This window comes from Rousettus aegyptiacus, unplaced genomic scaffold (genome assembly GCF_014176215.1).
Source record: "Rousettus aegyptiacus isolate mRouAeg1 unplaced genomic scaffold, mRouAeg1.p scaffold_m13_p_11, whole genome shotgun sequence".
NCBI classification, from domain to species: domain Eukaryota; kingdom Metazoa; phylum Chordata; class Mammalia; order Chiroptera; family Pteropodidae; genus Rousettus; species Rousettus aegyptiacus.
The window spans coordinates 47,514,615-48,038,707 of record NW_023416286.1 but is presented as its reverse complement, the minus strand read 5'-3'; the positions used below and the strand labels follow the sequence as shown (position 1 = coordinate 48,038,707).

Genomic DNA, 524,093 nt, shown 5'->3' with positions numbered 1-524,093 from the left:
CTCCTCTCCTCTCCTCTCCTCTCCTCTCCTCTCCTCTCCTCTCCTCCCAATCCTCTCTTCTCCTCCTTCTTCTCCTCTCCCTTTCTCCCAACCCCCACCTGTTCATGCACACGGAGGAAAGGCCATACAAGAACAAAGCAAGAAGTGGCTGTCTAAAATCGGAGAGGTCTCACCAGAAACCATCTGGCTGGCACCTTGACCTTGGACTTCAGCCTCCAGAACTGTGAGAAAATGGATTTCTGTTGTTTAAGCCACCCAGTCTATGGCACTTTATAATGGTAGCATAAGCAGACTAGAACACCCAGGAATGTAGTAAGCCTGGTCGAACATTTGAAAACGAATCAGTGTAATTAAAGATATTAATAGACTAAGAAGGAAAAACTGTGTGATCATCTCAATAGCTGAAGGCCCTTTGACAAAATCCAACATCCATTTCTAATAACCATGTCACCCCACCCCCTAAAAAACCCTCTACCCGAAGTAGAATAGAAGGGCAATGCCTTAACCTGGTACAGGCATCTACAGGAAGAACCAAAGTTAACAATATACTTAGTATGAAATACCAGTCGTTTGAGGGGACAACACAGCATTATAAAAAACCAAGAGAAAGAACAGAAAATAGAAACACATTTACAGAAGTTACAGATAATGCACGATGAATAACATGTTCAAGAGTGTGGTATATTTGTTACAATAGTGAACCAATATGGACACATTATTATCAACTAAAACCTGTGGTTGACATTAGTCCAGTGCTTCTGGGTAATGGTATGTTGTGGTAAGACTATGAATTCTCTGGTCATGCACCACTGTTTCACCTTTGCTGTAAAATGTGCCTCTTTTTCTGAGGCAAAATTGTATGGGATATCACAGTAGACAGTCTCCAGATCTGGCTGTTCTTAATCCCTTCATCCCTGTGTGAGTACTCTGCTCCTCACAAGAGTAGGGCAGGTCTGTCTCTTCTCCTTCTTATGGGCTAGTGTTAGCATTCTTTTATATTCTTTCATGTCACACTTGATATTGTAAGAAAAAATTCATTCAAGCTGCCTAGATTAGAAGCTTTATGATTAATAAGGTTATCAGTACCCACCTCAATTATTATAAAGATCTTCTGATTGATCAACTAAAACTAGTGATTTTTCAAATCACTATTATTTTATAAATTGATGTTCACTTTTTTCGAGGTCATAATGATTTTATTGTTCTGACATCAGATCAACAGAAGGAAACTCCAGTTAGGCTTTGAAAACTCATATAGTTCAGGAAAATGTCATTTAATGATTGTAAGGAGATGAATAAATTACTTTAGAAGTCAAGAAGTCTTTTGAACCACTGTCCTTTCTATTATCTTGTTTTGTGAGTATGTAGTGTTTCTTATACATTTTTAAAATGGAAATTGGTTTTCAAAGGTTAACATTTGATAAGGCTTTACTATAAATATCACTAGCATCGAATATTACTTTTGTCTGTCTCTCCATATTAGCAAGCAAAAGCCACTACTCCCCTCTTTTCTAGAATTGTTTTTGCTTGCATTCATTCATCTTATTACTCAGGATTATGTATTTACATTTTTTGAAGCATATTGCAATTTTTAGTACAGTGTTCAACTGGAACATTGCTTCTTTGATTCTAAAAGTATATTAAATTAATTTTAAAATACTATGAAAAGAATACAAATGGCTTTTCATAATGATGATGAAATATCCTTGTTTGGGTACAAAATTCTATGACTAATATTTTAATACTTTTCTTATCTTGTTGCTCCTCGTATTTACCCTTGTTTAATAGTGCACTTACTATGAACTTCACCTTCACAGTTCACACCTAAACTGTTTGAATGTTATTATTCTATTGTCTAGGGATGGCATGTGGATAGATGAATTCTCTTCGTAGAAGACTAAACAACTTTTTAGAGTTTCCTCAAGTCTAAAGACAGAGAGTAAATAAGGTGAAAGCAAATTGAGAAGGATGCTGCATTCTTCTAGCTGGAATGTAGGGATGTGGGGGCGGCATGGGGTGCCAGGGTCTGATTCATTTGGAAAATTAAATCTACCTCCAAAATTAAGAACAGAGCAACACCTTTCAAGTCAGGTTGAAAGTGACAGTTGGGCTGGCCCTCCTGATTAGCCCTATCCATCCCCTCCACCTTTACCTCATCATTCTCATGAAAAAGAAGTGGACTTAGGTGTCCATTCTTTTAGGGGCTTATAAACCTTTGTTAAAGCTCTCACTGGACCAGGCTTCCTCTGAAACATTGTTTGATTTCCATAGTAGAATATTCCGTGTGCCCAATGAGTCTGTTAAGATTCTCAGACCCAGACCATCTCTGTCCAAATTCCTGACTCCCAAGACACCTTAAGGCCACCTCTGCAGGGAACGCTATGTCCTTGAAGTTATGAGTGACACACTTCAATTGGGTCACTAGAGCCATTTCGTGCATCACTGCTATTTTACATCAGTTGCGCTAACTGCCACCTACTGCTCTTTGTGTCAAGCTCAGTATACTCACATCTCTCATCTTCACAACTCCACCCCATTTTACAGAATTGGAAACTGCAAACTGAAGTTGTAAATAACCCATCCAAGATCACAGCTAGGAGAAGACCCAGCATTCAAATCCATGTTGCATGCTCCTAAGACCAGAGCTTTTCAATGATACAAAGGCACCTTTCCTTTAAAGACATTTTGATTGCTTAATATATTTTGATAACCATTCTCCAATGTCTTCAGCCCTTTAGTCCTGAGGAATTAAAAAAAAAAAAAAACTGCAAAGGAGAAATCTGATAACGCACTTGAAAAAATAAAAAAGAAGTTAATTAGTTTTCCACATGATTAGAATGCTTATTCCCCTTTCACTTGAACAAATGCTTCACCGACTTAATAATGTGGCGATAGGGAGCCTCTTTCAACCACAAAAACCTTCAGCTGCAGAGTCTTCCAGGAGCCCTTGTGGTAGGCTGAGGCCTCACAGGCATTTTGAATAAGACTCTTTTTCCTGTGCACAGAGCTTTGTGCTCAGTGATTGATTCGAAGCACATGAATGACTGGATGGCTCATTTATTTCTATAAATATCTATTATAAATTACCTTGGCAGCAGCAAAATTCAGTTCATCTCTGCGCAGTAGAGAAAAACATTTGTCCTTTGTCACGTTTTTATATTTGCTGTGCCTCGCAAAACAACTGAATAGACTAGCGACCTATTATTCACAGCCACTACTGTTCGTTCATTTCCCATCAAAGTAGCTTAATGTATTTTTAAAGATACAGCTGGAATATAAAAGGCGAGTCTATAGAATATGAAATACAGAATCAAAACCATGTGCCCCCGCCCTGTGTTTTACACATTAACTCTTTAATTTACACAAATTCTATTCTTACAAAATCCCTCACTAACATTCAGTATATAACATTCAGTATATAATGTAAGTATAAAATTACTGTGTAGAGACATTCCTAAGGCACGATCTGCATTTTAAAGTCTCATCATGTGCAAAGTCGATTTACAGTTTAAAAGCAACCGACTTAATAAAGTACAGATAGAACACTGAGAGTAAAGACAGGGTGCCTCTGCTGCTTACAACGACAAATCATTTAATTTCCCTAGCCTGCTTTCTGATCTGAAATACGAAATCTGTAGTATTTAGTTAATTTCAGATTCTCGTTGAAAGAACCAAATAGATCATGTCCCATAAACTTTGACTTCACCTCATCATTAAATGTCAGGTTCCTCCATCAGCGATCACAGATTTGCACACCAAGATAACTGCTACATTACATCTTTGTGTTTTCAAAGTTATCTTTATGTCATAAGTGGGTTATTTCAGAATTCACTTCATTTAAAACTGGATAAGTCTTTGTTCTTTCCTGATAATATTTTTAATTGTTAATTCTCTATATTCGATAGATTTATTTTGCTTTGTTTTTAAACTCAGAAGCTATTAAGAATTCAATGTAACAATCCTAAATATTAATAACATCCACAAATTTATCATAATTAACTCTTTTATCTTTGATTTATAGAATGAGTGAAAGGTAATACGGGCAAAAAGAAAGGAAAAAAAGCAGGTGATAAGGAGGAAGGAAGGAAGACCAAGAAGAGAGGAAAGGAAAGGTCGATTTTGCTTGCCTAGTGGGAATTTTGTTTTGCTCATTCTGTTCCAAATGTTTACACTCTGACTCTCTTTTCTTAACTACAAAACTGTCCACCTTTCTATTCAGAATAGTATTTCTCCCTAGAATCCTCTAGCAGATTTCTAGGCAAAAAGGTCACACTGCTTAAGCTTTACTTCCAAAATTTCAGAAAGTATTTTAGTGATAACAGGATTTTCTATTTTCCTGGGAGATTACAACTCAATCAAATTCAGAGCTTTGCTCTAATTTCTATCAGGTCCTCTTAAGTTTTACTCCACTTTCCTTACTATCTTGGCATTACGGCTCTTAGTTTCAATTAATGAACTCTTTTTTTAGATTTATAAGGTTTTCTTTTGGCTTTTTTTTTTTTTGGTTTGGGAAACTGTCCCCATATATTAATCTACAAAATTTTTTTATTTTATTGACCATATCATATATACACAGATATTTAAAAATTGATTTTTATGTGTTTCCAAGGTAACAAATGTACATTGAAAAACTGAGAAACCAAAACAAATATCTAAAGGAAAAAATGAGGTATAATTGTACCCATAGAGACAGCTGCCATTTAACGTTTTAGTTCCTATACATCCAGTTTTTGCCCTGTACACAAATACATAAAATCGTAACACACAGTTTTTTAACCTCCCATTTCACTTGATATTATATCTTATGGTTTTTTTTTATGTCACCAAATAAGCTAAAGCCTGACTATTAATGGCTGCATAATATTCCATCCTATGGATATCTTACACTTCATGTGGTTAATTTCCCTCTTAATGTTCTTAGGCAGCAGTTTGTTTTCTAACTTTTTGTTATTATACATAAAGATAAAGAACATTAGAGCCACTCTAAAGATAGATTTGGGCTCAAACCATTGGCCTAGATCCATTTGCAAAGCCATGAATTTGGAGCAGACAATTGCTCTAAGTCTTTATCAAAAATGTTTCCTTGAAGATAAAGTGTTTTTTTTTAGTCAATCTCATTAAAAGTTAGAATGATTTGGAAACAATTCTAGTTTGCATACCTCCATGTTGCCTCTCACAAATTTGATTAGGCAGTACCATGAGGTAGAAAAGGAACAGGATTTGAAGCCAGAAGATAGAGCTTTCCTTACTATCCCGATTCTGCCATCAAAGATCTGTGTAACCATTGCAAAGGCAAGTACATGCTTAAAATTGTGGCTTTCTGGTCAGTACAGTGGATGGTACCTGCACTGTGAAGATAAATATACTGATAAAAAGCTACGCAAACCAAACTCCTATTAATAACACTGAACATCCACCTTTGATTTTACTCTTAACAAGGAGCTAGGGATGAGATGATTTTTTTCACCAAATCTCCCTGATGCAGGTGTTAGAATCCCTGTTCTAGTAATAAGGAGACTGAGGCTCAGAGAAATTGAGTGCTTTGCCAAAGCTCACAGTGCAATAAATGGCCAAACAGAGGCTAGAAAGAATTCACATCTCTCCTAGGCAGATGGATGCTGTTTGCCATAGCTCTCTAGCTCACTACCTAATAGCAACTTTGCAATAAAAATTTAAGTTACCATTTGGAATTTAACTTTAAAATCTCTATTTGAATAATGGTCTATAAAAGGTATTAATATTCCTAATTTTAATTAAAAATTAGGAGATAAAACTCAATTAAATGGTATATTAAAAAAATTGCCAATTGACTTTTACCATGTCACAAAGCTGCTATTTCTGTATGTTCTTAAGAAAAAAGAATCCAGCACTTTTTTTTCTTCACAAAGGTCCCCGGCTTGTTATACAAATATTTAAGGTCCTTTGTAATTCTTTATCTACCTCCCAGGAAGTCATTTGGAATTCTTGCCACAGGACATACAGTCAGAAATATGTTTGAAGACAGTAATCAATACATTTGATGCAGAAAAAAAAAAAAAACCAAAACACTCCCAATTACTTAGAGGATCACTGTATAGAATGAGTTACTTGAGAAAATGTCTGTTTGGTTCAGAATTTTCTCAACTCTTTTCTCTGTCCTATAAACATATAGAGTAACAGAGAGGAAGCCTGGAGGAGAGAAAAGGGCACCCCCTTTCTGTCCTCATGCACACTAGGCCTTTCATGACGATAGCTCAAGGCCACCGATGCCCATCAGGGAACTGAGATGGGCTTTACCAGGTAACGAGGAAAATGAGACCAAGTGATGGCTGGCTGGTCGCCGCGCTGGACCTTCTTTCATGAGCCAGCCTAGTGCTGCCCTCTGCTGGCCAGAGGAGTTCAATTGCTAAACTGAGACATGAGAACTGCCCCTTAATCATATCAACTGGCTTTAGAATATAAATCTAGTAAGCATTATATTGTTAACAGAATCCTCATAATTCTACAAATAAGAATTATTTTTGTCTTATTGAAAAAAGCTATTATTGGAATAGTCTGTCTCACTTTCAAAATGCTCGTAAGACTATAAAACTTGGCCATCAGTAAGAGAAAGTAGAAGGAAATCAAGTGTATTGTAGTTTTTCAGAAAGCTTTGGGTTCAAATCCTACTTTTAGCTGTGTGACTCTGAGCAAGTTATTTCTTTGAACTTCAGTTTTCCAATCCCTAAAATCGAATGAACATATTTACTTTGCAAGGTTTTGAGAAGATTCAACAAGTTAGTGTTTAAAAAATACCTAGTAAGCATTTGAAAATCATAGCTGTAAAAGAGATTATGGAATATCTATTAGTAGATTTCAATATTTGAATTTTTCAAGATTACCTTTAAAAAACCAACACAGATATTCATTTTCTCACACTGAATCTATTTTAAAATGTACGTGAATATTATATTATTTCAGGTACTAAAAATTAATCAAAGATAAATTGTAAAGTAGCAAAAGGTCTAAATAGTAATCATTGAGCAAAGGCCTGGTCTGTAGAGATTCATTGATTCAGCAATCAGAGAGTTTTATTTACATGTCTCTGGAGCAGCGGTCCCCAACCTTTTTGGCACCAGGAACCATTGCCCCTATAAGAATCTAATGCTTGATGGTCTGAGGTGGAGCTGAGGCAGTGATGCTAGCTCTGAGGAGCAGCTGCAAATACAGATGAAGCTTTGCTCGCTTGCCCACTGCTCACCTTCTGCTGTGTAGCCTGGTTCGTAACAGGCCACGGACAAGTACTGGTCCTTGGCCTGGGGGTTGTGGAGACCTGCTCTAGAGCATCACTGTCCACTTGAAACATGTGACTCACAAATGAGGTCACATATATAAAGTAAAATTTCTATAACCATGTTTTAAACATGTAAAGTTAACTATTTGTTAATTAATTAAAATTGTGTTCTCTTGCATCTTATCTTCTGAAAGAGAACATCCTAGCTTCAGAGCTTAAAGTTCTAAGTTTGAATCCAAGTCTGGCTAATGGGCAAACACCTCTCAGATGCTGGAGAATTTCTTTGAGGAAGACAAACATCTTAACTCCGTGGGCACAGGAGACCTCAGGCAAACTGTTGCCACCTGGCATTAAGTCAGAAGGCCTCCATTCCTTCTCTGATTCCAGAACTGCTCAGTTGCTCCTTCTTTTCCTGGCCATGACTCTGGTGTTCACTTGGTTCTTGGTGTCTTCCGAGCTTACACATGGGGTATAAAATACATGTCTACTTGAGTTTTCATTTTTCTAATTACAAAGTAAATACATGCTTAGTAAAATTGTGAACCTTGCTGAAACACGAAGCAGACCAGAATAGCATTGAAAGGGCCCTGAAAACTAAATTGCCATTGTAATTACAGTTCACAAAAGTGTGGCAGGCCTTACACACTAAACATAACCAAAAGTGACCTTCTGATAAAATAGGAGACTTGAACAGGATTAAGAGTCTTCTAAAATAATATCTAAAATATACAGGATATAAGTGAAAATCACCTGTCATAACAAGAAGCAGGAAAAACAGAACTTGAGAAAGAAAAACAATGAACTTGCATAAACACCACACTAAATCAGATAGTACAATTGCCTGACAAAGTTTTTAAAGCAACTGTAATAAAAATGCTAAGACAGTAGACCTTAAATGTTTTGCCACACACACACAACAAAATAGTAACTGTGTGAGGTGATGGATGTATCAACTAACCTTAATGTGGTCATCATTTCACATGTATATCAAATCATCATGTTGTATACCTTAAATTTACAGTGTTATTTATCAATTATATCTCAATAAAACTGGAAAAAATAAAGGAGACACAGAAATTAAATAGGCAAAATAGATCCTTTAGATTTATTTTTATTATTTAGAATCCTGCTGTTTCCTAACATACAGTTACATTCTCCTTTATCTCTATAAAATACGCAATATATCAAATGAAAGGAAAAAGTTGTCTTTGATTTTAGGTTAGATGAGCATTATCTGGCTCAGTAAATGTCCTTCCTATCCACCTCAAGTTCCTTTTAGCATCTGGTTGAGATGAAGAGAAAATGGTCTTCTGATATTAAATCAATATCAAAGCAGGATAGAAAGAATGTTTTATATCAGGTTTCGGTAATGCTGGTGTCGACTATGCGATAATGCTTAAAAATGACGCCGTGGTCCCTGCCAACAATAGATTCAAAAGTGCAATTTTGGCAAAATAAATAAAACTATGGTTTAAAAATGGTTTTCTTTTGCAGTGATCTCATAGGTCACAACAATGAAATCAAGGACACATTTCTCGCAAGGCTTGCGAAATATATGGGAGATGTTTGAAAAAAAAAAGCCATTTCACTTGTTTAAATAATGTAGGAGGTAGTAAAAGAGGTGGAGAGGAAGCGAAAACTTATCGTGTGCCCACTAAGTGCCGAGAAGATTACATAAATTACCTCACAACAATCCCTAAAAATGTGCTAACTGACTCTTTAATCCCATGGTTCTCCTGGCTGCTCAATTTCTAGAAAAGTTCTTTCAAATAACATTGGGATCTCTGGAGTTGGGCCCAAGATGGGTGTTTTTAAAATCTCCCTAAGTGATTTTAATGTACAGCAAAGCCTCATTTCTTGGGATAACATAGAGATGCACCCACTCTTCTACCCTCTATTCCCTATCCCAACCTCAGGCTTTCTGGCTCCCATTTTTTCTTGATAACAGGCTTTACTCTTACCTGCCTCCGGGCTTCGACTCTTCTTCCTGATATCTGACTCATGTTTTGCTAAAGAAGATCCTGCATGCTTCTTGTCTACACGCACCTGCTATGCATGTCACCTAGATGTCACCCTCTTTGCCCTGTAGCACTGATACCTCCCTCACCACCATAGCCCCAGGGTGTGCTCTCCCAGGGCCCATCCTCCCTCTGAGGGCCACCACCCTCCCCACGATGACTGCACATCTCAAATACCATCTTGTCCTTAAATGTTTGGGCAGGTCATTGATATTTGACCAGGAAAACAAATAGAAAATACAACTAAAAAGATAGCTAGCAATCTTTTTTTTTTTTTTAACTCAGCACTTCATTTTTTTTTTTTTTTTTTATGGTGGATCACCTCTATGGAAATTGGAGATACAAATAACTGTCCTGTCTATCTCATGAGGCTCTGATGAGTATATGGTACAGTAAATGCAGCATGTTTTTGTAAGTGCTAAGATGCCGAATAATTGAGTTTTAACATTCACTCCAATGTATGTACCTTCATTGGGAGGCTTCACAACAGAGATGTCCACGTGTGCAACGCTTTCCTGACTCTTGTCCTGTCCTCATCCTTTCAGACAGCCACTCTCCTGGCATCGTTCAGGGCACCCATGATCGCCTAGTTGCCCAGATCTTCTAGAAGCCTCATCCAACTTGAGCTCTCCCTATTACTCCCATACCTTCTTTTCCTGGTATCAGAAACTTCATTCTTTCCCAGTTCTATGAATCTGGTTGATCACTGTTCTGTCACCTTCAGGGGTCCCTTTTTTCATTAACCTCTAGAAGGGGTCTCAGGAGTCCAGGAATAGTCAGCCATAGGGCGAGAGGTTGGTGCTGTGAGCACCCTCTGAACAGAGCCCTCACCACTTGTCGTGTGATTTATCCACTTTACTGTGAACTCCTGGAGGGCAGAGGCCACATTTTATTAATACTTATCTCCCAATATCGATATATTGCCATTCAATAAGTTCACTATGAATAAATAAATGAATGCTGATTAAATATGATTCAAAAGGCACTTAGGGGAAAGGCCATTTGTGAATCATAAATATTTAAAGAAAGGGCCAAAGCATCCTTAAGCACTTTACAAGGCTAAGAAAAGATACTTTTACCCCTAATTTTGGCCTTGTGAAATAACATAAGTGATGTGTGGTATTCATTTGTTGGGCATAAAACCAATAATTTGAAAATGTTTATTTCTTCAAATTGACAAGGATTTCGACCTGCCTTAAATGCATGCAGTTTCCCTGGACATGGAGGCAGCCTCTCTCTGTGAGGTCTCTTAAGTCATCATTTGCAGTGTCCCAAGGCCAGCCAGCTCAGGGCTCTGTGTTCTTATGATGACGGTATATGAATAAATGTGGGCAGTGTGATTGTTCTCAATGCTAACATCGGATGGTTAAAATTCCCCCTTAAAAAACAAAACAAAACCCTTTTCGTCATGATTTTTTTGTGTGTTGATCAATTTATGTAAGCCGTTTAAATAGTCTTATGGTTAATTATAAGGTAAGAAGTTTCATGAATTTACTCACTGTGGAAAACAAATGCCTTGTTCGAAAAGTAGTAGATTTTCCTCTTCCAAATCTAGGATCCTGGGTTTAGCAATCAATCTGTCAATCTACCTCTGGTCTTCATGGTTTCACAGAATTCAGTGTTGCCTTTGAAGTGTCCTATTTCCAGACTGATAACTGCCTTTTTTTATCTATTTTTTTTTCCAAGAAGTGACCATTGCAATTGGTTTTCTCTCAATATTTCTCTTGCTTTCTCTGTGCCTGGAACTTTTCCTAGCATTTCTGAAGTGGACTTAACATGGTTTGTCCTAGAGTATGCTAAAGTGTTACATTTATCTTTAATATCTTTTTAGATGGCCTAGGGCATTTTGCTGTACTCATTGTACTCTTTAACTGTTGTTGATTATAGACCAAATACAGTGTTTTCTATAATTTTAATTACCTCCCACCACATATGCAAAGCCCATCTAGACTTTTTAGTTTTTCAAAGTGCATTCAGAGGTGAACCTTCCTTATTTCAAGTAGTGGAGAAACTGTAGAATTGCAGGGCTAGAAAGGACCTTGACAATCACTCTGATCCATTTCCTTTCCTTCAGAAGGACTTATTTAACCCACCCCAGACAGAGAGAAATTATTCCTATCCTTAAAGTCCGACAGAGAAGGTGATTCTACATCCTTCTCCAGCAATCAGTTCTTACTTGAACATCTCCTTCATGCGACCTGGGTACATCAAACCTATCTTGAAGAACCATTTCTGCTAGGAAACTTCTCCCAACTATAACTCGAATCCACATGTTTAGTTCCTCTTGTCCTTTGCTAAGTCAGGGTGCAGAGCCCCTCTCTACTACCATATGTATCAGATGGCTTTATCAAGCCCAGTGGCTGGGAGGTGACATTGATTGGCTGAATTCCAACCTCTTCATCTGTCTTTGTTGGAAGGTACACAGGGCTGAATGTATACACACCGCTCTGTTTTAAATATGTGTTCCTCTCTCAGGCCTTGAGAGTCAGGCAGAAATAGAGACCTGGGACACCTGCATCTTACCGCAGGATCTTCTATGACCCTCTCTACAGCAGAAAACAGATTAGAGAAGAAGCAATGAGCAGAAGATTCTGACCAGGCAGATGGCAATAGAGATCTCCTGGAGCCCAGACTCTACTAAACATTACCCTTGGACTCCATATGCTCGAGCTTGGAGCCTGAAAAATTAAGAATTCATGCTTTCAGGTCTGGAGACACACTACACCTATCCTAAGTAAAGATACAACTCTAAGGACTTCACTCAGTTGCCTGTTTGTTGCCTTTTTTGGACACAATCATCCCAGGGACTAACCTTCCCACAAGGGAGGCATCCTACAAAGAGGCCTCTTTCACAAGAAGCGCAAAAGGACCATCGCAAGACAGGACAATGCTTTCTGGTATGGAATCCCCAGTGATCATGACTCAGCTAGTTGGTTCCCCAACACAATGCTTCTCTTTACCCCTCATGATACACCATGTTTATTGCAAACTCTCTACCCATTGTGTCCCTATTAAGATGTGAACCCAAGAACTGAACAGTCAGCCAATAAGCAATTACCGAGTTTCCACCCCATTTTAACTTAGGCATCGTAAGAAATCCAGCATGAGGCTGAGCTCAGGGGAGGATTTGCTCAGAGTTCTTTGAGTTTCCCCATGCTACCTTCTGGGCGACGCATTCAAAGTTGCCTTAGAGACTAGAGCTGGCCTTAGCAACAGCATTATAAAGGGCATATCCCCTGGACCAGATCTACAGTCTATCTCTGCTAGTCATTCGTCTCTGAAGCTGCATAGCAATGAATGAGCATAGGGGCTTGTAGCCAGACTTGCGGTTGTTAGAAGTCTGGGTCCACCATTTTCTGGTTGTCTAATCCTGGGTGAGTTACTCATCTTCCCAAAATGAGTGTCCTCAGCTCTAAAGTTCGATGTTGCAGGATTGTGCTAAATTCTAATGGTTTCTACTGCCATCTTTCTAAAGATTCCTTTTAATGCTGGTTAGCACTCTGAGCACATGGTCATTTTAGGCTGAGTGCTGTGATTGTTTTTCTGGACACATCTGCACTGTCAGTGCCTGATTTTTCTAAACCTTCAAGGTTTATGCTTATTAGACTGGTTGCTTTATAAAATAGTCGATATTGATTGAATTACATAACAATAATGAAATGTATATGGCTCTCTGTCATTTCATATTTTAATGAGAGCCATTTTAAAGAATGTATTTACATCAATAATTCAGTATTCTTTATTGCTAAAAATTAAAGAATAAAGATCCTTATATTTTAGAGAATGCATAGGTAGTCATAATAGCTAGGCATGTCTTTATGTACCAAGCACAGTTCTAAATGCTTTACCGATCCTACCTTTTTAAATCCTCACAATAATCCTAGGAGGTAAGAACTATTATTATTCCCATTTTAAAGATGAGGTAACTTAGGCACACAGAAACTAATTGAGTGCTGAAGTTCAGACAGCTGGAGGGGTCAAATCCGAGCAGGCTGAGTCCAGAGTCTATGGTGACATTCGATGCCTCCCTGCTTAGAAATTGTGGATCTTTCTTGGAACTATAAATCCATTCCTAATAAGGTTCTCTAAATCCTTTTTTATTATAAATGTTCTGAATAGATAGATTGTGCTCTATTTTTTAGGGTCCAAGAATACTATTACATGATGCTGTGCTTCTTTTCCATGTTAATTTGATAACGTTCAGCATATTGCAAATTATCTGAATAGCCACCTTAAAAATGAATATTGCCGCAGCCCCACCCCATCTGTATTCATAATTGTACTTATGACCAAGTATGCAGAAGGCAGCATCCTAGAAAGACAGTGTTACCTGCTTGGATGGACTAAGCACATCTTTCCACCTTGGACTTAACTGTCTTAAATTTAAAACAATGGTGGTCCCATTCTTATCGTGTTTATGTTTAAATCTTTGACAAGTTAGAAAGTCAAACTTATTTTTGCTATTAAAAGACACCCGCCTAGAGTAAGACTATGCCATCGTAGTTTATTTAACAAACTTTAATTTAACACTATTAAGACATCATGATATGATAGAATAATATACCTCTTTAAATGTCAAGTGATAATGAAAAAGAAATAGAGATAAAACTAAACTTATAAATGAGATAAACTCCAATGAAGGCCAAAAACCTTCAAGGTATACAATATGAAATATGGTTTCACAAGAACTTGGAATAAAATCAACTCATTTCGTGTCACAAATAAATAGGAATTACAAAAGTTTAAAAAACTGAATATTATTTTCTATAACATATTCATTTTGTAAGTAGATATCTTGTGTGGATTTTTTTTTGCTTGTACTAACACTCATAAAAGCAGTTATTTTTATTTTCAGCATTGTGTTTTGATGATAATTATTAAATGATTAGCTCATCTAAATAATGAACCATGGTAAAATGAATTTGTTAGGAAAAAAGAAAAATATAATCATGATGACTCAGGTAATGGTGTATTATGCTCACAATCAGAGGAATTAGTTGGGCCAGTGAAGCACAAAACATGCAAATTTATTGGTGTTTTAAATAAACCAAAACAACTCATCATTATGAAAAAAGGTTAATTAGGATTATATTGATTTTATAGTCTGTCTTATTTTCTTTGCTATAAATATGAATTCATACATAATTTTATACTTGTACATATTTAAATAATAGCATAATTTTAAAATACTTTGCTGAAACTGTGGGGCCACAGTATTTTTTTCTTTCAAATGAGAACCATATATTTCTCCAGTTTGAGAAAAAGTAAAATTAAATAGTTTACATTTATGTTGCATTATATATATAATACGTGATATATATACATATATATAAATGTTAGTTCTAATCTGTCTGTTGGGGTTAACAAATTTCAAAGTTTTATTGCCAAATGTATTAATTAATATTTATTTTGTTTCAAAAGTTCTGCCTGCCGCTAATTGAATGATTGATGCAATTTGATTTTGCTAGGATTCAGTCTACCTATGGGTAGCATTGAGACAATAAAGCTTGTGTCACAGCGAGGTTTAAGCACTTATTTTACAATGGATGTGAAAGTCCTCCACGGAGTCACGGCATAATGTGAGTTCTCTGTGTGTATGAATTTTTTTAAATTCATTCATACCGAACTTAACTATGTAAAACCTTCAAGCTGTATGCAAATTCTTCACCCTTCCTGATTTGAAATTAAGTAAACAAGAATTTGCTTAATCTATTCAACATTGTGTTTTCCTAATATATGTCTTTTCCTTTGCTTATTTTCAAACTGGAAAATAAAACTTTTTCCTCCAACAGTCTTTTTATGAAAAATCTCTCTTTTTGCTTGAGAATGTTGATTGCTTGCTGGGCTTTTCCTAGCTTTATTATTTATTTCTCAAGTCTGGCAACCAAAAGAATATATAGATTTCCAGGTGCAGAAATTGGTAGGATGATATTTTCTGCTCTGTTTCCAATATCCTCCTTGATGATGCACAGCAATATTTTGTTGACGTTTATGTTGACCACAGCAATACATTGGGTTTCGATTTCATCTGCCTGGGCTAGAATAATTCACTTGAATGCTTCTCTTAACCTCAAACTCTACCTATCTGCAATGAGCCTCATTATCTCTCCCATTTGCCTTCCTGCATTTGTACTTTTGTCCTTCCTGTCACTCAGTCCAGAAATCTTAGGCTCATCTTTGACCCCGTACTGACTTCTTATCACCAGATTTATCCATTCTTCTGAGTTCCTTCCAAACCCATTCTTTTCTTACCACTTCTATTGCTAGAAACCCAGTTCATCCATCATTCATCCATCATTCATTCAAAAGGCTATTTAATACCTGCAATATGTCAGACACTGTCCTGGTGCTAGGACTCCAAAAAGAACAACTGCAATGTCTATCCTCAAAGTCATGAGTTAGGCAAGATAACACACAGTTACTGAATAACAGGATAACTGGTATATCAAGTGTGCATAGGGTGCCAGCAAGTACACTAAGAAGAAGGTGTTACTAGCTTGATTTATTCAAAGAATCCTTGGTTCCTGATGATATAATGATGAGTATTAGGGAGGGAGAAGATAGAAAAGAAAAAATGTGCACAGAAGAATCTGCCCCATTTATCTAATCTACGAAACTAGGATAATAATAGTTCTTACCCACTGAGGTTGTTGTGAGAATTAAATCTAATAAAATAATGCATGCAAAGTGTTTAGTATTCGGCACAGAGGAGGTATTCCATACCTGTCAACTGTTATTATTATTCAAAGAGTATACAATCTCATTAGGAACATAAAATATAAAATCATGAAAAGTTTCATGGAGATAAAAATATTTAAATAACATTCTAACATTCTACTAACAAAAAGGCTAAAGTGACTACTCTGCCTGTAATTTATCTCTATTTTTTTTCTGCTATTTATTTTCAACAATAAACAGCTCAACACTTCTATCATTTACTATCACATTCCATCACCTGTATCATATACACTATATCAGAATACATGCCTGCCATGATCTTCAGGCTTTGCTAGATGCTTAGCATGGGCTATTTCTAATCCTCATATTATCTGTGATTTCCTAGTTGTACATGAGGAAATTAGACCTCAGCTTGGTAAGGAGCCTGCCCAAGCAGGTATATCTTGTTAGTGGCTGGTTGTGGTTTGAACCTAGGCCTGTTCGCCTCTAGGGCACACTCGCTCACTCCATTTGTACAGTTAGACCACAACTTAGAAAATCGCACTTCATCAGCCTGCTTCCTCCTGGAACCGCCGAGGTAGGTGTCACTGTGGGATGCTTCATTCAGACAATTCATGAAACCGTTAAATGAAACTAGTTATGACAATGTCCTGGCAGTGACTCTTGGGAATGACAGAACCCACGACTCAGTCAATAATGGATCAGGCCGGTCTTGGGATCGCTCAAAACTGAATCAATCTTTCCAAAAAATAGGAGAACTGAGGAACAATTTAGCTAGAAGGGCAGAAAACAGTTTGAACAGGCATGAGGAGAGCCGGGTGGCAGGAGAATGTCCTGGTGGGCAGGGAGAGCATGGCATCGGGGCTCCCTGGACACAGCCAGAGAAGAGAGTTCTGGGTGGACAGACAGCATCAGTCTGGTGGAGCTGTGGGAGTAACTACAACTTTGAGAAGAAAATCAACTTCGTACAAAAGGAAGACACCTAAGTAGGCAAGGTTTTGCCATCGGCATCACCTCTATCCTCTGTTGAGTGCTCTTGCTGCCTCCCCGGACTGGCTCGCTCACTGGTCTCCACATTCCAGCCACATACTCCACTGCTGACGTCCTCCTCTCCTCTAAGGCTAGCTGTTTTTCTTCTGAATGTCATGGCCCAGGGCTGAACAACTCTCCTGTCCTCTTGAATTTCAAGAGAAGTGGTTGAGATTTTCAATAAAGCTTTTACTATGGAAACCTAGGGAATCAAAAACACAACAGCAGCAAAGAAAAGAGAAAGGCATGGCAGCAGCTGAACTTTCAGAATATACATTTCTTATACTCTGGCATCTTAAGTCAAGCTCCAATTACAATTACGAAAGCCTGTGTTGTTTCCTCATCTCCAGCTGAAAGGGCACGCTTGATATGAAGCAGTTTTGTGGTTCTCGGCCAAGTAATCAACATTTTTCATCAACATCACTGGGATAATTGCAGGCGAAATCTCTATACTGGATGGGCCGAAGGACTAAACACATGTTCGCCAGTCTGAGACAGGATGGGCCCTTACACATTCTGCCTTAGCCTCGCTCCCCCGTAAGGAATGCAGGGCAGTTCTTTTAAGAAGGCAGGTAGCACCCAGTCCTAAAGTCAGTGTCTTATTGACAACATGCAGAGGGCCAAGATAGGGGCCCAGTTACCAAAAGGGGCTTCAAGCGATAACTTGGACATAAGGAACAGGAAGCTGGTTATGAATGCTGAAGTAAGAGGTCAGAGCAGGGTTGCATCTAGGCTCATTTGGTATCACATATGGGAAGAGCCAGTGCATGACCAGATCTGTCAGGCTATGGTTTTCAGTGAGGGCTCTGGGCCAGCTTCCAGGATGGGAGGAGGGAGAGGCAGGGAGTCAGGTGGGCTGCATGAAGGCAGCCCCTCAGTCACACTCTTGAGCCCCTTATCCCTCAAGGACACACTCTTTCCGGTATGGCTCTTGGCCCCACACACAACGTTAGTTCAACCTCAAACTCAGCCCTAATTCCTACAAATTCAGCCAGAGACTGGAGCTCACCTGGTTCCTAGGGCCAATTCTGAAACAAAAACTGTTTTTCCTAGCTCTTCTTGTTCTCTTTTTTCTCTTTTCTCTTGATTTTGATCTCTGAGGTCCAGTAACACTCACCCTTGAGCCAGAAAGAACCAGTGCAGGCAGCGTATGACTCTTCTCTGACTTTCCCAGGGTGAGGTATTGGGTTTTGAGTTTATATATTCTGCTCAATATTCCATATTCTAGTAGCTTGTGGGGAAGGGAAGTGACAGCTTTAAGATTTTATCTGAAATACAAAGTGCTGGAAAATTACCAATATATATTTGGCACTGTCGAAATAAGAGCCTCTCTTATTCTGGATGACAATCCTATCTTTTTAGACCAAGTCAAAAACAAACACAGAAACAAAACCTACATAGGTAAAGGAAGATTCACTAGGCGAACCAGGACAATGTAGGAACACCCAGGGAAAGCTTCCAAGCCCACCTGCCCTTCAGGCTATAGGGCTCCATTGTGCCATAAGTTAGCACATAAATTCTGGTCTACAAATCTGCCCTAGTTCTGAGTTATAGTGGTAGGTTATTAACTTAGCATAAACAAATAGTATTATATTTCTCGAATGCGGAAAGTCGAGGACTGTATAGTAAGGCCTAATCACTCAGTAAGCACAAATGTCTTGTGAGGCCAACAGCAAGAAGCTGGCAGGTTAACACACCCGACTACAGACCCCCTGCCCCCACCACCACTGATGTTAGATGCCAAGAACACTGTGAATGGCTCCAACTGCACTGTTTAGTACTCAGTAGTTGTTTTCCCACGATCCATGCGAAATAATGGCTAGAAAGGCATAGACTAACGGGAAAAAGTGGAGTGGAAGATGGAGAATTAAAGTAACTCAGTCGGGCTTAAACGATGTCTCTGCCTTAAAAGATCAACCCTGGGAAAATAGTGACTTTGTCTCGGTTTCCCCAATGCTCCAAAAGGGTCATGGTGGCCTCCTAGCTGCCTTCTTGGCTTTTTGAAACAGATGTTTTTGTGGCCCTCTACCCACCCATTCACCCCTCATACAGGGAAGGGCAGATCTGTGTTTAGCAGAGAGTCTGGGATGGGATACACACCCAGTAATTATGGGATGAGTGAATGAATGCATCAAGGAAAAAATTCGTTTTACTTAGGAATATAAGCTTTATGAGTTTCATGACGAATTAAGATCTCCAATTACTATAATTGGAGAGAAGGAGGGAGAGAACTTATTTCTAAAATAAGTTGTGCAGATGACATATTTTTCAAATTTTCAACACAATAGGAATAATAATTTCTTATTTGTTGATTTAAGTGTGCCACCTGCTTTGTGGCCAAAGAAAAGAGCAAAGATAGTATAAAAAGAGGAATGATTCTCTTAACCTTCTGTTTGCCCACATTTGTTTGATATATAAATGTTTTCATATGCATTGGCTCAGAATAAAAAACAAATCTATGTACAGCCTCAAGGAAAATTTCGTGCACCCAAGGCAGAGGCTGACACCATCTAATCTGTCCCGTTGACATTGTTTGACTCAGAAGAGAGAAGACTTGGCAGCAGTGATCACCTGCTCCTTCCATGGAATAAATGTCCAGTTTCTCACGGGGCTCACTGTTTCTCTTCTCTCATTAAGTCTCCTTTTTTTCCCTTAGCCAGGAGCATTTTGTTACCTACACAAAGTCAGGCACCTCTGGCAGAAGCAGCAGAACCTCATAATTAAACTAGTGTTGATGTGTGCGATTGAGATAATTTCATGAAAAAAAGGTATTACAGTGGAACGTCACTGTGGCTCTAGTGAAGGTAAAATGTTACACTAAATTACCCCTTGAACTAATTTTTGATAAGCAACTCATTAATAAGAAAAATGCTTTAATACTATTGATTTCCAGACATAATTTAGAAATTCGAGATTAGATTTTTACTATCAACCTGCATTTGAAGAATATTTCTTTATATATAATGGGAACATTCATCATAAGGAATTCCAATCAAATTACTTTCCCACTTTCTTAAAGCTGTAAAGACAATATGCAGGGATGTTGTTGCCTAAAAGATTAGGCCGATAAGAGAGAGGGCATGAAATGTTGGATGAAAATTATGAAGTAATAACTTAAAAGCATACAACCAATACCATTTTTCTTGTGGTAGGGGAAAGAAAAGATAACTGGAAACAGTAGAGGCAGAAATGGAGAACGCATGAACTAATCTTACATGAATATCTAGTTTCAGAGAACTTGCTGTTGGCATTCAAAAACAAACACAGATGATGCATAAATATTGTTTAGAGACTAATAGCCCAAGACCAAAAAAAACAGAAAAACAATAGGTGGAAATAAGATGTTTATCAACCTTCATGCCTGACTTCACTTTTAAACCACACCTGTATCCCTTAGTTCACTTGCTTTAGAAACCAGGTATTTATTTCTAACTGTTCAGAAGAGCCCCATCTGAAACCCTTGTACAAAGAAGCATCGATCTACATTTTATTCATTTGGAATGAAAATTGTTCACAGCAAGTGTACACGATGTTCCAAAATACTTTTCAGGGCCTTGCAGCTAATGCAGAGATTCATGTTTAGTGTATTAATTTTGATTATGTCCTACCTCTAGAGTGAGAAACCTGGTGTACATCTTCTACTGGTTTGCATCATTGGAGTTTAACAACTATATCAGTTGAGGATAGGGTCTGTGATGAGGCAGGAGCAAATTGGTCTCCGCGGCGCCGGAACAAGCTCAATGTTGATTGTGTGAATTGCCATTGAGCTTCTTCTTTTCTATATAGAGCTACGGCTGCACCCTAGAGTTGAGGGGATGAGAAAGGTTCCTGATGTGGGGATACAACTCAATCATTTTAAAGGCCCTGGTGTCAAGACTTGTCATTATGGGGGGAGGGGTTTATTCACCTGGTTCCTGGCATTATGGCTATGGGAAATGTCACAATAGGTGTCCTTTTTGGCATTAGGCCTCTTCCGACCCTGGAACTAACCCCCATCCCTGTGCTGCCCTCTATTTAGAAGATTGAAGAAATTAGTTCTCTTGCAGAGGGTGGGAAAAAATACAAGTGGGATGCGAGAAGCAGGACAGGTAAGTCCAGGGATAGCCAATATATCGCCCTCAAAAAAGAAAGCCTTTCTAAAGAAAGGACCAAGCCCCCAAGCTAGATGTCCCCTGAACAGAAATGAATGGAAGTTAGGCATAAAATAGAGAGCATCTTGGGCAGTAAGTCAGGATTTCTGGTTCTCACCTGCTCTGCATATGTAGATAAAGGTGTTGATGCTCTCTGAACATCAGTAAAGGTTAAACCAGATAGATATGTGAATTTCTATCTAGCAATCTATTGATCGATTGAACAATCAATAGATAGTTTATTGCATGGTGTCTGACAGGGGATATTTTGCAAAAAACATTCTCTTTGGCTATTTTCTAAACCTTCTATGATTTATATTTTGGTTATTGGGCTTAGGAGCAATTCTGAGAGTGGTGGGAAGCTCAGGGCCCAAGGACAGGCTCAGAGGTTACAGGTGGAGGACTGTCTGGGAGTTAGGCGTCCATGAGAGTGCCAGTGGTAAATTGGCTTTGGGAACTGGAGGAGTTTGAGGGCCCGGGAAATGCCAAGTGTCTGGCAACATAAAACACAGAAGTAGAAATAAACAAATATAAGTCAGGCAAGGAAAAAAAAAAACATTTTTAAACCCTGAGGGTGGAGTAGGGGGAGAAAACAGAAAACTATGCTCAGACAGAAGAAGCTAGGTAAAAACAAAAAAGGATGTTTGTATGGAAGATTGCTTACCTTTCACCTAGATAGAGACATGGTCATGATGGCCACTGTGTGAAAAATACTCCTGTGTGTCTTCCCTACTTTCAGTACTTCACTTCTGACCCTTTGGTCACCAAATGCATGTATTGTGAGGGGGGGAGGGTTCCCCACAACAAGGAATCCTCATATTCTCTGGGCACTGGCTAGGTGGTCTAGCGTTTGAGTCATTCTGACACCATCTATCAGGAGACAGAGTCAAACTCTACAGGTTAAGGGCTCCCACTTTAGATGCCAATTCTAAGACCAGGTTGTCATCTATGATGCTGACCAATAGGCAATCATTCAGAGGTTCCCATAACCCCTCTTCAGGTGCAATTAATTTTCTAGAACAGCTCACATAACTCAGGAAAACAGTTTAGGTACCAGATTACTGGCTTACTATAAAAGATGTAACTCAGGAACAGGCATATGGAAGAGATGCGTAGGACAAGGTATTGGGAAAGAGCGCACGGCTTCTGTGCCCTTTCTAGGACATTCTTCAAAGTATGTGACCAGCACTCCCCAAAACTCCAAGACCATGAAAGACCAAAAAAAAAAAAAAAAAAAAAAAAAGACTTAAGGAATTGTCATAGACCAGAGAACAGAGACAGATTTCTCACAAAGATGTTATAATTCAGTTTAGAGATCTTTCACCTTTCGTTTGGAAAACTTGCAACCTTACAGAAGATTTGCAAGAATAGTGCAAAGACGATCCATACATTTTTTGCCCATATTCACCTACTAACATTTTACCCCATTTGTTTTGGCATTTGTGTTCTCTCTTTCTCCTATAAATAATCATAGATAGACAGACAGACACAGAGAGATGTATGAATGTATGTATGTATGTATGTATGTATGTGTGTGTGTATGTATGTATGTGTGTATCTATCTGTCTGTCTATCTATCTATCTATCTATCTATCTATCTATCTACCTATCTTCCCCCTGAACTGTTTGAGAATAAGTTGTATACATCATGGCTTTTAAATCCTTCATTTATTCTCTAAGTATTTCCCCGTGTGTTTCATTAGATTAAGGATATTCTTTAGCACAACCATAGTACAGTTTCAATTTCAGTAAATTTAACATTGACACAACATTTTTCTCTAATCTAGTGCCTATATTCCAATTTTATCACTGACCCAATAATGTCCTTCATCCTATCTTTCCTTCAGTATAAGATCTATACGAAGGTCATATGTTGCTTCTGGTTTTCTCCTTTAATCTGGACTATTCCCCTGCCTTTCTTTGGGTCTATTGCTTTAATGACACTGATAAGGCATCTATGGTATTGGTGCTATTGTCTGGCGTAAAGTGGGGAGCTGCAATTACAAAGCAGCAGAGGTTTGGGGGTGTAATGTACACAGGCTGAGGGCAGAATCCATGGGCATCAACAGCCCTCACCCAGGTCTTTCCTTACTCTTTCCTGTATTTCTGCAAGTTCTTTCTGTTCCGTAAGCAGCTGGGCAAATGCCTGCAGACCCATCTCAAGCCCTGGACAGCCTCTGCATTGTCTTCCTTTTTTTTTTTTTTTTTTTTTTTTGCCCTGAGAGGACAGGTAGGAAGGAAGAGAGGCCTTTGTGGACCCCGAAACCCCACCCAGACCCAAAGGAGGCAGCACTCATCAATGTCATCCCGATAGCCGAGGGCCATGGAGAACGCAGAGGGAGCAAACCGTTCCATGTCACTGTCCTGTGCTCTTGTGTCCTGCAGTCACTGACAAAGCTATGTAGATTTCGGACACTGCTCCTGGGCTCATCTGAACTGGTCAGACAGAACTCTGGGGGAATGTGCTGAATGAAAACCTCCAAAACCAGTTTTTAGGTGATATTTCAGTTATTTGGGCTATTTGAACTCTGGTCTAAATCCAGTTATTTCAGAATTTGGAAATCTCCAGAAGAAAGTTTAAAAGCCTTAGAAGCACTGTGGATCATGATAATAGAACATAAGTGACCTTTTTTAAATGAAAAACAATTTTTAAGAAATTACATGTTTAAATCAGAATTGATCTAGCTGATACTGATTACTCATTAACAGTGGATTCTTAATTATACGCTGCCCTTACTTTTCTCTGATGGAAAAAAAAATCAACATCTCTTTCAAAGATAGGCTCTTGTGTTTTCCTTAATTCAGCATTTAAATTACCATCCTTTCAAACGTGTTCTTTTTCTGTCTCATTCACCAGCAGGCGTTGGTTTTTACTCTGTGGCACTCTGCTAGCTGTCTCTGTCAAGCCAGTGCTCAAAGTCTGTCAATTAGTGATGCAAATTAACTAAGTTACCAATCCAGAATTAGAAGAACTGGGTTTCCCTTTTCATTTTAAGATTGTGATGCAGTGTGAAGAAAAAACAGCTGTATCTGTCGGAATGCTTTCAGCTGAACAGAAAACCCGGCTAAACTAAAAGGAACGCATCATCAGTGGGCTGGTGGCTGGCTGGGTTGGTGGCCGCAGACACTCCAGGTCCTTCTAGAGTGTCTGTCTCTTCTAGAATCCAGGCTTCCCAAACCCCAACAAGCGAATGTGTTGTGTCACTCCCTGGCTGGGAAGCTGAACAAGTGGCTTCTTCATCGATGCCCTCTCTCCTCCCCCTGGAAAATAGAGGTATGAAAAAGCTAACACTTGTTGGGTGTTCACCATTTACAAAACAAGCTCCAACACGTTAGTTCTTATGACAATCCTACAGAGTACGAACTATGACCAATTCTCCTCTTACAGCTGAGAAAACCAGGGACACAGAAATATCCAATGAGTTAATGGTAGAATTGGAGTGTGAACTCCCCAACAGCTTTGACCACCCACCTGTGCCTCGCCAGGTGTCTCTCAGTTTCCTTGTGTTCAAACTAGCAATGGCCAAGGACAAGCACACGATAAATGTTATCCATTGTCACCCACCCATTTTCTGAGCTCTGTCAGATTTCACTATGGTTCCCAGTTTGTTCTTGTGTGACTCCAGGAGGCCAAAGGCACATGGTTTGGTGTTGTCAATGACAAGGACTCAGGTGGGACCTCCATCTCCACATGGCCCCATCCTCCCTGAGGCCAGAGCTCCTGTTTGTTTTCTCAGATAAGGTTCTGGGCTCTGAGCAGGTTTACAGCAGGCCAGAACTGTGACATAATTCTTTCACCAAACTCAGCCTAAGGGTGCTTCTCTCAGTCAACACTATTTATTCCAGGGAGAAGCATCAGCTTTTAAGAAGACCATAGAAATATGGGAAAGGGCCAAAAGAAGAAACACCGGAACAAATAAATGCCTGCTTCCACAGCCTGCAAGCAGCCAGGCTCTGTCACCTAGCAACAGAGACCCAAGTGAGACGCTTCAGAAAAAGTCTACGACCTGTGAAGGAACGGAGGCCGGAGGCCGGAGAGCAAGAGCCCAGGGAAGAGGCTGGAGTGGAGGGAGGAGATGAGGCAGAGATCCCAGTCTTTCCTCTTCCCACCCTGGACCCAGAGAAACGCCAGACAGAAAAGCCTCAAAACCCCAGGATGAATCCCCGGAGATTTGGCTATATCCTTGTTTCTTTAATGCAGCGCACACTTTTCAACTCATTGGCCGCCTCTACTGGAGGAAGCTTCTGCTGCCAGCTAAACATCTCGCTGTAGAAACAGGATAAAGTTCTGTCAAAGCTATTGAAACATTTTATTCGATTACAGTAAAGAAAGGTAACTTCTTGAGTTAACTCCCTGGCTCGGTGAAAGTCATAGAGGAGACACAAAAGAGAGAGGTGGACCAGATAATTTGGTCTTCCACTCTCCTGACCTTCACTGTATTTCTGTGACGATCTTGAAGCTGATACTCTGAACAGACAACAAATAAGAGTCTGCATCTCGATTTCTTTCCCCTGGGGCTGTAGTTCTCACGTGGGGAGCTTTCAAAACAGCCTCAGCCGGGACTCCACCTCCAGGCCTTCTGAGTCCATTGCTTGGGGTGTGGCTCTCACATCGGTGTTTTCTACAAGCTGCGCAGGTAGCTGATGTGAAGCCAGGTTGAAAGCACTATTTTGGATCTTTGTCATTGAAGTTTGGGATAGAAGTATCTGTTCAATTCAATTAAGCTCTGATTCAATGAACCCTTATTTTGTAGGAAGCCCTGAGTGAGGTCCTAGGGCGGTGGTTGTCAACTTTGACTGTACTGTGGAATGTGCTGAACAACTTGTAAAGACTATCAATGCTGGGCCCCAACCCAGAGATTCTGCTTCATTTGGTCTGGCATGGGGATTTGTTAATTTCAGGTATAGTCAAGGTTGAGAGCCTCCAATGAGATGTTCCTTGGTGTATCCACCTCTTTATGTGCCCCAGAAATTAAGTGTACCGTTAAGGAGAAGAAAAGGGAGAGTCCCGGAGAGCAGAGTCTTCTTAGCTCAATATCGGCACAGACGGTCTCAACCTGGCAGTCCCAAGCACTCTCTTTCCTAGAGCCCTTTTCCCTTTTGTCTGTCCTAACTTCGTTGCTGAATCAGCACAGCAAAAAAAAAAAAAAAAAAAAAAAAAGCCATCAGATTAATTAATTGCTGGTCACATAGGTGGGTGACATTCATCCCATCAGATACGTGGCTATGGTCACATCAGGATAAAATGGCTCAATAGGCAAAAACTAAGTGTACCAAAGCCCATCCTTCTTTTCAGTAGCCTCTACTCCTCACATCCGATAACTTGGGAACCCAAAGTCCTCCTGATCCCCATTCCCCGCTTTAAAGCTTAGCTTATTTTCTTCTCAAAGTGGTGAAAATCAGATAAATTAATTTTCTTAAGATATAAATGTGTTCATGAGACTTAGTATGTTTACTTTCTTAGAGATGTTTCTATTCCATTAGCGGTAGATCCTTAAAGTTTGAAAGCTTACATAACCTGTGCCGTATATTGGGAAACAATTCCCCATAGGTCTCTCACATTTCTGCATGTGTTGCAAGCAAGGGACTAACTGGCCCTTGTCTCCAACTATCTTTTCCAAAATATCTGTATAGCAAACAGCCTTGAAAGATATACATGGTGTCTCTCTCTCTGGAGCAGCAAGTAAGCATGCTTGCTGCCTATTACAAAAGATTCAAGTTCCCTGAGCTCCGAAGTCTCTCTGTAATTCACCCACTTTGTGTGCAGGCCCCTCTGCATCAGCACATGAGATCTCAGAAAAAGGAGAACCAGCACAATTATGCTGATACCCATGCTGCCTGCTGTGCCATAAGTAATGAAGCCCTTTGTCCCTGACCCAGGAGTCTCCTGCTTCTTAACAGCATCTACAAAACTGTGACAGGCTAACATGTCAGCTTGCAAGTAGGGTAACATCTCAGTCACTTCACAGTTCTTGATACTATGTAAAAGTATGTCTGGAAATACTACAGAAGGTGTAATACAATTTTGATAAAGTTAAAAAACTATGCTTACCTACTTTTAAAGAATATTTATGGACACAAAACCATATAAAATGAAAGCCAGGACACAATGAACACAAGATTTAGGGTGATGGTTACCTGGGATGGGGGACAGTACGGGGCACAGTACGGGGGCATGGGATGAGGTGGAATTGTATAGTTCAAGATAGAGTACTGTAAAAGCCTTCGCTTTCATTTGAGGTGGTGAGTTTATAGGTGACTATTATATTATCAAAAATGACCTACAAGTAACTCACACACCATCTTGACCATACTGGCCAATGATAAAAGTGAACCAAGGATAATGGTTAACCCAGTTTGTACATCTGAGTATGATTAAATAGATAGGTAGGGATAGATAATAAATTAATTTAATTAATAGTGGATTGATAAATGGATAGATGGATAGATAAATAATGAAATAAAACTTGACCAAAAATAATCTTCCTCATTGAGGTGATATCTGGAAGATGAAAAGAGAAAATGTTACGTGGAACACTAGTTTAAAGAAATCGAGAACCAATGACATACAGCCGAATTTCTTTTACATAAACACTGTAGGTAGCAACATCTTATACTGCAGAGGACAAAGGCACCTTTCAAATCCCCTCTAGGCATCCCTGAACTTTGCTGATGGCCAGGGAGACCCACATGCAGCATTAATACAACTCCCAGAAAAGCACACCAACTGGCTTCTCTGGGTGACCCCCTAAAGTCCCAAAGGGACTGAGAGAGCCTAGAAAACAACACAGAGCTGTGGTCCTTAGTCGTGCGGAGTGTTTGCTTTGCCCTGGGAATAGTACTGTGGGGGACACAGGTGCCCTGCTCACAGGAGCTTAGACTGAATTATTATAAAGCTCCCTGGTGGCAGTTCTAAGCCTGCACCAGACATGCTCCAAGTTGTTGGCCCAAACTAGTCAGTCACATCCTGATGAATGTAGCACAAGGTTGAGTTGTTCCCCAATTGTGCTCTGCATGTGGATGACATTCTTGGAACCTGACCATTTAGTCAGGATCCTACAGCACTGCTCATTTCCCTGCAGAGTGTGCGATGTCTGTGTTAACCTACTGGGGAGAGGGTGCAAATTTACAGACTTTTCTAGGTCTCTAGGCTTGAAGTAAATCTTTCAAGTTAATTTCCTTGAAAGGCAGAATTGCCCTGCGCCGAGCAATGCTTGTGTGATTTCAGAACAAGGAATTATGTATGTGGCTTAATGATACTTAATAGGAAATAAAATATTAATCATTGAGAAGAGGAATTCCAAGAGTCATGCAACCCAGGACCTCGTTGGAGGGTTTGCCACTAATAAGCTTTGTGACCTTGGGGAAGTGTCCCAAGTTTTCTAATCTTTCCCATCAGTAAACCAAGGAGATTGCAGCAGCTCACTCATCTCCATAGTCCCTTCTTGCATCGAAATGCTACAATTCTATGCTTCGACATCATTCCCTTGTACCAAACGCAGGTATCCATTTCCCAGACCACTAAAAGAGGAATCAGAAGATAAAGGTTCTATTTCAGGTGTGATGACCAGCTCTCTTTCCTTTTTGTCTACCCAGAGATCACATACAAGTCATCTGAGTTCTTTAAAGTTGTTATTTTTTTCATTTGTGGCCTCTGGTTAACAATAGTGGTCACCCACTAGTCTGAGAAGATTCATTAGATAATGTCTGTGAAGTACCTGACCTCATCGAAGGAAAAGTGCTCGATGAATCCAACGTATTAAAAATAGAAGTGAAACCAGAAGAAGTTTAAACTCAAGGATAAAAATTTCCTGTACAGCTCAATAAGCTGTGTACTCCAAGAGGAGCACGCAGCACAACCGAAGGTGAAGGGCAGCCTTCTAACATGGGAACCAGAAAGTGTGACAGTCCATGAGGAAAGGAAAGACAACACAGTGGTTAGGTGCTAACTGTTGATAAGAAGGCCTTTTCTGTGGCCAAAACATGCAGATGATAAACAGGATCGCACATCATGGTGCTCAGCTGCTCCCATCAGGAGACATGGAAACTTGTAAAGGGGAACAGACCAAGCAATGGGAAGCTGGGAACAGGGCCCTGTTCCTTCTCTAGACCTTGAGCAAATCACCTTTCAGGAGAGGGGTTGACCAGATAACTTCTTCGATTTCATCAAGTTTTATGGCATGTTTGCAGCAAGAATTTAATCAAATCTCTTGCTTCTGGGGTCTAAATCTTCCTGCTTGTGAGGCAATGTCACATGGTGGCAAAGAACCTAGACCCTACAGCAGAGCTGTCTTGCTTCGAATCTTAGTTCTGTCACTTTTAAATATTTTTCCCCAATATTTTGTTTTAAAAATTTAAACACAGAAAACCTGAATGAATTGCTCAGTGAACACCCATATAACCATGACTTAACTTCTGTGCCATCATCAGAAACTGGAAGTGACAAGGAAGGATCTTCCCCTGGAGCCTTTGGAGGGAGCATGTCTCTGCTGATGCCTTGATTTTGGACATTAGGCCACCAGAACTGTAAGACAATAACTTTCTGTTGTTTAAGCTGTAGTGCTTTGTTCAGCAGCCACAGGAAGCTAATATAGGGGATGTTAATAACTGGTAAAGGTTGCCCTTTCTAAAAGCAGAATAATGGCTCAGATCAGAAGGAAAAATCTCAAATGGTGAACATGTAGAATCCATGACACAACAGGGAAAAAATGTGGAAGGAGGGCCTTCCTGGGCCCTTCCTGTCACACCTCAGAATGAAAGGAAAACATTCGAGGGAGCTACTTTGATATGTATGTTTTGAAGCAAACAAAGACATTTTGAGGTTACTCTTCTGCGCAACTGTGTTAAAAAATGACCATGTCAAAATACGCAGTTGCAACTGTTTATTTCCAAGTAATGTTCACAACAGACGTCTTTGATATTCTCCATCACTCCTCCCAGTACTCCCTGCTGAAGAGAAGCTTGGCCTGGGGAGGAGGAAAATGCAATCAATCATGCAGTAGGCTCATTCAATAACTTTTAAAAGGATGAAAGTTAAATGTGTGGTAGTTATTGTTTGTTTGTTTTCAGCCAAGTAAAAATGTCCTCACATTAAAGCAGCCAAGTCCAGTCACATGTCCCTAGACAGAATTCTACTTCTATGTCATCAATAACACCGAAAACACAAAGTTTTTTTCTCCCTCCTTTTGATCTCCCCCTTTTGTTTCCATGCTCATAAGACACACATGACCAGCACTTCGATATTAATTACTTCATTTCTTACAATCTTTAACGAAGACCCCCATTGCACCAGATTCTTTGGCAATTTCTTAATTTAAGAAGAATTTGCAAATGAGGTAACTACACCTATATTTTTTTAAAAGGCAGAAAAGAAAAGAGCATGTGAAAAGTGTCTCTTAACTTTTCCTTTAAGTGGAGGTCTTTAAAACTATAGTTACCAGTCCCAAAATCTGCAACCAGAATTTTAGTCTTTTTGTGGTGTGACCACATAATGTAAGCTGTATCTTTTGGTAACCTGGAATATACATTTTCTAATGACCTACAGTTTGGGGTTGAATTAAATATTGAAGCAAACTCCAGAAATATCTACAAGGAAACCAGCAATATTGTATTGATTGTGCTAGGCTGTTTAATAATTAATTCACTCACCTCGGTTTTTGGATGTCCTTCTGTTTATTCTTTCAGTGCCCCAAACAATTGAGAAAAGGACTGCAACTCACAAATCTTCATCTAGTGTTTCAAATTCTAAGCAGAGTGCTAGTGTAGGGAAAATATAAAGAGAACCGATCGTCTCTGTCTTCGCTTCACACTAACCAAGGCAAGAGCTCTTAAGCACATCTCTTCTTAGGGGAAAAAAAGGACCAAAGGTTTTTTTCCCCATTAACAGGGTGAATATCCCAGGATTATTCTAGAGATTCCCTAATAAACAGCCCATTTGAGCACTATACGAGAACAAAATAAATACCTCAAAAATATTAGTAAATATTTGGTTATTGCTGATTTTTGTGGCTTTGCTTCAACCTGGTTACTTTTAGACATTGTCGAAGAAAGTGAGCTTGGCTCAAAATTAATTTTTATCACAACACTGGGTTCCCACAGCTTATTTGGTGGCTCCCACGAATACTACAAACCAGAAATACTAATCTCATTTCTGTGTTGCTGCTTCTTTGGAGACATGACCTCTGTCACATTTCCAACCAGAACATCGCACTGAGAATTCGAGAGTGAACCCTGTGCACATCTCTGACTGGCCATCAGCACTGAACTTCAAAATGCGGCAGAGGTAGGCATTGTATCCTGGGGTCTTTTTACCAGGCCTGATTGAGTTACAAATTTAACAGCTAACTCGGTGAAAATAATCTTGTGTAAAGGATTTGCCAACAGGAAATCCTTTTTGGATTATTCATTCGGTGTTTTGTGTTTTTTTCTGTTTCCTCAACATTTACAAAGAGATGCTGGACTTCCTCATTCCATAATATGCATTGGAGAAGGACTGGTCTCTCCTTTCCCTGCTTCAGTTGTCGGTAATAATGCAGGGCTTTGTGGCCAGCCCCCGCCTCAGGAGGAAAGAGGAGCGAAACTCAGCTATGGATCTCACAGTGATTCAGCACTTTCTCGGAGGTGCTGGGGCCTCGGTGGAGCTGACAATACTGATCTCCAAGTTTATCTCAGACGATTTAGACTAATCCAGTGTGGGAAAAGGTAATGGAGATATGGGCTTATGAAGTAATGGGTAATGGTAAGTGGAGATGACCATTAGGATCTTAAAGAAACAGAGGGCCAGGCATGCAGGCAATAACCTGTGTCCAGACCAAGCAAGGAGAAAGGCCATCAGGAACTCTACTCACTGGTCTTGATCTGATTCTCTAAATTCATGAGTTTCAAGATTTAAGTAGCATATTCAAATTTGGCTTCCCCGTAATACCTGGAACTTCGGGGTTCATGCAAGTGGAATATCAAATATGGTATACATTAGGCCGGGACACCAAGGAAAGCAACATTATGTACTTTCATTCATTCATTCATTCATTCATCCATCCATCCATTTATCAGTTTCATAAATACTTCTCAAGCACCAACTGAGAGCCCAGCACCGTGTCTAGCATTGGAGGCTCAGGGAAACACGACACTGCGGAAGCCCCTGAAACGGCCCCTCACCACTGCGCCTGGAGTCAGTGCCGCCTCCTATTCTGCTTCTCTTGAGCCATACCAGATTCTCGTAGTTTCGTGGTGGGAGTTACATCCTTTTTTAACTGATGCATAATACGAGGTGTAGGCACACTGGACTTTTACTTTATTGTCTAAGCATGGCCTGGTCTAAAAATTTATTTGGCCACAACACTTCTGAATCCCTACGCTTTGTCGCAGTACTGTGAGAGGTCCCTAAGGTGGCCTCTGAGTAGCCAGCCTTCACTTTAGTTCATAAATGCTATTCCCCTCAGAAAGTTAGTGGGTTGGGTCTTCTCCTCTGTGGATCTCTCCTCACTGCTACTTAAAAACTCCTGACCATCACTTCTCTTCTAGACTCCTCATGATCCCTAACAGTAAAACAAGAAATGCCAGTCAGGCTGCATTCCTCCTGCAACTCTGGTGGTTAGATAGCTGTTTGCCCTGTTCACATCCTGTCTCCATTGGTGCAAAGGCCACAACCAGCTCTTTGCGCCAATCCTTCCCCCATAAACAGACTCAATATCACACTCATTAAGGAGAAACGTTTTACAGAAGATTTAATGAGGAAAGAATTTACATCTCTCATCACATAGCAGAAATTTAACATAACGACTTTGGGGTGCTTGTGTCCCCTTCCTGAGTCCCTCTCTCCTTTTTCTCATTTATTCTAAGTCTTTGTCTGAAGCACCTACTTCTCTCTCCATCACCATGAATAGCCTACCTCTGTTCTCATCTTCTATACCCCATTCGACCAAAACAAAGCCTTACCAACACCTTTTGACTATCATGCTTCAGGACTGTCCCTCAGTGGTCTCAGCTTCAAGACCTCCACCCCATCACAAGATTTGAGAAATACCTCAACTAGCAAAATACAAGCAAGCAAAACTGTTCAAGGTGGAATACTATTGCTAAGAAAGGGTTTTCTCCACAATATCACACCAAACTTTTCCTAGACTGATGAGGATCTTCCCATGATCCTGCCTCATGCCCTTGACTGAGTCATCACCTTCCCTGAGTTTCTGTTTCCTGATCTATAAGAAGAAGGATTGACTGGTAACTTCTAGTTTTAAGTAGGTCCGGAGCGACCAGGGTCCAACGCACAGGAAACATCGTTTACACAGAGAGACACGCAAAGGCCTCATCTTCTCCAACTGTGCCGTGGAACCATCTGAGGACTCCCATTAGCAGAATTAGTCCCTCATGCTCTGTGTCATCTGGTTGAAGACATCTAGGAAGAGGTTGAATTTCTATGATGTGCCAGGTCCAATAAAGAGACAGTAGAGCCGGTGGTAGACTGTTGCCCCCCATTCAGTTTCCATTCAGTGCCTTTATTTTCAAACTAAGGATTTTAACTCTTTGCTCACCATAGGTGATCCTCTGAAAGATCATGGCCAAATGTCTGTTCTCTACATGGAGTCAGTGCCTTTTCTCTTTTCCTCTGCCTATGTCACTTGCTAGACAATGAAGATACCCACATTTTTGTGGATGTTTTCTTATTTGTTTGTGGGTGGAGGTTGTAAGAGATGGCTGGTTTAGAGCTTAGCAATGAAGAAGACTAAGTAGATGAATGTGGTTCTGTTGTGCTAACACAGATTTTCTCTGGGCAAGGGTAGAGCCTGATGCCTGGCAAATAAATCAGAAGGTGTTTCTCCCAAAGCTTTGAAGTTCGAAGAATAATTCAAGGTAAAACTCATAGATAATAATAACAGCAACTCCTCAAAATACCTTTGGCAAGCGTGTGATTACACAGGGTGACCACACAGACCTTATAAGCATGGGAAGGAATACGATACCCTTGAAGGAGGAGTGGTGTGTTAATTTTCCCATAGCAAAAGAAATTCAACAAGATGGAGCGATATGCACAAGAGCACACTACGAATCTGAGAGGCAGAAGGTTGGATCGTAAGCTCAGGTATATTGTTATCAACCCCGCACTCTATCCACTGTGCGGCCTTGAGACCTAAATGTCATGAAATACTCACGAGCTTTGCAGGACTCCGTGTCACCAGCCAGAAAGCACTTTTGCCAACCTGATTTTAACAATGGTCAAGCAGATAAGGCTTCGAGAACATTTAGAAGAACAATAATTGGCATTCTGACATTCAAAACTTTAAATGTCCTCCAATTTTAAGACATCAGTTTTTGAAGTTTATTATCACGCAGGCTCTTCAATTATAAAACTTTACCGTCCTACTGAAATCTTGGGCTTTATAGGGAATGCAAGAAAAGCACAGCTATTATGAAAGGAGAATCAGAAGAGCAAAAATGAATATAAAAACTGTTATAAAATACCCTCCTAGATAGTCATGTCTTATTCATGTCTTACCTCATCAACACTTAGATCATATATTTTGTACTATAAGTAGAATTTCTAAAGAAAGTGGATAACTTAATTTTTTTTTTTGCTTTATTCAGTTCTTTATGAATAATGTACCATACTATCCAAGATGCTTATCAAGTTTGACTTAGAAAATGAGAAAGTAAATTTAGTGAAATAAAAAGAAAAGGAAAAACTCCAAATCATTCAAGTACTTGAGATCTACAGTAACAACAAAATATTACAAGCATGTAAAAAGAAAAACTAACCAAGGGAAAGGTCTCTTCTTAGTTGTTTAGTGTATGCAGAAAAAAAGCATCATTATTTATGTAGAATTTTACTTAATGACATCGGTTTGTTACATACAAAACATCCGATGTCCTTGATCTCTGCCTGACACCAGGGGCTCAGGGGTCCCTGTACGCTCTTTTCCAGCTATCTGTTAAATTCTCCTGTAAGAAATAATGAGAGAATTTTCAAGAGGCTTGCATGCCAGGAAGTTCTGCCTCAGAAATTAAAGATCTGCCATTCTCTTAGTATGAAAGAGAATTTAGGAGCCCCCATGAGCAAGACTCTATCTCCAGCCTGCAAGGCATCAGTCCTTATATGGGAATCGCAAGTGCTCAGATCCATCTTGTCTGCCATGAGACAGACATGAACAAAGGCCAGTCCTCCTGCAGCTGTCATGCTCACTGGTAGGACTCAGCAACTCTCACGGGAACCTTAGCACCTGGTCACCTGATAAGGAGAGAACAGAGACTAGACCTGGAAGATGGATGATGAACAATAGAGAAAGGAGAGTGACAAGCATCACCAGCATGTTGTATACCCATTAGTGGCCATCTTGCTCTGTCTTGGGAGAAAGAGTTGCACCAATGCTGAGACTTTGTGTCTTGCCACAGTGAGTGTGAATTGTTAGGGACCAGAAATACACTCTCTTGGCTGGAGGGAAAGAGAGAAAAACAAAAAACCATGGGAACAAGAAGAGAAAGGGAAAGGGGATTTGATAGGATCTGAATAAAAATTTTTAATTAAATATATTTAAATTTTTTAGGTTGAACTTAACTAAATTTTTTTTTGTGTTGAACCATGGACAATTGTCATTTTTGTAGGTAAAATGGGTCAAATAGAGGCAATTTCACATAGTTCAACCTATTATTGTTTGCAGAGGTCAGCACTTGCTCAGGCCCACGTGTGTTAGTTGCATCCTTTGGGTCAGGGGTCTACAACCTTTAATGTCTTAACTTACTGCTTGCCTCATGGAAGGATGGTGGTTTTTGTCAAAATGTCCTCTTTGCAAAAAGTTCAATGGCATAAATGTTGGAGAAGGCACCCAGGAGAAAAGTCTTTCAAACTTTGGACACCAAGCAATGAAGGAGAGGTAGTCAGGGTTGAGATTCTGTGTCCAGAGAAGAGCCCCAGGGCACATGGATCCTGCTGCATTGTATTTATTCAACAAATATGTTTAAGGAACTGCTAAGTTTGAGGATAATAAACAAGACAGACATCATCTTTGGCTTCTGACTTTTTCATGGTCTAAAATATAAAATTAGACAATCATTTCTCAGATATGACATTAAAAGCTTAAGCAATCAAGAAAAAGATAAATTGGACTTCATCAAAATTAAAAACCTTGTATTGTAAATGATATCATTAAGAAAGCAGAAAGTCCACAGAATGAGAGAAATTATTCGCAAATCATATATCTGGTGAGAAGATTTCTGGACTATATAAAGAACCCTTACAATTCAGTAACGAAAAGACAATACACGTTTAAATAAGAAATTGATTTGAATAGACATTTCTCCAAAGGAGATATACAAATGGCCAATAAGCATATGCAAAGATGCTCAATGTCATTAGTAATTGGGGAAATTGAAATCAAAGCCACAATGGGATACTACTTTACACCCACTAGGAAGGATATAATATAAAAAGACAGACAATGAAAACTGCTAGCAAGGATCATGTGGGGAAATGGGAACCCTTAACATTACTGGTGGGAAAATAAAGTGGTTCAGCTTCTTTGGAAAACGGTCTAAAAGATCTTCAAAATGTTACACACAGAATTACCATATGATCCAGCAATATCACTTCTAGGTATATATCCAAGAAAAATGAAAACATATGTTCACACCAAAACCTGTACATTAGTGTTTGTAAAATCGTTATTCATAACAGCCAAAAAGTGGAAAAACTTTTGTCCAAACGCCTATCCTCTGACGGATGGATAATAAAATATAGAATTGTCATACCATGAAATATTATTCAACCATTAAAAGCAATAAAGTGGTGACACATGTACAACATGGATGAACCTTGAAAATGTTACGTGAAAGAAGGCAGTCACAAAAGACCACATATTATATGATTCCATTTACGTGAAATGTACAGAATCAGCAAATCCATAGAGACAGAAAGTAGACTGGCAGTTACCGAGGTCCAGGGGACTGCAGATGGGGGAGAGTGACTGCTAACAGGTAGGGGTTGCATGTGGGGGTGATGAAAATGTTCTAAACTGTGTGATAATGGCCACACGACTCTGTGAATATATTAAAACCATTGAATTGTGTACTTTAAATGAGTGAATTTATGGTCTCTGAATTATATTTCAATAAAAAAAGCTTTTTCTAATAGATGCACAATACAAAAATTTATATTTAGAGAAGAAAAAAAGCACCCATCATTTCATGATATAAAGTGTAGAAAATAAAGTTCAACAAAACTATCTTGCTGATAGCTTTTGTTAAATCCCTAGGAAGGTGATCCGGAGCTTTCTATCAAAAGCACACCTGGCTTATGAATGTTGAGAAACACGGTGTAGACAGACAGGCCTTCTGTTTATACTGACCTTATATGGTAAAGAACACTCTGCTTGGAATAGAGGTTGTAAGTGTCACAAGATGCCTTTTTTATCTTTGACTCTACATCGCTTTTGGGTTAACATTCTTTTAGTAGCACGTAGTAATTGTAGACCCCAGAAAAAGTGTTTTATAATTTTACAGGGCTCTATGGACATGACAAAATTAAAATGTCCCCCTCAGGCTCTTTACTTTGAGGTACAGAGCAAGAACAATTTAGTTTGTGAGAAATATGATCTGCTTCAATCTCAACCCTAAAATTCTTTGTCTGAGAGATTTGGGTCATGAAAAACTGCAATTTGCTTTGCTTTATCTTTTTACATGGGCTACTTACAAGACACATTAAGCAAGTACTTTAGCACAATTAACCTGGAAATGAAAGAGAAATTAACCTGGGAAATTGAAGGCTCCACACAGCCAGTTAATGGAATTTAAGTGATAACCCTGTGGCTTGAGCCGTGATGTCCAGGGCATCCTGGCCCCCAGCGAAGCTGGCTGTACAAGTGAACAGGCTGCAGGTCGTGTATGAGGAGAAGGCAGAGGAATGGGCTGCTGGTCTACCTCCTTGGCTTGTTATCCCACTGGCCGTGCACCCCTGGAAGCATTGTCCTCTACGGTTGTTATGAACTGTATGTCTGGGGGCCACAATAACAAGGACCTGGATGTGCTCACCTTATCATTCTGGGCAAGTTTTATATCCAGACCTTTCTCTGACTTACCCTCTAAGCAACCCAAGCCATTGCACTACCAAAGCAACTGTTAGTGCAATTCTAATATAAAATCTGCACAGACACAGATCTCTTTATAATATAAGGAGTCAGTGACAGCAACTACACAGCTGTCTGTTAGAAAAAGAGCTCAGCAATGAACTGGAGTTATCAAAACAAGAAGAAAGTCACAGTATTTAAAATACTCTGATATCGGTGTGGGTGTCGGCAGACAGATCATTAGACAGAAAATAGAATCCAAAAATAAACCCAGCTGTATCTGTGCATTTAGTATATGAAAGAAGTACCATTTCAGATCAATGAAGAATAGATTTGGGTTGTGTAATAAGTGGTCTTGGAACATCACTGAGGGTAGTGAGGGAGGAGGCGCTATAGCCCTCCATCATTCCAGATAGACACGAGAATATAAGATGAAGCAAAATTTTAAAATAGAACCACAAAAATAATAGAAGAAAACAAAGGTACATCATTTTGAACTGGGGAAGGCATTTTCAAGGATTGCAGAAAACACAGAAGTCACAAAGGAAAAAAATTGATGAAGTCGATTATAGAAACAGCGTTTCTAAGCAGTAAGAAAAAAGAATACATAAAGGAAAAAAACAAGTGTCGAACTACAAAATTATTTGCAATGCATACGACAAGAAAACTAATTTACTGATACAAGTAATTTTTACAAAGAAAAAGCACAGTAACAAAACAGTCTGAGTAAGTAGTTCAGAAAGAAAGAAAATGGCCAATTGATTAACTTCATAGTGAATTAGAAAAGTATCAATTAAAACAATGATTGAATAGTATTTCATACCAGCATTTGGGAGGGTATGGTAAAATACTGGGGAGTCTCACAGATTGCTGGTGAAAGTATAAAGTGGCACAATCTTTTAGGGACAAATCTGACAACATGAATCAAATTCACAGCCCATGTTCTTGAGATGCCACTTACAACTTGACCTTCAGACAAATGGTTATAGACATGAACCAAGTTCTGGCTGGAATTTTTTGTAATAACAGAAAATGAATACAATATTAACATCTATGACAAGAAAATTGGAGAAATAAAAATGACATAGCTATAGAATAAAATTTAATATGGCTATTTAGAAAAGAATGATGTGGGGCGTGTTGACATAGGAAATTGTCTAAGATGTTTTATTAAGTGAAAAAGCAAGTTCCAGAATATTATGGAGAAAAAAGGGACACACACACACACACACACACACACAAACACACACACACACACCTGGTGAGAAGGAATAGGGGTTTGGGGGAGGCAAGATATGGAGGGAGGAGCTTCCAATTTTTACTTTATACCCTTCTGTATTATTTTTACTTTTAAGAACATGAATGTGTTCTTAAAATGAAAAGCTAGTTAATAAATATTTTTAATATCTCTCCCATGAGAACAATTCCACCAAAATGTCCTACTTTCCAGTCCCATTTATTATGTTGAAGATGGGGAGAAAGAGTAACTTGGGAGGAAGATGGAGTTGAGTTTTTGACATTGGATTCGAGACAATTGTCTAAGCAGAGGTGTCCGTGGGTATTTGTGTATCCTGGTTTAGCCCATGAAAGAGAGTGTCTGAACCAGTTACCTGTGGGATTCATCCATAGGCTTTGGATGGTCACTGAAGCCAGAGAGTGAAGCGGGCTGCCCAGGGAGAACATGCAATGAAAGGAGGGTAGGGGCCCCAAGGATTCCAAATCTACTAGTCTTTTAAAACAAAAGTCGTCAAAACTTATCTATTTGATAGTCTCTTGTGTAGGAAAAAATAATCTTTCACCTTCTGTACCTTTTAAGTACTTCAACATAGAGTTCCAATACATGCAATTAAATAAATACTGTTCTCTGGGTTCCTCAAAATATGTGACACGGCCCCTCTCCTCTGGGGTCTCTTAGAAATGTTGAACTTGGCTGCAGAGAAAGGAGTGGGCTCTGTTAAAAGAGCATCTCAGCAGGAGGGAGAGGCCTGGGTTCCCTCCTTGTCTCTACCAATAGCTGACCTGGGGCAGGGGCCTCGGGCACCTCTGTAAAATAGTCTCTTCACATCCCTACATGCTCTGCAACCTACAGCAATGGAGAGTGTGAAAGTAGACAGAACCCCACTATAAATACGGCATTCTTCTGGAAGGCTTTCAGTTTTGTTTCTTTCTAAGGCGTCTCTCTTGGCCTTGGTCCAAACCAAGAGATGCTTGAGCATAAGTCTCATGAGGGCAGAGTCTACCATGTTCTCTGAAGGCTCCAAGAACAGTACCCAGCACATAGCAAATACTTGGAAAATGTATGTGGAGCAAATCAGCACAACCTACCTCATGTTTTTTCTTGAGACAGTTGGCAAAGCTGGCATGGCCATGGGATGACCTTGTTGATGCTGTAAGAGTGGATTTGGAGATTCCTCTGCAGTCAAGTCTCTCAAAAAAGTCAGGACCTCTGAGGACTCCTCACCCATGTCCCTGAACTTGGTAGGGCCCGTGAATCTTAGGCTACCCTCTGGACCAGCAAGACAATATCAGTGTATACAAATTAAGTGAACAATTAGCCGACGGTATTATCAGACCTGTAGTGGCCGTAAGACATCACCCTGAGAGCACGTCCTTCACTCTGTTCTCCATTTCACTCCTGGGGCCCCAGGATAGAAGGCTGAGCTCAGGCCTCTACACATCCCCACATTTAAAATAGTAACAAGTTCTTTTTTGATGTCATCTGTTCTTTTATCTGACAGGATAAATTGCTTTTGTTGCTTCCTATCTTCTTGCTCTTTAATGATTTTCTCAATCTCAGGAAAATGTACACTATTTTTATAAAAGGAAGGAAAAAAAAAGAGTCCCCAAAGACTTAAAAATAAACTGCCCCTGCTAGGGCAGAAGGACACACCTGCGTCCCCTCCAGAGTCTCTGCCGCATCGGTCTATCTGCCATGGAATGTGTCCAGGGTTGTGCCTCCAACAAGCCAGCTCAAGAATACATGCTGTAGAAGAGTCTTACTTTTAAGCTTTTCAAGAAAAAAAGACGTTTTCATCAATCAAAAGAAGGAGGTAGCCAAACTGAATCAGATGTTGTGTAAGTGGTGACTAAATGCAGCAACTGCGTCATTTTCCATCTTGAATTTCTGTTGGAAAAATGAAAACACTCGGACAGTCCATTTGTGAAGATAAAATATTCTGATAGAGAATGGATATGGCTGACTCCATATTTATCCCCTTTTCATTTCCAAAGCAGCATTAGTAGTGGATTGCTAGAAACTTAAACTTGAAGTAATCTCAATATGCTCTTGACTAGAGTAGTTTCCACAGATATACTACCATTCTCTGTACACGAAACATAATTCTATTTTCAGATACCATTATTAAGCACTTCATACGTGTCAGATGAATATTTTCTAATCTATCTCCTTGGACATTCCTCACAATAACTCCATGAATACATTAATATTCTTACGCTGACATGACAAAACTAAGATTCTAGGTGGTGTTGTCAAAGTCGATTTAGCCATCTAGGAAAGGATGGAAAACTTTCAGACCCCTCCCTTAAACAGCTGCCATCTGAGCGGCCTCTCCTAGGCCACGGGAAAGGCAGACTCCTTTAGATTCCTTCTCACATGTCTGCCAGAAGCTGCACCCTCCATCACCACACGAGAAAGATGCAATGAGGCAGAGGAAGGTCAGATTCTGCCAGGCTCTGGCACTAGCCGCGTGGACCTCATCATGACAACTGACCTTCTGCGCTTCACTTCTTCTTCCCAATACAAAATGTAGAAAGCCTACTCAGCCCCGTCTGGCAGGATTGTCTGAGATTATTCATATGAAAGAACTGAATAATAAAAACAGCATGAAAGAACATAAGCGTATAAAGGTAAGACTTGCTATTCTTCTCAAGGTTTGATCTTGAAAATATAGGGTAGTACGATGTACTATTTCAACTCCAGGAAAGAAAATTAATCATTTGTTTTAAACGATTTCCTGAAATTGAAGAGGTTTTCTATACTAGTTATAGTAAGTTATTCTCAGAAAGATTCAAGATTCAGCATCTGGGGAACTAAGTTCTTTGTTTCCATACAAAGTGCTGCACTGGGGGCAGAGCTGTACTTGTGAATTACTGTATTAGTTGATTAATTTGGAGAAAAGTTGTAAGCATCTATTTGTTGAAGCTGAAATTATGCAGTTATGCTTTCTGCTTCTACCAACACCAGCTCTGTCTCAGTTCTCGAGGTAAGACCAGTTGCTGGGAGCGTCTGTTGTTCAGTCCTGATCCATAAATATTTAGTGAACTCGGGATCCACAAAGAGAACGAAACAGGAAATCACTCCTTCCTTGGTTTTTCCCTGAAGTTGTGGAATTCCCTTTTAGTGAAAAAAGTTCTCTAAGAGGGTTTTGACCACATTTCTGCCACGGCCCCTCTCCTCTCACTCTCGCCTCTGAACCAGCGTCAGACAGGAGGGCTTTGAGGTGCCAAGGACAAGATCCCCTATAATATAAAAAAACAGTAATAAAAAGTAGGGCTTAATTACAAATCTGAAGAATGTTGGTCCTTACAGGTGGGGGAATGTACCTCCCAGTCAGTTCTCTTCAAACACATAGTTTTATGCCAAGGTCAGGGACAGCAAATACACTTCCACTTGGAGGCCAAACCTGACTGAGGTGCAGGCGGAGTGTGCAGGACGCTGAGGCCTTTTCTAGGCTCAGCTGGAAAGAAAGCCGTGATGCTCTTAAACAACATTTATTATGTGCCAGGCATTATGATAAGCGCTTCCCATATATTATTTCATTTAACCATCGTGAAACCTTTTGGGCCTTGTGGTTTAGAAGTCTCTTAATTACAGAAGGGGAAGTGAGAGGGGTGACTGCTTCTGTCAGCCACGGGCATTTTCACAGTGACAAGAGTGTTTGCTCAGTCTCCGGACTGACCCCACACCTCCTGCCTCCCTAGTCCTTGTTCCCTCTATATCCCCACAATCCTCATTCCCCAGAAAACACCCTGTTCCCCTGCCCCTAAAATCTGTTCTGGGACTGAGACCGTAGGTCCTCATTAGCCCTCAGGCATTTTCCAAAGTAGCGATGACAAAAGCTAGAAACATGGTGGTGATGGAAAGACATTTCTTTTTAATGTAACTCTGCAGTGGGGTGGAAGAGAAGTGGGCAAGGGGTAGGCCTTATGTTTCAAAGAAGATCTGCCAGATAGTGACTTAGAGGTACAGGGTGACCCGCGTCCCCACTTGCTCCAAACTGAGGGGTTTCTGAGTGGATGGACTTACAGTGCTAAACCAGGAAAGTCCTGGGAAGCCAAGATGATCGGTCAACCCATGGCCCAGGGTTCCAACTCCCATCCCCCTCAAGTCACACCATGGAGGCCTTGGATTAACCCTGTCTGACTGAGGGCAATGTCGCCAACTGCAAGTCCCCTCCTCCATGTGCCCTGTTGGACCATCCATCTGACGGCAGGTTGAGATGGGGGGTGGGTGCGGGGGCTGGTCACTTCCAGTCACCTCCTGTCTGCCAAGATTCATACCACTACCCTGAAAGGGATGGCCTCAAACTCTGCTGTCACTTGGGGGTATTTATAGTGGTAAGTGCTTCTTGGAATGTGCATCAGCCGAGCTCGAACACTGACAAAACTTCTCTATGGACTTATTAGTGCCTGCATGATCAGAGCTCCCAGGCTTCTGTGTGAAGGCTTAATTTCACATGTTAAATAATTTACGGCACTGGCAGGCAACTTAAGAAGTTACATTTGCAAATGCCAGTGTTTTTTAATTTTTTTTTTTTTTTTTTTTTTTTTTTTTTTTTTTTTTTTACCATTTTTTTCTTAACTTTGGTTTGAAAGAATAAAGTTAAAATGGGTAAGCTTTCAGGGTTTTTTCTCCTCTTGGTTAATGATATCTCTTGACAGAAATTACTTGGAGTTGACTGCAGGAAATAAAGTAGAAATTTGATACTTGTAGCTATATTGAAAGAGAAGGGAAAGGAAGAGAGAGAAAGAAGAAAGGAAGGAAGGAAAGAAGGAAGGAAAGAAGGAAGGAAGGAAGGAAGGAAGGAAGGAAGGAAGGAAGGAAGGAAGGAAGGAAAGAAGGAAGAGGTACATATATATGCAGTTTTATATTATAATATATTATGTGTGTGTGTGTATATATATATTCCCCTAGCACATAACATAAATATGAAGATATTAAGATCAGATTTACTAACTTGAGACATTACATTTCATATGTGGAAACAACTGAGAATATGATGAGTTGTATCTGATTTTGTCTAAAAGTGACTATGTACATGTGTGACAAAGATAAAAGAAAAAAATGTTGAATTGCACTTATAATCTATCTCTCACTCTTTCAATCCCCTCCTGACCCTTTCCCCTCCTGGACTCCCTGCCCCAGCCTGAACCTTCTCAGGCAGGCTGTATGTTCTGCAGAGGAAAACAGGAGAAAGTAGGGTTTCTGCAACAGTAGTTCTCCGCCATTTTAGACCAACACGTGTGTTCAGTGCCATCTTTACTATCCTGAAATGAAATACACACACGATATGTCCTACCCTCACACACGAGTTTTCATAAATCTCTATAGTGCCCCAATTAATATTCAAAGAAATATAAAGAAGTCAAGAGTAATTTATAATAAAAAAATACATATTTAAGTATGGAAATTATCAAGCCTGATCACAGTAGAAAACATAATAAAGTAGTCAGATGATCACACTTTGACATATTTGTCTTGACTTTTTCAAAGTCAGTTTAGAAGCATTATTGTGCAAAATGTAGAGAAAAATGGTAAAACAGTGGTAGGAGTGGACGCAAGAATTTAAAAACCAAGTGTACAGTTTGTATGCCCAAAACCTACACAAATATTTTGGGCACATGTAAAATGAGTTTACTTCTAGACTCAGATCATCAGAAAGAGGCTCTTCGCCTGTGTGAACGTCAAGGATGAGATTAAAGGTACCTCAGCAGCATGCAAACCCCTTCAGTTATTATAACCAAAATGCCCCCATATAACTCCAAAACACACCCTGGGAGGCACTACCACCTCTGTTGAGATTTACTCATGAGGGTGAATGAAGAGTTACTAGTAAGGGAAGGAAAAACCAAGTAGGACAAGGTCAAGGAAACCAGGGTCTCTTTTGGTAGGGAGTTTTGACTTAAGTTAGAGAAAGAGCTCAACGGAGGCGTAAATGCAGCGAGAAACACAGAGAAAGGAAGTTATAAAAGGTGATGGATTATAAAATGGATTCTCCAGGAAGCACCAGTAAAGTCTGAAATTGTTGTTAATGATCTTTATCTGTTTGATAGTGTTTCTCTGAATGGACACTGCACAGCCCCATATCACATGGGGCCCCAGGTAATTACTGTCACCCAGCAAAAGGAAAATGAATATATATCTGAGTCGATTTCTTCAATTTCACCATCTCTAGAAGCCATGTCCAGCCATGGAGCAACTTCCTCTCCACGCATCACTTTTTTCACCTCAAGTGAAAAAAGATTGTGGGAAAAGCAGTTGGTAAAAGTTAACAAACAATGTTGTGAAGATGAATCTGTCCCCCTCACTCTCCTAAGAAATAACTTGGGCTTGCTTTTCGAGGTGCCAGCAGCAGCAACAGCACCTGGGAACTTTTTAGAACTGCAGATCTCGCCCAGCCCCAAGGATTCCAAACCTACTGTTTCACAGGAAAAAGTGACTGTGCACGTTGACAATTCAAGTGGTAACACATGCTTTCCCTGAGTTCAGTGAAAAGGTCCTCTCTTCCTGCTCTGATGGAATGAAACCTTAATGATTATTGCTTAAAATGTTTCCTCGAATTAGAAAATCAGAGCTCCCTGTCTTGCCCCACGTGTTGTACTGTCCCCAAGGTGTCCCTTTGGGATAAATGATGTTCTTTGCTGAGTGAGGTGGCCAGTGTGTCCTTTAGGAGCAAATTTAGTCTTTTCCTTTCTTCATTCAGAGCAGTATAGTCATCATCTCTGGTTACTTGGGTATACTACCTCTAGAAGCTTATTAAAGTATTTCTTCTGAAAACTATTCTCTGAAAACATTTTATTGATAAATAAAATTGTCTTCATCTAATTATTTATTGCTCAGAATAGTAAGGCCACGAAATTGTTATTATACGCTTTGATTAGTTCATGTAGGACTCAAATTTTTAAAAGGTGTATTTCCATATAAACAAGTGTATAGGAAAGAGAGAGGCTTAAGCTGCAAGAGTGGCACGCCATCTGTTCCTTTTCACATTGCCCTGTGTACACCTGCCATCGTCTCCTTGGCTCCTCATCTGCATCTCTACTATTCACGGCTTCTTTCTTCCAAGCATCCTTTTCCATAACTTCTATCTGCTAAGGATACAACTGGAGCATCGATAGCTTTAGACTATCAAATGAAATGAAGTCTGGGACAGTGCTTCCAAAACTGTTGGAGATCTCGTAAATGCTCATTGCTATTTTCAGAGGCTTCATGCAAGTACATTTCCGTAAGCAGCCTTGATTGCCACCCCAATTCAACTTTAAAATAAAGACTGTCAAAGTTGGAAGAAGCCATAGAGTTCCTATAATCAACTTTTCTTCTAGATTGGCATGGCTTCTGCAACATCCCTGCACAGTCGTCCATCCCACATCTGAATGTTTCTGGTGGAAGGACTTCAAGACCTTCCAGGCAGCCTATTCCATTGGCCCTGCTTTGCCTATTAGAAAATTCTTTCACATGAGTCAAAATGTGCCCACATAGTGTTTTGCCAGTGATTCTCAAGCAAAACTTAATTCATTTCTTTTTGCCCAATGGATGGCAACAGGGAGATAAACTAATATTAACTGTTTTTTAAAAAGTTAACCCCTTTTGGTGCCCTTAAAATTGGTTCAGCATAATTCTAGACTTGAGCATGACAAAATCCCAGTCATAAGAATCATTCATGTCCATAAATTTTGGTGATGTTCCATTTGCCTCCTTGAGTATAATTTTGATTGAGGCTGCTATTTGGCCTCTAAAATAGACATGCTCTCAGGAGAGGAAAGCATTCTGCCATCTGATTTAGGTCTATGAGTCCATTCATACCTAGGAGATCACTATATGAAAGGTTTCTCAAGCTCAACATTATTGACATTTTGGAACAGATAATTTTTGTCGTGGGGGTTGTCCTGTGCATTGTAGAATGTTCAGCAGAATCCCTTAGATGCCAGTAGCATCTCCTCCTCCAGTCATGGGAATTAAAAATGTCTCCAGGAATTGCCAAACATTCTCTGAAGGACAGCCTCTGCCCCTGGTGTAAACTATATTACACCCTCCTTTGGTCTTTGTTTAATGCATTTAGTGATAAAAAACAATAACAACAACAAAAAAGAATGTGTTACATGGAAGCTTAACTTATCTTCTTAGAACATAGCCAGATATTGTTATATTGAAGCCATGAAAGTTTTCTCCTTACTTCAAGAAAATTGACCAAGGAAAAATGCTAATTTTTCTTCTTTTATTGCAATTAAGATTGCTCATTGCTTTGTGTATGAGTTTAGGTAATATTAGTTTAGCTATTAATGTATTGATTTAGCTATTTTTTATAATTTTCTCAACCAGTACAAGAAGACCTTTGAAACAGAAATAATACCATATGTATACCATTGTGAAGCTTAAGGGTTATAAGACACCCCAAATCAGGTTTGATCAATACTATCATAATGAAGATTGAAATGTGATTTTGGGTTCTTTAAAAGCTATTAGAACAATTTGTCATAGCCAGTCAGGTAGTCAATATAAATAAAACTTACTGGAAAAAACAATCACTAGCTTACAAATTTAATTGACTTACTTTTATTATTAAAACACTAATGAATAATTTGTCTGAGTTAAATATTTATAGTCCCAATTTAAAAATTTTACTCCCACTTTTCTTACTCTAAAACTAAGCAGATAGATATATTTAATGTTGTCTCAGATAATACCAGAAAAACAGCTGCTTTCTAGCTGATAAAATGTGTAATGTTTAGTGTTTGCATTTTCCTAATTTAGGACAGTTTTTAAACTTTAAACTTAATTTGTATGTATATATCTTTTATTTTCAGTTCATTCAAAAATAACTTACTGTTAATTTAATTTATATGTTGAATAGAGAATTTTATTATGCAATGTCAAAGCTGTAGCATTTCCACATTAAACATTATAATGAAATAATATTTATGAAGTGCATTCCATGTGCTAGGCATTTCTTACAGCTGCCTTATTTTATATATTATTCCCTTTTACAGGAAAGGAATGGAGGCTCAAAGAAATTAAGTAATTTGCTCCCAAAACCCACAGATAAAATGTACAACGAAGCCAAGTTATATAGTCTTTATGCAACCCCCAAAATATGTGCAAATGAGAATAAATCACCAACAACTAGAAACCCCACATGGTATCTATATATGTTTAAAACAGTAGAGCAAAGGCAGTGAGATACCTAAAATGGCTGTGGCTTTTAACCAAAAGAAAGGCCCGGCAAGACAAACAGAACAGAAGCCCAAACTGCGACGGGGTCTGCAGATGCCAATTGTTAGGTGACTGCAAAGCAACCGTAGCAAAATCTGAAGAAGCAGGTCTGACCCCTATGAACTGCTGAGACGTGCCCTTTGAGAGCAAAACTCTGCTCTGGGGAAAGAGTGCTGAGAGGAGAATTGCAACTGAGCAGAAAGAGACACAGAGGACAGAGGAAAGGGAAAGTTCTGTTAATAAAAAGAGAGAAGAACTTAGAAGACCAATCTCAGAAAATATGAAGTCATTTGTTCGTCCTTTTCTTTTCTTTTCTTTTCTTTTCTTTTCTTTTCTTTTCTTTTTTTTTTCTTTCCTTTCCTTTCCTTTCCTTTCCTTTCCTTTCCTTTCCTTTCCTTTCCTTTCCTTTCCTTTCCTTTCCTTTTCCTTTCCTTTCCTTTTCTTTTCTTTTCTTTCTTTCCTTCCTTCCTTCCTTCCTTTCTTTTTTCCACTTTGTGGAAGTGAATAAACACCTTAGGAGTTCAGCCCACGTGTCACTCTCCTCAGGGTCGGCTTCTTGGGCCCTTCCAGGCTAGGATGACATGTGGGAGACTCTGTCACTTCCCTTTTGAGCCTCGAACTCAGTTTTTGACTGTAAGTTTGTTTTAAGGATGAGGCGATTGCTATTATCTCTACACTGGACTACAAGCTTAATGAGCACAAGGTCTGTACCTGTCCCTACGTGATGTCATCACCCCACATCCTAGTACAGTGTCTGGCACACATAGATGCTACTTACGAAGTCGCCGAATAAGTAAATACAAGAATCGATGAACAGATAGATAAATTCACTAATACTGTTATTTACCAACTCCTGGTCAATTGTTATTTTAAACTAATATAAAAATTGAAATTTTATATTTTTTCAATAACTTCTCAATGTCTTCAAAAAATACAGCAGATTTAGACATTTAAACTTATTTCTCTGTTTTATGATCCATCTGTTTATCATCTTTATTAGGTGTGTTTTATAGGGTTCATCTTTCAGATCATTTCATGTCTCTACCAAAGTCAAATTCCATTGAACTAGAACTATCATTAGTTCCTTTTCTATGTCAGTTTTATTTATTTATGTATATATTTATTTATTAAATTGGTCCTTACAAAAAGAAACTTATTGAGACATTTAAGAGAACCTTTAAAAAAATCTTCATTTGTTATATATATCTTATTAAATTGGTTTGAATTTAAAAGGTTGATCTCAGGAATCCTCACCAAAGATCCTGTTCATTTACAATATAACAGTGGATTTATCAGAAAAAAATAAAAACTTGTACTGTCATTATGTGAGAGAGTACCAGAAGATTAAAAATGCTTCATGATTAACGTACGTAGTTCTTAACATATCTAGCCATCTGTGCTTCATGCGGCCTGCCAATTTGTTAATAATGCATTAGTATTTGTTTATATCCTACATAAGTTGGATGACAGGAAAAGACAGCAGAATTATAGCACATTTCATGCAATCTAAGTTTCATGTCAGATATAGATGACAATGAATGTATTGGCTAGATTATTAAGATTAAGTCCAGGTGAGAGTGACATAATTCAACATATTATTGGCTCCAATAAGGTAAGAATTTATAATGCTCCCCCATATAAACAGAGTCCAGAGATAAGCATCCAGCACCGCAACACTTAGGGTCCCAGATTCCTCCCAGTTTATCCCTTTGTTTGCAGGTACCTGCACCTTCATGGTCCAGAAGGCAGGATGAAGAAAGGGACAAAGGTCATTCTCCAGCTACCTCTTAAGAAAGTTCATGGAACCTGCCGCACAACATCTAACACATTGTCACTAGCTGCTAAGAAGCTGGACCACATTGATGAGTGCTTGGTTAAAAATCCTTTTCAGAGGGGGCAGATGGAGAAAAGGGGTGGGAAAGTAGCCTTCTCTGCCCCAGACTGATTATGACCATAGATCAAGGTTCAGCAGAGGGGTCAGTGGTCAATTCTCCCTCATTATCAGAGGTCAAGGTGAAGTTGATGTCCTGGAATCAGGGATCACATTGTGGGACAGGGGTCAAGGGCCAATTCCATTACACATACACTGAGCACATTTCATGTTCAATGTGCAAAGATGGGAAGAGGTAGCCATTATGCCTACTCGCAGGGTACAAGCCAAAATGTGGCAACCGGGAGCTTGCGAAAGGTGAAGACAACAATCAGATCCAACTCTCCTTGGCAGACAGAAACCCAAGACCAAGAAGGTCAAGTAGCTCACAATGTGGTTGTAATAATAGTAAGATAATAAGAGCTAACTGTTATTCAAATGTACTTACTCTGCACTGGATATCCTTCTAACAAGGGGAGACCTGTTTTACAAATGAAGGAAGTGCATTTCCTAAGGTCAAAAGCTATTAGCAATAGAAGACCAGGCATTTAAACCTCAGCAATTTGACTCATCTGAACCATTTACTACACTGCTTCTCTCACGAAGATGGAAAAGTGAGCCAATCACAGCAGAGGCCACACGAGCTGTTTTGTTATTGTTATTAGCAAGTGCAGCAGAACATTGTGGGCAGAAGTGCACAAGATTTGTAGAGAACTCTTGCCCATGTTCACAAAAATCATGTGTTATTTATGCTGCCTTTTATAACTATGATGAGGAATTTCTCTCAGGTTCGTGGTTTTAATCGTTAAGTCAAATGTCAGTTTGTAAAACAATGTTGAGTAATAACATCTAATCCTTTAACAAGTACTAGCAACTGGGTACTATTCTAAGCACTTCAATAATAGAGTTGTGAGGATTAATTAATTAGAAACCCTTTGAAGAAAGGACTACCGCTGCCCCAGGGTCGAGTAACTACAAGTGGTAGGACCTAGCTAGTCCCGGCCCCGAGCCCCTCTTCTCACCCCTGCCTCCTCTGTGCTTCCTAGTTAACCCATCTCTTTATCTAAACTATTTGTTATAGAAACCCTAACATTGTCATCACAGAGTTTACAATCCTGGCCTTTCCACCTGCCCACAGTTTGATTCTTTTCTTCTTTCTTCTCCAAGACATTTCCTGCTCCCAACTTTCCCCTCCCTCCCCTTCCCTTCCCTTCTTTTCCCTTCTCTTCCATCCCATCTCATCTCATTCTTTGGCCATGTCAGCCAACCATATGTTTTAAACGAAATTTAGTCATTTATAATCATTTAATCTCCTTGTTCTGTTTAGGCTGCAAGCGCTGTATTCAGAGCCAATAGTATCAGTGCACTGTGGTCCATCTGATGTGACCACAACTGACGTCTATGCTGATGCCACTCTGGTTGTTAAATATTTTGAGTCTCTCTCCAGCTATGTTAATTGGCAAATGTGGCCCCAAAATGTAGTCTTAATAGATTAACGAAACTGCTTTTTTCAAGGTCAAATAGGAAAACTGTAAAACTGGATCCAAGCCACCTTGTGTTGTGAGAAGGAGCAGACACTATTTTCCCGAGGCTTTGAGAAATGACCTCATAGCCTCAATAATGGAGAGGGCTATTGCAGTGGGTGAGGACAGCTGAGTGTGGTGGAGATAACTGGGCTCCAATCAGTGTCCCTGCAGAACACAATAAACATGCAGGTTAGAATCATCAGAATCCAGAGCCTTCTCTGAAAAAATGTACAGAATGTGCAGAGCACCTATCACAGTATTGTCTAGAGACCACCCCTGGTAAGGCTTTTTGATTCAGGGCCAGATGCAATCTTTTGGTTGGGGAAGTACTTGTGGTCATGGGTCCCATGACACCGTGCCATATCATGTACTCCTTCTATGCCTGGTGTCCTGATGGAAAAGGAAATTAAAAAATAGCCTCTTATCTGAGTGATCTTACAATTTAGTTTGGAAAATAGAATAACATATAATGTAACATTATCCACACTCAGAACAGGATGAAATAAAAACAAAACACATAATGGCAAAATTTTGAGAGCTTTACATATATAATTCATAAATCTCAAAATAATCTATGAAGTAAGAATTGTCATTATCTCTCATTATACAGACCAGGCCCAGAGAACATATAAAACTTTTCAAGATCTCAAAGTAAGTGCAGACCTAAGATTTGAACCTAATAGGGCGCCTCCAAAGTTACTGTTGATTCTGTTGATGTTTTAAGGAGAAACATTTAGTGATGGCCAGATGAACTAGGAAAAGTGACTTCACCACGCCTCTGGGTAGGAATCATGCTATCTTATCGGACAACGGGAATCTGTTGGAAGGAGACAAGGCTCACAGAATTAGAAGAGGCGATGAGCCCAGGCTTAGAAAGCAGGCTAAAAAAATTATCACATAGTCTGAGAGTTGAGGAGTCACATCATGAGTTGGCCTGGGTTGGGTACTTCTGCTGTGAGAAATCCCATCTGCAAATACCCCATCTGGCTTTGGATCCCTTACTCAAGGATACACGTCGAGAGTGGTGGTTGAACTCCACCCACCAGCTATACTAGGGAGGATAGTGGGAAAGCCCCTCTAACTGACTTCCTATGGTCAGAGATACCATTATACTCCATTCACTAAAAGTCGCCTCCACTCATACCAGACACTGTAGAGGGAATGAAGTAGAGAACAATTTCTTACCTAAAGGACTGCTGGGAATTATCTTCCACCCAAGACCACACATGATAAGATGCTCCAAGAAAGAGACTAAGGCTAGTGGGAAGCAGGGAGAGTGCTTATTGTAAACACTGCATAGCCCCTAACCGGCCAACATGTCTGATAGCAGGCTCACTAAAGAGAAATCAGAGCTGAGTCTTGGCAGACAAAGATACTACAGTCAGAATGAGCAGGCAATGGATGGAAGACACCAAAAAACCTGTTCAAACTGGTCCTTCTTCATGCTTCAAATATGCTCTGATAATTATTGTCCAGGTGCAAAATGATGGTGATGGCCTTCACTGAAGAATTTACAAAAGCAGTATGAAAGAGAGGCATATAATCAAATAACTATAATTTAGCAGGGAAAGTACTATGAGAAAATGTCACAGAATACCTGTATTAGTTTCCTATTGCTGTGTAACATATTATCACAAATTAACGTGCTCAAAATAGCACAAACATATTATGTCACAGTTTCTGTGGGTCAGGAAATTGAGTGCAGTTAGCAGAGTCCTCTGTTTGGGGTCTTGTGGGGCAGCCCCAGTTGGGGCCGTGGTCTCAACTGAGGCTTGGGGCTACTTTTCAAGCTCTGGTTGTAACCAGAATTCAGTTTCTTGTAATCGAGAGACTAGGGTCCCTGTTTCTTGTTGCCTGCCAGCTGGAGATTGTTCTCAGTTTTTAGGGGCTGCCTGCCATTCCCTACAAAGGGCCCCTTCTTCGAGGCCAACACGAATGCATTTCTGCTGCCTTGAATCTCTCTGACTTCTCCCTTTTATCCAAACCCATCCGAGAAAGTCTCCTTTTGACTAACTCAAAGTCAACTGATTAGAACCTTAATTACATCTGCAATTTTTTCACTGTTGCAAGATTATGTAACCTAATCACAGGAGAGATATCCCAGCATAGTCGGAGGTTCATGATCATGCCTTCGAATTCCACCAGAGAAGGGTTTATAGTGTATAGGATGGGGCAGCAGTCTTGGGAGCCATCTTAGAATTCTGCCTCTGGCAATACAAGAGAAAGAAGCAAATACCTAATGTAAGGGAGCATTCTAGCACTGATCTTAAAAATTGAATGAGGTTTGCCCAGGACACAGGAAGAAGGAGCATGTCCAGAGGGATGAAAGAGCAATATAGGTGAAAGGAAGAAAATCTAGCTAAGTAGATAGGGATCAGCCAGATTATGAGAGGCTATGAAAACTGGGTGGAGAGGTTTAGGTTTCATTCCATAAAAAGCAATCAGATCTAACTAATATTTAATTGTTAATAGAGTGCCCATAAATTGGGCAATAGGATAAAATTATAGTAAAATTTACAAAAGTAAAATTATTCCATAATGTATTATAACAAATAATAGGGTTTAAAAATAGACCCTAAGCAGCCACTAAGTACTCAGTTGGACCAGAAAGCCACAATGCTATTAGCATTTTCTTTATCTGTCATTAAGAAAGTTTGGTAGTATTGATTCTTAAACATCAAATATCAAGATAGACAAAGAGTACCTCTTCTTCTTTACCTATCCCCCACACGTTTGATGACATTGTAATGAGATCCATTTACCCAGTCCTCCCCAGCTTACCAGTTTGTCTTGGACACAGGCATTTAATAAGTGGATTCATGGGGAGACAGGGCAGGGGGAAACGGGAAGAAAGAGTGGAAGAAAATGAAGGTGATAGGGTAGAGAGAAAGTACAAGTGGGACAGAGGGACATCTGGTCACTGTAAGGTTCGGAAAATGTCAAGAGATTCATGGCAGATCAACCATTCACACGGCTTAATCTGCCTCTTGTCTGTCCTGGCATAGTTTTTAAAGCCTCAAGAATAAAAAGAATAAGAAGTTAAATTTGTTTACTTTTCCATTCTTAACTTACATGGAATTCTTAACAATGGAAAATCAGAGCCCTAACAAGTGACAAAGAAGCTTGTTAGAAGCCCTACAGACTTGAGAGCAGATCCAAAATCTCTTATCGCACTTAATATAGTAAAAGATATGGTCTGTGGTAAAGCTCCTATAGAGACTTATGGGTTATCTATCAGATAATGTAAGGATCTTACCATAATCATAGACAATCTGTCGGTTCATTTTCTGCAACTTTACCTTTGCCACTTAGCAATCGTTCCCTCTGAACAGTTGGAAAAAATTGGTGTTTATAAAGAGCTTCAAAGATGGAAATTAATGCATGTTATTAGTAATAACATTTCAAATTGAGTACATGGAGTTTGTGGCTGCACTTGATGACATATTAATTAAGTTTCTAATTTTACCAGTCAGGGGCAAAAAAATTATTTTTATCTTCAAAGCCTGAAGTCATGTCAGGTTCCCAGACTGCAACGGGGTTTGCTCAGGATTTTTACTTTGGGCTGAAGATGTTTGCACAATGGCTCAATTTCTTAAGACTCCCAAAAGTAGATGGAAGAAAATGTGCCCTGCTGTAGCCTCTCCTGGTGCAGAGACTCTTCAGGCATTCATTTTTCATAAGAGATGTCGTGCCAGCAGAAATACTACAACCTTATTGCCTCCTGCTCTGTTAGCCCAGAAACTGATCATTTCTATCCAACATAGTAAACTTCCCTCCCTTTGTAGCTTAGATTTTTGAAAAGGAAACTTTAAGCAATTTTTGCATGCAGTTTGCTTGATTTTTTTTTAGTTGTTTATTTAGTAACTAATTTGTGAAACTCTAGTGCTATGGTGGACCATGAGGGCGTCTCTAGTAACATCTACTCATAAACCCACTTGTATTTAGGGTTCACAGGGATACCTTGCCACCTAATTTGTTGTTGTTTTGTTGTTGTTGTTGTTAATATGATTCATGGGTTGTTAGTTTGGCTATATAGTTTCTCTGTTTTAATGTTGGGATTTGGAAAGATTAAAAGCTGTGCCACCACCATCTTCCACCTTCAACATTTTTAAGACAAGTATTTCTTACCTACGCCTATATGCCCAGCCAAAATATCCATCAAGCATAATGTCAGGAAAGAAAAAAAAATTTTTAACATTTCTTTCCATGCACCCATTCCCAGGAAACTACTGGAGAATATATTTCACCAAAATAGACAAATAAATCAAGAAAAGATACATCATGGGATCCAGAAATGAAGGGATCATGAGAAAGGTGGAGGGAATTCTAAGGTATTGGTGGACAGAAGCCTGAGGAAAAGAACAGGCAACAAGCTTAGTAAGTCATCAAGTCACGTTCTGGGTTGGGGCAGGATATCAAGGGGTTACCAAGAAGCATCTCCAGAGGAAAAGAAGGAACTACAAATACTGATGGGATTACTCACATTGAAAGGAGTTTAACAGTTTTCTCTGAGCTGATTGTGGTAAGTACATAGAAAACCAAGAAAATAAAGAAGGGAAGCACTGGTGACCTTCAAAAGAAAAAAAAAATTGTATAAGAAAGACACATCGTCAAAGTACGTAACACAATGCGATGGTAGCATGTAGTAAATGCACCGATATTTGCTCAATCATAATGACATGATATTATTAATAAACAGAATATTGATTTAATGAATCAATTTACTTGTGGTAAAACTCTAAGGAGATAGGTGGTGGGGGGCGTATGTAGGAATAGAAAAGAAGTAAATACTTCATCTTTTCTAGTAGGAAATCAATTGATGCTTTCTACAACTTTAAAAATTACATTATAAGCACATTATTTAGAAATATGGAAGCAATAAAGGAGAAAAAAAGCAAAAGTTATAAGTGATTGCCTCTACAGAAAAGGATTTGAAGTTGAGAGATGGATGTCTGGTTATTATTATAAGCCAGCTAATTATATTTTATTTTAAAGCTAAGCAAATGCATGTCTTTGGTTAAAGCACATTTTTTTATATATAAACAAAGTTCATATTGTAATTCGTAAAATAAACTTTCAGTGCATCTCTGGAGGATTACATCGAAGAAAACCAACAATTCTTTATCTTTCTTCTTCCATTTCCAGTTGGAATGCTGTTTCTGATTGATCCAATACTATGCAGCAGCCTTAGCAAAGTCTAAGAGCTGAACCAAGGTTTGAGGACACTCTCTAGACAGCCCCGAATATCTGGGACCTCAGGATGTGCTGGGCCGGGGTGTGCTGGTTTTGCTCTGGGCAGTGACCTTTAACCAGGGTTTCAGCCTTTCAAAGATGCGCATGTCTGGGCTTTTTCCATACATGTACAAAGCAAGTTCTGCCATGGTGGATACTGCAAAAGTTCACGCCTAGCTGGCCAAATTGAGAGATGATGTAAAGGTCACAATAGACGTGACCCAGTGTGACAGTGGTGGTAAAAGGGACATACACTAAGGCTGTGAGGCAGGGCAGAGCTCTGACTTATCTCTGCAACATGAAAACTCTGTGGAACTTCAGAGGGGGAGTGTGGGTTTTTAGTGTCTCTGTCACTGGATGCAGAAACACGGGGTTAAGACTGTACATCCCCTGCAGGGGACATGTAGAGAGGAGAGAAAGTTAACATTTCCAAGCATCTAGTATGCATCAAATTACACAAATGGTAACGTTTAGCAATGTCCTCTCTGCTCCTGGATGCTGACTGTGCACATCTGATCATCTCCCCTAAGGTGAAGGAACCAACTAGTCCTCATATTCCTACGTCTTTTACCTTCAAAGCACTGGCCCTGGCCAATCATGGCTGTTTGGTATGTGAGGAAGCTGGGCCTAAGGGGATGCGGTGCTGGGGCGAACCTCTCCTTCAGTGAGCCAGAACCCTAGCGCCTTCATCCCAGGTGCTTTTCAGCCCCAACCCAACCTCTCAGTGCCTCTCTTGGGACAGTAGGAGAGTTCTCCAGAACTCTATCTTTCCAACTGAAACTCTACAACCATTAAACACTAACTCTCCACTCAAACCCTATGAAACTACCATTCTTTCTTCCTCTATCAATGTGACTCTTCTAGGGACCTCATATCAGTAGAATCATAACAGTACTTGTCCTTTTTTGCCTAGCTTATTTTACTCAGCATAATGTCTTCAAAACCATTAAAATTTTAATGCATTTTTGCCTCTTTGATTAGAATTAGATCATTTCCAGTTAAAACTGATAAAATATTCTTATAAATTATGATAAATAAATGACATTTTAAGGGAAATCATTTTATCTTCCTGTTTATTAAAACAAAAGAACAAAAGAAAGCATTTTCCTAGTTTTCTAAAAAGTGTCCATAAATAGAACATGTAGTAAAGTGATGTTATGTAATGTCAAAGTGACTTGCAGGAGCAAAGATGCAAATTACCTGGAAAAATGTTAATGACTGATTATTGTCCAACTTCTCTTTCAGATATCCTATGATTTTATGTACTTTGTTGGGAGAAGGAATATTTTAAAGTTTCTGTTCAAATAAATGAAAACAACAAATTGCTTTTATGATGTTATTGGTAATTTTAAGCACCTCAGAACTTAGTTTTTTTTTCCCCTAAAAGAAAACTGGAATTAAAATAACTAATCTTTTTAGAGGAAAAAGGAGGTGGGGTGAGGAGGGGAGGGAGTATAAAAAATAAGGAAAGAAAAAAGAATTCTTAGTATATTTTCCTTTCATTTATACTCACTGAAAAATAACAGAAAAAAAAATGCAAACTGCGAAGCAAAATTAATCCTAATTAGGGCCTCTGGGGACAAGCAACACCTTTGCATGATTGTCCATTGTCAGGACAGAAATGGGTTCTTCATGTTGGTGTGATGAACATGTCATTGAGAAGGAAAAGGACCTGGGCACTGTAATTATCCTGGGGACTCACTTTTGAACTGTCTGAACGCCTGAAGAAAGACATGTTAAAAGGAAAAAGGCTCAGAGTGACAGAGGAGGGGGAAAAAATCTCAAAGATGCGGAATCAAAGAATGCATGGTTTCTCAGGATGAGTGTTAAAATGGCAAATATGAGATCCTCTGTCAATCAGACCTATGCATGGCCTGGAATCAAATGACTTGGTGATAGTTTTCACCGTAGAGCTCACACCAGCATCATCTGGAAGATTAAATCTTGTCAATTGTGACTGCCACTCATGCTATTCACATATTTTGGATTAAGAATGATGATGAAATATAACTTACTCCATTTTTTGACAGCTATATAATGACCAAATTAAACTAGACAAAGTAACTCAGTAGTACTGCCCAACAAACTCCTCCTAGGTGTGGAGAGACAACATTTCATCATCACATTCCAGGACAAATGGACTGACGGAGCATGATGGAGCAAGATACACTCAGTGACATTTTAAACCAAAGAACTCACTCCCACAGCATTCCTACAGGGTTATAGGTATCCATTCTGGATTGACGGCTTTGGCTGTATGCTTTGCTTCTTTGCATGTGCTCAAACTTTATGCCCTCCCTTTATTATGTCGAAGTAATGTTTACTGGCTGAAATAGCAGTTTAGGTACCTTTAATTCTTTCACCACTTATTGAGCGAGTATTATGCACAAGGGGCTGCGTTCTACTCCCTAGAGAGTAAAAAGAAATCGATAATCGAGGTCATCTTCAACAAGTTCACATTTAAGTGGGTAGACAGATGAGTGGATCTTGAACTTGCCACATCTGGGAGCTTTTAAAATACACCAATACTTAGATTTCACTTTAGATCAATTGAACTAAAATATTCGGGCTAGAGGTAGGGATCCCGGGGAATTGCTATTTAAAAAAAGATCTCCCTGGGTGATTTTAATTGACAATCAGGATTTAGAAATAATGTTTTGGACAAATAACTTAGTAACACTGAGTGATGCCATTAAGCGTGCTAAGGGAGGGAGTAACTACAACAGAGAGGGAACTGAAAAAGATGTAAGGGAAGATGACATTCCAGTGTGACTACGAAAGACGAGTGGGATTTTTGTGAGACATACAAGAGGCGGAGTAAAAGATTCTAGACAAAAGGGATGAGAAAGGTGAGAAGGCAGCTTGTGGGAGTTTCTGCCATTAAAGGAGTCTAGAACCAATCCATGGGAAGATGGCACCCGAATAATTCTGGACCTGCAGAAACAGCAACCTAAGAGAATGTTCCATCAGCTTGGAGGAGAAAGACTGCTTATTTGAGGAAGCCAAGCCCCTTAATGCATGGTACTTGCTCTTTCTCCTACCTGAAAATAAAACATGTTAATAACTCACACTTTCCTGTTCTACATTTTTAGTCATCAGTTTTAGCTTCAGGTTGGTCATTTGAGGGCCCAGTAACAATAATTGTTTTGAACCGTCTTTATAAGAAGGTCCCATTTTTTGGCCCTCCTTTATTTCCAAAAGTGCTTTTTTACTTAGTAGTCAATGAATCCAAGATTCCTGGTTTTGATACTGGTGCCCTCCAAGGAGATGAGGGGGAGTGGAGAGCAAGTGTTTATGAGTCTGTGTACAGGTGTGGGTGTGGGTGTAGCCTGAGCATCCAGCTTTAGACTCACAATTTGATTTAAGTTTTGAGGGTTGCAGCCTACCTGCTGCTTCCTCCTCATTCATCACATCGGTTTACCATGGTGAAGAAGCCTTACTATTAGTGGGTCAGGAGTAGGTCCTGATGACCCAAAGCTGGTTAAGATCATTCTATTCTCCTTAGACATTAATAGTCAGGGATTTGCACTTAACCCAGGCCTAAGCCAGGCCCCTCCTCTGTCACCCCACCTCCTTTTTCCTCTAGAGTGAAGATTCTCTTTTCCTTTGGATATGAATGAAGAAACATGTAGACCCTGGAGTTTCCTGTATCCATTGCACTTTGAACTTACTGCGATACTGCCAATGCGCTCCAATGTTGCACCAACACATTCCATTATTGTTTAAGTCTGTCTGTGGTAGATTTTTTCCAAAGGTGATTGCTCACAAGTTCTCTTATCTCTTTACATACAAGGCCCTCCTCCCACCAAGAAATTAAATCTATTCTGCTCCTTTACCCTTGAATCTGAGCTGGTATTAGACTTACTTTACCCAATAGAATGTGTCAGAAGGGTTGTTCTGGGTCTTCCAAGCCCAGGCTTTTAGAGGTCATATCATGTCTAATTTGACCCTTGAGGGCTCCAGCTATCATGTAAAGCAGCTCAGGCTGCTAGACCACTAAATGACGAGAAACCATATGGAGAGAGAAGCCAACCTGCTCCCAGCTTCCCATCCACCCAGATGAGACACTAGACATGTGACTGAAGCCATCTGAACCTTTCAGGGCCAGCTGAGCTCCCAAAAAAGTGCAGATGCATGAACAATCCCAGCCAACACCAGGTGGAGCAGAAGAACCATTCCATCAAACCACAGAGTACTGAGAAATAAGAATGCATGACGTTTAAGCTCCCCAGTTTGTGGCAGTTGTTATAAAGAAATAAGTAACTGTTTCACAGGGTCAGTTGGATTTTCTGTTACTTTAATGAAGAGTCTTAACAGGTTTGTTTCCATAGGTTTAAAGTTAAGATGCTGTCAGCTACTAGTAACAAAAAAATCCAACTCTAAAAGGATATTTATCATCTCTCATGATATAAAATTTCATGTTAGGGTAGCATCAGGATTAGTTAATGGCCCAATGGTATGATTAGGGACCCATGTTCTTGCCATCTTACCATGTTGTCATCTCTAAAGTAAGAATGTTCCTCAGGTTACCTTCTGTCATGGATGTAAGAAGGCTGCAAAGTGCCGGACATCATATCCAGACAAAACATCCAGCAAGAAACAAGGAGCATTTCCTCTTTATGCACCTTTTTAAGAGTGAGGAAACTTTTTCCAACAGCAGGATTCATTGGCTTAAACTTGCTTTAAACCAGTTATGGGAGAAAAATGGAGTTATCATGTATTGGCTTACATGAACCAGTTTATCACAGCTATGTGAAGGGTGGATACCTGGACCAAAGTGGGTTTCTACCAGCAGGGGGAAAAAAGCATGGTTGCTGTACTAGCAAGCATGGTGTCTACTACATGTGAAATTTACATTTACCATTGAATAAAACAGACACTCCTGAAAGACATGCAGTCTTTATTCAATGGCCTTGTGTAATCTGCTTGTGCCTTCCCACTCCCTATCCAAATGTCAGTTCGCAAGGTAAAAGGCTAGTCAAAATCTGGCTCTAGCAAGTTAGGGTCCTGGCAGGAAGCAGAAGGCATTCTTGGGAGATTTGGAAGAGAGGGTGATGAAGGGATCATTTATTTCAGTGCAGTCATAGTCTGACAACCCATCAAAGGGTGCTGTTACCCAGGGACCAGCAACAGTGGGAGGCATACACCACTGTCAGGCCTTAAGAGGCATCATGGAGAGAATTGTAGTTCCTGGAGCCTGATGTGAGTTGATGCAATCGATAAGGAAGCTGGACAAGAACTGTCAATCACAGAGGGACACAGATACTGCCAGGCCCAGGGTGTGGCCTGGATGGACAGAAGGGAGGAGATAGCCTAGCCTCTCTCCTTGGTCTCCAGTCTGCAGCTGGTGCCCCTTTGGTGAAGATTCACTGATGTTAGCCATTGGCCTTTGGGTACAGTGAAGGCAGAAAGTAGATTTGGATAGAAAGTGGAGAATCAATGGGTTAGATGACCCAAAACTTGGGCATTTGACTGAAGAAAAGTAGTTCAGAATCTACATAGCTGAGTCACTATTGCCATTAACTAGTACTCATTTTTATGTCTAATCTAAAAAGTGTCCAATACCACTTCTCCTCCACAGCCAGTCAGGGGGACTTTCACATTCCATTGCATTCCTGCTAGGGTCGAGGGCAGTGCTCCTGACTGGCAGTGCTCCTGACCGGCCCCTAAAGGTGTTGTCCTGCCGCTCTGGTTTCACAAGTGATGACCTGTGACTGCAAGGAGGAAGATGGAAACAAAGTATATCAATTGATTCAAGGGTGGCTGTGTAGTTGGAGAAGAGATAGTTTGTTTCACTGTTGGGAAAACAGAAACATTCCCTGGGATTGATTTGAAATCGTAGTGTCTGTGCGATGGAGCAGTTCTGTCTGGTTCAGAGATACCAGCATCAAGTGTGTGCCCCCGGGGACCCAGAGGCCAGGAAAGCCTGGAGCTCCTTCCTCCAGGCCGGGCTTGGCCTCCTGGCGGCCAGCCCAGGCGGCGCTGGGGGCGGAGGCAGAAGCTGGACCGGCCTGACCGGGAGAGGGATGCCGGCTGGGGCTGACGGCTGGTGTAACAGGTTCTAAAGCTGATTCCAACCTCTCACCCCCACTGGATTTTAAGTGTCTGCGACTGTTAAAGCTCTGGAGACCTAAGGCAGGAGGCTAGGGCTAGAGAACTGGTGGGCTTCAGAAAGGAGCACGGAGACCCCGTGCTTACCTTCGCTCCAGCGCAGAAAAGCTGCGCGAGCCTGGGCAGCTACCTGAGGCACACCTCTAGACTGTCTCAATCTGCAAAGCAAGAGGGGCCACGCGTGGGGGCTGGACTCGCACCGGAGCGCGACTCCGGCCGGGGTTAGAGGGTCTCCAGACCAACCAGACCCCTCGATCTCGTGCTCGCCTTCGGGTTGGAGTGCGAGAGGGGCCGGGTACGCCCGCCGAGGGAGGCTTCCGCAGGGCACACGGTCCCCGTTCCCTGACCGCCAGTGCAGTGCACACAGTCCCAGTCACACCAGCTCCCCAGGTCAGGAGCACAGAGATCGCCCCGGAGGCGGAAGCAACAGGGAGTCGCTTCCACCTGCGGCCCTCCGCCCTCCGCCCCAGGGTTTTCTCCTCACCCCGGCTCTAGGGGCAGGAACTGGCAAAGGGAGGGAGGGCCCGGACGCGCGCGTGCATAAGTGTGCGAGGGCGAGTGTGCCGGGGCGGGGGCCGCGGGCTGCGGGGCGCATGCTCACACGCGCTCGTGACGTGCACGCCGGGACCGGCGGCCAGAGGCAGAACCGAGAGGGTGGCTGGCAGAGGACCCGGGAGGAGAGGGAAGGAGAGCAGAAGAGAGGAGCAGAGCAGAGGAGCAGAGCAGCTGCAGGATCCGCCCGGGCTGCCGCGCTTTCAGCCCGCAGCCCCACCGCCTCCAGCAGCCCGGGCGCGCGGCCACCGCCGCGGAGCGGCCACCACCTAGCCGGCCGCCGCGGGCCGGGCCGGGCATGAGCGCTGAGGGGCCGCGGCCACCCCCCGCACCGCCGGGTGCGCCCAGGCCGTGACCGGGGCGGGGGCGCGCGGCCACACTCGGGCCCGGGCCCATGGGCGCGCTGAGCCGGGCGCGGGGGCGCTGAGCGCTGGCGGGCGCGGCCGGAGGAGCCATGGACTGCAGCCTCGTGCGGACGCTCGTGCAGAGATACGTGAGTGCTGCCGGCCGGGGGACTGGGGACCGAGAGGGGACGGGCCCTGGGGACCAGACACCGCCGCCCCCGATTCTACTGCTACGGCCGGCACGGGGTCCCTGAGGGCTTGGGCGGCCTCGTGACTCTGGCTGCCTGCCGGGGGACGAGCAGGACTCAGGGAGGACCTGCGGAGTTTGCAACCCTGGGTTTCCAACGGATCCGGCGCTCCCACACTCCGCGCCGGCCGGGGCGCCCACCTGCTCCGGGTCCACAGCCGCTTGCCTGCCCGGAGTCCCGGCTGTGATGGAGCTGTCCTGGCAGACACCTTCCTTAGGTTCCACGCAGGGCCCAGGTCTGGGAGGGGTGATCAGGTTTGGCCTCCTGTCACTTCTGCACGAGAATTAGGAGATGGGGAGTGTTCACACTTCTATAGGAAAAGGCGGTGTTTTTGCTTGTTTGCCACACCACTGGGGGATTTAGGAGTGAAGTTTGGAATTCTTTTTTTCCCCGAAAGTAACTAATCATATCAGAGGCCCGGGATGTTCTGAAGTTCCTCTGGAATCCACCTTCATTGGTGACCGGGTCTTGAGATCTGGGGGAAGGCTTGGAGGGAAAAGTTGGTTTTTACGTCAGACCGAGGGGAAACTGTGTGGCAGTAATCGCTGGCCCAGGCTTAAAGCGGGGGGTGGCGGGGGGAGGAGTGCAGAAGAGAAAGAAAACTGTCCAGAGGCTGCTGTTTTTCTGCCACTGCCTTTAACAAAGGTTCATTGTTCCTTAGCGGCTGACGGCCGCGGCTGGCCGTTAGTCACAGGTTTAAGAAGTCCGGGGTACTGAGATTTGAGGCTGGAAGAGGGCGTTATTAAGCGAATTAGCTTTTTTTTTTTTTTTTCTTCCTGGTATAGGAATTACCTTAGGCAGTCTTTCATATTTATGAGCTTTCTTTGAGAAGGAGACCTTGGCAGAAGATTAAAGTTTTTCTTTTCATCCAATGGGAACGCTAAACCGAGGTTTTTTCTCCTGAATCTATTCACTAACCCGAAGACTCAGAAAAGAGTCCAGGGAACCTGTGTACACCTTCTGTAGTCGTTCCTTAGGGAGGTCAGTCTTAGTTACCTCTATAAGTGGAGAGAACTTCTCTCTCTGATTCCGGTAAGATGTAGGGAAAAGCTTTGCATACGAAAGGCTCCCCTTGTTCCTCAAAGTCCGTATTATATTGTGAGTGGTAAACATCAGGTGACACCTTTGTTTTTCCTCAGTAATAGGTTCTAGAAAACCCACTAACAGTGACTGCAGGTAACCAGATTTATAAGAGAAATGCTTTATTGAGCAGGGACGTTCTTTTCTCAGCCGCATCACCCAGGAGGTACGGGTCCCTAGGCAAGTTATTTTCTTTCCTCCGTTTCCTCAGAGGGAAAATGGGAAAAGTAAGAGTGGAACTAGAATTTACTTAAAGTGTGCACAGCTATGTTTTAATTTCCCATCTCTTCCAACTCTAACATCTTGCAATAAAAAGGAGGGTTGAATTGTGAGAAACAATGCTCAGTCTGTCTCCTCGAGGGACGAAGGGTGGAAGGGCCGTCTGTCTTCCAGTGGCCAGGAATCACTGCCTAATGGGTTTGACCTTCTTACTGGTTTCTGACTTCTTTATCCTGTGAGTGGGGCAGACATATGTCCAATTTTTGTTCTTTTAGTTTCTTACTTCCTCCAGGCCTTCAGCTGTTTTATGTTATATCAATCTATATAAATTTCAACATAGTTTACTTTTTGAAATTCTCTTTTGTTGTGTTACTAAATTTGTGACATAAAATTTTCTCTCAAATCTAAGTAGTAAATATTCTTGAATGAACTTTCCCACCATATGTATTTTTTGGTAATGTCTCTAGACTGCAAATTATGAGATACTTTTATTATTTCCATTTTTCTCATTCCACATCTTTATTTTTTCAGCCTGATCATTTGGCTACTTCATCATATGCACATACAAAATCATTCATTTCTATGTGATTAAACTCATGTATGTGCTGTTACACTAATTTGACTTTTTCTAGAAATAGTCATAATCTGCTTTCTTATAATTTGGTTATCTTTCAATACATAGGGCCAAATTATATTTCCTTTTGCTAGAGGAAAAAAAAATCTGTGATTGGCTATTCACGTCCCTGCAGTTTTCATATATGATTTATTTTATAAACATGAGTAAATGGCTTAAACTCTGTTCCCTTCTAGTGTTCACATAGTCAGAATTTCTAGGACAAACAAAACTTTTCGTCTTCTTCTGATGGATGAGGTTTGCCAAAAGATAAAGATGTCCTTGGAAAACATTGTTATAGGTATTTTATTCTGAGTTAATTCTAGAAAGATAGAATAGACAAATGGATAAGAGAATTCTGTTCCAGGATAGGCCATAGATACTCCAAAGCATGCATTACTGGTTGTTTAGATGTTTGGATTGATATAGCCCTGTAGAGATATTTTGTATTTATTAATGGCACAGTTCTTATATACCAGGAAACAGTTTAATCTATTTTTAAATAAGTTTTTAACAAAGTGAATAAAGAGCTAGTGTCATCTCATTTTTAGAGATGTGAGGTTGGAAACCTAGGTTCAGGTAGTTTAAATTCTGAGAGAAACCAGTGTGTAGCTTCATGGGTACCTGCAGATTCTACGGGCAAGGTTAAAGTGTAACCTTGGGCAGATTGCTTCTTTTTCTCTGCTCAGTTTTCTCATCTGAGAATAATAGTAGTATCCATTTCATAGAGTTATTGTGAGCATTAATTGAGTTACTACAGATCAGGAGCTAAGAAGGGTGCCTGGCTCTGAGGAAATGCTCAGTGAATTTATCATTACTAGCTGTTAACATAATTTTGTCCCTGAGTTAGCAAGGAGAGAGCGAGCAGTTCTGTTGGTTAGTCAGGACCAGCAGGCAGGAGCCCAGGTTTGCAGTGGAGGTAAACTGGCTCTTGAGCAGGGTGTAAGGCTCAGATAGGATTTGGCAAACTTAAAACAAGGTGTGCTAAAGTACTAAAGACCAAACAAAAAATCTATAGGCCACATTTGCCCATAAAATTTATTTGTGAGTAAGCAGCCCAGGCCAGGATAACCTCCTTGGCCCAACACTGACTCTCTTCCCTCTCTTCCATGCTTCACATTTAGAAGATTTGACTTTAAAGTTCTGTAGTTCAAGAGCTTAATTTTGTTCTCTGTATTTGTTTTTAATAGTTCAGCCTGGATATTGTTTACTACTTTTGTCCGGCTGCTTGTCAAAGTTGTTACTTGTTTCCATCTTATAATTTTTTGCTTTCTAGGGTATTTCTTACATTTTAAGAGCAAACTTCTGAAAAATCTAAAGGTTTTCCTGGCCGAAAGTAGATTGTTTTTTGAAATAAACTGGTTACATTAGAATTTTCTTCATAAGGGAAAAATATACGTTATTAGTCCCTAGAGAACTTAAAGTATGGCTATATTAAAATGCTTAACCATTTTTACATATGCACACGTGTCTGCTTTTTTAAATTTTGTATCAGCAAATGGCTTGTGAGGTGAATGTCACTGTTCACCTGTGAGGCTGCCTATTCTAAGAGACAGACATATTTGTTTGACTCGGCTGTACTACTCTGTTTCAAAAACTTAAAAAGCTGTGTAATTTTGGAGTTGCCTTTCCTAATCCAGCTTCAGATGATACAGTGGGACCTTTCTGTTGTTCAGCTCCTGGAGTCTACACCAAAGGACCACTAAGATAAGCCACTTTAACCACAAAGGCCTTCAGATATTTGAAATAGGTGACCTTTGGGCATATTATCCAAGACTAATAGCTGGTCTGGCTCTGGCATTGTGGAGCAAGGCTGCAGTATGGCCTTGTAAAGCATTAACTCACGAGCTTACCAAGCATGATATCCGTCTTCAACTGGACATTTTAAAACAGTCTGCCTACATGTATAATTTAACCTTGATGTTCTAGTTATTAAGTTAAATTCCTTCCATTCTTTCGAACCCTATTTAATGTCTGCTTATGAGGAGCAAATGATCTTGAGTAACTTTTATTTCATGCCATAGGGTAAATTTAATAACACAGGAGAAAAGGAATTTATATTATTGGGCTTTGCTATAGTGAGTTAAATTTCTAGGGATGAGAACACTGTCCTCAGTTTACAGTTGGTTAAAACTGCATTAAATTCACTGATGAACATACCTAGCTGCTTAGCTACACAGGAGTCCTCTGTTTACAAATGTGCTGGGCTCTGACACCTAAATACAAGTTGTTTCTTGTTGCTGGGACCATATGTTTCAATAGAAACAGGGTTGATGAAAAATGGTTAGATCCCCAAGCCCCAAACTTATAAATGCTTTTAAAAATCAAGTTAAATGTAGGCAGAAATGCTATTTATTTGGAATAAAAATCAATGAAAAGCAATTTTTACAGCATTAGACATTCAGCAACATTGAACAGGGATTGTTTTTGCTTTCACTTGGACACTGGTATCTGAGGAAAACAAAATAAATTGTGGAGGTCAAAGTTTAGCATCAGAACCCAACAGGCATGGGTTCAGACCCTGATTATGAAACCTTGGGCAAGCTGGCTGATGTCTTCACACCTGGTTTCCTCATCTTGAAATGGAAGTGTATTTAATGTACCTCCCTGAGGGGTCACTGTGAGAACTGTCTGGGACACAGTGTTTGCATAGGTAGGTAGGTGCTCAGTCAACAGACGTCTTCGAAAGGTGATTTTAACGCTGCTTAGCAACCCTTCGATTCTCACCTGCTTCTTCAGACCTCTTACCCCTTCCTCTTCACATGGAGAGTAGGTGACCTTGCCTTATACTTCACAGAGAGAACAGCTGTCATCATATAGGACAGCCCCTTTCCCATGCATCCCACCAGCCCCTTCCCTTTTATGTTCTTGCCTCCCTTCTGGGTTGGGGCAGGAACCTCATTCTGATAAAGGTCTGTCGCGTAGGTTGTGCTCTGAATCTCCCCTCACTCCTCACATCCCCCCATTCCTCTTTTTTCTGAATCATCAATGTCTCCCTCTTTAGGGCAATGTCATTTAGTCTCTGTGGCATGTAATCAGGCCTTCATATCACCTTTTTTAAACAAACTTTCTTGACCTCATGTTTCCCTTCTGATGTTACCCTTATTTTTCTGTTTCCTTCACAGCTAAATTTCTTTAATGTGGCTGACACTTATTCCTTTTCTCCCAGCACATCTTTATCTCACTCTAGGGTGGCCCTTCTCATCACCATCAACTTCCAGGTGGCCCCCTTCAGTGGTCACCTTTCTGCCCTCATGCTGGACCTCAGGGGCACTCAAGAGTATTTAAATGCTCACAGCATACATTTAATGAGGGCCCTGTGTGTTTATTGATATGTCTATGAGCCAAACTGGAAGACACCCAGATCCTTGTCCCCAAACTGGAAGACACCCAGATCCTTGTCCCTAGACCCACGTACTTTCAGATTGAAGGTGGCAGGCAGGAAACAAATCACATAAATAAATGTTAGAGTGTGCTAGAAAGTGACATGTGCTGGAAACACTAGAGCGGAATCATAGACTGTAAGTTGGGGTTTGCAGGCCTTTCTGAGCATCGGCTTGAAGTGGTGAGGGTTCGGCCGTGCTGGTGTTTGGCGGGGGCGGGGGGGCGGGGAGGTCCATCCCAGGCAGAGAGAAGAACCATGCCATATACCATCAGCTCTGTGGCCTTTCCTGATTGCTGACGCCCCCTATCCAGTCACCCCATTCCTTCTCCATCAACATCTCTGCCTAGGAGAAGACCCCAAACATCTTCTTTATGTCTGTGGATCCCACATTGCTTTCTGTATCTCATCTTTTCCCCACTATGCCTGGAACTGTTTCTGGTTCAGAGTCGGCACTCCGCAAACCAGCTGCTGAGTGAGTGAATACACTTCTTATCATTATTGTTAATAAGAACATTGAAGAAGTTGCCCTTGGATGCTTCTGAAGGAAGCTTCATGAGTGATCAGTGACGTCTTTTTAAATAGCGTTTATTATTACTTCAGACTTTTGGATTCTCTTTCATTGGTACATTTCATAGTCATAGAAATATGGGAATGGACAGGGAAGGTATCTGGTTCAACCCTCTCAATAAACATGAAAGTGTGGGAAATTAAGTCTCCAAGGTCACAGCTCGTGGTCCCTGCACTCGAACTAGGCAGACCTGATTCTGTTAGTAGCTTCCCTGTGCAGTATGTCTCTGTGTTCTGACACAGTGCTCTCTGTGGATTATGGGCTGATCCTCTGATAACCAGGGTCCCTGGGATTTGTTTTATTTTTTCTTGTGCTCATTCCTTGGACAGAGGTCCTGGAAAGGAGAGGCCAGAAACAGTGCCTCTCCTGGAGCCCAGTCAAGAACAGGTGCTCTTAACTGGTTTCTCATGGGAGCCGCGCTCCCTCGAAACCGTGTGCAGAAATTTTTGCATGTATGCGTTTTGTTTTCTGTGTAGAGTTTCCCAATTTTTGTTAGATTCTCAGAAGAGTGCCCGCCCTACTTAAGGCTGAGAACCCTTGTCTAAGAACAGAGGTAGGAAACTGGCCCTCTGATGTGGCTTCTGCTCACTCAGGGACTTCAAAATTGTTTGAGTTTCTTGTCAACATTTACATACAGGTGAGTACACATAAATTTCCCCACATTTCCCAAAATGGCACGATCTGGCAATGGCGCACTGCTTGGCTTCCCCATGACTACTCCTGCTGGCGTGAGCAAAGAGTCCTGCTGCTTCTCCCCCCAGTCACTGCCCCTGAGCTGCTTGTGACACCCCTCCTTCGGCCCCTCCCCCCCCATTCCCCGCCCCTGTCCCCGTGCCCGCCCCGGGCAGGAAGCATACAGGCTCTTCTGGCTTGGGTAGACACTTGAGGAGCCTAAGGCAAACGGTTCACGTTGTTTTTCAAGTTTCTTAATGTGCTTCCCCTGCTTCCTGCTGCTGTTCCTGGGTGCGCTTTCTTTGTTAGAGCGTGCCTGACTTGTTGCCAAGAGCAGAGGATGTTTCTGTTTCCTCCAGAATATGTCCTGGGAAGAAATCCCTTTTTAGCAGTATCTACAGGAGAGGAGTTTGGCTTACTCATGCTGGCATGCCGGGACAGAAAAAAAAACCCAACAAAACAAAACATTAGACTGAGACTCAAAAAAGAGGAATTTCAGTTTCCTCTGTCAGTTGTCACCTTTGTAACCTGGGCAAAGGCCAGACTCAAACATGTGAGCCCTGTAGGCAAGTTAATCAATAGGTGCCTCTCCACACCAACCCTTTAAATAGTTTTTCCACTTTTTTAAGTGGAGCAAAAAGAAACTCATTTTCTATGAATAAAAATGATATACTTCTCTCTCTATGCTCACAATAAAGAATTCATTAGTTTCAAATTTATGCCTACCTGAAATTGCCTCTGATTTTCTGTCACTCATAACTCAATTGAGTTAGTCGTTCTCTAAGGATAAAGCTAATTTAGATGACTGTATTTTCAGTTTCTCACCCTGAATGTGCTTAAGTAGTCCTCTCTGACCTCTCTTGATTTTTTGGCCAGCAAAATGTTTCCCATTTTTCTGTGGTTTTAATTTTATTTTTTATAGGTTTCAGAACTGGAGTACTTCTTAGGAGGCATATTAAAAAGTTTACAATTTGACAATAGAAGTCACATTTTGCTAGAAAACAGCAAGTAGTATGCCATGCATTATTACTTGGTTACAAAATCTCCAATGGCTCAACTGCAGAGTTGAAGCAACATTATTAGCTGGCTGCACTCAAGCTTCGTGGCCCATTGAGAAATTTACACAGTCTGTTTTGCTTGTAAAAAATTTTTTTAAAGATAAGCTGCCACTGGCAAGAAGTGTTTTGACTTTCATTCATTTTACTTCTGCTGTTGTGACTAACGTTTGTTTCATGAATTATGTAATCGGTAGAAGCCAGAGTTAACCAGTGCCTTAATTGAGATCCATGCCAACAATGATCTTCTGGATTGGGGCACCAGCAGCCTTTTGGATGGCAGTCCTGCCCCTAATCCAGCTCTGCTCCAGGCAATTCACTTAACCCCCAGAGGCAACTGTAAAATGACACTGGTGGCTGTTGTTGTCTCTGCTTCTCTATTAGGATGTCATAATGTACTCGTGTACATGAAAATAATTTGTACACTGTAAAGGGTTGTACAAATATCTTAGGAAAGGGCTGTCAATTTCTTGTGTATCTCTTGTTACAAAGGTAATTTTTTTCAGCTCAGAAAGGGAATGAAAATAAGGTAATTTTCATAGGTTAGAAGACAAAAGAATTTCAAGAAAAGGTTTATCGCTACTGAAAAAGTCTCTTCGGCCAAAGACCAGTAAAGTCTGTGTTCAGCACAGATGGGAGAATTTATAGCCTTGCAAATATGGGATCTCTAGCCTAAGTCTCCTTGGCCCCTCTCTCCATGCCCCCCAAAAAGGGAATAAGAAGGGCTGCTGGGAAAGAGACCCTAATTCCTGTGCTTACAGGTACCTCCCTAAAGCAGCCAGAATCATCTTGGTGCCTTTTCAAAGGACGAAGGGAACTGTTTTTCATTGGTGTTTGGTGTGCAGGGTCCTTTCCAAGGGTTTCATTCATAACCACTCACTTAATCTTCACAGCAACCCTGTGAAGGAGCACTGTGTCTCTTCTGCACAGGAAAATGATCTCCACGTAGCACATGGGGGTGGATCTTTGTCCAACGCTAACCCTTGTCCTATCCACTATGGTTTACATCCACTAGGGTTTATCTATGGCTAAAGGTGATCATATGCCCAGTTTGCCCAGTTCAGCCTAGTTTATGCTGTTATGCTAGTATACTAATTAAGAGCATCCTTTTTCACTCACAATTCACTAGGGTGATTATGTTACTCCTTTTATTTTGTTGGCGAACTTATCTCCAGGTGTAGTTGCATGGACCTGCTTTCCCCCTTCATGAGATTAGATTTAGGTAAACTACTGAGGGGAACAGCCTACCTGCACATTGCTGAAGCCTTTTCAGGAGGGTGTGGAGGCAGAAGTTAATGAACAAGTGGTGAGCTGGAGAATAAATGTTCTTTGGCACCTTAAGATGTGAAATACAGAGAAATTAGTGTTCATTACCATCATCTGCTTCAAGGTGTGTGTATGCACAGAGGGAGAGGGAGGGAAGAAGGGAAAAGGGAGAGAGAGACAGAGAGAGCGATTTCCTTTTCTTATAAGGCTACCAATCCTATCAGATCAGAACTCTACCATTATTACTTCATTTGACCTTAATTACCTCCTAAAATTCCTATCTCAAAATACAGCCACATTGGGTGTTAGGACTTTAACATAAGGATTTTAGGGGAACATAATTCAGTTCATAGCAGTATACCATTAAAGGAGGCACTATTTAGATTGTAAACCTTCAAACAGGCGGAGAATATTAAAGAGTGACATTTGAAAAAGCACATTGCTTGCTTACTGTTTTATCAAATAAATACAGAAATAGATGTTCTACAAAATCTGGAAAGACAAAAGTAAAAAATGAATATTTAGTGGGAATGGGTTATTTTTTTAACTGTTAAACATTTAGGTGATTGGACCATTATTAGATGTAACAGACCCACAGCTTTCATGATTTGATCAGATTTAAGGTTATGTGTATTTATATCTTTTTTCTTTTTGATGCTTCTCTTTTTTCCTTTGCAGGGGGCTAGTAGGAGATTGGTGATTGGTATTAAACCAAGACTATAGCATATTGTTTTGAGTCGTGTATTATAATCTAAATCCACAGCATCTGGCTTTTCGATGGGACAGATGTCATGGTGTACGCCACATAACTGGATTGGACACGTCTACTTAGTAGACTAGGAGGCTGCTGGGTAATGATCCAATTCTAGTAAATGGAATTGCATTTTAGAGACTTCCTGTTCTGTCAGCCTGCCTTTGTGCAGGATGACATTTTACCTTTGGCAAAATTGGAAAGTGAGAGTTGGAAGTTCAAGTCGAAATACTGGTTAGAATAATGGACATGTCGTTCATTTCTATAGTTATCCATAGCATTGCAACCAAACATGCTATGTCAACACTGTTACTCACACACCTATAACCTCGTGAATTTTCGTGGCAATCCTTAAGTTCCCAAACCAACTGTTGTATACTTCTTAATGAGAGTTTTATTATTATTATTTTTTTTTCTAAATCACAACTTCATTATCTTTCATGAAATATTTTCCTACGCTGTTATAAGCATATATCAGAAATGATCCTAAGCACTATCACCTTTTGATCAGAAGTATGACCTCCCATGGTTAGACTCGTTCTGGATACTTTTCACTGACTTTGCCTACAACTTTAAGGTTGAGTGGTTCCAGCCTTAAATAAAAACAATAAATGGTCATGACACTGTTTAAAGCCACAAGACCCAATGCAGAATGGTCCAATCTAAACTGTCTGTGCAAAATGAAATCTTGAGGTTGAAGGATGCACTTAACTAAAGATCTCAAATTCATATTCTGGGAACTGTGAGTCTGAGATTGATGTGTTGGTGTACTCCCTCCCTCCCACCTGTTCCAAGCACAGAGGCAGCTCGTCTGCACCTCTTTTCTCTTTGGACAGACCTCATGGCTCCCTGGGAAGGAGGCAGCCGCTTCCTGGGCATTACATAATCTCCCTGCTTCAGAGAAAAGAGGATTTCCTCCAACCTATTTTCAGCAAAGGATTAGGGACAATGACATTCTGCCATTAAAATGTCATCTAGATTTTTGTGTTATTTTTTCAAGGAAGTCTCAGAGATTGCCCACTAAAACATAAGTATGGTGATAAAATCCTGAAATAATCATTGGTACAGAAGATATGTGATTTGAGGGTAAATCAGACCTAGATTTATTTGTCACTTTCAAATGAAATATCTAATAAAATATCTGAAAGTAACAGATAAATTCTATGCATGTAAAATAATTTAAATTACCTTTTCTCTTTAGAAAGTGTTTGGAAGTAGTTGTTTTGATTCAGATAAATATAGACAAATCATTAAAATGTTAGATAACCATGAAGTATATGCATGTAATTTTTTTCCCCATGATAACCCACTTCGGTATAAATCTGAAAGCAACATGCATAAAAAGAAAGCTAGAGTGATTGTCATGATGGTGAAAGTTTTAGTCCTCATATCTGATGTTCCTTAACTCATTTCATGATTTCTCTCACATAAAATGGGAATAAAATACACAACCTCTTGGCATTGAAGAATATGTGTGAGGGTAAACCAGTCAAGATTCTTATAAAGAAAGGTATTCGATATATTTAGTACATACTAGATGCTCAACATTTGATGGTCATCAAATATGTATTGAGCTGTACGCACTGGGCATTGAGTGGGGAGCAAGATTCACAAATATTCTGGCTTTTGGTGGTAGATGATAGAAAAGAAACACACACATAGCATGCTAGGTATTAGGAAGTGTTGTGGACAAAAATGGTATGGGAAGAGATCAGAAGTGTGGGGGTGGTTGAGAGGGTCAGGGTGGGCTTCCCTGGAAAGTTAGCAAGAGCCAGGTCCTGAAGGGATGGGGGGAAGGGGAGGATGGTTCCAGGCAGAGGAAACTTGAGAGCTATGCCCACCGAAGCCTGATGGAGGAGGAGGCGGGGCCTGAGGAGGCGGAGCCTGAGGAGGCAGGGGCCACGGGACTGGGGGGCATGGTGGGGTGAGGGATGGTGTGAACGGAGGGATGGCAGGTAACTGACATCTTATTTAATAGGAGCACATGGCTGCACTTCAAGTTTCATTGCTTAAAATATGGAATGTATGTGTTGGTTTTAAAGTTTAAAATTTTTTAAAAAATTATATGGCCAAATGAAGGAAATGTTATATAATAGATAAATTGGAATGATTTATAAACATTACACAGACGTGTTGGTTTATTTAATAAACATATAATAGGTTGATTTATGGGCAATTTTTTTTATTGTGGTAAAATATAATACAATTTACCATTTTAATTATTTTTAAGTAAGTATAATTCAGTGGCTTTAAGTACATTCACATCACTGTGCAACCATTGCCACTATTTATTTCCAGAACTTTTCCATCATCCCGAAACAGAAACTGATTTATGAGCAATTTTAAGTAGCTTATTCTGTACTTGATGTATATCTTGCTTTTTTGGAACTTTTTTTTTTTTAATCAATGAAAAAGATCTTAATAGGGTCATAAGAAGACTTTTTGAAACCTAACCAATAATTAAATTTTAATGGAAAATATACCTAGTAGGAGGGTTTTTTTTTTCTTTTAAATAATTGGTGATGGTAAGTTTTATTAAAAGTTAAATACTTAAATGAGAGGATTTATTTGAGCTTTACATTTTGCTTTAATATGTGCTTGTCTGAGAATAAGATAAGTTGGTCCAGAGAAGAAAATCTGACATTTGTCTTAGAGCAGTTATTCTTCAATAAGAGGCAGAATATCATAAAGTTATGTTTAGTTGGCAGTACATTCAAATAATACAGTCATGGTGATGTTTGTTTAATGATGTTATAATGTTACATTGGCTTTTTCCTAAGTGCATTTAGAGAAATAGGAATTAAAGCATTTTATGTGAAATTTTCTTCCAGAAACTCTGTTGTGCTAACTGACTGATTTGAATACATTTTCTATTTTCAGATAATCTGTAACATTTATTCTTTTACTATTTAAAAAAAATACTAAAAAAGATTAATTAAATTAAAAATTATATTTGTGACTGTTTTTTTTCTGTAAAATTATTGGTTCTACGAGAAGTAATTTCCTGTTATTTCTACTCTAAAAAGGGTACAAAATTTTTTTTAAACTGAAATAATTCTTTGATTTCATAAATTACACTATTGCTTTTTAGAGAACTGCATGGTTTCAAAAGCTACAAGCCTTTTATTAGTTCTTGATTTATTAATAAGAAACTTACTTGTAAAATTGAATAATTATGTCTCTTAAATAGTTTTGCTCATTAAAAAGCCACAGTTGTAACAGTGAGTTGGCTAGATGCCATATTTGGCAGGTAGTCTTTGGAGCTGACAGAAAAATAAAAATTAGAAGTAAAAAGAGTATTAATGACTCTTTTTAGCACCCTCACCATTTCACTTCATTAAAAAAATGAGTTGACTTTAAAAAAAAAATCAATTTATTACCCTTGCAAATTCATAAATGTTTTTACATCTCACAAGCAATATATCACATGTGCAAAGTCTTCTGTTCCTTACTCAGAATGTGGCCTTTTTACTGTGGGGCTGACACATAGCACTGACTTTTATTCTTTTTCTGTCCCTGTCCTGCCACAGACCATCCATGCACCTTTAGTCATTTTCTCAGCAAATGACTTACCTCTTGCCTGTGTTGTGAACTCATGGGAGAATTCAGTGTCATCTATATCGGATTTTATTTTATTTTTTTAATGGTCTGGGCCAAGGAAGAGAGCAGTTTGGTTCGTGTCTTATCCTAAAGGCCCACTGGCCAGGCTCTGAGAGCAAATCCTAAGAGAGAGTTCACACAGCAAAATATTTACTAGGATCAAATACCTAAAGGGAAAGAGGGGGTGGAACTGGGCAGAAGTTGACTGTCATCATGTCATCCGTCATCCCCAATAGCTCTGTGGCGAGTGGTTGCTGTTACCATGGCCCACGTGGCCAGGCCTCTGCCCCTCCTGGCTGGAGCTGCCCACTGGAAGCTGTGTTGACCCACTTCTCCAGACAGCACACCTTCCTGTCTGCCCTCCTGTCCCCTGGGCGCTGTGCTAGTCCCATGAGTCGGGAATCAAGGTTGTGTGGAAACCTGGGAATGCGAGGGACATGGACAGCATTCGTTCTCCTTGTTCCGCACCCAGCAGTTCCATCTGTGTAACCGGGCAGACCAGCTTTAAATAAGTACTCAACAATCATTTTACAAAGATGTTCCAGACTTTTACTTTGTATACATGTCATTTAAGTTATATCTGCTAGACTCATGAGCCCTTTTAGAAAAGCACATTCTCAAATAGATTTCGAATTATATCTTAATGGTCAGGACATGGCCCCCAAACACATAAAAGCCAGATGTCAGTTAGCATTGTGAACAAGCAATCTACACTTGTGTGTGACTTTAGGAGTAAAACTTCTTACTTCAAAAGCATCATTCCTATATATTTGCTTCTTACATCCGATCAAAACGGAGGCTTGAATTTTACCTGCTCATGCCCAGCCGTCATCCCTACAGTCGATACGAACCCTGGTGGTTATTTGTGATTAGCAATGGTGGTGAGTGGTGGAGTTCAGAGAAGGGAGGCTGGGGCTGTGAGGGACGGTGACTGGAGGACTTGTTTGGAGGGAGAAGCAGGAGAGGCAGAGTGCGGGCACTGTCATGCTGCTCCATGCCAGGAGCACTGAGGCAGCAAAATTGTTGAAACAGGACTTGGTTCTCTAAGTCTTGGGGTCAGAGGTCACTCATGGCTGGAGATATTGGAGAATGGGATTTGGCTCCTTTTGTATTTGAAGGAGAGAGAAGGAACCCAAGAGGCGCCCAGGCTCTGCCACTTCAGCATGATAGCACAGATAGCGGGTAACACATGATAATGGTATTTTTGATTTGGTGCCCAGCCCTGGGCTGATGCTTGGTCAGCTCTGTCCATTTTTTCTCCAGGTGTCCAAGTCCTGGTCCTGCCTGCTTGCAGCCCAGGCCATGTGCTCTACCACAGGCCCCTAGCAGGTGGCGGGAGGCTGAGAATGGGGGCCAAGCCTATGTGACTCCCAGTCCTTGCTGGCTAGCTTGATGCAGGTAGCAGCCCTCCGCTCTTCTCCCCCACTGTGGTCGTCACGTAACCCAACCCGTAGCACCAGGAGAGAATTTCTAAGGACCCTGACACCCAGACCAGGGAGGGCAGGGTGACAGCAGGCCTCAGACCTGGAGTTCTTAATATTTTTCCTAAACCGAAGCCACTTTCTTTTCCAATTTTGTTGTAGTTCAGAATTTAGTATTCACTGTAACATTTCGTGGTTTAAAAGTGACTTGAAGTAGTCAAGGGAGAATTTCCCTATGTTAGTTGTTGCTTCAAGATAAAAGCTAAGAGACATAGAAGCTAATGTATGTCAAGTTTCAACTCTACCCTATGAGACAAAAAAATAGAAGAAAAAAAAAGGAACCTCCCCGCCCACACACACACCCTGCCCGGAACATGCTCATAGGTGGCTTGTCACAGCATTGTGTTCTGGGGGTTACAGGTTTCGCTTTCATTTTTGAAGCTGCTGAAAGTTGGCTTTCCAGAATTCCAGATTTGAATTTACTGGAGAGTGGAGTCTCCAGGAGCTGGGAGACTGCCCAGATGTGTGAAGTCAGATTTACCTTTTAGATTGATGGGAATAGACCAAAAGGGCGTCTGTGTGTGCCCCCTACCATCTTTCTTCTCTGCTTTCCAAATATAACCCAAAAGAGCCTCCCTTGATGACTCGCTTCTGGAGCGTGAAGACGAGGAAGCGGTGGTGGGGTGAAATCTTAATTAACTTTTTCTGAATCTGAGTCTCCTCATCCCAGCCGCATCTGGGGGACAAAGCTCTGGACAGGGCGTGGACATCCGATGCTGGTACCACTGGCCCAGTGTGTGAGATGCAAGACCTTTTACTGATTAGTTTAAAAACCGAAGCGGACGGTCGCATGCCTCTTCTCCATGTTCGTTTCCAAGTGCTTTCTCATTCTTCCCCCCCCCCCCCATGTTTAGTGATACATACTCTTAGAAAAGACTGCAGTTGGTTTCTAATTCCCAAACTCTTTGGCCAGCAGCTCCCTAGGCATAAACAATGCAGGGTCCCCCTCTCCACTCTCACCCCCAGAGATACATGAAATGTTTCTCCCGCTGTTCACCCAGGGATTGGGGTGCCAAGGCTGCCCTCCTGTCTTGGAGGTGTCATTTAGACCCCCAGCTTACGAATGGTAAGAGGAAGGCCCAGAACGTACAGGCCACCAGCCCCAGGTCACAGACATGGGCTATAGGTGGGAGAGGCTAGCCTGTTTCCAGGGCAGGTCCTTTTCCCTTCATTGTATCACCACCACATAACCTTCATTAGGAAGCTCTGCTGGGTTCCATAGTTTTGCCAATAAAGAGTGGGTTAGGAAGGGAGGGGTATCCATAGACAGGCCAGGAGCAGGGGCCCTGTCTTTATTGCTGCTGATGGTGGTCAAAAGCCCCCAGCTTCTCTTTGCCTTGGAAACAATGCACCAGCCTAGTGCCCCAACTGAAGCTGAAAACCTATTTCCATCGTGAAGCTCTGTGGCCAAGGACCAGTTCTGGCCAGAGAGTGCCCACTTCTGCCTTTTCTTATGTCCGTTGAATAAAATAACAGTCATTTACTATCAAGTCTTGTTTGTGTCTTGATGTTAAACACACACCCAGGTGAGTTTGTGCCTTCACCGTTGTACCACTGGGTAGTTTTTATAGTAGCCACCCTGGAACTCAGAGCTTGAATAGATCCAGAGTTAGCATCTGCTTGATTATTTGAATGAGACATATTTGATTAATGTGAGCAGAGGCTTGAAAATTCAAAACAAGTTCAATGGAATTTCAGTGGACTCATAATAGTGGTAAATTCATCTGTTTTAGTATTCTGCATAGTATTATATAACATGGCGTTCACGAAGCTGTATGAATATTTGTGTAATGAAGTGATTTTTAAAATTTTCTTGTTTCTTGTGTGTGTGTCAGAATTCATAGTATTGAGCACATTCAAATAAAAAGAATTCGCGCATCACATAAATGACAATTTTGTAGCATTCTTTAAGTGTCATCATGTCTATCTTTTAGAAGAAGACTTCAGTGGGTATTTAATTCTTGTTTAATGCTGTGGCTTCTAAGGCTCCCATTGTTTCAGGCAGAATGGAAATTTCGTTCCCCATTCAGCTTGTGGGAAGATCACATTCTGGCTATTTAATCTTTTGCTGACAGCTAACTGTTGATAAGGATGAAATGAAACCAGATATCAGTTTGGATGTACCCAATTGAGGAAAAAGAAAGCCAGGAATGCTGATGGAAAAGTGATAGCCAGGCGAGCTGGTGTGGGACAGGAGGAGGAGTGAAATGAGATGTGTTTGGTTTTAATTACATCTCCTTCTTCCAGCTGTGTGTCTTCTCTGGCTGTCCCCCCCCCCCCCACCGCTTCCTCCCCCTTTGAAATGTCTTCTTCCTCTGTAAGCTTGCTCTCTCCTGCCTTTACCAGCCCACATCTCGGATTCATTAGGGAGTATCTTCTGGGTCCAAGGATGCCCCAGGAGCCACAGAGACCCTGCTGGGAATATTCTCATCTCTACAAGAGAAATTGCTTATTGTGGTTTTCTAAGCCATTAGGAGCAGGGGTAACAGGAAGGTAGAAGCAGAGGTTAGGGGAGGGGCAGGCCTGCCTGTTCATTGGGCAAGTAGCTCTTCTTGCCCCACATCCTATGCTTATTTTGTACGCTTCTATAGTACAAGTATTTTGTGTGATAAAGCTTTGATGAAGGCACAAAAGGACATGACAGTGAAATACTCCTGCTCATAGGATGGTTGCAAACACCTAAAGCTGTTTGTCTTGTAGTTTCTGATCGATTAGATTGATAATTATGCAGCAATATTTTTTTGATGTGGTAAAATATACATAACATAAAATTTACCTTCTTAACCATTTATGATCTAAAAATCAGAGCAGTGAGTACATTCACATTATTGTGCAACCGTCACTACCATGCATTCCCAGAACTCTTTGTCTCGTAAAACTGAACCTGTCCCCATTAGACACTAACCCCTCCCCCCAATCCTCCTCCCATGGCCCCTAGTAATCTCTATTCTATTTTCTGTCTTTGTGATTTTTTTTTGAATAGTCCAAGTACCTTGTATAAGAGGAATCATAGAGTATTTATTCTTTTGACTGGCTTTTTACATTTAGCCTAATGTCCTCAGCGTTTATCCATGTTACAACATGTGTTAGAATTCCCCTTCTCTTCAAAGCTGAATAGTCGTATGTATGTAACACATTTTGTTTACCCATTCATCATCAGTGGACATCATCAGTTGTTTCCTGCAGCAATTTTTATGGACCCAAAACTTACCAAAAGGACCAGTGCTATCAGGTTGCCCCCAACTCCCTGAGGAGAATGTGTTGGCACAACTCTAAATCCATGAGAGGGGCAGGTCCTGGTGAACTCGGGCCCATGTGTTTTAACTTCGTGAGGGTGTTGGCTGTATTCCCTCCAGACCTGGGTCTCTCTTCTCTCCACAGCATTGCCCCATCATCTGTCCTTCCTACACTTGATTAAAATCTCCCTTTCTCTGGGAATTCTTTGCAAATTAATCTTTCTCCAAATGCAACCTTGATCTGCCACTCTGCACCCTCTCTGCTGCTTTGTGAATATTCCTGAGTAACTTGGTTTGGTGCCCAAAGGACTGGAAACTCCAGGGTCCCCATGTCTGGTTATTGCTCCTGACCTCAGAGGCTTGGGGGGAAGGAGGTGTGTGCCTGTTTGAGGTGGAAGACAGGACATGAAAGCATCTTTTCCTTAGAAATACTGTGCATTTCTTTTTATTCACACTGCAATCATCTGCATGGAGAAAGATCTGATGTGTCCTAGTGTTTGGATTTTTTTCTCCCCAGCAGCCTTGGGGCAGGTTGAGTTTTGGGGGAAGGCTCTGAACTGTTTCTTTGGACTTCGAATATTGAGGAGACAATCTAGAGACTAGAGATAAATTTTAGCCAGACTTGCCCATCTCCTTTCTGCTTCTGAGCCTCGTTCTCCGGCCTCCTGGAGATCCTGTGTGCTTCCTAATATTCCTGCAGTAAATCATTTGACAGTGCTAACAAGGGCTGTTCCCTGGGCTCTGCACAGAACAGTGCCTCCAGGCCCCAGGTGTTCCAGATCTCCAGGGCAGAGAGTGGAGGTTACCTCCTGGCCAAGCCCCTCCTGGAGAGTTCTGAGCCGCTCTGGGAGCAGAAGTGCGAACCCATAGAAGACGACCAGTGGCTGACCCTGGTAATTACCCTACTTTGCTCTCCCACAACTCAGGGACACTCAGAGGGAGCCAGGGCCCTAATTTAAATTCTTTAAGGAAGAGGTAAAAGTTTCCGTGAGCCTGCAACATCTTGATTGCCTTCGGCTCAAAATAACTTACGTGCCAAAGTGAGGCCTTTTCTGAACTCTTACTGCCTTTAACCAGGGTCCTACCTCCAAACTGCATGTGGTGGGCTTTGGGGAGTAGGGGGATGTTGGGTCGGCACTTCTGGATTGTGGCCCAGCTGCCCCTCTGTTTAGGTTCTCAAAACCTTCCTCCCTGGAGGTTATCACGGGACCCTGTACCCTGAGATTTGAGTTAGCATTCAGTAATCAAGAGCAGTGTGGATTAAAGGCTGGTCTGTTAAAGTATTAAGGGATGAAGAAGGCTTAAAATTTGAACGCTGGTTCAACAGAAGAAGACGTTGTGTGGACAGATCAAGCCTATTTAAACTGTACCTGTGTATATCTATCACTGTCTTGGCAGATAGCAGTTGGGGCCTGCGTCTGTCCTTTTGATGCATGGCCAGATAATTTTATGAGCACCTGCTTCAGGTGTATAAAATCCAGAGAGACTACCTTGTATAATAATTTCTCCCTTTCTTACTTTCTTTTGAAACACTATTAAAATCTAAGGTTTATTAATGTGTAGGCTGTGGGAATAATCCCATTTATCTAATCAAAAAATGTGTTCTTGATGCAAAGTAAATATTTCCATTTCATTTCTAGGAATTAACTCAGGAAATCATGGCCCAAATGCACAAAGATGATCATATTAGAATGTTTCTTGCAGCATTGTTTACTATAACATAAAAAGTGATATAACTCTATCAATAGGAGGTTGAAAATTCATACAAGGAATACTATGCAGTCCTTTAAAAAGATGGTGTAGATATAGATTTATTGATGTGGAAAAAAGTTTATGCTTTGTTGGGTGAGAAAAACATTACAAACACTACATCAAACCTGATCCCATTTTTAGTATGAATGCCTTTTTATGGATTTGCGTAAATTATATGCATAGAAAGAAATCTGGAAAATTATACCTAAAAATGTTAGCCATTGATTATCTGTGAATGTCAAGATTATGGATTATTGTTAATTTTATCTTCGAATCAGTCTGATAAGGAGTTTCCCCCAGAACAATTTAAAATACATTTTAAATCATTGTTAGGGAAAACGAGCAGAAAAGAAGGTCTGAGGAAGACAATCTGTGGATTGAAGACAAAGATCTTATCACGTGTACATTTACACACATCGGAGTGAAAGGGGAGTAAAGGCTTTAAGTGGAGATTAAGGCTGGAGACCAGGCTGGCATCCCACAACGGTCACTGTTTAAAATAGGTCTCCATGATTTGGGCCTTGAAGTCAAAGACAGGAGGTATAACCTGAGAACAAGGGACTCGGGAGCTGGAGGGGTGGAGAGCTGGGGTCCAGCAAGATGGCGAAGTGGATGGGAGGGGCAGAAGTGGCCAAGACGAGTCCCACTGTCAGCTGTGGCTGATGGACATCGTAAGGCAGACATCAGCTACACACTCTCAGGTCTACCTTTGCCCTCCGCATCCCCAGATCCTACCTAACTGTGTTTCCTTACAAGCGATGGTGAAAAGGCTGTTTTCCAAATTTAGATTAATGTGAGCAAAAGAAGGAATCGATGGTTAGAGATAAGAATCTAGGGTGATCGAGAGTGTGGGGGCAGCTGGGGGAGTTGTGATGCCTATCTTCTCCCCAAACCCCGAGAGGTGATGAGGGGGTAGGCTGACATTTCACCATATATAGGGAAGGAGTTTGAGTCATTTTTATTCGAATGTCCCAGACATTCTGACCCAAGAGCCTGGAGTTGCTGAGAATATCCAGGCAGCTGATGTCTGGGTTAACCGATACGAGCATCATCTGAGTTCCATCTCCCAGATGGCCAGTGCTTTCCGGAAGTGTGGAGAAACCAGGTGCCTCTGGCAGCCCACCACCTGGAGGCTGCCAAGTCCCTTTGATTCCAAGGGAATCACATTTACATGTGCCATCTTAGCATTTTGTGGGGATGTATTATTTACTGTAATGAAAATCCTGTCACATGGCCTATGTGGTATGACCTCAGTTTTTGGGAAATGAGGCTCAGAGAATTGGCTTCACCTCCAGAGTCATATGTCTGATTTCATACCTGGTGCAACCTGTTCTGATAGCAATTCCCAGACACCAGTGATATCCTACAGATACTTCAGTTCTGACATTAGTACCTTCAGTTAGCACAGACCCGGTCACGGGTTAGGGCTAAATCCCACAAGACTGGCCCCACTGCAGACACCAGCTGCAAGTCTCAGGGCACCTGAACTTCTGACCCACCAGCTATGAATTCAGGGTTCCCATAACCCTCTTAGATTCAGTATTTTACTAGAAAAACTCTCAGTTCACTGAAAGCACGATTCTTACCATTCCAGTTTTGTTATAAAGGACACAAGTCAGTATCAGCCAAATGGAAGCAATGCCGAGGTCTGGGAGGAGTGCAAGCTCCTGCGCTCCCCCTGCGGGGGGGGGGGGGTCACGGCTGTCTCCCTCCCAGCACTTGATGTGTCCACCCACCAGGAAGCTCCACAGGCTTCTCACTGGGGTCTCAGCAGGTCACTGGCCAGGTGGTTGAGCTCTGTTTCCACCCTTCATGCTCCCCAGAGAGATGGAGTGAGAGTTCCAGCCCTGTAGTCAGTGTGTGGCCAGCCCCTCCTTTAAAACTGTCCAGAGGCCCACCTGAGTCACCTGAGGAGGTGTGGTCTAAAGGGGCTTGTTATGAATGACAAAAGACACTCCTGCCTTGAAGGAAATTCTGAGAGCTTTGAGGCTCTGTGCCAGGAACCTGGACAACACTCTCAATCTGAGCATTGCTGTTTCCAAAAACTATTTGCTTTTCTTCATTTCACACCACCTTCTGTGGCCATCCACACCCTCCTATTATTTCTCGCTGCCCTTCTCCAGGCCTGCTCCAGCTTCTGCCCTGGACTGTGGCATAGCCTCTGGGCATGGCCCCCAGTTGGTCCACTGTTGATGGTCGATGCCCCGTCCTATGGGGCAGTGGCAGTTCCTGGTGGATGCTTCAAACACCACCCCTGCTCAACTCTGTCACTGTTACAGAAGACGCAGACTTCTACCCTTCTTTGGAGCTGATTTGGTGGAGATGGCATTCAGGCAGCAGGTTGGGGCAGACAGGTACCTCTATGATTCCAATACCTGTGGCCTTCTAAGTCAAGGTGAGTGCAGAATACTCCAGGAATACAGAGGAGCGGGTGAGAGGAGGCTTCCAGGGGAGGAGATGAGATCTGCATTGAGGGCTATTTCTTATTCCCCCTCCTTACCAGCCTCTTTAGACTGGCATTAAACACCAAAGCCCTCCATCATCTCGTCTCCCTGCAATCTACCTTTCCATTTTTTATTTCTTACTTGCTGCCCTACTGATACCCTCCATGCAGCAACCTAAGTGCACTGTCTGCATTTGCCTCAGTTTACCTAAGTACCTCATAGGAAATTTGCATATAGTAAGTGCTCAATCGGTTTAATGACCCTAAAGACCAAGTACACATAGTTATTCCCTCTGGATAAAATTAGAATGCAGTGATGTAATAACAGGGTGAATTAATTCTGGACCCAATTCCACTGTGAGGGAAGAGGGGGTGCAGACAGTCCTCCACACATCCAAGCAGGATACACCAGCAGGGTATCCAAGAGTTCAGTTGAATTCTGACACTCTCTGGAGATGGCATCGGATCCCACAGGTTAAGGGTTCTGCTGTCCGCCCCGCCACCACCACTTCAGATGCCATTTGAAAGTCCAGGTTTTCATCAGGGCTTCTGACCTCCTGGCTATAAATCAGAGGTTCCCACGACCTAGCCTTGGGTTTGATTCATTTGGTAGAGTGCCTCACAGAACTCAGGAAAATAGTTCACTTGCTAGATCACCATTTTGTTATAAAAATATCCTAAGTGAGAAAAAGATGAAGAAATAAAATGGAGTCACTATAGTCAAGCTAACCAAGTAGGCTGAGGCATGAGGAAATAATTCTACTCTTGCTTTAACAAGCCTGGAAACGTAAACTTTTGAATTCTCCAGTTATGCCTGGTTATATATAAATCCTACAGATAAATCTCTGATTACCCCCTGAAGAACTTAGGAAAGAACATTCATATATCTAGTATGCCTGACATCCATTATTTAGATCACCAGACAGCTGGAAGATTAACATCTTAGGCCAGTTCAGAAGCCAGGAATGCAGGACCGATTCTTCTCAAGAATGTACTTTTTACCAAAAGATCCCTTAACTTTTCTTTCTTCGTCAAAGCACTCTGCTTCTTGCCTCGTTGGGTTTCCAGCGTACAATCCCTAAAACCCATGAATAAATCTTTATCATTGATTTCTAACCAAAGCCTTCTGATTCATTTATACTCTGTAGACACCAGGAACAGGCAGATGGAAGAGATGCGGAGGGCCAGGTACGGCGAACGCCTTCGGAGCTTCCATTTTCTCTCCCAGTGCACCACCCTCCCCTAGTTTCCACATGTTTACCAACTCAGAAACTCTGAGCCCTACCCTTTTGGGTTATTATGGAGGCTTCATTACATTGTTCTCCCTTCCAGGAAGTCAGGAGAATGGACCGAAAGTTTCTACCCTATAATTAAGTGGTTGGTTCCCCTGGCAACCAGCCCAAGTCCAAAGGGTCTATTCTAAACTTTACCTTATTAACATAACAAACACTTTTTTTTTTTGCCCTAGTCACTTAGGAAATTTCGGGGATTTTAGCTGCTCTATGCCAGGAACAGATTAAGACCAAACATACATTTATTATAAATCACAATATCACACAATGCAAATGTCACGATCCCCCCACCCCTCAGCCAGGTGAAGTGTATATAGTTGCAGCCTGTGGCTATGGAATGCCCAGCCCTAGAGGTCTCCAGAGATCTTTCGGAATGCAAGGAGCCTCTCTTTGTGGAGAGGGACTAGGGGCAGTGTCCCCAAGGATGATCTGTTGGTTACCCACATCTTTGAGGTTTGGAGTGGGTCATCCATCTCAGGGGGGGTGTGAGGGTGAGGAAGATGAGGCTTGGGCTGAGGAGGCAGGGAGACACAGGCAGCCACCCCTTGCCGCTGTTGGCCAGGGCCCCAGGGCCTCGACGCTCCCCAGTGCACCAAGGGAGCTTCCCGCTTTCCTGTAAATGCAGTTGGTGGCCAGGTCCCAGGTCCCAGTGCAGCCCTGAAAATAAAGGAGAAGAAGAAGAAGGCATCTCTGGAAGGAGTAGTCATCTGTGGCCGAGAGATGAAATTTGAGGCCTCTGCAGAGAGAGGGGCTGGGGGCAGAGAGAGGAGAGAGGGACACTGTCTCCCAGCAAGGAGAGGAGTGTGTGCTTCTGGAGGGAGCAGGCCTAACAATAATAGCATTTCTAAGAGCTTTTCTCAGCAGATTCCCAGATCTACCCAGTAAATGAGCCCAAAGTGGTCATTGGCCAGGCCTCAGGCTATAACTCTCTACATGGGTCTTCATCCATGTTGCCTGTGCATCCCTCCTAACCTGCTAGCTAGTGGCGTGTCCCTACTAACCAGTTAGCTGGTAGTACCATGCTGATGCTGGGATGGCAAGGAAGAGGGAAAATCAGCTGGCTCTAGCTTTACAAACGGGAAGATAAGTTCACTTATTTTGGCATTTGAAGGGCTCAAGGGAGGAGAAAGCGGTGGTGAAGAGTATTGCAAAATTATTGTGCAATTATTGTGTAAACATGAAGCTTAAAGAGTTCATGCCATGAGAAGACAAAGTCCTAATCAAAATTAAAAATTCCACCCTTAACACTACTGTATTTCCTTCGAACACATAATTATAAAGGCTTGGGCAATGGGAGACTCTTATAGAAAATTTTTGGGATATTGCAAGTTTTTAAAATTTAAGATGCAGCTTTAGACCTCTTGCATCTGTCTTCTATGAATTTACTAAAATAACAGTGTTATAGATGTCGCTAGGCCTGAACTCTGTTTCTGGTGATAACTTGTTGCTCTATTTCTAGCAAGTGTAACTCCATATTTATTCTCTTTATTCAACCAGTAGTAATTACTGAGCCCACTGTGGACCAGGTATCCACAGTTGCTGAGAATACTGAATAAAAAAGGATGACAAAAATAAGAACTGGTCTCTTTCCTCTAGAATTTAAAACCTAGCGGGAGAATTGGGCAAAAGGCTACTTTGCAAAAAATATGATAATTGACACATCACCACAGAGAGTGTGCTTCTGTTTTTTGCATGCAAAGGAGTTATGTCATGTTAAGTGGAAGGGGTTTTACAAAGTATGAAGACACTGCCCAGCCCCACGCCTGGGGTGTAGGCACCCCGAGTCAGCTCGTTTTACTGAGGGTGGCTGGTGTTTCAAGGAGTAAACTTCCACCCGTCCTAGGACAGCCAGTCTCCATCTTTCAGCTGATGGTGGGGTTAGATAAGTAACTAGGGCTGCAGGAGCATTTGTTAGAGGTGAGTCCAAGCTTCTCATGTTCTTTGCACAAGTAATTTCTCTCTTTAACGCATAACTTGAAGTCAGTAATAATTATACTTAAGGTTCTTGTAAGTGCCCTTGTCTGATGAGCACAGGAAAAATATCTCTTTTTCCTACTTTTTTCCTAGATCAGAGGTTGACACACTTTTTTGGAAAGGAGTAAATCTTTTAGGTTTATGGGGCCTAGGCATTTAAAATATAGTAAGTATTTTAGGCTTATAGGGTTACATGCTCTGTGGCAATGAATCAACTCTACTGTCTTCAGGAAAGTGGCCAAGGACTATATGTAACAAATGAGTGTGGCTGTGTGCCAATCAGACTGTGTTTACAATGTAGTCTCTTGCCTTTGCCCTAGACCGAAGGAGTGGCTGTTGGCCCATGAACTTGGTGACCCCTCCTCCCTTGCTTGGCACCTGTGTCACGTCATCAGCATCCATGTAGCTCGAACTACAGATATTGCTTATCACTTACCTCTGGTGTTTGTTTTCTCTATCTTTAACTTGATACCTTATTGATTGGTTGGACTTATTGGATGGGTAATACATACACATGGTTCAAAATTCAAATGTGAAAGACAAGCATGCACTGAAAGTCTTCCTCTCACCTCTGTCCTCTGGGCACCCAGCCTCCCCCACAGGAGGCCACCTCCAGGTTCTGCTGGAGCTTTCCCTAGATGCAGAGAGACGAGTGAGTACACACACATATTTAGATGATGGGAAGGTTTGGCCAAAGCAAGTTTTCAGACTGCCAGCATTTGGGGTGCTTTGTTATGTAACGGATTTAAAGCAAGGACTTTTCTACCCTCTTAAAGTCCAGGAGAGAGACCAATCATCTTAAGTGCAGTGACATCTTTGTTAGGGTAGCGTCCAGGAAGGTCCAGGGTGCGGATAATCCTCCAGTCTGATTGAGGCACGACTTGCTGTGGCATGCCACTCCATGATTGATCGGATATCACTCTCATAACTCAGTGTTACTGAGTTCACATTTTCCTCCCTGCAGCCTTCATGGGTTTACCTTGGCTCTGCCTGCTGAAGCGGCCCAGGAGTCCATTCGTTTTCTGCCACACCAGCCTTTGCAGAGTCCAGTGCGTCTGCGAGTGAATAACGTCAGAAAGACCGCCATGGCATCCAGCTATTCTTAGACATCTTGCTATCTTTAGCTGATACAGTCAGGCCACCATGAGGCCAGCAGGCAGCCCTCCTCACGGGAGGTTTAAGGAAATTGTGAGGCTGGCTCACTGCCTCTTAGAAAGGCAGCACAGAAAACCTAGGATGCTCTATTTTGGAAACTCTTGCAAACAGCTAGTTTGATCGGTAATGAATCTGATTTGAAGCAAATTGGGAAAAAACGATCACTCCTAAATGGCTCTGAAGTATGATTTGGCAAATACTTTAGATAAAACAATAATCCATGCTTCTCCATTGGGCAACATTTATACTTAAGAAAATTAAAAGCCTAATTCTTAGTTACAGATATGTATCTCTGGGGCAGGATACAGAGGCCATCTCATTTCTCATCTTCTGTTTCCATTTTAAGTGTGTGTTCCCGAGGACTGTGGAGAGGCATGTTCCTTCGTGGGAAATAAGATAACCTGTGGGAAACCCCAGTGGCTATAAACATAGACAGTGGAACGTGGAGATGTCCTTGGGCCAGAATGAAAGGACATCGCAGAGTAAAATGGCAATGCCTCAGCGTTCAATCTGCTGGATCTCTGCATCAGTGGCAACCTGGGAAACCTTCCTCATGAGTTCTTGGCATTTCCGTACTGGGTTGTATTGTCTTTATGTGCATAGATCTGGGATGCCCACTGAAGCCTGTGGGAGGAGAGGCATTGATGAGGGAACGTGAGGATGGCAAATTCCTGATATATGACAGTTCGTTCTCAGAGCAAGATCACATGAGCACACAATGTTTGTAATTTTATGTCAGCCTCATAATTTAAGTGAGAGAAGTACATATTACCTCCTCCCTCTTTATATATCACTGGTCTCTAGTAATAAAGTAAGACAATTAGCTATAATGCAGATGCTGGAGCCCACGTGCAGGTTTGCGGTGGACGGGTTTACAGACAGGGTTCAAGAGGTGGGTTTAGGGTGAGGAGGTTGCAGAGGTGGGCTTACAGTGTGGGAAGTCAGCTCAGGCCTCCCACTTGGGACCTGAAGTTCCTCCCAACACAGAGTTGTCCATTGGACCGAACAGGGAAACCCAGGCTTGGGAAAGATTAAATATTTGTAAATCATTTTATAAGGGGGGTGGGAAGCTTTCAAATATTTGAAGGGAAGTTCCTGTAAAATTTTCAAGGAGAAGTTAATATTTCCTGGTTTATTTATACAAATTTTCATTAGGGTAGGTAGCTACTCACAGACCACCCCTCACCTCACTTGAGGATTTTATCCGATACCAGAGGCAATTGAGTTCTTCGAGTAAAAAATCGAATATGTCAGACGGTGAGGGATTAACAGGAGCGGTAACTGATGAAGGGCGGAATCGGAGCTGTGTAGCACAAGCTGTTACAGGGGAGTGTTCTAAATTTGGTGCTGTTGTCGGAAATGAAGGAAGTAAGTGGGCTTTTAAACAGTATTTTCCCATGGGAGGATTGTTATGTTTATTACACATTCTTTCTTAAATAGAACATAAAATAAAATATTTAAAAATTAGCTTAATCACAAAATAAAGGACAAATGCCATCTAAGCTAAGACAGAAGCTAAATTTCCGAACTCTTATCACGACAGCACGACACGTACTTAACGCGCTTTTCTGTTTCTTCGGCAGAATCTCTCCGCCTGCATCTCGTCCTGCCATCTGAGTTTTCCATAGTTCATGATCAATTGCCTAGTTTAGTAAATCTGAGATATATATTCTGTATATGTGAACTGGACTGAAATAGGTTTGTCACCACAGAATTTGTGATAACCGGAAGTTTAAGATGGAAGTAAAATTTCTTGTCTTTATTTCTAATCTGCAAACTAAAAGAATGAGTCTGGACAGAAATGAGGTTTCAGGTGCCTAGTTGGTCACCTTAGCCATCAAATGTAGGTTCATCCTCAGGCCATTTGGACAGCCAAGTTCCCTGTCTTGGACTGAAAGTGAATTTACTAACATGGGCAATATTAGTAACAAACACGACCCAGTGAACTAACGCTTCTCTGCAGTCTCCTTTTTATGATTTTGTAGCTTTCCAGGTGAACAGCAGCGTGCAATATTTGTCTCTTTGTCAATGACACGTTGTTTTTCTTGGCACAACAAAAACTCTTGTCTATCCTGCAGTGGGGTGCACTTTGCCCCACCGTTGCATGTGGGAACACCATCAAGAGCATTTGGGGGATAGCCTGGGCTTCCTCCTGAGCCAGTAACCCCAATCGTTGAGCATTATTTTAAATAGACCTCTATTTCCAGATTATAGTAGGAGTAGTATGAGCCATTGATGCTGCTTGGCTGGGAGGTTGGACTGATGAAGGAGAACTGTCAATGAGAATTTCTAGTCTTCTTTCTTCCAGGGAGGATTTGAAATAATTTATGCAATTAAATGCAACATAAAGCAGGGCATTAAAAAAAAAAAAAAGAATGTTAGCAGACAGTTGGTACCATTAGCTCTTTGTTTTCTGGCAGTTATAGTGGCAGCGGGGTGGAGTGGGGGAAGGACATGTCCATCGGGTCTGATAAGACATTCTATATATTTATTTGGCAAAATAAACTTTTCAATTCAAGGGAGAAGTAATTATAAAAGGACACTGGGAATCTAAATACTATCAATTGTGATTTTTGCTATTACCAAAATGTTCAGATTAAGCCTTTCTTAAAATAAAAATTGACTTCTCTGAGTATGCTAAAGGCAGGGCACCCTCTACCTGGTTATTAGACTTTGCTTAATAGTTCTCTGAATTCATACAATGCTAAATATTAGAGAACTCACATAAGTCATTTTTGGAGGTTTTTGGCAACAGACCCTGTTCTCCAAGTATTTTATTTGTATGAATTTATAAGTCCAAGTTTTCACATTTACTTACTATAAATCCAGTGGGAAAGTGAGACCTTAATAAATACAAAATTTGAAGGTTGAGGTTTTCATACCTATTGGAGTCAATCTCTATTTCTAGGCTTTCTTTTGGTTGCTTGTATGGAGAAAATCTTTGCTAACACAGGCGAGTAGTTGTAAACGGCAGATTTTAGAACCGTTTCCTTTTCAGTCTAAACACTTCTTGAACCTTGAGAGAGGCATATATTTATTGAGCTTAATTCTCTAACAGCTGCCTGAATTTCTAATCATAAAAGTCAAATAGTCAAGAGTCAAACTCAAAACTTAGATTGTCGCCAAATTGGATACAATGCAGGAGAAGCATTACACTGCCCATGTGCATCCATTTGCTTGTTGCATGTTTGCCCTTGCGATTTGATGTAAGCATGTGCAGAGCAGTGCACCCCACCTTGCACTGCAGAGTCACTTACATGGAGCCCCATCCAACTACCCTGGGTTTGAGTAGGACTGTATCACTTAGCAAATATTTGACCTTTGGCAAGTTATTTAGTTTTTCTTAGCCTTGGTTTTCCTGTCTATAAGTGGAGATTATAATAATACCTTCTTCATGAGACTCTTAAAATGATTAAATGAGAGACTATATGTACAACTGTTAGTATTTCACAGATAGTAAGAACACATAAAGTATTAGCTAATTTTATAGGAAAACGTGTGTTTAATGGGATAACATACTTTCCTCCTGAGATAGCAACTTCAACAATTGAGCATTATTTTACCTTCGCTTCAATTTCTAGAAAAAAAATATAAGTAATATAAGCCAATAGTGCCCCTAAGCTGGGAGGGTCAAGCTGATCAAGGAAAAGACTGCTAATTGGGAATTCTAGTCTTCCTTCTTCCATAAAGGGTTTGCAGTAGCTTCCTGGAATTATTTAAGTTATCCAATAGGCAATACTGAGTGTTGGTAAGGATGTGGAGCCCTTGGAACTCATATGTACACTGTTTGTGGGACTATGAACTAAGAAGCACTTCAGACAACTGGTTGGCAATATCCAGTAATGTTAAATATATGAGCCTAGAAACAGTCCACTTGTCGACATAAGAAAAAAAATAATAATTCATGGTATGTTCATACAGTAGCATAGTACACATGAAATAAAATGAATGAACAACACCCATGACTCTCACAGACCTAGATATAACTAAAGAAGCCAGACAGAAAGAACACACATTCTTCAATTTTATTTATGTAAAGTTCAAACCTGGCACAGAGGTCATGATGCCAATCATTCTAACAGTAGTGGCTGGAACTAGCAGGAGGGGCTTCTTGGGACAGAGGTGATGTTCTTTTTCTTGATCTGGGTCTGGGCACCCTGCTGAAGGCTGGGCTGCACACCTGGGATGGCCGCTTTATGTATATGACTTTTCAATGTAATGTTCATTAAAATATAACATAAGTCGTATAGTCAACAGTATCATAGAGAAACCTCCAAGGGGGACAGGTGCTAGGGAATGATGAGCTTTAGGCAGTGTCACAGTTTTAAACAGAATGGTGAGGGCTGGCTTCACTGAGCTGATGTGGGAGTACAGACTTGATCAGGGGAGGGAAGGGACCTTATACACGTCTAAGGGGAGGTGGTCCAGGTGAGGATGATCGCATGCAACGGCCATGAAATGTGAGCAGTGGGGAGTGTGGAGTGGCTGGAGCAGTGAGTGACCAGGAGAGCTCTGGGAAGTAAGGTGAGGGAGGTCGTGGGGGCCTCACATACATCTCACTCTTACTCTGAGTGGATGGGAAACCCTGGAGAATTGGGGGAGGATCGGTTGATGCTGAGAATAACACAGGGGTCAGGTAGCAGCAGTTCCTAGTGTACTGGTTCTGCAGTGATTGGCGGCACTCCTGAGTCTACTCTTCAGTGCCAGAAAATGCTGCTTCTAGTATGACCTTCCAGAAATTTCTAAGTGGCCCGAGACTGGCCATTTCCACTTCTTCCTGGAACTAAACTGTTGTCAAAGCCTTCCAAAGCTCTCACGCCTTGTCAGGGCTAGCTTTCCAAAGCAGGACTTGGAGGTAATAACTCCAATCATGTTGTTCGTTTGTGACTGAAAGCATTAGCAACTCAGAAAGGCATTTAGTCCTCTCTTCAGTGAGTATTGAACAGACTTGTGTGGCATTTACACTGTGCATCAACAAAGAGGTGATTGAACATGAGAACAGAGAATAGGGAGGGAGAAGAGGCAGCCACCACCCATCTCCTGCAGTTGTTGGTAGGAAAGTGATGGAGGGAGGGAAGGCTAGCTAAGCTGATGGCCTGGCCTTGTCCTAGGGAAAGGTTTCAGATGAAGGAGGAGGGTGTGTGCCGGGAACACTGAGCAAGTCTGCCGGAGTGGGAAAGGCAAGAATTACTTTGAAACCAGCCTGCCAGTATGCACGTGTGCTAGCTTTGTTCTGGGCCAGGCTGGGTGCCCCGGCCAGGTGCTAAATCTCAGCCATCAAGGCTGGAGCTCTGCTTGTAAGGGAGAGGAAGGAGGCCTCGTGGGAGCCATCTAGCACACTGCCTACTCGGTTCCACCACATAGAGGAGATATTCCAGGATTTGGCCAGCTAGAGGAAGGCTCTGACGCCTGCCAAGTTTTTCAAGCCTGTTCCAGATGTGGAAAAGATATTGTCAGCTTTTTAAGGCTAGTTTCCCCCATGACACGCGTCTCATAGGAAAAAACTGTAAGGTGTGCACTGCTTAAGTTAAAAGAAAAAGTGTCCCTCAGAAATTTCCTCTAAAGTGCGTGATTTATATTTAGCTTTATTTATACTGAACTTTATTTAACTTTAGACCTTTTTGCTAAATAATCATTTTCTTGGAGAATCCGAAGGAGGGGAACTTTTAGAATTAAAAGAATATCATATTCACTGTGGATCTTTCCAGAGAAGAATTCTTAGGATTTATCATATTCCCCATGAGTTTACCATTTACGAATTTAAGTCTTTGCAGTTGTCTAAGATGTAAGAGTAAGGTTTAACAGGGAAACATATGCATTCTTTTGAATCTGTCGTCATGAGACTGAGAGAGAATAGATAGAAACCGAAGCTATAAAGACGACTATAAAAAATTCGCATTTCAACATACAACCACTGAATTTGGTATATTTAACTTTGTCTTCCCAATTTACTATGAAGCGTATTCTAAAACAGTAGCATTAGAAAACTGGGATACAAAATTTCTATCATGTATGAATATGGTCAAAAACAAAGACAAAGGGAATATGCAAAAATGAAATGAATATATGGGTCAATTGTCTTTATTATCCAGACTTTTTATAAGATTTTAATATCTTCATAAGAATAACTAGAAAACAAAGTGGTGAAAAAATAGATACCTTTTTTTTTTTTTTTCTTTGCGTTTCTGGCAACATAATTGGTGGTAAAGGCTGTGGGGCCAGATTTTTTGCACAAATAAACTCATAAGATGTTTAATATTCCTCATCTTTTAAGACTAGTATAATAATATTGATAATTATTAAAAACCTTACAAAGTTGTGAAAATTAAATAAATTACACATATAAAGTGCTTAGAATAGTGCCTTATAATTGCTAAACATGCAACTGTATTAATAATGTTACCATAAATTTTAGTTTTCTAAAAGGCAATGCTTTGGGGATGTTATGAGCAAATTTTATTTTTTATCATGGAAATGCAAGTTTGTGGGTAAGTGCACTAAAATAAATTTCAGCTTGAATAATATCAGCTAAAACTACCTTTAATACGAAATCTTTCTTGAGTGGACTCTGGCCTCCAGCAGAACTATCTGTAAAGTTAAGATAAAAACACTTTATCCATTGCATGGCTGTGGCATTCAATAACCTTTTAGAAGAAGCTTTTAAAGTGAATCTTAGCCCAGGGCTCCAGAAAAAGTTTTCCATAGAATAGAAATGGTTTTGTGTATCTTGGCAGATGAGGCATGCTTCCCAGGAAACTCATGTTCAGCATAACTGGGTTACATTGTCACCACCTGTCTATTTGTCCCCATACATCACACAGTGTGACTTCCTGTTACTGTAGAACACACAGAGATACTGCTCAGTAGCCCAAGTATCACTGGTCGCTTATGAAAGATGAGCTACTTTTTTTAATGAAGGCACTTCCTACTGGAATCACCTGATGTATTCTTGATCAATCCCCATTTCAGCTGCTTACATCAGGTTGCATTGAATATTAAGGATGAATCTTAATTTATCCAAAAGGGATTCGATACATTTTAAGTGTGTTTTCTGGATTTTGTAGTTGTTTGAGAACCAAATGAGGAAAAGATGGCGCTAAATTGAATGATTTTTATGTGGGATTTTGTCTTTTTGTTTAGGTCAATGTTTTTAAGAATAAAAACCTGAAACAAACAATGTTTGTTCGAACTGTTTCCATGGGCCTTATAATTTTGGAGGGTGAAGACTGAGGAAGAGCAGGGCTGGGAGCTATAGTGTGGGGTGGAGGTGGGACCAGGTAGCCATAGGGAATTGGGAGCTATAGTGGGAAAGCAGCTCACCTAGCCAGGCTCTGAGGCAGGTGAGAGCTCTTGGAGCGGCTGCCATTGGAGGAGGGCGGTGGGTGCTGGTCAGGGTCCTGTCTTGCCTTTCAGGTGCCCGGGCTGGCAGGGGTGGGGAGAGGAGCCCGCAGGAGGCGTGTGGCGACCCAGAGTTTTTGGCCAGGCTGGAAGTGCTGTCCACGTGCCAGCTGGCTGAGCCCCAGTGCTCAGCCCAGCTTCCTCCTGTGCTCTGAAGGAGTGTGAGTCCACACACCCTAGTGATGAACACTGGCGGATCACAGATAGTGCTCCCTAATCTGGGCCTGTACCACCCCAGGCACAGTGTGGGTATTTTAGGAAGGCCCTCTCCAACTGATTTTGTCCCTGTGAGGAGAGCAGAGTCAGACTTCTAAGGTCCCTTCAGCTCCCAGCCACAGCTAGTCAAGTGGACTGTCAGTCTGTGGGCCCCAACCCCATAGCCACCCTGGCCCTCAACTACTCAGCCTTTCATGCCGGTGTGGTCACTCACACCCACCCAGCCCAGCCCTGTGCCCCCCCCTCACGGCCTCTGCCTTTCTTTCTGGAGCATTCTAAAGCAGCAGCAGCCCTGCCCCTAAGGCCATTGTGCCCCCGGTGCTCCTAGTTCTTTCTCCTGTCTATCCTGATTCTGGCTGATTTTGACAAGGCTGTGGTGTTTTTGCAGGTTTGTTTGCACTCTGCCCTGTGTAGCACCCAGGGTTCTGTAGGTTTGAAGGTGGCCTCAGAAACTGGTGGGTGGTTTCTTCCCTTTAATAGTTAAACAAATACTTGAGCCTCTTGTCCCAGAGACTGTTCTGGGTCCATGGGAGAAAAGACGAAATGTCCCTTTCCCTGCAAAGTCCCTCCCAGCTGTCCTGGGAACAGGGATGTAGCATGAACTCATGCAGAGAATTCAGCCTCGCTCTGAAAGCAAACACACTCATTTCTGATCTAGAGGGTGTTAGGGTTAAGGAGAGAGTTCAAAAATATGTGCAAACCCATTTAGAGAATATCAACTGTCATAATGTGGCATTGACATCGGAGTTACTCTGACTAGGACAGGAACATTCTGCAAAAAATGACACTCTGGCATTACCTCCCACATTGAGATGTATCTGAAACACCAGCTTCAGCATGGCATTTAATGCTCAGAAAATGGATCAGTTGAAGGAAGAGGTCCTTTGCAGGGACTCTTCTTTGGGGACAGTTCTGGAGCAGAGGCACTGTGGGTTTTGAGGCATTAGCACTGAGTGTCAGAGGTTCTCATCCTATAGAGACTTACAGCAATGACAGTGTCTGGTTTATATTTGTGGGTGTTATGGTAAACTTGACATTAGCACTGCTTTTAGTTGCTAGAGAACCAAAAGTGAGAAAAGGAAAAACTAAAACTTCGCTCCGTGTAAAAATGTTACTAATTACAATAATTCATGCCAATTACCCTAGGGCATACTAACAACTTCCTTTTTCAGGAGCTACCAGACTTACTTTGTTTTATTTTATTTTGACGATATATTCCATGTATAACGTCCAGCCTTCGTCATCGGCCCCCGCCGTGTAGCTGCATTGCAGAGGCTCAGGTACATGCTCTCAACCTAGAAATCACAAAGAACTTTTTTGCATTCTGACCCTGGAGAATGTCATGGCTTTCTGTTTACAGAACACATGTTGTTTCTAATTCTCATTGCATATACTAGGAGAGGCGAATGAATTGTCTAGAGGTTGGATAAATATAACTTACAAAATTAATTAGATTTTTAAGCTTAAGTAGCATAGTAAATAATAGTGATTGGCAGTTTTTACAGATGTAGTAGGTTTTCTGGAGAAGCTCTGGCTCTTAGGGAACACAGCAGTGGCTGTGACCTCATCCTTCTGCCATTCACTTATTGTGGTGAGGTGCGTGGATCTTGTGGGATGAACACGACTGTGTGTTTTCAGCACTACTTACTAATGTGCTAATAATGAGCATTGTCAGAAAACGAAATAGGCTGAGGGAGATGTTTTCAGAGCATGACTCCTTATGCCAATGCTGCAGGTTCCTTCCGGCTGATGAGTCTATGAAAATAGTTTCAGCTAACTTGTATGGTATAAGGGAAACAATGAGTCGTTATGTGTCTGCTCTGGTCTCAGCATTCCCCTCCTCCCCTCCATTCTAGAGTTTAAAAATAGGCCCATCAATCATCCAAAGGGTTTATTTTGATTTAAAGAATTTGCCAAGGACTCTAACCAGGAGTCCGAAAGAGAAAGGGGTGGGGGCTGTTTGTATAGCATTTGGTGGTGACTGCACCAGTGGTATAAGTTATGGGTGAAGCCAGTTTTTCACATTTTAAAAATATTTTGGGCTAGTGTAGAAAGTGGTCCTTTTAGTCCTAAAACTACTAAAATTGAACTAGACCTCCAAACAGTGAATTTTGCTGCTCGCCTCTTTCAAGTAAGAGATGCCTTTCTCTTTGGCACAGTTTGTCAGTTGGCAAGAAAATTAATAAAAGAACCAGAAAGTATCACTATCTTTCAACCCGATGTGATTTGAGTGTGTTTATTTTTCTCTGTGCTGATTTCCTCTGAAAGACAGTTTCAGGGATAGTTTTTTGTACAGTCATAAAGGATCCTAATCGCCCCATTTGGTGACCTCTGGACACATTTCTCCTATAAAGGTGGTGAAGCATTATTGTGGTTAACGGTTTACAGCCCACACTCCCCCTGGCCCTCTGCTCACCGCTCTTACCCTCATCCAGTGACCTGCCGCACTTGTGAAGTTCACTGAACTGCAGTCATCTCTCATCTCCCTACGTTCAGATGTTTTGCTTTAGCCAGAAATACGCACTTCTCCACACTTCTTTACCTGGCCAACTCTTAGTCATCCTAGTAAATAAAGTGCAGTGTAGTGTGTCCCCCATACACTCAGCTGTAGTTAGAGACATGTTAAATTAAAGAAAGCATTAGAAACCATTTTTAAATTTAATTCCTACAAACTATGATTACAGGAAACACAAAGGCCATATTGTTCTTTTCCAAATATGTTTAGAACTTCAAATACACCCTCTAAGGCAGAAGTCCCCAACCCCCAGGTCTTGGACCCATACCGGTCTGTGGCCTGTTAGGAACTGGGCCACACAGCAGGAGGCGAGCAGTGGGCCGGCTAGCGAAGCTTCATCTGTATTTGCAGCTGCTCCCCAGCACCAGCATCAGCTCCACTTCAGATCATCAGCCATTAGATTCTCATAGGTGCACTGGTCCCCAGTGCCAAAAAGATTGGGGGCCACTGCTCTAAGGGACATGTCTAGTGCTGCTAAATTGCTTTAAGATGAATTTCAGTATATAGAATCAGCTTTACCCTAAGGTAGAGCATAAATTTAAATTCTTTAAAGTAAGCAAAATTATGTTTGAAAAAGTCATCCTAAATTACAGTGCTTCAAACCCAGTGAAAGGAGTGTGATTTAAAACTATAACTTTGATAGTTTATCACATGGTAAAGAGGCAGATTTAATCCAGAGGAAAGATCATGGGTAAACTGATAGAATGACAACAAACGTACTGTTTCCCAAGCACTTTCCCTTGATCCCACACCCCATCCCAGTTTTTCCTTCCATCCATGTTCACGACGTTCAGTCAGTTAAGTTTATGAGAAGCTGCGATGGTGTAATTCTCTTCTCGATATTTTTCTTAGATATGAAGTTAACACTCTAACTAAATTAGAGATAGGGAGATAAGATTGCCTAATTGGAAACCTACAGAGGGTTTGTGCTGAAAATTTGTAAATGGGTTTTATATCAGACGTCCAGCAAGCTGTTTACTAAAGGGTAATGTTTCAGTGCATGAATATAAGACTGAGGAATTGTCAGTCTCCAGCCCTGGTGCTGGCGAGGTTCTGTGACTCCTCAGCTGTGCATCAGGAGGCATCTTATTCTGTCTTTCCTCCAGAACCACGCACTCATGTTTGTGGCCACGTCAGTTGTGTCTCTCAGGAATGTGGCCTGCCTTGGTCTGGACACACAGGTTGTGATTACAGAACACATTTGTTGTACTCTATAGGTTCAATCTTTTCTCCTTCACTAAAAAGGAAAGGCCATAAAACAAACATGACATTTTACGTAGCACTGGCTTTGTCTAACTGCTGTTAAATGTTGTTGTTGTTGTTGTTGTTTAATGTTACTGTCTCTTGAGACTCTTCTATGACCCCAACTTAATGCATGTGATCACAAGCTCTCCAGGCCTCTGTTTCCTCAGCTATGAACCAAAAATAATAAGAATACCTCTGGGCATGCTTAAATCAGTGCCCGGCACATTGTAATGGATCAGCATTGTTATTTTACTGATGGGGATATTGGGTACTAGGTAGCCAAAAAAAAAGACTTAGTAGTTTTGAGGTAAACTGACAACAGAATTTAGCTATCTATGATTTTAGCCCAGTGTTTTAAAATATGGAGTGTCATCACCACTCAGATAGTCATTCATTCTTTTATTCAGTTAGTAGTTATTTGAATGTTTAATAAGTACTGAGAAGTTACTGTGTACCCCAGTATGCAGAGGATAAAAAGATACGCAATAAATAAATATCCTTCACTTAAAGAGGCATTTTAAAATTTTTGTTTATAATTATACATGTTCTTAGTCATAGTTATACACTAGAATCGTATAAGATGCTAAAAAAAAAAAAAAATACCCAGGCCCCACCCCAGTTAAATTAGAAGCCCTGAGAGACAAGGCCCAAACATCAATTTTTTTAAAATAATTTTTTAAATTGTAATAAAGAACATATAGCATGAAACTTGCCATCTTAATCATTTTTAGGTGTGTAGTGCAGTAGTGTTAACTGCAGTCAGGTTTGTGGGCAGCTGGTTTCCAGAACTTTTTTGCAAACCTGAAAGCCTATACCCGTTAAACACTAACTCCCCACTAAGTTCTCCACAACTTTCTACTTCTATGAATCTGACAACTCTAGGTACCTCATATGAGTGAGATCATACAATATTTGTCTTTTTGTGACCGACTTATTTCACACGGCATAATGTTCACAAGGTTCATTCATGTAGCATGTGTCAGAATTCCCTTCCTTTACAAAGAGAATAATGTTCTGCTGTGTGGATATACCACATTCTGTTAATCCATACATCTGCTGATGGACATTTGAGTTTCCGGAGCTTGTCTACTGTTAATAATACTGCTGTGAACATGGGTGTGCAAATATTTCTTTGGGACCTTGCTTTCATTTCTTTTGGATACATACCCAGAAGTGGGACTGCTGGATCAGTCTATGCTTAATTTTTTGAGGAACTTCCACACTGTTTTTCTCAGTGGCTGCACCATTTTATGTTCTCACCCACAGTGCACACTTTCTCCACAACCTGCTGACTCTTGTTATTTATTTTTTTATAGCAGCCATTCTAATGTGTGTTAGATGATGTCTCATTTGCAGTTTTCATGTGGCTTTCTTTAATAATTAGTCCTGTTGAGCACGTTGTCATATGCTTATGGACCATTTGTATACCTTCTTTGCAGAAATGTGTATTCAAAGTCCTTTGTCCATTTTTTTAAATTGAGTTATTTATTATTTTTGTTGTTGTTGTCGAGTTATATTGGCATCGTTTTTTTTTTTTTTTTTTTTTTTTTTTTTTTTAAAGCTTCCTAAATGGTACTGATGTGCTGCTGGGTTTAAAAACCACTGATTAAAATGTAAAACAATTACATAAGTAATAGGTCTGATCTTAGGTCATGGTTATATGCCGTAAGACACATTGAGTGCTCAGAGTTTGGGGGAGAGGGAGGGAATTTCTCTGGACTGATCGACTGCAGGAAGCCGGATCACTGCTGCACACGTTCACAGGGGGGTGCTTAGCAAACAAGGGCTCAGTTCAGAGTTGGGCCAGGGTATGGATTTGGGAGTGGTTCATTTACAAGTGACATTTAAAGCTTGAGAATAAGTGGATCCTTGAGGGAAACCGGTTAGGCAGCAAGGGAAGGGACTCTTGATCCCCAGTCCCCAATTAGGGGCCAGCAGAAAAGTAGACACTGATGGCCTTTGTGCAGGCCATCACCACAGACGGTGACAGGTGCCTCCTGGAGTGCCATACCGTTGATTGGCAAGGATTCATTCCACTCAGCATGTGGGCTGATTATGCCAAGATACTGCAAAGGCAAAATAGTTTTTTTTGGCAGTGTTTCAAGGAAACAATGCTTTTCTTAGAGAGTGCATTATGTGCACATTTCACAGCACCCTTGTAGCTTTTTGCAAATAAAAGAAAACAATGAGGGACTGCAAAAGGAAAGGATAAGACAAAATCAAAAGGATACAATGAATGTTTAAAACATTTATAGGCAGAGGCTAGAAGCTATTACAGGACTCCCAAACCAAGATGGGTCTTTATTACCTTTTAATTTTGATGATCATGTAGTTGACATGTTTACTCTGAGACGTAATCATGAGTATGAATGCAATTTTTAAATTAGGGAATTTGCTCTTATTTTTGTTAATCTGAATAAACAATTGTGTTGTCAGCTAGCCAGCTACAGAGATAAAATGTGGTCAGCTCTAATTGCTAGAAGAGCTTCAAGGTCTTGCTGGTGTCTTTTAACCCCTCGAATTTGTTAAGGACATTACTCCCCCTGTTGTAGTGCTTTTCAAGCTTTCCACATCGTGAAATGCATACAGCGTGGTAATATGTGTTTAGTGCCCTGGGTGAGTGAGGCCACGTATGAAGATGCTAATGCCCCATGTCCCAAGCACCTATAAGCCCATGGCATACCAGCAGTATCAAAGTTAAGAGTAAGTTGGAATTTGTCACCCCTGGCCCCAACCTTCTATTTCTGATGCCACACTTTTCTTAAAAAAAAAAAAAAAAAAAGAGGAAACTTTTTTTTTTAGCAATTTTGGAGGAAGGGTTTATAAACAATTTATTATGAAATATATCATGTATACAAAGTATATTGCAATGTATATATATTGTTTAAGGATAATAATAACACAAACATCCAGCTTAATAACTAGATTATTACTAATACCTTTACAGCTCCCGTGGGTCCTTCATGATCACCTATTTCCCTTCTGCTTCTGTAGCATTTTTAATAACATTTATTTTATAAACCTTTCACCACTGGATAACTATTTCTTGAATTGACAGTGTTCTCATGAAATATACCCAACATTGGTCAAAGGCTTAATATATTTTCATGCAAACGGTTCCACTTGTTGAGAAAGTATTATGAGTCCTATAGATAAAAATAAACAAAGGAGATACACAGAAGTCAAAAATAAAAAAAAGAAATCAAACATGCTTTGGGGGGGGGGGATACGGAACCTAGATCTTAATTAGAGAAAACTGGGGAAATTGGTTTCTAGGAAGGTGGACACTAAATAAAGGAGAAGAGGACCCTCTGTTTCCCCGCACTGTGGATGGGGAAGAGGAGGCAGCTCGAAAAGGGACAGATAACAGTGCCGTCAGAACTGAGATTGCAATCCACCTCCTACCCCTGGCGATTTTTTCCGTATTGCAGCCTGCTTTACTAACTAATATCTGGTGGGTTAGGTGTTCTTTGGGGAGAATGCTGAGACCTACTGTAAGTTTGGAGCAAGGTGGAATTGGAAGCTGCCTATCTGAGAGAGCTGATCCCTGACCTCTTTTAGGGTGCATTTGTGCAACTTTCCCCCTTTTTATAAGTAGTAGGATGTTGATGATGATGATGATCATGATCCCACTAACATTTATAGAGTATTTGTTTCTGTGTTGCATATTTTCTAATCCTCAATCTTCAGAATAACTCTACAAGGTAGAACAGTACTATGGCTCCATGTTGAGGCACAGCAACAGGAAAGTTGCCCACTTAGAGGCTGCTAGTGAGTCTCAGAGAAGAAATGCAGTTCCAAGGTCCCTCCCCTTCTGTGCTGGACAGTTTTTACTGATGTAAACAAGGCTGCTTGTTCTTCTCTATAAATGGGCCCCTCTATTTTACATAGTGCAGTTGAGGAAAGGGGAGCTATTTGAGCATATACCTGAATAATAACAAGTCGGACCTATAGCAAGTCTTCCAGAATATTCCATGCTGAGGGTCAGTGGTCTTACAGCCATGGATAACAATGTCATGTTGTTTCTAAGCTTTTCGATCTTCCTGGAATTGGGAAGTGGGTGCTTGAGAAAATCTCCTTTACTGTAGAGCCTCTGTGTGTCAGTGGCAGAGCTACATGTCTGGAAGGTAGACTCTCCCTTCCATGTCTGGTTCTTTCCCTCACCCCTCCTCTAAGCTTCGTCTGCAGCATTCAACATCCCTCTGTGCTTACTAGTTGTGTATTTCTATGTGAGAAAATTAATGAGGAATTTTAGTCAGAGATGTTCTGACCGTACAAACTTAATTGCCTTCTAAATGGAATAAACCACATGTCTCTACCAAACAAAATACCATACTGTGGTTTAATAGTCTGGAATAATAGTAGGATGCCAACAATTTACTTTCCATCACAGGTAACCGCAATAAGTTCTCGCCGTCCTAAAATTGCTAAAGAGAAATGTAGTAGTCACCAGTGTAACATCATGAATTTCCGGGAACATCTGACGAGTCGTTCCTTGCTGGGGCGCTTCCAGCTTGTTTCTGGCAGCTGCCTGCCTCAGGGTTCCATGGAGACCATTTCCTCTGGAGTCAGTCAGGAGGATTGAGAAACAGCATGTATCGTTTACATGTGCTAGATGATCTAGATGTGCTGCTCACAGATAAGGTAAAAGCTGAGATGCTGTCTTTTCATTTCTTCTCCCAAAGTTTCATGACAAGAGAGAGACAAGATAGAAGAAGATGAGAATGTCAGGACTATGGTGAATTTCTGTGGCAGTCATGAAAAATATTTTCTGGGCCACAAATAGTCTGAGGAATACAGTTTGGCAAAAATTGGTAATAAACACCATCAACATTTTATCTTCTTTGAAATTAACTCACTTTGTAGACACTTGTTTGGAGAAAGGAAATACCAGAGTGTGTGAAGGGCTATGACTTTTGTAGCTAAGAATCAGCTGACCTAGAAGTAAGGATAGTGCTTTAAACATAACAGGTTTGTACAGAAAATAGTTTTTGAATAGTAATAATATTAGCAAATTATTTTCTTCTGTAACTATCTGGAAGCTAGTTTGTTAAAATAGCAACGAAGGGAGCTATAATCAGCAAACAGAACTTTTATTAATCATGTGTGGATCGGGAGGCAGAAATGCTTTAGGAAAAATAACTTATTTGTTCACGTGGCTAAAATTTTGAACCAAATTTTGAAAAATAAATGGAGGAGTAGGATTATATTATCGTGTGAACATGTATATTATATGTCCAACATCTAGAACAGTGGTCTCCAAACTTTTTGGCACCAGGGACCAGTGCTCCTATGAGAATCTAATGCCTGATGATATGAGGTGAAGCTGAGGCAATGATGCTAGCGCTGGGGAGCAGCTGCAAATACAGATGAAGCTTTGCTCCCTCGCCTGCTGCTTACCTCCTGCTGTGCAGCCCAGCTCCTAACAGTCTACAGACCAGTACCTATCCGTAGACCAGAGGTTGAGGACCCCTGATCTAGAAGTATTCATAATACTAATATATTTAATACAGGGCGGGTGATTTTGCCACCCAAGGGACATTTGCCATAGCTGGGGGATGATCCTGGCATCTAGTGGATGGAGGCCAGGACCACCGCTAACATCCCACAATGCACAGGACAGATTCCACAGCAGAGTGATCCTTGCCAAAATGTCTCTAGTGCAGAGGTTGATAACGTCTGATTGAACATTATGATCTTTGTAGAAAAGTATCTTAGATTTTCAAATCATTTCTGATGTGTTTGTTTCTTTTGAATTAAAATGCAAATCATGGAGTATAACAGAATATCATACAGCAGTTAAAATGCAGATAAAATATTAACATGAAAATTTTCAAATATAGAAATAATAGCCTAATGAACCCAATCTAACCCAGATTCAACAATAATTAACTTATGGCCCATCCTGATTCATCTATACCCTGTACAAGTTTTTTCATATATGTTTGAAAATATCTATAATAAAAAGTTAAAACATGGAGAATATAATAAACATATATGTACCTACTGTCTAACTCACACAGCTCCCCGAATGGCCTGTGCAATACTGGCACATCTGCTCTGACCTCAGATTCTTATCTGTAATTGAACAAGAAATACCTGCCCTTTAGGATTGTTGCAAAAGTCGGCAGCTGTTGTTACGATTTTAGATTGCAGTCTGAGTTTTTAAAGCTCGGCTAAAAATGGATATATTGTCTGTATATGTGGCTGTTATGGATTCCATAGCAGACATCAGCTGTTTAATGAGTCTTGGTGGGTGATTCCTTAGCTTGTGAGTGGGGGAACTTGATGGTTAGTTAATAGTAACAAAGATCCTTGGCTCATCTTCCTACACTGTTTCTCAATTTCCTTGTCAGCAAGCAAGATAGTATCTTTCAGGGTTACCATGAGGTTCAGATGTGATAATGCATATGAATGAGCTGCAAAAATGAGCTGCCTGTTGAAAATGTCTGATATAATTATTGTTAATAGTATTTGTGAATAACCCTATGTAAATCTAGAATTAATACCTCCTGGAAGACCCCTAGACTCTCAAATATTTTATTTCCACTATGACGTAATTGTCCAGGATAGTTAAAGCAATAATTTGTCTATGTTTAGGCAGTATACATGTAATTATTCACTCAGAAAATAATTTTTGGGCATCCACCTCATGCCAGACATCCTTACTTATTCAACTTATTTGTACTGTGTGCCTTTTTATTTTAAGTTCAACGAATTAAAAATGTGCAAGCTGCAGATCCTGCCTTCCAGGTGGTCAGTCCTATGTATTGTCACAGAAGTTGGCAGTCATCAATAATAACATCCTAGGAATTACGTCTCTTCATGGAAGCATTGTCAGAGCAGCACAGACTCAGAGACCCCCTAGTCTTGTGATCCCCCACACCGGAAACAGACTCAGGTGGGCTGGGGCTGGCCTATACTGATTTATGTGTTCAGGAGTCTAGGAGCCATTATTACAAAATAAATTATACAAAGTTACATTTAAGTAAGTAGTATTAAAAAGACAGGTAGTAAACATTCAAAACACGCTACTTCCTAGTTGTTTTACTACGTTTTGTTTTACTACTTATGCTTGGGATGGGGATGTCTGTTGCATCTGTACGGTAGAAATATGATGTAATGATGGACTGCCCAACATCTCTCACAGCTCTGGGTCACAGTAGCTAGAAACCATTTGGGCACTGATGGTTTTCCTAGAGAACTGTCTGGTAAACCTTTCCAGCACAGCAGTGCTCCGAGTGTTTCCTGCAGCCAGGTCCATGTTACTTGTTAGGATTCTCATCAGAGTTGGACAAATGTGGACACACTCTACTTAGATTTCATTTAATTTCAGAATTTGCTTTCGGCAGATATTTGACATAGGTGAATTGAATAATACACATTTTCACTTTTCTGAAATCTGTCCTTCTAGCTCTTTATATGTGAAATCAAAGAATCACCCTAGTAACTACACTTGAAGAGCATTTTATGAATTTCACATGCATTATCTCAAAATAGCTCCTTATGTTAGGTTCATGTTCTTCATAAAAGCAGATGACGCAGGTACTGGTGACTAAATGGGTTTTAGAATGCTCAGTTTGGTTGTTGAATTTGGAAGAAAAGCTCGAGGAATGCGTTTCTTTCACTTATAACCCAAGAAGTTCACATGATGAAGTGCTTCTTTTTTCTTTCTCTTTTTTTTCTCTTCCTCCTCGTTCTTTTTTCCTTCATTCAGATTCTCAAGTGAAGTTAACTCCTTAGCCAAAAGCATCAGAAGTTATCAGCTAAAATGCAAAACAGTCATTAAATGAACTCATTCACTCAATATGAAATATTGAGTAATATTTATGCTTTGTCACTTCCTTAAGGAAATGTACAGATTCAGAACAAGTCACCCCAAGATGTGCAACAGAGACCCTGAAGGCTCAAGAGAAACTTCTGCCCTCCTTCACTACCAAAAAACAATTTAAATTATGAGCCTTGCTCATAATGAGTGTTATCACCAGAAATAACTTTGACCTATATATGTGGGAGGGCAAACTACTAATTACTGAACCTCTGTTCTTATTGTCCTGCAGTGACCTTCCCCTCCCCTGAAGCCCCAAGGAGCCTTACTTACCTCATCCTTAGCTCAGAAGGTCACATATACCTCAAATTTCCTTTTTTTTTTAAAACCTCTCATGTTTGTCAGGGTCTCTGGCTCTCTCTCATTGTATATGATTTCCCATACATAGGTATCTAAATACATTTGGTAATTTTTCTCTTGTTAACCTTTGTCATGACAATTTGATTAACAGACCAGCCGAAAGAACCTAGCAGGGGGAAGTTTCTTCCTCCCCAACAACCTAATACCAAATACTCTCTTTTTTTTTGTGAAAATGGCAACATGACTTTCATACTTTGATACCCTTTGTTTCCTTCTTATCTTGTGTAAGGTCTTGAGTGAGAACTGAGGATTTGTTCCAGAAAGAATTAGACCTAGATCCTATAAAGCCCTATAGGAAAGATGAGAGGGTGTTAAAGCAATGGGGGCAGAAGATGATGGGTGTTAGAAAGAGGAGAGAAGAGCTGCCCCAGGGAGTGATGTGATCCATCCAGAAGGAAGATGAAGATGGGGGTGGCCTTTGGAGCAGGTGCCCTTGGAGCTGGTCCCAGTTGGTGAGTAGGGATGATTTCTGCTCTTTCCTTTGAGAGGTAAGCTATATCACTATCTCGGTGACTGGAAACATAACTAATAGCATCGTCCTTTATGCCAAGATGTTCAGTAATTCTACAAAATTCAAAAGCATATGATGAAAAGTTTACATATATGTTGAATTTGGATAGAGTGCATAAAACAAGAACAGGTTTTCATTTCCATGCTGGAGTTTATAGTACACCCATGTCTTTTTTTCATATAAATATGTAAATAACAGCTTTATTGAAATAAAATTCACATACCATACAGTTCACCCTCTTAATTGATACAAGTCAGTGTTTTTTAGGATATTCACAGAGTTGTACAAATATTACCACTATCAAATTTTAGAACATTTTCACCTCCCCAAAAAGAAACCCTGCACCTGTTAGCAGTCACTCCTCATTTCCCCCTCTCCCCAGCCCCCCCCCACCCGGCAGCCACTAATCTTCTGTCTCTATAAATTTGCCTATTTTAGACATCTCGTATAAATGAAATCGTAAGGTACGGCCTCTTGCGTCTGGCTTCTTTCACTTAGCATAACGTTTTCCAGTTCATCCATGTTGTAGCCTGTGTCAGTGCTTCACTTCTTTTTATGGCTGAATAACACTCTACTGCCTGGGTAGACCACACTTTTTTTATACATTTATCAGGTGATGGACATTTGGGAGACTTCCACTTTTTGGCTACTATGAATAATGTGGCTGTGAATATTCATGGACATGTTTTTGTGTCAAGATACAATTCAGTTCTTCTTGGGATATACCTATAAATAGAATTGCTGGGTCATATGGTACCTTTACTGAGTTATGTGTGGCATCTCACTGTGGAGTACATTTACTTCTAATGATGGGCTCAAGAGACCTGTGGTAAACTGATAGCAAAAATGTATTAAAATGGTTGAAATTCTAATTTTAATGCATGTAAATTATACCTACTTATAAAAAGTGATCATTGATAGGTATAATTGTATGGAGGGCATAGAGTTTTGTATAAGAAATGTGATTACATTTTGGACCCCTGGGAAATGTCTCTAGGAAAACGTTGCTTATTGAAATATGAGTAGAGAAGTTTCTTCAGAATGAGCAAAGGCAAGTGATTAATTGCAACTTAATATAAAAAGGGCAAAGGTCTGTGCTCTGTCAGGACTTACTACCATTCTTAACATGTATTTTTTTTTTTGAAGCAGCACTTTCCAATATTGTAATGTCTAGACAAGATTTACACCGTGACCTTTGTGCTCCTTCTGCTCAAGTATATAGACACGGTTACCTGATTCGTGTAACACAGAGGTTCAAGCCAGCCATACTCTGACTTCTCAGTTTATGTTAAACAGTTCATTGAACTTACATACCAATAAAATATCTCCGTCATCATGAATGGCTCAGCCAATTTACTTTGATTTATTGATGTAAAAATCAGAGATAGGTGTTCTTTCTCTTTTGTTTGTTGTATTAAAGATGCTTCTAAGATTATCTGGAAGGGTTTTGGGAACTTTTTTAAGCTTTTATTTTATTGTATTTTTTTATGGAGTGACTTCATTTTGTTTCTATTTTGACAAGCAGACAGAATGATATCAGTTCTGAAATAGCAAATTCTTAATTAATGGTGTGTCAGTTGGGGAAAAAAATGGCTTGTGTAAGTTATTCTCTTAGAGAACTAGAGTAACCTACTTTGAACAAGTTATGCATTTTTTATGTGAGTTGCTTTTCACTTAAAAAAATGTGTACAATGGAAAACAAAACCTTGTTCAATCAATATGCTGTACTAATTCCTGTCATCATCAGCTTGGTAAGAACTACAGTAAGCCTTCTGTCGATACGCCTCATGACAGATGCAGCTCAGGGTTTTAAAGGAAGAGAAATATAAAGATTTCACTATGTTGAAGAACGGTATGTCATCCCCAAGCCGGAATCCATTGAAGGTTTTGTGATCAGAGCACAAGCTTTTTCATTTCTCAGTCTCTTCCAAGTATTTTGTTCCAAAGGTGGGAACAAAGTCCCTTCTCTCATCTATCTTTAATTATCTGGAACTTATGAGGGTAATGTCAAAGAAGGCTGCTCATTGAGAGATTCTGTGCTTCCATCCATCTTACAAATGGGGATAGGGACCCACTGTGCGCTGGGCACTCAGTTGGGGGCAGACGCTGACCGCAGAACTCCCGTGAATGCAGAATTACACGCTGCCGGAGCTTTTGGTATTTAAGAAAATATTTTTCACATAGAAACCTGCCCAAGTGGTATTAGTGTTATTTTACAACTAGGTTATTAAGTTGTCATTTTCAATATTTTTTAAATAAAGATTCTATCTCAAACTTCTGCCAGTTCACACACACATTAAATGCACATTCGAAACTGGAATGGTTCTTTTTTCTCACTCAGAGACTCAAAGTTCCAGGTCACTGAATCATGTTTGTTTAAGATAGTTTTGATGGTAGAGTCCACAGGGCTGCCAATAAATATTTATTGCTTTGATATGAATTTGATAAAATCAAGCTGAGATTTAAAATATTGTGGCCTGGAAAGCATGAAAGTTCATTTTTTATGTAGTAAATATTTATTTGTTAATTCCACGGGTACTTTTTAGTAGTTACCAGTGCAGGGTTGGTACCATACCATCTTGCACGTTAGGAGGATAGCTGGCTCATTGCCCAGTGTAGCCCATAGGGCAGATATTATGGCTCCTTCTAATCGTGTTTTTAAAAAAGGCTGGAAACTGCTAGGCTCAGTCAGGAGCAGGCAGCAAGGGTCAGAAGCCTGTATTCCTGCATCCCAGCGGCTGCCCCAGGAATGGCTGCTGGCCTTGGGACACACCCACCCACTTCTGCATTTACTTACCTGTCTGGCCCTGCAGGTGTTCGAGTTTCTGACCCTGATAGAAGATAGAAACCAAAGTTAAATATGATCCCTATTAATCTAATCAAGATCGTGAAAACTAACCCTTATGTAAGTTTTTTTATTCTCCTCTAATTATTTATTTATTCGCAGCTTGACTACTTGGAATCTTATTTCAGCACTCCTGATCCTCTGGGCTAGGGGGACCAACAGGGAGTCAGACAGACCCCTGGGGTTTGCCTTTGACATGCCACTTTGGGAAAGTGCTTCGCCTTGCTTAGACTTCATTGTTCTTTCAGGGTTGTCGCCTCCTCCAGACAGTCAGCCTTCAAATCATATTACCTAGGAGCTGAAAAATCGGAAAACATTTCCTTTAAAAATATCACAGTATAAGGAGTGTTTTCAGAAAGACTGGTAAATTTGCATCACAATGTAAAACTTCTATGTGATAAGACTATGAAAATTAAAAGAGAAGTAACTAATTGGGAGGATGGATATGCAATACTTTACCTAAATTATCAGTGTCTGTGGGAAAAAGAAAACCTAACAGAACAATTGGGTAAATGACATGAAGTTCATGGTTCATTAGAGTTAACCATATTGACCAATAAGTAAAAGAAGGGGCTGAAGAAGAAAATTTGGGGACTATCTGTGGTGTGTTAGTTCTTAAACACTAAATCATACATCATAAATGTTAACATCTACAAACTTTCCATGGCAGAGACAGGGTAGTTTTTCACAAGCTCCGAGTTACTTTCTCTCTCTCTGATTTTTTTTTTAAGTATATTACCATAGAATTTAAATGCTTGGAAAACCCTCAAACCTCTTCCTGTTATTGTTTATTTTTGGATTTATAGAATCCCAGCGGAAATGGTAATCACTACACCTCCTCGGGCTTGGAATTGTTCACGTGTTGCTGCTAAAGCCGAAGGGCCGTTTCTGAGATTATGAGTTGTGACTTGAAAAGCCATTATCTATGGCAAGAAACTGCCAGGTCTTCATCAGAGCGAACTACATGAGAGAGCCGTGAAAGTCCTCTGCACTCAATTCAGCAAAATTGATTGAAAGGATGTTTCTTCGGGCTCTAACAATAGTTCACAGTGGATTATGATCAAATCTTTCATCATGTTGTTCAGTAATTTTTTTTACCTGGAGATAAGAGAAAGCCACAGATGGCAGATAAGAGAAAGCCACAGCAGAGTATCCAGGAGTGGTTAGTCTGATTTAACTCCTGTGCCCTCATCCAGAAATTTTTATCACTGTGACACAGTGACTTTCACAACCATTTATGCTCAAATGGCATATTCTGTGGAATAATTTGATTCAGGATCATAAAACTCAAACTATCAGGAGCAGAAAGTGTTTACAAATGCTTGCAGTATAACAGAATTTGCAAACTAGAAGAAAGCTGATTTAGTGATTTAGTGCACGACATAATTGTGACTCGCCCGGAGTCCACAGTTCATTTGCCCACATCCCCACAACTCTTACTCAGTTCCTGCTCTGTGTTTTTTCACTTTGGTATTGCCCTTATGTCCTGACTGGGCTCACATTCCAGACATAGTCTCCAAGGGTACGAAGTGGAAGGGTGGGTGCTTCATTGGAGAGTGTGACCAAATTATGCAGTTCCCATCTCAACCGGTGAGAGCTGTTCACAAGCTGGGAGTTAGAAAGGAGGTAATAGTCACCAATCCCTGTTGAGTCTCCACTTTGGTAGCTTCTTAAGAGAGAAAAATGAAAACATTCTTCAGTTTGTTCTATTTTATACCTATAATTTCAGAAAGCATTTAGCACATGGCTGAAAGGTATTTTGGGAAAATCTCATATACTTTTAAATCTAAGATGTGTATAGTGAAAAGAAACTGTTCTTATCCTTGTAAGAGAGATGCCAAAAAGTAGGAGAAACAGCCAGCCACCCTCAGGGGATTTATAGATTAAAAGGAGAAACGATCATGAAAATCACTTTAAAAATAGGAGCAACCTTTAGAGACCTTAGTGCTAGCCCTGACTTTGCCAGCTAGTCCTGCGGTCTTCGTAAGTCATGGCACGTAAGGCATGGCAGGTTTTTGGGCTATGAAGGGTTTGGTGACGAACTCCTCTACATTGGCTTCTGTTCTGCTGTGCCATAGTTCTATACCAACAGGTACAGATTTAAAACTCAGGAGCCTCTCTCTCCGGGTCACCTGTTTTGGTTTCATTTTGCCATCAACATTGCCATTTCTAAGTTCCCAAGATGGTAGCATATCCAGATTCAACACATTCCAATATTCATTGGAAACAATGACAGAAAGCTCTCTGCCTTGGGAATGATTCTCATCTTGAGGTTATATTTGTTATTTTAGTTGAAATATTTCCTAGTAAGTATGTTTTAGTAGCTGTAAACCAATGTGAATTCACATACAAATGCCCAGCCAATTTCCACTTAAAATCAGAACATTAAATTATACTCTCATTTATGTGATTTTCTTCTAAAGAAGGCATCACGGTCCACTTTCTTGAGTGAATGACCCTCTGAGGAGCCAGTCCCAGGGTGTGTGTGTGTGTGTGTGTGTGTGTGTGTGTGTGTGTGTGGCACCCAGGATGGATGTGGGAACTCTCCAAGGCAGCATTGTCTTGGCTCCTTCAGCCTTCAGGTTAGAGGCCTACAAAGTGGGAAAAAAACAGTCAGCCAGGAAAGCAAGCGCCAAGCAGCCTCACATTTGAGTGTCTTAGCTCCAGGGACTGAAACCCATCACCGTGACCCTGCTGGCCTCCATCACTATTGCCCACAGTCACCGGAGAGTCCAGAAGGAGGAACACGCAGCAAGAATGCCAATCAGTGAGGGCACATGGGCTTTTCTTCTTAACGATGTTCATTCATTGTTTGGGGAGGGAAAACCAAGTGATAACTGCCATGGTGGTTCTCAAAGGAGGTCGAGCCTCTCCCCACCTAGAGAGTTTTACATTTGGGGGAGCATTTTGGTTGTCACAGTGGTTGGTGCTGTTGTTGGCAATGAGGAGGCAGAGCAGAGGTGTTTGACATCCTGCAGTGTGTGGAACAATGCAGATAATGAAAATTATTCCACATTTATGGTTATCTGAACCCAGAACCTAGTTCCATTTCACATGTAAACACAAAGTTTTTTCAGCGATTTTCAGTGCATGGAAGGTTCTAGGAACACCGTGCTATTAACCATGCTTTCTCTTCTCCGTGTTCATATGCTTTGAAATCCAGAGACTTGCTGACTGGACGGACAGCCGCCCTGGCTGACCATTTCCCTCTGAGGTATTTGGCAGGGATGCGGCTCCAGATCTCTGACTGTGGGTCAGAGTCGGTGTCAATTAGGAGAGAGACGCATTTTTATTTTAACCTTATGTCACTCGGCTCGTGGGGGGAACAGAAGAGCAAGAGGCGGCAGGTCCCGCTTCCCGCACCCTCACTTCCCAACCTCAGGCAGAGGCCAGCTCCTCTGCATACATCTTCTCCTGCCCCCTCTGCACAGGGCATGGCCCTGTAGCTCCAGGGTAGAGCCAGGGGCGTCGGGGTGGTGTCTCTGTGGTGGCCCACACCCACTATTTTTGTTCTTATCACTTGGGCTGGAATACATGGCTCCAGGGCCCGGGGGCAGCTTCTCCCAAGGGAGAATGCAGCAGATATTTATGCCTCCTGCATCTAAACCTCACACCTAAAGATCGGTATCTAGTGGGGAGGCCTGCTCATGGGGACCTCCAGACTGCAGGTTGTGCCTCATCATCCTCATCTCAAAGAGCTCTGCTCTTGGTAGGAGTGTGACTTGCTAAGGAAACTCACCATGGGGGCCAGTTGTGAGGATGCCGCTCTGCCATCTCGTGAACCGCAGGCTTCAATAATGATTCTTCCTGATGATGGTATCCCTCTGGACCTACTGACGAGGAATGGGTGGTCTGCATTTGGCCCCGTGGCCTGTCAGGAAGACAGTGCAGGCCCAGGCCTCTGTCACCAGGACAGCCCTGTGGCCAGCATCTCATCTCTATCTCGGCCTGTGGGGTCTGTTAGAGCTGACACCCAGGAGTCTTTCTGATTGTACTTTGCCTGTTTTTTCATCTTTTGCTGGCCTGAAATCCAATAGCTGCCTCCCCAGGATGACTAGAAACATATGGGTCATCGCTGAGTACTGCGGGGAGTGAACTCTGCCCTTTCCTTTCTCTGTGAGGTGTCTACTTTTGTTATGATCACCCTGTCACCTGTCTGTGAGGTGGCATGCTATTTCTCACTTATTACAGAGATGCTGAGACAGTTGCTGACTGTCCTTTCAGGCCTACAGCTTTTTGTTCTTGAAGCTTCTTCCACTGACCCTCATGGTTTCCTGCTGCAGGCCCCAAAGAGCGCTTTATGTGGGGTTGGGGGCGGGGTAGGGGGAGGTGAGAGGGGAACGTGCAGTGACCAGAGTGTGTTATTGAGGACAGGGAGCTTGTATTTTGTCAATATCTGTTAACAATCTGCGGACTTTGAAGCCTCGAAATATTTCATGGGCTATTTTATTACAAAATGGACATTAACTCTGGCAGAATTTTGCTGTAATTTTGCTGTGACCTTCCGGCTCATTGACCTCTGGGTGGCTCAGGTGACTTCAGACAGCCCTTTCCCCTTGGGTTGTGTTCTGAGTCTCGGTCTTTTAACTTCTAACGGGTTTCCGGGCTCAGGTTTGCTTTTTCGGACTGGCCCTCTCTGCCTCATCTCTTGTCTTTCCCTTCACTCTGGCTTTTGGCTCTCGATGGCCAGTGACAGCCCTGTGGTGGGAGTCAGTTCCCCTCTCTCCAATCCCGCAGTTTCTCTGTTCTCACCTCTGGTCTCTGCCACCGCCAGCACAGCCTCCAGTCAAAGGACTCCTCGCTGGTGGCCTTTGGCTAGTCCCTTCCTAGTCCCATGGCACAGACCTCCGTGGGTTGGGTGACAGGGGATTGACCTCGGCCTCAGGCTCCGAAGCAGTTATCTTCCCCAAAAGAAACTTTTGCTTTGGTTTCAGGGATTCATGCCAGATTCGAGGCAGCTTATTTCCAGTCTGTAGCCAGCCAGCTGAACCACGATTGCTGAAGCTGCTCTGTGTATGTTGTTATCCAATTTGTCAGTATTTTCACTAAACAGTGTGCCGTAATTCCTGACTCAGTCCTGCAGTTGCCTTCATTAGATATATATTCAATATTTAGAAAATATGCCTACAAGGCAGTTGAAGGTATATAATTTCAGCTGTTAAAAGCCTGCATGTATACCAACATGTTCTTGTTTGGGAATTGAGTAGGTTTGCTTAGTTTTCTGGCTAATTCATCTCTAGAAAAAGCGAATCAGTAGTGGGAAGTAAATATAGACATCACATGATTTTTGTGCCGACCTCCCGGGTGACGGTTTTCACAGTGCCTTATGAAGAACCAGGGGCTTGGATACTTGGTTGTTTGAGCATCTTTCCTGCTAATTGATTTTACTCTGCCATCCTAAGTGTAGTGTTTTTTGCTGACCTTTGTGCTTCAGCTAATTTCTTTGGATTGTAGGCATCTGATATCTTTACCCACATTTTACTACTGAGAAGCTACTGAGCTTGCATTGTAAATTTAAGAGCTGGGGACACACCACGATATATTTCTGACAAAGGCAGTAATGTCTCCATTTCTGCAAATGAGTAGGGTGTTACTGGGGGGATGTCTGGAGGGAAGCAAACAGCTTTTGGTACAGGTTAGCAAGTGGGGATGCAGATATAAGAATAGGACAGGGCCTCAACCGTCTGCCCACCCCACTTTCCCGTCCTCTTTGGAACCCAGCCTCTGTCTGCATGCCTTTCCCTTCTTCATAAGTGTCACCAGAGTCCATGCCAGCACTCTGTGCTGACCACCAGCATGGGGACTGCCGAGCCACGGACCACCATTTCCCCTTCTGAAGCTCTTGGGGACATAGGCACACAGTGATCCACTATGGGCTATAGGAGGCCTTAGCCTCTGGCTCACAGAGGATAGTAATTATATCATCAGTGATTAACAATCCCTCCCCCTTTCTCTTTGGGGGAGGAGCCAACAGGGTTGGGCAGCAGTGGCCTGCTTCCTTGATGACAGGGCTGGAGTTGGGCACTATGGCCTCCAAGCCGGGCTTTCCCCTGTGGCTGGGACCCAGCTGACTTCCCTCTGACCCCTAGAGCGGGGGAGCTGGCCTCAAATTTTAATATCTCATTGCATGGTTCTTCCTGGAGGCCTCTCAACACTTGTAAACCTTGTCTCCCCTCTTAGAATCTCTGGTTTTACCTCCTGGCCACTCATTTTGGCCCATCTTCTCCCCCACTTTTTAATTTGGCTAAGATTTCAGTTGTTGATTCTTGCTGACAGGCTCTGGTTCCTTCACTTCTGACTTAGGAACACATCACCTGCACAGGCTCATCTGTCTCCTGAGCTACCCCGTTCCTCCTCACCGGTGTCCCACCCCAGGCCCAGAGCCAGCACGCGGTGAATCCCACCCTTGTCCCTGGAGTTCTGGGTGAGCCCAGCCTCTGAAGTACACACAAAATAGGTGGTGAAAGGTAATTTACCTACAGAGTTTAACAGAAAGCTGCCTTCTCTGTGGCAAGGCTTTAGAGCTCTCCTGGTAACTCGCGACAAAGGTGGTACCGTCTCCATTTCTGCAAATGCAGTGATAAAGCGCATTGTGAGTGAGTCCCTCAAAGCCACAGTGGGAAACTGGGAAAACCCGGTCCATTTAGTCACTTCCCTGCCGTTTTCACATCAAAGTTGCGATAAAGATGTTGGCTTCTTCCTAGCTGCCTCATCTTGAAACTTATTTTTGTCAAAAACATAGGGCGGGTCAGACGCCATCAGTGTTGTTTTTGCTCCTGTTGCATTTCACAAGACCTGAGGAGTCAGTTTTCAGTGCAGCTCCCGGTCCCTACGATTTCCTGAGTTCTAAGTCTCCCTTTTCTCTAATCTCTGCACGCCCCCGGTCCATGGACGCTTTTGTGAAGCTCTGAGTCTCTTTCTGCTGCTGTGAACCAGGCCAAGTCCAGAAGTGGCTAAGGTCATTTGTGGTTGGAATTTAAATTTTAATTTGGTTCTGGACTCGGTAAATTACAGTTTAGATCAGCTGGCATTTAATGTTTTCCAGATGGCCTCTGTTTCCAAATGAAGCGGACCATCACTTGTGCTTTTGCGATCCAAACGGTTTTGTGTTAGGAATATGTTCATGGCGGAAAAACGCCACTGAGAGCCTTGCAAACACCCCAGATCTGTCTGGAAATAAAAAAAAAAAAAAAAAAAAAAAAAAAAAACCAGTCCTTACTATTAAGTATCGTGAGAGTGCAGAGAGGTTGTCATCCTGCATGCCGACAGATGCCAGGGGCTCGTGTCCAGGGAGGATGGCAGGGAGGACGCGCCCTGGGTGTTGGCCTTGCTGTGGGAGGCCTCAAAGCCTTGAGGTCCAGACTAGCCACCGGAAAGGCTGGTGCTTCACGCGGAGAACTTTGATCTTATCAATGCATAGGTTCCCCTTTGTACCCAAGTGAAGCTTACAACAGCAAGAGTGAAAAATACGCCAATGCGACAGACACGTGTGGGATGTGGGCGGGGAGGACAAAAGGGGCCAACGTCACCAATGTCTTCTTCATGAGAATGCTGGAGCTGCTTATGAAAAGGGAGCCAGAAAAATTCCTATTTTTAGAGACACCTAAGCCCTATATTGTCTTCTTACACGTCGAACAAGAAATAGTGCCTTTAAAAGCTATAAACAGACACCAGAACAAGGAATTGCTTTGTCATTGGATCTCCGTAAATTTGAAAAATGGTTGTTAGGAGGAACCACCTCTATAAAAATTGATCTAGTAATTTGAGGCTAGGTTACATGCTTATGTTCCGGTCCCGGTCCCACAATGTAATTTAGCTAATAGGTTTTGTTTGTTTCAGCTGAAATTCAAAACTTCCATTAGGTGACTAACACTGGCTAAAATTGATTTTCGACGTATTTTTAAAACTCTCTTTTGTCCTTGTGTGCTTTCTAACTGTAATACTCAGGCAGCCATACCCCAAACCCTAGCAAAGCTGACAGCAAAGTTGGCGAAGCCGCGACTGCCAGAACTTGGTTTCTTTCAGTAGTTCAGCCGTTTTCCTAGTAAATTCTAAATCCAAAAGCATCTTGCCCTTGCTGGAGTGGCAGAGAGATGGGAGAGAGACACCTGCGAAATCCCCACTTCTCTTGACTACTGGACTCTGCGGTTCAGGGGTGAGCGTGGCCGTTTGCGCCTAAAATAATTGATAGACACCGTGTGGCTCCTAGAAGGGAGGCATCATCCTTGCTTTACACCCAGAACTTGAGGGTCTAATGCTGCCCTCAGCTGTGTTTATCCCATTGTGCTTTGGGTATAAAATTTTCAAGTTTCTCCGCTGTTGGGCATATTCCTTTGGAAAAGCATCGAACTCAATTTTATTCGTTAAGAAATGGTTTATATTGAAAACGGAACCTTAAAAATGTTACTTGTTTTCCCTAAAATGGAGAGAATCCTTTATTCTAGTAAAAGCCTCTCTGGGGTGAGAGAAGCGGGAAGAGGGAAGCGGCTTCAACGAGGGGAGGTGAGGGCCGTGCCGCCCCAGAGGCACATGATGCGCAGCGCTCGGAGCCTCGCGGATCTGAGGGGAGAGAGCTACCTGGCCTGGCCGCTTTAATGACATAGAATTTCATCACCCTCAAAAGAAACCCAGTACCCATTAGCAGTCACTCCCCAACCCCAGCCGCTGGCACCCACAAACCCGCTTTCTGTGTCTGTGCATTTGCCTGTTCTGGATGTTTCTTACCATGGAATCACATGGTATCTGACCCATGGTGTCTAACTTCTCTCTCACTTGGTCAGGGTTTGATTTTCATTTCCTTAATGCTTGTTGATGAGAAGCATCTTTTCATGTCCTACTGGCCATTTGTAGAACTTTGGTGAAATGTCTACTACATCCTTATTATCTGCCTTTTTTTTTGAATTGCGACAGTCTCTTATGTAACCCACTGACAAATCCCTTATGAGAAATATGACCTTCAAGTATTTTTGAAGGAGATCAGCTCCACTATGGAGCGCTAGAGACTTTTCACATACCTTTGGGGACCACACAGGCAAAGGCTTGATCCATGGTTCACCTGCATCTTGGCAGAACATCTGTGTAATTCCCACAGGAATATGGAGGTTAAGGCCTGCGGGGTCATCTCCCACCCACCTCCCTGTTCCCCTCAGAGGGTGTCAGCACTGTTTCTCATCACCTCTCCGGTTCTGATGATGTGTGTGTGTGGGGTTGGGGGGGGACTTCCTCCTCAACCTCTCAGAACAGAGCCCTTTGAGTTACTGGTAAACTGTGATGCTTCATAGATTTAGCTCTCTGCAGACCTGCTGGTCGACTTGGGGTCCTAGGGAAGGCCCCCAAGAGGTAGATAGCACTCCGAAAGAGGTAGATAGCACTCCGAGTTAATGAGTTCTTCTGCATTATAATCTACATTCACTCTGCAGTGAGAATAAGTTTATCTTTCAATCTGCAGTACCTCCTGGGTCACAGCTCCCAATATTAGATATATTTGCATGATGAAGTCGACTTCTGTAGGTGACACATGTTGCTGGTAGTGTTGTGCTTTGGGGACGTGTGCAGGTTCTCCTCCTCCACCTTTGCCCTGTTCACACTCACCTGGGGAAGCAGTGCACGGTGCCTTTACTGCCTTGGGGAGAGAGGGAGATTTCACAGACCTGGTGGAAGTGGAAACTGGAAGGGGAGGAGGCTAGCATCGTGGCCAGTGCTTGGGTGAAGGGGGTACAGAATGTTTAGAAGATTCTTCGATTCAGCTCATTTGCCCCAATCTGTGCAGAACCAGTCCAGCCCCTCCAGATCACTCCATTTCTTTCCTAATTTAGCTCCTCCCTCTTCGTCCCTGAGGAGAGATACTGGATGCTCAGGAGAAATGCCCCCTTCTCCCCGGTAGCCTTAAAGTATTTTTCTTATCATTTTGAGCTCCCACAAATGTGAAGGCATGCCGGCTTTGCACATTTCAGGGACTTTTTCTCTGAAGTTCAGTCTCTGTGCCCCACAATGATCTTTTCTTACCTGTGCATGTGTCAAAGTGAACAAGATAGAAATAGTCTGTTGAGCGTTCTGCTTGGTTTAGCACACTACTGATGAAATGGATAGGCAGGTTTATTTATTTTTACAGTTTGTAGATTTAAAATTAAGTGTCTGAAACAACTCCACATTTATAATTTGGGCACATTATCTGCACATTATCAGCAACAGGATGCAAATACCCTTGAAATACTGAGATTTGTAAAGAGTGTTAATAATTTCTCTTGGGAAGACATAAGTAATATTCCTCACTGCAAGTTAAACAATAGGAGTACAGGAAAAGCAGATTCTCAAACGCAGTGCTTGGTGGTCACTTCTTCCTGCTGCTCTCTGCAGAGAGCCTGGGACCCCGTCTTGACTCCTGGAGAGGTCAGAGCCTGTCCATGATGCGCTGAGGGTCTCGGGCTTCCAGGCAGTGCCCACTACAAGAAACAGAACACAAGGGTCCTGATGCTATTCATTTTTTTCAACAGAACTTTTAAGAAAGCTAATTTTACTCGGGTCTGATTTTCTTTTACTTTTAAAAACTGCTGACACCTGCCAGACCGGACCTCACAGTGGAGCTCTCACCCACACTCTGCAGCCACCAGCCCAGAAACGTCAGGATTAGTCATCGGCCACTTATGTTTGGCCCCCACTTCTTACTAGCCAAATGAATATAGTAGACACTGTTATCCAAGGGGCATATGTTCCAACACCTCCAGTGGAAGCCTGAAACCATGGATGGTAGTGAACCATATATATGCTATTTTCCTATACATACATACCTTTTTACTTAAAGGAAGCACTTTATAACTTCTCTTATTCAAATGACCGGAATCACGACTCTTGCTTTTTGGGGCCATAATATTAAGTAAAATAAGGGACACTTGAACACAATCACTGCAGTACCGCGATAGTTGACCTGATAATCAAGACGGCTACTAAGTGACTAAGGTGTAAGTAGTATACACAGAGTGGATATGCTGGAGAAAGGAATGATTCATGTGAAAGTTCAGAACAGAGTCTCAATCCTTCCTTTTTTCTTCCAGGATTAAGCACTTAATTACAGCAAAGTCCTTAGTGCCCTCAGCTTCTCCTGTCCTCTCAGAATTACTGTTTTGCTCCCGTTAGTACTTTATTATTAGTTATGAGTAAGGTCACTTGGGGGCCTAGACTAGTATCATCACTCATTTTTTAAATAGCTGATTGACACCAAACCCTGTTTAAGCCATTTGGCTAGGCGACTGTTAATGACATTTTCCTGCTATAACCCAGGCCTCCTTGGTGGTGGTTCTTGGTTTGGTATTACTCTCTGTCAAGTGGGAGGTCATACCAAAGTCTATTTAAAGAGAGAAAATCAGTCAAGTGATTTGGAGGGTGAGCAGTTCCGAGCCCCAGCTTCAGAGGTTTGGGAGAGCGGGAATTAATATTTAACCGACCACTTTGGCACAAACTGGAGCATTGCACAATAGATCTTTTGAGCCTGAGTGTCACTTGGACAGAGAGGAATGCAGGAAGTGATAGAGAGTGTTCCCCCACAGTTAATGCTTCCCTTGGGCTCTGAACGTTTCCTCAGCCACCAGCACACGTACCCTACCTGTCAGAAAGGCTGTTATTCAGGCAGCAATAGATCAACCTCTAATGTTAAAAATATCTTTAGAAAAAAGAATTAAGGGAAAGAGGCGAGAAGGATATTCAGACAGCTATGCCAGAGTGATTTACAGTGACATTTTCTCCATGGCTCCTGTTTTATGGAATTGTGGCTATCCTCCCTTGTTCTGGGAAGGCGGCTGTCACAGCCGTCCCATGTGGTGCACATTTCCTGAGTACACATCGATTAGGAAAAAGGAGCTGGAAGGATAACATTCTCCTCCTCCTTGGCCCTATGTGTGGTGAGAACCATACCTCTCTACTCTTCACGTGACTTTCCGGCCACCTTGTCCTTGTACACTACCTTCACCCCAGCCCTGCCCAACCAGCCCTTCTCCTTCAGCTCCGGATGTGGAATTCTTCCAGGAGGCTCTCCAGCACAAAATGAAGGCAGGATGGTAAGATGGAGTCCATGTCACAGACCTTTTGCCTGTAAGGTTTAATATGGTCCATTTTTCTGTCCCCCAATCCTTTGGCACTCAGTCTTTTGTGTGTATTATGGAAATGAAACTGATAGGCATATTTAGCATCCTCCCCCCAAAACACACCCCTTTGGCAAAAGGTGAGCAGGTGGTGAAGTGGATGGAGAGCTCTCCCAGAAGCTTGAGGAGACCTTGTATCAACCTGGTCATGCGGCTAATTAATGGCCCTGAGTTTTGGCAAGACTAAGGTGCTATGAGCTCAGTCATTCTAGAAAATGAGATGATCCAGGTTAGCAGCTTCCAAAGTCCCTGCAGACTCTATCCTATCAAATTCTGCCAGGTAAGAAATGTTAAAAGGACCCCATCGAAGCCTACTATTTTCAGAGATAGACTAAAAAGCTACTAACTTAGCCAATAACACATCCTCATTTTTCACTGAGGTACTTCATCATTTGCTCATGGATTAATAGATAAGAAAAAAACTATTCACTATGGACAAAAGGTCTTTTGTATAAAATTCTATCTGGTCATGTCGCCTGGTGGATATTTCATTTCCTAAAACATTTTAGGAAGAGTTTTATGCCTAAGTTTCTAGAATTTACACAGAAGACTGAAAAGAAGAAGCAGTTCAGTCACCTAAAAATGACTTCTACCTTTAAGAAAATAAAAAAGAAAAGTGCTGGAGTAACCGAACCAAAAGCAAGCTGAAAATCAGAGGAATTATCTAATGTTAGCCTTACCGGTGAATTATATGATCTTTTGATGTAAGCATTACTATGGTCCTAGAATAAGAAATAATTATCTCATGTACATGCAAACTGCATATGTTTTTCATTTAAGCAAAATACTTATAATATTTTTACTGAGGTGTAACTCACATACTATAAAGTTCACTCTTTCAAAGTGCATCATTCATTGGTCTCAGTATATTCATAGAGGTATGCAACCACCATCACCCTCCAATCTAGAACATGTTTATCCCCCCCAAAAAGATACCATTAGCAGTCACTCACCTAGCCATTAGCAAACACTGTCTCTATGAATCTGCCTATACTGGACATGTCGTGTGAATGGAATCATACAACAAGTGGCCTTTTGTGTCTGACTTCTTTCACTTACGTGCATTTGTTCATCCATGTTGTAGAGTGTTTCTTTTTATGGCTGAATAATACGCCATTGTACGACTATACCACACCTTATCTACCTATTCTTCAGTTGATAGACATTTGGGTTGTTCTTACCTTTTGGCTATTATGAATAATACTGCTATGAATATTCATGTACCTTTTTTTGTGGACATATGTTTTTATTTTAGGGGGTATATACATAGCCTAGGAGTAGAATTGCTAGGTCATATGGTAACTCTATGCTTAACTTTTTGAGAAACAGCCAAATTTTTTTAAAGCGGCTGCACCATTTTATATTCTCACCAGCAACATATGAAGGTTTCAGTTTCTCTACATTCTTCCCAACACGTGTTATTGCACATCTTTTTAAAAATTATATTTCATAATAGCCATTCTAGTGAGTATAAAGTTGTGTGCTCTGTTAAATAAAATAACAATTTATCTGAATTTTCATTTTAGTCATCCGAACTGACCGAATGTTCAATCCTTCATTAATTTTAACCATTTCCGGGTTGATTGTTTCATCAAGATGGGAAGTAAAGGAAGGAGAGTTTGTTGTGTTAACATAAACTGTTGACAAATGTCGCATCTACGCATGTTCTGGATTTAATAAACCATTTCTATTTAAAAGAATCCATTTATACAATGAGTAAGATTTTAAGAATTCATTAATTATATGTAATTTGCCGAAGTAAACTACACCCTCTACCAAATATCTTTTCAGATTGGTTATAAATATACTGCATATGTTAGTAAAATGATCTTATTTGTTTGTAGTGTTTCCCACACTACAGAACAAAAGTGGAAGTTTTTATTTCTAGCTCATCAGGACAAAACTACTGGGTACTTTTACATTTGTGTACATGTGTTAATTTTCTTCATTACTTCAAGGTGGCAGTGTTGTTAGCAATCTTTATTTATCCATTGACATTTCTGGGATTATAAGAGCTGAGTCCTCACAGCACATATGGGGCCCGCTTTCTACTCCTGGTCTCACTCACTGCTTGAAGAGGCTTCCTTATTTGTGGTTCTTCTCTCAGACTTGGATTCTTTCTAGAACATGGTACCCACCAGGACCACCCCTCTCTCTGACAGTCTTGTTGATGGTACATTTGTTTCCCAGTCAAGCATTGTTGTTTTGGGATGATTTTTTCTTTTTTTGGTGTTTCCTCTCGTTTCTGTATGTGACAATTTTATTTGTGTAATAAGAAGATGAAAGACTCCTTAGGTTCTTGTCTTCTCTCCTCGGAGCATGTTCAGTTTGATGTTTTGGCAACTTGCCAGGCAGTAGCTAGCGGCTTCTCAGCTCTTGTGAGTTCCTCACAAGCCAAGGGCAGTTCGGTCATCCCATTTTTCCATAGGAAGCCCTCCACCACCCTCCCTGGGAACAACAACTCAGGTGTGGTCACAGGTAAATTTGACTATTAGGGGCAATCAAGTGCTCAGCCCCATTTCCATAGCTCAGACTTGTAGTTTGGCTTGGAACCTGATGCCAGCCTCTGGCGGGGGGTTGGGGGGATGGGGGTAGGGAGGGACAGGCGTGTCGGACACCTTCTTGATGCATTCTGGACAACTGGCTGTAGTGAGTCACTAGGATGCCTGTGAGCTGAGGAAGGCCCTTCTGAGCCTGGTTTCAGCACTGTGCTGATGAACATCTCTAACCAGTTGGAGCAGAAGTCGCACCGAGCCTGTTGGGCGGTGTCACCCATACTACCTAAGACGAATATCTAGAAAGAGAGGCTGGTGTCTCCGACTTCCTGCCTTTGGGAGATTTCATGATGACCCACATCTTCGTTCTTAAAGCTCCGTGTGGCAGAACTTCCTTTTTGTCTGCACCACAGTGTGACAGTGGTCAGTGTGATTGGTATTTGGTTTAAGACTGGCTAGATTAAGAAATTGCCTGATAGGGACTAATAAATTTGTATTCATTGCTAGGTGTACAGAAGACTAGAATCTTAGAGCTGGATGAATGATAAAGCTTATCTAGACTAATCCTTTCACATTATCGCTGATGAAATTTGACACAGAAATGTTGAGTCACTTGTCTATAGTCACAGAGCCAGTCAGCAGCAGGACACACACATGACTGCGTAGGCATAATTATAACCTTGGTGATTATACCAGGCATTCTCCAGGGGTGTCCTGTTTGTTGTATTCTCTACATCTTCTGGGTATTTAACTTTAGCCTTCTTAGAATTAAACATTTGTGCAGAGAACAACACACAGAGCTCACCTTGGTCTTAATCCAAACCCAAAAACATTTCCTGCCTGTCAGTGCCTGTGTATGATCATCTGGTAATTTTATGACCTCAGAAAGTGTAATTTGTCTGTCACTCCTTGGGCTCTGCTATGCGGACTAAGCAGTGAGCAAAGTCAGACAGAAATGTAGCTTCATTGACATTTCAGTCCGTTGAGTTATAACCTGTTAGTAGAAGTGAGGAGCCTTAAAAAAACTTCTGGGTTGTTGCTTCTATTTTTATCCTCAGGGAGCAATATCAAGGCAGCTTTTTTTATACAAGGTTTAGCTTTCATTCAGTGAGTATGTGGTTCTTTCCCAAATGAATTTTTGGTTGTGATGATTTAGGCAAATTCGATTGCATGTTGGTGTCCAATTCATTTTCTGATTTTGTCCCACAGGCAGGTATCGTGTTCTGACTTGTATTATTTAAATAGGCACTACACTGTTGAGTATTTTTCAGGTGTTAAATAATTATATTAAAAGCAATAAACATCGATTAGACAGTGTCAAGAATATGAATTGGACTTAATAAAATTCATTCTGACTTTGCCTCCCTGGAGACAAGCGTCTTTTACGCCTCTAGCCAGAAGTGCCCAGGAAGCACCAGCTCCCATCAGTGGGCACCGCGGCATGGCCCATAGGAAGATTTGAGCTTCCAGAGTCTGTACTAGCGCTGAAAGCCAACTGCTTGCTGTCTTTGAAGTTTAGGAAAAGAATGGTTTTCTATTTTTGTATTAAAATTTATATTTTATGCTTTTTTCTGGTTTGTTTATTATGTGTTCTTTTTCAATGTAACTTCCTGAATCCACAGGAATGAGAAGCACATGTTTGGCTATGTGCTGGGAAATAAAGGGAAATCAGAGAATTTTTCTATTTTCTTAACTTTCATATCCAGAGATTTATTTGTGAAACTCTTACACGTTTTTTTTTTTTGTTTTTTTTTTTTTAAGTCAACATTCCTTACTGGTGGCTTCACCCAAAATGGGAAGGCAGCAGGGAGGGGCACGGGGTAGTGAGACGGCTCCGAGGAGGGAGGGCTTGTGCTTGCTGGGGAACTGAGTCTGGCCTTCAGCATCACGTTGTTACTACAGAACAGCAGGCTCCCTGGAGGGAGCCAAGTGCCAAGTTCAAGCCAAGGAAGAAGCACTGGTTCATGTAGAGTGAGGCGGGCAGTGGCCGTGCCTGTTCTGTCCCAAGGATCTCGTGCCATTTCCCATGCCCCTGCTGAGCATCTCTGAAACATGGGTGGAGTTACAGAGACTGGGTTGCTCTTTATTCTTTAGTTTATTTAGACTGTCCTGCAAAGCTAGGCCCTAACAAAATGATATGCAGGAAATGTGCAAACATTCAGCTACTGTGGATAATGAACTGGGGGGGGGGAGGGGTGGGTAGGGGCGAGGTGGTGGTCGCAGACACACGAAAAGTACTTTTATCCCTCAAGAAGCTGGTAGATGAGCAAAGGAGATGATAGTATAAGCAAAAAAAAAAAAAAAAAATACGAGACTTATAATAACCTCGAACAATAGAAATCTTGGATTGCTCGTTACTCCTGTCTATTTTGCTTCAAAAAATGAGGGTCCGATGAAGCCACAAAGATGGGCACGGTGATAGATGGCGGAAGGAAGCTGTACCAGGCTGGGAGCGTTGCCATACGTTTTGTCGCCTCGGTTTATTCTCAACAATTCTGAGCAAAGTGCTGTCGCTGCCCTTGTGGATGATGAAGTTAAAGTTCAGAAATGTCAGCTTGCCTGAGGCGCAACTGAGCCAGATTTTGGCGCCGAGGCCCATCCATCCTTCCTGTTCCATCACACCGACTTTCTCTTCAACTAAGGTTTCCATCTCCTTTTCAGCATAGTTTATTATACCCCAGAAAAGCTGATATCTTCGGTGTCCTTTACGGGAATTGAGATGTGGTGTCCAGGATGCTGTTAGTCTGGGGGGGCTCAGGACAACATGCTGGAGCTGCTATACAAACATTTTAGTCTCTCATCAGTAGCTGTAGCGTCTTAGGCGCTTCAGTGCTGACAGCATACCGTCTGGTTGAGTATTTTTAAAAGATCCTTTTACTCAGATGATATTTACTTAATGCCTCATGCATACGACACTCTGAGTAATACAAAGATGAGTCAGACCCCGGTCTTCTCTCTTTCTAGGAAAGTCTTATTGATAAAGATACCTGAAATGATTGAATGGTTCTTCTATTCTGAACCCAAGGTTTTACTCTCTTCTTTCACTGAAGACCTCTCCCCAGATTTCCAGCTATCATTGTCTTTTCCCTCTTGGAAGAATGAAGGTTTTGCTGTTGCTTTCTGTTTTTTTATATGAACCCACCTATGTTGTGTCCTCTGACAATCAGCTCTTCAAAGCTACCCCTCCACTCTCTCTGGAAGTGCAGGCAGCCCGCTCAGACCATTTCCATGGAGAGGGCAGGGGTTTGAAGGTTGAGTAAGGTCAGGGCAGCTCTGGCCTTGAGAGACGGGGCCCAGCTCTTCCCTGCGGCCCTGCACAGTGCTCTAAGTTGGCCAGCACAGATTTCTGTTAATGTGAACGAGTGTTAAAGCCAACGCTTCAAGGAAGAGCTTTCATATACAAAGTCTGAGGCACTTGGATTAACGCCGCTCTATTTTCCGCAGTGTACTGGAGAAGAGAATTGGGTGGACAGTCGGACCATCTACGTGGGGCACAGGGAGCCCCCGCCAGGTGCTGAGGCCTACATTCCACAGAGGTACCCAGACAACAGAATAGTCTCCTCCAAGGTAACTTTCCATCTGAGTGTTTATTAGTTTCCTAACAGAACTCCTTGGAGGAGCATGGGAACTTTATGACAGCACTTAGCGTCACCGCTCATAGAACTACTGTCATCGCTGCTATTTACTCCCGACTAAGGGCTGTGGTTACGATTTACATGGGGCTCGTGCAGTCATTATCCCTCCGGTTGTCCCCAAAACGCTGTGCAGACTAGCCAAGATGTCATCGCGCATTTTCTTCACTTCTCCTTTAATTATATCATGGACACAGTGTCAAATCTGAAGTCTAAGACATTCAAATCCTACTACTGTCACTTATTTATTTGCTGTCTGGCCATGTGCCAGTCACGATCCACCCCAGGCTGGAGTTTCCTTATCCATAAAATAGAGACCTGCTAGATGTCACTAGTGAAAGAGTCTGTGTAAACAAAAACACTGCACACGTGTCGGAGTCAATTAGGTGCGATAAATGCAGAGAGAAGGAAATGTGATTAGAATGGCGTCATTTCAACGACACGCCTTGTTTTCATTGGCTGGAGAGTGGGAGTGCAGAGTGTGACTATTTTATTACACATTTAGAGAATAACCTGGTAAATGGGCCTTGAGAACGGGGCGGAAAGTTTACTAGCTGGCCTTGATTAAAAAGGTAAATGATGGCTTTAGGGATTATGAGAACTTCCCCTTCGGGTGCCTGCATGCATGTGTCCATGAAGGCCGCACACATTCCTGGTTTCGCTAGATATGTAGATCTGTGAGTGACTTACTTAATTCACACATGAGTGCCCAGGAGAGGTCGGTGTGGTAGACCCACTTCATTTTTGTATGAGCGATCAAAGAGTGCCCTATGTTTGTAAAGAATATTTGAGAACAAAAAAAGCTTTGCTCTTCAAGGCAGTTTTTAAGTGGAATGATTTTGTTTAAAATTGCAATGTAAAATAATAATAATAACTGCTTTAATTGCCAAAAACACAATGTGGGTAAGAAAATTGCTCATAAACAAAATCTCAACCAAATAAATAGAGTATATGGTTACCCAAATGTGATAAATGAAAGGAGAAATAAAATGAGGAGGAATGCCGTATCCAAAACACAGGCCTTTCCAGTAGTGATATTTATAAATTTTATACACTCTTAAGCAGAGCTCACTAAAAGATGATTACTATGTAACTATGTATTCTGTCAACCCATTAGTGTGGCCAAAAAGAAAAAAATCTTCAAAACATTTCTTTAAAATATGTTTAAATTTTTTTATTTTTCACCTATAGTTGACATATAATATTATACTAGTTTCAGGTGTACAACACAGTAATTAGACATGTATATAACTTATAAAGTGACCACCTCGATAAATCTAGTACCCATCTGACACTATACATAGTTATTACAATTTATTGATTATATTCCCTATGCTGTACTTTACATCCCTGTGATTATTTTTACAACTGACAATTTGTACTTCTTAATCCCTTCGCCTTTTTCATCCATCCTCCGGCAACCTCCTTCCCATCTGGCAGCCATCAATTTGTTCTCTGTATCTATGAGTTTGTTTCTGTCAAAAACATTTCTTAAAAGTCTAGTCCTGTGCAGTACAAATGCATCAAAAAACAGGAAGTGCACTGAAAAACATTAAAATGTAGTGCCATGCGTGAACGTGTCAGGACAGTAGTCTGGGATACAGCTGATGCGACGTGAAACCTCCCTACACTGCACAACATCTAGACTGGGTAGGACGTTTGTCAGAGGCACTTCAGCCACCGATACAAATCCCTGTGCAGCTGGTTTCTCCCTCCAGGGACAAACTCGGCCTTGAAAGTCCCAGCCCCCAGTACCTTCCTGTAGATATGGAAAGTTCTTTATAAGGCTCCACGGAGGAAATTTCTGAAACACAAAACACCTGGTTCCTTGGAGGTATCAAAAAGCCTTCTTGATGCATTTGATAGAATATAGCTGGAAATTGAGGGATACTTTATTTATTCTAAAAGCACCTGTCAACGTTTCAGTAGACAGAACTGAAAGTAGTAATTTCTAAATCCCATTCCTGACCCCTGTGCTATCTGATTCAAGTTTTAGAGAGAATTATTTCCCCGTTTTTCTCTCAGTAATCCCACAGCCAATAGCCAACACTGATTTTGAGATGCCTTGTCTTCCCTCCTTGCTCTGCAACTCACCATCTTTTCTTTTCCTTTGTCTGGACTTTTGTTTCTCTCTCTGTGGTGGCACCTTCCTGTCCCCAGCTGCCCTACATGAACTTGAGCCCCAGAGCCTTCTTGGCTTCTAACAAAGAAAACTGGGGAGGTTGTAATGATGGGTTTGGATACAGACTTGCAGGTTCCTGGGGGCATTTTTGAAACTGTTTCTTCTCAGAAAAACTCCTTTATATCAGGAGGCTTTAGAGTAGGAACTAAGAGAGTTAAGTCAATACTTTTTCAGGGATTGGGTCAAGCCGTCCCCACAAAAGAGAGGTTCGGTGTCGGGTAAAGTGCTCATCTACTTTATCTCAGCTCAGAGTGGAGAGGGGACTGTGCTCTCAAATTCATCTGTGTGCAGAGAATGCCCTTTATTCCTCAAAGAGGTGGGCTTAATGGCTTAATACCAGTTCAAGGAAAAATGATACACAGCATCACCTCTATTGCTCACCAAATTCAGTTTGGAAGAGGCCCTCTGAAAGATGAGGACTTAGAATCTAAGCCAGTGGACAGTGGCATTGATTTAGATCAACTGGAGTGGAACCCTAGAGAGTGTTATTGTTTTCATTTAAAAACAGATCCAGACATATGAAAAATACAATTTAAACCGTGAAACAAATTTACAAGCCGGTTTGAAGACTATGTTTATGGTAATGTAGCTATGTTTTCTTGGGAAGAAAACTTTTATTTCTACCTTAAAGGAAAAGACTGCTAGCTAAGACTTAGAAGCCTATTCTCAGTGAGTCTGATTTTACTAAATCAAAGGGTTGTGAAAGCATTTGCCATGTACATATGTATATTAAGGGATTGAAAAGGCTAATTAATCTAATTATGTTACACTTCTGATCTATCCCACGGAAGCTCAATTATTGGTGATCAGTGATTGATTCGAATTCCGTTTCCTTTTGCGGGGAGACACACAAGACAGGTGCCCGGCAAAAGAAGGAAAACCAAGACACTATCCCTAGCTTGACCCCCTTCCTTTCCGCTGACCACATGCAGAACTCCCCACCCAGGGCCTGCTTGAGCTCACCACTGCTGGCAGATCCGGGACTCAAGAGAACGAAGGAGCTCTGCTTCATCAGTTTCACACACAAAAATTATACTTTTGGACACAAACTTCATGTGGCTCCCAGCTCTGCCCCAGGATGCTACAAAATTAAACAGTTATCTCAAACTGTACTGTCACTCCATGAATTCGAGAAAGCTGAATTGCTTTTGATTATTGGTTAGGGAAAATCACCTCCACCAATTTGATACGGGCAATGTTCTTAATGACTTTCAAGTTTATCATGTCGTTTAAGCCCTAAAACAACCCTGTGAGGCCGCTAATACTTATTAAACCCAGCCTATGCCTGAAGACACCGAGCCACAGAACAGAGTGCATGAGCCGATCCTTAGCCCCGCGTCTGACCCCGAGCCCAGCACTCCCTCTGCTGTGCCAGTGCTACCTCTCTTACCAGCCCGTCATGATGCTCATTCCCTTCTCATATCAGTAATTCAGAATTTGGGAGTAATTTTCTATTTTTTACATCCCCGTCTCTCGATCATAAATGACAGAGAAACTTCTACTCCATGCGAGTAGAGTGCCTTCCGCAGATCAGTGACGAGCCTCCGGTACATTTTTAGGTCCGTCACAGTCACAGCTGTGATGCTAGACCCAGTTTCAGGTACATAATAGTTGAGGCCTCAGGGAAATTTCCAGATGCTCTCGTTTTACTTTCTGGCAGCTGGCAAAGAAGAACGGCGCCCAGGGCTTTTTTTCTTAGGGTTTTTTCTTTCTCCCCATGACTAAAGATAGACCGAGTGAAACTGCTTTCTTCTTTGTGAGGAGCCACACTCCCGGCAAGTAACCCAGAACCAGAGGTAGCTTATACACAGAAGAGAGGAAGCAAAACTGAGCTCAGATGCTCATGAGGTGTTCTCATTGTAGGGCTAACAATACACAGAAAAAATGCAAAGACTTCAGTTATGAAATTTTTTGTGTTATGAAAGAAATGCCAGGAATAGTAGTTGTCTTATATAATTCACCATTCCCTAAAATATCTGTTATAGTAAAGAGAGATTTTCTGGTTAACTCAGACTTCTCAGTTTCCTTATAGCAAGAAAAAAAAACCAGTTTATTCCATGCCTGTGGCTCAATATTAGGATTTTCAGTATAAAGTATTGTTCTACTGATTGTATCACACCAGAAGGTAGGACTTCATAGCTGAATATAGGTCAGAGTATTACAGTATACTTTGTAATACACAAAGCATTATATTACATAGTGACTCACATGTCTAAGCAAATATTTAGATCATTACTATGTAACAAAATTGATAAATGTGCAATTGGCCCACTATTATCAGTTTTCCACCTCTTACATGTGTCATAAAATGATCATTTTATTTTACTTTATCCATATGTTACTGATATATCAGTGCAGTAATGGAATGTTTAAAGTATCTCACTGGGTTTTCAATTTTCTTATTATACACCATCAGTAATTAATAACCCTCTTTTGACCACATTAACAATCAGTGTAATAACTTTTTATAGTAATTTATTCTGTGAAATGTGGAAATTACAAAGCTTATTGTCAAAGCTGCATCATGAGTCTTCCATGCCTGATTAGAATAAAGAAACCATTTAACTGGTTTTAAATTCCAGATTTGTGCTGGTTCCCTGACAGAACAGGATTCAAAATTAAAAATACAGCATCATTTACATTAGCACCAAAAAGAAAAGAAATATATACTTACTCATACTTAAGTGTAAATATACAAAATATGTATAAGAGCTATATGAGGAAAACTATAAAACTTTGTTGGAAGAAATCAAAGAAGTTTTAAGAAAATGGAGAAATATTCTGTGTTCATGGATGAGAAGACTCAATGTTGTTAGGATGTCAGTTCTTTCCAAGTTAATCTATAGATTCAACACAATCCTAACCAAAATCCCATCAAGTTATTTTGTAGATATCAACAAACCGATTCTAAAATTAATATGAAGAGGTAAAAAACCCAGAACCCAATGGAATATTGAATACCATAGTTGGAGGACTGACACTATCCCACTTCATATTTTCTATAAAGTTATAGTAATGAAGAGAGGGTAGTATCAGTGAAAAAAACAGACAAATAGATCAGTGGAACAGATAAAGAGCCCAGACATAGATCCACATAAATATAGTCAGCTGATATTTGACAAAGGAGAAAAAGCAGTATAATAAAGAAATGAAAGGCTTTTCTACAAATGGTGCTAGAGCAATATAGCCATATATGTCCACATGCAAATAATAATAATAAAAAGAACAAAGTTGGAGGTATCATACTACACCTGATATCAAACTATATTGCAAGGGTACAGTAATCAAAACAGCATAGTACTGGCATAAAAACAGGTACATTAATCAAACAAACAGAATAGAGATCCCAGAAATAAATTCACGCCTATAGGCTCAGTTAATATATGACAAAGGAGGCAAAAATATAAAATGGGGTAAAAACGGTCTCTTCAATAAATGATGCTGGGAAAATTGGACAGATACATGCAAAAAGAAAAGAAAAGAAAAGAAAAGGAACTGGACCACCTTCTTATATATTATACAAGAATAGACTCAAAATGAATTAAAGACTTAAATGTAAGACCCAAAACCATAAAACTTCTAGAAGAAAACGTAGGCAGTAATCTCTTTGATACTGCTACTAGTAACTTCTTTCAGATATATCTTCTTGGGCAAAGGAAATGAAAGAAAAAATAAACAAATGGTACTACATCAAACTAAAAAGTTTTTGCACAGCAAAAGAAATTAAAAAAATGAAAAGAAAACTGACTGAATGGATGAAGATATTTGCTTATGATACATCTGGTGAGAGATTAATATCCAAAATATATAAAGAACTTGTCAAACTCAACAACAAAAAAACAATCCAATTAAAAAATGAGCAGAAGATCTGAACACGTATTCTCCAAAGAGGAAATACAGATGGCCAATAGACATATGAAAAGATGCTCAATGTCATTAATCATCAGATAAATGCAAATTAAATCTACAATGAGATATCACCTCACACCTGTCAGAATGGCTATCATCAATAAATTAAAGAACAAGTGTTGGCAAGGATATGGAGAAAAGGGACCCCTCACACACTGTTGGTGGGATTGTAAATTGGTACAGCCACTATGAAAAATAGTCTGGAGGTTTCTCAAAAAATTTAAAATGGAAATACCTTTTGACTCAGCAATTGCACTTCTGGGTATTTATTCAAAGAAAACCAAAACAATAATCTGTAAAGATCTATGCACCTCTACATTCATGGCAGCACAATTTACAATAGCCAAGATATGGAAGCAACCTAAATGCCCATCAACAGACAATTGGACAAAGAAGTTATTGTTCACATATACAATGGAATATTACTCATCCATTAAAAAAATGAAATATTTCCATTTGCAAAGACATGGTTGGACCTAGAGGTTGTTATGCTGAGTGAAATGTCAGATAAAGAAAGATAAATACCATATGATTTCACTTATATGCGGAATCTAAGGAACAAAAATAACAAACTAATCAGAAACAAGACTCACAAATATAGAGGACAATCTGGTGATAGCCAGAGGGTTGGGGGGTTGGGAGAATGGGATGAAGGGTTAAAGAAGTACAAATTAGTAATTGGTAGATTGTCATGGGGAGCACGGCATAGGGAATGCTATTAGCTATGTAATTGTGGCAAAGTTTAATCTTCATTTTCACGTTATGTCAGGTAGGACAGATTTATTGTTAAGTTGCATACATATATAAAAAGTTATTTTGTACCTGACCTTTATTAAATCGAAGATTAGGACTCAAAAAAAAAAAAAGAATCTAGACACTGATCCTACACTTTTCACAAAATTAACTATAAATGAATTGACCATAAACCTAAATGTAAAGCACACAACTATAAATGTCCTGGATGATAGCATAGGTGACAATCTAGGTGACCTTGGTTGGATGAGTTTTCTGACACAATACCAATAACACTAACCACGAAAGGTAACACTAATAAGTTGAACTTTTTTAATTTAAGAATTTCTGCTCTTCAAAAGATACTGTTAAGAGAAATAAAAGACAAGTTACTAAGAGAAGATATTTCCAAAACCTATGTTCCATAAAGGATTGGTATGAAATGACACGTAGAAGATAAGTGTGTTTAGGTGGGTACGGTAGGGTAGATTTGCAACTCAGGAAATTAATTTCTTTTCTAAACCTCTAGAGACCTGGTTTTTTCCTCTTAATTCTTCATTTGTCTAGAAGCAACCATTACCATTGAATAAAAGGTATTTAAGTGTAAATTGATTTAAATAAGTTGGAATTTGAAGTGCCTTTTACAGCATAGTCATTAGACATTTATATAATTAATGAACTGAGCCCTCCCTTCCCATTAGTCTAGTACCCACCTGGCACCATACATAGTTATTACAATATTATCGACTATATTTTCTAGGCTGTCCTGAGCACAGTGTACTTCATATCCCCTTGATTATTTCAAAACTATCAATTTATACTTGAAAAATTATTAACTAAGTAATTTATTGATTTATTTTTCAATTAGAGAATTTTTAAGGTAATTTATGGGGCCAACCCGAGAAGAGAGAACTGAAAGTATGCCCATAATTGTCACAAGATGGGGAGGGAACCACTCCTTTGTTTTCCTGCTCATTAATGAACTTCGTTATGAACTTGCGAATGTAAATTAGAATATAAAATGGAAATTCCCTGTATATGCTCTAAATAGTTGGAAACTTAAGGCAAAGAAGTTTATTTATTTTTTAACCATGATATACTGTGAAATAGATGTAAAAACCAAATTTAGAATATGTTGGCTACTTCAGGGCCATGCCAGGCTTTAGTTATTATATTCAATGTTCGATAACTTGTGTTTGAGATTCTGGCACGAAGGGAGCTCTTGTTGTGAGAGCTTAATAACTAATGTCTAGAGCTGCGATGCCAGCACACTCCCCTGACGGGAGCTGATGTAGGTACCATTCATTTTACAGCGAGAAGGCTGGGGTCACCTTACAGACTGGGCAGAGCACGTTCTTACTCTTCAGCAGACTGTCCTCTTTAAAGGCAAAAACTTTCAAACAGAATTTTAAAACTAATTTCTAAGCTCAGCATTTACTGCAGATCCATGACATCTGGGACATTGTTGTTTTTAACACAGAAGTTAAGAGAACTGTCTTCCTGAGGCAAAAATGAAAAGTTTGGAGACTAAGTGGCGACAGAACCATTTTCCCTGCTTACCTCTCCATTCCCTCCTGTGTGTGTGGTGCTGACACAGAAACTTCCCTGTGTAGGAAACGTCTCCAGACTGGGTCAAGACCATCTAATAATGTTGACTTCTGTTTTAGCTTTCTCTCTCCGTCTAGTCACACTGTCACACACATACACAAAGCTTACAAGGAAATTACAACCAAGGAAAAATGCTAAACATATATTTTTTGAGTTAACAATCATAGGTTTATATTTTATGAAAGACATTTTAATAATAAAACTATTAAGGTACTTTGCATTACCTTGAATTATCTGAAATTAGGTAACACATGCACTACTTTTGAGGTCCATGTTCTCTGTTAGAAGTTTGTCTTTGTGGTCAACAAGTTGATGAAATGTCTATAAACACTTTAAATTTTGAATTATGAGTTCTGTATCTAAAACTAAACATTTTATACTTTGAGATCATGCAGTAGAATAACATGAAAAGTAAAATGTGATCAAAATGACACCTTTTCGTTTTTCTTTTATATAGTACACATTTTGGAACTTTATACCCAAGAACTTATTTGAGCAATTCAGAAGAATAGCCAACTTTTATTTTCTTATCATATTTCTGGTACAGGTAAGGCTGGTCATCTTTTTTCTATCACCTCAAATGTAAATCTAAATAGGTGACATTTTATTCTCAGGCGATTAACTATGCTTTGCTAGTAAGAAGTAACAAGGACTTGTTGCTCCTTATCTATAGTTCCTCCATTTACTTCCTTCAGGGCAAGTGTCCTGGTTCAGAGAGACCTGTAAGCTACAATGTACACACGAGCGCTCTGCTTCTGAGTTGGTTCTGGCCACCTTCCAGCACTAGAAGGGAGATCAGGAGCTGCCTACTTTTTAGGAGAAATTCATCAGCCACGCTAAACATTATTATACTTATCGTCTTCCTAAGTATGTGTAGACGAATGAGAGAAAACATTAAGAAAAAGAGGAAGTGAGAGGAAAAAAAAAAGAGCGAGTGAATACCACAGTGAGGGGCGAATTAGGGAACAATATGTCAGCTGTGTGTTAAGAATAGTGATCGAATTTTTTTTCAATCATACAAAATACAGTTGAAGGACTTTCAAAATTTCCCCAATATTAAATTAACCAAAGGATGTAATTAAAGTGTGGCACCAGAGCAGAGTAGTAAATTAAAATAAATATATACTGTGTCTTTGCCACTGCCAGTGTCATTTCCTTACACATGCCCCCTACTTAAAGAGAACTGCCCTCAGTTTCATAGTGAAATAGGGCGATTTACTTTTTATTTAATTCATCGCAAACGGCAGGATAAAGTGGGGGTAACAATAAAGCAATTTAAAATAAGTAAAAGCAAATGTTGGGTAGTGGTGTAACAGGGCTCACCAATCTGCCTGAAGTCACTAATACATGTTTTTAAAAATGGTTCCGCAATTTTCTTTTCATTTCAGTTGATTATTGATACACCCACAAGTCCGGTAACGAGTGGACTTCCACTGTTCTTTGTCATTACCGTCACAGCTATCAAACAGGTAAGAATTTTACAAAGGAAGAAGGTGGTTATCTTCATTATATGATGGCACCTTTTATCCAAAGCAATCTGGTTTGTTTTAGCTAGGTCATAGACAATTTACCTAAGTTCAAGAAACTCATTTTTGTAACTGTTTTAGATTTATACTTGGGTTAAAATAATAAAGATCATATAATTTACTTGCTAATTTGGTGACCTGTGAGTTCAAGGAGGAAACTATGATTTTCACACTCTGAATCAACCAGATGGTGTCTCGTTCTCAGTGAGTTGCTTAACCTTTGTCCTCGACCGTCTTAACTGCAGGAATTTGCTACCTCCAGAGGGTCTCCAATGTGGCTTCATAATAGAGCATGCTCACTCCTGACTCAGTGTGCATAAAATTGTTCTTTCCGTTCTTTCTGATGAACAAAGCCAGTGACTAACAGTAAGAGTAATGCATCTCAGTCATTTCCACTATCCATTTAGCCAGTTTAGTGCTTCAACCATCACCACTATCTAGTTCCAGAAAATTTCCATCACATGACAGCTCATGGGTACAGATGTGTAGCCATGTCTGGAGATGTAAACACCTCTTCAGGCATCTGGTTTTCCCGTTCATGTGCTGGGAAATATTACAGAGAAGACGTAATTCATGATCCTTAACTCAGATGCACTTTTACATCCAAAGAAACTCAATTCTAAAGGTGTGTTAATCAATTTAGAAAACACCAAACTCTTTGATGGAAAGTATATGTTTTTCCTATTGAGGAAAGAATTTGAAATTTGAAAAAAAAAATCAAAATTATGCCTGTTTAAGACCAGAAGGATTTAGCCGAGTTGTTAGAGAATTAGGGCAAGCTGCTTTTCCAATGCTTGAGCCAGTGTCTGAGTTGACATAGGAACAGCTAATATTGGTAACTTCCAATGTTCGTTACAATTAATAAAATGCACATGTGCATGGGGGAACTGTAAGGTTTGTGTGGGTGTCACAAAGTGAATCAGGCACCTCACTCTGCTAGGAATCAGGGCTGCCATATCCAATAAAAAAACATAGCTGTCTTGTGCTTTTCAAGGTAGAACGTTTAAGATCAGCTATTAGAAATATAATTGGTGACAAGTTTCTTGAGGATTGTGGTTAGTTTATATTAAAAGTCGAAACGCCTTGTTTATCTTTTGGATCAGACATTTTCTTTTTAGAAATCTATACTAAATATATATCATGGACATACACAAAAATACAATTGTGAAGATGTTTATCAAAGTATATCTGTAACTACAAAACTTTTAAGCAACCCCAAATCGCCATGGAAGAATGTCTATGACATATTGAGGGTACAAAGTAGTATGTGCAGTACGATCTTAATGTTGAAAAACTACTCCCCCATGGACTAGAATTATATTAATATATAATTATAGTTATATGTTGATGTTTTACATATTAACGGTTTTTATTGAGTGATAGGATTAGGACTTTTTTAGGTTTTTTTTGGTAGTGATATATGTATTTTGTCCACAAAGAATATAATTTTTTTGTAATATAAAAGGTAAAAACTAATTTTGAAAAGTTACTTTTGATTCTTCTGTTTATGCCTTGATTCCCTCCTGCACTGAGTTGCAGAGTGAAAAGGAAAAGATCAGTCAGAAGACCCAGAAAAACAGGGTGGAACACAATCCAAGCAGATTGTTAGAAAATATTTTTCTTTTCTAATTTCCCACTTTACTCATATCCTATATTTAGTCTACAGATATTTATTGAGCTTCTGCTATGTACTAAGCCTTTTTGTAGGTCCTAGAGATGGTAGTGCTGAACAAGAGAAATTCCGCACATGTATGTATATGCATATATATGCATGTGCACTGTAGGCCAGCAGGGTGCTGGTAGTGGGTCCTCTCTGATACACTCAAACCAGGGAAACAGGTTGAAGTGAGGGCCTGAGTCCAGAGGAAGGGGAACCGGAAGACTCCTCCCCTAGACCTCAGGCCATAGCAGGTCCTGGCCCCTCCAGGACCCCAGGCCATGGCCCTGGCAGTGAGCAGCTTGGTGTAGTCACCGTAGAGGACTTGAGAACAGCCTTTCTGCACATGTCCTAACAGCAGAGAGTTTGAGAAGCCGCCATAAAATGTGTGGAGTCGGGGCCCCAGCAGTGGCAAGGCTAGTTGTGTCCCTGGTCAATTCAAGTGTGGGACCACGAGGAGATCTGGCCTTCTGGAAGCCCATGGAAGGGTGGGCCAGAGGACATGAAGAAGTGGAGGATTTAGAATCTATTGAGGGAAAAGCATCAGAACTTGCCGGTGGGTAGGTGCTGGGTGTGAGGGAAAGAAGAATGAAAGGTGACTTCTGGTTTTGCTGCAGATAATCCTTCTCATGGGCAGTTTTACTATGGTTAGCCCTTCTCATGGACACAGCTGGGAACACAGGGGTTTCGGGTCTTCTGGCCACCTCGCTTGTCCAAGAGGCTGAGGCTGCTAATGCTTTACCCATAGTCACTGCCCATCAGAGTGACGTCCAGAAGGATCAGCTCAGAGCTGGTGGACCCTCCACAGTTCTGTCATTCCATCGCATGAGATTCTTTCTTAATTTATTTTTTAGGGCTATGAAGACTGGCTTCGCCATAAAGCAGACAATGCCATGAACCAGTGCCCTGTTCATTTCATCCAGCACGGCAAGCTGGTTCGGAAGCAGAGCCGAAAGCTGAGAGTAAGTAATAACTGATACATTGAATTGGCTTAAAACCAATAACAATTTAAAAACAAAAGCATTGTAACAGTTTTATTCTCTTTGGCAAAACAGTTGTCTGTAACTGTTTTTTAATTAGATATAGGCCCAACCTCTTCCCCAAAAACTTCTCACTTCAGGCAAGCTCCTAACACTATCTTTATTTTTATTTTTATTTATGTGCTTTTAAAGTTTTAATAAATTTTATTTTTTAGAGCAGGTTTAGATTTACAGCAAAATTGAGCAGAAGGAATAGAAGTTTCCCGTATACCTCCTGTTCTGTCCCTATACACAACCTCCCCCACTATCAGCACCCCAACCGGACTGTTTATGAGATTACACTAACTGGTCAGGACAGAAAGCTCTACACAATTTCAGAAAACCTGTTTTAGAACAAGGTAAAATTATATTAATATAAACTCCACTAGTTGGAAATTTATGGAAACTGGGTCAGAAACCTCACTGAAGGTTGCATTTCAATTTTTCCCCAATGAATTATCAAGTGTAACTGATGTATTATTATTATCTTTAAATGTGTGTTTAAATCATTTAAGTGGATTACTTTCAAACCTACACTAGCCTTTAGAAGCACCTATATGTGTACAAATGATAAGAATGCTTTTTACAGTAATGGAGTAATGTTTAGCTGTGAGCCTAGGGATGGAGCCTAATCATCTCCCTGGCACCTCCTCTTGTCCTTGTCACCCTGCTGGTACCTCTTCCTGCCCCCATCCTCCACCTTCCCTCCTGTCTGGCAGCTTTACTGTTTCATTGGGCTGCTTTCCTGGCCAGAAATCATGGTGGGGCCATAAGGAGGTTGCAGTAAGGGAGGGTTGCCAGCCCTTGTGTACAGTGCCAGAAAAGTGGGCCTCTGGTTCCAGGCACTCCCCTGATGCCATGAAGAGGGGTAACCCTGTCAGCCTGGGGATCAATGGGTGTCTTGGGAGAAGGACAGGTCCAGGACACCAGGACCTCCAGGGAGCCTATTAACGTGTCCCCAGCATGGGATCTGTCTTTGTTAACCTAGCTCCAGTTATTATGTGTGTTATACACACTATCATATGTATTTTTAAATTTTTCAATCTTTTTGCTTTATAAATCTTATTGTCCAGGCGTTTTAGTACTTCTGAATGAGCTTCCTCTCAGTTAGTCTCGACCAGCGATGTTTTCCTATTGGCCACGGGGTCAGGGAGGTGAGGGGCTGGGAGCTCAGGCCTCATGGCTGTGAGAACAGCAGTGGTGACCCCACACACGTGTTAACAGGCTCCCTCAGACCTCAGGCTCTGGGTGCAGTTTCTCGAAACAACAATATTTCCTTTGCAAAATCTTCCATACATTTTTAAAAATTATTTTTCAATTACAGTTGACATGTAATATTAGTTTCAGGTGTACAACATAGTGATTAGAGATTTACATACCTTGTGAAAGAATCACCCTGATAAGTCTAATATTCATCTGGCACCATACATAACCATTACAATATTATTGGCTATATTCTCCATGACTATTTTGATAACTGGCAATTTGTAACATTTAATAAACATCTTTTTTCTTTAAAAATAGAACCAAATAGTGTCTAACTAGCACAAAATTGAATTTTTAATGCATTGATCTCCTATGGGTCATGTCTGCTGTGTATCCAGCCTATTTTGACTAGAGGATTCTAAATTGACTATGTGAGACAAGGAAGAAAAATCCCTGCAACTCTAGGGATTGTCTTTCATGGGCCATAATGGCTCAGGCCTTCAGAGGGTACTCAAGGCTATTAGAAAAGAAACCTTTAATTTTGTTGTTTCAAGACTGTCATTACGTAAATGGAATTATGAAATCTTTCAGGATTTTTATCACTCAGTCTAATTCCCGTGATTTCTCCCCAGTCCATGGTGTGGAGTAGACCAGAATTTGCTTACACTCATCAGTTGAAGGACATTTAGGTATTATCTAGTTTGGGGCTATTATGAATAAAGCTGCCGTGAACATTCATGTATAAGTTTTTATGTGAATAAAGTTTCTATTTCTCTAGCATAAAAACTCAAATTGAATTGCTGGGTCATATAGTAAATCTATTCTTAGTTTTAAAAAAATTTGCCAAGCAATTTCTCAGACCACTGTACCATTTTATATTCCCATCAGAAATGTATGAACGATTGTTTCTCAACATTCTCACCAGCATTTGGTGTTGGCATTGTCTTTTAATTTCATCATTCCGGTATTTTTTAGTGTGCTTTAAATTTGCATTTTCATAATGGCTCATTCTGTTGAATATTTTTCCATTTACTTATATGCCATCTGCATATCCTCTTTTGTGAAAAAACTTTTACTGTGTTTTACCCATTTTCTAGTTCAATTATTTGAAATTTGTTACTGATGGATTTTGACAGTTCATATATCCCCTATTATTTTAGTCCTCTGTCGGAAATCCCTAAATGGGGTAATCAAAAAGTAAAATTTATCAATTTTGATGAAGTCCAGTTTATTGGGTTTTCCTTTTATGGATCATGCATTTAGAGTTAAGCTTAAGAATTCTTTTTCTAGCTCCAGAGCCCAAAGATTTCCTATGTTTTTTTCTAAAATGTTTATAGTGTCACATAAGTTCATGATCCAGTTTGAATTTTTATATAAGGTGCGAGGTTCGTGTCAAAGTTCCTTTGTTGCCTGTGACTGTCCAATTGCTCTTCTGTTTGTTAGAAAGGCTATCCCTCCTCCATTGAACTGTTTTTGTACCATTGTCAAAAGTCAGTAAGCGTATTCGTGTGGGTCAATTTCAGGGTTCAACCTGTTCTGTTCCGTTGGTCTCTTCCCAGTACCAGCACTACTGCTGCAGCAGAGTAAGCCTTGCTATCATCAGAGTGACTCCCCTACTCCATTCTTCTTGTTCAAGAAGTAGAAGCTATTCTAAGGCCTACACCTCTACATGTAAATTTTAGAATAAGCTCATCTATATCTATAAAAATTTTTGCTGGGATTCTGATAGGAATTTCACTAAACCCAACGGTCTATTTGGGGAATAACCCTCCAATTTTAAGTTCCCAGACACTAACCTGGGAACATAATTGGGGGTATAACAGGAAACTCCACTCGTATGGACAGAAGTATGGTGATATCCTGATTCTGGGAGCACCTTGCATGTAATAGCAAGACCATCCAAGTGACTGGAAAGTTTTCGAACCCACTAGCTAGTCATCCCAATTTGTGGGGTTTTGATGACCATTTACCTTCCAGACACAGTCTAAAGTCATGATCAGAGAAAAAGGGCCTCTCTGCGAGGTTGTTTAGATGCCTTCTTTGGTAATGATACAGAAACTGTGGTGTTTGCATCTTACTTAAGAATCCATATGGCAAATATTCTGCGATTCATTTTTCTTTAGTTTTTGCAATGTGATTGCCACTTCTGCTTTATTCTTCTCATTATTGAGTGATCTGGACAGTGTCTTGGTTCTGTTATTTGGCCTCTGCTCTTAGAACTCTCATACCTGGTTTATAGAGCACCTGGTTTTAGATCCATGCCTCCCTGCAGTAATAATTTCTATTCAGACATGTTTAATGAAACACTTGAATTCATCCTGCTTGGACTGAATCAAAGATAACCTTGTTATGGATGTTTGCCCGTGTTTCCATTGCAAAATAGTCAATCATAATGCACTTTGATGCTTCATGGATCTAAAATTGGTACATTGAAACCTCACTTGATCTGTCCTCCATTTGTGCAGAATGCCTGGGAAATGATCTTTCTCTAGAGGCACATTAGCATCCACATACACTCCTCTAAATAAACACCATAATGGTATCTGTCTGTATCAACGGACACTTTAGGGGGAAAAAAATACCCCACTGCACAGAGTCAGGGTTCAGTTAATGGCGCTGTCCATCTGTCCTGCAGGTTGGAGACATCGTCATGGTCAAGGAGGACGAGACCTTCCCCTGTGACCTGATCTTCCTCTCTAGCAGCCGTGGAGATGGGACCTGCCACGTGACAACTGCCAGCTTAGATGGAGAATCAAGTCACAAAGTAACATGCCTTTATTGGAGACTCTGTACAGGGTCTTATTGGTGTGACCAAAAACTTTATTATGTTTGGAAACTCAGTATTTTCAGTGGTTACAGTGAAAACCCAGGGAGTTTGCAGCCAAATTGTTTCTTGACTTTTGCTTCATTCCCTCTGTCTTCTACTTTTCTCTTTCCATCTTTAATATCTGTAACAGCCAACCATCTCGGGTTAACAGAAATAACTTCATATTACTTATTTAGCTATGTCATTTAGTGGATGTAACAAATTAAAGATGTAATGAATAGATTGTTGGAATTTTGGAAGTTTTCATTTTACTAGTCATAATTAGTGTCTCCTACCCTGGAATGATGTGAAAAGTCACACATTCATCTGGATTTTGCCTCACCGTTACTTCAATGAGTGTCTTTTTCTTAAAATAATTTCATATCTGAAATTATAATTAATTTGTGACATTCAATATTGAATTCTGTATTGGGAGCTGATACAAAAATTTAATTAACAATCATGAAAGAATAGAATATATCACTCTTAATTTTAAGGTTTTCATTATTTAAAAAATCTGAAGCTTCCAAGGAGTTTCTAAAAATGAGCATGTCTCAAGGGATTAAACCATTTCTAAGGCATTAGCTAACAGGACTGCAACTCTAAAACAGTGCTTAAGCAATACCTATGGATATAGGCAATTTCTAGAGTGGGAAAGAGAAATTTTCTTTGCAAAAACTAAAAGATATGCTCATCTTTAATGGATAATTCATGATGTCATTGTATAAAGTCTTTGTGGGTCTTTTTTCGGCATTTACTTTCACATTTTCTATGTAGCATATCCCCAGAGAGTTAATGCTGGCACAATTGTAAGCAACAGTAATTCTGGGAATGGAAATCCCTGGGTTGGTTGTCAGGTGTTCATTGTAACCTGCTACTGGTCTCTGGAGTGTGGGGAGGTTATGTTCCTATCTTTCCTGACAGTAAACATCTCTCAATCTCCTCTTATCTTTCTCTCAAATAAAGTATGTAATAAATCAAAATAAATAAAGCCACACACACTCTCATTGTTGGCAGTGGGCTGCCCTCTGCACCCTGACCTATGGGAGGGGTGTCGCTGCTCAAATGCATCCCAGCATCGCTAGTGAACAGATGCTGGAGGCCTCCAGGTGGGTCACTTTTTTCACGGTGAAATTTTATGGCAGTCTCCTTAGTCCATAACTGACAGATATTAGAATTCATGTTCCACTTCACCCTTTTTTGTGTTGTGCTCAGCACCTTAAATGTGTCCCCTCTGAAGTCATTACTGTGTATTTGGTTTGGCTTGGTGGCTAGATTGATCTGGATCCTTTCCTTAGAAGGAGAGTGGGAGAGTGAGACTCTTGCACTAGCCACATCCATTGCTCATGTGACTGTGAGCAGACATTTCGCATCTGTAAGATGTGGGCAAACCTTTCCTCTTCCAGGAACTCTTGTGAGGGTATAATTAGAACATTTCCCAAAGTGCTCACTACACAATCAATGCCCCCAAAATGTTATAAATGCTGCTGCTACTGTGATTATATCTCTTATTTGTTTTGATTTATTACACACTTAACTTGTCCAACAGGAAAGATAAGAGAAGACTTAGAGATGTGTTCTCTTCACTAGGCCCTCATGCACAAGTGTTTCTTTCCTCTTATCTCCCAAGGCAAGCTGAGCTGTTCATGGTTACTGATGTTATCTGGGCCAGTGTTCTCCGAATGGGGTCCCAGACCAGTAGCCTAGGCATCACCTGGGATCATATTAGAAATGCAGTTCTCAGGCCTCCACCCCAGACTCACAGCATCAGAAACTCTGGAGTGGGGCCTGAGAATTGCATTTCTAATATGGTCCCAGGTGGGATCCAGGAGTCAGTGCCCTACAAGCCCCGGATGGGATCCTGATGAACACTCGGGTTTGAGGAGCCTGCGGGTTGAGGCCAAGTGAGCAGCTATGCAGAAAGCTTACACTCCCCGACCAGTGTCAAGGGCAGTTCGTGATGCCGATGCCAGCTTTCTATAAACAATAGGGCATTGTATAAACAAAAAGGAATATTTTAGCTCCTAAATTTGTTTCCTAGTTGATAGTTACCATCATGACAGATAAATCAAAGTATCCCGTTCTGAAGAAGAATTCTCAGCATTGCTATTAGTTTTAAATTGAGGATGCTGGATAAGAATGGAAGAACTTTCTGGCACCTAATAGCTATAGAAGTGACAGTAGTAACCTATAATTCTATAACTTTTTAACATTTGCAGACTATTATACAGCTTCCCTCTATGCTAACCAGGTTTTGTAACCAGGCTTATTTATATGCACAAAACATTAGATGTCAGTGCTGCCTTAGAATTGGAGGCAGTAGCTGCTAAGTTTGTGTTGCTTATTTTGTTGTGAATTCACATTTCTTGTCAATCTGTAGACGCATTATGCAGTTCAAGACACAAAAGGATTTCATACTGAAGAAGATATAGATGGCCTCCATGCTACCATTGAGTGTGAGCAGCCCCAGCCCGACCTCTACAAGTAAGCCAGATCTGTGTTCTTCAGGACTTTCTCTTTATCCCCTAAACATTGTTCTTGCTGTCCACCCCAAATAATCTACCTGCATGGTTGTTTTTGGAAGAGATTGTAAATACCTGCTTAAAAGTTAAGACAGTCCAAAAGATGTTACTTATACATTTTCACAATCCAGCAACATTTATTCTGTAGCTATCTATTCAAACTCTTGAAGTGGCTTAATGGACCTAAATTTATTGAAGAAAAAATAATTTTCTATATTTTGAGGAAGTGATTTTAAGGAAAAGCATTTAAGTCATGGGTTACTAAGAACAGAAAGTAAAGGAAAAAAGAGGAAGGAAGGTAGAGTGGCTTAGCCACATACCGACATGCTCTTGAATAAAGAAGCCCAGGTTGTGAGCGCACATCTTCCTCTTCCTTAGAAACAGGAAGGTGGGTGTGGAGGACAGGGCACTTCCTGTCTGCCTCTTCCACTCGTGTTGCTGTCATGTCAATAACCTGACTTTTCTGTTGCCAGGTTTGTGGGCCGCATAAATGTTTACAATGATCAGAATGACCCCGTGGTGAGGTGAGGTGATGTGCTTCTTTCAGACACTTTTGACCATTTTCATCTCTTAATTACTAAATTAAAAGTGAATTTTTTTTTACTGATAAGAGGTTTTTCATTGTTGCTGTTCTATTGAGTTTTGAAAGTAGAATTCAACTTGACCAGAGGTCCAGGTTATAGCATTTTTTTGGTTTCTCTGATGTATACAATTGTACATGTTAACAAACTAATGATGCTTGTGGAAAATGTTCTCTCACAAGATGTTGCTGCGGGTCTTCTCACAGTGGAGAAATGTCAGGAGCCCATCTAACAGTTCCAAGGCAAAGTAGACGGTGTAGTTACCCCATTAGAAATACCCTTTCATAATTTATAGACTAGTCTGTCTTCAACTATGAAGTTGAAAGATTTCAGATTTGGAATCCATTTTGTTGGAATGTATGAATCTACTCATAATCATTACTGGGACACATTTTCAGCTCTAGATTTCATCCATACTTAAGGGGATCTGCCTCACAAGGACCTGTCATAGGCTCACATCCAGCTGGAGACGTAGGAACCTGCCGCCCAGGCATTGGCTGTGACCGGTGTAGGTCACAGGCAGATGTGCTCACCCTCATCATTATAGCAGTCAGTTTGGTCACACTCAGGCAGTGTTGACAGGAATATTTTCATCGTATCCCATCAGATATCTAACTCTGAGGCCCAGAGGTAGCAGTGCCCCAAAACCAGCAAGTGGTCAAGACAAGTATGATCTTCTGTGATCTGGCCCACAGCTCCCTGGATCTGTGCTGCACCCGCTTCCCCGACCTCCGGATGTTTTATCTGCACATTGTTTCAAGATCCCAGTAGTTCTTTGCTACCAAAGTATTCAAGATCTATAGGAAATTGACTTTAAGTAGGTTTTGAAGTTGACTTTTTTTGTAAACCTGCTGTCAGGAATTTTTTTCTTCCAATTTAATCAGTTTCCAAATTGCCAATATCCTGATATTACTTTGTTTGTTAAAAATAAACAAACGACAAAACAAAATAATAAAAACACAGTTTCCCAGAAGTAGAAATAAACTTAATGGGAAATTGCTGCAAAATAGTTACTGAAATATAAGTCTCTAGGGCTTATCTCCTTATAAGGCTCCTGAAATGATTTGTTTTCAGGAAATAATTCGTGGACTTCTTGACATGATTTTGTTATCATTATCCATCAGCTGTAGGTGCTCTTCAGAATTTGTGGAGGCATTGCCATGGTCTTTCCTAAATACATATTAGTCTGCAAGTAATTCCTAGTTACTTTGGAGAAATAACCTTTATTAGTGTGTCTTATGAGAATTAGTGTTTGAACGAGTAAATAGATTTAGATTTATTCATAATGCTGATGGGATGAATGTGAAAAAGTAAACATTAAAGGCTCTTCATGTTTATATTTAGACAAAGTTTAATGTTGAACAGCTTGGGAAGATAATTATTAATATAGCTTATATTTTGATAGAAATTCTAGTTTTGCTTTTTGAATATTTATACTATTCAGCTGTTTAATATTTGGGTATTTAAAGATGTTTATAAATTCATAGTGTGGACAGTTATGAATTTTATATCCAAGTTCTTAATCCATTCAGGGTGATATTTCTTTGTCTTCCTGTCCAAAATAGAAGCAAAGTACTTTTTTAAGTAAATTATTTTTAGACTTCCCAGAGCCACTTTTTTTTAAAGGGGCCATTTGTTTTCATAAACACATTCGACATGAATTATGGTAGGAGTGCTGCTCACAAAGGCTGACAGTACTTATAACACAACCAGACAGCAATCGTGCGGCCCCGGGAGCTCATGGCTGTCAGGCTGAGGGATGAGTGGCGAGACCGTTGGACAGCCCCGGGCAGACTCGTCAGGTCAGGTGTGTCCCAGGCAACTCTCTGTTCTGAGCAGCCCCTCCTCTTTCTCATCTTTAGCTGGGTGCAGTCCTGAGCTGTATCAGCTAAATACACTGAACAAAGCTTAAGTTTGTAGTCTTCAGTAGGTTTTCAACATCCCATTATAAAAGGAAATTAAGTACTCTGACAAAGAAAAAAGCAAACTTTAGTAAATATTTTCAACTCTTTCTTTTTCCCTTCCAAAGAAAATCATTAGAATGCCAACAATAGCAAAATTTTTAAAGTTGAATTCTGCTTCTTATTTCTCTTTTACTCTTGGGAAATGAGAACAAATTATTACTCCATAAACAAAGGAAACTGCTAGAACATGAATCCCTTAAAGGCAGAGATTTTGTCTTTTGCTCTCTATTGAGTGTTGAGTGCTTAGGGCAATGGTTGTTCTTACATGAATAATTTAAAAACTTTTTGTCTGTTGCCTGTTCCCCTCTAAAGTAGCAATGCATGAATTGTTCCAGAAATACAGGCCACCTGTATTCAGAGGGTCTTTGTGGACTTGACAGCCAGTGTTTATAAATGTACACGGAGTGTCCCAGCCGTCATTTTTAAAGTACGACTATAGTATGTGAGATGTACTGAGACTCCCCGAGGATGTGATAGAAACAGCCAAATCCACATAAGTCATAGACACCAACCCTTTCAATTTTCCAGAACATTTGGGGTTCCACCAGTCCAGCAGTCCTCAAACTTGAGCCTTGTTAGGAGTGGGTTTCTGGTTCAGTCTGGCAAGGTGACACTTCGGATAAGTTTCCAGGTGCTGCTGATGGCACTGGTGCAGGGACCCCACTTGTCAGCCCACCGCCCTCATGAGTGGCCGCTGATGGAATGTTGAACCCTTCAGATCTGGCTCAGCATGTCTGGGGTGGGGCTGGAAGCCTGTGTTCCTAACAGGTGCTGCACCGAGTAGCAGATGCTCGCAAAGCTAGAACTCTGCAGATTTCTTGCAGCAGGGCAGGTTCTTATCCTCCCACAGGCAAAGGCTCCACACTTTTACATGGACCTAGGCTACATTTTCTAATCTAAATATAAGCAAATCTACATTTAGACGATTTCCTCATAAAACGAATCCCGTTAGGCAAATGAATTGATTTCCACCTTGTAGCAGGCCTCCCTCTGATTTCTCTATTGCCTTGTTTCTGGTCATTCTTATCTTTGCAGGCCATTAGGATCGGAAAACTTGCTTCTTAGAGGAGCCACGCTAAAGAACACCGAGAAAATATTCGGTAAGTGTTTTAATTAGTGAATTATTAATAACAGCCTCTAAAATTAAAGGTACATTAAGTAGTTAAAATCCATAGAGGTACCATGAAAGCCTCTTTTGTGCTTTGAGGTACTGTGGGCTTCATGGCAGTGATAATTCTGCCTCACTAAGAAAACCAATATTGATATATAACCACAATCCAGAAAGTAATGGCACCTGAGAATATTGCTTGCATATTAAATGCCTATAATTTTGACTCAGAGACATAAAGTTAATCCATGAAAGAATTCATACAGTATATTTTGTAGCAAATTTCTTTTAGTGGCTGCATTTTTTACTAGTATCTCCCATTTTGGAGTGGGTTATTTTTTATGTTTTAATTAAGATGAGACAACTTAAAAATATATGTGTCTCCTAGTATCAGAAAACCCAATTTATTAAAATCTAAACTTTAAGAAAAGTACAGATTGTTCCCTCTACAGGGAAAAAAAAGTATTTCTTTAGCCTAAAGAATCCTGTTGTATGAGTCTATGAACAGCTAGCTTGCCTAGTAATATAAAAAATATGATTCATTTTATCCAAAATTTTCACCATAGCTGTGTAACATACTATGTAAAAGCAAGATACAATTTTGTTATTGTTCTGACAGTTGGTTTTTTGCTTTATAGGTGTTGCTATTTACACGGGCATGGAAACCAAGATGGCATTAAATTATCAATCAAAATCCCAGAAACGATCTGCTGTAGAAAAGTAAGGTTCAGTTCCTCATTGGTTGAAGTGTGTAAAAACCTGTGACTTAAAACTATTACAAACCACTGTAGATATGAAAACATTTTCCTCTTGGCCTTATTAATAGTTCCTTCGTGGTATGTAGATAGATAGTAGAGCTGATTATTTAGATCGACTGTCTTACTTTGTGGGGACGTAAGTGGCCATATTCCTCCAGCCCACTTTTGTAGGCTCCCTTCTGTGGACACCCCAGCGTCCTAGTTAGAAGTCATTTGCAGATGCCAAACAGCTCCTCCCACCATTTTACGTAAAAGTCATAATAGGGTCACGTTTAGCTTTGGGGTGTTGAATACCACATTTTACTGAGGAAAGCATTAGCAGAGAGAACAGTCTTCTTTTTATTAAATAGTAAAATCCTTATAATAATACGCTAAGGAGAGAGTTGAATTTGTAAGAAAATGTGGTCCAGAATTTTCTCATCTTTGTCTCTTGTTTAAGTTTATCCTTGACTTGAAATAAGCCACTGAGCAGGTATGAGTTATTTAATAAAGAGCTCTATGCTACTTAGAAATTTGGGGAGTAGACTGTTAGGGTATGTTCTGCCTACTCCTTATAAGTCGATCTTAAAATGTGATCCTGGGTCCCTGCCCATCTATGGCTGCATCAAATGTGGAGATGGAGCTTTGGCTCTTCATAAGCAGGAATGCTTTGTTTCCAGATGTCTACTTTGATAAATAGGTTTCATGAATAGATATTGGAAAGTCACGCCTTCTTCACAAGATCTGCTAAGACATTGGCTAAGGATTCAGCACTATTCTTACACAGAGGGCATCTTCCTTAGTGTTCACTTCCCTCCCTCCTTCCTAAGTTTGAAACTCCTTGGTTGATGCTTAATGCCAGAAGAAATTGATTTCTGGATGTTCCTTAAATGATAGACTCCTAGCCAGTGCAGAAACTCTTGTCAGTAATGCGGTTATACAGAATTCTCTCTCCTGTTTACGAAACTTTCTCTTTACTTAGCTCTTTCCTTTGTGGCTTCTAGAATCACACACCAGTGACCATGGAGTAGACTTGGATAGAGATAAGCTTGTACTTTTATTTATACTGTGTCAATTAATTGGGAGAGAATTCTTTAAAAGTTGTTGCTGGGCTATTTCTAGTCTGCTTCTTCATCTTGCCACATGATGCACAGTTCTAGATTCTTCGGGGAGCAAAAATTAAGTAACCATCATTGTCTTGTGTTTTAGGTCAATGAATGTATTCCTTATTGTGTACCTCTGCATTCTAATCAGTAAAGCACTGATAAATACTGTCCTGAAATATGTATGGCAGAGTGAACCATTCCGAGATGAGCCATGGTATAATCAGAAAACTGAATCAGAAAGACAGAGGAACCTGGTATGGAAAGTGATTTCTTTTCTAGCGATTGAATGCCCTGTAGGCTGTCGTTGTACAAATGTGGTATGGGAACATAATGAAGTTGTGATGGGTTAAATCTTTGTAGTAGATGCATGCATTGATATTGGAGGTAGTATTTGCCTCTCTAGCTGTAGACACTGGTTGCTCTTGCCTTTTTGGGGGTATTCGAATATACAAGTCTGGAAAGATATTCGTTCCCATAGTAAATTCATAAGGGTACACCTTAAATGCTTTTGGTGTTTCTGGAACCCAGTGCAGTGTCCCACATTTAGAGGATGCTCAGTGCTCATTAATGATTGCGAGATAAATGGTAAGTATATGGAAAAAAGGAATCTCAATTATATGGAAATTAGGGTAAGAATTGCTTTCATTTTTCCTTAGGGGGATCTCCCTGTTCAGTTGCCCATGTTTATCTAAAGTATTTTTCCCCAACCAGTGTGTTGTTAACATAGTTTGATTGAAACTCCCCTACTTAAAACAGTACAATTTTGTCTATGGCCGTGCCACCCTGAACAAGCCCAATCCAGTCTGATCTCAGAAGCTAAGCAGGGCCAGGCCTGGTTAGCTGGTTAGTACTTGGATGGGAGACCACCTAGGAAGATCAGGTGCTATAGGCATGAAAAACAAAACAAAACAAAACAAAACAAAGTACAGTTTTCCAGCTGGGTCTGGAGTCCAGATGTGAGCCATGTGCAAATCCAGACCAGTGTCTACTCTGTACAGAGTGGGGCTGTGTGCAAATCTGGACCAGTGTCTACTTAATGCAGACCTGAGCTGAGTGCAAATCTGGACTAGAGTTCACTGAATCCAGAATGGGGTTTGTGCCAATCCAGATGACAGTCACACTCCTTTCCTGTGTTCAGTTGTGCCTCCCATAAAACTAAATGGCTAGGAGATAAGGACAAAACTATACAGAAAAGTCATTTGTACCAGAATGATATTTTTTTGCATCTTTAGGTTATTACCAAATCCGTTTGTCATTTGTCATGTGTCAGTCTTGAAATATAAAGTTTCCTACTGGCTCTCAGTCAAGGAGACCTCCTGTCCCTGACAGTGTGACTGTCTAACAGGTGACTTACTCTTCACCCCACCACAGCACAGGTGTGCAGGTCTGCTCCTGGCCTGAGGCCTGTCATGACACTAAAATCAGGTGACAGGCAAGTAACCTGATGGCTGCTGCCATCCCCAAATAAGCCTTATCTTTGGATTTGAAATAATTGTATTTCAAAATTGCACTTGAGTAATTTATGCCTAAGTTTTAAATGGTGGTGACGTTGGTGTGCGGGCGCGGGCAATCACAGTGTCCTCTCAGTTTCTCAGGGCGTTCACAGACTTCCTGGCCTTCATGGTTTTGTTTAACTACATCATTCCCGTGTCCATGTACGTCACGGTGGAGATGCAGAAGTTCCTTGGCTCGTATTTCATCACCTGGGATGAAGAAATGTTTGATGAGGAAATGGGGGAAGGGCCTCTGGTTAACACCTCGGACTTAAACGAAGAGTTAGGACAGGTCAGTGTCTCCTGAATTGTCTTCCGTTATCTGTTGACGATTGATTCCCTCCATTTTATGTTCCTAAGTATCTAGGTTCTAAATGATTCATATCATGCAGGCAAATCATCAGGATGGTGAAATGACAACTTTTCCATTTTAATTGATGCAGAAAGATGTAACCTTTAACTGGTGAGCAAGAACAGCAAAGTCTTTTTTTTATTTTTTAGCTTTGTTTGTATGATGGTAGTGTTCTTGTGTTTACAAGTTATACAAAGTTAATTACATTAACTGTGGTTGATATAAGCTCCTCTGTGGCTGAAGTGGTACTCGTTCTGGGTTTTAATGCTGTGAGTTGGGGTGAAAAGGTAAAAGTGAGTTAACGTTTACTGAGCACGTATTTCATAGGCATTGCACTTGGCTTTGGTGCCTGATTTACTTCCCAGTTCTCACAGTGAGCTAGTTATCCTCCTTTTAAAGATGAGCAAAGTGAGACCTCAGGGAATTCCATAGTCTTAGTCTACTATATTGCAGAGTTCAAAATATCTATATTGAAATCCTGCTCCACAGCTGCATGGCTTGGGGCAGGTGGCCAGAGCTCTCTGCATCTCAAGCTCAGTCTGTAAAATGGGCATAATAATAAGTGCCTGCTTTGCCAGAGTGTAGTGGGGATTGAATGAGATAATGGGGTTGAGGCACCCACCCCAGTGTCTAATGGAACTGCCATATGTGGGAGGTGTTGCCATCCAGGATCACCTGGATGAGGGGCAAAGCCTGGGCTCACCCTGGTCTACCTGACCCCATACTCAGCCTATCCCTTGGAAAAGAGAGCTAGGGAGAGGCCTGTCCCCTGACCTTGCCTCAATCCTCTGGCCTTTAGTGGGAGTGTTCTTGCCACCCCAATCTAAACCTTCCCCAGCCTTTATGTTGCAGGAAAGGGCATTTGGTAAACACCAATTTATTATTATTTTTTTTAATGGGAAGAAATTTTGAGATGTATTTTTGCAGACAGAGATATTTCAAACTAGTAGCTGAAATCTGTTCTCTCGTGGCCCCAAAACAGCAGTCTGTAAATAGATGGTTAGACTCTGATAGATACATACTGCTTTCATCCTCTGGGGTCAAGAATATTTGTTACTAAAAGATAATATTTTGCTTGTTGACGGATCCGACTTTCATGTATTCCTCTAGGACATACCACACGTCTCGTGGTGGAGTACTGTCTCAGTCAGCAATACGCAAATCATAATTTGGTTGTTCAGTACCAGAATAATTTTACCTCCATGAATTTTATATTCTTTGCAATAATACATGGTATATTTTGTGTATTCCTGAGAAATTCATGAAGGAAATAAATTTTTCTGTAACAACAAAAAAATGAGAGCAGTATTCAGTGCATCAAATTCTTCTGATTCAGACTAAGTCTAGGAATGGCTATAACACAGGAGCTCCAGAGATTTGTGGAAAGGTTTGTTTTAGAGGAGGAGACATTGTGAAATATTCATTATTATTGCAGAGACTCACTTTGAAAAAAGTCAGGTTTCATTCACTTCAGACAACATAACTGGCTGTGGCAGGGAGTAATCACGAATTCGTACTTTATTCATGTTACTGATTTGCCAGGTCATGTGGAGAGGCTCAGCAGAGTGTCAGTTAAGCGTTTAGATGACAGGTTGTTTAACAAAAAATTCATAAGGCACTCCTTTGTACTTGTAATTTACTTGTTAGAACCAAGCACTCATGGAAGTCATCTTCTGCTGTGGAATTTATGACAAAAGAGAACATTGTGCTAGGAGGTCTAAGTGAAAAGACACTAAAAAACACATAGCTGGTTTTATTATGGGTTTTCTGCTTCCTACACCTTAATACTATATTATCATTTTAATCTCTACCTCCTTCCTGTGTCCTGGAGATGTCTGTTGGTGGCGCTGAGCCTGGGCTCAACACACTGGGTCCCCAACACCCTCGCCCCTCGGTCCTGAGGGGGCTCTGACAGCCGAAAGCGCATGCGCTCCCCTTGCCATGTTACACGGGTTCCAGAATTCCCCATCTTCCATCGGTTATCCATAAGGAATACGTAACCTGAGTTTATTTAAATTTAGGGATTAAAACTAGCATAGTTTTAGCAATTTTACGGTCTGAAATTTGTTTTGTTCTTTTATTTGTTTGAATTGTATCTTCTAAACCTTGAATGATGTTGTGATTTTTGACCTTCCAGACCTTGTAGAAAAGTTTATCCTATATACATCCTTGATTATTTTTGTAACACGAGATTCAGGTCGATCACTTTTCTTTCCAACAAATGGAAGGCTGGCTCCGCCCAGTGTTTCCACCCACAGGAAGGTGACTACGAGGCTATATTCTCTGAGCTTCACATCCAGAGGAAAGTCAAACCACCTTTCTTCTGGTGAGACAAAAGCCTCCCTCCATCTCCTGAGCCAGGCTCTGTTGGGGAGGATGGATGGTCCGCCATGCTCATCGTTCAGCCTGATGAAAGGAGTATGTTTGGCATAAAACCTGTTGAAGTCCCTTTCATATGGAAAACAGTGATAGGAAACATGGCTGCCCTGGGGTTTGAGGCAGCAAATTGCTACCTCTCCCTCTACGAGAAGGCCGAGCAAATTCCGGGCCAGCACCACCCAGCCAAGCCTTGTGTCTGCAGGTGGAGTACATCTTCACGGACAAGACCGGCACCCTCACGGAGAACAACATGGAGTTCAAGGAGTGCTGCATTGAGGGCCACGTCTACGTGCCCCACGTGGTCTGCAACGGGCAGGTCCTCCCCGGCTCTTCCGGCATCGACATGATCGACTCTTCCCCAGGCGTCAGCGGGAGGGTAGGCGGTGGCTCTCCCAGCAGGTGTTTTCCCTTCGGGGGCCAACACTGCCCCATTGTCTGAGTGTCCCAGTTCACAAGATAGCCTAGTGCCACCTCTTGTTCTGGGATCCAGAAAAGATGTAAAGCCTTCTAGCGACTTGAGTGAGAAGAATGGGGAGATGCCACCATTTCCTTCTGGTGAATCTGGCTGGTCACATTGTGTTAGGAACAACTTTAAAAATGTGGACAAGCGAGGTGAACAGTGGGCTGTGAGCAAAGTGACCTGCTTACCATATATGCATGTGCTCGCACACGTACATACTCACATTCACACACGTGTAAGCCTGCATGCACATGTGTGCACACAGGCATGCACATACACAGATACATGCCCCACACATTCACATGATACACCCCATGCACACACATCCTCACATGCATGCACACAGATTGACTTGCCCACATGTAGATGCACACACACACATACATACACACCTAGTGCTGTGGCTCCAGATCTCAACATCTCAAGAGTGGGCTGTGACCCTCATCAGTGGTCATCCAGGAGACCATTCCGGAAAACTTGGTGACTGCAGAGCCTTGTGTGCGGTCACCTAGAGTACCAAGGATAGCCTGACTTAGTAGGCTGTGTCATGACAGCTTTTTATAACCAAGTGCCTCATGCCCTCTGTTATGTGTACTTCAGGTGATTTTGATAAAGAAACTGCCATTTCACCTCAGCCTCAGAGGGGAGGAGCATGAGGTGTTCCACGGGCATTGTACCCTCCCGCCACCCGCTAGAACTCCCTCCTGGACTTGTATCAGTGCCGCTAGAACTGGCACTGATACAAGTCCAGCCTTTCTTGGCCCCCCTCAGCCATGGTGTCATCCCAGGACCCCTGGGAAAGCTTTCTGGAATCCTGAGGGGATCCAGGCTCCCAGAGGCCTGGCAACACTGTCTTGGCTGCTCTGAGGTTTGCCCCACCACTCTCTTGTGACCTTGAACTCATCGCCTCATCTCACTAAACATTCATTTCCTTTCAGTTTTCATAATCCAATTGGTCTTAATTGTAATTACTGTAGAGGTGCTCAAGAATGAACAAAAGCCACAGTCATACCAAAGGCAAATCTAATACTTCCTGACCCTTAAAAGTTGCGTGTCCTGCTTTATTGTTTGCTGTCTTCTGTTTATTTTCCTTCTACTATAAGTTTATATGCCATGGATGTGAAGGTTTTTGTACTGCATTTTTATAGGAGCGAGAAGAACTGTTTTTCCGGGCCATCTGTCTGTGCCACACCATCCAGGTGAAAGATGACGATGATGTGGATGGGCCCAGAAAGTCACCAGATTCAGGGAAATCCTGTGTGTACATATCGTCCTCACCTGATGAGGTGGCCTTAGTCGAGGGTGTCCAGAGGTACGTCTCTGACTGCATGCGGGTCCGGGATCAAATGAGAGGGGTGTGCCGATCTGGTTTCCCAGTCTTTTTCAACCCAACCATGGACACCTACTGGAAGGATCCTGGGTCAGCCCCTTGTACCTGGGATGTTTGCCAAGGGGGTTGTTGAGTAGGTTCTGCCTTTGTGCTCAGTGTTTCCTCGACTCCCCCGTTGCGGGGCGGGGGCGGGAGGGGGGGGTTGTGGTCCATCCTGAACACAACTCGCTGTCAGTATTAGATGCAGCTTCTTCTCAGTTGCCAGAGTCTTATGTGGGTAATTTTTCCTCCTCACTTCTACGATCAGTTAGAGGCCACTCTAGATAATCACAGCCTTTTAAAAATGCAAACAATCTTAGACACCCTTAGGACAGGTCCTCTTCATCTGTCCTAAAGATTTGATGCCCAGGGATGCCAAGCAACTTTCCCAAGGTCACACACATGGAAAGGGATTAAGCTGGGGTGTTGAGGTTTTCTAACTGTTAACTTCACTTTTTTTGTATCCTAGCATATTAAATCTATGTGTTTCTTATTCCTTCCTTGAAGATCTTTTTATTGGAAGTTCTTGCTGCCTCATGATATAGGACATTTTAAGAAAACTTGGAAAAATACTTTAAATATTCCAGATATGTGGCATAATTTCAAGTCAGGCAATTTTTTTTTTCTAATTCTCAGAGCTTATGAGTCTAGTTTAATACTCAAGACACTAATCTCCACTCTTTGTTGCCATTGATAAGTAGGCATTGAACACCTCTCATCTAATTAGAACAGTTTTCATTGTTGATTAAACTAACATGTGATTCCCATATAATTTGAATAGTGACATCAAGTATGTAAATCGCATCACTGCAGACCTTTATTAAATGTATAAATTCACACATACATAGGGACAATTTCTCAAAGGTAGATTTCTCTCTTCTTGGAAAACAGGTGCTCAGAAACTGAACCACATCACATTTAATCATAGCTATCAGAGGTTAGGACAGGCTGTTCCTGAGTGTCATTCTAGACTCACCTTTCAAGAAGCCTTTCCTTCAGCTGCCCTAGCAGCTTCTGTCTGGGTCAGGTAGACACCTTGTCCCCATGGCTCCATGGTGCTTTCGTACCATTATGGCTACGTGCTGTATTAAAATGTTATGTTTCCACCTCCCGTTATCCGTGAGCTCCTTGAGTCCAGAAGCCATGTCCTTTTCCTCCTCACACCCCAGCACGTGCCTGCACAGCACCTTACATGGGTGCTGATGGAGAAGGGTGTTACAGATTAAGTGCTCTGCAGACATTTGTTGTCTGGCTGCCTGCTCTGAGCCGTAGTGAGAATCAGTAAAATGAGAATCGGACTGGAGATAGACAGTCTCTCATGGGCCTTCTAATTTTGACATGTAACCTCTACTATACAACCACACTGATCAGTAAATTAAAATGGGTCAGTACAGACAGGGACAAATCCACAGACCCACTGCTGTCTCCCTGACACCCGTTCATACCCACCAATAAGAATGCACCTCATCGCTGTGGTGCTCAGGAGGTGGGGCTAAGTCAGAAAATCTGCTGATTCTTGGAGAATTTTTTGAGATGGTGAATAAATTCAGTATTATAATTTACTAAATTTATAATTCAGTTTGTTACATCTGTGTTTTCCAAAAGTGGTTCTTTTTTTTGAAAAGAAATCTTTACCAAAATGTAAAACAAATATTCTGTGAAAGAGGAGTATCGGAATTTGAAATTAACCACTGGATTTGCCTTCTTCTTTGCAGACTTGGTTTTACGTATCTAAGGCTAAAGGACAATTATATGGAGATATTAAATAGGGACAATGACATTGAAAGGTAAGATACTAACTACTATACGTTCAATTGAGATGGTAAAAATAAAAAATTGTTTTTATAATGTTTTTTCATGCGGGGAAAATTAAACTCTGTGTACTCTTCCCATAACTCATTCCCCTTTCTTCTCAGTAATAACCCCAGGAATGTCACCAAAATGTCTGGAAAATTTAAGAGCTGGACAGGTAGAGAAGAAGCTGGTTACATGAAGTTGCATCATTGAATAAGTTTTTGGTTAAGCCACCTAATATCAGGTTTTACTGTAAGAGTTCTAAAAGTTTCTAGCATATTCTAACACTTCCTTGGTCACTCCCTCACTCTTCATGAAGGGGAGGAAGGAAGCACCTTCCTCATGGACTCCTGCATTCGCAGTGCCAGCTCCCAGGTCATGGAGCCCAGTGTCCTGTGGAAAACAGTATGAGAAAGTATGCTTGAGATAACCAGCTGGACGTGGGATGGTTTCACTTTTCAAATCTCAGTGAAAATTCGTGGGACTGTCTATCCAAAATTACTCAATTTGTAGGACTGTCTATCCAAAATTACTGGTCCCAGAGATAAATGGCTTACTTTGTGTTTTGACTCAGAAGATTGGGTGATCCATCTCTCCTTGATAAATAACATAAATATTCAATGAGCAATAATGGATACAGGCAAACACAGGTAAGACTTAGTGGTGATGGCTTCAAGAAAACTAGATTTTAAAATTTCCTTCTTAGGAAAAATAAACCCCAGTTAGTAGGAGTGGTGAAGCCCTTGACTCTGGACCTGGCTGCTCAGTCCTAGATTATTATAGTGGGGCTACTCTCTGTGGATCTGGGGGCTTCCTAGGAGTTGTGAGGGCACCTCTGGGAGGCAGACATATTGCTATTGGCTTTTGGTTTCCAATTGAAAAGGCAGGTGGGATCACTACTAAAATTATAGCACAGTGCTGCTGAGGAATTCATAGGGAACCCTCTTACCAGTGTAGGGGAGGAAGAAACTTCCCCCTGCCCTCAAGGTTATTTCAGCTTGTCTAATAATCAAATAGAAACGAGACGTGTTAACAAGAGAAAAATGACAAAATTTAATTACATATGTATGCATGGGAATTCTGTATACATGAGAGAGTCAGAGACCACACATGCAAAGAGGTTCAGAGGACAGAGAGGGAAAATGAGGTATATGTGACATTCTGGTCTAAGGATGGGGTAAGATGCCCTGAGGCTTCAGAGGGGTGAAAGGTCATTGCAGAATGATAAGAGGAGCAGATGTTCAATAATTATATGTTTATCCTGTCATATAGCTAGGTCATAACAAGTTATGTCTGGTGATAACTCTTATTATAGTCAAGGCCCCTAATATAAATTCTTTAAGAGAGATGTAAAAGTTTCTCAGGAGCCCACAGGGTCTCAATTGTCTTCAGCTCAAAGTAATCCAAATGCCAAAGTGGCACATCTTGGGGAGGCTTATTCTGAACCCCTTCACCAGACTGTGAGTGGAGACAGACATTGTATAAGTTTCAGAGTCACCCTCGAGCTGCCGGCTAGGATCTCTAGACTCTAAGGAGTTTTTAGAGATAGTGTCATGAGTGGCTGAACTATTTTCAATATTTCAAATGCCAGACACAAATCATGAATCTTCTAATAATAAGACTGCACATGCTGATTAAACATCAGTCGTCTGCCTTTTTAATGATTTTTATCTATATGAAGGACACTGGTTCATTCTCAGGGATCAAAAGCTCTGCTATGACCTGTGGGTCTGTGTTCAACGGAATTTAGGAGAGTGAATCAGCACATGAGAAATACAGTTTGTTTGATGCACAAACTCCATGAGCACCGGAGGGGTGGGGAGTGGACGTCCTAGGCGAAGGTCTTAGTGGTGAGCAAATTGGAGCCTGGCCTCGGCCTTCCTCTGTCTGTCCCCTGTGGGACCCTCACGCCAGCAGCGAGGAGCAGAATCACCAAACCATGTGAATCCAGACTTTTCCATCATGTGTACAGAAACTATCCAGCCTCCAGGTTTTTCCTTATAAGGGCTGCTCGACAGTAGTGCCCTTCAGGGAGAAATGGGGGTGGGGTGTGGATGGAGTTGATTTTTTTTAAGGACTGTGTATGGGTTGGGGAGAAGACTACCCCAGATATCCTGCTATGGAAAGACTGATAAACGCCCGGATTTTGTGACATACAAAACCAGATGGGTATTAAAACAGTTTTAATCTCTTTTTCAGGTTTGAATTGCTAGAAATTTTGAGTTTTGACTCCGTAAGGAGGAGAATGAGTGTAATTGTAAGATCCACTACAGGTAGAAATTTCTTTTTCTTTTGATTACTTTAAGCATACATTGTGATTGTGTTTTAATTTGATGCTTACATTCTATAGGAGCTTTACAAATTTAACCATTTAGTCTCTTTTTTAAAAAACATAGATGAACCAACTACAGGTCACATAACTCTTCACGTCCACGATGGGCCGCACAACTCCTCACGCCCGCTCCAGGTGACATCACTCCTCAGCTCTTTATGCTCCTGTTTCTCCCCCAGGCACCGTAGGCTGGCGGGCTGAGTTACCTTTGGTTTCCCCCTTGAATGCAAGTCCTGCAAAGGCTGCCTCCGCAGTGTCTCTTCATTTCTCTCTTTTCAGTCCTTACATGCAGCACCTGCTTCCAAGGCCGCCCATCTGCAGTCTCCTCCTTTCTATCGTCCTGCTACCATGTCGGTCTTCTTAAGATCCTCGGGTGCTCACTGTCCCTGCTGGGGCCTTGTGGGATCCTGTCCTATATCAGGCAGCCACTCTCCAAGGTCTTCGCCTTGAGTCCCTGAACAGCCTTCCCAGCTTTCGTTCCCAGGCCACCCCCAAATGGGCACTGCATGGACTTTTCCATATGGAGGTCCTCTACCTGGCAAGGACTTTTTCACCTGGAGTCCCTATAGCTGGCGTGGACTTTTCCACCTATAAGGTCCTCTGCCTCTTTGGGTCTTTTCCACATGGAGGCCCTCTTGCTTGTTTGTACCTTTCCGAAGACAGCTCAACAGCCAACTGGTTAGGAAGCCTTTCCTGGTTACCTCAGTCATATGAGCTGTTGGTTCTTCCTCTGGCCTAGCTAGACTGAAAGCATTCTAAATGCTGAACTTATGGTCACCTCTACTACTGCGTGCTCAATAAATACTGCTAAATTCAGTTTACTAATGCAATTTAAAAATGGCATTTTATCAAGAGATGTGGGATCTTATTTTTTGTTTCTGGAAAATAGGCAATACCAGGCTGTGTTTATCATTTTTGGAAAGTTGCCTGGTGAGCAATCAAATGCAGCCATTACCCTGAAACTAAACAGACTCAGCTTAAAATAGTGATCTGAGGGCATGTTGGGAAATTTTACATTGGCCAACATCTAACCGCTCGTGTTGAGAGAATTTCATTTCGATGGGAAGTAAACAAAGTAACTTTTCTTACATAGAGCTATTCTGGCTTTTTTTTTTTTTTTCTGGTGGAACCAGCAATACCTTGTTTTCTAAGACCATTGAAGGCGTTGTAAGGTTGCTGTAGGCCTATCTTTCAGCAGCACCCTGTGCGTCATTTTCCAAGGAGTTGAGATTGTGTGCTGGATAACGAGCCTGGCTGCTCTGGGAGCTGTGCTGACTGTCTCAGAACTGGTTTTCTTAGCCATAGGCTTTCAACCCCTCTAAACCAAGTTATCAAACATGGTAGACAAGAGCAGGCTCCACCGACAAAACTTGCACTGAGTGTCATGGGACATAAAATAACTTATAATAAATGCTGCCCGTACACATAGAAACATTTTGCCAATAGAGTCAGCAGGGCATGGGAAGCATATACCCTATGATGTTTGAAGCAAATTCAGATGCACTAACACTAGCCTGAGTGCAGAAGGTTACTCCACTGCACACTAATGAAGAACTCTCCTGAGAGTTTAAGCCATTCAGAATTACAGAAGAAAGGCATTAAATTGTGGAAATCCTTCTGTCTTATGTTTTTTTCTCCCCTTATGAAAGTAAAGTCTAGGAGCTACATCATGCTTAGAGAAAGTTCCTGAGTCTGCAGTAATAATTACAGTCTAAGGAAGTGATGCATCTGTTATCCACAGCCTTCTGCCCTGCTGTGGATTCTGTTGTACTGCCATGGTCACAGATACTGGAATCTTCTTACACAATCTTCATTGCCATCAAAAAGGGCATCACAAAAGCTTGAAAGGGAGCCAGATCACATTAAGAATTTATGCCCAAGACATTCACATCACTAGAATATCCCATCCACGAGATGCCTACATTTTTTTTTCTGAAGACATCTTTGAGGAACCGCGAGCTTACAAGGGAAACTGCCATGTTATCTAATCTAGCCAGTGCATCAATTAATTTCAAGAGAAGTTTGAATATTTAATTCAACGAGTTTTTCTCTAAGTTATAACGCATCTCCAGAGATGACACTAATCGCGCCAGTTTTATAACCTAACGGAGGGTTGATTGTGTTAGGGGAGAATGGAAACCATAAGCCACTGCAGCCAGTTAACAACTTATTTCCTTCCAAGAGCACTTCAGTGCTACAGTCATCAGAGCTGGGCCTTGAGCCCACAGAATGCTCCATAGATTTCAATCACATTACCTGTGGGCGCTGCCGTAGGTTAGATCACGTCACCTGTGTGCTGCTTTTAGTTACTATCACATCACTCATCTGCGCACCATTCTGGGTTAGTTGCTTTTTGCTTGTTTACAAAACTAGAAAAGCAGAATCTAAGCTGATACCAAATACTGTCAGCTCTAGTCCTTTGCAGATTAAATGGTGCCTTATACTCTGGGTATTTTTATGTCAAAGGATCTCCTCACCCAAGTCGTAAGGCTGAACTTGTTCCACGTCTAAAGTTGGTACAGAGGAACTGACAAGTTGAGACAGCGGGAAACTTAAGTCATTTACAAGCCATTACCATGAGTCATCCATGATTTTCTTAGGGGAAAAAAGTATTATTGTTCAAGAATGTATCATTACTTTGTCTGGACTACAGTTCTTCAAAACTGTATCTGATGACTTAGGAGCATTGGCTAGAAAAAATGTCTGGTAGTCGGAAATGGATTCTGACATCAGGCTGGTTGGTATATGACTAAGAACCCCAGGTCACACACCTATGTGGTCGCGTAGGCGTCTTCTGGGGGTCATACTTCCTGCTCTGGTAGATTCCTGCTCAGTGTGGCTGGGTCGTGCTCCCGGTTCTTTCCCAGCCTTTGCTTAGCCACAGCTCTGCTTCGTATGCTGGCGATACAGACATCACTAGACTCCATTTTTTTCTGGCCATAGGTTGACGTTACCCTTGGTTTAATTTCAGGACTTATACGAGCTTAACTTGTGTTGTGTTTTAAACGTTTTCACTCGGTGTATGTCAGAGGAGTTAGTTCTTTCTGGGATAAAGGAAATAAACCAAGGGGGCTCCTCATGCCATAGCCGAGTTCCTCAGCCCTTGTCTAGGTTCCCAGTGCAGACCAACTGGTATGGTCTCACCAGCCGTTGCCTCAAGAGTGTGCCCCTCCTGACCCGCTCCACCTGGGGAGTTGGCTGCAGTGAAACAATACCCTGCTTCTCCTGGTGCCTCTCGATTTGGTTTCCAGGATGTACTTCTGAGGGCCATCACTGTCTAGGGATTTTAGGCATCAGCCCTGAGCCAGGGAGCTCAGCATTCGAGCTTTCTGTCTGGAGACAAATTAAGAATACATCGTGGGTCACAGTAGCCATGCCCCTTCTCCCAGCCCTGCAGTCCCTATGACAGACTGCCATGGGATTTCCATGAGCCCAGTGTAAACAAACCCACCTGGCAAAGTGTCTCATGGCTTTGTGGGCCAGAAAAAAGATTTTTTTTTGCTGAAAGAGGAGGAGCCTCCCTGTGCCAAGGGTTTGTTGCTTCAGGGCTGGTGCCTTCCGTCTCTCTAATTGCCCTTTTGTCATATACTAGAGAACTTCCACTACTTATCTGTAAGAGAAAATCTTTTTATCTTGAGAGAAGAGAAGTATGCATCTGCAGTACAAATATCTGCAAAGTAATTGGGACATTGCTTGAGGTGTGGGGCAAAAATTATAAAACAGACATTTGTTATAACTCTTACTGATGCAAAAGATGACCTAGATATTATGTTCTTTGTCAAGATGCATCACATTCTAACAGGGTTTGATGTTCACCTCCCAGTGTTTCAGCAAATCTTTCCCCACTTGGGGTCAGCCACATACTTTGTCTTTTTAACCCCCTTCCTGGTTCCGGGGTCATTTTATTCCTCACTCCTATCCTAACAAGAGAGGGGGTAGATGTGACGGGAAGGACACCCAGGAGCCAGTTTTTTCCAGGTTTGTGGCTTTCCTATGAGATTTCTAGGGTTGTAGGAATAAACTGAGGCTTTGGGGTAATCTATATAATTTAATATTTTCCTGACTTGTTAACTGATCTGTCAAAACCTCCTTTACAACAGTTTCAGTTCTGGTATCCCTATCTTTATTTCTTAATAATAGCATAATTTGAAAAATAATTTATCTTCCCCATACTGTGATTAAATTGAATATCTTTCTCCTTCATTTCATAGGAGAAATTTATCTGTTTTGCAAAGGAGCAGATTCTTCAATATTTCCTCGAGTAATAGAAGGCAAAGTTGATCAGATCCGATCCAGAGTGGAACGCAATGCTGTGGTGAGATGGCGGGCTGAGGGGACGAGCATCGCACTCACTGTCCTGTCAGGAAGGAAAAACTCCTGACTGGGAACGCCGTGTTCTTTTCCCTGAGAGGCACACTTAGAAGTCAGAATGGGCCACGTGTGCACAACGTGGACTTGCACACAGAGGCGTTCTGGGCCTGGGCACCACCCTCCAGCACGTTCCCTCAGCAGACCTTCGGCGTGTTTTTATTTTGAGGTGGGGCTAGGTTGGTTGGTTAATGTTTTGGAGATTCAAATTCGAAGCGCATTTGTGGCGACTGGAGTAGAAAAAGTAGATTTTTATGCCGAAGGATTTTTAGTAATTCATTTCAAAAATCAATTAGCATTTATGCTTCTCATCGTGACTCCCCTACTTGGTTTTCTTCTCGCATCTCGCTCTAAAGCATGCATGTAGCTTAGTCCGTTCTATAACTTCAGCAACGCCGTTCAGATGGCCAGCAGATCTGAGCTTTTGACACCCCCATCCCACGGCTCCAGCTCCCGCTTTCAAGGTCTGCTGTGGGTGTGGGACGGGCTGTGCATCTCTGACCCAGGACCACCCTCCCCTGTCCACATCAGACTCTAAGCCAGTGATGCATGGCTCCTCATGACACATTGCCCCCACTTTACTTGAGATATTATAGCATGAAAAATTTCTCTTATCCAAGAGGCATCCTTTTTATCCTGAGACCATGCATGCCTGAAGCAGCTACTATAATTTTAAACTTTGTTTAGTGTTGCTGTCATGTGCAAATCCTTTGGCTTTAAATTCTTATTAAAGTGCCTAGTAACACCTACTGGTCAAACACAGCAGCTGTCATTGAACCAGTGGGAATCAATATGTAAGCTGCAGGTTTAAGATTATTAAACCTTTTATGTTTGGGATCATGAAAATATGTCACTAATTTCCGCTACCCATAGAGGTCAGAAGCCTGTTGATGGGGAAAATGAAGGACTTCTTTGAAGCACTTGAGTGTACACATACAGAGTGAAGTCCATTTACAGATGTAGTCCATTTTAATGGAGGGTGTATGAGGTTACCCCCCATGCACAAGTCACTTCAAAATAGCATCTGAAATAAGGCCTCGTTCCACTGTGACCAGATGACTGTGTGACCCTGGCTGCACTGATAGCCACGTGAGTCAAATAGGATAGGCTCTAGATAGAGCATTTTCATCATGGAACCCTGAGATCTCTGCTCAGAACAGAGGAGAAGATGTTCTCTGCCCCCAAGTTCTCCTGTCTGTCTCTCCCATTCTTTCAGAGGAAAGTCATATTCGAACTAAGGAAGTTCATGGGACTAACACTAGAATTCAGTGTGTTCTGTCTAAACCACTGCTGCTTGGACCTCAGAAAAGTCCAGACTTTAAAACTCAGTGTTTCTGTGTAGCATATCATCATTGCATTATGTCTGCTAACCTAGAAGCTTCTGTAGAAGTGGGTACAGGCTGAGTGGATTTCCAATCCATATTACGTCTCTTAAGCATGTGTTCCCTTTTCCTTATAAATATAACTATTTAAACTTTCCTTTCAACTCTTTTTAATAACTTTGCTTTCTGACATTAGAGGTTGCTTCAGGCATTCTGTCTACCTGCATCTCATAAGGGAAAAGTACTCGTTTCTTTCTGATTATGCCATGAGCCTTCTCTCAGCTCCTGGAAATCTGATAACATTTTCTTCAAGGGGGCAGAAGACTGTCTCTTTGCAGCTGCCCCGCCAGACAGTGAGGAAGGAGCAGGCACACTCCAGTTAACTAAAACCCAAACTAACACACTGGCAGAATGAAAATGCTTCATATGTGGCCCCTTGAGGCTCTGAGGGTCCAACTTACTTGTACTTTACTGGCTGGTATTATGCTTCTGTATGTGTGGTGGCACAGAGATCACAGTAGAGAATTTGTTGTTCTGAGGTTCTTATTTCACTCTCTTGTGGACCAAATAGATTTGTAAGACTTTGTAGCATGTTAAGCCAATACTACTAACCTAGCCCAATTTTCCTCCAGTGAGTGCTAAATAAGATTAAACTATATCACAAACTCCCATGCAAAACATGTTACTTTAGAAATACCACTTGCAATTCACCATAAAATTGCAAATGACTATCCTAAAAAAAAGTTTAACTCTTCATTTGTCAAAAGAAAAGAACAAAGTCTTAACCTTTGATGGCCTTGATTTTATTATTTATTCCCCTGCTGCTAGTTTAAAAATTTTATAATATATAATGATTATATTTAATGTTGGTTGACTTATAATTATTTGATTAGTCATTCTAATTAGAGAAAGAAGATATTGGGAAAACCACTGAAAAATAATATTTTGGCACAGCAACGCTTGAATTCACACAAAATGCATTGTATCCCACAGGAGGGTCTTCGGACTTTGTGCGTTGCCTACAAAAGGCTCGTCCAAGAAGAATATGAAGGCATTTGTAAACTGCTGCAGGCTGCTAAGGTGGCACTTCAAGATCGAGAAAAGAAGTTAGCAGAAGCCTATGAGCAGATAGAGAAAGACCTTATTCTGCTTGGCGCTACTGCTGTTGAGGATCGGTAAAGTGACCACTATGCCTTGTCTCCAGAAACCAAGCATGATGCAGTGTGGCAGCATGGGCTGCGTGGGGCTGCTTCAGGCGGAAATGTGTCAGCCGTACCCAACGCGGACGTGTTTACACAGCAGGAGGAGACAAGCTGTCTGACTCCATGCCGTGAAGTAATATCACGGGGAGCTCATGGCTGCCCAAGAATGAGATGCCTGAAATTCTCACTTTCCCAGAAGAAACTGGAAGTAGTCAATAGTTACTTTTACATCATATTATGAATAGTTGAGATATAGGGTTATTTTTTAAAAATATCTTCTAGCACATAATCAAGAACTAATTCCTAGATTTGTTATTCGTTCTTTTCAAACACAAGGTGTAACATTCTAGATCCTAACATACTCAATGTATTTGTCACTACTCACTGAAGAAATTTAAAATAATCAAGTAGAATATTTCAAATATATATTTCAATATGAATAATAATATAATAATAATAGCTAACAAAATTACCGATTACAGATTTTCAAATGCCTCCAAAGAAAGAGCTTCTAAACTTCATAATTCTATAAGGACTAAAAGTTTTTTAAGGCTAAGTGCACTAAGAAATGGTCTTCTGTCCACTCTGTCGTCTTGAGAGCTGAGTGAAAAGAATGAATTACAATTTACTTTGAAGGAATGGAAAAGAAAAAAAAATCCCAATTGAAAAGAATAAAACAAATTTTAGGAAATTGAGAGTTTATTTCCCACAAAGTATGAAAGTCTTTAAAATCTTTATATTACTCCAAAAGTTAAAGTCTTAACTGGAAACATATGTTTTCCCAGTGTCTTTAACAAGCATTTACTGAGTTCTCAATCTCAAAAGCGTGTTGGGCAATGTAAGAAGTTTCCATTTATTTTTTTTTTTAGTCTCTTTCTTCAGTCAGTTCAGATATATTATATTATACAGATATAAACATAAGAAGCATAACATGCTCCAGACTGGTTTAGAATGTGAAACCATAGTTATAGATTGTGTGTTAGGAAGGAGAGGGTTGTTGAGTAGGGTGGTGTTTGTCTGGGGAAGGGTCGGACCTGCTCCTTGAAGGAAGTGATGGGGAGGCTTTTGCAGATGCAAGGAACTGAGCAGGCAAATCAATGTGTCAGGGTCCCCTCAAGAGGGTTGTGGGAGCAGATCAACTTGGTGGGGAGTTGAGACATTGGAATATTGAGAGTAGGTACCTGGTGTGTATGTGTGTGTGGGGGGGGGGAGACGGGGGGGGGTAGTACGTGGGGATCAATGGCTTCAAAGTGACGAATTTGTTTACTTTAGAATCTCTAGCCAGCATCTTCACAGACTACTCTCAGCCTCAGTTTCCTCTTTCGAAAAGAAAAAATGATGAAATTAAAGATGTAGTTTTCTATCTCTAGAATACTGTTGTATGATCTCCAGACTTCTACCTAGGAGGTTTATCCTAGATCTAACCAAACTATCCCAGTTAGAAGATGAATCCATTCCTTTTATTCAGTGCTTATCAGAGACACACTACATTATTCCACATGCCTGTCAAACCCTAAGACTCTAAAAACTTGAAAAAATGTCAGGCCTCCCAAATGAGGCAAGCACGGTTTTGATGCCAGACTTCCACGGATAGTGGGACAGCCTAGCCCATGTCAAGAGAGCCATTTATCCTGACATGATTTGTAACCTCTGCAAGGTTTGAGTTTTCCACACGTAAAGTGGGGTAATAATAAACTCCACGCTCCTTAAGTTGGTTGTAAAAATGAAATGTCACACACGAAATTCTTCATGCAGCATCTAACACATGGTAAGCCTACGATGCATGTTAGCCAGTCATAGAATCACAACTAGCATTATTAGTGTTTTACATCATTTAGAGAAACATGGGCTCCAATTTGATAAGTGGCAAAATTTGAACAGTTTATGCCAAAAAAAAAAGATAATGACTATTACTGACCACCTCTTTTGCAGATCTTATTTTTTCCTGAGTAAGACTTTTTTGTTGTTGTTGGTTATATGGTACTTCTTATAATTGCCTAAAATCTTCTCTCGTTAGTGAGTCCCAGCTAGATAGAAAACTGCGGTGCTGACATATGGCAATTGTGCAAGACAACCATTTACTTCTTAACATTTTATTTATGTTTATCTATTTGGTATTAGGAAGGGTTTTTTGTTTGTTTGTTTGTTTGTTTTTTCTGTAAAAACGATACATTTTAAAAGGAGATTCAGGCACTTTACTGTAAGATCATGAGCCAGCAGTATGGTTTTAATTTTGAGGGGCTAGATCACAAGTTTCTGAAATTGTTTATTTTTATTTGCCTTTGCCAGCCCTGATGTTCACCGTGTTTTGGTTTTGCTTTCCTTAGGCTCCAGGAAAAAGCTGCTGACACCATAGAAGCTCTGCAGAAGGCAGGGATCAAAGTCTGGGTTCTTACCGGGGACAAGATGGAGACAGCGGCAGCCACCTGCTATGCGTGCAAACTCTTCAGGAGAAACACACAGTTGCTCGAGCTGACCACCAAGAAAATCGAGGAGCAGAGTTTACATGACGTCCTGTTTGAGCTCAGTAAAACTGTCCTACGCTATAGCGGCAGCTTAACCAGGGACAACCTCTCAGGGTAGGCGACACCCTCCTTTGGCACTGCAAAAGATGTTTTCAGAAGGATTAAAGTGACCTCCACTTACAAGGATGGAGCCTCGGTGCCCTTGCTGGGAATGTGGTTCTGTCCTCCTGGATCAGTAACAGCATCAGCGTGGTTAGAGTGCTCACAGGAAACATGATCAAAGCTGTTTCTTCTTAGGAATTATAACATACCTTTTAGCACAAGAGTGTATGCATAAGAAAGGGGTGTGTGTGTGTGTGTGTGTGTGTGTGTGTGTGTGTGTGTGTTTCAAACTGCTGGCTAAAGAATGCAGGAAGGCTTGATCAATTTACAAAATATTGTGAATGGTGTAATTCTCATCTCTTTCTAAGACCTCCTCAGGGCATCTGTCGGACCAGGGAGGGAAATATTAATACATGGCTGTTTGTCTGTTAAGACAAAACAGTATATGCCCAAGAGTTGCGTTCCCGCCCCCCCCCCCAAGAATATTTGGCAATTTATTCTGATACATTTTATCAATGCTGTCCTGGCTGGTGTTAGATGCATAAGATGCATGATCTAAGATTAGATTGTATTTGATTCGTTTTAGATTTTCATTAATGTAGGTAAAGCACAAGCAGCTCTCTAACCATATGCAAATTTTAAATTATTCATAAGTAGTACAAAGATATTCCCCTTCACCTGGTCTGCAGAATTCCTTTTGGGGATTAGAGATATTTTTTGTAACTTTGAAACCCAGCAAAGAGAATTATGACTGTTCTTCCCAACTCAGGTCATTCAGGCAGAGTATCAAGGAGATATTAGGTGTAAAGATAAAGACTGAGGTTGACCAATATGACCAGGAAGTTTGCGAATAAAGACTTACCGTTTTAGATTCCAAGAGAAATGCTCTCCTATTGTTGAGAAGTACTGGACCTACATATGAATCACTTGCTTTGCCTAAGTGAAAGGAGAATGTTTAATTAAAACGTAATTTTAAAATATAATCAAAAGTGTTACATCCAGTACTCTAAAGACAGTATTGATAAAATAAGAATTGTGGCTTTCTGCAATTTCAGTTACTCCCGGTCAACCATGGTCAGAAAATAAAAATGGAATATTCCAGAAATAAACAATTCATAAGTTTTAAATGTGCACTGTTCTGAGCAGCATGATGAAATTTCACACTGTTCTGCTCTGTCCCGCCTGGGACATGAATCATCCCTTTGTTCAGCAGATCCATGAGAGAAAGAGACCATATATATACAACTTTTGGTTTGTTACAGTATATTACTATAATTGTTCATTTTATTATTAGTTATTGTTAATCTCTTATTGTACCTAATGTATAACTTAAACTTTGTCATATGTATGTATAGGAAAAACATAGCATATGTAGGGTTTGGCACTGTCTGTGGGTTCAGACATTCACTGGGGGTCTTGGACATATCCCTGTTGATAAGGACGACTACTGTACTAGTTTTTTAATCCCTTGCTCATGGATTTGTAGCCTCTATAGATATCCCCTCCCCCCAAAAAAACTATATAGTTTTCTAAAGTCTATAAATGTAATTACCGAATAATCTCTGTGATTTATATAATCTGACAGACTTTCAACAGATATGCAAGACTACGGTTTAATTATTGATGGAGCTGCGCTGTCTTTAATAATGAAACCCAGAGAAGACGGAAGCTCCAGCAACTACAGAGAGCTCTTCCTTGAGATCTGCCGGAACTGCAGCGCCGTGCTCTGCTGCCGGATGGCGCCCCTGCAGAAAGCCCAGGTCCACGCTCCTGTCCCTTGTCATTAGCTAGTGCTAGAGGGATATTTAAATATTGAAAACCATTAATTAATTAATATAACCACTGATTTTTTTTTTAATCTAGCAAGGTACCACCTTTTTCAAATAAAAGCAAAATAATAGAAATTTAAAACTTGGATCTTATTTTGCTTGTGATTAGTTAAGAGTTGACTGAACCAAATAGATGACCCTTTTGGTGCAAAGACCAGAAGAGATATTGCCGTCTGACTTCTCTTGTAAAAATAAAGCCACATCACAAAAGTATGATCATTTGTAAGAATCTATACTAAAGATGAAAGAGGTAGCAAGTAGCATTACTGAGCACCAACTGTCTACTAGTTACAAATATAGATATGAACCCACTTAACCTTCAGAATAACCCTGTTAGATGACGGATATTATGCTAATTTGACAAATGAAGTACCTAAGATGTAAAAAGTTGCAATAACTTGTTTAACAGAATGTATTTGGAAAATGAGTCAGAATTTGGCTTCTAATGTGTCAAACTCCAAACTCATATTGTACCCACTGCGCCATGTTTTTTTGGAAAAAGAAGTATTTTTTAAAACATTTTTTAAGCATTATGGAGTACATACGTGAACATTGGTATCTTCCTGATATCAGTAAACCTACATTTTTTATTTTGTTAAACGACATTTTAGATACACTAGACCAATTTCTCATGAATTGTTCAAGAAAGAAATCTGTAACTTCTCAGACTAACCCAGTGGTTAAGGTAAAATACTAAACACCATGTGCAAAGAGGTCATTGTTAGCATCATTGCACGTGTGCTACACGAATCTGTTAAGTGACATTGTCACTAAAAATGTAGCACTAAAAATATAGGCTCTCACCTGGGTAATTCTCGAGAAAGACAAGCTGAGACTCAAAACTTCATATACGTTCTATCCAAGATAAAAATGGTTTGATTCCCTGCCCTTCCTTTTTGTGTTTGATTCTATACAAACCTTATATAATAAGGCCTAGAATGGCAATTTAAGGATTTTATGTTTGACCTTCATGTTCTACATGATACTTAAATTTTTAAGTCTTTAACTGAGTTTAGCAAACTTCTATACAAATTAATTTGTGTTTCGGTCCCTCATTTTGAATCAAGAAGGCAAGCCACACATTTTTTCTCATCTTTTCAGTCTTATATCTTGAACCACTACACTTAGACATGTAAGTGGGAAAAAAATATATTATAAAGAAATAGACTAAATATTTGGAAATTATTAATTACACTGAATTGTCAGATTTGATTTTGTACACATGACAAATTTAAAAATTAAAATAGCGCCAAGAACAGCTTATTTTAAAAAGTAGATACTTGATACCAAATAGTTTGGAAAAGCAATATCTTCTAATAGAATACAATGTTCAGATTTTTTCCTATATATTTAAATATATTTCCCCTATATGATTAAATATGTCAGTATAGCAGTGATTGAAAACTACGATGTATATTTCATGTGTCTATCTCCAGTTTGCTTAACAGCCTTTTTCCACTTATCTCATTGAAATCATATCTTACCTACTCTTGCTTTATTTTATTTTGTTTTCGATATGAAAAGAGGTTATCTATCCTATGTAAAGAATGAATGTAGTAAATTCACTCTAAGCAAGGAATTTATTTTTCTTAACTTTACTCTTTTTTTGGTTATTTCTGCCTCGTTAATGAATAACCTGAGCAAAAATAAAACAGAGAAGATAAATTCTCCATTTATTTCTTTTCCAGATTGTTAAATTAATCAAACTTTCAAAAGAGCACCCAATTACGTTAGCAATTGGTGATGGTGCAAATGATGTCAGCATGATTCTGGAAGCCCATGTGGGCATTGGTAAGCCTCTTCTTTTTTAGTTGCCTGAATGTTTTTTAAACCAAGATGTGTTACTTTAGCTAGAGAAGAAGGTGATACAGCCATAAACAAGGTCATAAAATTTAGATGGCACATTTAGGATGCCATCTATGATTTAGTATATTCATGACTGAGAAATCTCACAGTAATGGTTTGATCTAACCTTATTTTGCTTCTTCCTGTTTTCACTTGAGTGGTGTCGGCCAAGGGTGTACTCAGCACATTTATTCCCTTCGTATAGGTGTCATTGGAAAGGAAGGTCGTCAGGCTGCAAGGAACAGTGACTATGCAATACCGAAATTTAAGCATTTAAAGAAGATGCTACTTGTTCATGGGCATTTTTATTACATTAGGATATCTGAGCTTGTGCAATACTTCTTTTATAAGGTAGGAACATTTCCTTGCTCCTCTCACCGTTTCAGCGGCATATAATGTACATGATAAATGACACATTTGACAGATGCCTTAATGCTAGAAAAAGGTAACTTAAGTAAAAATAGAAGTAACTATCAGCAAGGAAGGGGTTAATCCTAGCACTTCTCTCACATTCACACAATTTAATGTGGAACCAATAAGAAGATATCAGTTGTAAAATGAAGAGGAAGGAGCTTTCTTTTATAATTTCTACATTTTATAACATCTACATTGTCTCCTCATTTCTCTTTAACAAATTTCCTTTTATATTGTCTGTTTTCAGAGTGACCAGAACATGGTCACATGCACATTGTAGGTACCATTAAAATAAGAGAAGAATTTTTAAGCCCATCCTCTGCTCTTCTGAGAATATAGGACAGTTTTGGGTCACTTTCCTCAGACAGAGCGGTGTCACATGGACAATCTCTTAGGAGATTAGATACCTTCTACAGTGTGCCCTTGAACTAACAGGCATGTGATTTGTCTTTCAGAATGTCTGCTTCATTTTCCCTCAGTTTTTATACCAGTTCTTCTGTGGGTTTTCACAACAGGTGAGTCCTAGTGTCAGAAGTCAGAAGCACTCCTGAGTCTTATGACCTTGCAGTAGGCGGGGAGTAGACTGCATGCGGGGAGTGCAGGCTGGGACGGCGAAGGATGCCCAAGTGCCCTCTGCCTTGCGGCCCTCAGCAACCCTGTCAGCAGGCAGGGTGAAGGAGAGACATGGAGGGGCCCATGTCCGCTGACTGCAGGCTCTCTCTAGCAGTCCAGTGAGTGATGTGCCCAGAACTTGCCTCCACTGACCTGGCCTAGGGGAGCTATATAGGGCTTTCTGATCCTAGTTGAGAAAGGACTGAACCTAAATCTGAGATCCTCTCCTGGGTGTCTCACCACTGGCTTCTGACACAATCAAGTGTGCTGAGTAGGGTAGTGCAGGCCATCTGGCTGGAGAGGAGAGAAGGGGCCCCTCGGGGTACCCTTTTCCATCATTCTCTTGCTTTCCTGTCCTACTCAAAGGGACTGTGGGCAACTGCTTTCAACTGAAGTGGTTGAGATTGGGGAAAATTGAAGCTTGAAGATGGCAATCAAAATTGCAAACTTTTATGAAACATTTTTTGTTGTACGTTTGCGGTGGCCTAATGGGGTGTGTCATAGTCGGACCTCTCAGCCTCGATTTTAATCCTGTCTAGTTGACATCATGAAGCTTTGAAAATTGTTCTGGTCCTTCTAAATCTGTAGAAAGATGCCTTTGTATACCGTTTAGAATGCTCAGATTTATAGGTCTTTGCAAATTAAAATATATATGTATTTAACAAAACATCAAAAAAGTTTATCAGGAAGCACGGGTGTTGTTTTCAGTTGGTTTTTCCCTCCCTGCAGACTCTGTACGACACCGCCTACCTGACCCTGTACAACATCAGTTTCACCTCCCTCCCGATTCTCCTGTACAGCCTGATGGAGCAGCACGTCAGCATAGACACGCTCAAGAGGGACCCTTCCCTCTACAGGTACCAAGCCTCGGAAACACACTTGCTTTAGAGCTTGGAGAATAATGAGAGAGCCATAGATTTGAATAACTGCCTAGTGGAATTATTTAAAAATCAGAAATACTCAGTGTCAGCTGATTCACTTGCTTTTACCATGGTCTTGAAGCAAGAAGCAATGTAATTTAAGTGAATATATTTTAAATTTAGATTGAAGATTTATGTTGCATTCGAATGTTAGTATTTTACCATGCTTCCTGATAATTATGAAAAAATTAGGGATAAGAATTTCTATCCCCTTGTGACCCCCGTAGATTTACGGCCTTCATTATTTTTTAAAAACCAAGTATGTTCTATTCAGTGGAGAAAAAAAAAAAAGATAAATTAACAGCTCTGATTTCAGTGTAGTCTTTTCTGCTCAAAAGTACTTTTTAAGAAAAAGAAGATGTTTTTCTGCTATTCAGAACTACATTCCAGGACCACTGGAAGATTCAATATGTTACTAGTGTGTGATGTGTGTGTGTGTGTGTGTGTGTGGCTTTTTAAATTAAATTTCTTATTTCAGAAAATTTTACATCCACATGTAGTGGTAAGAAAGAATACAAAGAGAGTCTGTTAAACTGGAACACCCGGGTAAGATAGGTGGATGGTGTCGATATCAGTACCCAGGTTGTGATACTGTCCTACAGTTTTGTTGAATTTTTTAAAGATTTTAAAATTTTATATTATTATTAGTTTCAAGTATACAGTACATTGCTTAGACATTTATATAGTTTATGAAACGATCCCCCCGATTACTCTATCTTCCCTCTGGCTCTACACCTAGCCATTACATTACTGCTGACTGCATTACTAAGGCCGAGCTCTCCATTCCATTGTAGAATGTATTGTCAGACAATACCACTGGGGGAAACCGGATTAAGGCTCACAGTCTCTCTCCAGTGACTGAGAGGCCCCTACTGGACAAGAATGGTCACCGCAGAGCACAGCAGAGATGGCCAGATCACCCAGTGAGGCCGGTTTTAATGGAATGGAATCACTGTGTTCTCATTTTTTCTTTATACAGAGATATCGCCAAGAACGCTCTACTCCGCTGGCGAGTGTTCATTTACTGGACATTCTTAGGAGTATTTGACGCTCTGGTGTTTTTCTTTGGTGCTTACTTCATGTTCGAAAATACAACAGTGACCAGCAATGGACAGGTTAGTATGGAACTAGATTTTGTTGACTTTGCTACTTAAGAATAAACCTCAAATCACATACGATCATTGGTCAGTGCAGTCATTCAGCACAGCCTGTGGGAACTCCTGATATTTGGGTACCTAGCTATCAAATCGCTTTAAAGCACTCAATACGTCAGTAAATACCCTGCTCTGCGTAGCTCCGCTGACTGTAAGAAATACGCTTCCTGAGAGTTTTTGGATTTTATTTTTGTAACATATATTTCACCAATAGCTATTTATCTAGTGATTTAGTTAGATCATCCCAGTACATCTTACTTAATATGGGAATTAATTTTGTATTTAACACATTTTAGCATTTTTTCACATGCCCTTAAGTATTTGTTTCCTTTCCAATGAGTAGATTGATAGTTTCTAATAGACATCAGCTCTCTGGTTGTTTGCATAATTTCTAGGGTTTGTTTTATTTGTATCTGCTTTTTTTCTTTTTGCAACTTGCTTTCCTTCCCACTCTCAGATAATGACTACCAACACACACATGGTAAGACAATTGTGGGTGTGTCCTCTCTATGTTTTTGGAGTGCATTCTAAATAAAATATTTCTCGAAAATATTTTCAAATGTGACTTCTTCTGTGTGCCTTGTCAGTAGAAATACTGTTAGCTGCCACTACCTTCTCCTTCCTGTAGAATTAAAGTTGTATTAGAGAAGTCTGTGTACATTTGACCATTTGTACTTGGTGTTTTCTCTCTGAATTTCTGTGTCAGGATTGCCAGTTAAGTCAGTAATTTTTTTTTACTTGACTTGTTTGAACTGCCTTTACCTTAAATAAGAGGCAATGTACATAGGCATGTGAGGCCTACTGGGGACATTGCTTTGAATGTGGCAAACCTGTGTTATCCGGGAGAATTGTGAAAGACATGGAGTATACTTCAGAATTGTTCCCTACTTAAATGTCACAGTTTTTAACCTGGCTATCAATAAACACTACTGTTGATGTAAAAGAAGGATAACTTATGACCAGAAGTATATTTCATTTCCTCTCTGACAGAACACTTCTTTTCCCCATTTTGTTTTCCTTTATGTTTATCCCTTCAACATGTTGGAATGAAACAGGAAAGTCTTGCTACAAGTCCTGTGCTATTTGTTTATCCAAATTTATTTGTTTCTTATTTCTTATTTCTCATTACTAAAAGGTGCTATTATCTTTCATTATAACTAAAATCAACTTTCACTAAATTGATCTCAAGAATTTTTTAAAATCTTATTTCACTCTTTTACAAAGTATATTTTTCTAGAATATACTCTTTGTCTACACTTATTTTAATTAAATAATTTCTGGATGCCTCCAGGCTATAAATGTAGTTAAACAGAGCTATCTTATCATTCTTATATTTCTTTTATAAGATTTCCTAGTCTACGGCTATGCCACCCTGAACATGCCCAATCCCGTCTGACCTCGGAAGCTAAGCAGGGTCGGGCCTCGTTAGTACTTGGGTGGGTGACCACCTAGGAAGACCACGTGCTGTAGGCATTGAAAAAAAAAAAAAAAGGTTTCCTTAACATGTCAGGCTTTAAGTAAGCATCTTGTGTGTATCTTAAAAAGAACTAAGATTTTGTGTCCTGAGGACTGAAATTCCAGGATCACGGTAACGTGACAATACTGAAATCGGTGCCATTCATCTGGCATTTCGTTTGCAGTTTACTGTCACTAAGCTTCCCTCACTGCAATCGCCCTTTCGGTTGGACATTTTCATGCTGTTAAGTTAAGGAATCTGAAGTTCAGAGAGATTAAAGAATTTGTACAAGGTCAGGTAATTAGAACTCATATCTGGGATGTTCGAAAATTTTATGGTATTTATTTTATTTTATTCCATGCTCATTCTTAATTGTTTTAATCTCAGTATTACATAATAAAATGGTGAGTACTTCTCAAGAGGTACCATGAAAAGATTGCTTAAGTGGGGACAAGGATACACATAAAAAGGCAAGCTTGACCCGTGCACCCAGAAATGGGAGTGCTGGTTGATCGGCACGGTGCGGCTTTGTAGTGCAGACCTGTAGTGAAGCCTTCCCAGTGCGATGCTTGGGCCACGTCTCCTCCTCCTTCTCAAATCCCTGCAGCCCTGATGCGTCTCCAACCAAATGTCTACCCAGCCACTCCTCATGCTGCTGTGGGTCAGTGGGTGTAGTGGCATTTTGAAGTCCTTCATATGATATGATCCAAGGATTTACCAATTTCTTGTTTATCTCCTATTCCCTGTTTCCTTAAGGGTGTCCTGAGTCTCCACAGAACCGAAATACTAATTTCTAGGATGATGCTTTTCAGCGATGCTTTTATGCCTTCCACAATTACTGCTTGCATGCCTTTGCTCATCTGTTATTGGACAAAACCATTCATTAGAATTTGAAACAGTGACAGAAAAAGACCAAGACAGAGAAAATACAAATTGACTTGCACTACTCCAGTTAAGAAAAACCCAGTGGGTGCCTTTTTGCTCATTGGCCAAGAGTTTTGAGAGCCCTTACTCTGCTTGCTGGCCTGTCATGACAAAGATTCAACACACATAATGTACATCTTGTCATATGAAAAGCTTCTGAGACACATGGCAATATTATGAACCAGCACATGGGACGGTTGGTGCCAAATAAGATATTTAATGTGAGGTGTTTGTCTATAGTTATGCACTTGAGAGATGACATTTGCTTCATTCACTAACACTCTATAGAAGTTAAATAATCTAAAGACTTAGAGTTGTAAGAGCAGGATGAATAATGCTCATAGCATCCCTAATTATGAGTGACAAGTCTGTGAGGGACAGTGTGGACACTGTCATCCCGTATCATTAGGAGGACAGTTGCTCCAGGAGATTGGGATGACTCAAAGCCACTCCATGGCAATGTCTGGTATTCAAACTCTAGATCCCCAATTGTGCATTTGCCTGTTCAGAAGGAGCCTCTCTCATTCTGGCTTGTTGATTCTTAAATTCTTGTTTGGGAGATAAAAGTGTCGTATCACTTACAAAACTAAAAATGGTATCATGGACCGGTTCTGCAGTAATTCAGATAAACCTATAAAATATGAGTAAATAAGGGGCGGTCCCAACAACTAATGATGCCCTTGGTTCTAAGGTAGTAGGCAATTTGGAAATCACATGCTCTTCACTTTCTGATTGTATTCTTTCCAAATGAGAATGCATCTTCTTGGTGAGACACTTAAGATGCCCTGTTCTATTGATGGTCAGTATGTGAGGACCACTTTTTTTTTTAAAGACCTAAATCATTCTATGGGATTGTTTATAGATCACATGTAGTATGGAGGAATAACAGAATCATTGATAACTTTTGAAAAAAAGAGAAATTCACTTACGGAGCATTTTCTGCACAGACATCATAAGCCATAATTATTTCTCAAATAAGAATACTAAGACGATAATTATCATTGTTGAACAGCAGGGTATTCCGAGATGGACACTTGAAAGTTTGGAGCATGTTATAATAGAAGTGAAGCCAACATCTAGATAGTTGAAATATGAGCAGTCACCAGTGTGGCAAGAGTGAATTATGCCAGTACACTTGCTGAAAGTATGGAACCAACACATGAAGGGAATGTAGTAGGTGTTTCTTGTGACCGTGATTTTGAGACAATGCAAGTCATATCTGTCACTGAATATTTTTACACATAAGAATAAAATTGGCCTGAATCTTAGTTCTCTAATAAGCAGAAAAATTTCCTGCAATATATTCATCCTCAGAAGAGAGAGGGAAAAGCGTGAGGAGAAAGGATTAAACTTAGATCTAGTGGAGCTCCAGGCTCCAGAGACATTCTACCAAATTCTGGTTATCCTCCGAATGAGGCTGTAAAGTTAGTGACATTCTCATTGGAGAGAGTGTTGGGTTAGGAAATCAGATGCAGGGCTTCACTGAGGAATTGATATCACTTAGAAGAAAGATGGTCCCTCTGAACATGCTTTGAGAAAGGGGTTTTGTGTCCCAGTGGACCATCCCACCGCCAACTCCCAAAATCCATATAAATAATGGCAAAAAAATTCTAATAATACTTTGACTATTAACAATTAGCCAGAGGGCTTCCTAAAAACAAATTAAAAAATTAAAAGGAACTTAGAGCTGGTACCATATTTGTCTGCCCCAATGAGCCAAAAATAGGTTGCAGGAGTGGGAGAGGGGGTGGTAGGTAGGTAAAGCTAGTGCAGATTCATCAGCACTGCCCGACATTCTAACCAAAATTCTCAGTTCCGGGTTCAAGATAGTTGTGCTTTATTGCCATTCACCTGTAAAAATTACAGCTGAGCCCTTGTGTTTTACTGGACTAGGCACTGGGAGGCCTGATCTGTGATCTCAGGTCTACCATAAGGCCCCAAATCTGTGGAAACTCAGCAGTGCCCTGGGGAAGCCCTGCTACCCTTAGGGAGAGAGAGAAACAGGGAAACTTTCACTCAAAGGACTGAAAGTTTGTCCCTGATTTGTGATGCTGCTACTCTGCTATGCATACTCCATTTTCACATTTTGCCATTATCTAACACTTTTTAAAAAGATTTCCACATTTCCTGCCAGGCAGGGGTGGCAAACACGCGGGCCTGGAGTGTGAGGGAGTGGAGAGCAAGGCGAGGTGGAGCCTTCCAGCTAGGTCCTTCTGACGGTGTTCATTGGGATTCAAAGCTGCCCCTCACCTCACTGCAAATTCACCCTTCACTTTGGGCTAAAAACATCAGCTTCCAACAAAAACAAAACAGTCACTTTTGTTTTCCAACACTCTGCGGTCCAGGAATTTTTGTAAGCTGCTGCCAAACTACAACCAAATTCGGAAAATTTTCCTGCCCCAAAAGTTAAGCATTGAAGAGAGAACACTTTTTTTGAGAATTTCCCAGCCTGACCACCGTTGCCATTTGGGGCCAGAGAGTTCTTGGTTGTGGAGTTGCCCTATGTAGTTAGGAGCCCCCTGACCTCTGCCCACTATATGCAAACAACACCTCTCTTCCTGTTGTGACAACCAAAAATGTCTCCAGACATTGTAAGTGTTCCCTGGGGACAGAATCACCCTCCACCCCTATGCTCTGTTGAGAGCCCCTGGTAGATGTGGATCCGCATGATTAAGGCCCAGTTCTGATCATGATGATGAAGTGAAGATTAAATTGAAAAAGAGATGCTGATCGGGATATTTTAAAAGTCTGTGTTTACTACAAAGTCCTAACACTTTAGTTTTTCTCCTCAAATTCCACCAGTAGTTCTTACCTCACTAAATATATCACAAGACGGGTAGCCTACACATTCGCCAAACCTGAGTTATGTGTAGGCATGTTTCTTTGATTAAAAATTAACTATGAAGGAAAGCCATTGGTATTTTGGGTCTTTAGTTCTTTGTGAAATAAAGCTTTATTTTCTTTTAGAAAGATGTACAAGGAATGTTTTCTGAGAGGCATGGTTCACAGAATCTGAAAAACCAGAATAGGTTAATTCTTAGTGTAGAAATCTTGAAGAAATGTAGTCTTACAGAATAAAATCTTCTACAGACTGACATTTCTTCCCCTAAGAGAAAAAAGTCTCAAGTCGCAGGAGTTTTATTTTGCTTGTGTCTTTGTCTGGAATGGAGAAGGTGTTGTTTTCATGATTCCACTCGTGTGCTTCCACCGCCGGCGGTTCTCCTGCATCCGGCCGAGCCCTCTGGGCTGCCCCGAAGCCGTGCCCTGTGCTCCCGCCTCCCGTGGCCTCTTCCGCAGGACTGTTGACCTGTATGTGGTTCTGACCGTCAGACTGGCTGCCGAGGGCCTTCGTGCAGCTCTGCCTTGTCTGTCTTCATTTCTCCCTTTCCTGTGATTTTTCCCGAGGAAAGTCCCATCCAGGATGTCGCCCATACATGACGTGGTTGTTTTCTCTCGTTGCTACTAGCAAAATGTTCTAGCAGTTGCTTTTCTTCCAGAGTAGGCAGGTGTCTGAGTTGAGTTCAAAAGAGAACAGACACAAACTCTTCTGAGTTTATTCTTGAACGTGCAGAAGGTGTAGAGCTAAGTAATTGGGTAAATGTCTCTTCTACATAAAACACGAAACAGAAAAAAAAAATAGCAGAGTTAGCATCGTGCGTATTGTGATAGCAGCTCTTCAGTATTTTTGCTCTCGGCTTGTGATGTTAGGACTGATGTTTGTTGCGAGTGTCGTGCAGGGTCGATATCATGGGTCACAGGACAGTCAGTGTAGGTAGGCATGTGTTCCCAGCACCGATCACTGCCCTGGCCCTGGGGATGGTGCCAAAAAGCCAGGGGTTCTTGAGTGCCTCAGGGTGTTTACTGCTGTCTCCCCTTACTTTGTAGTAACAAGACACAGTCCCTGTATCTTTGGGGTTTGAAGGGTTGGCACACAAGAACAATGAGATGTATTCTCTAACACCCTTGTTTTGAATGCGAAAGGAGAAAAATAACATATTCACAAGAGACTGCTTGGACTGTTTGTCCCCACAGATATTTGGAAACTGGACCTTCGGAACGCTGGTGTTCACTGTGATGGTATTTACTGTCACCCTAAAGGTAAATTCTCTCACACTGATGCTTCTTCTTCCAACCACAGATAATCCCTGAATGTGTAGGTCTCCCCACCTCTAAATTATAAATACATACTAAATTACAAATCCACACTTGCACACAGCCTGGGTAAGCTCCTGGGCCCACTCAGGGGTCATCTTGCCACCATTTAAATAAGCACAAAGTCAGCCCACTCAGCAACCCAATATGCAAACTTCCAGAATTACACAGAAGATGGATAAAGAAATTATCTTTTTCTTTATAAGAGGATTCAGATTTGAATTCTTTTAATTGGCAAGCAGCCCCCATGTAATCAAAATATGCTTTAACTGAAACAAATGAATGTGTTATGAAAGATTCAGCTTTTATTAAAAATAAGATTCTATTTTGGATATCACTATGAAAGTCCCCAACACCTCTCTGCTCAAGTCTTAAAAAGTGACACGAAGAAAATCCAAAAATGGTTTTCTTAGTAGTGATGTAGCCGACCCCTTAAGTTGTCACCCTCGAGGCCTTCCTGTGTGGGGAACACTTCTAGAGGAGTTTCCCCAGGATCTGGGTGAGACTTACTAGGAACGTGGTGATTGCGAGGACCAGGACATCATACATTCTTTGTCTCCATTGGAAGAATAACGTTTTATTTTTCCTAAGCAGTTTCACATGGGCATTTTAGCTAAAATTAAGGTGATGGTAGTTTGTTTGTTTGTTTGCTTCATTATTTTCTGGCTTTCTCTCTTAGCTGGCATGGCTCGCACTGATATGCTTAGATAATACCACTATTAATTACCTTTTTCTTTCTTTCAGCTGGCGTTAGACACACACTACTGGACTTGGATAAACCATTTTGTTATCTGGGGGTCACTGCTATTTTACATCGTCTTTTCCCTTCTCTGGGGAGGAATTATCTGGTATGAATTTGATAAATATTATGTAATCATTATTACCTTCGTATTCCTGCAGTATCTTTCATCATGAGCTCAAAATGCATTTCCTGTGTGCAAGTATTCATTGAATGCCTGCTGTGTGTAAGGCATTGTGCCAGGGCCTGGGGAACCTCAGGGAGAATGAGGCAAGTGTGGTCCCTGCTCCTTTGACCTCATATTTTCAGTAGGGGAGAGAAGCTAGATAAAAACTAATCTGGCTGTGACAAGTGAGTCATAGAATGAATGCTATAGCAAGGGACCTATTTCAAACTGAAGGTCAGAGAAGGCTTCTCAAGAAAAAAAAAGTTATTATGTAAACTAAAACCTTGGAGGAAATCACCACCATCATCATAATAGGTCACACTTATTAAATCCTTTCTAGAATGAGGCAGGAGCTAAGTATTCAACAGGGTATGTCTCATTTAGCCTTCTCCACAACTGCATTCTCTACACACTGCAAATGCTAAGATGGACCTAGAAGCCAGTAGAGCTGGCCTTGGCAGGCTGCACATGAAAAAGCCCCGAAGCAGAGCCCTGGCAGGTGGAAGGACGTCCACTGTGACTGGAGAGTGGCCTAGGTCCAACTGAGGAAGTAAGTAGGGGCAGGCCGCACTGGGCCTATAGACCATGTAGGACCTCAACCCCAGTCTGACAACACTGGTACACCATCAGGGACTTTAAACATGGGTGGCAGAGTCCGATTACTCTTTTAGAAAGATCACTGTGGTGGCTGTGTTGAAAATAACTTGTGAGTGGCAAGAAAACAGGACAATCGGTTTAGAAACTGTTGCAATAAAGCTGTCAAGAAGCAATGTTGGTTTGGTCAGTCCTGATGAGGGCAAGAAGTGGTTGCATTCAGCATCTATTATACTATCACAAGCATGTTTTTGCCCATGCAGTTCCTTCTGCTGAGAGTGTCCTTTCCAATTAGACTATGCGGTGGGTGAGCTCTTATTCATCCTTCAAAACCTGGCAGCTCATTGTCCTCTTCAATGCTTCCCTCAAACCACTGTACAGGCAGGGCAGTTCCACCCCATCCCTTAAGCATTTATTCATTCTCTTGTCACAGCACAAACCATACTGTTCAGTACTCCTCCTGTTTACATCGCCGCCTCCCCTGTAAGGCGGGGCTTTTCCTTAGCAGGGCTAGGACTAGGGAGAAGCAAGTGAGAAGGCTCCAGGGGCCACAACATGGGGGTGAGCACCTCCTTCAACTGGACATGCTGCCTTCGTCCTAGGCCTGGCCAGATATGAGGTCAGAAGCAATGTCCGCTTCATTTTTCATTTCAGATATTGAACACAACCCCTAGGAAACACAGGCAGCCCCTGAAAACAGAGAGAAAGCCTCCCTAATCAATCTTGTCCCTCTGTTGACAGGTGCTGGTATGATCCCAACCTCTCGTTCCATTACTACCCTCTAGTGACCAAAGCCAGGCATTACATGTTCTTTTGAGAACTAAATAAGGTTTTGGTAGGTTTCCAACAACCCTGCCCCAAGCTAAAAATCTCTGAAGTTCTAGTGACCTTTCCAAATCTATGGCTGTGTAAGAGGAAGGTTTCATCCTGAAGACTTCCCTGACTAGCCCCTGGGCTTTGGAGTTTAGGAATCGTGAAACTGTAATTCAAGTTCATCATCATATTAATTGCTACATCCTTTTCAACTTCTTTCATGGAACCCAATATAGATATTTTCTCTGAATTATAAATTTGCCTGGTAGGTAAGTAATTTCATCCCCTGTATTTTTATAGAGAAATTAAAATTTTTTATGTCATAAGTTTTAGGTAGTGAACTAGCTCTGCTTATCGGAACACTTGCATATCTTCATGTTAATAGCCATTGTGATTCTGAGGTACCAAAACCATCACCTATTTTAATCTTTTTAAATCTTTTTTGTTGCTCTGAAACTGAGCTTCAGGGACTAATTTTCCCTTTGGAATGACTTCATGGTGTTCCTTCCTGCTTTTCCCATTCATAACGCCTCAGCATTATAGGGGAAGTTCTACATCCCATTGTTTACACAATGAATTCGAAGCGGGCAGGCTAAAGGGCTTGTCCAGTGACTATCAGTGCTAAAAGGTAAAACGGCCAGAATCAATGGGTTTTTTACGCTAGCAGAGAAAACAGCAGGATTTCGGTGTTTCTCCCGATGACTTCTGACCTGTCATCGTGTTGTTCTTCTTCTCTCCCTCCACACTCCAGGCCATTCCTCAATTATCAAAGAATGTACTATGTGTTCATAAAGATGTTGTCCAATGGCCCTGCCTGGCTGACCATTATCCTGCTCATCACCGTCAGCCTCCTTCCTGACGTTCTCAAAAAAGTCCTGTGCAGGCAGCTGTGGCCCAGCGCCACAGAGAGAGTCCAGGTACCCAGATGCTTCTAGTAGGGGCATGGCGCACCGTAGCTCCCCAGACTCAGAGTGGGAAATAACCGTCCTAAAGTGTAGTGTAAAGGTTTGGGCTGGAAATGCCATCAGTCTAAGCATCACTAAGGAATTTCACACTGTATGATTTCAAACATTAACTTAGGTAACATTTAAGGTGACCAATGTTTAGCCTAAATGAGAAAAAAGAGTAAGAAAGACTGTGCCAATACCAAGACAAGTGATTTTGCATAAACCTAAAAGTTTTTTTAATTAATCATTATTTTGAAGGTAAAATTGCATTATTTTTAAGCATGGTGAATTTGGCTCAAAACTTTAGCATTTATATTGGGAAATTCTGGTAATTAGTAGGGCTACTTATTTTCCACACTCCCATATTGAGGCCAACAAGCTGAATTCTGGATTCAAGTAGGAAGTGAGATTTGCAAAATGCCCAAACTGGCATAGGACACCAGTAGGTGTTACTCAGAGCTTCCTGAAAGCACTCTGGCCCTTCCCAGAGTTCCCAGGGAGGACACATTCCCTATGCCCTCACCACTGTGATCTCAGGGAGGAGCATGCTCCCCACCCCCTCACCCTTGTGATTTTCCCATGGAGGTGGAGAGCCTCCATAAGGAGAAAGAAGGATCCTGGTGAGAGGGTGGAAGCCATAGCAGGGGCTGTTCCTGCAGGTTGCATGTCTCCCTCCTAGAGCGCAGGTGGTGTGCAGGTGGCAGTATGGGAGGGAGGGCGTAAGGCAGAAGAGGACAAGTCATACATTCTGGGAGCCGTGGAGAGGCACTCCAGAAAGCTAAGATGGCCCCCGTGGTCTTGATCTCCGAGAGCTGTTGGCCTGCATTGGGGATGGAAAACAGGTAGCCCTCCACTGGGTTTGGAGTGGAAACGGTGCAGGTACTGCATTTGCCCTACTTCCACCGATCCCAGCAATTGAATGGGATCCAGGCCGGTGAGCTTTCTTAGAACTCTGGTGCTAATTTAAAATGTTGGCGCCAGTGCAACCAGTTCCTAGTGATTCTCTCCTTTTTGCACCTGCCATGTTTGTAAAGTCAGTGCTGACACAAACTCGGGGAGAGATTAGTGAGTGTACACATCCAATTTCACTACAAATTGTTTAAAGTTGTCAGGGCGTTGAGCCTCCCTTTAGTGGCAGCAGGAATGGGAGGTGCACACTACCTTCCAGGAAGTGAGAGTCCCTGGACAGAGGGGCCGAGACCATTACGAATGTGGCCCGCATTGTGCGGTCTCAGCCTGCCTAGTGCAGCAGCATTGATGTATGTGAGCGGTTGTTGGCGTGTAACCAGACTCACAGTCTGTTCTTGTTTCTCTTTTCCTTTCCTCATTCCTTTCCATTTTCCAACCTCTTTGCCAAAATAACCACTACCGCCTTGTCTAACGATATGCACGGCCCCTCCTGAACCTTCTGGGACTGGCAGACTAAGAACCAGTGCCTTTCTGTTGAGCAGTCCACCATCTTTATGCTTTCTCAGACTTCCAGCAGTCTGAGTTTCTGAAGGAACAAGGTGATGCTTTTCTGTCTTTTTGCATGTTTGGGATTATAGTCACAGGACAACACAGGGCTGACTTTTAATAATTAAGAGCTATCAAGCACACACTCTGGTGTTCATGTCTCCTACATTCGTTATAACCACCACCACAGCAGGGCATATTGGGATAACTTGTATCTTGAGATGTGGAAAGGACATGTGAGCTGTGTTTTCTATCAATGCCACTAACCAGTGTTTCTCTCTCAGCATCCATTGGAAGTATCACATCCCACCTTCGAGGGGGCAGCTACGTCTTCACTCAGGCCCAGCTGAGAGTGTCGGGCTGTGCCACCTTAAACTTGTGGTTCCTACACACGAAGGCGAAGGTGTGAGTGTGGCAGTTCCTAAGTCACATGTGCCCCTGGGTGACCAGAGTTGCCTCAGTGCCGTCTTTTTCTCCGCAGCCCGTAGAGGATGGGTAGCAAGACCTTGTTACTCCATTCATCTCTCTAAATCCATTCTGTAGACAGGGAAACTGAGGCCGCCACAGTGAAGTATGAGCAGGGCCTTGTAAAAGTGATTCAGAAAAGAAACGACTCTGGTGATTCACTTGGACTGTGGACAAAGCTAGGAGAGATGTGTTTTGAGTTAAATGTTTTACAAAATTCTTCAAAAATTTTTTTCATCTGATTGTTTTTAGGAAATGTTTTCTACTTTGCTTTAAATGGTTGTAGTGGCCTGTTTCTCAGTCATATAGAGCCATTTACACAGCATTCCTCTGTGGCAGCTGACTGAGATCAAAGCCTTTTCATCCAGAGCCAAGACTTCAGGGGCAAGGCATTGTCTAGAGAATATTTTCTATCCGTTTTTCAGTAGTATGTGCATGTCCCTAAACACTGCACTTATGTGAGCCTTAAAATTAATGATACTTTGAAAATACATTTGGTATTACTGTTTTACCAGTGCAGTTCGTTTAATAGGAAAATGCCTGAAAGCAAGAAAAAGGCTTTTTTTTTTCTTTAAAGAACAGTTCATCTTCTATACATTTTAAGCACTATTTTTTAACTAACAGGATAGTACATTTTTTCAGTTCAAGTAATTATTGGCAATCGAAACTTTTCTAATCTAATGCCATCAGAATTTTTTTAGAATAAATTACATAAGTTTATATTGCTGTTTATGTGCTTGAACACATTTAAGATGAAATTATTAGGAACACTTTAATAAATCACAGGAGGCGCTTATGAAATTGATTCCATCACACCAGCTCTGAGCTAAAAATAAACACTCTAATTATTGATGTGGTTTACTAAGAGTTGATTTGCTTCTGAACCTTTGCAGAAGCCATATTCTTGCTGCTTGGAGAAGGTCATCACTGAGCATTCTGTGGGATCCACAGTCACACGGGGCGTGACCCACAGGTACACCCCCACACCCACACCTTCACACAGAGCCTCTGTAGCCAGCACGTCCCTGGCATGCACAAGGCGAATGCTCATGTTGCCATAAAACCACCTGGACTTTTGCAAAACTTTGGAGGAATGAACATTGACCTAGTCCTGATGTGAAAATACTGTACTTCAAATGGATGGGTTTTTTTTTCTTTTAATCTATTCTACTAAAAAGCAAAACATCACAGGTACCAGCATATATATATATATATATGTGTGAGTGTGTATATATATGCATATATATTCCTATAATAATTTTTATATATAATTGAATTATATATAATTCCATCTTTGCAAAGGGCAACAATGCCACCTCTTGGGTATCTCATCCTCCTCCTCCTTCCCAGAAGACATTCTGCAACTCAGACCTTGAGGTTCTTCACCTTTTAAAATCCCTTCTTCCTTTTACTGAGAAACTAATGTTGGTTTGACTGGAAAACCCTAGTGTTCAGACTCCCAGAGCTGTTGACCTGCAATGCCGAGGCACCTTGAATCATTAGGATTCTGGTCTTGGGTGGGACTTCTGTTTAACTAGAGACAGAGCTGAAGGAGAGGGACAGGGACAGAGGAACAGGGACAGGGCCTAGGGAGAGGGAGAAACAGAAGGAAAGGGAGGGATAAAGGGACAGAGGGACGAGGACGGGCAGGCGCACTGTACCGCCTTGGAGTTCTCGGGGTGGGGTGTAAGCAGCCATCTAGTAAACTGGCACTCAGGAAGCTTTCAGGTGAATGTGGCAGGATTTTTAGCTTCAGGGTTCTGGAGGCACTTCCTGTGCTCCTGGCGGCGTCTGGCCTTCGCTGCGCTGGGAACAGGCTGGTCAGGGGCCCTTCCAGCGAGGCCCCGCTCTTGTGCCCCACCCACCCTCTGGGCGTCAGCTCCATCCCTCGGCCTTTTTCATGTGAAGGGCACTGTTAGGAAAACCATTTCCTTCCCCCAGCAGAGCCTCTGGGAGGTGCCCACACTAAGAGGCCTGTGGCCCTCCCGCTGCCCCAAGTTTAGCACAGACTCCCATGTCAATCTGACATGCCCTTGGCACACAGAGGGGCCTGGCGAGCGGCGCTCATGGGCGCCGGCCCCCTCATTCCCGGCGCAAGGCTGGATTTCGCCCTTGGCTGTCCGGGAGAGCTCTCTCGGTTCCTGATGTGGCAGCCGTCTCAGTGTTTTTCCTCGCCTTGCAGAAGAGCTCGAAACTCAAAACAGCGGTCGATGCCGCGCCGAGCATGGACAGGCCACTTCTGAAGGACGTCCTGCCGGGGCCGAGACGTGATTAGCCCACGGATAGGTAACAGCGTCCACCGTGCCACCTGGCAGGCTTTCTGGGTGTGCTGTGGTCCTTTCGAACTGTTCGTTTTTCCTCCAAAGTTTTGCTGTGCTGTGCCATTTTTAATAACAAAGACTCATTTTAAAACACACACACACACACACACACACACACACATACGCTCTTTTTGCGCACACATGTGTATTTCTGTCCCAGGTAAGTGACCTGCGTGAGAGTGCCTGGAGTGCATATGGCTGAGTATGGTACATACACACATGCACAGGTGTGGATGTGCCAACCCCCGACATAGATGTGCCATGGGAACGTGGTTCCACGTGCCCTTCTCTGGTGTCCTCGCCTGGTGTGTTCGGCGTTCAGTGTGCCAGAATGAGTCTCCTTCCTCATCCTTGGTGGTGGAAACAGCTTCTCCTAAAAGGTGTATCAGGAAAGACGGCATTTGGAAATAAAAAATGGAACATCGTGTGGTTCGGAGTGAACACTGGCCCAGGCGAACGTCCGGTGCAGAGGCCGGAACATGGAGTTGTGCCTGTGCCTGAAAAACAGGGAGAGGAAGCGCAACCACATTCACAAAGCCTTCCGAGCCAGAGCGCTCGGGTTTGGCAAGCACGCCCGTCTTCTCTGGGTCAAACAGGCATGCTTGGAGTGGTTATTTCTCCTCTGTGACTCCTCCTCATTCCCTCCCTGCCCATTAAATTCAACAATGTCGAGGACATGTCACCAGTCTCCTTGGGCTGTTAATTAGAAACCACACAGACCACATTTGTCTGTGCAAATAGAGATAAGCGTGGGCTGGAGACGGCAAGCCGGCCAGTCGGTGTGACGTGGACCCCGGTGTCTGGGGGGATGGTTTAGCACTCCTGTGTTAAAGGAATCAAATTTAGTCTCTGGCACCTTTGCATGTTTATGAACATTGTCTTTACCTGATGATGGAAACAGGGGGAGACATCCTTAGGCAGAGCACAGTTGACACATTGCCTCTGTGTCATGGTTCAGATGGGATGGACATCATCCGCCCGATGTCCCCCAGTGGGCGTCCATGACCAAGGCAGTGATGGCAGTGGTTGCATCAGATCAGTGTTAATGTGATTCTCATGGAGGGTCCTGGGACTGACTGTCTCTTCTGTTCTCTGACAGAGCATGTGCGAACGGAGTCAGGAGCACCTCTCAGAAGTCAGCCGTCTTGCCTCTCTGCACAGCCCCAGCCTCTTGGCCATGCGGCCAAGCTTCTGCTCTAAACAGGTGACATTACCGTGCCCAGAGAGCAAGGAGTGCTCGGTCTTCCCTCCCACGGTCGGTGTCTCAAACAACCATCGCCATCCCAGTTGGAGACCCTATGGCCAGGGGCCCTGTGGGGAGACACCTGGCGAACAGATCACCACCAGTTTAAGCCTTTAAGAACCACACCTCGGCTGTGTGTGTTGTGCACATGTGTGCTTTTCCTCTGCCCCCGAAGGAGGAGGAAGGGGCAACAGGACCTTCCTGGCAGTTGATCGAGCACTTTGTTGTCATTTCTCACAAGTCTGGTAGCCTCGTGCATTTAGTTGGACGTGCACAGGGTCTGGTACATTCAACTGTGCAGAGAGGCTCTTCACGCCCGAGGCCAGGGTCGCTGTGTCTGCGCCCTCCATCATCTCCACCACATGCATCACCTGAGGGGGACCTCTGCTTGGAGATTGGCAGCCCCGCTTCGGGCTTCGGGCGGGAGGCAGTCACACCCACCAACCGCCATTTAAGCACAGACGTGACTCGCCCTCGCCGTGGGACAGATGGGTCGGGGCTCTGCACTTTCTCCAGAGCCCTGTAATACTTCTGCTTTTGGCACAGACACTCAAATAACCACATATCCATTCCCCATTAGAGTCGCAGACCACGCTGTTGCTTTTGTTCAGAACCCTCCACGTACTAAAGCTGATTTTTAGGGTTGTGCCTGATTCAAAGTTCATTTCTCTGAGGGAGATGTTACCCCCGTATGTTTTGCGGTATCTTTAAGTGTTTTCTCGTCTCCTCTTTCCCTGTCTCCTAACTGCCTCTGTGGAGGGGGGAATAAAGAAGAGTATTCACATGGGAGGAATAGGTAGGTAATAGTGTTCATTTAAACTTTCCCAGTACGAGCTTTTACGTTTACTGTTGTTGGGAAATGTTTATTTCATTGGTCTTGGGGGAAGGGTGGTAGTTTGGGGTGTGCAAGACAGATATCTATCTGGCTGTGATGGTCGGACCTCCTTTCAACATCCTCAACTAGAGGTGTCCTCTAGGGGCGGCGTTCATCTTCCAAAATCTATTTCAGGCCAACGAGCGTCTGACAGTGAGATGGCCTGTGAGTTTTAAAAAGCAATATCGCCATCGCAGACTGCTGCTGCCCACGTAACTCTGACCAAACCTTGCACTGAGGTTTCTGTTAGATCCCTGCTTTGTCTTAGCGTGCTGTCCAGTGTTCTCTTTGGGATGGGTAAACCATCAGAAGGCTGCTGTGCTGTAAAGTTCCTGTTACTTTTCTGTACTGGTATTTATATTTCTAGATATAACCTATTTGACATAGCCTTAATGGTCCGTAAAGAAGACATTTCAGTTTGAGATTCAAACTTCAGACATTAAAACAGATGCCTTTTTAGAAAAGTGTCACCCAGAAGCTAAACGAAAAGCAGGTACCTTGTCCACTGCCAGATTTCATGCTGTGGAATTTGGGGACGTTAGTAAGTGAACACAGAGTCTACTTCGGAGATGCTTGATGTTAGATACTTTCGGAAGTTCAAATTTCACAATTCGATTGTATCATGTTTCACCTGAAATATTTAGTTGAAGTAGGGGGTGAATTAACACCAAGAACGATAAGCACAGAGTAGTTGGGATAAATGAAGGTGAAATATAAACACCATACCAAAGACTAGGATAATGAATGTTTGGGTCAGAGTAAGACGGAGAATGAGGAGGATGCCATTTCCGTCCTGAGGGTCTTCCTCGCCATGCCCTGCAGGCCCCACACTGTCCTCCTGTCACTCACGTCCCCACGTTCTGTATGTGGTAGCAGCCGTTCGCCCTTCTAGTCCATGACAGACCCTGCAAATAATGGTGTGTACCTTTTTACAGCCATTTTTAAGAGCCTAATATGGGTATAAATGTAATTCCTGTAGGGGGGACAGATTATCTATATGTTTAGTTAACAAATTCTTTGTAATGTATTTTTTTAGAAATCTTAAAAATGCCTTTGCACTGAAGTATTTTCATAGCTATTTATATCTCTTTTATTCATTTATTTGTTAACATGTCATATCTAATTTTTAAAGTATGTTTTTAAAGCTTTTACTTTTTAAGTTTATGAAATTTGAGTTTATGAATTTGGCCACTTCAAATTCTGCTGAAAGTTTTGGCTGAATGTCTTTGTGTCTAATGAATTTTCAGGGTTGATTTTATTCTCTATGCCTTTTTTTTTTTTTTTTGATGTTTCCGGTGGCAGTGATTAGTTGAAAAGCATATTTAGAGTATGATAATTTGCTATGCTTATTCTTCACAGCAATTTAATCCGCTTTCTGTTTTGTTTTTAATTTCTATCCTTCAGCCTTAAAACAGAAGCTTTTTGCTTGATGGCTCAGTATCTTTTTTCCACCTGTATTGACAGTTACCATTTACCTCTGATAATTTAAGTCTCATTATGAAAGTCACTAAAACTTTACTCACTCCAAAATGATTTTTTTTTAATCGTTTGGGAAATGAAGGACTGTGCCTGATAATTTGAAATAGGTAAGGGGCATGAGATTAAAAAATAAAAGGAGGGAAAAAAGAACCCCGCTGTAATGACATTTCAGAAAAGTCTCTGATATTCAGATACTCAGGTATTAGTGTGATTTTTCACCTTAGAGTAAGTAGTTAGTATTTACTTGCCTTAAACTTACTTTAAAGCAAGTAATGTCAACTTTAAGCATTTTTCTTAGTTTTGAAAATCGTATTCACGACTGCACATGTTAATAAATTATTAACTCATAATTTCCTATTTTGGTCTGAATATCCGGTTCCTAATCCACACTCCATTCCAACAGTAAGTCATCTATAAAGCAAGAGTGGTCCTGACCACAATCGCATTCTCTTGCTTTTAGTTCCATGTCCACTCTGGGCCACACATGTGCATGTGTGCCAACTCTCATGCACACATGCAAGGACACACACATACACATTCCCTAGGCCCCAGGTATCCCTGCCTCCTTCCTAAGGGGACATTCCAAGGAGCCTCCAGGAAGATAAGGCTCCTTTGACCTCCACGACTAGTGTCCAGGAAGGATGCTGGAGACTGCAGGGCAGTCCCAGGTTTTGAAACAGAGCTGCTGATGACCTGCGCAACAGTGCCCTGGCCTAAGCGCCTCCTTTTCAGGAAGTCCAGCCTCCCTCCCCTAACATACCTCCCCAAAGCTCCACCCTTAGGACAGGTGGCAGATAGCAGCACCTGGACCCTCTCAACTGTAGCATCTTTACCTGTGTCCAGGAGCACAGGCTAGCCCTCTGCCACAGGGCAACTAGGAGAAGAGTTCTCTTGGCAACTCCTGCTGGAACCCAAATCAACCCATTCCCGTGCATCTGATGTGATAGGGGGAAGGCAAACCAGACAACACCCAGAAGGGCATGGCCCTATAAGACCTGGTGGTGGCAGTGCCTGGACTAGGGAAGGTGGCCAAAAACAACGAGGTTCTTCAATAACAGGTTTATAGAATTGTAGTTTGGCCTGGTGAGATTTTGTGGCTTTAACAACAAAAATGTCTCACCATACCATTATAACTATTCTTAAATTGCTGGGCATCAACCAAATGTTCAGTGCAAACTAAAGGAAGTTTTCTGACCCTTTTCTTTAAAAACACTAAGTTCATCTATTTTGCACTGATTAGTAATAACCTAATGCAACCACTTCCACTTTATCTTAAAATTAATATTATTTATTTGACAACTCAACATAACAACTTGATATGCAGTTTCTTGCATTCTACATTTCTTTTGGCAGTTTCCCATTTATAACTTAAAAACAGGAAAAATGTCTGTTGGCAAATGCCCTTTTTTTTTTTTTAAGCCAGAGAATAGGTGGTTGGGAATGAGAATCATTCTGATATTGTGTATAAAAAAAGCTTTAATGAAGATCTGTTGGAAGTATTATTAAAGTGTGATTCTACTTTTGCAGAAAAAAAATCTAAAGATCAGTTTATATAGCTTTATTTTTTACCCTATCAAAATATACAGAATTTTAATATGCATATATTGTCTCTGACTTAAAATTACATGTGTCTGCATCACCATTTAAAATGTCCATTGATTATGTAATGTAATAAAAGAGAATCTTTAAAAATGTATTTAACATGAATGGTATCTATAGTTGTCATCATCATGAATACTGGAATTTATTTTTAAATTATTGAATACAGTAGGTGCGTTTAAGATAATAAATCAGCCTCCAGTCATGGTTTAATGGATAATAATTCATTAATTTAACTTGCTTTGAAAAATTAAATTGTGAATTAAACCAAATCTTATATTTCTGTAAAGTTTATTTTGTATGCTGTTTTTAACTTTTATTTCTGTAGATAAAGTATGAGTTAATATTAATTATGTTGGACTTTTCTGTGGATTATATAAGCAGGAGACTTGAATCTGCTTGCAATAAAGAAGAAAAAAATGTCTGGTTTAGTTTCTTTATTAAAAAAAATTAGAGAGGTTGGACTTAAGTTTCTGCTAATGGAAGCTCCAGAGAAAAACACTCTCAAAATGTGAGTATTTCTGTTTGGAGTAAAGTGGAAAACATACTGTGTGAACAGCTTCCCTGAAAATGTGTGGGGTGGGGTGGTTTCTGCCCCCTAGTTGCCCTCACTGGCTCCCTGGTTCCCCCTGCCTGGCTGTGAGTAGAGAGGCCCACACGGAATTGAAAACTCAATATCAGATTTCTTAACACACTGCCCATTCCCAGCTCCACTCCTTGGATCATCCTGCCAGAGATCCTTACCTGCAGCCACCTTCCTAGGTCTAAGCTTCCCCTTTCCATCTAGATTCTTCTCCCTTCTCTCCACTTGTCCAAACTCCAGTCCCCCAGGCCCTACTAAGCTCTACTGGTCATACCCAACTCCATCACAATGGAGAGCAAGTTCTGTGAACCACCACTTGCCACCCAGTTGGATCCTGGGTGCTGCTCAATGCCCGAGAACACCTTTCTGGCTCTAGAGGGCCTAAGGCTTTGCCCCCACCTCTAGCCCTGTACCTCTCTCTTCCTCTGGTGCCCATCTCCCTTTTTGCCCACTGGCTGTTTCCACCCCCTCCAGCTCCTTGTCCACTCTGAAAATTAATGTCAAATCCCCCCCCACCTCCCCCCCGCGCCCCCACCGACAAAACCTGATGCTGGGTCCCAGTTCCTGGGATTCTGATGTAATTGGTTGACAAGGGTGGAGCCAGGTTGAGGAGCTTCACAAACGTCTCCCCTGGGCCTGGGCCAGAGCTGTCTCCTTGAAAGCTGGCTATGTTCAGCTCAGGTGTTGCCGCCTCAGGGACCAGCCCAGACCTCTGGGAGGGACATGGTCAGGCCTCAGACTCCGCCGTGCACAATTCTAAAATTGGGACTTTTTCTCCAATGCTCGAATGCCATTAAGCAAGCACACAGCAAGTGCTGCACAGCAGGTGACCTTTGCTGTCACAAACCAAACCTCAGTAGCCAACACAGAGCTCTACAAAATGCCAGGCCTGCACCAGGAAGTAAATGCCACAGGTGAATCCAGGGTCCGGTGCCACTGTGCATTGTTGTGATCGTCCAGTATCCTCACCTGCTTCAGGTGACCTGAACATGTGACCTTACTAACTCTGGCAACTGGGATGAGCCTAGTGAATGTACATTGGCATAAGGTTTGCAGGTGTAAACAGCCAATGCCATCCGCCTGTGTGCACTGGCACGCACAATCATTTATTTTACTGGCTCATATTCCAGCTTGAAAAACACCTATACATTATTAAGCTTCCTCTTTCATGGAAAAATCTTGGAAATATAATTTCTCAATTTCTTTCTTACGGTAAGGGGCTACCACTAAAATTTTATATAATCATATTAACTTCCCCAGGGAAAATGCTTACCTTTGTACTTTTTTATTATTCGAGGAGTTTCTAGAACCACTCAGAAACATGTAATCAGAGAGCAAATTTCTCACTCAACATTGAGATACGTTTATGACTCTTGATCAAGCCTGAAAGAAGCTCGAGAGAAATCCGAGAAACCTACTGTCTATGAATCAGATGAAGAATTTCTAACTTACCAAAGATATCAAACCCCATAATTGGTGGACAGGTGTCATGGCTAAGGCTAGTTGATCTTGCTGCTTGATATCCAGAGAAATTTATCCTCAACACTCACAGCACATTATTCAAGGCACCTTGTCTCTATTCTTACATCATTTTGTTTGCTTTACTGACCCATCAGCAAGATGCGGGGAATCACAAAACCCTAGAAGCCTTAGAATGGCCATGCCTTGCACCCTAGGGGCCTGCTGACAAGCACTGTCCTAATGCATTTGTTAAAGCTTTAATGAGAAATGTGAATTCCTGAATATATATTATATATTTCCTTTTAAAATTAGTTACACAAAATCATAATTTGAGAAAAACTTACTCATCAATGCTCTTAATTACTTGTTTTTTATAAAATTCAAAGAAAAGGAAAGGCTTTTAAGATAACTAAGACTAAACATGTCCTCTTGAGACTTTCAGACAGTCTTCATACCTTTAGAATTTTCAAAAAACCTAATATAGAGTCTCAAAATATAAGTATTAAATATCATAATAAACATGATGCTTTAATTAGCTAAGATTTTGTTTCATTTATGAATAATTATAATTCCTCAATCTTTATAAACTAGTTTAGCAAAAAATATATGTAATTAGGGGCAAATGAAGGTTAAAATATTGACCAGTGACATTAAAACTGAGAACTTGCTATTACTGTTAGCATTTACAGGTTGTTCTTATGACAGCTAAGAGGAGACAACTACTACGTAGAAAGCACAGTACAAAAGAATAATCAGGCAGCCCAGAAATGGCTCCCTTGCTTGGAAATAAATCTGTGTCTCCTATAAGCACTAGATAGAATAACAACATAAAACGAGCTACCTGCTTGCTCACTGTACTTGTTTCCTGGGCTGGCTGTAACAAAGCACCATAACCTGGGTGGTTTAAACAACAGGAACTGATTATCTCACAGCCTTAGAGACAGAAGTTCCAGATCAAGTTGTTGGCAGGTGGGTTCCTTCTGAGAATCTGTCCCAGGTCTCTCCCTCGGCTTCTGATGTAGGTGACAATCCTTGGCGTTCCTTGACTTGCAGACACATCACGCATCTCTGTCTGCATCTTCACATGGCACTCTCCCACCAATGCATGTCTGTGTCCAAATTTCCCATTTTTATAAGGACACCGGTCATATCGGGTTAGGCGCCCACCCTAATGACCTTATTTGAGTTTAAGTGTCTCTGTAAAGACCCTGTCTCCAATAAGGTCACATTCTGAGACACTGGAGGTTAGGATCTCAACATCTCTTTTCGAGGGCACACAGTTCAACCTGTAACATTCTGTTTGCAGTGAACCATTGGGATATTTAGTCCAGCTTTAGGGCAGTCGGGGCGAGCACAGAGGTTGTGCCTGCCTGGTCCACGTGAGGGCATGAATAGCAGAGGGTGGGTGGGTGTTTAACTGGGAGCAAGGCTCAATTATAATTCGGCTCACATCCTCACACCCCGGAGCTGTACTGGATGCTTACTCACCCTGACTTCCACCTGGTCCTCCTTGGAGTACAAGTCTTCCTTGGGACACTGAGCCTGGGAGAGCACCCCGTTGACATATAGAACCTGATTGAGAAAGTAGTACTCGTGAAACTGAAAACTAAAAATTAAGATGCAACCCATCTCTCACGGCTGCACAATTTCTTCAGAAATCAGTTTCTCCTAACAGAGAGAGGTCATCTGTGGTAGGTAAAGCAATCCCTCCCTTTCTCTGCTGTGGCATCAGTGTTGAATTATCACTGAGTTATCCTTGTCAGCACCAGAGAGCCCATCTGATACAAGTCTCTTGTCAACTGCTGATACATTTCTCAGCTCCCCTTTTAAAAAAGTCTTCCAAAGGTGCCTATATTTGCTTTCTTGCCTGACATCCTCTTCACAGTCCACCCAAATCAGGCTTTTGTTTTCCGCTCCACTGGGATAGCCCCGAGGACCCACCATCACCTGGGGGCCCATCTTATCTTCTTCCCTTGCCTTGTCTGTGTTCACAGCCTGATTTGGTACTGGGAAGTAAGCTCCATGAAACTGGGGAGTACGCTTTGCCCCCTGTGAATGCCCAGTGTCCAGTGTGGAGCCTGGGACCATGTTACCGCCTGGACAAATGGGGGAGGGCTCAGAGCCCCACCCCATTTGCCTTGCTAAGGCAGCATTCTTGGGGCACAGGGTGGCACTGGGGCTGTGGGCAGCCAGGCCAGCCCTGGTCATTTGTTTCCAGAAGCAGACTTGCAGGAGTGTTCCCACTGTGGGGCTAAGACCGCAGCTGGGAGGAACTATGGGAGAGGAGCTGGCCAGCAGTACAGCAATTAAACTCAGACTCCTCGTGCTGTCATTCAGGAGGAGCAAGTGAGGGAGGGGTGTCAGCTGCTGTCAGGGTCTAAGGTAGGATTGTGCCCAGTTTAGAAGACTGGAGAAGAGGCCAAGGTAACCTTGCTTGCCCCCCTCCCTTCCCCTGCCAGGCTGAAGCCCTAGGGATGGGGTAAGAGGCACCTTCTCCTGAATGGGATGGCCCCTCAGGGCACCTCAGCACTCCAGATAACAAGGACTTTTAACTTGTTTCCAGTGCGTCTCAGTTTGTCACCCTGATCCCAGCATGGCGGGGCAGATTCTGACGCACTAAAGTGCTCCAGGTTTCCTGAGGGTAGGAACAGAATCTTGTCACCTTTTATCCTTCAGCTCATACAAAGAGCAGGGAGGTGTTTACCAGTTAAGGTGTTATTACTTCTTTTATTATAGACTACGTTCGAGGGGAATGCTTTACTTTTGACTCTTAAATGGTAAACACTTGAGTTATAAACACTAAGTCAGAGAAGTTGGGAAAAATTTGGAAGGCAGATGAACCTTCTTAAACTGCTTACTGGGCAGGGTAACCAAATGGGGATGACTTTGAAGGACTCCAACCATAAGGGACCACAGATACCTCCTTCCACATGCTACTAAATGCAACATGCTTGCTATAAATCTCTGAGATCGATGTGGGATGTGCAGCAGGCAAACAGCAGTTTCCAGGACAGAGCTCAGAACATGCATGCGAACATGCATGCGCCAAAATCCTAAATGTGTGCTCCAGAACATGGAGTGATGACTGGCTCTTCACTGCAAGCATATGATACCCTCATGTGAATTATTTTTTAGGTCTCTGCTCCTCCAGTGCACTTTTTAGAACCCCCTTTGTGATGGTAACTTCTTTGTGCCTCACTTGGGGCTTCAGTAGCTGTGAAAGTCACAGAAAGTCATAAAGGGTAAGTCTGGCCATAACAAGCCAGACACCAGCAGGGCGCTCCTCAGGACAGTGATACGCTGAGCTGGGCTTTTGTTCTGGGGGAGATTCATTTCCTCTTCAATTACCTCAACCTTAGAATTAGCTCTAACATCTTCTGAACAGAACAGAAATCTTTGTCTGTGTTTTCACTGTGTTAGTGACCATGTCCCAAAGCAGTAAGGGTTCGTAGAGAAGGAAAACGCACTAAGTCTGTTGATTTGTTGGTTCCCAGGGAGCTGCCTGTCAGTTCCCTGCCAGTTTGTGGGGCATATGACTGAGATGATTATTCAGGACTTTGGGTGAGAATCATCACATTGTGATAGAATGCATTTCAGTTTCGAGTCTATGCTGCTTGTGGGATTTGAGTCTGTAGCCTGCACACTCTCCTGACGGGGTCGTGGCTCCGGTCACTGGCCATTTCCCTCATTTTCTGCACCAGTGGAGCTATCTGTTTGCACATCCTGCAGAGAGCTCCTCCAGGGCCCGCCTCACGGGCTGCGTCTCTTTGGATTTTTATTGCTCAATTAAATGATATTTGATACAGCCTGTTGGAGAGAGTCTCTGTTAGCAGAGGGTCTTTGATGCTGTCATGGGAAATGGGGTGCTGGTCTTTAAAAAAAAAACAGGTAAGGAACACTGCGTTGGCCCATTCTGACCTTTTTCTCATAGATTCTTCGGGTCATTTTCAGTAACTAGCCCCTCATTTCTCCTTGGCTCATTCTGTGATAGAAACTATTGGGCTTAGGGGGTCCTCTTCCATTTAATTTTTTCTCCCCCTTCAAATCGCGCCACTTCTCCAGCCCAGCGCCACGTGCGCCTCCCCTTCTTCAGTGAATCCTGCTGGTTCTGTTCGCTCAGGTCGCACCCACCGCAGGAGAGCATGGTTCCTGTAGACAGAACAACCCAGGCACAGAGAGCCTGGGCCACTCCGCAGAGAAGCCCATTGTGCACATCCGGGCGCCGGGGAGCACGCCCTGATTTCCCACAAGCCCCCAGGAGACGCCGTGGGGCGGGTGGGGGCCGCACTTCGACGAGGTCGGTCCTGCGGTCCTGTCAGTGCAGGGGCGTTCTCCGCTTCAGGTCAGTGGGGGCGCATCCCCTGGGCGGGGTTTAAGCAGCACTGTGACGCTTCGAGGTGGTGTATCCTGTACTTAGAGTTGCCTTTTGGGTTTGTATTTGTTTCCCTCTTGGCAGAAGTCCGTTTTTATTTTATTCAAACGGGCTGCCTACTTTTACCCACTAAATGCAGACATTTTAAAGTTCCAATTAAAATGAAGTTTATGTCTAGGTCAACATTTGCATGTTTTAGTATTTCTGTACCACTTCAGTTTTGTTGTTTTGTTTATTTGTTTTGTTTTTAGTTCTACTCAAGAACTTCTATTTACCTGGAACCTTGGAAGACACAAAAATTAAAGGGCAGGGTCTTTTTTACCTTTTCTAGCAAATGTATTCCAAAATTAGGTACTGGAGCAGCCGGCTTCGCGGCATAGCGCCCTGCGCGCTTCTCGCTTAGGGACACTCTGGGATAAATATCGAGGGTGCAGTGAGTTCCTGCCCACCTCCGGCCCTAGGACTTGTAAATGGGCAGCCGTGGTCCTAACTGAACGCGGATCCCTGATTTCCCAGTTTTTGACCTACGCGTAGTGGCGATCTGATCCATGCAGGCACCGCCTCCTTTGGTCTCGAGGACAGTGGCCTGACCCCCCACACAGGTGAGGGCGAAGCGCAGGCTCCTCCTCCTGGGAAGTCGCCTAGCGCAGGGGAAGATCGAGGGCAGCTAGGGGTCCCGGGCTTCAGAGAGGACACACAATCACCCTCTGGCCGACTCTCGCCTGGTCTCTCCAGGGAACGGGTGGGAACCCCCGTTTTTCAGGTGAGCCCGGGGATGGGGAGCGGAGGTCGGGGAGGGTCCGGAACAGACCCTCATTTCAGGTCGTACCCCTATGGTCGCGGGGTCTTGTGTCGGGGTTGGCCTGACCCCAGGAGTAGGGGCAGGAGCCCCGCCCCTTGGCACGACCCCAGGCCTGCTGCTCTGGGTTGAGCTGGTGGGATCGGAGGTGCGGTGGGGGGTGTCTCCGAACAAGCAGAGGAAAGAGGGGAGGGCTGGGCTGGAGCGGCGCCCCTCCTCCTCGCTGTCATCCGCTCCCTCTGAGGTACTCTTCCCGACCCCGCCCTTCCCCCGACTCCTCCCTCTCCGGCCCTCCGCCCCGCCCCCCTCCCCTTGCTTTACCCTCCCACCTCCTTCCTACCCTTCCCCACCCTGCCCCTCTCACAGACCTTTGCCCTTTTCTCCCATCCTCTGTCCAGTTCCTCTCCCTCCTTCCCGCCCTGAACTCTCCACACCCCTCTCTCCTCTCTCCCTCCCTCTCCCCGACCCCGCGTCTCCTCTTTTCACCTCCCCTTCTCCCTTTACTCTCTCCCGGCCGGCCACCTCTCCCCTGCCTCTCCCCTACGCCCTTCTCCTCCTTGCCCCCTCCTCCCCCTTGTCCCTTCCAGCTCCAACCCCTCTCCTCCTCACCTCTTCCCCCCATCCCTCTTTTCCCCTCCCCCTTCCTCTGTCCTCCGCTTTCCCCCTCTCCCTTCTCCCTTGCCCTACTGCTGGTGGAGGCGGTGGCGTCTGCACGCCGGCCCCTGCGGGAGCGGAGCGCCGAGGACTGACGACCACGGGGAGGACCGTCCCACCGCCAGGCCAGGTGTGCGGATGCGAGGGGTTGGTGGGAGGTGGCCGGAGGAGGTGGCATGGACAGGGTTTTGGGGAGGCAGGCGGACTGTGGTCTAGGCAAGCTCTGATGGTTTCCCACCCCTGCACTTTCGCGCCTCTGGCCGCAGGGAATCCCGGGGATCCCCGATCAGGCAACTCCCGAGCGAGGGTGCCTCCCCAGGGTGGCCCCGAGCCACGCGGCCAGTAAGTGAGGGCTCCAAGTGCACAGACACCCCTTTCCACGGTCATCGGCAGAGAGTACTCTCACACTGTGACATGTGTCACCAGAGGGGGGGCCCCTCCTTCTGAGGCTGGTTCCCTCTTTACGTCCCAGAGTCAGCCCCAGGCTCTCCCGATGCATCAGCTGTTGGGACAGGTGTCCAGACAGCATAGAGTGGGGCTCCCCCACCTGAAACTTCACTCCCCTCTTTGCCTCGCAGTGTTCCTTGGCATGTCCCTCAGCTTTGCAGTAGGAAGGGGCAGTGGCCCACAGTATAGCTGCTTTGCTTTTCAAACAAGCAATGAAAAAAAGATTCCTGCAGTTTAAAAAATGAGAATGTCATTCAACTGCAAGGCTGTTATTCCTACCACGTGTTTTTAAAATCATCTCTTTGGCATCTGTGTAGCCCCAAACACTTTAATACAAGGCAAGGGTTTGAGAGACAGGGAGGAATCCTGAGGAGACGATTTCCCAGAGCAGTGCAGAGTCTTAACTTTACTGGAAACATCCCCATCCAGAGACATGTGGTCTGACGCTGCCCTTAACAGTTTGTGAGTCCTGGCCAGGGAAGGGGTTAAGGTGATTCTGAGCACACAGGCAGGATGTGCAGGGGATGGCCGTGGGAGGCCCCAGGATGTGTGGCCTCTGGGAATGACAGGGCAGAGCCATAAAAATAGAAGTGCATCCCCAAGGCTGCTGGTGGTGGAGCTCCACAGCCCCTCCTGGGCAGACAGGACATCACGTTTGGCAGGTAAATGCCAGGGCCACAGGCCCTTCCAGAAGTTCTTGCACTAAGGGGTCTTCTAATTAGCAAATCTGATGGCCTGACTGGCCCAAAGCTAGTTCTGCAACCCGAGTTGACAGACTGACATTTTCCTGAGTTCTGAGTTCTGTCCCACCCCGTTGGACCAGCTACCCTGCTATCACCCCCCCACCACCACCACCACCCTCTCCTACACCTGTGGGGTCAGGGGACACTCTGCCCTGTAGTTCTGGGTGGGTGGTGAGGAGAATGAGTTGGTAAAAAGGCACCAATAAGAAGAGAGGGTTTTTGGCTTCATCTTAGGACCCCTTAGCTTTTCAGCCTGCCCCCAACACACTTTGGGCCACCTGCACCCTCCAAGTTCCCGACTTCACAGTCTGGCCAGGGGCCTGGGCGGCAGTGGCTAACACTCCTGGATACAGTTACGGTCAAGAACACCCATGCCTCAGTTTTGTTTTATGTGAAATGGGGGTGACACCTACCCTAGCTGCCTCACATAATTATGAAAACAAGTGATTTGTGCGAAAGATTGCTGTAAAGTACTATGCAAAGGGGCCTGCAGCTAAGAGGATGGGCTTAGGGGACTGGAAGCTTAGTTACAACCCCTTTTGTGTTACGTACTCCCAATTTCTGGGCAACTTCTTTTTTTTTTTTTTTTTAAGCATGGTAGAAGCAAGGTTTTCTTACAGAAGACCTTCAAGAACAGTTAAGAGAGGACAATAACTCATGAAGACAACTGGGTCTTTAGAACGCAGTGCAGGGAGAACATCTCAGCCTGAAATCCCGTCTATCTCTTAAATTTGAGTCTCCCTCTCCCTTCATTGCTGGGCTTTATTGCATTCATGTGGCAACCAGGTGGTAAAGTAACCAAGATCACTTTTTTAGTTGACATTGTGCCCTTTCTGAGGATGAGGCTCCAGTAACAAACACTTTAACTAAAACCCGGACATTTATCTTGGAAAGACAGCGTCCTGACAACTCGAAGTTAAATTACAGTCATTTGAAAAGGAGAGGTCTCTGCCACTAAATAACTTGTGTAACATGGGGGGGAGGGTACCTGAAATTGAAATAAAAAACACTGCAGTGTTTGTGTGATGGAAATAAACTGGCCTAGAATGTGGCCCCCAATTTAGTGAGTGTGATATGATTTTAAGAGGCTCCTGGAGGAAGAAGTAGTTTGAAATGTAATAGTAACAATGACATAAATGTAGTGTTCTGTGTAAAGCTTAGCTTCTTTCTCTTAAGTTCACCCCATTTCACCCTTTATATCAGCTGATGAGAACACTGGGGAAGCTCTTCTTTGACAGGGAGACACTGGACTGAGCACCCTAGGACACACATATCCGTTTTTATAGTGATCTTTAACGGGGAGTCCAGCAGTCCCATTCAGAGACTCTTAGGCTGCTTGTTAGGATGCAGGCTCCTGAGCCTCCCAGGACCCCCAAACCTGACTGAGGTGGACCGAGCCTGCTTCTGAAGCAGGCAACTGTGACACTCAGTGACTCTCCTCCCTTGGAGAGAGCAGTAGAAAATAGGGGTGGAGGCATCTTCACCAAAACACCTGCGGAAAGAACCACTGTGGGCTGAGAGCCTGTCTTACAGAGAAGACAGCGAGGAACCAGGCGGAGTTTGGCTGCACAATCATTGTGGGTGGCTGGAAGAGGGCCGGAACAGCATCCTCTTAACTGCCCAGTTGCTCGTTGCATCTTTGCGGGCTGAGCTGGCATAGCGCTTTCTTCTTTGGGACAGCTCCGTAACTATGCTTCCTCCTGGCTTCCTCAAGTAACATCCTATGATAGGATGCCAGAACTCCATGGTTACCAATAAACTCTTGGGCATCTGAAGAGCCGGACATCTTGACGTTATGGTCAGGGTCCTATCCTGAAAGTGACTCATCAAGCACCATGGCCGACCTAGTCAGCTCCAGAATCCGCAGGAAACCCAACCCCTTCCCCAAAACTTCCCAGTATCTCTTTGGAGCCCAAAAGATGGGACCCTGCACAGCTTCAAGGAGGTGACCATGGAGCGGCCAAGTGTCCATTTGAAGAGCCTGTACCAGGTTAGGTAACCTTTGGGACGTGTCAGGTGAAGTATCAGCTGCAACTCACTGCTGTGGGCCATTCAGTCTAATCTGTTGAAAAAGTAAAGAATAGTATTCAAAACTGGGTTAAAACAAAGACAAAACTCTGAACAAATCTAATAAGAAAGTAATGATGAGAGAATCAGCTGGAAAGCATTTAATATTTTTACAGTGTCTCTCTTCTTGTCTATTCCTTATTCAGAATTAAGAGTTAAAGAAAGAATGCAGAATAGGACTGAATCCTGCAGAGAAAGTCTTGCTTGATCACACAAAATGGGTGCGATGGGTAGAGTTGAGTGAGGGGTGGAGATGGAGGAATGGGGGGAGGAGATGGAGGGTAGGAAATGAAGGCGTGGGGAAGAGATAGAGGGGTGGAGGCCAAACACATAAGGAAAGCAGCTGGGCCCCTCACGCTTGGACAGTAGCCACACCTCCCCCTTCACCTTCAGCTCTCCTCCTAGGGCCACCTTCCTTTTTATTTTTTTAATGGTAAGACAACATTTTTAATATAGGCAGTTTATAACCGATAACATGGTTGTCATGAGTGCCAACAATGCAGCTGGTTGGGATATTTCTATTTTGAACGCATTTCTCTAGTATTCTGGCTCCAACTGGAAGCAGCTGGAGCCATGTACAGACTGGCTCTCCCAAGACTCTGAGCTCCTCGAGGGTAGGGGCTGCCCTGGTGTTTGTGTCCTCAGCGTCAAGGTAAACAAAGCAGGTGCACTGGGAATGTTGGCCTAGCAGATGAAAGAGCCAATGAAGCTAGTTGACTTGGATCTCCCACTGTGCTTGGCCAACTCCCGGCCACCCAGTGACCAAGTTCTTCTCTGTGCGCTGTGTGCCAGACACCTGGAGCTTTAGAGAGAGACAAAGACCAGGCTTGGATCTGCCATCATTTCATCCTGGTCCCAGCTACATAGCAGGGGCATTTTTAATAGGAAACAGAACACCCAAAGGGCATTGATATGGTTTGCTGCTCTGTGGTTATGCCAGCCTTGAGACTTTTAAAAGTGAACGGATATTAGCGACAACTCACTGAGGCCTGGCATCTGGATTTGCCCTCTGTGCCCTTGGAGTTACTCTAGCTGCGGAAAACCCACTGTTGGAGAAACTACGCTCTCTCTTGTTCCTGTGTCTCTCTGCCCAATTGTGTCATGGTTTTTTTCAACCCCGACACCCTTCGCCTTTGGAGAGGCTGTGAACCTGAAAAATAAAAATCCTAGTGGAAGGAGGGAGCCTTGGGCGGGAGCCCCATCCCCCATCCCAGGCCCCTGGCACCAGCTGTCCTCAGCAACACCCAGCAGTCTCAAGTGCCAGCAGCTGACCCCCCAGGAAGGGGAGGATTGCTTGCAGAGCCACAATCTGAAAACCTGACCTAGTGTAGGCTGGCATCATGTGGCCAGGGGTCAAGAAAATTTCTCCAAGCGGGGGATGGCCTCACTGTTCTTTAGCTACGTCAGGTGAGGAGCACGTTTGTTTTGTTTTTCAGAACTGCATTACAAACAAACCTTGGATATTCTCAGTTGTTATCCTGAGACTGAGTAATACTGATACTTGCAAAATCTTGCCAGAGGACAGAAACAGCAGAAACCAGTTGGTGGGAGGACTCAGGTAATGGACGGCTCTCCCTGTACCTGGGGGGAGATCCCGGCCAGAGGCAACAAAAGTGCAAATGTACACTGGGCCTTTTCTTTTGCCCTCTGGAGGTTTAAGATCACAATCAGCCTGCTCATGTTTGCAATTGTCCCAGTAGAATTTGGAAGAAAAGAGAACAAAACAGGATTTTATTTATTTATTTATTTATTTATTTATTTTTTAATCTGAGGAGTCTTTCTTCCTGTTTCTAATCTCAAAACTAGACTTAATCATTCGGAAGCCCTGAGACCCAGGCTTGGCTGTCCTCAACAGTCTATTCCCTTCCTGGAGCACCAGGCAGTCTGATTTTCTTGAAAAGATGAAGCAGGAACCAAGGACAAGTGACAAATGCTGAGGTGCTGCCAGAAGAGAGTGGGCGTAGGACATGGCTTATCTCTCGTTTTCATTGTGAAGTTTCCTCATGATGGCATTGTGCAAGAAAGTTTGCGAAAAGGTTATAGGGATCCTTAAGTCGTGCTTGAGAAAATGACATGAAAGATACATATGGGTAACAAACAAGTTATTGACCAACAACGACATTAATAAAAACAAAGGGATGGGTGTATCTCGTAGTAAGGTCCAGTGGAGTTGTGTGTTTTATCAGGAGGAGGAGGGGGTGAGAGAAATGTGATAGCTTGTTAGGGACGGTGTGGAGTTGGTGGTGTCCCAAAGTGTCTAGAATATGAACTGTGTGTCCCCCAGTCCTGTGGCTCCTCCTTCCTCCCTGGAACGATCATTGTGCCATAGTTCTCAGGTAGGTGGTACATTGGAACCTCCCTGGGTCCTGCTGCTATTGGGGGCTTATGAAGCTGCCCCAGAGTCTGGAAACCAGACTCTGAAAACCTGACCTAGTGTAGGCGGCGTCGTGTGGCCAGGGGTCAGAGAGAACCTTAAGGGGAGGAATGGCCAGTAGCTGTCCCAGGACAGTGAAGGGCTTCTGCTGAAGGGCGTGAAAGGGGAAGAGGCTGAACGCGGCCAGGCAGGCATTTCTAACCTCCAAGTGTTCCCTCAGGGACAGTAAGCGTTTCCCCTTGGGGCGCCACTTGAGGCAGGAACAAAAGCAAACCTGAAATGGATGAAGCATAATGTAAGCAGTAAAATGGAAAGGTGAGAGTGCTTGTGGAGCCACGAGTCAGATTTATTCAAGTCAAAGTATTTACAGCTTTACTCTTAAAGAAGGGGCCCTGCCAGATATTAAGCCAAAAGGGGAAATAATAATGAACCATAAATATGCTAAAAGACTAAATACAAAGAAGTGTAGTTAGTAATTACCTAACGAAGGTGAAATGTTTACCCAGCAAATAAATGATTTCAGATGGCTTCTGTGTGTGATATAGTTACTAGTTGTCTGTTTAAATTCAAGGTTGCTTTCAAAAACTTGATTTAAGTTTCTTTGCCAAATTTTCATTGGAGGAATAAGGTTTTAATGTTTGCTTTGGAACTCGGAGGACATTCTTTACTTAGAGGATTTAGAGTGTTCTTAGGTAATCTGAATAAGCCATCAGCAATGGCTCTGAGAGTTTGCCAATTCAGGGGATAAGACCGTGCCATTGACACCAGGAGAACCGGAGCTTTTATATCCTTGAAACAAGAGCCTGAATGTCAAAGGGAAAATCTAGGTTTTTCTTTCTCTTAAGCAGCAGAAGTAAATAACATTTTTGCTTATGCAACCCTTTATTTCATTTCAATATTATAAAAAACAAAAAAGGTTGCTTGTTTAACTGAACATCAATACAGTAGAAATTCGCTGGAGAAGAATGAATTTAATTTTAAACGCACTAGATCCATTTCAAAATAAACAGTGGTAAAGGCTGTATCTAGTTATTTGGGCTTTGTTCAAAGAAACAACTCTAATGTAATTTGGCAGTATGACCTCATTTTCATTTTAAAATCTGGTTTTCACACTACAGACTCATGTTTGACTGTTGGAGATTTATCCTGTGCAAGAAAACTGGAAGCAATGATTGTTCTTCCCTGAGGAACTCCAATGAAGCCAAAACGGAAGAAAGTGATCATCAGATTGATGTATCTGATGTCATCAGGCTTGTTCAAGATCAACTAGAGGGGACAGCCTCAGGTAGGGGCCAGTTTTAAACTATATTTTGATTCTGAAGCTCTTACTACTAATTGGAATCAAAAGTCTTGTTTTTAGCTATTCTAGTCCTCGTAGGAGACTGATGTGTTTAGATCTGGGAGAACAGTTTACTGCATGGCCTTCCCGGTTGTCTACTGGGGATGGGAAGAGTTCAGGCAGCTGTTACTTGACATACCTAGGTGAGACAGTCTCAAGATGTTTGCTCAGTTGCCTTTCTGGTGTTATTTAAATGAGGGTTTTAAAATGAGATCGACTGGTGAGAGATCATGAGAAATGTCTATTTGGACTTTATATGAAGCACAGTGTACCTGAAGGGAACTATTCCTAACCTTTGCTTCGGTTTTCAAAAAAACAAAAGCTATTCTTTAATTTGGTGCTTTGTCATATTGAGATGGTGATGAAGATTTTACCAGTCACCAAATCAGTGACCTGTGCCCAAAGGACAGAATGAGTAGCATACACTGTGGTGAGAGCCTCCATGCTCCTCAGAGCTCAACCTGACCCCTTAATCCAGACCTGGGGGTGCAACAGAGGAGAGGGTCGGAGAAATGCTGCCTCAAACCTAGTGCCTCTGCCCTATGAAGAGGACTTAAAAAGGAGGCATGCTTCCTCCTTAAGTAAGAGGAAGATTTAAAGGTTCAAATCCCCGTTATCACTACCCTTTTATGGCTGAAAGGTTGTCTAGTTTTTCATTGTTCAGCATGGCTGTACATTAACCACCCATAACCACTCAGAACTCAACAACGGTTGTCCTTCCCAAGCCCCAGCAAACCTGCTGTATATCATGTTTGAGAGCTGTGATGGAGTCGATCCGTGGGGGGAATTGAGAACCACTATCACCAACCTGGTTGCCTGAATCATTTCCTAATTTAACTGCATGTTCTTAGCCGCGGAGTATGGGATCACTATGTGATGATGAGAAACATAACTCAAGAGCAGGACACCTGGATTCAAATTCTGGCTAGTCACTTTGTCATTCAACAGCCGCACGAACATGGGCAAGTCATGAAAACCCTCCGCAATGTGGGTAACAGTGGCACCAAGCCCGTGGGGCTGGTGTGAGGATCCCTTGGGTGTAAGGTGCTCAGGACAGCACTGTCAGAGCCATGCCCCAGTAAGTCTCAGCTCTCAGTAGTATCACCATCCGACGACTTCTTTCTCCCCTAAGCTGCTAAACCATTGTAGAACCACACACACACGTGCTTGCATGCATGCACATGTGCACATGCACACACACACATGCACGCACAGCACATTTTAGTGTGAAGGGAGCATTAAAGCTTATCTGGCTGTTCAAATTCTTTACTGTCTGGATTCCATGTGGTGTCTTCATATGTAATGCCAGATCCTGGGGAGGTAATCACTGCCTTTTGTACCTTAGTGAGTGAATACTCCAGTTTACCTCTGGCTCCACGTGCACCTGTGTCCCGCATCAAACATGTTGGGAGACTCGATGTCCATGGTAACCGCAGTCCATGCTGCATAGCTTTGGCTTGCCTTCCTGTTCCTCTAGCATCATTGGAGACGCGTCGGACAGGAAGGATTTGTCTGAGAACATTTTGTTCATTTTTTATGAATGCCCTTTATCAACTAATGCTTGAGTGTGAGAGATGAAGAAGCTGCATTTATGATTAGCAGTTTCCTTGTCACAGCAGAAGCGAAGGGGCGGGACCATTACCAGTGGCCGTGACAACCTGTCAGGTGGCACAGGTAAGCTTTCCTACTTTTACAATGCCACTGCTATGCATGCTTACTTTTTAAAAAGGTCTATCAATTCTAACCTGTTAATAGTGTCTTTAACGATGCCAACAAATTTTCAACAAATCTTTGAGTGTCACACTTGAACAGGTGCTGGGCACAGCTTTGTGGTTAAAAATAAATAAATAAAATATAGTCCTTGATTTGGGCTTAAAGGAAATGAGGAACATCTGAAATATTAGGTTGAATCATAAAATTGTCTTTGTGCAAGTTGAAAATCTTCCAATATTGGTATTTTCATGTGGCAGAACCTAATACCTTAATGTATTTATGAAGTGAGATGGTACGGGTTTCTGAGGAGGGGGCTGGGAGGTGTGGGCTGGTCTACCTGGAGAAGGTTTGGCAGGAAGGAGCCAGAGGAAGAAGGGGTCTTAAAAACTCTGGTGATAGCATAGCAATAGCATTTACATTTTGAAAGATTCTCGCAGAGGGGTTTGCAGAAATGATTAGCTTAGGTTGAAAATGTATTTTGGGAAAAGCAGAAATGACCACAGGAAACCGATGCTTGGAAGGAAATTGGCTTCTTAATTATCTCTAGTGTTTCTGGCATGGATTACAATCATAGCTTAATGAAGAATGAACGAATCTCAGTGATCGTGGCCTTTTCAGGGGTCGAGTTGTGCACAATGTAATAGATGTTTTGCTTGTAGTTTCCTAGTTCTTTGTCTTCCAAAGCTCATGTCATTATCCTTGGAGAAGAATTATTGCTTTTTCCTTGTCTGCCATCTAATACTGTGAAGCAGTCCCACAGCACACTACCGACGGGCTGTATTTGGTCAGTCTTGTCCTTGTGGTTTTACGAGTCCCAAATGGGACATTGTCAAAAGATGAATATATTGTTTGTGGAAACGGAGCTTTTAGTGTTGCTATAAATGATTAACTTCTCATTTTTAACCTTTCCGATCCCTTGGTCTTTTTTTACTTGGACTTTTTATGTTATTCAGGCAGCTAGCAGGAATGCCGATTCCTTAGAATATGTGTTTACTGTATGTGAATTTGTAAATGGCTGAGGGCTAGCTGAGGTGTCATTAGTTGAGGCTGGAAGCACAAGCGGTGTTCTTCTCACAGCAGCTTTTAAGGGGCTAGGGCCAGGTAGGGATGGAGAGTGGACACAGGTACTGAGACTCCTCAAGTCCCAGATAAAGAGGGCTCGGAGTAGATTAACACCTCCCTGCCCCCCATTTCCTCTGCAAGGCCTTTGGAAATTCCAGGGGGTCGTCTGGTCCCCCAGGATCTCCTAGATGGACTCGTCTAAGTGGAATTGACTTGATGTTTTTCATTGTATATCAAAATGGATGCAACATATTACCTAGAACCAGTAATAACAATTCTGCGCTGGTGGAGAGACATTTATCACCTCAGCCTTCCGTGGGTCTGGGGCAGCCTGACCACTCACGCTCACGTTCTCTGTGGATGTTTTCATCGTCCATGTGTGCGTCATGGAAGTATTTGGGAATCACTGCACTAGCACATAGGGTAGGCAATTGATGGATTGGCCAAATTGAATAACAAATAGTGCTTGGTTGGCTTGGTAGTGATACCTTCATAGCAAAGAGGATGCATTTTACTGAAGGATCTGAAGAAAGTATAGAAAAGAAAAAGATCTTACTACCTGAGCATTAAAACTGTACATCAGAAGTCACCATGAAAAAAAATTAGCTGCAAATGAAAAACTAAAAAAAAATTGTCACAAGATTGGAGATAGGGCCTTTGTGTATGTGGCTTTCTTACAAAGCAGAATCAACAGAATTAACACCTTAGCAGAAAGTTAATTATAAGGCTTGCAGAGATGATCCACCACCATAAAGAAAAGAAATACTGTACTCTAAATAAATAGAAATGAGAAGCATAAATTTTAAAAGATCTCATTTGTCTCCATTCTTACGTACAAAAATTTAAAACCCACTGCTGATAAGAATGCCAATCCTTAAATCTGTATTGGAAAACAAAATGGTGTTGATAAAATCTTCAAATATTGTGTTTTCAATCATAATCTCCACTTGCAGGAATTTAAAGTAAAGAATTAATAAAATATTGTCACAAAAAATTCAAGTACAAAGATGTTCTTGGGAATATTTGGGGTAAAGCAGAATCACAACATTAGGGGTTTGGTGAAATTACTTTGTTGTTAGGATGCTAATTCTATGTCTTATGCTTTAAGAAGTGAAACAGCCAATTATAAACAATGTACTATGATAGCAATTTTATAGACACAAAGTTATGTGTCATTTTGATAAGACTTAAGATATGCACTGAAATGTAAGAGTTTATCATCATACATTTGTTATTTGTTTTCCTCTGTTTTTCTGCTTGGGGAACATTATTATCTCTGTGAGAATACACGTTTCCTGAAGCAGGATATGAGAGTGTACCCTGTAAGCATGAAGACTGGTCTCCTGTCATTCACTGACCCCTGTTCACAGGGAGCGAGTCCCCACCCCAAACCCCTGCAGGCTACTAACACAGGCCCTGTTTCTGGAGGAACTGTCCCCATCCTCGCTGTCTCAGTGAGCTCGCACTTGTGCTTATCCCAAAGGCTGGAGCTCACTCCACAGTTTTGAAGGGAAAATGTCTCATGGGGGAATTTTCCTGGAACTTCGCTGGTTGCTCTTTGGGAAAGGGCTAGGTATAACTAAAACCATGCAAAAGTGGAGATGGGCAGCCCTGATGCTTCACCTCCGTTGCAAGGTGAAGGCAGACCCGAGGAGAGGGCTGGGCCTCTTGGTCAAAGCAGGGATGGCAGAGCTTTTCATATTTCTGCTGCTTCTCGATTGCCTTCGGCTCAAAATAATATTTATACCAAAGCAGCATATTTTGGGGTGGCATGTTCTGTTAGCCTTCAACGGTTATTTCTGCCACATCATCACCAAGAATCATGTGGCCGTAGAGGTTGCTGGGCTACACAGTTGGTGGTGACCCCTTCTTGAAATGACCATGTTCTTTGTTCTACGGAGTTTCTGGGCTGCGCTGTTGCACCTCAGAGCGGCACTTACATGGGTCTTTGTCCTGTGTCTCTTATAAATTGTTTGTTTATGAGAACCTGAACCAGCTCCTAGATCTTTTTTTTTTTTTTTTTTTTTTAAACTACATTACAGTGGTACCCTTCCATACAAGAAGTCTGCATATGTTCGCTTCTTTATGTTTTGGGGATGTTGGCAGCTATCGATGATCGTTACATAGATCAGCTAATTCTTAACTGTTGCAAATGCTCTCATTCTATCATTCCTTTTTCATTTATTAGCTGGGATTTACCTGGTATGTGAACCTTCCCCTCCTTAACTTGCTGTTACTTTGAGTTACAGTTCATAGCAGAGGTGGTATAAATTTTTGATTCTTTCCTTTTTATTTACCAATTTCTAGAATAGTAAGTTTGCTCCTTAGCAACTTCCAAAAAGAATTGTCGAGAGTATTTAAAAATATCATTTGAACTCAGTAATTTTAATTATTGGATTTATTTGGATTTATTTTTTAAATCCATCATAGCTATTCTTATTGGTCAAACTGTTCTATTTTGGGGCCTTGGGAACCTCCTTATGCTGGCTTGAATCTGTTCAGCGTGTTTTGGGAGACCTGGGCCATCTTCATACTCCGAGAAGTATACTAATTAGACACCTGGAACATCCAGTTTCACTGGGTTGGTCATTCTGTGTCTTTTCAGTGGATAGACCTAGAATATATAATACATTTTTAACTTTAAATATGTATATATACATGAGTTAATACAATGAAATACTATTTAGGAATAAAAACTAACAGGCTGCTCATTCATGCAACAACTCGTATGGATCTCAGAAACATTGTGAGTGAAGGAAGCCACATACAAGAGTATCTGCCTCATGACTTCATGTACAGGAAATTCTATAAAAATGAAAGCCAATCCTATAGCAACAGGAAGCAAGTCAGTGGTTTTGAGTGTCAAAGGTAGAGAATGGGGAGTGACTTCACAGATGATGAGGGAACTTGATTGAGTGATGAGTATATTCTATTTCTTGAGTGATGGCAGGTGCATAAGTGTAGATGTTTGTCAAAACTCATCAGCTGCACACTTAGATGAGTGCATTTTACAGTGTGCAAGTTACACCTAACAGATGGTCAAGCAAAGAGAAAGATCTATATTAGTTCTTTCTGATACTTCCAGTTCAATTTCAGGACCTTTTAGATCTTGGATCTGTGTCTTCCTGTTCCCATGCCCCAAACCTCAGTTTTCAATGACAACAACATACTTGTTCATTTTCTGTTTCAAAATATACCTCGAATGGTATCAGAACAGCGATATCCACTCTGTCACTAATAACATAATTTCTGAGGTACTTGGAATTTAGATTTTTGGCCTCCAGGGTCCGTGGGATATATCCCACCAGGGAGATATAGTCAAATAACATGTTTTGAACCCCCTTGAAATCCTTTCTGTGTGGTTATGCCACCAAATCTATTCTTAAGTTCCTTCGTTTTATTTTTTTTTTCCCAGTGGTTGCTATTTTAACTTCTACTTTGTTTTGTAATTATGTAAGATAATTGCACATTGCAAAAGCCAAATAAGGCACATTCAGAGATGTCCAGGATCTTCTCCTTCCTATTTCCATCTTCCTTCATAAAACACTTCCCTTTTAGTGTTTGACAAATCCTTCCATTGTATGTGTTTTTAAAATATAAGCATGCATGCTTATATTTCCTTTTTCTTGTATAATGACTGATAATATACATGCTTTCCTTTACTGTGCTTTCTTTTAACCTGATAAAATTTAGACATCACTCTCTAACAGGGCTGTGGCCATAACAGACTTCTCTAGTCTCTAACTACAGGGAGTGGAATTGCCCAGTTACAATAGCCCTGCTGTCACCTGTAAGCCTGCTTACCAGGAGATTGCCAGCCGTGACCACCCTGGGTCTTTCTCTTTCGCAGATCTTTACCTGGCCAGTCTGGCGTGAGTGTGGCTCACCTGGAGGTTTCCTGGGGATCCTGTGCTTCTGGGTTAGCAGTGCACTTAGCCTTTTAAAGCTGAGGCCATCTCTGGGGCCCTGGAGAGTCCAGAAAAGCTGATCCTGGAGTCTGTCCCACCTGAGCTCTCTCAGGCCCGGTGGGAGAGGTGTTCATGGATCCAGTTAGTGGGGCAGCCTCTCTGCCAGGGTCCTTAATGGAGAGAGAGAGAGAGAGAGAGAGAGAGAGAGAGAGAGAGAGAGAGAGAGAGAGAGAGAGAGAGAGAGAGAGAGTCGTGTGTGTGCGTGCGCGCGCGCGTGTGTATGTGTGTGCGCGCGCGCAAAATCCAAAACAGAGAGAGCATTATCACTTAGCTCACCTGGCAAAGCAGAGATGCATAGAGGTTTACAGCATCTCAGTTGCAGAGATCTCCCAAGATTTCCTTAATACTAACCTTTGTGGAATGTGGCTGGCACCTTCTTTCCAGGAGACAGATGTGGCCTTTGTTCGTTCACATGAGAATGATTTCAAACAGCATTTTGGACCACTGGGCTTGGAAAGCTGGGCTGCTAGTAACAGTGTATTATAATTTTGTATTCTTTTATATACTATGTAGGAAATTTAAAACATTTATTTTTAAAACAAACCTCTTTTCTGAATCCTGCAGATTATTTCTCAACCATTCTACATATAAAACATTGGATTATATTATTTTCCTGCTGTTGAAGATTCCTCATTCAGTGCTTACGCTAAGCCCAAACCTTAGTTCCACATTTGTACTGAATCCTTCCACATTTCCAGTCTTTTCTTGCCAGGAGCCAGACTGGGTTCCTTTCTCTCACCCTTCCCCTCATCCCTTTTCTTTTCACTTTCTTTCTTCTGTGTTTTAGTTTGTAATAGAAAACATCTTTATGGTTCAAAATCAAAATGCAGGCGATCCCTTAAGATGGTTCAGCTTACGACTTTATGATGGTGTGAAAGCAGTGTTCATTCAGTAGAAACCATACTTGGAATTTTGATCTTTTCCAGGGCTAATGTATGCAGTACGATACTGTCTCGTGATGCTGGGCAGCGGCAGTGAGCCTCAGCTCCCAGTCAGCCTGTGAGAAGGAGGGTAAACAACTGATACTCTGCAATGGATGTGCCAGCATTTTTTGGATATTGTGTTTTCACATCACATCACGTCTACAAAAAGCCTATGTGTCTCCTGCTTCTGACGAAAAGAAGAGAAAGGCAATTACTATTGAGATGAAACTCAAATGTAGGCTAATTTCTAAGCACGTTTAAAGTAGGGTGGGCTAAGCTATGATGTTTGGTAGGTTAGCTGTATTAAACGCATTTTTGACTTATGATACTATCAACCTATGATGTTACTTGAAAATTCTCACACTGACCCTGTCACCACATGCTTGTCCTGTGCCCCATAGGCAGTCACTTCATCAGGATCCCATGTGTACCTCTCAGGGTCTTTATGCAAATACAAGCAAACTGGTATATTCCTATTTTTCTCCTGTTTTATATAAAAAGTAGCACATTACAAATACTGTTGTATACCTTTTTTTCCCCATTATATTTTGGAGATAATTCCATATCAATAAAAAGCATTTTTATTCTTAGTTTAGTCACACAATAATCGTTTGCATGGATATATCATAGCTTGCTAGTCATTGGTGGATACGTGGGTTCTTTTCACTTTTCTGCTATTGCATACAATGCTGCAGTTAATGAACTTGGTATATGGATTTCAGGTTCTAGGAGACTGGGTCAGGGACAAATGCTTTTTGACAATTTTTGCTCAAAGTTATTATTGTGTTCTGTTTGGCATCCACGAGCAGTTACAAGTGGCTCTCTGTAGAAATTCCCCAAGGGGAGCAGTTTCTGTATTTTGCATTTGCCAGTCTGAGAATTGAAAACAGCTATCTAAGCTCGCACTTAAACTGCATTTGTCTTACGAGTGAGATTGAGCATTTTCTCATTTGTTTAAGTTATTTATATTTATTTTTTGCCCATTTTTTATTGCGTTGCTAATCTTTTAATGGTTTCTGGGAACTCTTTATGACTAGGGAGATTAGCTCTAGCTATTTGAGTTGCAAGTACTTTTCCTCAGATTGTCATTGTCTTGAGTCTCCTTTTAGTATTTTAGTATTTTTTGGCTTCTGAATTTTGAGTCATAGTTTTAAAAGGTTTTCTTAGTCCAGGATTTTAAAGAAATTACCCATTTTTCCTAGTACTTTTATTTACACTTAAAACTTTGACCCATTTGGATTTTTTTTTAGTATGGTGTCAAGTGTGGATCCAACTTTGTTTTTCTATTTTGGTGGTCCTAATGCCATTTATTAAAATCTCTGTCTTTACTCCACCAATTGGAGACATCATCATAAAAATATGTTAGATTCCTATATGCATTTGGGTCGATCTGGAATTTCTGTTCTGTATCATTGGTCTACTTACTTGCCTTTCATTTTTTGGCACTACACTAATTATTGGGGCTTTATAGCATGTTTTATTGAATGATCAGATCCATTTCCTTTCATTGTTCATTGTTTGGATTTTCCTGGCCATTCATACTACCTTTTTATTTTGAGATGAACCAAAATTCACACTACTTAATTACATATTGCATAAAAATCTGCAAGTAATTATCGTTTTAATTCTTCCTTGTTGAGTTGTTTTATATTACTGATTTCTTTCCTTTGTCTAATTGCATTTTCCAATATCTCCAGGACAATATTAAATAGTAGTGTTAATAGTAAATGTCCTTGTCTCATTAACTTTCAGTGAACACGCCTCTTATAATTTCACCGTTCAATATTATACTGAATTTTGAGCTAAAATGGGTACAATGTGTGCCAATGTGTATGTGTGCATGTATCATATTAGAAAACCCATTAATTTGTTTTATTGAGTGCTCTTGAAATCAAGAATAAATGTTGAACATATCAAGTGCTTCTTCAGTGTCCAAGGAGATGATCATTACATTTTTATTTAGATATTATATTTTGAAGCAATATATTAATGAATTTTTCCATATTTAGTCTTCTGCAACCCTCTCTCTGCATTCCTGTCATAAACCCCAGTCAGTTCTGATATCACTCTTTTAACATGATACTGGATTCTCTTTATTAACCAAACCCCCCCCCCTCCTTCCTTCCTTCCTAAAATTTGATATTTATATATAATATGTCCCGGAGGTCTTTCCATGTTCATTCACATAGATTGACCTCATTGTGTATTTCAGATGTGGCGTGTACTTTAATTAGCTATTTGACAATTATTTTATAGATGTTTTTAGAATAGTTTTAGATTAAAAGAACAATTACGAAGATAGTACAGAGTTCTTATATACCCTACACCCAGTTTTCCATTATTAACACCTTACAATCTGATAGTACATTTGTTATAATTAATGAGCCAATGTCGATGTGTTATTATTTAATAAAGTTCATACGTTATTCGGATTTTCTTAGTTTCTGCCTAATGTCGTTTTTCTGTTCTAGCGTCCCACGTGACATTTAGTCTTCATTACTCCTTAGGCTCCTCTTGGTTCTCACGGTCTCTCAGAGTTCCCTCATTTTGGGTGGCTCTGACAGCTTTCGGGAGGACTGGTTGGGTATTTTGTAGACTGCCCCTTTACTGGGATTTGTCTGATGATTTTCTCGTGGTCATACTGAGGTTATGAGTTTGGGGTAGGACTGCAGAGGTGAAGTGTCCTTCTCATCAGATGTATCAGGGGTGCATGCCGTCACCATGACTCACCACTGTGGCTGTGGGCCTTGATCACCTGACTTGCCGGTCTGGTTTCTCCACTCTGTGGTTACTTCCCCCTCCCCACTGTCCAGTCCGCGCTCTTTGGAACCATGTTGCTATGCACAGCCTGTGTATAAGGAGTGGGAATATTTGATGCCACTTTAAGAATTTTTACATTGATACTTATAAGTAATATTAATCTTTAGTTTTCCTTCTATTTAGTGTCTTTTGGATTTTGGTATTAATGCTTTGTTCTCTTCATAAAAAGAACTTGAAATCTGCCCTCTTTATAGACTTTGGATGTCAGTGTTGGAATGATCCATTTGATGAGGATTTGGTAGAACCCCCTTGGAAGCCATCTGGGTCTGGTGCTTTGGCGGGGAGAAGCTCTTTGGCAACTTTCTCTCTTCCATGGAAATTGCTGTTCGATAAGTTGTATATTCTCTGGAAATTAACCTTTTTACCCAGGCGTTCAAACAATTGTATAGTCACAAAAAGTAATCGTGTATAATTTAACACTTTTCTTCTTTCAAGACTGTTTTTTCCACTTTCATTTCTTAATTTGAATATTTATCCTAGCGCGCTCGCGCTCTCTCTCTCTCTCTCTCTCTCTCTCTCTCTCTCTCTCTCTCTTTTCTTGATTAGGTTAGCTAGTGGATCTCTTTTATTGTTTTTGTTTCCTGGAACCTATTTCTAACTTAAGTTCTACTGGTTTTCCAATGTCTAATTCATTCATTTCTGCTTTTGTCTCTATTTCCTTTAGCTTATTTCTTCTTTAAAAATCTTTTGAGCTCCTGCTTGGTTCATTTACTTTTCATTTAATCTTCAGGGAAATAATGGAATGAATCTCTTAATCTTACCATTCCCCACCCCTCACTCCTGTGATGTCCTCTCTTTCCTTCTTACCCAGTATTCAGTCAGGTATCACTCTTGTGTACCTCTCAACTAGAACATCCTCTGGCTTCATCGCACCAGTGTGGCAAAACCAGAACACTGCCTAGTCCGTGCTTGTACCTGGGTAAATGAAGGCGGAAGTTATGTATATCAGTCAGGTCTCAATAAAGCTACACAAAATATACTACCAGGCAGACTGTTTTTATTTTAAATTTGCAACCTTGCGCCTCAGTGGGCCCTCAATGCCCCAGGCAGTTGTGCTCCATCTTCAAAGGCTGTCCACCCAGCACCCCACTCTCCCTCGTGGCATCTCACCTCTTTCTTCTCTCCTCAGCCCCCAAGCCACGTGCTCATCCTCACTCTCGCCTGTAGATGACCCTGATTCCTCCTCTACAAAGAGAATTGAATCTGTTGTAAGAGTGCCTCCTGCCCGTCCGCTTCACTTTGCACCATACACCTGCCTTCCTGCCTGTCACTGCAAGGTTTTTCCTCATGCCAGTCCCTCCACCTGTGCCCTAATACCCACCTTCCTACTCTAGGACATTGCCCCAGCTGTTCCCCCTCATCTTCCCTACATCATCGGGTCTTCATTCTCTGGGTTTATACCAGTTCAAAGAGGCTGTTACGTTACTTCTCTCATTCTAGAACCTTCTTTCTCTCTGTACTCAACCTCTTAGTGATCTCATAGTTTCATAAGTTTTGGTACCATCTGCATCCCATGACCCTTAAGTCTGTATCTCCAGCCCAAATCTCTGCCCTGAACACCACATCTGCCTCCTCAATGGGTCCACCTGGATGACCCAGAGATTGCTTCACACCTGCTTCATCTACAGCCTTTCCGCCTTAATTCACTGAAACTCACTCTTTCTCGTTCTATAGGCCATAAACCTTATCACCTTGACCGTGCTTTCTCTCACACTTATATCTACTAGGGAACCCTGTTGGCTGCACCTTCAAAATAGATGCAGAGTTCAAGCCCTTTTTGCCATCTGCCCTTGCTCATTTCCTCAAGTTGCCACCTTTGTCTCACCAAGATCACCTTAGTAGCTTCCTTAAAGGTCACACTATGTCTATGCTTATCTTCCCTGCTGTCATCTCTCAAAAATGTGAGCAGATGGGCTTTATCCAAAGCATTAAATTGGGCCCCTTCTCTGCACAGAAATCTCCAGTGGCTCCATCTCACTCAGGACAAAAGCCAAAGCCAACATCCTTGCAATGGTCTTCCAGGGCCTTGATGACCTGGCCCCTCTGGCACCTTCTGTGAGGAAGCAAATGCTGGCACCTTTGAGACCAGCCGTGTGTCCCCTCACATTCTTTCTGGCCCAGCTTTGCAGCTTCTCTCTGACTTGGAAGTACTTTTATTCAATTTGCAGTTGGTAGGTTTTGTTTTCACTTGTGGTTTTTTCTTCTCCTTTTTGCTCTGGGGTCTCCATTACCAGGTGTGAAGACTCAGGCTGCTTCTGTGCCCTCCAGCACTATGAAAGGCACCTCGGATCTCTGCAGGCATCTGTCATGGACTCAATGTCTCCTGTATGAGTCTGTTATTCTCTCTCAGTGTGCTAGAGACAATTGGATTAATTCAAATTCATCCGAAAGATATGACATTGTACAATATAACTTTTAGTCTTTAGGCATTTTTTGAAATCTGTATTCTAAAGGGTGACTATCAGGTAAGAGTTTGCAATTTTTATATTAAAATAATATTTTCACATCAAAAATGTTGGGAACCATTGTTTTGCTTTGAAAAAAGACTTTGAAATGGTTTGAAAAAATAGAAAGCACATAAACTACACAAATTTTTATTTTAAGTGCTATCATACATGTGTTTGTTTTTCCCATAAGTCTGTATTTCTGGTCTTGTTTTAGCTTGTTGAAAATTTGATCTCAGTACTTAGACAACTTTTTCAGTTACAATCTTGGTAACCGTATTCATTCATTTTATCGATACTGTCTATAACTCTGAAATGCAATTTTTTATTTATTAAATCAAGTAGACCATGAAATGTATTTGAGATGGAATATTACATTTCTCCATGCTTTGAAAGAGCCAACAGCAAGCATGATTTCTATGTATAATTTCTCCTCCCTCAAATATCAAGGCTTGGCAGAATTATATTTGTCAAATCCTTTTCTTTCCTTTGCTTCTCAGATAAAGAGACACATTAGTAGTTTTATGCCTTTTCCAGTATCTGAAGTTACTATGATAAGTTTTTCCGCCTCTCTCTGAGCTGTCCTTTATGCAGTTTGGACTTTTTTTTTTTTTTTTTTCAAGTTAGAGGTGGGAAGGTAATTACAATACCTGGAGAGTTAGGCATTTAAGGGAAAGGGTCTGCAAATAAGCCCTATGGTACCTTGCTGACTTAGTTGCGCATCAGGAAGGAGGGATCCGAGTCTTTAGAATACAGTTGGTTCTATGGTTATCTAATGGAAAGGTAATGTTTTCTTTCTTGTGTTGGTACAAACCACAGAAGAAAACTTCACCCTAGCAAGTAGCTGTGAAAAGCAATATATTCATATTACTGCCTGCACACATGTGTGTGGTCAATTATCCAACATTTATGGGCATTTATGTGTCTCTTGGGTTGAGCTGGATTCCTAAAATGTGGTTAAATAAAATTACTAGAACTTACAGTCTGATTGCAGAATAGGACCAGGTGCCCACAGACAGAGATGTCAAGAACAGGCCAGGATCTGATGAATGTCATCTGAGTACACTCAGCTGTTAACCAGGGAATCAGCCTCACATGGGAGTGGGTACCATGGGCAGTGCTCCATTGGACTTTCGAGGGTGAACAGAATTCAGTAGATGGAGAGAATAGGAGCCCTATCCAGGCTGAGGAACATGGTATGATGTGTGATGGCTCTCTGCTCAGACAGAAAAATAGAAAAATGGGTGGGTACGAAGAACGTATTTCATTAGATGTTCACCTCAACAGATGTTGGGAGATAAGGTGGAGGGGAAAGAGATTACGCGAAGGGATAGTGTGAAGTTTTAGCTCCCAGTGAGATGCTCTTACAACAAAGTAAATAAATAAAAAGCTTAACTAGATCTGAACAAGTTTCCAGATCTAACTGACAATTTATAAGAAATACTGGAAATAGAAGTATATGATAAACAACACCAAAGGTATATAATTGGCAAACTCCAGAGTGTGGGAAGATTTACATAATTAATGACCTGGTTCCTTCAACAACAAAAAAATTGCAAAGCAAAAATAATTGGAAGGGTGACCTGTAAACCAAGAGAGCCCTCAGAGAAACGGTAGCTAACTGCAGTGTGTGGACTGGACTGTGTGTGGATCTCAGTGCAAACAAACAAACTGAGTTTAGCAAACACAGAGAAAAGACAAAGGAGAACGCCGGCTAAATGTTTAATACCGAAGAACTATTAACTGTATTGTGACCATGGAGTTATGATTGTATTGTGTTTATATTTTATAAGAATGTGTACTGAACAGTTAACGTGCGAAAATGCAATGATGGCAGGGTTTTACCTTAAATAAAATGTGGTGGCAGCATTTGGCGGGGATGTATGTGTCGCAAGGCATCTGGGTACCGATGAGCTTGTGCAGTCATTACACTATTCTCGCTGTTTTTATATATGTTTGACATTTATTTTACAGGAAAATCTTTCCATAATGTAACTTGCATGGTAGAGATCTCCCTACTTCTATGTTCCTGTGTCTCCTAAGTGCTGCAACGGTCGCTGGCCTTCACAATCAGAATTAATTCTATGTGCAAACGTGCCTAATTACATCCTTGAAAATAGTCATAGAGGTCCAGCCATGCAGCAGTTAATGTGGCATGCAAAGACGTGACCTGAATGTAAAGGAACTATTCCGGACCTTTCAAATGAATATGGTGCTTTTTCCCTCCTTACAAAGAAGTCATGATGACTATCTGCTCCTAGTATTTGTTTCACAGGAGTGTTGACATTTTTTAGTTTCTTTTAATCACTAGAGTAGACAGCATGAAACTCTCTAGTTTGCCTTGTACGGGCCTGTGTGTAGGACTCAGCGAATTGAAATGGGCATGGTTTGGCACTAGGAAGGCCCATATGTTAAAGAAGAGAGTCTCTAGAAGCTCGTTGACTCTTACCAGCAGTGGAGATGGATGTGTGTGTGTGTGTGTGTGTGTGTGTCAGAATCCCCGCAGGAAGGCTTCTGTGTTAAGCGGCTTTTCTGGGCACCTGCAGGGCGAGGGTACTCACTCTCTCCTGGCTTTCTGCTCTGCAAAGTGACTGTCTGAGGTTGGCATCTGTGGACACAGAGCCAAGAGACACCGGCCAGCCTTGGCCAGGACTGACTCTCCGAATATTAGCGCTAGGGAGGACCTCGCCCCAGGTCCTCTTGCCCAGCTTCCTCCACCGCTGCTGCAAACCAGAGGCACAGCTGACTTAGTCTTAGGGTTTCAGTCTGCCTTTTCTCTGAGGTATGCTTCCATGTGCACCCCACCAGTAGAGTGGGCGGAGAGGAGCCTTTCCATACCTATTTTTCTTGCCTCCAAATGAAGTTCTGTTAGTTAAGGTTGCTTTGCCGTAAATGGCAGCTGGGTCTCTGTATAAGTCTAAGTGTTTATTCTGAATTCAAGGAAATCCTTTATATGAATCTGTTTCCCCCATCCTTGCACTGCAGCAGCAACATGGCTATTTATTCAACAGGGCGCTGAGCTTGAAACGTGCTGCAGGACGCGGTCAGCACTCTGATCTTATTGGAGCCCTGCTGCTTAGAGGCCAGGAAATGGGGTAAAGCAATTTATCTTTCATTGGGGATATGAGCCTGCCATTTCCGCCTTCTCTTAAATGCATTAGCAAAATCACTCTGGAAAAAACAACGGGGAATTGATTTGAAACTCATTTCCAGGTTAACTCTTCAAGTTCCCTGATGAAATCTAGAAAGTGACTGACACACAATGGTGTCAGTGGACAAGCTCCTGAGCCTGCTGTGATCACCACCTGGGTATGATGAGCACCTGCCTCATACCTCCAAGCCTCAGTTTCTCACCCGTGCTAAGAGAGATTAAGAATCTGGGTCACGGCATGGGTGCGAAGTGGAGAAGGTGCCTGTCACGGTCACTGTGCTGTTGCCTTGTTGATTTTCCTCCTTTCATGTGGAATCTTCCTTTTCTCCAGTGACTCCTGTTTCATGACATTTGTTCTTTCCACTGGACATTGAAACTTACTGAGGTAGAACAATAGGAACTTATTCATTGGGACTGAATGGAAATGGCGGGAATGTGAATAGTACAGCCATTTTGGAAGACAGTTAGGCAGTTTATTACAAACTTAACCATACTCTTCCCATACGGTCCAGTAATTGTGCTCCTTGGTATTTACCCAAAAGAGCTAAAAACGTAGGTCTACACAGAAACCTGCACGTGGATGCTTATGGCAACTTTACTCATAACTGCCCAAACTAGAAGTAACCACGATGGCCTTCAGTGAGTGAATGGATAGATAAGGATTTTATTCAGTGCTAAAAAGAAATGAGCACAGATTGTAGGGCAGTGAAACAATTCTGTATGATGTTGTAATGGTAGATAGGTGACATTGTGTATAGGTGACAACCCATAGAACTTTATAGCACAAAGAGTGAACCTTAATGCATACAAATTAAAAAAAAAAAATCATTTAGGAGGTCAGAGGATCCCAGGAAGGAATGCGGATTGACAGGAGACTAACTCATTATAGGCGTATGACACAACCCCAGTGAAAGGGATGGGGAAAGGCACTGACCGAGGTAACTTTGGCAATGAGTGGGGTCTGTAAGACCAAAGACAAAGGGAACCACACGCAAGCTCCGCGTTCTGGCTGGTAGTTTCCCACAAGGGGCGGGGCTAACAGTTCTGGTGCTGCTATACACGTGCACCGAGGTTGAACAGTTAATGGACAGCAGGTCATGGTAGCCAGCTTTCTCACTGTTGTTATTATTTAAAATACGGTGTTCGAAGGCATAGAATTTTATTTTTACCTTAGAGAAAGGGGCGGAGTTATAGCTGTGTCCTTGTGTGTGTGTGTGTGTGTGTGTGTGTGTGTCAGAATCCCCACAGGAAGGCTTCTGTGTTAAGTATAAACACATGACCTTGTTGTGCACATGAAATTTGCCTGTGCCCCCCTCCTGGTGTGTTGGGACCAAGGGAAGAGGTGAGGGAGACAGAGCTGCAATTGCCTGCTCATAGTAATCTTCTCTTTTTACTTCTAGCAGTACCTGTATTTTATTTTCTCCTGTTAGTGAGGATTACACCACTATTAGCACTGTTCAATCTTCCCACGCACCTTTCAGCTAACAGCTCTATAGGAAGAATTCCATGTAGAGGGGCTTTGGGGCCTCCCTCTTCTTTCTCCCTGCTCAGAATCAGATGTAGTGGTGGGAGGAGCAGCAGTTATCTTGTGGCAGCGAGTACCAGAGCAACAGACTGAGATGGTGGAGTGAAAAGCTGGGAGGAGCCGAGGTTGAGCTTTTTCACCTGCTCTGGGCTGTCTTCCTAAGTTCTTGTCAGAGTATAGAAATAGGTTTCTTGTAGAAAGTCGACTGCAGTGCCTGCAAGTTTCTTGCTGGCAAACATAGTCCTTCAGGAACCCCAACAGGGCAGCATAGGCTGCTGGTAAGGCAGGTTTGCTTCCCCATGGCCTTCTTGTTTCCTGTGTGCCTCCCTAAGCCATCATCGGCATGGCCAAAGGGCCTCTAATCATCCTGCCAGGAGAAGTGTTGGAAAGAAAGAAGAAGTAGCACAGCTGAAAGAGGTGATGGAGACCTCCGGGAAGCTCCAAAGACGGAAGAGGTAGTTGAAAAATACAACCCCAGTGTGTCCGCAAAACCAGGAAAATTAAATTGAAAAGGGCCCTCTATGACAGAGGGCTCTGCATAATGGTCCCTACATCAGATCCAGCACCCTTTTTACAACAGACCTCATAGCAATGTCTCCTTTCATCTTCCGAAATTAAATTTTTAGAGAATATACCTACCTAAACACAATCTAAAAGAAATAGTATGCATCATCTGTATTACAAGTAGGAAAAAAAGCAACTTACAATAAAATGTATTTCTATATGTAAGTGCAGGCTCCCCATAAGGCATAGTGAAGTCCTCGGGTACATACGAACAGCATGAATGAACCTGGGTGCAGGTGTGGAAGTTGCTGACCATGCGGAACACCACGAATGACACACAGAGGCAGGCTGGGCAGGTGTGGATGTTGACATGGCCGTGGAGTTTTCTGAAATGACAAAAAGCCAAGGGTGGAGGTCTGAAGAACCAAAGTACACTTTCAATTTGATTTACGCAATAATTTGTTGTAAGAAAATTTAGTGTGTATTAATAATTGAGCAAAAATGCTACTTGATTAAAATGAGGTTTCCAGGCTCAGATACATGTAATCAGATTTTTACCTACAGTAGTGTCCAGAGGGATGCAGAACATGGACAGTTCTCGTTGCAGCTCTGTACCCTATTACGGACCACGAAAAATTCCCTCAGTTCCTCCAGCAGCCTGGTGGGCGGGGTGTTTACATTGAGACCACTCCTTGCACCACCCCCTTGTGCCAGAATGTGGTGCTACTGAGCAGGCGAAGTCTGAACCCACACGTGGTCGGAGCTGTTTTATTTTTTCCTTCCACATTTTGGATTGAAATGTGTAAAGGATATGGTATGTCAAAATGATGTGGACATTTTCGAAGAATACGATTTGGAAGATCTAGAAAATCACTCACCCAGGCCTGAGAGATTTCCAGCAAGCTTTGTGGTACAAGCTTGTATAGAAACATTAAGTGTACATTGAATTCACTTAGGAATTATTGCCTTTCTCAGTCAGCTTCTGGATTATTACAGGGAAAGTAGATGAAAGTGACTTGTGAGAGAGCTTGGTACTTTCCAGGAGAGGCTGGTGTGTGTGTGTGTGTGTGTGTGTGTGTGTGTGTGTGTGTGTGTAGATTGGCTTAATTAGGCGTAATTCACATACCATAAAATTTTACCCTTTTAAATTGTACAGTTCAATGGTTTTTTAGTGTATTCACAGAGCTGAGCAACCTTCATTGCTATCTAATTTTAGAACATTTTCATCACCCCAAAAAGAAACCCCATACCCATTAGCAGTCATCTCCTATCCCCCCCTCCCCCCCAACCCCTGGCAACCACTAATCTATGTTGTGTCTCTGTGGTTTTGTCTCAATGTTCTGGACACTTCATGTAATTGGAATCATATAATATGCAGTCTTTTCTGTCTGCCTTTTTCCCCTTAGCATAATGTCTCCAAGGTTCATTCATATTACAGCAAATACCAGTTCTTCACCCCTCTCTATGGCTGAATAATATTTCATTGTATGGGTAGACCGCACTTTATCTTTTTTGTCAGTCAATGGACATTTTGCTTGTTTCTACTTTTTTTTTTTTTTTTTTTTTTTGCTACTATGAATAATGCTGTTTTGAACATTCATGTACAAGTTCATGTGTAGAGGTATATTTTCGTTTCTCTTCGGTCTGTATTCAGGAGTAGAGTTGCTGGTTATATGGTAATTCTGTGTTTAACTGCTGGAGGGAATTCCACACTGGTTTCCACAGCAGCTGCTCCTTTTCGCGTTCCCACCAGCAGTACATGAGGGTTCCGGTTCCGTCATATCCGCACTGGCACTTGCTGTTGTCCATCTTTTTCATCCAGGCCATCCTGGTGGGTGTTAAATGGTGTCTCACTGTGGTTTTGATTTATATTCCTTGGTGGCTAATGACATTTACCACTTCTTCATGTGTTTACTGGCCATTTTATATCTTCTTTAAAGAAACATCTATTCAGACCTTGTATTCGTTTCAGTGGAGACATCGTCTTGGTATTATTCGTTCCGGGAGTGTTCTGTCTGCTCTGGAAACACGCTCCCAGGCCCTATCTGTTCCTTGGCTTCTAGCTTAGGTCTCACCCCACACAGTGGGCATTTGGGAGGATTGCTCATTGCTGTGGAGCATCCTGGGCACGCTGGGGTGTTCCACAGCATCTAGCTTCCACTAGAGGCCAGTAGCACCCCAACTTGTGACAACCAGAACTGTCCCCTAGGGGTCAGAATCCCCTTGGGTGAAAAGCTGCTTTAGCTGAACATACTAATCCGCCTCCAAGGACACTTGCAGGGCACTTGATGATTGTCCAAGGGTTCTCTGCACATATGAATAGGTGTGTGTCCCTGGGTCTATGCACATGTACACATGAGCATATAAACTCAAACTTGGAAATTCTCAGAGAAGATTTTTCTCACGGAGAATATGAAAGACAGGCAGCGCCTTCCTAATGCAGTACATTTCCAGGGTGCCTGCAGACTGCACCCCAAAGCACATATCTTCTGCTTCCCCAGGCTGCAGTCTGCAGAAGGACCCCGGGAGTGGAGGGAAGCCCCTGTGGGAAGCACAAGAGGTGGGATCAGGGAATTGTGGGGGAAGGTAGAGGGAGCGAGCTGGACAGGAAGCCGAATTCCTTCACCCAGCGTGTCAGGTAGGTTCCCAGCCTGTAACTGCTGGGAAGGACCACATCACAGGGACCCTCAAAAGAACACTGGATGGCCACAGGGCTAGGCAGTGAGAGAGCCTGCATGCACCTTCTGGAAGTTTATCCAGGCCTCTGTGGATGCACTGGTAAGACACTTAGGGGAGAGGGCATTGTGAGGTTTATAGGATGGTGGCCCCCAGGCACTGAGTGGGAGCCACTATTCCAGAGTGGGGTCTGGGAGGGGCTGAAGCCACGGAGACCCTCAGGGTCCACCAGCCCGCTGAGTCAGTGCAGGCCCCTAGGTAGCTGTAGGATGGCAGCACAAAGATCCCCCTTTCCTTCCCCCAGACAACATCTTGGAGAGGATTGGGAGAGAGAAAAAAAAATCACAAAGTTTAAAGATTTATCCAAAAAGATAGCGTTCCCAAAAACATTAGTGACATTATTGGCTTAAGCTATGGCCTGAGTTTTCTCGCAGGCCTCACGCGACGCAGCTGGGGTCAGCATTAGCGGCATCCTCGAGGGCACCTAGAAATCGCTCTGTGTTAGAAGCGGCTCTGAAGGGAATTGGTGTGATGCCATTTATTCACATGTTGCAACCATTTGTCATCTTGACTGTAAAACGCATTCGAGGAAGATGGTTTGTGAGGCGTGGACTCGGGGCGGGGGGCGGGGCGGGGGTAGCGGGTGTGGTGCCCTGACTGAGCTAGCGCTGGTTTAGGTGGTGCCGAGTGGGGCCCCGTGAGGGAAGCGACAGAGCCCAACTGTGGGAAGAGGGCGAAGGAGCAGTGAGGGCAGGTGGCGCAGGGGTCCAGGGCTCAGGGAATACAAAGCCGAGAACGTGGGCGGTACAGAAAAGCGGGGGTAGCAGAGCTGGGGGGCACCCGCTGACTTAGAGCAAGGTGGTCATGTTAGGAGGAACTGTGTGGAAGGGGAAAATATGTGGGAACTGTCTACTTTCTGTTCCGTTTTTCCTTAAACCTAAAACTGCTCTAAAGCCTAAATAAAGTCTATTATTTTTTAAGTGCCAATTATATAAGACAGTGATTCTACTTCACTGTCTTTGGGATATTTTCCTATGAGATTTTTTTAAAGCGGCGATGATGGGTTTGCAGCAGTGGAGCTGCCATCTTACCTTCTGCTCTACCTTTGACCTTGAGCACGTTGCTTGCCTCATTGAGCAAGAAGAACCTGGGGCGAGTCTGAAGACAGCACGTGATGACATAAGGAAGAAAAGCCTCATCTGTAAAATGGGCATGGTGTGTTGTAGTGTGAGGGTCCTGTTTCAACAGGATGATGATAAAGCATGTGTGTTGCGCCCCGCCGCCCCACTCTGTAGCTGGTGTATTAAATTAAGAATATTCAGATTATGACCTGCTGAATGAGCAGGCACAAGCCGCCCAGGTGGGGCGGCATGTAGCTCCCTCAGCACTTGAGCTCCCAGTGGATTGTTTTGCTTGAGGGCACAGTTTCAATACATTCACACGAAGGAAGTCTCACAAGATTCATTACTTACGAATCTCAGAACAGAGTGCAATGAGCCCGGGAAGGGCAGCCCCCCATTCCATGTCACAAGGGAGCAGGAGACAGAAAGCAAGGTAGTGAATACCTATTATTACTCATAAAGTGGTTGTGGCAGAGGTCACTAACTTCTTACGGGCTCATCTCCAGGTGGTTATTTTAAAAGATGCCCTGGGAAAAGCAAAGCGGGAACTTAAGGCTGGAATCCTAAGCTCAGGTCCTTTCTAAATATCCAGACTCTGTGTGTGAGCAGGGTTGTCATGGTGTAAAATGCTTGGGCTGCAGCAACTCCAAATAGCTGCTTTCTCACCACTGCATGTCTGGCACATTTTATACTCTCAGTAGGTGAGGTTGTTAAAATCAGTGATTGGGCTGGTACTAACATCCATCTTAGACTTGAAAAAAAAAAAAGAAATGAAGCCTGGATGGCTGATTAACGACACCGTGACTCATTGAGACATGGATATCTGCCGTGCATTTTATCTTTCAATTTTACTGGTGTTATTTAGAACTCTTCTTGTAGCTTCCAAATAGTTTTAGCCAGACAGGAAATTGTTGGCTATTTACTATGAAAAACCTAGCTCAACATCAGTGGGTGAGACTTGTCTCTTTTAGGGTATCATGTTTTGAGGGAGATTTCTCTTTGAAATTTTAAAACTTTTTTTCCATTTGTATTTGTTAAAATTCTAGAGCTTTTGATAACTCATGCTAAAATTTAATCACCTTTTTTAGCTTTATCAGCTTTTCATTTGAAATGCCAAAGTTTGTGCAGGCATCATTTTGTTACCTAGCCAAATATACTAACTCAAACTAGTCAGGATCTTCCAATAGATATTTCTAATGCTAATTTTTCTTCCCTTTCTGGCAAAAACTATAGTAATTTTAATTTAAAAATAAATAAAATAGTTATAGCTATGACCCATATAAGCATAATCACTGGCAAGATGCCTTATGAGCCCATACATTGCTTTATTTAATTGTTGAAAACTATATTGGTGTGCATGGTCTACGACAGCAAAATAAACATTGCAAAAATATGCTGGAAATAGAAATAAGAATGGCAAGTCACTGTTTTATTCCAGAGGAATTCAGAGGAGTTTAGAGCTCCATATCTCTGCTCTCCAACCCTCCTGAGATTTTGCTTTGAAAACGGGCTAGAGTTTTCTTCAAGGTCAAGGTCCCCTCTTATGTGGGGAACTGAAACAGCAGCATCCTTTGTTGTCTCAGGAACTCTTTTTGAATGAATTCAGCCAGAGAGCCAGAATGAGGTGTATATTTAGAGCTCGTTTAGTTAGAAGAACCGCTAAGAGGATGCTTGTGCCATGACATAATATTAAAAAATTAACCCAAGAAAGACCACTTCTGGAGAGAGGGAGCAGATGTACTTTCTCCTAATTTTTCTACTAAGTAAAACACAATCCCTGAACTTTATGTATGGGAAAAAAAAAACATAAGAAGACCTCGAAAGGTGGAGAGAAGGAGGCGACCAACTAGGGATCTCAGGGCACAGGGAAGGACACGATGGCAGGCCTTGGCATTTTCTTTTGCCTCACATATCCTAGGCTGGGTGCTGGAGAAACTGGCAACCTGGGAACACCAACAAGCATAGAACAGAATTAAAACTCCAAACCAAAGCCTGCTCTCTCTGCCAAAGGACCAGGGAAAAGGCAGCACAGACAGACAGAAAACTGCTAGATAATATCTGCTGCATCCCAGCCACACGCCGCAGGCACACCGTGGCCCCAGCCCACGCAGGCCTCAAAGATGAGTCGGGGCCTAGACTTCCACCCTCAAGAGTCTGTACGAGACCCCTACGCCTCCAAAGGTGGTATAGAGAAAGCGAAGTTGGGAGTCCGACTTCCATGCCCTCTGGGTGCTAATGAGTACCCCTCCCCTGATGCTAACACTTGGTAGGTGGAGGCTATGTGAGAAGCCTGGGCTTCCACCCACTCTCCCCACTGGGATGATGTCAGAAGGGAACTAGTAAAGTCAGGACTTTTGCCACTGCCAGGGGTAATGAGGATGTCCCCAACCACAGTGATGGGGAAACACATGGGGAGCAGAAAAAGGCACCCTGACCCTCCCAGCCAGAAGACATCAATGGAGAGTCTAGTGGTGAGCCAGGGCTCCTATACCCTCCCAACAGTAAAAAGGGACCCCCTCCCACACCCTCAGATGCTGAGAGTCCTTGACTGCCGCTGGAGAAACCTGGCTTTATACTTAAATGTGTATCCACCTAACAACTGAGCTGTAAAATATGTGAAGCAAAACTAATAGAATTGAAAGTGGAAATAGACAAGTCTATAACTATAGTGAGATTTCAACACTCCACTCTCAAAAATTGATAGAACTGAGGAGAAAATCATTGAAGGTACAGAAGAACGCAACAACACCATCAAACAACAAGTCTAATCCACATTTATAAAATGTTCCACCCCAAAAGAGTCTAATACACATTCTTTTCAAGAGTTCAGGGAACATATACCAAAAAGGTCCATATCTTAGGCCATAAAACAAACCTCAACAAATTTAAAGAATCGAAATCATACAGAATGTGTTCTCTAAACACAATGGAGTTAAACTAGAAATCAAGCACAGAAAGATAACAGGAAAACAGAACACTTAGAAAGTAAATACACACTTTTCAATAATTCACTGACCAAAATGGGAAATCTTTAAAATATATTGAACTGAATGAAAATGAAAATACAACATATCAGAATTTGTGGAACGTAGCTAAAGCAGTACTGAGAGAGAAATCTATAGGACTAATGCATACATTAGGAAATAGGAAGATTCTCAAGTCAATAATCTCAGCTCCTACCTCAAGAACTTAGAAAAATAAACCCAAAGAAAAAATAGAAGGAAGGAAATAATAAGAACTGAAATTAATGAAATTGAAAACAGAATCAATAAATAAAGTTAATGAAATAGCAACCTGATTCTTTGAAAAGTTCGATAAAATTGACAAATCTCTAGCAAGACTGAAAAAAAAGAAGACACAATTACCAACATCAGCAATGAAACAGGAAATACCACTACAGACATCGAAAGGATAATAAAGGGACAGACTATGAACAACCCTATATAAATGTTTGACAACATAGGCAAATCGGACCACTTTCTTTAAAAGCACAAACTACCACATCTCACTCAATAGGAAATAGATCATCGAATAGCCCTATAGCTCACTGCCAGCAAGTCCACACCTATGCGCTGCATTGCATGGAAAGGAGAGGGAACAGGAGCTTTCCTTTAAGATAGCTATGACCTTGACTGGCTTAAAATAAATATTTGCCACAGAGTTACAGGTCCAAATCTAAAAGTTTAAATAGATGCCAAGGTAGGTTAACTCAGTTTCAGTGACCTTGGTGTTGAGCCTGGGGAAATACTGCCTCTAAGGCTTGGATGAATGACATTTCTAAAATTAAATCAAGTGTGTTTAAATATTCAGCGCTAGGCTTACGAAGGTGGAAGGCAATGGGCGATTCTGGTGAGTGCCAGGCGATGCACATGGCTGCCTCTTGTTTTCAGATTTTCAATTGGGGCTTCTAAGCTAGTTCAAGGCAGACAGCCTGCCCTCTCCCAGTGCCGAGACATCAGCTGGCATTGGTGGGTGTGCTTCACACACACACACCCGGGTTCCCCAGTTTCTGTTTTTTGGACATCTCAGCAATGATGCTCTTACTGCATCATCTTTTCCTGCTAACCACATCACTCTCTGGGAGAAAAGGAGGGAAACTCCATCTACTTCAGAATGCTTAAGTCTCCCACATTCCAGCTCCTGACCCTCTGGATTCAGTGAGAACCCAGTTCTACAGAACCTCAACAACTGTGCCTCCCTTCTCCTAACCGTTTTTTCTATTTTATAGGTTGTGGAGCATATTGGTGGGAGAATCTGAAAATGTTGGATAAAATCAAATTTAAATTTGTCGATATTAATTTTCTAAACAGAGTAATAAGCCAACTTCTTAATTATGAATTGGCATGTTCTCCAGTGTTTACTGTTTTGGACTGAAGTCACACAGAACAGGACTATAAACAGCAATCTGCGTCAGAACTGGGACGACACTGTGCTATGGACTGTGTTATCATTCCCATCAGTGGCTCTATTGTTACCAGTTTCCTTTCCACTTTAGTGTCAAATCAACTAGCCAGAGAGAGGATGGGGCTCAGAGCACTCAGTGTGAAAATTAATGAGGCAGATGGCAGTTGCATGCTTGTTTTTGGAATAGATTCTATTTTTACAAAGAACAGTTGATACTTAGGAGAGGCAAGTATGAGTATGGGTATTACCTGGGTATGAGGGGCTGTTCTCATAAGTGAATCTATGCCCTGTGGGCTAGTGTTCTGGATGCACCCCTCTCTCTGATGGTTGAAACCATCTCTGCTCACTGCAGAAGGTAAATATAATGCCACACTTTTCTGGGGGCCCTATTTTGGAATCGGTTCTTATTTGATGCATTTTTGGTGACTAGAAGGTATATTTCCTGCTCTGATTTCTTGTAGGAATGTGGCGAAGGACTGGCCATCTGGCATTGAAATCTACAGTATTAGACATTGGTGTCCCAGGTTCCATCAGATGAAGGTGGCTACCACTTCTCACCTGAGGGTTGGCAGGCAGCAGCCTAAGGGGAGGGGCTCATTGACTGAGAGGTGGTATTTACGCTAATAGATATGAGCAGAGCCACCAGCCCAACAGGGGGATGAGGGGGGGAAGCTCAAAGAAAGAGGACATGTTCTCTCTGTTTCACAGATGTTTACCTCTGCAGAAGCACAAACGAATTTCAACAGTAGAAAATGGGGGTGGGAGAGATCCCCCTGCACATCTTATCAGCGGCGGCCCCCAGAGAGAGGGAGGTTGGTCCAGTCTGTCGGTGCACATCCCTCTTTTGGCACCAGGCCCCAGTCACCAGACACTGCCTTTTTCGGCCTTTCTTGCCCAAGGCCTTCCAGCTCGAAATGTGGGAGCTGCACCCAGACTGTGGGGCTGGAACAGGAACAGAGAAAGGCAGAGCAGGGCAGGGGAGGCTGCCTCTGTCTGCTTTGAGCCCTCTTCCCTAATGTTCTCTGAATGTTATTTGACAATCTTATGTGGTCACCTGTCATTTCTAAGTGTAAGTGAAGTATTCCTTCAGTTTGCTTTCATTGTTGAACGCTTTCTGCTTTTGTCTTGTCACCCAGTATGATTTTAAGTGCCTTGGAGCAAGCGATCGTATTTTATTTTCCTGTAACATGAGTTTTCCCAGGCCTCAAACATAGCAGCAGCAAAAGAATGAGATTTCTCCAGCTCTGGTATTATTACTGAATCCCCTCTCCTTCCCTCTCCTTCCCTCCCTCCCTCCCCAGCTCCTTTAGGGCTGGGCACAGGGCTCTGGGTCATCTTACTGTTCTCGCTGTTCCTCCTCTCTGTTCCAGCTGACACCTCCCAGAGGTGGGAAGGTGGCCGAGGCCACTGCCCTGAAGAAGACAACCCTTTCTTGAAACCCCCAAGGAAACACCTTAGCACCCCCACCAGCTACATTCTTACTCTAGTGTCAATGCTCTCAACACCCTGCTAAGATGTCCAGCCTTTAAAAAGAAGGAAATCCTGCCATTTGTGACAACATAGATGGACCTAGAGGACATTATGCTGAGTGAAATAAGCCAGACAAAGAGGGACAAATGATCCCACTTACAGGAGACATTTAATGGGCAAACTCAAAGACGCGGGGAGTAAGATGGTGGTTGCAGAGGCTGCTGGGAGGGAGAAAAGGGGACATGTTTGATTGGTATTTTAAACTTTTGGTTATGTAAGATGAGCCAGTTCTAGGGATCTACGAGACAACATTTTGCTTTTGGTTAACGACATCGTTCTGTACACTTAAAAATGTGTTAGGACGGTAGATCTCATATTCTTACCATAAAAAAATAAAAATAAAAAATAAAAGGCAGGGAGAGAAGGAAACTGTTGGAAGTGAGGGCTTTGTCTGTTAAGATTGTGGCAAGAGTCCAGACGGCTCAAACTGTACACATTAAATAGGTCAAGTTCTTTATATAGCAGTTATATCTCAACAGAGCTATTTTTAAAAGAAAATATTTAAAAAAAATTTTTTTAAATGTTAGCGGGACCACTTTTAGTTTTTACTCTCTCTTTGTACTGCATTATCCCACTGACTTAGGCATCCGAAGGTGCCAACCGGTCCCCCCTCAACAACCGTTTTCCTTGGGCTGAGTCTCTCCCCCTTGGCACACCCCTTCAGTGAGGCTCTGGTTTAACTGGGGTGGGGGTGGGGGTTGGGCATCAAGAAACCCGCACTGTGGAACTTCTATGTTTTGTGTGCTCTTAGATCTGATTAGAAGGGTCAGGTACACTGCTTTGCAAACAGCAGGTGCTCGGATTTGCTGGCTTGCTCTGTAAGGAGAGAAACAACTCCGGGATACTCAGAGCTGTGCTGTGTCACACCTGCCTGTTGTAATCAGTGTGGAGACCTGAGCCAGTGCCAGGCTCGGGGCCTTGCACCTTCAGGCCTCAAAAGTCAGAGCCAAATGTAGGGTGACATGGCCGGGATCTGAGCCACAGAAGTAGAGGCTCAAATAGGTGCTAGATAAAGAAATCTGCATCAAAGCAAGAACAGCAAACCTTATGTCTCCGTCTGGGTCCCCCAGGTCAGGAGCGGGAGGGAGTGCTGGGTGCCCGCAGATCACCATGCAAAGTCACGAGCAAACTCTGAAACACGGGGAACATGGACATATATCTGATTAGGTTTGGACTCTTCCTTTGGTACATTCTGGCTTTCATGGACTGATTCTCTGAATATTATAACATTGGCTAATATTTATTGAATGCTTACATAGGCCAGACACTGTTATAATCATTTATACATACATATTTAATCATCAAAACAACCCAATGATGTACATACTTTGGGATCCCCATTTTACAAATGAGGAAACTGTGGCAGAAAGAGATTAAGTGACTTCTTCAAGGTCATCCACCCATCAGTGGCCAAACTGGGATTTTAACCCAGGTACTTAACTCTGGAATCCAAATTCCAAACCATATTACAAAGCAGTCTCCTGAACTGGTATTTCCATCACCACAAAGAATGCTTTCAAACATTTGACATTCTTTGTGTGAATCTCACCCCGAAGGTGCAGGATGAGAGCCTTGTGGTTGGGGTGTGGCCGTGTAGGCACATCCTAAATGTGCGGGCCTTTTAAATATTTACGTATATCCAGACACTTTGGAGAATAAAATCAACTCAGCTTGCCAGAATTGAGTTTAGATGTTGCATTGAATCCCAGAGGGATCAGAGCCAGATCATTTAAGGCCAGCAGTGTTTTTCTCTAGTTTCATTTGATTTCTTAGAAAGCATTTGAAATGTAAGAATAAAGTCCAGAAGCCACAGTGTATTGATTTATTTTTCCTACTTCCCATCTCAAGGAACCCAAAGAGCCAAATACAAGCAGAGAGTGAGTGGTGCTGTGCCCACGTGGCCACCCCGGAGTGACAAAAGTCTCTCCTCTGATCTGAGGAAACACGGTTCTTTATTGAAAACCTGATTCATGTTCAGATAACGTGAGGAGAATATCGGCAGTCGAAGTATAAGTTAGCTTTAAGCATATTGCCTTTTAAAAACTATCGTATTATCAGCCTGCACTTGTTTTATACAATGGACCATATTTTTATAGCCAAACATCAAGATATTTGGCCTGAAAAAGGCACATGAAATGCTCTTCTCCAGAATTAAGTTGTAATGACATTCTGAAACCTCATTTTTTAGAAGAGGTCAGTTGTATATTGTGGAATACCTGATATGTTTATAACGCTCCCTGTTAAATCGGATCACTTTGTTTACATGTACTTGGCCCATGTGACAGCAGAGTTGGAGTCTGGACAGGTGACTGTCCTCAGGGCAGCATGTACCTCTCTCTTGGTCTTTGGGATTGTGTGTTTGCTCGCAGAGGCAGCCTGACCAAGCCCCGCATTTCACATCTTGCTGCCTGTATGCTTTCGTTGTCCAACATCTACTGCCATTGAATTGAAACGGGGCCCCCCAAGTGAATCCTGGGTCCAGGTGTGTCCCAGGCCTGACTTTTCAGACCAGGTCTTCTGGAAAGCCAAGTATGTTTTTCCTAAAATGTCACACTCTTTCATTTATTTGACCACAGGCATATGTCCATTAAAACAGGTTTTCCTTGATTTGGGGCTTGTCTGCTAGATTGTCAAATTTTATGTGCATTTATATAACATCTCAGGGTTTTATTAGCTCTCAAGTAGACAGACCCTTTGTCCTCAGAGCTAGCGATTGTGGTCACAGTCTGTCCTATGGGATACATTTTAGAAATGTGCCTGTGTTTCCCGTCATGTCGGGGCCTGCTGAGTGGCAGTGCCTCTTCCTGAACAGTCTTCAACCCACAGCCTCCCTGCTGCTCCCAGACAGGCAGCTGTGTTATTTACAAGTGTTGTCACAGGACAGCCGGTCAGCATGGAGGCATTTTCCAGGAGTCCCTGGTGCTTTTCCTCTTAGAAGCCGCAGTGTTTTCAGAGATGGAACTAATGCTTATATTCATGAATCAGTAGCAGCCCAGTTATATCTCCAAATTGTAGAAAGCTTTGTACTTTTAGGCCCACATAACATATGAAGACCTATGGAGATCTAGGGTCTGAAACATCTAGTTGAATCTTACTGAGAATAAGGGGCGGAGGCCCAGTGATGCAGAAGGCAGCCTTCGCCCTGGGTGGAGCAGACCCTAGAGTCTGGGTTAGGTGCAGTACGTTCTCAACTAGACAGACTCGGCAAAACCATCCATGTCCAAGCCTTACTCGTCTTTCATGTTGTTGTTGTCGTTTATTTTTTATCCAAGCAGAATTGGCTTATGTATTATGCACATTTCTGTACGTGCTTTTTTATTACACTCGTTTTTCATAGTTTTTTATGGCTACCTTACCCCTAACTTGTCATTCTGATAGTTATTTTCATTTTCATACCTCTTATATTCTTATGTGGAAAGTTTGCAGTGGATTATGATTTTTTGAAGTCAATGAGTATACATTTCATTTAGGATAATGCTTTGGCCAACTCAAAGAAAGTGAATTGAGATTTTCTTATCACTTAGAATTTCTATTTTATACTTAAAGAGCCATATTTGACTTATTAAGTTAAAGTTTTACCATCAATTGTGCATATACACAAAAGGAAAAAATAGCAAAATAACTTGATAAAGGTTTTCCTCAAATTTCTTCACATTCAGGATAAAACTCTTCTGAATCCCATTAAGCGGTCTCACACGCCCACATGTCCCCTATGCCATCACCACCAATCTTCTTGAGATACCAATTTATTAATATTTCTCTTTCATTCATGCCTCATTAACCAATGAATGAGACCTTCATCTATTTATGGGCTCCCATGACCAGGCCACTCATGGTTCTCAGAGAAACGGAACCAGTAGAAGATATGCAGATATAATTCATATGTTCATATATGGTTTATTTCAAGGAATTGGCTTATGCAACGGTAGGACCTGGCGAGTCTGAAATCTGCAGGGCAGGTAGCAGGCCGGAAACTCAGGTAGGGTTTCTATGTTGCAGTCTTGAGGCAGAATTGCTCTTTCTGTATTTGCTCTTCAGACCTTCAACTGATTGGGCACAGCCCACCACACTGTGGAAGGCGATCTACTTTCCTTAAAGTCAACTGATTGCAAGTGCCAATTACCTATAAAATACCTCCACAGCAGCCCCTAGATGAGGGTTGGTCTGGATGATGGGACTGGAGCCTCGCCAAGCTGATACGTACACTGACCGTCCCGCGGCCCAGTCCCATTCACACTCACCTCCCTTATTTCCCTTACATTACTCATTCTTTCCTTCTCCCACCACTCATGTACCCCATGCTCCTTTCTGTGTTTCCATTGCCCTGTGGGCCACTCCTTTTCTCAAGCTCCACTTGAATCCCAGTGCTTTTACAACTTGGGATGATTTATGCAAATGGCCCTGCGTGTTGGGGTTCCAGGCTCCCCTGGGGCTTTCAGGGCACCTGGACAAGTCCATGGTGACCTTCTTGAAGACCTCTCCATGTGCAGGCTCTGATGGACTTCGAGCCATAAATGCGGCAGCTGCTGAGAACCGTAGCCTGAACAAGAGGGCCGAACAACTCCTCCGTTTTCTGTTCAGAGATGAGGTGATCTGGGTGAGGATCAGGGAGAGCAGCACCAAGAAACTCAAGGGCGTCCATGAGCCACTGCGCTCAAATTCATAATGAGTGTCTTATCCCAATTCATAATGAGTGTCTTATCCCAAATAAATTACAGTTGCCATTCTACCTGCTGGTAGTATTATTAATAAATGTTAACTTAGAGAATTTTATAAAATAAAATTCCAGTTTAATTCTGAAGCCTTGTTTTTATCTCTTCTGTTTGTTCGAGACACACCCGATGCTTCTTTTTCCTCTGTCACTTTTAGAAAGAATTCAATGAATCGTGCTGGAACGACCTCCCAACGTTCCCCCTTCACGCTCCCTTTGATGGCATGCAGACATCCGCCATGTCTCCCCGCTCCGTGCTCTGAGCAGTTGGCGTGGCAGCTATTTTCATGTGTTTATATCCTGCTATTTGGGGTTCTTGTGGAGAATTTCTTGGACCCGGTGTGACATTAGAGCATCCTTTAAGAACACTGTGTGATGCAAGGAGGCCTTACACACTCCCCCCACCCCAGCCTCACACATTGGAGGATTCCTCTCTGGGGGGGGGGGGCACTGTTCCTTCTTGAGAACAAACTGTCCTTTGCTCCTACAGCGAGGTAGGTGAGTCATCCTGGAAAAGAGCTGCTAAGGCAGGCTCACGGAACAATAGACGGTGAAGGAAACTGCCTATTGTTTTCTTAAATCTCAGCTGTTAAAGGCATTCTCCACTGTTTCGGTTCATTTATCTTCTTAGTTCTGTTTTCTCACAATAGGAACAAATATTTCATTCTTCCAGCATAGACAGAAGCAGGATATCTGTGGGCAAGGGGGACGTCCAAACCTAAAAAGTGAATAATTCCCTACAACTCACCAGCTCGCACAGGCACGATGACATTGAACTGTTGCAGTGACCTGGCCGCAGTGTCTATATTATTCCACACGTGACGCTGGGTCAGACCCTCCACTTCCATACCAGACTGTAAATTCAGATTTAAAATATTAGGAATGGAGGTGCACACTCACTAGGCTTTCCGAATCGTCACGATATTTACACGTGGGAGGTGAACGATTTAAATGTTTAGCCTATTTGTCTCTCAGGGCAGCAGAATCACTTGCAGTCACGTAGAAGGGCTCTTCCTCCTGAAACGTATGTTCGCTGTCCAGAGCTGCCCCCGTTCCTGCTGTCTGCCCTGCCGTGGATCCATGTGGCCCCCTGGTCATTCTAGTCACTTCACGGGGCCCTTGGATTGGCATAGGCAGTCAGTTTCTTCTCAGGAGGGTGGGGCAGGGCACCGTTCAGTAGTGGGGGCTTTAAGGTTTTCGTGTGCATGGTTACATCAGTTTCCTGTTGCCTCTGTAACAAATGACCACAAACAGAGGCTTAAACAATACACACTTAATATCTTACAGTTCAGGAGGTCAGAAGTCCAAAACCAAGGTGTAGACAGGGCTGATTCCTTCTGAAGGCTCCAGAGGAGAAGTTCATTTCCTGGTTTTCCAGCTTCTAGAAACATCCACATTCCTTGGATCGTGGCCCCAAATCACTCCTGCCTCTGCTTCCATCGGCACATCTCCTCTCTGCCTCGGACCTTCCTGCCATCCTCTTTTGAGGACCCTGTGATACATTAGGCCCTCTCCAATAATCAAAGATGATCTCCCCATCTCAGGATCCTCAACTAACTACGTCATCACAGCCCCTTTGTCCATGTAAGGTGACACATCCGCAGGGCCAGTCATTCAGCCCATCGCAGTGATTCTCTCAGTGATTTACAGGCTTGGGTTCTCAGGCTATTCCTGTCCTGTTCCAGGGTGTGGCAGCAGCTCAAGTGGGGACACCTGAGAGGCTCGCTGTCTTTTTTGTTACAGTGACCAGGGCTAGTTGGGCACGCAGTTCTAAACGTTCTCATCTCCGCAGACCCAGCAGAACAGGGACATCCGGCTTCCACCTGCCCGCCCTGCCTGAGAGCGTCAGTCAGACTCAAGAGGCTTTTCATTTCCCTGTGAAGATCTTTCTGAAAGGTCACTCTTGCAGAGCCCTTGTCCCAATTGGTTAGAGGTCATTTATGGCCTACCAGGTGACCTTTGTGAAATTTCCATAAACAATCCCCAGTAAACGACAAAAGCAGTATCCCAGCCTTGCTCCTGTGTAACTGCTGTTGTGGCTAATGGGGAAACACACTGATTTTGCATTTCCTCTTGGAACTCATGATGGCTTTGTACAAGAGGACACCATCAGCACGTCCACTTCTTATCTCTAGGGGACCGGGCTCTTTGCTGAGCTCAGGAATGGCATTTCGGAGCCTGTCACAGGCTCCTGAGGAAGCAGGGCCTCTGGTCAGGAGGGACCCCCATCCATGGTTATCTCTGACCTCTCAGTTGGGAAATGCTAACATGAGAGGTGACAGAAGAATGCTGTCTGTACCAGTTCCCTGATCGTTTATGGGGATCCAGAGGATGTTGCCATTCCCGGACTAGCCCCTTTTGTTACCCCAACAGAGGGGGTCTTGGTGGTATTTTATTTGGATTCCATAACTTGTCTGTTATTTTTGGTAATTAAAATGGCTTCAGTTCAGTCTCTAAGTCTCAGTCTTGTTCATTAAAAAACTTCAGTCTGGATCTCTTCCTTCTCCAGTCTTTCCTGCCCCTGCCGGGCACCAGGGACTTAGGGTGGTGGGGCAGGGACCGCTCTTCACTAATCAAGATTTCATTCTTTTTTATGGCTAAATAATATTCCATTATATCTATCATGTTTTCTTTATCTATGAATTCATCGAAGGACACTTAGGTTGTTTCCATGCCTCGGCTATTGTGAATAATGCCGCAGTGACACAAGGGCACAGCTGTCCCTGTGAGATTGTGATTTCATTTTTTTTTTTTTTTTGCATGTATACCCAGAAGCGGAATTGCGGGATCAGATAGTAGTTCAGGTTTTAATTTTTTGAGCAACCTCCACGCTGTTTTCCATAGTGGCTGCACCGATTTACATTCCCATCAACAGTGCGCAAGTGTTCCCTTTTCTTTGCATTTTCAACCACACTTGTTATTTCTTGTCTTATTAATAATAGCCATTCTAACAGGTGTGTGTTGACATCTCCTTGTGGTTTTGATTTGCATTTCCATGGTAATTAGTGACATTGACATTTTCATGTACCTGTTGACCATCTGTCTATATGTCTATTCAGGCCTTTTGCCTAACTATTGATCAGATTATTACTATTGTTGTTGTTATTATTATTATTATGCTACTGAGTTGTTGTATAAGTTCCTCATATATTTTGAATATTACTCCATTTCAGATAGATGGTTTGCAAATATTTCCTCCAGGGATGAGCTTCCTCAACTCTGAGTAGCTGAAAGCTTGTTGGAAGAGAGAGGGAGGGGGGGAAACCCACTTGTGAGGGTCCATCCCGGGCCTGGGGTTCCTGGCATGTGTGGGAGTGGAGTGTGTGGGAACTGCAGGAGGAGGTGGTGCTTGTAGTAACTCAGCAGGGGTGACCGGTTCTGGGGGTCGTTAGGGACCAGGGTGGGGCTCGGCAAAGCACAGGGACAGCCGTGCTGTGTTCCTTTGCCTGAGCATCTGAAGTCTCTTCCTCACGCCAACTCTGGAAGACTCAGAGAAGGACGCTGCTGCTAGACGGACGTCTCAAGCGTGGCTTGCTCTCCCTGCCACCATCCCACAAGGGCACAAACCAGGGAAGGTGTCAAAACATGCCTGGAGAGAAGAGGCAAACAAAGGTCTGGGAAATGAATAAGCAATCTGTCTAATTAGCTGGGTGGGCTGGAAGTTTCCTGACACTAATTTAGCACTGAGAATGTTCATTTTCCCTGCTGCAGGGAGGGTATGTGTCACTTTACACAGAACAAACACATTGGGTCTACGAGTCCGTTTATCCTACATGGCCACTCACCCATCTCATCCTGAAGGTGTATAAGAATTCATCCCTGCAAGCCATGGGGCCCAGGAGTTCTGGAACATCCCAGCCAGGTGCCAGATCACTGGCTGCACCCTCTCCTCATTAGCATCTAGCACCAGCCTTATGCTCAGGGCACAGGCATCAACTTTGAAAGTGCTCTTTGCTTCCCAGCAGATCTCACCAGCAGAATGCTGTGTGAGTTTTTACATGTCCACACATGAAGGGCTGTCATCCAGGATACATGAGGAACGTGAAGTTCTGGAGCTCCTTCTCCTCTAAGTGGAGTCTTTATCTCCTTCTTGTAGGATTTGACTCATCTTTCCTTCTGGGTTAGAGGGGCTGATGCCTAGCGGAGAGTCGTACACCCGGGCGGAGACGGAGGTGAGGGTTCTTTGACTTTTTTTTAAACTTGATCGGTCATCTGCTTTCAGAAGCTCTGCGGAGTTTTATATTCACCCAATTCTTCAATCAGAGGGAGCAGGAAGGAATTGGCAGTGGTGTGGAGACACTATGATACCTGCCCAGCAGAACGTAAGGGTGTGAGGGCAGTCCGCGAGCATGAACAGTGGGGAAACAATCGCCACTGACCGCTGTCAGTGGTGACCACTGACATACCATTGCCAGGCTCGCTGTCCCTTATGAATTGTCCCAATCCTTCCATGTCTGTCTTTTAGATAGCCTTTCTTAGCTCTTTACTTATTTTTATGGATTGAATTGTGTCCCCTATAAAGATATGGTGAAGTCCTAACCCCCAGTAACTCAGAATGTGACCTCATTTGGAAATAGGGTCATTAGAGGTGCAGTTAGTTAAGATGAGGTCACACTGGAGTAAGTCGGCCCTGATCCATAGCCTGCTGTCTTTATAAAATGAGGACAAGAGACACAGAGCGAGATGATGGCCATGTGACCGGGTGATAAAGCCACAGCCAAGGACTTCTAGCCACCTCCAGAGGTACCTGTAAGAGGCAAGGAAGGACTTTCCCTCACAGTTTTCACAGGGAGTATGACACCTTGATTTTGAACTTCAAGCTACCAGAACTGTGAGAGAATAGTGTCTTGTTATCTTAAGCTGCCCAGTTTGTGGTGCATTGTTATGGCAGCCTCGGAATAGTCCCTTTTTTCTTCAAGGATGCCATGGGCACCAGGAGGCTTAGCCTGTAGCCTGGGCTGGAGATTTTGTGCATTGTATTCAGTTTAACCAAGACTGGAGTGGAGGGAATTCAGGTGACTTAGGCCTCCTCAGGCAGAGCTGAGAATTGGCCTGAACAAGTGTGCCTTTCAAGGAAGTGACATGTGACTCAACAGATGTGACTTCAGTGTGGCCAGGCCTAGACCTGGGCAGATATCTCTCAGACACAGCCTGTCCGGGCCTTGCACCTGCTCCTCTCTATCTGCTAAGATTCTGGGAAGGTAGTTCTGTGACCATGGATGTTTTGCTTACCCAGTTAGTGTGGGCCTTTGAGATGTGGTCTGTGCCATATCAGGGCTGGTGTGAGCAGCTCTTGCCTCACTCGAAGCAGTGGTCTTTAGCTCATGAGTAAGTTCCTAATTTTGTATTTAATTTTAGGAAAGGAGAATCCTTACCGTGCAAGCTCTTAGCAGTGCTGGGCCAGCCTCAGGGACAAGGTGCATCCACTAGGATGTTACCTGTGGCAGGGCCCCTCCCTCCAAGTAGAGCTGCTGGACCCTTTGCTTGGTGAAAATACCTATTAACACATGTCTGCAAATGTAAAATTCAGGTACATATTTCAGAAGCTTTAAAAACGGCTATATCTTATGGTCTATAACAATGGTTCCCAACCTTTTTGGCACCAGAGACCAGTGCTCCTATGAGAATCTAAAGCCTGATGATCTGAGCTGGAGCTGAGGTGACGATGCTAGTGCTGGGAGCAGCTGCAAATACAGATGAAGCTTCGCTCACTCACCAGCCGCTCACCTCCTGCTGAGCGGCCTGGTTCCTAACAGGCCACAGACTGGTACTTGCCCTTGGCCCAGGGATTGGGGATTCCTGGTCTGTAACTCTGCTTCTAGGAATTTAACAGAGGAACAATCGCACATGAGAAAAAAACTTTATGCCTGTTTTTTGTGTTTTTTTTTTCTTTTTATCATTGTGATAATCAAGAATTGCTTTAAAAAATCTGATTAAATTTTAGAACACACACCCAACGGAATATTTACACAGCTATTAAAAATCATGTAGAAGAGTAGCAGCATGACAAAAGTTTGAAAATTTTTTTACAAATCCATATATATATTGTTACAATTTGGATAAAAGTGCATGAGAAGGATAAACAAAACACTGCACGTGATGCTGTTAATTTTCCATATTTTCTAAAGTGAATACAATGATTTTGTATTCATACAAAATACATGTTATCTTGTTTCTCGTTTTATCCGTCAAAATGTAATGATCATTTGTGAGTATTTTAGTCCAAATCAGCTATCCAATCCGTTTTTCCTCACCAAAATAAGATATTTTAACTAACCTTACGTATCGATTGTACATTTAAAGTTTATATTAATGTAGATTCCAGACAGCCATGAAAAATACAGAAATCCAACAGTTCTGTCTCTAGTTTCACCGAGGACACTGGGAAGAGACCCAGAAGACTGCGTTTGAGGTAGTTTACCCACCCTTCATCTTGACCTTCACTTCAGTTCTGCTTCCATTGTGGAGCAAATCCACTGTGGCCTATGGACCCAAACTGCGACCATCTCTCCTTGGCGGGGAGTGCCAAATTATTTTAAAGGCAGGGTTCCAGGGATAAATATCAAGACTGGGGCTCATATAATGACCAAGCAGAGAGGAAATGCCTGGTTGAAATGCTGAATCAAGAATTTCTATCCTCTTACAATCTCACTCATTTAAAAAAAAAAAATGTTGTTGAGGAGCAAGCAACAAATATAATTGCATATATTTAAAATGTACGATGTCATGATTTGATATACATTGTGGAATGATTACCAAGATTAAGATGATTAACACATCCAGCACCTCAGATAACTCTGTGTGTCTGTGTGTGTGTGTGTGTGTGTGTGTGTGCACCATGAAAACACTTAAGATCTGCTCTTAGCAACTTTCAAATATATGATATCATATCATTAGCTATATAGTCACCATGCGATACATTAGATCCTCAGATCTTATTCATCTTATACCTGGACATTTGTACCCTTTGACCTACATCTTTCCATTTCTCCCTCCCCTTATCCACTAGTAACCATCATTTTATTCTTCTCCGTTTCTATGAAATTGGCTGATTTTTTAAGATTCCACTTATAAGTGATACCATGCAATATTTGTCTTTCTCTGTCTGACGCTTAGCATCATGCCCTCCAGATTCATCCATATCCGTGTTGTCACGAATGGCAGGATTTCCTTCTTTTTTTATGATTAAATAATTATCCATTGTGTAATATTTTCTATATATATGTATTACACACACACACACACACACACACACACACACACACACACACACCTTCATTCATTCCTCAGAGGACACTTAGGTTGTTTCCATATCTTGGCTATTGTGAATGATATTGCTATGAGCATAGGGCGCACACATTTCTTTGAGATACTGATTTTGTTCCCAGAAGTGGAATTGCTGGGTAATACGGTAGCTTTATTTTCAACTTTTTGAGGAGCCTCCATACTGTTTTCCACAGTGGCTGCACTAGCTTACATTTCCACCAACAGCGTGTGAGGATTCCAATTTCTCCACACCCTCACCAGCACTTGTTGTCTCTTGTCTTCTTGATGACAGCCATTCTAACAGGTGTGTGGTGACATCTCCTTGTGGTTTTGATTTGCATTTTCATGCTGATTAGTGGTGTTGAGCACAATCTAGCCCTTCTTATATTATGTAGTGAGCTCTCTCACAGTCTGTCCCTCTCACAGTGTCCTGGGTGAATCCTGCCCTGTGTTTGTTGAATATTCTGTGTCCATCTTCGGTCCTGGGCTAGAGGAAAGGCAAGGGCAGGGGTCATCCTGGGTGCTGGGTGGGGCTGCTGCCGGGCCCGAGGGTCAGGAGAGCAAGGCTGTGGGAGAGCCGAGAGAGGCGCCTGGGCTTCGGGGCAGCAGCAGTGCTCTGGTGGGAGGACGACGGCATCGCCAGGGTCTGCTTCTTCTGGGCCACCCTCTCTCCGCACACATCCCCGCCGTTGCACCTCCAGGACTAATCCCCCTGTCCTGTTGTCTCCTCCTCTTCCAAGCCCCTCACCTCTCTCCCGACCCTGCCCATCTTTGAAGTGCAGTCCTCAGGGGATAAGGGACAAAGACCCCAGCCCAGGGTCCCTGCTCTGCTCCTCTGCAGGAGGGGCCCTGCAGCTCCCCCTTCACCACGTAAAAGTGTGTCGTAGGTGGTTAGACTCCCTGTGCCCCGTGCCTGTCTGAGGAAAGTCAGCCCCTCAAGCACCTCCCCTCAGACCATCTCACTTCCTGCCGAGGACTTGTGGTTCAATGCCGTGAGTCCCAAATACTACATGGCTTAGTCTGGCCTGTTTCTGAATTAGGTATAAATGGAGTCATGTTTTATGTATTCCTTGCCGCTCCCTGTTGTAGCTCAACTGGTGTAAATCACTTGCTCCGACTGCTTCCCACGGTGTGACCACAGCTTACCTTATTTATCCAGCCCACCGTTGACGGGCCGCGCCATCTTCAGGCCTCTCCCCTCCCCTCTCCCTCCTCCTCTCCCTCCTTTCCCCATCTTCCTTCTTTCCTTTCTCCTCCTTCACAGTTTTAAGTGGCACTGCTACAGACATTGACATCTGTGGATACTGGTGTGCATGTGACAGAGCGCATTGCTGGAACAGGAGCTATGCAGCTCTCAGACTTTGTCATACAGCTTCACTTCGGTTCCCAAAGGAATTGTGCCAATTTACATGCCTTTTTGCCAGCTTATTCACCATCAGCCATAGGGGATGTGCATCCTTGTTAATGGCTAGCTCCCATATCGGGTGGAAACCACATAAGGGCAGGGAGCCTGCCTGTCTTGCTCAGCCCTGCACCCTGGAACCAGCACCTGGGCCTGGCTCATGTCTCCAAGGACGAAGTTGTTCAGGAGTCAAGGGTGCATTCTCAAAGTTCCCCACGCTCCAGGATGCCTTTGTTAGATGTTACACCTGCTCCACACCCCAGCTCAGAAGTGAGGTTGTGCTGTTAATGCTGCAGATTTCTTCAGAGGGTCATTTACGAGTCTCCCTTTTTTTCTTACTGCCCGCCCCCACTCCTTGCCCGTGATGTCGGATAAGGCAGTACAGGAAATATGTGTGTCCTCACTTTCCATGGCCAGTGTCCAGCTGCACCTAGGCTGATGCTCCCTTCTCCTCTTACCTCTCACAATGGTCCACCTCCGCCTTCCCCTCTCCCCAGAGCTCCCCCACCGTCTCAGGAGGGCAGGCTCCCCAAGGCTCCAGGTTTCTCAGAACTCAACCCGTATACCCCTCCAGCTCTCCTGTTTCTCACCTCCCTTTCATGGCTAACTTTCCGGAACAGTTGCTAAGAGGATGTGTTCGGTATCCTGGTATAACATTACGCTCCACCTTCCCACCTGGGCACCGTCTGGCCCCGTTCAAAGGGATAAACAGTTGTGTCCTGCTCCTCCTTTCTGGGAGGGGGGCGAGGCAGTGATGGAAAGCAGGCCTGTGTCCTTGCAACACTCAGGCTAAGATTCTTCATGCTGTGTTGGGTTTGGAACCTTACCTAACTGTCCCTATATAACTGTAAGGGACATTGGGGATGACATTCCAATTGAGATATGTATGACATTTCCCTGAAGCAAGCACTTGTTTTCGAGGTCTTTGTACACATCTGAGTTTGAATCCTGCCTCTGCCATTTACCAGCTGGGTGACCTTAGGCAACTTATTGAACCTCTCTGTGCCTTATTTTGTAAAATGGTAAAAATAGTGTCTACTTCCTAGATCCTAATGAAAATTAAATCAATTCACACAATCTGAGTTTAGGAGTGTCCCTGGAATTTCGTAAGTGCTCAATAAATACTGGGTGGTATTTTAAGATTGCTATACTTTAGACAAATATTAAAAATTTGTACAGAAAACACCATTTGTGCTATAATTTAAGCAGAGAGTTAAAGTTTGATAAAGATTGGGAGAGATGGTGAGTGGGAGGGAGAGACGTTTATTTCGAGAGACTGGCTCACATCATTGTGGAGCTTGGTAAGTCTGAAATCTGCAGGGCAGGCTGCAGGCTGGAGACCCAGGGAAGAGGCAGTGTTGTAGCCAGAGTCTGAAGTCAGTCAGTCTGGAGGCAGAATTTCCCCTTCCTCTGGGAATATCAGTCTTTTTCTCTTAGGCCTTCAACTGATTAGATGAGGCCCATCCACAATAGGGAGGATGATCTGCTTTACTCAAAGTCTACTGATTTAAATATTAACCAAATCTACAAAATACCCTCAAAGGAGCATCCAGACTAGTGTTTGGCCAAACATTTGGGCACCGAGGACTGGCCAAGTTGACGCATTAGAACAACCATCACAGGTGCCATCAGACTCGACCCGGAAGCAGTGCTGGAATTAGCGGCTTGGGCCCAGAAATGGCGCCAGCCAGAAGCGTTTGAGGAGACAAAACGCATGGTACAGGGTCTAGGAAAGAAGCTTGGAGTGTGAGTGGAGACTGGGAGGCTGAAACCAGGGTGGGTAGGTTTTGTCTTTTCCTTTGCTTTGCTTTTGGTTTAAAGATGGGGTAGCCTCTCGTAGCGAGCAATTCTCAAAGTGTGGACCAGCGGTGTCCACATCACCTGGGGTCCTGTCAGAAATGTACATTCTTGGTCCCCTCCCCACCCCCAGACCTACTGGATTAGAAACTGTATTGGAAGCTCTTGGGGATTCCGATGCACCCCAAATTGAAGCACCACTTGAGTACACTTCTGTGCTGGAAGAGGTGGGGACCAGGCCAAGAGAAGAGGTGGAGACGCCTGGGAGAGGGAATGTCTTGGCAGAGGCCTAAGGGAATGTGGCTTGGGGGACCAGCTTTGGCCCAGGACAAGTGTGGGTGTCTTAAGCAGTGGGAAGGCAGATGCTGCCCACTTCATTTTGGGGAAGAAAGGGGCTACGTTTTATGATGCTCTGCCAGGTACAGGCCTTCCTGAAGTCCGGAGCAGGTGATTGTGATGGGGAGGGGTGTGTGAGTGGATTGTGTCTGGTTCCCGTGGCCATAGGGTTTGCTTCAGCAAGAGGCAGCCTGGGACGTTTGTCCACAGGGAAAGGCTCACTGCCCTGTGGTGACACTTTCCCAAACCTCTCCCTTCATTGGGCTCTACTTTGAACCATACAAAACTGCTGATGTTCCTTGGATTTTGATGTTAAAAAAAATTTTTAAAGGCAGCGGTACTTAGTTTTACCCTACATCTTTCCTGTGCGGTTATTATACACCTTCATTTCATGTTGCAATGATTTGTTTCCAGATCTTGTGCTCCAGACCCATGATCTCTCTGAGGGCAAATGCTGCGTCACCCTCATCTTTTCACCCAGCTCAGTGCCTGACAGTCACCACACTGGGACGCCGGCACACACATCATATTGACATGAGCAGCACTTTGAACCTCAGCCATCCCCGGCTTGAATTTCCCAAACCATTCATGATAATGGGCACTTTTCCTGAAATAGTCCTGTAAGGAAGGACATGCTCCCTGTAATGCCAACCACGAAAGGATGGTGAGATCCCTGGGGAAGGAGAGACCCCATCCAGGGCTGAGTGTGCACACCCCTGTTCGTGCACATCCGTGGGGTGTGGCAGCCATAGCCGTGCACACGCATGACTTGCATCGTCAGGGCGCTGAGGTGTAGAATGCACACAGTGGCTTGGTGCCAACCATGGTGAGGTCCGAGGGCCCGAGACTGCGGCACGCGCTTCCCTCGCAGCCTGCGTCCTTTGCAGGCAGGCAGCGCCCGGAGGAGAGGCTTGGCCACCTGAGGACCCACCACGGACCCGCGGACCCACTGACGTGGGGAGGCATGAGGCGGCACGGGCAGGGCGCTCTCGGCTGCTGCTGCGGCCTCTGCACCTGCCCAGGGACAGCCGGAGGTAAAGCGGGGCAGGCAGTTTCGGGGCCGCCCAGGAAGCCACCCCCACGGCTCCGCCTTTCTCTACTGGAGGGGACAGAGATCCTTGGGAGGGGTGAGCTAGGCTGAGCCTCTGTGCCGGTAGCGCTGCGGTCCTAGGTCCCCGCGGGGTGCATGCGCGGGTCAGGCGATCGATCGGTGGGTGCACACATTTGAGTTCCAAGAGACCGAAATGGGTGCGCACAAAGGGCTCCCTGGTGACCTTGGAGGTGCATATGCGTGGATTCCAGATGACCTTGGGGTGCATACGCAGGGCTTCCAGGTGACTGCGAAGTGCACACGTAGGGCTTCCAGGTGACCGCAGGGGTGCACACAGAGATCCCCGGTGGCCGCGGGAACTTGCGGGGCGGGCGGGCTTCCGCTTCCGCTGAGCAGCCCCCACCCTGGCGCAGGGCGCGCCCCTTAGCGGGGCTGGGGACCAATCCCGGGAAGGGAGGCGCTGCCGTGCCCCCCAGCCTCGCAGCTGCGCCCCCTCCCCACTAGCGCTACCCCACCCATGAAGCACCTTCTGGTGCAGAGGAAAGCAGCTGCAGAGGATCGTTGTGTTCTGCCGGAGGATGAGGTTTTGGCTGAGAAATGAAGAGATGGCCCTGGAAGAAATGGTGCAGAGATTAAATGCGGTTTCCAAGCGCACTGGTAGGAGGAGCTGCTGGCCTTGAATTCTATATTCTTAAGCTTGACATCATGTGTTGAATGCGTCTAATTTTTGTATAACAGCGTTCATTTTTTTTTTCCCTAGCAGTGATAACAGGAAAGAACAGATATGATGAGCATTTATGTAGCAGCTGATAGGTTTCCATGAACGGTGAGCATGATTTTTTTCTGCCTAGGATAGTTAAAATAATTGCAGGTTGGTGACACAGGCTTTCTAGTGGATCCCAGGTTTGTCTGTGGAACCGTTTTCTGAAATCTGCTCATGAAACCTGTATTTCAGTTTCATTTGAAACCATGGCAATGGAAAAAGCATAAATATTTGTGGATTAAAATAATGTGAGCCAAGGGATTTTCAAGCCTGGCGTGGGAGTGGTGGAGATACTAGAAGCTCATTTTGAGGAGGAAAAAATCCAGATTAATCAGGTGGTTCTTTTCTCCACCAAATACAATTTCACCTAAGACAGATGTTTGAAAATGGTATGTGTAAAGAGTGGGAGAAAGGCATCATTAGACATTCATTTTCTGTGTTAATCAAAAGAATACTTAAAATAAGCTTTGAAGAGCAGTTCAAATGGATTTATTTAGATTTATGAAAACCCTGAGTTGGTGGTATCTTGCTATTGGCTTTCAATCGGTCACATCTGAGTTTTCCTGCTGCATTATGCAGGGAGAAACAGTCGACATTAACTAGATTTCCTTGAAATGAAGAGGAAGTAATCGTAGATCATTAAAAGTAAGTTGCCAAAATTTTTCTAATATTGCCATGTTATGTTACATACCATTACTTTGTTGTCTAAACACTTTCCTGAGAGAACAGATTTTGTCTGTTAATTGTTTTAGGCGTGGTAGTCTTTCTTTCTTCTTTCTCTTTTTCATAAGTGGGAGACCCCAATGGATTTCAAGAGCAGAGCAATAATTAAATCCATATAAGCATCTATGTTTATGAGACTTTTAGAGACATTCAGTTTTTAATGGTGATTTTCTTGTTTAAAGCTCCTGGATTTAGTGCATATGGGTCAAAAGAAAATAAAGCCATTTATACCATTTGGCCCCTTATTCTTAGAAAGGCAGCTCCCTTTTTCTGAAATGCAAGTTGTGTTCTTGCCTGGCATCTGATTTGGCATGTGACTAAGGTGAAGGGCACGGTGGACCGCAGATTCACAGGAGTCTTCCCACTGGCCCTGGAGGGGGGGAGGGACAGCACTTGTCTGCTCTTCACACCCTCTGCATTGGGCCTGGAGTCGGAATTTCAGAGCGGGAACTGTTCCAAGAGTGATGTCATACCCTAGGTTTTAGGGATGGAGGTTTTTCCCTTGAGCTCCAAAAGATGCATGTGCAATTTGAATTGTAGAAAAGCTATCTCTGAAGAGCAGGAATGATATTGACCATTCACTGAAAATGTATTTCAAGCCTGGTTCTTATCTTGAACATGGTCTCATTCTAACCAGAAGTGCTCCGATGTGTGTCCTTTGACACATCTGTGCTAACAGCAGTTGCAGATTTCACCAAGACGCTTTTAAATTCAGATCAATAGATGCTCAGCTTTATAAATCTCCAATATCATTTGGTTAGGGGAGAAGACCCCTGCACCCATACCCCTGCTTACCTCCCATTAACACTGCCTATTTCTTTAGCACTAATCCAGCTTTCACTCATGCTGTGTGTGAGGCACCAATGAACAGAGGCTGTGAGACATGATGCGGACTTTAGGGTGGTATTGACACAGGGCCATCCATGAAGCGTGGAGTATGTTATATATTCTCTTGTGGGGATGCAGATATAGGTTGATGTAAACCTACTCACTGACCCGGGTCTAAGTCCCAAGTACTTCCTAGAAGAATTCCCCATCTGTAGTTGTTCTGCCTCCAGGTTGTTTGGGATCCGTGGCAGGTGGGCTGGTGGCCGAAGGTTTATTTGCCTGCTGGCACAGTAATTCAGGGCAATGGGCCTGGCCATTTAGGACAGGGTCAAAGCAGAAGGCTTGGGTTCAGTGACCTTGCACAGGGCTTTGTAGCTATTTCCGCTGCACAGAGCTGGGCTTTCCATGGCTCCACCTTGAACCAACAGGCGTTTTATCTTTCCTGGACTGAACATGATGCTGCTTTATTTTAACATCAGATTTATATGTTGCTCCCACTTATCTAGGACATCCATTCTCTAGGTTAGTTGGCATGTAAAGGAAAATAAAGCCTGCTGCTCGTATGGTCTGTGAATCTGTATCTCTTGACTTTAAGAATTTAAATTTTATATGGTCTTGAACCAAATCTTTAATCACAAGACCAGGAGCATTTCCAGTGGCAAAACCTCCCTTTCTACATGGTAGGGCTCCTTTCCAGCATTTCCATTATTTTGATTTTCCCTTTATATTTGCAGTAATCAGTGAAAAAGTAATAAATATTTGCGGGGGAAATGCTAATGGATCTAGTTGATTTAAGCATTTTCTGAATACTGAAGAACAGTGGTCCTCAAACTAGAGCATCTGAATCATCTGGAGAGAATCCTCACAGATCTCTGGGCCCCACTTCAGAGTTTCTGACTCAGGGAGTCTGGGGCAGGGCCTGAGAATTTGAATTTTTAAGTTCTCAGGTGATGCTGATAGTGCTAGTCCAAGAACCAAATGATCAAAACCACAGCAGTAGAAAAGTCTTTCAATTTTGTACTACTTTCTCCATTAATTGCTCTTAAACAAAATACTTTTGTCATAGATAAATGGATGAGGATGGATGGGTAGATGAGTGGATGAGACTGCATATAAGATAGTAAAAATAAAAGCTATATCATTTTTTGAATTTTTAATGCGCCCCCCCCCCCAAGGAAGACTAACAACTTTAAGCTCTTATTGTTAAAGAACAAAACCTCTGTTTGCATCAGAGCATGAGTGATGGTGGGGGAAGGTGCTGGTGAGTCTGCCTCACTCCTCTGGTTAGAGCTCAGCCATGGTGTCCATACTCTTTGGACCAAACACCTTCCTTCCCATCCATTCTGTCCCATCTTCTCATCTTCTACACCAAGCTTGCCACAATCCAAAAAGCCAAATTTTATCTGAGAGCTCACTTTAGGGAGATGGGGATGTTGTCCCAGCACTATCATTATAGCAACATTTGAGTAATTACTGTTCATCCTTCTGACATGTTCCTTTTTAAAAACTGAAGCATCCCTGAGTGCTGTTGTCTGTGTGCCATATCCATATTCAATTGCAAGGAGAAGTGAGACTTTTTTTTTTTTTAAGGAAGTTCTGTTGCTGAGATCTCTAGAGAATTCCAAAGTCAGAAAATGGACATAGCTTTTGTGATAGACCTGATCTGGGAAGCTCCTTTGTAGCATAAATAGATGTTGTGAGATAAAAAGGGAAATAACATAGAAGAACAAGCCCAAATAGATAGAAGGTGCTCTGTGAGGGGGACGCTGTGACCACATTCTTATCTTTCCTTTGCGGAGCCTGTATACTGCATGAGTCTTCTTCACAAGGGAGATTCATTCAGTTTTCTGTGTTCAGTAGCCGCTCATTGTTTCGGTCTTAACGGAACCCTTTGGTTTGTTTGCTCTAAACCTTGGGGTCTCTGGCCCCCCACCTAGGACAGCCTGACCCCAGCTGAGGACGTGTCCACCTCAGCCTGTGTCATCTCCCATTTTTGGCCTCTGGCAAGCTCTTCCCTCTTGTCGTCTCTGGTCTCATGTTGGAATGTGTCCTTCTCCTGTCAGAGAACTCTGTACTCCCACGGGCTCTGGTGTCTGGCTTACTTCTCTTCCCCACTGGCAGGGCTTGTCGCGCCGCGTCTGCATCCACGAACCCCGGTGATGCTCATCCATTCCCTCACTCTCCCCACCACCCTGGCTGATGCCCGCACCCTGCGGTCGTCATCACCAGACTTGACCTCCCCCATTTGTTCTGCTGCAGCCCAAGTCCCACAGCCCTGTGAGGAGCCTGGCCACCCCCTCAGCCCCCATCAGTATTGTGAGGGGTCTGCTTGAAAATAAATAGTTAACCCAGAAATTCCCAAACACACCCTAAGAACTTTTGTGTAATATTTAGACAAGCATTTGGAAGATTCCTCTGTGTGTAACGTGGCTATTTGTGTTTGCATGATGGGGTCTGGAAGCCCTTGGTGTGTGAGGTTGGAACAGCAAGGAGGCCAGAGAGAGGGGCCCGGAGCGAGAGCAGAGGGATTCGGACCAGTGAACTTGTCAGGTCAGGCTGCTGTAACAAAGGTACCACAGACTGGGAGGTTCACACAACAGACATTATTTCTCACAGTTCTGGAGGCAGGAAGTCTGAGATCAAGGTGTCGGAAGGGCTGGTTTCTCCTGAGGCCTCTCTTTTTGGCGCGTAGATGGCCGTTTTCTTCCTGTGTCCTCATATGGTCGTCCCTCTGTACATATTGTTGTCCTGAGCTCCTCTTCTTATAAAGAAGGACACCAGTCACATGGGATTAGGACATACCCTAATGACCTCACTTTACCTTAATTATGTCTTTAAAGGCCTTATCTCCAAATGCAGTCACATTCTGAAGTCTTAGAGATTGAGACTTAAACATATGGGTTTTGGAGGGACTCATAGTTCAGCCCATGACAGCCAGATTGTGTATGAACTGTGGGCCATGGCTCTAATCTCAGCTTGAACTCTGAGGGAAATCGGAAGCCTTTCAGAAATTTAAGCACAGTTGTGATATGATCTCACCTATTTTAAAGGCTCATTTGGATGCTTGTTGCAAAGGCGGAGGGAGCCATTTGAAAGGCAGGCCATCGCCTGGTCCAGGTCCAAGAGAAGGTGGACGGCCCCTGGGACTGGGGTGGCAGGCGCGCATGTGGCAGGAAGTCCGGGCGGTGGGGTCCTGGATATGTTTTGAAAGTGGGGCTGACCAAGCTGGACATGGGCAATGAGAGGATAGGAAGAGTACTGTGCTGCCCTATCCACTGTCACCTGAACCACCCGGGCTGCTTGCCACTCTCTGGCCAAACACCCTCCCTGGGAAGGTGGTATGTGGCTGAGTGAGACTCGGCTTAACATAGCAGTGGGCTGGAGGCCGAGGGACCAGAACATCAAAAATGGGCTTACAGGGGATAAGCAGCTTCCCAAGACATCCTCCGAGGCAAAGTGGTATGACACCCCTGACTGACCAGCCGGGGGGCACAGGGTGTGTGCATTTCTACACAGAAATAAATGTTCATAGCGCTGAACATAAGAGCTTTAGATGCGGGGGCCACAGCATCCCGCAGAATTAAAATCTACCTAGCATGGTTTCCATCAGATGCATTAGTACTCACCCCTGTGCCTGTCATCTTCTGCCTCAGTGGCGGAATCCTTGGACTCGTTTTTTCAAATCCATTTTTAAGACTTGTTGAGGCCCTTTAGGAAGACAATAGTACAGAGAAGTGAGATAGACATTGGTTAAGGGTTGTAGAATATTTTATAATGCGTAATTTAGATTTCTAATTAGGTAAGTATGACTATGAACAATGGAAACTATTTTAAAAACAAACAAATACCTCACACAGAAAGTTTTTTTATGAATCTTGTTAGCAGGAATGCAGCAATGAGTTTTGGAGATTCTGAGCAGAAAGAGAAACTTGTGGGATGAAATTAGTGATTTATTCTTTTTCAGAATCGTCCTCTGGAGATATTTCTGGTTTCCCCCATTTCACACAGGGTTCTCAGGGTATAGTACCCAGCCAGCCATCACCTGGGAGCTTGTTGGAATTTCAGATTCTCAGGGCCACCCCAACAAGGTGAGTCCGATGCCCCGAATTTGAGGCCTACGCAGGTGCTGGGAGGGTGCCAGGGCTCAAGTCAGTGAAAAGACGAAAGGAAAGCAGGGCACCCAGCTCCTTCAGTGGACTCCAGAGATGGATTCAAATGAGAAACAGAGGGAGGCATGTGCCGTGCTTGCCCTTTAGCTAATATTAGGTCCTCCTTCAGGCGCCTACTCGGGCTGCTCTGATGAGGCCTTTCCCCACTGCCCACCTGGCTCTGTTATTCATGTGCTCCTGGACCCACAACCCCGGGCATGGTGCTGTCCCCTCTGTACTGTCTGCTTGGTGGCTCCTTTGCCACATCCATCAGCTCACCAAATCTGGACAATGCCCTGTTTTAACTTCACATCGCCAGGCCTGACATTTAAATGTTTTCCATGTGTGTTGAACTAGCAAGGTGTAGAAAGCACATGTTGCTGTGAATTGAGAAATTGTGGCAGGTAGGTAAAACACCTAAAGATGGAATATTTGTGAATACTTTTCTGATTTTCAAAGAGAAAAATATGTGATTGAGAAACTACTAATTAATTACCTTGACTTTCACAAATAAAGCACGAACAATTGAATAAATTGTAAGTCTATAGAAAGAAAAGCAATTATCTCTAGCTACCAGCAAAGATACACTAAATTCATAATAAACCATTTTTATGAGAGTGTGAGAACTTTACATTTTAGTGGCTGCATTTTGAGGAAGGCTTTCTTTATATTTTGTGTCGTCCTCCATGAACAAAGAGGAAAGAGAGTGACTATAGGAAATTGAGATCATTTGGATTCTTTCTGAGCACACACTCACTCTCCACTCGTTCCACTAAGGGGCAGAGCACGTGTCCCACTTTGACTTGCACTTGGCCATGTGACTGGCTTTGCCAGGTCTGATGCTCACATGTAGTGGACTGACCCTTCCCATTTCCCAGTGATGCTTTGTGAAAACATGCCCAAGGCAGCCATTGCCACCCCTACCCTCTACCCCCGGCCTGGGTCCAAACTGAGACACTCCAGAGCAGAGCCACCTCTACAGAGCTGCAAACATGAGAATAACACTTACTATTTATATGGCACTGAGTTGGGGGCAGTTTTTTTTGTGCAGCATTAGTGTGGCACTCACTGACTCGTACAGATAGTATATAGTTTGAATAGGCAGCTGGACAACCAGCCACCCAATGGGAGAATGGCAGGCCTCAGGGCGACTCCATTGTCTTCTTATTTTTAAAATAGATATTGAAATGTTCTCTTTGACTATTGTCAGAAAAACTGCCAGAAATACATTCTTGCCCGTCCAGCATGCAAGCTGCTGTCCAGCAGGAGGAGTGGAGGCGTTCTCTGGCCGTCCAGATAGTAGCATTAAGAACAGTGAATCAATGAGTAGAGATAGCATGAAGCAGATTTTGAAGGAAAGGAAATATTTTTCCAAAGAACCACAAAAACAGAGTGCCTCATGAGCGTGATCCTAGGCTGCTGAAATGGAGTTGGTCCGTGTTTCAGAGTCCCTGTCTCGGGGAGCCCAGCTGGGGACCTGCAGTGGTCTTGGAAGCTGTCAGATTCGGTGGCTTTTAAAATTGCTACCTCGCTCAAAATATTTTGTAAACGTCTCTGAGATTTCCATGTTCAGTGGCCATGGTTACAGAAATGAGTGCTGTTTATAAAAATAAGGACTCTTGGTTGTTGAAGAGCTATTCAAAAGACACTAAGTATCCTTTAAAGTACAATAAGTCCTCATGTAATGTCCTCAATAGGTTCTGAGACTTTAAGTGAGATGACGTATAATGAAACCAATTTTACCATAGACTTTTTTTATGGATATAAATAAGAGTTAAGTTCCTACATTATCTCAAGTTAAATTTATATGCATGGTACTAAATGACATTATCAAGGACCTGCTGCTGCATAATGGGGACGTTGAAGGCAATTCCAAACAACACGTGCTTTAAGCATTTTGAAGAGAGCAATCTTAATCTAGATTTGTAGAAATCAATCACATTCATGCTTCGGCTTTTGCTCACTAATTATCCCTTTGGTTAAGCAAAACAAACAAATGAATGTACAACCGTTTTGATTTAAGTGGGTCTCGTGTTGGTGGTACCGTATCCGTAAACTTGACATGCTTCTTGCTGTGGATAGCCCTCCTTGGCCTGCCTGTGTCCAGTATCTCTAGATGACGATCGCGTTGCCAGTGTCCTCCCATCATAGCCTCTCTCCTCCCAGAGGCGATTCCTGGACCAGTCAGCTCTCTTGGAGTCCTCTGATTTTCATTTAGGCCATGTGGCATTTCACTATGCGCTGCTCACAGTCTGCTCATCATTTCTCAGGTCAGTTCTGTCCCCCGGACTATATATTTGGAGTGCCATAAGAAGCACAACCATGTTCCAGACTCTAGTGAGCCTCTGCCCGGAGACCACATGGTGCCGCATCTACAAAGACCACTCAAGGTGGCAGGTTTGCTCCAGCCTTTACTCGGTCCCTGAGTTCTCAGCAGCAACTATGGCAAATGTTCCTGGTGAGAGAAACTTTGCTGTTGGTCATCTGCACCAGCTTAATGACTGAGAATTTTCCCCAGAATCAGACTTTTAGGGACTAGTAAAAGTAAAAGAACATGACCTGAGCGAGAGACCCTTCCTTTGTTATAATTAAAACAATTAATAAATCTTGCAACAAAAAGCTTTCCAGGCCTCGGCTGCTTTGAAATGGGTGCTATCTCTGATAAACACATTTTCCCTAGAAGAAAATAATTTTAGCAGTCTCTTAGGGTCCACTCACTCACAATTCAACCAAATGTATCTTCTGTAGCTTCATTCTACACCGCGAGGCTGCCTGTTGTGTATCTGCTTCTTTCTTCCTAATATCTACATACAGGATAGATATGGTTGAGAGCTCTTCCTATCTGTCTAAATCCACCTCTTTGCCAGAATTATAATCTCTATTTAAGTACATATAGTTAATTCTTAACATCAGATTTGTACTATTATAAATAATATTTCGCACTTCTGTATCTCTGATAAACAGAATTTATCTGGTCACATTCATTTTATACCTCTGGTTTTGGAGAAAGAAATATTTGTTGTACCTTTCAAAACATTATAAGCTATTGCAGTGGTCTGATACACGTACAAAAATCTAGTTGCCTAAATTTAAATCCTAATTAGGTGCTGAAGTTAAAATGTAGCAACGTTCTTGTAGTACTGTTTGGATAAAATTCAGAATGAGGTTTTCCGCCTTGGGGGATAATAATAGCACTACTGCAAAGAGCAGTTGTGAGTGTTAGATAGAGGCTGAAATCCTGGACTGGAGCCATAGCCGTGGGTTCAAACTTGAGCTCTGCCATCTTATTGGCTTGTGGTGCCTCGGTTTCCCCATCTGTAAAGTGTATCTATGAGAGCACCTACCTGGTAGGGTTGATGTGAAGACCAAGTGAGTTAAATTCATATGAGAAGCAGGCAGGCAACGCTCAGCAGATGATTACTGACGCCCTTGCCACACATGTACCAGCTCAGTGAGTACCTGGTTCATGTGCTCTACACATGCTGCTGCTATTGTCATTATTACATATTATTAACTATGTGATTTGATTACCAATCCCAGTAATGAAGCATGTGCGAAGAAAAAAGAAGTGTCCGAGAGGACATGGCTTGGAAAGGAAGGGATGTGTTCGGGACCATACTGCATAGATGGGATTCCTCCAAGGTAGTGCTATTATACAGAGAATACCACTGGATCTGGGCCTCAGCACGCAGCTCTTCAGAAAGGAGTTTCAATTAGCGTGCTTTCTTCTCTTCCTCAGAGGAAGCTATACCTAGCTCAAAACCCAAAGACACACAAATACTGAGACAAAATCAAATTTGGGGGAGGAGACTCTCAAGAAAATTTAAAGTTGTAAGTTTGGCAATATAAAAGAGTTGGTGTTTTTTTCTTAATTTTAGAGATTAAATGGTTTTTGTGTTGCTCAATTGGGGTTTCAGCAAATGTTCTGGGGTGGTTTTTTTTTTGCTTTATTTCATTATTAATGGTGTTGAAGAAATGAATCCAGTCCCCAACACATGAAAACCAATTCCTCATCATTACAGTCATACCACATGGCTGTGGCACTTAATTCACCGAAGGAAAGAACTAGTATTAAGTTTCATTGATGACATGTTTAGCAAGATGTTAGGGATGGTGTACTAATACCCAAAATATGACTTTACTTTTGTAAGGATGCTTTGTCTTTAAAGACAAAAAATTTTTAAGTGTTTTGATTTCTTAATCCTTAAGAAGGGAAAACATGTCATTTGATATTTGTATGATAACAAAATACAGGGAGTTATGGGATGCACGTAGATGGTAGGTCTCCATGATTTCTCAGCTTTATAATTTTATGCCTCCATCAATTCTGAAAAGACTAAAATTTTTACTGTGTTCTCTTCTGAAATCCAGTCTTTAGTATTAGCAGGATTACTCATTCACAAGGACATATTCACTCATTCACTCACCTGACACTTAGGGGAGCATCTACTGTGTGCCAGCCCAACCAAGGCCAGCCCAACAAGACAAGGCGGGTCCGCCCTGGTGGAACACGACAGTGAGGTTCCGCCTGGATCCGGAAGCTTCAGTGGGAGCAATCCCTAGACACAAACCATCCCCTCACTTTGTAAGTGTTAGATTGTCACGAGGAAAGTAGAATCGAACATTTCACATGCTGCGTGTTTATTCCTGGCACAGGGATTCATTTAAATTTTGGCCCAGCCACATCTCAGTCTATATCTGTGAAAGACTATTGCAAATACAGCCTATAAACCACCATGCCATCTGTTATCTGTGTTTTAATAGATTTCTAAATGTCTATGACTTGGGCATACTCTTTGGAGTTTGTTGTGATTGGTTGGTTGTGATGTATCTTTTATTTTAAAAAAATTAAGCCCGTTATTTTAAAAGCTCATTTTAAAGAATAACCAGTTCCAGACTCTATAAAGACCTGTTTCTCTGTCTATGGTTTTATTCCTGCATTACAGAGGCCTCAGAACTTTAGAACTACGGAATGTTTTACAGGGTATCTTAATTGCCCAGTACCTGGAGCTTTCTGTCTTTGTTAGAGGGAAGACATTGTCATTGAAAATGACAAGAAGCATCTGACTTGAAGACCCCTATTACACGTTGAATGATTTAAGAGCGATCAGCATATGGCTCCCTCAGGAACTGTCATCAAGTAAGGCTGTGAGGTGGTGGCTGAGAGCACTGCTAGGCGATAGGGCTGGTACCCGGCACTGAGCAACAGGAGGGTTCATCACATGTGTGGCTGCCTCTGGACCTCAGTGCTTACCAGGCACTGGAGAGACTAGACAGCAAGGAGAATGAATCATCTACACACAGTAGGGCAGGGGCACCAGGCTCTGGGTCCAGTGAAAAACCTAGAAAAAGGATAAAATGAGACGTCGGAGCAGCACTTGCTCATGGGAGAGAGGCGTACCTGGTGGGGTCGGCGACTCTTCAGATGCCAGGACGCTGCGCCTGCACTTCCCAGCCTCGCGGAACTCCACTGAACACCGCGTCTTGTTTTCTGGACGTGCTTATTTGGGAAGACGCGTTTTTGTACCTGAGTCCTCAAGTGTGGCCAGCAGCCTCAATGCAGGGGTTCAGCAGAATGCCGCTTCCCTGCCTGTGTCAGCCCCAGAAGAATTGAAAATTCAATTACCTAACATCTCCTTTGGTTTAAGACAGCACTAAATAACTCCCTGCTCTCCTGACATAATTAATTTAAGACTCTTTTACTGCCAAAAATCATGCCATGTATTGATAGGAAATTAAAAGTAGCTTGAGGCCATATCATATAAAATATACACTTGGGGTCTAAAAAGAGCCTGTCCACCCGTCAAGGGGCCTGGTTGCTTTAGCTTCCCCAAGCCTGGCTCAGCACACCTAGGGCAGTGTGAGGGAGAGCTTGGATCTCAAGTGCTTTTTGTGTGTTTTTCACCCACGAGCTATCAAACAGCTTAGGGGAGGACATGCCCACCGACTGCTAGGCAAATCCCACAGAGTTTTCAAGATGTTCGCCAAACCCAGAGGCTGCAAACCTACAAGGCGAAGAAACAAACAGATTGTGAGTGAGGTTCATATCTCAGAACAGACTTTTGGAAAAGGTTTTAATTAGTAACATCTTTAAGACATATTTAGATACTTAGGGGAAATTGGATTAACCCAGACCTGCCTAATGGAAAGAGCACATTCAGTCATAAACCGTCTGCATGTGTGCACATGCGCACATTCTGACTTACTAGCTGCTCAGGGGATGGTCCTGGCACTCCGAATTCTCACAATTTTCTCTGCATATCTTAACACTCACAAGGGGGAAGGGAAGGACACGCAGAGGAATTCAGTGCCAACTTCAGAAACAGCACATGACATACGGCTCGTGGTAGTTAGTAATCACCTAGCGGCAGGCTGTTTCTGGGGACGCATAGCAGTCACATTTCGGCATGTCCTTTCCTGGGGCCCCGCGGAGTGAATCAAGTTGAAGGCTTCGTTCCCTGGTCATGGGAAGAGGACTTGCGTCCTGGACGTGCCTCATCAAACGCACCATCTGTTTCCTCCTGATTGTGTGTTGGGACTGGCCTCTGCTTGGAAGCCGACATAAGGGGCAGAAACGAAAACTCAAGTGCCTGACAGCGCCGGCTGCTAATGCTTTGAATCGCAGCCCTGGTTTTCCTTTGCTTCTCGGTGAAGAACATGTTGCCTGTAACTTTCCAGCCTCTGTGCACGATTTTCCTCTTGGAGCTTCATATGGATGCAGCACAGGTTGCTAACTACCCTCACTCCTTGAGTTCTTGGGGGCGGCCTCAGAGGCCAGTTGGCTGCACCCTCAGGTAACAGGTAAGAGTGCAGGGTGGTGGAGCAAAGTGAGAGTGACCAGCACCTGCTCCTCCTACCTGTTCTCATGCTTTTGAGACATTTACTGCTTAAAGTGCATATCTCCACAACCAAGGAAAGCACTGGGTGGAATACACAGTGTTGTAGAAAGCTGAAAATGGATACCAGAGCCGCTGCCTCTTAGGAGCTGAGGAGGCACATATTCCCAGGACCATGACTGTCCTCTCAGCTTCACAGTCTCCAGTGGGAAGGACACATCAGTCTAGCAGGGTCCCTGCAGCCTGCGAACACTCATGGGAAGAGAGGTGCGTCCAGAATGACTGAACTTAAGTAAGTGCATTATCTTGCTGCAAACCAGAGATGCCTGCTCTAATCATATTGACTTATAAAAGAGCAGCCTTGGTGCACTGGAGTGAAGTGTGGTCTTTCAGATAGACCTCTGTCATGTTCTTATTCTGTGACCTTCTGAATAGGCACTGAAATGGACTGCCTGGCAAGTTAGGGGTGAGGATCTCAAAGCCCAAAGTGGGCCCAGCGTGAAGCTGGCACACAGCAGGCAGCAGCCCTGGGACAAGAGGAGCAGCCCAGGCTGTCACTGGGCAGTCCCGAGCACTCACGCCCTGGGAAGTGGCATGGGCACCAGGGTGTGGAGCCTTTGGGCTGCGATGGGTTCAGCATCTCCCTGTGCAAAGTGTCAGCTTGCCAAGTACAGCAGTGTTATCATTTCCTTTCTCCCAGGCTGGACAGCAGACAGGAGTAACAGACGGCGGAACTTGCAGTTTATTTCAAGAAAGCCTGGGGCTGCTTCCCCTCCCTTCCTCCTGCCTTGTAGTTGTTTGTTTGAACTTGAGACTTCCTTAGCTTGGAAGGTGTTTTTAGCTTGGGCTGTTGGAGCAGCTCCTTGACATGGGAGCTCCAGCCAGCAGAAGCCCCCCTTTCTAAGGAAGGAAACGCCCAGAACTCGCAAAGAGGGTGTGGCCTTGCCCCCACTCTGCTGGAGTGCTTCTCCGACACCACAGGCATTTTCCCCACTCTGCCTATCCTGCAAGGTGTAGAGAGCCACGTGCCAGAGTCACTGGACTTGGTGTCGGCGGGCTGGCCCTCCTTGGGCGGGTGTCAGGAGGCAGGCCTAGGGAGAGGGCAGGTTCTGAGCCGCCTGAGTGGACTGTCCGTGCCGGCGGCGGTCATTGCGGAGTGAGGAGCTGGAGGCCGCGGAGTGAGGAGTTGGAGGCTGGAGACTCCTGGACCAGACTTGACGCTCTGTTGTTCTTTCTGGGGACTCGGTAAACCCCAGGTCGCTAGAGGTCGTGTGCGGGGCTCAGCGTGCAGAGCAGCGCCCGGGGCCCTTGCCTACATCCTCAGTGCCCTGGGGCGGTGGAAACCACGTTGCCCTGGCACGGGGGCCGCGTTCGGCCCTTGCACGAGCCCATCCTGAAGAATCGAAGCCTCTACCACTACTGCTGCGCGTCCCTGGTGGGACCCCACGTGATGGCTGAGAGGGGAGAAGCACGGGGAGCCACAGGGAGCCCCAAGCGCCGATTCTGGCTGCCGACCCGGAGGCGCCGGGGGACCTCGAGGCGCCCAAAACCCGGTGAGGCGGGATGGGGTGGTGCCATTCACAGGGTGTCGGGGACAGACTCCAAGTATCTCCTTAGCAGGCAGTTACTTCCCTGTGTATTTCTTTCACTAAACAATGTGTGCCATTTGCAAGACTCTTTTAAAAGGTCAGAAATGAAGGGTTGGGCGGTGTTTGCTAGAGCTCGACTTCAGATCTAGGATTATCTGATTTCCCTTGTCTTCTGGATCTGAGGAATCTGAACTCATGAGTGTCCATTTGGCTGGGATGACAGTGGGGCACGCGAGGAAAGCGCATTTCGTAAGGGGAACACACTCAGCAAAGGAGGCTCGTGTGCTGCGCGCTTGCTGCCTGGACAGGCATCCTACGGGTGGGAGACTGGAGTGGAGGTATCTCACATCCTGCCCCGGCGTCCACGCTCCTGTCTTCCTCTGCAGCTAGAGGTCAGAGCGCCAGGCTCAGGCAGGCAGGTACCTGCCAAGGAGCAGGCAGCCCCTGAGCAAGTTTCTCTCCTCTGAATGGCAGTTTTTACTAGAAGAAGGGCATGGGCGCTCTGAGCATTTGCTCAGCCAGATGGCACAATTGAAATTCTCACAGGTCTCAAAATAATGTTTTTACAAATTGACTTCCAAAGGAGCAGAGATATTCCAAAAAGATTTAGTTGGAGAAAAGAGCCTTGTCATTCACTCTGTTCCTTCCTCCCAGGAGCACCCCTCTCTTCTTCATGGACCTAGAAACAGGTTTGCTGTTGAACTTGGGGCAGCAGCTGACTCTGTGATCCCAGGTATGCTGTGAGATATTGTTAGGGTGACAGGGTGGCATTTGTTCCTGGACAGATGCCCTTTATGTCTGTAATGCACAAGACATCAAAAATAACAGGTTAGAGCCAGCCCCATGCCTCTCCATGGTTTGGGGGTCCCATGGTTCCTCTCTCTATTTTGGGGAGGTTGAGCAGACTGCCTGGGGCTGACCGGTTAACACCGGGGAGAAGAGAGAAGCCCAGTGCGGGCTCAGTAAACCTGTGTGAAACCTTCCCTGGCCTCGCCTGTTGAAACCTTGACAGCAGAACTTCCCAAGCAGGATGGAGCTTGTGACTCTGGTGTGGCTGGCAGCTCTGGGGGCAGAAGAGCCTCCCTCAGTTTCCCTTTGGGATGGGGACAGAGCCCACAAACAAAGCATGTCTGCTTCTGCTCCTTTGTTGTGGTTTTGAGCTCAGCCGCATCGGTGCAAATGATTCAGGGTTAAAATAACAAGGTCTCGACGTTCTCACCAAGCCCACTGACTTCTGCCCTAATACAGAGTGAGTGGGATGGTCATGAGGGGCCACGTGTGGACTCTTGGCCCCACCCAGCAAATGTCAGGGGTGTGAAGGTTCCGTTCCTGCCTCTCACGTTCTTCTCCCAAGCCCACCTTCTCCATGGTTAGGTGGAGGTCTCCGAGTTGTCTGATCAGACCCACCCTGGCCGTAGGGGATCTCTGCTCTGGCTCTCTTAGGGTTGCAGCGAGGACCCTTGACTGTGATAGGACTGAATTATCATCCTGATGCCTGGGGATGGTGAAGACAGGGCCAGAGCCTGCCCCACCCCCACCCCCTTGCCAGCCATGTGGCCTGGGCAAGTGGATCTCGTGTTCCGAGGTGCCCTCTTGGGGGGAGGCCCCCAAGGCATCCTCTCCCTGAAATGAAGACCCCAAGGTGTCCCCTCACTTTGAGTCGTGAGGCAGCAGTGCTGGGGTTGCAGCTGGGCCCCCGCAGGGATGAGCAGGGAGCTGCCGTCTGACCTGAGCGGCTCCTCTTTCCCTCGGTCGTGCTCCTCGGATGCCGTTAGTGGCCGTTGGTGGTCAGGACTCAGTGTGGACGGTGGGCAGTTCATGCTTCGTGAGGTGCGAGGCCCTGGGTCACTGTGGCTCCGTGCAGCCCTTCAGCCTCCTTGCGCTGTGCGGTCCCCCACCTCCCTGCACGAATGCGGCCTGGTACTCCCCAGCGGAGTCCCCACGACCTGAAGGAGCGGAGTTTCAACGAACTGATGGTTTCACTTAGAATTTAAATTTCCTCTTTTTAGAAACATGTTTTAGGTTGGCAAGGACAAGCAAACAGAAACAGAATTAATTAAAAGAAGCAAATAAATACATTCGAGGCACCTGGGTGAGTCGATCGCTGCACGTAAGCACAGACTTTCCTTTGAGCTTCCTGGTAGCTAATGTAAAAAGGCAACGTAGTAGTCACTGCTTCTTACTTCTTGCCCCAAACACCCTCTTTCCTCAGGTGTAGCTCAGGCTGGAGGACACAGAACTTGGTGCTGAGGCATCTGGTCTTTGTGGGGTCTTAGCCACAAGGAGCCCTGGAAATGCAGGCGTACCCCCACAGCCCCCTGGCCCCTCAAGCCCCATTGTCTAAGCAGCTGGGACTCCAGTGCATAATGGGGCATGTCACTGGGCACCTGCTGGGTGGAGTTTATGGACTCTGTTCAGTGCCTTGATCTCTGAGAACGGAGTGAGGGGAAATCTTTCCCAGTGTCCCCAGAGAGCCCAGATCGTGTAGTGGGCGAGGCAGGACCGGCCGCGGCGTGGCGTGAGGGAGCTCAAGAGTCCTCCGGGCTCTGAAAGAGGGCGTCCAGGTGGGGGCTCGTGCTTTACACCTCAGACCTGCTAGAGACACACAGACTGAATGAAAAGCTGAAAAGAGGCGAGAGGGGCATTGCAATATGGGGCCTCCGCCTCCACTTTGCTCGCCTTCCTTTAAGTAAATATAGGCGCCGCCTTTGTTTGTTCTCGAAAATTGTCCCTTGTGTCCAGAGAATTGGACTTTGTCAGACAGAAGAAGGTAGTGACATGGAGTCATTCTCTCCTGAGTTAATGTTTCTAGCAAATACACTCCTGTCCCCAGGCGGTGCGGGACGTAGCAGCCGTGTTCGACTTCCCCATCATCGGGTTAAAAAGCGCGGGGAAGCGATGCCGGCAGAGGTGTCCCTCGTACCTTCTGTCTCGCAACACCTGGCCGGCCAGCCAGGAGTCTGAGTGTAAACACGGAGGGTGGAGTGAGTAGATGCGGGCCTACAGGGGAATAATCTCCTTTTAATAACTCATCCTGGTTCGTGGGTAAAAATGAAAGTAAAAAGTCAGCTGGTCCCTCGTGCACATTTTAAGGAACAAAGTTCAGTGAAAGATGGCTAATGGGTAACCACAGGAGGATAGCAGGACCGAATGCAGGGGAGTGTGTTTCCCTGTCTGCTTATCAGCCATGGGGGACAGAAATGCTACCAGAATCTCCGTGTCTGAAATGAAAAGCTACTACATTTATTCTGAATGGTGCTCCTGGCTGCTCTCTGTTGCTGAGGGTGAGTCCTTGGGTCCTATAAACCACCATCCCTTTGGGGCACTCACAGGAGATGTATTGGGAGTGGTTAGACCTCCTGGCTTCAATAGTCGTTGCTTTGATATACTAGTTACTTGGGTTGCGCAGTGTAGAGATGGTTCTTACAGAGTTCTCATGTTGACGAGGGAGGATGTCTTTATGAATCCTGTAATTTGTATCCCCTTGGAATTTGGAATAGCTCAGGGAACGGCGATTATAAGTAAATGAGCCTTTTACCCAAAGTTATCATTGGATGTCTCTAAGTTATGTCATCAGCTACCAATAGCAAATGATCTCCCTTTGGCTTACAAGTGTAAGCTCCAGGGATGATCCGAACTTGAGAGAGGGATGCTCCACCAGCACCAGCTGGACCTCCCTCTAAGGGTGCTCGATACATGAAGGTTCACATATAAAATGCAAAACACAACAAAAGCCATTAGCTACGTGGTATTGATTTTTCCCTCGAAAGACTGATGCAAGCCTGGTACTGGCTTGAAGATCGGCTGCTTTGTACGATTAAGTACAGTGCAATGACACAAAGCTGTGTCCATTGTCAGCTTTCCAGGGAGCGACAAATCCCAGGGGGTCTTCCTGGTGCAGTCCCGTCAGAGCCCTAGAACCGTGCGCAGACTGAGCAAGTCTCCTGTCTGGGAAGGGGTGCTGCCCTTCAACTATGAAATTCAGGAATTCTGGAGTGCAGCAGGGGGCATTGCTCCTATATTGGCCGAATCCCACCTTCTCTGTGGCGAGAACTCCGCCGCCGTCATCGTGACCGGGATCTGGTCCTGCTGGGGAAGACATAGCTGCAGTGAATACAGGAGCCTTTGGATATTTCCTCACAATTTTATTTGGCCCTTGGTGCTGAGATCTCATCATCAGATTTAGAGCTTTGCCATTTAGAAAGCTTCGTAGCACTGTCTGATCTCAAGGTCATTCATTTGACAGGCGGGAGGGTCAGGTAGTAGTTGTCGGGATATACGTGGCTTGTCCTAGAGAAGCCACCCACCGCACGCAGGCCAGCGGCGTGGGGCTGGCGGGTGACATGAGAGTGCAACTGAGGGGACCGGCGGGGTTGGCCAGGCTTCCCAGCTGCTCCTGTTGCTGTCACCGTAGTGACAGGACACCAAGGACAGGAGGCGGATCAGCAGCTGATTGGGGAAGATTCAGGGAAGGCGGTGGGCTGGGCGGTGGACCCCCGAGGGAGGGCGGGGAGGGAGGGACAGGGTGGCTGGGCTGGAGCAGAGAGGAAGGCTGGCAGATGGGAATTCTTGGCCTGGGTGTAGACCCTGAAGGCGGGAATGAACTTGGCCTCAGAGCTTGGGGCAGGTGCAGAAACCTGGGCTCTGCCCAAGAGATCTGTGGCCACCTCATCATCTTTAAAACAGTAACACGCTTTTCCCTTGCGGGAAATTGAAGCTTCGTGGAGGTTACCTTCCGAAGTCAGTGGTCGGGCTAAGCCCACAGTTGGACAGAATAGCCTTAAATACTTGACAGAAATGCCTGAAGGAGTTAGTTGTGTTGGTTTCTCCCGCCTTGGTCCAACGCTGGCTGGCAGCTGGAGGATGTGGCCCAGAAGAGGAGGCCACTGCGCTCTCTTCTATCCTGGAGTGAGGCTGGTCTCCCCCACGCCCCCTGCAGGGCGTCCACTTTGTACTGAGCACACCTCCCAGAGGAGAAGGCTGAGAATTTGAAAGGTGCACTTAAGACACAAGACCAGATGGAAAGGTCTTTTGGGGGCTGTGAAAATATCCCATTTCGATTATCTTCGGGATACTTCACTGGTAAGAAAGTAATTTTGGAAGGAACCACATGAATGGGATGAGTCTCTGGGGAAATTGGAGCAAAGATGCCGGCTCCTCCCAGCTCCACAGGAAGGCCCTTGAAAGAGAGGCATCGCTGCTGTCTGAGCACTGGGTGGCCTGCCCAGTGCCGGCTTCAGTTCGTGGTCATTTCAGCCCCAGGCCAGCTGAGCCCCTCACTGCCACTCTCGTCCCTGAGAAGTTTCCTCTGTGTCGCAGACAGGAGCCAGAGCAGACGGCCACGCCCTGACCCTGGGCCCTGCATCTCTCCCACTCACACTTTTGTGGGTCCTCTCAAGGACGCTGGGGGACTCCATGAACCGGAGACATTTGTGGCCAGTGTATCACTTTATATTTTGCCACTAAGCCACGGAGCCACCCGCAGCTGCTAGAAAAGGCCTTTTCAAAGGCTCTCCCTTCTCGCGCTCACTCATCCTCACAAACAAGAGTCAAGAACAGCCTGTCCCTGTGATTTGGAACCGTGGCCATGCCGCAGCGGTCTGAGACACTTAAGGTCACAGAGTCAGGAACGGTCTTCAATGCCCTTGCTTTTGGTTTTGGCGCCCAGGTGCTCAGCTGTCATTTGGGCAGTGGGTCAGCTCACTTCAGTGGATTTATCCTCACCAGACCATCTCTCTGGGCTGCAGCCCCTCCCCCTCCCCAGAGGACCATAGGGATGGTACAGGGCTGCCCACTAGAAGGGTGCACGTGGCCTGGGCGGCCCCTGGGGGTCTCCGGGTATCTGGTTTGGTTTGGTTGGAGTCTTTAAAGCAGGTCTCTCTCTCTCTCTCTCTCTCTCTCTCTCTCTCTCTCTCTCTCTCTCTCTCTGCCTGTCCCTTCCAGCACTTTGTAGATATGCTTTTGTCTACACGGAACATGGTTCCTCCTGCAGCTCCCCAGGACAGGGCTGGCGTGGGCTTCTTAGGACACAGCCTAGGGTCCTCCCAAGCCTGCCCAGCTTGAAGTTAATACAGGGCAACAGAGTTTCTGTTTTGATTCTGTCTTTTTCTTCTGTTTTTTACTTAGCGTCCAAATTCCCCTCCTGGTTCCTTCAGAACTGCTGTTCATGTGACAGGGAAATCCAACAGAGAACAGCTCCCACAAGACCAGGAGGCACGAGCTGGGTGCCCCTTTTTCCCCATTTGGCTAAAAATACTTGACTGGTAAATTAAAATTGAGTCAGAGTGGCAACACAGAGGAAGTGAAACGGCTTTCTGGAACCTCACGGATTGAGTCCTGAATCTCAGAACGCGTAGCTGCTCTGCCCAGAAGAGCAGGAGGCCGGGAGAGGTGGGCTGGACGCGTGTCCTGCGGTCAGAAGCAGGTAGGAGTCTCGGAGCCTGAAGTCGGGGTGTTGCTCAAATGCAAGTGTTTATTAGAACTGGGCGTTTAAGACGATGCGGTAGAGGTTGCGTTAAGAATGTAGATGCAGGCGAGTGTGTCAGGAAAGTGTGACGTCTGACACGGATGTTGGGAGCGCTGATGGCATTGCCACCGGCAGCGCTGCCTTGTTGTCATCGTCCTGATAGATGTTCTCTCCGAGATGGGTGCTGGGACTTGTCCGAATGTGAGACTTTTCCACAGTTATTTGAAATCTGGCTGCTTGCGGTATGTTTGTGTTCCTCAGAGAAGATCAGCAGGGCTAAATATAGGTGGATTGCTCTGAATTAAGAGAGTGTGTAGAAGAAAGTTTCAGGGAAATCAATTGAGAGAGGGAAGCTTCCTCTTGGGGAGGTGTACAGGCTAAGTGGACACTCCGTAACTGTTTGCTGGCACTGCCTAGTTGTAATGATTCAGAGGAAATATGAGTAACATCTGACAGCACATAGCTGTTTGCTATGTGGGTATGGCTACTTCCCACCAGGTTGCATGATACTTTGTATATTCTTTATCTACTGCTACATTTTTTTTTTTCTAATTTTATATGGTGAGCAGAAAAGATTGTTGAGTACCTCTGGGATGCAGTGCTACTCTTATAACAATGTGTATCTAAAATAGACAAAAGAACAAAAAGGAAGAGCAGTGGTGAAAGCCACATGTTTGCATCTGGTGTCTTGGAGCAGGAGTCAGGACCTGTTCCTTTGAGCCTCTAACAGGTGTGTGTAAGCCCTTCCTGTGCGAGTAGCTTTGCGTGAGCGTGCGTCACGCACTTGGATTAGCTGCTGGCTCCGTGGAAACCTTCATCAGAGATTTTACATCAAGCAGGAGATAAAGCTCAATATCTGAGGTCTTTTCTTAACTTGTAGGCTCTGTATGAGATGCAAAGGGGGTCATAATTCAGTAATGTTTTCCTTTTAATTTATCAATCTTGTCATGGTTCAGATTTGTGAGAAACCTTATCCATCCTGAAAGTAGCATGAACAACAAAACCTTTCTTTGTCACTGTCTTATGTTGAAAGACCACTAGGATTTATAAAATGTGTTGGCTACACTAGTTTAAAAACCTGTTGTGGAATTTTTATTCTAAATCCTACAACATCAGAAAGGTCAGGTTCGGGGAAACTACTTTTTCTACATCTCTAGAGATTGTTTTTTCAAGAACAGAAAGTAAAGAGGGTGTTAAGTAAAATCAACACAAATGCTCATCCTCCTGCATATGGAGCCTAGAGAAGTATGAAAGAGCACATTGCCAGACCAGTCAAGGCAGGACACGATAGGCTGACTAAATACTCCATTTACAGTTTCATTCAAAATGTGTGTGAAATATGTCTCCTCTTGCGAGTCAACCTTTATTTTCTAAGATTGCCTGCAAGAGGTGATCAGAGTGCTCTCCATGACTTCTATAGGGGAATCAATTTTCCAAAAAATAAACTGTTTTCTGTATTAAGCTAAGAACAAATGAATTAACGAAAGATTTCAAGGACCTAAGAAGTGTTTTTTTTAATTCATTCGTTCATTTATTTATTGAGAAGCAGGTACTGAATGTCTACTATATGCCAGGCCTGTGATCGGTGCTGAAGAGAAAGCCATAATTATCATTCTATGTTCTTTGTGAACAATTGGGATGGATAACCTGTCTGGAACATTAATCAAGTTCAGGGAGATAAATCAATGATTGAGCTGCCTGATCTGAAACAGGACTCTTGGAACCTGTTTCTTTCTGCTCTGAGAAGCTACCCTTGGCATTCATCTGACAGTAAACAAGGTCCGACAGGTGGGTCCACCCCCTCTGCTGGCTGACCACAGAGAGGGGTGTGCTGCTCTCTTGCAGAGACCTGAGATGGAGATGTGTTTGCTCTAGGAAGCAGTCTGAACCAAACCCGAAAGTGAACCCGGGAGTTTGCCTAGATCTTCCCTAAATATGCCTCTAAGAAACCTGGCCAGCCTGTCTTCCTCTTTGGTTAATTTTGTTTACATCATGTGTAATCTAATTCCCCTATTTGGGAGAGGGGGTATTTTCCTGAATGGTGCAAATGCTTTTCAGACAGTTTCCAGTTATAGTACTTATTCTGTGGAGGGGGGAAAAAAAAAGAAAGAAAAAGCAGATTTTTTTTTAAAGCATGATTTCATTAGAATGTTGGAAATTTTATTAGAAGTTGTTAAGCATTCTAAAAATCTATCAAATTTTGTAAATGGATTAGGCAAAAAAGCCATCCTAAATGTGGCAGCTTGGAATGAGGTTGAAATTTGCATTTTAAAACATTCATTGGGCTTTTGCTTTTCACGACCAGTCTTTCAGCTGTGTCAGACCTGGGGTTGTAGCAGGCTGCCCTCCTTGGCCTATGAAGGATGCTATGAATTCCAGAGTCAGGAGATCTCCACATGTCTTAAATTATCAGAAATAATTTATTTTAAGTCAAGATTTGGCTTGTCTCGACCACACGCCTACTTGACAGTGCTCAGCCTGTTTGTGAGATTTCAGGCCATGAATACCATTTATTGTTTAAAATTTCTTTTTTTTTGGTATACTCCTTAGTAATCTTCTCATTGTATTTAAAACAATTCCTTATGAGGAAGTATTACCTTTTTATTACTACAAACCAGTGTGTAAATTAGCAGTATGCCTAACCTGAGTTGTTGCACGCTACAGGCCAAGTATGAACACATCTGAAGTTGTCTGTCCCAAGGATGGCAGGCACACAGGCAGCCAGGCTCCTGTCTGATAGAGCCTCCTAGGGCTTGGGACACCCTCTAGCTGCTCCTTCTTGGCCTCTGTTAATGGTGGAGTCTGGTCTCTTGAGGGTAAATTTTGAAAGTAAGTACAACTCCCAGGAAGGCAAGTGTTGAACTAGTTAGCTGAGCCAGCAGAATAGTGACTCGGAAGACAGTTTCTCAGCCAGATCTCCTTTATGAAACTTTTACAGAGTGTTCTTGGTTTGTTTTTATGTTTGTTTGTTTGTTTGTTTTTTGGGGGGAGGCACATGACACTTACTTAATGTACCCATCTCCTTAACATTTCATAGCCACTTCATTAATCAGTTATTTTTTTATTGCATTAGGATATCTATATTCATTGTTAATCAGCATGTAAAACACCAAAAAGTTCACTTACGTTCTGATTTTAAAAGCACTGACTTTAAAATTATATTTGACCTCTGAACAAGATAAAAGAAAATGCTTTCAACCTGTGTTTATCTCACATTGTCTGCACAGGGTTTGAGCCCGAGGGCCAATTCCAAACCTCTCACAAGGCAGCCTTGGCTCCCTCTTCGGCCCGAGCATCCCTTCTGAGCTCGGGTCCCATAAAGGTGAGGGGGCAGGGCAGCTCTTGGTCCTGGAGAGGTTTGTGGTATCTGGTGGTTCCCGTATGACAGAGGAGAGGTGACCTGAATGCAATGGGATGGGACATCTCAGTTAAAGGAACACACGTGTTAATACTAAGCATTGAAGTGGTTCTTAGTGTCCGAGCAGTAGCCAGATAGGCAGGTAGGGAATTTTGGTCCAAGAACTTGACTTTTAGCTAGAGACCCGAGGGCTTTCAGCAGAAATGTGAAATGAGGCTTCCCTTTCGGCAAGGAAGTGTAGAAATGGTGTGGAGGTGGGGAAAGACGAGAAGTGGGGAAGCAGTTACTTAGAGCCTCTGGGACTGTCCAGGTCACAGATAATGACCCACAACGATAGCAGAGGAGAAATGGGGGGATGACCGGGAAGACTTTAGGGGAAGAGGACCAAGCTAGGTAATGTTTCCTAGGGGAAGGAGGGAGAAGCCATCAAGGACGGTTCCCGGACAACTGGCTTGGGACTTGGGGGCTAGGCAGTGGGGCCTCAACCGAAAGACATCGGAGAAGGAGAGCGGGTGACAGAACCCATTTTAGCACCGGCAGTGTCTGTGAAACCCGGAATGCAGGTCTCAGTGGGTAGAGGCCAGCCTCAGAGGTGATGTTACAAATACATCGGAAACTGCTTCAGTTCAAAAGGTGTGTTTGCCCGGCTGAGTATGGCATTTCCCTTACTTGGAACCGAAGGCGTGTAAGGACGGTGGAGGACACGGAGAACGCCGGGGAGGTCGGCGGCTTCCTCGACGAGTCATTTCCCCTTTGACATAACAATCCACATAAATACAACAACAGCAACAACAGATAAACACTACCTGATTTAAAAGAAAAGGAGGTGGCGGGGAGTGGAAGGACCAGGGGGTGGTGGTAAACCGACAGCACGTTTGCGTCTCGAGGATGCGCTGCAGTTTGGCGCGATGCCGCCACGAGGGAAACGAGGGCACGAGGATCCCTCCGCATCATTTCCCGCAACCACGCGTGAGCCCACGATTACCTCTAAGTAAAAGCTTGATTTAAAAAGAGACAGCAGACGGGCCGTTCGGAAGCTACGGTCCGTCCATCACCCACTTCCAGAAACCGAAGGAACCTCTGACTTTCTGCAGGCCAATGACCAGCCCTGCCCTGAGCTGCCTCTGCGTCTGCACATCTGGCTGTTTCGTGTCTCGAATTTATCTGAAAGCAAATTTGAGCCTTAGAAATTTTCTGGAATAAAAGACCTTTTTCTAGATGGTTAACCAACTTGAAGAAACCTTTCCTAGATGTTCTAGCTGTGACAGTCCCGTAGAACCCCTTCAGTCCTGGACGTGGAGTCACTCCTTAGCCGGGGTCTGCTGTGGGGCGTCCACGCCCAGGACAGGACATAAGATGCCTGCCGGTGGAGACACTCTCCTGGATCTCTCCTGGCGAGTTATCAAGTGTCAGACTAGTACTTGCTATTAGTACCTGCTAGTAATCACCGGTAAGGGAAAGCAAGCTCCAACTCCTCAGGAAAGATAAGCTGGCCTGGTTACAGCAACAATATGGACGAAGTCTGGGTCAAGACTAGGATGGTCTTTAAATGTTTGAATCAGGTCTATGAAGAAAAATACAGTTAATGTTTAGCCAAAAGAGTACAACTCAGAGAGAGAAAGAGGAAATATAAACTTGGATGGGATTGAGAATAGGGCAACACAAGAATCCTGACCCAGAATAGAATCAACTGCGGGGAATCTAGATAGTCGAGAAGGAACGCTTTGAAATCAGGGAATCTGTCTGGAACCTGCAGCGGCCTGCAGAGGGTGCAGGAGAGAAGACTTCACCAGCCTGGTGTTGAGACCTGACCTCAGAACTGTTCTTGTTCCTGAGGAGGAATCCCAGCTTGCCACCACCTTTTCTTTTCTCCTGATAAATGAAGACACACACAAGCGTACTGGGCACAGACACCGAGAATCAGGTGCATATTTCTGAGTTAGAGGGTTTCGTGGAGCGGGAACACAGCGGCACAGCCGAGGGGCAGCCTTGGGTCCACCCCAGCAGGCCCGAGCAGGGTTCTCAGTGTGAGTCTGTAAGCTGTAAAAGCATCTTTTATAAGTGGGGAAGACATTTTTTAAAGTGATTTTAAGACATTTCATTCACCTTTGGCAAGTCCTCACATCTCATCCTGCTGGGCAGGAGCAGGGGTAAGGCCACACCGAGTGACCAGTGGACGCCACAGCCCTGCTGGTCGAGTTCTGTGGTGAGACCTACTGCAGGGCCCGTCATTTCAGGAGGAAGTCATGCTGCAAACAAAGAACATTCTCTGTTTTCTGGGATACCCACCCTCTCCTGTGGTCACTTCTACCAGGGGCCCGCAGTCCAGTGCCTCCTCACCCTGCAAGCAGCCCAGGAGAGGCTGCAAGTAGCCTATTAGGGACCATGTGACTGGAGCCAGCTGGCATGGACCCATGTGTGCCAACGAAGTTACTCCGGAGCCAGCAGGCGGGGTTTGGCTCCTGGGTCGGCCCCCTTCTTTGCTGTCAGCTGAGGCAAGGGGCTCAGTCTGATTGTAAAATGGGAATGGTGACACTTTTCCTATAGGGCCACTGGCACCCCCAGGTGTTTGCCCAAGATCAGTTCTCAGGGATAACCCCCTGGTCCCCCCCATCCCCTAATCTTGGTCAGCTTTCCGGTCTCATCTCTTCTCTATTTCACATAACATTTTCTGACATACATGGAGCTCGTCTGTGTGTCTGCTCCTCCCATCTTCACCAGTACATAGCTTCGTTCGATGGCTCACCTGGGTCCCCAGCATTGCAGCCTGACCCCGAGTTTATTGTATCCTCATAACTGTATGAGTGGCCCCATCACCCCACTTTGCAGACGAGCTCAGTAAGGCACACGGGCACTCGGCTCTCAGCTCCTGTCCAGGCTGGTGAATGCCACTGCCTACTGAGCATGCTTGAAGGAGTGAAGGAGATAATTATGCAAATAGCTTAGGACAGAGTCCATTGTAGCCAGGACTCCACAGCCACTAGCATCAAAATTGTTATCATTGTCATATTTCTGAGCCCCGGTCACCTGTTGGGTGTAAGATTTTGACCGCCAGGACTTTCAGCTTTGTTCCCCCTCGGTGACTTCAGGGCTGTGGCCAGATGCCAGCGGATCCCCCTGGGGCCATTCCATCCTTCGGTCAGGTGACCGGAGGAGGGAGAGCAGGAGGCAGCTGATTCCAGCCCCACACTAGCTGCCTGGGGCATCTCGGCTCATATCCTAACCCTGTTCGCCTGCGGAAGGGAGCTCCTGTTTACTCCCTGCAAGAGTCGCAGGGAGAGAAGGTGGGGGCCCCAGAGAACGTGAGAACACCCTCTCTGTGTCACTCAGGATGGATGGGGAGCAGCAGAGAATCCTCCATGTGCTAGTGTTGGCCTTGCTGGGCTGGTGACTATTGAGGCAGCAGATGGTCGTGGCCCACGGCCCCTTCAATCCTGGGCTCACGTAATATGAACGAGGCACTACCAGGACATTCCCTCAAGTGCACCCCAGACACCCCCAAACCTGGCCACACGTGTCCTCACATGGCTCTGGGTCAGTCTTAGCCGGATCGAGCTCCCGTCGTCCTCCCACGGAATCCCCCGTTTGCCTCCCAGGGCCTGGCTTCCCCTTTTTCCCAGCGTACTCAGGAGTCTCTTCTGGGTCCCCAAGTTTGGCCAGAGCCTTCCGGCACCTTTAAGTTATATTCTGTAGTGCAAAGTGAATGGTGTTTAAAAATAAAACATGTTTGCTTCAGAGAGTTATAAAAGTAAAAATGGAGTTTTCTGAAGTGCCCACCATGCGACCAGCCCTGGTTCATTACCACTGACCCTGAGCCCCTTCCCACTGGGCTTCGTGTGTGCGGCAGAGCTGGGGGTGGCCCAGAAAAATTTCCCCCATGTTCCCCATTATGTGAAACTGTTCTTGAAAACAGCTTTAAATGAGTGCATTACAACTCTCCTAAGGGGTCTTCCTGTTGCTGTATCTGTCTCCTTTCTCTGTTGTCCTTGAGTCCCAAGACTGGCTTTCTTAGATGTGGATCTGATTGGACCTTGGGCACAGGCTCCTTGGCAAGCCCAGCGCCAAGACCTGGTTCCCACCCCCTCAGCTCTCCCGAGTGCCGACACCCGGCAGGACCCACCCACCTGCAAGCACAGGGCTGTCTGTTTCCTCGTCCTGGCTTGGATGGGCTTGCTCCCTGCCTGAACTCTGAGCTGCTCCTCCCTCTCCCACCGCCCCCACGAAACTCCTGCTCAGACCTCCAGACATACCTGGCACCCTGGCTCGGCTAGTCCCCACCTCCACATCCCAGGTGTGGGCTGGGACCCCTGCAGGGGTCCCGCCTCAGGGCCACCTTCCTTTGTGTCAAGTGGCCAAAGTCCTGCCACTCATGTGAACTGTGAGCCCTGGAGTATGAGGAAGCAAACATAGTTCGGTGGTCCGATTTAGAATCCAGAATCGCCATCGAGAATCTCAGTGGGGCCTGAGACTGAGATCTCCATGGACCAGCCCAGAAAAGCACGTGTTATTCTCTGCAGCCTCCTAAATCCGGCTACAGTGGCATTTTATTTACTCTAAGGCCCCAGCTGCGTTTGCTCTCTGCAGTGTGTATCTACCCCACAGCACCCACCTGGCTTTGTTGGGTTTGAGACATGAAGTTGTTGATCTATGAGGAGGAGAATGCTGCTCCCTGCCCAGGTCCTGTCCATCCAGGTCACAGCTTGTATGGAACAAATGGAGCAGTTGTTCCCGCCACCCTCGGGAGGTGGGGAGTGATGGGTCAGTTCCGATAAACGTTTGGGTGTCGGGCCCCGCCCGGAAGGAGGGAGAAGCTCATTGTTGAGAGCTGGCATCGTGAGCTTCTGTGTCTGTTTTTCCAGGCGGGTGGAGAGTCTTCCTGTTCGGCTCATGGAGGCCGGGCAAGGGACCGCCCGGGCCCTGCTCACAGCTCCTACGGGCAATTGTTCTGCCCTGGGACCTGTGGGAAGGGGTCTTGGGCCCCTCTCGTTGAGTTCCAAACAAGCTGTCAGGTATTCGCTGGCCTCCACTGGGCCTAACAGCGGTGCCCTGGCCATCTTTCAGTCTGCATGTTCCTAAGGCCCCCAAGTAAAACATTACTGTGCACCCCCGATATAACTTCCATACATATTTAGTGTGTACTGTAAAAAACACAGGCAAAAATAAAAGTAAGGAATAAACAGAAAATAAATATAAGTGTGACAGTTCCCATAGCCCACTCTAGGCAAATCCCAAAGCATTCATCATTACTTGATTGGGAAGGGAAAACGCAATGCATAAAATAACTGGGAAATGACACAAAAGTACATAAAATACAAAATTGAGTGGTGTTAAGAGGACTGGGCAGCTCAGAGCTGGGGCGAGGGTGAGAAGGCCGGGCAGGGGCTTTAGGGGATGAGGCGTCTGGAGGCCTGATGAGAAGGCTGAGTTTGCACTGTCTTGGAGGGCGTTTGGTGACTTATCTACCAGAATCTGTTTGAAAATAAATAGAAGGGAGTCCTGAGAGAATGCGGAGAATCAGCCAGCCCTCAGGAGGGGGTCATGGCCCGGAGTGGGCTTTGCCTTGGCCCTGGACTGTCACCGAGACTCTCCGCACTGCCACAGTCAGTCCCAGGATGGATGTGTCTTTGCTGAGTGTGGATAATTTGGCTGGGACACCTGATTTCAGGTGTTCCTGTTTTCGGGCTGCTCATAGTGGACAGAAACCAGCCACTCTCACAAAAAGTGTTCAGACCTTCCCCAGCGTCTCTGGCCATTTGAACTCTTCAGGCAAAGGTCCAGTGGAGCAGCAGTCTGTGACCCAATGTCTCAGGAAGCCTGTGACTCCACGTCTTGTGTGCTCAGAGCAAGCGAGGCCATGCTTGGTCTGGAAGGTCTGGCAGAAAGAGAGCACACAAGGGGCAGAGGAGATGGCAGCTGACAGTGCTGGCTCTGACTGCAGCAGCGTGTCTGTGTGACACAGGGCACAGCCCCCATGGTGGCCTTCCATGAATTTTGAGGACAGAGAGTGCTTCAGGTCCGCAAGCCCACGTTCTCAGGCCGGCTGTAATCTCGAGGCCAGGAAGGGGTAAGCCGTCTTGGGTTTGAGGATGAGGACGAGCCATGTTAGCCTTTGGTGTCACAGCCCTTCCGTGGGTCCAGAGCCTATTGATGAGGGCTGAGGACAGCGTGTGAGCAGCCCACAGGAGGGCAGGCAGATCCCCACCTCCCTTGACAAGAGACTGCAGTCCAGGCCTCAAACCAAAACAAAACCAACAGAAGAACTCCAGAGGCGGGTAAAGGAATCCAGAAGAAAGAGTTTCAGGAGCCAAAGGTTCAGGCCAGACCCCTGAGCCAGGAGGTGGGACTTGGGGCAGATGAGTACCCTGAGGGACAAGGGACCAAGTCTGTGCAAAGCAGAGGAGACAACACTCAGTGCTACGAAGACCAGTGGTGGTTTGACCCGACTCCCATTCCCAAATCCTCTTCTAGGAAATGAATCAAGACATGGTGATCCTCTTAGGAAGTGGGTTGGTCCAGGCCCAGCCTCAGGGTCATGAACCATTGTGTGCCCTGATGGTGGGCTCTCACTGACCAGGCAAAGGGTATGGGGAGGCAGAGGCCAGGCGTGAGAGCACAGGAGCACGTGTGGGTGGTCTCTAAACCTGGAGGCTATGTGTCTCTGTCAGGAATGATTCTCTGTGTACACCCCATCCATGTACAACGGCATATAAATTACAAACAAGTACTACTCTGTTAATTATGAAATACAGTTGCCCCTTGAACAATGCTGGGTAAGGGGCACCAACAGTTGAAAATTCAAATATAACTCTTGACTCCCCAAAAACTGAGCTGCTAGTAGCCTGCTGTTGACCAGAGGCCTTACCGATACCATAGTCAATGAATGTATGTTTTGTACCTTGTATGTATTAGATACTGTATTTTTACAAGAAAGTAAGCTAGAGAAAAGAATGTTATTAAGAAAATCACCAGGAAGAGAAAATTTATAGTACTATGCATATTTATTTTTAAAAATATGTTTATAAGGGAACCTCCACAGTTCAAACCCATGTTGTTCAAGGCTCAGCCGTACACACAAAGGTCCAAGATACTTAAATGATGAGAGGTTAAATTATTGATGTTTTTAGTTTTTTAGTAGTATGAAAAAAACACTTTTGCTCTCATTACAAAAATGTTTTAAGTGAGAGTTACGTGATTCAACAAGCTTCATAGTTTTTCCACATTTGACATAATGAATCAAGCCAGATTCTGTGTTCAGCATGTTTCAGTTTTAATGAAATTGTTTTCTTAGCCATCACGGCTAAGGGAGCGTGTGCAGTGGGTTCTCTCTCTTGACCCACAGTTTTCGGTTTTCCTTAGCCATTACGCAGATGATGCTGAAATTCAGCTGGGAAGTTTCTCTTTTTCCCGAAGTCAAAGAAATGTCTTTCTTAATGCTATTCTGTTGCTCTTATAAACTAAGTAGAAGGTGTTAAATTTTTATGTTTGAATGGGTTTATGTTTACTGGGTTCAAAACTCACTGTAGCTATTCAATTAGATTATTTTTTTGACAACTTACCTTTTGCGCACATTAGTTTTTATAAATGGCACAGCTGAAATTATCTATTTGGGAAGATGCTCTCAACTTAGTGGAAAATATGGTTACTCTCTCACTTAGGATTAAACACACTGGCCTGGACAGTTTTCATTGCTTAAGACACTGTCTTGCCATATTTGACTGGGCTGCATGTCGTCTTTTATTTGTTTGTGCTTGCTATTTTAGTCCATCTTATCTTCTCTTAGGTCACTTTGTTCTTCAGTGAGGATCAATTTAAACTGGACAGTTCAGTCTGCAGATTCACTAAATCAGGTGTTTGGAACTGAGGTGATCGTGTGTGCTGAGAGCTTGTGCCGGGGGACACACTGCCCCACCAAGCCCTCTGTGTAGTGGCTACCCTTACTTCCTTTGGGTCGCTCATGCCATAGTGTCACATGACCCAAGGATGGTGAGGTGCCAGCACTCCTCTCTGAGGGGTCACTGCCCTGCTGCATGTCTGGAGCTTGTTGCGGAAGTGAGGAGACAGAGGTGTGGGTGGTCAAGGCCAGCAGGAGGACAACCATGTCGGTCAGCTCCTGCGGGCCGTGTGTGTCACCCCGAGAAGTCTGCTTTTTATCCTGCAATAGTGGGTTGATCTTGGGGGCAGGGATGATTCATTTGGCTTAGGAGAGCCACATGCATGAAGCCAGAAGAACACGAGAACTGGGACAAGCCCAGGGAGCACCACGATCGAAGGGGAACTAGCTGGGGGTTGGAAGGACCAGGGCTGTGATGACTTTGGAGCTAAAGAAGGTCCTCGAGGACTCCGACTGGGGACTTGAGAGGAGGACATGCTAAGAGGGCACTGGAGGAAGATGGGGTGCAGGATGCAGGAGAAAGACGGTGAGGGCAAGGGAGGAGGACATGGGAGGGCCCACGGGTGTGGGGACAACTAAGTGGCCATAGTGTCCAGCTTCTCCTGCTGCGGGAGGCTTTGCTGAGACAACTGCTGAGCAGTGACACCTGCCTCACCTGGTTGCCATGACAATGAAACAAGGCCAAGTGGTGAGGAAAAGCCTTAGCAAATAAGGACACGCCCTGTGAATCCAGGATGGCTCCTCCCACCTTGTCAGACAGCAGGTGACTGGAGAGCATGGAGCACTTTTCTTCTGCTCTATTTTAAAGTTATACAGCTATTTTTCTAAGGTCCAAGAGGATGCCTTTTTGTCCACGAGACTGTTTGATGTTTTGGTTAGCTTTTCTTGCATCTCTGTATGAGGAAGTATAAATGCCATATTCCCATAAATATTTGAGCTCTGCTGATCAGGAGTTGGGGTGCGGGAGCCCACACACCTCAGGCTGGAGGTTTCCGGGCTGGGCCAACTTGTAATAGTCCTTTACGCGTTGTACGTGCTTACAGTATGTTATTGCCTATACTGTGTGCTATACAATGCTGCATTTCCTAAAATAAATAAACAAGACCTGTTTATAGTGAAGTATAATGTCTATCGTTTCTTTCCAGCTAAGGAAGCCCTTGTGTGGGGAAGGGTCACCAGCAGTAAGGAGCTGCTGGGAGGACTGGACCTTAGTTTGCTTTGAGAGAGTCCTTCAGAATGAGTGAAAGAAAGGGCACCTAGAGCTGGCGAGGTCGAACCCCAAGCCTGCGCTTTCTCAGGCGTTCGACTCCCTTTCTGGCATAGCCCTGATGCACCCCTGGGATTGTCCACCAGAGCAGCTCACCGAGAGCCCTACGTCGGACGTTGGCGGTCCCTCCCAGACACAGGGCGCACGTGAGCTTTCCTCCACAGAGGAGCAGGCCTGGTGGCACCCAGATCAGCTGACTTCCCCTGCGTGGGTGCAGGTGGCCTCTGGTCCAAATGCAAGTGAGCAGTGTGGCTGCCATCGCCTTCCTGACAACACATCCTGCTGCTTGATGTGACGTGGGCATCCGCCATGTGCCGGGAGACACAAGATCCGGCCCACAGAGAAGCTACAGTGGGACAGAGTGGAGAACATGGGGGAGAAATTGGAAGTGTGATTAGGTGGGTGTCACTGTAGCCTCTCCCTCTGCCACATGGCACCTCTCATCTTTGTGTTTAAAAATGACGTCTCTTCTTGTGAAAGAGCTTCAGGTCTGATAACATCTTTCTCAGGACAGTCATCTTCTTTAGCTATTACTCATTCGAAGTACGTCCACCACCATGCTAGATGCCGAGGTGCCCTTGGCACCTGGAGTCCTGTCCGGTGCCACAGGGTTGGGGCGGAGGGCTTGCCAGGGGCCAGAGGGCAGAGCCAGACTTGGGCCAGCGTGGCCTCCATAGGAGGCCAGGTCTCAGCCATCCCTGAGCATGTTTCAGGAGATGGTTGTGCTCAGCATGGCAGGACCTACCTGTGCTGTGAGCTGGGGGCCCTGGCAGTGGGGAGATGCAGGTGGAGGCTGGCCACAGGAGAAGCTGCACTGGAGGAGCTTGCACCCCGATCTGCTTAAAAGTTGCAGTCTTGGGGTCACGCTGTAAGAGTTGTGCTTGCAGAATACGTCTGCCAGTGTTGGTGGGGGAAGCTGAGGAGGAGCCCCTGGAAAGAAAACGATTGGAATTATCCAGCAAAGACCAGGTTAGAACCAGAGCCATGTGACAAGAATGAAGAGGGAAGACGTGGATTGGGTGTAAGTCAGCTGCTGCTGCAGTGACAAGTGCCCTCAGAAGTGTGAGCATGCATGATTTGATGGCCTCTACTTGAGTTCTTTGCCCAGGGCCCAGGCAGGGGGTGAAGTGTGTCTGCAGCATCACACGCTGATGGCAGAGGCAGGAACAGAACCCGCAATGCCTGTGAGCATTCTGCTCAATGCCCGGTCCTCATGCATGGGCCAAAACCTGTCCCTCGTGCAGCCTGAAAGTCGTCTTCTCCAGCACTGGACTCAAGCCCCTGGGGTTCTGCCTGCTCAAAATCTGGTCCGCAGACGAGCAGCCTCCTATCACCTGGGAGCTTGTTAGACTCTCAGTGCCACCTCCCCCTCCCTACAAAATTAAAACCTGCATTTCAATGAGCTCCCCAGGGATCCCCACCCATGGCAGCATCCTTCCTTATTACATCTTCCATATTTACTTAGTCCCCCCGCCCCTAGGAGGGGAGCTCTCTGGTCAGAGCCGCTGAGGCTCTGCTGGCGCACATGAATATACATGTACACACACAGCTTTCAAAGGAGCTCACAGACAGACATGGAAGAGCAGCATCGCACAGGCACCTAAGCGCGCTGCTCTACAGCACTGACTCCATCCCCAGTGAGGTGTCTTGGGGCCAGAAGGTCCAGAGCCTCCCCTAGGTTCCTGGCAGGCTTAGTGGACTGACAGCGGCTAAGCACGGGGCTCCTGCAGGGAGGGTCTGGACGGGCGACGCTGGGCTGGAGCTGCTGCCGCAGGAGCCTCCGTGCTGCTGGGGTCTCAACAGTTAACTGTCCTCGGGCAGAATAAGCGAGTCACGGAAAGCTCCTGCTTCAGGGACCACAAACCTGAGGCCCTGGGGGAGCGGGCCAGGCAGGCGTTCCTGCAGAGCCGCAGGGGGCTGAGCCCCCTCTGCACTGTGGGCGGCCAGCCCAAAGATGGAGCCTTGCAGCTTTCCTTTGTGCTCAGGTCGCCGCCTCCTGACGCCGGCGCGTTGGCAGGCGACAGCATGACCTTAAGCCTCATCTCCTTGCTGTCGCAGGACATCTCCGGGCTGTGGCTCCTTCTGAAGACGAGCACAGGTGCGTCTGGCCTGCACTTACGGTGCCTGCTGTGAATTGGTGGTGCTCAGGGAAAGAGAGGCCAGGGGACCTTCTGGGGATGGCTGAGCATGTCACCCACATAGTGAGCTGCAGAGACCAACTGGGCTCTGTCGGGCCTTATAAGAAAGATCCAGGCTGGAGTGGTGCCTGGGGAGGTAGAAGCAGGAGTCCCACTCCTCGGGGTGGGGGTGTGTCTGGCGTCTCTGGCTGGTTTGGGGCTGGGGCCACCTGGCCTCCTTCCCTGCCTCAGGGTGTCTCCGCTCTTGGAGTAAAGTGCACCACCGCCACGCTCACCCTGGAAGCTGGAATGAACCCTCGTGGGGCTCCTTTGTTCCAGCTTTCCCACAGACGAGCTTGTGGTGCGCAGGAAGAGAGCCCCAGAGCCCGGTGGGTGCGAGGATGGTCCCTGGCAGTGACTCCTGGATCGTGCGGTCCTACAGCTACCCGTGCACAGAGCACACCAATAAAGGGTGCTCTGGGTGGCAGAGCTCAGGACTGGACCGTCTGAGCCTGTGGACAGTGAGGGGCCCATCCTGGGGTGGTTCTGTGTGATCCTCATTTGTCATCCCTGCTCCCATGTCTGCTGGATAGTAGACACTTCTGACATGGCCCCGTGGAGACCGAGAACAAAGACCCTGGAGAAGGGAGCTCGTCCTGGGCCTGAGCAGAGGGACAGCACGGGGTTCCCTGTTTCGTTTCTAAGGATGGATTAGTACTCGTTTGGAAGTAATTCGTCATCACTACGTTTTCCAGCGGGTACTTCTGCCAAGGATTGACGAATAATTCATAAAATAAGTATTTTTGTAAATTTTAATGAACTGATTCGACCTTAGCTATCAGTGGCACATGGCATCTGAAGTTTCCGATATTATGATGAAGGGACTAAGTGTGTGAGTAATGGCTGAGCACATGAATCTCCCCAACGCATACGATTTGGAGGATTGTGGGTGCTTGCTTAGATGGCCGCGTTGAAAATCTCAGTCACTCATTGTTACACCCGGAACATAAGCACTTGTACGTATAATGAGAAGTGATCGATTTCATATCTGAAGTCAGTATCACAGTGACAATGCTGGAAGGATCCCTAAAAAGAATGCTTTCTCAGAACGTAGCTATTGTTTGGATTTTCAGAAATTTCGTAAACATGTAGCACTTTCTATGAAGTCTACCAGATGTTTTTTTTACCATCCAATGACCACATGGACTTTATTGTGGGGAAATTTTTCAGCGTGGCCATATGTAACCATTTTAGATGTCCATTTGTGTTTCTAACTAAATACTAGTTATAATTCTTATAACTTTCCCTTAAAAATTCTTAGCATTTTTCTAACACATACCCTCTTTTTTTTTTTAAGGTAAACATGGTTTCGAATAGATGGCTTGAGGGAGTCTGGTGTACTTAAGGGATTGGAGGGCTTTCTCCCCAGTTTCTAGAAAAGATTTGCTGTTTTCCTACCAAAAAAGAACCATTTGCTAGATTTATGAGGAGTTGTCAGTGCCTGCGACAGTAAATCTTTCTTTCATTGATACCGTGGAATACTTCCAGAGGTGGGACACTTTTCTAGGGCTGTTCAGAGGTTTGTGTAACTGGATCCTGACTTTCCTTAGCACCTGCTGTTGACAAACAAGGTCTTGTGCCTCTCTTTTAGTCACTTCTGTTCAGGCTGGAAGGGGAAGGAGCCAGGTGGGAGGCTTGGCACCTGGCCTGTCAGGAGCTGAGCCCAGAGTAAACTAATAATTAGATGAGAGTAATGTGGGGGAGACCTCAGGCTTGCTCACTGTGTCCGAGGCCACTGAGAACCTGAGCTGGGTAAGACGGCAAGTTTGAGCCGCGATCTCATTCCAGGCTCAGATGCCTCCTGTCTTGTCACTCATGAAATCAATGAGGTTGACAGATGTACATGGCCTGCCACCCCCAAACCCTAACCCCTTAACCTCTTTATTACACACCTCCTCCCTCCCTCTTCTCTCTCTCTCTCTCTCTCTCTGTCGCGTCCCTCTCTCTTTATCTCCGTCTCTCTCTGTCTCTGTCTCTCTCTCTCTCTGACTCTCTCTCACGTGCTGCATCTCTTTGTCTCCTGTTTGTGCATGAGCAAGGCGAGGGTTCTGAGGCAGCATCCGCAAAGTGCCTGTGCCCCTGCTCCGCTCTGTGCGACCCATCTGGCTAGCAGGAACCCTGTCACAGGGGCCACCATCATCCGCTTTGCCCCAGCGGCCTGACCGTCTCTGCGCTGTGTGTCATTGTTTACGTTTGATGGAAATGTTTCGAGGAAGGTTAATGCAACTTGTTTGTTTTTTAGATTTATAGAATAATTGTTACTTAATGGGAATAGAGGTGCACACCTACAATTTAGGGAAAAATTTTGGAGAGCTTCTGAAGTTCCTGGAAGGAACTTGGGGCTGGTGTTGGTGATAGGAACCTCTGTCCTTCCTCGTGTGGTATGTTCTGTGTGCAGTGCTTTCTGAGAGCAGATCTGGATGGAAAAACACGTGAGCACCTGCCCCAGCGTGCCTTCTGCCCCTCTGAGCCAGGAAAAAATGACATCTATAGAAATTGTTTACATCGATTTCCCTGACCTTGGCGTTATTGTTTTTAGTGTTGACAAAATGTTGTTTTAGAATGAGTAAGAAAAGAAAAGAAGCTATCACAAAAATCTCCTCTATTTCCAAATAACGACGGGCTCCTAGGGGAGCACGTGCATGATATTTGTGTGTGTGGTGTGTCTGTGTGTGTGGTGCGTGTGGTATTTGTACGTAGTGTGTGTACGTGTAGCAGGTATGTGAGAAGTGTAAGCCATACTTGCTACTTCAAAGGAAGCAGAGATGCTGGCACCTCAGAACATGAAATCGTGGAACTCTGGGGGGCCAAGCGTGCAGGGACTTTGGCTAAACTCCACAAGGGACCCAGCAGGAAGCCGGTATGACATGCTGTTGGGGGCCCAGCACGGCAGGAAGCTCAGCCCAGAACCAAAGGGAGAGTGTCTGTCCCGCTGTCTCATACACTGCTCAGGGGCTGATATTATTTGTTTTCACTGCCACCCGAGCGTAGCAGCTTCTGAAGAGGGAATGAGACGTTGGTTTACCTGTGAAGGGCTCGCGTGTGTCGGTGGCCGTCGGACAGAATGGCGCCAGTGTTCTTCCCTGCCTTCTTCTCCCTCCCATCCTCCCGGCCCCTGGAAGCCTGCTCGGGTTCTCTCCTGAGGCCATTCGTCTTCAGTTTGGCTGCCTAGAGCTTCCTGCCCACGGAGGGATCAGGCCAGCGTAAGCCCAGGGGAGCCCTTGGACCTGACACGTTGGGTGGCCCCACTCCCTGTCATCTCTTGGGGGACTGGAATCTCCCAGGGGCTTTCCTCTCTGGACCCTGTCTTGACCCCTGTGGACAGCTTGTTTTGACCCCTACTGACTGGACTGCAGGTGAGGTGTGCAGGAAGGCTCTATCTGGTGTGGATTAAATCCAAACAAACAGCGCCAAGGGCAGATTCAGGTTCTGCCTAATTGGACGCCAAGGGGAGGTGCTCAGAGGAGGAGCGAAGCCCCTGCAGGGACATCGTCACCTGCACGGTGAGCAAAACAGCTCGGCTTTGTCAAGGTCCGCCCGTACTGTGCCTAAGATCTGCGCTTTTCTCCAGGGGCTTGCTTCAGTGCCCAAGGGTAGTGAAGTGGCGGCTTCACTGAATTAGCCAGATTCTCTCTGGTATGTGGTCCGAAGAAGAAAACATTTGAAAGTACGACCTAATTCCTACGTCACTTATTAATGTTTAGTACCTTAAAAGAACAGTATGCTAAGTGGCATCTGCGGCCCGGGAGAGGAAGAGACATCTCACTGTCTGTCTGGCATTCCAGGGCCGGATCATGCACTGGCATCCCTTTCCCATGGATAGGTCCCAACTCCATTTGCAGGGGCTCACTAGACTTTGGGAGTTTCTTGGCGACCGTGGAGAATGCTGGCTCTGTGACTGGGATTGGCCAAGTCGGTTCTGCCCAGCTCCACTGTGACCTCGGCCAGAAACTCGTAATGATGTTATGTCTGTGGGCTTGTCAGGGCCTCATGAGCTGATCCTGGTGAAATATCAAGACTAGTCTTAGGACTGGGCAGGAAGTTCATGAAGAGGAATATAGTCAATAGTAAAAAGTTGCGCAGGTATCTCATGCTAAGACTCCCAGTACAAATCCTCAAATTGATACATGAATTTGGAGAGGGCTTTAGTCAACAGAAGCGAGCGTATGCCCTCCTGGTCCTACTGGCCTTCCTTCCATATACCTGGCCCAGCTGTCTGCCAGCTTCCTGCTAGCTTGGCAGATGCCTGGTGGGTTTCTGTGAATAACCCTTGCCCATCCCAGCCTGCTCTGGACACCGAAAATGGACCACACATAGTAGCGTGTAATAAATTCAAACCCTGACATGCCCACGAGGCTTCCCTGGGCCCTGCCACGCCCTGGCCCCACCCCAGCACTCATCTTGTTCTGCAGGTCTCATCATGGGCTGCTTCTCCAGAGAGGCCTCTGCAGGGGAAGCTCAGTGACATCCTGCGCCTGTGCTGTGGAGTTGTAGGGCTGACTATCAGCCATTTGTCCCCACTGAGCCACTTGGCTTAGGGCAGGGGCCAGCACCTAACTCCTCTTAGGTATATGGCCTCAGAGTTCTGGTTTAGTTCGGACTTTGCTATGATGCTTTGTGGTATGGTGTGATTTGATGACTCTAAAAGCAAATAATGCTCTTATTAGCTTTATGATTGCCTCTGTCTCCCCTGATATTTGTACATGAAAATAGGTCTGGTGTTAATAATGCCAACATCAAGTTTCAGATTTGCTGCTACAGAAAACTGTCTAAAGACGTGTGTTTTCCCAAAGCGTGACAAAGGAGCCCTGTGTAACCTTCCTTTCCAGGCTCCCGGCACTTCTCATTTTGGCAGCAATGTGAACAAGCAGGTTCCCCAAGTCCCACAACTGGCTCCTCTTTAGCTATGTGTGTGGCATTTGTGGGGGGCCAGCAGTGAGCTCCAGGTCCCTGCTCCCACCTGCACATGAGGACACCTTCCTGCCCTGCTCCCCAGCTGCTCAGAACAGGAACTTTTGAAATAGTCTCAGTGCCATCGCTTTGGTTTCCAAGCCTATGCACTTGACACTTAGCCCCAAAGCCATGGAAGCAACTCGGCCCTCCACTAAATAACAGAAACGAGACTCTTGGCACGGGACCATCAAACTGAAAAGTTCCCATGAAGTTCCCTGTTGTCTGCCATCTTTGGTTGAATCATATTCTCCCTTCGGTGCCATTTGAGCAGAGAATCAGAGTGGCCGTGGCTGGGACAAGCATGGGCTGTGGGAGGTTCTTGGAGAAGTGAGGGCTGGCTTGAAACTCTGTGGGTTGGCCAGGTCAGTGTTCCAGGAAGGACAGAGCGTCTGACAGTGGCCTGGTTGGAGCCACTATGGTGTGGGTGCAAAGGGGCCCTCGCCTGTGGCACGAGGGTCCTTTCTCGGATCTCTGTGGGGCCTAAGGCCCTTTGGTCCAATTGGGCTCCCCCAGCCCAGCGTAGCACCCACCCTGAGCCTAGGAGCGGGCGTGGCCATTGAGCACTCAGCCCAGGGCCCCAGCTCCAGGACGCCAGTATCAAAAAACTGAGGGGTAAGTGATGTAGCCTCTTAGAGGCCGGCTCCCTTGGGCACCTTCTCCCCTCTGCACCCCCAGCCCGGCTCCCTCTTGTCTGCATGCAGCTCAGGGGAGACCGTGGGCTGGGATGCTGCAGCCCCGAGCAGGCTGACACAGCCCTGAGAGCTTGAGGCCATTGGAGGCAGGGCCGAGCTTGCGTCTGCACCTGCTGCAGGGCCTGACCGCGTGTCCACATGCGGCAGCTGCTCTGTCACCATCTGCATAGCGCTGGGTGCCAAGTGCAAGACAGACCTGCATTTAACATTGCTGCGTGGGTCCTTGTTTGCACCCATTTCTCTGATTGCCTTTGTAGGCCTTTAAAACAAAGACGGAAACTGTGAGCTCAGGAAGTAACAGCCCAGCTGAAGGGGGCATTCACAATGACTGCACAGGGAAGAGTTTATAAATGAGACGGTTTAGAAGAAACAGTCAGGCCACACACTCCCTTGCCTTCTCTCCCATTGAACGCCGCAGCTCCTGTGCCGTGGGAAGCCGCGCCCTGCTGCATCCAGCCTTCCTCCTCAGTGCGCCCTGTCCCGACTGCTGGGGAGACGCCCGTCAGCTTGGACTCCTCCAGCGAACAGGCGTTGATGGCGCTGCAGCTGGATGGCCTTCCGGCATTTCCACAGACCTCAGTTTCCCAGCCGGCATGAGTTGGAGTCCAGGCTCTCCCACCTCCACAGCCTGTACTGCCGTTGGGGGTCCCCAACCTCAACCTTCTTTGTTACTAAAATGGGCTGAGGAAGCCTCACCCCTCGAGGTCCCTACAGGATAGAGTGAGCTCACAGAAGTGCTTCCAGCAGCACTGCCATGTTGTCCTTGAAGACTCGCCCATTTCCAGCAGCCGCAGGGAGGCGCCCATTCACGGCTGGTCCGGGGGGCCAAAGGACAGGGTCTCACCTACCCAGCAACCAGAAATGAAGCTGCTGAGCTGAAAAAGGAGCAAAGATCTTGGGACACTCAAGGTCTAGAGAACATGACGATGTTCCTCCTAAACCAAACTTCATTTCTGCCCCAGCATGTGACAATTGTGTCCCTAATTCAGACTCTTTACAAGTGCCAGCTCCCTCAACTCCGAATGCAGAAGCTTTGCTTTCAAAGACCCCTTCGAGTGCTTCCAAACAGAAAGGCAGAGCTGAAACCACATGAACATGGGAGGGCGGAGCCATCCAGCTGGGGGACTGGCCTCAGGAGACCCTGACTACTGCCCAGGACAGTGAAGGGGAAGCAAGGACCCCTCAGCTACTCAGCACCCAGCCGCATCCCAACCCCAACTCCTTTCATGACCCCAGGCCATGCTGGGCGCCGAGCAGGACGGCCCCACGGAGGAAATTGGCTGCATGAAACCCTGTTGTCGTTTGGATCTCTTCCTGCCCCTCCCATGGGACAGGTCTTTGGATCTGTGTCCATCAGCCAGCCAGCTAGTCCAGGATATGTTCTCTCATCCAGCAGGGCAGGTGGCGGGACGGTGTGAGCCCACTCAGTGGCCATCAGAGCAAGACCAACTGGCATTAGAAGGCTGAGGCCCAAGAGCTGGAGTGCCCAGTGATGGATGGGAAGAGGGGAAAGAGGGGGAAAGAGAGACAGAGGGAAGCTCGCGCATCTGCATAGCTCAGCAAGGACTAGCCTTTTCTCCTGGAGCCTGGGATGCCTCTGGGATGTCAAAGACCCTTGGGATCTGTGCTCTGTGAAAATGCTTCTTGTGGGGAGTCAGACTGGATCTCGTCCCCTTGCCTGCTCAGTGGCCCTTATGCAGTTAGTGAATGCCCTGTGCAGCTGTGCACAGCTCCTTGCCTGCTCCTGTGACCTCGAAGGTACACCGCGGAGCTCGGTGCCTCAAACATGCGCAGGTCCCCAAATCCCCTTGTCGAATGATCTCTCTGTGGGCCTGTGGTGGTATGGCTAAAGCTGAGACCTCCCCCCGCTCCCGCCCATAGGGCCTGTGACCAGAGGCAGCAGAGCCGACCTTCCCTGCAGGAAAGGCAGGGAGCTGAGAGAGGAGAGGGATGGCCAAAGTCTCCAAACTCTGGAAGGACCTGCCTCCCTAGTCCCATACTCCTGTGAGAGGAATCCCTCCCAGCCTTCATGTGGCTTCCAGATAGCGATTGTTGGATGTTTTGGTCTCGGCCCCTTTCCGCTGTGAATAATTGACTAAGGATTGCAAAAAGCTTTGTGTTCGGTTATTTACCATAGTAGAAATTAAAACAGAAATTTTAAAAAGATTAACTTACATAAAAATAACAATGATAAATCCATTAGGGTAGCATAATTAGCATTTTTAAATGAAAAATAATGCTGTTGCCCAGATGGAGCAAATGTGCGAGAGGAGTAGCATCGTCCTGCATTTTGCACACGTCCTTGGTCCCTGGCAGGACGGGAGTTGCCTGGGCTCACCAGCGCTCCCCTGCAGCTCGCTGGTGCTGCACGGTTTGTGATTGCTGCAACCCCCCCCCCCCCCCCCCCGCACACTCGTGAAGGGACCGGGGAGGGGGGGCGGGGGGAAGGGCAGAGGTCTCCGTGGTATTACGAAAGTGGTTTCCCCTGCGGAGCCCTGGGCTGGACTGAAATGGATTTTCTTGAAAAGCAAACCGAAGTCAAAGTGCAGTGGTGACGTGAGGGTGGCGCGCACGGTCCATCCCCAGGTGTCAGTAACGGTTAAATACCCACCACGTGCCAGAGGCTAGGCTGTAAGCATCCACTGACGAGACACCCTGGCAGCCAGATGCCGCGGTTATCCCAATTTTGCAGGCAAGGACGCCGGCTCAGGGAGGTTAAGTAACCGGCCCAAGGCCACACAGCCCTGACTGCCTCCAGAGTGCTGGCATGCTTCCTGGGAAACCAGGGGTCCCTGTGCTAAAAGTTTATTCAGCAAAGTGAAATGCAGCCTCTGAGCTTCAGACACTCATTAAAGCAACTCAGAAGACTGCACAGAGGCGAGAGCAGTTCTGCAGACAGCATGTCTTTGTGAACCTTGGGGACAATGCACAGTCTGGGTTCAGGTTTAAAGACATTCGTAGTTAACGTGCTTGTTCCTGTCCTGCTGGCTTTCTGGGAGGTGGGGCCCCCACTCCGAGCCGCGACAGCAGCAGTCCATTCCTCCTTCACCCACGGCGACAGCGTTCTCTCCGTCCTCAGCACGGAGAGTCTGTCACGGATCTTAAATCAGAATTCCACTTAGACTCTGAAGACGAAGAATCGATACCGAATTATGAGGAGATGGCTTGAAAATGCCTCTGTTGATCGCTAAATATTATTTCTTTGACCATTAATGCAAAGGTAAGGGACTCACAAAATCAAATGTCGCAGTGAGGACCCTACGATTCGCTGCTGCTGTAATCTGAGTCACGTGAGGAAGGCATCAGCAGCCCAGCTTCTCCTTTTTCTGTTACTCTGAGCTCTTCTCTGCAGCTGTCTGTAAAGCCAAGCTTGCCCCCAAGTTAGAAATGCCCGCTCTGAGCATGTCTGTTTGCTAAGCCCCACTCCCTGAGAGTCGCCCGCCTGATGCTGCCTCAGACTGGCTGGCACCCTGGCCCCTCCCTTCTTTGAACTGGCATAACTAGAATCACTCTGTCACTGCTGCGTGGCCTCAGGCAAGTCACTTGACTTCTCTGTGCCTTTGTTTGCTCATCTAAAAAATGAGATGAAAGTATTCCCACTTCTTGGTGTGTTGCAACAATTAAATGCATTAATACGTAAAACGTATTTTAGTAATAGTTGTACTGTGACTGCTATTTCTCCTACAAGTAAAGATTTTCTATGTGAAAGAGTTAAAATGTAATTTAGTTGCTCCAGACAGACTATAAGTTTAAGAAATTCTCGCGCTTCCCTTGTGCTTTCCCTTATGCCGACTCATCATAGCGTCGATGTCTAAGACATTCTTTCTTTCTTGATCGATTTAAGAACTTGGTGGGGGTTCTCGTGTGTGTCTTCTTTTTTCTTTTTTACTTTACTCTGTGCTATTGTTTCTGTGAGCGCTTGTGTTGGAATTTCATTTAAAACTTTCTTTGTTTTAATAAAGACTAGCTAGAGTAGCATTTCCCGAGTCCATTATTTTCAACATTAACTCTGGAGGAGTTAGGAGATGTCATGCCCATCCTCACCCTCACTTCCCAAAAATCCGTGACCAGTTAAGTACAGGGGTAGCACTGCCAGCCTTCTTGGAGCCTCCGTAAAGGGAGGTTTGTCTGTGGTGTCTCCCAAGTTTGTTTGACTACGGAGCCCTTCTCTCTCTGACGTGGAAGAGGGCTCTGCAGAACATGTAGAAAAAAGACCTGGGAGTTTGACCTCAGAGGCCCAGCCCTGGGAGTTGGGACTGCTGGAAAAACGCTCCATGCTGGTTGGTGTTGGCAGGCGCGTTGTGAGCGCGGCTTGCGCTCTGATACAGGTGGGGGCAGCGCGCTGGCCTTGGCCTGCGTGCCATCTCCATGTGCTTGGGCAGGCTGCCCGGAGCCTGTGTTAAGGAGGGTGCTGAGGCACGCTGAGGCCGGCATGGGGTGGGACGGGGTAGAAAACGCCCAGTGCATCCAAGAAAGGTTTACTGTCAATTCTGCGTGTGTGCCTTACCAAGGCTTCCAGGTGATTCTTGCATAGGCTTGAGTTACAGGCACATCAGGCGAGTGGGCGCACAGCCTGAGAAGATGCAGGTCTGGATACTGCACCATGAAGAGGTTCGCTGAGCCTCCGATGTGCACATCTTTGTCTGCACAAATAGTGTACTCTCTAGTGCCAAAGGGCTTCCAGCAAGTTCTGTGCGGTGGCCTGACCCCTGGCGCCCACACGGGAGAGTTCTAATGGCTCCAGCCTGATTTTGTTCGGCTTCCTGATTTCTTCCAAGTGGATACTTGTGAACCAACAACATTTTAGGGTGAGAGGTGCTTTTCCGTGATGACAATTTCGATCAAACATCTTTTCAAATGGGGCCTTTTATTTTAAACTTTGTTAGGATTAATTTTCTGAGATAAGGAAATCAGGGAGAACATTTGGGAACTGAGTGAGTTAAGGATGCTTAGTATATGATATGAAATATTTATGCTTAAATTCTGTAACAAATAACATGAAAAATATCCAGGATGTGCTGTGAGTGAAAATTTGGCTGCCCAAATCGGTATAGATCCCAAACATCTCAAGTAGCCAGATCACAGAGCCGTCCACATAGATTATAAATAGAAACGGAGATGCTGCTCCTGCCCCAACCACAAGGACTAGACAGCTGACGGGTGAGGCATCCATCCCGCCCTGACCCTCAAGGCTCCGCACGGGCTTTGACTGGAGCCAGTGGCCTCTCTTCTTGTTCCTTCTGCATACACTTTGCTCTTGGTTTGGAGATTCCTGGGGTGGGCTTGGTGAAATAGGAATCCTGCCCAAGTGAGTTGGTGAAATAACTCCACTTGACTCTTCACCCTGGACTTCAAAAAGACATCACTTGTATTTTCATTGAAAATAAACAAAAGCCCTGGGTGTGGACCTTCAGCCAGATACAAATAAGAGAATCAGCACGTAACAGGCTTTGTGGCCCAGAGCCTCTCAGAATGCGCCTTCGAGTGGACAGGAAAGATGATCTCCACTCTCTGTTAGGAAATTGTTGTCCTGAAATAAAGCAAATCCCCAAGTCAATTTGCAAGGGGAAGGAAGTTTTCTGCAGTAGTCTAATTGTATGAGGACAAAAAGATCTAAAGATAAAAGTGTAATGCCACCCCTGGACTCTAAGTTGCTTCTTAAACCGGGCGGGATTCTGGTAACGACTCCATGTAATATGTTTCAACGGTTGGGGTTTCTCCCCCTTTGTCCTTGTCTAGGATTGAGCTGGGTCCCAGGACGGCTAAGACATTGTGAGCTGAGAGGTAATTCCCACTAAAGGAATAAGTTGGTCATTCATCCCTTTCCAGGCACAAGACAGAGCAACCTTTCCGGGTTGGCTCCCAGAGCTGATGTAAGGGAGGGCCCATCAGCCTGTGGACCCCACGCCTGCCCGCCCCCCACCATCCCCACCACCCTGTAGGGGATCGGAAGAGAAGCACTGTCCTCTGCCACTCTGTACCCGTCTGATTCAAGGCCCTTCTTAACTTCTGTCCTCAAAGTGACTTTGTGATGGGATAATTGCTTGGGAGTCTCCATTTACGTCTGGGTCAAGACAGGAATGTTGGAAATGGGTAGTTATCTGTAAAGCATTGTGCTCTTACAGAGACCTTCTGTGAAGGAGCTGGGCCCTGCCTGACCCTTTGATTGAACTGGCGGGTTGGGGTGACCCCACTTCCTGTCCCAGACTTCGGACATTGGAGCAGCCACTCGCACACACGGTGAAGGAGGCACTTCAGGGCTCGGCTCTCTTGTGTCACCATCGAGCACCTCTATTTTCTTCCGAACCAGTGGCTGCAGCATAACTCTTCTACCAAATTAAATGCAGTGGACAAGGACCTTGAAAAACTCCGTCAGCACAAAGTACAAAATTGCCCTGTCCTTGAATGAGAATAAAGGTGCAGGAAGGATGAAAATTGACAAATGTCCAGAGCCTATTGTTCACAGAAGGCATCATATGACAAACAATAAAAACCATGTGCCTTAATCACAGGTGGGAAATGTTTTTAACTATTTTCAGCTTTCTGAGGAGTGGCCAGTGACCATTTAAGATGTCAATGATTTTTATATAGTCCCTTTGTAATGAACATACATACCTTCGTGCAGTTTCCAACAGACTGTGCACAAAGTAACCCCATTTTTCAAATCTAAAATGGGGCATTTGATCTAAGGTACAATATTAGAATTAGTTCTGCCCCAGAAAATTCACAAGTGTTGGTTTCCACAGCTCGGCTGCAGGGTAACACACTGCACCAGTCAGCAGTCTGTGGGCTCTGCACCTCACACAGACAGCAACTGACCAGAAATTCTGGAACCAGCCTATGTACAAGCCAGAAAGAACTTTGCTGAATTAGTTGGATTTAAAATGATGCTCTGGGAAGTCATTCTCTTCTTCTCCCCTCACTAAATCGTTCCACACATGTTTGTAGAACTCCTTCCACGGGAGCCACTGGGCCAGGCCCTGGGGGGTTGGACAGCGGTGAGTGGTGGGCATAGTGGGTGTTCCACGGGGGCTAGTAGGGTGCTATGAGACCCAGCCCAGGCGGAGAAAGGCCTCTCTGAAGACATGACATCTCAGCTGGGAACTGAGTAAGATTAGATGGGCAGACAGCGATAGGAAAATGATTGCAGAGGGGACAGCATGTGCAAAGGCCCTGAGGCTAGAGGGACGTTTACTTGTTGGAGGAACTCTAAGAATGTGAGGGTGGCTATCACCCAAAGAGGAGGGTGGGTGACAAGGCCCCATGGATGTCCCTCAATGGAACCAGATTCACACTGACAACAATGCAGCCACTGAGATCGTCACTGTGTCACAGAAAGTACAGAAATGCTCAGTAATATCATCTTTTTCTCTAATGTATGGGAAAGCCATCCGCCATCAGCGTGAGCTGGACTCAGAGCACAGACAGCTCACGGTCCCTATAAGTGAGCTCAGGAATGTGAGAATTTGCTTGTAAGAAGAAGTGCTACCTTGAAGCCTCTGCATTCAGAATCACTCAGAATCAAGTGTATGAATTACTGTAGGAGTGTCCACCCATCAGAGGCCTCGACACTCATAGTTTTTGTTCCTCACGGGTGGGTGAAGCCTGGGGAGTTGAGTCCTAGCAGACGACCTCTAGATCCAAGGCAGATGTCTCCAGGACCATAGCAAAGGTCTGGGGAATCCCTCTGGCCCAGCATCTATGCTTGTCACCGACGGCGGGTCCCCACTTGTTAAAGGACTTGCCAGCTCACCGCATGTGTGCTATTTTCTACTGTCCCCAAGACATCCCTAGACTTCGGGGAGATCCTTACTCCCCAAAGGTCTATGTTTCAATGACATGCTCCTCCCAGGGTTGCAGAGGATGAACTTGGGGGAAAGGTTTCATACTTCGTAGTGCAGTCATTCTTTCCTGTTGAGAGAAGAAAAAAAAGCACTGTAGAATCTGAACTTTCAGGCTGCCATATGAATTGCACCTAACATGCATTCCAAACAAATGAGGTGTGGACCGTCTTAAATCACTTCATCTGGAATTTAAAAATGTATGTTCCAACCTCTCTTAGAGCAATTGTTCCCAACCCTGCTTTCCTCCCACAAAGGAAAAGCATTGGTGAGGTATCTAAGTGCACACTGAGAAATGGCACCTGTCCCACCGAGCTGTCCCTAAAAGGCCCGGCACTGTTCCAGAGCTTTCGAGTTGGAGGAGCATTTACTTTGTTCATTTCCTGACCCCGAATGCCACCATCGATTGCTCTGTTGGGCCCTAGCATGGCAGTGGCCCCGGTTCTGGTCACTTCCTCATCAGCACAGGCGGAATCAAAGGGCCAGCCAGTGCGAAGGTTCGCAGTGCCACAAAGGACACGGCTAGGACCTGTGGGACCCGCCTGTGCGTTCGATTGTGTCACCTGTTTACACTCACTTGTTTGCAAGACCAGAAGAACAGGATTTAAGGCTGATCTGTGCAGATAACATTTTGCTGTCTCCGCTGGAATTTTCAGGGTAAAAGATCTCCATGACCCATATTTCCAGACTGTTCATGACCTGGGTCTTAAACTGGGTGTAGAAGAATTGACCTTTTAATTTAACCATTTGCAGGTCATCAACATAAATCACGAGTCTCTTTAGAGAAATTGTGTTACTGTTCAAGACTGCAGATTTTGCTGTACGCCTAGGGTCTGGCGACATTAGACCTTGGCTATAAATCACACGACAGTGAGCCTGCATTGACTCAGAAATGCAAAAGCACACTCAGTGTCTTGGTCCACCTGCCGACACCCCAGCATCACTTGCTTAGCAGTGACCTCACATCTTCAGTCAGTCTCTAGGTTTCCCCTAGAGTCTTGCAAAACCTCCTTGCTTATGGTAAATGCCTCCAGGGTGTGGCTGGAGGTGCCGCCAGTTTACTCCCAGACCCCTAGTCTAGAACTTGCAGCCTGCAGCCTGCTAAGCTGTTTTTCCCGTCGCCATCAGGCTTAGGGACTTGGCTTAGCGTCATTGTCAGGCAGGCAGCGAGGCCCCACATGTGTGTGTCTAAAGGCTGTGGGCCTGCTGCAGTGGCCAGGTTTCCTCGCTGAGCAGCAAGTCTGTGCACAGGCAACAGGTGAGGGCCCCAAGAGCTGCCTGGACCACTTCCAAAACATGGGTGGAGACTCGCAGAACAAAGCGTGTCTGTTCCCAGCGCTGCTCACTGACTCGGTCTTCAGGGCTGGTCCTCCAGCTCCCACCCCCCTGCCCCGCGCCCGTTTCCCCAAGCTTCCCCTTCTGCCCGCATGTTCCTCTCCGTCCCCCTCCCTCCCTCTTTTCTCTCTGCCTTTCTCTGTGCTTCTGACACATACCATATTTTAAATATTGATGAATCAATCACTCAGCACACAGCTTTTTGTGCTCTGAGAAACAAAGGTTTCTGCGTATTGGAAGCAAATTTCTTTTCCAGGCACGTGACCGCTGGCCCCTTGGGTGTCTGCACGGGGCCGATCCAGACTTGGGTCAGAGTGAGGGTGAGGCAGAGTTTCCACCAAATGACAGGTGTGTTCGTCTGCTCTCTCCCCAGATGAAATCATGCACCACGACATCACCCCACTCTGCGCCGCCGACATCCAGGACCAGCTGAAGAAGCGCTTTGCTTACCTGTCTGGTGAGTGCTGGAGGCTGGAAACGTAGTGGGGAGGGTGTCTGCATGACAGGTGGTTGGCCTCCTCTTGGTTCTCCATGGCCTAAGTGGGCCTGTTCCACATGGTGGGAACTGGGGACTACCCACTTGATGTAGGCTGCTCTCGGTTTGACTGAGGGCCCAGGAGGTGCTGTAGCGATGCCTGTGAAGAAGCCCTTCAGTGCTAGTTGGTGAGCAGCCACAGGAAAAGCTGGCCAGAGGTCATTTGGGGTCCTGAGAGGGACGCAGCCTCAAGCACTGCTGACTACAGTCTCCTGGAATCAGAACTTTCCTGCTACAGGTAAAGTAGGAACAGGATGGTGCGGCACATTATGCCTCTTTCTTCCGGCACTCAGGGCCTGCGGGGCCTTCCTCACTGAGCAGTTCTGATTCCCGCAGCTCCATCCTCCGGGAGAGCGGTGTGGCTGACGTGGGCAAGGGTCCGTCTCAGCCAGCTCTGCACCCCAGGCCCTGTCCTGGCTGCTGCCCTCCTCTCAGACTAGGGTTCCTCCTCCACCCTGTGGGCTGTCCTGCCGTCCTGCCCGGCTGGCCATTGTGAGCGCCCCCAGCCGCTGGACAGCACTATTGCATCGAGGCTGCAAAGGGCATGACCATTGCGCCTGGAGCGAGCAGCTCATCCTCGGAGCTGCGTGGGTCACTCCTCTGTCTGGGCAAGTCTAGCAGCCAAGGCTAATTCAGCACAAGACATGCCCACAGTCCTCGTGCTGTCAGTTGGGGGCCTTCCGATAGTGAAGGAGCCCAACCTCTGCTGTCCTCTTGGCCCCCTTTTTGCAGCTGGCCCTTTCCCCTTGGCCAGCAGGCTGGGGGCCCCTCCTGAACCCTGAGAACCAGCCCTGCCTCCAAGGGCCGCCCTGGCCGCCCTGGCACAAGAGCTGCTCCACAGGCCGGCACCATGTGGTCTGGGCCAACCTGACCCCAACACCCAAGGTGCAACTCTGGGATTTGTGCACCTCAGCGAGAACTGAACATTGTGAGCAGGAAAATGGAGCCTCTGGGATTTGTTGACAATGAAATGGCTCATTGATTTTCATGGCGTGATCACAGTGAGGGGTGCTGGCTGCAAGGAGGGAAGAGAGAAGGTGGGGTATCCTCAGGAAGAATTAAAATCCCCCGACAGAACGGCTCATGGCCAAGGGCAGCGAAACACTTAGGAAAGGAGTTGCGGTCTCTGCTGGTTCCTTCGCGTCACCCCAACTTCTTCATGCCTCTTCAAGAACCCGAAAGGCTCATGGCTTTAGTGCACTGGCGGCCCAGACTCATGACCTTGACCTTCCTCCAGGGTGCAATCCAACTGCCCCTCGGCATCAGCATCACGTGGTTACCTCTTTGGTACCTGGAGAGATAGCAGAACCCCAGGATGTTCCCCCTAACCCAGACACACCTTCTCTCTGTTATTCAAAAGCCATCCAGACACTCCGGAAGGGGGTTTGCAGATGTAGTTAAGGTCCCAAATCAACTGGCTTTAAGGTCATGCTTGGTGGGCCTGACTTAATCAGCTGAGCCCTCAGAGGGATTCCAAGTCCAGGGACAGAGATGCCTCTCTGCCAGCCATGAGGATGTTGGGGCCACCTGGCAAGGAATGTGGGACTCTTGGGGCTGAGAATGACCCTGGCCAACACCGGCAAGAACACGGGGTCCTCAGCCCTACAACTGAGGGAGCTGAATTCTGCCAGCACCTGAATGAGCCTAGAAGATGAGCCAGACCTCCGGTGAGACGACAGGCCCAGCACACACCTGGATTTCGACCTTCGAGAACCTGCTGGGCCAAGCCACGACTCCTGAGCTACGCAAGTGCAGGCTAGCGGACAGGGGTGGGTTTACATCGCTAAGTCTGTAGGAACTTGTTAGAAAATGAACACAAGGTCTTAAACTTAGATGTCTAAAACAAACCTGGACCATTCTGGGTTTTCATCACAGCTCATGGAAACTCTCAGGCAAAATGTGGAGGGAGTCGTCCTCCTCCCCTCCCTCCCACCTCCCATCCATCTGGAAATCCGGGATGAGGTCTCTGGCTGTGTCCACCCGGGGGGCTGACTGGAGCGTCACCTCGGTCCCCTTCGTGGAGCCTGCCACCCCTCCCTGGCGGTGCCTGGGCTCTCTCACCTTGTGGTGGGTGCTAGGCTATCAGATGCTTGTGTGATGACCAGTTTCCAGGAGGAAGCTCTGAGCAGGGAGGGTGGACTCTTCAGTGCCTTACCGCCCAGCTTGGGAATTACACAGCATGACGCCCGCCACATCCGATGGGCCAGAATTGGGTCGCCAGGGTTCGTGGAAGAGAAGTGGACCCCGTCCCAGAAGGGAGCAGCGGCAGAGAGCGGCGTTGGCGTCTCAAGCCACCCAGGGTATGGGCAAGCAGGCAGACCAGAGCCCAGGCCTATGCGACTCCTGTCTCTTCTCACTTCCTGCCCAACCTGCTACTCCTCCCACTTCCTCGTAGGACAATTCAAATCAAATATATAGCAGACTAAACGCACAGCCTGCCTGTCTGAGCTGGCCCCCTCCCGACTGTCCCCACTGCACCGGGGCTGTCCTCGTCTTCCCGGCCACTATTTCTGATCCCTCGTGCGCCATCTTAGTTCCTTCTCGTGAAACTGTCTCAGGTGCATCTCCCCTTGGAAAAGTCCCCGCTGGTTCCGCCTGTACCCTCCCTTCATGCCGAAGGGGCAGCTTCCTTCAGAACGGACTTGTCCCACAAGCAGAGCACCGGGGAAGCTACAAATCACGCACAAGGAGTTAGGAGAGGCGCTAGGGTACGGCAGTGTTGTGCAGTATTCAAAATGATGGCGCCGTCATTCATAAAGCACAGAAAACTATAGTTGACAATGTTAAGGAAAAAGCAACACACCACCTTTATATTCAACATGGTCTCCATCACGTCGAAAAATGCACTGAAAAAGGTTTGGAAAGAAATATGCCAAATGACACGGTGGTGAAATAACGGGTCATTACTTTAATTCATCTCATTGTGTGTGTGTGTGTGTGTGTGTGTGTGTGTGTGTGTGCGCGCGCATTCCAATTATTACCTTCAATACGCATGCATTTATTTCATAATAAAAAATACAATGTTGACGAACACACCCTCGATTTTAAGGGAAATATTCAGTGCTCACGACCCATCGCTGTCGCATCCCGCTGACAGCGTGGGCGCGATGCCCGCCCGCGCTAAGTGCTGCCTTTGCTCTGTCTCCAGGCGGACGGGGACAGGACGGCAGCCCCGTCATCACCTTCCCAGACTACCCGGCCTTCAGCGACGTCCCGGACAAGGAGTTCCAGAATGTCATGACCTATCTCACCAGCATCCCCAGGTGCGTGTCTGCTTCTTTAGAGAGGTTTGTTGATACATCTCCCCGAGTCTCCCAGCAGCTTTGCTAAGGGTCTGGGCATTCGTCAGATAAGGAGGTTGTGGCTGAGGTTGTTCCGGCTCCAGAGCTGGCAGCCTTCCCCGCACCTGCAGGAGATGTCCCCTCCAGCCCGCACCGCCCAGGGAGCCCAGGGCGCATTTCCCCGCTCGCAGACGGTATCCAGCCCCCCACTAGCTGAGCAAGGCAGACGTGGGCCCCGCTGCAGAGGTGGTCCTGAGACCCTCGGGGCTGGGCCTCGCCCTCGGCAGGGGGGGGGGGCGGTGCAGGTGTCGCCCAGCGCTGGCACAGGCGCTGCTGCATAGGGCGCAGTGCACAACACGCGCCATGAGGACAGGAACGACCTTCTTCCACCTGCTACGTGCAGTACGAGGAGGCGGAAGTGTAGGGGGACTGTAACCAGCCAAAAAGAAGCTCAGCATCCCAGGACCCCGGGAATGCTTTCCTTCATTCCTTTCTGGCTTTAAGGACGAGTTTCAGACTTCGGATACCTTAGAGCTCTGTGAATTAGTCTAATTGAGAAAACAGACCGAAACAGCAAGTTCAATCAACCGATACATGCCATACAACAACTAACAGTCAGTAACCACTGATCAGTGCTTAGGGGTCGGGGGTTGGGCGGTGGGCATAGATTCTTCTAGCAACCTGGCATGTGGATGCGGAGGGAGGGTGGTCTAGTGGACGTGGGTGGTGAGTGTCACTTGGCAGAAAGGTAGGCAATGTGCAGCCTGCCTCAGCGGTGAGGGGTCCCCAGCCACTGTCTCATTGTCTTTTCTCGTTACCCACCTCAGTGTGCCAGGCTCCAGGCAACCAGGCAGCCGAGCTGAGCAGTCTTTTTTTAAGGGCCCCCTCTGTCTGGCCATGCCCTCTTGGGGGGCTGAGGGACATGCTTCAGGGTGGGAACGCAATGCTACAAAGCATCTCCTATTTATTTTCTCCTTTGGCCCTCAAAACTGTAGTTGCACTTCTGGGTATTTATCCAAAGAAAACCAAAATAATAATTTGTAAAGATCTATGCACTCCAATATTCATGGCAGCACAATTTATAATAGCTAAGATATGGAAGCAACCTAAATGCCCATCAACAGATGACTAGATAAAGAAATTATGGTTCATTATATAATGGAATATACTCAACCATTTAAAAAAAAAATGAAATCCTACCATTTACAACGATATGGATGGACCTAGAGGTTATTATGCTGGGTAAAGTAAGTCACACAGAGAAAGATAAGTACCATATGATTTCACTTATATGAAGAATCTAAGGAAAAAAAACAAACTAATCAAAAACAGACTCATAAGTATAGTGGACAATTTGGTGACGCACAGAGGAGAGGGGTTTTGGGGGGCTGGGAGAATGGGGTGAAGGGTTAAAGAAGTACAAATTAGTAGTTGATAGTTGGTCAGGGGGATGGGGAGCACGGCAGAGGGAATGCAGTGTGCATTAATGTGATGGCTAGGTGAGGGCCAGGGGAGGGAGGGGGCCATTAAGGGGATCGTTTTAGGAACTATATAGATGTCTAACCAATGTACTGTATACTTGAAACTAATTTAAATAAATAAAATTCTAAAAAATAACTGTAGTGACAAGGGGGCGATTATCATGTCCATTCTATAGATGAGGCCTCCAGACCTCGGGGGACGATGTGACTAAGATCACACAGCTAGAAAGTGCCCGGAAGACTCAGACTCCCGTGTGGCGTGGCAGAGTGGTGTTCTTGGGGTGGGGGCCCGGGACAGCGGTCCAGCACGCGGCACACCCAGCTGCATGCAGCACACTGAAATGCTGCAGGTCCCCCTGGCAGTAGGGACATACTGGAACAAACCATAAGCGGCCGTGATTTCATCGGGAAATGATGAACTTCGCAGTGATTTTAGGGAAGAACAAGTTCAACTGATTTAAAAAGAAAACAGGATGGCTATGGCTGGCTCCTCACTGTGGGCGCTGTGTGAAGTCCGGCTAGTGGGCTTCTGTACCAGCGAACTGAGCGTCCCTTATGAGGACTGTCTCCCAGCGGTGGGGGGCAGTTCCATGTCCAGGAGAGGTGGTGGCCCTCGCCGCTCCCCCCCCCGCCCCCCTCCCCCCTTGACCCCATGTTCCTAAGACTCTCTGGAGCTGGGCAATGGAGGAAGCTCAGCGAGATCAACATGAACAGCGAATGCTAAGTGTAAGAGGTCACTCCTCGGTGTCAAAGCTGTTCTTGGTCCTTAGACCGCTGAGCTACGCGCTGGCCTATCTCCTTCTCTTTACAAATCCTCCTACTCATTTCCCTTTTAAAAAACATCGTCGAGTCATTCCATTGCCACTTCGCTTTTGCTGAACTGTAACTGAAGAGAACCTGAGGAATTCAGAGGCTATGGATGCTGAGAGAGCTCTGCAGTCATATGTGCTTCGTGATCTCTCTCATAAAGGGGCTCTAGAACCTTCCAGGGCCTCCTCACTGCCTGTCTCATTTTTTCTCTGTCCTGTTCTCCTACCCTTATTTAGGGATCTAAAAATCCTATAGATTAAGAATTAACTTATAGCTGGAAATGTCAACACTCAACATTCTGAGCCTGATATGGAGGTGCGCCTCCTTCTCCCCACAAGCAGGCAGGGTGGTGGAAAGGGGGCAGCTGGATTTCTGGTGCCCTCTTGGGACCTTCCAGGCTGGTGCCATCTTCTCTGCTGGGTGTTGCCATCCTTGCTGGGCCTCAGCCCTTCTGGCCTCAGGGCCTTCACACCTTCTGTTCCTCCACTGGGTCTCTGGAGACTCTCCTCGTACCCCAGGCCATCTCTTCAGGGAGCCCCTCCATCATGCCCACCACCCCTCCACCCTCAGACCCCTACCCCATCAGGTTTGGGGCTGATCTGAAATGGTAGTAGTTAATTACAGCATGCTTTTTGTCTGTGTCAGCCAAAAATGCAGGTCTCAGAAAGTGAGTACACGGCCCCTCAGTAAATATTTGCTGGACAAATAAACTTTCTTTTCAGGCGAATAAAGTAAATTCCCAAAGGCCAACCCACCTAGTGATACGTAGCTTACCCCCTGTGATCCCTCACTCCAGCACACTTCTCTCTCCTTCGGTTAGAATGAGCAGACTTTGTTTCTCCCTTCTTTTATTTTTAAGGCATTCTTATCTCCAATAGAAAAGGGCCTTTTCAAAACCATGATCTCCAAGAAGGCATGCACGACTCATACGCAGGATCTGAGGGCAAGAAACACATTTTCCTTTGAAAGCTGAGAAATTGTCGCACATAACCTTTATTCTGTACAGTACCTGGTGCTGTAAAAGTGGCCAAGAGGCCAGTCTGAGTATTTGAAGCCTAGATCCATGGGCTCCATTTCCATTTCCATGTGTTTTTGGCTTCCTTTGTGTGTGTTTTATTCACATTTCTCTTTTTTTTTCCCATCGAGGTTGATAAAAAGCCCGAATACTGGAGTGTTGGATCTGGAGCTCATTCACCCTTTTCATTCATTAACAAGACTAAATAATAAAACCCAACACGCCCATTGTTTTGAAAGACAACTGCAGTGCCCCAACAAACAACAAACATAAAGGATCAACAGAGAAAAAGAATTGGGTGTTACGTGTAGCTGGCGGGCAGGCCATACAGAAGCCATGAGGGTCAGGCTGGCGCCCACACTCGTGTGTAGCACTCTGAGTCCACTGGCCTTCCGGGTGTGGCGTCAATCACGGTACCTCGAGTTGGTGCCATTTAGGGTATATCATCTCTGAAAGAGGGAATAATTTTTGGTGACGTTCTAAAGAAAACGAAAGTGCAGTCTTTTATCAGTTCACACAGCAGTTACATTCCTAGAGAATTCAGTGTACATTAAAAATGTGGAGGAGAAACACCTTGCGTCTGTAGGTAAAGCAAGGGTCCTCTGCATCTGTGTCTTCAGGGTGAGCAAACAGCTTGATCACAAGGGGAGGATATTGACAACCGAGAGGCACATCCAGAAGCACCGCAGTGGTCCTGGGGTGCTGCCCTTTGAGCAGCACCTGTGTGGGGGGCAACCTCTTCGTTCTCCTGCAGGAACCTGGGGAGACGTTCCCCTGCTCCCCACATACACATCCACCCTCGTTTGTAGGAGGAAGGGCTGCCACCTGGTGGACACATCCAGCATTGCGGTCAGTTCCTCAAATCTCAGTCCTAAATCTATTGGAGTCAGGAGCTGGGGGGACGTTTTTTTTCTAGAAAGAAGTAAAAACTCCTCATGCAGCCAGATTATTGGCACAGGATTTATTCCCAACTGCTGCTGAGCCAGCACAGCCTCTAAGTAGAAAGAATGGAATTTAGAGCCAGATGCATGTTTTTAATATGAGTGCAAATTAAATGGACAAATCTCTCATGAAGACTGCTTCCAGGAGACACTAACTCTTACAGTTGTTAACCAAGCATTAATTTTATCCTTTCAAAAAATAGATTATGTGCTGATTTTAGCTATCCTTCTGTTATTAATGCAAATGACGGGAGCCCCAGTTTGGGGCATTATGTCTGATTAATAGTCACTGATCATTGTGAAATATTATACCGAAGACGGCAGCTTCGTCCAGATGTATTAGGCATATGTAAATATGAAGTAAATTATTGTTCTTTGAAGAATGACTCAGTAGAGGGAACATGGAAGGACTTTATAAATCTGTGGCTGGGGTCATCTGGTGTCCAGCCAACGTGGCCGCACCTTGGAGATATCCCTGTGAGCTCTCTCCTTGGCTAGAAGGCTAGGTTTTACAGCTCAGATGCCTACAACCTTTGCAATTCCTAATAGGGCCTGTTTGCCATCATCTTCCAGGCCTGGGTGGGGCCAGTCCCAGGGACTTGAGAGGACAAGTGACTGAACCGCATGCAAGGACCTGGAGAGAGGCCCTGAAGCCTCCCCGTAGACAGTTGCACAACTGGAAGGCGGAGGAAGGTGCCCTGGGCAGTTTACTGTCTCTGTCTATTGTGTGCTGGGCAATGTGGACCCCACAGTGAACAAAATAGATACAATCCTGCTGCTTACATTCTCAGTAAATAAGATGTACACGGGATTAGATTATGAAAAAAGAAGAATGAGAGAGAAATGAGGTGAAGGATGCCGGGAGGGGCAGTGAGAGGGGCACCCCCTCGACTTACAGGAAGCAAGGGAACCTCAGGCGTGGGGCACAGTTCTCACAAAGGCCCCTAGGAGAAGTGGAGGGAGGACTCAGAGATGGCCTGACCATGATTTTGTGGGTAGTAGTCACCTGAGAAAGGAAGGAGCAGGTAGGAGGGTCGCGTTAGGTTTCGGATATAATTCGCATGTCCAGGGAGACTTCTCAGGGTGAGGGCTGATACCTCTGGGTACTGTGAAGCGAGTCTGGAACTCCACGGTGAGGTCCCAGCTGCAATGTGGACTTGAGAGTTGTAGGCATTTAAGTGGCGATGGCCCCAGCAGTGGGGTGTTGGGCAGAGTGGGGGGCCCAGGTGTTCCTGATGTAGGTGGTCAGCGGAAAGAGGAAATGCAAGGGGATGGGGGCAGGCAGCCCCAGCCAGGGTCTCAGGAGCAGGGAGGACACCACCCAGATCCTGTAAGGTTGTTTGGGGCCTCATCATAGGTCAAAAGGTCAACAGGTCCCTGGCCAGCATACACCTACAACTACTTATGGCCCCCTCCACTCTCAAGTGTCCCGGCTGTGCCAGTACATTATATGGTCATGTTACTGATGGGTGAAATAAGTTGAGAATGAGGAATTCAATAGGATTCTCTCAACATACAGGCCTTTGAGAACATTGACAGGAACAGTTTTGGTGGAGGATTGGGAACAAAAAGTTTACAGGAGTAAATTCCATCAAAGTGGAAGAAGAGGGATCTGAGACAGGCGATAAGGAACCTCTTTCCAGGATTTTGCTCCCAGGGAAGTGGAGAAATGGGTCAGTTAGCTGGTAAGGGGAAGACAGACGAGATTTTCTTCTAGGATGAGAGCAATAACAGCATGTTTATGCTCATAGAAATTACCCAACCACACAAAAGAAAGGGTGGTAACTATTTGATTTCTTTTACACTTAGCATGTGTTCTTTGTTCACCACCTGAGGCCAGTGCTAAGCACGTTGCAATGGGGAGTACAGAGCCCACCCAGCAGGTGTGAACGCCCAGGCACCAGGCCATGCCTCTCCATCCCTGCGTCTGGATCTCTGCTCCACCTCTGGGCACCCCCCCCAGTCCACCTCCTTATCTCCTCTCACCCTAAACTGTGGCAAAAGTAACGTTTCAGACTCAGTCTGATTCTGTCTCTTCCCGTGAATGGAGTCATTCGAGGCTTCTGTACACAGGCACTGTGTACACACACACACACACACACACACACACACACACATGCATATGTAGTACACACATGTACATGCACATATGCACACATGCACAGAGCTACACATGCACATGCATGCACACGTGCATAGGGTTGCCAACACTGAGACAGTAGATTTCTGGCTTTTTTCAAAAAACAGCTAGAGCAGCCCTGGGCTTGCCTTTAAACTCGGTAACCCGGCAAGACCCCCGTGGTGGGCCTTGGGGGCTTCACTCAACTACTGCCCAAGGTTTGGAAGATAATGTCAAGAGGATCACCTTCCTCCACTGCTGCAGTCTCTTCTCAGCCCAATTAAAACACAATGCAGGAGCTCTTAGTGTTAATTGAAGCTGACAATGACGCTGACTTTCCATGGACCTGCTTCAGATCACCCAGCTGCTTGGGAGACAGTATCCCATCCCCCAGCTGGTTTCCGGTGATGGGCCGCATTCCCTCTGGTAAGGGGCGTGCACACACAGGTACAGCCACAGCAAGTGTGCATGCACAGCATGCACAGCATGTCACACACACACGTGCATGTCACACACATACACACAGATGTGCATACACAGCACACACACGAATACATGCACACACGTGTGCATAAACACTCATGCACACATGCAACCATATATATGCATACATATCCCACACACGTGCACAATTTGCAAGGACGGTATGAAAGAGAAAGGCAGATGCATGAGGAGAATGTGCATGTGTGTGAAAGCATACTAAACAATTCAAAACGTATACACGAAAAAGAGCTCTCAGCTCACCTCCTGCTTCCTTCCCCCATAGAGTTAACTCACAACTCTCAGAGTTTGGGTAAAACCAGAACTTTGTTCTGCCCCATGCACATGCTTCGCCCAAAATGGGGCAGCGCAGACACATCACGTGACAGCCTTCGTCGTCTTAGCTGACAGGGTGGCATGGCTGTCTCTCCAGGCGGCGGCTTTTGCCTCATTCTTGCAGTGGCTGCATCGCACCCTCTGGTGTAGATGGACAGACCACACTGAGTCTGCGCCTCTTAGACCTTCACTCTACCATCTGTCTCCTTTTTGGGTCCTGCTGTGATGAGTAGCCTTGATCCTGGCCTAGCTGGTTTTGACATTCTGTTTATGAGGTCGGACACCTTGAAAGTGATCCCATTTGTACTAGTTCTCAGATGCTGTGGCTGGGTGATCCTTCCGCCTCTAGCCTGCATAATTAGAAACTAAAGGGCTGGTCTCGCCATTTGCTGTCCTGTGGCTTTGCTCAGCCCGTAATCTGAAACTCTGGGCTCAGCGACCACTGCCCACTGTGGTGACACACGGGTCCTGTCTCTATGTCTCATGTTCTCCTAGGAGGAGCCAGGGGCTGCTCATTTTCTCGAGCCTTCTTTCTTTGTTGGAATGGTTTTTCTCTGTCACTGTACAAGAGTCACTGGCCATGCATGGCTATTTAAATTTAAAAATTAAAATGAAATGAATGTAAAAGTTCAATCCCTGAGTCAGGCTAGCCATATTTCAAGTCACATGTGGCCAGTGGCTGCCATATGGGGTGGTGGCTCAGATGTGCGGTGTTTCCATCTGTTGGGGCCTGCCGGCTGTGATAGGGTAGAATTCCGCTGACAGTAGCCAAACCTTTCATTTTTCAAAGAAAAGGACAAGAAATTATTACCCTCGTCCTCTGCCCCGGAGGAGAAATCACGGCCCTCACCTTACTTGGAAAAAATGACATTTTGCTGTGAGGAAAAAATATTCATTACTTGCAACTGACCATCTTAACCATTTCTAGGTGTATAGTGAGGGAAACTCATGCAAGTGTGGGCTTGGGGCTTGGGAAGCCTCCCCTTGCCACCCAGGCAGCACCTGCCAGCTCGTCCACCCCATGGGGAGGCACAGAGTGGGAGACACAGGTCACCTAGAAGCCTGAACAGCTAGAGTTTCAGCTCCAGGTGGGGAGGAGGTGCCTGAGGCAGATCCTGGTGGAGGAAGGAGCCAGGTAAGCTTGGGCTGCCAGGCGAGCAGTGGAGAATCAGGACAGAAGAGGGGTGCCACGGCCAGGACCTGTGCTTGCAGCAGGAGCTGGGAAGGCAGACGGCTGGGGCTGCAGCAGGAACCCAAGGTAATAAGCAGATTCTAGACGGTCCTCAGCCTGGATCTGACTCCGAAAGTGGTGCCTCTGTGTCCCGGGGAGCAGTTCATGCCACGATTACAAAGAACTGGCCAGTGGTGTGCACCTTTTAATTTTTAAAATGTATTTAAAGAATTTATGTAATTGTTTGTTTTTTGTAGCATTTTTTAAAACTGTTAGTAAGATATTCATAATATACAGCTGAACCACCTTAACCATGTCTGGGTGTATATAGGTCAGTAGTGGTAAGTGTATTCACATTGTCACGCAACAGCTCTCCAGAACCTTTTCATCTGCCCAAACCGAAATTCTTTCCCCATTAAACACTAACTCCTTACCCCCTCCCCTAGCCCCCGGCGCCTACCACTCTGCTTTCTGTTTCTGTGAATTCGATGACCCTACAGACCTCACAGAAGGGGAATCACACAGTTTGTGTCTGTGTGGCTGGCTTATTTCACTGAGCCTAATGTCTTCGGGTTTCATTCATGTCGTAACACGGGTCAGAACTTCCTTCCTTCTTAGGGCAAATAATCATCCGTGGTGTGGATGTGCCACAGTTTGTTAATGCATTTAGCTAGTGATGGAGGAAGCTATGTTTCTGAGCTAGAATCCCCTTTTTGAAAAATAGATAAGATACTCCAGTTTCCTCCTGCGCTGAGTTGGCTCAAGCTAGACGAGGAACAGGGCTGTATGTAGACCTCCTCACTGTCTACAACATTATCGCTCCTACCCTACATTCATTGGTTCAAACAAATTCCAAATACATTTATAATGATTCCTCCAAATATCATAGTTTTGGTTTTCTTTGTTCATTTTTGTCCAAAAAAATTATATTTATTGATATGGAAAAAAAAAACCCAACTCTAAAATAAAAAACAAAAAATGCGTGTTTTCAGGCTCTTTAGAGAAATGACTTTGTGGTCTTTAAGTAGGCTGCTCTTTTTGGGTTGTAAAGAAGCGAGGTGATGCTACCGCTCTGTGCAAAGGTCTCTTCCGGCCGGGCCCGTCTTCTGCGCTCATCCTTGTGTGCGTCCGGCTCTCGCCAGCCCTAATGGGGAGTGCACATGACTTTGAGAACAGGCACGTTACCCCTGCGTGGGAGTTTTGTTTTGTTTTTTAAGCGTTTGATGTTTTTCTTGCTGTTTTGCTTGCCGGGATGAAAAGCTAATCAGTGTCAAGATAAACACATTACACAAATGTTATTATGAAAGGTTAAGCTTTTGAATTGTAAGAAGAGAGAAGAAACATCCAGCAAAGAAAGGTTTGAGACTGAATGCTCAGGGAACGTATTCAAGGTCACGGGGTTTGAACGTGGGCAGGAAAATCACGTGGGCAGAGAGAAAAGTGGCCATTTTTCTTACAAAATGAAAACAAGGAAATTAAATTTTTTTTTAAAAAAAGTATTTCTAATATGTGGTAACTTTTGTACACCAGTGTCAAAATATGGGATGAAAAAGAGAGAGAAGTGAAGAACTGCAGTCAGGCGGGGTCCGGGTTGGGGAGAGTGGGCCCTCCTAAAGCCGGGAGCCACGTGTTCTGCAGGTTCCGCCGTGTGTCCGCCCCCCTCCAGCTACAGTGCCCCCGCCCCGAGCTGCCGCTCAGGACCCACCTGCTTGGCCAGGCCCTTGACATCCTGCCCAGACCTTCAGGGAGGCTGGACCTTCTCCCGCACGGGACCCTAGGACCTTGCCGTGGATAGACAAGCTCCAGCTGACACTGGTCCCACCACCTGCCAGGGATGGTCTGGGATGGACGCCAGCCCGTGACTGCCCCCTGCAAGCATGCCCTAGCCTGACGCCTAGCCATCACTGGCCTTGTCTCCTGTGGCGCCAGGCTGAGCAGGCCTGGTCAGAGATAGCTCTAAGAACCCTCGCCGGGGCATCCGGTGTTTCCATGGTCCTTCCTCACTGAGAAAGGGCTGCTTCACCATCCTCCAGCTTCAAGCTGTGAGACCCAGGCATGGGGTGGAGCAAGACCCAGCTGGAGCTGCGAGTGTGCCCAGAAGCACACCCGGTCTGGCTCTGATCCCTTTTAACTCTGATGTCTTCTCCCTCTGGAATCAGACTGTGCCGAAGCCTGCCTCGCTCGCTATGACCTGTTGATGTTTACATTCCAAAAAACATCATTCCAGGACAAGGGACCTGACTTAGCTGTGTTGGACCCTCAGGTCCCTGTCCACCCCAAGGGCTGGGGTCCTGTCCTAGCAAGCAGCTGCTGTACCCACAGCAAACATGAGGGTACGGAGACAAACACTGGGGAAACTGCTGTCATTGAAACATCCAGACCCTCAGGGGCCAATTGCTACAGGGTGGTTGTTTGGCTTCTGGGATTATTGCTGCAGATAGTGGTCACTTCTGTAATCGTGACTTCTAGATGGCAGGCGGCTGCCTGGGCTGGCCGCTGAGACAGTGAGCTGGTTTTCTGGGCTCTTTACTGCCAGTTGTGGGTCAGAGTTCTATTTTTATAAACTAGCCTGGTTGTCGTCTGTCTGTATACTCAGTCTCTCAGTGGCAATATTAACAAGTTTAACTTCTTTAAAGGATAGTTATAACCACTATGAAGGAGATCATTTTGCTGAGGATGGAAGGATGATTGGAAAACCAGTGGGGCTAGTGGGAGGGCTTTGGAAGCTGCTTGAGGAAGGAGAATGAGATTAAGAGAATAAACCCAGGCATGGGACTGCCTGACATCAGCAGGGGAGGCACAGATCCTGGGGTTCTCGACACAGGCACACCACCCTTGAGGGGCTGGAGAAATCTGGGAAGGGGAGCAGTGCCCAGGTGGTGTGCTCCCTTTCAGGTTTGGGCGGAGACAAAGCCAGAGGCACCCTGTAGCTGTGGACACACTGGAGAGGCGGGCTGACGCTTTGCTCAGTCTCATGTTGTTCATTCATTCGGGTGAGTCTGGGCCAAGCGTGGCAGGAGACAGAGAGGATGCAGCCCTGATGGCGTTTGTGGTCAGGGTCCACGGAGGCAGTCCTCGGAGCCGACCCTCGGGATGATGATGGCTCCTAGGGAGGTCAGAATTTCTGCAGCAGTATATCGGATTTCTTTGCTACCAGAGATCTGATAGGACCAAAAGCTCTCCCTACTGCGCAGGAAGGGCAGAGGTAGCTTGATGTAATGCGGGCCTTCCTGGTATACCCCAAACTGGGTATAGAACCTGGGTAAGCCCCCTCTGAGTCTCTCCAGTGAGGTTTGAATAATCATATCTAAGATCTTTCACACAATAGGATCACTAAATCCTATTTCTAAAAGAAAGGCAGAGTTGATCCCATGGTTTCTCTGTAACTGGAGATTTAATACAGTCTCTTTTCCTGAGAAGCTTCTGGTCACCCAGGAGGAATGCAGTGGCTTCAAAGACTGGTTGGTGAGCCTGCTCACAGCTAATCTGAGACGACTGGGTCGGCTGTTGAGTGGCAAGGGGAGCCTGGGGTGGGGGGGCTCTCACAGAGGGCCCCGAGACTTGGGAAGCATGCAGAGCATGGCTACAGATTCCAGTGAATCTCTCGCGATGCCTTCAGCTTGTTAGGCCCTCTTGAGTGACAGTCCCTCCGAGGCTTAAAAGCCCAGGCCAAATTGGAGTCAGCCACATGTCAACAAGAAGATAAACACCCCAACACTACGGGATTTGCCCCAAAGCAGGCTGTCTTAAGAGTCCCCTGTCATCCTGATTTTTAGAAGATTAGAAAAGCACACTTGAGCACTGTATTAGTGCATTGAGAGTTAGATCCTCAGGCTCTAAGCCCTTCATACTGTTCGGGATGCGGTGGGCCAGGCATTACTCCCGCACATGCATTCGGACAGATGGCTGGGACACTGGGGCCAGAGAGGGTGATGGGCTCCCAGGAAGTCATCGTAACCACATTACAGCTGGTTAAAGTTGGCCTGCCCTCCGCATTGCCATGCGAGGCACCCAGTGCCTACCTGGGTCGTGTGCGACACTCACTTCCAACCACAAGAGGGCGCCATTAGTCAGATCGCACTGTTAAACTGACTGCACGTTCCTCCTCAGCCTTAATCTGTTTCCACACTTCACTGGTACATTTGTTTATTCCTACAACGGGGGGACACAGTACATTTTAAATTGTGCACATGGCCAGCCTTGGAACACAGGCTGCTAACAATTAACTGCTCTCCTTGCTTCGTCTCCTGAAAGCTTTGCCTCCTTGAGAAAGGGAAGAGAACTGAGGGGGGGGGGGAGGGGGGAGGGCGAGGGGCGGAGGGAGGAGGCGGGCAGAGGCCAGGCCTGGCAGGGGAGTTGGAGGTGCCCAGCCCTGGCCCAGCCCATCCTGGCTGTTCCGGAGAAGGCATGTCCTCTTCCACTCCCCAGTTATCTCAGCCTGGAGGTGGGCAGTGACCTTCTGGTCCTTCCCAATGGCCTCTTCTTCAAAACACACCACCTGGCCCATCACCGCCGTCAGCACCTCCCCTCTCCCGCCCACCACCCGAGTGCTCACCTCCTCTCTCTCCCTCCAGCATGACACCGATGCCCCCCAAACTTCTGCATTGTCCTCCTCGCCACACCCTCAGGGCCTGTTCCACGCCACCTGAATATCTCTTCAACCTTGACTCTAAGTGGACTTGTCACTGCCCACTGCCCCCTCCTTCCCGTCCTCCCTTCCAGACCCTGGTCAGGACCCGAGGTCTAGCAGCCGCCCCGGCCCCTTTCCAGCTCTTCCTCTGGGCAGAAGCTCGGGCGCTCAGACACAGCCTCTCTCCCTCGCACAGGAAGACCTCAGGGCTCGGCTATGGGACTAGCCACTCATCTATGGGGTGGGGGGGGGGGAGGTCCTTGAACCAGCAGCATCAGCAGCATTGGGAGCTTGTTAGAAATGCAATACAGTTGGTCCCACTTGGGCCTCCTGAACCTGAATCAGCATTTTAACACATTCTTCAGGAGTCTTGTGTGCATGAGAAGCAGGCACCTCCTCTGCCCCTCATCTCTCCCGACCAGGGCCATTCTCTCCTGAATGCCTTTCCTCCTCTGTCATCCTGATTTCTCTTTGCATCTCTGCCCCGTCTGCTGCCCCTGCTCTGAATAGGGGGTGGGGGAGGAGCTGAGTCCCACACTCTCCACCAGTCCATTGAACAAGACGCAGCTCAGCCAAGAGCTAGACGAATGTGGTTCCTGTGGTGCCGGGTGACGGCAGACCTCACGGCAGACCTCACTCGCTGGCAGGGACGCCCAGCCCTGGTTTCTGTCCTGCTCTCATGCTGCTCACTGCTCCCACCCAGCAATGGGGAGGTTGGACCCACAGCTGACTGGCTTACATGTCCCGGGCCTCTGAGAGCCACCCAGGTAAAGTGAGCAGACCCTTGCTGCCTAAGCCCAGCAAACCCTGAGGCGTTAGAGAGCACACCAGTGAATGGGTGAATCCCAGAAACAGAGTTTATTCGAGCTCTGTGCCTCTTGATTATTTAGGCCAAAAGTGAGCTCATCGGCCCCAGCTGATGGGCAGCTGGCCAGGGCAGCCCTCTGATCCAAGCATTTCGAGATGGAGGCTGACGTCTGTGTGTGGCAGGCCATGTGTGTCCAGGGTACTGGGACAACTCGTGTGGCTGCCAGCTTCTGAACTATTTGCTCTCTGTTTACTCCACTGTCACCACCTTCAGCACAATCAGCCCAAGGCCTGGCATACAAGGGACCTTAGTGGGGGCAGCTTCGGGCGAGATCCAGGCATGAGCCGCCCTGTCTCCTGGGCGTATGAGGTCACAGATACGGGCGTGGGGAGGCAGTGTAGCAGAATAGGGCTTCCCAAGCTCCAGGCCCTCTACTCATGTGGGCAGATCCAGACCCCCCCTTAGCGTGGTGGCAGGTGGAGCACTGGGGCCCCTGGGCTGCAGGGCCTTGGCTCCCGGGGGATGGGGCAGATCACACGGCCTCGCCCTGGTGCTGCAGTCATGGAAGAGGCTCGAAGGGTCTCTATATCCTTATGTAAGATGCCTTCTGTTTGTTAAGTCTCGCGCCTCTGAGTCAGTGGCATGAGATGCCGTAGGAGACAAGACGGGGGGCTTGGAGGAGCATTCTTCTGGACCCCAAGCTGGATTCTGGTGTGTGGGCATCTTTGCTCTCTGCTTCAGGGATCAGGTCCCCTCATTACATCCTCCAATACCCAGAAGTGGTGCAGAGACCCCTGAAGAGGGGGCCACTGCCTGGCCCAGCATTAGGGTGGGAGGGGTGGGAGGGGTGGGAGGCGGCCACATTATTCCACAGAGTGGACTTGGCCTGAGAGGCGCCATGCAGGTGGCTAAAAGTCCTGACGTGGGACCAGACCACAGGGTTCACCCTGTCTGTGCTCACCAGCTATGTGATTTTGGGCAAATGACTTAACCTTTCTGTGCCACATCTCTCAGCTACTTCATATGGTTATTATGAGGATTAAAAGAAGAATAACTGTCAAGCTTTTAGGGCAGTGGCTGGCTGGTAGCAATCCCAAAGAACAAAGAAATTGTTCTTTCCAGGAGGAGGGCCTGGGCTCCAGGACTAGGGTCTCTGCTCCTTCTCAGCCTCCTGTCAGACCTGTCTGCCTGAGTCGGGCAAGTTGGCCATAGCCATCTACGTTGAGCGCTTGCTGCTGGGATGTGGTGATGGTTGGGGGGGGGGGGGGTCATATTGTGACATGTGGGTGACAACACTTGTTCTGGAGCATTTAGACAGCTGCGAATCTAGGTTTATGGCACTGAAACTTGAGTGATACACAAAACAAAACAACAAAACAAGACACAAAACAAAACAAAACAAAAACCATTACCTTCATAAGAACTAAGCCGACCCAGAAGGCAGTTCTGTCTGGGGCTCCCTGGACAGCCAGGAAGCACAACCACGGACATTTCATTGTTGCACTCACACGTGGGCTATGACATCCACAACAGAACGGCTATCGTCAAAGAAAGCTGAAGTTTATTTGTGTCTTCACTCTAAGTCCTTTGCTGCTGCTGAACCAGATTTCTGTAAACAAGTGTGGATAAGAACATAAAATCAATAGCACTCACCCACCAAGGTGTATACGCAACCACACAGGCATGCATTTTGTCTATCACTGTCACCATCATCAAATCTGAGGGTCGGAAAAGACTTTGGATGTGACAGCTCTGGCTTTATTACATAACATTTATAGCAGTCAGTGTGCTTTCACAGAGCGCATAGTTTATATTTGTTTCATATCGGTCTGATCTTTGTTTAAACCCAGAAGTGGCTCCCTTAGATAGGTTCAGTGACTTGGAAATTAGGGATTCTCGTCAGTGCCTCAGCCTGCCCTTCTCCCTTCTGCATGGATTGGCTGGCAGTAGCAGCTGCTGGCATCACACAATTGGCTCGGATGTGAGATTAGCCAATGGAAGCGAACCTCCTTGTTTCTACACTGTGACTCAGGCTCCTGCGTTAGGCTAAGTCAGGACCACGGAGGTTATCATTACACAGCGACTCAGTTTTATCTTTATCACAGATGTTGCTGTTGCAAGGAGCCGTATCTCCTCTCCCATTTCCAACAGATGCTTGTGAGCCTTCTGAAACCTCGGGGATTTTCTCCCAAATTTGTAGAGATGCCTTCAAGAGCGATTTTCTAATGTGGATGAACACGGAGACCTCAGTTGCTAAAAGTAACGGGACGTGTGGTCATAAAACTTGTTTTGGAGGATTTCTGGCCAACCCAGAAAGGAAAGTAACTCAGCTCTCACTGTGGAACAAAAATTGACTGGGCTCCAGGAAAGATGGGTTCTGCCTGGATCTGTGCCTTGTGCTACGGTCGGTGTTAGGCTGGGAAATAAACAACATACAGAAAATATCTGTCCATCTTTAGATAAGAGCAAGTTCTGGAAATTGCCCGGACAGGGCTCATGGAAATGCTGCAGTCTGTTCAGACGCCTACTTGGCAAGCATTTTACCTTGCAGTGCGGAAGTGGAATAAGGCTTATAGGAGGAACCATTTTATTATAAGGTTTTCTTAGAGATTACACGAAAGCCTGCCTTCTTGCTGCACACACTAATTGCAGTTGTCTCTCATCTCAGCTTACAAGATGCTGGCATCGGATTCATCCTGGTCATAGACCGGAGGCAGGACAAATGGACCTCGGTGAAGGCATCAGTCCTGCGAATAGCAGTAAGTGTCAGTGCCCGGGCCCCATGATGCTCCCACCTGCTTTTCTCCCGGGCTGGGTGACAGCAGCATTTTTCTTCTAGCGATCTGTCTGCCTGGGTGACAGTTTGTGCTCTAGCTGGCCGTGATGCCCAGTGTGGCATGGAGCTGTTGTGCGCAGCCAGCTTGGAGCACCAGCTGGGGTGGCCTGAGGCCGGGCCAACAAGGGACACTCGGGAACTGCACCTCCTTGGGCTCTTCCAGTTGCTAAGGAATGTGTGTGCATGCACGTGTGTGTGTGTGTGTGTGCTTGTGTGTGTGCACGTGCGCGTGCACATGTGTTCTCAAATGGGTTAACTCTCAGGGAGCCTGTTGTAATTTGAAAACAATTCTACCAGCTGGTTTATTTTTGGCCATCGAGTATGTGAGATGCTCAGGATTTTACTGTGTATATATTCTCAAATGGCACACAAGGTCCTGAACAAGCAGAGTGTTGAGTATGTTATAGAGACTCTTCAGATTAGAAGTTTGGAATTATATTGAATAGCTTTTTCTAAGTGACCTTCCCCTTTCCAAGTGGGCTATTTATTATTTAGTTTTATGACTGAGTCAGATGCCTTAGCCTTCCTTGGTAACCCATTCCTCCATTTAGTAACCCTTGTTGCCAAATTTAATTTGTCTTTACATCCACAGAGTTGGATTACAGCCTAAGTGCTGTCTTCCAGGGCAGAAGAGCAGCTAGTCCACGGCTGTACCTTTCGCTGCTGTTAGCCCGCGGTAATAATTTAGGAGGGCAGAGTTAAGTCAGCAGAAAGCTCTTGAATCTTACCTTCATTGGTCACTCCCACTCCCACTCACAAGCTCCACCATGGAGCACTTGTCACCATGCTGAGTTTCACCCACGCTCGCTTCCCAGCAGGCAGCCGAAGGCATGGAAAGTTTGATTGTTGGCAAGCAGGGTGACCCAGAGCAATCTGGCCAGGGTCCACGGCTATGATGGCTCTGCTGCTCCCAAGAATTTCTTAAAAACCTAATCGCCAATGGAGTGAAATTCTCCTAACCCCACGTTTTGGGTCTTGTGTTCAACCATCCTTGGTTCCTGGACTCTGAGAGACTATTGTGCTGTGAGTTTTGATAGAATGGAAGAATTGACTTCTTCCACACAGACTGCCTCATAAATTCATCTTAACAATAATTAAAGGCTTAGTATCTGCTCTGGCTCTTATAACTTATGTTGTTTTTGTGCAAACCTGTTCCTGGGCTGCTGGGCCCCACCCTCGCTTTCTGTCAAGCGATTTCCCCTGCACTGCCCCGGTACGTCTCCTGTTCCCTGTCCCAACCTGGCACACACTTCCTATGACATCATTTATCTGAAACAAATCAAAACACTTCAGAGTGTCTCAGAAGAGATAGATATGTTCTATTATCAGCTTTCGTTGGTTCTAAAATCCCCAGGAACTTACTAAGGACTTTTGATATGCCATCAATAGTTAATAACCAGTGTGTCCATTGCATTATTTTAAATTTTAAAATAAATTTGCACATGGTGTCAGATAGCAGGCTAAATTAAGAATTAAATTACAAGAAACACTGAGTCAGATACAGAATGGAATTACTACAAATATCCTGTGTTGGATACCGAGGAGTTCCAAGTCAAGTACATTGTTGTTTTAAAAGGTAATACTGTTGTAATAACAACATTTTCAAGTCTACATTATCAGTCCAGTTCTTCTGCATTTATCTACCACTGATGTAAATCACGACAGAGACATCATGGTATGGCAAGGGTGTAGGAGTCAGCCTCTTTGCCCCCCTGATGGCCATTGATGTGCCCATGGGGTCCAGGCCTCTCGTTCGTGCTGGAAAGTGCTTCTCTGTGTCTTCGCATACATGCCTCTCTCTGGAACACCCTCAGACCTCTTCCCGTCCCTCAGCAGAGCAACGCTCTGCTCAGCATCTCCTGCTTCGCCTCTACCTTATAAGAGTACACAGTCATTCTTTGTTTGCACACCATGGGTTCCTGGAAGTCAAGGCCAAGGCCTGTCCACATTCATGCTGCCAGGCACCCAGCCTAGGCCCCACGTGAGGCAGGTTGGCCATAAATCTCTCTCGAACTAATCAGTGGCTCCTGGTTAGAAACAAGAAGCTCCCCAAATGCAGGATTGCTTTTTAAGAAAAAAAAAATTATTTTTAAAGCAGAAGTAATTCTTTAGAGCCTCCTACAATTCAGCAGTAGTGTCCAGGGCCAGCCTGCCCGTGCTGCTGGTGGGTGTCATGTTCCTGAGTTGCCAAGTATAACCGGAGTTTTAGTCATCATCAAGTTTAAGATGAGATGAATTTCTGAAGTAGGCTGGCTCATCTTTAAAACTTTGTTTTGTGAAAATTGTCACTGAAAAGTTGGTGTTTGAGTTTTTAGGTTTGCACTGATTTTTACACAATAAAAGTAAAGGATTTTTTCTACCTTTTTTCATGTAAATCTTGGAGTTCCCCAGAACTGGTTTGGAAATCCCAGAAGTTAGCATTTTCCCAGCAGAATTGTCAAAAATGCTCTTTAAACTTCAAATTTTTTTTTTGTTATAAGAATTGACTGATCATATTAATGCCAAAAATTGTATCCATGTTTTCAACCTATTTATTGAGACTCTGCATGTGCCTGGAGCTGTGCAAGGCTCCACGTGGGGATATGAGAGAGGGATGTGCAAGAATTATACAGCCAAGTGGGGACAGAGCTGACAGAACATTGTGATGAGGGCTGTCCCCAGAGGTGCCAGACGAACACATAGGGGGCGCCTGAGACAGGGCCGAGGTCGCAGGGCCGGCCGGGTGCCGTCGCCTTCCTTGCGCATGGGTCCATCTCTAAGCCAGGTTCGGATCGATCTCCAGGCTCTGCAGTGGGGCCGGGAGGTGGGAGGCAGAGCTGGCACAGATGTCCCGCGCAGGGGGCTTGGGCAGGGCAGAGCCGGGACACCGATGCCATCGTCCTGGGCTACGAACCCAGACCTTCACCTTCGGCTAGCCAGTGCTCTCGTCCAACGGGGCTTCGGGGAAACGACCCCCTCGTGTCAGCCAGGCCAGCACCCTCAGGAGGAATCTGCACAGGCACAGGTGCTCCAGCATGTGTGATTCCCCCGGGGCACCCGGGCCACTTCGCTGCAGGTGCTACAAAAACAAGCCGGTGGTGGAGGCTCTGTTTCTCTCCAAATGTGTCTGGGCACCCAGTGAGGCTCAGCACTTACATAACACCATGTAAGTCAGGGCTATTTTTAGCCACCATGTGTGCTGTCTTGTGAGCTGAGCGTCCCTTAATTTGGGGTGTTCTTTTTTCTTTTTTGGATGCCTTCAGCTTGGCTGGGAATAGAAAAATAAGACATTGAGGGAGCCAAAGTCCAATGTTTCTAAAATCAGACTTGCTGTGCCACCATCATGAACAGAGCCTCCATCAGCTCCTTCGAGGCCCTGGGGGAGTTGTGTGTGCTTGCCCGTCACAGATCACGGTCTCAACTGGTGGACACAGAGAAACAAGACCCAAAGCTGAGGCTTCAAATGTTGCTCTTCGTCCAAGAGTTGGTTTGAGTTTGGACTGCTCTGGGATGGATGTATCTTCTGTAAATATTTAAGTATACTCTTCTAGGATTCCACTTTGAATTTTACTCCACTTCTGCTATATATGTATGAGTGTGTGTATGTGTATTAGCATTTGGGGATTTTGTAGTCGAGTGTACAGATTTAAGTTTAGAGCTAGCCTAATTCAAGCTAAGTCTATATCCTAGAGCATGCTGCCGAAGAAAACGGAGGTCCACGTCTTTTTGCATGGGGCAGAACTCTGGTTTTTGCATGTAAAGCCAGTGTTGTCTGTGTGTGCAAAAAAGCTATGAAATGAAGTATCTGAAGGACCCAGAATTTTTAGATCATCCAGTAAATACACCATATGTGCCAAAATAATATTGCACTAAACAATGCTAGTGAATTCTTATTGTGTGCCAATTACTAGAGGTCTAAGCTCAGGGTGGTGAGAACCCAGTGGAGGTGAAGAAATGAGCAGTGTGAGCACCAGGAGGGCTTCTTGGCAGAGGTGATATCAACAAAAGTCAGAAGGGAAGACGTTGTCCCAGCAGAGGGGGTAATGAGCATGTCCCTCGGAACACATAATGAAGGTGGGAGGCCAGTGAGCATGAATCTTGCCAAGGGGCCTAAGGGGTGCGGGGCATGGAGTGCAGGTTATCGAGGTTGCAGAGGGGTTATGGCACCGCCCTCACGGAAGACCCCGGAGCCGGAGCCGGGGTGGGTAATGCATGGCCGTGGCTCCCTGGGAGGCCCAGCTCTGACTCTGGGATAGCTGGGCTTTCTCAGAACAGGTCTGCTTTGCACAAGGAGTTAGGCACCTGAGCCCTCTTTGGTGGAAGGGCATGGGGGCCAGTACCTGTGAGCACCTCCTAAGTCCTGGCTCTGTTGGGGAAGCTTTCACACGCAGTTTCACTCAGACTCGCCCTGTGCTTGTCATCCCTGCGCTACAGGTAGGGAAACTGGGATGAGGTCACTTACCGATGGGATAGGATGCCTGGGGGTCCGTCGCCAAGGCTGAGCTCTCTCCCCACACCAGGGGTCCAGGCACACCAGCCTATGGGCAGTGCTTGGTCCACACAGAGTGTTCTAGAAGGAAGAGCAGGCAATGCAAGTTTTGTAATGTTGAGCGTATTCAGTTTAAGGATTGTCCTTTATTCAAAGATTATGCCCTTTCTACTTATTTTTTATTAAAATATCTTCTCCTTAATGATTCTGTGATAGTCTTAACAATACTCACCAAGAGGATGGTCTCAGATGCTCTGTCCTTAGAGCTCCGTCCAACCCTCCACAGGAACAGCCCTGGAAGCAGGAGGCCTCTGCTCGCCGGCAGCGTCTCTGAAACTCTGGAGTTTTTCGTCTCTTAACACTAAGACACAACCTTTCAAATTTGTATTTGTTACACAAACTTGTGTTTGTTTTCCTGCTACTAGGAGGTGAATGTCATTGGTGGGACTTCAGCTGCTCCATTTGAAATCAGGCTGGATAAGTGTAGCATTGAGCAGAACTTGAGGAGGTTACTGGAACTTCGGGAGGGTTTCAAACAGCATTCTCCAAAGCACCAGGGTTCCACAGTTTCTAATGTGTTCCATTGATTTTAACTGTGCTGCATTGCTTCTTCATTTTGTAAGTCTCTAAGAATATTAATTCAGAAGCTGTTTAACTCTTTTTCTATCTCCAAATTATATTTGTATGGTTATCACAGTGTTCCTAAGTCAATCAGTGTCAGCCCCAGAAAATAAACAATATTGCTTTCTCATTACATGGAAACCTATGACAATCATTTTATGATTACTTGATTATGAGTTACAAAAAGATGTTATTTTACACCCTTTGTTCCAAATCCTCCATCTAGTTAACTCTATTTTCAAAGTAAAGTTTTTATTTTGGAATCGTCTTCAGCTTTTAATATGTATAGTTGGCTCCAACCCAGAGAAAAATTAATTTACTTTTGTTTATATTCACAATACAAGTTTGCGTATATCATTCACCCCTTCTCACTTGGCTAGGATCTTACTCTCTTGAATATAAAGGTTCAATAACTTAAAGAAAAGGAAACACTAAAGTAGAGCAGAGGAGGAGGATGAGCTGTTTTCCACACTGACAGCCGCCTCCAGCCACAGGCTTGGCGAGGCTGGTGCCTCTCCTGTCAGGATGGCGCAGGTGGGTCCCACCGCCGGTGGATTTTCTTGCTACCTGTGCTGAGTTAATCTAAGTGAAATTGCTGAAGAAGGACAAGGGCACAGTTTTATCACATAAGTTCAAACTCTTGTCCTCACAGGGCACATCTGCCATGAAGTGTGAATTAGGGTGATAAAAACAATATTGCAGTTTAGAAAAGCATGACTCACTGTTGCCTCCAGGAGGAGACTTTTGTGTGTGTGAGGTTTTCCTTAAATAGTGGTGGCCAGTTTCACAAATGGTGGTGACAGGTTTGCACAGTCCTCTTGTTGCTAAGTGGCCCAGAATCTATCCTGGGGCTCCGACGCTCAGCTGGTCCTCTGAGTTTTCCTTTCCATTGGAAGGAGTTGCACTTGCTGAGCTGTTGGCCTGGGTCAGCGGGACAAAGGCAAGGTCATTGCTTGCCGGGGTGCTTTTTCACACTTCCCCCCGGGCTGGTGTTGAGCAATCAGATCTCCCCCACTGCGCTATGTGCTCCCCACAGGATGTGTCCAAGCACAGAGCGTGATGGTGGGACACAGGCGCAGGGCTGAATGACACCCCATGTGCCTCAAAATAACCCCGCCCAGTCCCAGATGTAGGTCCAGCGGGTGAACGTGGGCGACTGTGGAGACCATGGCCAAGCAGATGGCACACAGTGATAGCTCTCAGCTCCCCTTCCTGACCACACAGCCACAGACACTTAGTAAGCACCTGCTGAAGTGCCGCCCTCTAGGGCTGTGACATTGGCTCACAGACAAGTTGGAGGACTGGTTGGGAGGGAATGGCTAGCGGGCTGCACGCAGGAGATGTGTGCCTGTCTCACTGAAGTCTCAGCCCCACCCTCAAGATTCCTAGGGGACAATGGAAGTACTCGGTGGGCATCAGGGACCTTCAGGTGGAAGTTCGGGGAGCGGCCAGGCCACCGACACAGTGTGGGTAGCAGTTTTGCACCTTGATGATGTATCCCAGAAATAGCCACAGATGTGGTGGGTTCTGGTGTGCAGATGGGCCACCAGACAATGAAGGGTTCTCCAGTTCCATGCCCTTGGGGGCTCACTTCTGCCAGTCTTACCGAGACCAGCATGGATATTAGAGTATGACTCAGGAATGACCTTTTCACCAAGATATTGGGGTGAGTTGGTTTTCCTCCTCTATTCCTTACTGCCGTATCCATTTCAGGCCTTGGGACTGTGCCGTTCTTTTCTACATATTCTATTTTAATGCATTTAGCCTATCTGGAAATCAGACTTATTTGCTTCAAAATTTCTTGTTTTCATATAGGGGTCTCCCTGGATTTCAGCATCTGGAAATAATCTGGCATCTAGAATAGCCTCTTACCATATATCTGTCATCGCCACATTTTTTTAACGCTTTGTGCAAGCACTATACTAAATGCTCCATGTGTATTAGGTCATTTGACCCGCAAGAGTATGTAGTTAGGAAGGCACCTTGTTATCCTTCTTTCACAGATGGGGAAACTAAGGCACAGGGAGGTTAAGTAACTTGCCCAAGGTCACATACCTTGTAAGCAAAGCTAGTATCCAAACATATTCATATAATTGTATCTTAGGGTGTGTGTGTGCATGCTAAAGTGTAAGTTTATTTTTATCTTTCTTTTACGTAATACATATATGTGTCTAGATGGGTTTGTTTCTGTTTGACAAGTGTCTTAGTTCTTTGGGACCGTTATAACAATGTTCCTAGTTTGGATGGTTTAAGCAACAGAAATGTATTGCCTCACAGTCGGAGGCCAGAATTCCAAGATCAAGGCATTGGCAGGACTGGTTCCCTTTGAGGTACTGAGGGAGAATCTGGACCGTGCCCTCCCCCAGCCTCTGGTGATTTGCTGGTAATCTTTGGTGATCCTTGGCTTGTAGACGTATCACCTGATCTCTGCCTTCATCTTCACATGGCATTTGTGTTGGGTTAGGGGCCCACCCTAATGACCTATTTTAGGTTAATTGCCTCTGTAAAGACCCTCTCACCAGGGATTTGGAGTTCAACATATGAACTTTAAGGGGCACATTTCAGTATGTAACAAGTATAGTAAGCTTTTGACTTTTAAGTGTATAAGCAGCATAACATAGTTATGTACCAACCAATGTGACTTTTTTCCTTTTCTTTTAAGAAATGGCGCTGCCTCTAACAGAGTCCAGTGTCTGTAACCATTTTTATCTGAGTATGACATTGACATGTTGAAAACGTCTAGACCAGTAAGCCGAGTGTTCGCCGTCTGGACTGTGCAGTCAGCTGCAGGTGTGCGGGGACCCCGAGCATGGCAGCTGTAGCTGTCCACAGACAATGCCACAGCCCTTCTGTTCTCTTGCAGGCATCCTTTCCAGCAAACCTCCAGCTCGTCCTTGTTCTGCGCCCAACAGGATTTTTCCAAAGGACTCTCTCTGACATTGCTTTCAAATTCAATAGAGATGACTTTAAGATGAAGGTACCGGTAAGTATACCGCTTTAGCTCCATGGACAGAACTGAACTTAATTGCATTCTTGGCCCATTTATGATAATCAAAATTCTCAAGATGCTAACCTCAGGGCTGTGGGCATCAAGAAAGCAAACAACTCAGTTGGAAATCGTACTTCCTCTTAGTTACCAGGAGCAGTGTGACCCATCTTTCCCACCTGCCACTCCCCACCCCCGAGCTGACTATGCAAAGCATGGCTTTGGATGGACCACCGTAGAGTACAGGTGTGTCATCAGAGCCACAGATCTAGAACATTCTTACAGCACGTCAAGCTGAAGAACAAGAAAGCCCAATGGGCTGGGTGCCATTGCTTGCCTCCTAGTGAGGAATGGCAGGGCTCTGCCAGTGCCTGGGGGCGACAGAGGGGCTGGGGAAGTGGGTGCACGCATCGCCCGGCCTGCCGAGAAGACCCCAAGGTGTCGCCGGGGGTGGGTGGTCTTCATTCCTGCATGGCGATGCCTACTTCATCTCCTCGCTCCAGCCCAACACAGGGCAGCTTCTGGAAAGGGGCACTCCCTGGCATCGGTCCTGCAAAACGGCAGTGTTAGGCTGAATTTGTGAGCTGCCAACAACGGTTTCACAAAAATTATCGCCGGCATCCCAATTCACTGATCCACTTTAGATCATTCTTTAGAATTACAGAAAGCGCCATCTGTATGCTGTTGTTTAAAATGTATCCATGTCAATGCTTTGGCGCTGTGTGCTGAACTTGGCGCTGGGTAGAAAATGTTAAGAAAAATGGTGAGTCTTTGCACTTTTTCTGTTGTGTTTATATATATGTGAAGCATGGACAAGACATTAATGGAAATACAGAAATCATTAAGGAAGTCGACTTAAACCCTTAGATTGCCCAATCCATCAGTCTTTGGTCAGGCTGATCACGATCAGGGTCATTTGGCAACATATGAATAGTTTTATTAGAGGAGTAGAGAGAGAATGGAGTCATCTCTGCTGAGAAGTGTTTTCTACTTTAAATTGACCTCTTACCCTATTTTTTAAAGGAAGATTATACTTCGATCAGGGATATAAATGTCTGCACTGTGGACAGTATGGTTCGGATTGTTCTCTGTGGCGGGGCTGTCCTGTTCATGGGGGGATTTTAGCAGCACCCCTACCTTGCACCCACCACATGCCAGCACCACCCTCCCAACATCCTGACAATCAAAAATGTCTTCAGATAATGTCAAATGTCTTCTGGGGGGCAGAATAGCTTTAAACTAATGCAGTATTTAATAATACATGAGGCGGTTTCTAATAACATTAGGGCTAAACCTCTCATGACTTGTTTCGTAGTATCTGTGTGACGACTTACAAAGCAAAGGCTATATTTTTATCCAGAACTCAGGGACAGAATAACCTCAGAAAAAGCAAAAAAATATATATATATTTAACAAAATAAAAACTTGCCCTGTGTGGAAGTTCTTGGTTAGTCACTGCGACCACATGCTCACCCTTAAAGGCCGCTGTGCACGTAAAGGGTACATCTGACCCTGACCAGCACCTGCCAAGACCTCACGGCGTTTCATCAGGAATAGGCACAAATTGCCTTCTTTCAAGTCAGAGCACTGTTCAATTACCCTGCAGAGCGCCCCTGGCCAGAGGAGACTCTAAACGCCTGTCAGATGCCCAGTGTCCATTGCGTGCCCAGCTCTGTCAAGGGTTCTGCATGTCTTTGATCACTGTCATCTGATGAGATCAGTCATCACATACCCATTTCAGAAATGAGGAAGCTGAGGCACAGAGAGAGTGAGTGACTTACCTAGTCAACCAGCCAGTAAGTGGTAGAGCTGGGATTTAAACCCAGGTCCAAAGCCAGTGACTTCTGTCCACGCTGTCACCCTAGCAACCAGTGGGAGAGCATTTCCTCCCTCCATTCCAGAATGCATTCTGGGCATTCTGTTTATGGGGTCGGTTTTCCTTCTCCTCTAGGTCATAATGCTGAGCTCAGTACCAGAATTACACGGTTACATCGACAAGTCCCAGCTGACCGAGGACCTGGGTGGGACCCTGGATTACTGCCACAACAGGTGGTTGTGTCACCGCACGGTGAGTCTTTCCAGGGCTCTCTGGTGGGTGCTGGGTGCTGCGCTCTGGTGGGTGCCAGTTTTGGGCTGTGGTTCTCGAGAATACCTAGCTAATCCACCAGAACTGCTTTTGTGTTTCGAAACTGCCTTTCCAAAGACATGCTCACATTAACTCAAGTATTCTCCCCAAGAATGAGGAGATGGTCTCAGTGGACCTTAGTCATTCCAAAGAAATAACATGAGTAATATGTTCGGGAGTGGCTTTTTCTGGGCTCAGAGACAGAAAAGAGGGAAAGAAAAACCCCATATTGTAGTTTGCAGCACTCACACCTCTCTTAACGGAGAGAGAGAGATCTCGAGCATAGAATGACTCTAGGTGATGAAAGCATATGTAAAGAGTGCCTGGTATGTTTCTGAAGAAGGCCTGAGGCTAAGAAACCAGTGGGAAGGTATCGACTGTACGTAGATGGGCTTGCTGTGGCCCTGTCCCCTCTGAAGGTGCCCCGTCTGGTCCTTGGTGGTGCTTCTCAGGCAGCAGGAGGGTACGGTACGTGCAAAGCTTTGTGATGCTGTTCTCCCTCTTCCCAAGGCGATCGAACATTTCGCCCTCATGGTTAAGGAGACAGCTCAGATGCTGCAGTCCTTCGGGACCGAGCTGGCCGAAACGGAACTGCCCAATGACGTCCAGTCAACGAGCTCGGTGCTCTGTGCACACACGGAGAAGAAGGTCAAGGCGAAGGTACGTGCAGCTTCTGTGGGGCGGTGGGGAGTGGGGAGGATTCCAGTGGGGGAGAAGGAGCTGCTGTCAGCATTAGGTAAAACAGAGCTGAAGAGGTTTCAAAGATGCCTTTTGATGCTTATGAGCTGGGTAACCTCTGTGATGAGATCTAAAACGCGCTCCTTCTTAAAAGCGGTGTGAAGGAATGTTGTAAACACAGACACCTCGCGGCTGGCTTGAGTAACTTGTGGGAGCTGGCTAGAGGAAAGCATCGCAGGCACCTCTCTCTGAACGAGCTCCCAGCTTTTGAACTGCAGGGCCCTCTACCCAGGTGTTTCTGTTGCATATTAGTGAATCAAGGCAGGATTTCTAGCCCAGGGTCCCACAGACAGCAGGCGGAGAAGTGGTGGGCTGACTCGGAGAGGCTAAAATTCATAAAGTAGTCACTGTATTCGCATCTTACCATCGCTTCCTAGATAAATATGTTCTGAGAGAGGTGCGCTCCCTGAGTCCGTCACACCCCTGGCCCAACCTGCACATCGTAGGCTTTGAATCAGTGATGGCCAATGATCTGTCGGTGGTCCTCAGTGGGGCTGCCCACACGCCTCGCCCCTTTTTGCTCTTGGCAGCAAGGACAGCTGCCACCGAAGCAGGCACGGAGAGGTCTGGTGTCCTGTTACTCTCTTACCTTATCCTGCTGCCCCTGAGTGACCGGTAACCCTAGCTCCGTCCTGGTCGCAGTGAAAGGAGTGTTCCCAACACCTGCCTTCCTTCCCCAGTCCTAAGTGGAATGCAAGTGCAAGCGGTCAGCACAGAGGGTCTATGAAAATTTCACTGGCTGGTGCTGTGCCCACCTCCCTCATCATCACCTTCGCACTCCCCACGCGGAGGGGATGCCACACAAAGCCCACCACTCTCTCCTACCTGGACAGAGTCTCAGGCTGCAGGTGGGCCTGGAGTGAGAGGTGCTGTGGTCTTCCCGCAGGAGAACATGAGGTCGGCATTGAACGAGGGACAGAGCATCCTGGAGAGCATCAGAGAGCCTCTAGTCAAGAGCCCGGAGCAGAGCCTGAACCAGGACCAGCTGGACAATCAGACCACTGTGCAGAGGTGAGGGCCTCGGGCCACGGAGGCATTTCAGGTGCACAGCCTCGGCGGGAACAAGACGCAGTAGGCCGAGAACAGAGGGGCAGATGGACGGGTGCAGGAGGCCCCACCCCATTGCCTCTCTGAGCCTCCATTTCCTCATTCTAAAGGGAAGCAAGGGGAACTCAGGGTCCTGCTACTGAAATGCTTTTCTTCTAATTCCCAAAGAAAGCCGCTTTTCTGGGGAGGAAGATTTCTTAGATAAACGCTCTTTATCGCAAGCGTGGAGGGGGCATTTAAGGGAGAACAGTGGTGACCGGAGCTGTCAGGCCTGTGGAGCTTCTGCACGGAAGTGCTTTCCTGTCCCCTTCCACACCCGGTCTCCGAGCCCCGCTTGTGTACTGGCAGGGAAGCAGCCTGAGGCCTCTCTCAGCTCCAGCCGCATTTTTAGAAGCGTGTCTTTTCTCTTTCACTGGAAAGGGGATAGTTTGTACTTTTCTCTCTTGGTTTCCAGCTGTGTAACACAACACAGGGTAAAGTGCCCACATGGTTAGCTCACATCTTGTGGCGCCCTGCAATGTCAACGCACCACACACCTCCTCCATTCTGTGCTTTCTGCCCTGAAGGCCAGGTCACCTGGAAGCCCTATTTCTCTGTTCAGGGGCAGGTCGGGGACAGGTGCGGAACAGCTGGACGGCCTGCCCAGCTGCTCCCATCTCACCACAGGCAGACCCAGGCCTGGGCCCTGGCAGATTTTTTCAGCTCTCACCGTGTTGCCCCTCACACACGGAGCAGGTGTTCTGAGCCAGGGAGGGGGGGAGGCGGGCCAGGGGCACAGTGGGGGCCTGTGTAGATGCCATGTCATGAACAGAGGAGTTTGGAGCACACTGTCAACTCCCCACAGACTCAATTTCCTCCTCTGTGCAATGGGGCTAGTCTGAGCATACTGACAGTGTGGGTGTGGGGTCAAATCAGTTCACACTTGTCCGGCACAGTGTCTGACGCATAGGGGTTCTCAGATTCGGGACCCATAATAGTGAATGGTGGCCAGCAGCGAGTGCATTGTGGCAGCTTGCTGGTTCCTTTGCCCCTGCCTCGAAGTTATAAATAATAAGCTCAAACCTTTACCATCTTGGCCTTTTAAAAATTACCAAACTCAACTCATTCAGCCACCCTCCCCAGGAGACTATGTCAGTGTGTCCCAGCATGGAGGGTCAGGGACCCCGAGGGGAACCAGACCACAGCTACGCTTCCGATATGCCTCTCCCTCTTGCATATTAGGCCCTAAAGAAATGCCTACCTGTGAATCCTGTGCTTCCGTGCCTGAGATAAGAGGAGTCAAGGGTCCCGGGAAGGCCGCGTGGAGCCTGAGCCCCCGCCCTGCTTCACGTTGCAGGGGGCGTCCTTCCCAAGGCCCCACATGCCACTCCCACACACGGCACAGGAGCCTCTCCTTTTTCCTAGGCTCTTGGCCCAGCTGAATGAAACCGAGGCTGCCTTCGATGAGTTTTGGGCAAAGCATCAGCAAAAACTTGAACAGTGTCTGCAGCTCCGGCATTTTGAGCAGGATTTCCGAGAGGTGAGTCACCCAGAGCGTTCAGAAAACCTATAGTTGGACACCTGGTGTTCTGGCTGCAGGAAGCCAGTAGATGGCATGAATCACCCTGATGTCGAGAGCTGAGTTATTCAGTTGGCTGTGGCTCAATGCAGAATAATCTCTACTAGCCGCATGGAGCCACAAAATAGAATTGGACTAAACCTTGCATGTGATTGATGAGTAAATAAATCATTATATATAAAAGGACATATAAAATCTGTTCATTGGCATGTACTTCCTTCTCCTTCTGCATTATTCGTCAATTAGTCAAGGGGCCGGCATTCTCCCTTTAGGGTCATTTGAATATTCTTTCCTCCAGCATCTACCTGCCGTGTGCCCGGCATGGGCTCTGAGTATACAAAAATAAAAGATACACTCCCGCCTTAGATTCGGTATGGCAGGGCTATAGCAGACAGGATGCACGGTCATTGTGTTGGATCATTACAGAAAAGGCCAACTCATCAGAAGCCTGTTAATCATTTATTTACACAAAATACATATGCTGAGACTTGCCTGTGGTCTCGTCCTGGTGCTGGGCAACATAGACCCCAGGGCAACATTTTTCCTGTCCTCAGGACACCTCTGATCAAGAAGGGGGACTCATAAGCACACAGGAAACAAGTGACCATATTGAGTTCAATGATAAAGCAGTTATAAGGCCGTGTCTGAGTGCCAGGCAAAGAGGACCAGTGAACAGTTCTCTGGGGGACCATCCCCCAGCTCTAGTCCTCCCCAAAGAGTAGTGGATATCACCTTTTGGAAGAGGCGGGGTCTGGTTCAGCAGCCTTCACTGAGTGCTGTTAAGATGGGGCACGCGCTCCAGCTCGGGGGAGCAAGGCGAAGCAGTCTCCCTGACTCAGACAGAGAAGGAGCTCCAGCCAGCCAGTGTGGCCAGCGCTCCATGGGAGCACCTGGAAAAGATGGTCGCTTATTACTTATATCTGTGGGGACTGAGGAAGGCTTTTCAGACAGTCAGACTTTTTATTGGGGGATAATTGTAGATTCAAGTGTAGTTGTAAAAGATAATTCAGAGTGATCCCATGTATTCTTCACCCAGTTTCTCCCAGTGGCAAAATCTTCCCGAACTAAAGCGCAGGGTCCCAGCCAGGATACTGACCCTGACACAGTCAACACGCAGAACACTCTGCCCCCACAAGGATCTCCTGTGCTTCCCTTTTACAGACATACCCAGCTCCATCCCACCCCCGCCTCCTGAGACCCTGGCAACCACTGGTCTGTTCTCTATTTCCGTAATGTTGTCATTTCAAGGATATTCAATCAAAGGAATTATACAGTACATAACTTTTTGGGTTTGGCTCTTTTCACTCAGCTTAATTCTCTGGAGATTCATGCAGGTTATGTGTATCGGCAGTTTGTTTCGCTTTATTGCTAAGTGGTTGGTATTCTACAGTATGGTCACACCACAGTTGAACCATTCACCCACTAAAGGGCATCTGGGCTATTCTCAGATTTTTGCTATTATGAACAAAGCTGTTATAAACATTTAGGTACAGATTTTTGCGTGAACATAAGTTGTCATGCCTCTGAGATAAACGCTCAGAGGTGCAATTGCTGGGTCATATGGTAGTTGCATGTTTAGCTTTTTAAGAAAATGCCAAACTGTTTCCAGATGGCTGTATCATTTTACATCCCCTTCAGCAGGGTATGAGTGATCCAGTCTCCCCACATCCACACCAGCCTTTGGCGTGGTATTTTTTATTTCACACATGTATTCTGACAGGTGTGTAGTAATATCTCATTATGGTGCTATTTCGTATTTTCCTAATGGCTGATGACCCTGAATGTCTTTCCATGAGCTTGTTTGTTACCAGTGCGTCCTTTTCAGTGCAATGTCTCTATTTTTATTTCCCCTTTTATAGCTGAATTGTTTCTGTTTTTGGTTTGACTCATGTGTTTTAAGAGTTCTTTATATACTTTAGATGCTAGCCCTTTGTCAGATACGTGGTTTGAAAATATTTTCTTCCAGTCCATCATTTGCCTTTGTATCCTTTTAGTAGGCTTTTCCACAGAGCAAAGGTTTTAATTTTGATGGAGTCCAATTTATCCTTTGAAGGATTATACTTTTTGTATCAGTCCTAACTCCTAGATCCCAAATATATTTCCGTAAGCTTTTTTCCTAAAAGATTATAGTTTTACATTACCTGATCCATTTTAAGTTACTTTTTGTATAAAGTATGAGAATTAGGTCAAGGTTCATTTTTTAAATCTCTGGATGTCTAATTGCTCCCGCAGCTTTTGTTGAAAAGACCATGTTTCCTCCATTGGATTGCTTTTCCACTTTTGTCAAAAATCAGTTGGACACAAATTTAGGGGTTTGTTTCTGGATCTGCATTCTGTTCCTCTGTCAACACCACATAGTCTTGATTACTGTAACCATATAATAAGTATAGAAATCAGGTGGATGAATTCCTCCCACTTTATTCTCTCGTTTTAAAAAATTATTTCGTCTATTCTAGTTCCTTTGTTTTTCCAAGTAAATTTGAAATAATTTTGCTTGTACCTACAAAAAAAATTGTTTTTATAGGAATTGTGTTAAACCTATTTGGGGGAGAATCAACATCTTTACTATGTTGAATCTTTTCATCAGCAAACACAATATGTCTCACCATTTAGAGTTTCTTTTTATCGATGTTGTGTGCCTTTCAGCATACCCATTCAGTACATGTTTTGTTTGATTTACTTACATATTTCATTTTTTAAGCAATTATAAATAGTATTATATTTTCGGTTCTGGTGTCTGTTTATTCATTGCTATATATAAAAATACAATCGATTTTTGTATATTTATCTGGTGTCTTGAAACCATCCTGAGAGAAGTTATTCTAGGAATTGTTTTGTAGTCTTTGGGGTTTTCTACATAGATGAGCAGGTCATATGCAAACAGGGACAGCTCAATTTTTTTCTTTTTTCCATCTATATGCCTTATGGTTATTTATATTTTTAATTTTTTTTTTTTTTTTACCTTATTGCACTAGCTGTTTGCACTACTTGAAAACATAATTATAAGAGTGGACATTCATGCCTTGTTGCCAGTCTTAGGGGAAAAGCATTGTTTTCACTAATGTTTGTGTGTATAATATTGCCTGTAGGATTTTTGTAGATGCTCTTTATCAAATTGAGGAAGTTTCCTCCAGTCCTGTTCTTCTGGGTGGCCATCTGGGTTTACCTCTTCCCTTCATTCTCAGTTTTGGTCATGTCTCCACATCCTTTCCGTTCAGCTGTGGCTTTTCTGACACAGGCCTGGACCTCTTGTCCCCTCTCCTCTGTTTCAGGTTAAATCTACCTTGGATGTGTTGGCCCAAAAGATATTGACCTTCACGGATGTGGGCAACAGCCTGGCACATGTGGAACACCTCCTGAAGGACCTTACCAGCTTTGAGGAGAAGTCCAGTGTGAGGACCAGCTCGTGGACTGGTGTGGGCGGGAGATAGCCTGGTGAAGTGGTACTTCAAAATTGCTTAGAAAGACACAAAAGTTGGGCTTTCCTGCCATCTGTTGGAAGCCCCCAGTCCCAAATGATGTCAACAGATGGAGGGATGGCTGCCTGGCCCACCCTCGACTGACCCCCACTTCCACACCCTAGTCCTACACTCACCCTCACTCCCACATCCACAGACCCCTCGAAGAAAATAGTGCCATGCTTGCTTGTAATGAACATAAGCTGAGCTGCATTTCCGGGGTGGCTCTCTCTGCAGGTGCCCATGGAGCGGGCCCGTGCCCTATCCCTGGAGGGCGAGCAGCTCATCAACAACAAGCACTACGCCGTGGACTCCATCCGCCCCAAGTGCCACGAGCTCCAGCACCTCTGCGACCAGTTTGCAGCGGAGGTCGGGCAGAGGAGGGGGCTACTCAACAAGTCGCTGGAGCTGCACAGCCTCCTAGAGGCGGTAGGACCCCCAACCCCGCGCCCCTGATAGGCAAACCCTCTTCTCAGACCCACATGGCCAGCTCCCCCCGAGAGGGGTGTACCACAGTCATTGAGTGGAACTGGCCTACGCCCTCCTGTCTGGACGACCTTCTTGTAGCCTAGATGGTCATGTCCTGACACAGTTGTCTATCTTCTAGAATTCACTTGCAACGACTAACGATTTCTGTAAAAGACCCAGAAACTTACCATGTAGCTAACTCACTGCACTTTGCCTCTCTCCGTATGTGAATGAGTCCAGTCCTGGGCAATCTGCTTGGCTTTGTACAGCACTGAGTTCACTGCAGGGCAGTCCGTCGGACGTAACGGCAGAACTAGGACAATGCAGTGCTGCAGATATTCCTAGAAGTGTAGTGGTCAGCAGACCGTGTGCGAGACAGCTAACAGGCCCCAGAAAAGAGCCAAGACACAGCTTCTAACAGTGCCATTCTCTCCCTCTGCAATGCTTTATGTGTCCAGTCCATGAAATGGTGCGATGAGGGGATTTACCTGCTGGCCTCGCAGCCTGTGGACAAGTGCCAGTCCCAGGACGGTGCTGAGGCAGCCCTCCAAGAAATTGAGAAGTTTTTGGAGACCGGTGCAGAAAATAAGATCCAGGAGCTCAATAAAATTTACCAGGACTACGAACCCATCCTCACCCAAGACCTGATGGTATGCCAACTCGGGCTTTTATTTTCACCTGTAGCTCACCTGAATGGTGGGGAGTTACTCCAGTGATATTCGAAAGAATCATTTAATGAATTCTTAGAGGATACAAGGAATTTGAGAGGGATGTCGAGTTCAGGGGTCATCTGGCTCAACTTTCCTTACAATACAGAAATTATTTTCACTCCTCTCTTAAAAGATGGTATTCCTACCACTGGCAGGATCCCTCCCAGTGAGGGATATGTTCTTGACGAAGTAGCCATTTCCATGGTCCCTGCTTCCTGCATGCTTCTCTTAATATGATGCTGAAATAGGACTCCTCCTCACTCTCAGCCAGCTGTCCCTGGCCTGTCCCCTGAGGCAACCCACAAGGGTACTGCTCCTTCCATAGGTGGCCTTTAGATGCATGGAGAGGGCTGCATGTCCCCCCTTCCAGCTGACTTTCCTCTAGGCTTAGCATCCCTCATTCCGCAGTGGGATTCCCACCCCTCCTCACCCACAGCGAGCAGAGCCAGTGCAGGATTGCTGCACTGGTGATGGGCGCTGTATCACGAGCATTGAATACGAAGGTCGTGCTGAGTCCGGGCCCACAGATGGTGGTTCTGTTTTGTGGACGCCGACACTTGTAAGGGGTCTTGCTCACTAGTCCGTCATACCCTGTCACTCCAGAAACACGTGCAGAAGGTCTTCCAGAAACAAGAGAGCATGGAAGAGATGTTTCACCGGAGACAGGCGAGCCTGAAGAAGCTGGCAGCCAGGCAGACGAGGCCGGTGCAGCCAGTGGCCCCCCGGCCAGAGGCGCTCACGAAATCACCCTGCCCCTCCCCAGGTATGTTCCGGCGTGCCTCGCTCCTTCAGGGGACACCCTCCTTACTTTCCACGGTGAGCCCTAGTCCCAAGGCCATCACCTGTTTTATGAATCAAGTTTTATCGACACTCAGCCCTTAATTCGTCTACACTCTTCTGTGCTGCTTCCGTGCTGAGCACAGCAGAGCTGAGTGGTTGTGGTGAAGAGCGTGTGGTCCTCAGACCTGGAATAACTGTCGAGGGACTTTCCTGGGCCTGTTACCCCCGACTCCAGTCTCTCGCCTACCCATCATCCGTGCTGTTGCCAAAATACTGTCCCTCACCCGCGGCTCCAAACTCAGCCCTACAGCCTCTCGACGCTGTGTTCGGTGCCTCAGCTGCCCGCCGGGCACGGCAGTCCTTTAGCCGCGGTCCCTCATAGCATCTCCCCCAGTGAAGTCCTCTAAGGCCGAGCGGGACACTGCACCATTTCCTGGAGACTCCTTCCCATTCCTCCCTGTCCCCAAACACGCTCTTCCCCAGCTGCGGAACAGATCCGGAGGGTTTCTTCAGGGCTTTGTCAAATGCCAGCCCCCTGAGAGCCACTCCAGCCCCCAGTGTTTGGAGTTTGAGGAGACATTATTCTCTGGCCTACTTGGAGGCCTCCTGGACCTCAGGCATCCTGGGTGCCTAGTTCTTGCCTTGGTTGCCTCCCTCGCCACCTCCCTCCGACCCGTTCTCCCCCGCCCCTGTGGCTGGGAGCTGGGAGCCCTTCTGTGGATATGTACTGATTCCAGTGGGACCAGCCCCACATGGCTCACTTTTACCTTCCCACCTCGTCCCCTAACCCGTTTTCTTTCCTCTTTATCTTTGCTGTGCTTTCCTCACCCTTCTCTGGGCTGTTTGCTTTTTCCCTCTGAAAGAAAAAAAAATACTCCAGACGCATGTTTTTTTCCCTCTCCAGGCAGTAAGATGCCTGGTCACACCCACCATTCTCTTCTTTCCAAACCAGGCATCCGGAGGGGTTCTGAGAACAACAGTTCTGAGGGCAATGCACTCCGGAGAGGGCCCTACAGGAGGGCCAAGGTGAGCCCGCTGCCCCTGGCTTGGACCCTGCACCGCCTCCAGCCCCACACCCACTGTGTCCTGGTCACCTCACCCTCCTTGGCTGGCACCAGCCCGGTCCTCCCCAGCAACCTCTCCCACGTGCCGGCCAGCCAGCCATGTCCATCCTTCCCTCCTCACCCTGTGGGACCTCGGGTTTTAGATCCGTTCCCAGCTGGGAAATGAGTTTGGACTCCAAAGCCTCAAAGTCAGGAGGACATTAGGCTGTGCCTTCTCTTTTTTTGAAATCTCAATGCACTGCGTGCTCCTCTCTCCCCAGAGTGAAATGACTGAGAACCGGCAGGGCCGGAGCAGCTCCACAGGGGACGAGGAGGAGAGCCTGGCCATCTTGCGGAGGTGAGTGGGCTGCCCTTCGAGGCACCACTGAGTGGCTCTGGTCCAGATACAAGGGCAGCCTACCCAGATCTTAGCCTTCAGCCAAGACAGTCTGAATATAAGTAAGCCAGAGTTGGTGAAAAAATGCCGGCCTCTACCCCAGAGTCCCAAAGGGCGAGCAAAGCTGGCATCATGAGGTCCACACACATGGAGACATGGATTGCACACACATGTCTGTTTGGCATATCCACATCTGAAACAAAGAGAAATTCACGTTGTCCTTAGAAGAGCCATATTGGCTCCTGGGTCCTCAGGCAGGAGGAGTTCGGCATTATGAAAAGACTTGTGTTCTCCCTTCTCCAAGTCCAGATTAGAAGACAAGCGTGATTCAGCCCACCTTGGCCCTCAGATCACGTGTGCAGGGTCAGCCACATAACCGCCCCTGGCCCAGCCTTTTGCCTCCTCCATGAACTTGGTCCCTCCCACCGCCCAGGAGACTTTGCGGGCCCTCCTGGCCCCACGTGCTGGATGCCACTCCTCTCTCTCCATCTGTCCCCTCCTGCTCCTCTCTCACGCCCACACCCCAGCTGAGGCTCTTCCCCCCACACACTTAGACTGTTTGCATGGCACGTGCCGCCGGTGTCCTGCATGGCCCGCCCTGGGATTGCGTCTGTCTGCACACACAAGTGCTGACGAAGTTTGAACTCTATGTTTGACTGGCAAAGCACTTCCAGCGTCTCCCCAGGGTTAGCCATCACTTTCTCCATAGAACCCTACCTTCCAGAAGAGCTGGTCCATTTACCTTTCCGTAAAGGTAGCATGTACCTTGTCATCTTCCTGCATCTGCATGCTCTGAGATCAGTACTCAGAATGGCCCCCCATGCTACCCAGCCCTCGGCATCCAGCTCAATCCCCCACCTGGGATATTCTCTCCTCTGTGTTCACACTCTGCTCCCAGACAAGAGTGCTCTCACATCCAGCTTGTGGTAGCGAGAGGAAGGTGAGGCCCCTGCCTACCCCCCCACCCCCACCCCATTTGGGAGCTCTGACTCTTTGAACTGCAGCCTGAGATCTTATTAATTGCTCACGAGTGTTTTAGAACTGACCTGCTCAATGCTCCCAACCCAGGAACAACCCCTGGGCTCCAGTTCCTGTGTATTAAAATGGGAAGCATGGTTGTAGGCAGTTAAAAGGTGGTCCTCATCCCTAAAAGGAGACCTGGGTAGCTGGTTTGCAAGCCCGCACCCCTTCTGGGACTCCATCACAGGCACATAGTAGTTCCACACATCATCACTGAACCCCACTATGTGCAAAAGGTGGTGGCAGGCACAGGAGCAGCTAAAATGATGCCTCAAAGAAGGGCGCAGACTGTCCCCAGGAAGGGAGACGGTGTTCCTTTGGAGGGGCTGTTCCTGAGAGTAAGAGGAGTAGCAGCTGGTGAAGGAGATGGGACGCCATCTGCGGGGTAGGGAGACTTCGAGCTGTGACCTGGAAGAGAGGGAGGCTTGAGGCATGCTTCTGGAATCAAGGCTCATTTTGAGCAGGTGGCCCCAAAGCTGGGAAGTGGGTTAAGGAACCTGTTCCTAGATAATAAGTCCGTGTGACCCATTCACAGGCACGTGATGAACGAGCTCCTTGACACGGAACGGGTCTACGTGGAGGAGCTGCTCTGTGTCCTGGAGGTGAGCCTGTACTTGGAGGACAGCCAGGGGCACGCTGTGGGCTGGACTCCCCATCCCCCGCCTGCAGTGGTCTATGTCCACCAAAAAACATGTGAAGGAAGGTTTATGGCAGCTTTACTCATAACAGAAAACAACTCAAGTGTCTGTCAGCATGACAAGGAATGAACAGATTTAGATGGATTTGCACAGGGACAATATTTATAGCAAGAAAAGGAGCCGCTGCTTCACAGAACTGTGCATGACACTCAGAAGCATAAGGACAAGCAGGAGAGGTCAGATCAGAGTGCATTCAGTTCCTGAGTAGGAAGTCCAGGACAAGCAGAGCAGGTCTGGGGTACAGAGGTCAAAGCAGGGGCCGCCTGGGTTGGGGGTTGTTTCCTGGGAGGGCAGAGGGACTTTTGGGTGCTGGAATATTGTACATCTTGTTCTGGGTGGTAGTTACAAGAGTGTAGACATATAAATAATTCATCAAGGTGTGCACAGAAGATTTGTTCCCTTCATAAAAGTTATACCTGAATTTTGAAAAGGCTAAAAAGGAGAAGGATGGGAACCACCCCCCCCGGCCCCCAAAAAATTGGTGCTCTTCGTAATTCAATTATATTTTGTTGTACTTGTCCAGAAGGTCATCTTAGAAATGGTCAGTGACTAAATGCAAGGTGAATTCACTTTCTTAAACTTGAGACAGCATCACCCGCCCCACAAGGCAGCCATGCAGACACTGGGCTGGTACCGGGGTGCTGGGCTGCTGTTAAAACAGCCCGGAGGTCTGTCCGCAGCCGTTCAAGATCCCCCTCTTTCTTCTTCCACAGGGCTACGCTGCCGAGATGGATAATCCTTTAATGGCGCATCTCATCTCAACGGGCCTTCAAAACAAGAAGGATGTTTTATTTGGAAACATGGAAGAAATTTACCACTTCCATAACAGGTGGAACTCTGATCTCCTTCAGTGATGTCTCACCTCTAAGCAGGTCCTGCAGGGAGCTGAAACCAAAATGGCCCCTGGGCCACACTTTGTGGGTGGAGAATATCTCCTCCTCCCTCTCTCAAGGAAGGATAAGCTCACAGAGGGCTCACCGACCAAGCAGCAGTTCGGTGGGATATGCCCAGGGCAAGTGCTCTCAACAGAGAGTGGGGGAGAGTTACTACAGACAGGCAGCCTGTGGACAGTGGGTCAGCATGACCATCGAGGACAGCCTGCCCCTCCTGCTTCTCCCTGTCCTTCAGGACCAGCAGAAGCCAGTCTTCACCCCGCCCCCCAAGTGTGCACATTTGGCACTTCGAGGAAGGCACCAAAAGCACCAAAGTCACACCACTTAGCAAGGCTAGTTTCGTTCCCAAGCCCATTCTTGAAAAAGGTGGCAAATCAGAAGTTCCTTTCTTGCCTGTTCTCTCCTGTGAGAGTGATTTGCAGCCAGCTGATGCCTCAGTCCTTCCAGGGCTGCTTACCCTCGGCTCCTCCTCACAATTTTCAGGAGCTTGTGGGAAAGGAGATGAGTGGGCAGATGTAAAGATGAAGGGAGGCAAGAAGAGGATGGCAGTGCCTGTGTGTCCTTAAAAAAAGGCCAGCTGTGGGCTGACCCCTCCTAGTGCTGCCCGGGGCCAGGGGGCTCAGCCACATGGCACTCGGGCCCACCTTCCTCTGAACCCTGCAGCTGAACCCCACACAGGAGCCCTTCTTTGGGAATTAAAATGAGTTGGTGAACTGATCCCTTAGCATCCTGGCGGCTCTGGCCAGTTCTTGGGTACCGGGCCCCTGGCTGCAACGCTAGTATAGTGAGTTGATCCCAGGGAGCTTCCCTTCCCGTTGGGATTTACCCGCATGGACCAATGCAAATCATGAACATAGGAAAACTCTGGTACATGGCTCAGGGACAGTGCTGCGTGGGGGAGGTCCTGGGAGCAGAACCAAGATCCCTGTTACATCTGCAGAGAACAGACAGAGCAGAAGAGTTGGAGGCTAAGCTTCTGACTGTCTGCCCATAGCCTCTTTGTGCCATGTCTATGCTGATAACAATGGAGCTGTCCTAACTTCTGTGTGAATGCCAGTACCAGAAACATACAGGGGTCCATGGGGGCCACACCTGCTTAAACCTGAGAGTTTGGTGCATTCAGGACCCTGGAAGTGACAGGCATGGACTGAAGGTTCCCGAAATCGGACTATGAATTTTTACACTCAAAATCTCCTAAACTGTCCAGAGTTAGGAATAAAAGTCATCTGGAAAATAACAGTTATTAATTTGTTACAGATGCCATCTTATTCAGATTGTTTATCATATGATCTAATGCAAACTTTCTTTGTCTAGAATATTCCTGAGGGAGCTAGAAAACTACATAGACTGCCCAGAGCTGGTTGGAAGGTGTTTTCTAGAAAGGGTATGTGTTTTGTTTTTTTTTAAATATATATACTTTCCCATGCCTTACTTCCTGAAATTACTGGTACTTGAAATAATAATAACTTTAAATTTTAATACATCTAACCAACTGAAATTAGAAAGTACCAATGTTTCCAGTTTGGCTGAGATCACATAACACTTTTTGGTAGGGCTGAAAGAATATTATTTTTTCAAAGCCCAATAACTAGTTAGAAAAAGAAAAAAAGCTAAAAACAAGCTTTGAGATATGCCGAAATTATAAAGCATCTAAGTTTTAATAGTAAATGTTAGATGAAGCTGAACCTCTTTGATGCTGTTGTTTAGTCTTGTCCTGGTTAAGACTCCCTCACCCACGAGCTGACGTTGGACAAGTCATCCGTGTTCTGAGCCTTATTTTTCCCCTCTTTCAAATAGTAGATGTTTGCCTCCTTCCAGGGCTAGACAATCAGCTAAGAGGTGTATGGGGGAGGGAGGGGGGTGCAGGGCTGGGGGGCAGGCGCTGAAGAGAAGCTTTGGGAGCAGGAAAGGGCTGCCAGATGCAGGAGGCCACTGTGTTCCCTGCAAGATCCCAGGTGATCCTCATGGTGACCTCCATAAACTGCTAGGTTAGCAATATGGAAAATGCAGCTTACTAACAGCAGTAAAATTAAGTCTATTTACAAAATAAGCTAGAGGTCGAGACTGTTATAATAAATTAGTATGAAGAGGCAGAAGGGAGGAAAAAGAAGAGCAGCGTTGTTTTGACTCAGCTTGGCTGTCAGTAGTGCTTCCTGTCGATGGTGCTATCTGAGAATTGGGGTGGGGCAATCATGCTGTAAGTCAGCGGTTCTCAAAGTGGGTCCCCTAGCCAGCAGCATCAGAATCTCCTGGGAACTTGTTATAAATGCAGGTTCTCAGGTCTTACCCCAGACCTGCTAAATCAGGACCTTGGCGGGGGGCAGCAGTCTGTTTTAACGAGCCTGCAGGCAATTCTCATGTGCATGCAAGTTTGAGTACCACTGTATAGCCCAAGCTCTAGAGATTCTTTCTTTAGAAAAGTCTGTGTGGGCCCTGTGTTTATTTTTAGTCTGTTATTCCTATGGCAAAGCCAGCTTTATTGAGCTTATCTGTATAAAAGAGGTATCAGAATTAATGCAGCCCTGAGACATGGTGGAGGGGGTGAACTGGGATTCAGGAAGAGGTCAAACCCACCTCAGAGGGGTCAGGGGTCATAAGGGGGAAGGTGTCGTTTGTCCTTGCACAGCAGGGCCTGCCTGGAGAGGTGTGACTTGGGAGTAGAGTCAGCCCTCCGTGCACTGAAATGGACGTAGCCTCAGAGGCGCATTGTGACATGGTCTCTGTCCCTGGTCCAGATGGAAGAGTTCCAGATCTATGAGAAGTATTGCCAGAACAAGCCCCGCTCCGAGAGCCTGTGGAGACAGTGCTCTGACTGTCCGTTTTTCCAGGTACGTTTTGGGACCTTTAGAGTATAATCTCTTCTACTAGTTGACTCTCAAGCAAAGAATAATGAAAACTGTCTAAACCAGAGGTTTTGGTGGTTGTAGGAATGCCAGAAGAAACTGGACCACAAGCTGAGTCTGGACTCCTACCTGCTGAAGCCAGTCCAGAGGATCACCAAGTACCAGCTGCTGCTCAAGGTGAGACGCCAGGCAGCCATGCCTGGCTGGGCGTCCCCGAGGCCCTGCTCCCACCCGGTCACCCTGCGGCCACCCTCACTGTTGCCGGCTCTTCCTAGCTAGGCGCCCACCCAGTCGTGGCTACCCCAGCTGTCCCTTATCACTGCGGTCGCTGAGCCGCCTCCCTCCCATTTCTGCAAGGGCCTAGCTCTTCACGCACTTTTGTGGAGGGCCTACTGTGTGCTGGCCATTGTTGGGGTAGGGACAGAGACACTGAGGTCAACAGATGGGCAAACCCCACCCCACAGAGCACGCACTCGAAGGGTCCCCCACCCACAATGGTCGGTGTTCCCACACCGGTCTTCCCTCACCTGTGTCCATCACCTCTGTGGGCCCAGCAGAGACAGCCCTGCAGGCCAGAGTGGGGAAATGCATTGATGTGAAGAGGGTGTCTGTAACAATCAGATGTTTGTTCTGGGTGTCATATTTGAAAGGAAGGAGTAACCAGTTGAGACATGAGGCTGGGAACTCAGTCTGAGTTTGCCGAGGTCAGAGCTACACGAGGGCACTGGCCGTGTGTGTGTGTGTGTGTGTGTGTGTGTGTGTGTGTGTGTGTTGGGGTGGGGTGGGGGGGCTTCTTCAGGGTCCTGCACTTGCCAAGCTGAGTGTCTGGTTCAGGGGATGCCCCAGGTTTCAGCATCCTTCTGGGCTGTCGTGAGGTGGGGTATGGAGGCTTCATGGAGGTGGGAGGGCAGCTTTCTGAGTTGCTCGGAGGCCAGTGACCCCTGGGAAGGCATCACACTCCAGGAGGGTGTGTGTCCATGTGCATGTGTGGTCCTGTCCCTGCTGGTGACGACTGAACAGGAAACCACACTGTGCGTCCTAAAGGTCCGTGTTCAGGGCCACACAAGGCCTGCACTTCTGAGACAGAGCACTCAATTCCCGCAGCTTTCAAGAGAGTGGTGGAAGCCCATGTTCAGATGGGTGTGTGAACACAATCTTGTTCTCTCTCCGCCCCCAGGAGATGTTGAAGTACAGCAAGAGCTGCGAGGGGGCCGAGGACCTGCAGGAGGCATTGAGCTCCATCCTGGGCATCCTCAAGGCGGTGAACGACTCCATGCACCTCATCGCCATCACAGGCTATGACGTAAGGACCACAGAGGGCGCATTCAGCTTTGTCCCCAGCCCCAGTACTTCAGGAACTGCCAGGAGGCCTGCGCGGTGGGAGGATCTGATGGACAGCAGGCTGAGGCCAGCCCGTCGCCAGTGCAGAACTATGCCCTTGAGCTTCGAAGTGCATGCATATCGCCTAGAACCCTTCAAACCCTGATCCGACTCGGGGGATCTGAGGCGGGCCTGCACGGGAACTCATTAACGGGTAGAGAAAACTCCCTTGGAGGTGCATCTCTGAAAACCTTTTCATTCCTGGTCCTTCCCCTCGGGAAACAGGTGTGAATCTATTTCCTCTAATGCTGCTCAAGGGCTGATGACAGGTATCAAGTGAGCTTAAAAGTCAGATTTCTCCTTTTCCCTTGTATCAGGTCAACTTATTAATTTTTTTTTTTACCTCTATAAGTAGTCCATTCTGTACTCATTCTTAGTTTCTTTTAATTAATAGACTATTTTTAGAGCTATTCTAGGTTCACAGCAAATTGAGAGGAAGGTACAGAGGTTTCCCACGTACCCCCTGCTCCCACACTCACGGCCTCTCCATTATCAACATTCAGGAAAAGGCAGAACTATGGAGACAGTAAACAGTCTCCCCACCAGAGTGAGACATTTGTCGGAATCGATGAACCAGCACTGACACAGCACCATCACCCAGAGTCCATCAGGGTCCACTCTGGTGCTATACATTCTGTGGGTTTGCATAAATGTATGACATGTGTCCACACCGTAGCATCTTACAGAGTAGTTTCACTGCCCTAAAAATCCCCTGTGCTCTGCCTGTTTGTCCCTTCCTGCCCATCCCCCTCCTCTTCCAACTCTTGGAAACCATTGATCTATTTACTGTCTCCGTATTTGGAGTATTTGGAAGCGGGGATATAGCCTTCCTGGACAGGCTGCTTTCACTCAGCAATTGGAAACCATTGATCTATTTACTGTCTCCGTATTTGGAGTATTTGGAAGCGGGGATATAGCCTTCCTGGACAGGCTGCTTTCACTCAGCAACATGCGCATAAGCCGCACCCCCCCCCCCCACCCCGCACCACCACGTTCATTCTGGTAAATGCTGCTCCTGTCATTATATTTTAGGGGAACCTCAGCGACTTGGGGAGGCTGCTGATGCAGGGCTCTTTCAGTGTCTGGACAGACCACAAGAAGGGCCACACCAAAGTGAAGGACCTGGCCAGGTTCAAGCCCATGCAGCGACATCTGTTCCTACACGAGAAGGCCGTGCTCTTCTGCAAGAAAAGGGAGGAGAATGGGGAAGGGTATGAGAAGGCCCCGTCCTACAGCTACAAGCACTCCTTAAATGTGAGTCAGGCCTGTTTCCAGCAGCTGCAAACCTTCCTGGCACTGGCCCCAAAGAGAAGGATCAGGGACCTGTTCCAGGTTGTAATTGAGGCTTGCTCGCGACATCCACCTTCTGGCACAGGCCTGTTACCTTTGGATGTGGGAGTCTGGGATCTCCGGTGTCCTTAGTCCCCACCCCCAACTAACGCCTGTCTCCCTGTTTTGTGCTGACAGATGACAGCCGTCGGCATAACGGAGAATGTGAAAGGCGATGCGAAGAAGTTTGAGATCTGGTACAATGCCAGGGAGGAAGTTTACATCATACAGGTTGGGCCCCGATCTCTTTCTGGCCAGGCGTTAAGGACTCCTCGAGTCTCTTTAGGATTGCCAAGGAAAGGCTTCTAGTGAGAGCTGGTGTCTAGAATATTCCACAATGTTTTATCACCCAGAGGCCAGGAGTACCGCTATTCATTTGAGGATGCTGCCCTGGGCTGTCTTTAACCTGAGCTGAACCTGGGACAAAGTACAAGGAAACACTGCAAGCTAGGGGTGCTAGGAGTGTCCTTCCAGGAAAACAGGACCCGGCTCCCGCGGCCCTGGCTCCTGTGCAGCTGGAGCATAGCTAGCTTGTGCCTTATTTACACACGTGATGGGAAGTGTGTTCTGAGCCCTCACCCATCTTCACCTCAATAGTGAGGACAGGAAGTTGGTGGGGCTGTTAAGTGCATTTGTGAGCCCCCAGGTGCAAGACTCCAGGTGTCCTATGAAGAGGACCGCCATAATAGGGATGTCCCTTTCTTGGTTGCCTTCAAAATTCTGACCCACTTGATGGTTTGGGCCCAGGGCTATGTGGCCACCCTGTAGCACACTATACTTAGTTGTCTACAACTCACAACACCCACGCCAGCACAGCCAGACCCAAGAACTGCATGGAGCTAAGGCGAGGATGTGGGCCAGTGCTCTGGCTTTCCACAGGCCCAGCATCTTCAGAGCTCAGCTGCCCCCCTGGCCCTGCCCCTCAGGCCCCACACACTGTATTGAGGCAGGAAAGAGCCCTGGCCATGGTTCATGCTGCTCATCATCTCCTTCGCCCTGAGAGTTAGAGTCTACTTGTGAGATTTCAGACTCCCGCTATCCTTATCACCTAAAAGGATATCACCTAAAAGGGCCACTGCACAGAGAAACTTACTAGCAAGGAGCACTTTATGCCACAGGATTTCCCCACTGAGTCAGCCATCACCGGTTCTGCAGAGGGTTTGGCCTGGGGGCCAGTCCACTGGCTGGTGTTGCAGCGCCCTGGGCCCTGTCTGATCATGCCCTTGCCCGCGGGGGAAGTGCCGAAGCAAGGGGACGTGCCGCCATGAACTCCCTTCTCCTTCCTCACGTGCAGTGCTCTCATTATTGATGTCTAAGATTGTCCTCAGAAGTTTCAATAGTAGAATACCCACATGTGTATAAAATAACAAATCACGTGTCTTTAGGCAACGGGAGTCCTTACCTTCTGGCATTTCTTTTGGGGGCTAGGCACCGACTCCTGAGATTAAAGCAGCGTGGGTGAATGAGATTCGGAAAGTGCTGACCAGCCAGCTGCAGGCTTGTCGAGGTAAGAATGGCTTTGGCCATTATTTTCTCTTCGCTTTTGCTCCAGGGGCATTTTTACATAATGTTCAAAGCAACCTTGAAATTCTTAGCTGAGATACAGCAGCATGTAGAAGTAAAGGTTCAAGTTCTTCAGCCAATCATGGGCGATTTGTTTGTTTCCTCCTTGCAGAAGCCAGTCAGCACAGGGCCCTGGAGCAGTCCCAGAGCTTACCTCTGCCAGCATCGTCCAACACGAGGTGAGGGACAGGTATACTTGAAGAGTCACAAGCAGGAATCTGCACATTCCACTGAGTTTAGTTGGCCCCTGTCACCTGCCTCTCCTGATCACTGGTGTTACCTTACATTCACCAAAGCCCCCTGGAGCGCTTCTCCTCTGGAACCACAGGCTGCTGGGTCCGTCCCCGCAGGTCAGCTGCCCAGGCAGAGACTGGTCCCCGACAGCTCCCTCTTTACTTTCCATCTGTGGGTTATTTCCCATGATGATCAGTGCACAATGTGCGGCTGTTCCAGATGACAGTTAATCACCAACATTTCAGTGGCAGTGGCAGCTCAGAAAGGGACCCTCAGGTGCTAGAGGCTCAGAGCCATGACTCTCCGATGCGAGGCACATTTCAGGTACCAGCCTCCATGTTGGCTTCGTTATACCCTTTCTGCCCTTTTTCTTTTGTTATTTTATTAATTCACTTCTTTTCTTTATTTTTCCTGCTGCTTAATATAAGCCACCTCCAGTCATTCATGGAAAAGAAAATGATCTAAGTAGATAATCCATAGAAAAATAATTTTAAAAGAGAAAGATCTCCTCCGCCCCCCCCCCCCCCCGCAAAAAGAAACAAACAACAAAATCACTTCCTACTTAATGGCTAAGAAGATGGTTTTTGTTCTCATTTGGTTTCATTTGGGCTTAATCTAGAAGTGCTTGGCCACTCTGCAGTGGTAAGACACTCTGCTTTAAAGACCGGATAAGAATTTGGGGGTGTCTAGATGCCTCAGATCCTTAGGCAGGGTTTTGAAAAACTAACCAGGCAACCTACTCTTTCTTTTTCAATGTGTCTGATGTCACTAGTCCCTCGAAGGGGAACACAAGAAGTATCAAAAAGTTAGAAGAAAGAAAAACTGACCCTCTAAGCCTGGAAGGATACGTGAGCCCAACGTCGTTGCCAAAGCCCACAGAGAAGGGCAAAGGTGGGTGTTCGGGCAACTGAGCCGGGTGTAGGGGGCGCATCAGGGATGCACAGCCTCCCGTCGGTGGTGCAAAGACGCATTTGTAAAGAGCTCAGGGGTTCCCACCTGCCCTGCGCAGAGCGCTGGAACCTCCCAGAGGAACCCCTCTTCCTTGTCGTCAGTATAACCACAGTCCAGCAAACCCAGTCCCAGAGACGAGCCCGGTGGGACCGGATGTGCACCCTCCCCCGATGCCCTCTGCACTGCCCCTTTCTCTCCTTCACAGATGACACAGTCACTAGCTCTACCTCAGAAAGCTCTGCACTTTCCAAGAAGCGCTTTACTCTGCAGGGCTTTGCTAACCTCAAAGGTCAGAAAGGTAAAAGGCACCCACCTAAAATCGTTTCCCGGACGGGTCCCTCGCCATGGTGGCATGTCTCTCATCCATTCGTCTAGTGATCATTTGTGAGGACAGTCTTGGGAAGGGCATCTGCCTGCTTTGCCCGGTCTAGCCACTCAAAAGCATTTTTCCACTGAATCACTCTTTTTTACTGACACTGGTGTGTCTGTTATACGTGCAGCCAAAGTTCTCTTTTCAGGAACCTTTTCTTTGAAAAGGTAGAGGTGAGCTTTTCTAAGGAAGGATTGCTCAGAAACTGGACTTGTCTTTTGCTTTTTTGGTCCAACTCCTCCCATTCCACCCTCCCCCTCTCTTGCTTTTTCCTGTCAGGTCCCTGTGGGCCTTAACCTTCCTGGCTGCGGTGACTCTCCTCGGCCAGGGGGCTGACGTACTGGCATCAGCTGCCTTCTTGGGGCCTTTGCTAGTGCACAGGGAAGATCGAGGATCTCTTGGATGGAGATCTCTAAAAGCTTGCCCACCTTTGCCTGCTCCTTGATAGTGAACTATCTGGGAAAAAAAAACATGGAGACATGAAGCAAACTCTAAAGTGAGGCATTATAGGACTTCTCGCAGGATGCAAAAAGCCAGTGTTACCTAGGGTTCTTGTCAGTGGTCCGGACACTGGGCCAGAAAATTAAAGGGTTTTTTTTTTCTTCTCCAGTTTATAAAATACTCTTAAATTGACCTTAGACTTCTAAAAAAAAAAAGAACAAACTTTGGTCTATATATTTTGCTTAGTATGGAAAGTATGCATACTATGAATACTCTTATGCAGAACTCAGAAAATGTATCCTAGAGGTGGCCCCAAAGAATGATACCAATTGCTAAAGTACACTGCACACAGGTCTCGTCTCTGATTTTCCCTGGGGCTCTCCCTTCACCTGCGGGGTCCCTCGGCCAGCTTAGGTTTGTTCCCAGGAAGCTGCTTGTTGAATCAGTGGATATCAGGACATACGATGTTTGCATCCCATCCCGGCATGAACTCAGTGTTTCTCACGGCCTCCTCAGCGCTCTGCATGCAATTCCTCACTCTCTCACTCTCTCTCTCTCCTGTCATATTTTTGCCTCTTCCTCCTTCTGCAGCTTCTCCTACCAGTCCTGACAAAAAAGCTAAGCGACACGAAGTAAAGAGCGATCCAACGCCTTTTGGTTTGCGAGGTAGAGTGGCTCAACCTTCTGGATATAGCCTGCCATCCGTCTACCCATCCGGTTAGGGACGCTGTATGTCTTGCCATCGCACATCATCTAAGATGCAGAATGAAATAGGTTTCTACTAGCCAGCTGCAAATTTATTGTTTTGTTCAAAAGCATAGTGCTCTGGCAACAGATACTGTGACGATGTTACACTTTTCTGTCGAAGCCCTCACACTGGGTCTGCCCAGTACGTACAGAACTCCCCACTGGCCACTAGCGGCTGCTGACAGCTGGCCAGAGTTTGGGATTTATTATTCAACAGCTCTGTAGGCTGCAGGGCACCTCTGTCCACTCCACTTCACCTGTTTGTCATGACCCCTCTTGGGGAAACACAGAACAAAGCACCTGTGGGATCCCATTCAACCTTGCATTTCATGAGGAGACGCCCAGTCGTACAGACAGATGGGATCAAGCTCCATGTTGGAACTCAGGTTTTCTCCTTTCTTGCCCCATCATAGTCCAGGAGTAAAGCCCCCCACCCCTCTGCCCAGGGAAACCTGAAGACTCCCCTATTCCAGGGTAAGAGTCTCAAGTTCACATAGAGGATTTCACTTTGTGAATCCTCCTCAGTTTTGCAAACAAGTGAAGGTTCCCAAGGGGCGTAGGCTGAACCAGCATCCCCCGACCCCCCCCCACACACACACCGCCAGAAACTACTCATAGGTCACCACGACCCACTCTGCCCTCAAGCAACACTCCACGTCCTGAGGACCCTGGCGACTGCCCTCTTGCTGTCTGGGCATGACAGCTCCAAGCCCAGGGGCTTGCTGACCTTCTCCCACAGCCTTCACTTGGGCTGTACTCGGCTTGCCCCAGGGGAAGAGCCATTTCGCATTTACAGTCTCCAGGGAGGGGCTATTTTTGCTCCTCACACATTTTCTACTCAAGACCCAGCAACAGCTGAGGCCTCTCCCCTGAGGTCTCTCTGTCCCGTAGGAGACTGGCATAGGGCAGCAGCAAATGTAGGCTGGAGAACAGCCCAGTGCGGCTCCAATGCTGTTTCTGCTGCTTTCTAGCCAAGTTATGTCAACTCTGCAAGCTCCTCTCTTCATCTGTAAAATAAAGATAAAGCCACCTTGCGGGGTCACAGTAGATAGATGTGTGGGAAGGCCCTGAGCACAGCACTTGGAGCTCAGCGGCCAGACCTCCTCCTCGTCTTCATGCTCATCCTCATCGATCATCTCAGTCTACAGCAGGTGGCGATGACTCGAGCCTTCCTAGCTGGCACTCCTGCCGATGCTGAAGTGCTTGCTTTCTAAAAAGCGTCATCAGCCCATTGTTTTACTCGATATCAACATCAAGGACTGTTTTACAAGGAATAGAGCTGACCATGGTTATGGTCACCTTGGCCTAATGTCCTGCAACATCCCCAACACCCTACGCAGATCACGAGTGACGCTGTCCCGATTTGTGGTGGTCATGCTGCCGAGCACTTTTGTTTTCTGGTTCCACACTTGAGGCCTCAGGCATGGTTGGGTCTCAGTATGTTCCCATCATTCTCATCACACTGTTTTAAGGCAGAGATGCTACGGGAGCCTGTCAAACAGGGTTCACCCAGAGGCTCCCGGACAGAGAAGGGAGCAGCCACAGGCCTAAACGCTGCCGTGTGTCGAGAAAACCTTCCTTCTGCAGGCGCCAGAGGGCGGACAGATTGGCGCTCCCCACGGCACAAGCACAGCCACACTGCTCTCTAAAGCAAAGGTTCACACGAGGTCTGTTGGCCAGGCAGTGCTGGCTTCTCTGCTCCTAAAACAGACTTCATCTTCCTGTCCTCACTATCCTCAAACTTCCATTCCTCTTTTGCCAGAAACCCTGCCCTATCAGTAGTGGGCGGGAAGGGAGAAGACATTTGTAGCTGGGCTGCCCAGCACTGGGCACCCCAGTGACCCCTGGCCAGTGCTCAGTCTTAGCTTCTCACACTGCACAAGTAAGATTGGGTGGTTCGTAGCTGGAAACTCACAGTCCCCAATTCCTGCGCAAACACAAGCCTGATAGCAACATGAACAGGGCCATGCTCGACACACTCCTCTCGCCACAGCGCCTGGTCCCAGGTAGGCAAAGCTCGGACGTTCTCCTGGCCCGCTGGGCCTGGCCTGCTGTGGAGGGGAGTTTTGAGGGAGGCTTCCAGGGCTGCTGGAGTCTGCAGGCTTCTTCGCCTCTGGGGGCATGTGTTAGACACATGCTTTCTTCCTGGAGCTCACGGCTCTGATGACTGGTGTGGGACTCTGGGTCCCAACATCCTTTTCTAGGGTGACAAAGACAGCTTCCTAAGGCCTCTTTAACACATGTGTTCCATTGCTGACCTTAAAAATTCTCAGCCGTGGGGACTGGCCCATCAGACGGCTTGTCCCTTTGCAGTGGTCCTCACTGGAGCCTGTTCACCTCTCAGGTTGGAGCAAAACATCTCACCCCTTGGAGGCCCCTGAGGACAACGATGGCTGGTCAAGTGCAGAGGAGCCAATTAATTCCTCAGACGCAGAGGAAGAAGGCGGAGTGGGCCCCAAGAAACTGGTAATCTTGGCTCCCACTGGACGGTCAGCCTGGTGCTGCTTGCTGGTCCCTGGGAAGGGAGCGCTAAGAGCTCCCGCGCGGTGGTCTGCAGCTCCCGTGGCCCCTAAGGGGAATTTTAGGTGCCAGGGCTCCCTGTGTCTCTGTCCCCCTGTGGGGACACAGAGGAGGCACAGAGGAGCCCAGGCACTGTGGGGGTCCAAGCAGGGGGAAGCCAGGCTGGTGGGCAAGAGGCAGGCTCTGGAGGCTGGGCAGGCCCTGAAGGTGTTTGTATTCTGTTCTCAGGATAGCTAGAGGATATGATCTTGGCCGCTCAGGGCCATTTAGGGACCAGTGCAGGTTGTCCTGAGAGGGCGTGGAGGGCGTGGTGACTCTAACGAGGATAAAGACCTTCAAGCTTCCAAACCCTGCAGCCTTGCCGTCTTATCCTGCTTGTTAGCTGCATGTTGCCACAGGCTGTCTTACTGCCAGTGAGGCTCCCCCTCCCTCCACCCCCCCCCCATCAGAACAGCTTCCTCTTCTCTGGGTCCATTCTGTGACAGAGCTTTGTATCCAAATACGGGTCGAGCATCTACCATCCTAGGCACTGAAGACAAAGCAGGGCACAAGATAAACAAGAATCGATCACCTCTGCGGGGAAGCCAAACAGTAATAATAATAAAGCAGTAAAATACATAGCATGTTAGGTGAGGATGGCTGCTATTTCAGACAGGAAGCCAAGGAGGAAAGAGCATTCCAGGAAGAGGGAACAAAAGGTGCGAAGATCCCGGGGCCAAGGGTTATGTTTGGAGTGTTCGAGACCAGCGAGACCATGAGCCTGGTGTGGCAGGAGCAGAGGGGGCTGCAGAATAAGGCCAGACCACCAGGAGCAAGCTGAGAGCACTCTGTAGTTTGAGAAGATTTTTTAGCATGGTCACAATCTGGGACCTAGCACCTTCCTACAGTTAAGTGACCTTCCCAATTTAAAGCAATGATCATACCAGAAGCTCCACAAATGGCAGGGCCCTGGCAGAGGGCTTGTTGTCCCTCTCTTCTCACTGGACACTTCAAAGCCTACTCATGCAACCTTGCCTGTCTCTGGACAGCTGCTGTGGCCTGTGCTCCATGGCTGGGGGATAGAAATAGAGGGCTTTGTGTGCCTGATGCACTGTGCCTTCCCCCGACAGGCTCCGGGAAAGTACACCATCATGGTGGATGATGAGAAGGGAGGCCCCGACATGCTCGCCGTGAAAAGTGGAGACATGGTGGAGGTGGTCCAGGAGGGTGACGAGGGCCTTTGGTAAGATGCCACATGGTACACTCATGCCCAAGCCACTCAGAACATGGGCTGGAGCCACTGACCGGCCCACGCCCCTTGCAGGTATGTCAGGAACTTGACCTCCGGCAAGGAGGGCTGGGTGCCAGCCAGCAGCCTGTCCACACTCCTCAGCAAGTCCAGCTCGGCGCAGTGCTTGAGCAGCTCAGGTAAGACTCCCCGCTCCACGCTGGCCGTGCTCTGAGCCCTCCGGGTTTCACAGCCTCGAGTCTATTTAACAAGAAAGAGCGGCTCAAGTGTGCAAGTACAGAGCCGAAGCCGTTCTCGCCTGGTTTTCCCGCAGAGTCCAGCGCAGGGTCCACCCTGCTGAGCAACTCCTCCAGCTGCAGCGAGAGCTGCGGCACCCCCCTCTCAGACCTGCAGGGGTAGCTCCAGCCGGGCCCCCAGTGCAGGAGACCAGCCTGTGAACCTCTAAGTTTTCCTTTGCTTGGGCTTGCCTAGTTTGGTGAGGGGACGGTGCTCTAAGACACCCTGGAAAAGAAGGACGCTGACAAGACCCGAGCAAGGAGCTGGCCGCTGCCCACAGAACCCCACGGTGCAGGATGTGGGGGCATTCAGAGGAAAGGTTCAGGAAGATTCTACCCTCCAGCTTCCATGCCAGGATCCCTTCCCAGGGCGTGGAAACCAGTTCCCATGGGAAGACCAGTACACCAAGCTTCCTTAGAAAATCAGAATGGACATGGGGTGCTGCAGGCCAACAGACCACCTGTGCAGAAGGGCTCCAGGTGGTCCCTTCTGGCCTCTGCCAAGCAGCCGGGGCGGAGACAGTCCCAGCCACTCTGCTTTGGTTTCTGACAGCTCTGGTCTGGTGCTTTCTGCAGGAATATGCATACTGTGGGACTCCTTTCAAACAAAGTGACTGATTCACTGACCCAACAGCTTGAAGAGAGAGGGGGAGGGGGGACTATTTTGTCTTTAACAAATTTTTTTTAAAGCAGGGATTAATCCCGCGGCCATTTTTTGTGGTACTTTGGCCTCTAATCTTTACCAGGAATCACTGTGTTTACATAAAATGACAATTTGATACTGCATTTGATATAAAACTATTTTTTTTGTTACTGGGGTTTACATTGCAGCATGTTGTTTATTATACCAATGATGATTTGGGGGACTCTCTCATGGAAATTGACAGCACTCTTCGAGGACCACCTGGTCACAGGTGAATGAAAACCCATCCCTTTGATAAAATCAGGCAGTGTTCCTACAAACAAAAGCAGTTAGAAACCAAGGAAATTCTTTTACCTGTGTAGTTAACTTTCAAAAAAAAAAAGTTAAACTATAATTTAAAATGTTAACATTCTTTTCTATTAAAAAAAAAAACAGGGGGGGGGACTCTTGATTTTTTTAACAAGCTTCACTGAATTAGGATTTTTTATTGTTTCTAAAGAATAAATAAAGATGCAGTTTTCGCAGGGTCTCATCTGAACCAATGATGTCAAAGGAGCTTAGTGAAACCTGAGCTCAAGGCACCTCTGCCTCCTTTCCAACAGCAGCAGCCTCTGCCTGCATACAGAGTAAAATCACCCTGCGAGTACTGTATAGAGCCACCCTGAATACAGAAATTTAAAGGTGCAGAGTTTATTTTATTCACATCAAAGCAGAACTGGAAAGAAAACTCATGTTTAACCTTGTTTTGTGTTTCAGAAACAAAGTTTGTTGTTTGTAAACACTTTCTTTCTGTATCTGGTTGGGGCAGATATTTTTATATATGTGTGTGTATATATATGTCAATGTGTGTACATATGTATCCAATGTAAGGGATGTATTTATAGCCTCCATGCTGCTGGAAATGTGTCACTTTACAGCCCTCCCTGAGCCCCAGGCCCTGCTGCAGCCCGAGGCCAACAGGCTTCCTCCCCCACCACCATATGCAAGGCCATCATTGCCAGCCAGACCTCTCTAGAGTATGTAATAAAACAGAAATGTGCAAGACTTGGCAGCTTTTCTTCTGGTGTATAAGTTATTTGAAAAATTAGGTGTCTCGTAAGTTAATTAAATGTCAGTTATTCAGATACCATTCCTGCCATCTCAGCTTGGGATTGCCCGCCATTTTTTGTGATCTCTTCCTCATAAAGGCACTTTACAACCTCATGTTTCAGTCACTGTTTTTTTTTTTTTTTCTGCTGATGTAAATGAAATTCGAAAACCAGAATTCTTTATTATATGGATGGAGTTTGAATAAATATCAGCAACTCTTGCCGTCTGCCTTCATCTGTAAAAGCACAGAATGCCTTATGTCTTAAGTTTCCAGCACTATGGTGTTTTATTTTGCTCATCTATGCACAATATAGCAAGCACATTTTAAAACAGAAACGAGGCAGGCAGTAAGTATAGCCTAGATATATGTTCCATATACTTTACTTCGTCAGAAAATGACGAAGATAGAAAACAACAAGCTTTCGTATGTCAACAATGTAAAGGTAACAAAAAAAATATAAAATGGCCATGTCAGAACAAGGATACAATTGATAACTTCTAAACCAAAAAGGTAGAGAAGAAAGAAGGGTTGTTGATCCAGTAGAAGAAGGGTAGGGTATGAAAAGGGAAAATTGTAATGAACAAAACACTAAAGATGGTGGAAAAAATAAGTCCAACTATTTCTCAATCACAACAAATGTAATTATGTTAAACTGACCTATGGGAAGAGTATCAAATTGGATGTAACAATTGCTAAAAGAGACCATAAAATAAAATTATACAAAAGTTGAAAAGAAAAAAGATATAGCAGACAAACTCGAACCAAAAGGAAGCTAGGATAGCAATATGGATAACACATGAAATGGAATTTAGAAAAATTAATAGAGTAAAAAGACACTATCTGGCAATCAAGAACTTATTGGCATCTAACAATTATGTTCACACAAATTGATACCTATTACCTAAAATTAGAAAATGTGCATTATTTTCCAATACACATGAAATGTACACAAAATATTTACAAACCAATGAAAACGGCAGTTTAAAAGGTTAGGAAGGAAATCTCATTGGGAATTCTGATAGATGTAGGCCTGGACAAAGTGTGCCTGTCCGAGCTCATGGGTGCAGCTGACACGTAGCTAAGAGTGGCACTGATAGCCCACCTGCATTTAATGTTTCACACGACAAAATTAATGAGTTGATCATTTAAAGATGCTACAACTAAGACCAATATAATACAAAGAAAGCATAAAGGAGGAACTAGCACAATTCAGAGAAGAAAATAATAAAACTAAACAAAATCAAAACCTCGTTCCTTGAAAAATAATAAAATATAGCAATTTACAGAAAAACTGAAAAACTTCATAACAAATATAGGTTTTAAAATGAGAGAACCATTATGAATAACTTTCTTCAAATACATTGAAAACATAAAATAGGGATTCTCTTTAAAAAAGCAGATTGTTAAAATTAATCAAGAAGAAATAGTTTCTCAAAAAACTAAGAATTGGAGGTGGCTCCATAGTGTAGTGGTTAACATGCATGCTTTGTGTGCAGAAGGTCCTGGGTTTGTGCCCTAGGTGGAGCCAAGGACCAGGCCTCAGGTGCGCCAGGCCTCAGGTGTGCCAAGCCCCAGGTACACACCGCGAGCATGTAGCAGAAGACATCCCGCCTTCAGAGATCCAGTTCTTAAGGAGAAACAGCAACATCCATGGGTCAGGGGTGGGGGGAAGGGGACAGAATTAAAGAGGGGAAAAAAACCAAAAAACTAAGAATTGATCTACCATATGATCCAGCAGTCCCTCTACTGGATATTTACCCCAAAGAATTGAAAACCCATATCTGAAGAGATATTTGCACACCGATGTTCATAGCAGCATTATTCATGGTGGCTGGGACATGGAAGCAACCAAAGTGTCCTACGATAGATGATTGGGTAAAGAAGCTGTGGCACATATATACGATGGAATATTACTCAGCCATAAGAAGAGATGAAATATTGCCGTTTGTGAGACAATACAGATGGACCTCGATATAATCATGCTAAGCAAAACAAGCCAGACATACAAAGTTGAAAACTACGTGATACCACTTATATATGGGATTTAAACCTAAAAGCAACAAACAGGACAAACAAACAGAGACTCATGGACATGGACAGTAGACTAGTGGTTACCAGAAGGCAGAAGGAGGTAAACGAGGTTAAAGGGATCAAATATGTAGTGACATTAAAGAATTGAAAATAAATAAATTTTAAAAGATTTTTTTAACCCAATGAATTTTAAAAATAAAGATTTAATAAAGAAATTGACTTGGTAAAAAAATAAATAAATAAAACAGATATTAGGCTCAGATGCTTTTATAGGTTTAGTTACACCTTTAAGGAGGAAAATCCAAGGAAAGACAAGGACAAAGATGTCCCCAGAAAGGGCTCTAGCTGGGAGGAGCAGTCAAATGTTAAAATCTCTTCTCCCCCTCACTCCCTCCTCCACAAATAAATGCCATGTAATTAAATTCCTAAATAATTGAGCAATTATCGATGGTAATGATTAAAAATTTCAGAGATGATCAATAAAACGTGATCTCCCCTAAGAATTATTTTTTCCATTTAGGGCGTAGGGCTAGGATCCTTCTGGAAATGAGCAGTGCTGGTATCCCCACTTTCCACCCATTCACAGAAAAGATATGATTTCCAGAGAGTCGAGCCCAGGACCTCTGGAAGCTGGACACCCATGTGAGCCTTGCCAAGATTACTGAGTATCCCAATGGGTCTAGGATGGTCCCAATTTCAGCAAGGAAGATCTGGCATCCTGAGAAACCCGTTCCTGTTCGGCAGCCCAAGATAAGTGTTCGCCCTAGCTGTGCCCCAGGCCCAGAGGGACAGGACCTGGATGCCAGAAGCACAGGGGATGACACCTGCAAATGAAATGAAGTGGCAGCCTCAGCTAGGAGCAGATGCTCCTTGTCCTGGTACTTCTCCTAAGAAACCAGGCCCTGCCAGTCTCCTCTGCAGCTCTCTTCAAAACATTAACATTCATACTCAAAATATGTACTCCTCTCGCCAGTATTATCGTGGGCAATGGTTTTTCACCAGCAATTTAGTTCTGTTTCCCCATTTCGCAGTCATAAGTCCTAAGGGCTTCAGAATTCCAAATTGCAGTTGAGATGCATGCAGATAGGTAAAACTTTCTAACTTTGAAGATGATGTCTCCCTCAGCCTAGGTTGCCCAGGAGCTGCCACTTCCTCTTCCTCCCCCCAAACACCTACGGTTCAGAAAAGGAATCTCTGCTTCAAAGACTTGGCCTTGTTCTGCCTGGTTTCCTGGACCTGGCATCTTGGACGTAGTCACTGCCTTTCTGTCTCTGATTTCCCCTTTAGCACGTCATTTGGCACAGTGTTTAGGAAACAAGTTTTCCCTCCCCCATCCCTCTGGGCCTTAGAGGCTGAAAACTTTGCCCGCCTCCCCCTCTGGAATGTCAACAGACCAGTGACACTGCGGGACCTCACCATGGTTCCCCAGCCTTGTGAGCTGTCCCTCCTCTGCTTTCTGCTGGGCCTGCAGGGGTCTCTGACTACAGGTATGTTGGAGGAGTGGTTCTCTATAAACCCCATGGGGAGGGCCTCCCAGCTTGGCAGCCAGGCCTCCCAAACCTCACCTTCTTTTCTGTTCACTGTCGTGGACATCCGCCTTCAGGGGACATTCCGGTTTACCATGAGCATTTACTGGCTCCGATGTGATCTGTTTTCCTTCCAAAAAGCAAACAGTGCCCAGGCACTTGTCGGGCATTGGAGGAAAGACTGCTGTTGACGGCACAGGCTTTGGCAGAATTATTTTTCAAAGACTTTCGGGAGCCTGTGCCACTTTCCTGGCCACCAGAGCAGACCCACCCTGTGCAGCTGGGCAAGAGCACAGAACGGGGAGCGTAAGGGTGCGGGGCGGGGGTGTGCCTCCCTCTCACTCTGCTCTCCTGGACTTTTAGTTAGCCAGTGCCAGGAATGGCATGGGGACACTGGGCTGCGCTTCTCCGCCATGGCCACCCTCCCCCGCCCCTCAAGTGCCTGAGTAGGGAAACATGGGGACGGGCTTTGCAGGCAAGCCTCATTGTGATTTTCCAGTATCGAGCGGCAGCTGTGGTGGAAACAAGGTGCCGACGCTGTCCTCTAAAACCCAGGTCATGTCCGTCCTTCAAGTCCCACCTGGGATCTGAGGGGTGGTGTCACCCGCCCTGATGACTACAGGTGCCCCAAGGAGAGCATTTCCTGCCCCAGGGAAAGTCAGTGCTGTCCTTTCTTAGGGGAGGAAAACGGTGATAGATTACAGGCGACTTTCGTTATCTTTCTTGTTCTAGTGTGTCTTTTCTAAATTGTTTGCAATAATTGCATGTTATTTTATTATCAGAGTTGCCCCTGGTTTCCTGAGAGATTTGTAGTGCAAATTTGCCGTCCTCACTGGCAGATGATTTGGCTCTGGTTAGCAACTGGCCTTTTTGTGGTCTCTAGTCTAGGGTCTCCTCCCACATGAGCTCCCCAGCTGCCTTCCCTCCCAGGAATCTCCAGTCTTTGATTTTCTCTCAACTTCTTCCAAACCAGATGAATTGATTCCTCAGAATACAGATAGGTGAAACTCTAATTTTAAAGAAGATGTGGTCTCCCTCAGCCTGGGTGGCCCAGGAGCTGCCATGTCCCCTTCCTGCCTGCTCTCCTCATACGTCATAACCTTCCCCCCTGTCCTGGAGGCCCCCTGGCTCACTTCTGGTGAACAGAGGGACACAGCACAGATAGCCTGCCATTTTTTCCTGGAAGCCTCAGCTTCTTTGTAACCAGTCTTTGTCTCATATCTCCTCTGGGACTGTTGCCACACTTTGCTCCATTCTCAACTTCCTCTTACCCCACACGCACCCTGCTCACTGCTAGAGCTGCTCACTGCACCGTCCCCGACAGCACCGGTCACAGCCAATGGGACAGCACCAGGGCTCTGAGGGCTTTCCCGGCCTCTTTCACGCCCTCGACTTCAACCTCTGCATAATTGTCATCAACTTCAACATCCTCGCCTCCATCGCCAAGCCCTCTCCTGGGGTTCAGTCCCCATCTGCCTGGGTGTCTGAAAGAATCCTCAAATTTAAGGTATTCAAACTGATCTCATCACCCCTACTCTGGGTGGCTTTGGGTGAATTCTAAGCCTCACTTACCTCCCTTCCTCATAAGCAAATGGGGGGACACCAGCTATCTGCAAGTAACTATGGGGGTCACTGTGAGAGCCAGGAGGAGGCACAGAGCTGCCCTGCTCCCCTGGCAGCAGGCGAGCACTCAGGAAGGGCCCAGAGGAGGTTGGAGCTCCTTAGTTCGGCTGGCGTTACCCGAGAGAGAGAAGAGGCGCAGATACAGAAGGCGGCAGCTGCAGAGTTGGCCACGAGGGGTCAGATGTCTCAGAGAATCTTGGCTTGGGAGGCTAGCAGGGCTGTTCATCAAGACGGGTGCCTCAGACAAGAAAAGCAGGCATGGTGGGGCAGAGAGGAGGGAGGTGGATCTACACGTGCTGTCTGTGAATGCGGGTTATTCCGTCTACGGGGAAGTTGGACACAGAGATCTGGAGTTCAGAGACACTTCTAAGTAGAAATAAATGTTGCAGGTTCTGGTATATGGAAGGAGAGCTGAAGCAGAAATGGAGTGAGGTGGCTTGGAGAGTGTTTAGAGCAGAAAGGCCAAAACTAGAAGGATGCTCAATGCCAGCAGCAAAGGAGGCTGGAGGGGGAGAGAAGAGATGTGGGAGGAGGACCCAGAAGAGGCCAGCCCTCGGCAGTCAGGAGAATGCATTGTTGAGAAGTAGAGCGATGAGCAGGTCTCCTGCCACCAAGAAAGGTCCATGAGGAGCCCATGGGAATCACGGCAGCTTTTGCTTACCATGGGTCTAAGAGTCAATGTAAGAACCTCGGTGGAAGGTGAGGAATTTTCCTGTAAGAGTATGATCTTAAAGGAGAGAGGGAGGTTGGTGGCAAAGCATGGAAAGAGTTTGAGTGACTTAACTGGGAGGAGAGAACTGACCACACTGGGAAGTAACATGAGTTCCAAGGAGCTGGGAAGAACCCCGACGTGCAGCAAATGAGACTATTGGGCTTTAAATGGAGGCAAGGAATGCCTGGCCCCTATCCACCTGCCACCCTCAGTGAGGCCACCCTCAGCCCTTTCCATGTCATCACAGCAACCTTTGCCTCTCCCCACCTCACCGCCACCCAAGCCGAGCCTCTCACCACTGCCTGACCTCTCTCAAATGCGCATCTCAGACGACCCCCTTCCACCGTACTACCCTCCAGCACACTCATTCAACTCTTGATGAAATGTTCTAGGTTCCAGGGACACAGAAGATGTGTATTTTGATTATAGAAGTTACACACTTTGTACACACTTTAGAACAGGATAGCTGTTAACTCCCAAAGTTAATTTAATTTTTTTATGTACACCTTTTAATACATTACTTTACTTACATGTGCATTTTTGTTTACAAAAAAAAGTGTTATACAGTAGATATTGTTTTATTATCTTATTTTTTCACTGATTATCACATCTTCTTAAGCATTCTGTTTCCTGGCGGCATGGGACACCACCATCTGTCATTTCAGATTATTGACAATCGCTTTCCTAATAGCTAGGTTTTCGTGCAGTCCTCCTTAGGATTCCTAGAAGTAAAGGGACCAGGTCAAAAGGTATGAGTGTGTTAAATTATAATTTAATGAACATATTGCTATATTTCTGTACATAAAGTTTGTGTGGTTTTTTCATTGCCAACCAGCCATAAGAAATCACTCCTATTTCAAATTCAGCCAGGCCTGTAGACAGGAACCCTTTGACTCCTATTGCTGAGTGGGACGAGACCAGTGTGGATGGTTTCTGTGCCATCTTGGAATGACAGGTTGCGAATGCTTCATGGAACTCTCATTTCTCAGTCTTCATTACCCAGAGGGAAGCCCAAGGGGTCTTGCACAGGCAAAGGCGTGCCAACTCGTTCCTGGAGGAGCTGAAGGCGGGCTCTCTGGAGAGAGAGTGCAAGGAGGAGCAGTGCTCCTTTGAGGAAGCCAGTGAGATCTTCAAGAACGATGAGAGACTGGTGAGTTCACCTTCCATTGGGCGCCCTCTGCACCACCCACTATGTAGGTCAGTGTGCTGAGTCTTCAGGAAGGGCGCTCTGGCACAGCAGGGGTAGCACCTGGGTCTTAGAAACGATGTCTCTCTACCTCTGTGGTTGTGAGGGCCACGTGCACAAATGAACACGCAGGTTGCTTCAGCGGGCAGAGCTCCTCACTGTCTGGGACACTTTCTCTTACGGATGACTTCGCTTTCCTTAGTCAGAGCTCTTGCAATGCTCCATACCACCTCGCATTTCCAGGCTCATCCTCCTCTCTGCCACACTACACATCCTAAATTTTGCATGAGAAAATATAGTTTCAAAAGCACATTCGATGTGTGCTTTGCCTTCCCAAGGAAGTCCTCCCAGTCCCCTAAAACTTCACAAGGGTGCTGCTATCAGAAAAGATGTCTGACACACAGGCCTGGGTGAGCCGCTCGCTGTTGACACTGCCCATAGGCACCTTTTGAGGGAAACTTGTGTGAGGAAACACTTAGCAAACCACTGCTTTCTCCACCTGCCCTTGAGCCATATGGATAGAGTGACCTTCATTTCTGTTTTCATGTTCTAAAACAGACATAATTAAGTGTATCACATCCCTTGGATTACTTCAACAGGAGTGTGGGTCAGGTTACGATGAGACAAGACCACACCTCACACTCACCTCACATTCACAGGATGCTTCACTTCATACTCACAGGGCATAGGGCTCACACTCACAGGACACCTCATGCCCATTGGGAAGTAGGGCTGTTTGAGACAGAGGCTAACATGACACTTTCCATGCAAGTTGAGAATGGTCATACTTTGTAGCTGTGTACCAGTTAGTTTTTCGAAGCAGTTTCAACATTTCTCATCTTGTTTTATTCTCACGGCAACCCTGTGAGTTAAAGTTCAGTTGACCAAAATGTTCTTCCAGAATCAATTTTATTGATGAAAACCTTTGTAGTTCACAGTACGCCTTTACATGCCTTTATATCCCTTACTAACCTTCTCCTCATGTCAGCCCATGTGCATGCATGGTCATCTATTATCAAAGGAACAGAAGGGGGCTTAGAGAGCATATGTGTCTTGTCCCAGGTTCACAACATAAGGGTGGCAGAGTTGGGGCTGAAATTAGTATGTTTTGACTTGGGAGAAGGAAATTCATGACCTCTGGTGGCCTTAACAGTCTGGGATGGGGTGGCGGTGGGGTATTAGGAAAAACCTTCCTCGCCAAGATGAGCCTGCCTCATCTTCAGAGGGAAGTCTTGCCTGTTGTAAAAGGCTCCAAGACAGAAGCCCTTGGCCCACCCCTGCCCACCCCGGTTTATCAGTTTATCCCATGGATACTGTAAATGTTTGCTCCTGGTGAACATATGTCTCACGTGGCTTCCTCCTTGTTCCCTCAGAAGCAGTTCTGGATATCTTACAAAGGTGAGTAGGTAAACGTCCCATTTATATCCCACCCAACAGCCCTTCTCCTCAGCATCACTAACACTGACTTACTCTGCAGATGGGGACCAATGCGCCTCAAATCCATGCAAGAATGGAGGCTCCTGTGAAGACCACTTACAGTCTTACATCTGCTTCTGCCCTGACGATTTTGAGGGCCGGAACTGTGAGACAAGTAAGGTGCTTGCAGACAGGGTCCCCAGGAGGTTGATGGGCATGGCCTGATCAGGCATGGGGCTGAACCTCAGCCCCAGGGGAAAGTTGGTCTAGGTGGCCTTGAAGGCCCCTGCCGACCTAAGAATCTTGAATCTGGGGTGCTAAGGTGACGGTTCTCAAACTTGATTGCCCCCTATTGCCTTCTGAGAAATATAAAACCCTTGAGCTCTCAGCACTAGGAAATTCTATGAGAATACCTCGGTGAGAGTCAGTACACCACCACCCAGCTTCTGTATGCCCCACTAGACAGGACAGTTGGGTAAACTTGACCTTCCCTACTTGCTATTACAAAGGTACAAGTCTCGGTTTTTTACCTTCCATATATTAAAATATTGCAAAGTTCAAAGCTCCTTCAGACCATTCTCAGGTTCATTAATTTGCTGGAAGGACTCACAGAACTCACTGAAAGCTGATATACTCACAGTTATTATTTATTATAGCAAAATGATACACATTGAAATCAGCAAAGGGGCCAAGTGGGAGCTTCTAGTTATCCCTTCCCTGGGCAGTCATATGGACAGTCTTTTGATCTCCAAGATGACGTTTGACAAGACACATGGAGTATCACCAACCCAGGAAGCACACTTGAGCCTCGGTGCCGAGATTTTATTCAGGCTCAGTCACGCAGACATGGCTGACCTGCCACGTGGCTTACCTCCGTCTCCAGCCCCTGCAGAGGTTGAGCTGATACCGTATGGCCCAAGGCCCCACAGAAATCACATTGTCAGGCCAGCCAGTGTGACCCAAAGCTCCCAGGGAAACAACACTCTTTTCAGGCAGATTAAATTAAAAGTATCCAACTTAAGATAGTGCAGACTTAATATACTATGAGCTGAGGGCAAAGACCAGTCCTCTCTTTGGGCAAAGTTAATCCTTTCTCACATAGTATACATTCTGATGCTGAAAAAGCTCTTTTGGGCCACAGACAACTTCTGATCTAAGCAGAACAGAGGCCAGATAGAATAATGACTTAGGAAAGAGGCCTCCTGCTAGTTATCTGGGGCTAGAAAGCCTCCGTGCCTTTTCCCAGCCTTTGATGCTCAGCAGCCTTGGTGTAAATTCACTTCCAGGACTGGCCTTCCCACTGGGGTCATGGACTTATACAGCAAGCCAATCCTGTTTCCCACACCAAAGTGCTGACTTTTAGTCAGTGTGAAATTCTTTGTCTCTGCCTGTCCAAATCAGTGGTTAGCCTAGACCAAGTCATGGAGCACCAGAGCCTGGCTGTAGAGCAGTCTCATCTCCCTGGCCCCTCACTGGCACATCTCTGATTGAGTTGGACTTTTCTACTGCCCCCCAGGGAACTTTTGTTTTCCCACAGCCATCTTCAGCTCCCCACCAGCTAATGGGAGGGGTAATAGTATGGAGGCCACTGCATGCTGGCTGGCCCTGTGTCCCAACTGGCTAGGCTGTTCAGACATGGCCGAGCACCCAAAAACCAGGTCCTGCCTTTCTGGATCAATCTGCAGAGCAGGGCGGTGCCAGGCCCAGCCTCTGTAGTTGGCAGCTGAGTGCCACCCTTATGCAGAACAGTGGCCCTGGCCCAGGGAGGGGTGGCCACGAAGCTGGCTCTCCTTGACCAGCAGAAGCCCTTCTCGGGCCGTCTCCTTCTGTTCTCAGACAAGAATGACCAGCTAATCTGTGAGAATGAGAATGGAGGCTGTGAGCAGTACTGTAGCAACCATGTGGAGGCCAAGCGCTCTTGCTGGTGTCACGAGGGGTACACACTCCAGGCCGACGAGGTGTCCTGCGCACCCACAGGTAACAGGTTCTCAGGGACCTGCTCCAGGGGCTGTGTGCCGTGTCACTTCCGGATGAGCAGTCACTAATTCCTGCCATGCCACAGGTTTCCTTCTTGGCTAAAAGATGAGAAGGGGTGGCAATTAACTGAGCATCTATCACATGCCGACCACTACATGCCCAGAAGCAGGGAGCAGACTGAGGGCAGAGGCGGCTTCCCTGCCAAGAGCAGGCCAGGGGACCGGTGGGCAGGACAGAGCCTGGGGAGCAGCTCCCTGGTCTGACCTTGGGCCCAATGCCCATTCTAGATGGGCCCAGAGGAGCAGCGCGAGGCTTCTACACCCAGTTCCCTCTGCCAGGAATCTACCCTGCCACAACCAGTGTCTATATTGACCATAGCATTCTGGATTCAAAACCTTTTTTTTTTTTTTTTAAACAAACTTTTTTAGAAAAATGGAAAAATTCTCCAAACCAACCTCAAACTAATGGGGCTACAATTCCAAAGACTGGAGCACCCAAAACCCTGTGCCTCTTCAGGGGTAGATGTACCCAGCCAGGTCAAACCATCCTGAAATTCAGTTACCACCTCTGAATGCTTTTTTTTCTGGCCCAAGGACTTTGTTGGAGCAGATGAAAAACCAAGAGTGGGGTTAAAATAGCTGCACAATTGTCTTGAGAGGCCAGTAAACCTTTAGATGGAATATCATTCCCCTTCAGGAAATTCAAGCAGCACATCTTCCCCCTGGAAAAATTAGCAGAACCTAGTTTCAAGAAGCTGGGTCTTCTGCTCCTGCAAAACCAGCCCCTGCCCCGTCTGCTCACCCAGCAGCTCCTACAGGTGCTTCCTTAAACCCCGAGGCCTCCCACAGCCCAGACAAGAGCCAGAGGCAGAGCCACCGCCTGCAAGGCGCAGAGCCCTCTTCTCATTAATTGTTCACGTGTCATAAATCCCCACGTCTTGCTGACTTTTGTTTTATACAGTTGACTATCCATGTGGAAAAGTTCCTGTTCTGGAAAAAAGAAATGTCAGCCAATTCCACGGCCGAATTATAGGTGGCAAGGTGTGCCCCAAAGGGGAATGTCCCTGGCAGGTAAGGCTTCAGGGCCCCAGGGTCACTCGTGACCTCAAAGGGAAAGTGGGTAGGTGGGCCACTGGACACCCCAGGCCCCAAGTCACGCCGCGCAGGGCAGTGCTTCAGCGGGTTTCCTCTTTATTCTGAAGCCCTGCTGTAGACAACGGCCTTCGTTCGTCTCAGATTTCAGCGCTCCCTGTAGCACTTCTGCCCGCTTGCTTGTCTTCCTCACACTTTTTCACAGACTGTTAATCTTACTCCTTTTTTTACAGATGAGGCAGGATTTGGACCCAGCTCTGTCACTGTCAAAGTCCCATCTACTATCTGCCTCTGGAAGCCTTTATTATTTTTTTTGTTGTGGTTCGTTTGTTTGTTTTTTAATTACTATCCCCCACCCAAGCTCCCCTCTGGCAATCATCAGTTTGTTCTCTATATCTATGGGTTTGTTTCTGTTTTGTTTATTCAATTATTTTGTTTTTCTTAGATTCCACATATAAGTGAGATCATGCAGTATGATCCTTGATCTGTAAAAACGTCCTCCCACAGGCCAGGAGGCTGTCCCTTGCATGTGGCCAGGTCTATGGGCCATAGTTCCTCCATGAAGCCTCTCTTCCAGGCTGCTTATGAGCCTGGTCCTGGTTGGAAATGCAGAGTCTCAAGCCCCTGGACCCAGTGGGTCAGCATCTGTACTTCACGAGAGCCCGGGGGTGTATGCACACTCAAGTGTGAGAAGAGCTGCAACTCTGGGACCTGCAGACTTGGGTCTGAGCCCGAATCAGTGACTCCTGTTTAACCCTTCATTCCGGGACACCCCAAGTTGAACAGTTAAAAATTTTTAGAAATAAAAGTGTGAGAACCTTGAAAGGGAAATTGGAGAATTGCAGTCATCCTTAGTCTGACCCTGGGCTCAGGGCAGCTGCAATTCTCTCGCCAGTGGCCATCTGACGCCTTCTAGATCAGCCTCAGAAGAAGTTATACTTCTTGCTGATCCGGCAGCCCTGCTCCCACTCGGCCTCTCCCTTCTCCCCACACAACCTCCCACAGCAGTTGGGGCCTGGGTGGGCCCTTTGCAATTCAGGGCCCTCTTCAAAGCGTTGTGGAACCCCAGTTTTTGGTATTCAGAGAATAATTAGAGCTGGATACATCCAAAGGGACTGATGTGTTCACCAGAGTCGCCCGTAGTTGGGTGGCAAAGCCTCTCTGACTAGAGGCACAGCTGGTGGACATTGGTTCCTATACATTTACGGGAGACGCACTCAGGTAGGCTTGCTGGGGGCAACTGCGACAGCACAGCCTCCCAGAGCACACTCCCTGGGCCCAGCCCCATCAAGACCTCATGTTTCAATATCACTTAAGCCCCCACAACTCACCTGAGAGGTAGGTGCAACTCTTACCCCATTTTAAGGGTGAAGAAACTGAGGCCCAGTGCCTTGCCTGTATCAGAGCTGAGGGCTGGGCCCAAGAGGCCCAGATCCAGCTTGTTATAATCACCCCAGACTGCCATTCGTAGCTGCAGCCACAAGTTCACTACCCGCCAGGGCAAGGTTAGGTTTTGGGGGCCTTCACCTGGCAGGGGCTGTGGCCCTGAGCCCAAAGGTAGCTCTTTTCATCCATCAAGGGAGAATAGTACTGTGTTTAGCATTTTTGGGGTTTTTTTTTGGGGGGGGGCGGGTTGTGGGGGGATGTTAGGGTGTTGTTATTGTTGTTGTTGTTGTTGTTTTCCAAGAGGCCCTGTAGTCACCTGTTTGGGTGAGAAGAGGGGCACTTCCCCTGGCACCCTTTGTCCTGCAGTCCACATTAGGCCTCAGATTGGCTAATCTCTTCCCTCGCTGGGTGATCCCACTTAACCACAACACATGGCACCATTGAAATCCAGGCCAAGACTGTTCACTAGCTCGTTCAATTCACTCTCAACCAGGCCTCCCTCCGGTCTTGCAATTCCTCGCTGTCTGGAGGCCAGCCTGGCCAGAGTCTTTGGTTCCTTTTCCATCCATCATAGGAGAATCACGGAAGGGAATGTGCCTCACTACAGGATTCGTTCAAGGACCTGCTCAGTACTCTCTGTGCTTTTAGGAAGAAGAGGAAATATTTATTGAGGGTCTACCATGTGCCAAAAATCATGCTCAATGCTTCTCTCTGTTACTCCATTTACTTCTAATGTGCTCTAGAAGAATGATACTTGGCCCAATCTTTGCAAATCCGGCATGTTGGGGCAAGCATGGGTAACCTTACTAGAAAGTATACAGAGGAATCCAGCACCAATATTCTCGTTACCAGGCCAGTGTCTGGGAGCTTTCCCTTCCCTTAGCTAGATGGAGAAATGGCCTACTGGAGCAAAGTTGGAACAGCTTTGCCCAGAAAGAGTTCTAGGGAGCCCCCAGAATTTCAGAAACCATCCTATAAATGCAGCCCATCCCCGAGGATGCAGGGGAAAGGTGAGTCTCCAAGGAAGGGGACCCTAAGAATAATAATGCGATTTTCCAATGTGTGTTGTACCCTTGTCAGGTTGCTCTGAAGCTGAACGGGGTGCTGTTGTGTGGAGGTACCCTGATCAACACCACCTGGGTGGTCTCCGCAGCCCACTGTTTCGACAGAATCAAGAGTTTTAAGAACCTGACAGCGGTAGTGGGTAGGTTTCATTCTTCCTTCCTTCTGGTGAGAGAACAGGTCTTATGTGATAACAACTCAGAGCTAAGATTCAAGGCATTGAAACACCAAGCTCCACCCAGATGACCTTCTCCCAAAAAAGAAGTGGGCAGCATCTGGACAAACTCTAGTGTTCACAGGGAGCCACTGTGGCCACCATCCCCCTTATCCTCTTTCCCACACCAAAGACATGGTGGCGATGGGGGGCGGGGCGGGGGTGGGGTGGTGATGCTGTATCTGGCTGTCTCGCTTGGGCCAAAAGCCCCGAGGGGGATGCAGCGACCCAGGACTCCCTTGGCCACCATGGGTGGGCCTCTGCTTGGTGGATTTATGGGATGACAAGGACCCCTGAGGAAAGAAGCGGGGGAATTGGGCATTTCTCCCCACCAACCCACAGCTGCCTGGCCCAGCACCCCTCCTCACGTGCCTTCGGCACCTCAGGTTCCAGATTCACACTCTACGCAGAGCCCATTGGTAGCCACCTGGAAAGGCCGGCTGCTCAGGCCAGCGTGGAGTTGGACACAAGGCCCCTCATACCCCAAAGGAGGCTCTGACCTTCTTGAGGTTCGGGAAGGGTTGTACCCTAAGCCTGCAGGGCAAGGGGCATGAGCGGTGCTGATCTCCCCACAGGTGAGCACGACCTGAGTGAGGAGGATGGCGACGAGCAGGAACGGCAAGTCGCTCAGGTCATCGTCCCCAAGAAGTACATCTCAGGCAAGACAAACCACGACATCGCCCTGCTCCGCCTGAGCAGGCCCGTGGTCCTCACAGACTATGTGGTGCCTCTCTGCCTGCCAGAGAAGGCCTTCTCCGAGAGGACACTGGCCTCCATCCGCTTCTCTTTCGTCAGCGGCTGGGGTCAGCTCCTTGAAAGGGGCGCCACGGCCCTCCAGCTCATGGCCATCGACGTGCCCAGGCTGATGACCCAGGACTGCCTGGAGCAGTCGACCAGGAAGGAAACCTCCCCAAAGATCACAGAGAACATGTTCTGCGCTGGCTACCTGGATGGGAGCAAGGACGCCTGCAAGGGGGATAGCGGGGGTCCGCACGCTACCAAGTTCCAAGGCACATGGTACCTGACGGGCGTCGTCAGCTGGGGTGTGGGCTGTGCAGCTGTAGGTCACTTTGGGGTGTACACCAGGGTCTCCCAGTACACGGAGTGGCTCCACGGGCTCATGAGCTCGAAAGTGCACTCGGAAGGCCTCCTCCGTGCCCCGCTTCCCTAGCACTTCAGCGCCGGCTCCATGGCCCCTGCTCTTGCAAAATAAAGCTACTGCTGCTGCTGCTGCTTCGGCTGGCCTGTCATCAAACCCATAAATTCTCCTGCTATTCTTGGGGCGGGGGGAGAGAGAAGGAGGGACAGAGACAGAAATACTGAGAGAGACAGAGAAGGAAAGAGTCCAAGAGAAAGAACGTAAAGAGAATGAGGGATGAAGAGAGACTGAAAGACGGAGAAAAGAATAGAAAAAGGCCAAGAGGAGAGAGAAATGGAGAGACAGAGAGAAACTGAGGGGAGAGATTCTGCGGAGATGGGAAGAGAAAGAGACTCAGAGATTCAAAGAGGCAGACAGAGAGGAAAACGGCAAGATGAGAGGCACAGGGCAGTGGACAAAGAGACAGGAGGCGCGGCCCTGGCGGACGTGGAGAAGGGACCCGGCCTCACCTGCAGGGTCCTGCTGCACCTCACGGCCCAACACAGTGCAGTACGCGTGAGTGCGTTCAGCCAGTGTCACACGCCACCTTCTTAGGGCTGTCTTTTAACTTTCATTTTTTTCTTCCTTATACAAGTACTTCATTTCAAGTAAATTAGAAGCATCATTCAATTGGAAGGCTATCCTTTCATATTTGTGCTGTATTTGTAACTTTTGCCATAAAACGGGCTGCATAAAACACTCTACATACCGTATGCCACCTGTTCTCCCCGTGTAAAACGAACAGCTGAGTCTCCTCGGTGCATTTTTTCCAGCCTCCTGCCATTCATGGATGGTCTATATCCATATCATCGAGACCCTGGTGTTTGTCTTCAAGCTGGTCTTTTCTTTCACGATTAAATTACCAACATCACTAAAATGAACTTTTTGACAGGGAGGCTGATTTTTAAAACCAAGAGGTCTCCGATGGATTTCGAAGGCTGTAGTTCCCAAAGCCCTATAGAACCGAGTGTTCTCTTCTTGCCAAGGCCCTAGTCAATGACAGTCCTCATAGAGAGGCCCAGGGAACACTTGACTGAGAACCACCAGGGATGATCCAGGAAATCCATGTTCCTGGGCCCAGGCCCCACCAGCAGGATTCAAGGGGCGTAGGATCAGGTGAGTTACATTTTTATCAAGCTCTTCAGGTGATTGTGGGCCCAATAAACATAGGGTCACATAGGTCTCAGGTGGGTAAGAATGAAACAAAAGATCAAAGTTCAAGTGGGTCCTACCTGGCAAAGGTGGATGCAGCAAAGCCTGCAGGCACCCGCCACCCTTGGGACACGACTAGAGGACAGCAACTAGGCCGTCTAGTGCCTAGAACACCAACAGTGCTTAACACATGTGAGTCAGGGTGCCGGGACTTGCTCTGCTGAACAGTCAAGCCATATTTAGTATAGAGTAGACCAAGGTCTACAAATTATGGCTGACGCTAAGTCCAAGCCACCTGTTTTTGTAAATAAAGTTTTATTAGAACATACCCGTTCCTTTACTCATCATTCATGGCTGCTTAAAACTGCAATGCTGAGTAGTCATGAAAGAGACCACTTGACCCACAGACCTATGATATTCATGATCTGGGCCTTTACAGAAAAGGTTTGCTGCCCTGGTCATGCTGCAATTTGTAGGGATCTCACCAAGCAATTGGATATACATTTTAAGAGACCTGACATAGGGCCAGACCTCCTGGAGTCAGTCTGGCTGTGAATCTTACACTTGACCAGGCTGCTTATACTCTCCATGCCTTGTTCCCTCATCTGTAAAATGGAAGCCCACCTCCATGCTTGCCATGAGGATGAAACCAGTTCACGTGACATGAGGCATCTGGAAGGACTCAATTATGTTGTCAAGAACAGTATAGCTGGGGGTGGCTCCATTGTGTAGTGGTTAGCATGTCTGCTTTACACGCAGAAGGTCCTGAGTTCAGGCCCCGGGTGCACTAGGCCTGAGTATACTCCGTGAGTGTGTGGGAGGAGACACCCCGCCTTCAGAGATCCAGTTCTTAAGGGGAAACAGCAACATCCACAGGTAAGAAATGGAGGGGGGTGAGGAGGAAAGAACAGTATAGCTGATTTGTAAATACTTCAATGTCCTTCAACTTAATAGCTCAGGCTACAGACACTTATGGAAATTTTGCAACCAAACTGTGAGAGATCTCAGGAGGCCCTGAGCCCTGCAAGTCTATTGTTTCTTCCTAGAAATGAATGAAAGCTGTCTGGACCCTCTTCATGGGAAAACGAGGGGCAATGGAACCAAAGGGGCCAGGCCAGGAGCCTCTCCAGAGCCACCTGGAGTTAAACAGGGTCCTGGTGAGTCACTGGTCCTGCCTCAGCTTCCCCAGCCATTAATGGATGACACAGGCTCCTGCATCACAGGGCTGTCACAGGGTTGTCATAAGCATGGGTGCCAGATGACATCGAGATAACCCCTGAAGGCTAACACTTGATGAGCAGATACACTAACTGTTAGAGGTCATCTCCATCTTTCTATGAGTGGAGCTTTGACCATTTCCCTTCCTGGGACAGGAAGGGACTCACACAGAATCCGGCCTCCCCCACATTCTGAATGTGCTCAGTGACAACATCACACTACGAATTGACCAGGCAAGACAGGCCTAGGGCACCAGCTACAGGTTGTCCCTGAGGATCAGGCTCTGTACCTCACAGTGACCACCCCAACAAAGACCAACCTGGCCTCGGAGCCCAGAGCTGGAGCGTTTGGGACCACACTGATCACTCCATCTGATGGTAAATGAGCATCTACTATGTGCCAGACACTCCTCTAGGTGCTGGAGACAGAGCGATGAACGAGCTAAGTAATGGGACTTATGTCCAAGTGACCATGGGTCTTTTCTCTGTCTCTCTCAGCAAAGTACTCGATTCACCAGCTAGTTCTCAAACATTTTCCTCCAGAGCCTGATTCCCCAGGGAAGTTTCTGGGCTGGGAGAGCACGTGGCACCTGGTGTGTACCCACTGTGTGGCATGCACACCTCCCTTACTGGCCTGGCCACCAAGAGGGCGGGCTGCTTCCCCTGGCCTGAGATGACTTGCCCTTCCCTGGTGCCTATCGTTTACTGTCAGGAGACACAACTCCGAGTTCTGGAATCTCCCCGGGATGCGAGCAAAGCAGCAAGACTCTGGGGTTCCCTGGAAACAATGCCCTCCACATTTCCTGGCGCTGCATAAGAGGAATAAGGAGCAGGAGCCAGGATGCAGGGGCTGGATAATGACGCTCCTCCCACTCCGGGTCTGCAGGCACCATGCCACCCTGCACGTTCTCTCCCAGGTGACCCGTACTGAGCTTCGCATAAGCGAACAATGGACTTCACGGTGAGGCCTCTGACTCTGGGCTCATCCTCCCCTCCACCTCCACCTGACCCACAATAAAGTAAGCATGGCGAAGCTGTTGTCAGGAAAAGCCGTGCACCTCCTGACATACCCAGCAGCAGCTCCTGGCACACCCCCTCTCAACCTCAGCCAATTTGTCCATGGTCAGCAGATCGCATAGGGATTCCAGGAGAGCAGGCCCCTCCAGGCACGTTGGGCAAGGGGTATCCTCCCGAAAGTATGTGTGAGAGCCTGTGCACAACGAACCATGCGGCACGGAAGGATCCTGGAGCCCCTGATTGCTGGGAGTGAGGGGTACAAGCCTGACATGCAGATGAATCGCAGGCACTGGACCCTCTGTGAGACCCCACCTGACACCACCTGGAGAGAGACATCCTTGAGCAGAAGGAACATTTCAGAACAAGGGAAAGGCAGGAAAATCCTACATGTACCACAGACATTGCACCAGTTTTCTGTTCTGGAGAAAAGATGGGGAAAATGATACTTAGCTTTCATCATGGTAGTAAGGATAAATGAGAGCTACACATAAATGTCTGAAATAAAATGATATTTTTACTCTCTTAAAACAAAAAGTTCCTATACCAGCAGCAGGTCCCTCTGGATATAAATACTGACAAGAACGAGGTTAGACAGGGACCTCCCCAGGGGTGCACAGGCCAGGCGACAATGCGCCCAGTGTAGTCACTTGCCCCTACCCCCAACCTCCAGCAGTCCCAGGCTCCAATCAGGAGGCTGTGATAAGCAGAAGGACAATCAGCCACCCTGAAGCCAGGGTGAGTGAACCTTGCCCCAGAGGCCTGTCACGGCTGGGACAAAGACGCTGCCCTAGGCCCCACCATGGCAGGCCTGCTGTTCCACATCCTGCTCGGCGCCTCCCTGGCTGGCCTCTTAGTGCCAGGAGGAAGTGGTAAGCACCCCTTGACCTACAGACAACAGAGGTGGCCCCCACGGAGGAGGAGGGAGTGTAGGGAGTTGGGATAATGCCCTTGAACCTAGATGGTGGGTGCCCTTCCCACATCAAAGGCTGGCATGAGACAGCTAGGCTTGGTGGTCTCAGCCAAAGATAGCTTAGGGCCAGGTGTGCTACCCTGTGGGTGGAGAGTCAGACCATGGGTTACAGGTCACAAAGATAGATAGATAGATAGAAACACATAGACAGAGAAAGGAGGAGACAGACAGAGAGACAGAGATAGACAAAGATAGAGAAAGAGAGAGACACAGAGAAACAGAGACAGAGAGAGAAACAGAGACAGAAGACAGACAGGGAAGGAGATGGAGAGAGAGGAAGAGAAGAGGGAGGTGGTGGGCAGAGACGGAGAAGTTGCCCCTCCTGCCAAACTGAGCTGGGGGGAGAGGCATGCAAGGGGGTCACGAGAGAGAAGTTTCCATGGAAGGGGAGAGAATGAGGGAGAAGCCAGTATCACCATCCACAGGCTGGCTCAGCCGGGGGAAGGTGCTGCCCAACTCGAGGCTGGACAGACAGGGATCTCTGTACCTTCCAGGACCCTGGGGCCTGTCTAAAGAGGAAAGGCTCAGGAAAGGGAGAAGCAGAGCAAAGCCAAAGGGGAGAGCAGAGGCGGCATCACCCCTGGGGAGATCCTGGGGCTTGTCTGCACCCTGAATCAAGCGCAAGGACAGGAACAATGAGGAGCAGACAGAGGAGACCCAGACGGGTGTTATGGGAGATGAGAAAGTGGTGAAAAGTGAAGACAGGATTAAAAGCCTAACAGGAAAGAAACCAATGTGTAGGTTGTATTCTAAAGCAAGCTCTCCGTAGTGGAGCAGATACTTGGAGTAGTAGGGGGAGGAGGCCACAAATAAGAAATGTGAGTCTGGCGTTGTTGGGATTATAAACGGAATTTGGAAGGAAACGTAATGTGAAGTAGGAATGAACCTAACCTTTACTAAGCATCTAATGTGTACCAAACTGAACACTAGGAGTAATATACAGTCTTTAAAACAATTCCAAGACATAGATATGTACTGTAATTCCCATTTGCTAATATTAAGTAATAAGTGACCAAGATATATTTGAAACTCTAAGCCTCTCGATTCTACAGTCCTGTTTTTTAGCTCTGAACATAGGGAGTTTGGAGTTCTGAGATAAGGGGAGACACCCGTCATGGGGAGAGAGTCGAAAACAGAGAGCTCAGGAGGAAGGTTGAGACTGGAAATAACTTGGAGAGTTTTTATTACGATAAGGCTCTAAATCTCTAAATTCTTCAGGGGGAAAACAGAGAAGGTAGAGCAGAGGGCGAAGAAAAGCGTCTGAAACTCTCCTGTGTCACAGTGAAAAGAGTAAAGGAGAGAGAGAGAGAGAGAGAGAGAGAGAGAGAAGACTCTGCTGGTGAAATGGGGACGATTCAACCGTAGACACACACCAGAGGGAGGGTCCAGAGACTCTCTGACTCGAGACATTTTAACTGGCTGGTCATGACTCGTTTGTGAATCATGGAATCAATTTAGCAGGTTTTTTAATGACATAGAACAGAATCAAGCAGAAAATTTTGTAGTAAGTACTATTTCTTAAAACTTGTGTTTTAATTGTGTTTCTGTGTGTCCTGGGACTTCACATAAATCATACTTTTAATTGTAGATCATGATCAACATGGATGGACCTCGAGATAATCAGGCTAAGCGAAATAAGCCAGACAGAAAAAGTTGAAAATCACATGATATCACTTATATGTGGGATATAAACCTAAAAGCAACAATTGAGCAGGACAAACAAACAGAGAATGATGGACATGGACTATAGGCTAGTGGTTACCAGAGGACTATAGACTAGTGGTTACTAGTGGAGTGGAGGAGGAGGGGGTAGGTAGACAGGGTAAAAGGGGTTAAATATAGGATTTAGGGGGAGGGTGAAGTGGTAAAGGGGATCAAATATATGGCAGCTGAAGGAAACTGGACTTTGGATGGTAAACACACAACAGAATATACAGATGTCAAATGATAATATACATCTGAAAATTACGTAATTATATTAACCAATGTTACTCTAATAAACTTAATTTAAAAAAAAAAAACGGTATCATGACTCCCCACTTAACTCAGCTGAGACCTTGCAGAGTGGGTGGGATTCAGCATGGGGCTGGCGGTGGAGGGGTACATGCGGAGCCAAAGCACAGAGTGGAGTAGCCTGGAGAGGAGGGTGAGTGTGACCAGGAACCACTCTGGGAAGGGAGAGCTCAGGAAAGAGGGTTTGAGTTACCCATGTAAAGCTGGGTGTGAATGTGCAGGGAGGCTGGTGAGTTGGCTGGACAGGATGTGTTAGCTTCTCCAGAGAAGGATGTGTGGATCTAGAACATGTGTCTTATACCGTGACTCATGGAGTAGTCATGAGGGAGATGGGCATTTTTTTCCCAGCTGCGTTCGTCCATGAAAAAAGAGAATTTTCAGCCTTTTGCAGCTCAGAGGTGACATGATACTACAGGCTGGGGAGAGAGTAGGTAGTTTGATAAGGAACTTTCAACTTTGTATCCTCCCTCTCTTCTAGTGTTCATCAACCGGGAGCGTGCCCACACTGTCCTGGAGAGGATCCGGAGGGCAAATTCGTTTCTAGAAGAGCTGAAGAAAGGAAACCTTGAAAGAGAGTGTTGGGAGGAGACGTGTTCCTACGAAGAGGCACGAGAAGTCTTTGAGAACATCGAGAGTACGGTAAGGGCTGGTGAGGCAGGGAGACCAGTTCTGCACTATGCTGGGCCAGAATGGGGCTGCTGGCTTGCCCTGGTTACCCCTCTATTGGAGGCTGCCAGTGTAGCCCATGCCAGGCTGCCACTGCGTGCCCTTCCGTGCTGTGGCCTCTGGCGCGAGAAGAGAGCAGCCCAGCAGGGACTTAATGGTGTGGAGCGTAGAGAGACCGTGAGTCCTTCTACCGCTTGCAGTAGCATTCGTTCCTGTCTCCTCACCCGCCAAGTGAGGCACATCAGCTTATTTCACAGGCGGGAAAGCTTAGAGGAAGATACGGCCTGAAGTCAGTTACAGGAGTTATAAGAACTTCTGAAGATATCATTAAATCAGTTCTAAAACGTTAAAAGTTTATTTTAAAATTATTCATGGCCTCAGCCAATACCTCCCTAGGACTGGGCCATGCACGTAGAGACATGGGGCCCATTGGATTTTTGACCAAATCCATGGCCACCACCATATTGGATGCTGGGCACCTGAGTTGCATCCCAAAGAGCACCTGGCCCACAAACACAGGAGGGACACTGGGCTCCAAGGCCCAGTACCATGCATAAAACAGCTCCAAAGGCACCCACCCCCTCATCCCTGGAATAGACAGGGTCTCGATCCCTGCCCTGAAAGCCACGAATGGGCTTCATCCACCTTGGGTCGGGCCCTTGGATAAAGGTGACCACCCTGAGGTGACAGTGGATGGTGGACAAGAAATTGCTGAAGACGCCTGAAAGCTGAGAGTAACAGAGAAGGAGGCCAAGCAAGAGCTCCAGCTCCATGAGAGACAGCTCTGCCAGTCAAATATCCACCAGATGCTAGGTGCTGGGAAGACCCACACCACATAGGCTCCACATGGACTCCTGCTCACTCCCTGTGCCCTGGTGACCACCTCACCAACATTGCCTTAAAGCCAGGTGGTAGAACCCATGACAGAAAAGCTGGAGGAAGCTCATTTCCTGTGCTCTTCTGGAACATGTCAAGTTAAAAGTCATGGCCAATTCATGGAATTTAAATTGGAAGAATTTATTCGTGTTAAAAACTGCTTCAGGGAGACATAATTGGATTTCAGGAATATTCTAGACAAACCAAGAAGGATTTATTGAGCATCATTCTCCACAAAATCACACTACTGCATCCTTGCTCACATAGGTCACCTTATTCTCCCTTTGGCTTCAAAAGCAAGGAAACACAATATCATTGGAAATATTTGGGCTTGAATCTGAATGACTTTGTGAAGAAGAAATTTGTCATCCACACTAAGAAAATCACATATATAAGAAGTTTCTTGGTTAAGTTGGGATTCCAGACATTGAAATTCCTATGATGAACTTTATCTCAAGGGGAGCTATTGGCCACATTTGTCATCACCTACCACAATAAACTGGACATGAACTTATATAAGAATTTCCCTAGAACTCTACCATAAGATGCTGGTGGTGGACAGTGGCATTGTCCAGGTTTGTGAAACTGGTCGCCAATTACAAATGACTTGACTTTAATTCACTACTTGTGAGTCTTACGTGGCCTCTGCTAATTATTATGATCTCATGAAATCCTAGAGATTATATCAGGGATAGTAAAGCATATTACAGACAGTTATAAGATCACCTACCATCCAGGTGATCCAGAAGGCCGCACCTGAGATTCACCTCACCCCAGCCTTCCAGAGAGTCAGCATGGTAGAAGAACTTGAGAAAGACATGGGAGAAACTAATGCACCAGAAGCTGTCAGAAGGTAACCTCTTCAGAACTGAAGAAACTAGAAAATTCTTAACATTTGTGTGGCAAAAGCTATTGAATGTCCTCTACCTCAGACCATAGCCAGACTCTTCGATAAGCTTGTCGGAGAGTTGATGAAAGTGACTTGCAGCAGTCCCACATTCATATGTGATCACCCACAGATAATGAGATCTTTGGCCAAATGGACCACTCTGGGTCTCACTGAACACTTTGAGCTTTTCATCATGAAGAAGGAAGTGTGCAGTCCTTATAGTAAGGAAAATAGTTCTGTGAAGCAGCAAGCAGCTTTTTAAAGAACAGGCCAAAACCGGTGATGATGAGGAGACCATGTTCATAGATGAAAAGTTTTATACCATCATAGAAAACCCACGGCTGGCCGTGGCGTGGACATCAACTGCATCCCCATGCTTCTCACAGACTCCAGTAACATTAAAGAAGTACTTCTGTTTTCTGCCATGAAATCTGAAGATAAGGAGAATGTGGCAACCACTAATACATTGGAAAGCACAATGGTTGGCACTTCTATCTAGAAAATAGTAATTGTAAGTTGTGTGACTCAGAAATCTTTTCTGCAAAAGATTAGGAACAGAATAGAGAGCCCAGAAATAAATCCACGCCTATTCGCTCACTTAATATATGACAAAGGAGGTAAGAATATAAAATGGGGTAAAGACAGTCTCTTAAATAAATGGTGTTGGGAAAATTGGACAGATACATGGGGAAAAAAGAAGCTGGGCCATACAAGAATAGACTCAAAATGGATTAAAGCCTTAAATGTAAGACCCGAAACGATAAAACTTTTAGAAGAAAACATAGGCAGTAAACTCTAATATTGCTAACAAGAATTTATTTTCAGATATATCTCCTTGGGCAAGGGAAACAAAAGAAAAAATAAACAAATGGGACTACATCAAACTAAAAAGTTTTTGTACAGCAAAGGAAACCATCAACATAACAAAAAGACAACTGACTATGTGGGAGAAGATATTCGCTAATGATACATCTGATAAGAAGTTAATATCTAAAATTTATAAAGAACTTACACAACTCAACAACAACAAAAAAGCAATCCAATTCAAAAATGGGCAGAAGACCTGAACAGATATTTCTCCAAAGAGGAAATACAGATGGCTAACAGACATATGAAAAGATGCTCAAGGTCACTAATCATCAGAGAAATGCAAATTAAAACCACAATGAGATATCACCTCACCCCTGCCAGAATGGCTATCATCAATAAATCAAAAAAAAAAAAAGTGTTGGCAAGGATGTGGAGAAAACGGAACCCTCATACATTGTTGGTGGGATTGCAAACTGGTACAGCCGCTATGGAAAACAGTATGGAGGTTCCTCAAAAAATCAAAAATGGATATACCTTTATAAAAATAAAACCAAAACAATAATTCATAAATATCTATTCACTACAAGATTCATGGCAGCACAATTTATAATAGCCAAGATATGGAAGCAACTTAAATGCCCATCAACAATTGGATAAAGAAATTATGGTTTATATATATAACGGAATATTACTCAGCCATTAAAAAAAAATGAAATCCTGGATGTGGTTCCATAGTATAGCGGTTAACACATCTGCTTTACATGCAGAAGGTCCTGGGTTCATGCTCCAGTGCAGCCAGAGTCCATGTTCTACCGGCATGCTACCCTGAATAAGCCCAATGTCTGGTCTGGGAAGCTAAGCAGAGTCGGGCCTGATTAGTACTTGGATGGGAGACCACCTAGAAAGACCAGGTGCTATAGGCATACATAATAATAATAAATTTAAAAGAAAATGAAATCCTACCATTTTCAATGACATGGATGGACCTAGAGAGAGGTTATTATGCTGAGTAAAATAAGTCAGACAGAGAAAGATAAATACCATATGATTCCATTTATATGTGGAATCTAAGGAATAAAAAGAACAAATTAATCAAAAACAGACTCACAAATATAATGGACAATTTGGTGACAGACAGAGAGGAGGGGTGGGGAGGCTGAGAGAATGGGGTGAAGGGTTAAAGAAGTCCAAATTAGTAATTGATAGTTGGGTATGGGGAGCATGACAGAGGGAATGCAGGTATCATTAATACGATGGTTAAGTGGAGGGCCAGGAGAGGGAGGGAGCAATTGCAGGGATAGTTTTATGAACATTATAGATGTCTAACCAATGAACTGTATACTTGAAACTAATCGAAATAAATACATTTATATATTAAAAATAATAATAATAAAAATAATCGTCATGTCAATCCAAGTTCGTGTTCTACCTTTTTCCTCAGCATCATTTCCCAAACATTCTTTTTACTTCTAAATAGCTACCACACTCAGAATTTTAAAGAGTTAAATTATATTTTATTGTATGGACACATTTACTCTTTTATGTTTTGACCATGTAAGCTATTTTATATGGCTTTTATGAAAACACATATATTTCTTCTGGATTATCTTCTAAGAATAGGTGCTCCAGAGAATGATTACTGAATCAAAGGTTATCAGCAAGTTCTAGTTCCAAGTAATACGGAGAAAGCACACTTCACCCTGTCTCTCCCACTGAATACAGCTACAAATCCTGTACAGAATGCATGGAGCAGCCATCTGAGGTCCCTGAGAAGTAAATAGCAGTAGTGATTGAAGAAGATTAGAAATCAAAGTACCATAGAATTGTGTTTACCATTTTTTTCCTCCAGTTCTCTGGACAGCACTTGACCTGAATCTTATTGATTTTTATAGGATTCTCAACAACATCAGAATACACTTTCTTTCCAAGCATTTACAAAATTTTCCACAAGATAGATCATATCCTGTGTTATAAAACACACCTTAACAAATTTAAAAGGTTGAAATCATATAAAATATTTTATCTGACCTTAATGAAATTAAGGAAAATAACAGGAAAATTTCCAAGTACATGGAAATTAAACAACACACTTCTAAATAATCTGTGGGCCAAAGAAGAAGTCTCAAGGGAAGTTAGAAAATTTTTTCAACTGAAAAAAAAATGAATATGCAACATAAAATCTGTGGGATGGAGCTAAAATAGTGCTTATAGGGAAAATAATAGCATTAAATGTTTTCACTGGAAAGAAAGGTCATAAATTGATAATCAAAACTTCCATCTTAAGACAAAAAAAAGTAAAATAAAATCACAAACCGTGTGCCTTAAAATAACAGAAATTTATTCTTTCACAGTTCTGGAGACCACAAGTTTGACAGCAAGGTGTCACCAGGGTTGATTTCTTCTGGAAGATCTGAGGAAGACTAGGTCCCACGCCTTTCTGTTAGCTTCCAGGGGCTGCCATCAGTCCTTGCCATTCCTTGGCTTGTAGATGCATCACTCCGATCTCTGCTTCCATCTTCACATGGTCTCCTCTCTGCGTGTCTCTGTGCATCCTTTTCTGTCTCTAATAAGGACACTGTCATTGATTTAGGGTCTACTCTAATCCAGTGTGGTCACATCTCGATCGATATCTGAATTACATCAACAAAGACCCTATTTTTAATTAAGGTCACATTTTGAGATTACACCTGAATTTGGTGGGGTGGGGGCGGGGGGAACACTAGTCAAGCTACTAGAGACAGCAAAACATTTTGAAGGCTATGAATGCTTTTTTTAGTGTAATATGGATTCTTGATGCCCATTTTAAACTAATTATCAATTACCATTTTAAATTATAATGAGATTATTCACCAAGCATTCAATCTTTTTTCAAATCTTTGTCCCAGATATCTCAGCTAAAAACCATTCATTGATCAGCTTGGGGTAGCAAACACAGAAAACCATTTTTAGTGCAATTCATTTCTTGGTGATTAACTTTAAAACAAATTTTTAATAGGCAACAGAGATGGTGCATTTGAGATGATTGAAACCACATCTGTATAGATGCAGAACATCTAAAAAAAACTTTCCCTTTTAGATTGAATAACTTCTAGAGCAATTTGTTTCAGAAAATGAACTCTGTTTGGGAAAGTATGCTCTTCAGGTTGAGTAACTAGGTTATGGTTGCTATTGGTATAAATGTCTGTGTTTTCTCTAATGCATTTTTAAAATCTTTTCCCCCTTTTAGAATGAATTCTGGAATAAATACAAAGGTGAGATGTTTTCTATTTTAATCTTAAAAGAAAGAGGTTCATTAGGCTATTTGAATTGGAAGAGATTGTATTAGAATTTTGAAAATGGCTTCCTAAATTTCCTTTCCATTCCTGTTCAGATCTTACTTATTTAATACTTTTCTCCTCTTAGTGTTTTCATAACAGTTATTATAAAATATTTTTATAACTTTATACTAATTTTGGTTTTGTTATTAAATATAGTTTTAAATCAGTTCATTCTCATTTGAGGAAACCAAATTTGTTGATAATATTTTAAATCCAAGTATGTTAGTTAGAACCAAAAAGATTGGGTTCTCGAATATGGTATCCACCTTGGATAAATGTCTATAGTATCTGAAATGGTATTAACCATTGGTATGTTTTCATTGTTATTAATCATTGGTATATAATCAAATGGTATGTTTTCATTCCGGTAACAGTATTCAAATTTTTCAAAATGATAATTGAACTCATATCCAAATTAGGTTGCACAAATGCACCGAGAAATGTAAAGTCCATGTTAGGGCTAGACGGTAGTCTCTGCATTCCCATTTTACCCCCAGAGCATTTCGAAAGAGGAACCTGAACATCCCTCTTGTCAATGCTCAGCCCAGAAGTGAGTGTCAGATAATCACCTATCTTCCATCCTTCCAGGTGGTCCCATGTGGTTAACAGCCCAGAGCTCCTCACTCTAATGCAAAAACATTACCAAACATTTCAGCAAAAAGTGGAAAGTTCAGTCAATGATCCAGTTAGATAAGGGTATCATGTACACATAGCCACAAAAGATGAGGAAGTTCAGATAGGAGGAATTTTTCAGAGAAACCAGAATTCCAAGTTAGCTCAAGTAATCTGAAAAATGTGTGCCAAGCTCAACACAGCAAAGCCATTTCCATGATAATGGAAATTGCTCACAAGCTTTGGTTTCCAAATATTTTCTTTGCAGATGGCGACCAGTGTGAAAGCAATCCTTGCCAGAATCAGGGAGTATGTAAAGACGGCCTTGGGGAATACACGTGCACCTGTTCAGAAGACTACGAAGGCAAAAACTGTGAATTACGTGAGTTCCTCTTCTTGGTATACATTCAAGCCTGAGTTACCTGAAGAATCAAAGGTGGGAAAGAGGGAAAAGCTAAAATGCCCAAGGAAAGAATCTCACATTACTTCTAATTTAAACTCTGTGCTCCATTATAATGTGCCATTGTAGTAACAGCAAAAAAAAAAAAAAAAAAAAAAAAAAAAGCCCACAACAATAAAAGCCCCAAACGTGTCATACAACCCACTCAGTTTTGGGATACAATGAGATACACAGTCACTTCTCTTCCTCCGAGAGAGACCGTGGAACGGTAATGACGCACATGACCCATTAACATAGAAATGAGAACTGACTTTCTTCTCCTTAGAGTAGAATATATCCCTTATCGCTGCTCCTTACATCCCTTGTGGTCTTGGGCAATGGTTCTGAATCACCACCTTTCACTTACGTTTGCCAGTGCAAATGTTAATATTAAATGTTCAGGATTGTCCAATTATAAAAATTTGATACCTTTAGTTAATTCTGGAAGGAAAAGTCATGAAGAGTTTTCTTAATATGCTGATTAATTTTTTAATAAAAATTAAGTTAGTATTAGACCAATTTTCCCTAAAAAGAAAGATTTGCTTTTTTAAAAAAATTACTTAATATATAATCTTTAGAATGTGCTCTTTAATTGGATTACTTTGGAATTTTCCCCAACTAGAATACCAATTACATATTATTCACCCCAAGTCCAGAGCTGCCACCCCTGTACACCTTTTTGGCTGACCGCAGAGCCATTGTGAATGTTTTCTAAAATTCCATTAATATTGGTCTTTACAACGTAATTGTTTTTTTCATCCAAACCCAAATGTAGAGTGTAAAGTAAATTGCCAAGATGGCATCACTGATGTGAGTGTAGAGTTAGATGTTCAGTGGAAGCAAATGGGTGATTCTGGCTTAGTCAGACCTGCCAGACTGTGGGGGATGCACTTGGCCTGGCCTTGTCTGAAGGAGCTACAGCCAGCCCTATGTGGGCACTGCACCAAGAGTTTCATATGACCTGTGAGGATATCCTGTGAGATAGATGACCTTCACCACTTTACAAGTGAGGAAAACTGAGTCCTATGGGTTTAAATAACTTGCCCAAAATACACAGCAAGTGATGGAAGGGCCAGTCTGCAACTCAAGATGTGCACCGTCTGTTTCTCCTTCCTGCTGCACTGAATCCTGGACCCCAGGCCCTAGGGCCCTTATTCCACAGGGAATCCTGTAGCTTCAGAGTGGGTGGACCTCTGGCCCCTCTGCCAGGCTCCTCCAGAGCATCTGGCCCCAAAGCCCACCCTCCTGCAGGCAGCCCATCCATTCTGGTCAACACTCATGGGCCTTTTTAGGGCTGAACTTAAGAACCTGCCCCCAGCCTCCAGGGCCCCCACTGGGCATGCTCAGGTTACTTAAGGACCTTCTGGAAGTCTAGTGCCCAGAACCTGGCAGACACTCAGCTCTCCCCCTGAGTGGATGCCATGGTTTCCCCCATATAAGCTGAGGAGGCACTGGGGCAGTGAGAAGAGCATGTGGAGAGGCATGGTCCCCATACCCCTCCAGCCTGGTCTGGGCAGCCCATCCTTTTTGCACTGTGACCAGCCGATTTGCATCGGCCGCCTGACTCTGGCCCTTTGCTTTTGCCCGATGGTCCTCTGTGGGCCTGACTGGTTGGTGTTGTCTCCTTGGTGCTGCTGTCCATCCTCCCAGCCAGCTGCAGCCTCAGTTTCCCGGGTCTGTCCTGAAAGTCAATATGCCTGTCTCATAGGCACACGAAAATTCTGCAGCCTGGACAACGGAGACTGTGACCACTTCTGCAGCGAGGAGCAGAGCTCTGTGGTGTGTTCCTGTGCCAGTGGGTACATCCTGGACGACAATGGCAAGTCCTGCATCTCTATAGGTAGGAGAAGCAAGAGGCTGCCCCAGCAGGGCTCCCTAAGCCGGAGAGGCCAGCCATCTCTAGACCAGCGAGGCATGTGCCAGTGCTGGTGAGAGGGACAGCTGGAGCATCCCGGGTGCGCCAAGCAGTTTGGAAACAGACTCACTGTTTCTGTCAGCCACCTGAACAATGGAACCAACGATATAACCTAACTGCTTAGTGAATGTGAAAATGTAAGGGGATAATTCATGGAGGGCCCTTTGCACAGTGCTTGGCTCATAGCAAACCCTAAGTAACTATGTAATCAGTGGAAGAAGGTGTGTTTTGTTGCTCTGGGAAGGGCAGGAGCAGAAGTTCCAGTGGACTGAGGTGAGACTGCAGGCCAGTGAGGGGCAGTGCAGGCCTGACTGTTAGAGCTGTGAAGCTGGGGAGAGGGTGGATTGGCCTACGGGGAGACCAAGGAGCCTCGAGAACTGATTTAGGTTATGCGGGCCCCAATGTTAACCAAGTTTATTTCTTCTTTTCCTCAGTAAAAAGAGTCTGGCCTGGAAACTCACAGAGGGCAAGACCTATAAAGGGGCTGTGTGACAGGCCAGGTCCCTGGTGTGAGAGAGTCCGGATCTCACACACAGTAGGAAGTTCTCCCCCTGCTTCAAGGCTGACCTCGGGCCAGAGGTTCTGAGAGGCCACTCCTTTCTCTTAATGTACTTCTCACAGTGATCCCAACTTGCTCCTCAAAGCGTGGGTGGTCCGCTGACTGACCAACAGCTCTGGCAACACGAGAGGGAATGAAGGGGGCAGAAATGCAGACTGCCAGGCCTGCCCCCAGAGATGGAAGCATTCCGGGATGACTGCAATTACCTAATATCAACTCTCCCAACAAGTAAAAGACGTCATTTACATTTCTATTAGTGAGGAGATTCGAAACTTAAACTGGTTCAAAAATGGGAGGTATACTCAGGACATACAGGCAAATTATTTTAATTCCAGGAATAATCATGAATCAATTTAAAATAAAGTTTTATGTTTGAAAATAAAATCAGGTAAACTACCTCCTAATTCAGAATTTCAACGGACAGTGATTACAAATATTAACAAAAAAACTAGCAAACTGTAGGGTGAAGAACTCTGTATCGCTAGCTAATACATTTACCAGTCTACTGTGGTGGGTGGGGGCAGGTCCTCAGGCCCTGCAGGACCGCACAACAGTCAAAAGAAGTAAGTTTTGTTTGTCCGATGTTAGACAAACACAAGGCGGCAGAGAGAAGCCATCCATGTTCAGACCTGCTGTTTTCCTGTCTCTCATCTCTTCAGCCTCCGCACCACTCCCTTCCTCTGTCCTGCCCTGCCCCCTCGTTCTGCCTCAGTTCCTTAGTTTGCGATAGCACAGGAAGGAAGCTTTCTTGTCTTTTGCTGACGTCTCCCCTGCGCTTGGTGTTTTAAGGATAGCTATCGTTTTTTTAGACATTATCATTCAAAGCCACGTCCAGTGCTCCTCCTTATGCCTCAGATTGCTTGCACACATTGTCCCTCTTGCTCAAAACATTTTTTTCAACATTTCATTAGGAAATGTTTCAAACACACGGCAGGGTTGACAGGGTTTGGCAGTGAGCACCCATATGCCCCCACCTGGATTCTACCATTAACACGTCACCACACCTGTCTACTCCACATCTGTCCTCTATTCATCCGCAAGCCGCTTTATTATTTTGACACATTTCCAAGTAGGTTGCAGACATCCCCTTCGATGCTTCAGCATTCTGGTCAACCCAGGAGGTCAGAGTCTACGGCACTGTCATTTAGGTAAAACTGACGCACAGTGGGGTGCACCAATGTGAAGTACACATTCCCTGCATTGTGACAACTGCATTCACCTTATAACTCAACCCCTACCAAAACTTGGAGCACTCTGTACCCCAAAAGTTCCTCACACCCCTTCCCTGTTACCACGCACACTCCTCAGTCTTTGCCGCCTGCATTTTCAAGGTCATCTCACCCCGTTACCACCTCCGTCCAGCCTCACATGTCTTTTTGCTGTGTAGTGAACTACATGTGCAGTGTAGGGCGATGTTCACTTTGCTGAAGGCCCACGCCTGTTTTTGTTGTTTTTCTTTCAGAGCCTTTTCCGTGTGGGAAACTCACAGAGGGACGTAGGAAGAGGTCAGTGGCCCAGGCCTCCCACAGCAGCAAGGATCCCCCCGAAACCGACATGCAGGAGCAGTACGACCCTAAAGACCTGCAACCCACCAAGGACCCTTTCCACCTGCTGGACTTTAACAACACAGAGCCGAGCCCTGAAGAGGATGGGGGAAGTCTCGTCCGGATAGTGGGCGGGAGGGAATGCAACGAGGGCGAGTGTCCCTGGCAGGTAATTGCTGAGCGAGCTTGGTGAGTTAACTGGACTGGGGACCCATCCTGGCTGGGTCCTGCAGGCACAGCCATTGAGGCCGGGCCCACACTGCCCAAACACACACATGGCGCCTTAGCAGGCTTTGAGCTCTGAAGCCGAAGGAGCCTGAAGTAAGAAGAGGCTGGGCCTTTGCCCCAACCCCACCCTTGCCTCCCATTCCCATCCGTGTGCCCAGGGTTTGAGTCCTAAAACCTCTACCTGCAGTAGAAGGAGAGATGGAGCACCAGCTTAAGCTGCAAGTTTGGGTCAGCTGGTAGAGGGCCACTCACTCCCCTGATGGTGGGTGACACCTTGCTCACTCTTCTGTTTGACTGGAGGCAGAAAGATGTACTCTCCTTGTTTCATTTCTAATTTAGTAAACTTTCTTACTCAAACGCCTAGATCTTAACGAGGCAGATAATACCTTAGAGAAAAGTACACGTATTAGTTTTCATTGTTGATTTGGACTAAGGTTGCCAGATTTAGCAAAGAAAAACACAGGACTTCTACTTAAATTTGAATTTCAGATAAACGATGAATAATTTTTAATGTAAACCTATTACAGATATTACATGGGACATACTTATACTAAAAATTATTTGCTCTTAATTTAATTCAAATTTAACTGGATATCCTCTATAATACCTGGAAAGCCTAACTTGGACTTAAGTTTTTAGTGCCCAAAACCAAAATGACTTCTCCTACAAGCAAAATTCCCAGCGCCACCACCAACCTTCAGCAATTACCTCAGCTCACCCTTTACCTCCAAGCTGCACGACAGGTGTGCATTTGAATTATCAAGAACCCAGGAGAAGGACATTTCAACATTCTAGTCATCATTTACCCAACACATATTTACGGAGAACTTATTACCCATCAGGCACAAAATTGAGGGTTGCATATGTAGGCTATGAAATCATCAGAGTTACCTTTCTGACATGTGGACATCTAGATCTAGGAAGGGAGTAGAGATCCACCCAAATGACTACGATTCAAGTTGATGTGTGATAAAAGCCACAAAAGTGGTACCAGTGAGACTCTAATGAATTTCCACTGGGATGAATAGGACAAGCTCCCCACAGGGCAGAGGTGTTTTGCTTGGACCTCTGAGAGTGGCTTTGGGTGGGGCTTCATGGGCAGAGAGGACAGGGTAAGGCACTCAGGCAGAAGAGTCCTCGCCAGAGGGTCTCCTCCATGAGTCGGGTTCTTGATTCTTGCTCTGCTGGTTCCAGTGTTGGGAGGTTGCCTCATCTCCATCTTAAAGATGAAGAGTCAGTGTCCAAGTCTTAGAAAGACTGACTCCCTTACTCACCACCCACGTTGGATTATGAGTTGATAAGTTATGGGGAAAAAAAAGAGCAAAAACAATACTACAGACGGTTCTCAACTTATAATGGTTTGACTTACAATTTTTCGACTTTACGTTGGTGTAAAAGGGATACACGTTGACCTTTCCCCGGCTAACGATAGATGGTACAACACCCTCTCATGATGCTAGGCAGCAGGAGTGAGCCACAGCTTCCAGTCAGCCAGGTGATCCGAAGGGTAAACAACTGAGACTCTACAGCAAACTGCATTTCTAGTGTTTTGGGCTATGGTGTTCTGAGCGTATTTTATGTCAGCTAGGCTAAGCTGCGATGTGCAGTAGGTTAGGTGTACTAAATGCGTTTTCAACTTATGATATTTTCAATTTACAGTGGGTTTATTGGGATATGACTCCATCCATCATAAGTCAAGGAGCATTTGTATTACATACTAGTCAGGAATGTCTTGAAGAATTCTTATAATAAAATTTGATGTTAATTGCTTCATTAATTTACACATATCCCCAGCCAATAACCGTTGCTTAGAGGACGTGGAATTACCTAGAGCAGTGGTCCCCAACCTTTTTGGCACAAGGGACCAGTGCTCTTATGAGAATCTAATGCCTGATGATCTGAAGTGGAGCTGAGGTGGTGATGCTAGCTCTGGGAGTGGCTGCAAATACAGATGAAGCTTCACTCACTCATCTGCCCCTCACGTCCTGCTGTGCGGCCCAGTTCCTAACAGGCCACAGCTCAGGGGGTAGGGACAGTTGCCCTAGAGAAAGGAAAAACAAAAAGTGCTCCACCTCTGGATTCGTAAGCCTCGTTCTTTGGGGGAAAAGGAAAATGAGAGGATTGTGTGTGGTGCCCCTCGCTTGCCCTGCCACTGCCCATTCCCAGGTGGAACACTCCTCACTCCCAAATCCCAAATCAGAGAGAAAAATCCTTTACAGGAGTAGCCACATGGATTCCAAAGAAATTAACCTTGATGGTGGCATTCCATGGCCTGTGGGAGATTGGCTTGAATAATTGAACTGTTGTAGAAACCAGAAGTCATGCCACTTTAGGCAAGCATTTTCTCCAAAGACTGGCTTCTGCCTGATCTGGGGTATAATTCATTAGCCACAAAGACGACAAAAGTTATTACCACAGTGAAAATTGTTTTTCTGTGCATAACACTTTAGAGAGTGCTGTGACAAATCCAGAAGAAATAAAAGACTAATTTCTGTTGAAGCGAGTTTGTAATCCAGGTGGAGAAAGACGTAGGTAAATCGTGACAGCACCCACCCAACAGCCAGTGCTTGGAAACAAATGTCTGTGGAGTAAATGAATAAGTTGGTCCATTGGCTGGTGCATAAAGCAAAGCCCGGAAGGCACGAGGTGCTGCCTAAATCCATGCTGTGGAGTCAGGAAGTGCACAGGGAGAAGCTGGGAAGGTGCCGGGGGGTTGATGGTGAGCCGCCTCTTAGAGAACATGTCAAGGTGCCGATCTGAATGGCCAGCGGGACACGCCGTCAGAAGGTCTGCAGGACTGGCTAGGTTGGCCCACAGCCTTTGTGGTCAGGTGGGCACTGTGGGTGCACTGGCCGGGACCTTGCATTCCACAGTTTCTCTTGTAAGAAAGGGCAGCAGGAGGTGGAGGTAGAGAGCAAGGGAAGGCTCACATAGGCACACCAGCTTCAAGAGGGGGACACCCTGATACAGACCAGGAAGGAGGGGGAATGGGGAGAAAGCCTTGAATTAAAAGTTCCAAATTCCTCTTCTCAGAAAGTCAGACTCAACCTATTTGGCTCTGGCATTCTCGTTGCAGGCTCTGCTCATTAATGAGGAGAACGAGGGGTTCTGCGGAGGCACCATCCTGAATGAATTCTATATACTCACCGCAGCTCACTGTCTCCACCAAGCCAAGAGATTCAAGGTGAGGGTAGGTAAGTGGTGCTACACCCTTCAGCCGTCCTGCGGGGCCCACCATCACATCCTTATTTTCAGAGACCACTAGAACTGATAAAATTTGATGGAAACACTAGATAAAATACTGGAATCCAAGGCGTGGGCTGGGGGTGTTTCACAGAGAAGGAAGAGGAGGAAGATGAAGGGCAGAAGAAGAAAAGGAGGAGAGCATAGGGGACAAGAAGGGGGAGAGTGAAGATGAGAATGAGGAGTGGGGGGTGGGGAGGAGAATGAGGAGGTTCAAGAGGAAAGGAGAAGGAGGAAGTGGAGGACAGGGCAGCCTTCCCTGAAGCAGCCCAGACCTCCTCCCTCATGGTCCTTCCTGAGGCTCTGGGTGTCCACGCCCAACACTATCTGCCTCCTCTCAGTGACCTTTCCTCTGGGAAGGCATCCAGAGCCCCCCCTTCAACGATCTGAACACTGAGTCCCTCCACCTCTCATATTTTTGTCTGCAGGATTATTTCATAATGTCTGTCCTTTTCTATCAGACTCTAGAGTTGTCCAATGAAAATCCAAAGCAAGCCACAAATGTGAGCCACACATGGAATTTTAATTTTCTAGTTATGTTAAACATTCTATTATACATTTTAAAAGTTTAGAGGTAAATTAATTTTAGCAATATATCTTATTTAACCCAATATACCCTGAAACATTATCATTTCGATGTGTAATCAATTTGAAAATTATTTATGAACTATTTTGAATATTCTTTTTCATTCTAAGCCTGAAATTTGACACTCACAGCACATCTCAGTTCAGACCAGCTGCATGTTTCAAGTGCCCAGCTGTCCCTATGGCTGGCGGCAGCCCTCTGGACAGTGAGGGTCCAGAACGTAAGACTCCCTGGTATCCCCAGCACACGATGCATACGCAGGAAATATCTGTCCTTGAATGAATGAACTGAAAGTCGCTGAAGTACTGAACATATATTTTTTTTAACAAAAAGTGTGACTAATGATTACCCCTGGAGAGTTAAATTAAAACTCGTATTTATTCACCTCTTTGCGCTTTCCTATATTTTTCAACTTTTCTAGTGATCGTATACCATTTTTTAATCAGGAATAAAATAATAACTACTTTAAAAAGGCGGCCACATGTAAATGTATGGCCCAGACTAAGCTCACAGCATTGTGCTCTCGCCACGCTCCAGGTGAACGGAACACGGAAAAGGAAGAAGGCAACGAGATGGCACACGAGGTGGAGGTGATCATCAAGCACAACAAGTTCGTCAAGGAGACTTATGACTTTGACATCGCCGTCCTCAAGCTGAAAACGCCCATCACGTTCCGCATGAACGTGGCCCCCGCCTGCCTGCCAGAGAAGGACTGGGCCGAGTCAACGCTCATGACACAGAAAACGGGCATCGTGAGCGGCTTCGGGCGCACCCACGAGAAAGGCCGCACGTCCACCACCCTCAAGATGCTGGAGGTGCCCTATGTGGACAGGAACACCTGCAAGCTGTCCAGCAAATTCACCATCACCCCGAACATGTTCTGCGCCGGCTACGACGCCAAGCCAGAGGACGCCTGTCAGGGGGACAGTGGGGGCCCCCATGTCACCAAGTTCAAGGAAACCTATTATGTCACTGGCATCGTCAGCTGGGGAGAAGGATGTGCACAGAAAGGAAAGTATGGAGTTTACACCAAAGTCACCAACTTCCTCAAGTGGATCGATAGGTCCATGAAAACCAAGGCCAGGGCCCCAAGCCAGCAGGAGCCCCCTACACCTACTCCCCATTAAAGTGATTGTCTTAAAACTTGCCATTCTGAACGAGCTGCACCCTGGAATAGGTTTCCTATCCGCAAAGTTTAGATCTGTATTGGTTCTTTACCCTGATTTTGTTCTTGCTCTACTGAAGTGGGAAATGAAATTTTCATTTGGAACACTGGATCTTGCCTTTCCCTCGCCAGGTTGGGAAATTTCTTCAGGAAATGTTATATTTTATAGGACAGGGGTCAAAACTCTAGAATGACTCTTTTGCTCAAAACCACGAGGCGGCTGTTTCCACTTGTAGTGTGCTTTTCTGTTTCTCGTTGACCTAAACTGCTGTCTTTGCCAGCCATGCTCAGAACCCTTGAGATAAATGACCAAGGTTCTGGGAGCGGAGAGAGGAGGTGCAGCAGTGGTCAGGCCAGCCCGCGACTGGGCAGCCTCACCCAGGGATCCCAGGATCGGGGCGGGATTCCCCACTGGGCTGGCGTAGCCTCTTCGGGACCTTCATTCGCCTTCCGGGACTGAGATAGCAGTGGAAATGTGTTCTCCAGGAGCCCTCTGTGAGAGGCTGGTTCACTAAGAAGGAGAGGCCCAGACATCTTCTCATTGGCAGGGACGTTTTAACAATGACTTGACCACTCATTGTTTTTGGCTTCCTGCTAAAATCACTTGGGGTACTTTTAAAATGTGTCCAAGGCCAGGCCCACCCTGGCACAGTCTCTTGAACAGCCTACGTGTCCTTCGTCCAGACCACAGCCAGAGCACTTAAAACAGAGTCAGTGGGGTGGGCACGGCCCCAGAAGTTTCTACAGCACCTCGGTGACCCCCTGAGTGCGTGCTGTGTGTTAGAAAGGGCTGCAGGAGGGCTCCTCTCTTCTCAACTGGGTCACGTCTAAATGCCAAGTCTTTTGCTGTCACTGTCTACACTGCTGCAGGCCCTTGACTTAAATAGTCATGAAAACCAAACGTGCTTTTAGAAAACAAAAAAGGTCACTTTAACCAGACCTACCAGTCTGTTTCCCAAATGTCCCTATGCAGTTTGCGTTTTGCGTAACTCTGCTAAGCAAAGTTTCAAAGTCTCACTATAAAAACTCCCCAAAATGTCAGTAGCTTTTTTTTTGTAAACAGGAGATACTGCAAGGTTAGGGTGTTTTGTAAATAAGAGATATCGCAAAGTTAGAAAAATCAATGTGAACAAGTATGCTGCTTCCCAGAAACGGTCCGAGGAGAGCAGGAAGCGCTGAGGGTAACATTTCTCCTCTTGCCTGCTGTGACCCTTCCTCAAAGCGAGCCACTGTCAAGTGGAGAAAAAGCCTCAGACAACAGACCACCATGTCGTCAGATTGAGGGTTTTCTATATAGCTCAGAGGTCTCTGTCCAGAGGCAAACCCCAGATATGAGTTCCTGTTTCCAGAGGTCAAAAGTTGTTTGGGATCCAGAGGGAACCTGGGAGAAGTTTCACAAATAAAACCTGCCTTCGCTGTCACTACTTGATCTCTCACTGTTGGCCACTGTTATTGGCTCTAGAGTTCATGTGTGATAGAGAGGAAGGGAAACAGAGGCACGGCAGGGGGAAGGGGAGGAAGGGCTTTCATCGCCTCTTCCCTATCCAGAAACAGAATTCAATTCAGCAAGGTTCTAGAGGAAATAGGGTGAAGCGAAGCAGGTGGACGTCATGGGGGGCCCTCGTTGGGGACTCACAGATGGGGCCGGCTCTGCTCATTCCCGTGTGCCCTGGAACGACTTACCTCCCTCTCTGAGTATCCCCACTTCATGGGAAAACAGAGCTAATGAAGCCACCTCCTCCCTAAATGTGTTCTAAGGCTTTTCCTGGGGGCACATTCCCTGACCTGCTACCGTCAGAGTTCCTGAGTTCCCGAGTTCCCGAGTTCCCGAGTTCCCGAGTTCCCGAGTTCCCGTCAGGGGCTGCTGGGAGTGGAAGGTGAGGCCCTGAGGGCATAGAGATAAGCAGGAAGCCAAGGGTAAGGAACCAAATTGTGTGAGAAAGTAAGGGTTCATGCCTTCTCCTGAGAGTGAGGGAGAAGTTAAAATACTACAGTAAAACCACCTCCTTAGCCACTGCCGCCCCCACACGCATGCTGTTTCTGAGGGGAGAAGAACAAAGGTGATAGCCTGGGAGCAGATTCCGGGTGGCGTTATGAAATTTGAAGGGGTAGGGAGGCCCAGCTGAGTGTGCGTTAGGAAGCAACAGAGAGCACAAGCCAGCTACGTGGAGGCCAGGCCTAGTGCTGCTGATTCAACACCAGCGGTGGCAGTGGGTTCCCAAGAGCACAGGCGACCTTCCACATGCAGGGCCTCTGCGGTGCTGGCTCACTGGAGGGCCGGCCGGTCCTGAGGCCCTGCCTGTAGGTGCAGGGTGCAAAGCCTGGGGCCTTAAAGCTGGGTGAGCAATGGGACCATATTGGTTGGGAGTGGCTGCTCTCCATCCCCACTGGGATGAAGCCAACTAAACGGGAACTGGATAGTTTAAATTTCAATATTAGCAGGACCCCTGCTGCTATGGCCACCAAGAAAGTCATCAGTCGAGGCAAGTCATCAATGAACACCAAAACCCTGGTGGAAAAGTCACTGAGAAACAAGATATTCGCAGTCTCAGAGCATGGTCCCAGAAATAACTTTTTAATTACAAATAGGACAGGGCAGCTTTTTAAAATTGTCTTATATTACTTTCAGGGATCTAGCATACTGGTTAGATATTCATATAATTTATGAAGTGATCCCCCTGATGTCTCGAGTACCCACCTGGCACTATACACAGCCATTACAATATTATTGACTATATTCCCTATGCTGTACTTACAAACCTGTGACTATTTTCTAACTGCCAATCCGTAACAAGGAAGCTTTATAACAGTGAGGCCTGCTGGGCTCAACACTAGCCGAGTGGCCCGTTATCATCAACAAGAGGGCCACAGACATGCTGTACCCTGACACAGTGCACTGGAAAGGACATATTGTGCTGATATGTGAGTCTGTGAGAGGTCAATAGGGCAAATCTAGTGAGAAGGGCCTAGGTGCTCCAAAAATGTCAGTGTCAGAAGCTACGAAACATCCGGGTACACGTGAAATGATACTTTGAAAGAAACTAACAGAATGCAGCGAGAGAGACGAATGGCTGCAGTTCTCACTGATGCCCCTTAACAGAAGAGAATCCTCTGATATATGGAGGCGTAGGGGAAAGAAGGACAGGAGAGACAGACAGACAGAGAAGGACAGAGACACAGGGACAGACAAACAACAGAGAGACAGGGACAGAGGCAGAGGGAGAATGTCCACTGGGGTCCATCCTCTGTGCATCCACCCAAGGAAAGGGTGACCAAGAATCAGTCGAGGGTGGGGTATGAGTGTGCTGTCCTCTCAGACAGGGTTCTGAGTATTTATCATCTCATGGTCATTCTCAGCTCACAGACACACTTGGTTCTTACAAAAAGTCCCCTGAGTCCACTCCCGCACATGGCACTTGGTGCTGCAGAAACCCAGCTGTGTAGGTCTTACCGAGAGGTGCGTGAGGCCCCTGATGCTGTGGTCTGCTCTCTAGCCCTTTACAGAACAGTTTGCTGCCCCCTGGCCCACCCCATCTAAGTTCAGTTTCTCTCTCCGATCTTAGTCCTCTGCTGCCCTCCTGTGGATCCCCTCCTGTCACACTAGCCTCCTGCGACGCTTCTGGCAACTGTGCCCTCCCTCAGGGCTTAGGCGTTCTCTGTGCTCAGGTTTCTCTCCCAAAGGGAGCCTCTTTAGCCTGGACCACTGTATCTACTTTCCTTTTCTTGACAGCAAAATTTAACATTTCTCCCTCCTCCCTCCCTACTCGTTCCTTTCTCCTCTCTTCCCCAGGCTCTCCCTCCCCACCTCCCTACACTCCTCCTGTGTGTCCCCCCCACACACCTAGAATGTAAGCTCCAGAAACTTGTCTTGCTCACTGCTATATCCCCAGGCCCAGAATACCTGACCAGGTGGGGAAGCCACCTGAGCCTTGTTACTTGGAGCTACGTGCGTGCCAGAGGAAATCTCTCTCGGCCTATCTATTTCCTTGGACAGGACCTCCTGACTTCACTCCAGAAGTCTGCCCAGCTGTGTCTCCCCAAATACCACACCAAGGCCCTCTTTGCCTTAGCTTTGCATTTTTCTGTCTTTTCTTTTCTCTTTTTATTTTCTGTCTTAAACAGAAAAATACAGAACTGAAGCATATATTTAGAACATTGAATTTATTCGATAAAATTCCACATGAAATGTCCTCCTAACGGGGAGCACTTTTCTCATTTCCGTCTTCTGTCTCCTACTTGGCTACAGGTTTTAGGACTGGGAGTCATTTTAAGCAGTTCCTCCTGTGCTGTGAGCGTGGCCCAGGGTGGACTTTGGCCCCCGTGTTTGCGGACCTGTCCCTCGGCGGCCGGTCGGAATGGCAGGCTGCATCCAGCTGCTCCTGGTACTCCTGGTCCTGCACTGCACTGAGCCCTCAGGTAGGCAGCTGCTGTCTAACCACATCCCTCCCGACAGCGTGGGTCTGATACGAAGGGTGTTTCCTAGGCAGATAAGCCCCTGAGTGACCAGCATGATCTTAACTCAACCCTCTAAAGAGCCCTCCTGGTCTCTTTATCATTCACGACAAATATGTTGGAAATAATGGGGCCTCCCAAAAGCGATGCCGGAAGGAACTAGGAGTGTGAGAAGCTGAGCGGGTGGCTCAGTCTGTGGGGCCCAGACACGGGGCGGGGCACATCCCCACAGCCACTTCTCTGGGGGAGATAGAAGTTGTACCCCATCATCTCCATAGCTCTCCACCACCAGCTATAATGCAGGGAATCAAAACGGCCTGCTGCCCTGTGGCCCAAGGGTCCCCAGACCCCATGGCGACAGCATTTTTCCTTAAGACAGACCTAGAGAGGAAGCTCCCCGACTCTGCTCCAACATGTGGCAGCTGGAAGATTGAGAAAAGTTTGTGTTTTTACTTCCCTGTGACAGTCAGCTCAGAAAGTGAGAGCCCACTCATTGCTCTCCAGGAAAAAAGGCTCCAACGGCCACTTTGGCAAGTTAACTCGTTTGACTTTCCTGTTTTGAGGGAATTATGAGCCTCGTCACCGTTTTAAAATGTCTTCATTTCATATTTATCAAGACATTAAATATTATAAGTGGAGGCACTCTTGGTCTCAAGCCTTAGAAGCCTTGTCGTGTACCTGTCGTGGTCCTCCTTTACATTCCTTCCCATTCTGTCCCAAACTGGGGTCGTGTGTGTGCCTCCTCTGCTCTCCCAGCCTTATAAATGCAGCTGCATTTCCCGTGTAGCTTCAGCTGGATATGGAGTCAACCACCACCCCCACTCCTTAGCTACCTACCAGCACGCCCAGCCTAGTGCATTAGCCACTGAAACAGGGTGGGTCCAAGGTGAGATTGCTATGAGCTTAAAACACATTGTGAAGGTTACATGAAATAAGAATGTAAACTCAAATCAATAATTTTTAAAAGAGATGATATGTTGAAATAATATTTTGGATCTATTGGGTTAGATAAGCATATTATTAAAATTATTTTAAACTCTTTCGATGCTTTAAATGCGGTGCTGGGATACTTTAGCGAACCTGGGTCTTTCATCCATCCGCCTTGGGCAGCACTGTTCGGCACAGCCAAGTGTCCAACTGGCCCACTTGCACCTCACCATCCTTATCACCCTCACCCTCCACATAGCGAAGAGCTTGATTTGAAAAACACTAAGCTGGTCATATTCTTCTTTTGTTGAAAACCTTTAGAATAAAATCCGAAAGACTTGAAGTGTTGTGCCAATCAGAGTTAGATTTGTCTGTGATTAGAAGAGACCCACAAGTAACATTATAGTTTACGATGCTGTATACAACCTTACATAACCTTAAATTAATCACTATAGCTTAAACAAAATAGGGATTTGTGGAATTTTGGTATTAGAAGAGCTATGGATCGGATACACAGAAAAACCCTCCTGATAAAAACTGAAAGTAGACAAATCTTTTAAATGCATCACTAGGCTGGCACGAAGGGAAAAAATCAACAGAAGCCAAAAAAAAAACACACACACACACATTGTGAAAGGTGAGCATAAATCAGACTGTCACCCTTGGAACCGCACCACTCCAGATGGAGACCCCACACCAGCCCACCAGCCCAGTAGCCAGCCTTCGACTCTCCACACAGAGGAAGAAAAACAAATTCCCTGACTGGATATTGGCAGTGGGTAGAGGAAGAAAAACATCTCCCAAGAACCAGTGGCTACAGTTTGACCCAATGATCTGGAAACCCCAACAGTCTGGTGTCAGGTCCGCCTGAATGGGAAGCACCCACCTTGAGACAAGCGCAGATCCTCCCTGGAGAAACCCGCTTTCATTCTGGGCCCCAGAGAATTCCAGCCCCTAACGTTCTGAAGAAAAAGGGCCATTCATGGTCAAAGAAAAAATCCTCAAATTCACAAACAGGATAACCGCGAACCTGCAGGGTAAAGAATAGAATCGTACCTCAATGCTCAGACACAGAAAATGAAATAAAGGTTCAATACATTTGAAGAAACATGAGATAAAAATATGAGAAGGAATAATGCCTCCGATAAGGGCCTAATATCCAAAATATATATAGAATTCATACGACTCAATAACAACGACAAAAAAACGAGCCATCAAAAGATAGGCAGAAGACCTGAATAGATACTTCTCCCTAGAGGACATACAAATGGCCAACACATATTTGAAAAGATGCTCAACATCACTAGCTAGGAAATGCAAATCAAAGCCACAATGAGATACCATCTCTCACCTGTTAGAATAGCTATAATCAACAGGACAAGTAATAACAAATGCTGGAGAGGATGAGGAGGAAAAGGAACCCTCATACAATGCTGGGGGGACTGCAAATGGGTACAGCCACTACGGAAAACAGTATGGAGGGTCCTCAAAAAACTAAGAATCATTCTACCATATGATCCAGCAAATCCTCTCCTGGGTATTTAGCCCAAAGATTTGAAACCCTATATTCAAAAAGATATTTGCACACCGATGTTCATAGCAGCGTTACTCACAGTGACCAGGACATGGAAGCAACTGAAGTGTCCTATGACAGATGACTGGCTAAAGAAGCTGTGGTACATATATACAATGGAATATTACTCAGCCATAAGAAGAGATTAAATACTGCCATTTATGACAACATGGATGGACCCCGAGATAATCAGGCTAAGTGAAATAAGCCAGACAGAAAAAGTTGAAAATTGCATGATATCACTTATATGTGGGATATAAACCTAAAAGCAACAAATGAACAGGACAGACAGAGGCTCATGGACGTGGACAAAGAACTAGTGGTCACCAGAGGGGAGGTGGGAGGGAGGAGATAGCTGGGGGGGGGGGCGGAATTAAATAATTTCTTCAATTAAAAAATAAATAAAAAATAAATTTTAAAAAAATATATAAGAAGGAAATAAGAGACATTAAAATGCTCAAACACTTGTGAAAAATAATCATGTGGAACTTCTGAAATGGAAAACATATCAATTTAAAAGTTTTAATCAGTTAAATAAATAAATAAAAGGAGGGAGAAGAGAAAATTCTCTTTTACAACAGAAGTCTGATTAGTAAATTTGAAAAAAAAATGAGTTTAAATTCACTATTTTGCGATTATAATGGCAACAACTGATTCACAAAAAACAACCAAAGATGCCGAAATCATTTGGTTAAAGACACTCACAGTCCCAAAGTACCTCTCTTATGGTAGAGAAATATGTGTTACCATCTGTGCGGTGTTCTCCAAACTTCATGTTCACCCCAAACCTCAGAATATGACCTTATTTGGAAACAAGATCATTGCAGATGTAATAAGAAGAGATCATCCCCAATCAGGATGGGCCCTAAATCCAATGGCTGGTGTCCTTCTAAGGAAGCTCACCATTCTGTCCTCTCTGATATGAGCCTCATCCTCTTATTCAAGAATGTGCTTAGCTCTCCAGCCATCACCTGCAGCCATCACATCCAGACAGCAGGATGGAAAGAGAAACAAAGAAATGGCCATGCAAGTTTCTTAGGCAGCTAGAAATAGGGGGTTCTTGTTCTGTGCCATTGGACTATGGGGGACAGCCCCTCTTGAGCCTCCCTTCACCTATATGGTCCAGGTTTGTGATGCTGTTCCCTGCCTTCCTATCCAGAGCAGGCTTCTCCCTTGGCCTAAAATGCACTCCACTTCCCACCTTTCCCATCCTAAGCTAATTCTTTCTCACTCTTCAAATCTCAGTGGAAAAGCCCCTTTCTCAGGGATGCCCTCCCTGACCCTGCAGACTGTGGCATTCTGACAGTGGTTCTCCTGGTGGCCTATCTTGTCTTTGCAGCTCTCTGACTTTTCACATGTTCACACTGCACTGTTCGTAATCTCCATTCACTATGTGCATGATGATTTGTTGAATGCCTGTCCCCAGTGAGGTTCTAGCCCCATATAGGCCGGAACTGGTCTGTCTAGTTTTCTGCTGAATTCTCAGAACGTGGCCCACACTGGCCTGTGGAAGGTGCTCAGTAGATACCTGCTGGGTGAGTTAAGCCTACATTTCTAGCTTCGCAGCCCACCATACTTCCCCACTCCCTCTCCCTGCACCCAGGATTAAAGCCAAACTGGCTAATCACCACTTTCGCATGTTGCTTTGTGCAAAGCTGTCCTTACACATCCATTCAGTGGAGACAGCTGGGAAGCACCTGTTCAGCAGGGCTGCATCTCCAAGCCCCTCATAACCACGTTGCCATCATCCATGGAATGTGAATAGGGGTCCTACTTGCCACTCTCGGGCACATCTCTGAGACTTTCTCCACCTGCACGCTGGCTGCACATGGAGCCGCATGTAAGCAGCCACAGGGAAGAAGCCTGGGACCCAAATGTGGTTGTTGCGTGACCTACACCCAGCAGGAAGCAAAATTCTGTGTCTGAGCAGTTATGCATTGAGTCTATTTGTTACAATGCATTAGCCACACTAACTTTACACTCTTTGCTTTTGTCATAATATCCCTTCCTCTCCGGGAGCGAGTCCCATCAAAAGTCAATTCTCTTCTCAACACCTGTGTCAAAAGGCAGCAGTTCTCGTTCCTCCTTGCTCTGGGCACAATTTATCCCTTTGTTTTAAGTCTGTTAAACCTTTTAATGTGTGATATTATGACAGTTGTCCATCTGTCTGTCCAGGACAAAATCCTAAAACGTGAGGGTGGAGTTTGAGATTTCCATTTTTGTAATATCAAGCCTGCTACGCACCAGGTGCCAAATGCAGCCTAAACGAAAGAAGAAACGAATGAGCTGTTTCAAGTTAATGCTGACACCAGCCCAGTCATGGGGACTTGACGAGGTCCAGCCTCTCTGAACCCCAGGTCATCTCTCCACAAAATGTTAGCATCTGCCCCTACTTCATCAGGGTGTCCATTCATTCAACAAAGATGAAGAGTGCTTTCCCCGTGTGTGCAGATGAGGGTGGGCCCTGCAGACATGAGTATGAGCAGGCCCTTGAGGGCTGGATCTGGTGGGGACAGAAAAGGTGGCAGCCAGGCCCCTGGCAGACATCTGGTAGTCACAGCACCATGTGCCCTGCCCCCCAGGAAGCTGGTATTAAATTCTAGGGTAAGTCCATCCATGTTGATGGTATCTACATTCTTATCTTGCTCCGTAGTATTTCTTTCCCCCTCCAAAGCAAATGAAGTTCTGATACGATGGAAGCGTGCTGGCTCCTATCTTTTGGAAGAGCTCTTTGAGGGAAATTTGGAAAAAGAATGCTATGAAGAAATTTGTGTCTATGAAGAAGCAAGAGAAGTATTTGAAAATGACGTGACCACTGTATGTACCCTGCACCATGACCTTACACGCTTTCTGGTTATTCAAATTTCCACTCCCTTTAGAGAGCATAATTTCTTAAGAGACAGAGCTAAATAACCTGTTTACTTACCTGTGAGGTTAATTTAATCTTAACTTTATAGATGAGGAAACAGAGACAGAAAAGTAAAATAACTTTCCACATCTATTAAGTGAGGGACCCATACTCCTAAACTTTTTCTTCAAATTAAGCATATTGGCATATCAATTATTTACTCATCACAAATATCACTCAGCTTGTCATGACTCTGGCAAAACAATATTTTTAAGAGAGACCTCATTGTTTCAATATAACAAATTTTTAAGAAACAAAAATTTTCTGTAGGGAGCCTACATATTAAGAAAATTTCATAATTTGGATTATAGTAATCTATAATTTGGATTAAAAGTGACTACATGTATACTCTAAATGTAGGCAAACTATTCATACTTATAAGTTTATCAGAAGATAGAGAAGCAAGTCAAACTTGAGAGGCCGGATATTTGTGTGTAAATATTTTAGTATAGTAAAATATTTAATAAAGATTTTCTAGTTTTACATATAAAAGTAGCAATATTTAAAGTTGATTTTGAATATCAACTTGTTTCTTTAATATATTTAAAAATATTATTCGAATCATAGATTCTTAAATGTTCATATATAAGAGAATGCTTCTGAAATAGATAATCTTTTAATAAAACTAAGAGAAAGTCAAACTTCCTGGTGAAGAGAAATTGTATTCTTAATTTGTGCTTGTGACATCATTCAGGTTGTTACACGTCCAAGTATGATTGGGGAGATACAATTACATGTTTCCTTTCCAGGATTTAATTCTAAGTAATTCTCCTAATTTTAGATACCCCTACCCAAACTAACCTCCCACACACACATACACACTTCTAATTTTGTAATCATTGTTTAATTGGCATATTAAAAAAAAAAAGTGATGTAAGTTTTTTATGTATACATCATGCCCTCTGTAAAGTAAGGACATGAAGACTGTAACCCTGGAGGAGTAAAAGGTGACTTTGGAAGGCCATGGTCATGGTTTTGGTCCCATGCCGTAGACAATTATTTTTCCTTCCTTAAACAGGTTACAGTAAATACATACTGAATAGGATATGTTCCATATATAGTAAATATAACATTAAGTAAAGAATTTTACATTCTTTGTTTCAATCAGTATTTGCCTATTAAGTGGGTAAAATTAACACTTTCTTATGTTTAAGTCTACCTATAGGAGAAAATACAGAAAAACAAATAAGCTGCTTGCAACTTTTTTATGCTTTAATTTTACAGGACAAATTTTGGGAAAAGTATATGGGTAAGTGGTTTTCCTCACCCTTGTCCAGGATCATTTCCTCTTCTTTATCCTTGAGATGAGGCAAGGCATTCGACTCTAGACAGCCAGTTAATTCCAGATTTTAAACCTTAGACTTCTGGACCCCTGACCCAAGGGAAGAGGCTGGCACTTCCTCCGCAAGTAGGAAGAGAGGGGTGGGAATGTCCCTGCAGTCCCTCCAGGATCAGGGTGAAGCACCTGTGGGGCTGAGGTGGCAGAGGCTGGAGGGTTCCCCACCCTGAGTGGCCCTGAGGTATCCCTAGGCCCTGCACTAAAGGGTTAGAACTTTGTTAAATTAAGGAAAGTGACAGCTCCCTTAGGCTTGGTGGGGATGTTGGGCGTCCCTACAGGAGGAGTGCTGTTCATCCAGTGACAGTCATAGTGACGTCTCGGCAAGGAAAGAAGGAGGACTTTGAGGGCTGGTCAGAGCCCGGAGGACATATGTGGGGCGCCTGGCAGCCTACTTCAGCTTCCTGGTGTCCTGGGCAGTGGGGCCAGGGGATGCCAGGAGAGCCCAGATAATGCCACCTGCTCCAGAATTTCACACACTTCTCGGCAGGTGGCACCCCATGTATCTCCCAGCCCTGCCTCAACAACGGGTCGTGCCAAGACAACATCCGCACCTACACCTGCACCTGCTCCTCGGGCTATGAGGGCAGAGACTGCGCTTTTGGTGAGCCCCCACCAGCCCCCACCAGCCCCAACCTGCTCCAACCCGCCCCAACTACACAGAGATAGGCTGCCGGGGGTGAGCAAAAGGGTATCCGTGGAAACCCAGTTCTTATTCAATTCTCCACTGGAAATCACATTCTGTGAACAGCATTCCTGCCTCCCAAACACACCTTTCCACAGTTTCCATGGCTTAGAGTCCCCTCTTCTTCCTCCCAAACCCACCCCCACTGAAACCATTTACAATCTAGACAGGTATTACTGGAACCTGACTGATCCCAAGCAGGGGTGATGGGATCTGGAGGGTCAGTCTATAAGGGGGAGTCACACGCAGCCTGACTCAGAGATAGGCCTGGGTTCAAGACACTCCCTGCAGCTGAAATTTAGAGCTTCATGAACTAATATTCCTTAAATGCAAATAAATTAAATGCAAAATTTACTTATGAGGGTAGGGAGAACCCAAATTCCTATCAGTAAGGATCAGATACGTAAATAAATTCACTTAATCTTCTCAATGCAGTCAGTTTTCCTGGGGAAAATATTACTTCCAGCCCAATCTCTCTCTGAAATCCAGCTTTCTACTCCAACTGCCTCCTTGAGAGCCCTACATAATGTTTTGCAGACATCCCAAACTTAATATATGCCAAAGCAAGGTTTTAATCTGCACCCCACACATCCCTCCTGCCATCCCAGCTGCTCAACCATCCACATGGGGTCACACTAAACCCCTCCCATCCCACAACTCCACCTCGGAGAGCCATTTAAAGAGTACAGTTATTGTAGCGGAAGTGAAATATGATAAGTGCATACATACGGCTAGAAAAATAGAGATACCTTTGCAATATGTATGCAGATACTTACAAGACCAAATTACATTTTCTGAGGTCAAATACAAAGGTCGCCACTCACTGAACCTTTGATATCTCCATGCACGTTCCTGGATATGAAATGCTTATATGAGCAACTAAAAATTTGAAAAGAATGAGAATATTTGAACAGAAAAACCAGAACCCCGAGGCACAAGGAGATTCAAAAATGACTAATTATTTCCACGTTAGCATCGTTTGTCTTGCCCCCTTGCTTCCTCTTCAGCTAAAAATGAATGTCACCCATTGAGGACTGATGGTTGTCAACACTTTTGCCACCCGGGACAGGAATCCTACATGTGCAGCTGTGCTAAGGGGTATAAACTGGACCAGGACCACAAATCGTGCATCCCGCATGGTGAGTTCTCCATCAGATGAGAAATGAGAAAAGGTGGTCTCTCTCTTTCTTCAGTTCCCATCCACATGCCCCCCTCCTTCTCTATAATAGTGTTTGAAAGGTCATTTCTTCTATTTGTGATGAGGAGTCGTGGTCTTTGCCTCCACAGTGAAGCTTGCCTGGATCACAGGAGTATCTTAGCTAACCCACGAGCACCAAGAGCAAGTGATTTCGTTTCACTATGCTCTGTGCCTACATGAGCTATCTCAAAATAATGGGCATGAAGGAATCAGATTCAAGTAGTTGGAACCATGGATAAAACCCTATGTTTGACTTGAAAGGCACTGATTTTTCTTCTCATTGTTGCATCATATGAAGAGAAGTGTGCATGTGGAATCTTGAATTCTACATACATCATGATGCCCCCAAAAAGCAACTGGAATCTTCAAATTTTCCCATGGCAGGTAAGAGAAACATTTTATAAACATATTTTGATTTTTTGTTACAAATCTCACCGTATTTGTCATTCCATCTTTTTTGCCAACCAAATAGAAACATGATGACTAAGAGGAGTCATGGTTTAGATGAACTCTTTGCTAATTTCGACATCACACATGAAAGCACTTTCCAATGCTGAATTCACAACTTCATCTGTCTTCATTCTTTGCAAGCAATAAAAACATGTAGTTTTATTTGCAGCCACACAGGGCCTTTCTTATGGAGTTCAAACTATTCCCAATGTCATTTCTCTCAGAACATAAGTATCCTGAAGGTGCACTTGGGTGTTTGAGTTGACCCTAGGAAAGGCAGAAGGCCAGAGTTCAGGACACAGGCTTCACTCCCCAGCCACCTGGCTGGAACTCCTGCTCCATTATTGTGTGCAGGTAATTTCTCTTCTTCGGCATTAATTTTTATTTTTCGGTTTCCCCTCTTTTGGTTGGTTTTGAAGTTAAACATTCTATTTCTATTTAATGGTTACCCTTGACATTTAAAAAGTCACTTTTAACCTAATAACATAAAAAGTTAGTATTTTATACCCTGCTCCCTAAATTATTTCAAGCACCTCATGCTAGGCACATCTGCTATTTGACTAGCATTTAGTCTCTTCTTGCTTTTTTACTAATGTCACAAAGTAAGTATTATTATTTTTATTATTATTATGGTTTAAGCACCATTGTGGGTTTTAATTTACCTGTTTTCCATTTTCCTTTCATCTCAGGACTCTAATGAAGATCATCTTCTGCCTTAAGTACATATACCCTTTACAACAGCACTGTCAATAGAAATATAATATAAGCCACGTATGTAAATGAAATTTCCTATTAGTCAGATTAAATAAATTTTGATAATGTATTTTATATATCCCAATGTTTAAACACTATTATTTCAACATGTATTTAAAAATTGAGATATTTACATTTTTTTCTTCATTGCTAAATCTTTGACATCTGGGGGTTTTGTTGTTGCTGTTGTTTTATTTGGAACATATCTAGATTTGCTCAAATGCTCAATAACCACATGTGACTACCATATTGGGCAGCAGAGCTTAAGAAGTTTCTTTTATGAGGGGCTGTGTGTGTGCATAACACTTTTATTTCACCCTGATGCTTACAAGCCAGTTTAGTGGAGCAGAATCACTTGGCTGCTGCGTGGACAGATGATTGAATAGAGCTCAGTAACTATAGTGATAATCCAGATTTGAAAGGAAGCTGAGTGAAAGGAGATAAAGTGATGGAAAGGAAGGGACAAAACCAGAAATGGTCTAGTAATCAGCCAGTGAACTTTATAGTGTTGCCTTTCCTCCTTAAGCTTTCTAAGGCCCATTATTCATACTCACATTCTTATTATCATCTGCCCATCAGTGCACTAAGGCAAACTGCAAAATATGGGTGAGAGGAAGCTGATGAATGGATGACTGTGTGCAGTCAAGCCCTCATGAATGACAGTGGTGATCTAGTTCTGCCAAGTGCACCATCTTGTTTCCCTGTCCACTCAAGGGTATCTTAGTTGCCATTTTCACCTACAGAATTAGTGTTAGTACCAATGAGACTAAGAGCTATGACCTGAGAGATGAGCATTCTCTGTATACAAACCAAATGTGCTTGGCAGCACATTGATTAAGGCGATACTATTAGATTTTAACTCTGGTACAATAAACGGTGTTGAAGTTATTTAATGGAATTACTTAAATGGCCTAGCAGAGTTGAAAATTATTTTTAAAACTTGTTTCTTACATCCTAGATAAGAAATTGGCCCTGCGTTTCAATGAATTTTACAAGTGTAGGTGACAAAAGCTGAATACGCCATCTTCCCGCAAACTTGGTTTTACCCACCTATAAAAAGATAATGAGTTGTAGAGAGGATTAAAGCTAGTGTACCTGACTCATGTAGGTAGTCAATAAATGGCAACTATTATTAATAAACAAGATTTCCAAAAATGAGGCTACATTAAATTTAAAAAACTCTTTCATACTTTGCTTAGCATTTCTCATTTTATTAAGCTACTGAAAATTGCAATAATTAATATTTCTTGAGCCAGCACCTGTGCTATGTGGCTACATACTTTAGTTCACTTAATATTCAAATTAACCTCACATTTAATGTTTTATATCCCTGGTAATAGTCTTTGCTCTAAAATCTCCCTTGTCTGGCATTAGACAGTTATTGATTAGTGTTAGCATACATTGTTTTTCTCAAGATTCTATATTTTTATATTTAAAGTGTATGTTTTAGTCTATGGCCATGTTACTCTGAACAAGCCCAATCTCATCTGATCTCAGAAGCTAAGCAGGGTCAGGCCTGGTTAGCACTTGGATGGGAGACCACCTAAGAAGACCAGGAGCTATAGGCATAAAAAAAATAACAATAAGGGATTGTAAACTGATAAGGTCCTTGCAATCTGTGAGGTCAACCAAGGGTTGCCTCGCCTAAAAAAATTACTAATAAAAAAATTAAAGTTGTATGTTTTATAGGCAACTATATAGTTGGCTTTCAATTTTATCCAAACTGACAAATTCCTGCCTTTTAATTGGGGTATTCAGATCATCTTATATTTATTTAGTTAGGTTTATATCCATACTTTTGCTATTAGTTTTCTATTTTACCATTCGCTTTTTCCATTTTTCTTTTTATGCCTTTTATTGGATTACTTATATGTATTTTTATGATTCTATTTTACCTTCTTTGTTGGCTTATTAGCTGGCATTGTTTAGTGGCTGATTTAGAGTACAGTGTAGATCTTTGGCTTATCACAGGCTATTGTATCTTAAGCTGTTATCACAGTCCTTCACTGGCTGTCTTTGGAGCCCATGTTCTTAACCACTAGACTATATCGCCCCTAATTCCGCAAATTGCCACTAGCAATTTACTGTGTTTTGATTTTTTAAGGTGAAACTAACAAATTCCAAAGGAAAAGACTTTTGTGGTGGCGTTATAATACAGGAAAATTTTGTACTGACAACAGCAAAATGTTCACTGTTACACAGAAATATTAGCGTGAAAACAAGTAAGTATTTTAGCATTTATTTTTATAAGACCACATTGGGGAAAAAACTATCTTATGTAGAAATGAAAATTTAAAAATTAGAATTGTGTTTCTAATGTAATACATAACTAAATTTAGCTTCAATACTGAGATACTGATAAAATCAGAAAACATATATAAAATACCCAGAAAATATCTGGGCATATCAAGCAGGCAAATGCTAGCATTTATTATGAGGGAATCACAGCCAATAAAAAAAAAACTTAACACTGAAGTGGTATAGGAGACAGATAATTGGCTGAAAATTAGATGATATGGTTTCAGATCCCCCTCTGCTACCCAAGACCATTGCTATGATGTGGGGCTCACCACCCAACTCGTCTATGCCTAGTTCCTATTAGTGAAAATTGGGCAGTAATCTCTATCCTGTAGGGACATTGCAAAGATTCAATGATAATTTGTGAAAGTGCTATATGATGATTCTGAAGAACCTTGAGTATATTTTATTCTACAATCTTGAATATTTTTCAGTCAACAAAATGTTAGCCTGAAGAACTACTTCCGAATGGCCAAGTTTTAATTAATGTGAAGTTGATTTCTTCATACTTTTTTTACCATTTCACCAAAACCCCCAAAATAGATTTCAATTTCTTTTAAAGAGTATGAGGCGAGGCCATGAGAATTAGTTGAAATACTTCACTCTGAGTTCCCGTTCAATCCATAGATGAAAGGAGATCAGTGCAATTAGCCATGGCACGTTTTACCATACCTCGCCTCTGCCTTGACACATGGCTCACTGAGGAATTAATTAGTCTATTATCATCTTTGCAACCTTGAAAATCAGCTATTGTCCATTATTTCAGATTTTCACAGAACAAGCAAGGACCCACTGATGATTGAGGTAAAGAGAGTCCACGTGCACATGAGGTACGAGGAAGAGACGGGGGACAATGACATTTCCCTATTGGAGCTGGTGCTGCCCATCCAATGCCCGGATATGGGGCTCCCCATCTGTATGCCTGAGAGGGACTTCATGGAGCGCATCCTCATGCCAGGGACAGGGGGATTCCTCATTGGTTGGACATTCAACGGCTCTGAGCTGGGCAACATGTTGATGCAGATGCCAGTCACACACATGGACAGCAAAGAGTGTGGCAGAGACTTTAACGTGACAGTCACAACAAGGACATACTGTGAGAGGGGAGCAGCAGCTGGAGCAGTGCAGTGGGCGGAAGGCAGTGTAGTTGCCAGAAAACACAAAGGCACTTGGTTCTTGACGGGGATTCTGTGCTCGGCACTCACAGAACAGTATAGACGTGCATTTCTTCTCACCAAGGTCTCAAGATATTCACTCTGGTTTAGACAAATCATGAAGTGACTAAACCCAGCTAACTAGAAAGAATAAAATATGTGGCAGGACTCCAAATTTTAACTGCAAGCATGGAGATAAATTGAAATTTCACAGCAAAATGGCTGTGACAGTCAGAACCCACTTGGTCTATAAACTGTTGGTTATCACTTATGAGATCATTAGTGTTGTGACAGTTCTTTCCTTGGGACTTTTTATCTAAACAGAGACCTTAACAGAATGGGAGATATATTAAATAATAAAAACACATTGCTCAGTCATAAAAGCCATTTCTTAAAACCCTCAACTTATCCAGGTCTAATGCTTTCTGATGCTATCGAGTCAATAAACTAGCTTAATCTAACAACATACAATGAGTGTATGTCTTTAGGATGGAAGCTTCTAAGAACTGCTAGTTATAGACGAAAGTGGCCTCATAGTTGTGCCAGGTTCACTGATTGCCATTGTGAAAGGACTGCGCAGTGTTAGAAGCAGCAATTAGGAGAGAGTCAGCATGGGAAAGAAAATAATATTGAGAGGAATACCATATAGAGACAGTTGTAAAGGATCAGGAAACACAAGAGGTTGAAAGACAGAAAATGAGGCCTTTAAACAGAGCTGTGTGCCCAGAGAGGTTCTTCCCGTGGAGGGAAAACTCACACAGGTTCCGGGAAGCCACTAGATCAGAGCCAACTCTGCTACTGAACCAGCTAGCTGACTCTCAGTTGTTGCACACTCTTGTGGCATTCCCTGGGCTCTAAATTGGATAAGAATAGCATCTACCAAACAGAGCTGAGTTAGAAACTGCAACAGTGTTGAATTACAGTGATTATCTATTATCATCATGAAGACTGCAACTTCAACACAGTAAAGAGAGAACTCAAGGGCAACCCCAAACAGTGCTTCCCTGCAGACCAGAACTCCATGTGGGGGTATGAGTTTGTGCTGAAATGAAAAGTGAGAGCGAATGGATAAAAATGTTTAAGTTAATCTCTTAACCCTTACTTAAGGAAGTAGCAAAACTGCTCCTCAACTAAGTGCATATGTTTCCAATCCCCCAGTTTCCTTGAATGAAATAAAAAAGCTTCTACAGGCTAACTGCTCTGCAGACCTGCAGATGGGGTGGAGAGAGGGCAGTTCTTTCTCCAGAAGCACATGCAAGGATGATAGTGGTCTGCCAGAGCCTCATTATACAGAGTTGTCGAAGAGAAGATTTTTTTAAGGGATTAAAAAAGTGAGTCAATTTAAACACTCTTTTGACTAAAATACAGAGAGTTTAAATACAATCCAGATTTTTAAGTTTAACAGTTCTTAAACACATTAAGTATCTTTCATTTCTAATATTATTCTTTAACCTCGGAATTAAACTTTTTTTTTTTTATTATTTTGCCAATCTGCAGATGTGCTGGCCACCCATTTCTCTGAAAGGACCTTGGCAAAGATAAATATGTTAATCTAAATGCAAACTAATAGTGAGGGCAGTGGAGGAACAAGAATGAAATTTAAAGTTGTAGCAAAATTTGATATCCCAAAAGATATAATAAAGAATATGCCATTTGTATAAATTCAGGATGTCTTTTTTATAGAAAGAATTATATCAAAAGTTACAAAGATGCATTTATGAACAACACTTTTGGAGAAGTAAACTATAGCTGCCTTAGAGACAGAGCCTCCTTCACAGAAGTTTCACCAATACTCCAGAGCCAAAGGAGGAGTCTGAAAAAGCAAATTCCAGGTCTCCATGAAGATGACATTAGTCATGAGTGATGATGGAGATTTCAAGGTGTCCACATATGCTAGCAAATTCAGTTTCAGCATCCTTAGCAAAGGAGCCCCAGAGAGATTCTGGCTGCAGAGAATAAAGCCATGGCACAGGACTGACTTCATCAGCATGAAGGAATGCTCCTTCGCAGGACTGTTTTCACATTCAACACACTGTAGACAGCGGAGGGAATGGGTTCTGCTTGCTAACAACTAGCTTCTGATGCTGATGTGATATATAGCCTTTAATGTGACCCTGTAGGAGAGAAAGAGAGAGTGGCTTATGTTTCTATGTCACAAAACTGATTAGTCCCATGGTATAAGCATTCTTCCCCAATCACAGTGCAATTCAAGTCATTGGGAAGACAGTGAACAAACACTATGTGATGGAGAATAAAGAAATACATATTATATCTACCCACCCGTGCTCTTTAAAACCCTCTGAATATCATGGTATTTCCTGGGATAAAATTAGTTCTATCAGAAAGTATCTTCACAAAAACAAAGGGCCAGATAACAACTTTAACACCATTACATCAAAGCTTCACATTCTAGACCAAGTCCTACTGGAAGGAGATGCTTCAACTGAACCAAGGAGCTCACACACCATGTATATCAGGTTAGCCAGAATACACTGGACTTCGTCGATGTCCACATCTTCTACTTGCATGAATTTCAAGGCAACTAGAAAAGCATCCAGAGATAACTGATGTGTTTTGAGTAACAAGTACCTGGAAGAGGGAAACAGAGGTCCACACTAGTTACCAACAGAATGCAAGTACTTTGAAGGTTAAGAAAAGGTACTGAGTCAGCAGAAAACACATCTTCTAATCAACCACTATTCAAAATTAATGAAAAAGTCTTCCACCTATTAGATACACTCTAAAAATAAAAACTATTAAATATAATTTTGACTTTCAATTTAAAAAAGCCACTAAGTACAAATATAATTTTTTATATTTATTATTTCATTGAATCTAAGATGCATATATTTCACATTTTAATAGCTCTGAGATTGGAATGTACCGTAAAATGGATAGTGTTTTATGGATTTGATGAAATATAGTCCTTTTTATTTTTGATATACTACCCGCAGCTATAAAAAGTCTGCCTTTGTTCAAAGTTTAACTCTCTTGGGACTAGATCTTAGAGAAGAGTCAACTTCCAGTGCTGCATGAAAAAAAAAAATTGCAGAATTCAACTTTCTGACAAATAAGAGTAGCAGGGGGACGTTTATTTGATTATGAAAAAAAGAACAATTAGTCCCACACCCTCTGATAAAATGTGAAATATTTGATTCTTAGGGCTGGCATTTAAAAATATTTGTTACAAAGCTCTTTTGCCACACATAACCTGAGTTATTCCTCCCATGAATGAGCCTTTACTCACTCACCTGTTTGGAACCAACGCCCATGAGGCAGTAGGCAGGCCAGGGAGGTTTTTTAATTTTATTCCATGTAATTAAAGGACAAGTGATGGGACCTGGTCTGCACAAAGTGACATCCCCATCTCAGAAGACAGAGCACCAATACTGTACAGTTTTCATAACCTGACAGCTCTACTGCATGTGTCATACTGAATTTAAACTTACTAAAAAGAAAATTTAAACTTACACTTTCTTAAAAAGATTCCTGTAGGTGATGATCTTCAGCTTTTCAAGGATAAGGAAGATACCACAGCGAATAAAAAAGGTCTCATGTTTCGTCAGAGCTTCATTCAACAGAAGGAGGTTGCCTTCACTAGGTGATAGGAGAAAGATGTGCAAGCATGGTCACAAAAGAAAATCCCAGGATGAGATCGCATCAAAAAGCAATTAGTTTTCCCACAAAGTTAGTACAATTCTTATATTTTCTTTATATTATTAAAATACACATTTATGTTTTATTAAATGTAAAATTCTTAATTTTATATTTTGAAAGTTCCTAAATGGAAAAGGATAAAATACTCTACCTTACAGCTTTGGTTACTTCAGCAAACTGCATGAGATGATACTTTTTCAAAAGCTCAATGGTTGGCATATGACCCTAAGACAAAGAGTTAATTTCCCAGATTAAGAATTTTTAACAGAATTGTTTTTGATAAAATTCTTATCAAGGAATTAAGTTTTAAAGACTTACACCTTGGTTTATTAGACTTTCTTTTAAAGTAGCTGAACAAGGATTAAAAATATCGAAGTATACTAGTTAAAAAACAAACGCTGGTCTCCAAATCAGAAAACCTGAGTATAATGCAGTTTTGTCACTCAGATACATATGACCGTGATTTTGACCTTCTCATGTCTCTTAACCTTTATATCACAGGGGGGGAGGGAGTGATAACTGAAGAAATACTAGTATAAGATTTAGGAATACAGAAACATCTAAAAGAATGAGCTTAAAAATTTAGGGAGAAGTGGGGAAGGATAGGTACAACATCATTGCTTGTCCATTACAAGCTATCCGGAACTATTTAAGTTTTAACAAGCTATCTGGAACTATTAAGATAACTTTTTAGAAAATTTTAAATGGAAGGAAGGGAAGCTCTATCTAACACTTTCAGTCAATCAACATGCAAGTTATCTCTCATTGCTTTTCAGGTATCAAAAATAACTTTTGGTGACCAAATAAGATACTACAGATAGGCTGAAATGATATTTTTCTTTCTTGGCTAGTCCATTCCCATTAATTTAGATTTTTAGGGGGAGTAGAAATAGAAATAATATGTACTTATTTGTCTTACATACATTAAACTCTTGAGTTAGGTACTTTACAGAGAAAGGAAATTCAGACAAAGCCTTTCAAGAAGGATGTGGAAGTGCCAACATGAAGATACATGTTTCAGGCTACATACAAGCTATTCGTCCTCTATTTTGGGGTGTGCTCATATGCAACTCAAATTGTGATCAACTATATACCATCTGCTGTATTTTAAAAAGTCTATCAACTTCTTCAGAGCAACAGGATTTATAAGAATAGTGTAACAATCACTCACCAATAGCATTTTTACTGGCAGTAAATATATCAGAATCATCCTTTTGTTCTTCTGACTTAAACGATGACAGTGCTCAAAGGCAAAGGATAAGTACTCCTCAGCTGCAGAGACACCATCCAAAGTCAGACCAACAGCATCTGATCAGGCTTTGTATACTCTACATATTATGAAGTTACTGAGGTTCCTTTCCTGCTCCTTATTCTACCATTTATCCTTACACAAATGGCTCTGAAGTTTTCAGAAACTATAAATATCTACCATTAATACTTACAAATAATTTCTTACTGTTAAGATATTCAAAACTATGACTCAATGAATCTTCAGATGAAAAACATATCAATACCTTAATAGACTTCAATAGAATATAATTTAAAAGCTTCTATTCTTATTTTAAGGAAAAAAAGCAGCAACAGGGAATAATCAAAAAAAGTCCTTCTTCAAAAGCCCTGGATCTATGAAAATGTTTGTAAAAGAAAAAGTTGGTCTGTATAAGCCTATAGAATAAAAAAAAAAAAAAAACGGATTATTACGAAAGAGTTGTTATTTTTGTTATCAGAGAATACATGATATAATTCATAGAAAGAAAAGTGATTTTATGTATCTTATATTGCCTGAAGTTATGCTGTTCCACGTGCAAATAGCTATTGAAGAAGTGAGTTTAAAAAATCTGGTCTGAATACAATAAAAGAGGTCATAAAGAACCACCTCATGCCGGCTAATCAAAAAGTTTAAAAAGAACAAAAATGACTTCATGTTCTTGATAAAGTTAATAGTATAAACTACATAATAATATAATTTCATGAAAGCACCACTCTGATGGAATGAATGACGTCTTCATCCATGGCTACAAACTCCAAAGATAACACAAGTCCAAGGACACAGTCCGCTGTTTGCTTAGGCATCCCACGTGGGATTTCTAAGCCTTAAGTAGGCAGCTGAGCTAACTGCTGCCCCAACTTCTATGCCCCGTGTGTAAACAAGAGCAGCACAAAGGGAGGAAACGATTACTTATATTGAATGCCGAGAATACTTATGCTTAATTACTTCACACAAAAAAAGATGTTCATGAGAACTGAGACTCTGACATGTATTTCAGAGACCCAGAATGGATTAAGAAACTTCAACTAAAACTTTCCTTTTATTTAAACAACTTTAGTTAAAAAATAAACAAAAAAAATATAACTTAGATTTGGTTTACACCTATATTCCACTTTAATAATAAAATGCAGTAATTGTGTTCTATAAAACTATATCATATATGTTGTTCCGCATGCTATGGTTTAGAATATTGGAAAAAAGATTAACAACATACCTTGCTTAAAGTCACTATCGAACATGGCCTTCCGTCCAACATAGTACCTATATGTCACTCTCTGTGCAGTGCTGTAATCATCTTTCAGGTTTGAGCTGTCGATGGCTCTGATTAGGGGTTTACACAAATGGAGTTTGTTGATCTACAATAAACAGCAATCTACTTAAAATATTTTTTTAAGAAAAAGGTAGGACAAATAAACTACTTACTAAGCATCTGCCCCCTTAAACAGAGAATTACAAAACCCATGCATGATGAAAATTATTTAATACTAAAAACGAAAATATAGACTGCATACCGCAGATTATATCCACTTTAGAAGGCCCTAAAATGTGCTTCAGAGAGAGCTGCTTCCAGGGCAGATGTGCCCCGCGAATGAAAGGCCCACCTAGAGGGGCCAGGTCCTAGATGCTGGTATGTAACAGAGCTGCTCTTCGCCTGGCTGACTTCACGTGGCAAAAAATGATTTCTTCACTCATCCCACATGTTCAACTGTTCTATTACAATTCCACGTATAAGGCTCTAGAGTGAGGCCCCTCACTTAAAGCCCAGTTTTACCACACTGGGCACACTGCTTAGTATGTGGGTGCCTTAGTTCCCCCTGGAGCCAATGGAACTTACCTCATAGAGCTGAGGTTTAAATAATACGATACATGAGAAGCATTTACAGTACTGTCTTGTACTTGGCAAGAGCTCAACAAATGTTAGCTTTTAAGTTTATAAATATGGTTAGGTAATGACAATCTCCCAAGCAATACCAGGGAGGCCAGCTGATAATTAATAGAAATAGTATCTGGGAAAATAGGGAGAAAGAAAATTTATTAAGCTATTTTATGAAGTATTCAAACAGAAGCATACCTTAAAGTAAATCTTGAATAACTGATTCACCAGAAACAGCATCCCCCACTTCTTAGAATCCTCTATACCAGCACGACTATGGGAAGATAATTTTTATAAAATTACACAGGAAATCAAAATTTTATTTATAAATCACAAAATAAACTACCTAAACAAATTAATATCTTGAGATAGAATCCCAAAGCTTAAGTCATACGTGTGAAATAACATTATGAAAGAAGATGTCTTATCTAATGGAGCAAATTGAAAAAAAAACCAAACAAGGAGTTCTTACTCCAGTTAAATATCTGTGCAAAACACTTCGTCTCCCTCTGCTGCAGCTGGAAGCTGCTTAGTTTGCAGCGATATTATGTAAAAACTAATTGTTATAAAGCATTTTGAGAAATGGAAAAAGTATTTTCTCTTACCATTACAACAAAATGAACTATTAAAATACACGACATGGATAAATCTCAAAAAGAGCATGACACAGAGCACATACTGGGTGGGTCCATTTGTATGAAGTTACCAAACAGACAGAACTAATCAACAGTGAAAAAAATGCAGAACCATGGTGAGGAATTGCCTGAGGAGGGTGAATGAGGAAAATTTCTATGGTGATGGTAATGTCCTATATCTCAATAGGAGTTTGGATTATACAGGTGTATGTACTTGTCAAAACTCAGCATATACACTACAAATAAAATAAAACACCTAACAATAAATCTAACGAAACATGTGAAGGACATATATAATGAAAACTATAAGACCTTATTAAAAGAAATCGAAGAAGATACAAAGAAATGGAAAGATATTCCGTATTCTTAGATTAGAAGAATCAAAATCGTTAAAAATGACCATATTATCTAAGCATTATACAGGTTTAATACAATCCCCATCAAAATCCCATTGGCATTTTTTAAAGAAACAGAACAAAAAAATCATCAGATTTGTATAGAAGCTCAAAAGACCCCGAATTGCCAAAGCCATCCTGAGGAAAAAGAACGAGGCTGGAGGCATCACTCTGCCCGACTTCATATTATACTACAAAGCAGCATGGTATTGACAGCAAAACAGACACACGGACCAGAGGAACAGAATCGAGAGTCCAGAAGTAAACCCATATTTACATGGGCAAATAATTTTTGACAAAAAAGCCAAAAACATATAGTGGAGAAAGGAAAGCCTCTTCAATAAATGGTGCTGAGAAAACTGGATAGCCATCTGCAAAAGAATGAAACTAGACTGTTATCTATTACCACACACCAAATTAACTCAAAATGGATTAAGGACCTGAATATAAGACCTGAAACAATAAATTGCATAAAAGGAAACATAGGAATGAAATTCAAGGACCTTGGACTTAAAGAAAATTTTATGAATTTGACCTCAAAGGCAAGAAAAGCAAAAGTAAATGAATAGGACTACATCAAAGTAAAAAGCTTCCGCTTAGCAAAAGAAATAGTCAGCAAGATAAAGAGACAACCATCCGAATGAGAAAATATATTTGTAAGCAATGCCTCCGATAAGAGCCTAATATCCAAAATATACAAAGAACTCATAAACTTCAATAACAATAAAAAAACAAATGATCCAATCAAAAAATGGGCAGAGGACCTGAATAGATACTTCTCCCTAGAGGACACACAAATGGCCAAGGAATATTTGAAAAGATGCTCAACATCACTAGCTATTAGGGAAATGCAAATCAAAGCCACAATGAGATACCATCTCACAGCTGTTAGAATAGCTATTATCAACAGGACAAGTAATAACAAATGCTGGAGAGGATGAGGAGGAAAAGGAACCCTCATACAATGCTGGGGGGACTGCAAATTGGTACAGCCACTACGGAAAACAGTATGGAGTTTCCTCAAAAAACTAAGAATCATTCTACCATATGATCCAGCAAACCCTCTACTGGGTATTTAGCCCAAAGATTTGAAAACCCATATTCAAAAAGATATTTGCACACTGATTTTCATAGCGGCATTACTCACAGTGACCAGGACACGGAAGCAACTAAAGTGTCCTATGACAGATGATTGGCTAAAGAAGCTGTGGTACTTCTGTACAATGGAATATTATTCAGTCGTAAGAAGAGTTATGAAATACTGTCATTTGCAACAACGTGGATGGACCTCGAGATAATCAGGCTAAGCAAAATAAGCCAGACAGAAAAAGTTGAAAATCACATGATAGCACTTATAGGTGGGATATAAAACTAAAAACAACAAATAAACAGGACAAACAAACAGACTCATAGACAGGGACTATAGACTAGTGGTTACCAGAGAGTGGGGGGAGTGGGGAGGTAGACGGGGTAAAGGGGGTCAAATACGTGGTGACAGAAAGAAATCTAACTATGGGAGGTGAACATCCAGCGTAAATATATATATGCCTTACTGTTAAAGTGTACAGCTGAAACCTATTGGATTTCATTAACCAATGTCACCTTAAAAAAATATAAAATAAAGGACTGCTTATTCTGAACATTTCATATAAATGGTGAAAAAATTAATTAAAAAAAAAACTCAGCGAATACATAGTTAAGATTTGCGTGGTTCACTGAATGTAAATTTTACCTCAATATGCAAAAGAGAAATTAAAGTATTTAGAGGAAAGTTTACTGATGCATACTACATTATTTAGGGGAAACTGTACTGATGTATGCAATTAACTTATGAGAAAGAAAAGATAAACAGATAGAAGACAAATGAACAGATGATAAAGCAAGTAGAGTAAAATATTAACGATAGAAGTAGTATGTATACAGCTATTCACTGTATATTCTTTCAATATTGTTGCATGTTTGAAATTTTTCATATATAACGTTGAAAAAAAATTCAGAATTGATTCTGCCACATGTTTGCATTCTGTAATCATTCTTCCTGGGCAGAGCTAGCAGACTCTCACAGACGGTGGTGCTACAGAGAGAGAAAGTTAATGGCGGGTTGCCTGGAAACACTAAATTCCGTAGCATGAAGTCAAAGCACATGAAATTAAAGTGCCCAATATGGAAACAAGCAGGCTGTTCACTAGCCAGAGAAAAAAGAAATTGCTCCTTAAGACCAAGAAGTGACCATACAGAAATACTTAAAATACTATAAAAATACAATTCAGTATTAAAATATCAGTCTGTTTTGTGATAACTGCCAGCTCCTTAATATGATTCTAGGCACTAACTAGTGGTATGACCTCAAACAAGATACTTACTTTCTCTCTAGGGTTCATTTTCCTTATCTGTAAAATGCAGACTAATAATAATACTGTTCTACTACCTACCTTAAAAGGTATGATTTTTTTAAAAAAACTTAAATCCAAGTAGTTTGTAACTTGGATTATTCCTTAAATGGTGGATGCTGTTTCTGGTGAATCAGTTATTCCAGATTTTATCATAAGGGAATTCCATAAAATTCTCTTATGGTATTGTCCTTGCCAGTCTGACACCAGCGATAATGACCTCTTTTGGAGATATATGACCAAGCAAACGCTAAGGGAGAGGTTTGTTCCTTGAGATTTGTTTCTGTCTCCTGGGTCTATGCCTAAGAGTGAAAGTGCTGGGTCATATGGTCACTGTTTTTAACTATTTGAGGAACTGCCAGACTTTTGCAAAGTGACTGTATCATTTTACATTTCCACCAGCAATGCATGAGGGTTCTAATTTCTCCACATCTTTGTAAACATTTGCATTGTTTATCTTTTTGGTTCTAGTCATCCTGGTGGGTGTAAAGAGGCAGCTCACAGTGATTTTGATTTCCATTCCCCTGAAGGCTAATGATGTTGAGCATCTTTTCGTGGACTTACTGGCCATTGCCATAGCAACTTTGCAGATACCTATAAAAATCCTTTGCCCATTTTTAATTGGATTATTTGTCTTTTAATGATTGAGTTTTAATAGTCCTTGTATATTCTGGATACTGGACCTTTACCAGTTACATTATTTACAAATATTTTTTCCCATTCTATGGTTGTTTTTTACTTTTTGATAGTATTCTTTAGAGCACAAGGTTTTAATTTTGATAAAATCAAATTTATCTATTTTTTCTTTAGTTGATTGTGCTTTTGGTGTGACTGCTAAGAAAACCATTGCCAAATCCAAGGCCACGATCACTTCTGTGCAGGAATACACAATTAAATAGAATTCTGAGTATCCATGTAATCCACACAATAAATATTTACTGAATGCTACTGTGGTGTGAGAGATGCTATGTGAAAGCAACGCACATACCCTCGTGGATTTGGCAAACAAACATCGTTCAAATAATTACTTTTGATAAGGGCAATGAACACAAAGTACCAACTGCTATGAAAGTTGATGAAAAGAGAACTGCTTCTACTCTGAGGTTTGGTGGTGAGAAGTGATAGAGAGGTTGAAAGCTGTGAAATGAACAGAGACCGCCAGATGAAGAGTTGAGGGGCCATGGCAGGCAAAGGAAACAACATTTGTGGAAAGCCTCAGTGGGGAAGTATCCTGGAACACTGAGAAATTGTTTTAAGTCCAGTCCTGGCTGGAATGTTTTGAGGTGGAGCTGATGGGGACAGAGTGGTGAAAAATGAGAAACTGGAACACTTCCTGGGGTCGAGAGATTTTGTTTATTTACATATGGAAAGCTTTACTTTTTCTTTCTTAGCTTTACAATTTCCTAAAACTCCTAAATAAACATGCTTTTTAATGATTGAAGAGATTTTCAGAAGAAAGATACTCTAAAGTAGAATCAGGAAGTCTAGAACTGAAAAATAAAAAGTGGCTGATAAGGACAGTCAATTTGAGACCAGGTCAATATAAATTATCCAAAATGAAGGAAAGATAGGGGGGAAAAAAGACTAAAAAATAAATTAACAGCACATTAGTGCTCTGTGGAATAATAACACGCAGTCTAACATACATGTAATTAGAGTCCCAAAAAAAAGAAGAGAAAAAATGGGACCAAAAAGTAGTTGAGGAATGTAAAAAATTAAATTAAAAAAAAATCTAATAAAAAGCATCAACTTACAAATCCAAGAAGCCCAATGAATCATAAATAGGAAAAATAATACAAAAACACATGAGTACAACAAGGTCAAATTACTGAAAGCCAAAAGTCAAGAGGAAAAACAGGCAAAGGAAAAAGAGTCATTATATAACAGGAAACATTGATGAGAATGACAACTGACTGCTCATCAGAGACATAAGAAAGCTAATGGAATGACACTTTAAAAGTGATAAAAGAAAAAAAATGGCCAATGTAGAATTCTCCATCTAATAAAAAAGATCCTTCAAAAATGAAGACAAAGAGTTTCAGAAAAATTAAAGCTTAGAGAATTGTGAGAAGACCTGCACTAAAAGTAAAATGCTAAAGTAAGTTCTCACAATAAAGGGAAATGGTACCAGGAAGAACCTCAGATCAACAAAAAGGATTAAAGAACTCCAGAAATGGTAAATATGTGAATAAATGTAAAAAACTACTTATCTCTTATTTCCTTATAAAACAACAAGCTACTTAAAACAAAAAAATAAAATGATTATGGGTTGACAACATATGTAGAAGTAAAATAAATGTTAACAACAAAGGACAGGAAGGGGCAATGTGTTGGTATAGGAGACTGGTCATATGTCAGTCTCCAAAATCTCACTCACGTATCACTGGCACAGACACGGAAACAGCTCATCAACAATTCAGCTGCTTTTTCCAACATGTCCCCGACTTTGCTTTTTCCTTTCTTTACCAACTGCTGATCTGCCTAATAGAATATAAAAACATTTACTTTTTTATATTTGCTAGATTTCTTAATGAAAAAAAGAAAATCACAATGTAGCTAAAAGCAAAAATGGCTACATCTAAGAGTCGAAGTCCCAAAAGGTTCTGGCGAAATTATGTAGCCTGTGTTATAATATTTTTAGAAACTCAGAAATCTATTGCTTATGCCAACTTTTCCACAAATCAAATCTCTTCAACCAATTCAAGCTACTAAGTCAGTCATCAGTTTTTAAGCCTATACTGCATGTACCCCTGCACTGCTAAGAAACCTTTTCTTCCCTCAATCAATGACCTTCCCATCTCCTTTGCACAGCTAGTCAAAACCCGTGAAACCAAACTTTCAATAGATATCAGAGTCATTATTACCAAGTTTTGACTCTTCCCTTGTTTTAAGGATAGGTTGGTTAAAGAACTAGTTTTCTCCTATTTAGATTCTCTCTATTATAGGTTCTCAAAGGCTCGTCTATGAACTCCTGAGAGCTTTCAAGATGCCTGCAGATGATCCATATAGTCAAACCATTTTCTTAACAACACTAAACCATTATTTCCCTTTACAATATTGACATCGCACTGATGATGCAAAAAACAATTAGAGGTAAAACCACTAGAGCTTCTCCAGGGGCACCAAAATGAACTAGTAGTCATCCTAACCTTAACAACATCTACAATCTAGCAATCAACTCTGCCTGTTGGTGTTCTTGAGTTTCAGGCTTCTCTAAGACCCAAGCTAGAGCAGGCAGGAGGCAAAAAGGAAATGCAGGAAACTCGCCGCTCACTGTTTCCCTTCTCTCCACCTCTCAGAACCATTTTGGCTTTAAAATTCCCAGCAAGAGAAATAGGAAAAAGCTGCCTACTCCATCCTGTCCAGAATCAGAAGTCATCGATAAATTTAAAAACTGTAAAAGGGTCTTAGGACCAAAACTTTGAGAAAAGTTGCTCCAATACTGGCTTATGCTGACTCCCAAGGGGACATCAACTCCATAAAATCCAGGGTCTTTACCTCCTCATGGCAGAAACTACTGCCTCGATCTACATAAAGGTGGATTTCTTCAAGACAGGACAGGCCACATCTTAACAGTAGAAGAGAATGCAGAATCGCCATCTATTATTGCTCCACCCCCTTAAAAAATATTATGTGCCATAAATGGTTAACCATATACAGAAATAACTCCCTCTATATCTACAATGTGAAAAAAACCAATGTTTATTTAAATCTGTTCATATCAACCCAAAAAGAACAATGAGTTAAGACATTCCCTGTTTTTTTGCTCTTTATACTTGATATATCCCACCCCAATTCATTCCACAAAACTTTTGGAAAGAATGACATGAAAATAAGCAAGAGACAGTTACCAAGCCTGGGTTTTAAAACAATAGTAATAAAAATTGAACTTACATTATTGGCAAATACTCTAAGGTCAAGTGCTACTGCATACATGACAGGCAGAGCCCTACGGGGGCAAAAAAAGCAAACGTGTTTGAAGAGGCTATGAGGTCAGAGAGTCCATTACCAGAAGTGAGAATGACACCATCACCCAGGGCTATTACCCAGAATGGGAGTCAGCATCCCTCCAAGAATCCAATGCTACTGTTACCTGCCTCACCTTCCATCAGGGCTGGCTACCCTGGGCTTTCTGATCAACACAGAGGTCAGACATTGAAGTGCTCCACACTTACTGCTCCAGACCCTCCTCAGAGGCCTAGATCCTGATCCATCTAGGGGTCCTTAGTCTGAGGCAGGACCTCCTCATACTGTTCCCTGGACATCTTCCCTCCCCCTCAGTTCCTACTAAACAACTCCATTAAAACGAGATATGGTTTAGTAAGATTTCCTAACAGCAACGAGTATGCAATAGACAAAATGTCATAAAACAGTTTTTTAAAAATCTTGCTGGCAGTATTGGTCTTCCTTTCACGGGTTAAGGTAAGCCTTCATTTAAAAAGGGGGTGGTTTTTTTCATTTTTATTTTTTCCAGAAAAGGTTATTTGCAAGGCTTCAGTTATTTTAGTATAAATGAAATTTCAGTATTTACCTACAGTTTGTTAATACTTCATAAAATTATGAATTAGTTTGACAAGCAATGTAAAATAAGCCAATTACTATGTATCACGTCACCCCCAAATGAAGTGTAGTTGATCTACAAGTTTAAAACCAAAAGTAAGTTCAAAATTGACAACTGAAGGGGAAAAATAGTATTTAATAAATATTTTAGGGCACTGAAGGGCTAAAATAAAAGTAATACTTCAAATTATATAAACACACTGAAAATAATCTGGTTAATCTGCCATTTAATCTTATACTGACTATTAACACTCCATTATCCACATTGATATTATCATGTCAATATATGATATTAAATATCCACATAGAAAACATAATACACAGACATTTAGGACAAATTTTTTTAGTATGTATTGATGAAGAGCACACTATCAGCTAAATACTAGCTGTTTTTGTTCATACTTACCAGTTTTCTTCTTTGTGGGCCTGAAATGCCCTTAGGAATGATGTACTATATTAAGGAACATATGACATGTAAAATTCAAAAAATGCTACAAATGACAAGTATAAAGGATAAGAAGAATCTTAAATTTTAAGGAATATAGCTCACCATTTAGAAAATTATGTGAACTCATAGCAGTAAGTTCTTGAAGAAAAAAATGTATAAGCCCACTAATAAATATCTGAGTATCATAAGGTATGAGTATACTAAATATATTTATTTCATACATATTTTCTTGAAAGTAAGAAAAAGACTATTGTTATAAGATTTTTTAGCAATCTCAAACATTTTATTTGGCTTCTCTGAGCTCAGGTGATCACAAGTTCTATATAATGGGATATAGAATCTGTAGTATAAAATTTAATTCATCGATTACAGAATTCTTGACTTCAAAGGAGATTTAGCTAGTTAGCAAACAACTCTCTTCTGTGTACATTTAAACAAAATAATTTTAAAAAATAAGCAAACTAAAGTTTAGAGATACATTTAAATACTAGGACACTCACTGACTAGGGCCTTAGCTATGCAATAGCACTTAAATGCTTTAAGTCAGATATTAGCTTGATTAAGGTCTTAGTAACTGCAATTAAGTGATGATACATGTTGAGTCCACTCCTGTCCACCTATGCCCAGATTCTGGAGTTCTGCTATTTCACCAAGCAGAATTAACTGATCCCTATACCTATATTTAATGTCTTAAAGGCAATAAAATATTACTTTTCACAACTGAATTAAATAAACTTCTTAATCAACCAGTGTTCTTCTTTACTGGATAAATAACTGGATGACAGTCTTAAGATTTATGCTAAATTTAAGTACTTGCGTGAAATAGTTAAGACATTTCTCTTCAGAAGGTTTTAATTAAAGGGATGAATAAAATTGGCCCAATGTTTCAAGATCTTAAGCCCTAAATAATCCACTGTATCTGCTATAAACTGAAACAGTTAACAAACAACAAAAGATATTGGACGATGACAGTTTGGCATTTGTATGCCTCTATGAAGTCATGGTTCCCTACCGCGTAAGTGCACCTGAAAAAGAAAGATTGAGGACTGAGAATAGAGGCAGCAAAAACTGCATTTATAGGATGAAAAACCTAGGAGTAAACTAAGTAGACCACACATCTTAATTCCATCCCAAACACTCCAGTTCTAAGCTGATCCTCAGTGAAAGCTGGACCTCCTGTTTGGCAGGCTACAACAGTTGAAAAAAGATAAGAAAAACAATTATTTGAAATAAAATGAGTTGATATAAGATAAAATCCCATGTTAAGTTTTGAGACTATTCTTTAAAGTCCCAGGAGAAACCTAGCTGCCAGTAGGTTTTATTAATAACATGTACTGATAATACAGTATAGCATTTCTACTGTATCAATGGCTGATGACCCTCTAACTAGATGCCTAGCTTGGTAGAGTTGGTATTAGTTCATCACTGAATCTGGAGGCTAATGGCACACTACACAGAACTGGGAAATCACAAGGTGCCTCACACTACAAAGAATACACTGGTATCCCAACTTTTCTAAAGATCTCACAGATCTATACCCCTTCCCCGCCTCACCCAAGCCTCCTCTGAAACACTGAAGGTACTGTAGGCAGGAAGGCAATCAAACATCACATACTTTAAGGACATGAAGTTTGTCCGATTTGATAGTTTAGAGATAAACCATTTCTACTGAAATGAAATGTAAATAAAAAGCAACATTTCATTTCTCTGCTCAGCTCCAGTTTCTTTCCCAGCAAGGAAAAGAGATTAAAAAACAGACATATGTCCATGAAAAACACAATCCAATGGTGGGCTCTATTAAATGAAAGACCACTATACAGCCAATATGACTAATATCAAGTGATTTTTTTTATAGTATCACACAAGACATAAAGATACATAATCGCAATATAATTTTAACTTTTAAAAACATAGATCATCCTTGAAATGAAAAAAATTCTTAAAATTTTAAACTTTTTAAACTTCACAAAATTTTCACAAGCTTTACCAAAGTGAAATTAAAAGACACTTTTCTACTTTTTCAAAGTAAGTAATTATCTGCTTCAAGCATTAGATAATGTTAAATAAAATCCCTAGTCAATTGAGCTATTTCAAGATTGACTTGTTTCACTTCCTCACCTTAAATGAGCTGCAAACATTTCATCATAAGGGGGTTCCAAAACTTGTTGACACTTCTCTTCTGGAGAGGCCAACTAAGTAAGAAGAAAAATGATAAAAATAAAATTAATAGACATGGAAAGAATGCAATGTTTAGAAAGAAATGATACTACTCTGATATTGATATAATACAAATGTACATGTTGGATGGAAAAATTACATCATCAGAAAAATCACCATTCTAATAAAATAATTCAGACAATGGCTACCAGTGAATGGAACCATCAGATGGAAGGTTAATAGGGAATTTTATACTGAAGAACTCAGCCTTAGATTGCAAATGGGCAAACAGATGTGTATACCCCAGATGCAATAGGAAGCACATAACACCAACTATGGAGTGTCTGGCCAGCAAGCTGACCTTGAGTCTCATTAAGTCTCTGGCACTAATTTCTATTTAGGGAATGGTTTTTGATGTGTTCTGCACATTAGAACAACCTAGGGAACTTTAAATTAAAAAAAAAAAAAAAAAAAAAAAAAAAGCCTGCTTCTACTCCAGAAACTGGTTTACACTTCTCTTCTGGAGAGGCCAACTAAATAAGAAGAAAAATGATAAAAATAAAATTAATGCTGAAGTGCAGCTTATAAGCTGCCAAATATAATTACCAATATATAAACTCAAACACTAAAACTTTTCTTAGGAACTCAGTTACCCTGTAACCCTCTCTGTGTGCATAGTCCTTTCAACTACCTGAAGCCGTGGGTTGGCAACATGAGGGTGCTTGAAAGATACCAGCTCTGCACAGGATGCCCCATCTCTCGTGTCGATTGCTTCGTAGACCTGAAGCATTTGAGAAGAGAAATGCTAATGAGAAAATAAAACACTCTATTCTAATAGAACCTAAACAACACATTGTATACCACTAAAATTCATGTTCCCTACTTTGAAAGGAGTCAATAATTAAAATATAATAAGTCAGTATTCTCTTTAGCCAGCAAACAATAACTACATTTCAAAATGAGATCTTCTGGAGGCAAATAAACAGGTGATTTACTGTTAAAAACTATGAAAAAGCAAAATAAGCTAGTTTATAATTTGGTTATTAATGAAAGTAAATTATTCTCATTTACTCGGTCATACCAGCAAACATTTGAAAATTCACTCACACAGTTTATAGAGGAAAGAAGACCTTATACATCACGTATTTCTAAAATTCAAAAGACTTCTATTCAACCTAAATATGTAATAAAAATGGGAACAGTAATGGCTAAATGAATGTTGTCACAGTCATACAATAGGTAGCTGTGTGCTGTGAAATAGAATGAAACATATCTACATATAATAACAAGGGAGAGTGTGCTTCCTGTTAAGCAAAAACAAGGAAAAGAAAAAAAAGAGTTAGTTACAGGAAACTGCATAACATTACCTGGGAAGAAAAAAAGTATGTATGATATGTAAGAACAAGAAGACATGCAGGCCATGCCACACTAGCTGACCCCTTGGTCAGTGGGGTGGGGACTAAGGAGACTTTTATTTTACATATTTCTATACTGTAAGACTGTGTTACAGCAGATACGTGTAATTAGAAAAGCAAATTTTTAAATTATATTTACCAAAAATGACATAAAAATCCTAACTGTATAAGTGAAAATAAAGCTAAGTACAAAGGTGCATAGTATAACTTTTCTACAATAAAATTAAATATGTAAATTTTATGCCCACATAAGACTCCTACCAGGGATATCATAAAGAATATCCAAATGAGAAGGGGCTCACATTCCTAGCCACCAGTAAACTGCAAGAGGACATCTTTTTTGCCCACTGAAGAGTTAAAATTGAAAAGGCTGACCAAACTAAGCACTCCAAGAATATAAAGCAACTGAAACTCTCACACATTGCTGGGGAAGGGTGAAGTGGCATCCACTTATGGACACTGTTTGGTATGCCCACTAAAGAGAACACACTCCTACTCCTTCATCCTATGCCCAGGCACCTGCAGCCAGAAGAAATGGAGGCATAAGTGACCAGGACAGCAAGGGGCTCCAATTCCTCATCTGTTGTATCACTTAGGGAACCGACTAAGTACACCGCCTTATCTAATAAAGAATTTTCCACTTGACTATTCGACAAAACTATATAAGCACTTATATTTTGAGCCAGCAATCCCACTTCTAAGGATTTACTTTACAACAAGAAACAGGATATACTCGTGCAGGTTTACTTATTGACGTCTTCTGAGTAACCACAGAATATTTGTCCCATAGGTACCCTTACCTCAAGGAAGCTAATAAAGGCTGCCAGAGTTCCCATCATCATGACGTGGGTGTGTGTGTAGGAAAACAGAAGGACGGCAACAGACTATCTTAAAGAACTGGTCCGTCCCTCAGTGGACACTAAGATAATGGGCAACCCAGTCAGCCACCTGCTTCAGTCACTGTTAATGTCATGTCCTGGAAGCTTTAGCCTTTTATTTAAACACCTCTCACTAGACCATGCAGCACCCAGGGGCACCTCTGTTTAGCAGCACCCCCGTGGGCCCCAGTCAGGGACTACAAAGCTCACTAGGTGAAGCATTCTGGCCCTGGGCACTTCTAGAAATAACTTCTCTATCTTGGCTGCCGCTGGTCACCTTCTATCCTCCAGGCTCCAATCTGGTCTACAGCGGAATCATCTACTTTGGGAACTCATAATTCCTCAAAAATACATTTACTCTGTCCTCTAAAAAGGTCTAGAAGTAATGACTCTCAGTAGCAAGGAGTACACCTAGCACCCAGAATAGTTTTCTAAATTCCATTCCCCACTAAAGGAAACCAGAGCTCCCTGGAGAAACAGCTGATTGAGCACTGGGAAAGGGAAAGAACTAGGTAAGCCTGGAAGATACTACTGTGCCAAAAAAGTAGGGCTCAAAGAAGGATGAAGACCTATAAAAAAGCCACAGAAACCAGTGGCCGAATCTAGAACAATTTGAGCTTCGAAAAGCATAGTATTCTTAATATTGGTACTGGATAACTTGGCATTAAAAATAATCCATAATAATACTTTTTAAAAGAGGAGCATAAGGAAAAGCATTTTTTAATTGATGAAATACTAATAAATGTAGAAAGAATGATAGAAAATCACCACTTGGCAAATACTGATGCAATAACCGACTTCAAAAAGGGCCCCAAATGAAAGTTAAAACCATTTTGTGAAAGAGTCTCAGGGAACAGTATGTTCCTGGTTTCTCCTAGTACCCTCAACAGATTACAAATTACAAAAGAAAAGGTACCTCGACCCTGGACCATCTGATGGACATATCTTTAACCTAGTGAATCAGTTAGTATCACCGATGTGTGCCTCTTAAGGTGAGGCTATGAGAAATCCATATTATCAAAAGCAACATGAATCTAATCATTAGGAAACAGTCAAAGGCAGATTGTGAGATATCTACAAGTCAGCTGGCCTGGACATTTAAAAAAAGGTTAAAGGTCATAAAAGACAGCTCCTCCTAAAAAAGGACAAGACTCTTTTAAAGAGAACAAAAACAAAAACAAAACAAAACAAACAAGATAAAAACAATGCAGTGTGTGATCTCGCTGGATCCTGGTTTTATAAAAGTTCGAAAGAACACACGGAAAATTAAACCACAGATTCTATATTAGAAAATAATGATGTTAATACTGATGTTAAATTTCTTGAGTATACTACAGGCACTGCAGTTATACAGTAAAACCGCTCTGCTGCTAGGTGAATGCACAGTAAAGGGCCATGGTGTCAGTAACTTTCTTTTGAATGGTTCAGGGAAGATAAGTACACACATGCCCAGAGGGACAGAAAAGGCAAACATGGTATATCAGGTGAGGGGTATACACTGTACTTTCAACTTTTCTATAGGTTTGAAATTTTTCAGAATAAAAGTTGGGAGGAAAATAAAAATTTTAAATGTAAACACAGTTTTTAAAAAGCAACTTGCCATTTGAAATAAGAGTTTGTAAAATGGACCAAAGAATGAAAGCCTAGAAATGTGATCTACTTCTGGATATGCAAACTGATCTTTTTCTAAGTAGAACAACAATTTTAAAAGAATAAATGGGCAAATGTCTGATAAATTAGACTCTGATTGCTAGCTCTTTCACTAGGGTTGCTACTTTAAGTGGCAGGTCACCTCAAGAAATTCTCCCCACATCCCCGACCCTGGACAAAAACAAACTGACTTACTGCCTGCTATCAAATGGGTGGATTCTCCAAGTGCAGTGTTTTTCACTTGATGCCTATACAAGTACCCTTCTGAGCCCATAACATCACCTGTGGGACTTGGGACCCAGAGGAACCAGTATCAACATGTTGATGCCATGCTGCTTGCCATGTTAAGAAATAAAGTCCTTGGTCTCTGACCCAGAAATCACATGTTCCCACAGCATCCATGAAACTTACAGAACTCATAAGCTTATGAGGAGGACAAAATCAAACCCCAGACCTAACAGCTATTCAGAAGTGATTACAGAGACCATGGGAAATGAAAGACAGGACACTTGTCCACAGGTATCTGTTGGCTGAGAATGTTGTGAAAGTGTCAAATAAGGAATGGAGATGTATGTATCCAAGTTGACAAGGTTACTGAGATTCAAGAAACAATATACTACGGAAACTTAGAAACAGGCAGGTACTGTTGAGGACAGAAAAAGTTGACTGAAACTTGGGCTAACAGAGGCAGTGAGCTTCATGTTAAGAGCATGAACACTGGAGCTGGAACTCCTGGTTTTATTGTGCTACTTACTTGCCAGTGACCTTAGAAGCCACCATACCTCCTCTGTAAAATATGGCTTGCAATGGACCTGCTACGTCCTATAAAAACAGTGATAACGAGTTACTATATACAACAGTTCCTGGTTCTTAATAACCATTTAACAAGCACTAATTGTTCTTCTCATCATCACTCCAAACAGTTTCATCAAATAAGATAGACAATTAAAGGAGATTCTCAGAGTGCTCCTCTGAGAATGTAGAGAACAAGACCAAGGTAATTTGATGAAACAGGAATATGAAACAGAGTTAGACAGAACAGCACTTTAATCTTAACTTTACTCTTCACTAGACTGAGTGCTCTGAGCACTGGCAGATCACTAGGCTTTATCACCCAGCCTATGGCAAGCTTCGTCCCCTTCTACCTGCCTCCATTTACGCAGTGGACAAATTGTATTGAGCATCCACATTAGTCAGACACCATTCAAGGCACCCAGAATAGAAAAAGAAAAAGAAATGGAACTACGTATGGCAATGTAAAAGGTTAAGAAAAACATAAAATTCTAGAGTGATTCTATATCCATATTGGTTCTCCAATGTCTACATACTTGCTCGGCCTTAAGTAAGCTGATCTTGAAAATTGTTAACTCTGCAAAGATAAAGCCACAGTAGAACTATCCTTAAAGAAAAGGTTTTAGACCTCAGTCAAAAGATTGGCAAATGAATGCATATTTGTACGTTTTAAGTTAAAAAACATGTATCTGTTTTTTTCATGATTCTTATTTTAACCACTTTTCTCATTTAAGCAACTAACGTTCCCAATCACCTCTGACTATATGCAGCTGCTAACTAGATAGCTTTACCTGGGTGTCAACAGACACCTCCAATTTAACGTGTCCGGACTATATTAAGTTTTATCTTCGGATCTGTTCTGCTCATCTGTTGCCTAAGCTAGAAATCCAGGACTCATGCTTGACTCCTCCCTGTCCCTCAATTGCACATTTCTTAATCGCCAACTCTTGGTAATGTTCAGATACTTTTAAAATCCATTTCCTCTTTTCCTTATCCTTAGATAAAACCTTATTAAAGACTTTAAATAAGACCACAGTTCTAAGTCTGCGAATTAGCATAGTTTAGTAGACAGAAAGCAAGCTTTGAACCCATAAATACCTACACCTGAAGTATGCTGCTGCCATTTACAGATTGTATGGACAAAACTGTGAGACATTTCCCGAGGTATATAAAGTGTTAACGCGAAGCTTGTACTATACGGAGACATGACTAGAGGCTGGCAGCCGGAACTATTTGCTATTTTCATCTACTTCCACCACTGTCCGAAACAAAACTCGAAGTCAGGCCCTTAGGTCAGGCCTTCAAAGACTACACAAAGGCTGAACTTCGACTCCTTCGCGTGGCTAACGGGTCCTTCAGCATCCTCTAGGGCTAGGACCCCCATCCCAAACACACACACACACACACACACACACACACACACACACACACACACACATCCCTAAACTGAAAGCAACGACCATCGGAGGACTCCTGGGTCGCCAAGAAACACAGTAATGTGCTTGCTTCAATCGTCACTGCTTCCCGTCTGGAGGCCAAGGGCTCAGGCGCAGTCAGCGAGCAGACTCAGCGGGGCAGGCATTGCACACCTCGGCCACACACGTGACGGCCGCCCACTCGGCCCCCAAAGTCTAGCAGGCAAAGGGAATGAGTAGACCCTGCAGACGGCTCGCAATGGGGCCGGCCGAACGTTACCTGCTGCAGGTACTGGTTAATAGTAATGTGCGCCATGGCGGCGCCCACCGCCGGGACCGAGCAGAGCATGCGCACTGGGACGCGCGTCACTTCCGGCTCGCGGTCCGTTCCTAGCCTCGCGCCTGTGACCCCACTTTCCCCACACGTTGGTTCCGGAGGTAGTGTTCGCGAGAGCGCGAGCCTTAAGCCGGCATGGCGACACTCTTGGGCTGAGGAAGGCTGGGGTCTCTGTGCTACGATTCCCCCGCCTCCCTCAGCGAAGACGCCTCGTTCGCGCCCTTTGGGTCCGCCGGCCCGCCCAGGGCGCGCCGGCCCCCGGGTGTTGACAGGACTTGGGCTCTGCCGCCCCCCTCGCTGTTGCAAGTTCCACACGGACCGCGGCTGACGCGGACTGGCAGTGCTCGCGAGCCTCGGGGTCGGGGTTCGGGTCGGCCGGGGTAGGGTCGGGGTCGGGTCAGAGCTGGGGCCGGGCGGAGGCCGGGAGGCGGTTGGGCCGGACCGGAGCGGCGTCGACGGAGCCGAGAGTTACTGAGGGGAGAGGAGAAGAGAGGCCCAGCAGCCCGTCCGCGCGGCTCCGGGAGGAGGTGGAGGAGGCGGCCGAACGGGGCGGGGCGCCCGCTGCTTCCCGGCCGCAGCCATGGCCGACGAGACCCCCAGGAAGGGCAACTTCTCAGCGCTCGTCGGGCACACCAACGGCCTCACCAAGCCCGCGTCCCTCGCGGCGGCCGCCGTCACCTCCAAGCCAGGGGGCGGCGGCGGCTCCAAGAAACTAGTGATCAAGAATTTCCGAGGTAGGTATGGGGAGCGGCCTAGGGAGAGGGTACTTTGTGGCCCGGGAGGAGGAGGGGAGAGGGCAGCCACGGAGAGGAGTCTTGGAGGCTGGTGATGGGGTCAGGGGGCTGCCCGGGATGGAGTGGTAGTGGGGCGGCCTGGGGAAGAGACCACGGAGGGGCTGGAGGTGTTGGGCAGAGCGGCCGCGCTGTGCCGGTGGTGGGGGGTGGGGGGAGGGTGATGTGTCGTCTCCTGGATCCCCGTTTGTTCGGAAGTCTCCTTCACAAATTAGTGGTCATCGGGCCAACCCCTGAGCTCTCAGAGTAGGTTTGGGGTCCCCGGGTACTTCCGATGAGAGCACAGGCCTTTTCGATTGCCAGCTTAAGCTGCGGTGAATGCAGCGGGTTGAGTTCACTGCTAGCAGCTTTCTCCTCCTTAATCTATACGGTCAGTCCAACTGGAATAAATTAGGTCAGATAATTCAGGTATTTTGATTCGCACGGCGAAGTAAAAATAAGTAGCAGCTAGTGAAGCTCTTCGTGATGTAATTTTTATTACTTCCTCCACTTTTTATTAGTTCTATCACTGTTAGTATCTCAGTAAACACCTTTGATGTAGATATAGAAATTATAAACTTATTCTTTTCTCCCAACGCCAAACAACTTAAGTTAACTTTAAATGTTGTATAGAGCTTAGTTATTCCATGTTTATACATTTGTAAAGTCAATTTAAGTAAAAGGAGACTACGATTTTTGTTTTCTGTGTGTATTTACCCGAACAGTCAATATGAAATGTATATAGCAAAATGAAGACATTGTGGTTGCATAGTTTGTAACATAAGAAATTTATAAATACAATATTTTGTGTCAGGAAAACCTAATTTCTGTGTTCTTTACCTATGTGTCTCTTAAAGTTCTTTATTGTAGACTATTTTTTGAGAGATGTAAGATTGTTAGCATGCATGTCATTCCGCACTGACTATCTGGGTTTACAGACCGACCCAAATTGCCTGATAACTACACTCAGGACACCTGGCAGAAGCTTCATGAGGCAGTGAAAGCCATACAAAGTAGTACCTCCATCAGATACAACCTGGAAGAGCTCTACCAGGTAAGGCTCCATGCATGGCAGAAAGTAGAGTTCGTTAGAATTTTCAGTGAGATATAAATGCAGAAGTTTCATAGGCAAGACAGGATAAGGCCAGCATCCTGTCTCTCACCTACCTGGTTGTTTTTATAATTTTCTAACATAGTTGTCCAACTCTGGTGAAATGTGATACTGATGTAGATTGTATGGTCCTTGGTATTGTTTCAGAGTCAATAATGAAGAAAATAATAGAAATTTAAGTATTTGAAGATCACTAGGAGTCCTACGATAACATGTCTCAAGTCAATGAGCATTTTCATTTTTTGGTAGTTGTGTGATTTTTATTTTCAAACTTAAGTTCCTAGAAAGATATTTTAAGTTATCCCATTACAGGAGAAAGATGTGTTTCTAAGACTCACATGATTCTTAACATTTTCCAAATATGCAGCAAGTTAATGTTATAATTCTGTTATGTTATACATAAAACTTATTCTCTCACTTGTTAATACAGCCATTTTTCCCACTTCATTGTGTTTTATGACTACTTGTAATTAAAACATGCAAACAGATTTTGATACATTTAACTTAAAGTAATAATATTCCCTTTCTAATAAAAATGGTCAAAAGTGCATTTGACTATTTGGATATTCAATTTACAAGCAGACTGGTTTTTCTGATATCTTATTTTTAAAGAATAGCATTTATTAACTAGTTATATCCACATTTTAGGTTGTAGTGTGATCAAATTCCTGTTAAGAGATGTGAATTTAAATTTTTTTCTGTTTATGTGAGTGATTATATTATAAAAATTATGGAAAGTGCAAAGAAGAAAATAAAAATCACCTATGCTCCCACTACCCAAAGAAGACTACTATTGATAGTTTGATGGACATATGTCCCTTCTTTGTCTTACATTTGTGTAAGTTTATTATATTTTTTAATCAACTTTATTAAGGTATAATTTACATATATATTTCAATAAGTTTTAACAAACATATACTATTGTATACCTGCCACCACAATCAAGATATAGACTATTTCCATCATTTCAAAAAGTTTCCTAAGGTGCCTTTGCATTCATTTATCTCCCCTGACTCCCAGTCCTTGGCAATCACTGATTTTCTTTCTCTCAGTATTTTTCACCAGTTCTAGATCTCATTTGAATAGAACCATGAATTTTGTAATCTTTTATACCCGACTTCTTTTATTTAGAATAGTGCTTGTGATATTCATGCACAACGTGTGACAGTAATTTGTTTTTTGTTGTTGTTGCTGAGTGGTATAGATACCACAGCTGGTTAACCTTTCCCCAGTTAATGGTTATTTGGGCTTCCAGTTTTGGGTTATTGTGAATAAAGCTGCTATGAACATTAATGAATAAGTCTTTGTGTGGATGTGTATTCTCATTCCTCTTGGATAAATATCTAGGAGTAGATTCTCAGGGTTACATGGAAAGTCTGTTTAACTCAATAAGACATTTCTTGTTTTTCAAAATGACTACATCACTTTGCACATCTACCACCAGTATGTGAGAGTTCTAGTTGTTGCACATTTATGCCAACATTTGTTATTATCAGTCTTTTTAATTTTAGCTAATTTAGTGTAATTTCACTGTGGTTTTAATTTGTGTTTCCCCAGTAATACTAAAGATTTATTTGTCCATTGCCATGCTACATACCTTTTTTAATGAAGTGTGTATTCAACTTTTTGGCTTATTTTTTATGGAGTCATTTATTATCAAATATTTGAGTTTATTATATATTCTGTGTACAAGTCCTATACCAGATATTTGCTTTGCAAATGGTATTTTCTCCCAGTCTGCAGCTTATCTTTTGATTCTCTTAATTATATCTTTCATGGAGCAGTTTTAAATTTTGATGGTCTATGTATCCATTTGCTCTTTTATGAATTGTGCTTTTCGTATGTATCTGAGATCATAAAGATTTTCTCCTGTATTCTATTCTAAGACATCTTAGAATTTTAGGTTTTACATTTAAGTCTATAATCTATTTCGGGTGAATTTTTGTGTGTGTTGTGAGGTATAAATCTAAGTTCAGTGTTTTCCCCATAGATGTCCAATTGTTCCCGTGCCATTTGTTGAAGAGACTATCCTTTCTCCCACTGGATTGCCTTTGCTTCTTTGTCAAAAATCATTGTCCATATGCATGCAGTGATAATGAGTCTCGAGATCAGGGAGCATTGGCCCTCCAACTTTATCCTTTCTCAAAATAGTTTTGGCTATTCTAGGTCCTTTTGTATTTTCATATGAATTTTAGAATCTGTTTACCAATTTCTACAAAAAGCCTGCTAGAATTTTGATGAGGATTATGTCAATTTATATATTAGTGTGGGAAGAATTGATGTCTTGACAATATAGAATCTGCCAGTTGATCATAAGGGACAGCTCTCTGTTTATTTAGGTCTTCCTTAGTTTCTTCCCAGTAATGTTTTCTAGTTCCAGTATATGGACCTTGTACAGATTTATCCCTAAGCATTTCATATTTTTAATCTATTATAAATGGTATTATAATTTTAATTTCTAGTTTTTTTAGTGGATAGAAATATCAATGACTTCTGTATATTGATTTTGTGTATTGCTACCTTGTTAACCTCACTCGTTATTTCACATAACCTTGTTATTTCTAGTAGCTTTTTGTAGATCCCATCAAATTCCCTACATAGACAATCATGTCATCTGGGAATAGAGATTTACTTCTTCCTGATCTGCATGCCTTTTATTTCCTAATTCTTGCCTCACTGCGCTGTTTAGAACCTCTGGTATGGTTAATAGAAGTGGGAAAAGCAAATATCTTTATCTTATTCCTGATTTTAGGGGGAAAACTTTTAGTCTTTTATCATTGAGTATTTTGTTAGTTAGCTATGGCTTTTTCAAAAATAGCCATTATGAGGTTGAGGAGGTTCCTTTTTGGTCCTAGTTTGCTGAAAGTTTTTATCAGATACGTGTTGGCTTTTGACAAAACCTATGAATACTAAAGTAATCATATAATTTTTGTTTTTTGATGTATTATGTTGATTGATTTTTCAAATATTAAAGCAATTTTGTGTTCCTGGAATCAGACCTACTTGGTCATGAGGTGTTATCTTTTTAATATATTGTTGGATTTGGTTTGCTTACATTTTGTTAATTTTTTCATCAGTGATCACAAAGGTAGATGGTATGTTGTTTTCTCTTTTTATAATGTCTTTGTCTGGTTTTGGTATCAGAGAAATGCTGGCTTCATGAATGAGTTGGAAATATTCTCTTGTATCATTTTCCAGAAGAGTGCATAGAATTAGTATCATTTTTTCCTTAAATGTTTGATAGAATTCCCCTGTGAAGCCATCTTGGCTTACTTTGTGGAAAGATTTTAAACTGCAGTATAGCCCTATTCATGTTATCCATATCTTCAAGTTTGCTAATCTTCTGCATTGTCTAATGTACCATTAATACCATCTGGTGTAATTTTCATTCCATGAATCGCTTTTCTCTTTGGATGTTCAGTTTGAATCACTTTTTATATTCCCTGTTTCTACTTAGCTTTTCAACATACAAAACAGTTATTATAGCTGTTTCATTGTCCTTCTCTGCCAGTTCTATCATCTCACTGTTTGGTTTGCTTTTGATGGACTGATTTTTCTTCCCATTACAAGTTTTGTTTTCCTTCTGATAATCTTTGATTGGATGTCAGGCATTGTGAATTTTGACTTGTATTCCTATAAATATCATTGAGATTCCTTCTGGACTTAAATTATTTGGAAACAGTTTGATCTTTTAAAAGTTTTTCTTTTAAAATTTGTTAGGCAAGACTAGAGCAGTGTTTTGTCTAGGGCTAATTGCCCCCACTACTGAGGCAAAACCTTCCTGAATACTGTACCCAGTGTCCTATGGTTTTCCAGTCCAGCTGGTGGGAAGGTGTTATTCCAGGCCCTGTGGGAGCACCAGACACTGTTATCTCTAAACTTTTGGGGTGGTTCTTTCCCTCCTGGCCATGGTTATTTCCTCACACTTTTGTGCTGGACAGTGCTCTGCTGAATACTGTAGGAGGACTCTCTCCTTCTTGTACAAGCTCTCCTCTGGCTGCATCTCTTCCCTCTGAGCCTTCATCTTGTAGACTCCAGCCTCAGTTCCAGGCATCTGCTCTGCAGCCTGGAAACTGGATGCAGAAGCCAGAGCAGTTGGGACCTGTTTGTTTCTCATCTCCCAGAGATCACCGTCTTTCATAGCCCAGAGTATACTGTTTGAAAACCATAGTTTCATATATTTTGTGGGGTTTTTTTGGGGGGTGGGGGGTGGGGAGCATTTCGGTTAGAAGTATTTGTCTAGTTTCTTTATTATGTCTTTACCAGAAGCAGTCCTACCAGTGCCTAGACTTTCATAGATTTTTAATTGAATAAAATATTATATCTTACAACTAGAGCTTATTATTCCTCTTTTCCTAGGGATTCAACTATCTGGTCTCACTTGCCCATCATCATTCTTAGCAGAATGACTTTGCCATACCTTTTTTACCCAGCAATATGTCTCATAATGGTCACCGTAGACATTAACATAAACAGTGTTTCCAGATGCCCCGAGTGTCCACATGCATGTCTTGAGACCTTGAGGGCTAAGGATTCTTACCCCCAAATGGTATTACACATTCCAGGGGACATCTCAGGAGGGCCTGTGTGGTAATCAGTTGATCTGCTTATAGAGGAGGATGTACTCAGGCAGGCAGACAGGCAGGTTCCTGGTGACTCAGAAGTACTAGGAGTCAAAGTGCATCTGTACAGTGAAGTGCTCAGATCTTATGGAAGCAAATGGGATAGAAATAGTAAGTGATGTCATTGTGAAATTATTGACCACTCACTTTATCCCAATATCTGATAAAGTTAGCTAGACAGTATATTTGACCTGGTGTTTCGAAGTCAAGTCTTAAGTTTCTGCTAAGGCAGTGTGGTATAAACTTTGCCAAAGACTCTTATGTGGAAGTAACAATTCTCACCAAAATTTGAAAGTTTTTTTTAAAAGGAAGTTTTGCTATTAATCAGTTTCCTCAAAGAAAGATTTATATCTCTCTGTCAAAGTCTCATATCTGCCTGTCAGAGCATCCTCTACCCCATATAGACACTTTAGAAGGCTTGCCTAGAAAGAGAAAACAATTACAGTGTGTCTGGTGCAGTCTGCCTATTATTTGTTTGTTACTTTGTTCTTGTTTGGCAAAAAAAGGAGATTCAAAATATGGTGATTAAGTTAACAAAGACACATACTACCCATAGTCATTTTCTTCTTATAATGGGAGGAGAATATTTTGAATGCATAGATCTTTTTGGTATGTTTTTAAAGATATGAGTTTAGACTTGTAATCACTACTTGCTGAAGAAAGTATATTTGTGTGTCTTATGTCTGTTTAGTCCTATTTGTCAGCTTATTGAGACAACAAAAAACTAAAGATTGCATTTTTTTAAAGTTTTCAGAGGAAGGCTAAATATTAATTTCAGACTAGTTTTGATGCACAGAAACAGACAGAGGTTCTGAGAAAAGCCATGCTATTTATTTTGAGCCATGGAGTAATATCTCTGTGAAATCCTCCTACCTGGTAGTAATTTAGTGAAGGAGAATGGAGTAGAGTTACATATCGAATGAGTTAACAAGATGGCTAAAACTGATTAGAAAAAATGAAAAAGCCCAGAAAATGGTAGACAGACATATTATTTGATGAACCAATTTGAGAAAGTAACAGGTTAATTGAGAGTGAATTCGACACGTAAGTTATTCAAAAACAGGAGACTATTCAAACTAAAATATATTAGGCCTTATAGAAAGGATTTCATAATTCAACAGCTTTCATCACTCAGTAAAATTAGTCATTCGTATTAGGTGATTTACTTTTAATATTTGGAACTGGGAATCTATTATGCCGTCAGTGTTGGTAAATACAGCCAAAAGACTGTTACTGGTTTTCTTTTAAGCTTTCATCCTAGAAAACTTCTCTCATATTTATTCTCACTCAGTTTGAGTCCTGATTTAATTTTTACATTGTTTACTCATTTCTTAGAAGTGGGGACCTGCAAGGGTAGAGCCCTGTTAGCATCTTCTCCCTGTGTAGTGAGTGAGCAGGTCACCATTTATATCGGCCTGCCTTTGAGGAGGGTCCATCTTCCCAACTGTTAATTGCTTGACAAGGGGCTATTGTTGATGGGGGGAATTGTTCAATCCTGAACTACTAATGTTTCTAAGAATACTGTGCTGGCCTTTTAACTGTGAAATAAAGAGCGTGAGTTTTACCTCATGCCCCAGCCAGTATATCTTTTCTCATAATAGTCAACCAGGGATGTGGTTTTCCCAAGGGCTGGATGGGGGGATTGTTTTTCATTTTCCCCCTTCCTTTACATAAATAACTCTTAGTACTTGCCTGCTTTTTCCTTTTACGATTTCTCACTGTGATATGTTTCACTCCTTTATCTCTCTAGTCTCAACTTTAGCCCTATAAACATCTTTACATAAAACATTCTTCCAGAATTGGTACACTCTAATTTCATAACTTCAGTATAGTTCTTTTTACCCCACAGCTCACTTTAATTTCATGTTTTGGTATTCCATACTTAAGGGGAAGCATTTTGCTTTAGCGGTGATGAGTGCACTTGGGGGTGAGGGTTTGATTCTACAAATAGACAAGCAGTTGATGTTGATGTGCTTACTGTTTTCCTTTAATACACTTGTCTGCCCTAATACGGATAACCATCTGAAGAACTCGGGTGTGGTGGCCCAGCACACCTACTGATTAGAGAGCAGCCATGATGTGGGAAAAAGTCAGACACGCATAATTTTCCCACTTGGCTAAGTTGATACAAGAAAAACATCTCTATTCTAATACAAGTAAAACCCAAGTGCTGCTGCTTCCCCACTTCAAATTAGGATTAGTTAAATTCTTTTTCTCTGTGATGACTCTTAAAAATATGAATAGCAATAGCACCCTAACATGAAGCACACAGTACAGGTTAAATTCAGTACATTATACATCAAGAGAAGATATTTCTGAATCTCAAAATATGACTAAATCTTCAAAACTTGTTTTGGGAAAGGGGGACTCCCGTGTTATACTGCTCCTGTAACAGTACAGAAAAGTTTGCCAGGGTCCCTGCCAGCGGGAGTAGAGAGCAGGGCTGCCCTCTGTCTTCTAAGGTAATGAGGTATCTGTAACATGAAGATACCAGCAGTGACTCAGCAAAAGACACGGAGAAATAACAGCACCAACAGCAAGCCTGGGTTACCGCAGGGTTTGGCTACTTGTTTTAAGAAGTCTCCAAATTACTAGTTTGAAAAACAATTAATCTCAGTGTGCTTCACATTAAATAGTTAGTATGTGCCAAACAGGACATAAACGAGAAAGAGTTGGTTATGAAATTCAACAATGACAACGTGTCACAACTAGGAAGAGATCGTTTTGAGGACATTTACTCCTGATTCAGAAATTAGAGCATTCAGAAAATGGTTCTAATAAGATGTTCTTTGAAGGACATCTAAGGTGATCCCGATTTTTAGCAAAGAAAGTACATTTTCTTAATGAGTAATATTAAAACTTATTTTGTAGTAATTATGTTTTTGGAATTCTCTTAATGATTAACTACTGGAGCAAAAACCTTTGTTGTGAGCTTATCCTGGTTTTTTTTGGTTTGTTTTTTTCTTGGTGTTACATCTTGTTATTTGATGGTTAAATCCAAACATGGGGGAATTAATATATATTGAGGTAGTATTTCTCTTAAACCTATATCATTTTTATTTCATAAGTAAAATGTATTAATGAGTTTTATAAGATTATGAAAGGCTTCCATTAGTGCTGAATTAACAAACTTGGAAAAAGACAGAATATATTTAATTATAAACTTTTAACCAAAAGTCAGAGTATTTATGTAAGGTTCAAGTAAGAGTGTAGTTGCAAGCAGGTAGAAAGTTATGCTTAGAGAATTTAAATGACTTTTCCAAGATGATATAACTAGAGGCTAATATATACTTGTTCTAATAATCTTTCCTCTGGCTCACACACCTCTTCAAATGTATGCCTCCCCTTCCCCCACCCGTAAACAGATTAGATTTAGACTAAGCAGGCAGAGAAATTGATGGAAAAATTTAGGCTAACTTGCTGCAAGTGCTTCTGTAGGAGTGCTCTACTATTAGCAATATGCCATAAGCCAGCTTTAACCAGAGGAGGGTTATCGTGGGGTTTTAAGAGAAAAAAGGATACTAGATCTTTCACTAAATTATAAAGACATGACTACAAAGTGATGGAATTGAATGAAGGCTTTGAGAAAAGAGTCGAAGGATGTAAAAACAAAATGTAGATAGGAACCCTTTATTTCTCTAGTAAGAATATGTAGAGGAAAAGTTGTATTTTGATGTTATAATAAACTTAATGGAAAACAGCTTATAATTTTTAAATTATTGTCATTCCACGTTCATTTTTGACTCTTGTAAAGGTGCGTGTTTTATATGTTACTAATTACTGTATTTATTTAATTTAGAATATATGTAGCAGTTCTCCTAATATTAAATATTGGGATTATTAATACTTATAATTATTCCTACAATGTAAAAATTTAAGTTACCTCTTTCCCTTGGGAATATAATACTGAAATTTGACTCTAAAGTGTTTCTATTATGTATTTCCCATATTTTTTAAATAGTTCAAAACTAGTCAGTAGAAAAACTACATTTCAGTTTATAGTATTTCATATTTGGATTGAATGAGTTGTTGGTTTTATATATGAAATTTTTAAAAAATTTATTAGAACTGGTAAGAATATACAAACATTTTTTGATGTGAATAAAAATATTTTAAGAAAAACAGTTCTGCCTCAAAAACTTGTTTTTTTCATTAATTTAAAACAAATTTAAGTAAATTGTACATCTAACCTGAAGAAAAATAAATAAGAAACAGTTCAGTCTGGCCTTTGTCACCTGAGCATATGAAACTTTTTTTCCTTCAGCTCATTATGGACAGAATCATTGCACTAGTAAAAGTGAAAGGAACTGGAATTTCTGTTTTTCTCCCAGCTGTTTGGAAAGTAATCACTGAGGGTCTGGAGCAGTGATTTCCTCCCCTGGTTTCACATTGTAATCATCAGAATAAACTCATAGGTATCCCTGTTGCCCATACCTTGGACTAATGAATACAGAAACAGAGCTGTAGGGGTCAAACTTGTTTTGAAGTCCCTGGGTGACTGTGGCATGCAGCCAGGTTTAGAGACTATTGTAGTAGGAAAAGGAGTATCGTGAGAGGAGTATCCTTTTGCCTCTTAAACATGGTGCAGGCACACCACTTGGGAGTCTAGGTATCATGGAGCTTTCATAGGTGAGCCATTTAGCCATTAAATCTGAGTTCCATGTTAACTATCGCTAAGTACCATTTTTACCAAACTTTTACTAGATTCCAGTGTTCGAACAATAATTGCCCTAAACTTACATATAATAGTTTATTTGTAGATTACTTAAGTATGGAGGGGAGAGGTGTTTCACATAAATGATTATAGCTGCATATAATTATGTAAGTGCTTTGGTTATGATTATAGCTATATATACAAATAGATATTTTAAATGTTACTTGTAGTGAATAATTCATTATTCCTTTCATTTTTAGGCTGTTGAAAATCTCTGTTCTCACAAAGTTTCCCCAACACTCTATAAGCAGCTACGCCAGGTTTGTGAAGATCATGTCCAAGCACAAATTCTTCAGTTTAGAGAATATCCTTTTATTGTCTCATGAAGTTTCTATTCATTATCTAAATATTTTGAAACAACATTAATAAGATAAGAACTAATGAGTATCCTTAATATTAAAACAATAGCTTTTTAAATTGCCTTTTATTTACAGAACCAAAACCTTACATTTGTTTTATACAACCTAATAAAAAAGATTTTCTTTAAGTGGAATTTTACCATTTATATCTATTTGCTAATCAGATTAAAGCAAAACGGTGTCCTTTCATTGGGTCTGGTTGGAGTATTTAGGAAAAGGTCTGAAGAATGTCTTAAAGTTTGAGTATTCCTATTCTTTATTGTTGTAAAAACCCATCTGTATTACCTTTCTATGATGTATAGCAAATAAGCACAAATTTGGCTACTACCTGTTTCTCAGCTCACAGTTCCATAAGTCAAGAATCGTAGCTTAGCTCAGTGGGTTCTCTGCACAGTCTCTCAGGTCAAAATCGCCAGACCTGTGGTCTTGCCTAAGGCCAGGCTCATCTTCTAGGCTCATTTAGGTGTTGGTAAAATTCAGCTTCCTCAGATCCATTGTAGGACTGAGGTCGCTCTCAGCACCCAGAAACCACTCTTGATTTCTTACCACAAGATCCCTTCTCTGACAACATGGGTATCTCCTTCTTCTGGGCCAAGAGGAAAATCCACCTCTCTGGTCTACCAAGACAGTCTTACATGATATAACACATCATATTCACAGCCCCCTCATAATCAAAGGGAGAAAGTTATAGGCTGGGGAATCTTAGAATTTTGCCATCTATAACGATGTCGATCAGGGGAACTCTGAGCTCTTTAGCATCTTAGACAATTCTTTACAACCTGGCCTTCATCTAGGACCCCTCCTATTATAGCCACCCACATGTCTCATTGGGTAAAAATTAGAAAGCGGGCTTGTAATTGCAGACAGTCTACTTGTGACTGCAAGTTTCTGGGCCCCTGTTTATTTGTGAAATTAGGTAGTTGGAGCATGCTCATTTCTAAGTTTTCTTCTAGCTGGAGGAATTTTTTTTCTCTCCCATTACCCTCACCTTGAGAAAGTGAAGCATTCAAAGCTCATTAAAACCTTTCTCAGCAGCCACCACAGTTCTATTGCCTGACATTAAGGCTCTCGATTATCCATGATGATGAAGCCCACCAAGGTCCACAGTGAGATGTGTCAGTTTAGGACAATGTTTGTAGTTCTCTCCATAAATGGGCCATGAAGTCAATTCCGATTCTGCTGTATTCACATCTGTAAACACACCTCTACAGTATTTTCTGGCAAAGGTCTGTCTGAAAGATTGTGAGGGCATTCAAGATAATGGTGACCACGCTTTTGGGCTTTTGGAACCTAGCCAGTGTGTACCATGTCTCAGGCATCCTCCGAAGACACATTCAGATGCCCCATGTACCTCAGTGCCACAGGTCAGGAATCTCGATGTCTGGGTTCAGGAACCCATATCCAGGATATTGGCGTTTGAAAAGTGGCCTGACTCCCAGGCTTGCTGGAAGTCATCAGATTCCCAAGTCTTCTCTCCAAGACAGGCACTAATAAGTGTGAACTGGTGAACCAGGCATCACACAGTATAGAAAGAAGTATGTACTGTGTACTTAGGCTTGATTGATGAGTTATTCCAAAATAACAAACTATCCTCAGAATCTAGGCTTGTAAATAACTATAGACAAAACTCACTTTTTCCTTCCTCCGATTCAGTTTTACAGCTGTGCAGCTTTAGTTAGCTATGCTGGTTAGAAATGCTGGTTAGTCTGGGGCATCAGTGGTTGATTACACACAAAAACCGTGCATTCCTCAAAACAGAAGAATGCATAAGGAAACAAGCCTTTGCTGTTAAGGAGTTCATGAAGCTGCACCATTACCTCTAAGCTTGTCTTCATAATCTATGCTGATGCCAGCAGGCTTTGAGCTTCTCTACAGAGGCCCTCTGCCCATACTCACATGACTGATGTACAGTTACGATGCATGGAGCACTTGCTGGCAATAGGCTAGCTTTGTACATTTGCATAGGTACCCTCGGTAAAAAGGCCTAAAACCACATAGCAAGTGAGTGGCCCTGGGTTAGTGCTAGGATTCAGAGATGTATGTGACATAGTTTCCGTTGCCATGGCTTTGTAGACTAATGAGGGAGGCAGTAATTAAGTAGACCAAAATATGAACTTTAATAAATATTAGAAAATAAAATGTTATTCTTAGCTATTATAACAAGGGGACCTAATGTAGGTGAATGGTGTCAAGTGGTGAGTAATCACTACTGGTCTGTTACAGTATCATTATCTCCTGCTCTCCCCACTGCTGCATGGGCAACTCTTTTTTGCTGGGATTAGAAAAGCTTGGTAACTTGGTTTAGAAAATGTGGACAAAAATAAAACTGACTTTTCAACTCCAGTGTAAATATTGTCTTTATGTTTTTTTCTTTCTTTTTTTCATCAGTGCAATCATACATATATGTAGTTTTTTCCGTGGTATATTATGAATATTTTGCCCCTGGATTATTGTTGTTTGGTGTTTGAAAACTTACCTAACTCACTTTAGGAGACTGGAAATCCTTTAACTAGAATGGGCTCTTTTCTGAAATGAGAAAAAGGATGGATGGTTGTTTGGAGAACCTATCTGAAAAATAAATTGTTGACAAACTCTCAGCATGTCTGTATGTTTAGATCCTGAGAGTACTCTTGTGAGGTTTTATGGCTATATTTATAACCTAGGGTCTGGAACTGCTTTTGATATTTAGAATGCTGGAGATCAGTAGATGCCACACTGTATGGTATTAGCTTACTATTTCATAGTTTTTCTCACAGAAAATGACAAAGTTGTTAAAAATGTATGTCTTACCCAGTTCTTTAAAGTATCTTTCGTTTAATGATTACACCTTTCCATCCTAATGAAATCCTACACCAGGTAGAACTCTTGTCTTGCTTAGTTGCACCACCTGAGCCACCTGATGGTGTCAGATTGACTGGTGTGCGATTAACACTGTGCAGCCTTGCAGACTGTGTGACTGCTCGTGGAGACCAACCAGGGTGTCCATCACAAGGCAAGTGCCTCATGTTCAGCACTGGGTGCCAGAGCTGCCAGGTTGCTGCCATGGTCGCACCTGTCTAAATACGATTGTGACTGATTCTTTGTCTTTTTTAGATTGTCCCATATAAATTTCAAATACAGTGGGCCATTATATTTCGAGCAATTGTAAAAGAGTTCTTCCAGAATAATTTGTAAATCATTGAACTATTAGGTCTTTGCTAAGACTCACTATTTTTAATTTATTAGCGATGCCTCAATAGAAAATAAAATGTTTGGCCAGGACCACTGTGGTCATGGTCAACTATCCTAAGTAGTATGGCAAGGATACAGATGTGCCTGAGTCCCTCCACTGCGCTCCTTCTTTTCCCTTCTCAAAGTCTTGACTGGTATCCTGCCTTCCACTGGCTACTTCTCCCTCTGTCAAACCTCCCTGCTAACTGAAGACTTCCCAACACCTATCTGATTTTACACATCACACACTGGCTGGTATGTTTTTTCTCCTCTCTACATGCTAATCATTTTATATATAACCTCACAACAGCTCAGAGGGGTGTGTTCTGCTCACATGGAGGGACTGAGGCCTAAGGAAGTTTATTTGTCCAGTGTCATAGAGCTGGTTGAGCAAGACTGAAGCCTAGGAAATCCGTGTCTTTTCATTTCAGCAAGCTATTTTGTTCATCTGTACAAAGGGAATAATGTATGTGTTGTGTGATAGGGAAGATTAAATGAGCACAGATATGAAAATGCTTTGTAAACCATAAAATAGTATGTAAACATTTATGACTATTCAACTTCAAAAAAACCTGTGAAGGCACTTGGCCGTCCTTTGCTCTAGGAGCCTATATTCAGTTTTTTCCCCCTGTAAACAACATTTTGAGTGTTTCTTTAAAAACATTCTAAGAGTCAGTCTGAAAGTTTTCCTAATTTGGTGAGTGAATGAGACTTGATGTCAGTTTTCATTAAGACTAGAAGTTAAAGTTGAACCTTAGCCATTTTCCTGCGGCCACCAGTCTACTGGTGCTGTTAGTAATTGGCCTCACCACTGGGACAGTGTCTCTAGGACCTCAGGTATAAGATTAGGTCAAGATCTGTCCATTTTGGTGCAAGGCCTTTGGTTCAGAAACCCAGGACCATGGAGCCTATGGCCTGGTTGTTAATTTCAGCTAGCAAGGCTCTAAAAGTAACCTGGCAGTAAAGTGCTACAAGAAAGGGGAAACTGGAAAGGGGGCAGTAAGAGATGAAAGACAGGCGTGCAGGCAGGGATAATTACAACTAGGTAATGAGATGTGGAGATAAGAAAAACTACATTTATAGTTTTTGAACTTCTAGTCTTACAGTATTCTGATTGCTAACTGATATGTAGTATTCTGTGGTGAAGAGCTAAAATTAAGGGTTAAAATTACAATAAATTGGCCAACATTTCTTAAGTTTTCCTTAGCAGGTCTGCACAGAATCACTAGATAGTGTTTTGTTTTTAAAGAAGATTAACACATGCTGGCAAGATCATTGCAGACAAATGGTAAGCATATTGACTCTTTTTATTAATGCTGCTTTTATATATAGTGCACTACCTCTGAATCTTAATCGGTACTGCTTTTTTATGTCTGATCTCACTTCCTCTTCGGTCTTATTCATTCTCTGATTTAGTTAAAAAGGAGATTTGAGTAGCTGGGAGTATATGCACTCTTTTAATCTAGCTTTTTTTTTTTTTTTCCTTTTTTAAATCAAAGCCAGACCTTACATATCTTTCCTCACCCACCTAGGGATGGTGTGGAACAGATTGTGAGCTGAGATAGGGAAATCGTGTTTGGGATTCTGCTTCGGGTCAAATGCTGCCATTTAGCTCCCAAGTAGTTTGGCAGCAGAGTAGATGAAAGCTATCAGTGAACTCTGCTCTTCTGTAATGGGGCTGGCTGCTAACTTGGCCTTCAAACCAACCTGTCAAATGATAGCTGACAGTACCCATAATTCCTGAATGGGTTTCTAAGTTTTTTCTTAATCGCAGTTTATGACTGATGATCAAGCCTGAATTCCAAAACTTTCCTATAGCTAGACAACCAAAGTCTTAGATTTTTAAATGTATTGATTCTAGTTTGATTTTATGGATATGTTTTTAGTGTGACCTGGCTATTAATTATGTAAGTAAGAAAAAAAGATAGTATCAGTAGCTTTCCTAAGTAAGTCGAATTCTTTTGTTTCTTAAATGAAGGTAGGAGATAATGACTATCACTCTTCTGGGCCAGGCACTTGGTAGATAGTAGAAATAGATGTCTATTGGGAAAGTTTTATTTATGTATGTAAGAAAACCTCTACATCAGAGTCTGGTAAGTTCCATGGTAGGAGAATTACAGGGTTACAGCATGCCTGTTAGCATGGCAAAGGAATGTGGCTGATTATCCTGCATCTTTCTCACTCTGTTTGCAAAGTAGTGTGCAATACATACACCTGGCCAAGAGTCTCATTTTAATGTAACAAGAGCTAATTGTTTAAAAAGCTTAAAGCATCTAGATTTACCACATCAGTCAGGAAATGACCAGATTTCAAAGGAATCCTTTCCAGAGGGTCCCCAACCACCAGGCTACGGACCGGTACTAGTTCTTGGCGTGTTAGGAACTGGGCTGCCCAGCATGAGGTAAGCAGCAGGAGAGCGAGCAAAGCTTCATCTGTATTTGCGGCCTCTCCCCAGCACTAGCATCACCACTTCAGCTCTACCTTAGATCATCGGGCATTAGATTTTCATAGGAGCCCTGGTCCCTGATGCCAAAAAGGTTGGAGATCCCTGCTTTAAGCTAAGTACTTTTAAATCCCTACAGTTATAGATTTTCTGGATAAAAGAGATGAAAGACAAACACCAAGAGGAACTATAATTATATTTAGAGGGAAAAAATAAATCATGACAGCCTGTCTTGGTGGGGAACATCTTTTCATTAGGAAATAATTATTGTTAGATTTGAGAAACCCAGCACAGTTATAATTTGAAAGGCCTAATCTTGAATATTTTCTTAGTAAGATACATAAATAAATGTTTTCCTAATTTCCAGATCATGATCAGAAGCATTTTCCTGTTTTTGGATCGTACTTATGTACTTCAGAATTCCATGCTTCCTTCTATCTGGTGAGTCGTCTGGTCAGGACAGCTGTATCTGCTGCTATAACTAAAACCACACATTTGACTCGTGTCTTCCACTGGTTAATTTTATGACATATATGTGGTCACTCGTCTGTCCTTTATGTCAGCCAAAATCACTAATGCACACATCCAAGTCCCAGTGGATGTTAATCCTGGAGTGTCTGCATCACCTGTGAAGGTGACAGGGTGGAGCTAGGGCAGACTGAGTTAGGAGGAGCAAGTTATGGCACATTCTCCAGCTTGCAGTGAGTGTCAACATGGAGGCAGAAGGCATGCACAGAAGTGCCGTGTGAAGCCATGTTTTCTGTAACTGGGCTCTGGACTTCAGTACCATCTGGAGCCAGTGGCACACTGCTCACCTCTGCTGTGAGGGAAAGTCTGAGAGACTCAGTATTTCTGGTGGCTAGAGTTTGAGACTAAAGTGGTTCCTTTCAGTGGTCTGGCGAAACTCTGAGAAAGACTGTGACTTCTGGTGAGGTCATGACCCCTGAGGTCCTGAAGCAACCCCACATGCTTCCCCATCCTGCTGACCATCCAAGGGTGCAGGGGCCTAGTTTCATTCAGGATATTGGGGTCTGTCATTTCAGTCTGCTTGTCACACATCATCTTTTAGGGACAGTGTAAATTAGGAACTCCTCCCCCTATTACTCTGGGTCCCTAGTCACTGATTTCCAACCGATAGCCTTTGCTGATGCCCTTCATCTCTCTGCCCCACTACCCTAAGTCCCTACTGCTGCCTCTAAAGAGCCCTGCCTAACTTGAACAAAAACCTATCTTCAATCTCATCCTCAGCTTCTTCTTTTGTTGATATAGAACTTTAATCTCTCATTTAGAAGTGATGTACTCTCTCATTATCTTTAAACCTGAGTTCTTTAAAAAGTTGCTTTCTTTTCTGACTTTTTGCCCATCTTTTCACATTAACCTAAAGCAATGTGATTTCTCCTTTTACCACATAGAAACTGTTCTTGCCTAAGATATTGGTGATCTCCTGGTTACTAGATTCCAGTAACTTTTTTTGTCTTTATTTCATATAACTTAACATCTGTGCAGCTTTGGACACACTCTCCTTATTGAAATTCTCCCCTTCCATAATACCACTTTCCCTCTTTGTCCCTCGTACCTCTCTGATCCTCTCACTCCTGCACGTCTCATACCAGAGACCCACGGATATCTGCAATAAGGCAGGCACTGCACAGAAAAGATAGCTTTTATTCAGAGAAATAATGAGGGTAAAATTAATCACAGCAAATCGTAAAGCTCCTACTCTGTGCAAAGCCCTGTTCTAAGTGCTTTGGCACCTACTAATTTACTTAATCCTTAGAACAGTTCTATAAGGGATAACTGTTACTGTCCCCGTTTTATAATTGGAGAAACCAAGGCACAGAGAGTTCAAATAACTGTGCTGTTGGGCTACCTAACCTGAACTCTTAATTTGTAAATGTGGTTTATAATATAGCCATGTCATACAACCTATCTAAACATTGCTTATAACCTAAAGTAAACTATACCACACTTATTCCACTGCAACAGGCAAAAAAAACTGAGCATAATAGTGCAGTACGACAAGAATCATGGCGAAGGTATGTGAGAAACGCACAGGTAAGGACAAGGAAGGAGAAGTAAGCCTTGACTCAAGCTTTTCAGAATGAGCAGGAGTGGTTAGATAGTTAGATAGAAGCTGTAGAGAAAAGGAAGCCCATTCTGGAAACAGGATAGCAGCACGCCCAGAATCGGCTGTTTTTGGGAGAATCAGAGAGATGAAGTTGAGATACCCTGATGGCTGTTGTTGGAGAGTTGCTGAAGCCTTTAAACTGGGATTTAGATTTAAGGAAGATGATTCTAAAGGAAAATTAACACTTTCTACACATTGGAAAATTAACACTTCCTGCCTGGCCATATGTGAAGTATTTCACAGGCATAAAACAATACATGTGATCCCCGTTAAGTGTTATAAAAGGACGTGCACAGAGAAGTTTAACTTGTTGCCTTAAAGTCACAGCAAGCAAGTGTGTGATAGGGTCAGGATTCAAGCCCAGGTGGCTGGCTTGAGACCACATGCTGACCACTCAACTTTACTGCTTTGTCTTTGAGTATACTGAAGACTGCAACCAGCACTCCTCCAGGGAACTGGAAAGAGCCATAGTGATTGTGGAGCACAGTACAGGAAAAGGTTCTCCAACATAGAGAGGGCTTCCTAGAACCTATGCTCACCAGCATATACAGTGCTGACCATGACTGCCACTCACTATTAGTACCACTTACCACCACTGCCACCACTCTCATACCACTATTGCTCACTGCCACTCTCTGCCACCACCACTCACTGCTCACTATTCAGCCACTACTACCACCACTCACCACCACTAATCACCACTACCACCACCACCGCCCCTGAGCTGCTCATTCACGAAACCCGGCTTGGCCTAGGCATCTGAGTTTTGTCCCCTATCTCAGTATTTGGCACCTAGAGAACCCGGAGTGGTGTTTTGGCAAAGAACAGAGTCTGTTCTTACATGTTTTTTTGTGGATAGTAACAGCTGAATTTCCATTAATTCCTGTGCTTTTCACTGACACACCTGACCTAGTAACACCTCAGCACTCCTTTTGTGACAGTTGCCTGACCTACTCCAGGAAAACAGCCTTGATAAGGAAGGAAATAAAAGGTATACTAGATTGACCAAAACCGAAAATTTTATAAAAAGTTCTTGATGCCTGGATTTAGAGAATTAGCAAATGAATAAATTTGGGGTGATACAATGTAGCTGGAGCTTCCCCTAAAACTTCTAAAAAGTGAAACTAAAACATAGTTTTTTTTACTGTTTGTACAGGGATATGGGATTAGAACTATTTAGGAACCATATCATTAGTGATAAAATGGTTCAGAGTAAAACTATTGATGGAATTCTGCTATTGATTGAACGAGAGAGAAGTGGTGAAGCGGTTGACCGAAGCTTGCTGCGGAGTCTGCTGAGCATGCTCTCTGATCTCCAGGTAGATAGCCTCATTGTTCTAAATGTACCAATAACTTTTAGTAGCTTATGAGAAAAAAAAACTTGGATTCCTGCCTAACTACTTACACCAAAATAAATGGATGTGTCAAAGATTTAAGTGCAAAAAATGAAATCAGAGTATTTGTTGAAAATATGGAAGTTTTTTAACCTTTGGAAGGGAAACGACTCAGGCTAACACCACACCAGGGCCCACAAAAGAAAAGAACCCTCACAACATGGACCCAGCATCCCCGAGAAAAAGGGCAAGGGCAAGGGCATGGCAGCACTCACAGAGAAGAGCAGTGACCAAAACTGAGTAGAGGTCAGCCAGCCAAGAATCAGCTGACCAGAGGTCAGCTTAGCCTCCATGGTCAGCCACACTAGAGTTGGCTGAGCCAGCCTGCTGAAGCCTCAGCAGTGGAATGGCAGGTACAGGTAGCTTATTAGTGCAAGTCACTACAGCTGTGCTCCCTCAAAATTAGGGCTACACCAGCACTTCAAAAATAGGGGGGTTTTTTTGGTTTGTTTGTTTTTACTGTAATTGATCAGTAACTGTTCATTTCTTAGGTATATAAAGATTCATTTGAACTGAAATTTTTGGAAGAAACTAATTGTTTATATGCAGCAGAAGGCCAGAGGTTAATGCAAGAAAGAGAGGTGAGACTGTGAAATGTTTCTGAATTGCCTTATTTCATTTTTATAGATATGCATCTAAGTGTAATTTCTAAATGTTTGTCTTTTCACACATGCATACATTTTATTGAAAATCTTTTGAAGGCTCCAATCTAGCTGAAATCCCTAGTAATGAGCTTAATTCTTATTATAGTAAGGGTATAATTTCTTTCCCTTAGAAACTTTTTTTGCCCTCCCCACCAAATAAGAAAGCCAGTAAGATAGCTTCTGAAATGCATAAAGGAACTCAAGGCGATGCAACAGGGTAAAAGGTAAATTTTAAATATAAAAGGTAAATCTAAGACATGAAAAATTTTTACCTGTGTGAGGCATTGAAAAAATTACCCAGAAAAACCATGTGAAGAAAACAGTAATATGAACCCAAAAAACCTGACAACCAGTTTTATACAGTCCTAAAGGAAGCCCATTGGACTATCGACCAAATGTCCCTTGTTACTGCATAGGATGCACCTAACCATTGGCTCTTTCATCCTAGTTTTAAAGAAAGAGTTTCATGTCAGGTACGAGGCCTGACTACTGTTGCAAGATCAGAAACTTGAAGACCTGTGTTATGGGGCATTGGCTCTTTTGTCAGGTGACAGCCCAGACATCCTTTTCCCCTGGAAATGTGAAGTGCATTTTGAGATTTTTTTGCAACACTGTTTGGTAACCTCAAATGAACAGCCAGCCTGTTGATTAGCTTTTGCTGAACCCTTTGTGTATGGGCCAGGAGGTACCATTAGGCTCTGTAACCTCTGACCCAGGTGCTATTGCTCACCTGTCCATGGGACCTCAGTGATGGAGGGACCGGTGACATCAACCCTGGGACATCATTATGAACAGGGCACAAGAATGCAGTGCTACCTTGGCCCTAATTCTAGGGGTTAATTTTAATCTCCAGAATCGATTTTAAGAAAACTTTCTTTTGTGTACCCCCTCACCCCGCATACACTTCCCACCTTACTTCCCCATCCCCATTAATCTGTGTTAATATAGTCTGCTTGTTAAAAGACAGTTTTGTAAGGAAAACAATATTTCATTGTCTTGAATAAAATCAAGAATCTTTTTGTTACTGACATGTTTAAATGTTTTGTTTGGAAGGTTCCGGAATATCTTAACCATGTAAGTAGACGTTTAGAGGAAGAAGGAGACCGAGTAATCACATATTTAGACCATAGCACACAGTAAGTACTTTCATTTATTTAGTTTTTGCAATTTGATCATAGGCGAAACCTTTTCTTGGCTGGTTATTGAAATAAATGGTATCATTGTAGACTCACTCAGTACTATCCGTGACTATTTTTGCTGTTAACATATTTTGCTTGTATTATTTGCGAATATTCACTTAAAAGATACACTTCCTAAGCACCCTATCATGAGTTATTGTCCAAAAGGAGTAATGTAGGCTGAGTACTTGGCATCTTTGGGTTTTGAGACAAGGGATTTTTTTTTTTTATGTTAATGGTATATAATTGAATATTAGCCAATTTTGATTGTAAACTTTTTGTTAGACATCTAATATAGCTGTAATTTTTATTTATGATACCCAGTCACATTATTTTCTCTCATATAATTTACTTTTTTCTAAACCTAGAGTTGGGTAAATAGCTAGGGAGAAGTAAAAGGGAAATTTTTCTGAATGTATTTGTGAGCACATAACTTTTATTCAAGTGAAGGGAGCTAAGAATAGAAATGTTTCTATAGAGAGGTAGAAAAGAAATGGGAACTAGATAAATAGAAAATAAATGGATGTTTTAAAGAGAGACTAAAGTGATAAAATGTGCAGAACTTATTGACTCATTGGTGGAGAAGGGGGCAGGTAGGATGAAAGAAAGGGACAGGATTCTGACAGTTTGAGAATACAGACAATAAGGGGGTCTTTAGAGAAAAGACGAAATCACCTTTAGATATGTTGAGTTTGAGACGTTGGTGGGAAATCTCAGATCTGCAGAGAGTTGACAGTCTAGCCGAAGCCAGGACAAGGTTGCTCAGGGTTATGTAGGGATGCTTATGTTCAGCTGAGGAGTTGGAGGGGCCACAGAGGCTGGAAGCAGGCAGCCGGGAAGTACCAGACAACTAGAGCAAGGAGAGAGCAGAGTTTTAAAAGCCAAGGAGGAAATGACAAGCATGTCATATCTTCCAAGTAAGTCAAGTCAGGGTAGGAAAAGTCTTCATTGAGTGTCCACTACATTTTTTTTTCTATTAATGATATTTTCCATATACCATTATTTCATTTATATGTATGAAGTTCAAAAACAGGACAAACTAGACAGTGTACTGATTACAGATATATATATAAATCATGTAGGAAAGCAAGGAAATTGCAAACACAGGCTTCAGGATGGAGCTGAGGCCCGGTACGTGGGTGCTGCTGGGACAGTGAACACAGTGGTTCTTTTCTTTACTCTCATATATACTCCTACACTCTTTCGTATATATGCTATATTTTAAAACCCTCCCCCCAGTATTTAAAAATACATCGCATAGAAGTCATTTAAGCAAAGGAGTCATTGGTAAAGGTTGTTCACCTCCAGGCTCAGGTATGGATATGTTAGGAGGATTGCGAGGTGCACTGACTAAGGTGGCTTCTACAGTATTGGGGGATTCAGATATCACAGAACAAAAAATAGTTTTCAAAGAAAGAAGATGGAGACCGAGTAGAAGCAGGCCACACCAGTCTTAGGTCTGGGCTCTGAGCACCCCTTCCAGTCTCAAAGAGACGTGTCCCACTGGCCTTCAGTCAGAGCACAGTGGATGGCACTACAGGTGAAAAGTGTGCTTGAGAGAAGCAGTATATTACTGTCTGTGCTATACTTTGTGACCTACCCCATTACTGAGCCACACGAAACCTCATGCTGAAAATATAGGCGGGTCATTCTGCAGGCTCTGCCACAGGGACAGGTTTTAGTTCCCCCAGGACTTTAACCTCTCAGTATTGGATCTGTCTGTTCTCCTGTTAGTCGAAATCACTAGATGCTGTGGCAGGAATTTTTAATACAAATCAGTAAATTGTCACCATAATTTATGAACTCAGTCTTGAGGGGACGCAGCTACTACAGTTAATTCCCCAAGACTGCTCCTGATCTCTGGGTATCTCTGAAAATTATCTGCCCCTTGGCTCATGACCTTTCATAGTACCTCAGCTATGGTAGGCATTCCATGAACTGTTGGAATGAAAAACATGATTGAGCTTCTCACCTTGCAGAACTAAGGCTAAAATATAAATTGTCAAGAAGCAATGAATCTGTAAACACATGAAAAGCTGCTCAATATTATTAGTCATCCTGGAAATACAAGTCAAAACCACAACACAGTACCTCTTAACACACATCAGGATGACTGTAATAAATAAGGCAAGCAGTAAAAAGCATTAGTGAGAATGTGGGGAAATTGGAACCCTTGTGCATAGCTGGTGGTAATGTCAAATGGGGCAGCTGCAGTGGAAAATAATTTTGTAGTTTCTCAAAATGTTAAACATTGAGTTACCATATGTTTCTTCAACATACCAATTTTATTCCTAAATGTATAGAAAAACAAAAACATGTCCATACAAAATTTGTACACAAATGTCCATAGCAGTATTATTTATAATAGTCAAAAAGTGGAAACAACCCAGCTGATGAATGAGTAAAAATACAATGGAAAAATACAATGAAAAAGGATGGAGTATTAATACATGCTACAACATGAATGAACCTTAAAGACACTATGCTAAGTGAAAGAAGCCAGACACAGAAATCATATGTTGTACAATCCCATTTATAGGAAAGATTCAAAATAGGCACATCTGTGGAAATTACTGGTTACTTCAGACTAGGAGGCAAAAAGGGTAGATGGTGGGAATAGGAATGCTGATGAGTGTGAAGTTTCCTTTGGAATGATGAAAATGTCTGCGGCCACCCTAAATAAGCCCGATCCCGCCTGATCTAGGAAGTTATGCAGGGTTGGGCCTGGTTAGTACTTGGATGGGAGACCACCTAGCAAGACCAGGTGCTGTAAGTGTAAAAAATAAGAGATTGTAAGATGACAAGGTCCTTACAATCTGTGAGGTCAACCAAGGGTTGCCTTGCCTTAAAAAAAAAAAAAAATTAGAATGATGAAAATGTTCTAAAATTAGATGATGGTAATGATTATACAATTCTGTAAATATACTAAAATCCGTTCAGTTTACACTTTAAGTGGGTGAATTTTATGGTATGTAAATTATATTTCAATAAAGCTGTTAAGAGGAAAAGCAGCAGCAGTAACTGGCTCTTGCTGTCCCTGTGTGACGTTTTCATCCCTGCCTTCCACCTCTCACCTGTCTCACTGCCCCCTTTCCTGGCGGCTGACTGAAAAAGGTGCTGACTCTCTGAAATCTACTTTCAGCTTTGCCATTCACTAGCCATTTCACCTGGACAGGTCATACCATCTCTGAACTCTGTCTTCTCATCCATGGGACGAAGACCAGAATGTCTTCTATGCCTTTCTCTAGGGTTGCTGTGAGATTCAATTAAGATGGTACTTTGAAAAGTTCCTATATTAAATGAAGGTTTGGGAAGAGCAAAAATTAATAATTCTCAGAATAAAGCAGATGCTCTGATCTTTAAAAACAAAAACAAAAAACTGAATAGTGAACTGAGGAAGAGTAGTTGTTTATGTTCTTGTGATGGTGGCAGTCACACTAGACTGAATTTCCAGATTTTGAAATATTCTGTGTTACACACAACTTGTACATCATGAAGACATTTCTATGATAAGTCAGATTTTGATAAGTGATTATAAGAGAAAGTAGGCAGAAAAAAGTAAGTACAGAGAGACACAGCTATAGTAGAAGAAGGAAGTGTTTTATGGGACCTGGAGAAGGGATTAGCGTGGAAAAAGAGGGCAGAAATTTGGCAGCAACCCAGGAAGTGATGTACATTTGGAGGGCAAAACTTAAATTTGAAAAATGACTAGAGCATAAGTGCCAGATGCTAGCCAACCATGGTGTGGGGAGACTTTTATCATAAGGTATGGCACACTTGCCTGTCTGTTGGTGTCTGCTTTTCCCTGGATCTGTTTGTCTGTTTATGTTATTCAGCAAATTGTTTTTAGAAATACGTTGGAGTATAACTGTCAGTGATGACCATCGATCGATGTATGAGGGAAATGCTTGTTCTGTAACCCTTTGGTTTCTGATTGGCTCCTTACTATATCTGTGTAAATGGTAAACTCTCCATCTTTTACAGCTTCACCGAAGTCTCTCCTTTAACTTTATTTCTGACATGTTCTCTTTTTTTCTTATTTAGGAAACCACTGATTGCTTGTGTGGAGAAACAACTATTAGGAGAACATTTAACGGCAATTCTGCAGAAAGGTAGATTTTCCTAACTCTTGTGTCAAATTGAATGATAGTCCATAATTCATTAAGACAGTAAGTGAAACATTATAAATAACAATGTAAGGACATTTGTTATAATATGAGAGTCTCCAAAAATCATTAAAAAATAAATGAGCATTTAGCCCTTGAGAAAATTAGTTAAGAGAAATATTGAAAGACGTGTGGTAGAACTACAGTTTATACTGAAATCGTATTAATCCAGACTGAAAGGTTTTAAGAGACCCTCTGGACTATACAGAAAGCTTGCATCTGGGTGCTTAGGTAATATTTATCCTTCACTGAGTTATTGTTCATGTACACTGACATATGGGTGATGCTCAAAATGCTCCCACAGATGTAGATGTGCACCATTGGACAGGCTGTTCGATTTTCATGGGCTGCCAAATGAACTGCCAGATGAACTGCCAAATAGGTGATCTGCTTAAGCCAGAATACATTTTTCTGTCCTGATTTTCCTGGAAAAACAAAGTGAAACACATTATAGTTTTACCTCTCATTTTACATTTCCCTTGTGGTGATCCTAAAGCTTTTTTAAAGAGTAATTCAAACTTCGGTGTTTTGCACCAACAGCGTGACTATTTCTTATATAGCTTATACTTTTGTAGTTGATATATTCACTCCATTTTCTATCCTTTTCTTATTTCTACCCTTTAAAGTGTGCCCAATTCTCTTGAAATTATAATGAGCATAGTTTAACCTTTTATAAAGCTAGTACTTACTGTTACCTTTTACAGCTCTTAAGTATTTAATGTTACCATTTGAAAGTCATTTTGGAACTATCAGATCTATTTCAAGGTATTGCATACCTTAAAGATTAATTTTGGGAAGGCCCTAAATTGTACCCACATATATTCTGAATTCAGATACCTAACAATGAGACTTCCAAGTGGAACCAGAGTAATGCCAGAAGGGGAGAGAATTAGCATCACTGAGCATCCACTGGACTTTGATAAATATATTCTAGTCCATGAACAACCCTGTAAAATCATTACCCCCATTTTACAAGTAAGAAAACTGAGGCAAGGAACAGCTTAACATTGATGCCTCTAGTCACAGCTCATTAGTTGAGAGCCACAGTGCAAATCTGGATGTCTTTCTACTTATACCACACTGAAACCTACACAGCTGGTATATTTGTACATAAATGAGGTCATAATTTAAGGTCCGCCTAAATGCACCTAAAACAGGTGCATTCAGAATTCATAGTATGTATTTTTTAAGAGTGCATCATTTTTTAAGATAAAAGAACTTCAGGTAAATAGTAGAAATTTGCATAATTTGTTTCAAGAAAATGCTGAATTTACATATATGTAGGAGCATTTGAAAAATAGCTGTAAGTTTTGAATTCTTAAAGAAGGTATTAGGGTTTCAGTAAGATAAATTATAAGAAAAAGTTATTTGCATCAGTAGATCAAAATATAATTTAGAAAAATAAACATTGGAGCCTTTGTTAAGGATATGTAATTGCAGTCCACAGTGCATTTGTGCACATCTTTAAACCACCCTCAGTGTGTGGCATTGTGCCTTTTTACAGAAGAATCTGCGACTTTGTGAAGTAACATGACTAGCTCACAGCTTCTTTAACTTAGCTGAGTCTCCATTGCTATTATAAAGCAGATATTTAGAAAATCTTCTGTGAAAAGTTTTTCAGATTGTGGTTTTATAAAATCTTCAAAGGTATGTAATACCTAAAATTGGAAAATCTTGTAAAATGCTACATGGGAAGTACTTCAAAATATCTGATAAATAATAAATTATTTTCTCTCACCATTTATTATAGACATCGATAAAATTAATCAACTAAAAGGTTAGATTTCATAGCTTATCCTTTGACCAATATTCTTTTGAACCCATGGACTAAATCAGAACTAATTTGCAATCACGAACTTCCCAGGTCAAAGAGTTGGTATGAGCATTTTCAGACTATTGTTACTTTGGTGAATTAAGAGGGCTTTAGTGAAGAAATAAAGAACACATCTCCCATCAGGGTCAGAAAAATGAGATTTGCCTAATAGGCTCTTTCTCAAAGACTGCACTTGACCAACTTGCCTGTATAACAATAATCAATGTTTCTTAAACTTCTAAGTTACATATTAATTTTTTTTGTGTGGTATACACTATTGTTTAGTTTTTATTCATGCTATGATTTGCTAACATTTACTGTGTAATCTCAGGGCTTGATCACTTACTTGATGAGAACAGAGTGCCCGACCTCACTCAGATGTACCAGCTGTTCAGCCGAGTAAAAGGGGGGCAGCAGATCCTGCTGCAGCACTGGAGCGACTATATCAAGGTGTGTGGGGTTTGTCTTGACAGTGATACTAGCTATGCTTTATACAAGGGCTGGGTAGCCCATCTTGAGGATACTGCATATCCTGGCAGCGTGAACTGGACTGTTTGGTGGTACTTTTGATTTTCCATCACAAGTGATCATGTGGATAGTAGTTTTCCATTTCCTTCCAGATCACCTGTGAAAACTTTTTTTTAAGATAACATCAACAGTGATGAACAGAATCCAAGTATAAACACGACTTAAAAGACTGCTATTTGGCTATTTGTCATAAGCATAAGTACATAAGTTTTGTGAATCTGCTTTTTAAATATCATCTCACGCCTTTGCACAATGAGAACTGTTACACATTCTGGTATATCCAGTTGGTGTGTATGCTGCTTTATTTCCTAGCCATTGAGGATTTATTACTTAAACATGTACTTTCATGTTTTTGTAGCACCTGTGTGTGTGTTTGTGTGTGTTAGAGTTATAAAAAGGCAACAGGAGGGATATTTGTGCTGCTGGAATGATGGGTACACAAACATGCACAGGCAGTAAAGTCTAGAGAACTTAATCCACACACAGATGAGTTTTAGGTAAAACTGGGATGATCTGGGTAAGATTTGTAGATGCTGCTTTGTAGTTTTGCCAGATGTTATTAGGGGAAAATAGGCAAAGTATTCAAGGAATCTCTTTACTCTTTCTATTGTATGTGCATCTATAATTATCATAAAAATTTCAATTAAATAAAAAACATAAAGCTTTCATGCTGCTTTATAGAGTAGTCAGGCCTGAAGTTGCATATCAGTCTACATGTGGAAAGCTTGTACACACACACACAGCACCACCCCAAGATTCTATACAGCAATATTGAGTTAAAAGTCATAACCGACTTAAGCTGAATCAGCAATAAAGCTTTACATTAAGGAAAGGCTAATGGATATTTAGGGTTTAGCTGATAAGTAGTCCTCAGAGAACAGGAACAGATGCTGAACACAAAAAGTTCACCTTTGCAATTTTCAGTTTCAGTAGTAAAAATCATTCCTGAGTATCCATTAATGATTAAATAGGAGATTATATTCAGCAAAATGTGTTATCAAAATAAAGATCCTTGCAGTATATGTACATTATTTTTAAATGCAGTCAGTATGAAGGGAACAGAATGAAAAGTAAGTTCCTCCTATCCCTGGTGGTCACACAGGGATAGGAGGTACCTTTCCAGAAGGTATTTATACCAATTCCATTTGTACCTTTTCACTAGTAATCTGCTGCCACGTGCATATATGATATGTAAGTATAAGTGTATACTTACAACCAGTTTTTCAAAAACTTATATTACATCAAGTATTCAGCATCTCTTCAGCTGATAGTTTCTGTCCTTAGCTAACTATTGTCACATACAGACTTAGTAGTGTTTAATATAACATTTTGAATTTAAAATGTAGGTTTAAAAACCATGCTATTTATAGTTAGACATGAAGGAGAAAGAAAACTATAGTCAAGAAGTCCAAATAGGTATATTGAGGTTAACAGGAATTAATTTCTGTTTGAGGAGTTTGTAAGTAAAAGTTCTTAAAAAGCAATGAAAATTTCCCAGTAACTTATAAATTCTTCCAGAAGCATAATTGTAATGCAAAGCATTGTGTACGGTAGTCCCCCACCACATATCCGCAGTTTCACTTTCTCTAGTTTCAGTCAACTGCATTCCATAAACATTAAATGAAAAATTCCAGAAATAAGAATTCATAAGTTTTAAATTGCAAACCATTTTGAATAGCATGGTGAAATCTCACGCTGTCTCACTCTGTCATGCTTGGGACGTGAATGATCCCTTTGACCAGCATATTCATGCTGTATACACTACCTGCCCATTAGTCCCTTAGTAGCCTGTCATGGATCACAGTGCTTGTGTTCAGAAAACCCTTATTGTACTTAATAATGGCCCAAGGCACAATAATAATGCTGGCAATCAGATATTCCAAAAAGAAGCCAGTAAAGAGTGAGTGTGTGTATGTTATGTATAGGAAAAAACAGTACATGTAGGGTTCAGTACTCTATATCAGGGGTCCCCAACCCCCAGGCTGCAGACCAGGGACCAGTCTGTGGCCTGTTAGAAACCACACTGCTCAGCAGGAGGTAAAGGGAGGAGGAGTGGGCAGAGCTTCATCTGTATTTGCAGTCACTCCCCAGCACTAGCATCACTGCCTCAGCTCCACCTCAGATCATCAGGCATTAGATTCTCATGGGAGCACTGGTTCCTGGTGCCAAAAAGTTTGGGAACTGCTTCTCTACATGGTTTCAGGCATCTACATAGATTTTAGAATATACCCCTCAAGGATGATGGGGGACTACAGTAGTCACTTAATATTTAGAAGGCAGAGTGCATTTCTAAAACTTAAGCTATCATGATTGTTTCATAGTAGGAAAAAATAATGCGTGGTATCATAAACCTGTTGATGACTTGGTATGTGTTTGTGTTTGTAGACTTTTGGGACAACAATTGTTATCAATCCTGAAAAAGATAAAGATATGGTACAGGACCTGCTGGATTTTAAGGACAGAGTGGACCACGTGATAGAAGTATGCTTTCAGAGGAATGAGAAGTTCATCAACTTGATGAAGGAATCCTTTGAAACATTTATCAACAAGAGGCCAAATAAACCCGCAGAACTGATCGGTAGAAAAACATATTTCTATACATTTTTTAATGTGGGAAAATAAGGTACAAGTCAAGCTAATTTCTTCTCACAATATTCAAGCTCTTCATGGGGAGGATGGGGGAAAGGTTTGTATTATACCTTATTAGGCAACACCTTTTCAAAAAAGCATTTATACACATTTGAGTACTGATTCAGATTTTTTTTATTTCTAAGATGAAATAGTTTTAAAATCACCACTTTATATAACTATTTCATGATAAGGTCAAAATATATTTCAGAATTTATAGAATTTCACTTGTCAATAAAAGTTTCTTATTACAGGTGGCAAATGTGTAACTGATACAAAATTAGGTTTGTATTGATTATTGTTGAAGGTGTATGATGGGAACATGCAGTTCATCATACAATTGTCTACTTTTCTGTATGTTCAGAATATTTCGTAAGAAGTTAAAAAGAAAAATACTAGTAAAAGCAACAACAGAAAAAATTTACAAGGCACTTGTGCCACTTTACGAATTGTTTCTCTAAAGGTGAATGTTTAATTCTTGGGAGTTTGGACTTCTTAGAAATCTTGGATTCTCCCTTAAGCGAGGTCATGGTCAATTTATATTGCCTTAGAAACAAGAAGCCAGAGTAGAATTGCTCTAATCCCTGCATTCAGGGATAAGACATTGTCACCATAGATATAACCACTAGAAGCCCTGAGAATAATCCTTTGTCTTTAAGGAAGTCTGTTCACATTTCTTATACCACATCTTAAAGATGGAATATTTCAGTTTCTGGAGCAATAATATGTCATGAAACTCAAAAACATAATTAAAGTGTTTATTCTAATGTGACTTGAAAGTATATATCTTAGAAAATCAAATATTTGCCTTCTTTGTATAATGTGATTTTGGAAAGGCCCTGGAGTTTTACTGTCCAATTTTTGCTTATAGAAATTAAAGAAGTTCCATTTTGAAAATATTACATAACAAATGTTTATTTTTCAAATAATTTAACTCTTAATCTCACAGCAAAGCATGTTGATTCAAAGTTGAGAGCGGGTAATAAAGAAGCAACAGATGAAGAACTGGAGAGGATCCTTGACAAAATCATGATTATATTCAGGTTTATACATGGTAAGAAATGGTTTAACATTGGTCACATTGAAAATGCTATGAAATCAAAATAGCCATATTTGGGCCCTATCTTTTCTTAAGAAAAATGGACTGAAACATTTTCACTTTCATGTTAATGTAGGAAATGGCCACCCACTAACTAAATTGAAAGTATTCCTTTGTGGAAATTTAACACAAGGATTCAGGAAAATTAGAGCTTGCTTACATCAGAATGGACATTGTCTAATGTGGTCTGTTATTCTCATTTGGTTATAAATAGGTAAAGATGTCTTCGAAGCATTTTATAAAAAAGATTTGGCAAAAAGACTCCTTGTTGGAAAAAGTGCCTCAGTTGATGCTGAAAAATCTATGTTGTCAAAACTAAAGCATGGTAAGCATATGGAATCTGGGGTTCTTTCCTCCCTCTGTGCCAGTAATTTATTACACTAACATGTTGCTCCCGGTATTTTTCACCCACCATTCACTTGTGTCTCAGAGTGTGGCGCTGCTTTCACCAGCAAACTAGAAGGCATGTTCAAGGACATGGAGCTCTCCAAGGACATCATGGTTCATTTTAAGCAGGCAAGTTGTGTTTTTTCAAATAAAACAGCTTTTTAGAAAGGGGTCCCACTTTAAATTATGCAAAATGAGTATGTAAATTATGTAAATATATAAATTACGCAAAATCTTCAACCATAAAACTTTCATTATTAATGTCTGACATATTCAAATAACTTAAATTCAAAATGAAAAAAAAATAATCCTGAAAAATGTGTAACAAAGATTTGTTTTAAACAAGTCTAATGATATCTTACATATGACATAAGCAAAGGGAAAGGAAAAATATTTCAGGTGACTTTGAAACATTACGTAGCTTAGTGGAATATGTTCTTGGGACTAAAATTAATGCAAATACAGGATGACCTGTATTTTGAAAATTTCACCATTTTTTAAAATTATTTTTTATAATATTCTAAAATAATTATTTTACCTTGATTTTCTTTGTTTTTAGTATATGCAGAATCAGAGTGACCCAGGCTCTATTGATCTAACAGTAAATATACTTACGATGGGATACTGGCCAACATACACACCTATGGAAGTACATTTAACTCCAGAAGTAAGTGTTTCAAAGACTTATTATTAATATAGTAGTGCTGCCATACACAGACATGTTATCTTTTGAGAATTATTTAATGAAAGGTTTTTTAAAATCACACAGTCAAAAATCGAAGTGACCGCTTTTGTCCCTGTCCACAGCGTCTTCTGACTCACACATGTCCACTGGATGACCATCAAGAAGACATCAACACAAGTGCTTGTTTTAATAGTTATTGGTTGTTGAGCTATTGGTGCTGCTTGTCTGATTATTATTTTCTTCCATTATAGACAATACCAAAGTCTTATGAATGGTACTACTGAGCACTTATTATATTTCAGCCATGACTTTGAGTACTCTGGGGCTTTGTATATCTGAGGGAGAATCCTGAGCTCAGGAACTTAGAACCAGTAGGGGAAACAATATAAACACCATTAATTATATTACCAGGTGATGTGGAAAAGGGCTAGTTCCACTGTGGGATTAGGAATTAAGGATGAGCGGGCATGAGGGCCTTCCAGCTGAAGGGCCTTCTAGAAAGGACAAAGAAAGGCACAGAGTCTTGGAAACTGGGAGTATGAATCAGAAACAGTCCTTAAAGTTGTTTTTTCCATTTCTAAGAGAGTATCTTTATTTTCTTTTGTTTCTGAACTCACTAGTCAGTTGCCTTTGTAGTTTTCTTTTTTTTTTCCACCTGTATCCTAAATGTGAACATTCTCTAGAATCCCCCCTCAGCTGCCTTCTCATTTCACACCCTCTCTATGAACTCAACTCACCGCTCTCAGCTTCAAGCCTGTGTCCACTTGCCCAGTCGAATGTACACAGATGTTCCAGACTCAATATCCAAGGCTGTTCCCATCACCAGTCTCCCTCCCTCCTTGAATCTATCCTATGGGGAATGGTGATGGCACCTTAACTAGTTTTTCTACTAGATGTGAAAGCTCTGTATGTTCCAGCTCACCCACATGGATGTCCTACTCCCTCTAAACTAGTTTCGGGTCCTAAACTCACAGGTTTTTCATTCTCTCAGGCCTACCTGTGTAACCTTCTAAAGGAAACCACCTTCTCCAGAAAACCTTCACACCCCATCAGTCCTCAGTAATTGACGCTTGTTAAGATTTATCTTCCCAGTCACCTTCACCAGAAAACCCTCCCTCACTTCCTCACCCAACTTCACCTCTACTGGATACAGACTCCAACCTGGGCATGCCTCTCCTGTGGCACTCCAAGTTGATTCACTCCTTATTTTGAAATAGTTCAGACTTATAGGAAATTAATAAGAATAGTTCAAAGAATTTCTAGTACCCGTCACTCATTTTTTTAAGCATTGACACATATGCATTATACTCTTTCTCTCCATATATATGCCATTTTTTTTCCTGGTCCATTTGAGAGTAGATTGCCTTTTACCTATAATACTTTAGTGAGTATTTCCCAAAAACAACCAGAGCATGTTGTCAGATTCAAATACTTAACATTGATCTAACACTTAACATCCAATATACAGCCATATGCCAATTTTTTCAGTTGTCCCAACTGTGTCTTTTGTAGCATTTTTTCTTAGCACCACATTCAGTCCAGGTCTATACATTATGTTTAGTTGTGTCTTTAGTCTCCTTTCATCTGTAACAGCTATACAGCCTTTCTTTTTCTATGACATTGACAGGTTTTAAAAATACACGTTATTTTTCATAAATTGTCTCTCAGTTTGGGTTTCTTTGATTAGATTCACGTCGTGCATATCTAACCAGAATCCCAAATGAGAGGCATCATTTCTTCTCATGCCATCCAGAGACACATGCCGTTCATTTGCCCCCATTGGTGGTGTTACATATAATCATTTGGTTAAGGTGTTAGTTTTTCCACTCTATTATTGGTATTTTTCATTTTGTAATTATTAAGTAATTTGTAGCGAAATATTTTATTTAAAGACTATGTAAAACTCTGATTTCCCTATCAGACTCTCATTAATTCCTGCCTGAGTCCGTTTTTACCTTGATGAACAGTGATTTTTTTTCCTAGCTCCATCACTTCTCTATATTTAGAAATCACATTTTACTCTTAAGAGCCTTTCTTTCTAACCCCATTAATTTACTTAAATTTTTCTCTCTTTATCACTATGAACTCATAGATTTTTATTTCTTATATGATACTCAAATTGTCCCATTTTTGGCTAGTGGGAACACTTTTCAGATGGTTTCTTATCGTTTCAACATACCATCTGCATTTTTTGTTTTCTAGCAAAAGATGTTTAAGGCTTAACATACTGTGTTTTTTTTTTTTTAATGGTAGTAAAATATACCTACGATTTACCTTTTTGAAGTATACAGTTAACTTATACAACTGTCTCCTCTGTTTAGTCCAGAACTTTTTCATCATCCCAAACAGAAACCCTGGACCCATTAAGCAGTCACTTCCGTTCCACTCTAGACCCACCAGCTCCACACACACAGACTGTCCCAGCCTCTGGCAACCACTAATCCACTCTCTATGGATTTGGCTATTATAGAAGTTTGATATAAATAAAATCATATAATATGTGGCCTTTTGTGTTTGATTTTTTTTCACTTAGCATGTTTTCAGGGTTCATCCATTTTGTAGTCTGTGTCAGTGCTTCATTACTTTTTTAAGGCTGAATAATTTTCCATTGTGTGGGTATACCACACTTGATTTATCCATTCATCCGTTAATGGACACTTTTGGCTATTGTGAATAATGCTGCTGTGAACATGAGTGTACAACTGTTTGAATAGCTTTTATCAGTTCTTTTGGGTATATCCCTAGAAGAGAAATTTCTGGATCATATGATAATTCTGTTTAACTTTTCGAGCAGCTACTACAGTTTTCCACATAGCTGTACCATTTTACATTGCCATTAGCAACAGAAGAGTTCTAATTTCTCTATATCCTCACCAATGTTATTTTCCATTTTTTTTATTACAGCCATCTTGGTATGAATCGATATCTCGTTTTGGTTTGATTTGCTTTTACCTAATATCTAATTATGCTGAGCATCTTTGCATGTGTTTATTGGCCATTTATTCTTTGAAGAACTATCCAAATCTTCTGCCTGTTTTTTTAAATCATGTTGCCTTTCTGGTGTTGGATTGTAAGACTTCGTTATATATTCTATATATAGAACCCCTTATCAGGTACATGATTTGCGAATATCTTCTCTCATTCTGCATAATCTCTTTACTCATCTGTGAAGAATTATAAACATTGTAAATTTAACAATATGTGGTTCTCTAGATTAATGGTGTTTAGCATAATTAAATTTATTGTTTTTCTGTGCTTGACAGATGATCAAACTTCAGGAAGTATTTAAGACATTTTATCTAGGAAAGCACAGCGGTCGAAAACTTCAGTGGCAAACTACATTGGGACATGCTGTTTTAAAAGCAGAGTTTAAAGAAGTAAGTTCTGTGTTTCATTTTTATTTTCGTAAGTACGTTAATTGATTTTTTTAAAATTACGTTTGAACTTTGGTAGCAAAAAAAGAAAAAGTTTATTCAGTATAACTCAGCATAGGCTTTTCTGAGTCAATAAAAACAGTTGAAGGATTAATATTACAGTTAGTAAGAAATCAATAAGAATAGAAAAGCATTTACCTAATTGAAAAAGAGTAAAGGATATGGAGAGGCAACTCATAAAAGCAAGACTAAACAATCAAAATCCATGAAAATGTGTTCCACTTCTCTGCCAATCAGAGTTGCAAATTAAAATATAATAAAATACCACTTTTTGACTATGCAGTTGATAAAAGCTAAAACTAAAAGAAACAGTAACTCTTGCCCACTGTTAGAGGGAGTACATGAGCTTTATGAAGGGCAGTTTAACAATGCATATCTCAAAAACTTCTCAAATCACATACTTTGTGGCAGTAGTTCCAATTCTGGGAATTTGTCTTAAGACATTTTCACAGATTAATAATTAGAATATTTGTTGCAATGCTGTTATTAAAAGGGGCAATTTAAGAGGGGGAATGTATACAGTGTATTGATTAAATGAAGAAGGATATCAAAACAGTCCCTTCATAGTCACATTTAGTTTTAATTTTATAAGTAAAATTCAATTATATACACTAAGCAAAAAACATTACAAAATTTCTATGTTGCTATCCTGTTAAATATGTTGTCTATACCTTGTCATAAATTATACAACTGACCCTGGAACAACACATGTTTGAACTGTACAGGTCCAAATAATATGCACATTTTTTCCAAATAAAAGTAAAGTGGATCTGCACAGTTCAACCCCTATTGTTTAAGGGTCAACTGTATTTTCAGTTTGACTATAGTTATATACGATTTTCAATTGAATGGGGCTTAGTGCCTCTAACCTCATATTGTTCAAGGGTCAACTCTGTACATATATATACAATTATATATGTTATACATATTTCGCTGTGTGTTATTGTACAGGGTTATATACATAAAACTACACACACTAGTCTTTAAGGTATTATGAGAGTTAAGAGATTACAGTCCCCTTACTGTCCACTTCACAACTGAACCTCTGCAGAATGATCACAACAACAGTTCTTGTCTTCCATGGGTAGGCCTGAGGATGAAGCACTCACATGGGGTGCTTTGTCATCCACTCAGAATTAATTGCATGTGGCGAGTCTCTGCAGTGGGGACTCTTTGAATAGAGATGGGGAATTATATGAGCTAGATTTGCATTTATCATGTACATCACAGGAAAGCTGGTCTGACAGTTTACAATTATGCTTATTCTTGTTATTCTTTTAACAATGATGTTGACTGCATCTTTTGCCAGCTTCTCTGTCCATTCAAGTTTTGCCACTGCTTTTTCATGCTTTGTCCACCCACTCCAGTGGCATTCCCACCATGAAGAGGACCTCAGCAGGCTAAAAATGGGGCATAAGGGTGCTGCTGTTAGATATCTGTCAGCAATGTATGACTTCAAATAATAACCCCCTTCTTGTTCAACACAATTAACTAAAGAACTTTTTAAAGACTATAAAATATTTCAAGAGAATTTTTAAGGCAATACCAAGTTCCTTTATTCTTGTATAAATCAGTAACATAATTTCTTCTTATTTAGTGGCTAATTAGTAATTTTTTACCCACCCCCAAAGTTTAAGAGCTAAAAGAAGCCTCCTAAATTTTTCCAGTTGTGCAAACATAGCTTCACACATAATATGTCTATTTTCTTTACTAAGGGGAAGAAAGAGTTCCAGGTGTCCCTCTTCCAGACTCTGGTGCTTCTCATGTTCAACGAAGGGGATGGATTCAGCTTTGAAGATATAAAAATGGCCACTGGGATAGGTATGAAAACCCTCTTCATGAATGTGTGGTTTCTGAGCATCTTTGTTTTTATAACATTTATTCATTCAATAGAAGATGTAGACTTGGTCTCTGCTCATCACACTTGAGCGTGTGGTTTCTTTCATTATTGTTAAGTGTCTTGTTCATTTTAATGCTAACCTGTACCTGCATTTTCTCCCCATTCAGAGGACAGCGAATTACGAAGAACATTACAGTCCCTGGCCTGTGGCAAAGCACGAGTCCTGATTAAAAGTCCCAAAGGAAAGGAGGTAGAAGATGGAGACAAGTTCATTTTTAACGGAGAATTTAAGCACAAGTTGTTTCGAATAAAGATCAATCAAATTCAGATGAAGGAAACAGTATGTATAAACTGTCTCTTTTTACTTACAGGGTATTCGTCAAGGAATGATTAGTTTTTGTAGTAATTTCTTGACTGTAAGAATTCCAAAGCATATTTCTAAAGTATCTAATTTGAATACATAGTTTTTACAAGGGTACTTATTTTTTAATATAGCATTCATTAACTTAATATTTACAGTAGGAATGACAAGCAGAAAGAAATGCATTTAAGAATTATTCCTGTACACAGAAATGGTGTGATAAATCAGATCTTCCCAAATTCAGAGATGACATGTTGTTTTCAAAACCCAGTGACTTGTCTTTTTATTTTTGCACAGCACATTTCAACCATTCTCTCAGCCTTTACCTCTGCCAGGTTTCTGGGGTAGAAGAGGTGAGGGTTATGTCATGGGCCTACTGACATTGTATCTGTGACCCGTGTACAGATGGAGCATCTGGATTCTCAAGTTTTTTGTCCAGAGCAGATTCTGGACCACTACCCTCAGTCCTTCCCTAATGCAGAAGCCTTTGCACCCCTGGGCTTTTGTCAGACAAATAGGCCAGGCAGACAGGTGCATCCCTGGCAACCATATATATTACAGGGTGTCCAGCTGTCTTCCTTGTACATGTAAATGAGTGAGGAGAGGCCTTTGAAGGAGTAAGGTCATTCAGACAACACAAGGACAGCTTTAACTGATCTGAGTGGTATCACAATACTTTCTCTACCTCCAGCAGTAGACAGTGATTGCATTACCAGTTAGAAAGTATGTCCAGATTACACAAAAACAAAAGACTAGTAAATATATAAAAGATACATCAGTCATTTTTATAACATTCAAATTAAAGAGATTTCCATTTTTTTGTCTATCAATTTGGGAAATGTTTAAAAGTTTGATAATATCCAAGGTTGACAATATATGGAAAACAAGCATTCTTTCCTATGTTTTGTTTTTTTGTTTTATTTTTTAAGATGTTTGGCTTGGTACACCTTTTTTAGTGGGCAGTTTGACATATCTGTTAAAGATTTAAATGGACATATCCTTTGATCCATGTTGTTTACTATTAGGACTTTATAAGAGAGTGATGAAAGGGTATAAAATTTAGGAGTTATAATTCTAAAGTGGGACTGTCTGTCATCTTTTTCCCCAAAAAATGGCACTTATGCCATTTTGAGTGCAAATATTTATTGCCATCTTTGTACTCGTTCAGCTTTTTTCTGTGATATACATATTTTTTTTTTAATGGATTACTCTACATATGCCATTTATATGTACCGTTTTGTAACATGTTCTTATTGTTTATCATGGGCCTCCTTCCATGTCAGGACTTCGTTTTTAGTGGGTACAGAGTAATCCATTATATGAATCTATGTGAATCTGCAAGAGCCTGGCAGTGCCCTGCTGAAAGGCATTTAGGTTGTTTCCATTTCTGCCTAGTGGAAATAAGGTGGTTTCTTCAGCATAAAATCCTTGTCCTGGAATTATTGGGTCAAGAATATATACTTTTGTTAGTCTGACCATTCTTTTCCAAATCGTAGTGACTGATTTTACCAGATTCCAGTCTCCAGTTTCACGAGAATGCCTGCGCTTCCTCCACCTGCCCATTGCCCAGTCTGTTCTCACAAGTGTAAAAATAGTTCATTGCCATTTTAGTTTAAATTTCTTTGATTCTTTTGAGTATTTTTATGGCATTTAGTAGATTATACAAATTATGGAATCTTTCTAATCTCCAGATCTTCATCTTTTAAAATAGGCTTAATGCCACCTCAGGTTATAAGACTTCAACGAATGTTTATAAAACTCTTGGCAAAGTACCTGTAAGCACTTTATAAATGTTGATACTCTTTTTATGGTTAATCATTTGTATTTTTTTTCCTTTTAATTGTTCAATTAAAGTCACTGGTATATTTATTGGAAAATTCTTTCTCTGATTAGTAGATAGTCTTTATATATTAGTAGATGGTCTTTATATATTCAGGAGATTGACCCTTTGTGATTTGTAACACATAATTTTGAGAGGGTTTTTTCACACATCAAAGTGTTTAAGTTCTCATTGTCTTGTAGTCTTTTTCTAATGGTTTTTAACTTGGGGAGTCACACCTAAGAAAGACCTTCCTTTAACCTAGAATTTAAAAAAAAAAGAATTCAACTGTATTTTTCTGTTAGTTTTTACATTTAAATCTTTCTTTGGGCAATGTAGAAATTATTTTCGTATCAGAAAACAATCTAACCACCCTTCTTACTCCAAAACTGAATTGTCAGTACCATTCTCTGAGAGCTTATTGGAATAGTCACCTTTATTATATATCAGATTCATGTTATAGGCCCGTTTTTCTATTCTTTCTACAAATTCTGTTGATCTGTTTCATAGCCAGTACCTAAAATCTTTTCATTAATGTACCTACTCCTATAAATGTAGTCTCCCAATGAACTTGAAAGTAATTTTATCATGTCTTTGCCCCCTCCAAATAAGAACACTGACTTTTTTCTTTTATTGAGAGTACATTAAATTAATTGCAGTTTTCATCTTTATCATACTAAATATTCTTATTTATATATGAGTGAGTATATTTGAATATGATAAATCTCTTGTCTTCCTTGGAGTTTTCTAGTTATCTTCTGTAAGTCTTACATATTTCTTATTAGATTGTTCAACAAATACTTATTAAGCACATACTGTGGGCCAAGTCTTCTATGAAGCACTGAGAATTCAGCTGTAACAACAAAGAATAAGTGTGTTTCAGGGAGCTTTCAGTCTTGTCCAGTAGACAGGTACCAGATGACCACACATTGATGAACTTGTTACAACTGAGGTAAAAAGTTATGATGGAGTAGTACAAGAAACCCCAGTCTAATACTGTGAGGCAAGGAAGGCTATCTCACCAGAGGGAAGCTGAGCCAGAAAAGGCCTGAGAAGGCAGGCCACAGCCAGATCATAGAGATCCCGGTCAGACCTATGAAAGATTAGGGTAGGTACTACCAAAGGTATTAAGAAAGAACAGCCACCCTAGAAAGGGGATCTTTTCTCTTTACATGTGTAACTAGTTATCGCCAGTATGTATATATATTAGCTCTATTTATCTTTCTTTTTATCTTGTATCCAGCCACTTTACAAACTCACATTGGCTTTGATGGTTTTTCAGTATATTTTCCTTGATTTTGTTTTTGCATCTCATCTACTCCTTTTCATTGTACCTCTTTAGTTCTCTTATTGAATAGCTAGAATCTCTAAAATAATATTTTTAAGAAATAGCAGTGCTACTAGGCTTTCTCCTCTCTTCCTCATTAATTTTCTGTCTCTAGTACAGGGAATGTTAACCTTTTTTGGGTCATGGTTCCCTTTGAAAATATGATGAGAGCGTGGACCTCCCTTCCTGAAACATACTTAACTAACATACATGTGCAAACCTGCCTCTCTCCCAATCCCCTTTGATCTGCAGACTCCATTAGGTTGCTTTTTAACATAGAATTGATACCAGTATATGCTATTTGTTTCTAATGAGAGCTCTTTATCATGTTCAGATTCTTTTTTTTAATTACTCCTTCTGTAAAAGTTTGTTTTAAATCAAGAATAGATTTTCAGTTTGTCATGCCTTTACAGCATCTGTCAAGATGATCATATAATTTAACTTTGAAATTATTGTGATGATCTCAGCTACATTAGTAGATTTCGTAATGTTGAGCAAAGTTTATACATCAAATAAAACCTGATGGCTATTATGCTCTGTTTTGTGTTCTTTACTGTGCTACTGGATTTAATCCAGGATTATATAGGATTTACATGGGGTTTTTACAGCTTTTTTATAAGGGAAATATAACTTTTTAGATTCTTTTTCAAGTTTTGGTACTGAAGTTGCACTGTTCTTGGGAAGCTAGGTTTTATTAGAACAAGTGAAAATGCATAACAGAACAAGATTCATCCAGTTGGTCTTTTTTTGCATCAAAAGTTTCTTATCAAACTCAATAATATGAAATAATTAATACTAAAATATATCTTTACATTTCACTTTTTTCTTTCTGTGCAGGTTGAAGAACAAGTCAGCACCACTGAGAGAGTGTTTCAGGACAGACAGTATCAGATTGACGCTGCTATCGTCAGAATAATGAAGATGAGAAAAACTCTTGGTCATAATCTTCTAGTTTCTGAATTATATAATCAGCTGAAATTTCCAGTAAAGGTAAATGTATATAAGCTTAATTAAACCTGTAGTATTGCGCAAAACCATTGACAAAGTATGTTCGATTCACACTACCTTCAGAATCATATTATTTATTCTACATTATAAGTGATCATTTGCTACAAAAATCTACCTTTGTGTATACACTAAATGTAGAAAACTGGTCAATGATGATAGGGACTTTATACTAAATGTTCGTCATTACCATTGTAGGAATGATAGATACCTAAAAGCCCCACTTGTAGGGATGTTGTACTTATATTTTCGAGAAGAAAAGAAGAAGGTACTACATGGAAATCTGGACACATTTATTCTTATTAGTTAACAGTTCAGTTATATTACAGGATTTTAAGGAAATCATACTAACAACTAATTTACTCAGCATTTTATAAGCCACAAAGCATTTTCTACTTCAGTAATATTTCCTTGTTGCTATTAAATAAAAAGTCTACCCTAAAACATTTCAGTCCATATGTGTTTCCAGGACTGAGAGTCACTGTCCTAATTATATGTAGAGTGTAAGATAAATTAGGGAAGCATCATGAAAAGTTCTTAGACATATCTATCCACCTAGAAAGTAGGGGACTCTAATGGTACCTGACCTTTCAATGACTGAACCTGCTGCATGTACTTTTAGTGTGGAAGTACCCTGATTGGGTGTTACTTAGTTCAAAAAAAAGAGCAGCTGACCCTCCCTCCTCACCAAGGCAGTCAGTTGAGGTAGACCAATAAGTCGACACTGAAATGAGAGTGGCATCCTACCTCAGCAAATATTGGGCTCCTGTATTCTCGAGAGGCAACGTGTACTCCATAGTGCTCTGCACAGTCTTGAAACACTGCTTCATACACCATTCTGTGCTACCATAGCCAGGGTGAGTTTGATTTTCCCCATTTGCAGATGAGAGACCTAGCAATTAAACAAGAGACCAACTAGAAAGTAAGGTGTGCATACAGCCATAGCACCTAGTTCTGCTCTGATAGGTAATTGGGTTTCAGCCACATATTGTAAAATGTATTATCTATCACTAAATAGAAAGTCCTGCTGTTTGGAAGATAGAATGTACCCTTATACTGGGAAAAGCTTGCTCATAAATGTCAGCAATAGGCATGCTTCCTAACAGCATAGCTGGGCAAGCATGTCATGTTGTGGACATGTCAATTCAGTCATCCACTTTTGCAAAGGAACACTCAAGATTTGTGGTTTTACTATATAAATATAGTGTATATATATATATATAGTTAATATATAATAATAAAATATAGTTTTATTAGGGGAAAATGTCCTTAACAGATGAAAATGCCCTGAGACATTATCAAATTTCCCTTTGAAACAAACAAAAATGTGTTACCTAATGATCGGCCATGCTTATGTACTCATTAATGATAAATAAGTATTTACATTTTACAAGTTTCATATTTTCCACAGGAAGCCCTGCTTTGACAGTAAATTCACATGGAAATACTTTGATCAAGACATAATGTTAACATTGTCTTTGAAGGAGGGAGTTTTAGTCCATTTTATAATTAATTTATAAATACGTATACTTATATAATGATATATGTAATATATGTACATAATTATAATCACATACTTCATGCATGATGTTATATTCTCCTGTGTTTGTAATTTTAATGCCACTATAATTGTGGGGATTTGTTTTTCTTTTTTAGCCTGGAGATTTGAAAAAGAGAATTGAATCTCTTATAGACAGAGACTATATGGAGAGAGACAAAGACAATCCAAATCAGTACCACTACGTGGCCTGACATGTCGGCCAGATGTTTTCCTTCCATGAGACACTGGAATGTATCTTCAGAGCAGTGAAACACTTTTGTGCTGTTTCCTGGGCTTTCTGGGATTGAGCCAGCACAGATACTTTGGCTTAGAAGGAAAAGAGATGATTCTTGGATAACCCTTCACAAGGCTTAAGGATTTGCAAATGTCATATGTATCTTTCCCCCCTCCAGTTCTTCCTCTTGTTCTTTTAGGCGTTTAAATTGTTTCCATTGCTCTGTGCAAAATGACTTTGGGATTGGACAAGAAGATATTGGTTAAATGAGGTTCCTTTGTAAGGTGTTGTTCTTGTGGGAAAAAAAAAAAACCTAAAAGTTTGGTTTGTTTTGTGTGTGTGATCATGAATGCACAATTAAAAAGACCCTCTATGCTGCATTCTTTAGCTACAAAGATTACTTAGGTATTCCTGGAGATAAGCTATCTTAGTTGATGAACACTTAGATTAAAAACAAGAACCCTTAATTGGTGAATATTAGGAAGAAACAGTCAGTGTTAAAAACTGGCTAATCGATTATGCAACCTAAATACTGGCATCTGTTTCATTTTATTTTCAAAAAGTTTTAAACTTTGATGACTGATTTTTCGATAATGAGATTTCTCAGTGAGATCTCTGATGTGCCAAGAGGACATCAGGTCTGATGTGTTTAATGCAGTGAAACCATCAGCATCTTTTATTTCCACTGAATTATTTGTGACTTTTCTGTTTAAGGTTGGAGGGATAGTGTGTTTGTGTTTACCATTCTAAGATTGAGTCTAGCAGTCCCTGTTTTTTGCATTGGGGTAACTGCTGTTTGATTTTTTTTTTTAATTGCAGTATTTGTATGATTGCTATAATAAAGTTTGGTTTTGTTTTTACAGTCATGTGCAGGGACAGTTGTTGTTCTCTGTGCTATAACCACTGTAAAATGTTTTATAGGAGACTTAAAGTCTTGATATTGTGAAGCAGAGGTTATTTTGTCGAAAGATTAAAAGGATTTCGTTGGCACCTGGTTTCATGTTGTGTATGTATGAGTGAGGATGAACAGCAGATGATGATGTTAGTGTGGTAACTATAACAAAGATATTTTTATGATAACATTTAAAAGTACTTTATATTTTACATAATAGCATGTTTCATTTTAATTAAAAACTACCAAAGGAATTTTGATCATGGTATAAGTGTTTAAAGCAATATTTTCTGGAATATACCAAGTTTATATAATTTGATTTTATGCTAAATTATTAAAAGATTCTGCCTTTTTGAAACATGCGTGTTTAAAATATGACATGGGTTTCCATATGAAAGTCCTCACTCTTTATCATTTTATATTCGTAAATTTTCATTTGTGAATTCTATAATATGTAATCTATAAAAAGCCAAATAGATTTCTACTAATATTTTAAGTTCATTGTCTCTAGAGATTAATATTGTAATTTAATGTAGACTTACTCTGAATAAAATTAGTTTAATTGGCCTTAAAATTACATTGATAAAACTTTGTGGTATGTGAACTACACATTCCTCATAATTCTTAAGCAGCTTAGAATTCATGACTAGTATAACAGACAGAGAGCCAGAGCAGAGCAAACACCTGTCACCCTCTCCAAGAAGGATTCCTTGTCTTTCACAAACTACTACCCCAGCTGATCACTGGCAGACTGGTCTGACTTCATGGTGATTAGGAGCAATGTGTACTGTACTTCCTATCGTGTTTGTTTATATCCATTCTCTTACTTATAAGTATCATTTAATGTTGTTACAGTTAAAGATGAATGTGGTAAAAACATAGTATAGAGGAAATTATTGAAAAGAAAAAGGCACTTAAGAAAAAATCTATAAAATTGGAAAGGAGGTGAAATTATTTACAGATAAATGATTACCAAACAATCTAAGAGAAAAAACTGAAAAGCTATGACTGAAAAAATAATGCAGTAAGTTTTTAATTGAAAAAATAATGCAGTAAGTTTTTAATTGAACACAAAATGGAAAAGTCAATATAATGGAATGTCATTTTTTCAATAGCAACAAAAGATGATGAAATAAATATCTAGTAACTAGAAAACATCTATAGGAAAAGCATTTTTAAATGACTTAGGAAACTGAAGAAAACCTGAATAACTGAAAGGTGTGGGCTTTTATATTTATCTATGCAGTATCTTAAGATATCAAATGTCCCTTTAAAACTCAAATAGACAAGGTAATTCTAAAGTTTAAATAGAAAAGCAAATAGGCAAGAATAGCCAGAAATTGATTTAAAACCTATCACAACACAATATAATTGAAACAGCTTGCTGCTGGCACATAAGTAGATCTTGAACCAAATAGAGTCCATAAATAAACCAAATATATAGGAATGTGTAGCGTAAACGGGCATATTGTCAGGAAAAGGGAAACTTAAAAAAATGTTGGGAAATTTTGGGTTACCACCTTGAAAAGAGCAAGATTATATTATACTTTTTTTAAACTAATATAAGTTCCAAGTGGTCAAAGATAGAAGTGTTCTTAAAAATGAAAGCATAAATATAAGTAAATGTAAGATACTTTTTTTAAATTCTTAAAGGTCTACATGGGGAAAAGTTTAAAAGCCTGGTAAATTTTTGGATAAAAATGAGACTATATTGATATGTTTGGTGCACACAACTAAAAGCTGAATGAAACCAACAACTTGTGAGATAAGTGTGGCTGTGTTCTTGAGTTTCTAAGAGAATTGGGAGCAAAATAGATACAGTGAGTACAGATCAAGATTTCAAAAAAGGAGAAATGAAACAGCTGGAGAAAGAGTGGAATCCAAGCATTCTCAGACAAGCTCTTTCAGCAATTTTGCAAGTGTTAGGGTGGCGTCCTCATCCTGTAGAGAGGTAGATGGAGCCAGGACGGTATAACAGGAGAGAGCCTCCCACCCTAGGCCTGACATCTGGATGCAGTAGTGGGTAGGAGTGGGAACAGGTGAAAGCCAAAGCCAAGTATGTCCTTGAAAGGGTGAGTGAACTGAGTGTGATGGAGGGCCAATTATGACAGCCAACCTTGGAAATCAGCCCCTTTGAGGGTAAGTGGGAGGTAAACAGGTCTGTGCTCTTCATGGGGCCGAAGAATTGTGAGTGAAGGGAGCTCTTATCAGTAATTATGGGATATGAGGAAATAGGGAGGGGGCTGAAGTGAGACCAAAGCTAGGAAGACAGGGACCAAATGGATCAAGAGTGATAACTTGGAGCAGCACAGAGAACTGCCAGTGAGTGATGGGCAGTGACCAAGTGCCTGAAGTGTACTGCAATGTGGAGGGAAGGTCATGGCCTTGTGCTTCTATGAAAAGGGGGAAATTAGGGCCCATATTCCCCCATGGTTTTTAACCCTCTGCTTTCTCCCAATTTCCAACAGCTCATCAGATTACTTTTGTGTTTATGTATTATTTAATAATTAAAATTTGCATGTTTTATCTAAAAGTTGAAAACTCATAAATGGCATTTACGACATTATAATTCACCCTAGAACTAAGGAGTGTGCCTAGCTCAACAAGAATGAAATATAATTCTATACCAGTGCAGTTCAAATAATACTGTAAGCATCAGAGACAAAAAAAAAGGTATCTTTTTCCATACTTATCAAGTGCTCAAAACTCATGTCATGTTTTAACGTGCCTTATATTTGATCTATGGCATTCTTGTCCAGCTTTTTGTTTGCCCTGGAGTTTTAAATTGCTATTGTTTCTTATCACTAAGAGAGCAATTTTCTTATTACACTATTTGCACGAATCCACTTTTTTAAAGATATTTTCCTCTGAACCCTTTGATACTATTTTCAGTTAGGACCATTTGCTTTCTAGATCTGTGGCATAGCTGTGGTCCTGGAATTTCCTTCGTTTCCATTCCTGTTTAGGTCCACTCCTCAGATCCCCAGTCTTTATTTTGCTGATTTGTTTTACTAAGGAATATTCTAAAATTATTTTATCAGAGAGAATGCATGGGAGACTTTCTGATTCCTTGCCTGTCCGATTTACTCTGCATTTATGCTTAATAATTTGGCTACATAGAAAATTCTAGGTTCAAAATCATTTCCTCAGAACTTTGAAGGCACTGCCCCATAGTCTAATTTGCATCTCTAATGTCTGATGTCATTTTGTCACCTTTTTAACAAAACTTTTTAAATCTATTCCTAATTTTTTCTATTTCACAAGAATGTGTCTAGATGTGAGCCCATTTTTATTTGTCCTGCCTGGACTCAGTGAATCTCGGTCCTCAGAAGACTTGTGACTTCCCTCTGTTCTAAGAAATGTTCCTCACTTATTTCCTACATTGCATCTTCCCTTCCAACTGTTTCACTCTCACTTTCTTTAAGAGGAATTTTTGTTAACCAAATAGGCCAGATAATCTTATAATGAAAAGCAATAGTCCCTGCCCGCAGTACACTGTTCCATTTTTGTTTCTAGTTAGTATTTTTGGCAGTGGCTTCTATATCAGATTATCATTTCTTGTTTTCTGATAACTCAATTTTAATATTAGACTTTTTAATGTCTACTTTTGATATTCAAGAATATCTTCTTTGAGACTCAAATTTTTAAAGTTCTTTTCCCTCATGTCTAAGGTAGCAATGGTAAACTTCTGTAAAAGGCCAGATAGTGAATAGTTTAGTCCCTTCAGGCCACATAGTCATTGTTAGTTATTATTTTATTATTATTTTTCAAACAGCACTTTAAATACGTAAAACCATTCGTAGTTTTTCCACTATACAGTGGCCACAGGCTGCAGATTTTCAGACCCGCTCTAGAGTCAGTGGTGGTTTCATCCTTTGGCCCTTAAGTCCCAGCACTGGCATCTCTTTGGTACACATGTACACTTTCCTCATTTCTGCATTTTGTGAATGCCAATTTATCATTGAAAAGTCCATACATCATCTCCAGATGGTGTGTTTCCCTCCATCTCAATTGGTCTAGAGACCTTCCTTACATCTAGATTTCTCACTTGGGTCACAGTTCTTGCCATACTGTATTATAATTTGGGGCTCTACTCATCAGTCTTAAGTAGAATTTTTAGAGCACATTTTTATCCCTGAATCTGCAGTGTCTGGTACACAGTAGACACTCAATAAACACTGATGACTGAATGAAGAAAAGCTGATAGAAGAAATGAATAAGGATTAGAGATAAGAATAAAGACATGAGTAGAACAGAATCAAGGAAGAGAGGAGTTTTAAGGAAGAAATAGTAAAGTATAATAAAAATTGAGAAATGTCTGGTCTCTGTGGCAACAAGGGGCCACTGCCGTCTGAGTGTGGGGTAGGAATAGGTTTGATGGGATGCAGCTTCTGGTAGCTTGAATCAGGGGCAGAGACAGGGAGAATTTCTTTTGGATGATGAAATGAGCAAGTTTATTGACAGAAAAAGGAGCCTAACAGAGAGGGGAGAAGAATTTTGACAATAGGGAAAAGGAGAAATAACTGATAGATCAAGTTTCAACAAAGATAGGATAAAGTGGATTCAAAGTCCAGGAGTGTGTGTGTGCGCGTGCACAAACGTGTGTTTCTATATGTGCGTTTGTGTGTATAAGCATGTGTTTTTGTAATAAAAAGCTGAGGATGTTTTTAAGGGTTTCTGTTATCAGTCATGTAGGAATCAAGGTCAACTTCTAAGTAAATTTAGACAACATTGCATATTAAAATGGACATTGTGTTCCCAGTTGGCTTCTGAGTGACAGAACTAGCAACACTTTCAAGATGAGTCAGCAGAGAGACAAGATTAAGGACTGAAACTTGAGACCAGATGACCCAGGGATGAAAACCTAGCTCTGCCACTCTCTTGGTGCTTTTAAAAAAAATTACTTAAATTCTCTAAACTTGGTCTTATCTTTTAAAATGGGATGATAATGCTAGTTAGCTTATGGGGTTGTTCTGAATTAATACTAAGGTATTTCTAACACATACCACATGCCACTAAAGGTGGATGGATGTTACTGCATATTACAAATACATGTGCAGCTGTTGGTTAAGAAAAATGCTTAAATGAGGGCAGAAAAGTAAGTATGGGACAAGAGAATAAAGAACAGAAAATTATCCAAACCTTCAAAGTGAAAGGCAGAGATTTTCAGACTGGATAGAAAATTAAGACCAAAGTATACATCACCTATAAGAAAGACATTTTAAATATAAAGACTCAAGTCGGTTACAGTAAAAGATGATAAAAGATCTGTGAAAACTAATCATAAGAAAGCTGGAGTGGTATATTAATATTAAGCAGATTTCAGGACAAAGAATATTTCTAGTGATAAGGAGGATGTTTCATAAATACAAAAGAAGCATTTGTCAGATTTAACCCTAAATGTAGAGGTTTCTATTAACAGAGCTTCAAAAACATGAAGCAAAAACTGACAGAGCTAAAAAGGAAAGTTAGACAAATCCATAACTGTGGCTGAAGATTTCAACACTTCTTTTTAGTACTTGATAAATAGAAAATAAGGATGGATGTGAAACAGTATAAACCAACCTGACCTCGTTGATAATTACTGAATACTAAAACCAACAACAGCAAAACATTATTTTCCAGTGCACAGGAACGTTCACCAGCGTAGGCATATGGGAGTCTTAAAACGAGTCTCAATATATTTAAAAGGACCGAAACTACACAATATCCTCTGACCACAATGAAATTAAATTAGAAAACTAATGAATATAACTGTTAAAAAACTAAATGCTTAAAAGTTAAGTAATATATTCCTAAAGAAGTAATCCAATAATTTTAATATAGATAATATAAATAACAAAGTTTTAAATAAGGAACCCATGAGTCGAAGAAAAATCACAAGGAAAATTATAAAATATTTTGAATTGAATCAATAGGAAAACAAAATACTAAAAATCTGTAAGATAGAGTTAAATAAGTGCTTAGAAATTTATAGCTTCAAATGCTTACATTAAAAAAGATGAAAGGTTTAAATATAATAATCTAAGCGTCATCTTAAAAAAAAGTTAAAAAAATAATTTAAATCTAAAGTAAATAGATGGAAGAATAGGATAAAGATAAAAGTAGAAATCAAAGAAATAGGAAATGGACAAATAGAGAAATCAATGAAACCAAAAGCTGTTTCTTTGAGAAGACCAACAAAATTGATAAACCTTTTAGCTAGAATAATTAAAAAGAAAAAAATCAGTATGGGGAATGAAAGACAACAGATCCTACAGAAAATTTTATGAATAAGTTTATGCTTATAAATTCTAACTTAAATGACATGGTCAAATTCCATGAAATCTGCAAATTATCAAAGTGGACACAAGAAGAAATAGATAAAAATAGCTCTATATCTGTTAAAGGACATTGACTGACTTTATAGTTTTAAATCTTTCCACAAAGAAAACTCCAGGGCAAGCAGCTATACTGGTGAGTTCTATTAAAACTTTTAAGGAAGAAATAAAAGCAATCTCACAGTCTTTCAGAATTAGAGGAAAGAAACCTTCAAAACTAATTTCATGAGTCCATAATTACCCTGATACAAAAACGAGGCAAAAATATTGCAAGAAAATTACAGCCAGTATCTCTTAACCAAATATTAGCAATTTAGATACAACAATATATAAAATCAGTAATATACCAAAACCAAGCGAAGTTTTCCCCAGGAATGCAAGGTTAGTTTAACATTTGAAAATCTGAAAAAGCAAAAAAAAAGACATATAATCATGTCAATAGAAGCAGCAGCATTTTGTGAAATTCAACACTCAGTATTGATTTTAAAAATCACTCAGCAAACCAGATATAGAAGGGAACTTCCTTAATCTGAGGACAGACAGACATTTACAAAAGATTGAAGCTAACATTATGCTTAATGGTAACAGACTGAACGCTTTTCCCCTAAGGTTGGGACAGATGAGGATGTTATGTTCTACCTTTATTCAATATTGTAATAAGAGGTCTTAGCCACTTCAATAATACAGGAAAAGAAATAAAAGGCATATAAGTAGGAAAGAAAGAAGCAAAAAAAGCCTTTATTCAAATATGACATGATCATATAGGCAGAATATATCAAGAAATCTACAAAAAATTACTAGAACTAGTAAGTCAATTCAGCACAGCCACAAGATGTGAGGTCACTAAACAAAGATCAATTGTATTTCTACATTCTAGCAACAAAAAATTGTAAAATGAAATTTAAAAGTACAATCTATTCATAATAGTATCTAGAAATGTGTGAAATACTGAGATAAATTACCAGCTATGTACAAAAGCGTGCACACTGAAAACTATGAAGCATTGCTATTAAAAAAATTTAAAGATGGATAAAATAAATGGAGAATTATATCATATCCTTGGATGATTCAGTATCGTTAAGATATCAGTTTCCTCCAAATCGATATATACATTCAATCCAACACCCACCAAAATTGCAGCAGGCTTTTCCCTATATAGAAAAATTATAAGCTGATTCTACATGAATATGTATATGGAAATTCAAAGTCAAAGCAATTTTTAAAAGAATTCTTGGTGAACTTAACTTTACCTAATTTTGAGATTATTAAAAAGCTACAATAATGAAGAAATTGTATTAGTGAAATGTCAGACATATAGATTAACCAAATGGAACAGGGAGTACCAAAATATATCTACTTACATACGGCCAAGTTATTTTCAACAAACATGCTAAGTGATTTTAATGGGTTAAAAAAAAAAGTCTTTCATCAAATAGTTATCCATATGGGGGAAAAATAACATCGACTCTTACCACACAGGATCCACAAAAATTAAATTTAATTTGATCAAAGGGCTAACTGTAGAAGCTAAAAGCTAAAACCATAAAACTTCTTGAAAACACAAGAAAAAATCTTTATGATGTTGGGATATGCAAAGGTTTTTTAGGACACCAAAGTATGAAGCATATTAATTGAATTTTCATTAAATTTAGAGCTTCCTTTTTGAAAAATACTAAGAAAAAAAAAGTAAACTACATAATGGGAGAAAATACACTACACCAAATGTATTTGTATTCAGAATATATTTAAAAAACACTTAGACTTCCATAATAAGAAAACTAAAAACTCATTTTAAAAAATAGGACAAATTTGAACAGACACTTAACTGAAAAAGATATGTCAATGGTTACTAAGCACATGAAAAGATCTTCAACCTCATTAGTTATCAGAACACTGCAAATTAAGATAATGAAATACCATTACAATTATCATAATTTTTGAAATGGAAAAGACTGATAAATACCAAGTGTTGACAAGGATGTGGAGCTGATGTTGGGGGGAATATACAATAGAACGAACATTCTGGAAAAGGATTTGACAGTTTCTTTTTAAAGATAAACATACACCACCTATCATATTACCCTACCATTCCATGCTAAATATTTACCTAAGAAAAATGAAAGCATATGTCCACACAATGATTTCATATTGAATGTTCATAGCAGCTTTATTTGGAATAAACGCAATATTAAAAACAATCCAAATGTCCTTCAACAAGTGAATGGGTAAACAGACAGCAGATTCATACACTAAAATAAGCTGGAATTAGCAATGAAAAGGAATGAACTAGTGGTATTACGGTGTGGATGAGTCTCAAAACATTACACTAAAAGAATTCAGATATAAAAAAAGTACATACGTGATTCCATCTATAAGAAATTCTGTAATATGAAAAACTTACTCTGTAATGACAGAAAGCAGATTAGTGGCTGCCCGGATTTAGGACTAGGGTTAACCACAAAGAGACCAAGGGAACCTTTTGGATTGAAGAAAGTGTTTCTGTCTTGATTGGGATGGTTTCATGGGTGTATACTCATTTGCCAAAACTCATCAAACTGTACACCTAACATGGTAATTTATTTAATATAAATTAACCTTAATAAAATTGATTTAAAAAGGTAAGTTTTACAAGAAAAAACATGGAGCACTTTTATTAGGCTCTACCTGGAAAAACTAAAAGGCAAGGAAAACCCCATTTCCTTAATCAAGGCTTTTTTAGTTGGAATCATGGTGACTGTGGTATTTCTTAATGTTTCTTTCACGGTCCTAAATGTTTATATCATTATTAAGAACTAACGAAGGCCAGCTTAACTAATGATTAATAGTATCATGTAATCGTCGTAACAAATATTAATACCACCTGTCTGAATTTAAGCACTTATCTGAAGATGTTCTGTCACACACTTACTTTTTATTACAGTCTTCTCAGTCACAATTTGAACAAGGTTTTGATATACCCACCTTAGCTGACATCTGTGTTATGCTGGCAGCATAGAACCATTGTGTAATCCATCCCATCCCCTCTGAGTTACAATCATGAGTTACAAACGAAGTGGCTTTATATTGATTTCAGTTCCTATTCTGTGTCGTCCACTATTAGGAAAGGTCTCTGGTTAACTACACGTCATTTCTTAAATAAGCATAGGCTCTAGTTACCACCACCTCAGACCCTAGCGTTCACAGTGACCAGGTGTGTAATTGAAAACATGAGCATAATTGAAATTACACAACTTTTCATATTGCAAAAGACTTGCAACTACTCACTGAATCTGCTTTCTAAGAAGGTAAAAGTTTTGGTTCTTTTTTGAGGAGGTTCCTTTTTCGTACTATAAAAGGAAGACTAACATGGTTTAAGTATTTCAAGGAATCAGGAAGTCATCAGGGATGTGTACAAGCCATGTGTATAAACGATGTTCTCAGTGGCATTATTTTAAACAGCAAAAAAGTATAAGCAATCTAAATGTCCTAAAGGAGAGGGTTAATTTTTAAATTATTGTATGCTGGGAGTCTTTTAGATTTTTTATTCCATTTTTCAATTAGAGTGGACATACAATATTAATTTCAGGTGTACAGCATAGTCATTAGAGATTTACATACTTTACGAAATGAAAATCCATTATACATCTGACAATATTATTAAAAGCATACTGTTTCCTATTTTTCTGATATGTTATGTTATTCATTAATACTAGCCTCATACTTACCAGCCACGATTTACTTGCCTTTTGTATCGGCTTGCTATTGGGAGCACTCTCAGTTTGGCTTGTGTCCCTATGACAAGCCATCTTGTTTTCTAAGCCTGTCCTTATTTTCCAGCTCCACAAGATGTTCTAAGCTCACCTTGTATTTTCCCTGCCCAGCCTTGGAATCAACAGTTATCCAAGGAGTCTTACTTCTTTTATTGGTGAGCAGTATTTTTAGAACTCATGATCTGGATCACTTTTGCTTCTCAACCTTCTCAGTGGACAGTTAGGAGACAAGTGTGTTTCTAACCCAGGTACACACATTTCTATTTCCATAACTATCTAGATTTCAAACACACACATGAGTTCCAGTATCACAGGATTCATTCTTGCCTTTCCCTTTTCCTTACTTGTAACTTCTTCTGCAGTGAGAAACCTGCAAATTATCATTGTCTGCAAAATATCTACTTATCTGTTCAATGCTGGTAAACATATAGTTTCAGAACTGCTAACCCCATACCCCCATGAGAACAACTTACCAACTAGAAGACAGTATCCCTAACAGCTGTCTTTGGCCTCAGAGTACCCAACTGAAACACAGAGTGACTTAGGACAGCTCCCTTATTTCCAGTATCTTTCAATATGGTCATGTGATCCATTCCTATACAGTTATCTTTGTCACAAACTACATTCTATCTGTTGTTGGAGGACCCCTCTATGGATATTCTGGACCACCAGAGAGACGAACAAGTGGGTCCTAGAGTAAATTAAGCCTGAAATATTGCTGAAGGCAAAAATGACAAAACTGAAGCTGCCTTATTTCAGGCACATCATGAGCAGGCAAAGTTCTTTGGAAAAGACAATGGTGCTGGGAAAATAGAAAGCATGAGGAAAAGAGGAATACCAAGTAGAGATGGATTTATTCCATAAAAGAAGCCATAGGTATGAATCTACAGAAGCTGAGCAAGGCTGCTGAGGACAAGACAGTGTGGACCTCACTCATTCATAGGGTCACCAGGAGTTGAAGCCAACTCAAGGGCATATAATGACAACAAATAAAAATCCCCAAAAAACCCCTTAAAAACCTAAACCAAATGTCAGCAAATCTACTCTTTAGTATGAGTAGATTTCTGTCCCAAGCAACAGAGCAAAACCCATCTTGGGTCTCTCTCAGAGCTCATTTGCTCCCATTTTACTTGCAATCCTATTCAGCTTCATGACTTTTCCCAATTGATTATATGTTAAGAACTAGAGGGAAAGGAGAGGCTGGACAAGAAGAAATGACAAAAAGGAAGAAGACAAATTCTACAACAGGTAAATAAATATAAGACCTAAGAAAAAAAGCCGAAATATTCAGTAGAGTCACAAGTAGTAACAACAAGCCTGAAGATGCTCAAGGCACAGTTCCTAAGGAAGCAGGATTTGAAGCGTCTCAGTGAAGCAGAGAAGCAGCAGGGCAGGTTCAGGAAGGAGAGAGGCAACGATGGAAGCAGATGAGGTAAAATTGAGCATGACCAGAGCACTGCACAGCAGCAGGAGAAAATAGAACCAGAGAGCCTCTAGGCAAACCAAGGAAAGTGAGGAGCAATAAGGAGCAAGTGAGAGGGGTACTTTAGGATAGCTCTAGAAGCAAAGGGACTGCGATTTCCTTTTCTCTGTAATGCATGAATTATATAGAATGGAAGAGTGTTTCTAAACTTTTCTGGTAAATGCCACGCCCCATCATTCCCAGACATATTTTAGAAGGGTGTCACAGTTGGGAATCACTATTACTTCTGAACCCCCTCCAACTAAGATTTTGTCTAGCTTTAAATTCTGTACTTTGTGTTGTCTAAAAAGAGATTTTTGTTTTGTTTTCAAACATGAATTGTAATATTCAATGTGTTCAAATATTTCACCTCTTTCTTAACCCTCACTTCCATCCTCCTTGAGAACAATGGGCTAGAGGAGCCCCAAAGTTAAAAACACTAGGATTTCAAGTATTACTTAATTACACACACACATACGAAATAGGTGTTTTCGTGTTGGGGTTGTTGTGGAACTCCTCACTCCTCTTGGGTGAAACCAGTTATTCACAAGCATCGAAGATGGCCCATAACACTATTACTAGGAGTGAAAGTCTCCACCGCGCCGGGCCCCTCAGCCTGCGGACCTCTGGTAGAATGCTGCATTAACCGAGTTCAAAGTCTTTTCCTTCGGCAGCAGATATGGTGCCTACTAAGAAACAACACTTCCCACGTGCCGGAAGAACAAATTCCCTTCTCGCACAATCCCTGGCCTCACGGCCCCTCCTCCTCCTTCTCCTCACCTGTTTCCGCGGCACCAACTCCACCTCCCCCCTCCTCCAGCCACCTCCCCTCCCCAGCCACCTCCCACTTTCCGCCTTCGGCTGCGAAAAACCCGGGTAGGGATCCCAGAGCCCAGCCGGAGTCATGTGGCACCGCGGTCACGTGTTGAGCGGGATCACGCGCAGGCAGGACACCGCACCAGCGGGAGCGCGGCCGCCTACACCCGCTCGCTCTCGCGAGATCCATAGAGTCACGTGACGGCGCGGGCGCGGCGCAGTTTCACGTGACAGGCGCAGCCGGTCGTGGGGTCTCCTTCCTTCCGCGGGCGCCGCAGCGGCTGGGCCTCTCGATCGCGGGACTCGTCGCTCTCACTCCTGCCCGATTCGTCGCTCTCACGCCCGCCCTCAGTCTGTTCCCCAGCGCCCGCCCGGCCGCGGCCCAACCGCTCGACCCCGCCCGGCTCCCGCTCCTGCGGCCCTCGTGCCCATGGCCGCACCCGGCGGCGCCCGGCGGCAGCCGCTGCTCTTGCTGCTACTCGGTAAAAGGCAGGGCCAGAGCGAGGGGCCGCGGGGAAGAAGGGACTATAAGGGATCTGGGGGCTGCGCGGTGGGGTCAGGGGGAATGGGGGGCTGCGGGGATGGTGTGTTGGGGGAGGGGAGAGGGCTCCGAGGTGGGAGGGGGAGCTGCGGGCTGGGCCTGGAGTCCCCAGAGGTTGGCGGGCTCTCTAGTCGTCCCCGCACCGGTTGAGGTCCGTGCGTAGGGTCTGGCATGGAGCCCCCTGGCCGCTGCTTGGGGTGTCGGGTTCAGTTGCCCAGAAGTGGACTAGGGAGGGTTGAGGTCTCTCACTCGAGGGCCTGGTTCCACCCTCGGGTCGCTAAACTTGTTTTCTGGGATGTTAAGTTGAAAATGACTTGGGTGGCTTGGTGGTTTCTGGAATGCTGTGCTTTGTTCCTTTAACTTATGGGGGCAAGTTTAGCCACGGAGGTCCAGGCGAGGCTTTGCGGCCCAAGATCCCAGGACCTGCACTGTCCTACGGTGCTCCCAGTGGGTGACCCACATGGAGTTCCTTCCAAAACTGATCTTAACTGGAAGAGAATAAGGCGGCGTGGTGATCTTGGCCTTTTAGATTTTAGAATTCGACCTTGGTGCTTTAACCTTCTCCCGGTTTTCAGCATGGCTTGCAGTGCTATTTGTGTGTTAATGGATTTAAATTTGTGTTGGAACGACTTAAAATTATCTTTATGAGTTTAGGAGAGCCCATAATGAACAAAATGAGAGGTAGGAGTAGGCCTTGGTCTTTCAGTGGCAGTGTTCATTTCTAGTGAATCCTCCTAAAAACCTGCTGCCACCGTCTGTGCTTGCTGGTTTCTATGAGTCAAAACGAGGGACTCCATTGACATGTTGGGGAACAATTGGCTCTCCATCAGTTTGTAGAATTCATAGAAGCAGTCAGTGGGTGCTCAGTATTAATTGAAGAATTTTGTTTTCATTTATCTGTCCCAATAAGAAAGAGGAATATGTGCTGTCTCTTAACGGGAATCACTACATGGTTTCGATTTTAAGTGTTTAGAGGCTCTCTATGGCACGCTTTCTCACCACTCTCCCAAATAATAATGGGAAGATTCATCTAAGTGCTAGGATCTGAAATATACAGAAGAAAGCTGGTAGGAGTTCTGGTGAGTTAAATAAACACATTCCTGCACATCTTGCCATGAATTCCTTAAATATTTCTAATTCCCATACCATAAAATTCTGTTATTGCAGCAGTGAATTTTGGTTTCATGTTTTAGTTGTGCCTATTGTGTAAAATTAGTTATTTGAGCTACATGAATAGCCACGAGAGATTACCTTATTCTAGCAGTAAACCCAAGGGTTGCTGTTCACTGGCATGTGTAATTAGTTGCAAGAAGAGTTGCTGGAACAAGTTTTGTCATGTCAGAATGGCTGCATTGTTCCTTATTAGAAGAGCTTTCAAGCATTAGAACTTTCATATTTTGTTTTATGTTTTAAAAACATCTTAAAAATGAAAAGTTTTCATAATTTTCTACATTGTAATAGCTTGGAGTATTATTTGTGGAATTAGCTTTTTAACGCCTGTTGCATCATATCTTTTAAGTTTAAATCCAACTTTTAGAAAAGGTCTGTTGACTTGGATTTAGGTCTATTTAAATCATGTTTAAATTAATGCACAGTTTCACTAAAAAACATCTTCTAAAAATAGTACAAACATCTAAATTAGTAATTCTTCCTGCATTAATGATTATAAATTATTTAAATCCTCTTTTGTGTTTGAGTACTTGATAGAAAGCATAGATAAATATGAACTGAAACTTTTTGCTATGTAAGATTAAGTACAATTACATCATGTGACTCTTAAACCAGGGATGTCAACTAGATGACTTCCTTTCTCTTTCCAAATGAAGAATTATCATGTAGGAAGTTTGAAAAGTTTTATGCTAATTAATGTTACCCTTGATTTGAGAGTTTGTCATTTACCCAGGTTGGCAACCAAATTTTTCAGTAGATTTGAGGTTAAAATGTTTTGGGTTCATAATTTTGAATTTATATTGTTAGACCTATCCCAGGCAGTATTAGTTCTCTCCTCTCTGTGTCCACAGAACTTGACTACATGTGTATGCTTTTACTAGAGCATCAATTCAGCTGAGTTGTTATTTTTACACATATACCTCCTTTCCCCATATTACGGCCCACCTTGTGTTCCACGCATAGTAAGTGCTCACTATATGCACATGGAGATGTCCAGCTTTACTGCAGTGGTCCCTAACCAAACATGCATATGTCAGCTTTTTAGAAATGTACCTACTTGTGCCCTGCCAACATAGGTTGTCTGAGATGGAACTTTGATTTTTTTTTTCCTTCCTTTAAATATTAATAGATGATTATGTATCACTGGTTAAGAAGAAGAAAGTACTAGATTTTAAAAAATTAAATCGAGACAAACTAGGAAGTCATTTCTTTAAAAAAGTCAATGAAGAAATTTATTGACTTGTTCCTTCAGATGGCAATCTCATTTCAAAAGCAGGTGTTTCGTAATTCAAAGCATATTTGCTTGCTCATCATACTAGAGAGAAAGCATGGTTCAGAGTAGTACTCACTCTGCAGCCAGTCCATAGCTAGCATGTGTAGGCACATGCTGAGTCAGCAGACCCCATTCTAGATCTGGTTTTGCACCACTCGCTGACTTTGTGACCATGAGCAAGTTAGTTAACGTCTCTGTGCATGTCTTCATATTAGTAAAGGAGAATCATAATAGTGCCTACCAGTTAAGATTGTCATGATAATTTAATTAACTGCAAAGTGCTTTGAGCAGTACCTGGCACATAACAAATGCATTACAAGTCTTGTTAAATAAAATACTTTTTTGACATTTTGTGTCAGATACTGAGGATTCAGTGATGAACATGATAGATGAGTCAGTATAGCACTGAATGTTTAACAGCTATCATTAAAATTGATGCTAATGCCCATATTGAATCCCATACTGAATGCATGCATTGGCTCTGGTGCCTAAACCCAGAGTCTGGCTATTGCTGCTGGCCCAAGGTCACACAGCTAATATGTGGTGGGGGAGTCTATCATAGAACCAGATCTCTTACTACTTCCCACAGCTGTACTTGTTTTAGAAAATGGAATTTCTACATGTAGTATTTTGAAGGAATAAGCCAAAGTTTTTCCTTTATATATCTCCTGGAGAAATGACCAGGTTCGCATCTGACTGTTAGAGATTTGCCAGCAGACCAGGGAGCTGATTTTTGAGAAGGACACCCCTCAAATAACACAAACATTTTCACTTAAAAATAACAAACAAAAACTTCTGACTATTAACATACATACATTTCTCTCAGAATTTTACGTTCTAATGGTCTTATAGACATTTTTCTCTTGACCAGAATTGGCTTCTGGGTAAGTTTCTTGTTTCAATAATCAAAAATTGGGCCTCTCCAGAATGAATGTGGGCATCTCGTGTTGCTAAAACTTATTTTTAGTAATACTTCTTTGTTTTTCTTTGAAAGATCAACATATTTAGTAAACGAAAAAATTGTATGATAGAAAGTTACTTAATGTGAAATGTTTCCTAATGAAGTATTTTGAGTCAGTAGAAAGGTTTTTTTTTTTTACAATTTACTATTTTATAGAAGGGCAGCTCGGTAAGAACTGACTTGTGCATGCTCCCATGAGAGGCAGTGACCTGCTGTCCCCATGGCACATGTGATTGCATGTGACCAACTCTCCAGCAGCCAGGCCAGGGCCAGGCGAGAGCCTCGAAGGCCTGAGAGAGCCCATGTGGCCCACGTAAACAGTAAGCTGGGTCAGTATCCAGTGTTGCTTCAGTATTCAGTGGCTTCAGAGCCCATGCTTTAACACATACTTTGTTTCTGTCTGCCAGCCCTCCTTTTGCCTCTGGTATGCTTACCCATCCTGCTCAGAAGGTATGTGTTTTTAAAAACCTTTGCTATGTCAGAAACAGGTATGGAATAATTTTCTCCAGGTGGTGGTGGTGGTAGTTGTTTTCAATTCTTTTTTTTTTTTTTTTTAATTTTATTTTTATTGTGCTGACATTGGTTAATGAAATCCAGTAAGCTTCAGGTGTACAATTCAACAGTAAGGCACATATATATTGCATTGTGTTCACCACCCATCTCTAAGTTTTTTAAGTGGAATATTCACTCATTAGAAATGCTTTTAGTGTAATCTTGACCAAATAATCCAAGAGTGGGTTAAAAATTTACAAAGTAAAACAGACAAAAAATTGCACGAGTTTCCTTGTTTGCCGTAGTTTGCTTCATTTTCATGTAGCAGCTTTTCTGTACACAGATATTGGTATTTCCTTTACCAGATGCTTATAGGAAGATATGTGGTGTTTCTGGCCATGCTCTTTGCTTTAAGCTTGAATTGTTGGCTCTGAAGATATTATTTTATGAAAGTCCCAAGGGTAAAATGAGTTGCTTTCATTGGAGACATTTATTTTTCCAGGGACAAGGGGGTTTAGAATGAAAAGTTAATTGAGCATGCTCTGAGTAAGCCTAAGTCATATTTATACTTTGAGTGATCATAGCCAGGTGTGGAAATGCTCAGTGAAAGGGTGTGCAGGAGCTTGAAGCAGCAGAGACAAGGGGAGGGTGCTTCAATTCTGAATGTTACAGTACATGGCGGTGGCTGACAGCTGTTTGGTTTTAGAACTAGTGAAAACACCTATTTTCCCATCTGTGAAAGAACAATATACTAAATAAAATGTACAGCTTGTAAGGTTACCTGCTTAGTTCTACCATAGTGATCGAATTACATTTGCTACTAAACTGTTTGATCAGGCAACGAGATACGATAAAGCCAGAGATGGCACTGGCCTTGAGAACTTCCTCAAGCTAGGACCCTCGAGAACTTCATTCTTTCTCTTCCTTCCCCGAGACATGGCAACCCTACCTAGACAGGTTGACTTATGTTCTAGGTCACACAGCCAAGTACAGGTTCAGTTTAATATCTGTTTTTTGAGGACCTTTCTGAAAGGTCCTCAGAAACCTTAGATCTTTGAGTTCATGGCTTTTCTGCCACACCACCAGTTCATGAGAGGTAAAAACATCTAATTTTAAATAATAATTTAGGTCCACAGGGAGAGATCCAGGACCCTACCAAATTTCCCAGAGATGCTCTGAGGAATGAGTGTGAAGTAACCTATATGTCCAGGGAGTGACTCAAATTGACCGTGTGATTTCTCAATAAATATTCTGAAGTAAAGCATTAAAGAGCTATTGACCAGGAGGCAAACCGGTCAGGTGAGTTTAGAAGGATAACATTTTTCAAAATTGTATCCAGGAGGGACAGAAGACCCAGTTGAACCCAGCTTAGGTAATCAGTGTGTCTAGTCTTAAAAAAGCACAGTGGAAATCTCCTAATAAAATCCGTTATTGCTACACTTGTAGACAACAGAAATACCCAGTAGTATTTTCAAAGGTGGTTGATAATTTTTGGTTTTTCTGGAGTTAGCAGGCCTCTTGCATGGTGCGTCAGCAGTGTTTACGGTGAAAGATGGCAATGGAACAGCATGTATAATGGCCAACTTCTCCGCTGCCTTCTCGACCAACTATAATACCAAGAGTGGTTCTAAGGTAGGAAACACCAAGGTACTTCATGCATTTCGTGTATGTGTGTGTTGATGTGTGTGAAGATTACTTAAAATTTTCAAAAACATATTTGAGAAATGCTCCCACCTTTACACAGTTCTCCCTGCATATTTCCTTCTTGGCTCATTACTAACCTGTGCTGTTGAATATACTAAAACTAAAGTCATAATATACAAACCCTTTGTGCTCTGCTTTCACTGTTTTATTATGAGCATTTTTCTAGTTTTCTTTGTGATTATCTTTTATAATCACAAAGTAATACTTCATTATGTTAGTGAACCTAATTTTTAAACCGTCCCTTAATTGGTAAAGATTTTTTTTTAATATTTTGTTCCCATTTATAGCTCTGGATATCCCTTTCTTGATCTGTTCGATTTGTTTTACTATTATGCTCCAAGAATTTCATAAAACAGTTGCTTGATGTGCAGTGCTATAAGCACTGTACTAATTTAGTTCAAATATTCCTTAGTTGTTAAAACAACTTTGTACTTCACTCAGGATGAGTAAGGCTTTTTGCATTTCCTAAATTTCTAACAAATTAGCAGCACTTATTTATATTTCTTCTTTTCTCGGCTACCTATTAATAGGCATTTCATTTGTTCTGTTAAAAATTTACTATTTTATATATATATATCCTTAAACCAAATATTATTTTCAATTCTTTGTTGAAAGCAACATTTTTCCTTACCTCCATATTGATAGCACCAGTGTCTTTTTACCACCACTCAAAGGGCAACAATTTGTCCCAGAATTGCTGGAAGATCAGCAGTTTCTTTAGAGCACTCTGGACTTTGTGCCAACTGCTGGCGCCTCATTAATTCATTTATACTGGTCTAGATACAAATGTGGTCTCTGTCAAAATAGAAGAAAACTGGAAAGGTTTTGTTCCATAGAAATGTCTCAAATTCTAGACTTACCCAAGCACCTGTTAATTTTTACTTCACCTTTTTTTGGGGGGAGGGAAGGGAACTTGGATTTTTAAAACAATCATTTTGTTATATGTTATATTACACAAATGAGATCATACATATGCTATTATGTGCCTTCTTCACAAAACATGGTTTTGTCATCTCAGATCTGTCATTTTTTAGAACAATATTAGTATACAGTTAGTCCCATTCATCTTGATGGACATTAGGTTGTTTTCTAGTTGTTTGTTTTGTACGTAATAGTAAACTCAGAAAATTTTGCATAAACACTTTTCTTGGTTTAAAGAGAAATATTCTTTAAACAAACATATCTATAGCAAACAAGTAGTAATAGCTTTTTTCAAATACAAATACTCCATTCATCCTGAAGCCCAACATGATTTATTTCAGTTTACCAAGATAGCTTTAGTTTTAATTCTATCATAAATTAAAATTATATTAACGAAGAATTATTTCTAATAAATAATGAAGTCAACTTTTCCTTACACTTGAATTACTTTTCAGTCTGTTCCTGACTTTAATACTGACTTTGTGTTTTTGTTTATATTGAAAATTACTGCTTTAACAATGATATCAGAGATAGAACTGAGGTCCAATTTTATATCCGACTTATAGAAGATCTTTATTTGTTTTTGTCCTGAATATCTTTAATAACCTACATTCTAACTGGGTTCTGTTGTCATTGTGTTTTTTCTCTAGAATGTGAGCTTCGACCTTCCACCTAATGCAGAAGTATTAAATAGCAGTTCCTGTGGTAAAGAGAATGCTTCTGACCCCACTCTCATGATTGCTTTCGGAAGAGGACATACACTGACCCTCAATTTCACAAGAAATGCAACACGTTACAGTGTCCATATGATGAGTTTTGTTTATAACTTGGCAGACACAGAGATTTTCCCCAATGCAAGCTCCAAGGGTAAGAACAAAACTTGACCAATTATGAAGTAAAGAAAATTGGGTTGGGGGAGTATCTAAAATTACTTTTAACTAAATACTTCAAGTAGTTAAAAATTAATGTATTTTTTTTTTTAATACAGAGACCAAGACTGTGGAATCCATAACTGACATCATGGCAGACATAAATAAAAAATACAGATGTGTGAGCAGCAACCAGATCCACATGAATAATGTAACTGTCACATTCCATGATGCCACTATCCAGGCATACCTTTCAAACAATAGCTTCAGCAAGGAAGGTAAGACACTGACCTTGCCCCTAATGCTATTAGTATAACCCCAGTGAATGCATAAGTCCCCTACTGTCTGAGGAAATTATATGAATGAACATCTCTACAGCTGGGGACAGAGCAGGTGGCTTCTGTCTTAGGAGAACTCTCCATTAAACCGTTTTTTCCGTTTAGAGATGACCTCTTTAGATTGAGGTGATTAAATGTGATTTAAAAAGGGTAAAAGGGCAAAGCAATTGAAACCCTCTCTGTGTTTTCCCTTGTTAGAGCTGATAGGGACAGTGTCACAGAACCTCTTCTGATTCAAGCCAGCTGTCTTTATGCAGAGATTTAGTCTTACTGAGTTTGGCTCAGGCAGGCCCAGAGGCATGTTGTGTTAGGACCAGGAGTGCCTTTCTGGGGGAATCATGACTCCCACGGGTGCACTTGCCAACTCAGCTCCACTAGTGGTATCTGGTCTTAGCAGGGGTCCAAGCCCCTTCCCAGCTCCATGGTCATGGGTAGGGTAGTCCACCTCTCATTTCCTTCACTTGTAAAATAAGGATAATAATCTATCTTAGAAGATTGTTAGGATTAAAAAGGAAATGTATGCAAAGTGCTTATCTTAGTGGTTGGCAGAGTAAGTAGTCAATAGGGCTGTCATTTTACTGTGACTTAAGAAAACGCTCTTCTCCAGATCTCACTCATCTCTAATTTCCCTGAGGGGTGATTGCCTTGGGGAAGTTGTCTCTGCCTTCTAGAGGGTGTGTTTAAAGACAGCACACACCTTTTTCTAATCTTTGGACCTGCTACTGGCAGGCCTTTGATTTGCAGTTTCCCCAAACAGTCTTGCTTGAAGGCTCAGAGTGACTATGAAAAGTGGCTAATTTGCACAGTCACTGGAGCTTTTCTGCACAATGAACCAGTCAGCCCTTTGTCCAGCTTGTTAAAATTCTCAGAGACATAGGTGCTACTAGCAGAGCCAGCAATCTGGCTTACAGGTCTCCTCCAGCCTGCCTCTGGTTTCTGTATGACCAGTAAGCCAAGAATGGTTTTTATGCTTATATATTTAAAGTAAAAAAAAAATCCAAAAGAATATTTAATGACACATTACATTATTTGGTATTCAAGTTTCAGTGCCCATAACTAAAGCCATGGTGATTGACTTACTAATTCTGTGTCTGTTTTCATGTTCATAGTGGCAGAGCTGAGTTGAGACAGACACTGGACAGCCACAAAGTCTAAATAAAATGTTTACTATCTGGTCCCTTACAGAGAAATTTGCTGACCCCTGATAGAGCTAGGACGAAAAGAAACAAAGTTAAACTGGGAGAAATATAACTAGTAGCAAGTGTGCAGTGCTTAAAGGTGGAGGTCAGTGCAAGCTGGAGCAGCAGGGAATTCTAAAGGAAGTAGGCTCAACTTTTCCACCACACAAACAGGCCTGGAGCTGGGTGAGCACACTGTCTTCGTCTGCAAGGGCTAATGGAATGCAAGGACTTCTTCCCTCAGGCTGGTGTGAGCAGTGTTTGAGGGCCGCAGATCCAGATGTATGCACATGTTAACATGAACCACCTTGGACAGATGGAAGATGACTTTGTCAGGCAGAGTGGCTAACCAAGTGGGGCTTAGAGCAACAAGCTAAACACTTCGAGTTGTTTGTATTCACAATTACAAATCTCCAACTAGCTGGGTTTCACACCTGGCAGAATACATCTGGGTTGCATCAACCTCACTCAGGTCACAAGAACAAAAGGAAAAAGCAAAAACTGTCAGAAGGTCTTGGGAAATGATAGCCATCTCTGGCTTGCTGGCTCAGTACAGTAACCTCACTGTAACTGGACCTGAATGTGGTCGTAGAATACAGCTCCTCACCTTTACAACTTGTCGTCTTCTGCTTCAAAGGCTTCTGAACACAGAGATGACCTGGCCTCCCCTGTCAGGGGTCTTCAAATGGAGTGGTGCTTTGAAGGGAGGTGCCAGGTCATGAGTGTACAGAAGCCCTGTAAAAAGAGATACTATTTCTAGTTTCAAGAAAGATGTGATAATAGACTAATTTTGTGTTTAGGTTAATTAATTACTTTGTTTTTTAAGTAGACTTTTTTTAGAGCAGTTTTAAGATTCATGACTGCAAAGTCGAAAGTACAGAGATAACCCACATATCTCCTATCCCCACACATATACATCCTCCCCAGTGTCAGTGTTCTGCATTTTGATTAGTTTTCGAATGGAGGACATATGTAGGTGATTCCAAATGGAAAAGGTACAGATGTGAGGCTGTCCTCACACCTGAGCCCCAGTCAGTAGCCCTCCTCCCCAGAGGCATGCTCATGTCCCACATAGGGTTTTCTGGGGCTTTGATCTTCCAGCTTGGGAGTCCTTGGATATTTGGAGTTTGTGGGCATCACTCACTCTGTTCTATCAAATAATTTGTCAGAAGTTTGGTCGCTGAGCTGACCTCTCACTGTAGGATGGGTCTGAGACACCTTACCCTCCTCGTGTTTCGTGGTTCTCCCCTCATCAAAGCTTGATTTAGTTTTGTTTATTTGTCTGTGCCAATATGTATGTATTTTAGAAAGGAAATCTTGCTTTTTTTTTTTTCTTTTTTTTTTTTGTCAAAGACACTAGAGCACACTCTCAGTAAATTCTACTGAGAATAAGAGGGTTAAGAGTCATCCTGAAGTTATACAGAATATCCTGTAGAAGTTGAAGTATCCTCCGCATCGTAGACTGGAAGTGCTGGGTGAAGTCATGGGCATGTCCGTGTGCTCTTTAATGGAAAGGAAGATATCCTCATGGGGCTTGTGGAACTCATCTCACTATCAAGTTACATCCTCTACAGCAATCCCTTATCAGTCTAGGACTAAGAAACAGAAAGGCCAGCAAAAAACAAAACAAAAAACAAAACAGAAAAAACATCCTGACCTGGCAGGGGCCTGAAATTTTCAAGGTTATTTTGCTCAGTCTTATGCCTCTTGCCTTGGGAGACTGCTACCCCACCTCTCACACAACCGTGACTTCTTGCTTAACACACTGTTTTATTGGTCCTCCAGTAGCCTGGATCCTAGGTCCTACAGGCAGCTGCTCAGGGTGCAAGTGCTGGGGAGAAGGAGTTGAGGCCTCCAGATCTCAAGTACAAACTGGTGTTCTCTGTAACAAGCAAGGGGCTATACTATACAACAGAATATAGTAATTACCGATATGGTCTGAGTCTTTTTTTTAAATTAATTTTTCAGTTACAGTTAATATACAATATTGTATTAGTTTCAGGTGTACAACATAGTGATTAGATATTTATATATCTTATGAAGTTGACCTGAATTGTTTTTAAAGCTCAGCTGTTAGCATGTTCTACAGTTACTCAGCTTGTGAACCTAACTCAAGAGTCTGATCCTTGAGACTAGACAGCCAGCATGTCATTACAGCACTTTTTGTCAACTCTTTTGGTATTTTATTGGCTGTTTTTTGACAATGGTTCGTATTAAAGTTGCTTTGCAATTAAAAAGACTGGTATTTTCCCTAGAAATCAGGGATTTTGGCTTCATATACTACCATGACAGCATAAATTGTTTAAAAATACTTGATTTCTATTAAAATTGAGCCATTTCTTTTCTTTCTTTTTTTCATCTCTTTTTACACCAAATTTTCTCCTTTCGTTCGTAGGTACTTTTTTCCCTTTTTTTTCTTGACCAAATTGAAAGCTTCAGGGAAAAGATCCCATATCAAATATGTTTAGTATATTTTTAGATCCCCCTAGTCTGTTTTACTCAGGGATATTTTCTTCTTCTTTTTTTTTTTTTTTTGCTGGTCAGAATTTCATGGATTCTTAATTGATGAATGAACACATTTGCAATAAATCAGTAAATTTTGGTCATAAAAGCTCATTTAAAGTTTTTATTTGATGAACTGCAGGTTCAGGATATTAGAGTAGGCTCCTATGGCTTTACTTATCGGGAGTGCAGTAGTGGCCTTGACCAGATAGCCCTCATTTATCTTGCCTTTACACATGTATTGTCTTATCTAAGAAACCTCACATACTTACAGATTTTATTTTAAAAAGAAATAAAGCACAAGCCAAGGTTGCACTGACATTGCTGTCAGTTTTGTAGATGAAGATAAGTTCTGAAGAAAACAGGTATCTCCTTTTCTGAAGTTCTGTAGAAGTAGGGTAGATGAGTATCATTCTGGAGTGGTCTGGGTATAGCTCTGCCTGGAGGCGTGGGTAAACCAGCTGAGTGACACTCTGTGTCCATCAGAAAGGAGTTCCAACCCCAGGCCCACAGTGGTTAGTGAGTTTGGGTTGAGACCTACACAGGCATCTGGGTTTAATGGCTCACCAGAGGATTCAAATTAATTCATCTTTTTATCTTTAAGATTTTGATGCATGGGTACTTGTCAGCTCTTCTGTGACCATTAGAAGTTCAAAATATAAATTCCTTTTAAATATAGTTAATTGTAAATTTTACTCACTTCTCAATCTGGCAGTATTTTTCATCCTCGAGGAACCAGAGTCTTGCTCCTAAGTTTTGCTTAAAGACATTGATGCCAAAACATGTCTTTCCAGTTGAGACGCCTTAATTGCATCATGCAGGTTTATAAGGATATCTTCTGCTGCTGCTGCCTAGAGATTATTTGGGACCTTTAGGACACATAAGCTTTTAAAAATCGTGAGAAGAGCTTCTGGAAGGATGCATGGCCCTATACCATCCTGTCCCATTGTTTCCTTTGTGGAGAACACCGAGAGTGACCCAGCAGCAATCTTTGGGTTCCCTTGTCTTTCCAGAGGCCTTCACATGGGTGGCACTTAGCATACTTTGATTTATTTTATTTGTGGTGATCTCACAGATTGTGAGCCTTCTGCAGGAAGGACTTTGCTATTTGTAGGGGGTAACAGACTGGTTAAGAGAGTGGATTTTGCATTTGTAATTCAGATAGAATGAAGAGGGTATTTTATTCATACAGATTTCTAAAGTTTTGAGTTTTTGACTAGTGGTTAGACCTAATTATGTTATTCATGTTTCTACGTTAGCACTTGGTAACCTGCCTTATGAAAACAATGGATGATTGTGACATCAGTGTAGGTCCCCCCCCCCCAGCCCATGTGTTATGGCCACCTAGAGCAGATTTTGGGGGCTGGCCTGTTTTTTGTTGTGATGTGGTTTTGCACATTTAACTATGTTGTGTTCTGTAACAATTTATAAAGTAATGGTGAAGCTATTTTTAAAAGTACAGCTATAAAAGTCAGCCTGTAGCTTAGCTAGGGTAAGACATAGTGTTGGCCAGCATACTCCAGGTTGGGACATCTCTGGAAATATTTGCCCTGCCACCATTAGCCTAAGGTTAAATTCATTTTTG

The 524,093-nt window shown here is 43.2% G+C and overlaps 8 protein-coding genes, 1 long non-coding RNA gene and 3 pseudogenes across 27 annotated transcripts in view; 10 read left to right on the top strand and 2 right to left on the bottom strand.

Moving 5' to 3' along the window:
- The first annotated feature begins 63,926 nt into the window (after positions 1 to 63,926).
- On the top strand, positions 63,927 to 202,941 carry ATP11A (ATPase phospholipid transporting 11A). 6 transcript variants are annotated; one of them, XM_016151910.2, is made up of 30 exons: positions 63,927 to 64,395; positions 132,028 to 132,150; positions 141,104 to 141,193; positions 142,035 to 142,115; positions 144,684 to 144,791; positions 148,690 to 148,818; positions 151,241 to 151,344; positions 151,856 to 151,906; positions 154,963 to 155,027; positions 155,674 to 155,755; positions 156,982 to 157,132; positions 158,466 to 158,663; positions 161,305 to 161,478; positions 162,711 to 162,874; positions 164,647 to 164,718; positions 166,925 to 166,998; positions 171,269 to 171,372; positions 173,741 to 173,922; positions 176,277 to 176,528; positions 178,102 to 178,276; positions 180,034 to 180,136; positions 180,396 to 180,541; positions 181,060 to 181,119; positions 181,946 to 182,073; positions 183,116 to 183,251; positions 189,703 to 189,768; positions 190,567 to 190,670; positions 192,886 to 193,051; positions 194,503 to 194,589; positions 198,422 to 202,941. In XM_016151910.2, exons 1-29 carry the CDS (start codon positions 64,357 to 64,359, stop codon positions 194,578 to 194,580), a joined length of 3,405 nt encoding a protein of 1,134 aa, XP_016007396.1. In that variant the 5' UTR covers positions 63,927 to 64,356; the 3' UTR covers positions 194,581 to 194,589; positions 198,422 to 202,941. The 6 variants fall into 6 exon arrangements, with proteins under 6 accessions (XP_016007396.1, XP_016007394.1, XP_016007392.2 ...); XM_016151908.2 differs by lacking the exon at positions 194,503 to 194,589 and adding an exon at positions 197,184 to 197,287 and having other exon boundaries at positions 198,422 to 198,552; XM_016151906.2 differs by lacking the exon at positions 194,503 to 194,589.
- LOC118609518 lies at positions 184,645 to 184,763 on the top strand (annotated as a pseudogene).
- A 14,208-nt stretch (positions 202,942 to 217,149) lies between the features above and the next one.
- Positions 217,150 to 372,959, top strand: MCF2L (MCF.2 cell line derived transforming sequence like). 9 transcript variants are annotated; one of them, XM_016151913.2, is made up of 32 exons: positions 262,223 to 262,417; positions 313,001 to 313,084; positions 316,311 to 316,425; positions 332,903 to 332,993; positions 341,023 to 341,142; positions 343,097 to 343,213; positions 343,781 to 343,930; positions 344,895 to 345,019; positions 346,460 to 346,574; positions 349,886 to 350,005; positions 350,309 to 350,500; positions 350,998 to 351,189; positions 351,853 to 352,012; positions 352,982 to 353,055; positions 353,354 to 353,430; positions 355,025 to 355,091; positions 355,901 to 356,016; positions 357,395 to 357,464; positions 358,816 to 358,908; positions 359,008 to 359,100; positions 360,101 to 360,226; positions 361,336 to 361,557; positions 361,771 to 361,863; positions 363,061 to 363,139; positions 363,308 to 363,374; positions 364,202 to 364,320; positions 364,586 to 364,678; positions 365,783 to 365,857; positions 368,283 to 368,404; positions 369,568 to 369,680; positions 369,762 to 369,865; positions 370,000 to 372,958. In XM_016151913.2, the coding sequence occupies exons 1-32, from the start codon at positions 262,339 to 262,341 to the stop codon at positions 370,083 to 370,085; spliced, it is 3,549 nt and encodes a 1,182-aa protein (XP_016007399.2). In that variant the 5' UTR covers positions 262,223 to 262,338; the 3' UTR covers positions 370,086 to 372,958. The 9 variants fall into 9 exon arrangements, with proteins under 9 accessions (XP_036084686.1, XP_016007400.2, XP_016007399.2 ...); XM_016151912.2 differs by lacking the exon at positions 262,223 to 262,417 and adding an exon at positions 274,863 to 276,611; XM_016151916.2 differs by lacking the exon at positions 262,223 to 262,417 and adding an exon at positions 296,890 to 297,727.
- LOC118609374 lies at positions 341,621 to 344,925 on the bottom strand. Its single transcript, XR_004953370.1, has 3 exons — positions 344,834 to 344,925; positions 344,598 to 344,690; positions 341,621 to 341,695 (listed from the first exon to the last, which is right to left on the bottom strand). It is a non-coding gene; the product is annotated as an uncharacterized LOC118609374 (long non-coding RNA).
- Positions 372,960 to 375,045: 2,086 nt separating the features above from the next.
- On the top strand, positions 375,046 to 387,279 carry F7 (coagulation factor VII). 2 transcript variants are annotated; one of them, XM_016151919.2, is made up of 8 exons: positions 375,046 to 375,212; positions 378,576 to 378,736; positions 380,146 to 380,170; positions 380,250 to 380,363; positions 382,025 to 382,165; positions 383,126 to 383,235; positions 385,723 to 385,846; positions 386,494 to 387,273. In XM_016151919.2, the coding sequence occupies exons 1-8, from the start codon at positions 375,143 to 375,145 to the stop codon at positions 387,087 to 387,089; spliced, it is 1,341 nt and encodes a 446-aa protein (XP_016007405.2). In that variant the 5' UTR covers positions 375,046 to 375,142; the 3' UTR covers positions 387,090 to 387,273. The 2 variants fall into 2 exon arrangements, with proteins under 2 accessions (XP_016007405.2, XP_016007403.2); XM_016151917.2 differs by lacking the exon at positions 375,046 to 375,212 and adding an exon at positions 376,269 to 376,758 and having other exon boundaries at positions 378,542 to 378,736; positions 386,494 to 387,279.
- A 3,899-nt stretch (positions 387,280 to 391,178) lies between these two features.
- On the top strand, positions 391,179 to 410,379 carry F10 (coagulation factor X). The gene is made up of 8 exons (XM_016151920.2): positions 391,179 to 391,311; positions 393,904 to 394,064; positions 399,893 to 399,917; positions 400,864 to 400,977; positions 402,743 to 402,874; positions 404,971 to 405,221; positions 408,357 to 408,474; positions 409,647 to 410,379. The coding sequence occupies exons 1-8, from the start codon at positions 391,242 to 391,244 to the stop codon at positions 410,234 to 410,236; spliced, it is 1,461 nt and encodes a 486-aa protein (XP_016007406.2). The 5' UTR covers positions 391,179 to 391,241; the 3' UTR covers positions 410,237 to 410,379.
- Positions 394,115 to 396,486, top strand: LOC107514356 (annotated as a pseudogene).
- A 4,190-nt stretch (positions 410,380 to 414,569) lies between the features above and the next one.
- Positions 414,570 to 429,562, top strand: PROZ (protein Z, vitamin K dependent plasma glycoprotein). The gene is made up of 8 exons (XM_016151928.2): positions 414,570 to 414,690; positions 419,880 to 420,043; positions 421,359 to 421,383; positions 421,961 to 422,074; positions 423,163 to 423,294; positions 423,652 to 423,737; positions 426,661 to 426,778; positions 427,621 to 429,562. Exons 1-8 carry the CDS (start codon positions 414,630 to 414,632, stop codon positions 428,133 to 428,135), a joined length of 1,215 nt encoding a protein of 404 aa, XP_016007414.2. The 5' UTR covers positions 414,570 to 414,629; the 3' UTR covers positions 428,136 to 429,562.
- LOC118609736 lies at positions 426,006 to 426,124 on the top strand (annotated as a pseudogene).
- Positions 429,563 to 429,666: 104 nt separating the features above from the next.
- On the bottom strand, positions 429,667 to 451,922 carry PCID2 (PCI domain containing 2). Of its 4 annotated transcripts, XM_016151926.2 has the most exons (15): positions 451,824 to 451,847; positions 450,091 to 450,158; positions 446,085 to 446,174; positions 445,355 to 445,428; positions 444,196 to 444,261; positions 443,195 to 443,236; positions 442,123 to 442,177; positions 440,606 to 440,709; positions 435,007 to 435,082; positions 434,149 to 434,290; positions 432,837 to 432,937; positions 431,817 to 431,890; positions 431,480 to 431,605; positions 430,474 to 430,597; positions 429,667 to 430,122 (listed from the first exon to the last, which is right to left on the bottom strand). In XM_016151926.2, the coding sequence occupies exons 4-15, from the start codon at positions 445,372 to 445,374 to the stop codon at positions 430,033 to 430,035; spliced, it is 1,020 nt and encodes a 339-aa protein (XP_016007412.1). In that variant the 5' UTR covers positions 445,375 to 445,428; positions 446,085 to 446,174; positions 450,091 to 450,158; positions 451,824 to 451,847; the 3' UTR covers positions 429,667 to 430,032. The 4 variants fall into 4 exon arrangements, with proteins under 4 accessions (XP_016007412.1, XP_016007409.1, XP_016007411.1 ...); XM_016151923.2 differs by lacking the exon at positions 450,091 to 450,158 and having other exon boundaries at positions 451,824 to 451,922; XM_016151925.2 differs by lacking the exon at positions 451,824 to 451,847 and having other exon boundaries at positions 450,091 to 451,783.
- A 42-nt stretch (positions 451,923 to 451,964) lies between these two features.
- CUL4A (cullin 4A) lies at positions 451,965 to 498,310 on the top strand. Of its 2 annotated transcripts, XM_016151921.2 has the most exons (20): positions 451,965 to 452,614; positions 453,589 to 453,704; positions 463,298 to 463,401; positions 467,885 to 467,954; positions 469,477 to 469,550; positions 472,394 to 472,556; positions 473,123 to 473,212; positions 474,329 to 474,411; positions 478,498 to 478,565; positions 480,764 to 480,882; positions 483,346 to 483,538; positions 484,538 to 484,642; positions 484,902 to 485,012; positions 485,118 to 485,203; positions 485,634 to 485,741; positions 489,023 to 489,136; positions 490,909 to 491,014; positions 491,201 to 491,373; positions 495,378 to 495,530; positions 497,202 to 498,310. In XM_016151921.2, the coding sequence occupies exons 1-20, from the start codon at positions 452,461 to 452,463 to the stop codon at positions 497,295 to 497,297; spliced, it is 2,286 nt and encodes a 761-aa protein (XP_016007407.2). In that variant the 5' UTR covers positions 451,965 to 452,460; the 3' UTR covers positions 497,298 to 498,310. The 2 variants fall into 2 exon arrangements, with proteins under 2 accessions (XP_016007407.2, XP_016007408.2); XM_016151922.2 differs by lacking the exons at positions 451,965 to 452,614; positions 453,589 to 453,704 and adding an exon at positions 453,766 to 454,902.
- A 12,466-nt stretch (positions 498,311 to 510,776) lies between these two features.
- Positions 510,777 to 524,093, top strand: part of LAMP1 (lysosomal associated membrane protein 1) — an 18,213-nt gene continuing 4,896 nt past the window's right edge. The window contains exons 1-4 of the mRNA XM_016151929.2: positions 510,777 to 511,041; positions 516,507 to 516,628; positions 518,272 to 518,488; positions 518,610 to 518,768. Coding sequence (XP_016007415.1) covers positions 510,990 to 511,041; positions 516,507 to 516,628; positions 518,272 to 518,488; positions 518,610 to 518,768 — 550 coding nt within the window. The 5' untranslated portion in view covers positions 510,777 to 510,989. The remainder of the gene's footprint in view (positions 511,042 to 516,506; positions 516,629 to 518,271; positions 518,489 to 518,609; positions 518,769 to 524,093) is intronic.

Coding starts and splice junctions, on each gene's coding strand:
- ATP11A (XM_016151906.2), top strand. CDS start 64,357: ATGGACTGCAGCCTCGTGCGGACGCTCGTGCAGAGATAC. Junction 162,875..164,646: donor TTAGTCGAGGGTGTCCAGAG/GTACGTCTCTGA, acceptor TCTTCTTTGCAG/ACTTGGTTTTACGTATCTAA. Junction 193,052..198,421: donor GCGCCACAGAGAGAGTCCAG/GTACCCAGATGC, acceptor GTTCTCTGACAG/AGCATGTGCGAACGGAGTCA.
- MCF2L (XM_016151912.2), top strand. CDS start 276,509: ATGGCTGAGAGGGGAGAAGCACGGGGAGCCACAGGGAGCCCCAAGCGC. Junction 352,013..352,981: donor ATCACCCTGCCCCTCCCCAG/GTATGTTCCGGC, acceptor TTTCCAAACCAG/GCATCCGGAGGGGTTCTGAG. Junction 364,679..365,782: donor TAACCTCAAAGGTCAGAAAG/GTAAAAGGCACC, acceptor CTCCTTCTGCAG/CTTCTCCTACCAGTCCTGAC.
- F7 (XM_016151917.2), top strand. CDS start 376,591: ATGGGACAGCACCAGGGCTCTGAGGGCTTTCCCGGCCTCTTTCACGCC. Junction 380,364..382,024: donor GGGCCGGAACTGTGAGACAA/GTAAGGTGCTTG, acceptor TTCTGTTCTCAG/ACAAGAATGACCAGCTAATC. Junction 382,166..383,125: donor GGTGTCCTGCGCACCCACAG/GTAACAGGTTCT, acceptor TGTTTTATACAG/TTGACTATCCATGTGGAAAA.
- F10 (XM_016151920.2), top strand. CDS start 391,242: ATGGCAGGCCTGCTGTTCCACATCCTGCTCGGCGCCTCCCTGGCTGGC. Junction 391,312..393,903: donor CTTAGTGCCAGGAGGAAGTG/GTAAGCACCCCT, acceptor CCTCTCTTCTAG/TGTTCATCAACCGGGAGCGT. Junction 405,222..408,356: donor AGGGCGAGTGTCCCTGGCAG/GTAATTGCTGAG, acceptor TTCTCGTTGCAG/GCTCTGCTCATTAATGAGGA.
- PROZ (XM_016151928.2), top strand. CDS start 414,630: ATGGCAGGCTGCATCCAGCTGCTCCTGGTACTCCTGGTCCTGCACTGC. Junction 414,691..419,879: donor GCACTGCACTGAGCCCTCAG/GTAGGCAGCTGC, acceptor CTTGCTCCGTAG/TATTTCTTTCCCCCTCCAAA. Junction 422,075..423,162: donor GGGCAGAGACTGCGCTTTTG/GTGAGCCCCCAC, acceptor CTTCCTCTTCAG/CTAAAAATGAATGTCACCCA.
- PCID2 (XM_016151923.2), bottom strand. CDS start 451,892: ATGCTCTGCTCGGTCCCGGCGGTGGGCGCCGCCATGGCGCACATTACT. Junction 444,262..445,354: donor ATGTTTGCAGCTCATTTAAG/GTGAGGAAGTGA, acceptor TTTCTTTTTCAG/GTGCACTTACGCGGTAGGGA. Junction 430,123..430,473: donor TGGCTAACCTGATATACATG/GTGTGTGAGCTC, acceptor TCTCTCCTACAG/GGTCACATTAAAGGCTATAT.
- CUL4A (XM_016151921.2), top strand. CDS start 452,461: ATGGCCGACGAGACCCCCAGGAAGGGCAACTTCTCAGCGCTCGTCGGG. Junction 474,412..478,497: donor TATTTAGACCATAGCACACA/GTAAGTACTTTC, acceptor TTTCTTATTTAG/GAAACCACTGATTGCTTGTG. Junction 478,566..480,763: donor AACGGCAATTCTGCAGAAAG/GTAGATTTTCCT, acceptor GTGTAATCTCAG/GGCTTGATCACTTACTTGAT.